General features: G+C 41.5%; 6 protein-coding genes, 2 long non-coding RNA genes and 3 pseudogenes across 15 annotated transcripts; 5 read left to right on the top strand and 6 right to left on the bottom strand.

The window, feature by feature from the left end:
* Positions 1–4,030: 4,030 nt before the first annotated feature.
* LOC110350919 (uncharacterized) lies at positions 4,031–36,084 on the bottom strand. Its single transcript, XR_002397864.2, has 4 exons — positions 35,952–36,084; positions 16,372–16,670; positions 15,663–15,764; positions 4,031–4,585 (listed from the first exon to the last, which is right to left on the bottom strand). It is a non-coding gene; the product is annotated as an uncharacterized LOC110350919 (long non-coding RNA).
* Positions 36,085–38,571: 2,487 nt separating this feature from the next.
* Positions 38,572–39,437, top strand: LOC101725817 (heterogeneous nuclear ribonucleoprotein D-like pseudogene; annotated as a pseudogene).
* A 48,068-nt stretch (positions 39,438–87,505) lies between these two features.
* On the top strand, positions 87,506–107,872 carry Hnrnpu (heterogeneous nuclear ribonucleoprotein U). 5 transcript variants are annotated; one of them, XM_087194062.1, is made up of 17 exons: positions 87,506–88,366; positions 89,265–89,376; positions 89,465–89,538; positions 91,471–91,610; positions 92,162–92,261; positions 92,642–92,754; positions 93,076–93,339; positions 93,571–93,690; positions 94,241–94,369; positions 94,455–94,623; positions 94,892–95,146; positions 95,336–95,520; positions 95,881–95,952; positions 101,451–101,521; positions 103,068–103,120; positions 103,406–103,509; positions 104,231–107,872. In XM_087194062.1, the coding sequence occupies exons 1-14, from the start codon at positions 87,742–87,744 to the stop codon at positions 101,496–101,498; spliced, it is 2,406 nt and encodes an 801-aa protein (XP_087050188.1). In that variant the 5' UTR covers positions 87,506–87,741; the 3' UTR covers positions 101,499–101,521; positions 103,068–103,120; positions 103,406–103,509; positions 104,231–107,872. The 5 variants fall into 5 exon arrangements, with proteins under 5 accessions (XP_087050188.1, XP_087050187.1, XP_087050186.1 ...); XM_087194061.1 differs by lacking the exon at positions 103,068–103,120; XM_087194060.1 differs by having other exon boundaries at positions 103,068–103,509.
* Cox20 (cytochrome c oxidase assembly factor COX20) lies at positions 96,711–112,641 on the bottom strand. Of its 2 annotated transcripts, XR_205624.3 has the most exons (5): positions 112,214–112,641; positions 106,585–106,699; positions 106,393–106,456; positions 105,652–105,869; positions 96,711–99,422 (listed from the first exon to the last, which is right to left on the bottom strand). XR_205624.3 is itself a non-coding variant. In XM_004853497.3 (4 exons), the coding sequence occupies exons 1-4, from the start codon at positions 112,259–112,261 to the stop codon at positions 105,737–105,739; spliced, it is 360 nt and encodes a 119-aa protein (XP_004853554.1). In that variant the 5' UTR covers positions 112,262–112,641; the 3' UTR covers positions 105,443–105,736. The 2 variants fall into 2 exon arrangements, 1 of the variants encoding a protein (XP_004853554.1); XM_004853497.3 differs by lacking the exon at positions 96,711–99,422 and having other exon boundaries at positions 105,443–105,869.
* A 47,894-nt stretch (positions 112,642–160,535) lies between these two features.
* Positions 160,536–194,034, top strand: LOC110350921 (uncharacterized). Of its 2 annotated transcripts, XR_015444315.1 has the most exons (6): positions 160,541–161,272; positions 161,423–161,471; positions 161,719–161,801; positions 162,315–162,941; positions 188,262–188,375; positions 188,772–189,704. It is a non-coding gene; the product is annotated as an uncharacterized LOC110350921 (long non-coding RNA). The 2 variants fall into 2 exon arrangements; XR_015444314.1 differs by having other exon boundaries at positions 160,536–161,272; positions 161,423–161,801; positions 188,772–194,034.
* A 2,073-nt stretch (positions 194,035–196,107) lies between these two features.
* On the top strand, positions 196,108–198,420 carry LOC101696759 (alpha-1,3-mannosyl-glycoprotein 2-beta-N-acetylglucosaminyltransferase-like; annotated as a pseudogene).
* Positions 198,421–200,646: 2,226 nt separating this feature from the next.
* On the bottom strand, positions 200,647–206,817 carry LOC101706045 (dihydrofolate reductase pseudogene; annotated as a pseudogene).
* Positions 206,818–210,159: 3,342 nt separating this feature from the next.
* Positions 210,160–258,265, bottom strand: Desi2 (desumoylating isopeptidase 2). The gene is made up of 5 exons (XM_004853500.4): positions 257,861–258,265; positions 226,970–227,042; positions 224,170–224,263; positions 221,986–222,127; positions 210,160–213,923 (listed from the first exon to the last, which is right to left on the bottom strand). Exons 1-5 carry the CDS (start codon positions 257,900–257,902, stop codon positions 213,690–213,692), a joined length of 585 nt encoding a protein of 194 aa, XP_004853557.1. The 5' UTR covers positions 257,903–258,265; the 3' UTR covers positions 210,160–213,689.
* Positions 258,266–261,487: 3,222 nt separating this feature from the next.
* Catspere (catsper channel auxiliary subunit epsilon) lies at positions 261,488–388,554 on the bottom strand. Its single transcript, XM_013075321.3, has 23 exons — positions 386,785–388,554; positions 383,457–383,505; positions 377,705–377,778; positions 377,237–377,303; positions 375,211–375,278; positions 370,508–370,532; positions 366,379–366,456; positions 358,727–358,833; positions 352,509–353,005; positions 351,782–351,787; positions 349,623–350,090; positions 332,661–333,103; positions 317,964–318,022; positions 306,839–306,914; positions 295,961–296,013; positions 291,651–291,701; positions 290,193–290,226; positions 290,040–290,119; positions 286,334–286,433; positions 283,225–283,311; positions 278,008–278,165; positions 265,051–265,104; positions 261,488–261,755 (listed from the first exon to the last, which is right to left on the bottom strand). The coding sequence occupies exons 1-23, from the start codon at positions 386,850–386,852 to the stop codon at positions 261,602–261,604; spliced, it is 2,856 nt and encodes a 951-aa protein (XP_012930775.1). The 5' UTR covers positions 386,853–388,554; the 3' UTR covers positions 261,488–261,601.
* On the top strand, positions 276,672–426,374 carry Adss2 (adenylosuccinate synthase 2). 2 transcript variants are annotated; one of them, XM_087194063.1, is made up of 14 exons: positions 276,672–276,760; positions 375,474–375,540; positions 401,356–401,458; positions 402,052–402,120; positions 404,504–404,554; positions 407,888–407,954; positions 408,164–408,271; positions 409,414–409,495; positions 411,492–411,618; positions 412,716–412,870; positions 413,384–413,508; positions 414,748–414,845; positions 424,158–424,307; positions 425,270–426,374. In XM_087194063.1, exons 1-14 carry the CDS (start codon positions 276,687–276,689, stop codon positions 425,320–425,322), a joined length of 1,329 nt encoding a protein of 442 aa, XP_087050189.1. In that variant the 5' UTR covers positions 276,672–276,686; the 3' UTR covers positions 425,323–426,374. The 2 variants fall into 2 exon arrangements, with proteins under 2 accessions (XP_087050189.1, XP_004853558.3); XM_004853501.4 differs by lacking the exons at positions 276,672–276,760; positions 375,474–375,540 and adding an exon at positions 389,036–389,352.
* A 3,237-nt stretch (positions 426,375–429,611) lies between these two features.
* Spmip3 (sperm microtubule inner protein 3) lies at positions 429,612–451,512 on the bottom strand. The gene is made up of 5 exons (XM_004853583.4): positions 451,421–451,512; positions 448,826–448,894; positions 440,209–440,304; positions 436,944–437,116; positions 429,612–429,775 (listed from the first exon to the last, which is right to left on the bottom strand). Exons 1-5 carry the CDS (start codon positions 451,492–451,494, stop codon positions 429,669–429,671), a joined length of 519 nt encoding a protein of 172 aa, XP_004853640.4. The 5' UTR covers positions 451,495–451,512; the 3' UTR covers positions 429,612–429,668.
* Positions 451,513–527,096: the final 75,584 nt, after the last annotated feature.

The following is a 527,096-nucleotide window of genomic DNA, read 5'->3' as shown; positions in this document are numbered from 1 at the left end:
TGGGGTTTCAAGTGACAGTTGTAACCCAACTTTCTGACCTGGCCACTGTAAAGTTTCTGAGCACAGAAGGAATAGCTGGGAATAATAGCTTCTGTCTGCCTTCCTCTTCAGCAGTCTACTAGTCTAGCCACGTGCATCCCAAGTATTTTGAATATTAACAGTTCTGTTCCCTCCACCTAAAGACTGGGGTTTTATGGTACTAGGGATTGAACTTAGTAGTGCTCTACTGCTGTGATAACCCCAATCTTTTTTTTTTTTTTTAACAAAATGTTTAATTTTGAGATAGAGTCTTGCTAAGTTCCCCAGGTTGGCCTTGAATTTGCAATCCTCCTGCCTCAGCCTACCAAGGAGCTGGGATTATTATTATTTTTTTTTAAGGAGCTGGGATTATCAGCATTCATCATCATGCCCAGCTCCCGCCTAAAAAATTTTTTCTAATTTTTCTCTTCATACAGATTTTATTTTGTTTTTAAATTTTTATTTCTTGTTAGTCCGGGTTTACAGCACATAATGATTATATTCCTCATGGGGACTGGTACATGTACATAATACATCTTAATTCTTTTATTTATCTCCTTTCCCTCTCCTCCCTCTTCCTTCTCTCCACTTAAAAATTTTAAGGAATTATGTATTGTAATATATCTACTATGTGTTAACAAGTACCAAAGCCTCAAAATGAATAGGTTTTGAATGTTACAGATAAATAGGGATAGATCATCTTGGTTTATTTATTGCATATATATGCATTTATATGTGTGCTTTCTGCCGTGAGAAGGAAGAGAGTGAGACCAAAGGGAGAAGGATAATTTTACCCAAATGCATAATCAGTTGATGCGTGCTGTTCTTTTTCTGTTGCCACCACTGTCACTGCTTTCCATGACTTGATATCACAGATTGAATTTCTGTTCTTGCTATGTTTAGCATCTATTTTTATCTTGGCCACCTGACTTACCATGGAGTCATGTGAGCGTTGCTATTTTAAAATAAATAATAGTTGTCCCTATTATTTTAGAACCCACTAGAAATCCTATAGAAAATCATTATTTTTCTGTTCCACTCCACTGCACATGTTTCAGGACCTAAGACAATGACCTGAAATATACAATCACGGAGCTCCTGTGGTAGGATGAGCAGTGCCTTGTGGCTCATGGAAGTTTTCTCAGCTAATCCTCAAAAATAACCCGGTGTTGGTAGGGACTTCTTGCCTTCTACAGCACGTAGAATGACATAGCTCTATGCCGAGGGCAGAGATCAGGGTATTCGTGCCATGCTGTCCTGCATTCAGATCACATCTGCCACTTATTAACATCAGCCCGGGCAAATTCCCTAACCTCTCCGAGTCTCAGTGTTTTCATTTGTAAAGTGAGAATAAAATTTGCTTGCTGACTGTTAAGAAGAAACAGTGATTGAGTTGAGGTAGCATATTAGGCACTACAGTGTCTGACCACGCAGTACCATTATTTGTGTATTTGTTTATTGTGATACTAAGGATGAACCTAAGGCCTGTGTACTGAGCTATATTACCAGCCCTTTTTTTATTATTATTATTTTGAGACAGAATCTCTCTTTCCCAGGTGAAGCTCTAACTCATGACACTCCTGCCTCAGCCTCCCAGAGTGCTGGGAATAGAGGCTCACAGCGCCATGCCTGGCCTGAGTGTTTTCATGTCCTGGAAAAGAAAAATAGAAATGTGAAGAGTTTGGAAGACACACGTCTGTGAAGGGGTCGCTGCGGGACTCCTAGAACCCTGATCCGGGCAGAAGGGGCTGCAATCACCCAGTGTGGCCTTCGAACACCTTCCAGGCCTTTTCGGTGAAGACTGCGGCCGAGAGTCCTCGCACCTCTGCTGAGTGGTCGCTGGCAACAGTTTAACAAAATATTAGCTTTGAAAGACGATGAAGACAAAGCTGGGCGCACACCCGTGGGGATCCCGCCCTCTGGGTGGGGTTGGAGGCTCGGGCTGGCTGCAGAGTCCCTGCGATGTCCTCTGGGAGACCAGCTGGATGCCTGCGGGCCAAGCAACCCCGGGGCTTTCCAGGGTGGCCTGAGGCTCCGCCTTGCGACTCCCAGTTTCCCAAGGGCCTACCAAGAAGACGGCGGCCTCTGGAGTCTTCCCTGCTGTCCCCGAGGGGACTGTGGCTCTAGGAGACCTGGTGTCGTCCTCAGTTTTGGGCTTACGTGAAGCCGTCTTGGCTGCTGCGGTTGGTAAAGAGGCGAGAGCCTCGGTATTTGCTCAACTGCGCAGGCGCCTGGCAGGGAGCTGCTGCCCTGGCGTCAGCTAAATTAGAGGAGCCCCCACCCCGCTGTACGTGCTTAGCAGCAAATCTCATGTGTAGTTCACAAGCAAATTGTTTTATATGACTACTGCAAGAAATAAATCATTTTATTCTGGTGAGCTGAACAAACAAAAAAATTATGAGTCATCGTCCATCAGGTGTCTATTGTTAACCCTCGGCTTCTACTAGACACTAGGCTGAAATATTTGCAGAATGTAACTTACATTTCTGGTTCCAGGATTTTGCAGGTTCTTATGGACTTCCTCAAGCAGCTATTGCATACTTGGGTATTTATTCTATCCTCAAGGCAAGGATTTTACCTTGTCCCTCCCTTTTTCTCTCCCTCTGTCCCTCTCCTTTTTCCTTCCTTTCCTCCCCTAGGGTTTGAACCTAGAGCCTCAGACGGGATGCTAGCAAGCCCCCTATCAGCGAGCTGCACCCCCAGCTCCAGCTTTCATTTTTCTCGCATTTCCTGAACCACCTAGGACCATCTCTATCATAGCAACTGTTGTATAACAGTGGCCGGGGCTATGAAAATTGCAATGATGTTCCCTCACATATTAACACTTGAAACATTTTCCAAATAAACTATTTGTATGCAGTTTTACAAACTGGAGGACTCTCATCTTGTATCATAAAAGTAAGCGATCTAAGAAGTCCTCAGAGATGCTTGATATTCTTAATTTCTCTTAAGTATAATCTTGTTTCGAAAACTCTGGCTTATTTGGCTTAAATAAGCAGTTAGCATTTATATAGATTATTCATTATTCATATGATACAATTTTGTCAACAAAAATCAAAGATACAATCGTAGAAGCTGCACAGTTGCCCAAAATATTTTGAAAAAAGGTATTTTGATGATGTAACAGCTAAGTCGAGCTCACCGTCCTGTTCACTCTATTTAAAAAGTGTCCATGTTTAAAATTTGATGTTCTTAGTAAAGTTTTTGTAATGGATCAGGCCTCTTTGTACAAACAGTTTAGTTTTCATTTGAATGCCCATCAAGTGGAGTTTAGAGGTTGTTATTAAGTAAATCTATTTTAGTGTGGTTCATTTAACTGATTTAATGCATACACATTATCAGACTTAAATGGGGCTCTGGGCTGGGGATTTAGCTCAGTAGTTCTGCCGCCTACCTTGCAAGCACAAGGTCCTGAGTTCAATCCCCAGTACAAAAAAAAAAAAAAAAAAAGACTTCAATGGGACTTTTCAGGGAATTTAGTTTGGTTTTTCTGTATTCCAGTCTGAGATTTTATAAAAAAGCAGCTTTCTGTGAAAAGGATAGTGTTATTTAAAATTCCTTTTCCACTACTTAAAAAGGATTAACTATTTTTTTTGAACCAGTAATATATGCACGTAGCGCAACATTCAAAAGGTACAAAGGCTGTATAATGAAATGCAGTTCCCCCCAAATGTCCCCAACCATCAAAAGTCCCCCTCTAGCTACAGTTATAAGTTGTTTATCTCTACTTTTTAAAAACCAGACACAAATATTTAAATTCTTTGATTAGTGTCATTATATTCCTTATAGAATAACCAGAAAAATGGTATCATTTTTCTAGAGTCTGATACAATGTTCTTACTTTACATATGCAGCACAGAGAAAATACAATTTGTGTATTTTCTTGAGTCTTGGGAAAGTTTTTTATTGAACAGTGATATAGTGATGATTTTAAATGCTGCTACACATAATGAAGGAAATAGCTACAATGGCCATAGAGTGTATTTTAACCAAGTAGAAAACTAGTTTCATTAAAGATCATGACAAAATATTTTATTATTTGATAATCATTTTTGTATCTACTATTTTTTGAATTTGCAAATTCTTGAATTAAAGCTTTCTGTGAACTTATATAGGATTTGAAAAAATCTAATTTCCTCTAACTGTAAATCCTTGCAGTTTTTCCACATGCAAATCTGAAAAAGCCTTATTGAGGGCTAGGGGATAGCCCAGCAATGAGCACTTGTCTAGCATGCACAAGGCCTTGGGTTCGATCTCTAGCACTATAAGAATAAAGTATTATTTACTAGATATTCTAGGTAGATTATGTCTAATCTTCATAAGAGCCTTGTGAGATGGAATTCATCATCCTCTTTGGAGATCAGGAAACAGGCTCGTAGAATTGAAGTGACTCTCCAGGTCCCCAGCAGCAAGTACAAAGCTGAGAGGCACACCTAGCTCCAACGACCCACATGTTGGGCCACGGTGTTGTTTGAGACACAGAATCTTCTAGGGTAGAAAACAGATGGGCTGCTTGACAGTGCGGTCTCCTTTTGTCCAGGCCTGTGCCAGCTGCCTGGAGGTGCAACTGTAAACAAGAGGGAGTCAGGGAAACAACGAAGGAGAAGAAATAAGCATATTCTGCAAAGTGCTGATCAGCTGCTGGTGTCTTCCTGGCTGTAGGTGCAGTGAGGCTCTGTCCTCAGCCCTGTCCTGACCAACATTTGATTAATGCTTGGGATCAGAGGGGTGACTATAATAATACGGAGGACCTGTCAATGTCTACTGAATAAATGAATAAATTAATAAGTATATATATTGTGCTGATTGTATCATTTATTTAAGATTAAATAAATCACAACACGGACTGGACGTGTAGCTCAGTGGCACAGGGATTGCTTAGTAAGCATGAAGCCCCAGGTTCCATCCCCAGCACCCAAACAAAACAAAAATCACAGCAGGCAGATAGAGTCAAGGCTAAAGCAACAGAATTTTTTTTTTTTTTGTACCGGGGATCAAACTCTGGTCTTTGTGCTTTTGAGACAGGCGGCATAACCACTGAGCTAAATCCCTGGCCCTAAAGCAACAAAATTTGAAGAGGATAAATGTTAAATCTTAAATGGAAACTCCTACAATTGATTGTACATTGAGGCAGTACGGGCATTAAGGATTGACTGTGGAAGAAAAGAAGGAAGAAGAGAGGGAAGGAAAAGAGGAAGGGCAATAAAAAGCAAGGAAGCTTTGTACTTTAGTGGATAAGAACCCCAAAACTAGACCAGTAACACAGCTTCTGAATGACATCAATAGACAGTTAGGGAACAGAATAAGAGAGGTTATTTCTTGAGCTCCCATCATGTTGTGTGGCCTAGACAGGGGCCCAAAAGCAATGGGCCCAGCTGACCATGGTCTGAAACCTCCACATCTGTGAGCCAAAACAAGCCTTTCTGCATTTTGAGTATTTTGCCCCACTAACAGAAAGCTCACTGACACTCCCAGACTGACATCCACAGAGTCAGAAACTCTCAAGGTGGACCCAACATTTTGTATTTAACTCTGCGTGATTCTGATGCCTGCTAAACTCTAAGGGCCATCATGGATCATCAGGTGTAGGTGGTCAGAAGAAAACTGTGAGTGCTCTTTTGTTTGAGAACCTCGTTTGTCCTTGTTGGTTCCTCATTACCTCCCCTTTGGGTGGATCCAATCAATAACCCAATTCATTCTACACAATGGATTTCTGTACAGGTTCTCAGCTACTCAGCATTCAAATCTCCTTCCCATGAGTGCTGATCCCTTGTTTACTGAGTCTAAGGAGAGGCAGAGTATCCCACTGTGGATGCCAAAAGGTCCGGCTACTCTCTTTCCCAGCCTACCTGGAGCAAGGTGTGGACTTGTGCTCCAGTTTGGATCTTGACTGACCAAGGCTGTGAGTTAAAAGGTTGGTGGCGTCACTGGCAATGGTGGAACCTTTGAGAAGGGCTCATGAGGGTCTTTAGATACGCTCTTAAAAGGGACTGTGGACCCTGGCCTCTCCCACTTCCTCTTTCTTTCATTTCCTGGCCATGAGGTGAGATGCTTTGCTATGCCAGGCCTTCTCCACCCCTGAAGCCTACGAGCAGTGGCTCTATCTGATCTCGGGCTGGAACTTCTACAACTGCGAGCCAACCTTCTATCTAGATCAGTCGATCCTCTCGGGTATCTTGTTGTATAATGGAAAACTGCCTGAGGCAGCTTGCGAGCCATCCTGGCAAACGAGTTGTCCTTGACAAGAATTACGAACCTTAAGCAAGTGACACAAAGCAAAAGGGATGGTTTAGAATCTACCCATGGCTCAGGGTCAAGAGACAGCGGAAGGCAGGAGTAGCTGATGCTGGTGATAGAAGTGGAGCAGCATCTTCCCACCTGGTAGGATGGTGTGGGGTGATCCCGGCTAGGGGTGCTCTGCCCAGCTTCCTGAAGGTTCGGTCCCTTTTCTGAGAGCAGCCGTTCAGCTACAGACCCCACCGTCCATCCTATAACCTTTACTAAGCCAGGCAGAGTGCGTTTCTGTAGCTTGCAGGGAAAACCCTGGAAGACTCATGCCTGCTTATTGTGCAGCCCCTATCCAGCCTGTTGTCTCTGGTTTGGACAGTAACAAAATAGGTAATCACTGCTGAACACTAGCAAGGAGTAAAAAGGCAAAGGTGGAAGCCAGTGGCTGGACTATGACTCCCTGACATAGTGGCTTGGGGGAAGGTCACAAGAGCTTCCTGGGATGACCCAACATTGCTTCCATGGTGTAGGAGGTTTTATTACATCAGCAGTGGCTGTCCCACCAAGAGCTAGCCTTGCCGGAGAAAGTGAGCCTGAATTTAACCAAGGTTCTGGAGCTAACTTTTGTTTACAGGAAAGATGATGATGGATGATGAAGGAACAAGAGGAAGCAAATACAGTGGACCCTCAAGCTATGACTGGCCTGAAATACGAACAACTTGGGTCACAAGCCAGAAAGAATTTCAGTTTTAATTTACGAACAAAGTCTTGAGTTATGACCCAAATGCTGGATGCTTATGCTTCCAGATGGCCTCAGATACAGATTTAGGGCTGGGGATTTAGCTCAGTGGTTCCACTGCCTGCCTTACAAGCACAAGGTCCCGGATTCAATTCCAGGTACACAAAAAAAGAAATATATGAAGATTTAACCCTTAAAGAGTTCTGGAAGGAACATTACAATTCTTTCCTATGTGAGTTAATTGAGAAATCCTGGGCCAGTGTCTCTCTCAGGACACTGAGATCTGTCTGTGTACAGGAGACAGACTCTGAAGGCTGTGTGGAGGAGCCTGAGCCTTCAGTTGACCAACTTGAGTTACAACTGCCCTTGGGAATGAATTGAGTTCATAAGCCAAGGGTTCACTGTAGGCAAATTCAGAATGTGAGATATTGGTCTCTTTTTCTTCCTGTGGTCCTGGGGACCCAGGGCCTTGCCATGCTAGGCAAGCACTGTCACTGAGCCCTCAGCCCCAGAGTCTGGGGTATTGTATGGGACAACCTAACCCAGTGTCTTCTATAACTCAATGGGAGTTTTAAAAAATATATAGTGAAGCTGGGTGTGGTGGCCCACGCCTGTAATCCCAGCCCTTGGGAGGCTGAGGCAAGGAGGATCACCATGAGTTTGAGGCCACCCTGGGCTACATAGTGAGTTAAGGCACCCTTAACTATATAGGGAGACTTTGGCTCAAAAAGTCAAAAAACAAACAAAAAAATAAAAAACCCTCAGTGAGACCCTGTCTCAAAATAAAAAGTGGGCTGGGGATATAGCTCAGTGCAAAGGCCCTGGGTTCAGTTCCCAGAACCAAACAGGGATGAAGAGTAAAGGGAAGGATTCTAGAGCAAAAGAAACTTAAGAGATATAAGCACCAGCGGTGTAGCTCATAACAGACAAATGTAAGGTGGATATTGTGTTTGAGTTTTGCTTTAAACAAAGCAATCATGACACATGAAGAATACATTTATAAGCTGCCTGTGGTGGCACATGCCTATAATTCCAGCACTTGGGAGGCTGAGGCAGGAGGATTGCTGAATGTTCAAGGCCAGCCTGGGCTACATAGTGAAACCCTATCAAGAAGGAGGAGGAGGAGGAGGAGGAGGAAAAGAAGAAGAAGAAGAAGAAGAAGAAGAAGAAGAAGAAGAAGAAGAAGAAGAAGAAGAAGAAGAAGAAGAAGAGGAAGAAGAAGAAGAAGAAGAAGAAGAAGAAGAAGAAGAAGAAGAAGAAGAAGAAAGAATTTATAGGTAATAACATAAGAAGAAAATTTCTTCAAAAATCCATTACTTACATAACACTATAGAACACTTTGATTTTCCATAAATGTTAGATTTAAAAAGGTGATTTTCATATAATAGTAATAAAAATACACCCTGTGGGGTGGAACACGATAGTTTAAGATGTGTGAGTTCTAATTTGGTCATTGCTCCATGACCCTGAACAAATGACATAATACACTCACCAGTTAGATGGGGAGCAAACCACCTCCCGAAATGGGCGTTTAAGGAGCACAGTAAAACCTGGGAGAAGGAACACGGCGAGCACAGGTGCTGTCAAGCTGTGACTAAAGTAACAGCCCGGTCCTGTGGCCGGCAGCCCCGCAGGCGACCCTAGTGCTGGACCCCGTGTGGGGCCCCCTCCCCATATGACAGCGCTTCGAAGATCTGGTTACACAAAGCGAGTGACATTTCAGGGATCAGATTAGGTTACACTAGGTGGACAACGAGTGAAATTAATAAAAAGGAGGGCGCCTTCCGGTCTTCCTACCTCTACAGACTCTAGATTTCAGACTCCAACAGTGAGTCGATGGCTGTGGAAGCTGGGGTGCTCCACGACAGAGGGAACTGTATGCTTCCCTTTTAGTTTTGAGACAGGGTCATGCTGGCCTTGAGTTGCTGGGCTCCAGCAATTCTGCCTCATCCTTCGGAGTAGCTGGGATTAGAGCTCCTCAGGACAACTCCCAGCCACCTCTCTCCACTTCCTGGGAAAGTCTGTGCTAATGAAACACAGGCCACTGACATGGGAACAGGGTCTGGGGTCCAGACTCTGACCTCCCTTAACCCATCTTCAGCATTTTTAAGTAGTTTTCAGTAGATTTACATTGTTCTGGAGAAGACCTCCAGAATGTTTCACCTTTCAGAATCGAAGTTCTGTGCTGATTAAGGAACATCTTCCCGGCCCATAGTAATGGCCATTCTGTGTCTCTATGAGTTCGACCTCTCTCAGGGGAGTATTTGGATGGGGATTAATGGTAGTGCCTTTTTACTGTAAAAAATTTTTTTTAATTCAGTTATTTACAGGTGTGCATGTAAGTAAATACTTTTTTTGGAGACAGGGTCACTTTGTACTGCAGGATGGCCTTGAGCCCACTGTGTAGCCCAGACTGACCTGGAACTTGCAGTGATCCCCCTGTCTCAGTCTCCCAAGTGCTGGGTAGTGTGCATATAATGAAATCTACAGACTTTGACTTTCCATGGGTGACTTATTTCACTGAGAAGAATGTCCGCAAGGATCACCTATACTGTGGTGTGTGACTGAATTTCCTTCCCTTTTAAGGCTGTGTAGTCTTCCTCACGTACATAGACCTGGTTTTGTTTATCCATTCACCTGCTGATGGAACTTTGTCTTGCTTCCGCTTCTTGGCTGTTGTGAACAGCATTCCCATGCACATGTGCGCTGACATCTCTGCAAGATCCAGCTCTCAGTTCTTTCAGATATGTACTCAGAAATAGGATTTGGGGGTCACATAATAATTTTACTTTTGGCCAGACGTGATGGTGCATGCCTGAAATCCCAGCACTCAGGAGGCTGAGGCAGGAGGATTGTCACTAGTTTGAGGCCAGCCTGGGATTCATTGTGAGTTCTAGGCCAGCCTGAACTACACAGTAAGAACTTGACTGAAAAAAACAAAAACAGAAACAAATTTTATTTTAAATTTTTTTAGTAAAAGCCTGATTGTTTTCCATGGTGGTTGTTATCATTTGACAATCCCACCAATAGTTCGTAAGGTTTCCAACTTCTCTGTAGCTCCGAAAACATTTGTTTTCTCCTGCATTTTGTTTCGTGTTGATTGTATCCCTCTGTACGCATATATTTTCATTACAGAAACAAAATCTGAGCTAAACTAACTTTAAGAAGAAAAGAGGTTTATTTTGGCTCACGGCTGTGGAGGTGCAAGGTCTGGCAGCCTCAGCTGGCGACGGCCTTGCGGTGGGGGTGGGGGGTGTCCCAAGCAGCACACGGCACAAGGCAGAGATAGGAAGGGCGTGCGCGTGCGTGTGCATGTGTGCGTGTGTGCCTTCTTGCCCTCTTTTTATAAAGCTGTCAGGATTCAATAATGGAGGCTGCGCCTCAATGACTTTATCTAATCCTAATCACTTCCCAGATGTTCCATCTCTAACACCATGGTCCTCTTCTTTGGTATTGGGGACCGAACTCAAGGGCTTCTCAGTGAGCTGCATCCCTATACTTTTTTTACTTTGAACCAAGCTCTTGCTAAACCACTAAATTGCCCAGGCTGGTCTCAGCCTCCTAGAGTGCTGGGATCACAGGCGTGTGTCACCACACCCACTAAACACCATGTCTCATTAAGTTTCTACTCTTACTAACTCAAAATGGGAGCCGGTTGTGGTGGCTCATGCCTGTAATCCCAGCACTTAGGAGGCTGAGGCAGGAGAATTGCTGTGAGTTCAAGGCCAGCCTGGGCTACATATCAAGACCCTGTCTTTAAAAAACCAAACACAACAGCAAACCCTTCAAAATGGGGATTATATTTCGACACATGTAGCCTCGGTGGGCTCTGAAACCATATCCAGAGCACAGCACGATCCTAATGGGTATGACATGGCACCACATTGTGATTTATCTGCATTTTTAGTAACTGTACATTCTGCATACTTTTAAGCAACTCTTAGATATTTCAGAAAAATAATAAACATATGGAGGCTACAATGCAGTACCCTATTTAAAGTACAGCTGAAGATAAAATTTAAAACAACTTGAATGGACATAATTGCTAGTGCAGTGACTGTATTACATCCAAAAGGAACAAAGGCCTCTTCACTGTCCCCAAACAAGACCAATGTGATGAGCAGCAGTGATTAAAAAGAAATTACATTAAAAAGAAATCACATACTTGGTTTGCTTCATTTTTGCTGAAGGGCTCATCTGAAAGGTTCACTATTCATTAAAATGCATTAGTTTTCATGTTCCTCAACAAGGTGGGGTTACATTTGACTTCTTTACCCCATTTAGAAAAGCAATGGGACTGGCTTTAACTTAAATGCTACATTGTAATATTCCTTTTTTTCCTGGTCGTGTGGGACTGTTTACTTGTGGTCAACTTATTAAAACGTGGAATGTACACCTTAGATAACAGAAGAAAGAGTACCTGAATACTCTAGCTAAGCATAAATATCTTTATAATCTCTTTCTACAAATATTCTTCAGGAAGCCCAAACTAATAATTTTTAATCTTTTCACGATGACTGCTGTCCCAGTTTGGAGAAACTGGATGGTTAACTGTGGGTCCAGGCGGTCATTTGTCTTTATCCCTAATGATGAGAAATGATTCCCCCAACTTGCCAGAGAAACAAATACACACAGATCTCATTTTCCCTTTTTGTTGCTGAAACATTAGTCAGGGGGACACATGGTATTAAAAATTAAGTTCAAAACACTTAGAATAATTCTGTATTAGAAATGTGACTATCATAAGTCTCTTCTTTTGGGAGTCACACTGGGCTGGTTAAATGCTCCAATTCCACTATTACTAACATTCAGGGAGCAGAATATTCCAGCTTGTTCAAACTGGAGGTTTAGTTGTTACAACCCTGACTCCTGGTAGGTTGTGTGGGTTCAGTGAGGTCTCCTCTCCACAGAATTTGCTCCTGGATTCTGTGGTTCATTCTTTGGCAACTTTTTAGCTATTGCCATGAATATTTCATTTACATTCACTGATGTTTTAGCTGATGTTTCCATGAATGAGAAACTCATTGATGACTTTTTCTCCTGGTTTCGTGTTGGAATGATTGGGAAACTGAGGTGTAGGGAGAGGAGAAGCTGCCTGCCTCAGGCTCTTGGAAAGTTGACCTGCTACGATCCTGCTGTGGGTTCCTGCTGTGTTCTGGATCTTGAATGTCCCCAAAGCCCCAGGAGTTGAAGGCGCGGTCCCCAGCCTGTGGCACTGTTGGGAGTGGTGAGACACAGGGCTCCTTAGCTCCCTGGGGGTTTGCCCTTAAAAGATATTGGGGACCCCAGTCTCTCCCTCTCACTGTTCCTATTTCTAACGTGACCACTGTGCCCCTGCCACGATGTGCCACCATCCGCCATCCTCAGCAGAGGCCAAACCAATGGGCACCCCCTCCCAGCCTGCTCACGGACCTTGAATCTCCAAATCTAGGAGCTAAATAAACTTTTTTTTTTTTGAGACAAGGTCTCACTATGTAGCCCAAGCTGGCCTTGGACTTGCAATGATCTTCCTGCAGAGGTTCCCAAGTGCTGGGATGACAGCTGTGCCCACCATTCCTGGCTTAAATAAACTTTCTGTTTTATAAGCTGCCTCGGATATTTCACTGTGGGAATGCAAAGCTGCCCAAGACAGCCCCCTTCCTGGGCGTCTGGCATCCCTGTCTTTCCGGGCTCCACGGTCGGACTGCGTGGCACACCACAGAGGGACATCCCTGGGCCTGCCTTGGGATCCGTGGGGCAACTGTGGCGGAGCACGGGTTCTGAGTGGCACAGAACGCCGCCTGTCACTGTCCCCTGGCCAGGGGTGGACGAGGGGCTCTCTGGTTCTCATGACCAGCCGCGTCCCCAGGCGGAGGAGAGTATGATAGGGCTGTGCATATGCACAGCATATGCACATTACGGTGCCAAATTCCAACCTTTTTGGTGTGTTTCTGTTTGTTTGCCACAGAGCTTTTGGAATACGGTGTCCGAAGCAGAGCTTGAGACAGCTGCGAGGAATCCGCACTGGCCCCAGCCCAGCCCTGGGCCAACCTGCCCGGCTACCATGCCATGGTGCACACTCAGCCCATGCTGGCTTTGCACTTCACTCCTCACTTTTCATTTGATTGTTAGATTCGCTGTTGAGGAGGAGGAGGAGGTGTACTGAGGAATGAACCTGGGACCTTCACACTGATCTAAATCCCCAGCAATTTTCAAGTCCTTACATTTTGAGGCTGGGTCTCACTAAGTCACTCAGTTGCCCAAGCTGGGCTCAAACTTTTGATCCCCCTTCTCAGCCTCCCACGTGTTGGGATCACAGGCGTGCACCATGACACTCGGTTTTACGCCACTATTTAAAGTACTTTTGCGAGTGTTCCCATCCATCCAGTGTTGACCTCCAGTTGACTGAGATTGCCACCATCCTTGGCTCTTTATACTGTTCAGGGCACAGCGACACTCAAGGCCACTGACTATCAGCGGAATCTGTTGCCATGCTTTTGGAAATTGAGGTCTTTGCCACCATCCCAAGCTGCCCTACTCTGTAACTTTGGAGTCCCTAAGAGCCACAAGATCCCCACGATCACTCTGGCTAGCTGGCAAAAAGCAGAAGGCAACACATGGTCAGGATTAGAGCACAGCTCTCACAACAGACAGAAATGACTGCAGCTTCTCTGCTGGGTGCAGGTGGAGCTTACGTGGGTGCCCAGTCCCGGCCCTGTTCTCCTGACTCCCCTGGCCATGCCCTCTGACCCTGTTCTCCCATGAGCTCTCTGATCCAGCTGGCCTGGACCTCTGTCTAAAGTGTCTTCCAGGTAAGACCTCTGCTCCTCATCCCACTGCTTCTGCCCAAGTTCAGCCTCCGCTCTAGAGTCAGCTTCCTGGGGACTGGGGATGTAGCTCAGTGGTAAAGCCCTTGCCCAGCATACATGAGGGCCTCGGTTCCAGCCCCAGCCCTGCAAAACAAAAACCAAATGCAGAAAACCCAAGTCAGCCTCCCAACTTGACTCCTGCCCTGATCTCGCTCCACTTGAATCCCCCATCCCACTGCCACCTCCCGTCTTTCTAAATCACAAATGTGACCGAGTCACTCCCTCGCTTGAAGATATTTCACATTTCTCATAACTTACAGATGAAGTCCAAAACTCCAAGTGCTCTGTACTTCACTTTATAACCTGACATTAATATAATTTTCTAGCTTTCTATACTTGACTTTCTCTTCAGATTGTATGAATCTTTCGCCTTTTGCTAAATTGTCTAGCTTTCTGCCTTGAGATACTCCCACCCTGCTTCAACCCTTCCTCTCCCAAAATCTTTGGTAGAAAGGAGTTTCTGAATGCTTTGAAACCTTGTGGCTTTTCTCTTACTGTCCCCTTCACTTGAAAACCCCTCTTCCTTGCATAAAATGGTAGCTATCACTGGGGCTAGGCTTGGCAGTTCACGGAGAGAGGCTTTCTGGTACACTTTCACTGGAGAGGTCAGTGGTGAAGCATTGCTGCCAGGCCCCTGGGTTTGAACTCACCACTCACTAGCTGTTACTTTAACCTCTACTGGTTCCTTATCGTGAACATGGGGATAATGCTCCTGTCTTCTCTCCCAGGGTCATTTTGAGATTTAAAGCCTTTAGACCATTGCCTGACACCCAGTACCCACGTTATTTTATGCAACATTGATTTGTGTCACTGTCACTGTTGACCAACAGACAGCCCAAGTCTCTGACGTTAGGTTTCAGGTCTTCTGACTAAAAAGTTTGTAGAGGATGGAGTCCAGTGAAACACTTTGTTTTTCCACCTAGCAAGAGCCCTACTTGTTCTTCAGAGACCCCATAACCTCCTTCTCTGTCATCTGTCCTCACCTGAGTGTCACCCTGACACACAATAATGTTGATTGTAAGAACCACTGTTTTGTGAATCACGGGAGGAAATTGCCAGTAATTATTGTGAGATACCTTCTATTGTAAGGTGCATCCTCATTTCAGAGAAGTTAATTTGCATCTTAGGTACCCTGCTCCTAAATGGGCCAAGGTTATGAGCTATGGATCTCTAAGAACACATTGTACTGCATTTAGAGTTGGCTGTTGTGGAGGCTGATCCCCCTGCTAGCCTGAATAACTTTCAGATAGGGAATGTGTCCTACTTACTTTGGTATTCCAGTGCCTCATACTGTGCTGGTCGTAGATACATGTTCAGTGCCTATTTGCTTAATGTAAATTGATATTCTAGCCAGGTGTAGTGGTGTACGCCTGTAATCCCAGCACTAGGGAGGCAGAAGCAGGAGGATTGCCACAAGTTCGAGGTCAGCTTGGGATACATAGTGAGTTTAAAGGCCAATCTGAACTACATAAATGAGACTCTGTCTCAAAATAAATAAATAAAATTGAAATTCTAGTTCGTGATATCATATTAAACATGAAGAGGTTCGCTGGGAATGAAAGATATGTGTTAAACTTTGCATAATTATGAAACTCTAGTGACCCAACAGCTCAACCACTCATACCTTGGCAGATAGGTCTTCATGCTTTGAGGCACAGCAAAACGAGTGATGGCATAGGTGGTTTTCCACATGGCACCACTCTCCACGGGGATTGGGAAACTTGCCTTGCCTGGTGATGCTGCAAATCCATACACATCTTACACAAGCATCTGAAGATACATGTCCCCTTTGCCAGAAAGACAGGCTAACAATATTCCCAGTGACGTACCTGAGAATGCCACTTTTAAATTCAGTGCAGTGAAGGATGTGTTCATCACAACAGTACTTCTGGATTCACCTAATCTTATTCATTCTGAAGGACTTGGGTGACCTGCATTTTAAGATTTAAAAATAGGCACCTAGACGAGGCTTTGAAATACTTTAAGAATACAGCATCACAGGAATGCCAGATTCTATAAAATTTTGAACTACTTTCTCCCCCCAGTACTGGTGATTGAACCCAGGGTCTTTGCACTGGACTAAATGCCCAACCCTTTAGTTTTGTTTTGTTTTTTTAAACAAGGTCTTGCTGAGTTGTTAGGTTGCCCAGGCTGGGTTCAAACTTGAAGTCCTTCTGCCTCAGCCTCCCAGAGGGCTGGAATTACAGGCATGTGTCACCATGGCCAGGTTGACATGCATTTTCATCCTTAAGAATACTGTCACTTTTGTCATTTCAGAAGGAACAGCACTATTTTTTCAAGTTTTGTTTGGTTTTGTTACTTTCCATCAATTCGGCCAGTGGTGGCGAACCTACAGCACGAGTGCCGTAGTGGGCTGTCTGTATCATTGAAAGTTCTAGAAGGTTCACTATCAATGAATTAGGCCTTTGATGAAAAGAAAACGTAAAGTAGCATGATAAAGTTTCTTCTAGAATCTACTCTGCTGATCTTGAGCTTGCGGGGTACAAACTGAGGCTCTAGGAATATAAACCAACTTACCCGGGAAAGGTAACGAATGATAGTCTTTCCTCCTCTGTCCAGGACATCTTTAACAAAGGCTCCTGGCTGGATTGATTAATGGCAGACCAACTGCTGTTAGGTGAGTGTTGGTTCTGCTTCCCCTCTTTCTGTTTAGGTGTCTAAAACCGCAGACAGGACGGTGGCTGGTGCAGGTCATGCTGCGCGTGTGCCTTTCCCACCTTCTTCTGACACATGGGTGTCTTTGTGCCTGTCACCTTGTTCCGTAGTATGTAACACAGGAACTTTGGCGTGAAAACAGCTCTGCCCCAACCAGAGAACTGCGAAGGAAGACAGAGGCCCATGAGGTCGCTTGGGATCAGAGCCCTACCCAGCAGAAGTAATCTGGAGTGAGGAACAGCTTTCTGCTGCTGTAAGGAACACCTGAGGCATTCAGGGGTGTGTTGGTCAGCTTTCCATTACTGCAATAAGATGCCTAAGACAAGAACTTGAAAAGAGGAAAGGGTTATTTTGGGTCACGGTTGTGCAGGTGTCCGTCCATGACTTATTGGCCCCATCGCTATTGGGGCCATGGCAAGGCACTACCATGGGCAGTGCATGGTAGAGCTAAATTGCCCACCTCTAGATAGCGGGCAAAAGAGACAGAGGTAGGCCAGGTGTGGTGGGGCATATCTGTAATTGCAGCACTAGGGGGCTGAGGCAGGAGGATTGATATGAGTTTGAGGCCAGCCTGGGCTACACAGTGAGTTCAAGGCCAGCCTAAACTACATAGCGAGAATCTGTCTCAAAACAAAAAATAGAAAGACCAAGTGGGACTAGGGTCCCACCCCAATTTTTAGGGGCACCTCCCATGCTGGGCACAGTGATGTGTGCCTGTGGCTCCAGCCACTTGAAAGGCTGAGTCAAGAGGAATGCTTGAGCCCAGGAGTTCAGAGCCAGCCTGAAAACAGTGAGAGCTCATCTCAAAGAAAAAAAGCACAATTCACAATAGCCAAGTTATGGACTCAGCCTAGGTACCTGTCGATGACAAATGGACAAAGAAAATGTAGTACATATTGACAAGAGAGTATTATTCAGGAATAAAGAACAAAACCATGCCAGAAAAATGGGTGGGACTGGAGATCATCCTGTTAAATGAATTAAGTCACTCAGAAAGACAAGTACAGCAGTTCCTCCAAAATAAGACCTAACCAGAAAATAAGCCCTAGCATAATTTTTCAGGATTCTCTTAATACAAGTTCTACCCTCAAAATAAGCCCCAGTTAAAATCATCAGCCAGATGGATACATTCAATATGTCTGTTTCAATATATGACCGACGTATTGAATTATAAAATAATAGTCTACAGCCGGAGCACCCTGAATGCACCAGATCTCATCTGAATTATAAAATAATATTATTATATAATTAAATATAAATAAATATTATTGATAACACTTTAAATAGATGATAATATAAATTATAATTAAGTTTCTGTAAAAATCCAAGCAGGTGCCTTTGGAGGAGAGGTAAACTCTTATGTACACAGATGAACTCAAGACTCATTACCAAGTGACCAATCAGAGCACAGACTCAGCCCATGCATAACGTGCACTCTTGATAACAAATGGACATGGCTGTGTCTAATAAGAATCTTCGTAATTCAACAGACTTAGCAGACATACTTAATGTACTCGTGTGAAATAAAGAAACATTTTCTGGATTTTGATGCCTGCAAGTTTTTGCCGCTTTTTTGGTGGTGGTGGGGGGACCGGGGATCAAACTCAGGACCTTGCACTTGTGAGGCAGGCTGTGGGACCTCTGAGCTAAATCCCTGGCCCCTTGACGTTTTGTGTGAACCATCATCTTAACTGTCATCATTTTTGTTGCCTCTTCTGTCTCATAAGTCTTCAACTAACACTTGATTTAGTGGAAACTTTGCAAAGTCTGGCCTGCAAGAGGTTGTGACCTGATGACAAATGCATGGGATAAAATCACCAGGAGCTGTGCTGCCAGTGTGCTATGTGCAGGCTACGTGGGCAGGAAGGAAAGCTCTCTTGCTGGATGTGGAGACCGGGCCAATGGTTCTGCAGGAGATAGAGTGGCAAGGAATCCAGGCAGGATTTCGGGGTTTAGAGAGTGCAGGTGATGCGATGCTCCAGGAGAAGATGACATGACTGTATTTGAATAAATGTAGACTTTTGTACATGAATAAATGTAGCTTTGGCGGAGTTGTTGTTGTTGTTAATCTTTTAAATTTGTACATTTCAGATATACATACACATTCACCATATGGAATTTGTACCTGTACACGATATAACTTTTTTTTTTTTTAGGTACCAGAGATCAAACTCAGGAACTTGCGCTTGTGAGGCAGGAGGTGGAACCACTGAGCTAAATCCCTGGCCCCACGATATATCTTAATTCTTTTTTCCCCATTTCCCTCCCCTCCCTTCAACCCCTCTTCCTCTCTTTGTTTACAAAAGCTTTGTTTCAATTTTTTCCTTGTCCTGTCTTTCCTTTCCCCCTCCTCCCTCCCTTGTTTCTCTTCTCATTTGAACAACAACTGTAGATTTTTTTTTTTTGAGACAGGGTCTCCCTTTCTAGTTCAGGCTGGCCTTGGACTCTCAGCAGTCCTCTTGCCTCAGCCTCCTGAGCACTGGGAGCAAGTGTAGATTTTTATACATGTATAAATGTAGATTGTTGTACATGAAAAAGTAAGACATCCTCTGAAAATAAGTGCTATTGCATCATTTGGAGCAAAAATTAATACAAGACCCAGTCTTATTTTCAGGGAAATACAGTAGCTAGTCTACCAACTCAGTCCATAGGGACAGTGCCCTAATCAGTGTCCCTTAGTAGGCCAGCATGGTGGTGTATCCCTGCAATCCCTGTACTCTGAGAGGCTGAGGCAGGAGGGTTCCAAATTTGTACCCAGCCTGGGCAACTTTGTGAGTTAGCCAGTCCCTGTCTCAAAACAGGAAGGAAGGAAGAAAGGAAGGGCTGGGGATGTAGTTCTATGCTAAGGCCCTGGGATCTATCCTTAGTACCACAAAAAAAAAAAAAAAAGAAAAGAAAAGAAAACCCTTAGTGATGGTTTATTAAATCATTTTACTTTTTGTTTATTTTTTCAGTCTCAGAAGAAGATAAGTGCCATAAAAGTGCAATGAGAAAGCCAGACATGGTGGTGCACACCTGTAATCCTAGTATTCAGGAGACTGAGGCAGAATGATCACCACCAGTTTGAGGCCAGCCCAGACTACATAACAAGACCTTATCTCAAAGAACAAACAAAAATACTATGGAAAAAGTTTTAACTATGAACTTCCATGATCCTTGTTACAAAAGGCAGTTTGAACATAGATAGCCCTTTATCCTATCTCTCCTCAAATCCCACACAAATGAGAAAAAGTAATAGCAAACACATAAAATTTACTACATGTCAGAGACTGCCATAGAGGTTTTTGATATATTAATTGATTTAACATTTAGAATTAAAGCACTAATCCAGCGAGGTAGCTACTCATATCATTATTATCATCATCATCATTATTTGGGGTTGTTTGTTTTTGAGACAAGATTTTGCTATGTATCCCAGTCTGACCTCAGACTTATGGTGATCCTACGACCTCAGCCTCTCAAGTATTGGGATTGCTGGTGTGTGCCATCACACCTAGCTTCATAATTTTCAAAAAACTTTTATCATAAAAAAAAACTTTCTTTTTTCTCCTTGATGCCAGTGATTGAGCCCAGGGCCTGTGAAAGCTAAGTACACATTCTACCACTGCACTTCACCTTCAGCCTATATAATACCATTGTATAGGGAGATTCTGTACATTTCTGGAGAGATGAAGTAGGTCACACAAGTGGAGCTGACCCCCTGCCAAGTTTACTGGCAGGCTATAAGTGGCACAGGCTTCTTGGTTCCCCGTAATTTGGCTGTGTTATATTAGGAGTCTGACTGAAGCCCATGTGACTCAGGAGCATGTTGAATGGCACAAGGGCTAGTACAGCTTCCCCGCCAGTGGCTGCCTCAGAGATCTAAGTCCTGGTGTGTGAAATTTCAGGTCTCCCAAAAGAGATAATATCACGGCCGAGGACAGTATGGCTCCAACTAAATTCCTTTCCCTGAATTACGGCCTCCCCCCACTGACCTGATGGGTTACTGGTTAATTACGACCCAGTCTTGGTCACCCTTTGTTCCTTGTGCAGGAATGCCTTGCCCCCCTTTTACAAGGCTTGCTGTGATAACTGCTATCGCCAGATGCCTCACACACTATTGTCAGATGTCTCACATACACCCTGCCCTGTTTCTCCTGTTCTCCTCACACTTGTAATCAATAAATACTGGAGATCTTGGGTCCCTGGTGTCTTTGGTGCCAGTTCAGCTTGGGCCATCTGAGTTCCCTATATCCTGTCTAAGTCTTGTTTCTGTGTCTTTCTTCAATCTTGTGTCATAGCCCTAGGCAGGCGATTGGGACTCAAGGCTGAGGACTCCAATACACAAGGCTCAGAACTGGAATGACAGCCATATGCTCTATGATGGCCTAAAACCAGCGTTAATTTTTTTCAATATAAGAAATGGAGAGATGCCAAATTCAGAGGAAACATGATTTTCCAACTAAACTCACATTCCCAGCCTGTAGAAGGGAGTAAAATAAAAACATTTTCTAGGGCCTGGAATTTAGCTCAGTAGCTCCACTGCCTGCCTCAAAAGTGAAAGGTCCCGAGTTCGATCCCCAGTACAAAAAAAAAAAATTTTTTTTCTGCTGGGCTCTTGCACAGCAAAAATTTTATTTGGTCCCTGCTTTTTTCCAACAAGTTCCTGGAAGATGTATCCCACCAAAAACAAAGAGGAAGGGGGCCAGAGATTTAGCTCAGTGGGTCTGCTGTCTGCCTTGCAGGTGCAAGGTCCTGAGTTTGATCCCTGGTACCAAAAAAAAAAAACAAAGAGGAAGGCCTGAGATCCAGAAAACAGGAAATTCCACCCAGAAGAAAGGTCAAGAACATTTCCAAGTGCTGGAGGACACAGGTGTGCAGCTGATAGAGAGGCAAGTTCTCAGGCGGAATTTAGCTCAGCGGTTTCACCGCCTGTTGCACAAGCGCAAGGACCCGAGTTCGATCCCCCCTACCAAAAAAAAAGAAAGAAAGAGAGGCAAGGTCTCTTTTGGCTCATGGCTTTACAAGTTCCAGTTCATGATTGGGTGGACCTTTGTAGGTGCCAAGGTCCCACAATCCCCTGGGAGATACACTCTGCCCCTCCCAGTGACCAAGGAAAAAAAAAAGATCATCAATAGGTGATTCATATCTTTGATCAGCTTATATTTTTATTTGAGTATTTAGGGTAGATAAAATAGTGAAGCAATAATTACTCAAGAAAAATATGTTATCATTTCTCGGCCTTTTGGCTAAGATCAAGTGAAGAAAAATATGTTAAAGCACAAACTTAAAAAAAATTAAACATCAAAAGTTAAGAACAGGCTGGGGGAGGGGGTGCACACCTGTAATCCCAGCACTTGAGAGGCTGAGACAGGAGGATTGCTGCAAGTTTGAGGCCAGCCTGGGCTACATAGTGAGTTCAGGGCCAGCCTGAACTACAAAGCCAAACCCTGCCTCAAAAAGAAAAGAAAAAAAAGTTAAGAACAGCTAGGCGACCTGGCACATGCCTGTAATCCCAGCACTCAGGAGGCTAAGGCAGGAGAATTCTCACGAGCCTGGGCTACATAGTGAGTTCAAGGCAAACCTGAGCTACACAGAGAGATCCTAACTCAAAAATAAATAAATAGTGCCAGGGATGTAGTTCAGTGGCACCCCGCCTGCCTGGCAGTGCAAAGTCCTGACTGATCCCTGGTACCAAAAAAATAAATAAATAAATAAATAAGTAAAATAACAATAAAAAATGGATAGAAAAATAAAAAAATTGTATAAGAAAGAAAATGTAATTAGATGCGAACTATATATTAGAAAGATGACTGAAGCAGGAGGATTGCCACACATTCGAGGCCAGCTGGGCTACACAGCAAGATCTTGTCTCAAAAATAAATAAATACATTTTTAAAAAGGAAGATGGGGGCAGATGAGGGAACCAGTGTTGAATCACCCTCTGTAAAGGAAACAGTGGGATGCAAGTAACCAAAAGGTTCTACAGGTTGATCCTGATTGCCTCGGGGCCATGGAAATTGGGGTTTATTGGGAGTGGGACAGGACATACCTATTTTTCACTATTAAGTCTAATGACTCTAGTATACAAACTGATGATTTAACGCATCCCAATTAAATTTAAAATTTATTATAAATCCCACAAACAATCCCTGACTTTTCCAATTGCCTGCTGTGTCAAGTCAGATTCTTCAGCCTGACCCTAAAGCTTCTCTACAATCTGTCTCCACCCTTTCTATCTAGTCCATGATTTTTCCCCCCATCTTGTGCTCTTGGCTCTGATTAAGAACTATTCACTTGGTCTTCTTCAACCTATTCAAAAATATCCTTCACCCAGATTGGGATGTCTTTTCCCTTATGTGATTCAAAAGCAGACCAGTGGGGAGAAAGGAAGGAAGCGCCAAGAAAAAAAAAGTAAAAATAGAAGGAAAAAAATGGAAACAAAGCTTTTGTACATAGGGAGGGGAGGGAGATGGGGGGGGTGGGATAAACTAAAATTTATTTAAAAATTTTTTTAAATAAAATAATTTTTTTTAAAAGCTGACCAGTGGATGGAACAAAGCAACACTGAGGTGAATCTGAATCTGATCCTCTGAGTGCAATGTTAAGAAGCACTGAAAATGTACTTGGTGATATCACTAGTAAGTAGATTAAAGCTTTGATGATCGCTTCTCGGCCTTTTGGCTAAGATCAAGTGTAAAGCTTTGATGAACTGAGAAAAGTTACTAAGATCTTCCTTCCTCAGCCTTGTGAGTGCTGGGATTACAGGTGTGTGCTACCATGCCTGGCAAGTCAGCTTTCTTTTTGCTTGACAAAATACCTGGCACAACTCAAAGGAGGAGAGATTTATTTAGCTTACAGTTTCAGAGAATTCAGTTCATGGTCAGCGAGCTCCAAGGCCAATCATGGTGGAAGGGAATGACAGAGCACAGCTGCTTAGTTCATGGCAGCCAGGAAGCAGAGCAGGAGAACAGTGCCAGAGAGGAAGGGCCAGGAACCCTACATGGTACCCAAGGTCATGTCACCCTGACACCCCAGACACACCAGAGGTGTGCTTTACTAATCCCCTGCGAGGCTCCCAAGCCAATCAGGTTGACCCTCTCTCTTAATTGTCATAAGGGCCTGCCATGTGCTATAACCATCTAACCCTGGGGACATATCACAGAAGGTGCTGTAGCTAAAAATGAAGAATTCAGAGGGATGAAGGTTTTACAGTGAGTCTAGAGGACTAGAGCTTTGTAGAAAAGAGGAGCCAATGAGCAACCACTAAGCTCTCATCTACTAAGCAAACATGGTCTCTACAGGGAGAGACACTGCAGGCTTAATAACCCATCAATCAAAGTTCCACTGTGTGTAAAGCTCTGGGCCAGGTGCTTTTATATTGATTGTATTGGGTCAAACAGTCCACTGGGATACTAATTATTTCAAATGTGCAAAGAAACATAAAAGCCAAAATCTCACAGCCAGTGTGGGAGGTGAGATGTGAATTCTGGTCCAATTTTAATGACCTTGTTCTACCCCAACCCTCAGCCTCTGCAGCCAACTAAATCACTGACCAAGCAACTTTCTGTCTTCATTTGATTTCACGTGTAGGAAAAATGCCCTGGTTTGTCAACACAACTGTACGTTAAGGGCATTTGGTAATAATAATGAAAAAATTAGCTGCTCACATACAGTGAACACTTGCTGTGTACTAGGCTTGTGCCAAGCACCCTACCTGCATGAATTAGAAATGCTTAGCCCTATTTTACACATAAAAAATCTACAGCATAAATGACGTAAATAACTCACCTTCTGACATACAACTAGGGAGAGAGCAAGCCTTTGGCCTTCATCATTCTAAGTATTGCCACCTGACATGAGCCATATTGGAAATACAATTTACTCATTTAATACTTAGCACCTACTCCAAGGTTGGGGAATATAAGTGAAGTAGAAGACCAAATCTCTATCCTGCAAATATTTATAATTTAAGAAGCAAGATATCCACAACAAAATCATTACAAACAATTGAGCTGTGTAGATCATTCGGTACTAAATCAATCAGTGCAACCAGTAAAGGCATGGAGTTCAGAGAAGAGGGGCTTGCTGACAGCTGAAGCAGAGATGGCATGAGAGCTGAACAGCATCTAGCCGAAGAGAAGATTCTAGAACTGGAATGAGCCTGACGTCAGTTATGGTTTGTATCTAGATGTCCCCTTAAAGCCCCATGCGCTCATAGGTGGAGCTTTTGGGAGGTGCCCATGATCATGGGTGTGTGACAGTGGATTGATTAGCTCACTGAGGAGTTTACAGCAAGGTGTGATGTGGGAGGTAAAGCCCAGTGTTGAAGAGGTAGATCAGTGGAGGTGTGGCCTGGGGGGTCTGTATATCCCTCCTCCTCCCTTGATCCCTTGCAGCCTCCAGCTGACATCCCATGAGCTGTTTCTCCTCCGCCATGCCCCTCTGCTATGCCACCTTGTCTTGGAACCAGCTGACTATGGACTGAAACCTCAACAAACTCTGAGCCAAAATAAACCTCTCCTCCTTTACCTTATGGGTGTTGAGTATTTTGTCCCAGCAGTAAGAAAATGTCCTGGGAACAGGGACCCACTCACTCCAGGGCTAGAAGTTCATATTGTGAAGTAGTAGGATCCAGTAGTAGGATCTTCAGAGTTTTCCCTCTAAAAACTGAAGGCACAGCAAAGCTCTTCTTGGGCTGCTGCCCCAGTGCCCCTTCCAACTCAACTCGAAACAAGGAAGCAGCCACAAGGTAGCCTGAATGGTTAAATTTAACCCCATAACTCCTATGCAGCTCCTCAGAGACTGGGCCTCGGAGACCAGAAGTTACTGGAAGTCAAAAACCAACAAACCCCTTTGTTCCCCACCATGACCCAGCCTCTCTGAGGGAGAGCTTGCCTCTTGCATCACTCAGTCCGTGTTTGTCAGGGGTGGGGCTGCGGCTCGGTGGTACAGCTGGGCCTAGCAGGTGCCAGGCCTTGGGTTCCATCCCCAGCAGTGAAAAAACATAAAAAGTAGGGGCCCAGGGCCAAATCAAACGGCTTGAGGCCTGCCCCGCTGCTTGTCACATGAGTGGTTTGTCTGAACCTCAGTTCTTCCGCTTGTGAAATGAGCGCTACAGCAACGGTGCCGATCTCATAAGGTCGTCGCAGAAGCAAAAGAGTTACCTATGTGCAAAGCACCTAGCACGCCCGGCTGTATCGTTTAAGATAGGACTGCACTTTGTTTTGTCATGGGCAGTCAGTCCCCTGACTGGCCCCCGTGGCCGGCAGGTGGCTAACGCATTTCTGATTAGGCAAGACTTTATACGTGGACGCGGTGCGGTTCAGAAACAATCAGTTCCTCTTTGCCTTCTTTCTAAGGCAATCGGCATTTAAATCCATTTTATCCCCATTCCCCGGCCTCCCAGGGGACCAAGAGACTCATGTAAAGATGCAAGATCTCAACAATGAATCTAACTGTACTGCATACCTAAAATGTACCGATAAACTTAATGGAAATAAATAAAAATATATTTTAAACATTTTTTTTTGTAATTTTCAAACATACATATGTAACACTGGAGAGAATGAACCTAGAGGATGAGATTGAGCCCTAGCCACGGGCTCACCACTCAGTTTAATAATTGTCAACATAGGGCTAATTTTACTTCATCAGACCACACATGCTTACTCTCCCTACTCTAACCAGATTATTTTGAAACAAACTGCAAGTATAATTTCATTTACAACATAACAGTAGATATCTTTAAAATATTAGGGATCCTTCTCCCCTTTTTTGTGATGCTGGATTTGACCTGGGGTGATTCACCACTCAGCTACAACCCAGCCCAGACTAGATTCCAACTTTCCATCCCCCTGTCTCAGCCTCTCCAGTAGCTGGGATTACAGACCTGTGCCACTACGCCCAGCCCCCTATAAGAAATCTTTTCAAACATAACCACAATCATATTACTACCTTGAAGAAATTTTATAATTCCTTCATATCACCAAAAGGCCAGCCAGTGTTCAAATTTCCTTGATTTTTCTCATACATTATTTTTGAATTTATTATTTTTCTTGTGGTAAAATACACATAGAATTTAGCATCATAACCTTTTCGGGGAGCAGTACTGGGGCTTGAACTCAAGGCCTTTGCTACATCTCCAGCCCTTTTTATTCTTTATTTTGAGACAGGGTCTGACGAAATCACTAAATTGCCCAGGCTGGATTCAAACTGGTGATCCTCCTGCCTCAGCCTCCTTAGTGCTGGGATTATAAGCATGGGGCACCACACCCAGCCCAAAATTCTGGGACTGTAGGTGTGTACCATCTCACCCACCCTACCTAATTTTAAATATACAGTTCAGTGGTTTGAGGTACATTTGTAATGTTGTGTAGCCATCACTGTCATCTGATAGGTCTGACCCCCATCTGTTGCCGCCAAATTCCTGGGCTTGGAGAACAATCACACCTGTTCCTACATCCGAAGCCCCCCGCCTGCCTGAGCCCCAGTGCAGTGCAGCCTCTGCTAAGATGAGACGCACCTGCCCCAATGCTAGGTCACAGCAACTGTTGCTATAGCCACTGCTCAGCCTTTCTCGCCCCCCTCAATCTCGTGACCCTGCTTTTCTGTCACCCCAGCTGAGCCTGTCTCAGTACACTGGACTCAGATTCTCCTTTGGAGTTACTCCAGGACGTCCTGCCCAGACTCCCAAATTTGGGCTGGCTGTGTCCTTTATCAGGTTGTGACCCAGCACTCTGGGAGGCTGAAGCAGGAGGATCACAAATTAGAGCCCAGCCTGGGCAATTTTGTGACTTAGCAAGGCCCTGCCTGAAAATAAAAAATTAAAAAGGGCTGTGGATGTAGCTCCCTGTGACAAAGGCCCTGGGGTCAATTCCCAGTACCATCACAAAAAAGAAAGAAAGAAAGAAAGAAAGAAAGAAAGAAAGAAAGAAAGAAAGAAAGAAAGAAAGAAAGAAAGAAAGAAAGGAAGGAAGGAAGGAAGAAAGGAAGGAAGGAAAGAAAAAAAAGAAAAGAAGAGAAAGGAAAGGAAAAACAGGGAATACAAGACAGGTGTGATGGTGACACCTGTAATCACAGCTGCTGGGGAGGCTAAGGCAGGAAGATCATTTGAGCTCATGAGTCTGTGACCAGCCTAGACAACATAGAAATCTTGTCTCAAAAAAACCGTTTTATCTTTAATGTTTTAAAGTCAGGATCCAAATAAAGTCCAGACAGCTAGGTGTGGTGGCACACATCTGTGATCCCAGCACTCGGTAGGCTGAGGCAGGAGGATTGCCCTGAGTTCAAGGCCAGCCTGGGCTACACAGTGGGTTCAAGACCAGAATGAATGGCACAGTGAGGCCATGTCTCAAAAAAAAAACCAAACAAACAAAACAAACAAATCATTAGGCATGGGACACTTGTTATAGATGCATGGGCTGAAACAGTCCCAAACATCAATGGGGACCCTCGAGTTATAAACCATCACACTCCCCAGTGAGAATTTCTCTTAGTATGAAAACGGAAATTACAGACCATATAGGGCTTTGAATGTTGCGTTCTGCACGAGCTGTGGGATGTCCCCCTACACCTGTGCTGCAGTGGAAGCCTGGCCTCGCATTGAGCCACACCCCCAGCAATTTTTTTTTCTTTTTCTTTGACATAGCATCCAGCTAAGTAGTTCAGGCTGGCCTTGAACTCGCTAAGTCACCCAGGCTGGCCTCAAACTCTCAGTGATCCTCCTGCCTCAGCCTCCTGAGTGTTGGGATCACAGGCGTGCGCCACCACACCTGGCCATTTTCCCCACTCTTTTTAAAACTTACAGTGGGGGGAGGCAGGGCTGGGGATTTAGCTCAGTGGTTCCACTGCTTGCCTCAGAAGCACAAGGTCCTGAGTTTGATGCCCGGTACCAAAAACAAAAACAAAAACAAAAAACAAATTTACAGTGCGGTTCACCCTGGAGCTAAGTCTGAGCTTTCTGACTCGGCTCTTTCGTGTGCCAGATGAAAGGCAGAACGGTGGTCTCCTGGTTTCCCAGCTCAGGTGGAATAATTGTCCCCAGCCTGACATTCACCGCGTGGGATCACAGATATTCCCACTGACAGCTCCCAACGAAGTAGGATCCAAACTTTACAGAGAGACTTTCCTTACCACGGGGAAGGGTGGAGGTGTGAGGCAGCTGGAGGGCCCTCCAGGGAGAGCACCTTGTCCTGAGGCGGAGCTCCCGGGAGGTACAGGGTCCAAACCCAGCCCTGGGGGCCCAGCTGTCATTTCCATGCTTTTGTCTTTAGTTCACTCTCAGTGCTACTTAACCAAAGTATCATCGATTACTCCAGGACGCTCATTGTCTTGTGTTTTAACTTGTTTTGACAGCCACAAAGGGATATTTCTAGGGCTCGGCTTCAAACCAATTCAGTGATTATGAAAGTTTCAAATCTGTTTCATAAGCAATTGTTGCTACGGAAGTTTTTTAAAAACTCATCATTCATGAAATCTCGTTCTTGTCTTGACTTCAGTGTGCTGCATGTGGTTTCCAGCTGCTCCCATGCAATGAGCAGGTGGTGAGCATCTCAAGGTCACAGCCACCCCACGTCTTTCTTTGCTTCTAGTGTCCTAGTACGCTGCCGGGACTGGGATGCACTTAGCTGGTTTCGATGAATAGACCAAAGGCTCACAGTTCAGCTGAACTCACCTGTGTTATAAGCAATAGGCGCTGCTGAGAATCACAGAACACAACTCAAAAGAAAGCAGGGAGACTTTCAGCCCTGCTGCGCAGACTGTGGGAGAAAGGCATGTCCCACCTGGAGAAAGAAAACTTGTCTTTTTAAAACAAATATAAGGAGAAGCCGGGTGTGGTGGCACATGCCTGTAATCCCAGCACTTGGGAGGCTGAGGCAGGAGGATCGTCACAAGCTAACTTGGGCTATATAGTGAGTTCAAGACTAGTTTGGACTGTGTAGCAAGACTCTGTCTCACCCTCCCCCATATATATATATATATATATATATATATATATATATATATATATATATATATGGAGAGAGAGGGGGGAGAGAGAGAGAGAGAGAGAGAATTAAGCCTTAAGTGGAGAAGTGAGACACTGGGCTTGCTCAGCATGGTAGCACATACCTATAGTACCAGCACTCAGGAAACTGAGGCAGGGGCCACCTCAAGTTCCAGCCCAGACTGGGCTAGCTCAAGTTCAAGCCAGCCTGAACTACAGAGCAAGACCTGCCCTCCCTCCAAAGAGAGAGAGAGAGAGAGAGAGAGAGAGAGAGAGAGAGAGAGAGAGAGGGAGACACTGGGCTTGATATAACGTATCATCCTTCTCTACAATGAATCAGTTTTCTTTTCTTCTTTTTCTTATTTTTTGGGTGGGGTTGTTGTTTTTTGAGCCAGGGTCTCACTATGCAGTTCATGCTGCCTTTGAACTCACTAGGTAGCCAAGGCTGGCCACAAACTCACAGGGATCCTCCTGCCTCAGCCTCCCAAGTGCTGGGATTACAGGCGTGCACCATCATGACTGGCCCTTTCTTTTGTTTTAAATTTGGAGGTTTTTGTCTTTCTTTTTTTTTTTTTTGGCAGTTCTGGGGATGGAACCCAGGCCAAACACATGCTAGGTAAGCACTCTACCACTGAGCTACACTTTCCAGCCCAAGAAGTTAACGTATCATGCTGATGTTGCAAAAACGAATATGACAATTATTTTAGATGCCTTTAAAATAATTTGGTGTTAAAAAAAAATTTTTTTTTTTTTAAAAAGCCAGGGATTTAGTTCAGTGGTTTCGCGGCCTGCTGCGCAAGAGCAAGGACCCAAATTCGATCCTGGGTACCAATAAATAAATAAATAAATAAAAATAATTTGGTGTTAATTATTCGTAAGTAGATGCTGTTTGTGCTGAATAAGGTAATTTTGGAATAAACAGATAGATTGATCTTTATGCATACGAGTACAGGGCACTGTTCTGTACCTGATAATGTCTGAGCCAGAAATGTTTCCAGTTGCGGCAGAGCTGGGGTACTGCGCTCTGTGCTGGTTAGGTCTGCATGGGATACTTTCATGTGAAGGAGCTTTGAGAGCTGGAAGGAGTCTTGGAAACTCATGCTCCAAAACCTTCACTATATCGAAGAAGGGACAGAGGCCCCAGGCCTGCTCCTGCACACATCTAGAATCCTAGGGCTCCGGGAGGCTGAGGCAGGAGTAGCACAAGTTCCAGCCCAGCCTGGGCAATTTAGCAACTCAGAGAGATGCTATCTTAAAATAAAAAATTTTAAAAGGGCTGGGATAGAGCACACTGGGAAGGCCCTGAGTTCAACCCCCAGGGCTAGGGGTGCAGGGGGATGAGTCGTTCGGGTTTCTCTCCCTTTCCAAAATTTTGAGAGCCGAGTTTTAGGGCTATGGTTAGTGTAGCATAGTGGTAGAGTTGTTGCCCCAACATTTGTGAGGCTGTGCACCACATGCCCCCAATTTTAGAGAATTTCTAAGTAATAACAGCAATAAGTAGCTGTAGCTATACAATGCCCTCTCTTTCATAGAAGTATTATTTTGTTGTTGTTGTTCTTTTGAAACAAGGTCTCACTATGTATTTCAGGCTGGCCTCGAACTCACTATGCAGCTTAGGCTGGTCTCAAACTTGCTGTGATCCTCCGGCCTCAGCCTCCTGAGCACTGGGACAGGAAATAGAATTTACAAAGAACTAAAAAAAAAAAAAGAATTTACAAAGAACTCATAAAATCAGACCCCTCTCCAAATAGAAAACCCAATCAATAAATGGGCAAGTGAAATGAAGAGACCCTTCTCAGAAGAAGTACAAATGGCCAATAAAGGGCCGGGGATTTAGCTCAGTGGTTCTGTCACTTGTCTTCCAAGCGCAAGGACCCGAGTTCGATCCCTGGTACCAAAAACAAAAAAAACAAAACAAAAAAACCCAAAAAACAAATGGCCAATAAATACATGAAAAAAATGTTCAACATCTCCAGTCATTAGAGAAATGCAAATTAAAACAACATTGTGATTCCATCTACTCCAGAAAGAATGGTTACCATTTAAAAAAAACAAACAAAAAACAAAACAAATGCTGGCAACCACTGTGGAAATCAGTATGGAGATGGCTCAAAAAACTAACACTAGACATTCTACTCAACCCAGCTATTCCCCTTCTTGGTATCTTCCCCAAAGAATTTAAAACATCGTAATACAACGATACACACACACCCATGTTTGTGCCAGCACACTCACAATAGCTAAACCTTAGAAGTAGCCTATATGTCCATCAGTAGATGGCTGGATAAAGAAAACGTGATACTGTATTTATATACAATGGTGTACTGCTCTGCTATAAAGAAGGGTGCATTTGAATCATTTGTAGGAAAATGGATGGACCTTGAGACCGTAATGTTAAGTGAAATAAATCAGACACACAAGCTTCAATATCATCACAGAATTTCTCTCATGTGAGAAGCACAAAGTATAAACAATTTTAAAAATAAAAGACAATAGGAAACAGAGAGATAGATGTTTTGCAAATGGGAAGGGGATTCAGAGATGGAGGGAGAGGGGAGGGTGGAGGAGAGGGGAACGAAGAGAATTCAGCTGCACCCTGAGATGAGGGTAAGCACCACGCACTGCAAACACGTACTAAGAAAAGAGTGAAAATTTTGCTTGAGATCCTGAAACACTACAGATAAATGTGGAGCTGCTGCTTGGAGTTAAAAGAGTTCTTCACGGAGAGGGATGGCACAGTTAGAAAAGCCAGAAGAAATGGCCCCAGCAAGTCTCGACAAAGACGGCACATTAAGGCTGAGCCCTTTCTTTCTTTCTCTTTTTCTTTCTTCTTTCTCTCTCTCTCTCTTTCTTTCTTTCTTTCTGTCTGTCTGTCTGCCTGCCTGGCTGCCTGCCTGGCTGCCTGCCTGCCTTTCTTTCTTTCTGTCTGCCTTTCTTTCTTTCTTTCTTTCTTTCTTTCTTTCTTTCTTTCTTTCTTTCTTTCTTTCTTTCTTTCTTTCTTTCTCTCTCTCTCTCTCTCTCTTTCTTTCTTTCGAGACAGGATCTCCCTATGCAGCCCAGGCTGGCCTTGCACTCACATCCATCCTCCTGCCTCAGCCTCCTGAGTGCTAGGATTACAAGCGTGCACCACGCACCTGGCTGCCATTTCTTGGTGGTGATTAATTTAGCTGTGTCACGGTGAGGCTAAGTTCAAGCACCCTCATCTCTTTTTTTGAACACTCCATATGTTTCGCTTGTTCTTTATTCTCTGTGGCAGAGTTTTACTTTAGCTTTTTAAACATTTATCTCCTTTTTTTTGCCAGGTGTGGTGGTGCATACCTGCAATTCTAGCACTCGGGAGGATTACAGCAAGTTCAAGGCTGCCTAGGCTACAGAGTGAGTTCAAGGACAAGCCTGAATTACACAGTGATACCCTGTCTGAAAAAAATAAGTAAACAAATACTTGGGGCCAGGGGTTTAGCTCAGTGCCACTCACCTGCCTCGCAAGTGTAAGATCCTGAGTTTAATCCCCAGTACAAAAAAGGAATAAATAAATACTTATCTTTTATTTATTTATTTTTTAATTTCAAAAAGTGCATTGCCATGTTGCCCATGCTGGTCTGGGGCTCCTGGGGCCAAGCAATCGTTCTGACTCTGCCTCCCAAGTAACTGAGAATATAGGTGCGCACCATTGTGCCTGGCTACGTGTCTCTCAGAGAGAGAACCACTCTGTTAACTTTGTTGTTGCTGTTGTTTGTTTGTTCGTTTGTTTGTTTTGGACAGGGTCTGTCTATGTAGCCCAGCTCGGCCTCAGACTGGCAGCGATCATCCTGCCTCAGCCTCCCTAGTGCTGGGATTCCAGGTGTGCACCACCACACCAGACTCTTTTTTTTTTTGGTACCGGGGATCGAACTCAGGACCTTACATTTGCGAGGCAGGCAGCAGCACTGCTGACCTAAATCCCCAGCCCTCCTTCTTTGTTCTTTCTGATACTGGGATGGCACCCAGGGCCTCTGCATGCTAAGCCCATGCTGTGCCACAGAGCTGGACCCTAAGCCCCAGGCAGAGAGGGTCATAAACTGTGAGGTGAATGGGCATCCCAGGGAGCTCAGCCCGTGTCTCTCCGCCCCTCCTGCAGGAGGTTGGTCGACTGCTCCTCTGCCTCTGATCCCTCAGAAGGCCCTGAGCCCAGAAGCGCTGCGCTGTCACCTCAGAAGGCGCCTTCAAGTTAGGCTCCCTGCATGACTTCCTTCCTGGGTCACAGGGTCGCCATGTTAGACTGAGAGGAAGTTGCTCATTCAGGTCCTAATGATTAGGCAAACTTCATTCCTAATCGCTAATCCAATTAATGCACATTACATTGAGATGGGGCCACAGGTTTTTGACCAAAAGGAGATATGTGGGGGCCTCATGAGAAGCACTTAGAATAAAGAGAAACTCTAATAAGTAACAAATTGGAAACCCATCAGTTAAAACAATAAAAGGTAGAAGCAACCCTTTTTTGTCAATACTGAGGATTGAGCCCAAGGCCTTCACACTGACCTACATCCCCTTTCTTTGTTTTTTGAGACATGGTCTTGCTAAGTCTTCCTGCCTCAGCCTCCCAAAATGCTGGAATTATAGGCACACGCCACCACACTGGGTTTAGAAGGACTCCTCTTTCATGTAGATTTTTCTATTTGAAATCCATATTTTCATAGTACAGCCAGGCATGATGGCTCACACCTATGATTCCAGCACTTGGGAGGATGAGGCAGGAGGATTGCCACGAGTTCAAAGCCAGCCTGGACTACATACCAAGACCCAGTCTCAAAAAACAAAAACAAATCAACTAAACAGTATGAACAAAATGAGGTATGTAGGAAAATTTTAGGAAGAAAACTAAAAATCTCTCCTGAAGCACAATAAAGACCAATACAGAGAGAGGCTGCCCTGTTCCCAGGACAGAAGATCCAATACTCAAGCACCATCAAGGCTCCCGGAGTTAATCGACACGTGTAACTCAGTTCCAACAAGAAGTCCATGAAAACCTGGTTAGCAGTTAGCAAACAACTACAAGGTCAATGCAGAAGAGAAAACACACGACTGCAGCCATGTGCGGACGTGAAACTCAGCAAGAGCCTTTCTAAAGGTAACTTCAGCACCTCCTCCTTTTTCCCTTTCTTAGCTCAGGAGGGTAAATTTGCCTCCATTTACTTTCTTCTGATAGCTGGGAAACTGAGGCACAGATGGCTTACCCTTAGACCATTTTCTCTAATCCCCCTCCCGGGATTGCCATGCTGTCTCTACTGGGCCTTCTCCAACAAGATGAGATTTTATCCCCATCATTATTTTGATTCTTTTCTATTTCACCAAATTTTCTTTTCAATATCTGAATCTCCCTACGGAACTATGAAAGCCCTACCCAATGGCTACTTCCGGTATCTGTTGGGATTGTGCCCAACCTAACCTCCATTCCTTTGATAAGGGTTTCGTAGATCTGAGTCACAGTGGGTCAGTGAGGCTGGACCTGCACCCTCTTTCCCACCCTTCCTTCAGGGTCTCTGGGATCCACAGTAACACCCAGTTTTCCCAGCAGAAGTTACTCTTGTAAGGATTTACATTTAGCCAACTCATTCTTCTGGTCGGTTTCAGTTTTCACCATGAAAATCGAACACACTGAAATACCCAGATTTATTTTTCTCTCCAAAGAACTTGATAATCATCAAGAAAAACCTCTACCAGGCTGGGCGCAGCGGTACAAGCCTGTAATCCCAGCATGTGGGAGGCTGAGGCAGGAGAAACAGCCTGGGCTACAGAGCAGCAAGACCCTGTCTCAAAAAACAAATAAACAAAAACAAAAAGATATGATTATTTTGAAAATAGCATTCGATTATGGAAAGCACTGAATATCTTACATGAATTGTCATTTGTGTGCATTTTAGCAGTAGTAGTAATAAAAATAACATTTGCAAAGTGTCCACTGTATACCTCTCTTGCTCTAGGTGCACTTTCTTGAATTAATTCAGAGACTACCAACAACTCTGTTCCTCAGTGACATCTGTCAAGCCCATATTACAGATGCAGAAATGGGAACGGTCGGGGGAAGCAAAGACAATTTGTTACAAAAAGCAAACGAACAACCAGAGCAAGGCAATGCTGGACCAGGCTGGGCTGTGGCCCTCTCCTCCCACGCAGGTCATATCTGGAACAGTCGATGGGAAACAGTGCACCCGAGGTGGCAAATGACAGACTGTGTGGTTTCTCCGACCTGATATTCACCCACTGTAGTAAACTAATTTTGCATTAAAAAACCAGTGATTGGAAATTAAGACCCTATTGAATTTGAGAAATGCATGTGTGGATTGTGTGGGACAGAGGCCACCGCCCCCCCCCCGAGTATGCAAATTCCCTCAAATCGCCTTTCAGACATTAGGAACGCTTGACATAAACGTAAAAGGCTTATTTATCAGGATCCTTTTTCTCTCCTAGATGATGAGCTTTCTAAATAACTCACAGCACAGGCTCAGGAAAGTGGTTGCTTTTTTAGTCTTTCTGCCTGGCAGCCGCACTGGATTTCCGTGTTTGCTGCTGCCACGTTCTCCAGCCTAGCAATCAGCCCCGTTTCCGTTGCTCACAGTGACCCTCTGTGCTTTCCGTACAGCGCGGCGCTATCCCTTCCGGCACGAATGGTTGGATGGAGGGATGGAAGGATGCACAGCCTCTTTCTTCACTGTGCACCTCTCGACTGGAGCAGAGGGTCGGACCCTGTCTCAAAACAAAACAAAACAACAACAAAAAAAACGGCAAAGAGAAAGCGCACCTGGTGTTTCGTAGAATAAACTGGCCTCACTGGCCTCGCTGTACTCTTTCTGGTGATGGAAATGGCTACAATGTGGATGGCGAAGTCCCCAAGGGTTAACGGCTCTGTTGGATGTGGGGGAACGTGAGATGCAGGCATAGAGCAGGGCCCCAGGTCACTGATGCCCTGGAGGAGGTCCTGGGGCCCTGAAACCTTGCTCTTGCTCCTTCTGACCCCTGGCTCGTGTTGGGAGCACTTTCTCTCCTCACAGCCCCAACGCACCAAAAGCTCCAAGATTGTAAGCCAAAATAAACTTGCTTTGTAAGTGAATTGCCTCAGGTATTTCATTATAGTGACCAGAAGCTGACCAGCACAGTGGCCTCTCCCTGATACTTCTGCTATCTAAAAGGTCATTTAGAAATCAGTATGGAGATACCTCAAAGAACTAGGACTAGAGGTCCCATTTGACCCAGCTATCCCCCTGCTGGGTATCTTCCCAAAACAATTAAAAGAATCATACCACAGCGATATATGCTTACCCATGTTTATAGCGGCACAGTTTGTAATAGCTAAAGCTTGGAAACCGCCCAAGTGCCCATCAACTGGAAACTGGAGAAAGAAGATGTGTTTTTTTTATAAAATGGAGTACTACTCAGCCATAAAGAACGAGATACTAGAGATATTTATAGCTAAATGGATACATATTGAGGCCATATTCTTAAGTGAAATAAATAGGACACACGTGTAAATACCAAATAGTTTCTCTAGTGTGAGAAACTGAAAGTGTAAATAAGGATTAAAATGATTAAAACGAATAATTGATAATTTGAAATAGGAAAAGGTCCAAAGGTGTAGGGGTGGTGGGAGGGAAAGGGGAAAGGAAAGAAGGGAAAGGAAAAATTATGAGAAAAGAAAAAAATGGAAACAAAATCTATGTAAATAGGGAAGGGTGGAGGGGGTGAAGGACACACAGGTAATGGGGAAAAAAATAAGAACCAAGATACATCATGTACAGGTACAAGCACCCAATGATAAATGTAAACATATTGTATACCTAAAATGTACCAATAAAAGAATTTTTAAAAAATAAAAAATAAAAGGTCATTTAATTCATAACAGCAGAAAATCATTCCACATAGACCTATACTATGATGCCACAATTTCTTTCCTGTGAAAGCAAAATAAACCTCCTGGCAATAATATTTTTGCAGGTCCTGGGAAAAGTTAAATGGAATTTAACTCCTTTCCACGTATACAACACATGAATATAGCTTTCCTCACATTTTTTGTGAATGTCCTAAATGCTGCTGAATTATACCCTTAAAATTGGCTTTACATCAAATGAATTTCACCTCAATAAAAATAATTTGCAGAACAGAGAATAGGTAGAATGCTTGAGGGCATAGGAGTAGGGAAAGACTTCATGAGCAAAACCCCGATCACACAGGAAATACTACAAAGAATCAATAACTGGGACCTTGTCTTATTAAAAAGTCTTTGCGTGGCCAGAGAAACCACCAACAGAACGAAGAGATAACCCACAGAGTGGGAAAAAAATATTTTACCAGCTATTCATCAGGCAAAGTACTACTATCTAGAATATATAAAGAACTCAAAAAAATCAGACCTCCCAAATTTAAAGACCTGATCTAAAAATAAGCATCTGAAATGAACAGACACTTCTCAAATGAAGTAGAGATGGCAAATCAATATATGAAATAATGTTCAGCATCACTGGTCATTCGTGAAATGCAAATTAAAACAACTCTGAGATTCAGTCTCACTCCAGAAAGAATGGCTGCTATCAAGAAATCAACCAATAGCAAATGCTGGCAGGGCTGTGGGGAAAGAGGAACCCTGCTCCACTTCTGGTGGGAGTGTAGACTGGTACAACTACTGTGGAAATCAGTATGGAGATACCTCAAAGAACTAAAACTAGAGGTCCCATTTGACCCAGCTATTCCTCTTCTTGGTATCTTCCCAAAAGAATTAAAAGCATCATTCCACAGTGTTATGCACACACCCATGTCTATAGCAGCACAGTCTGTAATAGCTAAAGCTTGGAAACAGCCCAAATGCCCATTAACTGATGAATGGACAAAGAAGATGTGGGTTTTTTTATACAACTGAGTACTACTCTGCCATAAAGAAAGATGAGCTTCAGAGGCACGGGGTGGGTGGGGGGTGGCCACTCCTCTTGCCCCAGCTGCTGCCACCTCTTTATTGTGTCCGGGCTGCTCAGCACTGCGCTGTGAGCTGAGCGAGACTTGGGGTAAGTCATGTTTTGGGCACCTCTGGGGGGCCCATAAAATTGTGCAACCAGCCGTTGAGTAAAATGTTTATCAGAGGCTTGGGCTGGGATACAACCAAGAAAGAGCTGACAGAATATTTGTCTCTATTTGGGGAAATTGTAGACTGCACAATTAAAACAGACCCAGTCACTGGAAGATCAAGAGGGTTTGGATTTGTGCTTTTCAAAGATGCTGCTAGCGTTGATAAGGTTTTGGAGCTAAAAGAACATAAATTAGATGGGAAATTGATAGATCCCAAGAGTGCCAAAGCTTTAAAAGGGAAAGAATCCCCTAAAAAGGTTTTTGTGGGTGCACTGAGCCCAGAGACTTCTGAAGAACAAATTAAAGAATATTTCGGAGCCTTTGGAGAGATTGAAAATATTGAACTTCCCATGGATACAGAAACAAATGAAAGGAGAGGATTTTGTTTTATCATATACACACATGACGAGCCAGTCAAGAAATTGTTAGAAAGTAGATACCATCAAACGGGTTCTGGAAAGTGTGAAATCAAAGTTGCACAACCCGAAGAGTTATATCGGCAGCAACAGCAACAACAAAAAGGAGGAAGAGGTGCTGCAGCTGGTGGGCGAGAGGGTACTAGGGGTCAAGGCCGAGGTCAGGGCCAAAACTGAAACCAAGGATTTAGTAGCTATCATGATCAAGGATATGGAAATTACGATAGTGCCCATGGTGATGATCAAAGCTATAGTGGCTATGGCGGATATGATTATGCTGGGTATAACTATGGGTACTATGGATATGGACAGGGATATGCAGACTACAGTGGTCAACAGAGCACTTACGGCAAGGCATCTCGAGGCGGTGGCAATCACCAAAATAATCACCAGCCATACTAAAGAGGATGACATTGGAGAAAACAGGAGATGCTAAAGAAATCTTGCAGGACAATGTTGAAGACTGGTCTTCTCTTGCTCTAATGATTATTTTGTAGAAGATTTTCTAGTGCACAAGACACAACTGTGTCCAACTGTACATAGCTGCCAATTAGTTTTGTTTTTACTTTGTTCTTTGCTATGTGTTATGACTCAGTGTCGATTTGTGTTTATACAAATTTTATTTGTATGATTTCATGTTAAAGCCCAAATAAATACTTCCTTATGTGATTGTTAAAAAAGAAAGATTTAAAAAATAAATAAATTTTTAAAAAAATCTGAAAACAAAATAAAAATTGGGCCTGGGATTTAGCTCAGTGGTTTCCACCACCTGCTGTGCATGCGCAAGGACCCGAGTTTGATCGCTGGTACTAAAAAAGAAATCTGAAAACAAAATGAAAGATGAGCCTCAGACACTTCTAGCTAAATGGATAGACCTTGAGACCATACTCTTAAGTGAAATAAATCAGACACACATGTTTAAATACCAAATTGTTTCTCTGGTATGAGAAACTGAAAGTGGAAATAATGACTAAAATGTATAATAGATATTGGGAAATGGGAAGAAAATGTTCAAATGAGATGGGGAACAAAGGAGCAGGGAGGGAGAAAGGAAGAAAGGGACAAGAAAAAGTGAAAATAGAAGGAAAAAATGGAAACAAAGCTTTTGTACCTCGGGAGGGGAGGGGGCTTGAGGGGAGGGGGAATGGGAAAAAAGGGGCGGGATGTAGCATGTGCAGGTGCGAATTCCCTATGATGAGTGTGATCATTATGTAAGCCTGAAATGTACCAACAAATGTTTTGCTATTAAAAAATAATAATTCACAAAGCAAAATTAATCTCTTTTTTTGTTTTATTTTACTCTCTTAAAGTGTATAATTTGGTGTGGGTTTTTTTTTGTTTCTTGGGGGGGTTGTTTTGTTTGTTGAGACAAGGTCTCATTATGTAGTCCAGGCTGGACTTGAACTCACTATGTAGCCCAGGCTCACCTCGAACTCGGAATGATTCTCCTGCCTCAGCCTCCTGAGTGCTGGGATTACAGGCGTGCACCAAATTGGTGTCTTTTGAATGTATATTGATGGGCCAGGGATTTAGCTTAGTGATTCTGCTGCTTGTCTTGCAAAAGCAAGGTCCCGAGTTTGATCCCCGGTACCAAAAATAAATAAATAAATAAAATGTATATTGAAAAAGTTGCGCAACCATCACAACAATCTAATTCCAGAACATTCTCCACCTTTCCCCCAAGTCCTATATCCATTAAAAGCAGTCACTCCCATTTCCCCTCACCCTGGTCTGTGGCCAGTACTAATCTGTTTCTGTCTTTCTAGATTGTCCTCTTTTGGACATCTCATATAAAGGAAATCATAACATGTGGCTTTTTCTATCTTTCACTTAGCGTAATGTTTTTGGGGCCCATCCATATTGTAGCATGGTACCAGAACCTTACTCCTGTTTATGGATGAATAATATTCCATTGTGATGGTACCACTTTCTGCATCAGCTGAAGGACATGTGAGTTGTTTCCACTTTTTTTTGGCTTTGGGGAATAATTCTACCGGGAACATTTGTGTAAAAACTTATGTGTGTTTTTTTGGCTCTCCCTAATATACACCTAGGAGTTGAATTGCTGCATTATATGGGAAGTTTAGATTTAATTTTTGGAGGCTCTGCCAAATTGTTTCCACAGCAGCCACACCATTCTAGATTCCCACAAGCACAGGGTTCTGATTACTCCACACCAATCCTTGCCAACCACTAGTTATTCCTCCCTACACCCTTTTGTTTTAATTATAGCCCCGCAGTGGGTGTGAAGTGATATCTCATTGTGCTTTTGACTGGCACTTCTCCAGAGACTAATGGCACCAAGCCTCTTTCCATGAGCTTATTTGCCAGTTTTCCTTCTTCTTTCTTTGTCTGTGGTGTTGGAGATGGAGTCCAGGGCCTCACTCCTGAGGGGCTAGGCAAGTGCTGATCCCCTGAGCCACCTCCTTGCCCCCAGCTGATTCCTTCTTATTCTCCAGGTTTCATCTTCTCAGAAAGAATTTTCCTGACAATCTATCAACACGAAGCTTAAGCTTTCCCCATTCACGATGTTCTTGAGTTCTGTTGGTGATTTGTTTCATTTTGCCGGGCACAGCAGGAGCCATGGAAGCCAAGTGGTGTGGCTGCCAACTGGTAAGCGGTCAGACACACAAGAACTCAGACAGAGGAAGTCGGAGAGGGAGTGGATGCAGAGAAAACAGGAAAACACTCAGGAACAGAGCTCAAGTGGGAAGCAAGCTTAATGCACGGGACAAATCTGGATGGAATGAATGGGCCTTCACTCTTTCAAAAATGTGCAGGTGTAGTCCCTGAAATGTATCCTGAGAAAGTAATCAGAGATGTTGACAAATTTATGTTACGAAGATACTTTTTGTGGTATTTGCCCACACTGCCCAAAAGTTAGAAACAATATAAATGCCCCTCAAAAGGGAATGCTTTGCTGAGTGCAGTGACACACAGTTATCATACCAGCTACTCATGAGACTGAGACAGGAGGATCTTGTGAGCTCAGGAGTTCAAGGGAAACATACTGAGACCCCCATCTCAGAAGAAAAAATAAAGGTATATGTATAGGGGGATGCATAAGCCCACAATGGTACCTCCATATGATGAAATACTATGCTGCCATTACAAATGACAATATTCATTAAAATGGGTCAGTATTGGTTCAAATAGCCTTTAGAAGAAAGAAAACAAAAACCAGGATATGCAGTGTTCAGAAGTTCTGCTTTTGGTAAAGCTTCATATTTTAAATATTATCATGTAAGATTTACTTTGCATGTAATCTTTTTTTTCTGGTACCGGGGATTGAACTCAGGACCTTGCACTTTGGAGGCAGGCATGGCGCCACTAAGGGGTGGGGTGGGGTGGGGATAAAATAAAATTTATTTTTTAAAAAATGTATGATTTTTTAAAGATGTTGAGGGAATAGGGCCAGAGACATAGTCCTTGATCTGAAGGAAGATCCTTGGGAAAAATTGAATGAGAGGACACAGAGAAAAATTAAGATCCCAGCGTCAGAAGCTAGACAGACACAAGCTGAGTTAATGAAGAAGGAGAGAGAAAAGGGACCATTTTTAGCCAAAATCCAAACTAAAAGCCCAGACAAAAATGATCCAACTCATCCAGTCAGTCAGACACTTCATGAAGACCTACTATCTGCCTGGTAGTTAGGTACTGGGGACACATCACAACAAAGGCATGGGGTTAGAGTTAAATTAGGGAGACCAAAAAATGGAACAAGGGGTCACTAAGGATTAGTTGATTATAAGCACACAAAGCACCATGATGAGAAAACACAGCATTATCAGAATACAACAGACACACCCTTGCCAGGGGCAAGGAGGTGTTCCAGTGACCTAGAATGTTCTCTCAGGTCTCACATATTCAGAGGTGGAGCTGTCGGAAGGTGACTGGATCATGGGGCCTGTATTCAGTGGACTCAACCCTTGATGAGTTCACGGCTGAATGTGCTATGAGAGGCAGGCCAGGTCGGCCAAGACGGGTCTCTGGGGTGCCCTGGAAGGGTATGTTCTTCTCCCAGCTCCTCTCTTTCCTCTCTGCTTCCTGGATGCTGTGGGCTGAGCAGCTTTCCTCTGCCATGCCCTTCCACCATATTTCTACCTTACAGCCAGCTAAGCATGGACTGCATCCACTGGAACTGTGAGCCCAGCAGACCGCTCCTTATTTAAGATGTGCAACAGGAAAGCGACTTAAAATGAGATAATGCTTAAACTGAGAGCTATTGTTGCAAGAATTTTCAAGGTAATAAAAAAATTCTGAGAGTGAGAGAAAGAAAAAGAAAGACAGAAAGAGAAAGAAAGAAGAAAGAGAGAGAGAAAGAAAGAAAGAAAGAAAGAAAGAAAGAAAGAAAGAAAGAAAGAAAGAAAGAAAGGTAGGTAGGTAGGTTATGGTCTTCAGTGGATAATTTCATGCCAGCAAACCTGTCTGCTGAATCCACCATCATACCCAGGGAGAGGGACAGCAAGAATTTCTCACCCAAGAACTGGGTCTGGTTCAGACTCTGCAAGAGTGCCTACAACCTGGTGGAAAGAAGTCCTGAGTCTGAGTTAGCTTCAGTATTGTGGTGGAGGGATCCGAAGAGTTACTGGGGTATGAGCACCCAGCCTCTCTGACAAAGAAGCTACTTGGGAATCACATGCAGTGTCTCATTGGAATATTTAATCTGTGTCCCCATCAAGCGTGTTATAAGGTGAAGTCTTTCTTTCTTTCTTTCTTTCTTTCTTTCTTTCTTTCTTTCTTTCTTTCTTTCTTTCTTTCATTCATTCTTGTGTTTTTATTTATTCTTGCGTTTTCATTTATTCCTTTGTGTATTTTTTCTTTCATTGGCTCTGTGTTTGTGGGGTTTTTTTTGTACCGGAGAGCGAACTCAGGACCTTGTGCTTGTGAGGCAGACAGCAGCACCACTGAGCTAAATCCCTGGCCCATTGGCTCTGATTTAATAGGTGTCGAGGTTCCCTCCCTCATCTCAGCTCCCTATCTAGTTTCTGAACCTCAAACCCCCAAGACAATATCATTAACATATTTCTTTATTCTTTAAATTCCTAGGGGCCGGGATTTAGCTGAGTGGTTCCGCCACCTGCCTTGCAAGTGAAAGGTCCCGAGTTCGATCCCTGGTACCAAAAATAAATAAATAAATAATAATAATAAAAATAAATTCCTTGGTCTTTAAATTCTTTCATTTCTTTATTCCTTTTCCAAACACGTAAACTCCTCCCCCCAAGTTTTTTGATTCCCTGTACTGAGCTCCCCCATAGTCACTTCTATCTGTCTTCTCTAGTATTAGTCCTCCATCATCTTCACTCTAGCCTTTGGCTCTTCTGCATCTTACCTAGCTAACCGTCCATCCTATCAGCAGCTTCTGACATAGCTTTCCTCAATCACAAAGTGAACCCCCTTTCTCCCATATCTCACCCTTGCCCCCACAAAATATCCTCTGAAAACTCTCAGTACTAACCCTTTAACTCAACTAAAAGGACTCCAATAAAATCAGACTCACATCAACTTTTCTTCTCATCTACGACTATTCCCCCTTCAAACCTCCCCCTTAGTGTCCTACACTCCTCATCCAACCACCTGCCATTGTCCCCACCCCCCTCCCCTACCACAAATAATAAACTGTCATTGCATGCATAGAGAATAGAAACGGGGGGAAGTTAACTGCAGCGACTATCATATGGAAGTGTTGTAAGACTGCATCTGTGGATGCGATTATAAATAGAAGCAATTCTCTCTACGAAACATAAAAAGGAGGAAGTGTTACAGTCTGAGTATTGGTGTCCCCCTCAAAATTCATATGTTGAAATTCTCCTCCTCCCCAGAATGATTTTTTTTTTCTTGAGACAGGGTCTCACCTCGAACTCACAGCGTTCCTCCTGCCTCAGCTACTCAAACGCTGGGATTACAGGCATGTCCCACCGCCTCCAGCTCCCAGGACACTATTTTAAGGGGTAGGGCCTGTGGGAAGTAATTGAGCCCAGAAATGGGGCCCTTATGAGTGGGATCAGTGCTCTCGTCCTTCCCACCCTCGAGGACCTGGTGAGACGCAGCTGCCCTGCCGGAGGAAGCAGGCGCTCAGCAGACGCTGCATCTGCTCGCATCTTTACCTTGCACTTCCCAACCTCTGGCACTGTGCAAGAAGCTTCTGCTGCCTCCAAGCCAGCTTATCTATGGTAGTTTGTTCTAGCAGTCTAAACAGAAGCCTGCTACGACAAAAGGGGTAAATAGCTGTTCCCGGAAGTGGGGGTTACATACTCAAATCCCCAGGAGGCGGAAGTCTGATCTGACTGGGAAATGGGGGACAACATGGTCAGGGGACAGAGGTTTCAGGGCTTTGTAGGCCAAGGTGAGGACTTTACCTTCAGAGCGGGATGGTGTCACTGAAGAGCAGTTCTGGGGGTTGGGGGCGGGGTGTAGCTCAGCGGGAGAGCACATGTTACCATGCTCGAGGCCCGGGTACCATCCCCAGCACCAAAACAAGTTTTTGTCTTCCGATGAATGACATGGTGGCGTCCCCTTTTCCCAAAGTACCTTGGGATGTTTGTCTGGTTTGGGGAATGTGGTGTCATCCCTTGAACTGCAGTGGTTTATTGGGCCAGCAGTATCTCACTCTAAATTTCTGATAGGTCGTTAAAAAAAAAATAGACCTTTACCAGATTGATTTTATAGTCTAAGATGGTTATGTCAAATTATATTCAATAATCTTTTTAAAAAATGAACAGATAAAACGGGCCGGGGATTTAGCTCAGTGTTCCACCACCTGCCTCGCAAGCACAAGGACCCAAGTTCCATCCTCGGTACCAAAAACCAAAAAAGCAGATAATTGTTCGTCTCCTAGGATACAGTACAATGTTTCAATTCATTTATATAGTCTTGATCAGCTCAAGATATTTAGGCTAAGCATCATCTCAGACATTTATCATTTCTTGTGATGAGAGCATTCAAAATCCTCTCTTCTAGCTATTTTGAATTATATTATAGAATACATTACCGTTGACTATAATCACCTTCTTCTTTTACTTTTGAGGGGCTAGGGATGGAACTCAGGGCTTCACAAATGCCAGGCAAGTGCTCTGCAACTGAGCTACAGTCCCAGCCCTTTTTATTGTTTAAGATGGGTCTCCTTAGGTTGCCCAGGCTGGCCTCCAACTTGCAGTCTTCCTATCTTGGTCTCCCAAGTAGCTGGGATTGCAAATGTGCACCACCACACCCAGTCCCTTGTTTTTAATTCTCTCTCTCTTTTTTTTTTTGAGTCGGGGTCTCGCTATGTAGCCCAGGCTGGCCTTGAACTCACCGAAATCCTCCTGCCTCAGCCTCCCTCATGCTGGGATAACAGGGGTGTGCCACCACGCCCAGTCTGTTTTTAATTCTAAGAGCAAGTGTTTCCCCTCTGTGAACATCTAAAGGCCTAAAGAAAACCAAACTCAGATCTACAAACACAATTAATAAAAAGAAGAGCAAACTCAGATCCAGAGAAGACCTGTAAACAACCCAAAAATGAAGACCCCAGTGCTCTCCATTAACGCACTTCAGGGAGAGAATCACTTCTTTTTTTTCGACTTTGTCATCTGACTTTCTGCTGTGCCATCCCCAGTGTAGCTTTGGGGAGGGGCGGGGGCGGGAAGTAGTGATTAAAAGCCCATGGTCTCGGATCCTGTGGGTTTCTGCAGCAACTCTTCAGTCTTTGCTACCTACTCTTCTTGCTTTTCCTTACAAACATTTCAAGTGATTGAATGCTTCTCAGAAGTAACTGACTACATGTAAACATTTTTGAGATTTTCTGATGAAGGCGGGGTGTCGCCTCTAGACCAGGGGTTATCAATCAGAATGATTTCCCCCCAGGGGACACTTGGTCATGTCTGAGACGTTTGGTCATGACAACTTGGAGAGGGTGGTCCTTCCCAGACTGGTAGAGGTCAGGGATGGTACTGAACATCCTGCAGTGCACAACCAGGAATTCTCTGGTCCAAAGGGTCAGCAGTGCTGAGATGGAGAAGCCCTGTTGAAGGTGGAGGATGAGCCAGTGATTTGACAGCCATGGAGATGGAAAGGCTGCCGTGCCTGTCTCTCTCTTCCTTCCCACAGAATTACCATAATGGTAACAACAACAAATTGTAAGGATTCCTACTGGATTTCATCCTGAAAAAAGAAAAACTATGGAGACAATAAGAAGATCAGTGGTTTCCAATGGCGTAGGGGAGGGAGGGATGAGTAGGTAGAACACAGAGAAATTGTAGGGCAGTAAGACTCTTCTGCATGATATTATAATGGTGGATATGTATCACTACACTTTTGTCAGAACCCATAGTGTGTATAGCACCTAGCGTGAGCCTTAATGTAAACTGTGGACCTAGGGTGCTAATGATGTGCAGATGCACATTCAGGCATTGTGATATATGTACCACTGTGGTGGCCGACGCTGATGTGGGGAAGAAAAACCAGGGGCAGAAGCAAAGGGTTATGAGCTGGTATGGCTGTGTCTGGATGTCCCCCCAAAGCCTCATGCAGTCATAGGTGTGGCTTTTTCTGAGGTAGCTGAATATGGAGTGTGTGATTGCGGGTGTTTCTCCTCTGCAATGCCCTCTGCCATGCGCTACTCTGCCTTGGAACCAGCTGATTATGGACTGAAACCTCTACAAACTGTGAGCTACATAAACCTTTCCCAGCCAGGGATTTAGCTCAGTGGTTCCACTGCCTGCCTCGAAAGTGCAAGGTCCTGAGTTTGATCCCCAGTACCAAAAAAACCCCCTTTCCCTTTTAACTTTGGGTGTCCGGTATTTTGTCTCACCAGCCAGAGGAAAGTAACTAGCACATGGGCTCTTTGTATATTTTCTGTTCAATTTTGCTCAAACCATTTTTTTAAAAATAAAGTTAATCAGAAAAACAAAAGAGCATTTAAGAAATGTAGATTCTGCATTGATATGTTATTTGAAGAAAGGAGATTTTAAAATTTACAACTTGAGCCAAACTATCTTGGAGTTCAGTAGTAGAGCTCTTACCTAGCATGTCTGAGGCTCTGGGTTTGATCTCAGCACCATTAAAAAAAAATTCACAACTAATGATTATCACTGAACCTTTACAACTATAACAAAATATTTCACTATATGACTCTGGAAGCTGTGTGATGACTACAGGCATCGAGGGTCAAGTCCCGGCTGGGCCTGCAGCCGCCATTTTATGGCCCATGGGACACCAGTTCTGCACATGTCCACAGGCCTTACTTGAAGGGAAGTGTGTGGGAAACCCAGTTGTTTGCTTTTGTCTTTTCCTTTTATGAACAGCCTTCCGGGGCCTCCCAGAGTAATCATTGTGAATCCCTAAGGCAGTGTTTCCCAAACTTCGGTGGCCAGAGCACCTTTTTTTAAAGGACCATCTCAGGCACCATTTTGTACGCATCCTTGCTGGGGACCCAGGAGAAGCCATGCAGGTAGGTTAACAATTGGTCTTTGCTGCTCAGGTTTCGCCTGTCCCAATTTCCTAGTCCTTGCCTCCTTGCCTTGGTGGCTGCTGTCTTTGCTTTCAATCTTGTTACCATCAAAGCTTGCCCCATGCACCTGGGACCCTGCATGCTGGGCAGAGGCGAGGTCTGCTCTTCAACATGTCCATCACTACTTCCCCACTTCATCCCATGAGGCTCCGCCCACCAAGGGCCGTGCGGGCGCAGGGGCTTCCCGGACGCTGCTGAGCCTGTAAGAGACAGGTGCTGCCTTTCCCTGGTAGAGGACATTCCGGGCCTTTTAATGGTGTTGGGTGAATTTTCCAAGTACGCCTCCCTCAGCCTGTCTCCTGACATTCCCTCCTTGCCCCCGGGACCCGGGAGTTCCTGTGTTTTGGTGAGTGGGTGGCTGTGCTATTTTGGGCCTCTCCTTCCCGGCTGCCAGCAGAGCAGGTGTTGTTCACGGAGCACTGGAGCTGCCAGGATCCACGCCGCCTTCCCCTGGTGCTCAGCGCTGGGGTCTGGGCTGTCTGTTGCTGACAGGGCTGTAGCTGTTTCTCTAGCCTTCTCCTCCCACTGCACAAGAAAAAGAATCTGTCAGATCCATAATGTTGGCCTCTGTCTTTATAGGGAACAATGGATTTCCAGTCTTTGTTCCTTTAATTATTTGAAGAGGGGAGCCAAGTGCAGTGCTACTAACCTGTAGTCCCAGCTACTCGGGAGGCTGAGGCAAGAGGATCCCTTAAGTCCAGGAGTTCAAGGCCAGCCTAGACAACACGGAAAGACCTTGTCAGTAAATGAATAGTACAGCGGGATGTCCAGTCACCATGTTGGGATTATCTCCTCCAGGCGGCTATTTGCTTATCTGGTGTGTTTCACTTAGGAACTGCTGTACACCAGGCATTGTGCTAGGGTTGGTGGCCGAGAGATGAGTAAGTCACACCCTGTACCCGGAGGATACAACGAGAAGCAAGCAACTGCCACAGAGGGGGCAGTATTGTGAGAGCCCTGTGCACGTTGGTCCAGGGCCCCAGGGCCAGGCAGACACACACCTGAGGACTCTCGGTCAGTCCCAGGGAGAAGACACCTGAGTGGCAACTGAGAGACTTTTAGCCAAACTCCTAGTATGACACACTTCACTCAGGTGGCCAAGTAATATTCTATACCCAACTTATTTTATAGAACACATATAATTGCATTTTACTCACTTTCACCTTGATTAAGGCTTTTGTTACATGGGTGGCTGCCATCACTGAAGTGTTGGTGTTATCAAAAGTAAGAAGAGGAGACCAAGTGCAGTGCTATGCTCCTGTAGTCCCAGGTACTTGGGAAGCTGAGGCAGGAGGATTGCTTGAGCTCAGGAGTTCTAGGCTAGGCTGGTTTAGGGGAGAGGAAATCACAATAGAAAAATCCATCCACGTGTCTTAGGAATCAAATGATAATATATCACATTTGTATGATGTTGTAGAGTTTGCAAAGCCCTTTGGCATAGAATGTCTCACTTGGTAATGACAGTAATTGTACAAATGGGGCTGGAGGCGCAGCTCAGTGGTAGAGCACTTCCCCATCATGGCGAGGCCCTGAGTTCCGTCCCCAGCACTACAAAAACAGCCAGCCACAGCCAAGTCAGCACGTGTGTTTATCTCAATGGCCTCCTGAGGCTCTGCTAAAGTGACAGAAGAGAAATTGGTCTAAGATGGGCAGGGAGGCGGGGGAAGAAGGATCCCCTCAGGCTCAAGGCCAGCCTGAACTACACAGCAAGACCCTGTCTCAAAAACACACACAAAAAAAAAGAAAGAAAAAAGAAAAAGAAATTGATCTAGCCGGGCATGGTGGTGCACACCTGTAATCCCAGCACTTGGGAGGCCGAGGTAGGATTGCTGTGAGTTCGAGGCCAGTCTGGGCTACAGCATACCTCCACGAAATTGTGGTTCGGAGTTTGAAGCCTCAGTCACTAGAGGATTTTTCCTTAGAACCTAATGGTTGTTTGTGGAAATCCCTGCAATTTTGTGGAAACTGCTAATATCCTCAGCCATTTTTTTTGGTGAGGTTTGCAAGTAGCCAATCTGAGAGCATTATTCAGTTCTCCTTGCTGCTGATTGGCTGCTGCCCTATAACCCATCTCCACAGATGCATCAGCATTCCAGCATCATATCAGGTACCAAGTGTAGCTATCTCAAGTGTTCACGGTATTGTGCTTCTTAAAGCTCTAAGATCCCACCAAAAGGCCCTGCACTGTCTAAGGCTTTATTAATACATTATTTTATTCAATTACATAACTGCAGGAGATATACCATATTTAGGGTTTAAACGATAAAAATAGGTATTATGCTGCGACCCACACAGTGTAGGGTCCGAAGCTGGGGAGAGTGGTGGGAGATGAAGAAAATTGAAAAACAACAAGAAAGAAGGATACATACCAAAATTATGGTTGCAAGCTGGGACCAGGTAGAACCATAGTCTGTTGAGCTAATGGCCGCCTGGAACACCACACGCTCTTTATTTACAGTGGAACAGGGCTGGGGATTTAGCTCAGCGGCTCTGCCGCCTGCCTCGCAAGCGCAAGGTCCCGAGATCCATCCCTGGTACCAAGAAAATTTTAAAAAAGGAAAAAGAATGTGTATTTACAGTGGAAGGCAAACAGGAAGAGAAGGTGGGGCAAATAGTGCTACATGGCCTACATGGCCTAGGTGGAACATAGCGTGATTGTTTCGTGATTGGGGCATCCACAGGAAGGGAACAGGGAAGGATGCATAATGTAACTATCTCCTGGGGCTGTGCCATCCAGGGTGTACACAGTCTGTTTGACTATCTAGCCTATGGAGGAGAAAGGGAATAGGGAGGAGGTGAAGGACAATCTTCAGGCTCGGCCTGTGGCACATTTAGAGACATTTTTCTGAAATTCGAAGTTTTTCACAATTCACAGGTGCTCTAGGAATGTAACCCCTGCAAGACTTTGGGGGTCCACTGAACATAGCAAGACCCTGTCTTAAGAAAAAACCCAAAAACCTAAACTAAAGCACTAATCCAAGTAGCCTCATATCCAATGCTGAATCGAAATTTAACAATGAGAAAATTATCAAATAAATAATAGAAAAAAAATTCTCAGAATAGGCAGCTGAGCCTCTAGATTGAAAAAGTATACCCAGAAAGATGGTGGAGTGTTAGGCAGCAGAGAAAGAGCCTCTCCAAGATTTGGTGTCCTGATGCTAGAATATAGCAGCATGAGGAGGAGAAGGAGGAGGGAAGTGGGTCCCTGGGACCCAGGAAGGATCTGAAGCCAGAACTGAACTCTACAGGGAGAGTGAAGAGAGAGACTTTAACGAACAGAAGGGAGGTACCAAGCAGCACTCTCTCCTGGAGCCCAGATTCTCTGAGAGGGAATGGTGGGCTGAACCTCAGATACACAGTGACTACTGATGACCCAAGAGGCCTCCATGGCGAAACACACCAGCGGAATGGAGCAGTAGACAAGCTGGACTATAGCGGCTGGTGAGTTATCTGGGTTCAGATCTCACCCAGGGGAGGGGGATTGGCTGGTAGCCATCTTGGTGAGGGGCCTACTGAGCTCAGAACTCAGAACAGCTGTGGACAGACTCCATCTAGTGGCTCCCAGTGCCACAGTGTCAGGGACCAGAGTTCAAACTGGCAGGAGACAAACTGTTGTAGGTCAAGGAATCCAGTTCCAGCCTCATAGCCAGAAACCAGCCTGAACTTCGGAGGAACTGAAGGTGCAGGCTGTCTGAAATTATCTACTACCCCACCATGAAACTCCAGCTGTCTTGCTGGGATTAATCAATTTGGCTCTGGACTCTGTTTGTCCACACTGCCTAACAGTGACAGCAGACACACCTTGAATTGTATGTTTTTGTTTTTTTTAAATCCTTTTTTTCTTTTTCCTTTCCTTTTTTTCTTTTTTCTTGCTTTTTTCCCTTCTTTCTAGTTCTTGTCTTGTTTTGTTTATTTTTTTTCTTGATTGTTTGAACACAGTTCCTAGGGTTTTTTGGTTGTTGTTGATCTGTTCTGTGCTTGTTTTTTTTCCTTTTCTCTTTCCCACCTGTCTGCTTCAACAGTTTCCTAAAGTCTGCCCTCCAGCCTTGCTTCTGATATCTTCCTCTTCTTCTATTTGTTTTTTTTACCTCCTAACCCCTTTTAAATCTTCTCCCCTAAGGGTAAAAATGCCATATTAAGGGCTACAATTTGTCATTTTCTGGCTGTATTTGATGCTATCGTTATTGTTGCTTGTACTACTTTAGCCAAGGTGACATAATTGTGCTAATCAGTTGTTCCTCCTGATATACCAAGACTGAGATTGCTTAATGGTCTTAAAAAAACAAAAAACCTATAGGCCAGTGCCAAAGAACTGGCAGCTGGGCTAAGTAGGCAGAAACTCCTCAACCCCAATAAATTGAAGAGGTAGGATCCTGCAACTGACCCAAAACCCAAAAGCTAGCTATACCTGGAAGATTCTTCTGAGAATTAGTCATTTCCTAAGGATTCAGAATACTGACAATAAAGCTACTCACCATAAGCAATTTACAAACATCAGTTCAGGAATCCAACTTTTTTTTTTAAAGATGAAAATGAGAAGACACTTAAACAAGATACAACCCCAACAGACTTTTAGCTCACCAAAGGCAAACCCCAGGGGCAATGAAGTGGAACATTTCAAAAGCCAAGCACCTGGACTCTCTGAAGTGGTAACAGCAGAAATAACAAAGCAGATGAATGAGGCTCCAGAAAAAAATCAAAGCAGAAATAATTTCCCAGATAACTATAGAGATGGTGACCAGAATGAAAGATACAGATTAAAAAAATAGAGGAACTCAGGAATATGATGGAAACCATGGGTGCCTAGCTTAGGAAAGAAATGGAATCCATGAAACAGATTCAAACAGATATCCAGGAGATTTTTCTTTTTGATTAAATTCTTTTATTGGTACATTTTAGGTATACAATACATTTACATTTATCATTGGGTGCTTGTACCTGTACATGAGTATCTTGGTTCTTATTTTTTCCCCATTCCCTGTGCTCCCTTCCCTATTTACAAAGACTTCGTTTCCATTTTTTTTCCTTTTATCATAATTTTTCCTTTCCCCTTCCCCTCCCACTTCCCCTACCCCTTTAGACCTTTTCTTCCTATTTCAAATTATCAATTATTCATTTGAATCCTTATTTACACTTTCAGTTTCTCACACTAGAAAAAGTATTCCAGGAGATTAAAAACTCCATTGAAAGTATACACAGCAGAATAAGCTAATGTGAGGACAGAATGTCAGATATAGAAGACAGAATTACAGTTAGCGATCATGAAAAGAGAGATTTTTAAAAAAAAATAGCAAGGGACCATGAGAAAGCAATCCAGCAGCTGCTAGATGATGCAAAGAAGAATAACACAAGATTGATCAGAGTCAGTGAAAAAGCAGAAGATAGCACAAATAAAATTTTAAAAACCTATTCTCAGAAGTAATAGCAGAAAACTTCCCAAACAGGGAAAAAGAATTTGACATACAGATAAGTGAGGCATACAGGACTCCGATTAGCCATAATAAAAAAAAAAAATCTTCCCCATAGGATATAATAGTCAAGATTCCAGAAATTCAACACAAGGACAGAATATTAAAAGCTGTCAGAGAAAAGAAACAAATCATCAATAAAGGAAAGCCCAACAGAATCACAGTAGACTTCTCAACACAAACTGTCAAGTCAAGGAGAGCTTGGTGTGAAGAATTTCAAGCCCTAAAGGAAAACAACCTCCAACCCAGATTGATGTACCCTGCAAAACTGTCCGTCAAAATTGATGGAGAAATAAGATACTTCCATGACAAAGAACACCTGAAGAAATTCATGACCACCAAACCACCACTCCAAAGTATTCTGAAGGATATTCTAGAAAGAGACAATAAGGATTACAATGCCATGAAGCCCAACAGAATGAATCCACCAGGCAAGGCAAGAAATTAAACAGAAAAGGAAAAAAGGAAGCCAACAGCATAAAAATAATACGACAGAGATAAGACAATACATATCAGTTATAACCATCAATGTTAATGGTCTCAATTCACCCATCAAGAGAAAAAGACTGGCATAATGGATCAAGTAGCAAGATCCAGGGCCTGGGACTTAGCTCAGTGGCACCATGCATGAATTGCAAGTGTAAGGTCCTGAGTTTGATCCCTGGTACCAAACCAGAAAAAAAAAAGAAGAAGAAGAAGCAGCACCAAGATCCAACAATATGCTACATATTTAATTGAAAAACACATTCAATTAAATGAAACACATTCAATTGAAAAAACAAATTCACAGACTGAAAGTCAAGGGATGGAAAACAACGTTCTATGCGACAGGAACCCAGAAAAAGCAGAGGTAGCTATTCTATTTGCAGACAAAGTGGACTTCAAGCCAAGACTGATTAAGAGAGACAAAGAAGGTCACTACATCCTGGTAAAGGGAACAATCAATCCAAGAGGAAGAGATAACAATCCTAAATATATATCCACCAAATAGCAGTGCACCCAACTATACAAAACAAATATTAGCAGACATGAAAAATCATATAAGCACTAATACAGGTATAGTGGGGGAACCTCAATACCCCACTGTCATAAATCAACTAGACAAAAATATCAACAACGAAATATTAGAATTGGACCAAACTTTGGAACAGATGGACTTAGTAGATGTCTACAGAGTGTCTGACCTCACAAGATCAGAATACACATTCTTCTCAGATGCACATGGGACATTCTCCAAAATAGACCACATATTAGCACATGGAACATGCTTAAGTAAATGCAAAGGAATTGAAATAATCCCATGCATATTATCAGACCATAGTGCAATGAAACTGAAAATCAGTGGCAAAAGAAACCACAAGAACTACATAAACACATGGAAATTAAATAACATCCTGAGGAACAACCAATGGGTCACAGATGAAATTAATGAAGAAATCAGACAATTTCTACAATTAAACAATAATGACAGTACAACATACCGGAACTTATGGGATGCAATGAAAACAGTCCTATGAGGGAAATTTATGGCTGTCAATTCCCATGTCAGAAAAACAGAGCGAGCTCAAATAAACAACTTAATGTTGAACCTTAAGCTTCTACAAAAAGAAGAGCAAGTCAAGCCCAAAGCTTGTACAAGGGAAGAAATTGTAAAAATTGGAGCAGAAATTAATCTAATGGAGACTAAGAAAACAATACAAAGAATCAATGAATCGAAGAGTTGATTCTTTGAAAGATTAAATAAAATTGACAAACCCTTAGCCAACCTTATCCAAAAAAGGAAAAAAAAGACTCAAATCCATGCAATTAGGAGTGAAGAAGGTGAAATCACAACAGGTCCTGTAGAGATCCAGAAGTTCATCAATACCTACTTCGAGAACCTGTATTCTGGTAAGATGGAAAATACAAAAGAAATGGACAGATTCCTAGATACATGTGAATTATCGAAGCTGAATCAAGAAGATAACAGAAATTCTAAATAAACCAATATAATTCAATGAAATTGAATATGTAATTTAAAACTTACCAACAAAGAATAGCCCTGGCCCTGATGGATTCACTGTTGAATTGTACAAGAAATTTAGAGAAGCCCTAATGCCGCTACTCCTCAAACTCTTTAATGAAATTGAAAGGGAAGCAATACTCCCAATTCATTCCTGGAAGGAAGTATTACCCTGATTTCAAAACCAGAGAAGGATCCAACTAAAAAGAAGAATTACAGACCAATCTTCCTAATAAACACAGATGCAAAAATCCTCAATGAGATAGTGGCAGACAGAATGCAGCAAATCATCAAGAAGGTTATACACCATGACTAAGTTGGATTCATCCCAGGGATGCAGGGATGGATCAACATACACAAATCAATAAATCCAATATGCTATATTAACAGAGCCAAGGACAAAAACAATATGGTTCTGTATGACCACCAATTCAAGACCAGCCTGGGCTACATAGTGAGGAGACTCTGTCTCAAAAAAACCAAAAAAACCACAAAATACATGCAAATAGCCTAAGTAATTTATTATTCTGTTGATGGGCATTTGCATTGTTTACAGTTTGGAGCTACTATGAATAAAACTACTATGCACATAAAAAAAACTATATGAGGCCAGGGATTTAGCTCAGTGGTTCCGGCGCCTGCCTCATAAGTGCAAGGTCCTGAGTTTGATCCCCAGTACCAAAAAAACCCCTCAAAAACTATATGAGCCTTTCAATAGATGCAGAAAAAGCATTTGACAAGGTCCAATACCTTGTCATGATTGAAAAAAAAAAAACTCTACAGAAAATTGGTATAGATGGTCTTTATCTCAATCTGATAAAACCCATCTATGACAAACCAACAGCCAACATCATATTAAACGGACAAAAACTGAAACCTTTCACTGTAAAATCAGAAACAAGACAAGGATGTCCACTATCACCACTCTTGTTCAATATAGTTCTGGAAACATTAGCCAGAGCAATTAGACAAGAGAAAGAAATAAAAGGAATAAGGATAGGAAAGGAGGAAGTTAAATTATTGTTATTTGAAGATGACATAATACTCTACATAGAAGACCCTAAAAACTCCACCAAAAGACTTTGAGATTTGATAACCAAATTCAGTGGTGTAGCTGGATACAAGGTCAACACTCAAAAGTCAATAGCCTTCCAGTACACGAATAACAGACCAGGAGAGAAATTAGAAAAACAACCCATTTCACAATAGCATCCAAAAAAATGAAATACCTAGGAATCAATCTAACAAAGGAAGTAAAAGACCTCTACATTGAAAACTACAGTACTCTGAAAAAGGAGATTGAAGAGAATATCAGAAAATGGGAAGATATCCCTTGTTTTTGGAGAGGAAGAACCAATATAGTGAAAATGGCCATAGTTCCAAAATTGTTATACAGATTAAGTGCAATCTCAATCAAAATCTCAATAACATGTCTCACAGAATTAGGAAAAACAATGCCAAAATTCATTTGGAACCAGAAGAGACCTAGAATAGCAAAGGCAATTCTGGGCAACAAAGGCAAAGCAGGGGGTATCACAGTCTCTGACTTGAAATTATACTAAAAGCTACAGTGATAAAAACACCATGGTACTGGCAAAAGAACAGACCTGAGGATCAATAGAACAGACTAGGGGATGCAGAAACAACTTCAGACATCCAGGGATTTAGCTTAGTGGAGCCACACCTGCCTCACAAGCTCAAAGTCCTGAGTTCAATCCCCAGTACCAAAGAAAGAAAGAAAGAAAGAAAGAAAGAAAGAAAGAAAGAAAGAAAGAAAGAAAGAAAGAACTACAGACATAATCAAGCAGCTTATCATTTAAAAAGGAGCCAAACACCTTCACTGGAAGAAAGATAGCTTCTTTAATAAATGGTGCTGCAAAAACTGGCTTTCCACATGCCAAAGATTGAAACTAAACCTGTATCTCTCACCATACACTAACCTAAAATTGAAATGGATCAAAGATCTTAATATTAAAACAGAAATGCTAAATCTGCTGAAAGAGAGAATAGGTAGAACACTTGAGGACATAGGAGTAGGGAAAGACTTCATGAACAAAACCCAGACTGCACGGGAAGTACAACAAAGAATCAACAACTGGGACCTCATCTTATTAAAAATCTTTTGCACAGCAAGAGAAACCACCAGCAGAATAGACAACCCAGAGTGGGAAAAAATTTTTAGCAGCTTTTCAGATGAAGGACTATTACCTAGAATATATAAAGAACTCAAAAAAATCAGACTCCCCAAGTTTAAAGACCTAATGCAAAAATGGGCATCTGAAATAAAGACACCTCTCAGATGAAAAATTAGAAATGGCAAATAAATGTATGAAAATGTGTTCAACGCATTGGTCACTGGTCATTCGAGGGGAGGGAGAAAGGAAGGGACAAGAAAAAAAGTGAAAATAGAAGGCAAAAATGGAAACAAAGCTTTTGCACATAGGGAGGGGAGGGGGCTTCAGGGGGGCTGATGATAAAATCAAACAAAATAAAATAAAATGTAGTGAAAATACACAAGCGCCAGAAGGCAAAGAAAACACGACCTGGACCACAGGGAACAGAAGATCAGTGAGAAAGGCCAGCACCCATGAGAGGGCAGCAGGGCCTGCTATCTGCACAAAGGCCTAGGGGGTCAGCCCCCACCCCACCCCACACCACGAAGCTGGGACTGGGCTGAGAAGACTGAAAGGAGAGGCCATGGGCCACCACACCTGGCTAAAAATTCATTTTTTGAGTTTTGTTGTTATATTTTGGCTTTATGAGACAAGGTCTTGCTATACAGTTCGGGCTGGCTTCAGACTCACAGAGATCCTCCTATCTTAGCCTCCCAAGTTCTGAGGTCACAAGTGTGCACCGCCACACCCAGCTAACATGGTTCAGAGCTAACACACTGTAGCTGTCTTCCTCAGGGCTGTGCGCGGTGCTGCCTCTCCCGGCCTCTTCTGCTTCCTGGCTGTGTCATGAGTGGTTTCGCTCTGCTGTGTGCTTTGCCATGGGCCTTCAGCCCAAAGCAAGGGGGCTGAAGGGCTCAGGCTGGAACCTTTCCTCTTCATACGGTGATCATCTTGGATATTTTGGCACAGCAGTGGAAAGCTCACATGCCACTCCAGTTCCCGTATCTTCTCACATGAACATCCACAAAAGTTCTTTCCAGAATTTTAACAGAACTAGTATTCAACTTTATGTCGACTGGGGAGAATTAAAGCACTGTTACTCAGCTGAACTCTCAGTCGCACACACATGGGGACAGGTTTGTCTCTCTGTGTGTGGAGACCTCTGAACCTCTGATTTTGCTCCCTGGGGCTGTGGTTGTCAGCACAGTGTCTTCTACATGTTTTGCTGGAAGGAGGGCGCTCGTTGGCCAGGCCTGCAGGCCTCCCCAGAGGTAAACACAGCCGGGAGCTACCATAGTTAGCACCAGTGGGTCCAGTGGGCCCAGATGGGCACCAGACACATAGGTGGCAACCAGGACACCCTAATCCACATGCTCATCCCTTTCCAGGAATGCCTCTGCTCTGTGTTACAGGTTAGAGATAAGCTAAGGTCAGCAACGCTCGCCATGTACTCTTGCTGTGTGCCTGCTTCCCTATTGGATCAATGATGGCTAAGCGGCTATACTTGTAATCCTGCAGGTTGAGTGTAGTTTCACCATGTCATACCCACGTTGTGACTTTGCTGTACAATCAGCCCTGACAAAGGTGCTCAGTGGCCACCCCCAGGACCTCTCGTGGAAATCCAGGAGTTGTTCTACTTCACCTTGTTTCCAATAATACTTTCCTAACCTCAAATAAAAAGTACACCCAGAAAAATGATCAGAATGATCTAAGTAAGTTGTAGCCTCATAATATTTTAGCCTACCAGAGATAAAGAGAAAAATGCCAGAGGAGGGAGGTGTAAAGGACGGCTGTAGGGGGAATGCATAAGATCAAAATACATCACATGCATGTATGAAAAGAAAAAAGAAAAAGACTACAAGTTTCTATAGAGGGGAAAGCCTCCTGTCTGCAGTCATCTCTTGATATCTGCCAGGGACAATTCCAGGACCCCTGAGGGTACCCAGATCCATGGAGGATCAAGTCCCTTAGAGAAAGCAGAGTAACATTTGCATACAACCTACCAGCATCCTCCTGTATACTTTAACTCATCTCTGTATTACCAGTGAAATCTGAAATCTGGTAATCAGTGTGCGTCTTATACAAATAGTTGTTATGCTGTACTGTTTAGAGAATAATGACAAGAAAAAAGTCTATATGTTCAGCACAGATTTGATTGGATGAAGCAGGGCAGGGGTGTTGAATTGTCTGTATTGCCCAGGCTGGCCTCAAACTCACAACAATCCTCCTGCCTCAGCCTCCTGAGTGCTGGGATTACAGGTGAGAACAGCAGTGGATGGGGGCAGGGAAGGAACAAGGGGAAAGGGACAAGGAGATGTAATGTAAAAAGAATTAAGATGTATTATGTACATGTACCAACTCCCCATGAGGAATGTAATCTTTATGTACTTCAAATATGTACCAATAAAAATAGAAATTTTCAAAAATAAAAACATTATAACACTTATAATAAGACAAAATAAAAGGATGGCAGTGGAATTCTCAAGAGCCACATTAGCGGGCCAGGGACTTAGCTCAGTGGCGGCTGTGCTTGCCTTGCAAACGCAAAGTCCTGAGTTTGATCCCAGGTACCAAAAAAAAAAAACAAAAAAAACACCCCAAAACAGCATTAGAAACTGGCAGACAATGGAGCACGGCCTTCAATACTTTCAGAAAAAATAATTTTTCAACCTAGAGTGCATTCCCTCACCAAACTATGAGTGAAGAGAGAGACCAGAATGCAGCTATTCTCACTTTCTGTGCCCCTCTCCCCTGAAGCCCCCCCAAAAGCCTTCCACCAAAGCGAGGGAGGAACCCAAGAAAGTGTAGGGTGGATTCCAGGGCCAGCAAAGAGAGGATAGAACAGAAGTGAGAAGGGAAGGAGCCCAAGACAGCAGCCTCACCGAGACAGCACAGTGCAGAAAGGACCAGGGGCCAGGACAAATGGGAGTCGGCAGGCTGACTGCGTGTGGTGCTAGACCATGGAGAAAATTGTGGGCAGGGGTTTGCAACTCAGTGGATGAGTGAAAGGAACAGTAATAATGATGTGGGGAATTAAACAATTGACAATGAGCAGTGTAAGAGCCTGGCATGGTGGTGCGCACCTGTGATCCCAGCATGGGGAGACTGAGGCAGGAGAATCACCCGAGTTCAAGGCCAGCCTGGGCTACATAGTGAGTTAGTTCAAGGCTGGCCCGGGCTACATACCAAGACCTTGTCAAAAAAAAAAAAAAAGTTCTGGAGCTGCAGCTCAATGGTAGAGCACTTGCCTAGCATGCTGGTCTTGATTCCCAGCACTGCTATGAATAGATACATACACACATATATAAATGTATGTTGATGTAAACAACAGTGTGATATAATTATGGGGGGTGGTTAAGAAACTAGGGTGGGAGCCAGGCATGGTGGAACATACCTGAAATTCCAGTGTTTGGGAGGCTGAAGGAGAATTGTTATGTTCAAGGCCAGCCTGGCCTACATAGTGAGCTCAAGGCCAGCTTGAACTACATAGTGAGACCCTGCCTCAAAAAAACAAAACAAAAAAAAAATGAGTAAATGAATAAATAAAAGAAGAAAAAAGAAAAGAAAGTAGGGTGGGAAGGTGAGATAATAGAGATTATATTAATTTATTGGGTATGGTAGCATAGAGTTATAATCCCACCAACCTGGGAGGCTGAGTCAGGAGAATCGCAACTTCAAGCCCACACTGGGTAACAATGACTTAGTTAGACCCTGTTACAAAATAAAATATAGAGGGGCCAGGGATTTAGCTCAGTGGTTCCACCATCTGCCTCGAAAGCGCAAGGTCCTGAGTTCATCCCTGGTATCAAAAAATAAATAAATAAATAAAAAAGGTCTGAGGATTGGCCCAGGGCAAAAACCCCAAGTTAAATCCTCTTCCCACAGCAATGACTGCAACAACAAAAGACTGAGGCCATTGTGGTGGTGCAAGCCTGTAATCCCTAGAGGCTGAGGCAGGAGGATCACCAAGATTGGGAAGCCCGCCTGGGCTACAAAGTGAGTTCAAGGCCAGCCTGCGCTACATAGCAAGACCCTGTCTCAACAAATGAAACCAAAAGAGACAGATAAATGGATACATTCATCTTCCAAAGTAGGAAGTCAAACTGCAATGTGTCTGAGATATATAACAGTACACTATCGCTAGATACAGAGTTGGGGATAGGGAGAGGAGACAGGTGAAAAAGTAGGGAGACGTTGCCCCCAGAAGAGTGAGGCTGAGGGAGAAGGGTCTGGAATGGTTCTGGTTACTGTTGCTAGGTAACAAGTAACCCCTACACTTGCTGATGTTCGGGGTTCCATAGGCCCCGCTGGGTCATTCCAGCTAGGGGTCTCTGAGGTGTCACTTGTGGGTGCAGGGAATCAGGCTGGAGCAGCAGGCCTGGCCAGCCCCTCTCCTCCTTCCCACGTCCTGGTCTTCTCTGTGTGGTCTCTCCTGGGAGAGCCACTTGAGCACCCACAGAGCCCATTCTCTGTGTGGTGACCTTAGGCCAGGAGCCAGCTCGGGTGCAGCTGAGGTTCCAAGGCGAAGTCCTGAGAGAAAGGTGAATTCTGTCTGTCATCAACTTGACTGGATCACAGGGTGCCCAGGGATGGCACATCATCTCTGGGTGTGTCTATGAGGGTGTTTCGGAAGAGATTAGCACTGGAACTGGAGATGGGGTAAAGCCCACCACACTGTCCAGGAAGAGATGGCCTCAGCCCATCATTCGAGACAGCAGGAGGTGGAGGAAGAGACATCTACTCTCTGCCTGATGGTTTGAGCTGGCACACGGACCTTCTGCCCTCAGCACTCCTGGCCATCAGACTTAGAATCTCACCCCTGACTCTCTGCTCTTGGGCCTTCAAACAAAACCACTGGCCTTCCTGGCTCTACAGATTGCAGGAGGAAGAATGTGGGACTTCTCGGCTTCCATAGTCCTGTGAGCCAATTCCTCACAGTTAATCGCTATGGATGACTGATAGACAGACAAACTCCTATTGGTTCTGTTTCTCTGAAGAACCCAGAGTACTACAGCATTATGTGTGCGTTGCTCTGTCAGTCAAAATAGCCCACCAAGTTTAAAGGAGAAAATGCAGACCCCCACCATTGAATGGAAGAAGAAGTGTGAAGGTCTTGCTGAAAGGAGCAGGTGAGATGGAAGGAATCCCTGTGGCCACCGACGGAAAATATAATCCATCACAGGTGGGGAGTTGCTATTTCTGTCATAAAAGTACTCTTATTTATTACTTTATAAAAATAAATGCTACCTGCTAAGTAATGATACTATTTAAGCAAGGAATATGTACTCTTTTTATAAAAGTACAGACAAGGGCCCTACCGAGGTCCTGAGTCACGCAGAAGACGCCGAATCAGCCCGCTGCAGACAGGCAGGTCTGCCCACACCCTGCCGAGGTCCCCAGTCCCGCGGAACACACGCCGAATCAGCCCGCTGCAGACAGGCAGGTCTGTGCACGCCCTGCCGAGGTCCTGAGTCACGCAGAAGACACCGAATCACCCCACTGCAGACAGGCAACCACCTGATTCCACATTACCAAGGCGCAGAGGACACCAGACCACCAGACCAAGGTACTGAGTCCCACTGTTCCCGGCCCAGAGGTAGGGGCTTCTGAGCCGTGGTCCCACTGCTCCTGGTCCAGAGGAAGGGGCTTCCCGGTCACTATCCCTCCCGCTGCTCCCAGCCCAGAGGAAAGGGCTTTTGGGCCACCTTCTGTCCTGCTGCTCCTGGCCCAGAGGAAGGGGTTTCCCGGCCACCATCCCTCCGGCTGCTCCCAGCCCACAGGAAAGGGCTTTTGGGTCACCATCTCTACCGCTGCTCCTGGCCCCTGTGCCACCCCACCCAGCTCAGAGGAGGTAATCCCTGCAGGCGCTAACAGACCCCCGCCCCAGTCAAAATGAGAAAACACATAAATAAGTCTCAAAACCAGACTTCCAGATCACCTACAGCAACCCCAAAGGGAAATGAGATGGAACACTCTGATACTCAACCACCTGGACGCACTAACCTGGCAACAAAAGGGGATCTGGAAAAAATGAAATCAGAAATAATTTCTCAGATAACAGGAGAAATTGTGCCCTTAGTGCAAGACATGATTAATAAATCTAGAGAGGAGCTGAGGAACATGATGGAATCCCAACATAAGAAACAAATGGAATCCATAAAACAGATGCAAATAGATTTCCAGGACATGAAAAACTCCATTGAAAGTCTACACAGCAGAATGAGCCAGTGTGAGGACAGGATTTCAGATATGGAAGATAAGATTGCAATTAGTGACCAGGAAAAGAAAAATTGCTTCCAAATTATAAGGGAACATGAGAAATCAATCCAGCAGCTGCTAGATGATGCAAAGAAGAATAACAGAAGACTGATTGGGCTCAATGAAGAAACAGGAGAGAGTGCAGATGACATAAAAAATCTCTTCACAGAAATAATGGCAGAAAACTTCGCAAGCAGGGGAAAAGAGCTCGACATACAGATAAGTGAGGGATATAGGACTCCAAATAGCCTTGATCAAAAAAAATCTACACATAGGCATATAATTGTTAAGATTCCAGAAACACAACAGAAGAAAAAAGTTCTCCAAGCAGTCAGAGAAAAGAAACAAATCACATACAAAGGAAAGCCCATCGGAATCATTGCAGACTTCTCAACACAAACCATCAAGGCAAGAAGAGCTTGGAGTGACATATTCCAAGCCCTAAAAGAAAACAGCCTCCAACCCAGATTGATGTACCCTGCAAAACTATCTTTCAAAATGGATGGAGAAATAAGATACTTTCATGACAAAGAGCACCTTAGGAACTTTGTGAATACCAAACCAGCACTCCAAAGAACTTTACACAATATCCTAGGAACAGACATTGAGGATCACAACCCCAGGAAGCAAAGCAGAATGAACCCATCTGGCATGACAAGAAATTAAATGTAAAGGGGGAGAACCCAACAAAAAGAAAAAGTCATGGCAATGACAAATCAATACATTTCAGTTATAACCATCAACGTCAATGGTCTCAATTCACCAATCAAAAGAAACAGACTGGCAGAATGGGGCAAGAAGCAAAATCCAACAATATGCTGCATACAAAAAACACACTTAATTCAAAAGGAAACTCATGGACTGAAAGTTAAAGGGTGGAAAACAATACTCCATGCGACAGGAACCCGAAAAAAGCAGGAGTAGCTATCCTCTTGGCAGATCAAGTAGATTTCAAACCAACACTGATTAAGAGAGATGAAGAAGGACACTATATCCTTGTAAAGGGAAGAATCCAAGAGGAAGAGATGACAATCATAAATATCTATGCACCAAACACTAGTGCACCCAACTATATAAAACAAATACTAACAGACATGAAAAGCCATATATGCACTAATACAATTGTAGTGGGGGACCTCAACACCCCACTGTCACAAATAGATAGATCAACTAGACTAAAAATAAGTAATGAAATACTAGAACTCAATTGAACTCTTGAACAAATGAACTTAACAGATGTTTCCAGAGTCTTCCACCCCACAAAATCAGAATACACATTCTTCTCAGCTGCACATGGGTCATTCTCAAAAATAGGCCACATGCTCACACATAGAACATGTTTAAGTAAGTGCAAAGGAATTGAAATTATGCCCTGTATATTATCAGACCATAGTGCGATGAAATTGGAGATCCATAGCAAAAGAAACTCAAAAAATTTCATAAACACGTGGAAATTGAACAACACACTTCTGAATAACCAATGGGTCACAGAGGAAATTAAAGAAGAAATCAGACAGTTCCTTCAATTAAATGACAATGACAATACAACATATCGGAATCTATGGGACACAATGAAAGCAGTCTTACGAGGGAAATTCATAGCAGTGAATACACATATTAGGAAAACAGAACGAGCCCAATTAAACAACCTGATGCTGAACCTCAAGCTTCTAGAAAAAGAAGAGCAAGATAACCCCAAAGCTCATACAAGGGAAGAAATTATAAAGATCAGAGCAGAAATCAATGCAATGGAGACTAAGAGAATGATACAAAAAAATCAATGAAGCCAAGAGTTGGTTCTTTGAAAGAATCAACAAAATTGATAAACCTTTAGTCAACCTTATCAGAAAAAGGAAAGAAAAGGCCCAAATCCATGCAATTAGGAATGAAAAGGGTGAAACTACAACAGACCCAGCAGAAATCCAGAGGATCATCAATACCTACTTCCAGAACCTATACGCCAATAAGATGGACAACACAGAAGAAATGGACAGATTCCTAGATACATATGAATTACCAAAGTTGAACCAAGAAGACCTAAAAATTCTGAACAACCCAATATCAACCAATGAAATTGAAAATGTCATTAAAAACTTAGCACCTAAGAAAAGCCCAGGCCCTGATGGCTTCACTGCTGAATTCCACAAGACATTTAGAGAGGAACTGCTGCCACTACTGTTTAAACTCTTCAGTGAAATTGAAAGGGAAGTAATACTCCCAAATTCATTCCTGGAAGCAAGCATCACCTTGATCCCCAAAGCAGAGAAAGACCCAACTGAAAAAGAGAACTATAGGCCAATCTCACTAATGAACATAGATGCAAAAATCCTTAATAAGATACTGGCAAACAGAATGCAGAAGATCATCAAGAAGAGCATACACCCTGATCAAGTGGGATTCATCCCAGGGATGCAGGGATGGTTCAATATACGAAAATCAATTAATGTAATACACTATATCAATAGAGCCAAGGACAAAAACCATATGATTATCTCCATAGATGCAGAAAAAGCATTTGACAAAATCCAACATGCATTTATGATAAAAACCCTACAAAAAATTGGAATAGATGGTCTCTACCTCAAACTGATAGAAGCCATCTATGAAAAACCAACAGCCAATATCATACTAAATGGTCAAAAACTGAAATCCTTCACACCCAAATCAGGAACAAGACAAGGATGTCCACTATCACCACTCTTGTTCAATATAGTTCTGGAAACATTAGCCATAGCAATTAGACAAGAGAAAGAAATAAAAGGAATAAAGATAGGTAATGAAGAAGTCAAACTGTCATTATTTGCAGATGACATGATACTCTATATAGAAGACCCCAAGAACTCCACCAAAAGTCTTCTAGACTTAATAACCAAATTCAGTCAAGTAGCTGGTTATAAGGTCAACACACAAAAATCAATAGCTTTCCTCTACACGAATGACAGACTCACTGAGAGAGAAATAGAGCAAATAATTCCTTTCACAATAGCATCCAAAAAACTGAAATACCTAGGAATCATCCTAACAAAAGAAATCAAAGACCTCTTCACTGAAAAGTATGGCACTCTGAAAAGAGAGATTGAAGATGATATCAAAAAATGGACAGACATCCCCTGCTCCTGGGTAGGAAGGATTAATAGAGTGAAAATGGCCATACTTCCAAAACTGCTATATAGATTTAATGCAATTCCAATTGAGATCCCAGCAGCATACTTCATAGACCTCAAGAAAACAATCCAAAAATTCATTTGGAAGAAGAAGAGACCCCGAATAGCAAAAGCAATTCTAGGTAACAGAGACATGGCAGGGGGTATCACAATCCCCAACCTGCAACTCTACTACAAAGCTACTGTGATAAAAACAGCACGGTACTGGCAAAGAAACAGGCTTGAGGACCAGTGGAACAGATTAGAAGATGCAGAAACAACACCAGACACACTCAGCCATCTCATCTTCAACAAAGGAGCCAAACACCCTCACTGGAGGAAAGATAGCCTCTTTAATAAATGGTGCTGGAAAACCTGGGCTTCAACTTGCCAAAGATTAAAACTAGACCTGTATCTCTCACCATGCACTCAACTAAAATCAAAATGGATTAAAGATCTAAATATTAAAATAGAAACTCTGAACTAGTTGGAACAGAGGTCAGGTAGAACCCTTGAAGACATCGGTGTAGGAAAAGATTTTATGAACAAAACCTCAGTTGCCCGTGAACTAGCACAAACAATCAACAAGTGGGATCTCTTCTTATTAAAAAGCTTCTGCACAGCAAGAGAAACCACCAGCAGTGTGAAGAGACAACCTACAATGTGGGAAAAAATCTTCACCTGCTCTTCCTCAGACAAAGGTCTACTATCTCGAATCTATAAAGAACTTAAAAAGATCAGATCTCCCAAATTTAAAGACCCAATCCAAAAATGGGCATCTGAAATGAACAGACATTTCTCAGACAAAGAAGTAGAAAGAGCAAATAAATACATGAAAAAATGTTCAACCTCACTGGTCATTGGAGAGATGCAAATGAAAACAACACTGAGATTCCACTTCACTCCAGAAAGAATGGCTGCTATCATGAAATCAACCAATAACAAATGCTGGCAGGGCTGTGAGGAAAGAGGAACCCTGCTCCATTGCTGGTCGGAGTGTAGACTGGTGCAAGCACTGTGGAAATCAGTATGGAGATACCTCAAAGAACTAGGACTGGAAGTCCCATTTGACCCAGCTATTCCACTGCTGGGGATCTTCCCCAAAGAATTAAAAGAATCATACCACAGTGATATATGTGTGCCCATGTTCATAGCAGCACAGTTTGTAATAGCTAAAACTTGGAAACAGCCCAAATGCCCATCAACTGGAGACTGGATAAAGAAAATGTGTTTTTTTTATAAAATGGAGTACTACTCAGCCATAAAAAATGAGAAATTAGAGACATTTATAGCTAAGTGGATGCACATTGAGGCAATACTCTTAAGTGAAATAAATAGAACACACATGTGTAAATACCGAATAGTTTCTCTGGTGTGAGAAACTGAAAGTGTAAATAAGGATGAAATGTATAATAGGTCATGTGAAATAGGAAGAAAAGGGGCAAAGGGGAAGGAAGTGGGAGGGCTAAGGGAAAGGATAGAAGGGAATGAGATTAATATGAGAAAATGGAAAAATAGGAACAAAATCTTTGTAAATAGGGAGGGCTGGGCAAAGGTGAAAAACAAGAACCAAGAGAGACTATGTAAAGGTGCAAATTTCCAATGATGAATGTCATTATATTGTATACCTAAAATGTACCAATTATTAGAATGAATAATCGGTAATGTAAAATAGGAAGAAAAGGTCCAAAGGGGTAGAGGTAGTGGGAGGCACAGGGGAAAGGAAAGAAGGGAAAGGAGAAAATGATGAGAAATGGAAAAAATGGAAATAAAGTCTTTGTAAATAGGGAAGGGTGGAGGGCATGAAGGGAGGGCTAGGAATGGGGAAAAAATAAGAACCAAGATGCATTATATAAAGGTACAATTCCCAATGAGAAATGTAATTGTGTTGTATACCTACAATGTACCAATAAAAGAATTTAATACAAAAAAAAAAAGTACAGACAAGGGCCAGGGATTTAGCTCAGTGGTTCCACCGCCTGCCTCGAAAGCGCAAGGTCCCGAGTTTGATCCCTGGTACCAAAAAAAGATTTATAAATAAAATAAAAGTACAGACAAAGGGAGTGGGTTGGACAGCTGTTGATCACTATGACAAAATACCTGAGGAAATCAACTTAATGGGAAAAAGATTTATTTGGGCTCACAGCTTCAGAGGTTGCAGTCCTGGTCAGCTGGGGTGGGCCTGTGGAGAGGCTAAACATCATGGTGGAGGGGGTGAGGTGGAACAAAACTGCTCACCTCATGGCAGACAGGAAGCAGAGGAGGGAGAAAGTGATGGAGAGGAAAGGGCTGAGGTGCCTTCTTCCTGCAGTGGCCCTGCCTCCTCACAGAGCTTTCAGCTATGAACTGGTCGTTGGTGAATCCATTGGTGAAGTTAGTGCTCTATGATCCAATCACCTTTCTAGGTCTCGCCTCTGAACGCTCCCTCACTGCAAACTCTGGATGCATGAGTCTTTGGGAACACTTCATGTGTAAACCCTAACTGTGAGTATACTGCACCAGAACGTCCTCCTTCCTACTCTATAAACATCTACTCACACAAACCACCACATTTCTCAGGAGAGAATATTGAATCTGCACCTGTGGTGGCTCAAGGAGTGAGCTATTAGGTTCCAAATCCATTCCTTTCCACCCATGCATCAGGCTGCTGCTCACGCCCTCCTTCCTGGACCTGTTACTAGTAAGCCTGGACCGCAGCCGAGGACTGGGACACAGCTTCTGAGTGGCCCAGTGTACTGGTCAGGTTTGAACCTGGTCCATGAAGCACAGACTTGCCTCATGTGGAAAAACCCAAGCTTTAAATTGGAACAGGAGGAAGTAGAGGAAGAGCCCTCAAATTGCAAAGTTGAAGCATTGAGTGTAAGCTGATCCCGCTCACTTTGTTGAAAATGATCTTTAAGGAGCTGGGAGTGTAGCTCAGTGGTAGGGAACCTGCCTAGCACGCACAAAGCCCTGGGTTCCATCCCCTTCCCCCCCCAAAAAAAAGAAAAGAAAGAAAGACATGACCTTTATAACTTTTCATTAGAAAGCGTATCTGGGAATGGGGATTTAAGTTGTGGTGAGATCTAAGTGCCATATAAGAGAGAACTGAGTACTTCTAAAAGCTGCTTTTGAAGAAAATAAAGGGATAAACTGGGTATGGTGGTGGGCACCAGTAATCCCACTACTCGGGAGGCTGGAACAGGATTGAAGGTTCGAGTTAGCCAGGACAGGCAGTAAGATGCCATTCCAAGAGAGAGGAAGAAAAGAAAGGAAAAACACAAGGTTATGGGGGAAACAGGAAGCAAGAGTGGAGCACAAAATTTTAGAAATTCTTGCCAGGGATTTAGCTCAGTGGTGCCGCCATCTGCCTTGCCACCACAAAGTCACAAGTTTGATCCCCGGTACCAAAAAAAAAAAAGAAATTCTGCCAGGTGTGGTGGTGCACACCTATAATCCCAGCACTTGGGAGGGTGAGGTAGGAAGATTGGCAAGTGTTGGAAGCCAGCCTGGGCTACATAGTGAGTTCAGGGCCAGCCTGAACTACATAGCAAGATCTTGTCTAAATAAATAAATAAATAAATAAATAAATAAATAAATAAAAAAAATATTTCAGAAATTCCATTGCCAATATAAGAGCTCAAGATCATCAAGGTTAAAAACATCAGAAGAGGCCTGGGATGAGACAGCAAGACCCTGTCTCAAAATGAAAAACAAGGGCCAAGGGGTAGTGCCACACACCTACGATCTTAGTGCTTGGGAGGCTGGTGAATGGCTGTGAGTTCAAGGCCAGCCTGAACTGCACAGCAAGACTGTCTCAAAAAAAGCAAAGAAGCAAGCAAAAATGTCAGAAGGAGCCAAATGTAATGGGGCATATGGGTAATCCCAGCAGTTGGGAGGCTGAGGCAGGAAGACTGCTGAAAATTTAGGCCAGCTTGGGCTACACAGTGAGCTCAAGGCAGAGTAGACTACATAATGAGACTCTGTCTCAAAACAAAGCAGAAGTCCAGTGTGGCTGCACAAGCCTGTAATCTCAGCACTTGGGAGGCTGAGGCAGGAGGATCACTGTGAGTTTAAGGCCAGCCTGAACTGCATAGTAAGACCCTGTCTCAAAACACCAAAACCGAAACCAAACCAATGTCAGAAGAAAAGAGAGCTCTCTGGTAATATGAGGAAAGCTGAGCTGGTGATGGAGTAGCTGCAACAGGTAGAGCGATTATATCCAAAGAACAAGGAGTGGGTATGTGAGGATCTACTGGAAAAGACCAGAAGATGGGTGTGGCACAGAGCCCAGCCTTGGGATGGGAAAATGGAAACAGAACACCTTCATAGGAGGATCCTGATGGGGGCTTTGAGGGTTCCCAGGAGGAATTCTTTGGAACCCCAAGCCTGTGCAAAGCTCAGTATTTTAAAGGTAACAGAACTGCTTGTTGTGGCTGAATTGTGTTCCACGAAAATTCGTATGTTGGCATCCTAACACCAGGGACCTAAGAAAGTGACTGCTGCAGTTTGGATCTTAAGTGGCCTCCACATGGCAACTCCTTGGTCCCCAGCTTGGCACTGTGGGGAGGTATGGGCTGGTGGGAGGTCTTCAAATCATAGGGGGTGTCTTGGAAGGGGACAATGGGTCCCAGCCCCTTCCTCTTTCCTTCTTTCGGCTCCTGCCCATGGGGTGGGTGGTTTTGCTCTGTTACATGTTTCCCTATGCTATGCCACCCCGACTCCCAAGCAATGGGGCCAATCCATTCTGGACTAAACCCTCTAAAGCCATAAGTCAAAACATTTGTCTTTGTAAGGTAGTTATCTCAGGCATTCATTATAATAATGAAAAGAGTAACGCACCCTATTTGGAGGCAGGACCTTTACAAAGGTAATCAGATTAAATGTGATGTAGGGGTAGGTCCTAATCCAGTCCAACTGCACCTTCAGAAGAGGAAATCCAGGCACACAAACAAGGATGCAGGCCTGGAAGGGGGCTGTAGGAGGACCCAGTGAGGTGACAGCAAGCTTCGTTGTTCTTAGACGTTCAGTGTTGGAACTGTGAGGCAGTCAGTTCCTGCTGTGTGAACTGCCCTCTGTGGTATTTGGTTATGGCCTCCTGCCTTGCAGTGCTATGTAATCTGTGACTCGAAGTTTCCTCTGGCTACAGTGAAATTTGACTGTGTGCCTGATGTGACATTGTGGGCTGAACCACCGGGGACATGGAGGAAAACGCACATAGCAGAGGTCCCGGCAGAGGCTCTAGGCAGTCCTTGCAGGAGGAGTCTTCCTTCTCTCCCAAGGGCCTGTGGCTGTGGCCCAGGCAGCAGATAGGCAGCTCTGGGCCTTTCTTTGTCATTCACATTTTGATGTCAAATACATAGGCTAATGCAATTATTTGAGGATGCTTGTTAAAATAGAAGATACAAATAAAGAAACACACTACCAGGGACTTTATTTATCTTCTCCTAGAACTCTTTGGCACTGATGCCCTAATTAAAAAATAAAGCAAACTGTGATTCATGAGCCTTGGTATAAACAATAAACTAAGGTCTGCAGTACACAGGAGGAGCTGGAGGACCAGCAGGCAAGACACCTTCTTTAGCTTCCAAGAAGCATCCTCTTGCTGGGATTACAAGCGTGCATCACACATTTTTTAAAAATTCTTTTATTGGTACATTTTAGGTATACAATTTGTTTACATTTATCATTGGGTGCTTGTACCTGTACACGATGTATCTTGGTTCTTATTTTTTCCCCCATTACCTATGCGCCCTTCACCCCCTCCGCCCTTCCCTATTTACATAGATTTCGTTTCCATTTTTTTTTTCTCTTTTCATAATTTTTCCTTTCCCTTCTTCTCTTTCCCCTTCCCCTCCCTTCACTCCTTCGTCTTTGGACCTTTTTTCCTATTTCAAATTATCAATTATTCATTTTAATCATTTTCATCCTTATTTACATTTTCAGTTTCTCACACTAGAGAAACTATTCTATATTTACACATGTGTGTTCTATTTATTTCACTTAAGAGTATGGCCTCAATATCCATCCATTTAGCTATAAATGTCTCTAGTTTCTCGTTCTTTACAGCTGAGTAGTACTCCATTTTATTAAAAAAACCACATCTTCTTTCTCCAGTTTCCAGGTGATGGGCAATTGGGCTGTTTCCAAGCTTTAGCTATTACAAACTGTGCCGCTATAAACATGGGTGAGCATATATTGCTGTGGTATGATTCTTTTAATTCTTTGGGGAAGATACCTAGCAGGGGAATAGCTGGGTCAAATGGAACCTCTAGTCCTAGTTCTTTGAGGTATCTCCATATGGATTTCCACAGTGGTTGCACCAGTCTGCACTCCCACCAACAATGGAGAAGGGTTCCTTTCTCTCCACACCCCTGCCAGCATTTGTTATTGGACGATTTCTTTCTTTCTTTCTTTTTTTAAAATTTTTTAAAAATTGTTTTAATTCCAAATTTAATTTTTTTTTTCCAGTACCAGGGATTGAACTGGGGACCTTGCACTTGCAAGGAAGGTGCTGGAACCACTGAGCTAAATCCCCAGCCCCTGGATGATTTCTTGATAGCAGCCATTCTTTCTGGGGTGAGGTGGAATCTCAGTGTTATTTTCATCTGCATCTCTCAAATGACCAGTGATGTTGAACATTTTTTCTTATATTTGTTTGCTGCTTTTACTTGTCTGAGAAATGTCTGTTCATTTCAGATGCCCATTTTTGAATTGAGTCTTTGAATTTGGAGGGTCTGATTTTTTTCACTTCTTTATATATTCTAGGTAGTAGTCCTTTGTCTGAGGTACAGCTGCTAAAAATTTTTTCCCACATTGTAGGTTATCTCTTAGCTCTGTTGGTGGTTTCTCTTGCAGTGCAGAAGCTTTTTAATAAGATAAGATCCCAGTTGTTGATTCTTTGTGCTAGCTCCTGTGCTACTGAGGATTTGTTCATAAAGTCTTTTCCTATGCCAAGGTCTTCAAGAGTTCTACCTAACTTACCTTCCAGCAAGTTTAGTGTTTCTGTTTTGATATTTAGATCTTTAATCCACTTTGATCTTAGTTTAGTGCATGGTGATAGGTATGGGTCTAGTTTTAATCTTTGGCAGGTTGAAATCCAGTTTTTCCAACACCATTTATTAAATAGGCTATCTTTCCTCCGATGAGGGTGGTTGGCTCCTTTGTCAAAGATGAGGTGACTGAGTATGTCTGGAGTTGTTTCTCCATCTTCTAATCTGTTCCACTGATCCTCAGGTCTGCTTCTTTGCCAGTACCATGCTGTTTTTATCACAGTAGCTTTGTAGTATAGTTTCAAGTTGGGGATTGTGATACCCCCAGCCATGTCTCTGTTGCCTAGAATTGCTTTTGCTACTCTAGGTTTCTTCTGATTCCAAATGAATTTTTGGATTGTTTTCTCTAGTTCTGTGAAATATATTGTTGGAATTTCAAGTGGCATTGCATTAAATCTTATAGTAGTTTTGGAAGTATGGCCATTTTCACTATATTGGTTCTTCCCACCCAGGAACAAGGGATATCTTTCCATTTTCTTATATCCCCTTCGATCTCCTTTTTCAGAGTGCTGTAGTTTTCAGTGTAGAGGTCTTTTGCTTCCTTTGTTGGGTTGATTCTTAGATATTTCAGTTTTTTAGATGCTATTGTAAAAGGAATTATTTCCCAAATTTCTCTCTCAATGAGTCTGCTATTTGGGTATAAGAAGGCTATTGTTTTTTGAATGTTGACCTTGTATCCAGCTACTCTACTGAATCTGTCAATTAGGTCTAGAAGACTTTTGACCAAGTTTTTTGGTCTTCTATGTAAAGTATCATATCATCAGCAAATAATGACAGTTTCACTTCTTCCTTTCCTATCTTTATTCCTTTTATTTCTTTCTCTTTTCTAATTGCTGTGGCTAATGTTTCCAGAACAATATTGAACAGGTGTGGTGATAGTTGGCATCCTTCACCACACATTTTTTTAAGAGATAAGAAAAAATATTGTAAGCTGGGTGTGGTGGAGGCAGGAGCCAGGAGGATCATTGTGAGTTTGAGGCCAACCTGGGCTTCATCATGAGTTCAAGTGCAGTCTGAACTACACAGTGAGACCCTGTCTCAAAAAGAAAAATTACAAATAACTAATTATAATAGCAAAGAAGGGCCGGGGATGTAACTCAGTGGTATCGCACCTGCCTGGCAAGTGCAAGGTCCTGAATTTGATCCCTGGTACAGGAGAAAAAACAAGATTGACATAATATAATAGCGAAGGAACCTGCTCACCTCATGGTGGCCAGGAAGCTGAGAGAGACTGGCAGGGGCTGAGGTCCCTGGGCCATGCCCCCACTGACCTCACTTCCTCCCACAGGGCTCCACCTCTTAAAGGCACCACTACATCCCAACAATGCCAAGGTTGGGGACCAAGCTTACAAGTTTACAAGCTTACATGGGCCCTGGGGACATTCAAGAGTCAAAATACAGCAGATAATAAAATAACATTATACATGTAACATTCTGAAGGACCAGAAGGGGCAAAGGCAGCAGAGAAATCTGTCCTTATAGATTTGAACTGAGTCATCTGACAGAAATACAAGCTGGGTGTGCTGGCCCATGCCTGTAATCCCACACACTCAGGTGGCTGAGGCAGGAGGGTCACAAGTTCAAGGCCAGTTTGGACAATTCAATGAGACTGTCTTGAAATTTTAAGAAATTTTTTGAAAGTGCTGGGGATGTAGCTCAGCACTCCCTGGCTTCAATCCCCAGTACTGAGAAAAACAAAAACTGAGTGACTTACTGAATGCCTGGGGCATTCAGAGGGAAGAGTTGGGAGTGGTGGAGTGCGGGTTTCTGGCTCAGATAATGTGTTAGTTTTGTATAGTTACGGAGCAAATGAGTGGAGTTCTAGAGTCTTAAACCGCACAAACTTACCACCTCACAGCTCTGGAGGCCAGAATCTGGTGTGGGCCTCGCTAGGCTAAAACCAGGGTATTGCAGGGCTGGGCTGTTTCCTCACAGGCTGAAAGGGGGAATCTTTTTTTTCTGATTTTCCCGGTTTCTGAGGGATGCCTGCATCCCTTGGCTCCTGGCCTCCTTTCTCCAGGTTCGAAGCTGGCAAAGGTAGACTGAGGCCCCTGTCACTCTGTGCCCTTGGCCTTTCTTCCACTGTCACGTTTCTTCCTCTGATCGCAGCCCAGACAGGCTCTGCCTTTTCTGTGAAGGTGGGCGCGGTGGTTGCTCTTCCTTAGGCGTCTCCATTTTTACAGGACTCGTGATGAGATGGAGTCCACCCCTCAGCACGTCCACAGTCCCCTTCGCCCTTTGCCGTGTAAGGTGACACATTCACATTCACAGCTTAGGAGCGAACACACAAGTCCATCCAAAATCACAGAGTTGTTCCAACTGATTGCTTAGTGGGTTGTAAAATCAACTGAATACAATACTCCACCATTTAAAATAAAAAAGAAATAGAAATTTAAAGAGTACAGTGCTTGTGATGAAAGTGTGAATGGTGTGTGAAACTTCAGTTCATTATCTATGTGTGTGTGCTGGGCTATGACACATGATGTAGTTCTTGCCGGGGCTGTGGCTCTGCAGCACAGTGCCTGTCTGGTAAACTCGAGGCCCTGAGTTCGAGTCCCGATGCCCAAAAAGAAAAAAGAAAAAAAATACCGAGATGTATTTCTTACTGGAAGAGACAGGCAAAAATACTTGAAAGTTGTCCCCTTAGAGCAAATGCTAACATTTACTGAATGTTTCCCTTGAGTCAGACCTGTTCTAAGCACTTCCTGTAAGTTCGCCTCTGTCATCTTCCCAACACCTACAAGGGCGTCCTCTTGGCGCTGTGAGGGAAGAAACACTGAGGGACTGGTTGTCTCTCCTGAAGTCACACAGCTGGGAGTCAGTGGCAGGCAGTCCCACTTCTACCCTCTGAGCTGTGGAGACATCTCTTCGGGGTCCAGAACCCGGGGACCCACGGGGGAAGGCAACCCTGCCTCTCTGGTTCATCCCACTGCCCTGAGAGCCGTTGGCCATGCATAGTATCCTATTTAAAATAGGAAATGCAGTACCAAGCCAAGCTTGATGGGATGCACCTATAATCCCAGCGCTCAGGAGGCTGAGGCAGAAGGGTCACCCCAAGTTTGAGGCCACTTAGTGAGACCCTGTCTTAAAAAACCCAAAGCAAAGCAAGGCAAAGCAAGAAGGAAGGAGGGCTGGGGGTGTAGCTCAGCAGCACAGCGCCTGCCTGGCAAGCGCAAGGTCCTGAGTTTGATCCCTGGTACCAAAACAACAACAAATAAAAATAAAATAAAAACAGAAAGAAAAGGGGAACATTGATAGCTGCAGAGCAGAAGACAAACTTACGTAACTCCTGGTATGGGTGTGTTTGTGGGCGAAGATAGGAAAGGTTCAATCATCCCGAACTTGGGGGCCAAGAAGTCAGAATGTATGTGTAACAGCCTCTGTCAAGACTAATATGCATGGAATTAGTATTATTCTCTAAAAGTCCTGGGCAGTGAAGGGCTCACTCACAGGTAAGCATTCTTCAGAGACAGGCATGCAACATGGTGCATGACACAGACACACGGGCCTCGTTTCAGTATAAGAGTCTACTTCTCACCATAGCAACTGAACAGTTGACTGACCGCCATGTTTTTTGTTGTGGAAATAGAAAAAGGAGGTGTTGATCTATTTCCCTTGCTGAAGGCTAGAAATAAGAGATAAGAAATGCTCATTTTTTAATCAAATTTGTCCCAAAGCCATAAACTTTACAACATTAAGTTAGGAAACCCTGTATTTGTTTTGTGAGCCAGAGTCTCACTATGTAGTTTAGACTGGACTTGAACTCATGTAGCCCAGGCTGGTCTCCACCTCACAGTGATCCTCCTGCCTCAGCCTCCTGAGTGCTGCTATTACAAGTATGAGCCACCACAACCTTTCTTCTCCCTCTTTCTTTCCCTCTCTCTCCCTCTCTCTCTCTCTCCTGCATTTTTTTTTGGCACCGGATATCGAACTCGGGACCTTGCACTTGCCAGGCCGGCACAGTGCCACTGAGGTAAATCCCTGGCCTTCTCTCTCTTTCTCCCTTCCACCCTTCTCTTCCTCTCTTTCTTCCTTTCCTTTCCCATCCAGCCTGTGGATTGAACCCAGGGCTTTGGGTATGTAAAGCACATGCTCTACCACTGAGCCACATTCCTAGCCCCAGGGATCTTTATATCTTGATCCATAAAATGTAGGTAATAAAGCAAAGTAAAGTTGATTTGTAACTCAGGAGGGTGAGGCAGGAGGATCGCCAAGTGTTCAAGGCCAGCCTGGGCTACATAGTGATTTCAAGGCCAGCCTAAAATACATAATGAGACCCTGTCTCAAAAACCAACCAACAACCAAACAGACAAACAAACAAACCCACCACAAAAAAAACAAAGTTGATTTGTGAACTATAAGGTACTAAGATATGAAGTAACTATATTTGTAATTTTGTTTACTTGCCAATCATTGATAATGCACTTAATAGAAGCCTGGAACTGTTTTAAGTGCTTTGGAAGAATTAACTTATCTAAAGCTCATAGAAACTCTGGGTCCTATTCTCACATACAGACAAGGACGCAGGCCTGGAGAGGTGAGGAATCATGCCTGGTGTCACCAAGCAGAGCAGCAGGCCGGCAGCCCAGCTGAGTCTGAGCCCCGCCCCGCCCCGCCCCGTCATCCCTCCCCACCTCCTTCCGTTCGGCCTGTTACTGAAAACAGGGGTGTAAGGGGGCCTCTCCTCAGGGTGTCACCACCATTTGGATCACACCTTGATAACAGGGCACATCCTTTATCTCTCTGGTTAACTCCTCGCCCTGGTGTTCCCTTCCTTTCTGACATGCCCTAGTATTTTATTATAGGCTATTCTAATCTACTTCTGTACTTTATAAGACTGAAGTTTGTTCCATAGAAAATGAAGGTGCAGCCAGGCATGGTGGTACACGCCTGTAATCCCAGCGCTGGGGAGGCTGAGGCAGGAGGATAGAGTTCTAGGCCAGCCTGAACTACATATAGAGACCCTGTCTAAAAAAAAAAAAAGAAGAAGGAAAAGAAAATGAAGGTACATAACCACCATTCAAATTTCTGAGAGTAGACAAGCAAATGGTGTGTGATACTGTTTTTTTTTTCCTGCAGTGCTGGGGGTTGAACCCAGGGCCTTGAACACGTTTAGCAAGCACTCTGGCACTGAGCTATAACCCAGCCTCTCTTTGAAACTGCACATGTGGGACTTACTGCCAAGGGTTCCCAGAGGGCTTTGTGACAGGGAAGGGGTTTTCTGGGTTCTGGGGCCTGTACCCCAGTTCACTTCTGCTAAACTGACCTTTCCCTCCATAGTGTGTCTTTCACCTCACCTCAGAGGCAAGTGTAACAGTTTTCTGGGGCCTGGATTTTTCTGGTGGAAGAGCATAAAACAGCAAAATTTTCTTAGACATCCGGAATGAGAGCTAGAAATGAACAGCTGAAAATAGTTGGTAAAAGATAAAGAAATTAGCTGGGTGTAGTGGTGCACATCCCAAGTCCCAGCACTCAGGAGCCTGAGGCAGGAGGACTGAGAGTTCTAGGACAGCTGGGCTACACAGTAAGACTGTCTTTAAAAACAAACAAAATAAGCTAGCCTGGTAGCACACACCTGTGATCCCAGCACGCAGGAGACTGAGGCAGGAGGATCCTTGCAAGTTTGAGACCAGCCTGGACTACACAGCAAGTCCTTGAGGAAGGACACTGTGGCAGGCCCTGGGCACTGATGGTAGCAGACACTGCCACCTCTCAGAGGGCTGGTGTGGAGCCACTCTGGAGGCCTGGAAAGCAGATGCCTTTCTCTGTGGCTGACACGGATGCCCGGCCCTGCCAGGTGACCCACGGGTGACGGTGTTTACACCGCACAGGCTGAGTTCTCAGCGTGAGCGCCCATGCTGGGATTCACAGCTGCTTAAGGAAATGACACACCCCGTCACTGAGCACTGGCAAAGGGTAGAAGGCTGGGAATCCAGCGCCTGCCGCCTCTCAGCCCTCGCCCGCACTGCGAGGACTCGCACCTGGTTCAGTGGGAGCCTGAAGCCCTCTGGCCTCCCTCCCTCTCTCCCTACCCTGCCTGTCACTTTGTGTTCCCTTGGGGCAGGACAGGACAGGACGGCTCCCGGTTCCCAGGACCTGCGGAAATGAAGATCTGTTTACTAATCCCCGGGATCCAGTCTAGTTGGGGATTTCCCCAGAACCCTTCGGGGAGCTCCGTTTGGGGGAAGCCCCTCCAAAGGGCAGGGCTGTTCTCCGGGCCTTCCTGGGTCACCAAGTGGGTGGAGAGGAGAAAGCTGTCCCTCCTGATGGGCAGACCTGACAGTTATCTTCACATTTGAAAATACAGCTTTCGGGTTTTCTGTTTGTTTTAATTTTGTTTGCTATGCAGTTCAGGCTGGATTTTGTAGCCCAGGCAGCAATCCTCCTGCCTCAGCCTCCCGACTGTGGGGATTACAGTTATGTGCCACCATGCCCAGTTTAACACGTTTCTGAATCTTATTATTATTTTTTGTTTTGGTACCGGGGATCGAACTCGGGTCCTTGCGCTTTTGAGGCAGGTGGCAGAATCACTGAGCTAAATCCCCAGCACTCTGAATCTTATTTTTAATTTTCTATTAGCTACAATAATGAGCATGCTTCTGCAGAAGTATCAGGACCAAGGAACTTGGCTATCTTTTTTCTTTAGCAGGAATGGTGGTTCTGAACCCTATGCAAAAGATAAGCATTCAAGAGCCAAGGACTTCCTAAACCATTTGTTTTGCTTTTTCTTTTGAGTACCAGGGATCAACCTCAGGACCTTGTGCTTGGGAAGCAGGTGTGGTGCCACTGAGCTAAATTCGGGAAAACTAAAATCCCTGGAAAAGAAAATAGACAGAGTCTAGCTATGTAGTCAAGACTGCCCTCGAACTCCCAGCTATCCTCCTGCCTCAGCCCCCCAACAGCCGGGATTATAGGTGTGCACCACCATACCCAGCAGAGAATTTGTGTAAAAGTGACCTTAATACTCTAGGTGAAATATGAACTGAATGTGATCCAGCCTCCCAGTCAAGACAGATGTAATTTGCTGAGCATGGTGGCACAAGCCTCTAATCTCGGCACTTGCGGAGGCTGAGGCAGGAGGATCACTGCAAGTCCTGGCCAGCCTGGGCTGCAAAGTGTTCAAGACCAACCTGAACTACAACACAGCCCTGTCTCATAAAACAAAACAATGGGGCCAGGGCTGTAGCTCAGTGGCGCCACACCTGCCTGACAAGGGCAAGGTCTTGAGTCACATTGCTGGTACTGGAAAGAAAATGGTGTGGAAAAAAAACAAGCAAAAAAGAGATGTGATTTATTAAATATCAAATATTGATATCTTATTCCTTGAGTCATCAAACTTAAACTGTAAAGCTTTTCATAATCACTCAATTTCAGATTGAGAGAAAAAGATAAAAATTTCCTCCAAAACCTGTTTGATACCTGGTAATAATTAGATGACCGTCATGCATTTCTATATGATTTAATTTTTCATTTATTTATTTTGGTACCAGGGATTTAGCTAAGTGGTCCCGGGCCTGTCTTGCAAGCGCAGGCGCTGCTGAGCTAAATCCCCGGCCCCCAGTATGATTTTAAAGTTCAGGAGTTTCACACACGAGATTCTCACGCTCCAAGGTAGCTGTGACACAGACATTGTGGTTCCACAGGTTAGAAGAGGGGGCGCTGAAGAAGGGGAGTGGCTTTGCCTGGGGCGACCCCGGGCTCCTTCACTCCACCACCTCTGTCCTTCCGGAGTGCTCACCTCCAGCCTCCACTCGAGGCAAAGCAGGCACCCAGCCTTCCTGAGAAGACATCAGGGAGGGGGTCAGATACAGAAGCAGAGCATTAGGAAACCAGCCCGAATGCCTGCAACCCCAGCACTCGGGAGGCTGAGGCAGGCAGATCACTGTGAGTTCGAAGCCACGTTGGGCTACACAGTGAGTTGAAAAAAAAGGGCGGGAAAAAGAAGGAAAAGTTACATAGACCCAGGGTATACAGCATCCTGCCAATTAGGACATGGTGGGGAACTTTGATTTTTTTTTTTTCTCCCGCAAACCTCTGGTAGCTTTTATTTTCCCCCTCCGGTGCTGGGGATTGAACCCAGGGTCTTATACGTGCCAGGTAACTGTTCTACCACTGAACTACACCCCCAGCCCTCCACTCTCAACAGCTTTAGTTATTTTATTTATTTTTTTCAGACAAGGTCTCCCTATGTAGCTCAAGCTGGCCTTGGACTCCCAGCGATCCTCCTGCCTCAGCTTCTGAGTGCTGGGGTCACAGGCGTGGGCCACCACACCCGGCTCTCTACATCTTTGGGTAAAGGACTTGCTTAACTACCAGCTGGCTGAAGTCTGCAATGACAGGCAGCTCTCTATACGGAATCCTGAAGATGACACTGGATAATCTTAGCTGATTCCTGTTTACTTGTGCATGTCGCACAACTGGCTTCTTGAGTGTATGTGTTTCTTTGTCTTGTTTCTGCAAGTGTGAAAGTGTGTGCGTGGGTGAGCAAGTGTATAAACCTACTCTGGAGGACCCGGCAGACCAGGGCTCAGCAGCTACTCAAGCTGCAGGCTCCCCGTGTCGCTGTACTGTGTCTCCTAGCGTCCTGGTCTTAGCACATCTCCTTCAAACTGCAAGCTCCTGGGGCCACAGGCTATGTCACGCATGTGTTTGCCCTGCACATAGCATAGTACCTGGCACATAGCAGATGCTCAATAAATAATTGCTATATGCATAACTTGAGGAGTTGGAGTTGATTATGATGATCTATATGTTCCCCAGATATTTTGATATCTCCATATCTGACGCACTTTTATTCCTACTCCCAGGGCCACCCTTCCATCAGACTGTCCACTGAGTCACACCCAGACCACGTAGTTCCTTCCTCAGTGTAAGATGTACTTTTACTTATTTATTTTTTCAGTACCAGGAATCGAACTGAGGACCTCATGCTTGCCAGGCAGCTGTGGTGCCACGGAGCTACATCCCTAGCCCCCAGCCCAGTAAGATGTATTTTAAAACAGTCCATAACTGTGCCATCCGGAGTGCTTTCTGTGTGAAGCAATTATCCTCTTCCACATTATCCAGGAGGTGGCTGTGGAGACCTCACTATGTGGTCAGTGAGGCTGAGGAACTGACTTTTGGATTTCATTTTGTTTTATGTTTTTGAGAAGGGGTCTTGGTACCGTATGTACTCCAGACTGGTCTTAAACTCACTATGCAGCCCAGACTGGCTTCACAAGCATGCCCATGCACCGCAAGCCGGGGTGAAATCAGGTTTTGACACAATCCTGTTTCACTAGATGGAAGCAACTGCACAATACACTATTGATATAGGGGAGAAAGTACTCTCTCTCACACACACACACACACAACAACCGTTTAGCTGGGTGTGGTGGCACATCTGTAATCCTAACACTTGGGAAGCTGAGGCAGGAGGATTGCTTCAAGTTCAAGGTCAGGGTGGGCTAGAAAGTGAGACCCTGTCTCAGAAAACCCAAAAAATTAAAAAATAAATATAAATAAATAAAACAAATGTTAACCTATATGCCATGCATATTTATTTTGCACCTCTAAGAGTTTCATTTAAGACCACTGATAGACCTTGATGGTATTCACTAATGATGCTCACAATCATAACCATGTGGAAAGCAGGGCTTTGCAAGGTAAATCTAATGTATTTATTTATTTTACAGGTATTATGTCATGAAGGCTCTAGCAGGCTGCCGTGATATGTGCTTGTGGTCACAGCTACTGGGAAGACTGAAGCAGGAGGAACACTTACACCAGAAAGTCAAGACCAGTCTGGGCAACACAGCGAGAGACTTTGTTTCTTGGTGGGGGCGCATTGGTAGGTAGCATTTATTATCAGAGCTTTATTCTTGATATGAGATTTGTGGGGGGGTGGGGTTTCCTGGGGACTGAACCTCACAGAAGTGAGTAAGCACTCTACCACTGAGCTCCTGGGCTACCCTGCCGGCCCTAACACCTCTCTCTCTCTTTCTTTTTCTCTTTTTGGTTTTTTGAGACAGGGTTGCTCTGTAATTCAGGCTGGCTTGAACTTACTTTGTAGCCCAGGAGGGCCTTGAACTTGCAGCAATCTTCCTGCCTCAGCCTTCTGAGTGCTGGGATCACAGGATTATAGACATGTGCCATCATGCCTGGTCAAGACCTCTTTCTTAAAATTAAGTATCAGTGGGTGTACCTTGGTTGTGGTACAGCAACCCCCCCCCCAAAAAAAAAACCAGGCAAAAGAAATTAAAAAAAAAAGGAACATAAATGGAGTAGTCAGGAAGTGCTGGGAGCCTGGTCCAGCAGGCCAGGGTCTTGTTTGGGAGAGGTTCATCATCCAGTGGGGGAGAGGGTTGTAAGGAGACAGTGTGAAGACAGTGCCTAGGGCCGGGGGTGGAGCTCAGGGGTGGAGCAGGATCTGCCTGTGGGGGGCCCTAGGCGTGATCCCCAGCCAGCCCCTAGCCTGCCCCCCAAAAAGTATGAAAAGCTGAATATAAATAATTCTTTCAAAGTTTAACAGTTCTCCCCCATTTACAGTCCTGGAGTCAGCAGAGAAGAAACTAGAATTCTCTCCGAGAAGATTCTACACGTCTTCTGGTCTGCTCTGCTTCCTTTATAGATGAGGACTTAATAGATATCCAGACAGGCCGTGCAGTGAGTGGAGGGTCACACAGCCGGCTCCTGTGGCAAGGCTGAGCCCAGAAGTCAAGTGTACTTGCACAGGTTTAGACTTTGTTTTACTCTCTCCCAGGTTGTCACCTTACTGGGAACAGCTCAAGGACAACTGACAATATATGTGCAGAGCAGTGGTGGTGAACCTATGGCACACGTGCTGTGCCACAGCCCCATTAGTATCACTGAAAGCCCTCAGAGGTTCGCCATCACTGGTCTAGAGTCAGAATTTCCTTAATAGGATTTAGTATTAATCCAACTATAGATGCTTTTCAATGCCCTTAAGTTGCTAAGTGTATCTAATGAAGACCAACATTTATGGGGCTCTCACTGTGTGCCAAGACTTGAACTCGGGGTTTATAGTTACTACTTTGCTGAACTTTCCCAGGACCTCAGGCTGTGAGATTTTTTTTTTTTTTTTTGGTACCGGAGATCAAACTCGGGTCCTTGCGCTTGCGCAGCAGGCGGCGAAACCACTGAGCTAAATCCCCAGCCCCAGGCTGTGAGATTTGACAGCCTGTTGTCTGTGTGAAAATGTCTACCTTTATTTTATTTTTATTTATTTATTTTGTTTTTTTTGGGGGGGGGGGTTGGTACCAGGGATTGAACTTGGGACCTTCTGTTTTGAGGCAGGCGACTGCACCACTGAGCTAAATCCCCAGCCCTCTACTTTGGGTTTTTGAGTCAGAGTCTTGATATGTAGTTCAGGCTGGCCTTGAGCACTCTATGTAGCCCCAGCCTGGCCTTGAGCATGTGGTGATCCTCCTGCCTCAGCCTCCCAAGTGCTGGGATCACAGGTGTGCACCACCATGCCCAGCAATGTCTACCTTTAATACATAATAATTTCCGAGGTCCTTTAACTTCTTACTTCTTTTGTAAAATACACTGGAAAATGTATGTCAACATATTTCCCGCTTGTTTCAATAATTTAGATTGGGCTTGATTGTACTAACAAAAAAGACAAAGTGGGCATGGGGGTACACACCCGTAATCTCAGCACTTGGGAGGCCGAGGCAGGAGGATAACAGTGAGTTTGAGTGTAGCCTGGACTACATTGTGAGTTCAAGGCCAGCATGAGCTACATAGCAAGACCCTGTCTCAAAGAAACAAAAATGAACAACAAAAACCAGGGTTAAACGGAACAGCATCAGGAGTCCATTTACTTTAGCCATTTATTTTTGTCAGTTCACATCACTTGTCTGCTAATAACCCTTCAACGCCTTCCCTCTCACTGAAGTACCTGAGCCCATTCGGGGCCGCAACAAAATATGGCCAGGGAGCAGCTCAGGAGGGGAGTGCTTGCCTGCCACGGACTAAACCCTGGGTTCCAGTCCTAGAAGCGATGCAGGAATAAACAGGTGTAGGGCCCTGAGGAGAAAGCTAGGAAAAGAGGGAGAAAGGAGAGGACCTACGGCGCTAGCAGCCTTGTGGAGGTTCTGGGAGGCATGTGGTTTTTGCTCCGGCTGTGGACTGTGTCCACACAAGATCCAAACAAAAACATAAACAAAACAAACAAAACGAAAACGAAAAACAGGAAGAAAATCAAAGGTGTATAACCTGGCTGAGCCTCACCCTCATTGCCAGCTTCTGGGACCTCCTAACCAGAAAGCCAGGGCAGAAGCTGGCTTGAATGTCTCCAAGGGAGGTTGTCTTTTTGTAGGTAGAGAAAATTTAGAGATGTGACTCTAGGGCTCCTACAAGGGCTGTTAATACCGCGAGATTATCAGGTACGTGTGCAGTATGGAGGAGCACAGCAAAGCCTCGATCTCCCAGGCCGTGCACCAGGGGTTGTGGAGGAGACAAAAGAAAGGTTCTGCCCTCGCCTCTCCCGAATTTAAAATCCAATTCTCAAGGCAGGACTTGCAAAAATTAAACCGAATAGGACGGGGGCGGGTGGTGGTGTCAAAAACCGGTGCGTAAAACAATCGCCAACTTATGTTGCACAAGTCACAACTGCAATTTTTAAGGAGTTTTCAACGACTAGCTGGAGAAACACACAAGAAAGCAAATCTAAGATGGAAGAAAAGGTGGAGGATTCGAGTTGAAAATGACAAGGTGACGACTGAAAGCGTTTGGTGAAAAGCAGCCTCCGGCTGGAAAAGCAGAGTCAAAGGAGCACGGCCACCGAAAAACGAGAAAGGCCAATACATTTAGCAGTGGGTCGGTTTAACTGAAAGGCGGTTTCCTTTTTCTCCATTTGCTGGGTCCCAATTGGAAGCGCCCAGCGCACCCCTCTCGGATGGGGGGGCGGGGAGGCGAGTCCGGGAAGGGGCGGGGTGAGCGCGGGCGCGCGCCGGCTTCCCTCCTGCGCAGCGTGGCGTCACGCAGAGGGCGGGGCAGCTATATTACGTGCTCGGCACCGCCCCTGCAAGAGGACGTTGCGTGCTCGCTCGCGCCAAGCGAGTCTCCGCGTCTCCCTCGCGAACTCGGTGAAAGGAATTGGCGCCGTTCGACACCAGGCGGGTCCGCTCTGCAGCACGCACCCATCTCCAGCCGCAGCTGCCGCCTGGGCCGACGAGCAGCCACCACCAGTGGCCGACTGAGGGGAGCCGAGGTTGAGCCAGCACCCAGTGTGAATCGGGGCCCTCACCATGAGTTCCTCGCCTGTTAATGTAAAAAAGCTGAAGGTGTCGGAGCTGAAAGAGGAGCTCAAGAAGCGACGCCTGTCCGATAAAGGCCTCAAGGCGGAGCTCATGGATCGGCTCCAGGCCGCGCTGGACGACGAGGAAGCCGGGGGCCGCCCCGCCTTGGAGCCCGGGAACGGCAGCCTCGACCTGGGCGGGGATTCCGCCGGGCGCTCGGGTGCAGGCCTCGAACAGGAGGCCGCGGCCGGCGGCGACGAGGAGGAGGAAGAGGAGGAGGAAGGGATCGCCGCGCTGGACGGCGACCAGATGGAGCTAGGGGAAGAGAACGGGGCCGCGGGGGCGGCCGACGCGGGCCCGATGGAAGAGGAGGAGGCCGCGTCGGAGGACGAAAACGGCGACGATCAGGGCTTCCAGGAAGGGGAGGACGAGCTCGGCGAGGAGGAGGAGGGCGCGGGCGACGAGAACGGGCACGGGGAGCAGCAGGCTCAACCGCCGGCGACGCCGCAGCCCCAGCCCCCCCAGCAGCGCGGGGCCGCCAAGGAGGCCGCGGCGAAGAGCGGCGGCCCCACCTCGCTCTTCGCGGTGACCGTGGCTCCGCCCGGGGCGAGGCAGGGCCAGCAGCAGGCGGGAGGTAAGAAGAAGGCGGAAGGCGGCGGTCGCCCCGGGGCTCCGGCGGCGGTTGAGTGCTGCGTGGTAGGCTACGCGCGGCCGGAGGCCCGCCGGGTTGCTGGCGGGGACCGTGCCCCAAGCCTGCCGGAGCCCCGCTGGGGGAGGGCGCCGAGGGAGGGCGGGGAATCCCGGATTAGCCGCGAGGCCCGGGCTCGGCGTGACGGCGGCGCAGCACCTCCATTATGTGGCTGGGCGCCCGGGGCCGCGGGGGGCGGGGGCGAGCCGCAGCTGCCGCGGGGGGCGGGGGAGGAAGGGCGAGAGCCGCGCCGGGCCGCGGTGGCGCCGCCGTGCTGCGTGCGCGCGGTGCGGGCACATGTCTCGGGGGGAGGGGAGAGGCCCGAGGTCCCGGGGCGGGCGCGCTTTGGCGGCTCCTCGCCGCGGTATTGTGCAAGGAGCGCAGGGGCTCGGCGTGACGTCACTTCCGGCGGGCGGAGCTGGGCGCGGAGAGGGGCGGAAGACCAGTACAATGCGGCGGCGGGGCGCGCGGGCTGTGGGGGAGGGGAGGCAGCCCAGCCCCCCCCCCCCCGCGCGCTGGGGGCGGCGTGCACGTGGGCCCGAACCCGGGCCGCGCCTTCTTTTTGGGTTTCTCGAACAGTCGAGCGGCCCCGGGAAATGAACGGCCTCTCTAGACTGCGTCACTAGTTCCAGACCTCGTCTAACCCGATTGTTCTTTGAGATCGCGTTTGTTTCGTCGATTAAAAAATTGGTTAAAAAGATTAGCAGGGTACGGTCGAGGTTTTTTTTTCCACTGAGAGATAGAAAAGGTGCTTTTTGAGATTTCTGTGTTCGCTGTACCGATTTCTGGGATTTTTGTGGTAGCTTTTCGGCTTGGCTTCTTACAGAGGTGTTGTGTGTTATAGGAGATGGCAAAACAGAGCAGAAAGGCGGAGATAAAAAGAGAGGTGTTAAGAGACCTCGAGAAGATCATGGCCGAGGATATTTTGAGTACATCGAAGAAAACAAGTACAGCAGGTACAGGATGTTAACCTAGTTCTGCTCGCCACCCATTCCTCATGGGTTGATGGAAGAGCTGGTACCAGGAGACATTTCTGTCTTTCAGAGCCAAATCTCCTCAGCCACCTGTTGAAGAAGAAGATGAGCACTTCGATGACACAGTGGTTTGTCTTGATACTTGTAAGTGAAGCTTATTCTCCCCTTCTTTGCCCCACTTTTACCAAAAACAGTGGTTTTTTGATTCCAGATTGTTAGAAAACAGTATGTTGAACTTAATGGGGAAAACGTACGTTACAGTTTAAGGCAGGAAAATAACAGTTTAAGTTCAGATTCTAGTAGTAGTTTAATATCTGGTATGGCTTCCCTTAATCTCACAGGCTGTGTCAGTTTGATATTTCTGTGACTCGAGAATTGTTATTTTTAGGGATGTCAGATTAATGCCAGTGTTTGACTACCTAATGGAAACTTGTAAAACTATCTTGTTTTTACAGTAAGGCTTCTGCAACAGTCATTGTGTTTTTTGTGGAATTAAATATTGAGCTATTTAGGCTAGCTAAATATTTACTAATGATTTTTTCCCATTAGCACACAAGTGTATTCCCTATTCTAAAAGATTGTAATAATATTTTTTCAATAACTGCTCTTTTGTTCTCAATTCCAGTTCAGTAGCTGCTGCTTTAACATAAGTTGATTTCTTCCAAAAGACCTGGGGCAGCAGCAGTGGGCTATCACTGGGCCACTAGCTTTCTTCAGCAGCGAATGGTATCAATGGCAGCGCTGTAAATACTGCTACTTTACCCAAATGGGTTGCAATTATGAGGAAGTATTGCAAACCTTCTAATGGGCCTTGGCTGTCAGCTTCATGTTTTTTTAATCATAAAACGTTACATTGGTTTAGTATTTGATCAGAATGCAAAACTTTTCAGTGTTATGAGTAGAGCAGTGTTGAAATAAGTGCTTGAAAAATAAGATGAAGGTGTCAACCTATTTTGTTAGACGAGGAGTTGAAGCTTAGAGCCTTACGTTTTGCTTGTACAAATTGTTTCTATTCACATTTGTAGGGGGTGTAAATGTAAAACTCTTAAATAATTGATGGTTGAGTCTTTTGTAAAAAATGGAAGAGTAGTTGTTCAAGAGTTTTACATCAAATTCAGTTGCTTAAGTATAAAACTGCTAGTAATTGGCAGGGTGGTGAAGCAGTCGTTCAAGAGGTTAATATTGCCACTGTTAGGAAATCAGTTTTTAGTGCAAACCAGCTAGGAGTACCAATGTTAAGTGCAGTAATGGGTTTAAGCACAAATTGTTAACATTGAGAATTCTGTCAGGGATCAGGAACTTAAGGAGCAAAACTTATTTGAGAATTCCAATTTGTATATTTAATTTGACTGATACAAAGTAAACAGCATTTTAACTTGATTTAGAGTTCAGCTGTTTGCCAAGTGAGAATGAAAAGGTATATGTTAATGAGCTAGTGACCCAAAGGTAGCTAAAGATGTTTTGGATTTGGATAATCCAGAAAGTAGTTAATCCCTAATTGTTATACCTGGCAAGTTTGGGGAAGGGGGAACCTAAAGTCCCCTAATATTAACAGCTTTGGAACAGCTAGGTTTATAGGTTGAGACCGCCCTATTCATAAGTTTTAGAAAAGAATTTAGGACCTAAACTCTGGTGTTAAGTTACAGTGCAGGATTAACAGCTCATGCTCCTATTTTAAATGATTTGGTCATGGCCTCCCTTCAGTCTTGTTGTGGCACTGGTAAACTCCCTGGTTCTGGCATGCTTCACTTTGATTTCCTGCTATCCTCTACTGCTTGCCTCTAAACCAAGGTAAAGAGCAGAGCAGGTATGTATTAATGTCACATTGTCTTATTTTACATGCTGAAGACACATGTTCTTTGGTGTTAATTTAATAGGCAGTTTACTCTTCGGTACATAACTGATGAAGAGTGGCTTGGTGTGGGAGTGGGGATTAAATGGAAAAGTTGGAAAAGCATGATCTTAAAAACACTATGCAGCAGTAAAAATACACATGGAAATTTAGTAACCAAGTTTTGTCTGTAGCATAACACTTAACATTGAATGTCAAAAGAATAATATGGTATTTGATTACAGATAATTGTGATCTACATTTTAAAATATCAAGAGATCGCCTCAGTGCTTCTTCCCTTACTATGGAGAGCTTTGCTTTTCTTTGGGCTGGAGGAAGGGCCTCTTATGGTGTGTCAAAAGGCAAAGTCTGTTTTGAGATGAAGGTAAATTCAGTTTTGTGATGTGATTCCCCCCCCCCCCATCATTTGAGTTTTCATTTGAAATTTTTTCTCAATTACAAAAGGGGGTTGAAACCTTTTTTTAACAGTTAAATTTGTAGAATCAGAACTTGGCTGAACAGAGCCAGCTGCGTTTTTAATTAGGGTACTCTTTTTTTGTTGTTGTTTTAATAGTCACTAGGAAAGGCCAAGGGTGGTTTTTTTTGTTTTTGGAAAAGCTAAGTTCAGTTTTGTTGGAGAGAAAAATATGTAATGTATACTTGTGTATAAGGCCAAGAATTTAACTCAAATTCAAAGTGTTAATTTAATTAACTTCAAATTAAGCTTCAAATTTGAGTTTTAAGTGTTTATGTCACTTTGACCTGCCTGTCAATGGTGGGGGTGGGGTGTTGAAAGGTGAGGAGGTGGATAAGAAAGAGTCCTCTCATATTAATAGCAAGATGAGGATTAGGGTGAGACCCAAATGAGATAAGCCAGAGTTGAAGCTTTTACCTTCCTTGGTTTACAGTTTAATTGTTGAATGATTTAAATTTCAGGTTACAGAGAAGATCCCTGTTAGGCATTTATATACAAAAGATATTGACATACATGAAGTTCGCATTGGATGGTCCCTAACCACAAGTGGAATGTTGCTCGGTAAAGTTTCCATTTGACTCCCTTGGGCTCACAAATGATACAGTCAGCATTCTAAGTCTCAGTTTTTAGCTGTTCTAGTGTTTTGCAGATGAGTACTAGTCACACAGTAGGCACATGCCAAGTTTTAGTTTTTGTCCCTCTAGTTTCTGAAGTTACAAAAAGGTTAAAATGGAATTTTCCAAGTGACATGTAATTTGTTGACTAGCTTTGTGTGTTTATTCCACATAGCTTTCATCAATTCTGTATGATATAGGGCTAATAAGTCAAAGATTACTAGGTTACACACCTTTTTTGTGCCCTGTATCTTAAATAGTAATAATCAGATAGATGAGTCTTTGGAGTGTTTTAAGACATTGACTTCATAAAAGATATTTTCTTAGGTGAAGAAGAATTTTCTTATGGATATTCTCTAAAAGGAATAAAAACATGCAACTGTGAGACAGAAGATTATGGAGAAAAGTTTGATGAAAATGATGTGATTACTTGTTTTGCTGTAAGTTATACCTTGTAAATGAAACATCGTTAGCTACAGTGAACAATAAAGCATGATTAATGTAGATACAGCCCCTAGCTTTGGGTTAAAGACTTTGATACATGAACTGGGAACATCACAGTATTTTTGAGGAAGAAATCACTAATGCACTGACTAAAACTGTTAAGTTGGCCTGAAAACTAGAAATGGCCCATTATTTAGGGCAATATTCAGATTCTAGGTACTTGTCTTTCATTATTAACTAACCATCAAGTTTTTAGCATTTAATAAGTAACATATTTTACAAGATAAGCTTATTCATTTTTTTTTTCTCTTTAACAGAACTTTGAAAGTGATGAAGTAGAACTTTCCTATGCTAAGAATGGACAAGATCTTGGTGTTGCCTTCAAAATTAGTAAGGAAATTCTTGCTGGGCGGCCACTCTTCCCACATGTTCTCTGCCACAACTGTGCAGTCGAATTTAATTTTGGTCAGAAGGAAAAGCCATATTTTCCAATACCTGAAGACTATACTTTTATCCAAAATGTCCCCTTAGAGGATCGAGTAAGAGGACCAAAGGGGCCTGAAGAAAAGAAAGATTGTGAAGTAAGTTATGCTTTTTGCAAAGTTGGAAGCACTTGAAGATTGCTTTCGGCAAAAATGACATTTAGAAATGCTAAATGATTGGTATTTCTTGTGCTGCTTTTCCTGTTGCTCTCAAGCAGTGCTTTTTGTTTTTGTCATCTCTTCCTTCATGTGTTACGATATTTGGGTTTTTTAATTAGCTGCCTGTTAAGATTAGAAATGTTTGAACTTGAAATGACTTTCCTGCTGTAGGTTGTGATGATGATTGGCTTGCCAGGAGCTGGAAAAACTACTTGGGTTACTAAACATGCAGCTGAAAATCCTGGCAAATACAACATTCTTGGAACAAATACTATTATGGACAAAATGATGGTAAGTAAGATGAGATTGGATGTAGACAAGAAGGGAAAGGAGGATGTAGTTCAGTGGTAGGGCTGGCTATCGTATTTGAGGCCTTGGGTTCAATCCCAGCATGGCCAAACAAAGATGAGAAGGTGTTCTAGGTAACCTATTGGCCTTTTGTCTTTATCTGTCTTGTTACCCAGATATTGGAGTAAGAGCAAAACTACAGAAAATTAGATAAAGTAAGCTCTTATCTGTAGGGTAAATAGCCTTCTGGATATAGTGAAGAATTCATCCAGAAGTAAAGAGAATAGTGTATTGTTAAATAAGAAAAAAGAGACTTGTTTTTTTTGAGACAGGATGGAGTTCTGAGTGGCCTCAAACTACGGGATCCTCCTCTCTGCCTCCAGAGTTGGGATTACAGGCATGTGCCTGCACACCTGACTAGAGAGAAACTATTTTTGTAGTAGTAATGGAAAAAGACTTATAAAAGTCATGTCTTCCTATCTTAGATGTAAACACATATTAAATGCATGACTTAAGACTCAAAAGTTTTAAGAATTTCAACTTTTAAAAATAGGTGGCAGGTTTTAAGAAGCAAATGGCAGATACTGGAAAGCTGAACACACTGTTGCAGCGAGCCCCACAGTGTCTTGGAAAGTTCATTGAGATTGCTGCCCGTAAGAAGCGAAATTTCATTCTGGATCAGGTAAGCTGTAGCTTTGAAATTGAAGAAAAAGAAAATTAATTTGGAAATGGAATGTTTACAAATAAACTTCAATTTTTTTCCCAAGACCAATGTGTCAGCTGCTGCCCAGAGAAGAAAAATGTGCCTGTTTGCAGGCTTCCAGCGAAAAGCTGTGGTAGTTTGCCCAAAAGATGAGGACTATAAACAGAGAACACAGAAGAAAGCAGAAGTAGAGGGGAAAGACCTGCCAGAACATGCAGTCCTAAAAATGAAAGGTATGGAATTTATTTTCATTATCTTATATCTCTGATTTCTATGTTAAAAGTGAACAGTTTTAATAGCAAGACTGGGGAGTTACATTAACTCTTGGCACATGTAAATGTGTTTGGCTCATTCTGTTTTTTGGGAAAATGTCATTAGGCCTTGTTTAGTTAGATATTATAACCTGTTGAAAGTACTAGAGCCATTTTCAGGAATTGGGAAGTTTTAGGAGTGTAGATACTTGTAAGTTTCTTAAGTTTAGTTCGACTTTTTTCCTTGCAGGAAACTTTACACTGCCAGAAGTGGCCGAGTGCTTTGATGAAATAACCTATGTTGAACTCCAGAAGGAAGAAGCCCAAAAACTTTTGGAGCAATATAAGGAAGAAAGCAAAAAAGCACTTCCACCAGAAAAGAAGCAGAATACTGGCTCAAAGAAGAGCAATAAAAATAAGAGTGGCAAAAACCAGTTTAACAGAGGTGGCGGCCATAGAGGACGTGGAGGATTCAATATGCGAGGTGGAAACTTCAGAGGAGGAGGCAAGTTTCAGATCTTGATGTTATTTAATTCTAAACATACTTGGGTTTGTGAGTGGTTCAAGTGAAACATTACTTTTGTTCAACATTTTTTCAATAAAAAAAATTAGGTATGGTCTGGAAAGAACCACAAATTCTGTGTAAGTAGGTACAATACAATTAAACTAATTATTCCTTGTTTTTCATTTTCAGCTCCTGGTAACCGTGGTGGATATAATAGGAGGGGCAATATGCCTCAGAGAGGTGGTGGCGGTGGTGGGAGTGGTGGAATTGGTTATCCATACCCTCGTGGCCCTGTTTTTCCTGGCCGAGGTGGCTATTCAAACAGAGGGAACTACAACAGAGGTGGAATGCCTAACAGAGGGAACTATAACCAGGTAATGATCGGAGGTGGCTTGAGGGGCTGGTAATCTGTAATTCACCTGGGAGGTGGTAGGCTAATGTTGAAGATTCTCAGTAACAAAGAGCATATGTGTTAACAGACAGAAAACAAACCTAGTAATGGCAGATGAGTCCATTTGCTTTGCAGGTGTACTAACCAGCAACAATTAAGGTGGGTTTCTAATGTATAAAAAATTGAGATCACTGAGAAACAGAAAATTACCAGGGTTTCTGCATCGCCCCCCAAGCTTGGTGTCTCTAATATATGTCTGTTTCTGCCCCTCTCCCACCCATACCCCTACAAGCATGGTAAACATTGGGGTTCAGAGCTCTTAAAAGACTTTTTCTTTTCATAGAACTTTAGAGGACGAGGAAACAATCGTGGCTACAAAAATCAATCTCAGGGCTACAACCAGTGGCAGCAGGGTGTAAGTAATTCCTTATATGATTATATGTACATTAATTATATTTCGAGTTTTTCCAAGAGTGAGTCTTGAAAAAGATCCTATCCAGGGATTGAAGTGTTTATAAATATGAATAGAGCAAGGTGTGGATTGTGTTTTATCTATAGCAATAAATAGGTTGGAGATTGTTCTAAGTTAATATTTTCATAATAAATATGTGATACATCTTGTTCTTTTTACTGCTAGCTTTAATTGTGTAAACTAACCAAGTCACGTGTTTTCTTTTGTAAAGTGTATTGATAAATAATGGGCTATTAAAAAAATCTGGTTTGATAGAAATCAGAGGTATGACAAGTATAAATTTATTTCCAGCAGTTACTGTGAATTAGATCATTGTCATTTCCTAAAAGCAATTTGAGTGGCTTATTGATGTTTTTTTCTTTAAAAAAAAAATTTTCTCTTACAGCAATTCTGGGGTCAGAAGCCATGGAGTCAGCATTATCACCAAGGATATTATTGAATACCCAAATAAAACGAACTGATACATATTTCTCCAAAACCTTCACAAGAAGTCGACTGTTTTCTTTAGTAGGCTAACTTTTTAAACATTCCACAAGAGGAAGTGCCTGCGGGTTCCTTTTTTAGAAGCTTTGTGGGTTGATTTTTTTTCTTTTCTTTTTTGTACATTTTTAATTGCAGTTTTAAAGTGAATCGTAAGAGAACCTCAGCATTGTGCACGATAAGAGAATGTGTCAGTATTTCAGGGTTCTACATTTTATCTGTAAAATGTGACTTTTTTTTTTATCACAACAAAAGTAAAATGTTGCTTTGTACCTGGTGTCTTTTATTAAGAATTTACTCCCCCCATTTCTCACAGAGAATTAACAGTCGGGAGTCATTGTCACAATATAATAGAAATGTTAGCAACCAGATTCATGGAAGGACTAAGTGGTCCTCATGAATTGCGTAAGACTCTGTACTGCTCATATTACACTCCATCTTCTCTAGTTTTTTGGATAGTAGTGGAGGGGGTAAGCTAAGTAGTAATCTGACAAAATCTGGGAAGGCTTTTTCTGTCAGAATAACAATGGAATTGGCATAATTGGGATTGAAGATAAAACTTGAACTGAGATGGAGAAGATGGAGTGTATGTAGAAGGGCTGTTAAAAATGTAAAACCTTGGTTGCATTATTTGTGGAGGCTCAAACTTGTGAAGGTTAAATACCATAATTTTTCCATTTGTTCTGCATTTTGATTCTGAAAAGAAAGCTGGCTTTGCCCATTTCTTATTAAAAAAACTTGTTGTAAATCCAGTTGTCTAATGGGATCTATATGAAGTTAGCTATGTCTGTATGCCCTTCTCCCACAAAATACTGTATAACTAGTGTGCTTGTAGTAGTTAACTCCACCATCTTTGTAAGCTAATGAAATTGTGAGTCACCCATTTATATCTTAATTTTTAATCATGTCAGTTCTTGAATGGGTATCTCCTTAGCCTGCTGATTTCCTTTTTCTTTCTAAAAAAAAAAAAAAGTGGGTGGAGAAATTAATTTAGACGTTTGTTTGCAATAAAAAGAATTCATTTTACTCTTGTTTTGGGATTCTCGCCATCAAGGTTCAAAATCCCTTTATACAACTCCCAAGAGGAGAAATTTTAAGTGTGTGCTTTCTGGACAGCTTATTCTTTACTCTGTACTTAGAACATTTAGGTTTTAAAAACTTAAATGTATATTGACACTTGATTTATAAGTTGAATTCTTCCCTTCCCCTCCCCCCCCAGACGGCTTATAACATTTAATGAGGGGAAAAGGTGTACTGGCTGGGAGAAGTTAATGCTCACTGTATCATCTTTACAAAATGCTGACAGCTGTCCTCAACTGATAATTTTATATACATATATATGATACATGAAACTCTGGGAACAGATGCTTTTAGAAGCCATCATACAAGCCAGTCATTGATTTCACTACTACACAACACTGCTAACTTAACTAGTTATGTGATGACATTAGATCCCCTAATTGTAATTATATTGGGTTTGCACAGAACACTTAATCTTCTGAAGGATCCTCACTGAAGTGAGGGATCAGGAGTCAAACTGTAGAACTAAAATTTGACTTCAGTTTAGTATTTTGTTTTCAGGTTGCTTCTGGTAAGTTCAGGTTTGTTGTATTTGATTGTTCAGAATTTTGTCTTAGCCATTGAAAATCAGATTTTACTTGTAGGAATTTTCTTACTACAAGCTGGAGTTGAATTGTAGATGATGGTATAGGTAGGTAGGTGATGGTGTAGGTTCAGTTGACTTCGAAACAAAGGCTAATTACCGTAAATATTCTTAATAGTACAAGGTAGCATCTGTAGATTTTTGTCTTTTTAGCAGTTAACTTGGTACAACCCCTGGCATAAATTACTTTTCAGTATGTTAGGATTGTATATACCTGCCCATCTTAATCAGCATTTAGGTACTATACAGTTTCCATTTGTGCCTTATAAAAATCTTAGATACACCTTCCAGCTCAAATTTGTGCACCAAATTCATAGCCACAATTGCAACAGAAAAATAAGTGTCAAGTACTATTTGGCCAATATGCCTGCATCACCCCAAAATTTGGAGATGGGGTGATGGAATAAATGCTGCCTGAACGTGTTAGAATTTTAAACAACCTCATGATTATTAATAATACTGTCTACACTTGTGAAAGAATCTTACAATGTACTCATTCAGAAAAGGGGGCCAGGGATTTAGCTCAGTGGTTCTGGCGCCTCCCTCACAAGCGCAAGGTCCCAAGTTCGATCCCCAGTACCAAGAAAAAAACAAGGGGCAGACATGGTGGCACACACCTGTAATTCCAGCACTCGGGAGGTTGAGGCAGGAGGATCCTCACAAGTTGGAGGCCAGCCTGTGCTACTTAGTGAGTTCAAGGCCACCCTGAATGACATAGCAAGACCCTGTCTCAAAAAAAATTGCACCAGGGCCAGGGATTTAGCTCAGTGGTTCCGCCGCTTGCCTTGCAAGCACAAGGAACCAAGTTCGATCCCTGGTACCAAAAAAAAAATTGCACCAAATGGATAAAATTCAAGAAATGCCAAGTTTTGGTAGAACATTTATTGTGAAGGAGTTTTGATTTTTTTTTTTTTTTTTAATACCTTCCCTCTGCCTGCCACCCCTCACCCCCATGGCAAAAAAAAATTCTGAAACATTTAGTTTTGAACAGATGCTAGGGAAAACTAAGAGATTGCTTTGGGTTCAAAGTGGTTTCGTGTTGAATCAAAAATGGGGTAGGGGACTAGAGTTGTAGCTCAGTGGTACAGCACTTGCCTAAAGAGATGAATAGGAAAGAAGACAAAGCTAAGGAATAACCATGGCTATCAAAAACTTTTATTGCTGGTGGGCCACATCACACAACTGGCCTTTGCCTCTGATGACTGATCTAAGATGACTGATCATCAGTTTGTAGCCGTAATATCCAAGCAGCAGAATGAAGCTCTGAAATCTGAAATGGAGCTTGAGTTAGTTTGACCAGGTTGAGTCCAATGAACAAAAGGAAGCAATCTAAATTTTCTTAGAATTATTCTAGAAAACATAGTTGATAGTATTTTGAATTATTTTTCACCTGGGAATTTTATATTCATGGACAGATTCTGTTCTGTATTTAAAATTTCCTCAGTTTACAGGAATTGAGTGACATTTTTCTATAAACTTGTTCATTAACAAATTGGCTTTTTCTAGAATTATGTCTATAATGCATTCCACTGCAAAAAAATAATTTTAGTTTTTTAGGTAATGCCATACATTTGGACATAAAGATTAATTTAGATTTATGAGAATTATTTGATTTAAAAAATGAGAGTAAACTTAACTTTCCATAATTTCCACACATAATTAAAATGTTTTTTTATTAGCTTTTATGAGAGAAGTGTTTTCTCTAACCCCCACCCCATACTCATTCAGGTGCATTTCCCCTAGTAAAAAGTAAACCCAATATTTTATTCAAAGCCATTTTTCCTAAAATTCTTAAAAACTTTGTATTTGGATGTGATGGTAATTACATGTCTGAAATCAGTTGCCTAAAATTATTGAAAACAGTAAAACTGCAGTACCCTTCGTGTGGAGAGTCTGTTCCCTGGATGTTTTTCAGCTTGGGATTTTTGGCCATAGCTGTCATTCCTCTACTCATGGAGATACAGTGATGGTAAATCTAGCCAGTAAAGTTGTTTTGCAGTTTAGTCATCCTGTTTTTTGCTTAGCAGTCGCACTACGGGTACATGTAAGACACAAGTACTTTTTCTAGCTAACTCATGTATATAGGAGTGGACCTTTTTCTTATTAATCTTCAGTTTTATATCTGAAGATGAGCTACAGTATTAATCGAAGTAGTATGCAATTTTTGAGTGCGTTTGGGTAGAAAAGCATTGAAAAGTAGGAATATCCCAAGTATTTGTGTATGCCAGTTTATTTGGTGTCAACACCTAGATCAGTATCAAATCTGCAATGCAGTAGGACCTAGAGTTTAATTGGGAAGTAGTTGTAAAAGATTTTGTTCTTAACACTTTCTCATCCTTGCCAGTTGACTAAAAATACAGATGATTGAATAGTTTCCCTCCAACTTCATTTGTATGGTACGGTAGGTTAGAAATTGGTGGAAGGATTACATTCACGAAGTTTACCTAGCATTCAGAAAATACAACACCCAAGTATTTTGTGGAATCACTTGTGATTGTAAACCCAGTGTTAGGCCAGTCTATCAGTCATTGACTGGATAGAGGAACTTCTGGATACTTATTACTATGCTTTTAGGGTAGAGAATTTAGACATTTGTTTAATGTGTACTTAATTTTATTTGCCTAAGAGAGTAAGCCTAGAAAATTTGTTAAACCTGCATCTTGACAACACTGGGTTTTGCTTTCAATCTGAATCTGAGTGGGAAAAATGCTGTACAGTAGTAGAAAGTGATGAGGTTAGTGAGTCTGGACTACTAGACCAAGTCTGCAAACATCTCTTCAAGAAAGATTTCAGTTCTTTACACCATTATAGTCATTGCTTGGCAGTGCGTAATCTACTCATGTGCATGTTCAGTTTGATAATGTATAATACTGTAAGTTATTCAGGGATTCCAGGCTGAAACGCTAACATAGTGCAGTATCTGGTTGATAAATACTGAACTATTTGTAGCATGTTCTTTGCTGCTTTTTCCTTTGATAGGCCTGTTCCATGATATTAAAGAAGAAAGAATTAGTTGTACTTGGTAAACACTCAAAACCTTTGCTACAGTAGTATCTGTCAAAAAACTTAAGTCACTAAGAACAAAGATAGCTAATAGACATCGAGTTTATGTGCTATAAATATTTCAAAAGCATTGACAAGATAATAGTGATTACAGATTATTTGGCAACCAGCTTTTGAGCTGTTAAGGGAGAGTTATGGACAAGTACAAGAACAAAAGTTTCCAACATTATTTTTTTCTTTGAAAAGTAATAAAGCAAAAAATATGCTGATTTAAATTTCATCTCCTTTTCCTTAGTCTGTCCATGTGAATGTGCTGTGTGGAAGAGTAAAAGGGCCCAACTAAATGTGTTCCAGTGATTCTAATAGGTATTCCAAATTAATTGTATATTTAACAGTTGTTATGTTAGGGTTCTAAGATCACCTTCAGTAGAACTTCCTTATTTTTAAAGATGTGGGGAAAAGTAATTGGTAACCAGATGGACAGATTCTCTGTAAGAGAAAAGCAAGTTTTCTGATTTTCCCTTTGCATACCTGCACCGAGTACTTGGTGTCCTCTCTACAGTTGGACGTCCTTCCATAAAGCTGTGTATGAAAAACAATATCGACTATCCTCCCTAACGTTAGAGATTAAATAAAAACTTTAGTTCTAATGCAAAACAATGAGTAAGATTAAGATAACTTTCTGTCCTTGTTTTCCCAACATTTCTGCATTTATACACAAACTGCTTTAGAACATCTGGAAAACACTGCGCTCCTTTAGGATAATGAAGTAATTAAAATGTAAAGTCAGTTGGGAAGTAAATTTGACACGTTGACTGACAGAATGGGAAGGTTTGTGGTGTAAGGTCTGGTCATGCCAGTCCGGAGCATGTAACCTGTGTACATCTGAGTTTGATAACACTCGGAGGAAATTAATTTTTCCTACTACATACTCCAGAATAATGCTTAGATAAAATGAGAGGACCTGGGTGCAGGTGTAACTGTATAGGTAGCAACACTTAATGCGTAATGGCTCTGAAGGCGCAACCCTCATGGCTTCTAAAGAGCAGGCAACTCAAGGTTTCATAACCATTTCTGTTCATTACAAAAAGCCCCAACTAGAAAAATAAAATTTGTTTCAAAAATAAGCTGAATTTATGTGATAAGGGATGCCTTTTCACTTGTCTTCATGGTATAGTGGAAGAAACATTTCTATGGAAACTAATCTTTTATAAAAGCTGTATGTACAGAGATTATTTTGATACCAACTAAGGGCTTGCCCTTGTCATGGGTGGTTTACAATGTATGGGATTTAATTCCTAGAAAAAAGGTGGAAGAGGTACCACCCATTGCCTTGATCCATTCTTTGGAAGTAAGCAGTCTTTGTCTATTAATGTAATCAGTGGTAGCCTTAAGATGAAAATAATGTAATGTCATCCTTATTCTAGTGAATGGTTGAAAAGCACTTAAATATTTGAAACACATCTGTAGTGCTCACATTATAAACTTTAAATGCGATACTTTGAAGAATATATTCATAATAAAATTTTTCTTGTCCCAGCTGTTTCCCTTTTAAAAAACAATTTTAAGCTCTTAATGTATAAAGTAAGGTGTGTGGAAATACCAGTATTTGGGTAGTGATACTGGCATATTGACCTGATTTGATATTTACTGGATTATTTTAAGATGCTTCCAAAGTTTATTTTATTCTAGAGAACCGCTACAAATAAGAATTACAGCAATCGTTTTGATTTTTCTACTTTGCTCACTAAGGTCTGCTTACCGAAAGGATAGTGTATTACTTTAACATGACTTTTAAAGGGGTGGCTTGACCCCGTCACAGATTTTTATCTAGGAATAGGAGGATTCAAACCCTGTTTGATCCCTCTTTGCTGAAAAGTGCATAAACAGGAATCCTGAATTTATTATATAGACCTCCTCGCATTATATAATCGAAGCAAAGGGAAACCAGCGATGGAGTTAGAGGTACGTAGACTAATAAAGAGATGCTTGCAAATCAAATAATGGTTCTAGTGCAGTCAAGAATTCTTGTGACAAACTTGGTCAATATAAATCAAATCAGAAAAGAGCTTCTAATTTAAATACCCTGAGGTCCCTTTTACTGAGATGGAAAAGCAAGTAGTCAAGAAAAAAGGAGGGGTGAGGGAAGGGGAAAATGCATAAAGTGCTAGGAAGATTTATGAAAGTAGGTATTGTAGAAAAGCTGCCAGAAGTTTTCAAAACTAACAACTACAATTCTATTTTAATCAGCTACTTAGCTGGTACCTACTGCTATATCACCTAGTGTGAGATTTCGGAATTAATGGAACAATGAAGGAGGCAGTGTGCTGGAGGCTTCCAAGGGAATATGGAAGGTATGTTACTCTTACAGTTTAAAATTTACAGTTCAGAGTGGGATGAGGGGCAATTTTGGATCCTGTTTGTTAGCATTTAATAATTCAGTCTGTTTATTGACTACCTTTATCGGCATCTTTTGGAATATAAAAGTGAAAGTGGACTAGGTTCTTAGCAGCTAGAAATTTAGGCTAGGCTGGCCGTGGTGGTGCCTGTGATCCCAGTACTCTGGAATGCTTAGGGAGGATTTTAAATTCAAGCCCAGTGTGGTGAAAAGCGAGACCTTGTTTGAAAGAAGGGGTGGAGTAGGGATGTAGCTCAGCACCAAGGGCCTGGGCTCTGTCCCCAGTATAGCGCAAAGGGAAAAGGCTACACATGTAGCAGATACTAAGCTGGCCAGCAAAAGTGCCAACCAATGTTAAGAGCTAAAGCCCAAGACAGTGTGAGAAACTAAAGGACGGAAGTTTATGGAGGTGGATGAGAAGCATTACAAGTGGAGTGAGGAGTTTGAGTGGAGTCATGGATTTTCCAGTGGAAAGATGACAATGTACTGGGAAGTTTGGCAAAACCTCTCATAGCTAAGATTTGCAGTTGAGTGGCAGGATGAAAATAGGAAAGTAGACTGGAAGCGGCAAGACCACTTGGGAATAATGTGAAGATGTTCAGGAGAAAACTGACGTGCATGTAGTGACATTTGTAATGCAGTCCAACTAAAGTACACTGTAACTTTGTTTTGCCCAGGTCTTCAGTTTGTGCATTCTGCTGTGAAAATGAACTAACCTTGTTAAATGATGAAGGCATTGGAAATTTTTACCAGCTGAGAGGTTTCTTTGATTACTCAGGGTAAGATGTAATTGTGGTGTGGTAGAGCTAGAAGACAATGCAGTTGCCTGGTTTTACATGTTATATGTGTTAGTAAACTAAGTTGTGTCTTGTCTACATAGCTTGTTAAAATGTCAGATGATTTGATTAATGCTTATTATTCTTCCCTAGTCAAGCAGTGCTGCCTCTTAAAAACTTCATGTTTTTTGAGAACAGGGTCTCACTCTAGTGCAGGCTGGCCTCCAATTTGCAGCAATCCTGCTCCAGCTTCCCGAGTGCTGGGATTACAGGCTGCAGCACCACAGCTGGCAAAACTTCCATGTATTTAATCATGACCAGTTACATGTTGGTCTGTGCCAGTAAGAGTTGGCAGATTTTGTAATTGCATTTTCCTTTCCAGTAAATCAGTATTCAAGTCCAAGTCCTCTGTTTGGTGGCTACCAAAGCAGAATCAGTAAAACTTTTGTTAGAACGTGTGTTTGGCAACATGCATTGGGAGTTGTGGCATTTGGTAAACCACATGGCCTTTTACCCTAACCCTCACAGTGACAGTCACAAAATGCCTCTGGTGAAAGGAACTGAACCAAGCCCTTTTCCTTTGATTTTGAGAAGGTATGCAAAACAAGGTAATAGGTCTCTTCCTATGAAACACCAAATTGAAGGGACCAGTGGCTGAGAGCTTGTGTCTTATTCCCTTGCCATATTGAGCATCTACTTTAAGGAGGTCTGTTGCTCTCCTTGAGCTCCTGGACCCAGGCGATCCTCTTGATTCAGCCTAACCAGGACTGTAGGTGCAGGCCACAGGTTTTCTTTAAAAAGAAATGTTTACTAAAACCAATAGGAAGATTTCTCCTGGATGAGTTAATACTAGGGATTTGTGTTGGGTTAATATTGAGTGCCTTTATTCTTTTTAAAATTGCAGGAGATTGACTTGTCTGATTTACATTAAGGTAACACAATATGTGTAATTTTGACCAAACATTTTCATATCAAAACATACTGTGCATACTTTTAACTGAATTCACTTAAAATGTTGCATACTTCAAAAAACATTAAGACTCAACTGAAAACGTAAGGTGGTGATTTTGTTTTTAAGGCAAGTTAATACAGTTGGGATAGTTTCTTGAAATCTCAATTTTAAACTCATTGCTTTTATTGCAAAGAAACTTTTCCCACTAGGTTTTAGAATTCTTAATCACGCTGTCAGTAAATTCTAATATTTTAAGCATGCATGACAGGTCTGTTCCAACACAGGAATGCTGAGCTGACAGTAAAGGGTCACAATGAGTTGGCAAGTTTTCCTACGAGTATGAAAAAGACAGACTATGGTTGAAACATACTTTTTTTGTATGTATAAAATGCTCTGTGTAGTTCCAACATTGTTCACACTGACTTCAAGAATTCCATTTTCCATGTTCAGGTTGCTCAGTTGCTGCTGTTGGTTTGTTTTCTTTCAGGATCAAGGTGGGTGCTTTCATACAAAATCTTATTTTTTATTCCTTCTCTGGCAATTCTTTGCTGGATTCTTTGCTTTGCATAATTATACCTGCAGTGGAACCTTATAATATAAATTGTTAATATATATAAAGTTCTATAGAAATTTATAAAATTTAGCTATTCTTTATAATCACAATTTTTAAATGCTTACAGATGAAGATCTGAAGACTAAATTACAAATGTTCTAATAGAGTACTGTTTTGGTGTCACAATACCTATGAACAAAATCATACTTACATAAAATGAGGATTTGTCACCTTAGTTTTAAATTGTTTTACATTAATCATCAATAGAACAAACAGGGATGAAATAATTCAAAGAAGATTAACAAATGACAAACATTCCATTATGAACTGTTTATCTGTTCAAGCATTCAACAAATAGTATAATATGTGGCTATTAAAGGCAAAGGCATTCATTCCATCAACATTGCTTTGTAAGATGGATTTCCATTAAAAAGCCTTTAAAAAATAAGATTTTCAGAAGGTGGATTTCCCAATGAGATTTTTGGGGAAAGAACACATGCTTTTGAGATAGACATCCTACTGTGATCTTGGGTTTTCTGGAATAGATGGCAAACATACCAACATCCTAAAGTCACCACGATAAATCCTCCTACACCAACATCACATGATCTTCTAATTCTGCCTGTTAGGAATAAGCATAACCACTGTAATTATTAGACTATAGTTCCATAAGATCATTACCCCACCTAGAAAAATTGTTTTCCACAGAGAAAAAGGATTTTGCATAGAGATATAAACATAGATACTCACTAGTTAACAAAAAGTGTCCAAGTCCAGCCACAACAGATCCTAATGAACCATACAATACCGAATCCCGTGCACAGGGAATGTTTTCAACATCCAAAATTCCTAGGAGCTTAAAGGGCTAGATTAAAAAAAAAAGAACCTAGATTGAACAAGAATATTTTAGTTCAGAATAATTAGCAAACATCACAGTGCAAACAGTTTACTGTATTTGAAGGGATAAACTAGAATAGAGCCAGTCAACAACCCTGGATCAGTTAATACTGTATTTGATTATTCTGTTAAATACAGTTGAACCTATAAAATTAGAAACATTGAAAATTTGTCCAGAAAGCCTGAAGCAGTAATAAAACTCTACATTCTGACATAACTTGTTAATCAGCTGATTTTTTGGGAATCAACAACTTTCATTTCTTTGAGAAGTGTAAATGAGAAAAGTTACTTGAGCCATGTTTGCTTGTAGTAGTTAAACGGTGTTAAGAATTCCTAAAACATTTTATTTTCAGGTTTATTGGTGTTTAGATGAATAGCACCGGTTATAACCTTTTACATTAACATGAACACGGGTAATGTATTTCTCTGGTCCCAATTTCCTTGCCTGTCACATGAAGTTGCAGATTATTAATCTGATTGATATTATATGGAACCCACAGCTAGGTAAATCCTGACTGAATTTTTGTGTCAGCACTGCCTCAATCTACAATGAAGGGGGATTGAGTTTCTCCAAGTGCTACAGTGAATTATCTTTATTGTATTTTATTTTCTCCATTGTGTTCAACCAGATGTCTTGTCAGTCCCATAGACCTATCTGTGACTGGCAGAAATTTGTTTTGTGGGACAGAATCTCGCTATCCAATCACTCTACCTCAGCTTCCTGAGTTCTGGGATCACAGGTGCACACACCACCATGCAGGCTTGACTATGACATTTCTGTCAAAGGCCTACAGGGCCTGGGTTGTGTGTCTCAGTGGGAGAGAGCACTTCTCTATTATGTGGAAGGTCCTGGATTTGATCTCCAGCAGTGTTAAAAACATTCAAAAAACTTAAATGATGCTGGTTAAATGTAAAGTCTTCCACTACTGCTTTAAAAAAATACATTGGTATAGTGTGAGGCAGCGAACCTAGGAGGGAAAAGTACACAGTACAAAGGACTGAAAGGCAAGCCATAGTGAAGGTTGAGGCATGAAGATTATTCTATTGTGTATCACCCATGTTTGCTTCTTTGACTTAAGCATCTGCTGGTAAAGACAAAATGTGACTTATTTCATATTAAAGTAAAAATTACACTCTTGAACTGTTTCATTTTTTTCCTTTTGCCTTTCCCGTTCCCCTGTCCCCACACAGGATTGCATCACTAATAACCCAGAAGGCACGTGTTCTACTTGCAGGCTTTAAAAGCTCTGTAGTGCAGTGTAGATCTGAACATAATCAAAAGGCTGGGGGTACTTTCTTAGCTCAAAAAGCTCAGGAGTAATGTGTTCAGGGGAAACTGCTCTGAATGCTGGACTGTGCTCCAGCCAGGACCAGTGAATGCCATCACCTTCAAACCAGCCCACTTCCCTAGGGTTGGATACCAGGCCTGAGACCTGGGAATATGCTTCTCGGCACTCGTTCTACCAGGTCTTAGATGCAACTAAGCAGCTTTACCATAAATGCTGCTTTCATTTGGATTCCCTTCCATGATAGGGATGGAGCATGGTTCCAGGATACACTGTAGTCTCCAGACAGTGTAAATGTTACCCATGCTATTTTATATCAAGCACACTGAAATAGGCCAGAGCTAGCAAGTACATAGGGACTTTGAACTTTCCAGAAAGATTTTCAAGTCTCACTGTTAATAATATCTTCAGAGACTTCCAGGTATGAATAACAATTGGCTTGAAAACATGTATTTAAGCCTTAAACAGAGTCCTCACTGCTTAACGTCCTGCATATATAGCCAATCAGTCCCACCCCCCAAACAACTGTCTGGTCTAGTAAGTATCATATGCTTGGTCTAGTAAGTATCATATGCTTGAGAAACTTTGGTCTAGTGAAGCCCTTAATTTCACAGCCTCTTGATATTCCTAACCAGGCTTGGACTTTCAGTAAAAGGTTGAAACAGTACCAAAAGGAGATGGATATCTGACACCAAATGCCTGTGCTGTTCTATCAAAATGTATTGCTCAACTCTTAAATCAAGGTTCAGGGAGGAGCTGTTCCCAAAAATTACACATCTAGTGAGAATCTGCACTGGGTATTAAGATCTTTGGGGAAAAAAAATTGGGGAAGGATGTACAGAGATTTGAAGCCACAATACTCCTGGTAACCTCCTGTGAACCAGCCTTCAGCATTTACAGTGATTTAGAAAAAAGGGGTCAAGAAACAAAAATTGCTTGAAGAATTCCACTTCACTAAAGTACTTTTTTAATACATGCATTTAACATTTCTCATTTATTCCCTTAAGTAGCTTGCAAACTTGTCACTGACAAATTTAACCCTTTAGAGGTGAAGGAATTCTTACTAGATGCAGGAAAATTACCAGCTCACTTTGAACTCAGGAGAGTTCAAGAATTTCCACATCAAATTAGGGCCATTTAAATCTTGTATCAAAGGGTGACCTGGATTACCTTTAGAGCTGGTCTTCCCCGACCACTTTGAGCAGTCTTCCTCCCAGTTCGATTTGGCTAGAGCCCCACCCACAATGCTATCCCATCTGCCTATGCTCTGCTTACCCCTCATTCTAGTTTTAACTGCCTTCGGGGAGGTATTTGTCCACTGCAGTGCAGGGAAATACCACTGTCAAGGGCTGGGGGAGACACCCCCTTTGCAAAAAGCCATCTCATGCTGGTGAAATACTGTGTTGAATCATTTACTTGGTGTAAAATACAGCAGTGTCTGCTGGTTCTGCCACCAGCTCTCGCAGCAGCTTTGCTGCTGTCCTCTGCAGACCTTGTATGTTCCACTGCCCTTTCTCCGGAATGGAATCTTCCTAGGTATCTCAAGGCTTTTAGTTAAATGTCATTTATGATGGTGACTCAAATCGGTGAGTCAAACTCCAAAACCCTAGTCAGTGATGGCAAACCCTAGAGCTTTCAACAGCCAGCTGCAGCACGGGTGCCACAGGCTCGCCACCACTGTTCTAATCTCCCAAGCTTCAGTCTCATCCATCTGCCTGCTGAACTTCAAAAACAATTACTTTTCAGCTCCAAACCTTTCTGTAAGGGCATCTCAACAGCCTAGGAAGCTTTCAGAGCTATTCTTGATCCCTATCACATCCACGCTGTGTATGAGCAGGTGTGGAAGGATCAAAACATCCTAAGCTAAACCACTTTCTCAACTTTATTGTTCCTACTACCAAACTGCCATCTGCTAACAGCGTCCAGATCTTCACTGCAGTCCTAGAAATGTATACAATGCTTTGCTTTCCTTAAGCACAGCTCCGCAGGCCCCACTGGGGCAGGCTCTGCCTCTTCACGTGCTCCACATCCGGCCACTGGCGCCTCAGTCCTAACAAACGTGGTGGTCACTGCCTAGCAAGGCTGCTCTGCTCCTGGACTTTGTGAGGCTGGCTCAGTAAACGGAATTCTTACTGTACAATTCCCCAAGGAGAATGTGGGGTCTATTAAGGACTATGATTTTGCTTGTTTAAATCAAGCCTATTCCCTAGTACCTAGTTAAATGCCTACAGTTTTTTGAATGAGTAATGAATATGGAATTCGCTGGAATGTGAATTTACCTTTATGTACTAAGTTACTTCAAAGTTTGTCAAAGAACAAGAATGAGGGCAGGTGAAACAAGGGTTTGTTGACACAGGGTTTCACTGTGTACCTCAGGCTGGTCTCAAAATTCTGCCTCAGTCTCCTGAGTGCTGGGATTACAGAGAAAACCACCATACTCGGCTGAGTTTTTAAGGGCTGTCTAACTTGTTCAAACTACCCTCTCCTGGAATGTTCACTTGTCCTCTTTAAAAGAACTCTGGTTTCCTTTTCTGACACTAGCCCGATCTGTTAAACACAGCTTATGTTACATTAAATTTATTATCTCTGCTATGCAAGTTTTTTTTTTTTTTTTATGAGCAACCTGTTTGTAACAGGTCCTTTAAAAAAACCCTCCTCCCAACGTGGTAGTGCTGTTTTTAGGCTTGTAGCCACCCTGCATTTCACTGACTACAGTACTGTTTTGCTTGCTACGATGCATCAAACAGGTCTGTAATGATTAATTTTTTCCTTTAATTTGTTTCTAATGGATTAAAAATTTTGGACAGTCACATAAAGGATAAAAGTCCAAGATCCCATATCCAGATCTAGAATTTAGTGTTTGCAGTTGTGGTGCAAGTTTCAAAAAAACAAAACTTTTTTTTTTAAACACTATTACAAATGGTATATGACAGTAAAAACAATACCAAAACCTGTAGTGGCATTAAATGCAAAATAATTTTTTTGTTTTTGTTTTTTTTGAGCTGCAAAATAATTCTATCCAACATTTATTTATGGCTAATAGGAAGATCTGATGCCCTCGCCAAATTTAGAAATCTCCAGAGAAGAGCAAGAAGTTAGCAAACCTTTGGAGCAGAGTAGACCACCCCCCAAAATGGGGTAACGTGGAGCACACAGAGTGCCTTCACACTCTGCTCAGGACAGGTCATGTTAGTATTATTTACTATTTTCTGAACACCCAGGAAGAGTGGACTATAGTTACTACCTTCCAATTATGCTACAGTGTAACTGTGGAGTAACATGGGTTGCACAGGAGATGGGGAAAGAAACCCCTCCTTCGGCTCTGGGGGGTCACTGTAGCGGGGAGAGCTGCTTTTAACCACTGCATCAACAACTGGGCTTTGTTCCCTGCCCCGACTGCAGGATGGAAAGTGCACCCAGGATAGCAGAAGACGAACTGAGGAGAAGAAGGCCCAAGACAGGGCTAACAGCTGAGGCAGGCTGTTGCTTGTGCAGTGTCGCACACTCCTACTTCTCTGATTTAGACTCAGAAAACTTGTTCTCTTGCGGTACTACAGATCCTCCTCTAAATTAACCTTATTGGCACATTTTAGACACATAACATTCATCATATGTAATGTATACCTGCATATGATATAGCTTGATTTTTTTCCCCCCCATTCCTCTCCCCTCCCTTCAACTCCTCTGAACTTGGGATCCTCCAGTCTCAGCCTCCTAGAGTGCTGGGATATAAGGCATGCACCATTACACCCAGCTTCACCATTTCATTTAATCTGCTGTGGCCAAAAACTCATCGGAATATAACAAACCTTTCATTCCCTGGCATCTACTAATACTCCCTCTGTTTAAAAGTAGCGTGCATTAAAAACCAGGGACCTGTCCTCGGAACCTTTTCTAGCACAATACAGTGCAGTGCCCCTGTCTGCAGAATTGATCACAGGATTCACTAATGCGAGCTGTTTCATAACGGCCCGCAGCTAAGTCATTAATTGTGCGGGTCCCTTCCTCCCCTAGTTCCCGACAATCTGTACTGGCAATTTCTATACAAATGTCAGGGAAGGAAGGACAAGGACTCAAGTGCTCTAGTGGCTTCAAGCCCACGGCGGCGGCGAAACCAGACACGTGCGCTGGGCTAGGAGCCCAGCCCGTGTCCCCGCGCGCCCCCCTCACCCGCCGCGCGCACCCCTCCGGGTTACCTTCCTCTTCCCGGGTTCGCCGGGCTCCGGCGCGGCGGCCATGACCATAAGTCCGCAATTCCCGCGCCCGCAGCGTCCACCCGGCCGCCGGGCGGAAGCTGCGCCAGCCCCGCCCCCGGCCCGGCCACCCCCGTGTGCCGGCCGCCATTTTAGGGAATGTTCCCGAGGCTCTGCAGCGGTAGCGGCAGTGCCTCGGCGGCCACCTCCTTTGTTCACTCGAACTCGTCACGGTCTACCCAGCCCGCAACCAGACCGTAGGACCAGGAACCTTGGAGAAGGCAGGCAGGAGAAACACCCAGGGCTGACAGATTCCAGGCGGGTAGGGCGGGCAGGGCGAGGACGAAGGCGGGCCCTGACACGTAGAGTCTGAGCCTCTTCGCGCTTCAGCCCCCCCCCCGACCCGCCCTAACCGCCATTATTAACCGTCGCCCCTGCGCGCGCTCACGTCAGGGCCGGGAGCGCGCTGCGCGCCGCCGCTGCTTTGTCCTGCGGGGCGGGCCCGATGTGGCCCCCGCGCGCCCCCAGCCCGGTCCTGGCCCGGAAGTCGCCTCGCGCCGGCTCGGCGGCCCTCGTCCCCTACGTGTCCTTTGTCCTTCCGGCGCCGGGACGAATTCTCGGCGTCGGTACCGCCCGCGGCTCCCCGCACCCCGGCATCGCAGCCATTTAGTCCTTAGCGCTGCTGCTGGCGGATGGTGCTCCCATGCCCACACCATCTCCCTGTTGGCCGCGTCACAGCTTACGGCACCGCTCCGCGCGCCTGAAGGGGATTGGGGACAAAATGGCGGCGCCTGCGCGGGGCCCTGGCCGACGTCGGCCCGCACCGCTCCTCCGCGTCTAGTGTTCCCGCCTCACCCTAGCCTCCTTTCCTCGGTCTCCAAGGGCGCCCTGGAGCTGCCGAGCGGGGCGCTGTGCGCGGCCGGTCGGGCGTCCCCGGCTGGGCTCTTTCTCCCTGCTCTTTCGAACTTGACCTTCGCTAAGCACATTTCCCTCGTCCCCATCACGAACACATCCCCAGGACAAAACAGTGCTTTGTATTTGTGCGCTTATATGTGACAGGTTTTATTTTGTTTAAGTATCCCTTGAAACGTGACAGCTGCAAACTGCTGTGATGTTAGGGACAGAAGTCAGCCCCCCGCTGGCGGCCTGGCCGGTTTGGGGCTCTGCTGAAATTCTCCCGCCGGTAGCGCTCTGAACTCAGTCTGGAAGATGTAATTTAAGGCAGCAATAGTCCATAAAGAAGGGCGGAATTCTTTTAAAGTAATTCCTAATTATGTTATAAAGGAAGGAGAACTGGGAAAGTACCAGGTGAAATACCAGTGCCACCCTATTTTACTTTTTATTGTGATTGAGAAATTGGCAGAGTAGACTTAGTAGGGGCCCATTTCATTTTTCTTAAAAGAATATTTTGTATTTTTTATTTTTTGTAAATTTTAGTATTAAAATTTTTAGTTGCACAAATAATTTCATAATACTTGCCTTTAAAAAAAAAAGTGAAAATTAAAAATCTTTCACTATTACTCTTCCCGCTCCTTTCTCCAAGATAAACACGAGTAACAGTTTAATGTGCCTCTTTATTCTGTTTTCCTTTTTCTTTTCCTTAATTCAAAGTTATCAGCTGGGCATGGTGGCTCACGCCTGTAATCCTAGCACTCAAGAGGCTGAGGCAGGAGGATCACTGCAAGTTCGAGGCCAGCCTGGGCTACATAGTGAGTTCAGGGCCAGCCTGAACTACAAGGGAGACCCTGACACACACACACACATGCACACGTTATGAATAGATAACATTTTGCAGTTATTTAAACAAGACGGGAGCCGGGCATGGTGGTGCTCGCCTATAATCCTAGCTACTGGGGAGCCTGAGGCAGGAAAGCGAGTTGGAGCTAGCCTGGGCTAGTAGTTCAAGGCCAGGGTGTACTGCATAAAGAGACCTTCTCAAAAACGTAAAGCAAAACAGAATAACCAAAAAAAGTTTTAAACTTTTTTCACTAAGAAAGCTTTAGTGAGTGTCTTTATACATAGTGTCTGTGGACAAGTGCAAGGATTTCAGAGGATGGGGGTGGCACTCGGGTAGAATGGATGCCTAGGAAGCACTTTGGACCTGCACCACAAAAACAAAAACCCAGGGTTTTTTTTGTAGTTTTTTTTTTTTTTTTTTTGAGACAGGGTCTCACTATGTAGTTCAGGTTGGCCTTGAACTCAGGGCGATCCTTCTGCCTCAGCCTCCTGAGTGTTAGGATTACAGGCATGCACGAGCATGCCTGGCTACAAAAACCCAATTTCTATTAAGATTCCTGGAAGTGGAATAACTGATCCAAAAGCATATAAACATTAACAATTTAAAACACACAGTGAATTACTACTGACTTCCATTTCCCATCAGTACTGTGTAAAGTGACTTTCCTCACAGCCCTTCCAGAACTGCATATGGTCATATTTTATAATTTTTGCTGAATTTGGGGGTACAATATGATGTCTTACTGTTTTAAACTTTCCTGATTACTATTAGTAGTAAGGTTGAGCATTCTTTCAAATGTTTACTGCTCCTTTTTATAAGAATTAACTGTCCATACCTTTTGTGCTTTTAAAACTTTGGTTGTGGGGTTAGGGGTGTAGCTCAGTGCCTAGAATGTGTGAGGCCCTGGGTTTGATCCCAAACACCACAAAATAAGTAAATTAATAAATTTAGTTGTGTAGGGCCAGGGATTTAGCTCAGTGGTTTTGGCGCCTGCCTCACAAGTGCAAGGTCCTGAGTTCGATCCCTGGTACAAAAAAAATTTTTTTTAATTAAATAAATTTAGTTGTATATGTGATTTTTTTTCTTGGTTTATAACAATTCTTGGAAATTACAGTTTTTTAACTCTTACATGTGTAAAACTTTTTTTCTAGTTCACTTGTTAGTTTGTCTATTCAGTCATATTGCAGACATTTTAACTTTGTGCGTGTGCGTGTGTGTGTGTGTGTGTGTGTGTGTGTGTGTAGTCAAATCTGCCAATGTTTTCTCAAGGTTTTGAAGATTGCCTTTTGGTTAAGTAGATCCTATCCTCAGTCACAAGTAGATCCTTTTGACTTCCATAATGAAAATGTACTCTCCTAATTTTGAAAATAGTCTGTGCTCCCTTCTCACTTATAATTTTTATTCTTTTCTTTTTTCTTAAAAGACTAACCTTGATTATTTTATTAACTGTTTTTTTGATATTTGGTTTTCTACCTTCCATTTTTTTCTAATTAAGTGGTATCTTTTCTCATCTTTTTTAGCTTTTCGAATTGGCTAGTTAATTCACTTATTCTCCATCTTTCTTAATTTCTAACGAATGTATTTAAAACTGTAAAATTTTCTTTGAAAATCATTTTACCATGTTATAAGCTTGCTAATGTTCAGGGAAGGTGATAATGTTCAGGGGGCTCCCTGGGAGGAAAAAGTGCTGTTGTCTCAGGGTTTAAGGACCTCAGCACCACTCCAACATTTGAAATTATTTTCCCCAGCGAAGCCAACAAACATTTACATTTTTTTTTTGACATATGAATGTTTTTAAATACCAAACTTTAAAAAATTGTTTTAAAAACTGAAATTCGTTCCCCTAGTATTTCTAAATGTTGGTGTTATATCTGCATGGACAGACTAAATACACTAAACCAAAATTTTAACTGACAAGGTGTCATGATTCTAATTTAAAAAGGTGTTTCAAAACCAAACCAAACAAAACATATACCAGTGAGTTGCTTCATGTTACATTTCACAACCATTGTGTTAAATGTTTTCTCCTCTACAGAAACAAGGTCCTTTCTTCATGTCACAGCTGCACTTATTCCCTGCTGGATGTTTAAGGTGTCAGCTGGAGCCTGTCCATGGTGACGCCTGAGGTTTCTGAGTTTCAGCCCAAGGTAGGCTGGGTCCTTGCTGAGGACCACACTTGCAAGGGAAGGGGAGGGAGAAGAAATCACAGATCAAATGCTTGAGACTGTTTCACTCTCTTTGAGGCTTTCTGTTTCTTGGTGATGTGTTAAAAATTTCATCCTCCTCTGCTTTAGGTTTTCAATTTCCTCCTCTTGACTAATAGTGCTGTCATCTTCTTCAGCATCATTTTTTTGAACAAGCATTTACATTTGCTATGTATGTGTGAATAAAAAAAACCATGTCCCTCAAACTGACCATAAGATAAACCAGTATGCAGCATCCTTCCTGGATATAATTACAACTTTAGGCCAAGAGTGGTAGTGCACACCTGTAATCCCAGCACTCAGGAGGCTGAGGCAGGAGGATCTCCATGAGTACAAAGCCAGCCTGGGCTACAAAGTAAGTTCAAGACCAGCCTGAACTACATAGCAAGATCTTGTCTCAAAAAAAAAAAAAAAAAAAAAAGGCAATTTCTGAGGTAAAGTAGTTCAACTGGAAGCAAATAGGGTGACTTATGAAATAAACTAGACAAAATTAAGAGGTGTTCAATGTGCTAAAGGTTAATTCTATAAACTGATAGGGAAAAGTTTTCGATAACTTAGTAGATTGAATATTAAGGTAGTTGTAGAAGCAAAATAAGTAAGGTGTTCCTTTAAGATTTGCTTTTCCTGTAACTCTCATTGTTTAAGGTTATGATAATCTGGCTCTTTAACCAGTGTCTTCATTAACCTAACAAAGTTGCAATGGCAGGGTGAATTTACAATGTATATGTGCCTATCTTGTGTCTGTGACTTGTAAATAGGAACTGGAATTGTATTTACACATCAAAGACCACTAGGGATGAGATAAGGGCTAAAAAGGATATAAAAAGGGAAACGCTGAACAAAGGAGTGCTCGGAGACTAACCAGACTGCTGAGAGACTAACCAGACCATTTCTGGCAGTCCCGCCTGCTAGCGAGTAGAAATTTTATTATTTTACCCACATTCTGTGTCTCCGTGTATTTCTTTCCAAGATTTCTGGAACAAAACCTTTGTGTCTTTCCTAACAGTTTAACATACTATGTGCAGTACATGTTCGTATGAATTAAAACATTTTTAATCTAGATTGTAAGTTCCTGTGGATGGAGATTTATTCAATAAAAGATAAAAAAATGGAAAAGAGAAGTAGTAGAGATGAGCACAAGGCATTTGTCCTCGTCAGAGCCTCTACCTAAGTTACAGAAGAGGTAGGCTGGGGTGTAGCTCCATGGTAAATCGCTTGCCTAGCCTGCGTGAGGCCCTGGGTTCCAACCCCAGCACCATGAAAGCCCCAGTAACGAGGCAGAGTAGATGGTTTGTCTCAGAAGGGTTGGGTGCTAGCTTCCTCCACTTTATTCTAGTTTGCCTCTTCTACTATTTAATTTGTTCCCCTATATTTGTAATTGGGGCAAAGCAGGAGGTTTGAGCGCTTAATGTATCCCATACATGTTTGAATCCATGATTTAAAAATTTTACTTTATTCTTGTCAAACACAACTGACTTCTGTCTACATTTTCAAAGTGGTTCCAGGAATTGAACTGAGGGCCTGGTACATGCTAGGTGAGTGCTCTACCACTGAGCTACACCCAGCCAGGCATTTATTTATTTATTTGTTTGTTTGCTCTCTGAGACAGAGTCTCACTGTGTAGTAGCCCTGGCTGGCCTTGAACTTTCATTGATCCTCCTGCCTCAGCCTCCCAAGTGCTGGGACCATAGGCCTGCACTACAACGCTCAGCTTCGGCATTATTTTTTTAAAATAAGAAACGAGGGCTGGTGGTGTTAGTGGTAACATGCTTGCTTAGCACATGAAAGACCCTGGTTTGATGCCTGCTCCGCACAGCCATAAAAAGGTAAGTGAACGTGAGGTGGAGCTGCGGCAGAAGCCGTGTGCACTGTTCCCCTGGAGCGTACGGACTGAGGGACACGGCGCAATGTGGGGACATTTGTCACTGGGCGTGTGGCAGTGAATGGCGACCTGCTATGTCTCGGAGTTGTCCTTGTAGCTGGATTTCAACATCAGGTTGCTTTGCTGATTGGATCGTAGCTTTAGCTTTGTAAATTACAGCTGGCTTCCTTGCCCTACTCAGATCTTGAATTTCGCTTTCACTCGGACATAGCGAGCCTTCTGGTGTGGAAAAGTGCTGACCACCTTCAGGCTGCACGGTTCAAGGGAAGGAACATGGCACTTCTCTGATTTCTCTCTGGATGTCGCCACACCTCCTCTTCATCTCTCTCACGTATTCTGCCGGGGCTGGTGGCGCACACCTGTGATCCCAGCTACTTGGGAGGCTGAGGCAGGAGGATGGAAAGTTCAAGCTCAGCCTAGGCAATTTAGTGAGAACTTGTCTTAAAGTAAAATAATAAAAAGAGCATTCCTGGGTTCAAGGCCCAGTATCACACACACAGAAGTGATCAGCTACTGGTTCTTGGCCACTGCTCCTCAGCAGGCGACTGGCAGTGTCCCATCAGCATCTTCTCACCTCCTTCTGTGCCGTCTGAGTCCCCTGTCCCTCTTCACACAGCCTCTCCTCGGTGAGGCCTGCGATGGTGGCTTCTTTTCTGGAGCAGTGGTGAGGATGGACCCCTGCCGATGACTCTGAATGGACTGTCCTTTCTCTGTGCTTCCTAGGAGTGGGCTTGCAGCGGGGAGCAGCCCACCGAGGCCTGGCACTCATGGGGCACTGTCACCAACAGGAGGAGTTGGACAGTAGCAAGTTAGGGCTTGGGGAAGTGTTAGGGTGCTATGGCTGTGTCCAGATGTCCCCCAAAGCCTCACGCGCTCACAGGTGGGGCTTTTTCAGAGGTGGCTGGATCTACAGTGTGTGTTGTGTGATTAAGGGTGTGTGTTACTGAATCAGTCCACTGATTGGGTGGGTGCCGCCCCAATGCAGGTGGTCCAGAGAGAGTATAAAAGGGGCAGAAAGAAGCTGCTAAGGCCCCTTGCTTCCCCTCGCCTGCCTTGCCCGCCTGCTTGCTGTGGACTGTTTCTCCTCTGCATACCCCTCTGCCATCCACCCTGCCTTGGAGGCAGCCAACTCCAAGCTGAAACCTCCACAGACTGCGCTACATAAACCTTCCCTCCTTTACTTTGGGTGTTGGGTATTTTGTCTTAGCAGTGAGAAAAGTAACTAAGACATGGGGTGTATGCAGGGCCAGGGTGACTTCTGATGTGGGGGAGAGCAGCCCTCGTGGGGAGATGGCTCAGAGGCAGAGCTAAGAAGGAATCACCTTGAGAACTGGGCTGGGGAGAAGATGGGGAGAGGAACAGGGTGTGTAGGGAGACTCAGCTGGGGTGGGGTGAGGACAGGGGCGGCCAAGGCGTTAGGCAGGAGGAGGATGCAGTTAAGGAAGTGGGGTGCCTGAGCCTCTGGCTTCATAAGCAGCTGTGAGGTCTGGATGCTAAGTGTGAGAGAAGTTGCTGAAATCTAATTAACATAGTGAGATTTATATCTGTTTTTTAAAATTCTGGTACTGGAGATTAAACCCAGGCTTTGTACATGCTCCGCAGGTGGTCTACCACTGAGCTACTTTTTAATTTTGAGACAGGATCTCAGGGTCTTAGTAAGTGGCCCAGGCTGAGTCTTGAACTTGCCATCCTCCTGCGTAGGATTTGTATCTTAAAGCCATTCCTGGCAGCTTTGTGGAGAGTGGAGTAGGAGGGGGTTGGGGAATAAGGAAAGATGCCTGGAAGCCACAGAGGAGGTTTCCTGGATGCCCAGATCATAGCAAAGAAATAGGTACAGCATCTTACAGGTTGCTTCATACCATCACCCTGCGTGCTGACACCAGCCGGGGTTGAATTCTGTAGTGTCACAGGATCGCAGCAGTCTGGGTCTTTCTCACTCCCCTCTCAAAAAATTAAAGCATAACTCCTCTTTTTTTTTGGTACTGGGGATCGAACTCAGGTCCTCGTGCTTGCAAGGCAGGCGCCGGAACCACTGAGCTAAATCCCTGGCTCATAACTCCCCTTTAATTGTTCAGTTCGTCTTACACCATAGGCTCTTCTTTAGAGAGTATCATTCTCGGGGAATTGCAGCTCATTAATAATGCGTTTGCCAAGCCAGGTTCTGGTGCATATCTGCTATCCCAGCACTGCAGAGGCTGAGGCAGGAGGGAGGATTGTGAGTCAAGCCCAAGGCCAGCCTGAGTGACAGCGTGAGTTTGAGGCCAGCCTGAGAAAGACCCTGTCTAAAAAAATAAATAAAAGCAGAGCTTTGTATTATTTAAAAAACCTTATTGTAAAATAAGACTAGCTTATTTTTAAAACAGAATTTTGCACTTTAGAGAGTCACTCGTACAAATCTAGAGACTGAACATTGTACATATATGAAAATATAGATGAATTTTTTAAATGCCTAATTTCAAAGTACCCTCATTGTTGAAGGTAGTCTCAGACAATAATCATAAAGCAGAGTCAGGAAGATAAACCTATGGCAAGATGATGCATTAGGAGACTATCACTGGAAACTCACAGTAGTTTTCCAAGATGAGGGTAACAGGAAATGTAAATTAAAACAACAATGGTGCTCCTTCACTCCTGTTACTCTGATATGTTGCTGGTAGGGTGCTAGAGCTAGAGAGAGATCTTTCCATAGAGATCTGAGCAGTGCTGGGGGTGGACCAGAGCCTTGTGCATATCAGCCAACTGCTCTACCATGGAGCGCCACCCAGCTGGGCCGTATGCTGGCAGGGCCCCTGGCATTTTCCAGGAAAGATGAGGACAAGAGTGTCATGTGACTCAGCAGTTCTTCTCCCAAGTCCATAGCTGGCTGACCTCCGTGGTCCACCAAGTGTTACTGGTTTGCCCTGAGGTAAGTACAAAAATTAAAAGGACACCTTGAAGATGGGTGTGGTGGTGCATGCCTGGGATCCCAGCACTCAGGAGGCTGAGGTAGGAGGACTGCTGCCTAGGATACTACTATTTGGGTCTCTGGCCTTGGGCCCCGATCACCTGCCTAGGGACTGCAATGCAAGGTGACAGAAAGACATGGAAATAAGATTTAGAAAGATGGGCATCTGGGATTGTCTGAGCTGAGCTGTCAGCAAAGATACTAGGCACCCAAGACCTCCAGTATTTATTGATTACAAGTGTGGGAAGAAACAGGGCAAGGTGTATGCAAGACATCTGGTGATAGCAGTTATCACAGGCAAGGCTCATAAAAGGGGGGCAAGGCATTCCTGCCGAAGGAACAAAGGGAGACCAAGACTGGGTTATAATTAACCAGTAACCCATCAGGTAGGTGGGGGGAGGCCATAATTCAGGGAAAGAAATTTAGTTGGAGCCACACTATCCTCAGCTGCAATGTTATTTCAATCAGGGCCCAGCAGCATCAGAGACCAAGACTTAGATCTCTGTTACAGCTGTTGGCGGAGGGGATATGTTTGCCTGCACGGCATCTGATGGGCCCACATGAGTCACATGGGCTTTGGTCAGGCTCCTAATATAATACAGCTGAATTATGGGGAAGCAAGAAGCCTGTGCCACTTATAGCCTGCTAGTAAATTGGGCAGGGGGTCAGCTACAACTATATAGTGAGTTCAAGTCCAACTTGAACTTCATATGAAGACCCTGTCTCAACATCCCTTCCCCCAAAAAAGGTACACAATGAGAAAACTTTATAGCCACTTGACATTGTTGACATATCCAAGGAAGTGATTTTTATATTTTACAAAATTATCAATCTGTGATAGATTGAAAAATTTAAAACCAAAGTGGGTATGATTTGTCAAAATAGTTTGAGAAGTACTGCTTCTTTCAGACCATTGCTTCTTTTCTTCTTCTTTGTTCTTTTTCTTTCTTTTTTTATAAACTGTCTTCCTTTATTTATTATTAGTTTTTTGGTATGGGGGATCGAACTCAGGACCTTGTGCTTGCGAGGCAGGTGTCAGAACCACTGAGCTAAATCCGTGGCCCTCTTTTTTTTGAGACAGGTTCTGGCCATGTAGCCCAGGCTGGCCTCAAACTTGCAGTGATCCTCCTGCCTCAGCCTCCTGAGTGCTGGGATTACAGGTGTGCACTGCCATACCTGGAGATTACTTCTTTTTTTTAAATTAAATTCTTTTATTGGTACATTATAGGTATACAACACAATTACATTTCTCATTGGGAATTGTACCTTTACATGATGCATCTTGGTTCTTATTTTTTCCCCATTCCTAGCCCTCCCTTCACCCCCTCCACCCTTCCCTGTTTACAAAGACTGTATTTCCATTTCTCATCATTTTTCCTTTCCCTTCTTTCCTTTCCCCTGCACCTCCCACTACCCCTACCCCTTTGGACCTTTTCTTCCTATTTTGCATTATCGATTATTCATTCTAATCATTGGTACATTTTAGGTATACAATATAATGACACTCATCATTGGAAATTTGCACCTTTACATAATCTCTCTTGGTTCTTATTTTTCACCATTGCCCAGCCCTCCCTTCAACCCCTCCATTCCTCCCTATTTACAAAGATTTTGTTCCTATTTTTCCATTTTCTCATATTAATCCCATTCCCTTCTATCCTTTCCCTTAGCCCTCCCACTTCCTTCCCCTTTGCCCCTTTTCTTCCTATTTCACATTACCTATTATACCTTTAGTCCTTATTTACACTTTCAGTTTCTCACATGAGAGAAACTATTTGGTATTTATACATGTGTGTCCTATTTATTTCACTTAAGAGTATTGCCTCAATGTGCATCCACTTAGCTAGAAATGTCTCTAATTTCTCATTTTTTACCTGGAGATTACTTCTTAAACTTGCTTTGTGCACACATTACCTATTGTGAAAGTTCAGGTTCTAATTCAGCAGGAATTTGTGTTTCTAGTAAACCCCCTGGGGAAGTGGGTGACACTGAGGCTGCTGCTTGCTTTGTGGACCAGAGTAGGAACAGCAAGACTCAGAGATAAAGAGGAGGAGGCAGGAGGGAATTCACAGCAGCTTTACTGTAACAGCAAGTGTCATAGGGCTAGGGCTGCAGCTCTGTGGTAAAGTACCAGGCCAGCAGGCGTGAGACTGTGGTTTAGTGAAAAAAAAAATACTGACTAGGAAAATGGATGAAACTATTATGTTAAAGACATCAACTTAATAGCTGCTTAATATAGAGATGTATAGATGGATATAGAGATACAGATACACACATATACATATGGCAGTCAAACAAACTGGAGGAACACAACATGGATGATTTACACAAAAATAATGTTAAGCAAAACGTAAGCACAAGAATATATAAAGAATGACAGTATTCAGATAGAGCTCTAAACTATGCAAAATAATACTGGACACAGGGAGGAACATACATTAATCAGGCCACCAAGAAATGCCTCGAAATGCTAGTAGCAAATTCAGGCAGTTTATAATAGTTAGATCTTAGAAACAGCCCAATGCCCATCAACTGACAAATGGATAAAGAAGTTTTTTTTATATACAATGGAATACTACTCTGCCACAAAGAAGGATGAGCTCAAGACATTTCTAGCTAAATGGATGTATCTTGAGACCATACTCTTCTTAAATGAAATAAATTGGACACACATGTAAATATCGCATTGTCTCTCTAGTGTGAAAAACCAAATGTGGAAATAAGGAGCAAAATGTGTAATAGATTTGGGGAAATGGGAAGAAAATGTTCAAATGGGAAGGGGAACAAGGGAGGGGGAAAGGAAGGCAGGGACAAGGCAAAAAGTGAAAATAGAAGGAAAATGGAAATAAAATGGCTCCCCAGCTGAAAGGCTAAAGTGGCCCGAGAGCTCATCTGTGTAAGAAAGGCTGTGATGAGCCTCCTGGGTATGTGTAATAAGCTGTGTTCAGCCCAAGGTGGGGCGCTGCTGGCTGTCAGTCTGATGTAATGAACCAGCAGCACACGTTAACGTTATACAGGGACTGCTTGGACTCAGTGTTGGGATGCTGAGCCTGAGCCCATATTTCCCTGAAGAGAATCATGCAGTTTGTATTAGCTCTGTGTTTGGAGTGACTTCACAGAACATGACTGCGGGTAATAATGGGGCCCGACTTGGTCATAGCATTGTGGCTTTTCTGGTCTTGAGGTGTTGGGAATGGAACCCCCCTGAGCTATACCCCTGCCTGACTGTAGACTCTCATCTGGTTATGGAGGTTGGTAATATTGCAGATAGGTAAGTTAATTAGATATCTTGTTGGCAGTTAGACAGGGTCAGCCCACCAAGGAGCCAACATGGAGGACACTGAAGACACATTCACTGAAGGCCAGCACTGTAAGAGGAGAAAAACCATCACACCCATGTAGGATAAATAGCAGTGACTGATATTCTAAATAGGTATCAATCACCTGGGTGGGGGACAAAGGTCTGCCAGGAAAGATCCCTGACCCACCCCTTACCACTGAAAATCCTTGCTCATTCCTTGTATGCTTGCTACTGACTTGTTTCCCTATTGGATCCCCATTTAATCAATATTACCTAAGCAAGTATACTTGTCATAATCTTATTGGTTGTTCATAGTTTTGTCCACCTTGTGATTTCTCATTGGATCAATATTACCTAAGCAACTGTACTTGTAATCTCACTTGTTGACTATAGTTTTGTCCCACCTTGAACCCGCCACACCTCATGGCTTTGTCCCATAAAACATCTTTGCGAAGTTGGGTGAGCAGGCAACCCACTTTCTGTCTCCCTTCTGTCTCTCTTAGACAGAAGCTATCTTTCTCAATAAATTCTTCCTACTCTTGATCTCCATTGTTCCTAGAATTCATTTTTCGATTTTAGAGAACACGAACTTGCATTTTGGATATCTAGCAGGTTTGGGAGTTGCATCTCTTCCCCCTATATCAGTAAGAGGGAACGATGTTTTGAAAAAACCAAGCCAAAACACTCCCCAGCATCTAACCGAGCTACTTAGCTGTAAACTGACAAAGACGGCAGTGTTCTGTAGCTGGTAGAGCCTTAGCGGACCCATGCTCTCTAGAACAGCAGTGCTGACTCAGCTCTGAAGTCCGCAGTAATTTTAGTGTCTGTTACTTTGTGACCTTCTCTGAGCTGGCTGGACACACTCGTGGTTAAGATGGGGGACAGTTGGATTTGGGGTCAAGTCTCGGGATGAGTTGAGGCAGATCTCCGTGGCTCTCTGACTCTATCTCATCTGTAAAGATGGTGATGACGGCCCACAGTGGCTAACTGCGAGCACATCTCCATCTCGAAGTGCAGATTGAATAATCCTCACAGAGCTCCGAGGCAGATGCTAACATCTACAGGGGGGAAACTGAGGCCCATGAGGTCAGAGGTCTCCCTCAGGTTCTCTTAAGTGGGGCTGGGGGCCCAGGGTGCTGGCCAGCGGCCCCCAGCTCCTTGGTGGCCCTAACAACTTGCTGTCTCAAACAGGGACGTGAATCCCAGTGTTAATAAAACACAGGGGATTTTAATTTTTGTCACTAGTGATGAATATATTGTTTCAAGTAGGAGTTTCCCTCAAGACAGGCGATTGTCAAAGGTTGTTGGAATTATTAAGCATGCTTTTATTCTTCCAGGGACTTTTAAAAAAATCAAGAATCAATTTAAAATGCAAAGTGAATTGAAAAAGAGGACTTTAAGTGGACGTTCTTTAAAAGCAATCTTCTGTGGAGCTTCTCTTGTATTTAGAACAGGATATTTGTATTTGAGAGTGCTATTTCTTTTTTTCCCCTTCTTTCCTCCCTCCCTCCTTCCATTTCTTTTCTGTCCTGGGGATTGAACCAACGGCCTTCACACTCAGCGGCATCCCCAGCCCTTTTTTAAATTTTATTTTAAGACAGAGTCTTGCTAAATTGCCAAGGCTGGTCTTGAACTTCCAAATCTCCTGTCTCAGCCTCCTGAGTGCTGGAATTACAGGTGTGTGCAGTTGGGTCAGGCTGACAGTAATATTTCAAAAGCGCAATGTTAAGCCAAAATGCTGAGAACTGTCCACTGGTGTTGGGAGCATTTCTACATAAATTTTGGGGAAATATCATTTCATAATTAAAGTATGACTCTAGCTGTCTGAGGCTCAAAGTACCTTGCCCCTGAGTCGGCTATGGCACATGGAAATCTAACTCTGTTTTGCCTCTGGTCACAGCTGAGGCCTGAGGATCCTTGAAGCTGTGATGCTCAAAGGCAAGTTTACATCACCTGAAGATGTCCTGGTTCCTGGATAACACAGTAATAATACAAAAGAAAGGTCTCACCCGGGGAGGGAGGCATTCCTCATCAGCCAGCTTATCTGCCTCCTGAGGTGGGAATGCTCTCCTTCCACCCTCATCAGCATGAGATTTGCATCCACACAGGATCAGACATGAGATCACTGAGGACCCCGAAGTCACCCAATACTCCCTCCATTTATTGTATGTCCCCAATAAATGATGGCTAGCTAGGAGAGTCTTTGTCTTTGCCCACTCTGAGGCACTGACCCCCTGGCCCCCATATACTTTGAAATTATGCAGGTCCCTAATTGTCTTTTTTTCTTTAGGCCTTGTTGTCCCCCTTTCTAGGCCATCAGAGGAAATTGGCCTCTGCTATGCTGGCAACAATATAAACTAAATTTGAAAAAAGGTAAGACAAATGGGCTGCCTTTTGGTTGAAGCACTATGGAGGAAGAGAGGAAGAATAATAACAAACGGTGGTATTTTACTTGAGAACAGCTGGAAAATACCCCATCCTGTCATTTTGGCCTGGACCCAGATAAAGAACTTTCTTACCGCCAGCACGCAGCAAATCTACTCCAAAACATGGGACAACGTCTTACTGTCTCACAATTGATTATCAACACTGCTATAGTATATATGCATCGATTCTACATGAATCAGTCTTTCACACAGTTTCACCGAAACTCTGTGGCTGCAGCAGCCTTATTTCTAGCTGCTTAGCCAAAAAAATTGGAACGTGTCATCAAGGCAGCACATACTTGTCTTCATCCACAAGAATCACTTCCTGACACCAGGAGTGAGGTAGGCAATTAATTACGAATCTGTTTTTCTTTCTTTTTTAAAATTATATTTTAATTTTAACAAAAAAATTAAGTTTTACAGTGAAAATTTTTTGAATAAAATTGAAAGATGCAGTAAAGCAAAGAGGAACAGAAACAATCTGCTGAAGATGAAATAAGTAAAACTGTTGAAGACATAGGTGTAGGCAAAAACTTTCTGAATAGAACCCTGGTTGTACAAGAAATAATATCAAGAATCAGCAAATGGGATCCCATCAAATTAAAAAGCTTCTACACAGCAAAGGAAACCACTAACAGAGAGAAGAGACAACCTATAGAGTGGGACTCTTCAGATAAAAGACTAATACCTGGAACATATAAAGAACTCAAAAAATTCAGACTTCCCCCCACAAACTTAAGACCCAATCAAAAAATGAGCATCTAAAATGAATAGACACTTCTCAGATGAAGAAGTACAAATGGCTAATAAATACATGAAAAAATGCTCAACATCACCAGCCATTTGAGAAATTCAAATTAAAACAACACAGAGATTGAATCTTGTTCCAGAAAGAATGGCTACCATCAAGAAATCCACCAGTAACAAATGCTGGAGAGACTTCGGGCCAAAAGAAACCTTTCTTTATTGTTGATTAAAATATAAATTGGTCCAACCACATGGAAGTCATTATGGAGATTCTCAAAAAATTAAAATTGAAATTTCATTTGACCCAGCTGTTTCTCTTCTAGGTGTCTTCCCTAAGGAGTTAAATACATCATACCACAGTGATATGTGCATACTCATATTTATAGCAGCTGAATTCATAATAGCTAAATCTTGGAAGCAGACTATATGTCCATCAACAGATGAATGGAGAAAGAAAACATATTTATATACAGTGGAGTACTATTCTGCCATAAAGAAAAATAAACTTGAGTCATTTGTAGGAAAATAGATGCACCTTGAGACCATAATGTAAAATGAAGGAAATTAGACACACAGTCTTAAATATTGCATGTTTTTTCTCTTATAAAAGAAACCCAGGGCATGCCCTACCGAGGTCGTGAGTCGTGCGGAACGTGCCCCAGCAACAACCCACTGGACACCCCCCCCCCGCCCGCTCCTCTGTACAGCCATCTGGTTCCACACTACAAAGATGCAGAGGACACGGGACCACCAGACCACAGTACTGAATCCTGCTACTCCCGGCCCAGAGGTAGGGGCTTCTGAGCTGCCTTCCCACTGCTCCTGGTCCAGAGGAAGGGGCTTCCTGGTCACCATCCCTCCCGCTGCTCCCAGCCCAGAGGAAAGGGCTTTTGGGCCACCATCCCTACCGCTGCTCCTGGCCCCTGTCCCACCTCTCCCAGCTCAGAGGAGTAATCCGTGCAGGTGCCAACAATACCCCCCCCAGTCAAAATGAGAAAACACATAAATAAGTCTCAAAACCAGACTTCCAGATTACCTACAGCAACCCCAAAGGGAAATGAGATGGAACACTCTGATACTCAACCACCTGGACCCACTGAACTGGCAACAAAAGGGGATCTGGAAAAAATGAAATCAGAAATAATTTCTCAGATAACAGGAGAAATTGTGCACCTAGTGCAGGACATGATTAATAAATCTAGAGAGGAGCTCAGGAACATGATGGAATCCCAACATAGGAAACAAATGGAATCCATAAAACAGATGCAAATAGATTTCCAGGAGATGAAAAACTCCATTGAAAGTCTACACAGCAGAATGAACCAATGTGAGGACAGAATTTCAGATATAGAAGATAAGATTGCAATTAGTGACCAGGAAAAGAAAAATTGCTTCCAAATTATAAGGGAACATGAGAAATCAATCCAGCAGCTGCTAGATGATGCAAAGAAGAATAACATAAGACTGATTGGAGTCAATGAAGAAACAGGAGAGAGTGCAGGTGACATAAAAAAACTCTTCACAGAAATAATGGCAGAAAACTTCCCAAGCAGGGGAAAAGAGCTTGACATACAGATAAGTGAGGCATATAGGACTCCAAATAGCCTTGATCAAAAAAAAAATCTACACATAGGCATATAATTGTTAAGATTCCAGAAACTCAACAGAAGAACAAAGTTTTCCAGGCAGTTAGAGAAAAGAAACAAATCACATACAAAGGAAAGCCCATCAGAATCACAGCAGACTTCTCAACACAAACCATCAAGGCAAGAAGAGCTTGGGGTGACATATTCCAAGCCCTAAAAGAAAACAGCCTCCAACCCAGATCGATGTACCCTGCAAAACTATCTTTCAAAATTGATGGAGAAATAAGATACTTTCATGACAAAGAGCACCTTAGGAACTTTGTGAATACCAAACCAGCACTCCAAAGAATTTTACACAATATTCTAGGAATAGACATTGAGGATCACAACCCCAGGAAGCAAAGCAGAATGAACCCATCTGGCATGACAAGAAATTAAATGTAAAGGGGGAGAACCCAACAAAAAGAAAAAGTCATGGCAATGAGAAGTCAATACATTTCAGTTATAACCATCAATGTTAATGGTCTCAATTCACCAATCAAAAGAAATAGACTGGCAGAATGGGTCAAGAAGCAAAATCCAACAATATGCTGCATACAAAAAACACAATTCAAAAGGAAACTCATAGACTGAAAGTTAAAGGGTGGAAAACAATACTCCATGTGACAGGAACCCGAAAAAAGCAGGAGTAGCTATCCTCTTTGCAGATCAAGTAGATTTCAAACCAACACTGATTAAGAGAGATGAAGAAAGACAATTGTAAAGGGAACAATCCAAAAGGAAGAGATGACAATCATAAATATCTATGCACCAAACACTAGTGTGCCCAACTACATAAAACAAATACTAATGGACATGAAAAGTCATATATACACTAATACAATTGTAGTGGGGAACCTCAACACCCCACTGTCACAAAAAGATAGATCAACTAGACAAAAAATAAGTAATGAAATACTAGAACTCAATTGAACTCTTGAACAAATGAACTTAACATGTTTACAGGGTCTTCCACCCCACAAAATCAGAATACACATTCTTCTCAGCTGCACATGGGTCATTCTCCAAAATAGACCACATAAAAATAGGGATGGAACCACTTCTTAAGAGATGAATCTGAGCACTCCAGAAAATAATATGCTTCTGTCTAATCATAAGTAACATGCTTACTATTGCACGAGATTATATTACAGAGTTGTTTTCCTTTGCACTATTAGAAGGTTTCTATTCACATAGTTCTTCTCAACTCAGGTGACAGCAAAAGAGTTGTCTGGTCTCTTAAATGTGAAATGTCTTGCAAATGTTAGCAGTTGTATTTTGAGGCTTATGACAGGTTTTACTATATCTTTAAAGTAAACAAGTGACAGCAATATACAAATGCCTTAACTTAAGTAGTGGACATTGGTTCCAGAAGGGGGAAAAAGGAACGTTTGAAAACACAGTGGAACTTCATAAAATATACACATCAACAGGTAGAGTACTAAATTTACTTTATTTTGTCTGAAATATATTTTTCTAATTTCCTCTAGTAAATGTCCAATTGCTGTGTTCCTTCGAAAACTGAAAAATATGGCTTTTTTTTTTTTTGGTACTGGGGATCGAACTCGGGTCCTTGCACTTGTGCAGCAGGCGGCGAAACCACTGAGCTAAATCCCCGGCCTGGCATGTTTCTAAATTGAAGTGATTATGGGAGTATATTTTAAGTAAATAATATAAGGTTTTATTTACTAATTTAATAAATTATCTTGAAAATTTCTGAACAATTAATAAATGCTACTTTTTAAAAGTCTACCTTCTGGTCAAATGCTAATACTTTACCTTAAAAGAGTTCCTTAGGACCTACAATATTCGTAAGCATTATTATTTGATTATTTATACATAAAAGTAGGCATAGCTAGTGATTTTCTTTTTTGATGAGTTTGTATCATAGTAAGTATAACAGAATTTTCTCAGGAATTAACTTTATAAAAATTTAACTTTTGTTAAATTGTAGCTGAATAAAAATTAAAATCTTGCTTTGTTCTTTGTCACAAATTCTAGGAACTTATTAGCATTAATGACTATGTTGTTCTACCTATTTTGACAACAGCTTATTGAAATGAGAAAAATAAGGTTGAAGATATTTACAACCAATAATAGCTTAGCTGTCTTGTTCAATTTAAAAATGTCAACATATTATCTTTAAAATGAACATTAAAATACAGCTCCAGCATTCTCAAATTGTTATAAGAACAATGCTATAATTTTTTTTAAGTTAACAGTTTCTGGATACTTTTGTTTATAAGCAAATCATTGCTGTATATTTTTTAGAGGTTGCTAAACATAGCATGTCTTTTACTATCAAATATATGAATATAAATATAAAAAACAGTTTTAATTATGTATAATTATTCATATTTTACCTCTCTGGACTAAAAAACCTAAAATAATAAAGAAAATGCAACCAAAAAAAAAAAAAAAGAAGAAACCCAGTGTAGGGCTGGGGATTTACCTCAGTGGCACCATGCCTGCCTTGCAAGCACAAGGTCCTGAGTTTGATCCTTGGTACTGCAAAAAAGAGAAACCCAATGTATAAATAAAGTGCAAAATATCTAAAAGTGTACCTCAATTTATTATAATAGTCTTATGTGTTTTATATGTTTTTTGACTATTAGTCTGGCTGTTAATCTATATGTATAATAATTAACTTACAAATAAATGAATCTGATGCTGGCAAAAAAAAAAAAGAAAAGACGAAGAGTGTGAAAAACAGCAGTATACATTTAGGGAACCATTGAACTTCTAGGCAAACTAATACACCAGGCCTTGGAGACTCTACCTCTTCCTTGAGAGGAAAGTTTGACACTAAGTCAAAACTAAAATTTTTTTTTGGTGGGTTTCACTCACTCATGCATTCACTCACCCATTTACTTAAAGATTGATTTCTTCATTTTTCTTTTTTCTCCTTCCTTCCTTTTTTTTAGTGCTGGGGTTGTGTTAGCTTTCTGTTACTATGACAACATATCTGAGGGAAAAAACTTAAAGGAGGGCAGATTTATTTTGAATCATGATTTTGGTGGTTCAGTCCATGGTTAGTTGCTCTGTTGTTTCTGGGCCTGTGGTGATGCAGGCGTCATGGCGGAAGGGTGTGGAGAACACAGCTGCTTACCTCGTGGCAGCCAGGGAGAGGGAGAGGGAGAGGGGGGAAGGGTCTGGGAATGAGGTCCGAGTAGGCCCCACCCCCTAAGTCTTCATTACCTCTTGACAATGCCATCGGACTATAATCCTTTAATGGATTAAAAACCCCTGGTGAAATTAGGGCCTCATCATCCAGTCACCTCAAAGTCCCACCTCTGAACACACGGGCCTTTTGGGGGACATCTTAGATCCAAACCATAGCTGGGCTTGAACCAGGGCCTTGCACATCCTTAGCACTTGGTCTACGACTGAACTATCCTGCCCTCCGGCCTGTGAATTTTAAAATTTTGATCGTGCGCTCTGTGCCTGGCACTCTCAGAGGATCATACCCGGCCTTTCCTGTCAGGAAGTTTGCTTTTCAGTAAGGGCCACTGGGCAGACGCAAGTGAAGTCATTTGAGAATGTGGTGAATGCCATGAAATGCCGCTGTCTTGTGCTCTCTTTCTCTTTCTCTCTCTCTTCCCCTCTAAATCCTTCATGCTGGAGGAGGCAGCCCTGTGGCCAGAACCAAGTGCCGAGGAACTGTCCCCCACAGGAGTCAGCCATCCCTCACGCCTGCCAGCGACCTGTGAGTGTGGAAGCAGAGCCTCCTGCCTGGCTACACTGCGGATTGTGAGAGCTTGGGTGGGCCGTCTGGGCCTCAGAAGGTATGGTAATAAATGCCGGCTGGGCTGTCGAAGGCTGTGAGTCGGGGGATTTGGTGTGTAGCAGTGAGAACCCCTGCAGCTCTGCACCCTCTGGTCCAGAGGCCCTGAACGGCTGGGCCCCAACTCCTCTGTCATCGTGAGCTCAGAACCAGGCGTCTATAGTTTTCCTGTTCCCAGTTCCCGCCCTGCCCCACGTTCCTGGTGAACCCTCTCATTTTCAAACCCTGGCCCCCGTCATGGACGTCCTCCGTCTGTGGACAGGGACAGTGGAAGGTACCTGCCGGGCCCCCGTCACTCGTCTCAGGCCACCTGTACCCTCGCCCACTTCTGCGCCACAGGCAGAGCAAGGCCGCTCTTGTCATCTGCCTCCTCGCTGCGACTCCCCCGCCTCTGGGGCTCCATTCTGTCCAGTGGCTGCTCCTGTCTGCTGCTCGGCCCTGTTAGGCTGTCTCCACGCCCCAGGGTCTAGAAGAAAACAGTAATCTCGAACCACCTCCCCGAACCTGTCTCTTTTCTCCCCTCCACAAGTAAATTTCTTGAACAAGCTTATTGTCTACACGTGCTGTCTTTACAGAGTGACACCTGCTCATCCTCCACCTGTTCAGCCCAGGCTCTGCCTTTGAAGTCCTCCTAGCCCACACAGCAGAGGTTCCTGGTGGCATCGTGATAGGGAGGCCACACTCGATTTGTGTTGCAGGAGTCCTGGTTGGATCTTAATGTCCCCTACGAGCATGTGTGTTGAGTGAGGCCTCTTTGAAGTAGGTCACTGGGGTATATTTTGTTCCCAGTCCCTCCCTTGCTCACTGTCCCTCTCTCTGTAATCCTAGCACTCTGGGAAGCTGAGGTAGGAGGGTCCCAAGTTTGAGGTCAGTGTGGACAATTTAGTGACACCCTGTCTCAAAATAAAATACGAGCTGTGGGGCTGGAGATTTAGTTCAGTGGCATGGTGCCTACCTTGGAAGCACGAGATCCTGAATTTGAGCCCCAGTACTGCAAAAATAAATAAATAAATAAATAAATAAATAAATAAATAAATAAAATATGGGCTGGAGATGTAGCTCAGTGTGAAGGTCCTGGGTTCCGTCCCCAGGACCAAAAAAAAAAGAAGAAAAAACCGACATGTATGCTCATGCTTAATGCAGAAGCCTTCAAAATCATTTTTTCCCTCCTAATGTCATCCCCAACCTCTATGCATGTCATCATCTAAGCCAACTAAACAAATGTGCATCTGCTCACTGCTGCCCCCCTTCCCTGACACCATGGGGGACGCGCCCTGGAGGACAGCGCTTCCTCACTGGCTTTCCTGCTGCGTCAGCTCCCTCCATTCACACACACACTCTACCCCCGTCCCCCCGCCCGCCCAGTGCAACCTCGAGGCCTAAGCACTATGGGGACCCGGATGTAGTGGGCTGGAGGGTGCTGCGCATGCGGAGGCCCAGGCTTGGTCCCCAGCGTCCTCCCAAATCCTCATCACACAATGCACCACTGAGAGCCTTTCTGTGGCTTCGTGAAGACGTCTCAGCCAAGCCGTTTCCCCCCAGCCCGCTAAGCTTCTGTGAATATTTTATGATTCAGTGAGAAAAGCTGGACTTGCTGGATGGGTATAAAAGAGCTCTCGATCACGGAACTCATTCTGGGGACCCGTTGTCCCCTTAGCTCTTTTGGTTTCTGACATACGAGTAACCTCCTCTTAGAAATGCCCGAGTTCCACAGAGCGCTACCTCGAAACTCCGGATTTATTTAAATGCTCCCTTTCCTCCCTTCCCGGGCTCAAGTCTGGGTCGGGCTTGGAAACCAGCAGACCTTCCTGAGCCCTGTGAGGGTGAGGGTGAGGAAGACCTTGGTGGCCGTGCGGAGGACGCCGCAGAGCAAAGCCCTCCGATTTCAGGTCCCTTCTCTAACAGGTGTGGCGTCTGCATGGAGCACACACGAACCCTGCCAGGACCTTAAACTGAGTCTAGATTACTTACAATACCCGGCACTACGTAAATGTGTGTAAATAATTGCATTGCTTAAGGGATAAGGACAAGAAGAAGTGCAATGCAATTTTACCTGAGTGGACAGTGCTCTTAGCCGCAGACCGCGGGTGGCCCCAGGGAGCCCTGCCACGGGCTTCACACAGGGTCCCCAGAGCCGGCCCGGCCTAGCCAGCATCTCAGCCGACAGCACCTAGAACCTGGCACCATCTGCCATTTGGCCATTATTTCTAGCGGAAACTGAGAATGAAGATGGAGTGCCGCTAAGATCGGGAGACAGACAGCAGGCGTGGTGGTGCACGCCTGTAATCCCAGCACTTGGGAGGCTGAGGCAGGAGGATCAAAAATCTGAATCTAGCCCAGCCTGGGCAGCTGTCTCAAAAACTCAGAAGAGCTGTGTGCAGGCCCTGGGCCCAACCTCCAGTGCCACTAACATCTGTGTCTGTGTCTGTCTCCATGTCTAGGTCCACGGCTCCACCTGGATCAGTTTCATCTCCATCTCTGTCTTTTGGAGGTACAGCGCATGCTTAGCATGAATAAGGCCCTAGGTTTGATCACCAACATCAACAACAACAAAAAAAGATAAAAAAATAAAATTAGAAATATAATTTTAAAGATAGTCTGGTCTTCTTTTCCATAGTCAAAAATTATGAGGTTTTGGTGGGGTTTACACCAGTGGCATACCTTTAAATTCTGGATACAATTTAATATATTTTTATTTTTGGAAATTTTAAATATGCCTCCAAATAGAGGAAGTAACATAGTAAGTTCTCAAGAGAATACCCTCCAGGATCCTTATAGTGTTGGATGATCAACCCTTGGCCATATATTGCCCCATCCCCCTCGCCCAGCCTTTCTGCAGTTCCGGGGCTCGAACCCCGGTCCGCCGTGCGCTGGGCAACTGCTCTACCCCTGAGCTGCATCTTCAGCCCCAAAACTTCAACTTTAAAGGAGGAGAAAGCTACAGTAGTTTCAGTCTGTGCATCATATTTACAGGTTGGGCCTAGCTTTCCTAATTAAATCCGCCGCATTGGCCCTCAAACGTATGTAGATCCTACTCTAAGGACCTTGGATAATTTGCTTTAAACTCATACACAGGCGGCACCACCATAAGCGCTGAAAATCCCTTTTCTCTGTCCGCACCGCCCAGACGCAGGGGCAGCAAATGGCGCACCCTTGTGGCCAACTCAAGTACTGCTCATTACAATATGTATTCAAAAGATGAAGTGTAAAACCCATTACAAAACTCCGCTGTGTATTTGTGTTGCTGTGTGAAGATTCCACGTTTTTGGCCAACTAATATCCTTATGTTATTTTTTACCATTTTGTTTGAAACTAAAACATATATAGATAATTGCACAAAATCAAACATACAGTTAAATAAATCATTGCAAGGGAAACAGCCTTCCATTACCAGGAGGTCAAGCAATAGAATTTATTTTTGATTTTTGGCTCTTTGAGACAGGGCCTCGCCATATAGTCCAGGTTGGCCTTGAACTCATAGCAATCTTCCTGCCTCAGCCTCCCAATTGCTGGTGACAGGTATGCACCACCACACCTGCAAAGAAATAGAATTTTGCCAGCCACCAAGAAGACCCCTCGTGTACTCCACGCGATTGACAGCTGAGTTAGGTAGAAACATTACAGGCAGTCAGATAGGGCCAGGGCCTCGAGAGGGTCAGCACAAAGGTGAAACACACCGCAGGGGCAGCCGGAGTCACATCGGCTGAAAACCAGGCCTCAAGATAAAGGCAAGATGACCAGACCTACATGCTTCCTCAGAGAACAAGCCCTGGGCCTAATGAAGTCTGGACAGACTTCAGCTATCCTGGCGGGCGGTCAGAGACCTCTGGACCCACCACTTACAAGGAGAATTTGCTCTTTCCATCCACGCTTGTTTCGTCACTTGTTTCCCGATTGACCACCATTCCCTAAGTGGCTGTACTTGTAACCTTACTGGATGATCACGGCCGTGGCCCACGCTGTCCCCATGTGAGTTTCTCCTCTGTAAAGTGGAGTCCCTGGCTGCCCACTCGGGTCCCCTCCTGCCCCTCAGGACCTTTTCTATCAGTAAATATCTTCCTACTCTTAACCTCCGTTGTACCTAGGACTCATTCTTCCATCTCTAGAAAACAGGAACTCGGTGTATCATACACCGAGGGAGGAGATACGTTTCCTGTTTCATCTCCGGTATTATTTCCTCTGACAACATCCCACTCCCACGCCGGCAGGAGCCACTAAACAATCACGGGCTCGCTTCCCTTATCATTCTTTCATCCATGGAACACTTGAGTCTGTAGTTGGCCATTTTAAAAAACGATATGATTTTAGGTCTCAGAATCAAAGCTTTCCCTTCTATCCTTTTCTCATCCTTACAGTGGATCTGCGGGAAAACCTGAGTCCTTTGACTTGTAACCTTCCCCACACCTTGAGCTTACCGATGACACCCTCACCGCCGTGCAGCAGGCCCCGGGTTTCCTGCAATCTGGCAGCTGGGTGCCAACGCGCGCTCAAGTTTAGGTCCAACCCCTTTGGCAAGACTGTAGGTCTAAATTTGATCTGAACCGAGCTTTTCCCAACAGATTTGCTGCCAAAGCACAGGTGCCATGAAAACCACCCCTGAACCCCTAACTCGGGCTCAGGCAGAGTGGGGCTCCCAAGCCTGCCTCTGTGGTCCCCTCGCTCCAGCTAATGTCGCACCTGACCGCACGGCAAAGCCCCTTCCCACGGGACCAGGGCTCGTTGCCCGGGCGCTCGCTAGGCAAGGGCTCGTCCCCTGAGCGACACCCTAACTGACCAAAATCCTGTCGTCGAGGTCTGAGATCCCCTATAAAAGAGTTTAACGAGAGAGAAACCCCCGTCTTCTTTTGGTCCACCCCGAAACTTACGCAGAAATGCTTAGGGAAAAGACTTAACAGTTCCTCTTAGGGTTTTCAGGTGTTGGGAATCTACCGAAACCTCATGAGGGACCGCCTCTGAGTTAGTATTTTTTCTGGCTGGGAGTGCAGCTTGAGCCAGGAAGGCCCTTGTTTTGGGTTGTCGGTGAGACGGGGCGGAGAGGGCTGTGTTGATTGCAAACTTTGGTTAGGTCAGAAACATTAGCTTCGTCTAACTTCTTTTAGATCGAATCCCGTACTATTAAAAGTCACGTGTTCATCTAAAATTTTACATAGCTCTAGCAACACCAAGTAAATAATCTCAAAAAACTGATCTTGAATCAGGCAGCACAAGTGTCTGACCCCCCACCCCAGGCTCTAGCTGTGTAGTCAGGGCTGCCCTTAAACTCACCATCCTCCCGCCTCAGCCTCCAGCGTGCGGGGTTACAGCTGTGCTCTCTCACACCCGAACCCTGCCGTTCAGACCCCAAATCCATTCACGAGGGACCGCAGAAGAGTAAGTCTCTCTTTTTTCTCAGTGATTAGCTGCAGTGTCTTGGTATAGAGACACCCTCTCTCATCCACCCTTCCCTTACCATCGGCACACTCCATGCAGGAGAGACCGGAAAAGTGGCTGATTCTTTCCTATTTGGCAGTTTTTCAAGATCGCATCCCCAATGTGATGATGTGACTTGGGGAGGCAGAGAGCAGCAGGTGGGGGGCAGAGCGCTGGCAGCCTGGCACATCCAGGCTACCAGCTCAATCGCAGTATGAGTGCAAAAAATGGATTCAAAGTTATTTGCTCCCTTTCAATACCTTGGAGTTATTGAATCATAAGTGATCCCATGTTTCGCAAATGGATTTGTCTTCCAAAGGGCTCCTAAATTCTCTTTATATGCCAGAAAGATTTGATATGACAGGGGCCAACCTACGCATTTCACCTTGGTTTGGGCAGGAAAATAGTATTCAAGACAATAAACTGAGGACTGGTTGTGGTGGCGCACGCTTGTCATCCAGCACTTGGGAGGCTGGAGGAGGATCGCTGGAAGTTCAAGGCCAGCCTGAACTACATTGCTAGACCCTGTCTCAAAACAAAACAAGAAGCTGAGTGCTGAGAGTGCTCAGTGCTGCTATGGTGGTCGTTATTTTGTTTTGGGGCCTTTTCAGGTTTTTTCCAGAAGGTTGTTTCTGGCCCTGTTTGGGGAGATTTTATATACAGTGAGCCTTCTGTATTTGAGAGTTCTGCATCCTTGAATTCATCCCACTGCAGATTTAAAATATTCACACTGGGTCCCAGGGATTTAGCTCAGTGGTTCCGGTGCCTGCCTCGAAAATGCAAGGTCCCGAGTTCGATCTCCCATAGCAAAAAAAAAAAAAAAAAAAAAAAAAAAAAAATTTACACTGAAACATTTGCATGTGCTGAGCACAGTGCATGCCTGTAGTCCCAGCTACCTGGGAGGCTGAGGCAGGAGGATTAATTGAACCTAGTTCAAGACCAGCCTGGGCAACATAGCCAGACTCGGTCTCTGAGGGAAAGAGGTTGTCTGTACTGGACATGTACAGATTTTTTTCCCTTGAGATCATCTCTAAACAATAGAGTGTAACAGTGATTCACATAGCACTTGTGTTGCATGAAATAGTGTAAGTTATTTGAAGATGACCAAGTATACAGGCGATGGGTAAGGTTACACGTTGATTCCAGGCCACTGTTCAGAAGGGACTTGCACCTCTGCAGATGCAGGGTCTGAGAACCCATCCCCAGAGACACTGAGAGGCAGCTGTCTGTCCCCTCATGAGGGTGCCACCAATACCTCCTGTATACACAGTGACCTCCCACCAAATTCAGAGATCCCACTCGGCCTCTTCTAGCTCAAGCAGCCCTTCATACTCCTTCTTCCAACTGAAAACAGTCTCAAAAACAAAATGGAAGCAGAGTGGGGCCCCGGGCTTCCTCATTTGGCTCAGCCCACATCACTCACCCTGTCCCAGAGCGACTGTCCTGCTGCTACTGACTCCTGGCTCCTAGAAACAGCTTCAGGGGCTTCGTGTCCCGCTCTCTCACCCACTTCTTCCCACATGGTTAAAACCAGCTCATCCCATTCCAGCTACACCGCCGGAGCAGTGGCCGCACCCTGCCTCCCTGAGAATCCTCCTCGGGCCCCTGTCCCTGGGGGACATACACACCTCACGGTTGCCAGAGTCCTTAATGACATCTCTCCCGAAAGTGCTCTGTGTCGGCTTCAGTAGGAAGGTCAGCAGCACACCAGCCTCTACCCAGTGATGTTGGTACCACCCTACCCCTTGATAGTGACAACTGGCCAGGAGTGGTGGCACAACCAGTAATCTCAGCACTTGGGAGGCTGAGGCAGGAGGATCGCCAAGAGTTCAAGGCCAGCTTGGGCTACATAGCGAGACCCTGTCTCCAAAAAAAAATAGTGACAACCAAAAATATCTTCAGATATTGCTGAATGTCCCTGGGAACAAAATTGTCCTTGGGTGAGAGCCAGCGTCTCAGAAATTGCTATTTTGATCCGCAGGGATGGGACACATTGCAACTTAGAGCCGCTAAGTCCTGAGTATGAGGGACTTGTAAGTTACGAAGTCCAGACTAAGGTGGCCTCACCTGTGAGCAACACCAGAATTCCTTGAAATCCGGCTGGGAACTGACTGGAACAATTACCCGAATTACAAAGATAGCTAAATGTTGTAGAGTATAATACACATTCAGAGCATTCCCAAAATGCCTTTTACTTACTCATTAGGGAACTAAATCTTACTACTTGATAGATGAGAAAGCTGAGGTCCAAAGTGGTTAGATATCTTGCAAATCAGAAGAACGTAAGTTGCAGGGCTATGCTCTCAGCTTCCCGATGGTGTCTTGGATCATTCCTAGTCCTAATGCACAGGAGACACACGCACATGCACGCATATGCGCACACCGACACCCCCCTAGTTGTTAGCCCTTTGGAATGATTCTCGAAATTTCTGTGTTATTTAATTCTATTCCAGGGATAAATCCGGAATTTGCCTCTAGGAGGCTCGCTGTGTATTGCATCTTCTACCACCAGGTGTCGCCACAGCACACTCACACGTTTCTCCATTGGTGAGTCCCTAATTCGCTAAATGCTGCTGCAACAATCGATAGCTCGGGTACATTTAATTAGTGTACAGTGCAACTTGAAACAGCCCAAAGAACACAATGAGGATTAAGAGAGCGAGGAGGGTGATATTAGGAGACCAGTGAAGCGAGAATTTTGCTTGACTTTCTTTGGCAGTCCCTCAAGTATTACAGAAGTTCCGTGCTGGCAAGGTAGACGACGGATCGAAGGTCATTGATCGGCCAGTTCATAGATGCCATAAATGCACATGACATGCAGGTTGGCTGCTTGGCCATCAAAGGTCAAGACCACAGCCAATTACTGATTTGGGCCAAACAAAACCAAAGCCCAGCTTGCCTGCATCGCTAACCGCTTAGCCTAGAAATTTCTGACTGGAGGCCTATTGCACCTTGGAGAGAGGGAGGCTGGGTCCAGCACCCGCCTCTGCCTCCGGAGACAGTCCCGGCCGTCGGCACTCTCAGCTGGGCTAGGAGGCTCTGCAGACAGAGCAGGTGGGACCGGAAGTCCCCCCAAGGAGGCTGGGGAGGGTGTCACAGTGGCCCCCAGGGGAAGCCCTGGGCATGGGTCCTGGGAGAGGAAGAGGAGTCTCGGGTCCCCGATGTGGGAAGGCCAGGAGGCCTGGGTTTGATTCCCAGCACACCAAAAAATAAAAATAAATATAAAAATTATGATAAGACAAAAAAGTTTAAATAAAATGAAAAACCACTCTAACGATTTCACTTTCATATATGTGTGCACACAAACATTTAAGTTAGAATCATGTATTTCCTTGCCTTTTAGTTTACAGTATGTCATACGCATTTCCTTGTGGCTGGATATTTTTTAAAACACAATTTTTAAAAGATTATGTAGTATTCTGATAATGGATAAACCACAATTTATTTAGCCAGCCCCCCCCCCCCCCCAGGCTGGGGATGGAACCCAGGGTGCTCTACCACGGAGCTACATCTCCTGCCTTTTTTATTGTTTTATTTTGAGACAAGTTGCCAAGGCAGGACTCAGACTTGCGATCCTCCTGCCTCAGCCTCCAGAATGCTGGGGTTATAGGTGTGCACCCACCACCCCAGCTGACTTTAAGAACAGAAAAGGAAAGAAACAAGGTCTCACTTTGTTGCCCAGCCTGGTCCCTAACTCCTGGGCTCAAGCGAGCCTCTTGGGAGCTGGGACTACAAGCTTGCGTCAATGCATCTGGTTCTCATGCTGTTTGTTTTTGTTTTTTAAATGAAAACATCCCATATAAGCAATCTCTTAGTATTTATTTATTATTATTATTTTGGGTTTTTTGTTTTTGGGTTTTTTTTGTTGTTTGTTGAGACAGTGTTTTGCTATGTAGTTCAGACTGGCCTTGAACTCGCTACACAGTCCAGGCTGGCCTCGAACTCACAGTGATCCTCCTGCCTCAGCCTCCTGAGTGCTAGGATTACAGGCGTGCACCACTACACCTGGCTAGTATTTATTTTCAAGCCCCAAATTAGAGATTTATCTATATTTGGAGTAGGTTAAAGGTGGTTACTAATTCTTTCACACTTGTCCCCTTGAGAAAGGAAGCCTGTGTCCCCTGCCCTTGAATTTGGGCAGGCTCTGTGCCTGCTCTGGGTGATAAAATTCAGTGCAATGTGTGGTGCCAATTTCTGGGTGCAGGACTTACCAACCTGCCCATCCTCATTTCCTATCTCTTGGACACTCTGGGAGCCTGTGTTGCCCTATAAGACTCAGACCAGAGGGCAGAGGTCACATGCAGGGTGTTGGGGACATTGCCAGCTGAGCCCCATCTTCCCTCTGTCTGTGCTATGGAGTCAGACCTATGAAGAAGTTGCTCGGGACCTCAGGTCAGCAACTGAGAGAACTGAGCCGGTCCCGTGCAGCAGAATGGCCAGCTGAGCCCCACCAGGAACCTGGCACAAAATCACCAGACAACACAGGGCTGTTCCACAAGTTTTTCTTTCTTCTCCTCCTCCTCCTCTCTCTCTTTTTTTTAATCTGAGGCTCAAACCCAGATGTTAGGCACATGGTCTATCACTGAGCTGCACCTCAGCCCCAATCTAATCCAGTTAAATTTTGAGGCAATTTGTTATGCCACAGTAAATAGCTGGAAAATATTATTTCCTGACACTGGGGTACGCTGTTCCATTGTGTGACGATGGCACAGCCTATACCCATTATTCTCCTGTCATGGTGTTTTCGGGGTGCTTCAGTGGCTTTGTACAAGTCTTTTGTTGTACAAGTGCAGAAGTTTCCTTGTGTAAGGAGCAAAATGGAGGATAGATACTGCGAAGTAGGAAGAGCATGTTCAAATGGGAAGGGAGGGAGGAGGAAAGGAAGGGGAAAGGGATAAAGAAAGAGAGTGGAAGGGAAAAATGGAAGCAAAGCTTTTGTAAATGGGGAGGGGAAGAAAGGTTGAAGGGAAGGGACAGGAATGGGAAAAAAGAATTAAGATCTACTATGTACAGGTGCACATTCCCTATGATGAAGGTGATCATTATATATGGCAAATGTGCACTAATAAAACACAGACACACACACAAGAAGTTTCCTTGGGTGTAAGTCTACAAGTAGAGTGTCAGGTTGCAGGATGTATACATGTTGGGCTTTATTGGATTATCTTCCAAAATGGCGCCTCCCCTCCATTCTCCCTTCTGATTGTGTAACAGAATCATTGACTGGTATCCGCCCCAACACTTAGCATTGTCAGTCAGAACTTTTTTGTCCTTTGAATGCAGCTAAAACATCACATCCTGGTCTTGATTCACAATTTCCCAGATTGTTAATGAGGTTGAATCTTGCTCCATATGTTTATTCACCGTTAGTTTTCTGTCACTAGAACAAGTACCTGAGTGAATCAACTTGTAAAGAGAAACGGTTTATTTTGACTCACAGTTTTGGAGGTGGACTCATTGCTTTGAAGTCTCTGGTGGGAGATGTGGCAGGGAAAACCACTCATCTCCTGGCTGGAACTTGAAAATGGTGGTGGTGGGGGAGACCAGGGTTCTGCCATCCACTTGAGGATGTGCCCCAATACCTGAAAGACCCCTACTTGGCCCACTGTCCCAACAGCACCAAGCAGCAGACTAAGCCTCTAACACCTGCACCTTTGGACCACTTAAGACCCAAAAGCTAACAGCCATAGTAATAATCTCCTCTCCTCTGAAATACCTGCTCCTCCTGCCTTTCCCCCTGGTGATTTGCCCTCTTTATTGCTGTTTATTGACTTGCTGGGATTCTTCTTATTTCTTTTTTTCTTTTTTCCGGTACCGGGGATCGAACTCAGGACCTTGCACTTTCAAGGCAGGCGCGGTGCCACTGAGCTACATCCCAGGCCCTCTTCACCTACTCAGTACTAATCCTGAATGCCTATTTATTGCAAAGATCTTCTCCTAATTCATAACTTCATTTTTCACTTTGTCTTTGATAAACATATTACTCATTTCAATAAAGTCACCATTATCAACCCTTTATTTGCACTTTGCTTAAGAAATCCTTTTTATCTTAAGAATATATATGTATATAGATATTTTTTGTTGTTGTTGTTTGTTTTGTTTTTACTTTGAAACAGGGTCTCACTATGTAGCCCAGACTGGCCATGAACTCATGGCAATCCTCTTGCTTCAGCCTCTTGAGTGCTGGGATTACAGGGGTGTGGCACCACGCCTGCTGCTTTTACTTTCCTGTAATACTCTGGACACGTAACCCTTTGCTTACCCTGGAGCTTATGCTTGGGGGTGGAGAGAGGAGGCCTGTTGCCTCCTTGCAAGTGTGTATAGAACCACCCCAGCCCAGGTCTATTTGTTGAATAAAGACTCTGTTTCCACTGATCTGCCAAGTTCCCCTCCCATACCGAAGCTCCTTGAAGTCATGGTTGCCTTTCTGGGTCCTGTTTCACTGGTTAATTGAGTATGGCTGCACCACACGCCCCCCTCGCTCTTTTTTTTTTTTTTAGACAGGGTCTCACTTTGTAGTTCAGGCTGCCCTTGAACTATGCAGCCCAGGCTGGCCCAATCTTGCAGTGATCCTCCTGCCTCAGCCTCCTAAAGTGCCGGGATTACAGCCATGCATCACCACGCCCAGCCCAGACTCTCTTAATAGCTCTAGACTTATAATAACTTTTGCGTGCAATAGAGGAAGTCTCCTATTCTAAGACATCTTGACTATTCTTGCTCTTTTACTTATCCATAAACATTTCAGAATCAGCTGTTGGTATTTTGGGTGTAACGACATTAACAACACAGATAAATTTAAATTTTTATCTTTATGATACTAAATCTAATTCGTGAGCAGGGTATCTCCGGTTCATTTACTGAAGTATTTTTATGCTTTTCAAAGTTTTATACTCTTCCCCACGTGGGCCTCTGATTTTTTACCGGTGTGTTAAATACTTGAGTCATTTCTAAATGTAAACAGTGTCTGATTCTATATGCTCCACTTCGGAACTGAATGTCACACTAAACTGCTGCTGTCTGTGTTGGGTTCCGGCCCTCCCCTCGTGGGGACCCGTTTCAGAATCACTTTGGTTCATTCTGCCGTGAGCCATCTTGCGTTGGTGTTCAGTTCTGGAAGATTATGACCCCACCAGCGTGATTCTAGCACTGCCGCCCCATGCCCTTCGGACAGCGGGGAGTCTGGCGGGCCGCGAGCTGTCGGTGCCCCTAGGGAGCCCCGTGGTGGGGGCAATGACATGGTGGCCAGGGGTTGGTGGGGTAATTTCCAAGTGTGCTTCTTCAATACTAACTCATTTCTTCTTTTTAACTATGTTAAAAGCATGTAACATTTCACCGCCTTTTGCAGCTCTGACCGTCAGGCCCAGGCCCGTGAGTGCTAGGCCAGTGCTTAGCATCCCCAGCCCCGCGAGCGTTCGGAGCGCGCAGTTCAGTCCTGTCAGGGCACTCACATTGTGCAGCCGATCTCTAGAACTTTCTCATCTTGCAAAACCGAGAGCCTGTGCCATTAAACAGCAGATCCCCGTTTCTCACCCCCCTGGCCTTTCATAGTCACTCCTTTACTTATGAGTGTGACTGGATTAAGTGGAAGCACTCAGTCTTCGTCCTTGTGTGACCAGCTAATTTATTAGCACAATCCCCTCAAGGCGCAACCATGACCTTCCTTTTCCTTCTTTTTTAAATTATTTTCTTATCTTTTTGAAGCAAAAATCTTTAATGGTACATTTTCTTTTTAAAAATTTTTTGAGGCAAAACCTTTATTGGTACATTTCAGATATACACACTGATCACATTCATCATAGGGAATTTGTACCTCTACATTGTATCTCTTGCTTCTTTTTTCCCAATCCCCTTCTCCTCCCTTTGACCCCTTTCCCTCCTTATTTACAAAAGCTTTGTTTCCATTTTTTCCTTCTATTCTCTTTTTTTCTTGTCCCTTCTTTCCTTTTCCCCTCTCCTCTCCCTTGTTCCCCATCTCATTTGAATATTTTCTTCCCATTTCCCAATATCTATTATACATTTTGGTCCTTATTTACACTTTCAGTTTCTCACACCATAGAAACAATGTGGTATTTAAACATGTGTGTCCAATTTATTTCACGTAAGAGTATGGCCTCAAGGGGCATCCATTTAACTAGAAATGTCTCAAGCTTACTCTTCTTTATGGCAGAGTAGTACTCCTATATATATATATATATATATAGAGAGAGAGAGAGAGAGAGAGAGAGAGAGAGAGAGAGACATCTTCTTTATTCACTCGTCAGTTGATGGGCATTTGGGCTGTTTCCAAGATTTAGCTATTATCAACTGTACCACTATAAACATAGGTATGCACATATTGGTGTGGTATGATGCTCTTAATTCCTTCAGGAAGATACCAAGAAGGGGAATAGCTGGGTCAAATGAAACCTCTAGTTTTATTTTTCTGAGGAATCTCCACACTGATTTCCATAGCGGTTGCACCAGTCTACGCTCCCACCAACAGAGAAAGTTCATTTTTCCCCACAGTCCTGCAAATATTTGTTATTGGTTGATTTCCTTTTTTTTTTTAAGAGTAGGAAAATTTATTAGCGAATAGAAATGGGGAATAGGAACAGCTCCTGAGAGACAGGAGGGGTCCTGAATGAGTTGCCAACGAGCCCACCAGTTGATTTCTTGATAACAATCATTCTTTCTAAAGTGAGATGGAATATCCCCATTGTTTTAATTTGCATCTTTCAAATGACTGGTGATGCTGGGCATGGTGGTGCATGCCTGTAATCCCAGCACTCTGGAGGCTGAGGCAGGAGGATTGCCACTAGTTCAAGGCCAGCCTGGGCTACATAGTGAGCTCAAGGATAGCCTGAACTACAGAGCAAGACCCTGTCTCCAAACAAACAAACAAAAAAAAGACCAGTGATGTTGAATATCTGAGAAGTGTCTATTCATTTCAGATGCCCATTTTAAAATCAGGTCTTTAAATTTAGCAGGTCTGATTTTTTTGAGTTCTTTATATATTCTAGATAATAGCCCTTTATCTGAGTAGCTGGTAAATTTTTTTTCCCACTCTGTGGGTTGTCTCTTTATTCTGTTGGTGGTTTCTCTTGCTGTGCAAAAGCTTTTAAATAAGATGAGGTCCCAGTCATTGATTCTTTGTAGTATTTCCTGTGTGGTCTGGGTTTTGTTCATGAAGTCTTTGCCTACTCCTATATCCTCAAGCGTTCTACTTATTCTATCTTCCAGCAGATTTAGTGTTTCTGTTTTAATATTTAGATCTTTGATCCATTTTGATTTTAGTTTACTGCATGCTGAAAGATATGGGTCTAGTTTTAATCTTTGGCAAGTGGAAACCCAGTTTTTCCAGCACCATTTATTAAAGAGGCTATCTTTCTTCCAGTGAAGGTGTTTGGCTCCTTTGTCAAAGATGAGGTGGCTGAGTGTGTTTGGAGTTGTTTCTGCATCTTCTAATCTGTTCCATTGATCCTAGGATCTGTTTGGTTTTGGTTTTTTTTCTTTTCTCGCCAGTACCACGTTCTTTTTTTTGTACCAGGGATCGAACTCAGGACCTTGTGCTTGCAAGGCAGGCACAGTACCACTGAGCTAAATCCCCATGCTCTCTCTCTCTCTCTCTTTTTTTTTTTAATCAAAGTAGCTTTATAATTTCAAGTGAGGGATTGTGATGCCCCCTGCCTTGCCTTTGTTGCCTAGAATTGTCTTTGCTATTCTAGGTCTCTTCTGGATCCAAATAAATTTTAAGATTGTTTTCTCTAATTCTGTGAGATATGCTATTGGAATTTTGATTGGGATTGCATTAAATCTGTATAACAGTTTGGGAAGTATGGCCATTTTCACTATATTGGCACTTCCTACTCAAGAACAAGGGATGTCTTTCCATTTTCTGATATCCTCTTCAATTCCTTCTTCTGTAGGTTTCCATGTAAAGGTCTTTTATTTCCTTCATTAGATTGACTCCTAGGTATTTCTTTTTGAGGGATGTTATTGTGAAAGATGATGTTTCACTAATTTCTCTTTCAGTGAGTTTGTTATTTGTGTACAGGAATGGTATTGATTTTTTTTTAATACGAGAAGAGGTTTATTTTGGCTCATATTTCAGTACCTGCTTGGCTGGATCCCAAGAAAAAAATGCTTGATTTTTGAGTGCTGACTTTGTATCTAGCTACACTACTGAATTTGGTTATTAAACCTGGAAGTCTTTTGGTGGGGTTTTGGGATCTTCTATGTACAGTATTATGTCATCCACAAATAATGATAATTTAACTTCTTCCTTTCATATTCTTATTCTCTTTATTTCTTTCTCTTGTCTGATTACTCTGGCTAGTGTTTCCAGAACTATATTGAATAAGAATGGTAACAGTGGACATCCTTGTCTTGTTCCTGATTTTAGAGTGAAAGCTTTCAGTTTTTGTCCAATTAGTATGATGCTGGCCGTTGGTTTGTCATAGATGGCTTTTATCAGATTGAGATTAAAGACCATCTATATCAATTTTCTGTAGGTTTTTTTTAAATCATGAATAGGTGTTGGACTTTCTCAAGTGCTTTTTCTGCATCTATTGAGATGATTATATTGTTTTTGTCTTTGGCTCTGTTAACATGGTGTATTACATTTATTGATTTGTGTATATTGAACCATCTCTGCATTACTGGGATGAACCTACTTGATCCTGGTGTAAAACCTTCTTGATTTGTTGCATGCTGTTTGCCAGTATCTTATTGAGGATTTTTGCATCTGTATTCATTAGGGAGGTTGGCCTGTAATTCTCTTTTTTCGTTGAATTTTTCTCTGGTTTTGTTATCAGGGTAATGCTTGCTTTCAGGAATGAATTTGGGAGTATTGCTTCTCTTTCAATTTCATTAAAGAGTTTGAGAAGAAGAGGCATTAGGTATTCTCTAAATTTCATGTAGAATTCACCACTGAATCCATCAGGTCCTGAGATTTTCTTTGTTAGTAGATTTTTAATTACAACTTCAATTTTTTTACTGATATTGACTTATTTAGAATTTTTATATCTTCTTGACTCAACTTTGATAATTCATATGCATCTAGGAATCTATCCATTTCTTCTGTGTTTTCCATCTTATTAGAATACAGGTTCTCAAAGTAGATATTGATGATCTTCTGGATTTCTGTAGGATCTGTTGTGATTTCACCCTTTTCACTCCTAATTGCATGAATTTGAGTCTTTTCATTCTTTTTTTTGATAAAGTTAGCTAAGGGTTTGTCAATTTTATTTAATCTTTCAAAGAACCAACTCTTAGATTCATTGATTCCTTGTATTGTTTTCTTAGTCTCCATTGGATTAATTTCTGCTCTGAGTTTTATAATTTCTTCCCTTATACAAAGCTTTGGGGTTGACTTGCTCTTCTTTTTGTAGAAGTTTGAGGTTCAACATTAGGTTGTTTATTTGAGCTCTGTTTTTCTGATATAGGAATTCACCACTATAAGTTTCCCTTGTAGGACTGCTTTCATTGTGTCCCATAAGTTCTGGTATGTTGTATTGTCATTATTGTTTAATTATAGAAACTGTCTGATTTCTTCTTTAATTTCATCTGTGACCCATTGGTTTTTCCTCAGGAGGGTGTTATTTAATTTCCATGTATTTATGAAGTTCTTGTGGTTTCTTTTGCCATTGATTTCCAATTTCATTGCACTATGGTCTGATAATATGTATAGGAAAATTTCAATTCCTTTGCATTTACCTAAGCATGTTCTATGAGCTATTATGTGGTCTATTTTGGAGAATGTCCCATGTGCAGCTGATAAAAATATGTATTCCAACGTTGTGGGGTGGAATACTCTGTAAACATTTACTAAGTCCATTTGTTCAAAAGTTTGGTTCAGTTCTGACATTTCTTTATTGATTTTTTGTCGAGTTGATCTGCCTATTTGTGACAGTAGGGTATTGAGAGCCCCCATTACAATTGGATTAGTACTTATTTGACTTTTAATGTCTGTTAATATTGGTTTTATATAGTTTGGTGTGCTGGTATTTGGTGCATATATATTTATGATTGTTAGCTCTTCCACTTGGATTGTTCCCTTTACAAGGATGAAGTAAACTTCTTTGTCTCTTTTAATCAGTCTTGGCTTGAAATCCACTTTGTCTGCAAATAGAATAGTTACTCTTGCTTTTTTCCAGGTTCCTGTCACATGGAGTGTTGTTTTCTATCCTTTGACTTTCAGTCTAGGAATTTCGTTTTGAATTAAATGTGTTTCTAGTATGCAACATATTGTTGGGTCTTGCTTCTTTCTCCATTCTACCAGTCTGTTTCTTTTGACTGGTGAATTGAGACTGTTTACATTGATGGTTATGACTGATATGTATTAACTTATCCTTATCATATTATTTTTCTGTTGTTGGTTCCCCTTTGTTTCCCCTCTGTTTAATTGCCTGCCTTGCCTGGTAATTTCATTCTGTTGGGGTTCATGGAGTTGTACTCCTGGTTATCTCTTTCTAGAATGTCCTTCAGAACATTTTGGAGTGCTGGTTTGGTGGTCATGAATTCCTTCAGGTGTTCTTTGTAATAGAAGTATCTTATTTCTCCATCAATTTTGAAAAATGGTTTTGCAAGGTACATCAATCTGGGCTGGAGGTTGTTTCCCTTTAGGGCTTGAAATACTTCACTCCAAGCTTTCTTTGACTTGAGGGTTTGTATTGAGATGTCTGCTTTGATATGATGGGTTTTCCTTTATAGGTGATTTATTTCTTTTCTCTAACAGCTTTTAATATTCTGTTCTTGTGTTGATTTTCTGGAATCTTGACTATTATATGCTTTGGTGTAGAATTTTTTTGATCAGGGCTAATTGGAGTTCTATATGCCTCATTTATCTGTATGTCAAATTCTTTTTCTCTGTTTGATAAGTTTTCTGCTATTACTTCTGTGAATAGGTTTTTTATGTCATTTGTGCTATCTCCTGCTTTTTCATTGACTCTGATCAATCTTATATTATTCTTCTTTGCATCATCTAGCAGCTGTTGGATTGGTTTTTCATGCTCTCTTGCTATTTTTAAGAAATTTTTCTTTTCATGATTACTAATCACAATCCTGTCTCCTAGATCTGATATTCTTTCCCCATATTGACTCATACTGCTGTGTATACTTTAATTGGAATTTTAAATCTTCTGGACATCTGTTTGAATCCATTTAATGGATTCCAGTTCTTTCCTCTGTTGGGCATTCATGATTTTCGTCATTTTCTTAAGCTCCTCTATTATTGTTATTTGTATCTGCTCTAGAGTCACTAATCATAATGACCATTATGGTCATTATCTCTGTATTTATCTGAGAAACTATTTCTGATTTGTTTTTTTTTTTAGATCCTCATTTATCTTCTTTGTTACTTCTGCTATTACCACTTCAGAGAGTCCAGATGGGTGGGTTTTGAATTGTTCCACCTCATTGACCCCTGGGTTTGCCTGTGGTGAGCGGGAAGTCTGGGATGGTTATATCTTTTTTAAATGTCTTCTCCTTTTCTATTGTTTAGTCTGGGTTGATGCTTGTAAATTACTTATGGCAAGTAGGTTTATTGATATTGTTTAGAACTCTTAGGAGATGACTTCTTTTCAGAGATGTCTTGCATGTGTAGCTGGCTTTTGAGTTCTGAGTTTTGAGTCTGTTGTAAGATCTTATCTCTTCAATTTAGTGGAGATGAGAATTTGCTGCCTATTTGGGCTAGCCCCTGGTTCTTTGACACTGGCCTATAGTATTGTTTATGACCCTTAGGCAATCTCAGTCTTGGCATATCAAGAAGAATAACTGATTAGAACAATTATGCCACCTTGGCTAAAGTAGTACAATCACCAATAATAATAGCATCAAACACAGCCTAGAAAATGACAAACTGTAGTAACTATTAATCTGTTACCTTTAACCATATGAACTAGATTTGTAGTTATATAACAAAATCTAAAACAAACCAGAAAATTGTATACTGTAAATATGTGATTGTATATAGTAAGTATGGTGATTTTACCTTCAGGAGAGAAAATTTAAAAGGGGTTAGGAAGAAAAATAGAGAAGTAGAATAAGAGGAAGAGTCTACAGCCACACCATCCTAAACATGCCTAATCTTTTTTTTGAGGGTACCAGGGATTGAATTCAGGTCGTTGTGCTTGCACAGCAGGTGGTAAAACCACTGAGCTAAATCACCAGCCCCAACATGCCCAATCTTGTCTGATCTTGGAAGCTAAGTAGGGTTGGGCCTGGTTAGTGCTTAGATGGGAGAAGAAGAGGAATAGATTAGAAGCAAGGGTGGAGAACAAAGGAAGATTATGTGAAGTTTGGGAAACTGGTGAAGAAGAGAGATGAGGGAAAAGAGAAGGCAGAAATAAAAACAAGAACAGACAACAATAACAAGAAAACTAGAAACAGTAAACACACTCATATAAAAACAAGAGCAAACAATCAAGAAAAAAAGGAAAACAAAACAACAGAAGAAAAAAAGAAAAGAAAAAAAAAGTTCACTTCAGGGCCTGTCTCTACTGTTATTGGTAGACAGAGTAGGCAGACAGAGCCCAGATCCATGTTGATTAATCCCAACAAGCCAGCTATAAATTTATGCTGGGAGAGTGGATAATCCTGCAAGCCTGCACCTTTAGTTCTGAAGCTCAAGGCTGGTTTCTGGCTGTGAGGCTGGAACCCATATTTTTTCAGCCTGCAATACTCTGTGTGCCGCCTGACAGCTTAAACTTGGTTCCTTGACCTCACACTGACTTGAACCTAGGTCTGCATCACCCTGATACTGGGAGCTGCTAGATAGAGCCTTCCTGCAGCTGCTCTGAGTTCTGACCTCAGTTGACTTCTCTCCAAGATGGCAACCGGCCAATAGCCCTCTCCTGGGGGACATCTGAAACTGAATAACTCACTTACAGCCTTCTGTGTGTCCACTGCTCTGTTCCACTGGTGTGTTTCTCTTTGGAGGCCTCTGGGGTCACCAGTAGTCACCGTGTGTCTGCAAGTTTGAGCTGCCCTTTCCACACAGTGACTCAGGGTTCAGGGAGAAAGCACAACTTGCCATCCCCTTCTTCTTCACTGATGTCTCGCTCTTCCTTTTCTCCATAGGCTTCAAATCTTGCTTCAGATTCTTGCTGGATCCAGAGGACCCACTTCTCTCCTTTGCTTCCTCATGTTGCTATATTCCAGTGTCTGGACACCAAATCTCAGAGACTGTTTTTATGCTGTTCACCACTCTGCCATCTTTTGTTCCCTCTCTTCCTTTTCAAGGCTAATATTCCATTAAAGGTATGTACTACAATTTGTTCAGCCATTCATTTTCCAATGCACACTCTGGCTGGCTACTCTAAAGAATCTGGTATGGACACGGGTTTAAGATGAACTTCTTTTAAAACTAATGCTTCTGAATTCCTTATGAAAGCTCTAAATCCCTGGGAGGACTTCTACTCTGAACATTTGCTTGCACCAAATGGTGAGGCTGCTTTGCAATGGCCAAGTGCCCCTGAGAGCCTTTCCTGTGGAGCTGAGGTAGGAAAAGCAAGAAGATGTAAGGATGATTCTTTACGATTCTTTTGTAAAGTAAATGTAACTACAGAGCTGGGTGTGGTGGTGCACACCTGTAATCAACCTGGAAGATTGAGGCTGGAGGATGGCAAATCCAGGCCCAGCCTGGAAACTTAGGAAGACCTTGTGTCAAAATAAAAAAATAAAAAGTCTGGGAATGTAGCTCAATGGGAAGGCCTTGGGTTCAAACTCCAGAACTGGGAAGGGGAGGAAGAGGAGGAGAAAGAGGGAGAGGAGGAGGAGGAGGAGGAGGAGGAGGAGGAGGAGAGGAAACTATAACAGGGGTAGAGACTCTTTTCTCTATTGTGAGCAACATCAGGAATTAAGAGTTAGTAAAGTCAAAGTGGGAATTAAAAAGAAAACATTTATATCAAACATTTAAACATGATGATCATTGACTTGCTGCTCTTTTAATGCAGGACCAAGGCCTGCTCTTTGAGTATGGATTGGATCATTGGAGTTCTGCGAGAACTTTTTGTGTTAACCACACTCATAATTCATCAAGGTACTAGGAATTGAAGCTGTCTTTGCACTGAGCTACCTCCCCAGACCATCTTAAAATTTATTTTGAGATAAGGTATCACTAAATTGCCGAGTTGCCCAGGATGGACTCATACTCAAAAATCCTCCTGCCTCAGCTTTCCAGAGTGCTGGGATTATAAGCATGCACCACCATGCCTAGCACCCACTGATAACATTTTTTCAAGTCTATGAAAAGTACTTTTCTAGGGGCTGGGGATGTAGCTTACTTTCCTAGTAAGCACAAGGAAGGGCCTGCATTCCATTTCCAGTACCACAAAACACAAACGAATAAAACCAACAACTCATCTACAGCTGGCCTTTCTAAATCTTTCCACTTAGGTAACTTTAATAGAAGGACTTTGCCTTTGTGTAGCCTTTGTTTACATACTTGTTTGAGGTTTCATGGTTATAATAAATGACATTAATGTAAATGAATTTGTGAGGAACAAACTTGGATGTTTGCAAGCAAACAACTTACATGGCTGAGGGTGCTTCTCCCTCTGCAGTGACACCCAGGGGATCAGCGGAGCATCAGAATCCCAATGCTCTTGGCCCCAGATGCCCATGACAGCGGGGCCAATGGGGGAGCAGTTTAAGTGGATGTCAGTAGTAAGCTTTGAGTAAGAGTGTAAACTTTTAACTTTCTCAAATCATAACGCTTGATTCAGGAATAAAAAGACAAAGTCACATTTAAAGGAGTAGAAAAGCCAGGTACAAAGAATCCAGTCGGCTGGTTATGGCCATTTGGGTTGCTCTCAGGGTCTGGCAGTCAGGAATAGAACTGCTTTACACATTTATGTTCCAGTAGTTGTATAAATGTACCTTCCATTCTCTTGGCTATAGATCTAGGGGTAGAATCACTGGGTCTTTTCTTTACTTTCTTTCTTTTTTTTTCTTTTCTTTTTGAGACAAGTTCTTGCCACACAGTTCAGGCTGGCCTTGAACCACTATGTAGCCCAGGCTGGCTTTGAACAGTCCTCCTGTCTCAGCCTCCAGTGTCCTGGGATTACAGATGTGCACCACTATGTCTGGCAAATTACTGAGTTTTATGGTAATTCTATGTGTAACATTTTGAAAAACTGCCAAACTGTTTTCCAGAGTGGCTGCACTATTTTTACATTCTCACCAGCAATAATTTCTCCATACCCTTACCATTTGTTACTTGCCTTTTAATTATAATTTTTTTGGTACCAGGGATCAAACTCGGGTCCTTCCACTTGTGAGGCAGGAGGCAGAACCACTGAGCTAAATCCCTGGCCCATTAATTATGATTTTGAGTGGACATGAATTGATCTCTCATTGTGGCTTTAATTTGTATTCCCTCAATGGATACTTGATAGTTTTGAGCATCTTCTCATGTGCTGTTGGCCCTTTGTGTATTTTTCTTGGAGAAATGTCTATTCAGATCTTTTGCCCATGTAAAAATTCCATTTTCTCTTTATTATCTAGTTTTGAGAATTCTTTATATGATTTAGATACAAGTCCTTTATAAGATGTCTGATTTGCCTCTATTTTCTCTCAGGCTGTGGATTGGTTTTTCATTTCCTTGGCTGCATCCTTTGAAACAGAAATCCTACTTGACAAAATCCAACTTTTCAATTTCCTTCTGTCTCTTCTACTCTTGGTGTCATAACTAAGAAGGCTTTGCCTAATCTAAGGCCACGAATTTCCTTCTATTTTTCTTCTAAAATGTTTGTAGTTTTAGCTTTTACAGTTAGATCTAGGATCCATTTGGAGTTTTTATGTCTGGGGTAAGGAGGGGGAGATCCCATCGTCTGTACAATTCTTCCCCCTTTGAACTGTCTTGGCAACCTTATTAAAAACAATCTGGTGTGGAAGTGAGAGTTCATTTCTGCATTCTCAACTCGATGCCATTTTCCTGTGTGTACCTTTAGGCCAGCACCACCGTCTTGGGTACCGCTTATGTACGACGTTTGGAAACTGGGAAGTAGGAGTCCTCCAGCTGTATTCTTTTCCAAGATTATTTTGGCTGCCCTGGGTCCCTTGCACTTTCATATACGTTTGAAAATCGGCTTGCCAATATTTGTTAAAAACAAAACAAACAAAACAAAACAACAGCTGGGATTGAGGTAGGAGATTAGGACTGAGGCAAAACCTGTCAAACAACTGGGCGAATCTGTCCAAGTCATGGAGACCCAGGGACATGAGCAGAATGCAGGAGCCAATCAGAAAAGTGTTTCTCAGGTCTTCATTTATATCTGGTGCAAAGCCAGGCAAAGTGTCTTGCTGGGACCATTTAAATTGGTACCAGGCCAAGTGAGCTTTTGATAAGACAACCATCCCCATGCCTTATATGCATGAGGGTGAAGCCAGGGCAGAGATTCCAGATTCGAAAGACCTCCTTCCCTTCTCCTCGAGGCCGCTGGGAGTCCGTTCCCCAGCCCGTGGTTGCTTTGCAGAGCAGACTTCGTTCCCACCTTCAATAAATGTCCATCACTACCTTTCCTGTGTGTCTTGTCCAGTTCTTTGCTCAGGACACCAAGAACCTGGAAAGAATTCCCCCTGGGATCCATCATCCAGGAGCAGGATTTTGAAAAGGTTTGCTTTGAAGAAGTGGATTAATTTGGGGGAATTTTGCCACATTAACAACATTAAATCTTCTGATCCATCAACATGGGTGTCTTTCTACCAATTTATCTTTAATTTCTTTTAACAATGTTCTGTAACTTTCATAGTATAAGTTTTGTATTTATTTTGTTACATTTATTCCTTCATATTTTATCCTTTTCAGTACAATAATAAATTATTTTCTCCACTTCATTTTATAGTATTCATTATTAGTAATAGTATGCAATTGATTTTTGTGTATTAATCTTGTACCCTGAGATTGGGATTAAACCCATTTATTAATCTGAGTAGTTTTTAGTGGATTCCTTAAGATTTTTCTATATGCAAGATCCTATCATCCTCAAGCAGAGACAGTTTTGCTTCTTCCTTTCCAGCCAGATGCCTTTTATGTCTTTTTCTTGCTAATTGCCCTCCTATCAGATGCATAGGACTGTCTTTATCACTCTGATCACTCCACATTTGGAATCTTGGGCTCCTGGGCGGAGTGGAACTTTCCTTTTAATAAGCTAAGGGCCCTGTCAGAGGGAGAGGTCAGTTTTCTCCTAAGCTCTGCCGATCACTGCTTCACTGGAGGAGTGAGCCATAGTCAGCTTCCCTCACAGTCAAAGCAAAAGGTCTCACACCTCCCAACCCCACAGCTTCATGGCCCCTGTGGTCCCCTTGGGAGGGTGTGTTAGGTACTTTTGTCTCGTTGCTGAGACAAAAAACCCAACACCCAGAGTTAGAGGGGAAAGGGTTTATTTAGCTCACAGTTTGTAGATGTTTTGGTCCATAATCGGCTGGCTTGAGGCTGGGATGGCAAACAAGCATCGCAGAGGAGAAACAACATGGTGTGCACAGGGTAGCAAAGGCAATGAGGAAAGTTAACAGTGTCTTCTGCCCCTTTGATCTTATTCAGGTTGCCCAGATTAGGGCGGTGCCAAACCAGTCACTCATGTGTAGTGGTTTAATAATCACACGCCCTTAATCCTAGCATCACACATTCCAGATTTAGCTACCTTTGAAAAAGACTGCCCGAGGCTTTGGGGGGACATCTAGACACAGCCAGCAGAGGGTCTCCTCGCCCTTGTTGTTAACCTGCAGATGCCTTCGTCTTCTCTTTCAATACTCTTTGCCAATTCCAGCCACTCAACAGTCTGCCCAGGACCAGGCTCCTTTTCTTTGAACACAGTACCTTCAACACCTTTTACACTTCACAGAAACATGGGTACATTCTCATTTTTAACTTGCAGGAGGGATGTAGGGTCAGAGAGATGCTGATGTAACCGAGTCTCTGTGTCAGTTAGCTTTCTGTTAGTATAACAGATACCTGAGATCATCAACTCAATATGAGATCATATTTATTTGCTACACAGATAGTACAGCTGGGGGCTGTGGGGCTGCTCCCCTCCACACACCCGAACCTGGGCAATGCCCCAGGCCACTGCCCGACCCTTGTCCTAATGCAACTACACCAGAGGCAGAGGCAGAGGCAAGGGAAACAAAGATCCCCCACCTGCCCTAGAAAACCCCAAACCAGGATGCACGTGTGCCATACCCCCGTGCATGACCTACGGTAACCTTTCTTCACCTCGAGTTCATTGACGGTACATGCATAGGGACCGCATCTCATATGTACATTATAACGGAGTGGACTGTGGGGAAGGACTTGAGCAACAGATGCGACTGACATGACTCAGCACCCTGTCAATCATGTTGTCAGTCGTGCTTTGGAAGATCCCCAGTGGGAGGCACCCCAGAACCTGGGTGCAGTGTTTTATTTTATTCTATTTTTTGGAACCGTGGATCGAACTCAGGTCCTTGCACTTGCGAGGGAGGCAGCAGAACCACTGAGCTAAATCCCCGGCTCTGGGTGCGGTGTTTTAAACCCCTGCCCCCTATACCTTCGGCGCTTGTGGCATTTTCCTTTTGCCAGCACAAGCCTGCTCACTCCTCATGCACTGTGGCTTAATAAACTTTGCTGCTCTTCCCTACAGGTTCGAGCCATGTCTGATTCATTGTTCCTTGGGCACAAGAACCCAGGAACCCGTCCTGGACCCCATCACCCGCGGTAACAATTGGGGTCACAGTTTTGGATTGATTGGCCTGTTGCTCTCGGACCTGTGGGGAGACAGGGTGTCATGGTGCAGCCTGTGGCAAAACCTCTCACTGCATTGCCAGGAGCGGAAGGGAAAGAGGGAGAGGCAGGGGCTGCAGTCTCACAGGCCCCTTCAAGGGCAAGTCCCCAAATGCTCGCCTTGGCCCTACCATCTGAAGGGTCCGGCGGCTCCCAGTGGGCGGAGCTGGGGACCCAGGCTTTCACCATGGGCCTGGGGAGACATTTAGAAGCCAAACTGTAGTGACCTCGGGAATGCTTGCGAACACACACAGGCACACAGCCTTGGTGTCTGTCTGACAGACAGCAGAAGCCCTCCAGGGCTGCACTGGGTGGGAGGAGGGGCTGTGTCCTTTCTCATTTCGCTTCCTGCACAGAATCTGCTGCTAGGCTGTAGGCAGCAGGCCCGAGCCGGCAGGATGGACCTGAGGGATGGCCTGACCCCCCAGAGGCTGGCACTTTGCCGCCTGTGAGCGGAGCGAGCCACCAGGCCCAGAGCCGCACTGCTGTGTGAGGACAGAAGAGCTGCTTTCCCCCTTCCCTATCTGGGAATCTTATATTCTCCCACTCAGCACTGGGGATTGAACCCAGGGCCTTTACACTTAGCTACATCCCTGGGCCTTTATTTTTAATTTGGAGATAGGGTGTTGCTAAGTTGGTAAGTGACCCAAGCTAGGCTCCTACCTGCAATCCTCCTGCCTCAGCCTTCCAGAGTGTGGCAAGGAATAAACAAACCAAAGGTGGGAATTTTTCTGGCATTGACCAATGTTGGGGTGAGCAGTGGGTTCCCTGCCAGATAGACTTCCGGTCGGTGTCTCTGAAGTGCTCACACAGTGCAGTTCACCCACAGCATGCTGGTTCTTCAATTCGATGTTGTGCAGTTATGGGGAGGGGTGAACACAGGGTCAGCTACACTGGCTTTCGTGCTGTCTAATGCAGAAGTTTGTCTTCTTAGCCGTTCTTTGCAGCTGTGAGGGTCACACTGCAATCTGTAGCTGGACAAAGCGGTGAACTTTCTATCCGGTTTGCACAGATAGTAATACTATCACTAGCATGTGCGTGGGCACAGTGGTTTAGAAATAGGGGAGCGTGAGCATCACTTGCATCATCACCTCATTTATTCCTTAGGTCCTGAGATGGCAACTGGGGGAGTTGCCCTCTGAGACAGTCCCTTCCACCTCAATACAGTACTTCCTCTTCGTGGCACCTTTCTACCCTCTGTGGAGTTCTGTAGGGAGAGATGTGGACTCTCTTTTTCACTGGAGTCCAGGAGAAAAACAGTTTCTGGATGTGCGAATTCAATCATGGTCTTGAATTTGGGGTGAACAGAACTTCTTGCATCGGTGGCAAAGTTCTCTCTCTGCACCATCTAACCCAGCTGCCCCTGGTACTGGTCGGGGTCTTGTCCAGGTTCTTAGTGTCCTGAACAAAGAATTGAGGAGGGCATAGAAAGGGAGCAGCAAGGTCAAAGATTTATGAAAAGTGAAAGCACACTCCACAGGTGGGGGCAGCCAGTGGGAGGCGCTCACAGCCCTGACAGGGTTTGGTGCTGGGGGTTTCAGCATTAGGGTTTGGGGTGGCACTGGGGGTTGGACTGAGATTTTGGCTCTCAGCAGCTTTGCTCTGCCCCTCCATCAGGTGGTGGAGTTTTTGACCTTGTGTGGTGATTGGAGGAACTGTCATGGTGCCCAAAGCCCATTGGGGTGGGATGTTGGAACTGCAGAGTCAGTGACATGGTAATTAGGGCTGGGTCAGCCAAGGTGGCTGAAGACCAGACTTGCTGGCTTTGAACGGGGTTACCTGGTTACTTTCTCTTACTATATTTAGACCACAGTGTCCCAGAGCCAGGTTAAAGTTTAATTCGGATCTAGCCCAGAAAGCCGGCTCCAAGGCAGGCTGTTACGTAGCTACCTCCTGCCTCACCAGTGGCTGCCTAGCACTTGAAATGTGGCTAATTATAGTGAGGAACTGGATGTCTACTTTGATTTAATGGGAATTAGTTTAATTTGAAAGAGCCGTGTGTGGACAGTGGCTGCCACGTCAGACAGCACAGCTGCACAAAAACAGAATCAGACACCAAAGGCTCCAGGGGTTGGAGACCCCTCTGCTCCTGCTCAGCGCTGCCATGGAGAGGGCACCACCTGGGAAGTCTGATGGAGCAAAATTAAAGCGATCTGGGGCTGGCGTGTGACTCAGGGGGACAGTGCTTGCCTAGCACGTGTCGTGTGGGGGTCATATTCCATCCCACCACCGCAGAAGAAAGAAAGAAAGAGAATAATTAAGGTTTTGCTTTTTATCCTAAAATCGTATCTTATTAATCAAAAATTTAATATAAAAATAAAAGAATTTGGGGGCTATGGAAGTACTATATTAAGAGAAATTGTAATTGTAAGTGGTACAGTTTGGATTAATCCGTAGCTTTTTTCATGCCAGCGGGACCCTCTTATTCACGCTGAGGAAAGGAATGGAAGCCTTCACTCTGGTAAGCCAGACATCTTTGAGCTCAGTCCACCAGTGGTGCTCGGCTCTGGCAGCAAATCAGAATCACCCAGGGCCCGGTGCGCACTGAGCGCCTCCTCTACACCTGAGCTGCAGCCACAGCCCGCCTGGGTGTCTTTTCCTAAAGCACTGGCACCTGAGCTCCCTTCCCACTCATTCTGATTGATGCTAAGTGATTAGGACCGGAACCAGGCCAAACTTCCTCAGTGACTTCTGCTGATCACCCCCAGGCGATTCCAACATGCAGCCATGGCGGGGCACCGAAGACCTGGAGGGCGAAGGTCACCCTCATCTGCCCCTGGTGTTCATTCAGGTGAGGCAGACTCTCAGACCCACGGCTAAGTGCAAGAGCTTCCTGAGTTTAATTTTACCATCTTGTGTGTGAGTGCGTGTGTGTGTGTGTGTGTGTGTGTGTGTGTGTGTGTGTGGCAGCAATCTTTTTGCTTAACACAGGAAGAAATTCACAAATCTAAAAAAAATGAGATGCCAGATTTAATGGTATTATGGAAAGGAACGAATTCAGGGAGCTAATCAGCAGTGTGGGCATTTTAATGGATGTTTTCAAAATAATTGCTGAAATCCCATGATTTTCTCAAGATTCTTCCTCTGCTGGAAGTATGGGTGAGGGTGGCTTTCGACGTGGAGAGCATTTATTTCTCCAGCGTCCCTCCCCTCCTCAGCACGCTGAGCTGAGCTTTCTTTCACACGAGGGGTTAGAAGCCCGCGGGTTCCAGGGTTCGGACTACAGCTTGAATTCCATGGGAGAGCACCGGGCGGGTGGGGCGGGGTGAGAAGCTGAACACTGAAACGTGGCTTTTTTCGAAAGGTCTGAGAGGAGAGTTAACGAATGGAGCCTGGAGCGGGCAAGGTGCTGCGTGGTGCTGATAGGTCACAGCTGCCCACCTAGCCGTGAAGTTGATACATCTGGGCCCCATGTTTGTAGCTGTTTTCCCATCCTAGACTTTGCTGCCAGCAAGGTCCGGGAGTCTGCCAGGAACCAGTGTTTAGGATCAGCGTAAGTGAGACGACACGGGGTCTTCTCCGCCTTCACCCCAACTCCTCGCGTGCCAGCCTTGTACAAAGTACACAAACCCCTGAGCCTACCCCTCGCGTCGTGGTCATCGTGGGCGCTGGAGCGCGCAGGGTGGGACTGCAGTTGGCTTCTGCATCCCTCTGTACTGGCCGAGAAACAGGCTTACGGAGAGGAAGTATTTTTCCCAACACCAAAATACCAAGAGCAGGAGGCGGAAAGGAGCCCAGGCCTCCACTGTGCCTCAGTGGCTGAAAGGAAGCGGGTGGCCGACCCTTCAGGCCGCCTTCCGACGTCCCGGAGTGCTACCGCTGAGGCAGCCAGGCCCTGGATCGCCCCTCAGGCCTTGGGAGGTGGCAGTGACCCCAACAGGTGAAGCTTCCTGCCCCAGTGTCATTGTAGAGGGAAGAGCCAACTGACAAGGTAAGTACAGTACAATTGCTTTCTTTTTTTCTTTTGAAATAGGAGCTTGCTCTGTTGCCTGTGTTGTCCAAGCTGGACTTGCACACACAATTCTCCTGCCTCAGCCTCCCAAATGGCTGGGACTACAGGCGCATGCGGCCATGCCTGGCGACGTAACAGTGAGAAGGAAAGAGCAGACAAGGTGGATGAGAACTATTGGGCAGAGGCAGGCACCGCAGTGCACACTTGTAATCTTAGCTACCAAGGGGCTGCAGGGCAGCCTGGACTGTGTAGCAAGATTCTGTCTCAAAACGAAAAGTACAAAGGGCTGGATACATGGCCCAATGGGACGTGTGTGGGGCTTGGGTTCAGTCCTCAGTCCTGAAAAACAATATGGCTGCCATGCTCCCTTGTGGATGGTTGGCCCTCATGTGAGTGCACTTCCTTTCCTACTTTTCTTGGCCCAAACTCGCTCTGCAGAGCCTGTTTCTTTTCCTACCTTTAATAAAACTTTGCCTCTGTTAAAAAAATTAAAATAAAATAAATAGAATAAAATGCTGGTAAGAATATGGAGAACACAGAGTTCTTATGCAGTGGTAGTGGGAATATAAATTAGTACAGCCATTCTGGTAAATGGTATGGAAGTTTCTCAACAGAGTAGAAATAGAACTAATATATGATCCAGTTACCCTACTTCTGGACCTACATCCAAAGGAAATGAAATCAGCACACCAGAGAGCTAGCTGCACACCATGGCTACTGCTGTGATTTTCACAATAGCCAACATGCAGGATCAGCCAAGACGTCCAGGGCCAGATGAATGTACAAGGAAAATGGGGTAATTTTATAGAACGGAGTACTATTCATCCATAAAAAGAACAAAATCCTGTCATTTGTAGCGAAATGGATGGAACTGGAGACATTGTGTTATGTGAAATAATCCAGGTACTGAAAGACAACTACTGCATGTCCTCTTTCACATGTGAGAGCTTAAAAAAGTTAACCCAGCTGGGCGTGTAGTGCACGGCTGTAATACTAGCACTCGGGAGGCTGAGGCAGGAGGATAGCCGCAAGTTCAAGGCCAGCATGGGCTACACAGCGAGACCCTGAGAAAACCAAAAAACACAAACAACCCAAAACCACAATGACAAAAAGTACAACCCAAAGGTAGAACAGTGATCACTAGTGAGGAATGAGTGAGCAGGGAGAAGGAGGGTGGAGAGAGAGCAACCAAACACAGACAGAAGTAAGTCCAGCTTGCAGAGCGCAGTTCACAGGAACGTGTCATGTGTATGATAATGTATCGTGCAAAATAAACACTGTGTATGTACGTGACACATAACCGTACAGAGGCGGCTAATATATAGATTATAGGCAGTGCTGGCCTTGAGCCCAGGACCTTGTGCATATATTTTATGTATTTTACCAAGAAGGTGAGGATCTTGAAGTTTCTAAAGATGAAGGAATGATATGGAACGGAAATAGTTATCCTGACTTCATCAGGGCATGCCGCACACATATTACATGTTAGTCAAAAGTGGAAAAGGAAAGGTAGCAGGGTGTGGATGTACCTTGCAGGTCTGGCCAGCGAGCTTTGCTAATGAGCTGCGCATAGGGTGGTGAGAGGGGCCGTGATGGTCGAAGGTCTTTGGTCTGAGGGACTAGAAGGATGCTGTTGCCCTCAGCTGAGATGGGAAGACTGCAAAGGGCTGGAGAAACCCAAGGCACTCAACTGGGTGTGGAGTTCAGGGCAAAGGTTCCTTTTTTCTCCAGACAGAATCTCGCCATGTAATCCAGGCTGGCCTTGAACTTGGGATCTTCCCTTCCCCCTCCTGAATGCTGGGAATTCAGATGCACCCTACCACACCCAGCTTGAAAGGTTCCTGATGAAGACAAGAATTTGGGAGGCATCACCATACACACACACACACATATACACGCTCATATTCAGAGCCACAGGACTAGACGAGGGTTGCTCAGCACTGAGCACAGGTGTGAATGAGAAAAAGCCCAAAGATGGAGCCTGGGAGCACACTGCCCTGGAAGTCAAGGGCCAGAGAAGAGCCTGAGAAGGGTTTCAGGGTGGGAGGGGGGAGACCCGTGGCAGGATGGTGTCCTGGAAGCCAGGAGAAGGAATGGGTTGGAGGTGAGAACATCCATTGTGTCCCATGTAACCGTGCTCAAGCAAGAGTTGACCCTGGAATTCTCTGTGACCTTGATGGGTCCTTGGGGCAGTGCAGGGCCACAAACCTGGTAAATCCAAGCGGGACTAGGGGAGAGAAAGGAGGTGGCAGGGGAGAGTACTCTGGGCCTCAGAGGAGCTGCTGTGGGTGCTACGGGCCCCAGGCCTGTGTGTGCGGGTCCCCGAGCTGTGGCCCAGCCCCTTCTTGCTGGGGGCTCAGGAGAGGAGCCGAGTCTGGGCCGGGCCCACCGGCAGGTGGCCAAGTCACCAAGATGTAGCAGCAGGCAGCGTGCTGGGTCCTGGGGCTCGAAGCTCCAGGATGACCTCTTGAGTGTGTACGTGTGCTACTTCTGGGCTACTAGGGTGCACTTGGTCCTTCCCTCTTAGAGAAGAAACAGCAGAAGGCCCATGTGGTTAATCTCCAGCTCCGAAAGGAAATGCCAAAGCGGTGAGCGAGAGTTAACGCAGCTTGTGGTGGTGCTGGCGCCTGCTGGCTTCCTCCAGCCACAGTTCCCATAGCAAAGGCAGGGGGTGACAGGAGAGAGGGACAGGAGTGTGCTCCACCCTGCTGGCCAAGAAAGGAGCCTCCATCCACCGTGTGTCCTAGAATCTCACAGCCATGTGTTTGCGTTCTTTGTGCCTAGAAAATCTTTGAAACGGTGATCCTGATCAATACTAGCAGTTGAATAATTATTTTCTGTCAGCTTATTTTCTTGCCACACTACTGTGCATATGTGATACTTTGTACATTTCAACAGCCATTTATATAGAAATCAAATTGCCAAGCCTCATTCTGACTTCAAAGAATGAAAGTATTTTCCAACCATCAAATCAATATTTCTGCTGAGTGTTTTTTCTGCAGTGGCACGGATAGAACCCGGGGCCTCCCACATGCTAGGGAAGTGTGGTGCCCCTTTGCCACACTCTACCCCAATAGCTCGGATTTAAATGTAATAGACAAATAGAATGGTCGCTAGAGGAGGAAGTGGAGATGCTGTCTGTCCTTTTACCATTTTTTTTCTTTGGTACCAGGGATCAAACTCAGGCCCTTGTGCTTGCCAGGCAAGGGACTATGCCACTGAGCTAAATCCCTGGCCCTCGTCTGTCCTTTTAGATGGGGGAGACTCGGTCTATCCACAAACTGATGCAACTGAGTGAATAGATGGTAAGAAGGAAGGTGCAGATTTGGGAGATGGAACTGCAGAGTGGGTGACAGGGTGGCTCAGTCCCTGTCCCGGAAGGGCTGGCCTTGGCCAGGCAGGGCGCTTGCTCAGCTCAGGACAGGAGTCAGAGGCGGCGTGGAGCTGGGAGGTGAGTGGAAGTGGCACTGGGGCCGGGGGAGTCCTGTTCTGATCACCCATGCTCTTGGTGAGGTGGGAAGTGGCTGCGTGGAAGGAGGGAGGAGGAGTTGCAGGTTTGGGGAGAGAAGCGAAGGCCTGAATCATCACCTGGGGCATGGGTGGAGGAGAGCCGTTACAGGAGCATGCATGGCTTCGTCCTGCCCTGCCGTGTAGAGAGCGTTTCCTCCAGCTGGTGGGGAGGTGGGGACTTGGCGTTATCTAGGCTGGGGCTTCATGGGGCGGGGGTCTCAGAGCCAGAGGGTAAAGGGTAGAGGGGTCAGCACAGGAGTGGCTGATCACCAGCAGTGGAACAGAGGGGACAAGGAGGGAGGACACCAGGGGACAGGAAGTGCTGCGAGCTCTGTGCTTCAGGACTGCAGGTCTTGGGGCGTAGGGTTGTTGGAATTGGGGTGCCAAGGGAGTACGCTGGGCAGTGAGAGGATGTGGTCTGAGTTGCCCGGAGTGGGAATGAGCCGAGGCTGCAGCTCCATGGAGAGCGCTTGCCTAGCATGCAGCAGACCCTGGTTTCAGTCCCCCAAAAAGAAAAAGTGGGCCTGGCAGGGCTGCAGGCGTGGGGAGGGACAGGGTTCAGGGCAGAGCTGGGGGTGGTGAGACAGGAGGAGAGGTGCCCAGGGCCTGGGAAGCCAGGCTGCCAGCCCAGTTTCGCTGGGAAGGGCCCCCGCCGGGGCATTAAGGACAGGGAGGAAAGGTGAGAGAGAGCAGGGAGGAACAGAAGAACGAAGCATCTGTCCTCACAGTGAGCACCGAACTTAGGGTCTCTGGGTCTCCCCCTGTGTACGCATGGGCATCAGCTCAGCGACACAGCTTTTGGAGCCTGCAGCCCTGAAGCCACTGCCAGTCTGAAGGCCAGCACCTGCTGAAGGACACTGCCCAGAATGTAAACTTTCCCTGTATTTGACCTCATGGAACTGTGTTTAGCACTGAAAATTTGCAGGTGAGGTGGTGTAAGAAGTGTGAACCTTCAGGGGACAAGATACACAGGCCTCACCCGACCCCTCCTGTGAGCCTCCTGGGCCCACAGGAACCCTCACTTTGCATGGTGTCCCACGTGGCTGTGCCTCCTTGGGGACCCGTGGCCGGCAGCACCTCACTGTGCTGGGGATTGGCTGTGTTTGCTCCCACAGGATGCAATCATCTCTCCTAGCTTCCCTGCCCTTGTGTTGCCAGGTTCTGGGGGCCTGTGGGCTCTTTCCAGAGATTCTTTCCAGGTTCTTGTCCTGAACAAAGAACTGGATAAGACAAATGAAGCTTTACATTCATGAAAGGTAGGAAGAACGTGTGCTCTGCAGAGTGACAGCTGGCCACTGGGAGATCACAATGGCCACAAGGTCAGTGGTGGACGTCTTCTGTGTCACTCATTCTTTAGGCTGACATCAGACTCGCTTGATTTCACAACAGAACTGAAGACAGCGCTTCCTGATTGGCCCCAGGTGCAGGGCTCAGGAACTGTTTTTCTGCGCATGTGTTCTGGATCTCCTCGATTGACAGGTCATGCCCACTTGCTCAGCCGGCTGGCCACGCCCTAGTCTTGCCTCACTTGGACATGGAACTCAGTGTTCTCAATGTGCCTGTTGGCATTCCCTGTCTGTCTGCCCTTCTCTGTATTATCCATTTCTCCCTCCGTCCTCTGCACCCCGTGGTACCTATGCAGGTTGGTGTCATGAAGATGTGGGATTTGATGTACTTGACTTGGTATAAAGAGATGTTAGACCCTAGGAAGTCACTGAACCTCTCTTGGGCCTAAGTTTCCAAATCCGTAGAAATGAAAATCATTTTTACTTTTCTATAAAACTGCTAAGATGCTCGTCTTAGTCACTTTCCTCATTACTACAACAAAATACCACAATTTAAAAGCAGAGCGGTTTGTTTTGGCTCATGGTTTCAGAAGGTTCAGTTTGTGTCCAGCAGGCTTAAACACAGGCAGCGTGGTGGAAGGGCCTGCTTTGGGGAGAAGCTGCTCACACCATGGTGGCAAGAAGTGCAGAGGAGAGAAGTGGGGGACAAGCCCTTCCAGGTCACACCGCTGTCACCCACTGCCAGCCAGGCCCCACCTCCTGTCAGGACCCTCTGTGGCTGGACTCACCTGTAGATGAATCCACCAAAGAGCACGGCACCCTGTGATCCAATCACCTTCCAAACACAGGAGGCTTTTTGGGGGCCAACTTAGATCTGAACCTTAACAATGCTCAAATGAGATATTTATGAAAGTACTTTGTGAACCTAAAGCTCTCAAGAATGATATTTATCAAAAAAAAAAATGGGGGCTGGGGATTTAGCTCAGTGGTTCCGCTGCTTGCCTTCAAAGCACAGGTCTTGAGTTTGATCCCCGGTACCAAAAAAAAAAAAAAAAGAATGATACTTATCATTGTGAAGATAACATCAAATGAGTACCAGATGAGAGAGAAAGAGGGAGAGAGAATTATATTATCTTGGATCAAAGAAGACCCTAAACAGAATTTTTTTTTACTGGAGATCGAACTTGTGACCTTTCCCTGTGAGGCAGGCTGTTGAACCACTGAGCTAAATCCCCTGCCTAAATAATAGAGTTCTTCAAGGAGCCAGACATCCTAGACTAGATTCTCATAACAACCAAACTAGAAAGAAATAAAGAAAAGAAATTAAAGTTCATTGCTGAAAAACCATGTTATTCATTTAGCCCCCGTGGGAGGGGGTTATTTTTCCACATGAGAGAAGGAATATAATTCAGCTTTTCCCCACCAGACCTTTTGCTGTGTTACCATGATTCACGGGCTATGACTCACATGTTACAATTCTCACTAGTATATTACTAATTGTTTATATGCCTTAAAAAGATTACATAATGCTTTTTATTTCAGCTTATGCCTTAGGGTTACCTGACATGATAATTTCAGAAAGAGAAAGGTTTTCTCCACTTGCAAGAAAAAAAACCTCATGACTTATTTCAGGAATCCCATTTCCAAAATGCTTGTGGGTCTCAGTATTTTTCTTGGGTGCTGTGGATGGAGCCTGGGGTCCCGCTTGTGCCATCACTGAGCTGCAGCCCCACCCTCGGGACTTCTGTGACCATGCTTTAGAAGCTACTATAGAAGAATTTAATTCTTCTAAGGCTAGGAGGAAAACTGAAATGTTGAGAATGTCCACCTCCCAAGATTTCATCACTGTCAGTAGTCATTCTAAAATACAGGTTATATATTTTTGAATTATATTTGTTGTTTTGAATTATCAATATTTTTTTTAAAAAACCCTCAGTTCATCAAAACACGAAAGACTACATTCTGACCACCCTTTTCATCCCACCAAAAAGGTCACTCAAATGTAATGAAAGCATCAAGCTAACCATACTAAAGTTCTTTTAAAGTGCATTTCACTTACTCCTTTCCCCCCTTTTATAGTACTGAAGATGGAACTTAGGGTCTTTGTACTGAGCTACATCCCCAGCCCTTATTTATTTATTTATTTATTTATTTATTTTGGTACTGGGGATCGAACTCGGGTCCTTAATCTTATGCAGCAGGCAGCAAAACCACTGAGCTAAATCCCCGGCCCTCCAGCCCTTATTTATATATTTTTTATTTTGAGAGGGTCTTTCTAAGACACTAAGTTGCCCAGCTAGGCTCTTCAAATTTGTAATCCTCCTGCCTCGTCCTCCCAGAGTGCTGGGATAAAGGTGTACTTCATCACACCTGGCTTTATTCTATTTTTTGAAGACTTAAACTTATCTAATCATAATATTCTAATCTGGTAGATTAAAAACCTGTTGATGGTTTGAATCTTATCAAGATTTGGTTTATGCCTCCTGTTGAATGTAAAGCTATAAGCTTCCTGAAGAATAAAGGAATTCATGTTCTTAGATCAACCACCTTGACTTGATTAGGCCAGAGCTATGCTGACTTCAGGCAGCACTGAGGTGACGAAGATAATAATGGCCGTGATGATGGTGAATGTGTGAGTCATTCGCTGAACCTCAGCGGCTTACACGCATTGCTCACACATCCATGAAATTCACCTTACCTGTTGAAGGAAACAGTCTCAAAAAAGTTAGATAACACTTAGAGGTCACTCGACTAGTAGGTGGCTGAGCTGGAGTCCCAAACTAGGTCAACCTCTTTCCAGCACACGACACGAAGCCTAAATAAATATCCCACCAAATGAAAGGCTAGGCTCAATTTGAAGGATTTTAACAACTCCAACTTCCTTTGGACAGTACCTGTTGAAAAAAATGATCCAAAGACCTCTGGGTTTCAGTTTTCCCCAGTGTCAGATGTGAAACAGGCCTACATTAATTTCTCTTAGAAATCTCAAAAAACAATGTTCAAAAACAGACTGGGAAAACAGAGAGCAACAGAGATGGAGGAAAACTTGACTGTGAGGTTCTCATGTGACATCACCTCAGCTTTCAGTCTGTCTGGCTCCACCATGGGAGGCTGGACTCAGGCCGCAGCGTGGGGTCCCCACAGCCAGGACTCTTACCATCTTTCGTGGAAGGGACCCCTCAACCACAGTGGGTTTGATTTCATGAAACCGAACAGCAGCCATATGATTTGATTTCCTATCCAGGAATTCTGAGAAGCTGAAGGTACCAGCCAAGAACACATAAGTTTCTTGGAAGGAATTTATACTAGTATTCTCTTCCAAGACATCGCAGCAGATGTTGCTAACAGGCCAAGCACTCACTCCCACTACTCCCTGTAAAATATATCAAATGTTCATGTAAAACACGTACAATATGGTGACTTTCCAGTACCTTAGGAAAAGGGTATAAATCCCAAGCATCTAGCTCCGTACGTTTTCACAATACGAACATACCTAGACGGATACCTTCCTGGCTTTACCTGTTACAGAAGAGATTCTTTTGGCCTGTTTTTGTACTTTCTATAATTGGAATACAGTGTTGTAGCTTGTGACGGTTAATTTTGTGTCCACTTGGCTAGGCCACAAGGTGAGCAGGCAGCTGCGTAAGCGACTTGGAGTGAGTCTGTGAGGGATGAACATTTGCATCCAGGGAGTAAGCAAAGATGGCCGCCCTGACATGTATGGGCCTCAAGCAATTGGTTGAAGGCCTGTAGAGACCCTCCCGGAAGTAACGGAGAATTCTTCCTGACTGAATGCCTTAGGGCTGTGGCACAGATGGTTTTTTCTCTGCCTTCGGATTTGAGCTAACCTATCAGGCCTTCTGGGTCTTGAGCTCACTGGCTGCGGACCAGAACTATGCCACCAGGTCTCCTGGGTTCCAGCTTTGCAACTGCAGATCTTGGGATGTCTCAGCCTCTGTAGTTATGATCTGATTACTTACAACAGATCTCTTGGGTATCTACAGCTATGTCTTCTATATGTGTTTTTATTTTTGTAGTACCACTGATTGAATCCAGAGCCTTCACACTGAGCTACATCCTCAGCCCTTTTAATTAATTTATTTTTAAAATTTTGAGGCAGGGTTTCACTAAGTTGCTAAGTTGCCTAGGTTGTGTTTGAACTTGTGATCTTCCTGCTTCAGCCTCAGAGAGGGTTACATGTGCCATCGTACTCGGCTCATCCACAGCTGTATATCATCTATATCCATGTGTACATCCCTGATACCTATAGCCATGGTCTGCTGGCTCTGTTTCTCTGGTGATTACTAAGACCACCCTGCTTGCTTCTGTGATACAGTCACGCATCACTTGATGATGGATACGTTCTGAGAAGCGTGGTGTTAGGCAACCTTGTTGTCATGTGGACACCATGGAATGTAGCTGCACGGACCCGGATCACATGGGTCAGTCATGTGACGTGGTCTCCTGTGCAGTCAGGGGGCAGGTGAACATACACTCTAGAATAACAAGAAAAAGTGCAGGATAGGAAATACATAAGCCAGTAACACAGCTGTTGCTTTTTTTGCTTTTTTTTTTTTTTTCAGACAGGGTCTCACTGTGTGCTGGCCTTGAGCTTGCAGTGATCCTCCTGCCTCAGCCTCCCAAGTGCTGGGATCACAGGTGTGTGCCACCATGCCCAGTCGCAGCTGCTGCTTATTATTACCAAGCACTGTGTGCTATGATTGTGTGTGCTGTGCTTTACATGACTGGCAGTGCAGTAGGTGTACTGACATCACCACAAACATGTGAGCGATATGTTCTTGGTCATTTTGTGACAGCTACGACACCAGGCAACAGGCAACTTTCAGCTCCATCATAACCTCATGGATCCATGGTCTTCCATGTGGTCCGTTGTTGACTCCCACGTATACAGCACATAGCTGAATTTTCACTTAAGCCATGAACAAAGTCTGTGTTAAGTAACAAACTTGAACTGAACGTCTATTGCATGTGGAGCGCTTACCTAGCAGCTTCTATGTATTACATACGTGTGATGTTTATTTTCCTAAGATCACAACACTGATAAAACAAGGAGCCTCCAGAAGACTGTGCATCCCACTGTCAGGGTAACGAGACGAGGTGACACGATTCACACCACCCTGGGCAAGGACAATTGTAAAGGACCCAACAGTACCCGAATTCCATCAGCACCCCAGGTGGCGGCCAGGGCAACACTGAATGGGTGATTTGCCTGCCTTTGGTGTGAGCTAAGAGCCAGTCTGGCACAGTCACAAACATGGAGTGAGTTTTATCCAATGCAGACCTCACGACACAGTCGTCCTATAAGGCCCCACGTTAACTCCCCTTCCAGCGACAGCGGCAGGGGACATGGATGAAAAGTCTGGGCCAGCACCAGCGTGTCCCCGGGCAGTCCTTCAGGGGACAGCGCGCTCCCGCCAGACCTCCTGCCCATCGCTCCTCCTTGCATGGCCTCAGGACCTCACGCTTTCCTGGGGCGGGGCGGAGCTTGGCCCTCTGGTTCCCGCAGAGACACGGCCTGGTCCTGTCAGGGGCAATCCTGGCTCACCGTCCCAGCCTCATTCCCTGTTTGCTTTTCCCTTTTGTCAGAAGGTCTGTAAATTATTCTGGTCTTCAGGGGAATCATTTAGCAAATACGTTCCGCCGCTTGAGAATGCCCTGCGAGGCTGCACTCTCATCCTCGGTAATCTCGCCAGTGTTTCTTCCAAAGCACAGACCACATTGGTTCAGAGGCCTCAGCAAATAGGCATTTCCCACAGGGAGCAGTGTGGGCAATGGAAGAGGCCTTTCTGGGCGGCTCGGTGGTGGAGCCCATGCTTGGAATGCACAAGGCCCTGGGTTTGGTCCCCACCACACTTGTAGCCACAGAAAAGGGAAAAGACACAGAGCTGGGCATGGTGGAGCATACTGGAATCCCAGCACTTGGGAAGCTGAGGCAGGAGAGCTGGACACGAGTTTGAGGCCAGCCTGGGCTACTTAGAGAGAGTCTGGCTTAAAAAAAAAAAAAAGATTTCCTTTTCTCAAGGCATTGAGAGACAATCAGTAGACATGAAACAATTGGGAAATACCTCAGGCCCAAACTGTGTGGAAATGTCTGTGCCTTGGGATTGAGAGGCGGGCTCCATCAGCGAGGGGGCGGGCGGGGTCAGGCAGGTGTCCAGTGGGTTGTGTAGGAGGGGAGGGAGTCCGTTTGTCTGGGTTGTGGGAAGAGACTGGTTCAGGATAAGGACACGGCATTGACATAGTGATGAGTAGGGGGAGGAGAAGGGTAAAACTGGACATGGTGGCACACACCTGTAATTCCTGTACTCTGGGAGGCTGAGGCAGGAGGACTGTAAGTTCAAGCCCAACCTATGAAACTCAACAATTTTGGGAGATCCTATCTCAAAAAAATAAAGGGCTGGGGATTTAGCTCAGTGGTTCCGCCACCTGCCTCCCAAGTGCAAGGTCCCAAGTTTGATCCCCAGTACCAAAAATAAAAATAAAAAATAAAAAAGGCATCTTTCCTCCTTTAACTTTGGGTGTCATCACTCTCACCAGGACACACCACACACCGTGGCCTCCTGAGGCGCTGGTGATGTCCCCACACATGAATGCCAAGTGCACTGGTTCTGTGCTGTGCTGGGAGGGAAACCCTGTCCAAGAGACTCAGAACACTAAGTGTTTGCGCTAAAGAAAGATTTTCCTTTGAGACAGGACCTCTATGTTGCCAAGCCTGGCCTCAAGCCCTTGAACTCCTAGACTCAAGTGATCCTCCTGCCTCACCATCCAGAGTAGTTGGGACTATAGGCATGTGCCACTGTGCTGGCAGGATGGAGTGACGTGTTGGGGGGAGGGGTCACTGGGATCTTTTTTATGTTTTATTTTGAGGCAGGGTCTCACTAAGTCAATAAGTTGCTCAGGCTGGGCTGGAATTTGCTGTCCTCCTGCCTCAGTAGTTCAGCTCTTGATCTGTAATTTTCCTTCTCTCCACAATCTCCATACCCTAATTGGCCAAGGGCAGACAGCTGGTGAGCTCTTAAGTACTGTCTTAGTTACTGTTCTCATTGCTGAGACAAAATAATAGACACTCGAAGTTAAGGGAGGAAAGGTTTATTTCAGTTCTCAGTTTGTAGAGTTTCAGTCCATAGTGGGCTGGCTCTGAGGCAGGGCAGTAGAGAAGAAACAGTTCATGGCGGGCAGAAGGCAGCAAAGCAGCAAAGTAGTGAGGAAGCAAGCAGCATCAAGTGACAAGCAATGACCATCTTTCCTCCCTTATATTTATCCAGGCTGCCCGCCTAGCACCCATGCCCTTTAGGATTAAGCATTGCATGGTGAACCAATCCCAGCATCCCATCCTTGATCCCAGCAGCACACACCCTAGGTTCAGCCATTCCGACCAGCACCACCTATGACCACATGAGGCTTTGGTGGAACATCCAGACACAGCTGTAATGAGTGTACGTGTGGTTTCAGGGTGAACTCTATTTTCCACATCCATTACTCCTCCATGTTAACAGCTGTGTTAGACTTGCTGCTTAGTCTTGGCTCTGAAGGTGTTAATCACAAATTTTAAAAATATTCCATCTAATTTGTTTCCTATATAATTCTATGGGTTTTATTTTGTTTGTTTTTTGGCTTTTTGAGGCAGGGTCTTGCTCTGTAATTCAGGCTCCCTTGAACTCACTATATAGCTCAGGCTGGTCTTGAACTCTTGGTGATCCTCCTGCCTTAGCCTCCTGAGTTCTGGGATTACAGGCATGTGCCACCATGCCCAGCTATGTATTTTATTTTTAAAGCACATAGAAACATTATTCTTCGAAGGGTCCATGCTGGGGATTTAACTCAGTGGCACCACACCTGCCTTGCAAGTGCAAGGTCCTGAGTTCGATCCCTGGTACCAAAAAATAAAAAGAAGAGGTCCATAACTGAGTGTAGTAGTACACATCCATAGCCCCAGCTACTTGTGGGGCTGAGGTAGGAGGCTTGCTTGAGTCCAAAAGGTGGAGGCCAGCCTGGGCAACATAGTGGAACCCTGTCTCAAAAGGAGAAGAGGAGGAGGAGGAAGGGGAAAAGGTCCATAGATTCCCCCAGACTGCCACAGAAGGCGAAGCGGCCCACCGAGGGCTCCTCATGTTGGCTCTGAGCTGTGCTCCCGGCACAGAGTTTCTGCAGTGTGTGGTAAATATGACTCACACATCAGAGAGCTGTCAGAACAGGGAGTCAGTGGGACATGGTTGCCTGGAGACTAAAGTCGGATGAGATTGTTACTTTTTTCTTTTAAAGCATCCAATGGGAGAGGGCTGACATTGGTCTCTTTGCTCCTAGAGCCTCAAAGACACCTCTGAGTCCTAGCCGGGGCAGAGGCCGAGGGAGGTGCAGTAACTCTCTTCATCCTCAGTACCAAGGAAGCACTCCTACAGAAGGGCCTGTGCCAGCCCCTGAAATGCTTCCGGGGGGTTCAGTTTCCGCATGAATTCGTGATAATAGCTCACTTTTCACCGCGCTTAACAGTGCAGTACTTTCCGGCTTCCGTGTAATCCTCACACCTTTGAGGCCGACGTTTTAACAGAGGAGGAAGCCCAGGCTCGGCTGCTTTCGAGCAGCTGGAAAGCAGACCCTGAGGTGGGGATTCTGTGGGTTTAGGGACTTGGGCTGGGCCTTGGCTGGGGGACAACCCTGACCTGCTGCAGGACAGCCTGCCTGGTGCCCCTGTGACCAGCACTTGCTGCTGCCTGGGCTGCACGGGTGTGGGCTGTAGGTTGGTCAGGGCTTGGCTTCCCTACGAACCCCACGGGAGTGGCCCAGAGCCACGAGCCTCGGTGAACCTGCGATTTGTTCTTCACTGGGCTCTGTAGCCCGGCCCACTTCGGGCCCCTGCAGAAACGTGTCCTGGATTGATTTCGGGTGTGAAGTCACCACCCTGGACCAGCACCCCTGCCCCTTCCGCCGGGAGGTGGTGCTGACCTGCAGGCGGGTACACCAGGGCGGGGAGGCTCGTTTCTCGGCCCCACACCATGCTGGGCCGATGGCCCATGTGACTTCCTGCTGTGTTTGAATCTTGTGTCCCTGAGACCCCTGTGTTAAAGCTAGGTCCCAAGGCTGGCACTGTGGCGGTGTGTGGGAAGCTTTAGGAGGTGGGGCCTCGTAGAAAGTCTGGGTAATTCAGGGGCTTTTGCGGGGGAAGCGCTTCTGGTCTCTTTCTTCTCTCTTTGTTTCCTGGCCCTGAGAGGAGTAATTCTGCTTTGCCATACACCCCTACCGTGCGGGCCGCGCTGCCCACAGTGATGGGTCCCAGGGACCCTGAACAGGAACCTCCAGACCATGACCTCAACACACCTCCCGTCTTTCTAAGCTGATTTCCTTGGGTACTTTGCTAGAGTGACGGGACGCTGAGTGACACACTCCCTGGTCCTTTTGCTCTTCAGTTAACTTCCTATCTGCTGTTTCCCTTGGCTGGAGTCCTGACACTTCCACGGCTGAGGCCTGAACACAGGTTGTCTGGGTCAGAGCTGCTCAGGGAAGGGTGCATTCAACCAGGTGTGCTGGGCCTGTGGAAGGGGGTTCCCTGCTGGCCAGTCCAGGTATAAGATGTGTCCTGTCACATTGCATGGAAATATAACTGCAGACATCCTTACAGAAAACTAAGCCGCCAGCTGAACACTTACCCTGCTGGTGGTATTTAAGTTTGGACGTCCAAGAAAACCTATGTTTCCAGCCTTCTCAAAAAACCCTAGGGCCGGGGATTTAGCTCAATGGTTTTGCCGCCTGCTGCGCAAGCACAAGGACCTGAGCTCAGTCCCCGGTACCAAAAAAAAAAAGCCTAAGTGTTAAGGATTTAATTTTCGGACCTCGAGGGATGTTCCAGTTACAGAGTGCTCAGTATTCTACTAGAAGAAGCACAGGTTTAATCATCTACTTGCATCACCTTCCGCTGCACTGCTTCTGTCTCTGAGGTACTGGGTGAGCAGCTCACACATAATGGATTCCAGCAAAGCCTAGAGGCTTCCTCCCTTCTTTTAGGATTGGAAAGCTAAAAATAGAGATGGAGATAACATTCATCACTTGAAAGAGACATAATTCGGAAGGTTGCTGGGTAGAGTGATTTCAAGAGCTGGAAATTTTCTGCCGAATTCCCACTTTTTTGATGATCCTCTAGGTCCAGAGTCACAGTGCAGCTCAGCACTGGGCCCTGTCAGATCATTAAATTCATGTGATCTGAGTGATTGAAATCGTGCAGAGTTGTTCCTCCAGGGCCCTGTCGATACCAGTACCGGTGACTGCTCAAGGCCCTCACATAAAATAGCATCCAGCCTATGCATTCTCCATGTTCCTCAAGTCATCACTAGCCCACTTATGTATCTAACACAATGCACATGCTCTGGACATAGTTATTTAGGGAACGATGTCAAGAAAAATAGTCTTTACCTGTTCAGTTCAGGCACAGTTTTTTAAAAAAATGTTTTGAATGACAGTCATCTGAATCCAGGGATACAAAAGCCACGGATGTGGTGGGCCTGCTGTGGACATGGCATTCTCGGGGAGGCAGCGGCTCTGATTCAGAGGGTATCAGCTGGCTTTGGATTGAGCAATCTCAGTTTCAGTTAAATTTTTTAGTGCATGATTGTACAATGACCTTAAAAAACTGCTTCACAAGTCTGCTGAGAAGTTTTAGTCTGTTCTACCCAATAAATGAATGTGAGTTCTTGCCTGTAAGGGTTCTGAGCGTGAAGGGGTAGATATCTCTGCCGTTGATCTGTCCCGTTCCATTCCGGCCCCTCCACATTTGTGAAGCTTGAGTCCAGCGGGGTAGGGGCTGCCATGCCCTCGTCCTGAGGCAGCATGAGGTCCTGTGCCCACACTCGCCTCCCTGAGTCTCCGCCCAATCCCCAATCTGGGGAGAGAGGATTTCTCCGCTGTGGTCTCACTTCTGTCCTCTGGCCCAGGAGGAGTGGGTCACTGAGCACAGGGCTGAGGACCCCGGCCAGTCCGTCGAGGTGGGAGGAAGACCTGGGCAAGCGCCGAGCTCCGTCTCCTCCTCCTGAGGGGGAGGTGTCCTCCAGTGTCGCAGAATCCGCCCTCCACCCTGCAAATCTGCCTGGCTCTGTCAGTCTGGGGGCCGCTGTCTAAACCACAGGGGTTGAGGCCTTTATTTCTTTCCAAGTACAACTGAACTGCGCACCCAGATGTTTTCTTTTCTGGTACCGAGGATTGAACTCAGGACCTTGCGCTCTCGAGGCGGACTGGGGGACCACTGAGCTAAATCCCCGGCCCCATCCAGATGTTTTCTTTGGAGGCTGTGTTGACTGTCGAGTATTCAATGTGGAATTTGTTGACTGAAACAAATGTTTTGGGTTCCCTTAAATAAAACATTTGCCAAAATTATCACAATTCTCGGCCAAATGTCTTTCAAAAAGGCTGCTGGAAAGCAGCCACTGATCCCAGCCATCGAGGGCAGGCTCAGTGCGTCTGAATCGCCTGGACGGCCTGCCAGTCCTTCATTCCTCCCGAGGAGCACCCAGCCCAGGGCCTTGGGGACACAGGCAGGGAGGGCGCGGCTTGTCATCATGGCCCAGTCTGCTGCTTTGGGATCCTGCTGTCACTGTTGTCCTCGGAAGGGAGCAAATTGGGTAATTCCCACAGTCACTCTTGACATCACCTTGATTGGACTGAGAAATGGCGAGGAACCAAGAACACACTTCCGTGTGGTCTGAGGCACTTCTGCAGCTCTGGCTTCGTCACCTATGGACGAGATCATATCCGATGGTGTCATTAGGCAGAGGTGGGGCCTGCTTTCGGGGAGAAGATCATGGGCTGTGACCTTGGGGTCCTGCCCCTTCCCCTCTGTCTCTGCTCTCTGCCTCCTGGGCTGCCTTGGCCTGAGCAGCTTTGCTCTGTCACGCTCTGCTTCCCTGAGGTTTCTGCCTCACCCCAGGCCAAAATGCAGCAGAGCCAGCTGACCACGGACTGAAAACGTGAACCGAAATAACTCTTCCCCCTTTGGGTTGACCTCCTCAGCTATTTAGTCATGGACAAAAGGCTCAGAGTCTCCACGAAAGTCTTGAATTTCGGAATGTGTCATACTTCATATGGAAGAGGGCAAAGAGAAGTATATGTAGAAAGAGGAATTAGGAGACAGTGGATCTGTAGAAATCTTGGGGGAAGTCTTTGGATTTCCTCGGAACTGGGGGAGTCTCAGGGAAAGGCGATGGTGCTAACAAGGCTAAGCTAACATTTCAGTGTCCTTGCCACACTGATGGAAAGATCGACCACCACAGTCAGGGGGAAGAATCTGGTTCTCTCATGATCACTGGAAAAGCAAACATCTAGCTGGGTGTGGTGGTGCACATCCTTATAATCCCAGCCCACAGGAGGCTGAGACAGCAGGATCGTCATGAGTTTGAGGCCAGCCCGAACTACATAGTGAGACACTGTCTCAAAAAAAAAAAAAAGGGCAAGCATCTGAGGGTGCAGTTATCCTTCCACACAGAATTTACTCTCTTAATATGGAAATCAGGCCTTTCCTAGGACACATTTACTTCATCAAAATTTTATCTGAAGGAAACATTTGATTCTTATAATAAAGCATGACCTTGCATAGTCTATGAACAAGAACGAGGCCAATACCTGTGCAAAGAAGAGGCAAAACTGTGCTATTTTGCTCCCTTTTCACGCCCCACTTCCGGCCCAGTTATTGGGTAACCGCAGGGGTCACTGTGGGTGCTTTCACTCTCCCTTCAGGACTCTGCCTATGAAAGCGTCCCTGTCATAGGGACAATGTCACCGACCCCATCTTGCTGGGATGACCGTGAGCTTAATCTCCTGCTCCCAGGGGCAGCTGCTGGTCCAGTGCTGTGCCCGGCTGCAGGGCCAGCTGCAGAGGGGATGAGCCAAGCTCGTGGGCCGGGTCTCGCTGGCACGGAGCTCTCTCCCACGGAGGTCACTGGGTTCTGCTGTTCAGACCTCAGAGATCCGGGAGCCATCTGCTCTCTTCCCTCACGTCTCTCCCATCCCAAGTTTCCTGGGAGAGTTTCCAGGAGCTGGAAATCACAGAGCTTGTCGTTAGCACGAGGCCTTGAAACAAAGGCCCTGCTGGGACTCATGAGACCCATAGGCCCTGGGAGGTGTTTAGGGCAGGAGATGTGAGCTGCAAAAGTGGAGAGGATTCTCTGGCCATGGCGGCCCCCACTGTGGGGCATTTGCCTGTGCCAGGCACCGTCTAAAGCCCTCTAGGCCTTGTCCTACTGGCTTCCAACTGTAGCACTGTAGAACAGCAGGAGTCGTAACCCCATGTTCTGATCAGACAACTGAGGTTCAGAGAGGGCCCTGGATTACTCAGTGTTGCACTGCACATGGAAAATCAGGTGGGGCCTGAGAAAGGGGTGTGGTGTGGTGACAGTCAGGCTCCAGACCTTTCGGTTTTTACCTCAAACCATGGAGCAGGGTGAGGTTGGCTCAGTAGCTGTTCACCTCAGTTAACCCCCTTTCTCCCTCTCAGCTCGAGTTGTGAGGACCGTGAATCACTCCTTCATGTGCACTTGTATCGCATGGCACTGATTCCCAGGTCACCCTGGGTAGGCCGCCGCCTCAGGCCGAGTCACCCGGAGCTTAAGTAACTTGTCCAAAGTGAAGGCCAGGAAGGCAGGGGCCAGAATCCAAGGCTGGGACTCACCGGAGCCTGCTCACTTGTCAGTGGGCTGACAAGTCACTGAGAAAAGTTACATGAAATGGTAAGCGCCATAAAATGCATGATACACAGTGGCCATCACCGTCACCATCATCACCATCATCATCAGCAGCAGCAGCAGCATTATTTAGTTTAACTTTTCCTTACTTAAACTTGAGGAAACAGACAAGTATAACAAAAGAATATAAAACACAGTGAAAAAGGTGTTTTCTTCTTTGTATTCGTGTTTTTCAAATTTTGGACAAAAATCTCATCAGTACACTCAGGAAAGAAAAACCCTAACCTTAAAGGAAGAGGTGTCTGGGTGAGGCCAGATGAAGACTATCAGGTTCTGGGAATTTGTTTCTAGTTCCCTGTGAGTGGAAAAGCACAGAGCACACGCAGCTGGTCAGAGGAAAGAGAAGTGTTTGGGCCAGCACAGCTGGGCCCGGGCCCGGGCCAGGCCAGCCGCCTCATCAGCAGCCCCAGGCCGAGGGTCACCAACCTCAGAGCCAGGCTGGGGCGGGAGGTGGGATCCGAACACGAGGCTCAGAGAGGAAAACAAAAGGGGCCTTGGGGTGGGTGAGGCATGGAGGGGCCTTTAACTCCTTCCCTTTCCTGTCAATAAAAACCTGCTAATGATACTCATCAGGATGAAAGTGAAACATCAGAGGGGAAGTGCCCTAGGACGTGTAGGTGTTTATCAGGCTGTTGCTCCCATCAGAGGGCTGAACTCCCTCGGTGGTCTAGAAACTTCCCCTCCTGTAGGTGCGGCTCCTGAGGCCTGGAGTCCTGGAGCCTCGGCAGGGTTTCCTTCCCCTCCCTTTTGACCTAGAGAGTCGCTGGGAGTGTCAGGAAGTCTGATGACAAATTCCAATCGCATTCATCTGAGAGAACTTGCATGGTTTTATTTGTGAGTCTAGAGTCAGGCCCCACTTTGGGTCCGGAAGGAGTAAGTGTTCCCACGGGTGAGCAGAGGAGTTTGGCTTTATAAACAGGAAAGGGCTGAAGAAAGCAAGAAATGCCAGAAAGTAGTGGTGATTTCAACTTATGTTCTTTGTACAGCAGGTAAGGGAGGCAGCGGAGTTTTAAAAAAAAAAGCAGTTAACATCAGGTTACTAAAACAAAAACATCAGGTTACTTTAGGTTTTGTTGTTGTTGTTATTGTAAGGATTAAAACCGAAGAATTTCATTATCATGCTCACTGAAATGGGTCTCTGTGGAGATTTGGCTATTGTCTTTCCTGATATTTCAGAAAGTCAGATAACGGCTCTGGTTTGGTGTCACTGAACTTTAGTATGAGTGACTCCTTTTGTTTTTTGAAACAGGGTCTCACTAGGCAGCCCAGGCTGTCCTTAACTCGCTATGTAGCTCAGGCTGGCCTTGAACTCCAGTGATCCTCCTGTCTCAGCCTGATTGCAGGCATGTGGCACCCCGCACAGCTTGAATGACTCCATTTTGACCTTTGGTCTAGACAGTTGGAACCCAGTACAGGAGCTGAGTCTCAAACATTGGCTTCCTGACATTTTATTTAACAGGAATGATGACTGAGTCGTAGGCAAGAAACTAGGATGCTGAAGAGAGCAGACAAAACAAGGCACAGGTCAGAAAGCCGGGCCTGTAGCCAGAGCCAGGCAGGCAGCATTCTCTGACTCTGTGACTTAGGTTTGAGTAGGTGTATTCTGTATTTTTTCTAGCTTCTTTATTCCTGCCCTTGCCCAGATAGTTTAAATTGTTCTATGAGTCTGCACAGGGAAAGCCATTAAACCTCATTCTCCTAAGGACAGCAATCCTATTATCTTGGCTGTAGCTGATTGGGCTGGGAATCTTCAACGCCCAAATAAAAGCTATTCCATAGGCAGCTGCCTGATTGAATGCTCTGCTTGGAGAGGTTGAAGCTAAGAGGGCCCAGGAGGCAAGAACACCAGAAGAATACCAAACTGCTAAACCTGCGAACATCTGAATGGAAGTATTGTGGAAAAATATGTAAGAAATTTCAACTCCTTAGTGTTTCCTGAAGCTTTCTTTCAGAAAGGAAAGAGGCAAATGAAATTGTAGCTGATTCTCTGACTGCACTGAATGTAGCTGCACCCTACTTTCTCTTCACCCGACTCTGGACATCGGCTGAGACTCAGCGTCCTGCTGTGTGGACCCAGCTATGCTGTCACCAGAAGTTGGGTCTTTAGGGCACACGGAACCAGCCCTTGCTCCTTGTGCTTTGTGCCTTGGATGAGCGAATTCATCAAGACACATGGGTGGCTGTGCTGAAGAACTGTTCGGGTTGACTGTAAAGCAGATATGGAGTGGTTTACACCTTCAAGCGAGAAGGCGGCAGTGCCATGTAGACACTGACCACATGTGAGTTTGGATATCTTTTTCTGACAATAAATCATCTTTTTTTGGTTGGTTTCTGTTGGTATTTTGTGGTGCTAAGGATAGAATCGGGGCCTTGCCTGTGCTGTTCCCCTGTGCTACACTCTCAGCCCCAGCAATCAATTTTTAACGACATTACTCCATGTTCATCTGTAGTTCTCAGGTGATCTGTGCACAGTCTTGTGAATTCAGCAGGGGAGGGAGTCTTACTGCAGTTTTTTGTTTGGTTGGTTCTTTTTTTTTGGTACCGGCGATCAAACTCAGGTCCTTGCACTTGCACAGCAGGCAGTGAAACCACTGAGCTAAATCCCCGGCCCAGGTTGGTTCTTTTGTGATAGGGTCTCACTATGTAGTACAGGCTGGTCTTGAATTTGCTAGGTAGCTGAGAGTGGGCTTGAACTCATTTCGATCCTCCTGCCTCAGCCTTCCAAGTACTGGGATTACAGGCCACCATGCCCAGCTTCTTACTGCATTTTAAAATAAAAACTATTGTTAGGCAGGTAGTTAGACATTAGCAAGCCTGAAGGACAAAGGGCCTGTGTCTTTTAGCTCAAACCCCTGTCAGATAAGAGAATCCATCAGGAAGCAGTCATCACTCCTGTTAAATAAAAATGTCAAGGGGGCCAGGGATTTGGCTCAGTGGTTCCATCACCTGCCTTGAAAGCAAAAGTTCCCGAGTTCAATCCCTGGCACACCCCCCCCCCCCAAAAAAAGAAAAAAAATGATGCCAGGAAGCCATTGTTTGAGACTCAGCTCCTCTACGAGGCTCCAACTGTCCAGACCAAAGGTCAAAATGGAGCCACTCAAGCCAGTAATGGTGGCACATGCTTGTAATCCCAGCACTTGGGAGGCTGAGGCAGGAGGGTCACTGCTAGTTCGAGGCCAGCCTGGGCTACATAGAGACAGCCTAAACTTCCTAGTGAGACCCTGTCTCAAAAAACTAAAAACAAACAACAACAAAAAATGGAATCACTTACACTAAAGTTCAGTGCCACCAAACCAGAAGTAGCTTTGCCAGTTATAGCTAAGTAAAGAAGCAAAGCCTTGGGTGTATAGTACATTTCTAACCACTTGTTAGGTCTCAGACCTAATGTGATCCCTCGGAGCACAGTGACATTTTAAGGTTAGAATTTGTGCACAGCATTCCTAGGAGCCATGGCCCACACCCCCTGTTAGCAGGAAGGGAGGCATTCTTTTAGCATTAAATTTAGTTTCTTTTTGGGGAGCAGAACATTCTTTAAACACCCTCTCTCCTTGGGCTGAGACCCGATTTAGATGCTTGTATGATTAAGGCCCCTGAGGGAACTCTGACTACTGGAAAAGAACAAGGAAGACATTTTAGAGACATCAGCATTCCAAAATAACCCCTAAGAAAGATGTTGATTTGCATATACATTGTGCAAACAAATCAATGAAAATCATCAGTTCCCTGAAGCTCAGGAATGACTCTGCAGTCCATAAGAAGATATCGAAACTTCTAGTCAGGCAGATGCCTTTGTGGGACTGCACTCCTTCTCACTCGAAGGCATAACTCTAAGAAATCCTACCTATACCTCTGCATGGTCGCCCATGTGTCTTGACTGAATTCTTTCATCAAGGGCACAGTAGGACCCAGGAGGTTCACGAGGGCTGGCTCCTTGTGGCATCAGGTCCCAGCTTCCCAGGATGCTATGAGACCCAGAGACACAGGAAGGGTTTGGATGTATTCCTTGTTTCGAGTCCAGCGTCATTTTTGGCTCAAGTGTGCTGCCATCCAGGAGGGCCTTTGTAAATAGAAACTTTTATGTGTGAATGCCTGGTAGGTGGTAGCCGTGCCTGTCAAGCGAGTGCACACAGGACAACCCCAGGGAAAGTGGTTCTCCTTCCTGCTGTGGAAAAGCTCCTTTCCCGCGGGAAGAATGGCTCCGGCCTCAGAGCTTCCCTTCAGGCAACAGAGCTGCCATTGCAGCTCTGGTTCTACTCACACAGAACCTATTACTGATTCCTCACAATTTTGGAAGCCTACTGACTGGAGAGAAAAGGAATTATTTCCTTTCTTTTAAAATTTTTGTTGGTACATGTTCTCAGTGAATAATGATTAGATTCATTGTGGGGAACGGGTGCATGTACATAGCACATCTCAATCCTCTTTTTTCCCCCCTTTCCTTCCCCCCTTGAAATTATTTCTTTCCTTAATATGGTTCAGATTTCTGGTCTTGAAAGAAAAATGAAAGTGCTCCCAGGTGCTCAGGTTTGTTTGCTTGCCACTCACCAAATCAAAGGAGGCCATGTGCTTTGGTAAAAAAGGAAAAGAGAACTTACTCAAAGCCAGCTCCAAGGAAACAGAGGGGTCCATTTGCCTCAAATCACCATCTACCTGTGTACAGGTGGGTCAGGGCATTTTACAGTGAGAAACAGAGGGCAGGGGATCTCCAAGCTTGCTTATCACTTCCAGCAATCTCCAGCTCAATAGCCCCTTCCTTGTGGAAAGGACACTGGGCTCCTGCCTCTGCATATTCTGTCAGGCCTGGGCTGAGAAGGGAGGGTGTTGGATAAGCTCAGCAGGAGGGGAAGAAGATCTGACTTTTAAGGTTCTATTTTGCAGTACTATTACAATTTCTGCCTTGCTTATTTCAGTACTCAGTCTTGAGGGCCTTGAGGTGTACTTTATCTCATGTTGGATTGGTGTGTAGATTCCATCAAAGGTAGCTGGAGCACCAGCAAAGGGATGCTGGACACTTGAGCCTGAAAAAGTATCATTAAAAACTGTGATGTAGGGCTGGGGATTTAGCTCAGTGGTTCTGGCACCCGCCTTGCAAGCACAAGGTCCCGAGTTCGATCTCCAGTACCAAAAAACAACAACAACAACAAACCAAAACCAAACACTGTGAAGTCAATCATGAAAGGGGGACTTCTGGGAAATGGCAGAGTGAGAAGTAACAATAACTCAGCCTCTCCGAGATTAGGAATTGAGACACTGGAAAATAACAACTTGAGGAAATAAGAGAGAAGTAGATCCCTGGGAACCAGGAAGGATCTGACAGGAAAGTCAAAACCTATGGAGAAACTGAAGAGACAAACTATAATGCAGAAGGGACAAGAGTCTGTACTTTCTTCCTAGCTCTGAGCTCACAGCTAGCAGGCAAGGGAGACTGAAGCTACTGAGACGAAGTGAAAGCTAAGGACTTGGGAGGGCCTCAGGGAGAAACATGGCTGATGGGACTGCACAGGATTCTGCTCCCACATGAGTCTTTCCACAGGCATCAGCTGGTGAGTAACTCCAGTCTAAGCATCCCCCATATTCCTGGAGAGAGTGCTTGGTTGGATGCTATTCTGGGGAAGTGCAGATTGTTTGAACCTGGGCCTCAGAGTGATATATGGACCTCCAAATAATATAAGGGAAAATTATACCTCCCAACTTGCTAGATGTCTGATACACTGAGTTCATGTTCTCTAAAATCACAGAATGAATTCTAGGAACAATGGAGATTAAGAGTAGGAAAACATTTATTGAGAGGCAGGAAGGGTCCCGATTGGGTAGCCTAAGACCCCCCTTCTCAGTGGAAGTTTTATAGAGCACAACCATGTGGGTACAATGTGGTTTAAAGCTATGGTCAACCAATAAGGTTACAAGTACAGTCGCTTAGGTAACAGTGATCCAATGGGGGAGCAAGTCACATAGCAAGAGCACATGGAAAGAACACAGAACTTCTCAGGAAGGTGATAGATCTGGGGATCTTGATCACCCACTGAGGTGACTGATGCCTGTCTAGACTTTATCAGACCAGGTGTTATCACTAACCTCATCCCTTGGGGAAGTAGGGAGGCCTGTTCCTTTTGTCGTTATCTTGAGACCTGGTCTCCAGCTGATGTGTCTCTGACCATAGTCGTCGTGTGCTTTCCTCTTTTGTCCAACTTTCTGAGGTCTCAGCCCCATCTGACTGCCTATAATATTTTACCTAACTTAGCTGTCTATAATAAGAGCACCTGTGGAGTGGCTTCATTTCTGGGCTCCCAGTGTTATGTTCCCACAGTGACTGGGTGAGAGACAGCCATGAAAGGTGGCCAAAGCCAGGGAATGGGCCGAAAAGTGACTCCCTGAGGGGTTTGAGCTAAAGGACACAGGGCCCATGCCCATGGCAGAGGCCAGACCCAGCCTGAATGGGTCTGGATTTCAAAGTCATGGCACTGGTGCCCTTGTCCTACTCTTATTGCCTACTGGCCCCTGAATCCAGCACAGATCTGGGGTCTGATTGCCATCTTTATCTACCAGCGCGAGCAGGGACATGTCTTAATTCAGACACTGCTTCCAAATTGCAGATCCTGGAAGAAACCCCACATTCAAACACCACAGAGAAATTTCTTTTCTGTACTTTTTTGGTCAGAGTGTGTGTTTTGGGTTTTTTTCTTTTTTCTTCTCTCCTCTTTCTTCATCACTAGTTTATTGGGTTTTGGGGAATTTTCCTTTGTCTCTTTTCCTTGTTCCAGGTAGGGCAAGGACACCCAAGGCCACCAGCAAGTTTCTGCATGTGAACATGTCTAGTAAATGGCCTAGAGAGATCTTAAAAAGACAACCAAAGAACCTGAATCTTCAAGAGTCAAGTAATTGGTTTTCACTTTTTTCTCACTCTTATATATTAACTTTTCATATTGCACAAGCTTATAACCTGCACACTAGTGATCATGGATGATTGTAAATCTAAGGCTGTTTCTTGCTCCCGGAGGGCCCTCGGTGAAGTGGCAAGGAGGGAGGGAAAGGCCACTGTGACACAACGGTGGCCTCTAAGTGCGCTGCCAAGCCGTCGCTCCCAAGCTAAAGAACAGACTCACAGCCACACTGAGTGGCCCCAATTACACACTGTATTGATTATTTTTCCTGCAGTATTGGGGATTCACCCCAGGGCTTTGTACTGAGCAACATCCCTAGCCCTTGCTAAGTTTTAAAAAATATTTTGAGACAGGGTCTTGCTAAATCACTGTATTGATTCCTTTTAAAAGGAGCATGGAGAATGAAGCAAGGAAAACGCAAAGAGGGCGGTGACACATACAGGACAAGGGTACAAGGGAGGCAGCAGAACCACTCCGCCGAACCATAACTGGGAGAATTTGGCTTTCCTTCTGCGCCTGAGACAGCAGCCCAGTCTTCTGCGCCCCAGAGCCCCTTGCTAGCCTGCCTCACTGAGGGTGGTGTCACAAGGACCCTCGAGCTAAGGCTGAGCAAGGTAGTCACCAGCCAAAGGGCTCCAAGGTCATTGTTCACTGCTGCTGAGATCTGCAGGATGCTTTTGCCTGGCCACAGCTGTGACTCAACGATCAGTCTGTGTGATTGCTGGCGGGCTGGAGCCAGACTGCTCTCACCAACAGGTATCTGTCTTAATCACATTTTTCAGGCTTGGATATCAGCGTGACCTGATCCTGAGATAGCCAGCAATTTGCCTGCTAGAGCACTTTTTTGATTTGTGAGCCAATCAATCCTGAGTCCATAGCTCTCACTGGTCTCCTGCCACCAGGCTCCTGCAATCTGGGACATTAAATCATGTCCTAACCACCCCAGGTCCCATACTGAGCAACTAGGGGCCACCCCTGTACTCCAGAGCCTGGGTGGGATTATTCAAGCTAACATCCAGTGCTAACCTGCCCAGCTAACCTGTTTACCCCGCCCCGCCTGTTCCTTCCACAATACAGGCTTCTGGCCGCCTGTGTTCTCCCTTACATGGCTCCTGGCTGACCCGGTGCTCCATGGGTGGCCTGAGTGCTGGCTGTGGTTCCTGTTTCTGGGACCTGTGAATAGGAAACCATCCCGCATGACAGTCATTTCTATGTCCATGCATCTTACTGTGTCCGATTAAAATAAATCCCAGGTACATTTTAAAACAGTGGCTGATTTAAGACTCGGGATTGTTGAGTATCTCGTGTACATCGTGGTACATGATGTATCATGAATTTGGGTGCCTGGCTACCTCTTGTGTATTTACTGTACCGTGGTGTTCGGGGCATCAAGTTAATTGTGTACAGAGAAGGTATAATGAATCCTGGGGCTTTGTGTGCCTCTTTTATTTATTTAGTTTTGAGACAGGGTCTCACTATATAGTTCAAGTTGGCCTTGAACTCACTCTTGTAGCCCAGGCAGGCCTCGGACTCAGGGCAGTCCTCCTGCCTCAGCCTCCTGAGTGCTGGGATTACAGGTGTGTACCAGCACACCTGGCCCTGCCTCATGGCAGGGCATCTGTCCCGGGGAAACTCAGCACAGATGTGCTCTAGCTATTTTATCTACTGTCAGCTATGTCTCACAGGGGATTTAGTAACTATCCCTAACCCATCTTGAGTTTTGTCTGTATCTCACAAACTATTTGCTTCCTCATTATTTATACTTAATACGTCACTTTGTTTTCCACAGCTGAATCGTATGCAGCAAGCACATGCTCTAAAGGGCCACAGGGCCTGTGCCCTCCCCTGTGGCACTGGCTGTGGGCCTGGGGTCCTCGACAGCCTTCACCTAACTGCTGTACTGGGGCTTGGATACAGAAGGGGAGAGAGGGGAGGGCCAGCCCTGGGGCCGGGATGCTGGGCTTGAACTCATCCGGGGCCCTAGACCCCACATCTGGCCAACAGCTGTCGCAGGGTCCCTGGGAACGGCCACATACCTGGTCACTGACCCATGCAAGTGTCTGCCTCTGAGAGCTGCCAAGGCCTCGAGGGGAAGCACTCACCGAGCTCAGGGGCAAAGCTTGAGAGCGACAGGTGCCTGGGTCACCCAAGGTGGCAGCTGCCCACCAGTGCGGACCGCAGCGCCGAGCCAACACTCTGGGCTTCGAGGGATGGGAATGTAGTCGGCCCGAGGAGTTTGCTCGGCATGGAATGGTAGTCAGGTTTTGTTGCACCTTCTTCCCTCTCTCCCTTTCTTCTTTTAAATATATTTTAAAGAGCAATTTTAGATTCACAGCAAGGGAAAATTACAGAGTTCCCATATGGGTAGCTTCCTCCACTATCAGTGTCCCAGGTAGTGATACATTTGTTAGAAGTGAGGAACCTACACTGATACGTTATCACCCAAAGTACATGATTTGCATTAGGGCTCACTATGGCCATGTTCTCTGGCTTTTGACAGATGTATAATGTGCAATGTGTGCCTTTTCATGGTGTCATGCAGAAGAGTGTCACGGCCAGAAAGCCCGTCTTGCAGCCTCCTTTTCCCCCCTCTCCCCTCCCTTCCCTCCCATCCCTCTCTCCTCTCCTTCTTTCCTTCTTTTTTCCCTTTTTGAGACAAGGTCTTATGAAGTCACTAAGCTTCTCAGACTGGGTTCAAACTTAAGATCCTCCTGTCTCAGCCTCCCAGGTGTGTGCCACCAGACCTGGCATCGCTCCCTTCCTATATGCATCAGACAGGTGTCCACAGAGGGCTCGATCAAGGGCAAATCTGACAGGCAACAGTATTCTCTCCTCTTGTGTTAGTCAATTTTTCACCACTGTAACAAATACAAGGAGAAAAGTCTTCTTTTGGCTCGGGGCTGCAGAGGTTCCTGTCTGTGATCAGTCAGACCTACTGCTTGTGGGCCTGTGGTGGGGAGTGTGTGGCAGTGCAAATCTGCTCACCTCACGGCCAAGGAGGGAAAGAGAGAGAGGAAGGGCCCAGGGCTCCACTGTCCCATCAAGGTGCACCCTCAATGCCCTCCCACGAGGCACCACATCCTGAAGGCTCTGCCGTCTCCCAGTGGAGTCAGAGTCACCCGAGGAGCAAGCCTTTACCACGCAGACCTCCGGGGACACAAGAGATCCAAACTGTACCACCTCTACTGGCTTCTGATGATGGTGCTCAGTTCCTTGGCTGAGTGGTTGACCTGGTTCTCTCTTTCCCAGGTGAAGCCTTCATGTCCGCAGGCTCTGGCGGGCCTTTTCCACTGAAGGGCTGGGGCTTATCAGAATGACACGTTTGAGAGGAGAGGACAAGTCTGAGGACCGGAAATCTCTTGAAATCCAGGAAAAAAATGTGGATAAGGCTCCTTTGGGGTCAGTGAGCATTGTAGAAAGAGTCTGGGTGCAGAGGCGGCCAGGTGCGGATTGAGCTTCGGATCTGCTCTGTGAGCCCCCCTGGGAGATGCAGGGAGAGTCTCTCTGTAACTGTTGGAGGGTTAGAGCCACCGAGCATGGCAGATGTTCTATGCAAGTTTGTGACCTGGGAGGAGAAGAGGGACAATTCCATCAGCCCTGGCCCCCTAATTCCCAATAGAGCTGTCACTTAGAATTCCTTTACTTTTTCTCCTGTGGACCTTGTTTCAAAGCCTGTAAAGTACCTGGCTGTATTTATTCACTCGTTATTTAATATTTGAAAATTTTTATTCTACCATGGTTTATCCTCTCCATTTTATTAATCAAGGACATTCATTGCAAGTACTTTCCTCTAGCACAAGGTAACCAGTGTTATTAAAATCACTGGGTGCAATTTGAAACAAACACAAAGGAAAAGAATGTTTATCATTATAAGGATGGAAAAACAAAACCTTAAAGGACTTTTCCTCCTCTCTCCTCTCCACTCAGCCCCATCACTTGAAGAAGTCCCCAGACACCAACTGGGAATCCACTAATTCAATCCAATTCTGACACTGCCTGCCTGGGGACTGTCCGGTGCCCCAGTTAAAGCCCAGTCCCAGGAGACTGTCTCCTGTTCAGCTGACAGCTGCAGGCTGGGACTGTGACTTGTCCCGACTAACTCAGGAACTTCCATGGCCCTCCACTTGGGTGTGATCCAACCTTCCGGTCACACAGGTGGTTTCCCTAGCAACTGGCCCCACCCTGAAGCTCTGCAGGAGCCTACCAAGATCTTCCTCCTTAGAACAAAAGACCCTCCCATCTCCCAGGAAACTCCAAGGGCTTCAGGGGCTCTGTGTCAGATGTTCCTGCCACACAGGAAATGATAAAAGTCAGGAGAACTTTGTCAGCAACTGAGGTCAAAGCCCAAATATCAGATCAACGCTTCTCCTAGTGCCCATACAAGACTTTTAGTGAGCTCTGTGCTGGGAACTGGGGAGCAGAGGCCAAGGGTATATTTCTTGTTCTGTCATAGTATCGTCCAGTGCAATGCAGTCTTCTTGAAGATGAGTAGTAATTCCTGAAGTGAAGCTGTGAAGCACGTGGGGACCTCAATTTGAGGAGCTTTACTCCAGGTAAAAAAAAAAAACATCACAACACTGACTGGCATTTACCTGACATCTTCTAGATGCTGCTCTCTGCCCCAGTGCTTTGGTGCCTTAGGTCACCTCCTGCTCCCCAGGGCCCTGAGTGAGACGTCATTATCACTCCCGTGTCACAGGTGGACACCAGATCGGAGGTGGCAGTGCACACGGCTGAACATCAGCAGCTGTAAAGCAGGTGTTCCTCCTTTTTCTGTCTTTGGGAAGGCCATGATCTCACTTTTGTACCTGAGGATACTGTTGCCTCTTACTCCCAAATGATCCGCACCTGTAGATAATTTTACCTGCTAAATTTTGTTGCTTTGGGTTCAGAATTAACTTTGGGGAAGTAGAGGCTGAGTTATGATCTATGAATCTCTCATCCCTTAGAAACTTCACAGCTATATTTAAAGGTTAATTTTTTCTTTTTATAATTATAATAAAATGTCTTAACAGACTATTCCTTAAAATTTTCTGTTCCTTCCATCTCACCCTCACCTCTGCTTCTTGAGCCTATATATTTACAAATATTTTTGTGTCTTACATAGCAAGTAGTGTGATACAAAAAATCAGGTGGAGAATTTAAGTGATCCTAAAGAGTTGTTACCAAAGGCAACTGGTAGAAGTACGTGCAAACAAAGACAAAAGAAAAAAACCAAAAGATAAAAAAGAACTTGAACTTCCCTTTAAAAAATTATAAAAGTAAGGGGTGGGGTTCAGATCAGTGCACATGCTCACCAGCTTATGTTCATTCCCTAGCACCAAAAGAAAAAAATGATAAAATGCACAAATAAGAAGGCACTAGGCACTAGAATGAAAAAATAAGCCAGCATCAAAAAGCACAGGAAAAATTTAAATACTGGGATGATTAGACAGAGAACATAGCAGATTTGAATAGCACAATTAACAAACCTGATCTAGACATACAGAGGAAAATGTGCACAAGTGGTGTGTAACACTGACTTCATGCTATTCATTAAACTTAACAATTTGTAAAGAATCAATATGCAGTCATTATTATTGGGCTAGATCAGAGTAATGGAAAATCAATGAGAAGTAATTAAAAATCCTTATATGTTTGAAAATTAATGAAGATTCTTTTTTTTTTTTTTTTTTTTTGGTACCAGGGATTGAACTCAGGACCTTGTGTTTGTGTGCGAGGCAGGCCCCAGAACTACTGAGCTAAATCCCTGGCCCAAAATTAATGAAGATTCTAACTTGTCTGTTAAAAAATAAATAACATTGATAATTATAAAATATTCTAAACTAAATATCACTAATGTTTTGTAACAAAATTTAAAGGGTGTGACAATACTTCGAGGGAAGTATATAGTTTAAATTAGAAGATTCTGAATTCTGGAAGATGTCAAAAACATAATAAAGAACAACAAAATAAACCAAAGGAAAAAAAATGAAATAAAAGTAGAAATTAGTGACAAAATCACACAATATACTGGAAATGAAACCAAAAGTTAATTATTTGGGGAAAAATATCTAGTAAAACAGAAATACTAAGGGCCGGGGATTTAGCTCAGTGGCACCACGCCTGCCTTGCAGGCACAAGGTCCTGAGTTTGATCCCTGGTACCAAAAAAAAAAAAAGAAAAACTAAACTCTTACCAGGTGTTGTGGAGCACCTCTGTAATCCCAGGACTTGGGAGGCTGAGGCAGGAGGATTGCTGTGAGTTTGAGGCCAGCTGGGGCTGTGGAGTGAGTTCAAGATCAGCCTGAACTTCACAGTGAGACCTTGTCTCAAAAGAAAACAAGCAAACAAGAAAACAAACTACAAACTCTTGATGGGGGAACGAGAATGCATATACACAGACATGAAGAAATAACATTAATAGTGAAAAGATATATATCTAGCAATAATTAAAATGATAAGAAAATAATATTGTTAATAGTTTTATGCCTTACATAGGTTGAATATCCCTTACCCAAGATGCTTAGGACCAGAAATGTTTCAGATTTTGGAGGTTTTTGGATGGTGCAATATTTACATAGACTTTACTCGTTGAGCAGTCCTGTTCTAAAATTCCAAATGCCCAGATTTGAAATATATTGGGTGATGTGTTGGGTTTTGAGTATCTCAGATTTCTGGACTTTCAGATTAGAGATTCTCAACTTTTGTTTGAAAAATAAAATAAAATGGATATATTCCCTTAGAACATGAAAATATACTGGAGAAACAACTGCATATCCAAATAATCTGGTAATTATGAATGAAATACAATCAGTATTCAAAAATATTCTCATCTAGAAATCACCAGCCGCAGTCAACTCACCAGTCTGGTTCTACAAAACAAAATTTACAGAACACATCATTCCGTACAGAGAACAGTGCAAACTCCCCCTAATTCATTTGATAGGAACAGCTCAAGCTTGAACCCCAAATCAGACAAAAATATTTCAAGAAAGAAAAGTGGCAGGCCAGTTTTACTCAGAATATAGAGAATCTATCAGTCTGCTCACTGATCACCTATCCTAAACTCGAAATATGTTAATAAAGATTTTATAACCGTGTTGGAAACTGGGTTTATCCCAGGTACTTAAGGAAAGTGGGAAACCCATTATTTAGGAAAACAACTAATGAAATCATCATTTGAAGAGATTAAAAGAGACTTCTGATCCAGTTCATTGTGCAGTAAGGTTTCTACCTTCACTGCCATGAACAACTAAAACACTGGGCAACTGAACAACTAAAACATCTGGAACAACTGTTTCAGACAAGAGAGGTGAAGCCTACATTGGCCTTGGCGCTCTGCCCAGAGGTGCATTCTGGACCAGGTACGCGGAGAACAGACTGAGCACAGCATGGCGGTGTCACTGAGGTGACAATAGAGAACCAAGTCCAGGAAGGCGAAGGATGCTGGGAACCGTGGGGCCAAGTCTTGGACAGGAGAGAGCTACATAGAAACAAAGCTCCAGGTCGAGGGGGTGGGGCCTGGGCCAGTGGTAGGGGCTCAGCCCGAGTGTGGACTTGGACTCGGCAGGCAGTGGCTTCCAGTCCACCTACACTAGGCAGGATCCAGAAGATAGATGGACCAGTCCTCATAGTGGATGCCCTCCCCTTCCTGACCAGCAGATGGGAGAGTACCTGGGACCTGTCTAACACTGGCCTCTGAGCTTAATAAACCAGCTGAATGAAGCAAGGTAACAGCCTCCTGGGAAAGACTTTGAAGTCTGCAGGGTGGGGGGGAGGGGCTTGGACACACCCCTTCCCCCAGACTCCTCCCCCTCAAGGTCCACTCAGCCATGGACTTTGGACCTGGATAAGAAAAGCTGCACATGTTTTGGTGGATCTGACTTGGATTCTCAGTTTTGGAAATGGAATACTGGATGGGGGTTTGATGGTCTCCAAGGGAGCGACTGAGAGGAGAAAGGTGCATGACTGCTTCCTGATCCCATAGCCCAGGGGAAGCATCGCTAGAACTGCGGTCAAGGAAACTCAGGGGCAGCCTCGAGCCCTCCCTTGCCCGCCCTCCCCGGTGGGGGCCAGGATGCTGAAGAAGCAGTCTGCAGGGCTTGTGCTGTGGGGAGCTATCCTCTTTGTGGCCTGGAATGCCCTGCTGTTCCTCTTCTGGACACTCCAAGCACCTGGCCGGCCACCCTTAGACAATGCTCTCAATGATGACCCTGCCAGTCTCACCTGAGAGGTGATCCCCCTGGCCCAGGATGCCAAAGTGGAGTTAGAGCGTCAGTGGGGGCTATTGCAGGAGATCAGGGAGCACCATGTTCTGTGGAGCCAGCGGTGGAGGGTCCCCACTGTAGCTCTTCCTGCCCAGCCTCATGTGCCTGTGACCTCATCACCAGCTGTAATTCCCATCCTAGTCATTGCCTGTGACCGCAGCACTGTCCGACGCTGCTTGGACAAACTGCTGCATTATCGGCCCTCAGCTGAGCACTTCCCCATTATTGTCAGCCAGGACTGTGGGCATGAGGAAACGGCCCAGGTCATCGCTTCCTATGGCAGTGCAGTCACACACATATGGCAGCCTGACCTGAGGAATATTGCTGTGCAACCTGACCACCGCAAGTTCCAGGGCTACTACAAGATTGCCAGACACTATCACTGGGCACTGGGCCAGATCTTCCTTGAGTTCAAGTTCCCAGCAGCTGTGGTGGTGGAGGATGATCTAGAAGTAGCACCAGACTTCTTTGAGTACTTTCAGGCCACTTACCCACTGCTGAGGAGTGACCCCTCTCTTTGGTGTGTGTCTGCCTGGAATGACAATGGCAAGGAGCAGATGGTGGACTTGAGCAAGCCAGAGCTGCTTTATCGCACAGACTTTTTTCCTGGCCTGGGCTGGCTGCTCTTGGCTGAACTGTGGGCTGAGCTGGAGCCTAAGTGGCCCAAGGCCTTCTGGGACGACTGGATGCACCGGCCTGAGCAATGGAAGGGCTGGGCCTGCATGCACACTGAAATCTCAAGAACAATGACCTTTGGCCGAAAGGGTGTGAGCCATGGGCAGTTCTTTGACCAGCATCTCAAGTTCATCAAGCTGAAACAGCAGTTTGTGCCCTTCACCCAGCTGGACTTGTCATACCTGCAGCGGGAGGCCTACGACCGTGATTTCCTTGCCGGAGTCTATGGTGCTCCCTAGCTACAGGTTGAAAAGTGAGGACCAACAATCGGAAGGAGCTGGGAGAGGTGCGGGTGCAGTATACAAGCAGGGACAGTTTCAGGGCCTTTGCCAAGGCCCTGGGTGTCATGGATGACCTCAAGTCAGGTGTTCCCAGGGCCAGCTACCGAGGCATCGTCACCGTCCATTTCCCGGGCCCTCGTGTCCATCTGGCGCCCCCACAGACCTGGGAGGGCTATGATCCTAGTTGGAATTAACAGCACCTCCTATCCCTTTGGGATCTCTTCCTTGCTGTGTCATGAGCTAAGATGGGATTGCAGTCCCCAGACTGTATCGTCCTGTCTGTGTTGCCCTTTTGGGTCCATTTATCTTTATTTTCCTTTGCTTTTTTTTGGAGTAGCATTCAAGTGCACACATGATAAGGTGAGGGTTATTCTCCCATTCTCAAGGGAGTCAGAGGAGAACAACAATTCTGAGGTATGTTGGGAGCTATTATACAAGAAACCACTGTGTGGTAGGAAGAGACTTGGGCTTGTTGGGGCCAAGAATGTCCACATCCTGAGTTTTCTCCTATGGTCTCTGCAGAGAGGTTGGCAACTTTAGCTTTCTTATCCAAGCCTCTTCTCTGATTTGGTTCTTCCAGCCAGGGCATGAGCCTCCTCAATCTCTTTCCTCTTTCACTGCCTTACCCCAGTGTGGGGTTGGGTGATGGGAGAGGAGAATGTGTTTGTGGCCCAAATGAGACTAACCAAGGGGTTTCACTGCAGGGTCAGGATAGAGTTGATGGATTGCCAGGGTTTACTGTCCCTTGGCCTTCTCTCCTTGCCACAGATCTCCTCTCAGCTCTTCTTTCTCTGCAGCCTAACACTTGGTAATTGGAGATGAAAAGCGGAGGAAGAAAAGCAAGATCTCCTTGGCTCGTGCACAGCTGTCAGGGGAAAGGCGGTGGGAGGAAAGCCTTGGGTCCCCCACCCATTTTGTGCTTCAAAGAGATACTATCCTTGGACCCCCTTCTAAAAAACGTCAGTCTCCGTCTTTTAGGGGGATTCTGTGCTGGTTTGGGGGAAGACAGATGAGTTCCTTTTGTCCCTTTTCCCCCTGGGGTTTGGTGCACAGGCCCCTCCCTGAAGATGGTGGCTTCTAGCGGCCTTCTCAGTCTGCGATAGAGTAGCTGAGATCAGGGCAGCTCTGGCCCTGGAACAAGTCCTACATTTCCATATCCTCATAGGCTAGGAGCAAATGGCAGGTTGGCGAGGAATTTGTGTGTTTTTATTGCCTGAACTCAGTTTCACAGAAGAAAGTGGAATCTACAGAATTATTTTCAAAAATAAAGGCTGAATTGTCTGAAAAAAAAAGAAACAAAGCTCCAGAAGTCTCCACAGGAGTCCCCTTGAGACTTTAGTACTGAGCCACACAGGTCAGAAGTAGCTCTAGGTAGTGAGCAGCCTGGAACCTTTAGGACAAGGACTCCCAGAGCTCCACCGGACACAGATGTCCAAGCCCCAAAGGCCAGGCCAGAAAGGTCTCATTAATCATCCGGGGTATTTAGCGACAATCCCGGAAGCTCACACCTTCATGGCAGAGGCAGATCATTCCTGGGGTAAAGGCTGCCGTGACCTGCTCTAACAAAGCTGTAAAAAGCCTCAGAAGGGTCAAACTGATTTGCAAGTTATTTAACCAAAAACCAGAAAGAAAAAAAAAAAGGCCCGATATCCTTTAAATCCAGACATCCAGCACTGACACATTAGAAATAAATAGCATCCGACTGAAAATTATCATATATGCGGAGTAGAAAAACATGATCCATAGTCATAAGAAAAATCAGCCATAAAAGGAGAACAGAAATGGAATAAGGAGAGAAATGGAGGATTTTTAGAAACTACAACATCTTAAGTGAAAAATGCACCAAATGGGATTTATACTAGATTCAGTACTGCAGGAGAAGATAGCAGTTAACTTCACGACAGTGATAGAAGCTATCCAACTGAAGCTCAGGAAGAAAACGGGACTGAAAAAAGCCAAGGGAGCAGCATGAGTCACAACCCTTGGGACGGCATCAAGCTTTCTAACCATTGTGTGCTCTGGTCTTCAAAGTAGGGTAGAGAGAAGGCCCAGAGAGAGAACTAGAGTGAAGAACACTGAAATGGCAACTATGCGGCTGATAGAAAAGACTGGCTTCTGAACAAAATTGGTCTGAAGCTTGAAGATGTCTTTATACAGGCAGTCGATATTCAAAGCAAAAACAATGACAGAGTATTGTGTGGTTTATAACATATGTAGAAATAAAGCACGTGATAATAATAGCACAAAGAATGCGAGGGAGGAAATTGAAGTATTACTTTAAGGTTCCAACAGTGTATGTGAAGAGGTATAATATTTGAAGGTAGAGTGATAACCTAAAGATGTATACTCAAAATCATGATCCATCACTGAAAAAAGATACATAACTAATAAAGTAGATATAATGGTATGTTAAAGTATGCTAAATTGGGCTGGGGATTTAGCTCAGTGGTTCTGCCGCCTGCCTTGCAAGCAGAACGTCCCAAGTTCGATCCCCAGTACCCCCAAAATAAATAAATAAATAAATAAATAAATAATACTAAATCAATTCAAAAGAAGGTTGGGAAAGAAGAACAATGAACATATAGGACAAATGAATCAAGTTGGTAGATTTAGAACCAACTATATTGATAATTGCATTTAATGTGAATGTCTAAGTTCAACTAAAAGGCAGATTGTCCTGTTAGTATAAAAATGCAAGATCCAAATATGTTGTATGCAAAAACCTTCTTTAAACATAATGACACACATAGCTTGAAAAGAAAAAGAAAAAGCTGATCAGAAGGAAGTCAGCGTAATGATGTTTATATCAGACAAAGGACGATAGCCAGGAATAAAGATGGAGAGTTTCATAATAATAATGAGTTAAATGTATAGGCACCATTTACAGAGCTTCAAAATACACGAAGCAAAACTTGATAAAAAGTGAATGCTGAAAACACTCCCCTGTTTTTTGGTACTGGGGATTGAACTTAGGACCTTGCGCTTTCGAGGCAGCCGGCAGCACCAACCACTGAGCTAAATTCCCAGCCCTTCCCCCATTTTTTGGAGACAGGGTCTCGCTCGCTCACTATGTAGTTCAGACTGGTCTGGAACTCACTATGTAGCCCAAGCTGGCCTCAAACTCATGGAAATTCTCTTGCCTCAACAGCTCAAGTGCTGGCATTATAGGTATACACCACCAAGCCTGGCTGGAAACCCTTCCTTTAAGGTAATATTGTTTGAGAAGTTTTAGCCAAAGGCAGAGGTTAAAAAACAATAAATATTAAAAATACATAAAATTTTTTAAGTTATATGAATTTAAAATGAAGAAACAGGACTGTCATTATTTACAGAAGACAAAACTAAGTAGAGAACTCTAAAGAATCTCAGATTATTAGAACAAGAGTGTAGCAAACTTGTTGAATAAAAACTATTTATAAAAATCAATTGCAAAAACTGGGTGTGGTGGCACACACCTATCATACCAGCACTTGGGAGGCTGAGGCAGGAAGATCATTTCGAGTTTGAGGCCAGCCTGGGCTGCCTAGTGAGTTCAAGGCCAGCCTGAGCTACATAGTGAAACACTGTTTAAAAAACAAAACAAAACATAACAACCCCCCAAAAAATATCAACTGCAAAAAAATTTTAAAAAGTAAATTACAGCCACAGATTTGGAGAAATATTTGTAAAACACACATCTTAAAGAAGATTTATACAAAAATGTATGAAGAACTCCTAAAACTCAATAATAAGAAAACAGTCGGTAGTGGAGTGTATCTAGATGTCCCCCCAAAGCCTCATGAACTCATAGGTGGGGCTTTTTGGAACTGGGCAGATCTAGGGTGTGTGATGCTGGGATTTAGGGTGTGTGGTACTAAATTAGTCCACTGACTGGAATTAGCAGAGTTCTGTGTGTGGATGATGGGAAGGCTGACCCTGGGTGTGGATGGCACCACCCAAAAGGTTTATGGCCTGGATGGGATAAAAGAGGAGGGGGAAAGGGATGCTCGCTTCACTGCTGGTTGCTGCTTCAAGTCACTAAAATTCATGGAGAAACTTCGAATTCATATTGTAAAAGAAAGAAGCCATTTTGAAAAGGCTTCTGTATGATTCCAACAATATGAAATTCTAGTAAACACAAACCCATGAAACAGTAAAAAGATCAGTAGTTGCCAAAGGTTGAGAGTAGGGGAAGTTGAACAGGTGGAGCCCAAGGGATTCTTCGGTGGTAGAACTTTCTGTACAGCAGTGTAATGGTAAAATATATGAATTACACATCTGGCAAAATCCATAGAACTGTATAGTACAAAGAGTGAACTCTAACAAACTATGAACTTTAGTCAGTAATAATGTGCTCATATGGCTCATCAATTAACCCGTGTACCAAACTAATGAAAGATGTTAATAATGGAAACTGTGTGTGGGGAGGGCATATGGGAACTCTGTACTATCTGATTAATTTTTCTCTATACCTAAATTTTCTCTAAAAAAGACTATCAATTATTTGAAAAATAAAAAATTCTCTTCCATTTTACATGAGGCACGTCAGAAAATATAACTAAGAAATAAAAGTTACAGTTTATTCTAAGAACAAAAATATAAGGAATTCATGAATAAATCTAACAATATGAAACACTTTATGGTGAAATCTATAAAACTTTATTGAAAGACATTAAATATCAGTTAAGTGGGCTGGTTGATGTAGCTCAGTAGTAGTGTGTTTAAGTTCAATTCTCAGCAAAACACACATATATCAGTTTACATGGAGCAATACATATAATGTTCTTGGATAAACTATAATATCATCAAGATGATTTTTTTTCCCATTTTTTGGAGACAGGTTCTTTGTTTGCAGTTCCACTGGTCTTGAACTCACTATCTGGTCCAGGCTGGCCTCAAAGACCTGGTGATCCTCCTGCCTCAGCCTCCCAAGTGCTGTGATTACAGGCGTGTGTGTACCATCATGCCTGGCCAGATGAAATTCATGCTTTATTAGTTTCCTTAGTTTTTTCCTCTTATATACAAATATAAAATTTTTTAGGAGAACAATTTGAAATAGGTCAGAATACCCCTTCATAGTAGTTATTCTTTTCATATACTTCAAATTTGTACTTAATGCCTTTCTTCTCCTGGATCTCAGAAAGCATACCTAGGTATTTTAGAAGTTTGTAGTTTTTCAAATCAATTTCTGGAAAAAATGTGTCATTTTCAAATTCCTGTATGATCCATGTCACAAATAGCTTGAGATAGGCTGGTCAATTCACAAGCTTCAGGATAGACAGAACTACCTCCCACTATCCAAACCATGTCCACTTTATTTGCTAATTCTGGTTGCTCAATAAGTTGTAAGACATCATTCAGACTTTGGGAAAGAAAATGAGCTCCTTGTGGAGGTAGAGTTCTCTACTTGGAACTATATTAACTGTCCTTCAAAAGGCAAGTCCTCGGGAATTGGAGAATGAGGTCTTCCTACCCATAATCACCAGATTCTGCTTGTCATTTGCGGAAGAGGCTGTTGCCCTTCTTTGGAAGTACTTGAATTCATTCCTCCTTCCCCACAGTGCCACTGAGCAGGCAGACTTTGCTTCTGCAGCATCCCAAGTCCACTGTCCGTTTCCTTAGTTTTTACCTAGCGTCCTTTTCTTATGTCCCTGGCTCAGACCCAGGATGCTATACAGCCGTCATCATTTAAGTTCCTATAGACAAACTTTACTTTTTTGTTGAACTTAACAATTTTGAGGGGTACTATTCTGGGATTTTGTAAAATGTCACTTCAATTTGGGCTCATCTGGAGTGTCTTTGTGAATGTTTGTTGAGGCAGCATTGAGTACTTTCCAAGAACAAGGATTTTGGAATTAGACCCTGGGAGTTTGAATCCCATTTTCACCTACAAACTGTATGACCCTGGGGAAGTTACCTAATTTCTCCAAACCTCAATTAAAAGCATCCATAACAGTATCTACCTTATTGAGTAAAGCGGATGAAACAAGAAATCATGTATGGACATTTAGATAAGAGCATGGCACAGAATAAATTCCCCATAACTATTAGCTATTATTGTTACTCTTGTAATCACTGTTAAAACAGGAACTAGGTCTGTTTCTTACCGAGCTCATGGTCCCATGTGGGACGCAGACATATGAATAGAAATTTAGCATGCTAATTAATTGTAAGATTAAAGTTAGTATTCTTATGCCATATTGTTTTGACTTTAAGGCAGTTTTGGAGGTAGATTTGGCACTGATTAAGGCTTCGTGCCTTGGAGGCAAGGCATCATATTGCTGGAATGCTCCAACTGCCTAGGAATTAGTGTAGAATAAGGTCAGGTATTGATGATACGTGGATGACATGGTCAGAGGATGCTGATTCATTTTAAGTTGATATACACCTTCAATTCCAACAGGGTGTGTGTGTGTGTGTGTGTGTCTCACTTGGGAAGCTGATTCTAAAATTTATGTGGAAGAAAAACAATTTATATGGAAGACTAAAAAGAATAACAAAGACAAGAATAACAAAGACACCCTGAAGAACTTGGGAGTATTTGGTTTATCATACATTGAGAATTATAAGACAAATCCAAAAGAAAATCATTAAATACTGAGAAGAAAATATAACTCAATATCTTTATGATTTAGGGGGAGACAGATTTCTGAAGACAGAAAACGCCTTAAAGATAGTAAAAAGACAAGTCTCAAATTGGGAGAAAATGTTTGTAGTTATAGATCAGTCAAAAAATGGTAGCCAGAATATGTGAAGAAGTCTTACAAATCTGTAAGAAAAAGATAAATAATCCAATAGAAAAATGGGAAAAAATGGGCTATTTTATAGAAAACATAAATGGGCCAGGGGCTGGGGATTTGGCTCAGTGGTGCTGCCTCCTGCCTCACAAGTGCAAGGTCCTGAGTTCGATCCCCGGCACCAAAACAAAACAAAGCGTAAATGGGCCAGAAATACATAAAGGCACTCAGCCTTATTAATAATCAGGAAAATGTAAATTGAAAGCACAGCTAGATTCCAGTTTATGTTTATCATATTGGCAAACTTTAGGATTGCTCAGTATAAAGTGGTAAGGATATGGAGCAATAGGCCCTAAAATTTTCTGTTGGTGAGCGTGTTACAGACACTTTTGAAAACAATTTTGATTATCTAGTGTAGATTAAACGTGGACTTCCAGGTGATTTGTTAAATAATATCTCTTGAAAGGTGTCAAGGGGTTTGATTTTTTTCACTGCATGTAGAAGAAGAGTATGCAGTGCTCCCTGATCTGTCAGGAAACCTTTCATGTATGTGCAACGTTTAGGAATACTGAGATGCCATTTAGAGCATTATAACTGAGGCAGCGAATTACCAAGGAAGACAAGCATCCAGGTGTGTGTTTCTTTAGGAGGTTATCTTCACAATAATTTTATTTACTTATTTCCTGAAGTTGTGGAGTTTAACCAGATCCTGTTGTTCCAACAGAGTTGCAAACACTGATGAATATTTGCGCATGTCCACTCTACACAGGAGAACAAGATGTTCAGTCAGATTTAAAAAACGACTTTTGTGATGTTATTATCTTTCCAGGGGCTGTGCGGGAGCTCGTCATGGTTTTCATCTCCTTGACTTCAGCTACTTATGAAAAATATTTTTAAGGCCAGACACTGAGAAATTTCATTACATGATATTATAAAAGAATAATCTAGGTTGTGGAACTCTGATTAGCAGATTGAAAGAGGACTGAATAGGATTTTATTTAATAAAAGTGTAATAGAAGGGAATATTGTTTTTTCTACATTAATAAAGTTGAACACATACATTCTTCACACCTAGCAATTCCATTTTAGAGTTCTCCCATCTGCAGCAGTAGATATGCATTATAATGTTCATAGAAGTATTGCTCGTCATAGTGATATAACTGGCAGTAGTCAGATGTTCATTAAAGGTAAAACATAAAAATTGTGGTATATTTATACAACAGAATGATACAACAGTGAAAATGAATTTCAACTATATACATTAATATCCATGTTAAAAAATATAGAATTTAAAAATCACAGAATATATACATTATGACTCCATTTATATAGTTCAAAAACAAAGCCAAATAGCATACTGTTTAAGTATGCATATGTAGGTGATTAAACCATAAAGGGAAAAGAATGATTAATACAAACTTTAGGATGGTGTGACAGAGGGTAAAGAAGTAACTGCAAAGGGGCCTGCGCATGCTCTGTTGTCCTGCTATCTCTAATATTTAAGCTGAGCAGTCAGTACAGGGTGGTGGTCACCTTATCATTCTTTTTTTTAGTACTGGGGGATTGAACTCGGGACCTTGTGCTTGCAAGGTAGGCGCCAGAACCACTGAGCTAAATCCCAGGCCCTTATCATTCTTTATTTACACTGTGCCTATACATTCTATGCATTTTTTTTTTTGCAGTGCTGGGGATTGAACCCACTGCTTGAGCATACTAGGCAAGCACTTCACCATTGAGCCACATCCCCAGGCCCAATTCTTTTGCATATGTAATTCACAATCAAGGTGTTTTTAAAAATAGTGAGAGGAACCTGAGGGTGGTAGAGAGAATTTTGTTGTGGAGAGAAACAGAAGTGCTGCTTTGTTACAGTGGAGGGAGTCAAGGCAGTTTGTTTTTTTGGCAAGAAATCATGTTACACATTTTGTGCTGATGGAAATAACTTAGTAGAGAAAGGAAATCTGATCCCAAGGGACAGAGGAGTAACTGTTGGAGCTAAGGGCTGGAGAGGTGAGAAGGACTCAGAGACCGGAGAGGGTGCCTTTTGACAGGAGTAGGGTGCTTCCTCCATGGAACAAGTAGTCACTCTGGGTACACATTCAGGTGAAATTTGTACACTGGGAGGCTGCAAGTCAACTGCCTAAAGTGTCTTGTTATTGAGGCACAAGGTGAACTGTGTATGGGGAACACGTGAACACGTGGGCGCCCTGAAGAGGAGGTAAGGAGAGGCCTCTGGGAGGTAGGTGGGCAGGGAACTGGAATATACCATGCCGCTGGGTGCCCATGTGAGGCTTGTGGACAGGAGTGTTAAAATCCAGCCGTTCAGCCCAGTGGTGTGGTTCCTCTCCAGCGACGGTCAGCTCATCAGGCTCAGACACAGAGAGAGAGGTCAGGTCCCAACAGGGCCGAGTGTGCCATGTCATTATAATGCAGAAAGGGTGGATGGAGGATACTGAGGAGGAAACAACTCGATTATTGACAATGGCATTTGGGCTGGGTGAGAAGAAAAATGAAGACATGGCAAAGGGAGGTGATGTTAGTAAATGAGCCCTAGATTTGAGGGACTTGAGAGCTTGATAAAGCCAAGACTTGGTGCAGTGTATGGCACTAGGGTGAGCAGGGACATTAGTGGTCCGAACCGCTTGAAGATTTTAGAAGTGTTTTTTTTTGGAGACAGGGTCTTGCTATGTAGTTCAGGCTGAATTTGAACTATGTAGCCCAACCTGGCCTTGAACTTGTGGTGATCCTCCTGCCTCAGCCTCCCAAGTGCTAAGATTATAGGTGTGTGCCACCACACCCAGCTGGAAGTGGTTTGGAACACTGCTAGTGAGAACAAGTGGGAGGTTGCAGTGCATGGCTGACGTGGGACACTGACGGTGGCTCTCAGCTCAGGACAGGGATCCCTCTCCTGGCGGGAGGAGATGTGTGTGTGTAGGGGTGAGGTTCATTTAATGTTGTAATGATCATGGGGGTGGGGGGGTAAATGCTACCAACCAGGGGCAGGGTTGAGAGATGACAGAGGTGTTGTCATGGGCAGGACTGTCTGGTACAAAGAAATGTCCCACCACAAATGGCAAGAGTCCTGGTTGAGAACATCGGGCTAGAGGACTGGATGGGCCCGGCCATCTGTGAGTGCTGTCACTGGGAAGGATGACAAGAAAGGATGGCAGTGAGGGGCAGTGGGTGACAGCGATGGGGAGTTAGCTGGCAGAACTGGATATCGGGGCTGGGGGCTGGAGGTATCAAAGGAGGGAGGAGAGAGAAATGATGTGCAAACAGCACAAATGGCAGATGACACAAATGCTGAGCGAGAGAGCTCTAGGGATAGCCAGATTTCAGGAGAAGCATTTGAAAGAATGGTGTCAGTTGGGCATTTGCTGATTGGGAATTTCTGAGGGGATTCTGGAAGGGGGCAGTGAAGATGAAGAGTGCTGGCCAGATGAGGGCACGCACAGAACAGGCGGGGCAAAGATCTGGGATGGAGGGCCCAGGAGGCTTGGGCCTTCGGTGGTGACAGATGTAAAGAGGGGCAGCCACATGATGGGTGCTGCCTGGCAGTCTCACAGGAAGCTGGAGGACAGCTGATGTGGTCCAGAACCCTTAGCGCCTGGATTCTGCTGCTCTGCTGAATTTTGGAGGGGAACTGACTGCCAGGCCCATCAGACATTCACTTGTCCAGGTTGACAGTCACTTTACTCAAGAAATACTCATTTCTAGGGGCAGGGTAGGCTCGCACCACACAGAACCGAGTCTTATGGCATAGAGCAACGTTTTTCAAACATTAATGCAATCACCTGGGGATCTCAGTAAAATGCTGATTTGCACACAGATTAGATCTGGGGTGGGATGGAGTCTCCATTTAAAAACGGCAGTACGCCTCAATGGAAAGCTTCAGAGTTGGCGAAGTATGGACTTCTCCTATGCCATCCGTGTGATCTTGGGCCAATGACCTCTTGTGTAAAGCAGGAATAACCTAAGAGGCCACTCTGACAATTAAATGAAACGGCATGTCAAAGTATAGCACAGCTTCAAGCACACTGCAGGGGTACAAAAAAATCTTTTCCTGTTCTTTGTCCTCAAATTTTCTGCTTTTACAACTTAAGTGATTATCTTTTTCTGTGAGGACGCTGGTCTTTTGTGGGCTATCAGCTACCTGTCAGGGGGCAAAACTGGGGCATTTCTGTGGCACCTGCTGACTCTGGCAGAAGAGGAAGACACAAGTTTTCTTGTTAGAGCCAAGGATCAGACTCTGGCTTTGCAGTCTGAAAGCCCAGCCTGAGCGGATATGCACTGGCCATGTGGACTGAAGACTCCGGGCAGACAAATGGTCTTCCTCATTTTTGTTTTTCACACCATGTCTAATGTATACTTCTCCTCCAGTGTAGAGCAGAGGAATCACTCATGCCACTTGAAGGAGTCTGGCTTGATACTCTTGCCTATGGACTAAGGACAACCTGTATGGATGTGTGGCTGGGGCTTCCGAAGCACCTGAAGGTTGTCCAGGTCCATGTCATACACCATCTGGAAGTTTGGGATATGAAAGCAACAGGGTAGCAGCCAAGGCTTCTCTAACCATGAGGCCCACCAAGTGGCTAGGAGTGAGTGTACTGTGGAACCAGGCAACTGCTCCAGGGCTATCGGGTCAGGGGTGAGGAAGAGCTCGAAATGGCGGCCTTACCTACTCCAGTCAATAGCATTCTCAGTAGGCACCATGAATGAAGCTTTCTCAGTTCAGGGCAGAGCTGCAGAGCTGGGCTCATCTTATCCCTGGGAAACAAATGCCTCCCTGATCCTGTTAAGAGGTCTCTTATATATCTTTAGCGTTCTCTTTGGCCTTGACTGCAAGAAAAATTCTCAATGTAGGTTCAAGGTATGATCCTTTTGGGAGGACTTTCCTTTTGGGGAAGGGATTAAAGGGAGAGGTTTGGCAGGGGTCAGCAGTTGTCTGGGTTTTCAAATCTATAAGGAAATAAGTAGTTGTTTGCCACCAATGTAACTTCGGAAGTGCAGCAAGAAGCCATTAATCTTTATTTGCACAGACTTCTGTAAAGTTAGAACCAGGCTAATACCAGGATAGTGGGAGAACTTTAAGGTGGACAATAAAGGAAAAACAAAACCCCAAACCTCCCAGGTCTTCCAGCAGACCTGGCATCCATTCTATAGGCAAGGGCCTGAAGTTGCTTTACCAGGTCTGAGCGGGTAACTTCCTTATTACTATTAAGAAACAGTACCAGCCTGGGGAGCAGGGGTGTTCCCTTTGGTTCCTGTCCTTGAGGTGACAACAGATGAATTATTCTTATTCAGTAGGGTAGCCAGGCACTGACAGACCATTATGGACCTTACTCATTTATTTAGTACTACTTATTTCAAGAGAAGTTTTTTGTTTTTGGTACCGGGGACTGAACTCAGGACCTTGTGCTTGTGAGGCAGGCGGCAGAACCACTGAGCTAAATCCTCGGACTCAAGAGAAGTTTTTAAATTAGTGGATGGAAATATTACTCAGCTAGGAGGCATCAAGCAGAACAGGTTCACAGGAAATGAAGAGCCCGGTCACTCAGGCTAAAGTGATTGCTGCTTTGTGTGTGCGTGTGTGTGTGTACTATTCCTTTGTAGGTTTCTCCCTGCGTTCTCAGGGGAGCCCCTTCTGGGCCGCCTGCCTTGTCTCCATTCTCCAGACTCCTGGGCTGGCAGCTGCTCCTACGTGTTCCTATGTGCTCTCTGACAGCTAAAGTGTGGACCCACGACCTCAGTGCAAACTTGTGACTACAGAGGAAGATGTGGAGTCTGGCCATGACTTCCCTCACGCCCAGCCCCATACATACAACAGCAGTCTCCTAGAGGTCAGAAAGTACTATAAAACATTTCTTATAAAAGTATTTTTTAATAAATCGATGTATATCAATGTTTTAACATGATAGCCCAATGCTATATTAAGGTAGCAAAAGTGAAGATTCCTGGTATTTTTATATAAACACTATGAATGACAGTACACTTGCATTCAACTTCACAAGATATTATCTTCAGGTCCATGAAGACTCTGACAGCTGTAACACCTCTGGACAACAAAGACGTTTGTGTATGAACTGAGTAGACAGCAAAAGCCTCACGACTGAGCTGCACTCTCAAACCATACTGAAGAAAAGAGGGTACAACAGCAGTATGGCCAACTTGCTGAATAAAACTCAACTTTTAGAAGAAATACAGCATGTTGCAAATTCACAGGGCATCTTACAGATACGGAGCCATAAGAAGACACACAGATTAGAACCCTGAAGCAGTGAATGTGTTTCTACCCGTTTTGTGATGGAAGAAGCCATGGAAACAGAGTCCTGCAGCTGTCTGGTGCTAAATCTCCTCATACACACAATGTTATCAATTGACTAAAACCAGAATTCCCTGCTCTGTACAAATGCTGGTGATGGGTAACTTGCGCTATTGCTGTGGGTCAGAGCAATAGTTGGCTGGAGTCCAGGCATCAAGTGGAGGCGCACTCAGTAAGATGGTACCACCACCCTCCACAATCCCACAAGCCACTTTGCAAAGCAGATGCCCCTTCTCAGGGTAAAAAACAAAACAAAAAACCCAAACAACAAACAACAAATAAACAAAACAAAAAAACCCCAAGGGCCATTAAAAACAAACTACGGAAGCTTCTGACCTGCTAACATCATTATTACTGTTTAACCCATCAGGAAAAATGTTTCACTTGGTTATTACAATAAAAGTATATCTGACTCCAATGATCACATGTACACTAATTACCAGATTTTTGACGTAAGATTTTTCTTTTTGTTAATAAAACAGAGATCAGGTTAAGAACAAGATTCTTTTTGTGCAGGGGCAAGGAAAAGCAGGTTAAATGCTAATTAAATCCATTTTCAATTTAAACTGTAAAGAAGGACCTAACCTGAATAAGATTTTGTGTTTTTTGGTACCGGGGATCGAACTTGGGACCTTGTGCTTGCGAGGCAGGGGCGGAACCACTGAGCTAAATCCCTGGACCCTATGAATGAGATTTTCTAAAGAGAGATATTTCTTCTCTCAACTTCAAGTACAATTAAATTACAAGGAATCTCATGTCCAGAATTTTTGTTTTTTGTTCTTAATGGCAGTGAAGTTTTATTAAAGGTAGGAAAAGAAACAGGCTCTGTAGAGCGAGTTTGGGCCAAGTAAAAGTAGGAAACGAAGTACACCCTACAGCGTGAGGGCAAACTTGTAGTGATCCTCCTGACTCAGTCTCCCAAATGCTGTGATTACAGGCATGTGCCACCATGCCCAGCTACATGTCCAGAATTTTATCTGGTAATTTTTAGTGTGACAATTGGCCATAGGCCAGTATTCCTAATAGCTTTTGTACTAGTCTTAAACTCCAAATGCTGCAGATGACAGTAAATACAACAAAAACCATCTATATGTTGACTTGCTGAATTGTGGATAAGCAAAGATCAGATGTTCCTGGCTATTCACCAAGAAGTGTCTAACTAATGGCTACTCCTTCTGGTCAGTAGCCCACATTTAAAACATGTATATTTGAATGGATTAGAAAAAACTATAATCCATATTACTAAAAAACCCCAGGCCAAAGGCATCAAACCACTTCCTACTAATCTGGCTTTTGGTGCTAGAGCTCTTCTTTTAGTGAACAACTTAGATGGGTGGAACCTAAATGCTTTGTCTTAAGTCTCATTTGTAGACCTTAACCAAGTCAACATTTCATAAAGATCATGTATTCTATCACATCTCTTAAAAACAAGTGCTCTGTCCCCTAAAGAACTGAGAGTAATTTGTAAAGGCTTTTTTTCTCTCTGGAAATAGAATAGTCAAAAAGCATAAAGTGGTTTCATTTTCCTCAGGCGAATGTTTATAACCTAAGGTTTATTTTCCCTATCAATAGGGTGTGCTTGAGTTGATAAAAATCAATCAAAATCAGCTTATGGAAAAGTTAAAAATGTAGTTCACTGAAAGATATGTATCATCACAGAAAGCAATAGCAAATAATCCAATCCAAAAGTTTAAATAAACGTAAATAACCTTAAAACTAACATCTAAAGCTGAAATCACTGCCTTAGATCATTTATATGTTGCATCCAATATTTTACTTAGGACATTCATTCTTAAGGCAGAAATATTCAATTTAACATGTAATGACTTGGTTCTTACATCCAAGGGTCAAACTGGGAGTAGGCTTGAGCGGACAGCATCCTTGCTAGTGAGGATTTATCTCTAATGACAAATTCATTCTTTAAGTTATGTGAGGTAAGATACATACATTTGGGAGAACATAAAAAGATGAATGTTAAGACAAATATAATTTTTCATCAAGAAGTCAATGAGAATAGGCATTCTTTTATGAGGTGGAGCTACTCCCGTAACAAAATATGCTTTCTGATATGGTAGATAAAAAGTATGAAATATTAAAGAATTACCTCAATGGAATGTTTCTTTAGAATCTAGTTTTCAAGGTCTAGTAGAAAAGGAAGCCCGAACAGTGAAAAACAGTTGAGTGTCAACTCATACTGCTACTCAGAAGGCTACCACTTAGGATGTTCCTATCTCATGAACAAAATCCTGTGTGGGGAGGAAATGATGTCTTAAAATAAAAATGAAGCTCCTCCCACAACATGTGTGCAAAAATACTTGTCAGTTACAAGACTATCTTCAACAGAAAAATCTTACAGAATCGTAGGCATTAAAGCCAGACTTACACAAGAAGACCACCCTGCTTGGTGGACGGATATTTGGGATGCAACCAACTGTCCCATGGGCACCTTGGGAGATGTGCTACTTGGAGTGGGAAGAGAGGAGGAAATGACCCAGGATCCCAAGCCCTTGGGGCGGTGTGTGCTCCTTCACAGCAGGCCAGTTTGGTTCTCTGCATCCTGGTGCCAAAAATATTAACAAAACAAATACAAATCTAAAAGAGAATTCTTAAGCAGGTGATGGCAACTATAACTGTGAGTACCCTTTTGTGTGCCTATTATTTATGCCATAGCTCTGGCAATTGTCAGGAAGTGTACAAAGATTACCTGCCTAATTTGTGAAGACGAGGATTTTCTTCTTTCAGGCAGCAGAAGTCCATGCAAGATTTGTAAACAGCGATACAAAATACTGTAAACATAACTTAACAGAGCTTGTATAAAACAGAAGAAGTAAATCCAAATTTACAAGTGGGTTAAAAAAAAGCAGAGGGCAGCTTTGTACAAAGTTCTCCCTCCTGTGCCAAAGTGATTTTTTTTTTTTGATTACAAATATAATCCTGAGCTGAAAAACTGGGATTTAGGGGAGAGCCATCTTTGCATACAAAATATCCAAAGGATGCTTACTCTGTTTACTTTTCTCTAGTGATATTCAACTGCCAGAGACAGTTCCGCAGGTGTGACTTTGGAGATATTTATAGTTTGGTGTGGCGCCCGGATCTGGAGCCTGCTGCAGTGCTCGCCATGGCAGCAGATGCAGCAGCATCCTCTGCTTCTTCCAGTTCATCCTGGAGCTCCTGGCTAACGCTGGACTGCAGGGCTGCGGGAGTGAGCCACTCCTTCGGGAGGCAGCTCTGTAGAAAGGGTATGCAGGAACTGAAGTAGGCAAGTCGATTGATCCAGCGAGGAATCTCTTTCCCACAAAGTATCTATAGAGGAGAAAGAGTTCTGCATTAGGTCAGAGAGGCTAGTTATCTGGTCCACTGCCACGAAAGTGCAGGGCAGGAGGTGGCTATAAAGACAAGCCACTGCAGACTAGCGTTCAGTGCTACCACTCCAGGCTTCTGATAATGAGAGGCTCCTTAAGTTAGGAGCCCAGGGTTCCTTCCGTCAGCGCCATTCTTTCCTTTCTGAAGAACCTTGTCAAGCTGCTTGCTTTTAAAAGTAAAATCAAGCTAATTCCACTTGGCTTCTTTCTTTGATCCTTGAACTGCTCTGAGACACACATAAAAGTACTTTGGACATAGAAAAAGAAGGTGCTTATTAATACAACATATTATTAAAGTAAACGAAACCCAGGTAGCTATAAGAGTCATCTTGGATGTTTTCCTGTCAATTCTTTTTCAAAGCTATCTTTCTACCGTCCTCTAGTCTCTATCACTTCATTTTTACTGGCCTGGATCTTACCCCTTTACTTCTGTCCACAACTAAGTTTGTTTCAAGGAAGCTTGTCCTGATCCAGAAAGAAGTGTCCTCACATGAAGACCTGGCACTGTGACTCCTCTGCAGAACCAGGGCTAGGTTGGAACAAAGCATCAAATCTGGTCATGTTTCAGTCTGAAGACTCTTAATCAGGTAGAAATGGGTGTAGCTGATGATGTGCTGCATCTGAGTGCCCACTTCTCACCTTCTACTGTCCTCAGGACTTCTGAATCCCACCCCGGCCATTTCAAATAGTTAGAACTGGATCTTTTACAAAACTTACTCTTCATTATCCTCCCCCCTGGCATACAATATTGGACTTGACTTAACCCATACTCCCTTGCTCCTTTGGTGTTGCCTCTAGACAGGCCAAAGATTATGATCGTTATCTGAAAAGTGCCATCTTAAATATCTGTGTATCTTAGTGAACTTGGAAAGAGGTTTCAAGGTACATTATGCCCCCAAAATTAGCTAAAATTTAAATATGCTGGCACCTATGAATGCAATGTAACTTTTCTCCCCAGCAATTTAGCTTTACCCCTTAATGATTATTATATTTTAAATACCATCTCTCTCTGAACTATAGGTAAACTGAGGTTTTGAGTTTTTTTTTTTGTTTTGGTACCGGGGATCAAACTTGGGTCCTTGCGCTTGCACAGCAGGCAGTGAAACCACTGAGCCAAATCCCTGGCTGAGGTTTTACTTGAGGTAAGGTAGTGTGCTCTGTTCATTTTTGATTATCCAATACTTCTTACAGTATCTGAAGGGGCAGACACGTATTTAAAGATTTGAAGAATGTATGCACGGACCAGCTCTGGGAGAAAATTGGGCAATTACCTTAGGCAACACCACTCCCATCTATCCTTTTCTTCTTTTTTTTTTTTGATGGTGTTGGGGATAAAACCCAGAGTCTTCCAACACTCTTCTACTTTTAAAAACACTGGTAAATACCTTCTATACCCGAAACATATTTAGGAATATCTGCATATCTGGACAGTAACCACATAAGTGGCAACTAAGAACATTTGGGTTAACATGACAGCCACTCTGTCTATTCAACAATCATTTCCTGTCTGAGCTCTAATGTTATTCAGCAATCTACCCTCCTCCATATTTCTATGTGCTACAGGTGAAGGTGACTTAGGGCATGGCTTGATTATCCTGTAATAGTTCTGTAATCTTCAGGCACCTGTTTCTGTAGATAAAATTTTACTGGACCAGCCATGCCCATTCATATGACTCTTGGGCTATGTAGCAGAGGCAGAGTTGAGATCATAAATCGTTGGCTCATAAACCTAAACAATGCACTATCTGTTTTTTCATAAAAAGGGAGCAAACTCTAGTGTCAATGTTTTGAAAACTTTCAGTTAAGACTCATTAGTAGATCAATGAGCATTGCATTCTGAATTTTTTAAAATAAAAGACTGTCAAAAAGTGAGGTAATGTGATAAATATGCATGTGCATACAGGTCCACACACATAATCTGGGTTATAATTTAAAACATACTTCTTACTGTGGCTAGTGGTCAAATAGTACTTGGTTTACACAGCAAAATGCCTTTTGCTTTTAAGCTTCAATTGAGCAATCCTAAGAATTTATGTCAGAGACACACTGGCAAAAATAAGGAGATGTATGAGGGTATTTATTACCTCACTTTTTGGAATAGGAAAAACACCAAAAATAACCCAAATAACATTAACAGGAAAGTGGTAGAATAAATTATGGTCATCCACATAAGAACTACTCAGCTGAGAAATCAGAAGTTTCTCTATGCTGCTAGAGAATGAACTTTTTTTTTCTGGTACACAGGATCAAACTCAGAACCTTGTAGCTGCAAGACAGGCATGGTGCCACTGAGCTAAATCCCCAGCCCTTACAGAATGAACTCTTCAGATATATAGTACAGTAGTGTCTTCCTTAAGGTTTTGCTTTCTGGAGTTTGTTACTTATTCTCAACTGTGGTCCAAAACTAATATTGTCTTGACTCTTTCAAGAAAGAAACGAAAAAAAAAAAAAAAAAAAAAAGGAAACAATTTTCACATAACTTTTATAACAGTATTTAAATTATAGTTCTATTTTATTATCTCTTACTGTGCCTAATTTATAAATTAAACTTTATCACAGGTATATACGTTTATGGAAACAGTGTAAGATTCAATACCATCTGTAGTTTCAGGCATAACTGGGGCCTGGGAACACAGCTCCCTTAGATAAGGGGACCTGCTATATTGTTGAATGAAAAAAAGTGAAGTTGAGGAAAGTGTATGACACATCTAAAATGTAATGGTTGGACAAGTAAGTTATAGACATTCCAAATCCAAAAGAGAGAACACGGAAGGAAACAAGGACTTATTAGTCCTACCAGTTTTGAAATCCAATAGGACATTAGGACTCTTGCTCTGCCCTCTGGGCCTCTGAAGTCTGTCCCTGGACTCACACTTCCTCTTTCTCCAACCTATTTCCTGCCTGTAAGTTTTAGAGTCTAAGAGTCTTCTTTCATTTTGTGCTCTCTCCATACTTTCGGCCCAAGGAGGCAGTATTCCTGCGAATATAACATGCTCAAAAATGTTGTGGGGCCCCCACGTGTGTTCTATGACTTCATTAGATTTTTCCTGGATGGCCCAACTTTATTCTTGGTTTCTGCTGAGATGGTTAAGAGGATCCATGAGGCACGTATTACGTACGCTCTTCAGGAGTTGAAAGGTGGCTCCATTACATCCCCCGCCTTCTCTCTATAACACACTTTCCTATCAGTAAAGTTTCAGATTTAGCATCTTTTACAATCTCAATAGGCCGAGAAACTCCCAAATCAAGTAGTGAGTCCTTTTTTTTTTGCTTAACAGTTCCTTTTTCTATTGTCTTTGCACATTTTACTATAACAAGAAAGGAGACTGTAACCAAGTTTACTGCTTGTAAGTTTTGCCTTCCATATAACTGCAGAACACAATTCAGCTAAGCTTCTACCACTATGTAACAAGGATCTCCTCTGTCCAGTTTTCAATGACATCTTCCTCATATCCTTTTAAACCTTAATGAGGAGCACTTTTCATATCCTTATTTCTACAGCAGTCTGTTCAAGGTAATCTAGGCCTTTTCTACCCAACTCTTCAAAACTGCTCCAGTCCTCTTCTATGACCTAATTCCAAAACTACTTTTTCATTTTTAGTTGTTTGTTATAGTAGCACCCTACTTTAAGGTACCAACATCAGTACTAGCTCTCTATGGCTGCTGTAACAAATTATAAAATTTGGAGTTTAAAACACTACTGATTTATTTTCCTACAGTTCTAGAAGCCAAAGAAGAGAAGGAGAATACAATGGAGCTAGATTTCCATAAATATACCATTTTTTTTGGATATGACTTTGAAGCTGTGGGAAGATTTTATTTAACATAAAATTAAACAACAACAAATGCAACCTCCTAAAAAAAAGATAAACAGAACAAATGAACCTAACTACAGGTGGTGCAGTCGATATAACCACACAGAAAGAAATTAGTCCAGTTAATTGTAAAACACACCCATTTGACTGTATCTCTTTATTAAGTCATGCTCTAAAGATAATAAACCCTAAAAACCTTCAGCTTTCCAGTAATCATACTATCAATGGCGACGAGGACCCCGTTATCCTAGCTGTTGTGGGAATAAAGAGATAAAGAATGAGTAATTATGTTGTCGGTGACCACTGAAATTTTTGCCTTAAGACAGACACACAGTACTGATAAGGCTAACTAAAACTCTAGCTCCAGCTGTGGGACAGACAGCATGTTTTCTGGGACACAGTTTTATGGAATGTGGGGGACTCCCAGGAGACGAATGCCGCCCTCTCACTGTGCTCCAGTCCGTGGCCATGTTTTATGCTAATAATAATGAGATTTAGGCCCAAGCAGTTTCTGTGACTTCTACTGTTTTTATCTGAATAGATTCTTTTGGTGTAGATTATTACATCAGCTGATTTGTGGGACATGTGATAAACTAATTTTACTTTGAAAAATAAATAATTAAAATGTGAATGTGCCTGTTAAAAAGTCAGACACCTATCTATTGGGGGAAAAAAGAAATCTAGAAACGACATCAATTTAGCAGTAATATGGAACCCAGATTAAGGTTTCTAAATATTTCTTATTAGAAGCAAACAGTTCTAGGTTAAGAAATACAGTATATGGATGAGCCTGGAATATCTTATCATGCCAGAAAACAGAAAAGTCTATTAAAGATTATTGGGGCAAATTAAGACTTGAAGAAGGACAAATGGAACAAGAGCTGTACCTGCACTGAACTGCAATATACAAAATATTTTTAAATCCAGGGAAAAAAGAAAATCCACAATACTAAATTTTCAAAAGTGGGGAGGGGAGAAGGGAAGGAAGGAGGGAGAGAGGGGGAAAAGGTCATCTTTGGAGAATGACAGGGAAGGAACTATGTTATAGGTCCCTAAAACTACCTTTAGGTTTGAAGATTTGCTGAGGAGTTATAGGACTTGGCCTATGCCAAGTATGCCTATGCCTGTATTCACAGCTATGATTACAACAAAAGGAAAATTAGGAAGGGAAAAGGAACATGAAGTCTGGTGGAACCTCTATGTTTCCAATCCAGGTGAAAAATCAGTGTGTCTTTGTTTCAGAGGGATTACCTGAGGGCAGTCAGTCCCAGGTCTGTTTGTCCACCACAGTACCAGATGACCACTCTCCTGAGAGCGGGTGGCACCTAGAGGTGTCCTCTAAGGGAGGTACAGAAGATGAAGCCTCCTCTCCTGTCTTGGAGTCAGCACTGCTAGGTGTGAGCAGGGGCTCAGCAGCCTGAATGAATTCAAAGTGCATGCAGTGCTTAAAAAGCATGGGAAGTTTTTCTAGGAAAAGGGAAACAGCAGTACTGAAATGCAAAGATTCAGTACTGAAAGATTAAGTCTTCCTTTGAGTCTCCCAAGGTGCCAAGATTTTGATTTTTATTGCAAAACCAGTTATGTTTCAGTTAGCACTCTAACTTCACGTTTTAAAAATGATGTCCTGCTCCCATGGAGACTTTTTGTCTGGAAGGGGTGTATTAAAGTGGAACAAAAGAGTTTTCATAGGGAAATATTTTTATATAATGTAAACAGAAAGACATACCCATGTTAGGAATTGGTCAAAATTAAATCCTGAATTTTCAGAAAGTTTCAAAATGGATTAATAGAATCACTTACCTCTTTTATTCTGATCATTGGTCTAGTGAGTAGAAAGACCATTTCATTTCTGGGGACAATTACAATTAAGTAATAAAACTGTCCTATGAAGTTGTGGGTATCAGAAGAAATGTGGAAGAAAGCTAGGCTATCAGCCCACTGTCGAACTCATCTATAAAGTTCTGAGTCTAGACTCTGGTGACACATCTCTGTCAGTTGTGAGCATCAGAGTCACAGTCTTGGTGATGGGCTTTCCCTATCACTTGTAACTTGTGGCAGTAATCAAAAGTCAGGGGGCCGGGGATTTAGCTCAGTGGTGCCACCGCCTGCCTCGCAAGCACTAAGTCAGGAACAAAATTAGTCCCTGTACCGGAAATACCAAGCTGACCAGAAGCTTGATTTCAGAAGGTCCTGCCAGAGAAGTGCTTTCCCACGGAAATGTACAAGTGTCCCACATGCTTCAGTCAACAACCATTTTACATAGTTGAAGGCCTTACAGAAAAGTGTCCTAAATCTACAGTGATTCCCACACAGAAATCTTGTTCTCTGAGCCTGTATCTTTCAGTTTAACCGAGATTATGCAGAGGCCAAAACCACGGACAGACCATGTCTGGTTTTAGTTTGTCAAGCCCAGGGAAATAATATCTATGAATTTCAGAGGGGGAAAAAATGCGCAAAGCAAAGCTACGGGCTTTTCTTTAGCATAAAGCTGAGATGCTGGAGGGTCAGACAAGCACACTTCCAAGTTGAGGTGACATGTAAGGCTTTCGGAATCCCTTTCTAAGATCCACTCAAAAATATGCATGTCAGGCTGGTTAATCACCAGTCAAACATCTGATTTTATAAGAGATCATTAGGAACTTGAAAACTGCTTTGAAAACCATTACTAGTGTATTTCCATCTGGAGACTGTCTCTCTTTATGTAGTCTCCTTTTACCACAGGCCCCAATAAGCAAACATCAGAGTAAAAGTCACCACTTATGGAGACATTTTTGATACTCAAAGGACTTAAACTTGCACTCTATGCCAGCAAAAAGTAAAGAAGCTGGGTCCCACTAACATTTTTTTCACCCCTCCGCCACCTTTTAGAGACAGAGTCTCTGCATGAATTCCCTGCATATATAATACATGGGGGTCAAAAAAGCTCAGAACCACCTTTCCCCCTTCCCTGCAAACTGACTACATCCCCTCTGTGTTACTGATGCATCCACAGACTGGTGGAGCATCTCAAATCTTTATCTTCATATGAATCACCTGGAGATCTTGATAAAATGAAGATTCTGATTCAGTACATACATAGCGGGGTAGAGATATTTGTTCCACAAATTCCTAAGTGATACTGCTGGTCCATGAAACACACTTTGACTAGTATGGTAAGAGACAACTATAGCTCTGTTGGAAAGGGGAAGTGCAAAAGGCCTGGTAGCCAAGCATTTCTGCATAGAAGTCACTAAAATAAGTAGCTCATTTTCTTCTTTACATTTTTTGCAATATCTGTGGTACCTTGATGCTACTAGTGTAACTATCTGCTAAGAGTCAAAGCTGAGGAGTCATGTGCTATTTAATTCTCTAGACCTTATTTTCATTTCTTTCCTCTATCTTCTGTTTGGGATGCAAGAATAGGGAAGCAACTTAAGTGCCTGTGTGAGAGGTCAGCAAATTTTCAGATAGGAGAAATGAATAACTCATAAATAAATAAGGGCCAAGAAAAAAAAATTCAAGTTGGCAACTAAATTCAGCAAAAGAGAAGTTTTAGCAGCTAAGACGCATCAGTTTCCTAGGCATTTTTCCTTAAATTGAAAAGTTTCAAGTTTGTTATGGTTTGGCCCTTAAATCCCCCCCAAAGGCTCATGTGCTAAAGGCTTGGCTGCCAGCCTGTAGGGCAATGGGGAGATGGCAGAACCTTTAGAGGTGAGATCTACCGGAAGAAGTTAGTTCACTGAGGCTAGGACCTAGAAGGGACTCTGGTTCCTCCTTCTGCTTCCAGGACACGAGGAGGTGTGAGTGAGCTTTGCTCTACTGTGTCCCCGCTGGGACGCACCATGCTGTCACAGGCCTCCAAACAACACAGCCAGCTGACCATGCACTGAAGCTGTGAGCCAAAATATTTTCCTCAGGTACTTGTCTCAGCCATGAGAAGCTGACTAACACACAGCTGTAAACAAATGAATAAAGAGTAAGACTCACTCTCTACCCACTGCAAAGAAACAAACACAATTACCATTTAAAGCTAAACTGACTCTCAATCTCTCAATCTGGAAAAGTCATTCCTGCAACAGAAATACAATACTGTGGTTTTTACAAAACAAATAATCAGAAAAAGAAACAAATCAAAATTGAATACAGCGAGACAATGAATATTCTAGCAAATGTTATTTATCTGAAGAACTTTTAAAATAAAATATTTACCTCTGATAAAGCTGAAGAAAAGTGATTGCAGTTTTTATGCATCAAATGATAGGCATTGCCTTTGTATTCTTTTCCCAGTTCTTCTACAATTTTTTCTATATCATCTTCTAGGAAGTCAGTGCTCCCTAAAACAACAGCTTCTCTTAAAGAACAACAACAAAAACAAAAAGAACAACAAAAAAGAACATAGCTGTGTGAGTTTCAGGTATTTGTATTAAATATACTTAAACATTTGCTTATTTCCAGGAATATTATGACTGATGCAACAAATCAGGGTTAATATAGGCTTACAGGTAAATGAGAAACTTAAAAATTTTCATTTATTTTAGTTTTTACTTTTCTGCAATAAACTTGTAAGTTCACTACTTCTGAATTATATAAGTGCACAAGTTAGACTGTTTATAAAACATATGTCATTAGAGGACCATATCAAAGATAAAAATATTCCTGCTTAATTACACTCACCAGCAAGAGCTAGCCACATTTTCACTTAGAAACAATCAGTTATTTGTCACTGTTCTGCAGTGAAACAAATTGTCAAACTTGCTCAAATTTATAAAGCATTATTAAAAAATACCAAAAAGGAAACAATCTACCCTATTGCAAAAATGAAAAGCAAAATCTTAGTCAGATACAAGTTAGACATCAAAGAAGGCTGAAAACAATTAGAAAATCATCTCGTCAAGTACTGTTTCCAAAAGGGAGTCCTAGGGAATGGATTCAGGAAGTGTAGTATTACTACACTCCTATGTATAAATGTATCAATTCAATAATAAAGTAAGAGAGCCATGATCTTAGTAGTGTGTAAGCCTGATACTGAATTTCTGTATTATAAGCTCATTACATTATTTTTCACTTGGCAAGTTATTCAGCAGTTTCTTTAAAGCTTCTGGAAACTAAGATTGTAAAGAACACTTTAAATACAAACTTTGATTAAAAAATGGAAATTTCCTAACATGTAGATTTTCAGACTCCATGAAACATCCATATCCACACATTGTAGGTTTATCATTGCATGGAATACCTGTATCTTAGTATATGTGCTGCCAAAGCGAGCACTGGAATACCTGTATCTTAATAGTGTCCAGGCTAATCAACTGTTTAGTTATTTCAAATTTATAAAGTGTTCCTTTCATTGAGAAAAGAAAGAGATTTTTGCTGGTGGGAGTGTAGACTGGTGCAGCCACTGTGGAAATCAGTATGGCGATACCTCAAAGAACTAGGACTGGAAGTCCCATTTGACCCAGCTATTCCCCTGCTGGGTATCTTCCCCAAAATAAAAGAATCGTGCCACAGTGATGTATCTGCAACCATGTTCATAGCAGCACAGTTTGTAATAGCTAAAACTTGGAAACAGCCCAAGTGCCCATCAAATGGAGACTGGATAAAGAAAATGTGGTTTTTAAAAATATAAATGGAGTACTACTCAGCCATCAAAAATGAGAAATTAGAGACATTTATAGCTAAATGGATGCACACTGAGGGGATACTCTTAAGTGAAATAAATAGGACACACATATGTAAATACCGAATAGTTTCTCTAGTGTGAGAAACTGAAAGTGTAAATAAGGACTAGAGGGTATAGTGGATAGTGTGAAATAGGAAGAAAAGGGGAAGGGGAAGTGGGAGGGGCAGGGGAAAGGAAAGAAGGGAATGGAATTAATATGAGAAAATGAAAAAAAGGAAACAAAGTCTCTGTAAATGGGGAGGGATGGAGGGATTGAAGGGAGGGCAGGGGAAGGGGGAAAAATAAAAACCAAGAGAGTACGTAAAGGTGAAAATTTCCAATGATGACTATCATTACATTGTATACCTAAAATGTACCAACAAAAGGAAAAAAAAAATAGTGGTAAGTAGGTAACAATTAATGCCCCAACCCCAAATAGGAGCCTGGGGGTTAGGGATTGTCTGTCATTAAATAGGAAAGTTTCCTGAAATAGAATCTGAGTTAAAGATAAAAATACCTTTAAAATAGAATAACTTACATAGGTCCTGAATAAATGGTTATCAGACATTTGATTTGGATTCCCATCTTTACATAACAAATAGATTTCATTTAAAAATAAAGTGTCAGCAGCTGTAACTTAAACATTTAAACTTAAATCTACAGAATGAATTTTGTACGCCTGAAAAACAGGCTTTGGCACCTAAGACAGGGTAACAAAAATTATCCTCCCTACTTACTTAAATTTAAATGTTTCTCCTAGTTCAGAAGCATTTCCTGGGGAAATTTCAAATATTCCAGAAAAAGGGTAAGGATGGCCACCATAAGCAAATTCTGAAAAGAGAAAACTCATGATTTTTAGTATTTATCACACAAAATTTAGCCAAATGGTGAATTAGCTTTGATAATGATGAAGATAATGATACCATCTAAATATTTTTCAGTTTATAAAATGCTTTCACAAACATCTCATTTAGTTATTACCACTGTAGAACAGTTGTCACAAAAGATATGAAACTTGAATAACGAAAGACATCGAAGGCAATCTTGACTGGTATACTGGATTTGTTTATATTGGCAAGAGGAGAGTGACTAACACTCAAAGGGGCAGTAGTCTCTCTAGTGGTCAGCTTTGTGTTTTGGCACTTTTCAAACTGCCACTTCTATGGAAACTGTCTAATGACATTGAGTTTTCATGGTACCTTGGGTAAATATTCTTGATTTTTATAGGACACAACATTATCAAACACAAAACAATAAATTTAATTCCCTTCATTCAGGAAAAAAGTAACCTCTAAAATTAACAGGCACCCCCTCATACACAATTCTGCACAGTAAATCTTTTACCTAGGAAGGCACCATTTGTACTATATTGCATTTATGTCCAGCTTTTCTGATATAAACTCATCCAGAACAAAAATGGAGAATGATTTCAAATCATAAGGAACAAAAGTTTCTGGCTATAATTCAGATAATCTCACTTAGATATTAAGGAGTTTAAGTCTTATTAGACATTTAAGATTTATTAAATATAATCTTAAAGGTCTTATAACAATGCATAGGAAAGAAATGAAGACTAAATTTACTTTTGATTCAGTCTTCCCAGAAAAAAACCAACATAGATGAGAAAGTGCTTAGTATTCAATTTTGAAATATAAATACTAAATATTTTAATGATAGAATTTTATAAAAATATTTCAGATAATCAGATTAGACATGGAAAAATCACATTTTAATTTTTAACTTTATACAAGGAAAGACACAGATACAATTTCATACAAGAAGCTATCATTCACTTTCAAGAATTTATTTGGTCAGTTTTGGTAAGTTTATAGATATGTTTCAAATCATGCTTCTAATTGTTCCTGAATCATTTTATGAAGGAATCAATGACTCGGGGGTCACAGGGCAATGGACTTGCATACAAGAGCACTGCATCAAACAGCTAGGCACGATGACACACTTCTGTAACCCAGCCCTCTGCAAGTGTGAGGCAGGGGAAATGCAAGTTCAAACCCAGCCGGGCGAATTTAGCAATTAGTAAGACTCTGCCTCAGAAAAAAAAAGTTTGGTACAGATGTAGCTCAGTGGGAAAGCCTACAATCCTCAGTACCACCAAAAAACAAAACAAAACAAAACACAACACAACACCATTGGATCCAAATCCTAGTTCTATTGGTTATTACCAATATGACTTGTGGGCCTCAGTTTCTTCATCTGAAAAATGAAGAAAATGCCACATGCCCTTATTGTACTTCACAGCATAATCACGTGGCTCAAAAGTTAATGACACTTTAAAAATTGTTACACACCATCCAAATTCAAGTTAAAAAGCAATACACACATTTGGCAAAAAGTCAGACTAAATGAAGACAGCAAACCCACAGACTACAATCATAGCAACACTCTAATTACTTCAACTTTCAGCAAAAGCCACTCACTTTTTCTTGGGATTACTTGGTAGGTGTGGACTTTCAAGTAAAATGAAGCTTACATGGTAGATCTTTATAGTCAGGATTTATTTTATTTTGCTAAACCAAATCCACTAATGTGGAATATACAAATGAACATGGTCTGGGGATGTAGTTCAGTGGCAGAGCACCTGCTTATTAGTATGTGGAAGGTCCCTAAGTCCCATCTTCAAAATTGGGGGGGGGGGACGACACACAGTATAATAACCATACTGACACACTTAACATGTAAGTAAATGAGTGTTTTTTTTGTATTCTTAAAGTTGGTATGTAGTCTTCAGGGGTAACCCTGAATAAATCACGATAATATTTTAAGTGGCCACAAAAACTGCCTAGTTGATGCAAATAAAGGCATTTCTGCTCTAAGGTAGGTTTAAGATTCAAGATTCAAACTGATACAAGATCATTTTGCACCAAGAGTGGGAACCAGAACACAGGAGAGAGCAGCTTGGTTTGAGTGGCTCCAGTTATATTTATCGTAATGAAGATAACAAGACTGGAAAGGGCTGAGTTAAAGACAAAGGCCATCATTCTTGTACAAAATGCTAGATGTAATCAAAGGCAGGATTTGCTCAGTGTTACTTTTACAGTTTATAAATACATACTTATAAGTCTACAAAAACCAAATTTATTACTGAAATTCCCTCAGGAAATTGGTATTTCAAGTTTGACATTGTCTAGTACCAATCCCTTTCCAACCGAAATGATTTTTTTTGTTATGCCATTTTTCACAGTATAAAGTTTCTTAGAACTCTAATAATACACAGTACAGCACCACAAACTATCACAGGGTATAACTGCAAAAGAAAAAAGTTTTTTAAAGCCACAGAATTCAGAATAAGAGACAGTGAAATCAATGCACACTCTTGTATTTTGAGTACTTTCTCCCCAAATACATTCTACTTTGGGCATTTTTTCCAAAACAGTATAAACAAATATGGGGAAAGTTTTTTCCTACTTTCTGGAATAACATATGGAAGTGGTTAAAAAAAAGAGCTAGTTATAATTTTGCAATTCCTTTAACATTCAAAATCTTCAGAAAGTATATTTAAACTGTGTGTACACATACCTCTACCATATACTTCAATTCCTGAATGAAAAACTCCAATTCCAATGGATGAGGTGTATTCATTCATCCAGTACTAAGGGAAAAAGGAAAGAAAAAAAAAGATTCAGACTGTTCTTTCATTTACAACTCAGTTTCATACTATATGAAGTATCTAATCCCATTTCTTGGTATTTTCTCTTCAGATTTTGAAACTTTCTTGGTAACAATGTATCCTTGTCTTTGTGCAACATTTCATCTGGAATGTCTTCCTGTGTCTCAATTTGAGTCCAGCACATTATTTAGGGGTTAGCCAGTAACAATAAAACCTAAATCTGGTCAGGCTGGCAACAAATTTACAGAAAAGCAAAGCTCTTCCATTAGTGATTTAAAAGAACACCCTATATTCACTGCTTTGGGATCTATTTTTCTTGTAAGCTTTCATTCTCTGGTGAGCTCTCCCAAGGTAGGGATATTTTATTCTTTTTCAACAAACATTTATGACATGTGAGATCTCTCCCTCTCTCTTTGCCTCCCTCCCTGCCTCCCTCCCTGCCTGCCTCCCTCCCTCCCTCCCTCTCCCTCTCTCTCTCTCTCTCTCTCTCTCTCTCTCTCTCTCTCTCTCTCTCTCTCTCTCTCTCTCCTGGTTCAGCTTTAAGTTTATTAATGCTAATGTTCAGGAATAAATAATATGAAGCACAGAGGTTAGAACAACCTTCTCACTGTTAGCATGAAGAAAAACTTCCCAGAAAAGGTAACATCTGAACTGGGTCTTCAGGAACAAATGAAAATTCCCCAAACAACTGAATGGAGAAGGGGAGAGGAAACAAGAAGTGGTGGGAGCTGGGAGGGTGGATCTACATAAGTAATAGGATACCAAGCCAAATGGTCAGAGCTAACCCTAGGCTCCAACAGTGTTTCACTTTTTTTGGTAGCGGGGATCGAACTTGGGACCTTGCGCTTGCGAGGCAGGCGCCGGAACCACTGAGCTAAATCCCCCGCCCCTCCAACAGTGTTTCAAACCCAGTGGACTCTCCTAGGTTACAGGACAGATTTGTCTTTTTTTAGGTTTATTCAACATAGAAATCTTGGCTCTAGACACCTAGTCATCTTATCCCAGATCTGGAAAAATGTACGTTCTTATACACTGCTGGAGGAAGCATAAATTGACAAGTTGTCCTCCTGCTCCATGTACCTAGAAGTAAAATTAAGCAATAGAAGAAATATTTAACAAATGACAAAGGACTTTCCCAACTAGGAATCAAAATATTCCTAACAATTTGCACTGTTCTAAGAACATTACAAAACAGATGCTTGACATATGATAAAGGTAGAATTAAAAATTAACAACAAAGGAAACATTTATTGAAAGCATGCTGACAAAATTGATAATGTATAAAAATAAATTATCTAAAAATTCTAGTGTATCTAAAAATAATTGTACATATGATAAAAAATAAGTAAGATCAGGAAAAAATCTTAAATGAGAAAAGTCAACTTAAGGAAAGCAAAAACCTGGGAACCTTTAGAACACCAATAGATACCATAAACATGTACACCCTTTTTATTGTGTAAACTACATAAAAAGATCAAAAGATACACAAGAAGAAAAAAATGTATAATACATATAACAAAGACTGGCTGGAAGTGTTCTTCTGTACACAAACCCTCTGGGTTCCCAGTTTTGGACAGTCAGAATTTGGAGGGCAAGTGAGGAAAGCAAGGGTTACTTTTTTTTTTTTTTTTTTTTATCTTATTCAATATAATTTTGGATGGAGGGTAGCATGAGTTATACAGCAAGAGTCCACAAAACATATGCCCAAATACATTTAAGTGCAGAATTTGGGCAGCCAAAGTTCAGACACCCAGGTATACCTGTACATAATACTCCACTGGAGACAGAGGCCAAAACAGAGGGAAAGAAGAAGGGAGGAACTAGAAAGAGACTGAAATGAAGGAAACAGCCATTAATCCCTACCTGTTCCAAAAACTCATTTAAATGAAATCAAAGTTTAAAAAAAAAATAATGCCAATACTTGGTAAAGATGCAAGGAAGATACTGCACAAACATATATAAATGAATAACAGCTACTTAACCACTCTACTTCTTAGCATCTATTCTATACAAATACTTGTACAAATGCAAAGACATGTTCTAGAATAGGATATTAACTGTAATTGTTCATTACACTGAAAAACTTGAGATAATTTAAATGTCAGTAGGGGAATGGCTAAATCCATTATGGTAAATCCTTACCATGAACTAAGTTATAGCTTGTGTCTAGATGACCATCCCTTCAACCCAAAGCCTTATGCGGTCATAGGTGGGGGTTTTTCAGAGGTGTCTGGATCTAGAGTGTGTAACATTGGGAATTAAGGATGTGTGATTACTAAATCAGTCCAGTGATTGGTTTGGCCCCTGCCTGAAGCCTGGTAGCCTAGACAGAATATGCAAGGGACAAAAAGAAGCTGCTACTGTCGCTTGGACTTGCTTGCTGCTTTGGCTGTCTTCTGTCTGCCGTGAACTGTTTCTTCACTGTGATGCCCCTCTGCCATGCCACCCTGCCCTGGAGCCAGCCGACTATGGATTGAAACCTCTACACACTGTGAGCCAAATAAACTTTTCCTCCTTTAACTTTGGGTGTCGGGTATTTTGTCTCAGCCAATGAGAAAGGTAACTAAGACAAATTGTCATACAATTACCAAAAAGAAAGAGGTAACAATATATAAGGACATTAAAAAACCACATAAAAAACTAAGAGTAAGTTATAATACAGAGTGATAAAAATATAGTCAATAAACCTATTACAGTAAAAGACACATTGCCATTAATACATTCACAGTGGGGTCATTCATGTATGACTGTCCCATGGGGCGCCTTGTACCATTCAACTGTCCCATGACTGTCCCACATTGCCTGATGGTATACTCATGTATGTACCACTGGTGGTTCAAACTAACGGGGATGTGTAAATCCTCCTAAAAATATTCCCTTGTTTCACTGAACACACTTAGCTTTTACTCTTGCCACTTTCTGAAGCAATTCTGGAAGTTCTTTTTCATGTATTTAGGAGACAGGATCAAAAATCTGGTGAATGCTACCTGGGCATGGTGGTACATGCCTGTAATCCCAGCACTCAAGAGGCTGAGGCCAGAGGACTGCCGTGAGTTCGAGGCCAGGCTGGCCTACATAATGAGTTCAGGCCCAGTTTGAATTATATAGCGAGATTGTCTCAAAAAAAAAAAAAATTTGGTGAATGTTGTTAGCGAGCACCATATCCACTGGAAAGGCAGGCTGACAAAAACATTACAGTGGAGCCGGGATGTAGCTCAGTGGCGCCATGCCTACCTTGCAAGTGCAAGGCCCTGAGTTTGATTCCTGGTACCCAAAACATAACAAAACAAAAAAAATCACAGTATGTCCTCATCCACATTATTCACTGGATCTAGCACTGTGCGAATTCTGGCTCTTCCCCAAAATAAAAATGACCATGGTAGGTAAATGTTTTGAATCAATTCAGGGCATGGAGGCAGCCATGATGGTACAATTAAGACACAAAAGAGGACTCCAGAACTGCTTCAGAAAGTAGAATGAATGATGATGGAATAAGTGTGTTTAAAGTGAGGAGGATTAATAGCAATGTGCATTTTACTGCAGTAAATTTGAAATTTTTTTAAGCATTCACTGTATCTTTTGATAGATGCCTACGTTATCTGTATTAGGATCCATCAAAGATAATAAAAGAAAGGTCTGAGCAAATTGTTAACAATTTGGGGGAGGGGACTAGATAGGGCTATAGTGGGAGTGGAGGAATATAAAAGAATCATTTTTAACTCCATGTTTCAAGAGTCTTTCTTAAATGTTATAGTAGGTATTATTTTTACAATTAGACAAGTATTATTATTGTTATTTTTAAAAGCTTTATTTATTTATTTATTTATTGTGGTGCTGGGAATCAAACTCAAGACTTCATGCTTGCAAGGCAGGCGCAGTGCCACTGAGCTAAATTCCTGACCCAGACAAGGATTATTTTAAGGTAAAATACTAGAGCTACATCTCAACTCCTGACACTCATATTAAAAATGCACCAAATACACGAAGCCTGGTGACCATTATAGCTTAGCAACACAGGGCAGTAATATAGAGCACTGGTTGCTTCCCCCTGTCCCTACGGCTGACTGGGAGGTGTAGTTTGCTGCTGTTGTCCAGCATCTTGAGAGAGTAGCCAGGGAAAAGGTCAAAATTCATAATCCTACGTGTAATTTCTACTGACTGCATGCACATTGCTTTTGTACCATGGTAAAGTTAAGAGCTTATTAAGCTGAATCATCCTGAGTGGGGAACCACTTGTTGGACACATGTCAAAATGACATAGAATGTGACTCAAAGGGCCTTCCCTTAGGCCAACTTGGAGAATATTTGAACATCAAAAAGTAAAGACAATAATATGGGCTATAGCATACCGAATAAAAAGATATTTTCCATGCCTACAGTATTAAAAAAAAAGTTCTTCTTTACAGAATAAAGTAAGCTTATAAATGTAAACATAAGGAGAGAATTGGATAATCATCATTTTGCAGCCCTTAGCAGATTCAGGGAGGGACAATGAATGACAAAGCATTGGAAAAATGGTGGTTAGAGAGGATGTATAGTTTCAGCCATCTCTTTCCATTTACCCTAACAAGTGAAAAAAAAAAAAAGCTTTTAAAATGGAAAAATATGGCAAATATCACCTTATCCAAATGACTAAGGTTGACTATCATCAATAGTTGGATAAACTGGTGCCATGTGCCTCTGAATATGATAAAACACAAAGGTTATATTTCCTTTGTTACTTTTCTTGTCAAATGTGTAAAACAATATAATCATAAAGAAAAAACTCAGCTAAGTCTGAACACAGTGGGACATTCTACAAGAAAAGTAGCTTGATCTTTTCAAACTGTCAGCAACAGGAAAGTCAAAAGAAAGTCAAAGAAGGGTGTCTATTCTTAAGGAAAATGTAATGAATGAAGCTTGAATAGATCATAGGTTTAAAAAAACCTATAAAGGACAGTATTGATAGTTGAGGGAAATATGAATATAAGCCATTATTAGATGACAGTGTAGTAACTAAAAATTTACCAAATGTGACCACAGTACTGTGGTTTGATAGAGAATGTTTTTGAACTGCTATGCTTGTGACTTACTTTCTATGAGAATAGAAGGAAGCAAATACGGCAAGATGTTAAAAACTGGTTTATCTAGGTGAAGGGTACATAGACTGTAGTCTTCTTTCAATTCTTCTTTGAAGGCTTAAATTTTTTCAAAATAAGTTAGGAGGAACTAAATACAATAATCTAGTCCTTTGCCTCTTTACAACAGAAGTGAGATCTTTCCAAGTTCCTTGCTGTCCTACTTTCTACCTCTTTTTTTCACATTAAAAAAGCAGAATATACCACGAAGTATGCTAGTTTACATACAAATTCTGTTAGTCTTTTTCCAGTCATTAGTTTCCTTGGCAGTCATCTTTTAGGATCCAAATGGCTTTTTCCAATTGAGAAATCTCATTATTTAGTTTGCAAGCAATAATTTGGTCTATATGCTGCTGCTTCTCTTAACAACAGCACCAACAGGCTTCTTTTCTGGGTACAGATAGCTCTATTTATTTTATTTTTTAAAGAGGCACGAAAGGGATTTATTCAAGGAAGATGCAGGACGCATTCAAGAGCGGAGTGTGGGTGCTCAGAGAAAGGAGGTACCTAGATAGCTGTATTTTAAAGCAGCCTTTTCTCTTTCAAAATATAGAATATTCTCAAAAATGATATATAAATATAGGCTTGTCTGCAATAATCAAAAGATTTTAAACTCAGTAGACCGAACATTTCCATTTAATGTTCAATAACAATAATTTTTTAGTTGAACAGTAAAAAGCCTTCCCAAAGTGCTTTATAATAATTCCTATAATGGGAATCTAAAATATCTGTTAAAAATATTAAAGGTTTTCATGAAAAAAATATGCTCAGTGACTTTTGGCAAAAGGGTTAAAGATGGGAATACACTTGTCAGAATGGGAATTCTGGACTCATCAATCTTTTATTCTCTTCCTTTTCACAAACAAATGAAAATAATTCCTTCTATGATTAGGGATTTCATGTTCAGAATTCCTACATGTTGGAGACAGGTGAGAACATCAAGACTGGAAAAAATAAACTAAATTATCTCCATTTGTAGATGATAGGATCTCATGTACCCACCAAAATTAAGAAGTCCAACAAGGATGCAAGGTACAGGATCAATGTAAAAAAAAAATCAACTGTATCTCTACACATTGTCAATGAACAACCCCAAAATGAAATTAAAACAATCCCAATTACAACTGCATAACAATTAAACCTAGGAATAAACGTAAGAAGTATAACAACTTGTACATGAAAGCATAAAGGTTAGGATTAGGGTTAATGCATTTTATAAGGTAGGACTCCAAGCCATTCATTTCCATGCACAAAAATCAACTCAAAATGAATCCTAAAAAATGCAAAAGCTTGAACTATAAAATACTTGGAAGAAAATATATCCCAAATGATCTTGGATTAAGCAGTGGTTTCTTAGATTTGATACTAAAACCATAAGCAACGAAAGAAAAAAAATAAGGGCTGAATGTGTAGAAGGTCAGTGGCAGAGTGCTTCCCTAGCATGTATAAGGCCCTGGTTTCAATCTCCTGCACCACAAACAAAAATAAAAAATAGTTAAATTGAATGTCAGCAAAATTAAAAATTTTTGAGCTTTAAAAAGTGAAAAGGCAATGGATAGATTGAAAGAAAATACTAGTAAATCATTTATCTGATAAGGGACTTATAGTTAGAATTCATAAATCTTAGAATTCAAGAACAAGATAAGTAAGTCAATTAAAAAATTGACAAAAGATATACACATCAAACTCACCATTAGGTATCACTTCCCATGCGCTTATGTTGACTATAATAAAAGGTAGATAACATAAAGTACCAGCAAGCATGTAGAGAAACTGAATCTCACACATTACTGGTGAGAATATAATATGCTATAGCTGCTTTGGAAAACAGGTTGGCAGTTCCTTAAAATGTTATATTTAGGGTTACTATATAACCTAGCGATTTCACTTCTATGCATATATCAGAGAAATGAAAATACACACAGTCACAAAAAAACCTTTTGCAATCAGTTGTTCACAGCAGCATCTCTTTTGATAACCAGAGTGAAAATTATTCATTAATTGATGAATGCATAAATAAATGTGATACATCTACACATTGCAACGGTATTTCTCAACAGGAAGAAGTACTGAACGGACACTGAAAACATTATGAGAGGTGAAAGCAGCCTCTATTTATATGATATAATTCTATTTATATTGAAATGCCCAGAATAATCCATACAGATAGGAAGGAGTCTGATGGTTGCCTATGACTGGGAAGTTTGGGGGAATATAAAGAGTGACTCATATCCAGGTCTGGTGGTGTAGGTTTGTAATCCCAGCACTCTGGGAGGCTGAGGCAGGAGAATTAACTGCAAGTTCCAGCCCAAATAAGGCAATTTAGCAACTCAGTGAGACTCTGTCTCAAAATAAAACAGGGGCTGGGGATGTAGCTCAGTACAAAATTCTAATTACCCCCCTCCCAAACAAAGAAGTGACTGTTAATGACTATGGATTTTCTTACTGGGGTGATGAGAATTTCCTAAAGTTGTTTGTGGTGATGATGGCTCTATAACTGTGAATATACTAAAATCCACTGAACTGTACATTATAAACAGGTGAGTGGTAATATCTCAGTAAAACTGTTAATAAAGAACAGGAGTAATTGAAGTAAAGGCTCTTTTAACTTGTAACAAACAGAAGAGCTTTAAAGCTGGAAAACAAGTTGTTTAACTAAATGAACATTTTACATATACTGTACCTTGAGCCCAAAGATAAATTTCCTTTCAGATACAATATTCACTTTATTTATTTATTTTTGGTACCAGAGATCGAACTCGGGACCTTGCGCTTGTGGGGCAGGTGGGGGAAACCACTGAGCTAAATCCTCAGCCCTAATATTCATTTAATTAAAAAAAAGAAAAGAATATTTCACTCATTGACAGACCTCATATAATGGTGATTCCATAAGATTATAACAGATAAAAAATTCCTATTGTCTAGTAACATCCTAGTGATACTAAGGTTGTAGTGCAACCTATTACTCATGTGTTTACAATAATGCTGATGTAAACAAACTTACTGTGTTGGTAATAGCACATAAAATTATTCATAGTACATAATGAGGTAGGACAGAAGAAATAAAGATAGGTAGAAAGGAGACAAGGAAAACTGAAATCTTAAAGTTGTACTTTTAAGAAAAACTGCAGCTTCAGGGCACAAAAGCTACTCAAGCCTTTTTCCTTTCCAGGAAATTCACTCAACCCCCCCCCCCCAACCAAAACAAACTTCTTAAGGGTCTTAAAGACACAATGTAAGTTTGTAAATTATACTTCCTCCCATAAACCTCCACTCTCGAGGATGAACAATATTATTGTGTGTGGTTTAGCTCAGTAGAACCGCACCTGCCTGGCAAGTGCAGGGTCCTGAGTTTGGTTCCCACTATCGAAAAAAAGAACAGTATTAGTGGGCAGCATGTCTCAACTGTAAACACTTGTATATGGCTTACATTCTGACATAGTGCACCAGATGAGTAACATGACAGACAGCAGGAATACAAACCCTAGACCACCCATTTTGAAGACATCCCAAGGCCCATAAACACAACCAGCTCCAGATCATACGGTGCTCCTCTTTCTTGGGGGCCTACATTCTATTTTGTTGAGTGTGCATTTTAAATTTCTGTCTAATGCCTTTATGTCTCTTACTGATGTTTCTTGAAAATTCTTTTTCTGTGATATGAGTCAGTGAACCTGCAACTAATTCTACAGTGGGTTTGGGAACCCCTCCTAGGACCCTGTTCAGTGACACATAATACTTGATAATAAATGACTCTGTTACTGGCTTATGGTTTTACTCTTTAATGTTAAATGTACTCCTCCTACTGATTTAAAGAAAAAAGCTCACTATAAAACCAGATGTTGTTTTACATGGCAGGAGCCTCATACATACATGGGTGTTTCCCTCAGCTCTTGACTACCCCACTACACCACACAGCATGCACAGGGCCCTGGGTTTGATCCCTAGCACCAAAAGACAGGCCATGTTGAGAGACTGACCTGTAGCATCTAGGCTTAAGTACACTCTATGATGTTTACAGGAGGAAACTGCCTGATAATGCAGACAGGCAATTAATGACATGTATTGGCATTAGATGACACATGCCTACATATAAATTATGGATGTGGGATTCTCATGAGGATAAAAAGTGAAAAAACAAAAGTACTAGGTACCATAAAACTTTTTTCTAATAATAGAAGTCCAACTAGTTTTTTAAATTATATATTGTCAACAAAAAATCTTTAAATAAGTTACTTAAGTTACACACTGCATTTCTAACTCTAACTAGCTGACTTCAAAAAACATATCATCAAAAGGAAAACAGGATATTAAAAGTAATCAACAATAGCAGGAAAAAATTCTAAAATACGTATTCTGGTCAGTCAGGTCTTCACCCAAACATAGCACAATTTCTGAAGAAACTGTTAGAATTTACTTTGCAAAAGGAGTAAGATGTTTTTCTTTGGTGTGATTATTTTTCTGAATAGATTCAGAAGAGGATAACCCTTTCAGGGAGAGTTGGTCAGAGAAAGAAATGTCCTCCAAATGTTTCTGCTCCTGTTAGGGCTCCCTCGATCTATTATTAGAGAACACGCCTGGAAGGCTCACTTTTTTTACACTGGGCAGGCTGCCTGTGGAAGACCTGAGTTTAATTCAAGGTCAGCATGCCTTATCGAGTCCTTCTGCCTCCAAGCCCTGCCAAAAGCTATGCAGACAATATGGATGATGCCTGCTTTAAGTGGAGATTTAATAACTGTAAACAAACAAAAAGCAGATGAGGACTGAGCCTTTACTGGATGATTTTCCTTGTGAAATTCCCCTGTGATAATGATTAATTGTCAATAGTTATTTGTTAGAATAATTATCCTCTCATAGTAACATTTGTGAAATTAGCAGTTGCATTTTGTTTCTTTAGTGTCTTTCCATTTTTTGTTTTACTTTAAAAAATTACTACCATCAAAATTTACTTCACATAGCATCTGTTGAACAAAAATCTCCCTACAAAACTCACGGAGTTTCTCAAACTTAGTAGGTGTAAATTCATGCTTCCGCACCATGTAACAATGATCTATGTACGAACCAGTTTGTAATTATTCTAACAAAATAAAAACGTGCAAAATGGAAATTATGGCCAACAACATGTACCCATGAAAAACAAACAAAACAAGCTGCTGAACTAGATATGACTGGATGTTAGCAAGATTCCTGTTAATTTGTGTTGGATATGTCTTTATTGGTTTTGTTGTCTCAACGTGGCAGATGACAAGTTTTAAAACACCGACTTGGGAAAAATGAATACTCTGGGATATTTTGTCCAAACACAGTCTTACAAGCTGGCTTTTTACTTCAACTAAGAAAGACCACTTTTATTTCTACAGCATGGTCCAAGTGTATGAGGACGATTAGTGTTAGCACAGATTACTTTAAGAACTTTCATTCTGAGGCAACTACTGAAGGTGGGATGAAAAGTTATATAAAATGACACCGGGGTGGGAGGAAGTTACACATGCAGGTACTGAGGGCCTGCTGTGCAGAGAACACTTGTCACACTAAGGCAGTGCTGCGCAAGCAAGGAATGGCTTGGGACATCAGGAGCAGATCCACTAAAGGTTGCTCCACATTCAGAGTCTACCCAGTGCCGAAAACTACATAATCTCTGAGGTATATGAGAAAACAATGTTTTCATTGGAAAGTTAGCTTACATTCTGATTCTTTTCAAACCCTTCTTAACACACCAAAGGAAAACAATGAACAAGCCAGAGGCTACCACAGAACGGTCTCTCTCAAACCTCGAAACAACAGAGGAGTCACCACAATATCCCCATGTAAACCACCCATCTCAACTGTTTGCACTGAGGATATCTCTGGTCAGTTTAACTTAAGCATCTGTTTCCCTGAGGGTCAAACTGGGAAGCCCACGATGTTCCTCTACTCTAGTTTACATCACAAGGGCACTTCTAGTATATTTGAATCAATCAAAGAGATTATTGCTTGGATAAAAAAATTATTCAAGTATTACAACACAAGCATTTAACTGCAGTACAAAAGAATGCAATGAGTTGGGGATTTAGCTCAGTGGTTCCGCCGCCTGCCTTGCAAGTGCAAGGTTCCGAGTTCGATCCCTGGTACCAAAAAAGAAAAAGAAGAATCCAATGAGAGAAGACTTGGATGTTTTATCTTGGTTTCTCCATGTATATTTGATATCTTTTTAAAGTATTCAATCTGTCTCAAAATTTGAGTCTAATTTAGATTCCTGGAATCCTAACACCTTGGTTCAAATTCTGCTTTTACTATTTACCCGTTATATGACCCAGGGAAATCTATTTAACCTCTCTATCCATCCTGTGTTATCCTTATGTAGAAGACAAGACAACAGAATTCACCTCAGAGATGCTCTATGAGAGGTAAATGAATTAACTTGTATAAAGAACTTAGAAGAGTGCTTGACCCACAGCACACATATTTAAACATTACAAGTACTAAATGATATATTTGACAATATGATTCCCCTCTAATATTTTTGTTCTACACACTGGAAAAGGTTGTATGCATGCATAAACAAGCAGACCAGTCTGATTATCTGTCAGTTCCTAGAATTTTCAAGAATCTTTGGGAGTTCATGTCAAATTACCAAGGGTGGTGACTCACTAACTTGAATAGCAAACAGTGGCAGAGTTAATTTGACTCTACTTTAAGATTCCTACAAAAATTATTTATATTTTTAGAAGTAGATCTGAGTACAAGGCCTCTCTCTGTAAGGCAGAGCTTTACAAGACGCTTGTACTTGTGAGGGACATGAGTAGATGATTGGAGAACCGTATCTCACTTTAATTCTAGGATCTTTCAGTCCTGTGCTTCCTAACTTCCATGGAAATGCTAAGCGTACAGAAGAAGGCCAATGAAAGACCATTTCATACATTTTACCTCCTCTGGTACTAATCTGTGGCACTGAAGTCTAGAAGGCTTTTAAAAAACATTCTAAGGTATTAATAGGAGAGGAAGCAATTCATGGAAAAAGTATGTAGGAAGGCAATAAATACATAAATAAACAAATTACTTTTGGTTTCAATCTTGCCTTAATACCAAAACAATTGGCCTAAATATCTCTATTCATTATTTGAAAGCATTATATACATAAGTGAACTGAATGTGCGGTATTATTGTCATGTTAATCTTTTGATGCAAAACTTTCATTAAACTTCATTTTAGTCAATGATTTGCCTTATCAATTTAATAAAATTTTATGCTTCCAGTTTGAAAGCAACCATGACAAATGCTACCTCTGGAACTTAAAACACTTAATATAACCACTTAGAGCCCAGCCTGACTTTTATAAAAGGTAAATAATCTAAGTATAAAGTATGATTGCCTCTCTCCAAAAACTAGGACCAGGGTTAGTGTTTATGTTAGATCTTGAATGTATTAAAGCAAGTGTTTGATTTGTATTCTAAAAGGAGTACTTAGGAAATAGAAGGTATTTCAAATATTCACCTAAAAAGCCTCAAATAAGTTGTGAATAATGGAGATTGTGGGCTAATAAGTTGCTATACTTCTATCTCATATAAAACTGTCCTTGATATTCACTACTAAACTATCTCATGAGGTCTTTTTGGTACCACTGGAATGAATCCAAGATAATCTTATAGCAAAGGCTATTTAGTCATGTAAAATATATCTACACTGCCTTTGGACTGAATTAATTAGTAAGATTAGAGTCATAAAAATTCACTGACTGAGATATTCTAGTATATTTTTTTTTGTTTGTTTGGTACTGGGGATCGAACTCTGGGTCTTGTGCTTGCGAGGCAGGTGTCGGAACCACTGAGCTAAATCCCCAGCCCTAGTATCTTTTTAAAAATGAAATCGTAAACATCTAGGACAACATCTATAAGATGGCACCACATTCTTATTCCATTTTTATTATTTCTAAGAAAAAAAATCCAATATTTTCATTACTAGGGAGTATTATTGAATGTAAGTACACCACTCATTAAGTCCTGGGGGGGAAGAAAACTTTATATAATATAAAGATCTTCATTATGATGTTTCGTATATATTACTGATAACTTTCAATAGTCAAAAGCTTGAAAGTACTGTACTTCTGATTATAAGATTTGCCAGTAACTTTTTAGTTAATAGTATTTTAAATTTTGCAAATGTTTTGTAAAGTTTGTCACTTTTCTCCTTTTGAGAATGCAGCCAAACACATACTAAATGTAAGGTGCCATATTTCCTAATTTGCTGAGGACAGTCCCAGTTTACATCTGTTTCAGTGTAATTATTCAGCATGCACTCTCTTTTACTTTCAAATCCCAAGTCTACTGATAAATTTGAAGGCTAGTCTTAAGAACTGTAATTTAACTTTTGACTCATAAAAGCTCCGACACACTATCTCATCAAAGTGTGTACAGTAGCCTAAAATTAAGGAAATGGGGTGCTATATATTTTAGACTGAGCTAAAGCTTCTTCCTCTTTATCAAAGTAATTTTAAAATAAAAATTCTTGTGTTTGTCAAAGAATCTAATTCTTAGTATCCACAACAAGCTAGACCCAGGATCACTGTGAATTGTTACTGTTAAGTTGCTTAAAGAAGAACAGATTTTTAAAATGTCTAATCAAACGTTCCCTGAATATTTTTAAGACTAACTCTAGTTTATATAACCCAGTACTTGACTCTCTAGTGATGAGAAAGAGATGGGGCAAGGTACTGTCAATTCTTGGTCAGGGCCAAGAACAAAGTTCTTGGCAAATCTCTTATCGGGCACTTACAAGGGTGATCAAAACTTATGGAGAAAGTTTAAATTTTTAAAAACTTACTACAGTGAAAGACACATTTCCATTACCCCCTTCAAAATCCTTCCCCTCACTTCAAACACATTTATTCCACTGTTCTCGCCACTTTCTGAAACATTTCTAGAAGTCTTCTTTAAAGTCTTTACTGGACATAATAAAAAATATGGCAAATGCTATTGGAGGGCCGTCCAACAGAAAGGCAAGCTTGTGAAAACGTGGTGTGTCCTCATCCACCTTATTCACTGGATTTGATACAGTGCAACTTCTGGCTTTCCCCAGAATCAAAAAGGCAAACATTTTGAATTGATTCAGGACACTAAGGTGGCCATGACAGTGCAAGTAGACACTCCCAAGAGAGGACCTTCATAACTGCTTCAGAAAGTGGGAAGAACAACGGGTATACATGAAGCAAGGGGAATATTCTGAGGGAGATTAATGGAACCTTTTTTTCACTGTAAAATTTTTTTTTTAAATTTAAGTATTCAACATATTTTTGGATCATATCTCATATTCCAGTTATGTCTATGCCTGGTGTCAATATCTTGAGAAAATCTTGAAATTTCTTTTAAAGCCTTCTTGTATTTAACTGGATTATGTTCTAAACTGCATGAAGCTGGAGGCAGCCTTTAATTACGTATACTCCTTATTGCTTAGAGTGCACTGTATTATACCTTGCAGACCACTCTAACGCTAATAAGCTAAAACAGAGCAAAGAGGATATAGTATTTTCTCTTTATTCTGTTCTTTTTTCTTTCTTCTTGATGCTGGGATTGAACCCAGGGCCTTGTGTGGCACAACACATGTACCACTGAGTAACAACCTCAGCCCACTTATCCTGTTCTCAAATGTGACCTACAAAAAAGAAATTCTCCATTCTTTCTCTCATTCAATGAGTACTTCTGAACACGTACTATGCGCCAAGTACTGCAACATAACAAAGTCCGTGTTCTCATAGAGCTTGCCTGGAGAGGGATTTTTTAAAACTACAGGTTGCAACTCATTGGTGAATCCAGAAATCATTTCAGTGGGTTACACCTACATTATTTTAAATGTATGAAATGTAATGGAACAGAACTTATCAGAGATCACATAGTAAGATATTTTCTGAACATGTGGTTTTAGTTATGTGTATCATGAGTGTGATATAAAATGTAGTTCTTAGCTGGTTCAGGATAAAATAGTAAGTATCATTATAGAAGGGTCCCCTATCTGCATCTCAGTTTAAATCTCACTTTAAATATCCACTTCCACCAAAATTACAAACAATGCAACTCTGACTTGACAAGATATATGTACGCCTCCTATGTTGTGTCAGGCACTGTGCTAAGCAACAGAGATATAAGGATGACTAGTAATTCAGTCTCTGCCCATAGGAATGCATTCAGAATATAACTCATAATTTCTAAGGGTTAAAACAGAAACATGTACACATAGAGTAAATTAGTAACTTATTTTTGGGATGCCATTCTAAAATGTATTTTTACTTATTCTTTCATAATGATAACAGTCAGTGTAAAATATGTAAGTTATGTTATGATGTTCAGGCAAGTAACTTAACCCAGGTCACATAGTGAGTAGCTAAGCTGTCAACAAAGCCAGGAGTTCTTGGCCTTCACTTATTGCTTTTTCTGTCAAACAATTCTATTTCCTAACAAATAATCTCATGTCCTTGATTTTCTTTATATGATCTTGAAATATCTTGCACAACTTCAGAACAAGATGGAGGTTAATTCATCATTTTCCCTAAAATGTGATGTTATGGAGGCCCCTCGTGTACCATTGTAAATACTGTAAAATGAAATCACCATCACCTACTATTTGCCTAATCCTCATATAGCATGCTCACTTTATCACTAATTTAAATAATGTAGAAACTTCTATTTTGGGACTGTAACTAAATCCTAAATTTGAAGGAAAGGGAAAATCTAGAGGACATATTCCTTTTGGAAACTAGAATTTCAAATGTACTTTATCCACATCTTTTTTACAACATTCGGTAGGCTAGAATACAAAGATTATATTAGGATGTGCTAGAGATAATGGACACATTAAATTCTTTACTTAGTGGTATTCAGTGGTTCTTCTAATTTACTGGGCAAAAAGTTAGAAATTATAATTACGTTAGGACATATACAAACCAATCTCAGGCTGTTTTCTTTTCACAATCTCCACGTTAGAAAATTTATAAATCTCAACGAACCCTAATTTTATATATACATATATTAAGAGATTTTGAAGCAAATGTCAAACATAAAAGAATGCTACTTTTACTGCTTCAATTTGGATAGCACAGTTCTCTGCAGTGTAACACTCCTTTAAAGTGAGGAAATTCTAAAAATCGGTTACTGTACTAGGTGTTGCAACTGCTAAAAGCGTACAAATGACTGCTCACTTAGCTTAAAACAACCCTGAAAATAACAACAGCTAACTCTTTTCTAGTGTTTAGCACATACGTTATAATTCTATGCATCGTACTAAAATGATTTATCCCTACAACAATCCCATGAACTAGGTACCATTATTATTCTCATTTCTGAGAAACAGAGGCACAGAGAAATAAAGCAACTGTTCCAAGACCACACAGCTAAAAATGCATGCATCCTAATTCCAGGCAAGACTATAAAAAAAAGAACTATAATATGCCACGTCTTGCAACACATTCCAGATAGCAGGCCTGACCAAAGAAAAGGTGCAGTATAGTCCCCTGCTGTCCCTTCCTAGTTTAGGGTTCCCACCTGCCACCTAATAGGCTGGGATGATCCTTTAGAATAGCAGAGAAGTCAGTGCTGACTTATCCCCAGGAGGGTGAGACAGGAGGACTGCTTTAGCCCAGGAGTTTGAGACCAGAAGCCTGGAAAACATAGTGAGACCTCATCTCAAAAAAAAAAAAAAAAAAAAAAAAGGCATAGACGACAGAAGCCATTACTGGTGCCCACCAGCGAAATTACAATAGTAGTTACTAAACAGCAACTGGAAACTAAAGAGAATCAACTGGGGAAAGAAGCTGTTTCACGATGCCAAGTCCTAGTGGAACTTCACATAGGTCAACTAACCATTTTAAAGCAATTTACTGTGCAACAAGTGTGTGGTGACAAAAAGGAGTAAAATGGCATCTCTGCCCTTTATGGTCACTGTAGAGTGAAAAACTAAAAAAATCTTTGCTGCTGCATTATTATCTGATATTCCCAGACAAAAAGAACAAGAGATCAGAATGAATGGGACTGAAATAAAACACAGGTCTTGCTCTCTTTTTTGCTAGTTTTGAAAGTATGCTGGATGGTAAATAAAGGTAATATTAAACTGTATCATGAGTCCTCTCAGTTACAAGGACTGGAAAACAGCAAATTCTCTTACTGAATGGAATGACATGGTAGAGGGGGTAAACCGATGAGGTAGAATACTGTGCTAACCACTCTGAGAGAAGTAAACCTCGACAGGCAGGAGATGGGATCCAGTCTACAGTGGAAGGTTTGACCCCAGACAGGGACATGGACAAGTGGGGTAGAGAGACTGTGAGAGCAGTGGTGGTAAAAGGATGAGAACACTCTTCTGTTACCTTTGTTCTCTGCTTCAGCGAAATAAGCTGTGAGGTGATTTCATAGTGTAAGGTAAGGAATGGGGAGAGAGTAAGAAATCTTGTAGTTGTCTTAGAGAGTCAACCGACCAAAGGAATCAGGAAGCACTGGCGGACAGCATTTCAGGCCTTTTTGGGATTCACGGTCACAATCTTAGCGATCAGTCAGTGTGGCTCTACGCTTTCTCCAACCGCATTTAGCTGCTGAGGCAGAGTAAACAGTTGCTTTTTACTAGGGTTGCTGGTCAAGTATGACAGAGGGAGTGATTATCATGGTCACTGCAGAATCTAACCCAAATAAAGAGACGAGGAAGGAAGTGATTTTAAGGAATTGGCTTAGACTGGGGGGACGGGCAAGTATGAAATTTGTACAGGCTGTGGACCTGGGGAAGAGCTGATACTGCAGCTTATCTGGAGACAGAATTACTTCTTTGGGGGCCTTCAGTCTTTTCTGTTAAGGCCTTCAATTGACTCAGTGAGGCCCACCCACATTGTGGAAGGCAATTTGTTTCACTCAAGGTCTGCTGATTTTAAGTTAAAAATACTTTTTCCATACCTCAACAATATCTAGACTAATCACACCCTGGCCCCCCATGCTGGGGATGGAACCAGGGGCTTGCAGGTGCAAGGCAAGTGCTCTCCTGCCACCTACACCCCAGCCCTTACAGTACTTTCATAAGATATGGAAGGACGATATAAGGAAAAGGAAACCATGTGGGGGTAAGAGTGCAGCTTCAAAGTCAAGAGCTCTTGGTGGAAGGTTGTGCTCTACCTCCTAAGAGTCTGAGCAGGTCAACTAAGACACAGTTTCGTCAGCTTGTAAAGGGGTAAAGAATATTTGGGGATTTTTGCATCTATGTTCATTAGGGAGATTGGCCTGTAGCTCTCTTTGGGTTGGGTCTTTCCCTGGTTTTGGAATCAAAGTAACACTTGCTTCTAGGAATGAATTTGGAAGTATTGCTTCCCTTTCAATTTCCTTGAAAAGTTTAGAGTAGTGGCAGTAGTTCCTCTCTAACGTCTTGTAGAATTCAGCAGTGAAGCCATCAGGACCTGGGCTTTTCTTTGTTGGTAATTTTTTTTTTTTTGGTAACGGGGATTGAACTTGGGTCCTTGCACTTTCGAGGCAGGCGGCAGAACCACTGAGCTAAATCCCTGGCCCTGTTGGTAAATTTTTAATTATGGTTTCTTTTTTTTTTTTTTTTAAATTACGTTTTCAATTTCACTGATTGTATTTGGGGTGTTTAGAATTTTTATATCTTCTTCGTTCAACTTTGGTAATTCATATGTATCTAGAAATCTGTCCATTTCTTCTGTGTTTTTCCATTTTATTAGAGTACAGGTTCTCGAAGTAGGTTATTGATGATCCTCTAGATTTCTGCTGGGTCTATTGTGACTTCACCTTTTTCGTTCCTAATTGCATGGATTTGAGCCTTTTCTTTCCTTTTTTTGATAAGGCTGGCTAAGGGTTTATCGATTTTATTTATTTTTTTCGAAAAACCAACTCTTCGATTCATTGATTTTTTTGTTATCATTCTCTTAGTCTCCATTGCACTGATTTCTATAATTTCCTCCCTTATACGAGCTTTGGGTTTGTCTTGCTGTTCTTTTTCTAGGAGCTTAAGATTCAGCATTAGATTGTTTATTTGAGCTCACTATTTTCCTAGTGTGGGCATTCACTGCTATGAATTTCCCTCGTAGAACTGCTTTCCTTTTGTTCCATAGATTCCTGCAGGTTAAAAAATTTTTGCCAGCTGTTCCTCAAGACAAAGGTCTACTATCTAGAATATATAAAGAACTAAAAAAATCAGACCCCCCAAATATAAGGACCCAAGTCAAAAATGGGCATCTGAAATGAAGGAACATTTCTCAGACAAAGAAGTAAAAGCAGCAAATAAGCATATGAAAAAATGTTCAACATCACTGGTCATTAGAGAGATGCAAATGAAAACAACGCTGAGATTCCACCTCATCCCAGAAAGAATGGCTGCTATCATGAAATCAACCAATAACAACAAATGGTGGCAGGGTTGTGGGGAGAAAGGAACCCTTCCCCATTGTTGGTAGGGGTGCAGACTGGTGCAACCACTGTGGAACTCAATATGGAGATACCTCAAACAACTAGGATTGGAAGTCCCATTCGACTCAGCTATTCCTCTTCCCAAAAGAATTAAAAGAATCATACCACAGCGATATATGCTCACCCATGTTTATAGCGGCACAGTTTGTAATAGCTAAAACTTGGAAACAGCCCAAATGCCCATCAACTGGAGACTGGATAAAGAAGATGTGGTTTATTTAATAAAATGGAGTACTACTCAGCCATAAAGAATGAGAAACTAAAGACATTTATAGCTAAGTAGATGCACAATGAGGCCATACTCTTAAGTGAAATAAATAGGACACACATGTGTAAATACTGAAAAGTTTCTCTGGTGTGAAAAACTAGAAGTGTAAATAAGAACCAAAATGTATAACTGATATTGTGAAATAGGAAGGAAACATCTAAAGGAGTAGGGGAAGTGGGAGGGGTAGGGGACAGGAAAGAAGGGAAAAGAAAAAATATGAGAAAAGGAAAAACATGGAAACAAAGTCTTTGTAAATAGGGAAGGGTGGAGGGGGTGAAGGGAGGGCAGGGGAATGGGGAAAAATTAAGAACCAAGATACATCATGTAAAGGCACAAGATCCCAATGATGAATATAACTATAATTGTTTACCTAAAATGTACCAATAAACTTAATGGAAAAAACATATTAGGGAATTGGTCTAGTACAATGGCTGGCAAATAGAAAATGTTAGCTCCTTATAGCAAAACTCAATATCAATATCAACACCTCCCCCAGTTATTCATAAATGTGGTAACCATTACACTTAAAATTTCAGTGAGTTTTTTTTTTAAAAACTGCTTCTAAATTGAATTTGAAAAATAAATGTGTAAGCCGGGTGTGGTGGTACACACCGGTAATCCCAGCACTTGGGAGGCTGAGGCAGGAGGATTGCCATGAGTTTGAGGCCAGCCTGAGCTACACAGAGAGACCCTGTCTCAGAGGGAGAAAAAAAAAAAAAAGGTAAGAAAGGTAAATACAATTCTGAAGGGAATTAGAGAAACTCAGATATTAACAGATACGAAAATACACTAGAAGACAGCTGTAAGTAAAGATCTAAAAATGGAGCAGGTAGTAGTAACTAAATTAACAAACAGCACAGAAAGTCTTCAAATAGACCTATATTTCCATGATAATTTAGTATAGGACAGATGTAGCTTCTGCCTCAAATTGGCATGGTTAATTATGAATTATTCAATAAGCAGTGTACAGGGCTACAGATTATTCTTATAATTTTATGTGAGGGAAGATTTTCCTATGCATGACATGGAGCTGAAAAGTTTTGACCACATGTATTTTTAAAATTTCTGCAAGGCAAGACACTGTAAATACAGTTAACAAACTTCAGAGGGGATTTTAATTTATCACTATTACTTCATAACTAACACGCTTGGGCCTATTCGTCTTCATTTTATATTTTTATCTTGTTTTCTCTCTAATGCCGTAAGACATACGGCTGTTTTACTTTTTCCTCTCTAGGTCTGACTTTTATCCCAATAATACTTACATCTTAATAAAAAAAATTACAGCTACTCAAATATAATTTTCCAATATGAGCAAAAATCACCTGTATCTACTGTCTAGCCTCTCCTCCTCCTCTGCCTTGCTCCACACTTTCTATCTTCTCCCACTCAAGGTTTGGCCAATACAATCAACTGACAGGCTTTGGTGTCATGAAAGAGAGGACTAAAATTAGCTTGATTTTTGTTCCCTTGTGGTAACTATTTTGCCTGTGTATCTGTAAATTTTTTCTGTTTTACTAGCTTCCATTGAATTTCCCTTTTAAAAACTGCTGCCTAGCATTTGATGCTAACAGAGTTCTGACTTTCTAAAGCTTGTTTGCTCTTCAGTTTCCAATAGCTATTCATTAATTCCTACTGTAATTTTAAATTAGGCAATGGTGCTTTCCGTCTTTGTGGAATCTACCTAATCTCTGATTCTTTCCCATTCTGGTACTGCTTGTTCTACTTTCAATGATCCTCATCAATCTACTTGAGAACAAAAATCAGAAATTCCCCTTAAAAACTTTTTTGCTATCTATTCACTTAAGAAGCTCTGCATGGGTGGGTGGATTTAGGGCCTGTGTACCCTCTTACTCTCCGTCTGGAATGTTCCTGCCCTCGATATCCACAGGGTATACTCCTTCATCGCCCAGGAATCCTCCTGGTGAGACTTTCTTGACCACACTATTTGAAACTTTAGTGTGAACTACAACTGTGCCGGACACAGTGGTGCACACACCTGTAATCACAGCGCTTTAAGAAGCTAAGGAGGACCATTAAAAAAAAGAAAAGAAACTTTACAACAAAACAAAATAAATCTACAAGTATACCCAGACTGACTGACATTGTTCCTCTCTGCTTAATTTTCCTGTTTAACACTATTGCCACTTGATATCCCCTGACAAATTTTACTTATTTATTAGCTTTGTTCTATCAATAGATGGTATAGAGGAGCCTGGCATTAACTTACTTGTTTGCATGTATTTTCTCAATAAAAGTTCAAAAGAAAAATTATTCATCAACAGGGAGGAAAAAGAATGATAAAACAGATGCCAATTCTTCTCAAGTTAATTTATAGGTTTAGTTCAATTAAAAAAAAAACCTATAAACTGTGGGTACTGCCATGGTTTAGATTTTTTTAAAAAGTTTTTTGAGACAGGGTCTCCCTATGCAGTCCAGGCTGGTCTTGAACTCATTGTGTAGCTCAGGTTGGCCTTGAACTCATAGTGATCCTCCTGCCTCAGCCTCCTGAGTGGTGAGATTACAGGTCACTCAGATACTATGGTTTAGAATGAAAACATCCTTGAAAAGTCTCATGGGTTCAGAGGTGGGGCTTTGAGTGGTGATTAGATCATGGGGTGCTAAACTTATGAACAGGTTAATCCAAGGATGAGTTCATAGTTGAAATTGCAGTAAGAAGTGGGGTTTGGTTGAAGGAAGCAGGTCACAGGGATGCCTTTCTGACTCTTCCCCTGCCCTCTCTGCTACCTGATGCCATGAGTTGAGGTCTCCTCTGCCATATCCTTCCACCATGATATGATGTTTCTGCTTTGCAGCCAGCCAACCATGGACTAAGGCCTCTGAGAACTGGAAGCCAAAAAATAAACCTTTCCTCCTTTAGGCTGAGTATTCAGGTATTTTGTCCCACCAACAAAAAGCTGACCAATACAGGAATACATAAAAAAGAACTGATAGTCAGGACTCAGATAATCTGTACACACACGTTCACAGCAGTATTATTAACTACAGCCAAATGGTGGAAGGAAGTAACCACAGACAAGTGGATAAAGAAATGTGGTATACACATATAATGGAACATTATTCAGCCTTGAAAAAGAAGTTCTTAAGCCACAACACAGATGGACCATGAGGACACTATGGCAAGTGAAATTAGTCACAAAGGAGCAAATACTGTGTGGTTCCACTTATAAGGTATGTATCTAGTAAAATTTACACACACAGAATGGTAGATACCAGGGACTAGGAGAAGGGGGAATGAAGAGTTGTTAGTGGATATAGAGCTTCAGTTTTGCAAGATAAGTAAGTTCTGAAGACTGGCTGGAAAACTATACGGGTATATCTAATACTATTAACTGTACAGTTAAAATGGTTAAGATGGTAAGTTTTATGTGTATTTTAAAATAGTGTAATTAAAACAAAAAAAATCTGTGCTAATATTTCAAAGACTTAAACATACTCAATAAAATGAGTAAAAGCCAAGAAAACTCTGGAATAATAATGAAGGGAAACTGGCCCAGCTACATACAAAATATAATGGGAAGTTGTAACAATTAAAACAGAGTGGTGGCCAGGCAGGTATGTTGGTGCACACTGTAATCTCAGCACTTGGGAGGGTGAGGCAGGAGGATCACCATGAGTTTGAGGTCAGTCTGGACTACTCTGCAAGACTGCAGTAAAGAGGTGAGGCTAGATCACAATTGTGTATGGGCAAGAATTCATTATTATGATAAGGATATCACAATTTAGTGAGGAAAAACTATTTCAAATAACATAGGGCCAACTGGTTACTTTTTAAGTTACTGTTTTAGGGGTTGGAAGCCACATAACACATACCAAAATGCACTTCAGATAAAGTAAAAAAAAATTTATATGTATTCTATTTGCGCACCTTTTTACTATTCTTCTACCTTATAGTTTCATACTACTGTATTTTGAAGTCATCATTTTACATTCTATTAATCAACTGGCTGATATTTGCACAACAACATTGCTTTGGAATTCATTTTGAATAATTTTGAAGAGAATCTGACAGTAAAAGAAAGTATATCCCATTTTAAGAAAAATCCATTTAAGAAAAGAATCTGAACAGGCTCTCCCTGGTATTGCATTAGTATTTAATTTATAAATTTCAAAATTCTATTTTGTTAACTTTATCCATCATCATAAATGTAACCACAGAACTGATGTGCATTAAACTACTGCTCTTCTGAGCTAAAATACACTGTACCACTACAGCTATTAGTCACCAATGTGCTTGAATGCTACCCAACATTTGAGTACTCGTCAATCATAAAAGGTTTCTGTGCTTTTTTTAATACTTCAAATTTTCTATTTTAAGTTGCTAGGTTAATAGTTATTTTGTGCCAACTTAAGGAACTGCTAAAAGGGAACACTGAGGATTTTTCATTTACAATATACCTTTCGGAGACAGTGTGGTAGGTAGAACTGACTCCCTAGTGTCTGAACCTGTGTATATGTTACATTACTGGCAAAATGACTACAGATGTAATTAAAATCCTTTAAAATAGGTAAATTACACTGGACTATCTGGGTAGGTCTCATTTAATTATACAAGCTGGAGGTGGAATAGATGTGGCAGAGGAGAGAAATCATTGATACTTGAAGTGGGAGGACCCAACATACCATTGCTGGTTTGAAGATGGAGGAATACAAGACATTTTAAGCAGCTGAGCGAGACACCTAGCTGATAGCCAGCAAAATATGGGACTGAGATTTAAAACCCTAAGTAACAGCTGGGTGTGGTAGTGCATGCCCGTAATCCCAGCACTCAGGAGGCTGAGGTAGGAGGATCACCTTGAGTTTGAGGCCAGCCTGGGCTACACAGTTCAAAGCCAGCCTGAACTACATGTGAGATGAGACCTTGTCTCAATAAATAAACAAACAAACAAACAAACCCCGAGTAAGATTTCTGCTAATCAATTTGAATGTGTTCGGACACAAATTTGCCCACAGAGCCTAATAACTTGATTTTGGTCTTGTGAGGTTTGGAACAGGGCAACCAGCCTAGAACACCTGGGCTTCTAACTTGTAAAATGTGAACTAAGCAAATCTGTGTACTAAACAGCCAAGTTTTTGTCACTGTTGCAATAAAAATAAATATGGAGCTTGAATTTTCTCACATACACTAAACGGGTGGGGGGCAGTGAAGATTTAGGATTGTCCTTTTTGATTAGACTCATTGGCCACTGTTTCTACGTTTTGGTTTTTTCTGGTTTTTTGGTGCCAGGGATCGAACTGGGGTCCTTTCGCTTGTGCAGCAGGCGGCGAAACCACTGAGCTAAATCCCTGCCCACTGTTTGTACGGTAAGTGGTGGAAAGTGGCACTGACCCAAGAAGCATACTTTGTTATAAGAGAGCTTATTAACGAGTTAATCTATGTTAAAAGTCAGTAGCTGACAATGTTTTGGAGATTATTTTCTAAGATCTAACTTCAAGAAATAAACTCTCAGTCTAGTCCCGCAGTATTAAAAAAAAATGTTTTGTAAAGGAAGAGTATTTTTCCTCTGTTCATTTCTATCACCTCTCTGTCTTCATCTGGTCCAACAATCAAAAATCTAAAAATCAGCAATAGTACTAAGAAAAATACAAAAGGAAAAACCAAAACTCTGAAATAGGGATTTGGCACAAAGAGGATCACATGAGCTTTTCATCCATTTAAATACTGGCACTTCTAATAAAAACTGGCTAGTTAAAATCCCACCCGCTTGGTAAATATTTACATAACACCTTGTAAGTACAAGCCATGTTGTTGATACAGCGCAGCCTTGACTTACGGACTTGATCAGTTCCGAGGTAGCGTTGGTTACACGTCAATACAGCTGAGATCTGGATGTTTACCTGGGCACACGCTATAGATAGCAAGAGGCAGATGAATCTTCCATCAACCCAATTAACCTAAATTGCTGGTATGTCAGGCCAGTTGTATCTTGAGGGTCCACTATACTTGTCATGATGTCATCAAGGAAGCTACTGTCTAGTGAGATGCACAGGACTTAATATACGCTATGCAGTAACTGAAACAAGCAGAAAGCTCCAGTAGGGCACAGAAGTTCACCCAAGAATGAGAAGTAAAGGGTAAACTACAGCCAGAAGTTTAGTCCAGGAGTTGGACTGAGACATTCCAGGCAGAAGAATCAGCATATGTCCAGATGCAGGGGTGTGAATTCAGTACACAAGAGCCTGTCTGGATAACCAAAAATTTTCACTGTGTGAACATAAAAGTGTACACACAGGCAGAGGAGATAGGCCTTCAACTGCCAGGTAGGTACCATCTCATAAAGGGCATGAGATTTTATTCTACAAGTAAATTTTATGCAGAGGAATGGCACAATCATTCATGTTTCGAGAAAGGTAAATGGTAAAAGAATGGAAAGTAAATTTAAAAAAAAGTAATACAGAGATTGAAACTAGTAAGGAAGCCATTATACTTTATTACACAGAGCGAGATAATGACAGCCTGAAGTTAAACTTGAAAATAGTGGAAATAAGAGTAAAACAACCAATTTAAACAAATATGTACTCAGAAAGTAAAATGTGACAGGCATCCTAAGTTTCCAGTGACTGCCATTTTCCAAATACCTGCCTTCCTTACCTACAAGTCACTGGACAGGGGAGAATAGCCAGATACCCACTTACTCTGCTTTGGCAGTTATGTGGGAGCTAATTCTGGGGCATCTCTAAGAAAGTAGGGTGGCTCTGGCAATGTTTTTCCTTTCTGTGAAAGGACACAGGTGCCTGTGAAGAAAGTCCTCGCCCTCTTTGCCTTCTTTTACATCCTGAAGGAGAATACCATGTTTAGTGCTATGGTAGTAACTTTACAGTACAGAAGACAAAAACGACCAAAGGCAACAACAAGCTGAACACAGGAGTGTACGAGAGTGGGAAAATCTCAGGGATTTTTTGGTGGTACTGGAGATTGAACCCAGGGCCTTTCACACTGAGCTACATTGCCAGCCAGCCCTTTTCAAAAAATTATAAAGACAGCATCTCACCAAATTACTAAGTTGCCCAGGCTGGGGTCAAACCTGTAACCCTCCTGCCTCAGCCTTCTGAAAACCTTGATTTTTGATGACATGACTCAGCTGTTGAGCTAACCCAGGACTAAGTACCCTTTCAATTTAGGCCACTGACGGTCAAGTTTTGTTATTTTCAGATGGATCAACCACAATGAAACACAGACCAGACTTGGTGACTGACTGTGAAGGGTTTGTGATGAAAAGGAATTCAGATTTACTCCCAAGTTTCTGGTCTGGATTACTGAGTAAAAGAAAGTACTAGTTACCAAGATAAAATTATAACAAAAGTGGCGGTGTTTGGGGGTCAATAGAAGAGTGTGATGTATGGAGAGGCGGAAGAGGTTTGTTCCTGGACATGATTCTGAGACATTATGAACCCACTGAAGTAAAGAGTATATTTAGATGTGTAGGTCTGAAACTTGTTCAGAAACTCTAAATTAGATCTATAGATGTCTGTGAGAAAGGCAGGGCAAAAGAATGGAGTCCAGGCAAAAATGCTTAAATCTGAAGGGTCCTAAAGAGTATTTCTTCAAGATTCTGAAGATGTGTAGATACTAACAACACGAAGAACCTTGTTTATAGAATAAATCTACAAACACTATCAAATACCTTCCTATTTTACAGGTATTAGTAGTCACGATATTAAAAAGAAAATCCAGATCAATGAAAAAGGAAAACTTTCTGCTAAAGTGACTACACCAGAGATTTCTCCCCATGCTTGAAACTAATCGGAATCAACTTGCTACATATGCTAGTGAATTAGAAATATGTGAATAACCGCATTTCCAAGACCCAGAAAATAACTACAGGACATGTTTTATTGGAGGCAGACTGCCCCAAGTACACAGAGGAGCATAACCACTGAGAAGAGAGCATGTAATAATTTAGCAGCACTGTGCATGATTAAGTAACCTTTTGAGGATGACACTATTCTTCCAGGAGAAGTTAATATAGCTGCCCTTGATAAAACTATTTACGAATACGTAGCAGTTACAGAACAAGAGGAATGATCCACACAGCTCCCCCAATCTAGTAAATAGGAAAAATACAGGTAGAGTGGAAGCAGGTGACAATCTGACAAAGAGACACAAGGATACACAGCAATAGGTATAACATACCACTGTCACAACAAACCAATGGTTGATTTTTATATTAAGTTTGGACAAGACAGCTCATATACTAAGCCTGTAGAAAACAGCAAGCCTCAAAGGCATCTAACAGGAATAAGAATTATAACCAAAGATAAAAGGAATTCATCCTTGGCATCAAAGCAAAACCATTATCAAAAGTTAAAACTGATTTGAGAAAAATGAATATGAAAGACGAAAACGTATACCTCAACCCACTGGTCTTCCTCCTAAATTACAGTGTAACTGATCACACTGATCCCTTCCACAGAAATGTTAAGTGGTTTCACCTTCACAGGCCCTCAGCCCTTCACTCAAGCCCATCATCTCTCCGACTTGTGATGTTCCAGTAGAACTTTCAGTTTTCTCTCCTTTCAAGCATCCTGTACTCTAGTAATACTGGACGAGCTGGTATTTCCCAAATCCAGCCTGTCCTTTCCAACTCCTGCCATTTTGTTCATGTCCTCTGCCCTTGGCGAGCCTACCGATGCTTCAAGTTTCACCCATTTTATCTTTCAGCATTCCCTGATCCTATAACCTACAGTCTCCATGGCATTCTTTTTTGCTTTTAACAAAATCCTGTTATGTCTTTGTTGCTATTGTTACCTCCCTCATGATACTCTAAATTCCTTAAAAAAGGATAATTAATTCATCTTGTAGCTTCTACAAGGTCAAAATTAAATTAGTAATAAGTTGCTGAATTAGTGATATAAAATATTCATAGACCAAAAACTCTCAAAAGAACATACAAGTGTTTTAGAAGTCTAATAATTCAACTATCCTCCATTCTGATTAATATGTTCCTCCTCCTGTTGATAGGAAGAAGCAATATGTGAGAACCCAGAAATTACTCTGTAGAGAAGACAAATCAAGACTGTAGCCTAGAAACTCTAGATACCACTTTTAGTCATCTGGGGAGGGCGCTTTACCCTGTTCTTTGTCTGCTTCCTCTGTAACTACTTACTTTTTACAAAAGTTGAGAAATGAGCTCTTGGTTACTTAGGTAGTATTAGATTGTTCAGAACACCTTTTCCTTAAAAAACACGGGTTGGAATATCTCTAGCCTCAGTTTAGCATACTTAGCAATGGTTTTCCTGATTTACACAATACCTACCAAATGCCAAAAGACATTATTTTCTGTTTAATTTCAAAAGCAACCTCCCCTTCCCCACGGTACCAGGAACTGAACCCATGACATTACAGAGGTGAGCACTTTACTCCTGAGCTGCATTCCTAGCTCTTAAAAAAGCAGAACTTTTCCTATTTTCACAGGTTTCTTTTTTTTTTTTTTTGGTACCGGGGATCACACTCGGATCCTTGCGCTTGTGCAGCAGGGGGCGAAACCACTGAGCTAAATCTCTGGCCCTTCACAGGTTTCTTTAAGGCTCTGAAACCATGGCCTCTGGCCACAACATAATCCTAATTTATATTAAAAAAAAAGGCGCATCTTAAGATGTGGTCTTAAGAGTAGAATATATTTACAGGGATGGTTTGTGATAGTCTCTATGAATAAAAAAGAAACCAAATTCAGATGGGGCACACTGAAACAATAAAAGGCCATACAAAGTCTCAAAAAAGAGGAGTGTCTGGTTGAACACAAAGTTTAGAGAATTCTTAACTAGTGACATACGCCAAAAGCCTTACACTGTCTTGGTTTTCTAAGGCCCCTTGCTTCATTATTCTTCCCTTTAGCTCTTCTACTATCGGCTTTACTTTTCTCCCCGTCAACCCACTTGCTTTTATCTCCAGGCTTACATCAGAACTTAACAGAGGATTCACCTCAAGTCAGGGGCAGACCCTCCGCTCTGCTGACATAATTCCCAGATATGGTTTGCAGAATCCCTTTTTTACATTCTAAATTTATAATCTTATAAACAATACAAAGAATACAAAGTTTAGATCCGTGAGTGAGAACCAAGAATCTGCACTGCAGAATTTTTGCAGCTTTAAACCAACAAAAATAACGAGCGGGGTTTTGTCTTTTGCCAATCCACTTACAAAAAATTCTACGCACTGTAGGCAGAGATAATCTTTACAAAACAAAACTCGGTAACCAAAGGCAAGCCAACAAACCCAAGCATGCAGCTAGCTAGCACAGTAATTTTCTAGCGGTTGTTTTTCTGGGGGTATTTCAGTCGCAACGATCGGGCGAACCAGCCCTTGAACTCGAGTCTGTGCTTGCAGCACTTCAGACTTAGGTGACAGAATAAACAAGTTCTTTCTTTCCCCTTCAGTGGTCACGTCATCCACCTGTTGCATCACCTGGAAAGTGGCCTTCGGAATCTAGGGAAGGAGCAGCTAACGTGATCTCTAAATAATTCAGCCGGGCTATTTTCCTGATAAATTTTGGCCTCATTCATTTTCACGAGGTTGCCTTGGAGGCAAGGGTGTGCGGGCTCCTGTTCAGCTTTGAAAAGATTCTAGCAGAGGCATCGACAGCTGTGACTTTCTGGACTTAAGACGGGCTCGAGAGTTTGAAGACTTGAGCATCTAGAGAAACGCAGGGTTCAGTAGAAGCAGAGAGAGGAGCGCGAGCGCGGGCGATCGGGACGGGGAGAGCGGGGCAGCTGTGGGCCAGGTGGCGGAGGGGAGGTCGGAACCGCGACGGAAGCGCTGCAGAAAGGACACTGCGCGGACGCCGCCAGGGGCCGGGCCCGGAGCGGGTGCAGCCGACCCGAGCCTCGGCCGAAGCCCCGGGGCTGACAGGGTCGCGCCGGGCGGAGCGCCGCGGGCGCCAGGACGGGGAAGCCGGCCCCATCCCCTCCCCCACCCTGGGCGCTCAGCTGGGGGCGGGCAGCCCAGGAAGCGCCCGGGGCCGCACTCACCATGTCGTACACGTTGAGCACCACTAACTGGTTAGCCCCCATCCTCCTCTCCGCGGCCGCCGCCTCGTCCGCAAGCCGCTTGCTCTCGGCCGGGCCGAGGCCGCTCCCACCCCGCGGGCGCCTCGGGGGGCCCGAGCCGGGCACTACGCGTACAGCCCGGCCCGCCGCAGCCGAGGCGGAAGCATCGGGCAGCCGGGCCGCTCCGGGGCGCCGCACACAGAAGCCGGTGTGAGGTCGGGACCGGACCGGTGGCGGGCCCGCTCCGGCTCAGGCGCCTCCCCTCGGCGGCAGACACGTGGGGAAAGGCGGGGTCTGAGTGAGGGGCGGGCGCCAGGCGCCCCAGAGGCGGGGCCGGCCCGGCGCCGGGCTGCACTCGCCTGCGCTCTAGTTCCCTACTGCCGCACCTCGGGACTTAAAATGGCGACAGCCTCGGAGCCTCTCCGACCCAGAGGTACGAGGTCGCAGAAAAACTACAATTTCCAGCATGCAGAGCGGCGCCGAGGCGTAATCTCCACAGCCCTGTACTACAGTTTCCAGCATGCTCTGGGGTTCAGAGCCTCAGCAGTTGTCCCGGGAGACTACAGCTCCCGGCATGCGGTGCCTTAAATCGGCCGGCGGATGCTAAACTGTTCGTCCTTGGCGGGAGGTGAAGTCGTCCACCTTCAAGCTCGCGGCGCTGACTTTGGTGCTGTTAATTTATGCCTCGTTGAGCCTGGTGAAGCCGACAGAATGTGGCAAAAGACCAAAGTCATGACCCTAAGCCCCGCCCCCCCTTTATTTTGCTTATTTAATTTTGCAAAGGGAAGAGCGAAGAAATTGAGGAAGGTAGGATACTGGTGAAGGATGGGATGTAAGATGCATCCAGTTAATCCTCAATATAGAATTTATAAGATTACGCTGCTGAGATGGGAAGAGAGTACAGCATTCATGGATTAGCACAACCCACGGACACGTAAGGGGCTCGTCCATTCATTCAACAAATATTTGTGGTGTGTGTCTCATATGCTAAGCACCTTTCAGTGTAGGGGAAGGCTGGGGGGGGGGAACAACAAAATATCAGTGTATGTGCTTTAGGGAACATTAAAGAAGTGATTGAGAGTAATATTATATTGCTGCATAGAGGACTATGTAATGAGTTTTAAGATTATATCTGAATGACAGAAAATCCTGCAAATATCAGAGGGACAAATACGCCACTCAGAGAGAACAGAAGTGCAAAGAGCTGAGGCATGAAGAATTTTTTGGTATTCAAGGAAACAAAAGACTATGACAGGAAGTTAACAGACAAGGAGGCAATGGTGTTGTTGAGCAGGTAGTCAGAAGCCAGATTCTGGAAGAGCTTTTAAATTCATAATGGAGTTTAGATTTTAAGATATAGTAGGGATTGGGGTAGGGAGTGACATACGTTTGTGTGTGTGTGTGTGTGTGTTTAAAAGATTACTTGGGTTGCTGTGTGGAAAATGTAGAGTGGCAAAGGAGGTAGAACCAGGGAAATCAATGTGGTAGATTGTAAAAATAGCCAGTGGCCCAAATTATACATAATCTTTGGTAAGTGTCTCCCCTACTGAGTCTGTGGTGGCCTCAGACTTGCTTTGGCCAATGAGACATTAGTATACATGATGCAAGCGGACTTGAAAGGTACTTTCCAGTGAGAGGCTCTCCTTTTGGAGATCTTGGGAGTCTTGTGACCACATCAAATGAATGAGTCAAGTCTTCACCTATATCCCACTGACATCCAACCAACTGTGAAACTCCTAGACCATCCTGCCCTAGCCATGCCCACCCATCCAGATGAACCACCCACCCAACCCACAGATTGTGAGAAGCAGTTTTGGGGAAGGCAAGAACTATTTCAGAACTACATGCTAGAAGTGGTTTAGATTCTGAGTGGGGGAGACTAAGAAAGTTAGAATTGAAATATTTTGGAGGCAGAGTTTATAGAACTTGCTATTAGGTTGTATGTTGAATTTGGTAGGAGAGTCAAGAATAACTTCTAGAATTTTGATGTGGGCATCTGGATAGATAATGGTGCCATTTATAAGATGTGAAACATTAAACATTGTGGGGATGAATGAAATCGGAAGGAATGGTTTGATCATTTTATGTTAGAGATGCCTTGTACACATCCATGTGATGTAGACATCTGCATAAACAAACTAGTCATAGCTATTAAATAAGCTAAAATAGACATTAATAGAAATAGACTTTAAAGGCTTGGAACTGGCTGGATGACCTAGGAAAATGTGTAGCTCAGAAGAAATAAGCCAAGGACCGAGTTCTAATATCCTTCACCATTTAGAGGTCAAAGATGAAAGAGGAATGATATAGGCAGGAGGGAAATCAGAAAGAACACACAGTGACACAGAAGTCACAAGACTGCTGGATTGAGTGATCTTGTGTGAGCAATCTCACGGAGGAGTGGTTTTTAAGCAGTTGGTAAGAAAGATTGTAGAAACAAATTAAAACGAGGAAATGGAGACAATTCTTAAACTTGGGGCAACTGTTCGATTAGGGCAGTGTAGTCCAGGGAGGGCATTTTAAAGCTGGGAGATACTGGGGCATATTTGTATGTAATGAGAGAGAAGTTGATTATGTATGGGAGAAAGGAGAGATTTTCAAGGTCAAAGAGAGGAGGACGAGGGTTCCAGGTTCCAGGCCTTTGGTTTGAGAGATGCTTCATAATGACAGCATAATAGGGACATGCAAGTATATAGTGATGACATAAAGGGAAGAGAGACATAGCAAGCTAGGAGCACTGGAGTGTGCAAAATGGGGGTGTTCTCTTTTGATTTACTTGGATTTTCTTAATGAATTGTGGGGCAAGGTGGTAGAGTGAGAGGTGAGGAGAATGGTATGAGGAGTTTAAGTAGGACTGACCTATGAGAGAAATTATCTGTTGTTCATTCAGTCATTGAACAAGTATTAAATGAATACCTTTTAGGTGTCAGCCACTGTGTATCACTAGTTCATCCATGAGAAAATGGACAGGATATCTGTCCTCAAGAAGTTGACAACCCAGAGAAAGATAGAATATAATATATATACGTGTGTGTGTGTGTATAAATATATATATCACTCATAAATTTATAATTTAAATCAAGAGACATCAGTAATAGAGGATACCAGGAAGATTTATTTGAGGTGGTTGTCAAGAGACAGATTAACTTAGAATTAAAACCTAGAGTATCAGCTGCCTCATTTTTAATATAACTTTTACATTTTATATATGAATCTACCATAGAAAAACTTCAGAAATCTGTTTAAGACAGGTTAAGTCCATGCATTTTGTGTGTGTGTGTGTGTGTGTGTGTGTGTGCCGGGGATCGAACTCAGGACCTTGCGCTTTTGAGGCAGGCGGTGGCACCACTGAGCTAAATCCCCAGCCCAAGTCTGTGCACTTTTATTGGTCCTTTATACACAAAGTCACTATAACCATATAAGGTTTCATATGAAAAGTTTTATGCAAAATAGCATTTGACATCTATATATTCTCAAAAATTTATTCTTAGGATTAGAGTAACCAAAGTTAGTTTATTTTTTAAAATGCTATATAAGAGTACATAGAATATCTATCTTTAAAATGAACATACAAATACATTAAGGATTGATTTAATAACATACAATATATGAAACTATTCCTGTTTGGGAGCAATTTAAGAACACTTCTGAAATCTTCAATTTGATAATATTAGGGGCTTGTAATTAATATTTCTTGGTCAAACACAATGTATCCATTTATGCCTAATATGTCTTTTGTTTTATGTGAATTTTCTGATATGGCTTATAAATACTTTTTTGATAAAGCTTCATATACTGGAAGTAGCTCAAGACTAGAATACTGATGAACAGCAGCATCATGACAAAGACGATAGCAGAGACCAGGTAGCCACTTGGTCTGAAACAGAAGCAGCAAAAAAGTTATCAGAAGTCATTGTTCTCACTTTGGTTCTTAGTTTCCTTAACCACGCAGGTTTTGAATAGCTGGCTACTATGCCTCTAGCCTGAAACAGAAACTAATAAGACATGGTGCGTATGTTAGGGCGTTTGAGTGTCTGGCGCTGGCCAGGGCAGAGAACAGTGTGATCAGTAAGCAGGAAGGAAGCATGAAGTTCTGCGGGAGCCATGTGTCACAGAGGGGGGAGGGCTGTCGCCATGCCTTGCAGGGGACCCTATTTTTAGCCAGATAAAAATGTCTGGGACCAGAGGGACCAACTGTGGTAGAGCAGTGTTGTAGGTATATGCAAGGTGATGGAAGCAGAAGGAAATTTTAAGATCTTTCTTGAATGTTCTAGAACTAAAACTAGTTCATGTGCCAGGTAGAGTGATGAGAAACAGGAACCAAAGGTGGGCAGAGGGGCTCAGGGTGCAGCTCAGTGGTAGAACTCCTGCCTAGCACCTGTGAGGCCCTGGGTTGGATCTCCAGCACTGCAGCTAAGAAACAAGCAAAAAAATGAGTGGACAGGGGCCAGATGAGACAGACTATACTAAGCTAGAGCCTAAATTTCAGCCAGAAAGTGAGGGAGGAGGGAGTTTCAGACACGTGATAGAGGGTAAACATTTGGAAGGATGATTCTGATGGTAGTGTGAGTGATCAATAAAAGGAGAGCACGAGTGTGAAGGCCAAAAACCCAGTGATAAGGTATATTTGTAATAATCCAGGTAAGTGATGATGTGGGTCTTGATTAAATCAGTGGCTGAAGAAATGGAGAAAATGGACACATCCAAGATACATTGAGGAGTTAGGTTGGATTGGCCTTGGTGATTGTTAAGCTGTAGGATTTGAGAAATAAGGAATAAAGGTTGTTACCTAGGCTTTGAGGCTAGTTCAATATGATGACAATGCACTGAGAGGAAATCCAGAGGGGAGAACTTCTCCTCCGCCTTCTCTTCCTCTCCACCTCACAGATGGGGTCTTCCTCTGTTGCCTGGACTTAGTAGCTGGGACTGTAGGGACACGCCACCACACCTGGCTTGGAGCACTATTTGTGTGTGTGAATATGGTTGATTTATGAATTTCAGACACCTGAGGATCAGCCAGGTTTGTGTGTGTGTGTGTGTGTGTGTGTGTATAGCACTTAGCACTCTCAGCTGAGTGCCAGGCATCTACCTCTTCACCCAGCACTCTGCATAGCTGCCTCCCCTTGGAGACTATTTCATTCTTAGGCCAACACTTAGCTGCTGCTGCTGCTGCTGTTATTTGTTACCCAGTATTGGATGTTAATTTTGATTATCTTTTGAACCATAATTATTGGTTGAAGTGTTACAGTTTTCCAAGTCACTTTAACCCAGTGTTTCTCCTCTGTGGCTATAAACATGACCTAGCTTCAGTGAATGGCTTCCTTTTTTATAATTTAAATAGCATAACTGTCTGCTATCTGTCAAGCATGGTGCAAGGTGTGGACAATACAGTGATGAGTAAAAATAGCCATGGGCCCCATCCTTAGGAATCTTACATTTTAGTGGGGATATAATAAATAAGCAAATAACGATAAACCTAAAATTGCAAATTATGATAAGGAGAGATATGCAATGCAATGAAAGCTCATTGTAGCAGGATTTAACCTGGTGAATGGGGTCATGAAATGCCTTCATTAGTAAAAGATAATTATCCCAGTATCTGAAGAATAAGTAGAAGTAAAGTTGGTCAATTTAAGTAGTAAAGAGAAAAGCAGAGAGTCCAGATAGACATATAGTGTGTGCAGAGGTCCTGCTGTGGGACAGAGTATAGAGCTGGCTGGGGACTGAAAGAAGGTTGGTGGGTCTGGAGCTGAGGAAACAGTGCGGACACAATCTAAGATGAGGAGAAGTAGGTCGCGGCTAGATCATAAGTCCTTCTTAGGTCATATTATGGAATTTTACTTTTATGGAGAGAAACTTAATGGGGTTGAAGCTACTAGAATTAGCATTTTGAAAATATTGCTCTGGCTCTTGTGAGAATGAGAAAGAAAAAAGTAGGAGTAGAAGAGGGGAGTTCAGCTAGGAATTTGTTTCAGAGATACAAGTGGTAGCTTGGATAAGAATGATGGTGGTTGTTGACAAGGGGACCCATTCAAGGACTACTTAGGAGAGCAAATGAATGGGAGCCATGGTGGTTGGGTGAGTAGCTGTGGATCTCCAGTCACTGCCTGTGAAAGGGGCTCTCTTACTGGAAGACACTCACCACCAGCCAACCTGTTTGGCTCTGGTACCCTTTGGGGTCGGCAGAGGCTAAACCGTGGCCACTAACCTATGCGGCACTCTGTGGTTGCCCTGGCTGCTGGATCAAGCTGAGTAAATAGGGGCAAACAGGCGAGAGCCTCCTCACTTAGTCTTCCTCCTCTCCTTCCTCCCTTGGACGGACATACTACTCTCCATACTCACCCCCATCAACAATGCCAACCTAACGAGGAAGAGAAGTTGCTGCAATATATTAAACATGTTTCCCCAGTTACCTTAGAAACAACTCTTTGGTTATTTCGTTTAGAAGTTATTCATACCATTAACCTTCCATAGCATAAAAAAATCAAGGCATCAGTAATATTTAAAGTAAGGCCATGAACAACTTGTCTTCTATTTTATTTTTTGGTCCTGGGCCTTGAACCCAGAGTCTCATGAATACTAAGCACGTGCTCTACCACTAGAGCTACACCACCAGCCCTTGTTCCCTGTTTTTCATTTTCCTTTAACATTTTACAAAAAAACCCAGAACAAATAAAAAACACCCCAAGACATCAGGCCCTGAGGTCCTGACTTTAATCTTGTTGTTGTTAAAAGAGACACAAGAAGGATTTATTAGAGGGGGATTTAGGGTGCACTCAGATCAGAGTGCGGTGCTCAGAGAAATGAAGCGCCCCTAACTGTAGTCTGGAGGCACTTTCATCTGTTCTCCAAAGTAATCGGAACTGAGTCAGGGAAATGTCTCCACTGCTTGTTTCCTGGGCACACGACAATGATTTCATAGAGAGCAAAAAAGAAATCGACTGACTTTGCAATGAACACTTCATGCAAGTTTTAAATCTGATTTTGTTTTTAGGATTCGTTTAAACTTCATGCCATATAGTAATGTTTTATATGATAGGATTTACATTGGGGATCCCACATAGTGAGTGTATAGGCTTTGTTTTGGGAGGACACTGGGGTCCATTTCCTATTGAGCTGCTGTTTATATATTTTAGAAATTCCTTCATGCCTCATGAGGTACTTCTCATTACCTGGGAATCACTCCAAAGATCTCTATAGCAAATATAGCTGTTAGGTTACAGAAACTGCAATTAGAAAAAAATAGTATTAAAGGTTCAATTAAATATATTTAAAACTGCTTCTATATCTCTATGGTAACAATCAAATCAAATATAATCTTAGGGTGTCATTTATTGAGAAGGGATAGAATAGACCCATTTATTTAACAGCTATGATTATTTTTCTGTACATCTTAGACTACTATGAGATTCCTTAGAGGTTAGTAACACAGTGTCCTCACAGCATTATTTTATTTTAATAGTGGCTCCAAGGCAACAGTAATAGTGAGATCTATCTGCCTATCTATCTATCTATCTATCTATCTATCTATCTATCTAATTGTGACCAATAATAAGTATTGACAGAAGTAATACACAGTTTATTGGGCATTAATATTTAGTGAAAATTAAATGCTAATTGAGCATTTGCTATGTACTGGGCAGTGTGCCAAATTCTTATATTCATTATCTTAGTCGATCCTTTTAGATGAGGAAACTGAGGCTCAGACATATTATGCAACTTGCTGAAGTTGCCACAGTTGTTTGGATAGCAGAGCTGTCATTTGAATTCAGGTTTTTCTTGTCCTGGACCCCATGAAGTTCACCTGAAGCAGAGTGACTCCTTTGGGGAGGCTGCAAATCTTAGGGACTTGATATATGGAATGGTATTATCGTGCCTAAAATTACCAAGTCTCACTCAAACTTAGCATATTATTTGGAATGAGGCAGAAGATGGCTAAGTAAACATGATGCAGTTTTACTTACCTTCATGTGGGGGAGGCAGAAGAAAGGAGTTTACTTTTATTGAGTATTTTCTATGTGCTTAGCTTACTATGTGGTTAGCTTCATTTACTTCTCAGAATAGATAGGGACTACTGACCCATTTGACAGATATAGTCATAAAAAGGCCTAGAAATTTGCTTAATTTTGAATTTTACTTTGATCAGAACAAGGAAGGGATATATATTATGCACTGATAAAGAAGATATAATAATCCTAAATGTGTATTTACCTCAAACAAAGAAAATACATGACACAAATACTGGTAGAACTAAAAGGAGAAATAGATAAATCCTTAATTATAGTTGAAGACATCAGCATTCCTCTCTCAGAAATTGATAGGAAAAGTAGACAGAAAATTGGTATTAAATTAAATAAAAATTGAGATGTCAGAAATCCCTTAGTATATAGGAATAAATCTAATGGCTTAGGGAAAGAAAAACATTGAAGTGAATTTGTCAGATGTGAGTTACTCATCTACACTGAGGGAGGGCCCAGAAGAAACTCCATTCATCATGGCAATGGGAGCTACATCGACGTCAGAAACACCGACATTTAAAAAAGTGTTTTATGGCTCTTTTCTGCCATTGAAATGGGTTCTTTAATTTCAGTAAAGATGGAGGGATCCTATACAGTATAGCAGAAGCAAAATAAACTAATTAGAGATGAAGGATGCATAATTACCCCTAGTGAAAACGGGCCTTTAGTACTTGTGGTTGTCAGTATTGTCGCTTTGTTGGATTGAGAGATGCCTAGGAAATTACTTGTGGCAGACCACAGTGACCAGAGTCAAAGCAGGCTGTATATGGAGCAGGCATTTTCCCCCTCATCATTGGCTGTAACGTACTCAAGCCCATGGGACTCACAGGAGCACAACGGTGCCGCAGGCGAATATAGCTTCCTCGCCAGTGGCTGCAGCTGAGGTCTAAGTCCTGATCTGTGAAGCAGCAGGGCTCCTGGTGCGATAACACAGCATCCGAGGATCTTGTGGCTCCAATCCACGTTCCATCCCGGAGCTGCCCATCCCTTAACTGTTTTCAGTAACTTACTAATCAACCATAACTGACCTTTGGTCAGTTCCGCTCCTTCTACAAGTATGCCCAATCCTCCTTTCTACAAGCCCTGCCTGTGTCAACTGATATCACTGGATGCCATATGAGTCCCTCTACCCTATTCTTATCCATGCCTCTATAATCAGTAAAGCAGTAAATACTGACCGACCTGGCTGCTTGTGGTCTTCACCACATGCTCGGCCTCCTCGCTACATGTTCAGTGTGGCCCATTCCAGATCCCCGCTATCTGTTTAGGTCTTGTTTCTGTGTCTTTTTTTTCTTTCTTCTCTCTTCCTTTCTTTCCTTCTTGGCTGCTTGCTTGCTTTCACTTTGTGTTGTATTACCTTGTAGGAGATCGGAATTCTTGGCCGTGGCCTGGATAATTACTAAAGCACATTGCTGGGTGTGTCTGTGAGGGTATTTTCAGAGATAATTGGCATGTGGGACAGCAAACCAATGGGAGAGACCTGCCCTAAATGTGGGCAGCACCATCCAGCTGGTCAGGTGCCCAGGTAGAGCAAAAGAGGAAAGGAGGAAGCCCACCACACGTGCTCCTTCACTCTCCCTGCATTCTGCCATGAGGTGAACCACTTTGCTGTACCACATGCTCCCTACCATAATGTGTTGCTTCATCCAGGCCCAGAAACAATGGAGCTAAGTAATCATGGATTGAAATCCCTAAAACCCATAAGCCAAAATAAACCCCTCCTCTGTTAAATTATATGTTGTTATGATTTATGACTAGATGTCTCCCTAAAGCCTCATGGGATCATAGGCAGGACTTTTGGAAGGTGATTGGATTACTGGGACATTATAGCTGACTTGCTGTTAGAAGGTGGAGCCTGGTTAGAAGAGGAGATCACTGTGGGTGTGACCCAGAAACTCATACATTCTTTCTGGGCTCCCTCGATCCTGTCGGCTTCCTGCCCACCATGCTGTGAGCAGCCCTCCTCTGCCATGCCCTTCTGCCATGTCACCCTGCCTTGGAACCAGCAGACTAGGGCCTGAAAACTCTTGAAACTGTGAGCTAAAATAAACATCTCCTTTAAATTGCATGTGTCAGCTATTGTGTCTCAGTGATAAGGAAAGTAACTAAGATATATATATATATATGTCACCATATATATAGTCACTATCTCACACACACATGAGCAGTGCTCTAGATTACTTGACTTCTACAAAGAAAGTAAATCTGGTGCACAGAGGGCTGAGATGAGGCATCATAATAGAGGATCACATACTTTTGCCTAATTCTCACACCTAAGTCTGATGACATGGCTGGAACAGCTTGAATTTCTTTTTTCTTTTTTTTTTTTTTGGTACCAGGGATCGAACTCAGGTCCTTGCGCTTTCGAGGCAGGCAGTGGAGACACTGAGCTAAATCCCTGGCCCAAGGAACAGCTTGAATTTATGGGAATTCTTGAGAAAGAAAACCATGAAAACAGCCTATGTATCTTGTCTAAAATCTTCCTCCTAGTTTTCCCTCTACAAATTCCATGAGTTGTAAGTTGCATGACACAGTTTTGAGAATGAAAGACAAGTTGCTGCTCCTTGTACTCCCTACCACAGAAAAGGACTATATGGTGTGTGTTTGTGTGGGTGTGGGTGTGTGTTTCCTACTTTGGATTTTGGAGATAGCATGCACCACACTTCGCTGTGCTTCTCCAGTAATTAAGAAGGAACTGAAAGCCACCCAGAATGGGACCCAGGGTGAAGAGTTTTTCCAGATGGTCCAGGTAATGCAAATAGTCCTGGGACTACTCTTACGACCTAACAGATCTAAAGGTGCTTGATGTGTTTCTGGCAGGTTAGGAAGTTGTATGACTGTGGATGTTGTGATAGGGAATATCAGCAGTCTCCTCTACAGTTCTAAAGTAAATGCAAACATTCTTTGTCAGGTTTTTCTAAGAAACAGCATATGGGGAGGGCTTTGGTAGAAAATAAACTGCTGACTACATAAGACCAGGTGCCTATGAAACCTGGGATGCCAATTATCAATTGTTATCTCTAACATCATAAAGCTAGCAGTGCTCAGCTGAACTCTATCATTAAATGCAATAGCTTATTTGTAGTTCCACTTTGCCTAGACATGGGGATTTCTTTATGACTTCCCTGATTATAAAAAAAAAGATTTACAGATTGCTCTGAATATAGCTATGGATAGCAGTGGCATTATAGCTCTATTCAGAAACAGTCTTGAAGAACAATAGAGAAGAGAAAACTTCCTAGTATAATGTTAAGTAGGATATATTTTTCAACTTTTCCTAAGAGGAGAGATGATCTGTGGCCTAATCATGGTTAGGGACTAAATGTTTGTATACATGGCCAGGACTCATAAGGAGTAAGAATTGATGAGAGGAAACTCTAGAGAAAAGGTATATAAATGAACTTCTTGGAGTAACAGTAGAGTATTAGAATATTTGGGTCTCCCATGAATGTTTATCAAAAGAGATTCATTAGAGAGGAGGCTTTTAGTTTGTCAGTTGGCAACCATATGGGTAGCCTCTTCCCTCAGCTACCCAAATGCTTGCTCATTAGGTTTATAAATAATGTGACTATGGTGCCTAGATTTCTCCTCACCAAGGCTGGATACCACCACTGCAAAATATCATATTGCCAGCAACAGCAAACCGACCTTAATCCTTCCATAGAAATACTCATCCAGAGGTATCAGACAGCCACCTGGTAGCAGATTGATTATACCACTGAGGGGTTGGTGATTCATTCTTCCTGTGACATGTTGGGGATCTGAATTTGCATTTATTATGTAGTTTCTGCCTGCAACACTGTTCATAGACATTCTGGATAGCATATACAAGGGGTGATAGAATAATACAGTGAATATATACATTTAAGAAATTTTATTATAGTGAAAGGCACATTGCTATTCATCTCCCTCAAAATACTTCCCTTGCTAACACATAGATCCCATTGTTCTTTCTGATTTCTGAAGCAGTTCTGGAAGTCCTCTTTCATGAGTGTCTTTATGAGGTCTGATAAAAAAAAATCAATGCTGTTGCCAAGTGCTATCCAACAGAAAGGCGAGGCTATAAAAACATCACAGTGGGTCCTCATTCACCTTATTCACTGGATCTTGCACCATGAAAATTATGGCTCTTCCCAAAGACAAAATAACCAAGAAAGGTAAATGTTTTGAATCAATTCAGGGCATCAAGGCAGCCACAACAGAGCAACTAAAGACATGAAAGAGGACTTCCAGAACTGCTTCAGAAAGTGGCAAGAATAGTGGGATGAATGTGTTTGAAGCAAGGGGAAGTATTATGAGGGGGGATTAATAAAAATGTGTCTCTTACTGTATAAATTTTTTAAAAAATTTAAAACATATTGTATTTTTTATCACACCTCATATATTGTCAGATTGTCCCACATAAGATTGCTTCTGAGTAGGGAGCTCATTTTATAGCAGAATAATTCCATGATATATATGGAATTCACTGGCCTCACAGATGAGCAGCATGGACTTTCTTTTTTTTTAGTTTTTTGAGACAGGGTCTTGCTATGTAGTTCAGGGTGGCCTTGAACTCACTTATGTAGCCCAGGCTGGCCTTGCACTTCCAGCAATCCCCCTGCCTCAGCCTCCCAAGTGCTGTGATTAGCACCACCACACCTGGCATGCAGCATGGACTTTCAAGGCTTCTGCTTCTGGTTCCTCTTCCTCCTCCTCCTCCCCCTCCCGTCCCCTCTCCCTCCTTCTTCTCCTTCTCCTTTTCCTTCTCCTTCTTCTTCCTTCTTCCTTCTTCCTTCTTCTCATAATTTGCTGATAACCCAGAACAGTTTTTGGTAGAAACCTGTTTTTCTGGTGTCAGAAGTGCTCTAGTTTGGATGATAAATTATATAGCAATTGAAATTATAAAGCCATACTGAAATGTCACTGTGAGATTGGGAGCATCCTTTCAGTGAGCTAAATACTCTGGGTCAGTGACCAAGGTATGGTGGTATTTCTTCTATAGCCCGAATATATGAGTTTGAGAATCAGAGTGATAGAATTGGGACTTGGATCTCTCACTGTTTCACTTATAAATCTAGACACATATGGCTAGGGATAGCAAAGAGCTCAGATTCTGTAGGGAGAAAAGTTAAGGTCATCCCATCAGGAAACAAAATTGATGGCCAAAGAGAGAGAATAGAGGTTGGGAAATAAAGAAAGTAGAAAGATACCAACCATAGTTTCATGGCCATGTACAAATATTAGCAGTGTAGTAGCTACATCTATTTTCTATCTTTCCATTTTATATTTGAACTAAGTTTTGCTTTTTTGTTCTCCTTTCTCCTCTACTCTTTCATATAAGGTTTGTTTGTAATATGTGGTACAGACTATGAAGTCAGGATCGTGAGAAAATTAAAGGAGGCATAAATATTCAGAGACTGCACTTGGAGCTAGATGCAATAAATGACCATGATTTGTTCCCCCTTTAGGATAATAAATATATTTTGGTTATTTAAGTATAACTACATAGGATAGTTATAATTATTTTGTTGTTCTTTAGAAGCTGAAGTCTTGGGGACAAGTAAACAATGATGTGGTCTATAATGGACATCTGTTTTGTTTTTTTAGTTCCCAGCACCTTTTGTTAAAAAGGCTGTCTTTTCACCAACATATGTTTTTGGCATCTTTATTGAGAATCAGGAGGCTGTGGCTGCATGGGTTTATTTCTGTGTTCTCTAGTTTATTCCATTGGCATATATTTCTGTTTTTATGCCAATATTGTACTGTTTCTGTTACTATATCCCAAGGTATATTTTGAAATTTGCATATCATGACACCTTCAGCATTGTTGCTTAGAATCGCTTTGGCTATTTGGGGTCTTTTGTGCTTCTATATGAATTTTAGGATTGTTTTTTCTAGTTCCATGAAGGTCATTGGTATTTTGATGGGGATTACATTGAATCAGTAGATCACTTTTGGTAACATGGCCATTTTTACAATTTTGATTTTGCTAATACATGAATATGGGAGTTCTTTCCATCTTCTAGTGCCTTCTTCAATTTCTTTCTTCAGTGTCTTGCAATTATCTCTGTAGGGGTCTTTCGTCTCCTTGACTAGGTTTATTTCTAGGCATTTTATGTAATTTTTTGAAGCTATTGCAAATGGAATTGGTTTCCTGATTTCCTTCTCAGCAGATTGGTTTTTGGTGTATAAGAAAGCTATTAATATTCATATATTGATTTTGTATCCTTATTAGATTTAAGAATCTTTTTATGGTGTCTTTAGGGTCTTTTAAGTACCTGTATAGAATCATATCATCTTCAAATGGGGTAATTTGATTTCTTCCTTTCCTATTTGCATCACACTTATTTCTTTCTCTTAAAGCTTAATTGCTTTGGCTAAAATTTCAAAGACTATGTTTAACAGGAGTGTTCTTGATTTTAGAGGAAATGGTTTCAGCTTTTCTCATTCAGTATAATGTTGGCTATGGGTTTGTCATACACAGCCTTTACTGTGTTGAGGCAAGATCTTTCTATACCTGGGTTTGTCAGGGCTTACATCATAAAGGATGTTGGATTTTGTCAAAGGAATTTTCTACACCTATTGGGATGATCATGTGATTTTTGTTTCTTTTTTTTTTGGTACTGGGGATCGAACTCAGGACCTTGTGCTTGCAAGACAGGCACTGGAACCACTGAGCTAAATCCCCGGCCCCGATCATGTGACTTTTATCCTTGATTCAATTTATGCGCTGTATTACATTTACTAATTTGGGTATGTTGAACCATCCTTGCTTCTCTGGAGTAAAAGCAACTTGATCATGGTGTATGATCTCTCTAAGGTGTTGTTGCAGGTATTTTATTGAGGACTTTTTGCATCTTCTTCATCAAAGATATTGTCTATAGTTTTCTTTTGTTGTTGTTGTTGTGTCCTTGTCTGGTCTTGGTCAGGGTGATATTGGCCTTACAGAATAAGTTTGGAAGTGTTCCTTCCTTTGTATTTCATGGAATAGTTTGAGGAACATGGCTGTTAGTTTTTTAAAGGTCTGTTAAAATTCAGCAGTGAACCCAGTTCTAGGCTTTGTTGGGAGGCTATTACTGCTTCAATCTCATTGCTTGTTATTGATCAGTTTAGTTGTTTTTATATTCTCTTTGTTCAATTTTGGAGGTTGTATGTGTCTAGAAATTTACCCATTTCTTTTACATTTTCCAACTTATTGAAATATTAGTTATCAAACTAATTTCTAATGACCCTCTCAATTTCAGTAGTGACTGCTGTAATATATACTTTTTCATTTCTAGTTTTACTAATTTGGATTTTTTCTCTTTTTCTTTGGTTAGTTTGCTATATTATTATTGGTTAGTTATCTATATTATTTATCTTTTCAAAGATCCAATTCTTGGATTCATTGATCCTTTGTATTGTTCATTTAGTCTCTATTTCATTAATTTCAGCTCTGATTTTTATTATTTTTTTCCTTCTACTGATTTTGAGTTTGGCCTGTTCTCAATTTTCTAAGCCTTTGAGATGCATTGTTAGGTTGGTTATTTGAGATAGCTTTGTTTTTATTCCCTTTCTGGGACAAAACACCAACACCTACAACTTGAAGGAGGAAAGGTTTATGGTTATGGTTCCAGTCCATGCATGGTTGCTTGGCTCCCAAGGCAGAAATGACATGATGGAAGGGTGTGACAGAGGAAAGCTGTACAACCCATGGCAGTCAGGAAACAGAGAAAGAGGAGGAGCCAGTATCAAGAATGCAACCTTCCAGGTCATGCCCCCAGTGACTTGACTTTTCCAACCAGGCCTCACCTCTGCCATGTGAGGCTTTGGGGACACATTTTAAATCTAAATCATAACAGTTGTGTTTCCATTTTCATTTGATTCTAGGAATTTAAAAATTTACCTCCTGGTTTCTTAAATGACCCATTGATTGTTCAAATATATATTTTTCAATCTACCAGTGTTTGAATAGTTTTAGTAGTTTCTCTTTAGTTGATTTCTGGTATCATTCTGTTATGATCTGATAAGATGTGGAAATTATTTCAACTTTTTTGTTTTTGTAAGACTTATTTTATGGCCCAAATATCATCTCTTTTGGAGAAAATTCCATGAGCTGCTGAAAAGGAGGTATAGTTTACAGTTGTTGGATGGAATAATCTGTGGATGTCTAAGCCCATTTGGTCTATAGTGTAGTTTAACACTGATATCTTTTTTTTGGTACCAGGGAACGAGCTCGGGACCTTGCGCTTGCGAGGCAGGCGGGGGAACCACTGAGTTAAATCCCTGGCCGCTAACACTGATATCTATTGGTGAGACTGGAGTATTAAACTCTCCTACTATCATTGTATTAGATCTTTGTGTCTCTGAATAGTGCTTGTTTTATGAAATTGGGTGCACTTATGTTTGGTGCATATATATTTACAATTATATCTTCATAATGAATTTTTCCCTTTACTAATATGTAATGACTTCCTTTGTCTCTTCTAATTTTGTCTTGAAGCCTTCTTTGTTGGTTATGAATATTGCTACTCCTGCTTGTTTTTTTGGATCCCATTTATTTGAAATATCATTTTCTATCTTTTTGCTTTTGGTCTGTGTATGCCTTTGCATATACCAAAGAGTTGTTTTTGTTTTGGTTTTTTTTTTTGGTACTGGGGATTGCACTCAGGTCCTTGCACTTTCAAGGCAGGCGGCAGAACCACTGAGCTAAATCCCTGGCCCAAAGAGTTGTTTTTAATCTAGTCTGCCCATTGTGCCTTTTAATTATAGGGTTAAGACCATTTACATTCAGGGTTATTATAGAAAGGTATGTATTAATTCCTATCATTTTGGTGTTGTACTAATGTTTGATTCTTTGCTAACTCTCAACTTATCTACTCTTCCTCTTCAGTGTGTAGGATTTATTTAGCTATATTCTGTGATGCTGGTTTATTGGTTATAAATTACTTTATGCTTATCTTAAAAGGTCATTATTTCTCCTTTAATTCTAAAGGCTAGCTTTGCTAGACATAGTAATCTAGGTTGGCAGTTATTTTCTCTCAGGGTTTGAAACATGTCATCTCATGCTCTCCCAGCATTTAGGGTTTCTACTGGAAGCCTCAATAATAATACAGAATAAAGGCTGAGGATGTAGTTCAGTGGTGTTGTGCCTGCCTGGCAAGCACAAGGTCCTGATTTTGATCTTGGTACTGCAAAAACAAAACAAAACAAAACAAAACAAAAACAGAGTAAACTAAAAGGTTAAAAATTAATAAAAGTAAAAATAATAATAAAAGTATGATTTTAGAGTATAGGAGAAACTGCCTTTGAGAGCTTTGCTCAAACAGTGAGAGTGCATTTATCCTGTTTTACTGTGTTTTTCTATTAACTTTCTATTTTCTCTCCTCTTTTCTTTTATGTGAAGCACTTACTGCTCTGTCCCTTTTCTCATCAGCCTCAGTTCCTGAACTGGGGTATCTTTCCAACCTCTTCTCCTCTCTCTTTTAATCAGCTAACATATGCATGTTCTTGAAATCACCGTAGAAAATACCCACATTTGTATTTTCCTCTTTTTATCCTCTCCTCTTCCCTCCGACTCCAGGCTCAAATTAGAATTTTTAACTATGTGTAGGATATCTTCACTTAGATATTTCACTGTTCCCTCAAATTCAAAGTCAAAACTCTTCTCGCAATACCTCCTCCAATGCGCTAATAAAAATGTAGAAAAAGAGAATATCCCTGTGTTTGAATTTATTACAGTCTTTGAAAAAGCTTCTCCCCCAAACCGCCTTGTTACCTTTGTGATCAAAGAAAATCACCTTATTTTAATCACTTAGGCTGGAAAGCTTAAACCACACGAATTCCTCCTTTTCTTTCATTTGCCACATTAGATCAAGATAATCTTATATTTCCTGACACACATTAGATATTTCACTCCCTTTTCTTCCATTCTCACTGCCACTAGGGCTTCCTCTAACCTCTTGCCTTATTAACATCACTCTTCTCACTTACCTAGATAGAGTTTATTTTCCTTCTATACCATTCTTTATGCTGCTCCCAGGTTTATTTCCCTAAAACTGTTTCACTCTCTTAGTGAAGAAACTGAAAAGGCCCTCAAAAGCATGTGTTGAAATTTACTTAAACATTATGAATTGCCTTAAATTTGTCTCCCTTTTTTGTTTTCTACCTTCCTCACTCACAGAGCTACCTACCTTCCCTCACAACTGTGTGAGCTGAAGACCATATGCTAACAGTCAGTTTCTTTCCATTACTAGTGTGATTTCCTTCACCTAAAGTGTCTATCCTGGTCCACTGGCAATGTAAATTCTACAGGTTGAGGATCCTTAATCTGAAAACCTGAAATCTGGAATGCTCTAAAACCTGAAACATTTTGAGCTCTGTCATGCCAGAAGTGACACATTCCATACCTGACTTCATGTGATGGGTCAAAGTCAAGCTGAAGATAAAGAGATAAGTAAATGATTTAGGTAATGAGGGAAATCCAACATTAAATTAATCCTTGAAAGAAGCTCAGAGCAAGAGTCAAATTACACCAAATGCCTGAAAGGGTAAAGATGTGTTTGCCAAGACCACTTGTGCTTTGGGGACCCAATAAGATCATGGAGGCATGTAAACCTGAATGACTTTTCCCTGGGTGACATATTCATACAATAGAATGGTGGGCTGGGATTCTAGTAATGTGGCACTATCTTTTGAATTGTACGTCTTTGTGTGTGTGTGTGTGTGTGTGTGTGTGTGTGTGTAGTACTGCGAATCAAACCCAAGGGCACTCTACAACTGATCTAAATCTCCAGCCATTTTTATTTTTTACTTTTAGACAGGGTCTCATGAAGTTGCCCAGGCTGGCCTTGAACTTGCCATTCTCTTGCCTCAGTTTCCCAAGTTGTACCTGGGATCACAGGTATGTGCCACTTTGCCCAGCTCTTTATCCTCTTAATGAAAGGGAGCCCTGTTTAAAGACCAGGGGGTGGGCTGTGACATTGTGAAATATGTGACAGTGTATTTTTTCTCCTTCTTTATTTGGCATACAACTCATAAAATCCTTGGAATCTTCAAAAGGATAAGTGTCATTTGGTAAGCTAATGATTGCTTGATGGCTGGCAGTCCCGAGGTGGTTTCAGTATGGGGACTGGTCAACAGAAAGACCACAGCCAGATTAGACTTTAGTCCCCCACTGCCACCCCCCAGTCTCCAGGGTGGGGAGAAGGGCTGTTGGCTAAATTGATTACCAATGGTCAGGGTAATCAATTATCGCCTATTTAATGAAGCCTCCAGAAAATGCAAATGTACTGGGTTTACAGAGCTTTTAACACTCAGAGATTCCTGGAGGTGGTACACCCAGACAGGCCATTGAAGATTTGTACCCCTTTCCACAAGCCTTGCCCTGTAAGCTCTTCATCTGCATCCTATGTAATATCCTTTATAACAGACCAGAAAACCAACAAACAAAGAACAAAACAAAAAAACCAACACAGGAACAATAAAACTGTGGTATAAAATTGTCTTTACACTATGTATATAGGTATATGTGAAACATAAATGAATTTTTGTAGTTAAATTTGAGTCTTATTCCTAGATATGTCATTATGTATATGCAAATACATTATGTATGTGCAAATATTCCAAAATCTGGGGGAAAAAAGTCAAATCTGAAACAATTCTGGTCTCAAGCATTTTAGATAAGGGTTACTCTATCAGTACTAATATTCCATGTCCTCTAGGAAATTTTCTTCTATTCCTCAAAATAGCATCAATCTTTCCCATCTCTGAATTACTACTGGGCCTGCTAATAACACAAATGATTAGACTTGAAAAATATCTCATGTATTTAACTTCTCTTGGTTACCAAGCAACTTAATTATAAGCATCTTGAAGGCTGAAATTGTGTTTATCTTATATTTGAATCTATGAAACATAGTAGATGAAACACAGTAAAGTTCTCAGAATGTAATTTCAAACCCAGTGACTAATATTTAACATTAAATCTCCCACTCCCATAGAATGTTTTAATGTGATTGCTACAAAATGGAAAAGCAAATAGATAAATACTAACAAGAACAATTAGATACTTAGGTAATATCAAATTAAATCCATAAAACAAAAACTTAATTTTGAGGAGCTAATGCTAAAATCATCATTTATATTTACCTATAGTTTGGATCCAGGATCTTCACACGAAACACATACATTCCAGAGTGGTGCCAGGGCCAAAATATATGGTTATTATTAGAAATGTTGATAATCTCATATGGTTGATCCAAATCTCCTGGTTTTCCAATAGCATAAGAAAAACAAGGCCTATAGTTCTGAAAAAGAAACAAAGACAAGAACAAAGATCATTTTCTGACTAACAAATAAAATTATATTCTTATGTTTACCTTGCAATATTCTTTAGAGATACAATGGCTATTCCTTTCTATTCCATCATTGCCTCCTCTGTTGCATTTTTAGAGCCTTTATTGGGTTAACACTTTATGAAAAGTGAAGGCAGATGCTGTTTGTTTTTTAGTGCTGGCGATTGAATCCAGGATGTCTTATATTCTTAACAAGTGTTGTATCACTGACCTACATCTCCAGCCTATGTTTTGTTTGTTTGTTTATTTGGTTTGAGACAGGGTTTTGCTGCAGGCTGCATACATAGTTCAGACTGGCCTTGAACTCATTGTGTAGCCCAGGCTGGCTTTGAACTCATGATCCTCCTCCCCTCAGTCTCCCAAGTGCTGAATTATAGGCATGCACCACCACATCTGGCTATTATGTATTTTAAAACAATTAAATTAAGATGTTAAGTTATGTTAGCTTTTTTTTTTTTTTTTGAGATAGGGTCTTGCTAAATTGCCCAGACTAGCCTCAAAATTTTTTTGTTTGTTTTCTGAGACAGAGTCTTGGTTTGTAGGGCAGGGGGCCTTGAATTCACTAGATAGCCCAGGCTGGCCTCAAACTCACAGCAATCCTCCTGCCTCTGCCTCCTGAGTGCTGGGATTTCAGGTGTGCACCACAAGGCCTGGCTGTTAGTATATTATTTTTCTAACCAACAAAACATAAAATCCTCCAAAGATGCTAACTGGGAACAGAAACTATTTAGACATAGTTGAGGTGATATATCCTTGGGTTTTTACTTTTCCCTAGAACTTTTATTTATCCCCATTGCTACTACTATGTTTTCTTGTGAGTGGGTCTCATGATACAAACCACAAAGAGTAGTTTTTAATCCCTTGCCCTCCCTTTTAAGAATCACAGATGAAACAACCTTGTGTTTTTAAAAATCACTTTATGAAAACTAAAAAACAAGATAAAAAGATTGTTAAAATTTTCAGGTGACACACCCTGCAAAAATACGTAGCGTTGGTTCTGGATTCTTTCAGGTCCTATATGCTTTCACATTCTACTTAATTTTGACTTCTCCTCTTCTACTCGTTCAAAGGAAAGAAGAAGACTCGTGAGGCAATTACTTGGGCTATGTCTGAGCTTTGGGCTAAGCAGCATCCTTCAGAGTTGCTGTGGTTTGAATTGTGTCATCCACATGTCCATGTGTTTGAAACCTGACCCCCATAGAAAGGTGTTGGGAGGGGGCCTAGTGGGAGTGTTTGAATCACTGGGGCACCTGTCCCATGAGTGGATTAATGCCATTACTGTGGAAGTAGTTTCGTCATTCTGGGAGTGGATTCCTTCTGGGTATGGCCTCTCTTGTTCACTGTCTCGTTTGCTTTGCCCTTGCCTCCTTGCACCCTTTTATCATAGATGATACAGCAGAAAAGCCCTCGCCAGCTGTGGGCATCGCCATGCTGTTAGACTCTGGTCTCTAGTCATAGGCCAGTATATTTTAATTCATTATGATTTACCCAATCTTAGGTATTCTGTGACAGCAGCACAAAATTCACTCAGAGCATATTTTCCCCCTATATATCATGAAGCATTTCTCTTTTATGAATAACTTCCCAGTCAATAGAACCTTGGTATCAAGGCTCTTGTACAGTCCCAAAAGGAGTTCCCCATGACAACCCTATGGGCAAAAATTTTAACCACAATTAAATGGTGATAATGATAAGCTCTAGAAAGAAGCTTATTATTGACTGCTGTGCCCCCAGTCTGGTACATAGTAGGTGGTATATTTGCTAACTTAATGTTGAGCTTTAACTTTCAATGTTAAAGTATTTTGCTTTTTCAATATTCAAGAGTCTGCTATACTCTCAGTATCTGCTACATCTTGCTCTCGACCCACGTTGAATGAGCTCTGATAATATGTCTTTTAGGCTAGTTCTATCCCTCTACTCAAAAGCTTGCTGAGAGTGCTATTTGGTATGCTAGGCAATCATGCCCTAGTTTCCCTGGAGACTTTTCTATTGACCATACCACCCAAAAGATTTTCTCTGAAAAATTTGGAAACTTTTATTCAAGTGTGAAGTACAGTCCTCATTGTGCCTGCCTTCACGCCACTGGATGTCACAAAATGTGAGGATGTGGACACTTGCCCTACTTACTGTTATGCCCATTACAACAATCAATTATTCTTCATTTCTTCAAGGAGATGAAGTTCTCATCAAAGCTTGTAGCTAATTCCACATACAACTTTAATGAAATGAGAATTCCACTATCCCCACTTCCTGAGAGCAGGGTTTATGAATATTTCCTCTGCCGCTTTTTTGGCCTAGCCAGAGTGCATTACCATTATCAATGGAACCCTGATTTCTTTTTTATGACATGAGAGTGAGAGGGTAATTCCAGGCCCCCTCCTTTCATCCCAGAAGTAGACAGGCACACATTCTTTCTCTGCTTATTCCAGGATATAGCTGGGACTGGGGTGGGGCAGCTCAAATCTGAGTTCTACCAGTGAAATTCCTCTCCCAAGAATTTCAATTATAAATAAGGGGATGCAACAATGAGAGGAAGGTTTAAAGGTAATTCATCACTCTAGCAGTGCTATAGCCAAATTGGAGGAGAATTGTTTGGAGTAATAGAATTATAAGCTAAAATGCATTTTTGGCAGAAATGCAAGTTAAGTCACTGAGTTAAGAGTAAATGTACAGGCCATGAAGATGAGGAGGAAGAGACTGCTTATCATTTATATTCTGGTAGCAACAAGTACGAATTCAGCTAGGAGCACAGCTTGACTCATTGGTGAAGAAGGGCCAGCTGACGCTCAGCTGTGTGTGTACCGCTGGCTGGCTGCCTTGGCTGTGGTTCCCCTTCCTCATGCTAATTATATTGTGATGTGAAAGACCAAATGAAGTTAATAGTAATCAGGGGCAGAGAACACATATGTTCTGGCTCCACTTGGGAGAGCTCTGAGAAAAGCATGGAAGATTGTACAATGAAGGATGAGATCACAAGGAACGACACTGGGTTGTACATAGTGGGTTATACTGTCAAGAAATTTTTGGATGAAACAGACCTGGTATACATCCTGTGGCTTTAGTTAGTCATTGTAAAGGATCCAAATGCTTTATGTCACACCCACCCTGTGTGGTGGGTATCTGTTCATGGAAGGAAACTCCAAGGAAGTAGGGTGGGTGACTCAAGGACTTGGCTCATGCAGAGAAAGTCCTGAAACCATGATCATGATGTGAAAAACCTGTGCTGAGCTGCAGGGCTGTTGCTGTAACTGAGGGTGCTTGGCATACCCAATAGCAGAACTAACCATCCAGGGAAGAATTTACAGTGGCCAGAGATCTTTCTGCAAGGGTCATTTATCCTTGTAGAATCAGGACTGCATAGCAGTCAGTGCATCTTCAAGAATTGGAAGGCTATTTCTTTTTGTTATTATTAATTAATTTTATTGGTCCAATTTAAATATACATAATGATCACAGTCATCAGAGGGAGTTTGTACCTGTATGTGATATAGCTTGATTCCTCTTTTTCCCCCATTTCCCTTCCCTCCCTTTAACCTCCTCCTCCGGCCATTTACAAAAGCTTTATTTCCATTTTTTCTGGAAGGCTATTTCATTTTAAGTCTATGTTTCAGCAGGAAGGCATGCATCTTCATGATTGTCACCTTAATACACGTTGACACCTTTCTGTAAGAGCAACCTTACTCACTAGGACATAACAGTTCTTTGCAGGTGCCTGCTTTCTATACTCTCCAGACTCAAGATCAAATTCACCCTTTTGTGGTGGGCTTTGTTTCTCAGACAGCAGAACAGAACATTAGGGCCTTGGAATGTGCTCTCCAAAATCTGTCTAGATTGTAAACTACTCTTTCAACGTTTCCCTAGCAGAATTAGCATTACCTGGGGACTTGTTAGAAATGCAAATTTTGGACCCTGCATCAGATCAGCTGAATCAGAAACTGTGGTGGTGAGGCTAGTAATCTGTTTTAACAAGCCCCCCAGGTAATTCTGATGTATGGTAGAGAGACCCACTGTACTATTTTATATTGATTGAAGCAAGCTCCAAGGTTGTTGATTTCCCAGCTGACTCCTTGCTTCCTTCGAACATGCTACCAAATCTTCACAGAATCTAAGAACATCTAGGTGGCCTTTGTAAGATTTGGGAATAGAGATAGTATCATTTCCATCCCTCCCCAACTCCAGATTCGTGGATGTCCTTCACCAAGAAGTCAGGAGAGTAAGTTTGGTTTAAACTGATTCCATTGCTAGTTTAATTGCTTATGATTTTTAAATAGTACAATACAATTTTTTATAAGAATCTATAGTTATTTAATTAATCCTATAAATATGTGTTAAGCATCTACAATGGGTTAGATGCTGGAGTTACAGCATTAAAAATAATAAATTCTCTTCCCTCTTGGAGATTACATTTTAGTTGGGGAGCCAGATAATAAATAAGATTAAAAAGTAGGCTGTTTAATATGTGAGAGAGTTATCATTGCCCATGATATTAAAGAAAATGGGGAGGGGAGAGATGGGCTTTCTTGGACAGTGGCTCTCATGGGTATGGTGGCCAGGGAAATCCTTGTTGATTATTTGATTTTTAAGTAAAGTCTGTCCCACCACCAGGAAAAAATAAGTGAAGTAAGAGAGAGTGGTAGTCTTTTATAAGACTTACTTTCAACACTTTTACATGTTTATCAGACATTTAATAATCTGCACATACAGGTTTTTGGCAGTGAAAATTAATTTGATAGCAAGAATCCACAAACAGAAATTAAGATGAAGCTTTTTGATAATTATCAATACAAAAATAAGATTAGATTTACTGAAAGATATTTCAGTCTGAAATGTTTCCATCAAGCTTTTGTTAATTCCAGAATGCTCAGTTTGTAATTCCACATGGGCAGACTGCAAGGTAATGTTTTTCTTTCTTTTTTTTTTTGTACCGGCAATCGAACTCAGGACCTTGCCCTTGCCAGGCAGGCAAGGTGCCACTGCGCTACCTCCTCAGGCCAATGTAATGCTTTTCTTACCTCTGGTCCCCAGACTTCTTCTAGTGGGAGGTCTGTATTGAGCTCAATCATGGTCTTCCATGTCTGGGCTTCATTTAAACAACCGCTCTGTGAAAAGAGTGCATATATATGGCTCTGTAGAGATTTCATATCCGTTTATTTCTAAGTATTAGTATATGTTGATGCTGCTGAAAATTTTATATATTCTTAAAACTTTCATTATTTAAATGTTTGCAGCAATACACAGGACCAATTGACTTTTGTATATTGACCTTGTGTTGAGAGAACTTCTTAAACAAACTAATTCTAATTGTTTCACACGAAAAGTGTCACCTGTGAATATGAATTCTTTTTTCACTCTTACACCTTTTTAAAATTTTTATTGCTTATTCTTTATGTATCACAAGGATCTCCAACAAAGACGTTGTATAAAAATAGTGCTACACAGCTACCCTTGTGTTCTAATTTCAGAGGGAAGCCTTTGAAATGTTCACCATTTGTAATGTTTGGTACACATTTTTTTTATCTATATTTTATTAGGTTAAGGAAGTTACTATCTGTTTAAACTTTAGAAATAATGTTATATACAGATGATAAATTCTTGACCAAATAACTTTTCATCAACAATTACAATAATAGTATGTCTTTTCTCCTTTATTTTGCTAATATGGTAAATTACTTTTATTATGTTTGTGGATTTGTCTATTTCTAGCTATCTCAACTTTCTATTTATATGCTTTAAAGCTACATAATTATAAATTTAAAAATTTGCACCTTAATTATAATTGTTATATTTTTGGTGAACTGAACTTTTATTTTACAAATATTTTTTTTAAAAATCTAGGGTCAGAGAAAGGAAAACAATGGCAGAGCGGTGAGTGACAATGACTTAAACTCTCTGAGATTCAGAATCCAGGCAGTGGAAAACAACAAATCAGAGAAGAAAAAAAAGAGAGAAGTAGATTTCCGGAAACAGGAAAATTAACAGTACACGGGCTGGGGATTTAGCTCAGTGGTTTCGCCACCTGCTGCACAAGCGCAAGGACTCGAGTTCAATCCCCAGTACCAAAACAAAAAAAATTAACAGTACAGAGAAATTGAAGAAACAGGACCCAACGAGGAGAAGGGACAAGACCATGGACACTTTCCACCTGACTCCTGGCTGGCTGCTCTGGTGTTTAAAATTGCCAGGATAATGTCCAACCTAGAACAACCCTGGGGAAAGTGAGATGTACCCATTACCAAGACTATAACAGAAGGATTAACCATAGAGTTTAAGCTGGATAGGAAAAGAAGGGGAGAAAAATGGGACAGATAGAGAGGGAGAAATGAGAATGTGCAATATGACAGATGTCTAGGTTATGTGAGGAAATGTATGATACCTAGGAATGGTGGAAATGACAGTGACAGAGCTAAAGGATTGGGGGTTGAGGTCAGAAGTGGATCTGTTTGAATTCAAATGTATTTTATTGGAGGAGCTCTATTAGTCAAGGTGGTCTCTGCAGTGCTATAGTAACAACCCCCCAACTCTCAGGGGATTTACACAATAAAAATTTACTTCTTGATTACACATAGTTTAATGTTCCTGATTAGATGGTTTGTACGGGTGACTCCTCTTTAAGAAATGAATTAGGAACCCAGGCTTTTTCTATCTACAGCTTGCTTGAAGTTCCTTCACTGGACCATTTTCACCAAGCCCTCATCTACTCTATCCTTAATTGTTCTGTAGTACACTGATATGAGGTAAGACAGAAAGCACAGAGGTTAGTGGAATTCCTTCTTAGGTATTTCATCTGGAAGTGACACATAACTTCAGCTCATATTCCAGTCATGAGAACCAGTCATGTGGCCCCACTTAGGTGGATATGTGTCTGGGAAACGTAGTCCCTATTTAGAAACCTTCCTAGCAGTAGCACTAGGTGATGGGTAGCAGAATTCAGAAGCCATCTAGAATTATTTTCAGATCATAAGGAAAAATAATCATGTTCTGAGTATATGACATCAGCAAGGAGGAATGGAATAGATGTCAACCAGAGGGTAGGAGCCTCAAACAATTGAAGTTTTATTGAAGAGTGGAGAGATACGTATGGGGCGAGAGGATGTGTACCTTTGGTTTGATAGAACTGCAGGGAAAGGTATGTCCTCTGAGGAAATTTTATTTAAGAAGGATAGAGGGGCATTTAACCGTAAAGTATAATGGAAAAGTTTGAGAAAGAAGAGGGTAATGGGAGTCTGGACTAAGGCAGAGGAAGGATGCAGTAGTTTAGGTATAAGATTGCAAAAAGGAAGTGGACCAGAGGGCTTACATACTGTATTGGGTGCTGAACAAGTACAGAGGAATGTGTGCTGGGATAGATTTAGTTGGTTACATAGTTGAAAGACAATTAGTTCTTGCGGTACCCTGGGAAATAGCAAATGGAACTCAGTTCTCTTGGTTTCCATTAGAGTGAGTTGTACCTCTTGGATAATTAACGTTTCTGGTAGAGAGGCATGTCACTTTGGAAAGAGTCATCCCTGGTTTTTTTGAGCCGAAAATTCTTGGGGGAACCTTAGGAATCAATGCTGACAACTTCTAAAGAGGCTCCATCATGATGGGAGGCTGTCAAGGGCAGACGGGGAGGTGAAGTGTGGTAATTAGGAGTCCTTTCTGTTGCTACAAAAAGGACAGAGTAAGAAGGATTCAGCTAGGAGCCCTGCCCAACTGGACATGGATGACGGAAGAGAACTAGGGGAGTGCAGAGGCATCGACGCCAAGGTCAGCAGGATTAAAGAATGCAAGGAGGTCAAGTAAGTAGAAAAAGTGTCTATTTGGTTTACACAAATGTGGTAAGGCAGACCCATAAATAAATATTCAGTACAGTTTGAAGGAAAAAGAAAATGCTTATATATAATTGCATCATCCTACTACAAACATTATTTTATTTTTTCTGACCCCTTTGTGTCTGTTTTATGTGACAATGGATTCATTTTTCATAAATGAACTTCAGTAGTCATTTAACTTAATGCTCAGGTGAGGTATGTTTTCTACCTTCTTGGTTCTATTTTTCTTAGATATATCACGTATAGATTCAAAATAGAAAGCCATGTCAAATTGCATAATAATTTCTGTTTAAATTCAAAGACATCGTACCTGCTTCATGGTATTATTGTAACTATAATCATTTCTGCCATGTATTTCCCACAGTATGAAATTTACTGCCACATCTTCAATATGGCCACTGTCATCAAATCTAAAAGAAAGATGAAACACAAACGTAATAGTTTAGTATAAAATAGAGGAGTTAAGAGGTACAGTGTTCGAGTCAGATGGGGTTAGGTGTGAATTCTGTTTTTATCACTTGTTAGCTTTGTCACCCTGGGGAAATGACTTAAACTCTTCAAGCTTCAATTTTTTATCTGTAAAATAACTACACCTGCTACATAGGTCTATTTTTTTTTTTTTTTTGGTACTGGGGATCAAACTCAGAACCTTGCAGTTGCGAGGCAGGCAGTGGACCCACTGAGCCCGGCCCTTACATAGGTCTATTTTGACAGATGAATGGAGTAAGACCTAGCAATGAAGTATAAGATTGAAACCATAAGTTCTCTTCACTTTGATAGGACTGCATATTGATGAAAGTAGCTGAGAGCCTTCCGTCTTGGTTACCAGCTGGGAGAAAGGTGGAAAAATGTGATGAATGCAGGAAGGGCCCGGTAAGGATCCCCTGGTCTTATTTAATCAACAAATGTTCATCAGTTGCCTTTTATGTACCAGAGAGTGAAACAGAACTACTATGATGAGAACTGACACACTGTAGATGTCCCAGGAGAAGCCAGCTGGGAGTGACAGTCAGGGGATCAGCAGCCCGGGTGAGTGGGGTTGGGCCAGGTGCGCATGTGCCCTCTGACAGTGCATGCTCAGAGGGTGGAGGATGACTCCTAAGGACAGCAGACACACCTGCCTGGTGCTGGGGCGAGGTGCAGAGCTCCACTGAGCTAGAGTATTTCCCCAGACCCAGTGAGTTTTCAAAGAGATGTGGTACTACGTATTATTTTTTCTGCTATCATCTAAAAATAGGAGCTTAAGACCACAGCTAAGGTCCAGTTACTGATAAATTCACACTTTTGTATACTAAAGCTCATGACTATAAAATCAGTTACCTGGCTTCCTTCTCCATCAATTATTGTTTATATTTCTTAATGAAATCTCCCATCCCCATTGGGTGAAATTTCACTTAGGACCATGGTCTGAGGCACTTTTTTCTAGGCTGCTGACTCTTACCCCATTCTTTGATATAATTTCTCCCTTGGTGGCTTTGTAGAGATTTATAAAACATCACAGGTCTTTGACTGTGTCTCCTCATTTCCTGCCCAGGTCTCTGTTTTACCTTGCAGCCTTTGTATCTGGTTTATAGGCCTGTGACGACTTGCTACCATACAACCATGGTTTAAGAAGTTGTTATTGTACCACTCTTGAAAACTGGGCAGAAAAAAACTTTAAGGGTCAAAAAGAGGTATCTGAGAAGCTGTTTTCACTTTCATGTTGATTAATTTTGATGAATTATAAAGAGATGAATTCGGATGGTCAGTACTCAAAACAGGCACGACTAGGAAGTAGAATGCCGATGCTTGACTTCTTGGTAAGGGAGAAGGACCACAGAGAATTTTAAAACTCTAATGTGCATGGAGGACCCTCTCACCACAGAAGAATATGTGGACACAGACATGGGGACACACACACACACCCCCACACACCCACACCCCCACACCCCCACACCCCCACACCCCCCCACACCCCCCCATAATTTTACATAGTTCAGGATTACCAAAGTTCTAATCCTAGCAGTTTTGGAAGGAGCAGAATTTTGATGGCATGTCTTGAAAGTCATGAGGTTCCTGAATTATTAAGAACTGTTGCAAAGCCATATGTTTTACTTTTTTAAAAATCTTAATTATACCGTGTGGGCTGGAACTTTGACTCTCACAAGAACAATAAACTATACTCCCACCTAGTGGCAATAAGTATGCATTGCATGACCCATAATTTCTGGATCTGTAATCGTCTTTGACAATGTTTTATTTATTTCATTGAGAATGTGTGACAGAAACCATTGCCTATGTAAGCATTAAATAATTATTTTCAACAATGTTCACCAGAGTAGAATAGAATACTAATTAAACCTGAGAAATCAGGAATATCATTAGTTGGCAACTAACTTCCCAACAATTGTTAATTTCTCCACTACTGAGGCTCTACTTTTGGAATTGAAGAGACCTCTCTGCTGATCTGCAGATTCATTAGTCAAACTTTGTGGACTGTCTATTGTATTAACCATGACTTTCATTTCCAGTGTTTGAATATTTAATATCTGAGGCCTCGCCCTTGGAGGAAATACCCAAGGCCGGCCAATTTGTAACCTTCCTGGACCCCCTTTAATATCCAAACCAAGCAATGTATACCTCGTACCCTGACCACCTCCTTTATCCTGTAAGTGCTGGTAGTACAATTCTCCTGGGATGCCTTCTATTCATGCTTATTATGTTGAACCTGTCATCCTTTGATCTGTAAAACTGCCCAACCTTGTTCGTGAGCCATTTCCTGCACAGTAGGGCATTTATTGACTAGTAACTTCCCAGTGGCCACTGTGTCCACCGATTCTGAAAGCTTAATCCAAGTCTGCCTGATTTGCAAAGCTAATTTATTAGCACCCAATCCACCTCTGATGAACACCTGATTGAATTCCCTGATAAACTATGTTTTAGAATGACACAACTGAACTGGACACTTGCTGATCTGATTTTTCCTCTGTAATTGGCCTCTAATATTTGGTTGATCATCCTAGAATTAGAAGCAAAAAGGTTTTATCAAGTGATTCCTGGTAGCAAAGATACAAAGAAGATACTTTTAGAAAAAAAGTGCTGATGCAGGAGTCTCCTCTCTGATGCAAACCTCCTCCATCTTCCACATGTCCTCTCATCTGCCCCTTGATCTCACAGAGATTTCCACCTCCCAGTTCCACCTTGCTTTCTGCACAGCACTTTCCTCCTAGACTCATTCTGTACTCAGCCCAATCTCCTGGTTGGTCATCTAACCCCCTCCATGGCCAGGACTCTGCACTCATTCATGTCTCATCCTTCACCTGGGTTCAACATCCACCCAAGCCTGGGCTGCTACATATAACTCCTTCAGGCAGTCAGCATCTGTGGGGATGGGACCCATTCATGGCATGTTACCTTAACTATCCTTTTCTGAACTGCTCTTTCCCTCAGTTTACCTTAAATTCTAGGATCATGGCCTGATAGATAAAAATCCTTTAAACCAAATGGGAATTGCCTCCAGAGCAGTGGCAATTTCCTTGACAACAGTAAGACACTATGTGACCAGTCACAAAGGGAAGCAGACAAAATACAAAATTACTTAGAAAATAACCTCCCTTGTAGCATTTTATTCATATTTTTATCATGAGATCTCATTTATAGGAATTAAATTAGGGATGATATTTTTGAGATCCTCTCAATGTACTTATCAGCAATCAAATTTCTTTCCAGAAAAGCTTTCATTATTACAGGTTCATGCAAAGAGCAGTCTTGTCACTTGAGTAAGGTAGTTTCTATCAAACAGGCAGGGATTCGTAGGGAGCCTGGGGAGATAGCTAAGGAGGGGAAAGGAAGGGCTGCCTACACTCCTGAAAAGGTTTCTGGTTCTCTTAGCCACACACACCTCAGCTGCATTACTAATACTTGCATATACTGAGTACTTACAAATACTTATTACTAAATGCATTCTTAGTCTTGTTTTTATGCTTTTATTTTGAAATTTCTAAAATAAGTTAAAATTTTATCCAGAACACACTTACAATTGAATCAAAGGTTGAAACTTTTCATGGCCATTAAGTCTCAGTGGGCAGCCATATTTTTCCCAGTCATACCTTACTTTCTAGAAAAAGAAAAGTGGTTTTTTTAGTTATTATATATATTTGTCCCACTGACAAAAATTACAATTTTCTTACCAAGTTTTCAAGTGGTTGATGTATCAGATGTGACCTATAAAAAATATATTCATTATTTATTTTTTCCTCTTTTCAAACTTAAAAACTAAGACTAAGACTTTGTTTAAGGAGGTATAAGAAATGCCAAATAGATGAACATGATTAACTACTGAGTGCTTACTATGTTTCAGGCATTTTCCTCACATTTCCATACATATTAACACATTCTTACAATAACCAACAAGGTACAAATCACTGTCCTCTGCTAAGACAATATGGCACATTCTCAGAAATCACATGAGACTTTTCAAGGCAGCAAACCTTGCTTTACGCCTAAGAAAGATGCATGATTATAAAGCCCACGTTCCTTGTGCTATTTCAATGCAGTTCTTCCCAGACTATTCATAGATGAAAGAGTGAGGTGCTCAGAATCAGTGTGTGTGTTTTAAAACTTCACTTACTTTCTAACTTAGATTTCTCACTATCATGGAATTCCTTCCTCTTAAGAGCTTAGGGGTTTTTTTTTCCTTCAAAACCACCCTTTCTCACATACTTCTTATCTTGTCAGTTCTCTGACTTGACTTGTCACCAGCCTCATGTTCCATATGTCTTAACCATGCTCCAGGGGAGGATTCAGGAAGTTCCTGCCACAGTGGATACAGCCTACTTCACGTTCTTCCCCAAGAGATCCAGCTGCCACATAGGTGCAGGAAGATGGTGACCCAACCATTACAGGTTTCCTGTTCCCCATTTTGTTTCACCTACTGCCTTCACTAAGCATTGCGGTTTCCCTTCTCTCCATCCTGCCTTGCAGTTTAATCCCAGCTCTTCGGGATATGCCTAGTGGTTAGACATTCTTTCATGTATTCCAACTGAATAAAGTGAGAAAATCTGACGGCTTTTTCAGACACTTATATCAGAGACTGAGTTTCTGAACTTTGGACAGCCCAATAAATATCTAAAAATTTTTAATAATGATTTTCCCTGAAGACGGCAAAAGTTGGATTTTGTTTAGTTATATCGTCAATAAATTGCATTATTAAAAAATATATAAAATTAAATCAAAATACAGCATAAAAGTTCAGTTAGTAGAATAGTTGATGTCAGGACTTTCCTGGTAAAACCATAAATTGTAACTACATTAATATAGAATTAAAGAAAAATGATGTAGAATAAAAGACACTCTTGTATGTCTTCCCTAAACTAGAGGGAACAATATGGAATTTGTGACAAAATGAGGCTTACTTTGTTTATCCAAATATATTGAAGGAGAAGACAGGGCCTAAGACTCTTGTATGTTTCAGAGAAGGGTAATTACAGGGTCTATACATTTTGCTTAATGCTAAAACCAGCTTCACAATGTCAAGCCAAGCACATGGATGCCAATAGAAATTCAATAAATAAGTACTGATTGTACATTACTATTAATATTATTACATGAATATAAAGCTTAGTGCTTATCTTAAAAATATTTCTTACTTGTCAATCTCATAAAAAAATTCATGGTGAACACATGCTGTTTTACTAAATCTAGAAAAATAAAACAATGAAGTTGTAGCATCATTTCTTATATATTTGCACAAACATTTAATCATTTAGGTCAGTGATTCTCAAACTGGAGAGTGACACAGAATCATTATTTACTGAATTAGAATCTCTGGGGTTACTTTGTAGCCCTAGCATTTCTACTTTTTTTTTTTGCAGTACCAGGGATTGAACTCAGGACCCTGTGCTTGCGAGGCAGGCAAGGTGCCACTGAGCGAAGTCCTTGGCCCTCTACTTTTTAAAAATCAACTTTACAGGAGGGGTAGGGGAAAGGAAAGAAGGGAATGGAAATAATATGAGAAAATGAAAAAATGGAAACAAAGTCTTTGTAGATAGAGAGGGGTGGAGGGGTTGAAGGGAGGGCAGGGGAAGGGGGAAAAATAAGAACCAGGAGAGATTATGTAAAGGTACAAATTTCCAATGTTGAATGTCATTATATTGTATACCTTAAGTGTACCAATAAAATTAATTTAAAAAACAACTTTACAAATGTTTCTGTAGACACTGGACTTGAAACCTATTGATTATATTATATTTTGTACATGTTTATTAAAAAATGATTGGAAATGAGGCTGGATGTAGTGATGCATGCCTGTTATCCCAGCACCTGGGAAGCCGAGGCAGGAGGATCATAAATTCGAGGCCAGCTTGGACTACATAGCAAAAGCCTGTCTTAACTCTCCTCTTCATTTTATGGAAAATAGTGTGGGGGGGCATTGGGGAGGGGCTGGTCAAATTATACAAAATGTCAGATAAGAGGAATAAATTAAAGAGAGCTATTGTACAACATGATAGTTACAGTTAATCCTATATTGTATTCTTTTTTTTTTTTTTGGTACCGGGGATCGAACTCGGGTCCTTGCGCTTGCAAGGCAGGCAGTGGAACCACTGAGCTAAATCCCCAGCCCCCCATATTGTATTCTTGAAAAATGCTAAGAAAATGAATGTATTCTCACCACAAAATGATAACTATGTGTATGTTAACTAGGTAGATTTAATCATTGCATGATGACTTAAAAACAGCATGTTGTACAGAGTAAGTACATATAATCTTCTGTGTCTAATAAGAAAAACAGAGGAAAAAACCCAAAATAGAAAAGAACAAGTGTTGGAGAGGATGTAGAGAATTGGAACAGTCTTACATTGCTGTCACCAATGTAATATGGTGCAGCCATTGTGGAAAATAGTTTGGTATTTCCTCAAGTTAAACATAGGATATCATGTGATGCAGTGAAAAATTCCACTCTTAAGTACATTCCCAGAATGCGTAATTGAAACAGACGCTCAACAAAACAAAAACTTGTACACAAATATCCATAGCAGTACTATTTGCAAAAACCCAAAGGTAGAAAGATTCCAAATATTCATGAACTGATGAATGGATAGAATGTGGCATAGCCATACAATGAAATGTTACTCAGCTATAAAAGGGAATGAAGTACTAATGATAAGTAGCACCACACCAGTGAGCCTCAAAAATGTGCTAATGAGCCAGATACAAAATCTTATATATTGCATGCATTTATATGAAATATCCAGATTAGGAAAATCCACAGAGACAGGAAATTAATGGTCACTGGGTGTTGGTGGGAAAGGGAATTAGGGAGTGACTGCTTACTAGTAGTTACCTTTTGGAGTGATGAAAATATTTTGGAACTGGGTAGTGACGCTAAGTGTGGAATATTATGAAAGTACTTAATTCTAGTGAACTCTACATTTAAAAATAGTTAAAATGGCAGATTTCACATACTATTTGAATTTTATCACAATAAAAATGTTACTCAAGCCAGGGATAGTGGTGCATGCCCATAATTCCAGCTACTTGAGAAGTGGAGGCAGGAAGATTGCAAGTTCAAGTCCAGCCTGGGCAACTTAGCAAAGCCCTTGTCTCAAAATTAAATAAAAAGGGCTGAGGATGTAGCTCAGTAGTAGAACACTTGCTTAGCTGCTTAGCATGTGCAAGGCCCTGGGTTCAATTCCTAGAACCACAAAAAAGGGGAGGAGGGACCATGCTAAATCATATACATACAAATAAAAATGAATTTATAGAAAATGTATCAAATGAAGACAAATTTGTTTGGACTGTTTATTTTACAATATAAACTTTTGTCTAAAACACAAAATGTCTAGGTTCTACTAGAGACTCCATTATGCAGGTAAGAAACTATTTTAAGGTTCATATAATTTCTTTAAAAACTAAAAAATGTTTATTAGTACATTTCTGAAGTATATAGTGATTACAGTCATTGCAGGGAGTTGGTACATGTGCACAACACATCTTAATTCTTTGTATTTCCCTTCCTTCTCTCTCCCTCCCTCTAGATCCCCTTCCTATTTGCAAAAGATCTATCTCTTTGTTTCCTATTATCTAACTTTTATTTTGCCTTTTATATTATGTATACTTTGATTCACATAATTTCTACATAGGGTTCATGGAGACAGAAGGTTATAATGGTTTATGAATTTAAGCGCTTTTTGTAAGTTATTCATTTGATCATTGAGCTGGCTGCTTCCAGTGTAACTTGAAAGGAAACCTTGTCATCATCATTCTAGATAACAGTGGAGGTCTACATAACCACCCTCCCCAAATCCACACTGGACCCCAAAAGATGCTCTCCTTCATTGCCAGCTCAGTCTGGCTCTCCCAGATTCTCCCTGGTGTCCCTTGGTAACTGTGGAAACCTTAAGCCCACTGCAACCTCAGCCCAAGACATTAGAGTTGCTTTTAGGATTACTGATTAAGAGACCCAGAGTAAGGTCCTGAAGTCTGTGTTTTGTAGTCTTTGTTTGCTCTCTGGGTGATTTTTCTTTTCAGTACTGGGGATTGAACCTAGGGCTACTCTACCACAGAGCTACACTCTCAGTCCCTTTTTCCTTTTTAAAATTTTAAGTAGGATCTCACTAAGTTGTCCTGAGGGACTCTAACTTGCAGTGCTTCTGCATTAGCCTCCCTAAAAGCTGGGATTAAAGGCAAGCATCAGTGTTCCTGACTCTCCAAGTCATTCTGATTAACTACCAAGCTGGATAATCTGGATCAAGAAAAAGATTAGTTCAAGCTGTTTTACATCTCACTGTGGATGGAAATCAAGAGGTTGAGAAGGAATTGTGCATGTAATGGAACTAGAAATTGATTTGGTAACCTGTTGCTTACAGTAGTTAGCCTTAAATTTTAATGCACCTACTAATTTCCTGGAAATACTGTTCAAATGAAGATTGTTGGTCTGAAGGAGATGTGAGCTCCTGCATTTCTAACAAGTTCTCAGGTGATGCCAGTGTGGGTCCATGTACACACTCTGAGGAGCAAAGGCATAAACCACCACAGAAGGAAGGATGGTACAGGCCGCATAAGTCAGATTTTGTGTTTCCCAGTAAAGGAATTATGGGTGCAAGGGTATGAGGAAATGCAAATCCAGGAAATGCTGAACAAGATGGGAATATTTAATTATAAGTCCAGCAAGTGATTACTACAACTCTAATGATCAAAAGACTAGTAGAATGATGGAAAAGTAGACATTTGTTTCGGGTGAGAGCAAGCTATTTCCTAAATAATCAGATGAGAGTCATCGTTACCCCACTGTCATCCTACTCCTAACCCAAAGAAAAGAATCCCACTGCCTCCACTGTACATTGATTTCAGTCAGATTTGTGTGTTCACCTCGATTTTCTGCCACATGGAGGAACAAGAGCTGTAGCAAACTGAAGACACACCATCCCGTGTGCCTCATTGTAAGTCACCATAACTGGGCCAACAAAATTCACACTTTGGATTCTCTGAAGGAACCACTTCTTATTTTGTTAGAGTGGCTCTAGCAACCTCATAGAAAATGGTGCAGGAAGATGAGGTTTTTCTGATATGGGTGAAAGCAGTTTTCTAATGGAAATGAAATTATGACAATTGATGGCAAACGGAGATAATGGTTTCTTTTTCTCCTTTCTCCAAGAATGTGCTGTGGACTGAAGAGCCGAGAGAAGTATGGGTGAAAGATGGAAACTGGCTTATTAAAAGGGAAGGAGAATAAAGAGATTAATTCTTTTCCTTTTTAATATGATTTAAATGTAGTACTTGACTTGGCAATAATAGTTCAAACCAATTGAAACTGGACACCAATGTCAATTTGATTTTGGATTTCATGATGGACATATCAGTTATTAGGCACTAGTAATCATCATTAGTAATTACTATTTAGTGTATCATTTATTTTACAACTTAAAGAGTAAGACAGTTCAAGTGAAAATATACTTGCCCTTTAACTCCAATAAATTTTTGAGGGTTACAGCCAACACCAATTTGAAACACCTAAAAATGAAGTAATTTAGGCAGTGAGTTCAGTTCATCTGATTTGCATGATCTAAGAAATCACTATAGCTAAAAGCAATAATATTTTACACTTGGAATATAGAGTATCCCTTATCTGAAATGCTTAGCACCAGAGTATTTCAGATATCTGATTTTATGGATTTTGGAATATTTGCATGGACATGAAATGTTTTGAAGATAGGATCCAAGGCTAACCACAAAATTGTTTCATGTATAGCATATACACATTACCTGAAGGTAATTTTATAAAATATTTTTAGTGTACCTCCATTTTGATTATAACTCATAATGTAACATCACATGTGCAATTTTCCTTTTGCAGTGTCATGTTGGTACTCAAAAAGTTTTGGATTTTGGAACATTTCAGATTTCCAATTTTTGAGGTAGGGAGGCTCAAGCTGTAACCTTTTAAATGTAGGGTTCTGCTATACTGCTTGTCACTGTTTTATTCTTTCTTCTTTTTTTTTCCCATTAAGTTTATTGGTACATTTTTGGTATAAAATACAGTTACATTCATCATTGGGATCTTGTACCTTTACATGAGTATCTTGGTTCTTATTTTTTTCCCCTTCCCTTGCCCTCCATTCACCCCCTCCGCCCTTCCCTATTTGCAAAGACCTTGTTTCCATTTTTTTTCCTCTTCTCATATTTTTTCCTTTCCCTTTTTTTCCCTTCCCCTACTCCTCCCAATTCCCCTGGTCTTTTAGACCTTTTCTTCCTGTTACACAATGTCAGTTATACATTTTTTAAATTACAGTATTAAGATCTAGGAGATATTACCACAGATTTTACAGAATTTAAAAGGATATAGAAAGCATATTACAAAAATCTCTTTTGAAATAAATTTGACAACTTCTAAGAAGTACCTTGGAAGACAAATGAATGAAACTAACTCTGGAGTAATATAAAATTTGAATAGCACCTATTAAAGAAAGTATATTCCTAGCTTGGAAACCTACCTATATGACAACAGCAGGCTCATAAACATTTTAACTGATAAATTATATCAAACAATTAAAGCAGAAAAAAGAAGGAACACTTCTCCCCTCATTTTAGGAACTCAACATTGTGCTTATCCTAAAACTGGATAAAGATAATGGAAGAAAAAAGTATGAACATAGATAGAAATTTGTTTAACAAAACAAACTATTAGAAGTTAGATCTGGCAGGATGTAGAAAGTGATTTTATTATAGGGATGGCAGTGTTGGTTCAGCATTGGAAGACCCACCCCCAAAGTCATCATTTAAACAGAGGAAAGGAAAAAGCCATATGATTCTGTCACTAGTTGGAGAAAAAGTATTGGACTAAATTCTACAGCTGTTCATGGTAAAAGCTATGGGGAGCCTAGAAGTAGAACCGAAACTTCTCAACAGACTAAAGACATGTACTCCATACTTCCAGCGAGAATGTCTTATATAAATGGAGAAGATACAATGCTTTCTCCTTAAGGTGGGGAACGAGGGCAGATATGCTTACTCTTTATCTGTCCATTAAACTTTGAAACCTAGTCCCCACCAAAATAGTCTGGCAATAAAATGACACAACTAGGATAGGATTGGCATGGCAGAAGCAAAATCTTTATATGTAGATGAAATGATCATCTACAGAGAAAATACTAAGAAATCTCTAGGAGCCCCTAGAACTTGTACTTGAATTTAGCAGGATTAGAAAACACAAGGTATATATAAAAATTCGGGTCTGTGTATATTTGCTATAAATAAAGAATTGGATATTGAAATTTAAAAGTTATGTAGGAGTACAAAGGACCTAGAAAAGTTAAAAACAAAAACAAAAACAGTGTTAGAAGATATTTAGTACCTAATTTTAAGACTTCTAAAGCTACAGTAATCAAGACAGTGTTGGTGTAAGGAAAGACATATAGATCATTGGAATAAAACAGAGAATCTAGAAATAGAACCACACATATATGGTCCACTGAGTTTTGAAAGATTATTTAACATTAGCATTTTATAGAATATAAACTCAATTCAAGAGCTGAGGAAGAGACAGTGTTTGCAGCAAACGGCACTAGAACACCTGGTATCTGTATATAAAAAATTAACCTCAACCCTTTTTTTCCATACATGAAAATAACTTGAAGGGATCTATGAACCTAAATAAGAAAGCCTAAAAGTATAAAACTTTAAGAAGAAATTATAAGGGAAAATATTTATGACTTCAGGGTAGGCAAGAACTACCTAGGATATAAAAAACATGATGTATAAAAGAGAAAAACTGATAAATGGGATTCCATCAAAATTTAGAACTTTAAATGACATCATTAAAATGAAAAGTAGTCCTTAAACAGACCATATTTACAATACATATAACCTATGACCAGAATATATAAAGAATTCTTAGAGCTCATTAATAGACAACCCAATTAAAATGTAGACGTAAGAAGATGATAAATAGCCAGTATAGCACAAGGAATGGTGTGCAACTCTAGAATCAGAAAATTACTAATCAGTACAATAATAAGATTGAATTATACACTCATTAGGGAGATGAAGTTAAAAGTTTTAAAAGCCTTGTCATGACTTTCTTTTTGTTGGATTCTCCCCCTTTGCGTTTAATTTGTCATGCCCAATGGATTCATTCTGCTGGGATTCCTGGGGTTGTGATCCTCATTGTCTTTTCCTAGGGTATTGTCTAAAATTTTTTGGAGTGGCAGTTTGGTATTCATGAAGTTCCTGAGGTGCTCTTTGTCATGAAAGTATCTTATTTCTCCATCAATTTTGAAAGATAGTTTTGCAGGGCACATCAATCTGGGTTGGAGGCTGTTTTCCTTTAGGGCTTGAAATACATCACTCCAAGCTCTTCTTGCCTTGAGGGTTTGCATTGAGAAGTCTGCTGTGATTCTGATGGGCTTTCCTTTGTATGTGATTTGTTTCTTTTCTCTCACTGCTTGTAGAATTTTGTTCTTCTGTTGGATTTCTGGAATCCTAACTATTATATGCCTATGTGTAGATTTTTTTTAATTAAGGCTAGCTGAAGTCCTATATGCCTCACTTATCTGTATATCAAGTTCTTTTCCCCTCCTTGGGAAGTTTTCTGCTATCACTTCTGTGAACAGTTTTTTTATGCCATCTGCACTCTCTCCTCTTTCTTCATTGACTCCAATCAGTCTTATGTTATTCTTCTTTGCATCCTCTAGCAGCTGCTGGATTGATTTCTCATGTTCCCTTACAATTTTAAAGCAATTTTTCTTTTCCTGGTCACTAATTGCAATCTTATCTTCTATATGTGAAATTCTATCCTCACATTGGTTCATTCTGCTGCACAGACTTTCAATGGAGTTTTTAATCTCTTGGAAATCTGTTTGTATCTGTTTTATGGATTCCATTTGTTTCCTGTGTTGGGATTCCATCATGTTCCTCAGATCCTCTATTTTTTTAATGTGTCCTCTCTAGATTTATTAATCATGTCTTGCACCATGAGCACAATCTCTGCTGTTATCTGAGTAATTATTTCTGATTTCATTTTGCCCAGATCCTCTTTTGTTGCCAGTTCAGAGAGTCCAGGTGGTTGAGTATCAGATTATTCCATCTTGTTTCCCTTTGGGGTTGCTGTAGGTGATCCAGAAGTCTGTTTTTGAGACTTGTTTATGTGTCTTCTCATTTCCATGGGAGGGAGTGCTTCTGGAGCCCACATGGCTCACCTTCTCTGCCCTAGGAGCTTGGGATGGCGGTGGGGGAGCTTCCTTCCAGGTTCTGGGACTGGCTCACCTTCTCTGCCCTAGGAGCCTGGGATGGAGGTGGGGAGCTTCCTTCCGGGTGCTGGGACCGGCTGTGGTCTTTTTTCTTTTGATCAGTTCACATTTTTTCCCTTTTGCTTCCTTTCATCTTTATTGCTCAGGAGGCCCAAGTGTTGGTTCTCTGCCTTCTTGGGTCATTCTCTTGAGGAATCCATCCCATCTCATTTTTTTTTTTTTGGTACCGAGGATTGAACTCAGGACCTTGCACTTGCGAGGCAGGCATGGCACCCCCACCTCATCTTTTACCTGCACCTCTACAACCAACTTGTACCTGTGACTCAGCTTTCTATGATGTACTGAGCTGCTAATTTGACTTTTATTCACTTGGTACACTAATTTTTTTTTTTAATCACGGTATTGAGCAACATCAAGTACAGCAGCCTCTTTGTTATTCCTTCTTTAGGCAGCATTGCCCTTTATTCAGAGGAGCATTGGCAATGGGTCAACTATTAATAAACCCAGTCCTAGCTCTGTGGATATTTATCTTAAACATTACTTATCATTGCTTTTTTAAAAGAAATGCACATCTATGTTTTTTGTTAGTTTTTGGAAACACAAATGACTTGGAGATACTATAGTGTAACGCCACAAAAAGTTAGAAGTCACCCTACAGTGCCTACTGTAGGACTGTCAGATGCTGTGTTAACAGAGTCTATGCTTCTTGTAAGATAACTTTGGGGTTTGGAGGAAGAAGCCAAGTATAAAATTCAACAGCATCATGTAGACATGTTGTGACATGATGCATTGTTTCATAGACTGGAAATGCCTAAGAAAGGCATTTGATAAAGGAAAGGTAACATTAAAACAACAAAATAAAATATCACTAAAGCCTAATGTGATAAGTATATGTACACACACACACACATACATGTACACATGAAAGCACACATTTTTTAAAAACATAGTTTCACTGTTTTGCCCATGTTGGTCTTAAACTCCTGAACTTAAGCAATTCTCCTGCCTCAGTCTTCTGAGTAGTAGGAACCATAGGCATGTACCATTACATCCAGCCCTGATGAAAAAAGTACTTACCTCCAAAACATCTCTACTGTTAGTAACAATATTTCTCATCACCTTTTAGTGGATTTAATACTTCTCCAGGAAGATCAGAAACCTGGGTATTCTCTTACTCTTTCCTCTAACCTCCAGAATTGGCTGACATCCTCAAGTCTATTATAGTCAGGACCCACCATTGTTTGATGGCCTCACTGGTAGCATTCTTTCTCCTCCTGGTCCTAGCTGACAAAATCACTGCAAGCCTCAGAATCAGCCACCATGGCTAAGATAAAAAAATCTGAGTTGCTCTGTAGATGGATCTCAAAAGGAAATATAGGGTCAGGAAGCACGAATAAGCCCATATTCTAGGGAACCCACAGTTGCAGGGCTGACACACTGTCCCTAGAACTGGATGCCTAATTAGAGAAATTCTGTCAGAGAGCCTAAATGATAGCCTTTTTCTTCAGTACAGGGACAGCACAGGACTGTTCTCTCTAGCTTGGTGTTCAGACATAGCAAATATTTTCTAGCTAAATAAGAAAATTGATCCAAGACAGGAATTCTTTTTTTATTTTGTATTTTTTACTAGTATATGTTTGCAACACATAATAAATACATTCATTGTGGGGGACTGGTACATACACATATTGCATCTGGATCCTTTTTACATCCATTTCCCTTCCTCTTCATACAAGAGAAATCATGCAATATTCAACCCTTTGTGTCTGCTTTATTTCACTTAACATTATGGTCTCAAGGTGCAACCATATTCCTATAAATGACTCAACTTTACCCTTCTTGTTTTTGGTACCGGGGATCGAACTCCAGTCCTTGTGCTTGCAAGGCAGGCAGCAGAACCACTGAGCTAAATCCCTGGCCTACTTTACCCTTCTTTATACCATAGTAGTACTCCATTGTGTATAAATTCCATATTTTATTCACCCATTCATCTGTTGATGGACATATAGATTGTTTCCAAGTTTTAGCTATTATGAATTGTGCTGCTGTAAATATAGGAATATATGTATCACTGTAATATGATAAGTTCTATGCCTCACTTATCTGTAAGTTAAATTCTTTCCCCATATTTGGAAAATTTTCTGCTATTATTTCTGTAAACAAGTTTTTAAAACATTACTTGTGTTGTCTTATTTTTCATTAATTCTAATTAATCTTAGATTAGTCTTCTTTGCATCATTTAGCAGCTGTTGGATCCTTTTTTTTATGTTCTCTTGTTGCTTTTACAGTATCTCTGAGTATATGGTCACCTGCATCAACCCTGTCTTCTAGTTCTGGCACGTTTTCCTCACATTGGTCACTTCTGTTGCCCATATTTTCAACAGAATTTTAAATCTCCTGGTTTTCTGTTTGTTACATTTTAATGGACTCTAATTCTTTGCTAAGCTAGTTGGTCAAATTTTGTATCAATTTATATAGCTCAGCTAGCTTTTTATCAGTGTCTTCTGTAAGCTGACTGATCATTTTATTTATTAAATCCATCATCTGTTTAGTTATATCTTCCTTGAGCTTACCAAGCACCTTATTGATCTGGTTTTTTTCCTCTTTTTTGTTTTTATTAATTCACATAGTTTAGCTGTTTGGGTTTATTTCTTCCCAACCTATCAGCTTTGGGGGAGCTGGGAGGTTTTGGAGGTATTTTGTTATCTTGTCTCCTCATGTTTCTATTTTTGTGTGTGTTCTGAGTTTTGTGGGTTGATTATAGTGGAAAACTTTGCTCCTAGTATGGAGATCTCTTTAGTTAAGGCCTCCTCTTCACTGATGTACTCTGGGTATGGCTAACTATAGGCCTTTGCCTCTGTCCCAAGATCCAACCTCCATTAATTTGGGAGGGGAGAGTACAGTGTAATTGGCCCAGCACCTAGTTTTACAGACATGAACTTCAGTATTGTTGATGACAAAAAGAGAAGCCAGAATTGGCAAACAGTAAAAACCAATTAATAGCAACAAATATGCCATGCCATCTTCTATTAGTAACAGTAATAGAGTCAAAGACAAACTGGATACTGACAGACTAGAAGTAAATAAAAGCTACTACTGTATCACCATTAACCATAGACAAGAGATCTGTAGTTGTAATATAAATACAAAGACAAACCAAATATCAACATAAATATCTAATAATGCAACAACTATACCACCTTAAAAAAACAAAAGAATTCAACAATAATAGCATAGAATTAACTAAATATTTAAAGATTAATAAAGCTTAATGGTTATACAAGTAAAGATGGAGGGAGTAGGGAACAGGTGAATAAAAGAAGTTTGAAAAATAAAGAAAAGGAAGATAAGGAGGAGAGAAAAGTAAGATAAATGATCCTATTAAAGAGTAAAAGAGAATTAATGTAATTAGATAAAAGCAACTTAAAAGAACACACAAGAAAAAGAAGAAAAAAGAAAAATAGCAAAACAAAGAAAAAAGAACTTCTTCACCTCCTACATAAAGAAAAATAAAATAAAATTTGTCCAAAAAGAATTTCTCGATAAGCCAGGCACGGTGTCACACACCTATAACCCAGCACTCAGGAGGCTGAAGCAGGAGGATTGCTGTGAGTTCAAGCCCAGCCCGGACTGAACCTGTCTCAAAAAAAAAAAAAATTCTCTGTGTTTCTGAATGAGTAGTTAGGATCTGCAGTATTGAATCCACTGGATATGGGGGAGGGATACTGAGTCACTGCTAAGACCTATTTTGTTTCCACACTCAACATTTTTGTGTGTGAGTGCTGCCCTGCCTTTCTCACTGGGCATGGCCAGTCAACGGCGTCCTCCGTAAGGCTATAGTCACTCTAGCACCTCCCAGTCTCTGTATCCCTCTGTGCATCTCAAGTCAAGGCTTTCTCTGCTCAGCTTTAGGGCCTGTGGGGTTGTGAGGTGCCCGCATTTGGCTCCAGAGGCTCCTCTGGCGACTGTCCAAGCAGATGCATATTCTCGCTCATGTTGGTAGATAGGGAAAACAAACAGATCCCTGAGCTCTGTGCTGGATGTAGGCAGCAAGGTGGGGTCGAAGCAGACCACTGGACGTGATGACCGCACTTGCAGACCAGGCCCCCTCTGAGAGCCACAAACAACCACCCTGGCTTCTCACCACAAAAGGTGGAGCCCCCATGTCCTTCCTGAGATTAAACTTTGCAGGGGGACCTAGGTCTAGCTCACATCATCTCCCTGACTGTCTCTGTGGCCATCTCCCACTCAATGGTAGGGTGACACCAGAAACCATGAAGTAGAATTGTTATATAATTGGTCTGTAGTTCAGTCTTAAACAATTAACCCCTTCCCAGAATGGTTCCTGATTATACCCACTCAAATATGGAGAGTGCCGGACTGGGTTCCTCTTCTAACACTACCCTGCCGTGTGGAAGGAGTCACTTCCAGAGTAAAACTCCAGGCTGTTTTTGCAATTTACAACAGCTGTGGGCTTTCTTGGGGCCAGCACTGCTGGCTCAGTCAATTGTCTCCCTGGAGCTGCTCTTTTTGGGCCTACCTTGTGTCTGTAAAGATAGATCTCCTTCCCCAGGAGCCAGGGTGAGCCTTTCAGAATGCCTTGTTTTTTTCTGTGTTATGCTCTATTTCCCCATCTTCTTTATAGTTTCTAGTTTTCCTGTCAACTTCCTCTGGATTCCTGGAGATCTGCTTCTGTTTTTGTCTTCAAGTTGTTTTCTGGCATCTTGATTCCAGGTCCCTGAGAGGCTATATTTTACTGCCAGTCTCTTCTCTGTCATTTTAAATCCTGCTTTTGATTAAAGAGATATGGCTCCAGTTTCATTCTTTTACATGTAGATAACCAGTTTTCCCTGCACCTCTTGTGAAACAGGCTATTTTTTCTCTAGCCTGTGTTTCTGACTCTTCTGTCAAAGATCGGATTGTTGAAGGTGCCTGGGATTGTTTCTCCATCTTCAGTTCTGTTCCATTGATCCACATCTCTATTTTCTGTGCTAGTACCATGTTGTTTTTGTCACTGTACCTTTATAATAAAACTTGAAATCCAGGATTATGATGCCTTCTGATTTCCTCTTATTGCCCAGGATTGCTTTTGCTATTCTGGGGAAGACAGGAATTGAAATGGCTCACCACAGAAATGTTGGTAGAATTACAGTTATCCCTGCCTGGGAAACTCATCTTGGAAAGAATTACTAAGGACCTCTGGGACTGCCCTATACTTCTGTATTTTCTGTTCTTTGTGTGTGACTAAAAAGAGAGACATAGCTTTGTGGGAGTTGCCAGTTCTATTTGCTGCTCTACTGGAAGTCATGTAGACCAAGTGACAAAGACAGCAGGCTCCTAGCAGGTTTAACAAAGGCCTAAATTCATGCAACTGATGAAAACAGTGGGTCATGATTCTGTGTATGAACAGAGTTGGGACCTGTGTCTCTACTATTTATCTTAGAGGCTTATGACTTGCTTGCTCATGAGTGTGGGAGTACAAACAAAGGACCCTGTGGCTGAGAGCATACTCTGTAGTTGTGTGTAGGTTTTGCTTTTGTTGGCTAACAAAAAGATTTGCCTCTACAAGACCATGTTTCCCTATTATCTAAAAGGGCTATTGCACATTTCTCCATTTGATTTCAGTAGGCAGGTCAGTGCCAACTGCAGTGGGCCCACAGGGAATGAGACTTAAATTATCCTTGTCTGGGGGGTTCCATAGAGGAAATAGGAGAAAAACAGTAATATTATATAATTAATCTGTGACAGGCACTCTTTTGGATACTTTTCATAAGTGATCTTATTTACTCTCAACAATCCCATGAGATAGATGTTACTTTTCTTCCTTTTACAAATGAGGCAGGTGAGCCTGAGTGTTTAGGAGTCTTGCCCAAGCCAGGGAATGGTAGAACTGGGATCTGCACACAGTTCAGATGAACTTGCATGTGTGATGCCTGGGCTCGGCAGGATAGGGATCCCTAATGAACCTATAGATTAGAGAAGGGTAGGAGTAATCATGGCGCTTCAGGAAGGCATCCATAAATGAATAGGTCGAGCAGCTGAAGGCAGAAAACACAGACCTGGGCTGGGACAGGAACTTGCAAGATTGCAGGCTCTTGCTGCCTAAGAGGATGGGTGGGTCACGTGATCGGCACACAGAGGAATTGTGGGTACACAGGGAAGCAGCATGGACCAACAGTGCTCAAGGATGGATCACAGCTGTGTCAGTATAAAGCTCCCTCTAAACCCATGGCACCTTGCCCTGGTAGGAATAGGCCCCATTGTGCTGGTTTCCTACTTCACTTTGTATTCCCTACATAGAGCACAATGCCTGGTTCAGTGCTCAGAATCTGTTTCCTGAATGTTAGTTAGGCTGAGAAGGAGGACCAAGCAGAGACATTCCTTCATGTGGCTCACAGACACAAGGGAGGTGGGGTTGTTAAGAGTTCGTGTTTAATTTCACAATACTTAGAGGTTCCTGAACACATGGTGACGATTCCACTTCTGCTTTTGTCTGTACCTTGTCCTGGAATTTCCTTTGCACAGGCCTGCTAGACTTCCATTTATTCATCAACATTCGTTACATGTATCGCTTTCTTTTCACATTTTGCTTCCCAAACAAAATTGTATACCTTTTCTTCTGGGTTATTTGGTAACTGTGTACACCACATTTCTTTAAGCTAACTTATGTTTGCCTCTAGGGACCTTCTCATCTTTGTAACTCCTGCTACCTAGCACACAGACTGAAACACAGAAATGTAATAGGCATATTGTACATTTTAAAATGAATAAATGATTGAATCCCTTTGACTGAATAAATGCAGGACAGATAGGGACATGACTGGCAGTTCTTTGACAAACCATGCCAAACTTTAGTTGTTCCAAATAATTTCAGTTTTCCTTTACATGGTTTATCTTCAAACTTTAAAAACTAATAATTTTTATATTTTTATATGGGCATATACATCCTACTTCAGATGATAAACTTACAGAAAACAGGAATTCTATTTTCTGCTTTTAAAATAAAATAATACTATCTTTATGGGGAGACATTACTAAGTAGAGAGAAGTGGCATTGTATTGCTCAGTTTGCCACTGCCTGTGTCACTTACCTTCTGGGTTACTGGACATATATTTGAATGTTGACTAGGCCGAAGTTGAACAAATACATTACCCATGTTCTTGTATCTAGGAAAAACAGCCCACACAGGTTAGACTGATGACAGCAGTAGACATGACTCTGTTTCTGTAGGGCAAATGCAAAGTTCCATGTACACAACATGACTGAACCCCTGAGGAGTTCTAGAGGCCTGGGGGGTGGTGCTGGTGGCAACTATGGTCATATTGTAAAGTGGGGCCCACCTCTTGTGTCCCATGTTTTGGCCACCATATCATTGCTACAGTGGGGAAAACAGAAATGAGCCTCCTATCAGCATTTTAAACCTCCCTCCCCCTATTTCATGAGCACCTAATTCCTTGGACATTCAAATTCTGTGCTGACATCTTGACCTGCCTGTTCTGGATGGTATTACAAGGTAGGGGCCACTATATCAGTTCTTCCTGCAGCCCCTATAGATTTCCCTTCCTATTGACACCACCTTTGGAAGTATGAAGCATAATTAGCTTTCTGGACCCCCTAAGCTGCATCATGTGATCTCACTGGGAGGCAGAGGAAGGTCAGATAGAGCATTTTCCTGAACTGTTCAGTGCACACGAATCATTCTGTGTTCTAAATGACAGAGCTCGAAACAACAAAGTTTTGAAAGCTTGACTCACACTCCATCTGCTATTTACTTTTTGAAAAACTGGTTTTACTTTTTGAAAAAAAAAACCTGGGGAAAAGTAAAAGAAAGTATCCTAGGCAATTCTTTTTTTGTATTAAATTCTTTTATTGGTACATTGTAGGTGTACAACACAATTACATTTCTCATTGGGAACTGTACCTTTACATAATGCATCTTGGTTCTTATTTTTTCCCCATTCCTAGCCCTCCCTTCACGCCCTCCACCCTTCCCTATTTACAAAGACTTTATTTCTATTTTTTCCATTTCTCATCATTTTTCTTTTCCCTTCTTTCCTTTCCCCTGCCCCTCCCACTACCCCTACCCCTTTGGACCTTTTCTTCCTATTTTACATTTTCGATTATTCATTCTAATCATTGGTACATTTTAGGTATACAATATAATGACAATCATCATTGGAAATTTACACCTTTACATAGTCTCTCTTGGTTCTTATTTTTCACCCTTGCCCAGCCCTCCCTTCAACCCCTCCAGTCCTCCCTATTTACAAAGATTTTGTTCCTATTTTTCCATTTTCTCATATTAATCCCATTCCCTTCTATCCTTTCCCTTAGCCCTCCCACTTCCATCCCCTTTGCCCCTTTTCTTCCTATTTCACATTACCTATTATACCTTTAGACCTTATTTACACTTTCAGTTTCTCACACGAGAGAAACTATTCGGTATTTACACATGTGTGTCCTATTTATTTCACTTAAGAGTATCGCCTCAATGTGCATCCACTTAGCTATAAATGTCTCTAATTTCTCATTTTTTATGGCTGAGTAGTACTCCATTTTATAAAAAAAAACCACATTTTCTTTATCCAGTCTCCAGTTGATGGGCATTTGGGCTGTTTCCAAGTTTTACCTATTACAAACTGTGCTGCTGTGAACATGGGTGCACATATATCACTGTGGTATGATTCTTTTAATTCTTTGGGGAAGATCCCCAGCAGTGGAATAGCAGGGTCAAATGGGACTTCCAGTCCTAGTTCTTTGAGGTATCTCCATACTGATTTCCACAGTGGTTGCACCAGTCTACACTCCCACCAACAGTGGAGCAGTGTTCCTCTTTCCCCACAGCCCCACCAGCATTTGTTATTGGTTGATTTCAAGATAGCAGCCATTCGTTCTGGAGTGAAGTGGAATCTCAGCATTGTTTTCATTTGCATCTCTCGAATGACCAGTGATGTTGAACATCTTTTCAAGTGTTTATTTGCTATTTCTACTTCTTTGTCTGAGAAATGTCTGTTCATTTCAGATGCCCATTTTTGGATTGGGTCTTTAAATTTGGGAGGTCTGATCTTTTTAAATTCTTTATAGATTCGAGGTAGTAGACCTTTGTCTGAGGAAGAGCAGGTGAAGATTTTTTCCCACATTGTGGGTTGTCTCTTCACACTGCTGGTGGTTTCTCCTGCTGTGCAGAAGCTTTTTAATAAGAAGAGATCCCATTTGTTGATTGTTTGTGCTAGCTCACGGGCAACTGAGGTTTTGTTCATAAAATCTTTTCCTACACCGATGTCTTCAGGGGTTCTACCTAACCTCTGTTCCAACTGGTTCAGTGTTTCTATTTTAATATTTAGATCTTTAATCCATTTTGATTTTAGTTTAGTGCATGGTGAGAGATACAGGTCTAGTTTTAATCTTTGGCAAGTTGAAGCCCAGTTTTTCCAGCACCATTTATTAAAGAGGCTATCTTTCCTCCAGTGAGGGTGTTTGGCTCCTTTGTCGAAGATGAGATGGCTGAGTGTGTCTGGTGTTGTTTCTGCATCTTCTAATCTGTTCCACTGGTCCTCAAGTCTGTTTCTTTGCCAGTACCATGCTGTTTTTATTACAGTAGCTTTGTAGTAGAGTTGCAGGTTGGGGATTGTGATACCCCCTGCCATGTCTCTGTTACCTAGAATTGCTTTTTCTATTTGGGGTCTCTTCTTGTTCCAAATGAATTTTTGGATTGTTTTCTTGAGGTCTATGAAGTATGCTGCTGGGATCTCAATTGGAATTGCATTAAATCTATATAGCAGTTTTGGAAGTATGGCCATTTTCACTCTATTAATCCTTCCTACCCAGGAGCAGGGGATGTCTGTCCATTTTCTGATATCATCTTCAATCTCTCTTTTCAGAGTGCCATAGTTTTCAGAGAAGAGGTCTTTGATTTCTTTCGTTAGGATGATTCCTAGGTATTTCAGTTTTTTGGATGCTATTGTGAAAGGAATTATTTGCCCTATTTCTCTCTCAGTGAGTCTGTCATTCGTGTAGAGGAAAGCTATTGATTTTTGTGTGTTGACCTTGTAACCAGCTACTTGACTGAATTTGGTTATTAAGTCTAGAAGACTTTTGGTGGAGTTCTTGGGGTCTTCTATATAGAGTATCATGTCATCTGCAAATAATGACAGTTTGACTTCTTCATTACCTATTTTTATTCCTTTTATTTCTTTCTCTTGTCTAATTGCCGTGGCTAATGTTTCCAGAACTATATTGAACAAGAGTGGTGATAGTGGACATCCTTGTCTTGTTTCTGATTTTAGTGTGAAGGATTTCAGTTTTTGACCATTTAGTATGATATTGGCTGTTGGTTTTTCATAGATGGCTTCTATCAGTTTGAGGTAGAGACCATCTATTCCAATTTTTTGTAGAGTTTTTATCATAAATGCATGTTGGATTTTGTCAAATGCTTTTTCTGCATCTATGGAGATAATCATATGGTTTTTGTCCTTGGCTCTATTGATATAGTGTATTACATTGATTGATTTTCATATATTGAACCATCCCTGCATCCCTGGGATGAATCCCACTTGATCAGGGTGTATGAAAAAAGTAGCCTATGTCAGATATTTTGTTATAGTAATGAGGAGCTGACTAATACACACAGAATTCCAGGTTGGTTTTGTCTCCAGAAATTAAGCGCCTCAATGTTACCTTGCCCTAGATTGGAAGATGGTGTTTTATCTGACTTTCCTCATAAAGACTTTCTATTATGTTACATGTTATAGTTTGGATTTGGACTGTACTCCAAAGGCTCATGTGTTGACATCTTGGTCCCCATGCAGCAATGTTCAGAGGTGGGGCTTTTGGGACCCCATCAATGGATTAACCCACTGATGGGTTATAATTTGATTGGATATTTAGAAGAGATAGAAACTTTGGAGGTGGGATCTAGTTGAAGGAAGTAGGTCCTTGGGAGCATGCTTTTGGGAACTGTATTTTGTGCCTGTTTTCTCCCCCCTCCTCTCTCTCCTCTGCCTCTCTCTCTCCATCCTGGCTGTCATGAAGTGAACAGCTTTTATTTGCCACACTCTTCTGCCATGAAGTATTTTCTCACCACAGTCCCCAAAATGATAGAATTAAGTGATCATGGACTGAAACTTTGGAACCCAAATCAAACTTTTCTCCTTTAAGTTGTTCATCTCAGGTATTTCATCATAGCAACAGAAAGCTAACTAACCCATTAGAGTTCTTGCTTTTGCTGAAGGATAGCCTGTAGAGACACTGAGATGGGAAATAATGATAAAACATGTGTGAAGACTATTGAATTAAGAAATAGCCTTGCTTTGGTTTGGATAAGTATCCCTCAAAAGACTATATGTTTAAAGGTTGGTTACAAGGATAGTGCTACAGGGCTGGGGATTTAGCTCAGTGGTTCCGACACCTGCCTCGAAAGCGCAAGGTCCTGAGTTTGATCCCCGGTACAAAAAAAAAAACAAGGTCAGGCAGGTCTGCCCACACCTTACTGAGGTCCCCAGTCCCGCGGAACATGCCGAATCAGCCCGCTGCAGACAGGCAGGTCTGTGCATGCCCTACCGAGGTCCTGGTCACGCGGGAGACACCGAATCACCCCGCTGCAGACAGGCAGGTCTGGCCACACCCTGCCGAGGTCCCCAGTCACACGGAACACACGCCGAATCAGCCCACTGCAGACTGGCAGGTCTGTGCGTGCCCTACCAAGGTCCTGAGTCACGTGGAAGACACCGAATCACCCCACTGCAGACAGGCAGCCACCTGATTCCACATTACAAAGGCGCAGAGGACACCAGACCACCAGACCGAGGTACTGAGTCCCACTGTTCCCAGCCCAGAGGTAGGGGCTTCTGAGCCATTGTCCCACTGCTCCTGGTCCAGAGGAAGGGGCTTCCCGGTCACCATCCCTTCCGCTGCTCCCAGCCCAGAGGAAAGGGCTTTTGGGCCATCTTCTGTCCTGCTGCTCCTGGCCCAGAGGAAGAGGCTTCTGGGCCACCATCCCTCCCACCGCTCCCAGCCCAGAGGGAGGGGCTTCTGAGCCACCATCCCACTGCTTCTGGTCCAGAGGAAGGGGTTTCCCGGCCACCATCCATCCCGCTGCTCCCAGCCCACAGGAAAGGGCTTTTGGGTCACCATCCCTACCGCTGCTCCCGGCTCCTGTCCCACCTCATCCAGCTCAGAGGAGGTAATCTGTGCAGGCGCTAACAGCCCCCCGTCCCAGTCGAAATGACAAAACACGTAAATAAGTCTCAAAACCAGACTTCCAGATCACCTACAGCAACCCCAAAGGGAAATGAGATGGAACACTCTGATACTCAACCACCTGGACCCCCTGAACTGGCAACAAAAGGGGATCTGGAAAAAATGAAATCAGAAATAATTTCTCAGATAACAGGAGAAATTGTGCCCCTACTGCAAGACATGATTAATAAATCTAGAGAGGAGCTGAGGAACATGATGGAATCCCAACATAAGAAACAAATGGAATCCATAAAACAGATGCAAATAGATTTCCAGGACATGAAAAACTCCATTGAAAGTCTACACAGCAGAATGAGCCAGTGTGAGGACAGAATTTCAGATATAGAAGATAAGATTGCAATTAGTGACCAGGAAAAGAAAAATTGCTTCCAAATTATAAGGGAACATGAGAAATCAATCCAGCAGCTGCTAGATGATGCAAAAAAGAATAACATAAGACTGACTGGGCTCAATGAAAAAACAGGAGAGAGTGCAGATGACATAAAAAACTCTCTTCACAGAAATAATGGCAGAAAACTTCCCAAGCAGGGGAAAAGAGCTTCACATACAGATAAGTGAGGCATATAGGACTCCAAATAGCCTTGATCAAAAAAAATCTACACATAGGCATATAATTATTAAGATTCCAGAAACACAACAGAAGAACAAAGTTCTCCAAGCAGTCAGAGAAAAGAAACAAATCACATACAAAGGAAAGCCCATCAGAATCACAGCAGACTTCTCAACACAAACCCTCAAGGCAAGAAGAGCTTGTAGTGACATATTCCAAGCCCTAAAAGAAAACAGCCTCCAACCCAGATTGATGTACCCTGCAAAACTATCTTTCAAAATGGATGGAGAAATAAGATACTTTCATGACAAAGAGCACCTTAGGAACTTAGTGAATACCAAACCAGCACTCCAAAGAATTTTACACAATATCCTAGGAACAGACATTGAGGATCACAACCCCAGGAAGCAAAGCAGAATGAACCCATCTGGCATGACAAGAAATTAAATGTAAAGGGGGAGAACCCAACAAAAAGAAAAAGTCATGGCAATGACAAGTCAATACATTTCAGTTATAACCATCAACGTTAATGGTCTCAATTCACCAATCAAAAGAAATAGACTGGCAGAATGGGTCAAGAAGCAAAATCCAACAATATGCTGCATACAAGAAACACACTTAATTCAAAAGGAAACTCATGGACTGAAAGTTAAAGGGTGGAAAACAATACTGCATGCGACAGGAACCTGAAAAAAAGCAGGAGTAGCTATCCTCTTGGCAAATCAAGTAGATTTCAAACCAACACTGATTAAGAGAGATGAAGAAGGACACTACATCCTTGTAAAGGGAAGAATCCAAGAGGAAGAGATGACAATCATAAATATCTATGCACCAAACACTAGTGCACCCAACTATATAAAACAAATACTAACGGACATGAAAAGTCATATATGCACTAATACAATTGTAGTGGAGGACCTCAACACCCCACTGTCACAAATAGATAGATCAACTAGACTAAAAATAAGTAATGAAATACTAGAATTCAATCGAACTCTTGAACAAATGAACTTAACACATGTTTACAGAGTCTTCCACTCCACAAAATCAGAATACACATTCTTCTCAGCTGCACATGGGTCATTCTCCAAAATAGACCACATACTCACACATAGAACATGTTTAAGTAAGTGCAAAGGAATTGAAGTTATCCCCTGTATATTATCAGACCATAGTGCGATGAAATTGGAGATCCATAGCAAAAGAAACTCAAAAAATTTCATAAACACGTGGAAATTGAACAACACACTTCTGAATAACCAATGGGTCACAGAGGAAATTAAAGAAGAAATCAGACAGTTCCTTCAATTAAATGACAATGACAATACAACACATCGGAATCTATGGGACACAATGAAAGCAGTCTTACGAGGGAAATTCATAGCAGTGAATACGCATATTAGGAAAACAGAACAAGCCCAATTAAACAACCTGATGCTGAACCTCAAGCTTCTAGAAAAAGAAGAGCAGGACAACCCCAAAGCTCATACAAGGGAGGAAAGTATAAAGATCAGAGGAGAAATCAATACAATGGAGGCTAAGAGAACGATACAAAAAATCAATGAAGCCAAGAGTTGGTTCTTCGAAAGAATCAACAAAATTGACAAACCTTTAGCCAACCTTGTCAGAAAAAGGAAAGAAAAGGCCCAAATCCATGCAATTAGGAGTGAAAAGGGTGAAATTACAACAGACCCAGCAGAAATCCAGAGGATCATCAATACCTACTTCCAGAACCTATACGCCAATAAGATGGACAACACAGAAGAAATGGACAGATTCCTAGATACATATGAATTACCAAAGTTGAACCAAGAAGACCTAAAAATTCTGAACAACCCAATATCAACCAATGAAATTGAAAATGTCATTAAAAACTTATCAACTAAGAAAAGCCCGGGCCCTGATGGCTTCACTGCTGAATTCTACAAGACATTTAGAGAGGAACTGCTGCCACTACTGTTTAAACTCTTCAATGAAATTGAAAGGGAAGCAATACTCCCAAATTCATTCCTGGAAGCAAGCATCACCTTGATCCCCAAAGCAGAGAAAGACCCAACTGAAAAAGAGAACTATAGGCCAATCTCACTAATAAACATAGATACAAAAATCCTTAATAAGCTAATGGCAAACAGAATGCAGAAGATCATCAAGAAGATCATACACCCTGATCAAGTGGGATTCATCCCAGGGATGCAGGGATGGTTCAATATATGAAAATCAATCAATGTAATACACTATATCAATAGAGCCAAGGACAAAAACCATATGATTATCTCCATAGATACAGAAAAAGCATTTGACAAAATCCAACATGCATTTATGATAAAAACTCTACAAAAAATTGGAATAGATGGTCTCTACCTCAAATTGATAGAAGGCATCTATGAAAAACCAACAGCCAATATCATACTAAATGGTCAAAAACTGAAATCCTTCACACTAAAATCAGGAACAAGACAAGGATGTCCACTATCACCACTCTTGTTCAATATAGTTCTGGAAACATTAGCCACGGCAATTAGACAAGAGAAAGAAATAAAAGGAATAAAGATAGGTAATGAAGAAGTCAAACTGTCATTATTTGCAGATGACATGATACTCTATATAGAAGACCCCAAGAACTCCACCAAAAGTCTTCTAGACTTAATAACCAAATTCAGTCAAGTAGCTGGTTACAAGGTCAACACACAAAAATCAATAGCTTTCCTCTACATGAATGACAGACTCACTGAGAGAGAAATAGGGCAAATAATTCCTTTCACAATAGCATCCAAAAAACTGAAATACCTAGGAATCATCCTAACGAAAGAAATCAAAGACCTCTTCTCTGAAAACTATGGCACTCTGAAAAGAGAGATTGAAGATGATATCAGAAAATGGACAGACATCCCCTGCTCCTGGGTAGGAAGGATTAATAGAGTGAAAATGGCCATACTTCCAAAACTGCTATATAGATTTAATGCAATTCCAATTGAGATCCCAGCAGCATACTTCATAGACCTCAAGAAAACAATCCAAAAATTCATTTGGAACAAGAAGAGACCCCGAATAGCAAAAGCAATTCTAGGTAACAGAGACATGGCAGGGGGTATCACAATCCCCAACCTGCAACTCTACTACAAAGCTACTGTGATAAAAACAGCACGGTACTGGCAAAGAAACAGACTTGAGGACCAGTGGAACAGATTAGAAGATGCAGAAACAACACCAGACACACTCAGCCATCTCATCTTCGACAGAGGAGCCAAACACCCTCACTGGAGGAAAGATAGCCTCTTTAATAAATGGTGCTGGAAAAACTGGGCTTCAACTTGCCAAAGATTAAAACTAGACCTGTATCTCTCACCATGCACTAAACTAAAATCAAAATGGATTAAAGATCTAAATATTAAAATAGAAACACTGAACCAGTTGGAACAGAGGTTAGGTAGAACCCCTGAAGACATCGGTGTAGGAAAAGATTTTATGAACAAAACCTCAGTTGCCCGTGAGCTAGCACAAACAATCAACAAATGGGATCTCTTCTTATTAAAAAGCTTCTGCACAGCAGGAGAAACCACCAGCAGTGTGAAGAGACAACCCACAATGTGGGAAAAAATCTTCACCTGCTCTTCCTCAGACAAAGGTCTACTATCTCGAATCTATAAAGAATTTAAAAAGATCAGACCTCCCAAATTTAAAGACCCAATCCAAAAATGGGCATCTGAAATGAACAGACATTTCTCAGACAAAGAAGTAGAAATAGCAAATAAACACTTGAAAAGATGTTCAACATCACTGGTCATTCGAGAGATGCAAATGAAAACAATGCTGAGATTCCACTTCACTCCAGAACGAGTGGCTGCTATCTTGAAATCAACCAATAACAAATGCTGGTGGGGCTGTGGGGAAAGAGGAACACTGCTCCACTGTTGGTGGGAGTGTAGACTGGTGCAACCACTGTGGAAATCAGTATGGAGATACCTCAAAGAACTAGGACTGGAAGTCCCATTTGACCCTGCTATTCCACTGCTGGGGATCTTCTCCAAAGAATTAAAAGAATCATACCACAGTGATATATGTGCACCCATGTTCACAGCAGCACAGTTTGTAATAGGTAAAACTTGGAAACAGCCCAAATGCCCATCAACTGGAGACTGGATAAAGAAAATGTGGGGATTTTTTTTTAATAAAATGGAGTACTACTCAGCCATAAAAAATGAGAAATTAGAGACATTTATAGCTAAGTGGATGCACATTGAGGCATTACTTTTAAGTGAAATAAATAGGACACACATGTGTAAATACCAAATAGTTTCTCTGGTGTGAGAAACTGAAAGTGTAAATAAGGACTAAATGTGTAATAGGCAATGTGAAATAGGAAGAAAAGGGGCAAAGGGGAAGGAAGTGGGAGGACTAGGGGAAAGGATAGAAGGGAATGGGATTAGTATGAGAAAATGGAAAAATAGGAACAAAATCTTTGTAAATAGGGAGGACTGGAGGGGTTGAAGGGAGGGCTGGGCAAGGGTGAAAAATAAGAACCAAGAGAGACTATGTAAAGGTGCAAATTTCCAATGATGAGTGTCATTATATTGTATACCTAAAATATACCAATTATTAGAATGAATAATCGATAATGTAAAATAGGAAGAAAAGGTCCAAAGGGGAAGGGGTAGTGGGAGAGGCAGGGCAAAGGAAAGAAGGGAAAGGAAAAAATGATGAGAAATGGAAAAAATGGAAATAAAGTCTTTGTAAATAGGGAAGGGTGGAGGGCGTGAAGGGAGGGCTAGGAATGGGGAAAAAATAAGAACCAAGATGCATTATATAAAGGTACAATTCCCAATGAGAAATGTGATTGTGTTGTATACCTACAATGTACCAATAAAAGAATTTAATACAAAAAAAAAAAAAAACAAGGATGGTGTTACTGAGAGCTGGTGAAGCTTTCAAAGAGGTCTCCAAGTCATGGGAGGTAAATTTGCAAAGGGGATTTGTGACCAGTCTCTTCCTCTTTGCTGCTTGGCTCACTGGGTGAGGGATTTGCTCACCACAGACACCTGCCAAGCTGTGCTGCCTTGCCAGAGTCCCAAAAGCATCAGAGCCACTTCGTCATGAATTGAACCTCCAAAATCAGCTTTTTCCCTGTTATAAGGTAATGGCCTCAGCTGTTTGTTCTAGGTGAAAAGGTGAAGTGTGCAAACCCCTTGTTTGCATTTTCATTAGGGTGAATGACAACCTTCAGATAGGTCATTTTCTCTTGAACTACAAGGGGTATTTCACATTTTTATACAGTTAAATACTAATTTCACATCTATCCCCATTTTGAAATTTGGAAATTTAAAAGATAATGAAGCCATTAAAATAAAAATACCTATACATTAATAACCTGAGATCTATATTTAAAAGTTCTTTTTAAAGTCATACTTACTCAAAGTTGAAATAATCATCTACTCCCTCGTAATTGACATTTGAATAAAAAGTCATTGTCTGAAAAAGAAAATTAAAGTTTATGAAAAGCAGAAAAATTGGGCATGGGGGACCCAACTTTAGTGCTATTTGTCTTTCCACATCCAGGTACATAAAATAACTTCATTCAGTATTTAACAATGTTGATCATTGTAAATCAGATTTTCCTAGGACACAATATATACTTTCAAGACATTTAAATCTTTAAGTAAAAAAATTATATTCTTAATTTTTTCAAATTTCTTTTATATTTCACAAAAATAATTATATCTACATAATTTTGTGACTTTTTTCTTTTCCCTTTTAATTTTATATCATCCTAGTCTTTTTATTTATATTTCTCTTATCCCACTCATTTAACTGTATAACTGAAATATTCTTTTTTATTTTCAGTTATCTCCTGAGCCTAGAAAACTTTAACTTTCTTCTCTTTTCCATTATCCTTGCCTCTGAACCTTTTAAAATTTCTTGCTTGATTACAGTTATCACATTGTCTGTAAACTTGAGACTATGTGGAATTAATTGTCTGAACTTTTCCACTGTTGCTTTGAGTAACTGTAAAAAATACTCATCCACATTTTGCTTAAGTCCTTGCTATTTTCTTCTTCTGAGACATGTTTTACTTCAGCATCCCATAAGGTTGCTGTCAGCCATTTATAGAACATACCTGATAGTAGAGGCAGAAAATTATAAGCTCCATGTTTTCAAAGTATACCAACTACAATATTTATGGCCCTATATTGCTATTTGTTAGTTGTGTGTTTGTGTGTATATTTATAGCCTTTAGAGAGGGATCTCTTAAACTTGGTTTAGCTAATCCATTTGGATTAGAGCAAACTATGTTCCTATAAAAATAGTGATAAAAACTTATGAGATAAAGTGCTGGATGCTAAGTAGTATAACACAAAATATACAATCTGTTTTGACAAAGTTGAAGGCTGTGAAGTTCATTAAATTAAAAATAAATGTAGCAGGGAAGAGATTTACTCCTGTATTTTATTGTATGTCATCCTTTTCTTTAGGTGTAATGATAAAAATAGCTTTATGAGAATGCTGTTGTTTATAGCTAGGCTCTAAAAGTTTTATATTACCTTGTGAAAACAATAACCATGTCTCCAAGCTTTGATCATTGTTGCCACTTAAGTGGTATTTAGACTTGAGTCTTCAATTCAACCTACATATATGTATATTATTTTAGATTATAAACACTGAAAATAGATACATTACAAAAGTATTTAATGTGCTTTATTTTTCAATTATTTATTTATTTTTGGTTGTTTTGTTTTGTTTTTAGACAGGGTCTCACTACATAGCCCAGACTGGTCTTGAATTGAACAGCAGTCCTCCTGCTTCAGCTTCCTGAATGCTGGGATTAGAGGTGTGTGCCACCACACCCAGCTTTTAATGTGCTTTAATAAAATAATCTACCTAGAGTTTTATATCCAGAAAATATTTCTCAAGCATGAAGATTTTAAAAATAAAGTTCAGGTGGCGATTTAGCTCAGTGACACTGGTGCCTGCCTAGCAAGCACAAGGTCCTGAGTTCGATCCCTGGTATGGGGGCGGGGGTGGTGGTGGTGGTGAAATAAAGATATTTTAAATCAAACAAATATTGAGTATTTAATCATCTTTCACTAAAAGATGTGTTAAAGGATGTACCTAAAGCAGAAGGAAAAAAATACAGGATGAAGACACTCAGATTAAAAAAATAATATAAAAATAGGGTAAATACACATTGCTATATAAAAATGTAATAACATCACCTACTAGTGTAAAAACAAGATGAAATCAAAATCTATGGCTACAATAGCATATGAATTGGAAAAGGAATAAAATATTTAATTAAATTTAGACTTGTATAAGTTAAATATTCATGAAGTAGTACCTAAAGAAATCTGACTTAAAATAGAATATACAACTGCTAAACCAATAGAAGGAGAGAAAGTATAAAAAAGTATGCATAAAGATTGAAAAATTAGAGGGACAAATAAATAAAAGATATCCTCCAAATATACCATTAATTGCATTAAATGCAAATAGATTATATGCTCTGATTAAAAGCCAAAGGTGGGGGGGGGACCAAAAAACCAAACCAAAAGCAAAACAAAATTCAAAAATACCTGTAATTAGTGCACATAGGAAACACATTTAAAACATAAGGCAATTGAAAGGTAAAAATTAAAAGATGGAAATGCTGGAAAAAAGAAAAAGGAAGTTGATATAATTACATTAAATATGGAACAAAACAGACAATTGTGAAAGTCTGAATGTTTTCTCTCTGATTGATAAGAAGGCATTTATGTAAAAGTGGAGGAATTTACCACAAACGACCTGAAATAACTGAGTTTAGCAAAGATGCAGGATATATCATATATATAATATACACATCATATAAATCATATATACATCATGTATAACATATGATGTATATAGCATATCATATACACGGTGCGTGTCATATACATGTCATATATCACATACATATCATATATACCACATGTATAATTTATATTATGTATATCATAGTACTGGAATAAAAATAGATGCATTAACCCAAGGAACAGGATAGAAAGCCCATGCATTTACAATCAATTGTCAAAGGTACTGTATTTAGAACACACAAGGGGGAAAGGACAGTCTCTTCAATAAGTGATGTTGGGAAAACTGGATATCCACATACATAAATAAGTATGAAATTATGCCCCTATATAAAAATCAAACTCAAAATGAACTAAAGACTTACATGTAGAACCTGAAACTATAAAACTACTAGAAGAAAACATTGGTCTGGGCTATAATTTCTTCAATAAAATGAAAGCACAAGCAATAAAAGCAAAATTAGACAATAGGACTGCATGAAACTAAAGAAAGAAACCCTGCAAAGCAAAGGAAACAAGAGTGAAGAGACAACCCATATATTACGAAAAAATATTTGCCAACCATAAATCTCATAAATGACTAATACCCAGAATATAAAACTAACTCAAACAATTCAGGAGCATTAAAATAATGCACAATAATGGCACAGATGGCAGGTGATGTGAAAGGTAGCCAGTGAGGAGTGCTTTCAGTCAGGTGGTGGGAAACACCTGTTGCTAAGTGACAGGGAGCATACTCTACTAGAAGAAACCCTTATACATTAGTGATGGGAGTTTTACATGGTATAATCACTTTGGAAAAGTGTCCAGCAGTTTCTTTTAGTTTTTCCCTCCTCTATGCTCCAGCAATTGCACTATGGTGCTATTCAAAAGAAATGGAAATATATGTTCATGAAAAGGCTTGTGAAAGACCATTCATCGCATCTCTTTTCATACTAACTCCAAAAAGCAAGGAACCAGATATCCAGCCAAAGGAAAATGGACAAGTAAACTGTGGTATATTCACAAAATAAACTATCCAACAATTAAAAGGGATGAATTACTGATACTGCAATATGGGTGAATCTCAAAAATATGCTGAACGTAAAGTGTTTCATTGTACAATTCTATTTCCATGGAGTTCTAGCAAAAGCAAAACTAATCTGTGGTGGAAAAAATCAGCAGACCTGTTTCTAGGAAGTGAGGACAGAGAATGACTGGGAAGGGGTCTGAAAAAGTTTATGGATTGATAATGTTCTCCTTTTTAAAAAATATTATTTTATTGGTACATTTTAGGTATACAATATAATGACATTCATCATTGGAAATTTGCACCTTTACATAATCTCTCTTGGTTCTTATTTTTCCCCCTTCCCCTCCCCTCCCTTCAACCCCTCCATCCCTCCCTATTTACAGAGACTTTGTTTCCATTTTTCCATTTTCTCACATTAATTCCATTCCCTTCTATCCTTTCCTATGCCCCTCCCACTTCCCCTTCCCCTTTGCCCCTTTTCTTTTCTTTTGTATATCCTTTTATTGGTACATTTTAGGTGTACAATATAATGACATTCATCATTGGAAATTTGCACCTTTACATAATCTCTCTTGGTTCTTATTTTTTCCCCCTTCCCCTGCCCTCCCTTCAACCTCTCCATCCCCCCCTATTTACAAAGACTTTGTTTCCTTTTTTCATTTTCTCATATTAATTCCATTTCCTTCCTTCCTTTTCCCACTCCTCCCACTTCCCCTTTGACCCTTTTTTTCCTATTTCACATTATCTATTATACCTTTTAGTCCTTATTTACACTTTTAGTTTCTCACACTAGAGAAACTATTTGATATTTACACATGTGTGTCCTGTTTATTTCACTTAACAGTGTTCCCTCAATGTGCATCCATTTAGCTATAAATGTCTCTAATTTCTCATTTTTTATGGCTGAGTAGTACTCCATTTTATTAAAAAAACACATTTTCTTAATCCAGTCTCCAGTTGATGGGCATTTGGGCTGCTTCCAAGTTTTAGCTATTACAAACTGTGCTGCTATGAACATGGGTGCACATATATCACTGTGGTATGATTCTTTTAATTCTTTGGGGAAGATCCCCAGCAGTGGAATAGCAGGGTCAAATGGGACTTCCAGTCCTAGTTCTTTGAGGTATCTCCATACTGATTTCCACAGTGCTTGCACCAGTCTACACTCCCACCAGCAGTGGAGCAGGGTTCCTCTTTCCCCACAGCCCCACCAGCATTTGTTATTGGTTGATTTCATGATAGCAGCCATTCTTTCTGGAGTGAGGTGGAATCTCAGCATTGTTTTCATTTGCATCTCTCAAATGACCAGTAATGGTGAACATTTTTTTATATGTTTATTTGCTATTTCTACTTCTTTGAGAAATGTCTGTTCATTTCAGATGCCCATTTTTGGATTGGGTCTTTAAATTTGGGAGGTCTGATTTTTTAAAGTTCTTTATAGATTCGAGATAGTAGACGTTTGTCTGAGGAAGAGCAGGTGAAGATTTTTTCCCACATTGTGGGTTGTCTCTTCACACTGTTGGTGGTTTCTCCTGCCGTGCAGAAGCCTTTTAATAAGAAGAGATCCCACTTGTTGATTGTTTGTGCTAGTTCACGGGCAACTGAGGTTTTGTTCATAAAATCTTTTCCTACCCCAATGTCTTCAAGAGTTCTACCTAACCTCTGTTCCAGCTGATTCAGCATTTCTGTTTTAATATTGAGATCTTTAATCCGTTTTGATTTTAGTTGAGTGCATGGTGAGAGATATAGGTCTAGTTTTAATCTTTGGCAAGTTGAAACCCAATTTTTCCAGCACCATTTATTGTTGTTGTTGTTGTTATTATTATTATTATTTGGTACCAGGGATCAAATTTGGGACCTTGTGCTTTCCAGGCAGGCGGTGGAACCACTGAGCTAAATCCCCAGCACCATCTTTTAAAGAGGCTATCTTTCCTCCAGTGAGGGTGTTTGGCTCCTTTATCAAAGATGAGATGGCTGAGTGTGTCTGGAGTATTTTTGGCATCTTCTAATCTATTCCACTGGTCCTCAGGTCTGTTTCTTTGCCAGTACCATGCTGTTTTTATCACAGCAGCTTTGTAGTATAGTTTCAAGTTGGGGATTGTGATACCCCCTGCCATGTCTCTGTTGCCTGGAATTGCTTTTGCTATTCTGGGTCTCTTCTTGTTCCAAATGAATTTCTGGATTGTTTTCTCAAGGTCTATGAAGTATGCTGCTGGGATCTCAATTGGAATTGCATTAAATCTATATAGCAGTTTTGGAAGTATGGCCATTTTTACTATATTGATCCTTCCTACCCAGGAGCAAGGGATGTCTTTCCATTTTCTGATATCATCTTCAATCTCTCTTTTCAGAGTGCTATAGTTTTCAGGGAAGAGGTCTTTGATTTCTTTTGTTAGGTTGATTCCTAGGTATTTCAGGTTTTTGGATGCTATTGTGAAAAGAATTGTTTGCCCTATTTGTTTGGGGAGAGGAAAGCTATTGATTGTTGTGTGTTGACCTTGTATCCAGCTACTTTACTGAATTTGGTTATTAAGTCTAGAAGACTTTTGGTGGAGTTCTTGGGGTCTTCTATATAGAGTATCATGTCATCTGCAAATAATGACAAATTGACTTCTTCCTTTCCTATCTTCATTCCTTTTCTTTCTCTCGTCTACTTGCTGTGACTAATATTTCCAAGGCTATATTGAACAGGAGTGGTGATAGTGGACATCCTTGTCTTGTTCCTAATTTTAGTGTGAAGGATTTCAGTTTTTGAGCATTTAGTATGATATTGGCTGCTGGTTTTTCATAGATGGCTTATATCAGATTGAGGTAGAAACCATCTATTCCAATTTTTTGTAGGGTTTTTATCATAAATGTGTGTTGGATTTTGTCAAATGCTTTTTCTGCATCTATGGAGATGATCATATGGTTTTTGTCCTTGGCTCTATTGGTACAGTGTATTACATTGATTGATTTGCATATGTTGAACTATCCCTGCATCTCTGGGATGAATTCCACTTGGTCAGGGTGTATGATCTTCTTGATGATCTTCTGCATTCTGTTTGCCATTAGCTTATTAAGGATTTTTGCATCTATGTTCATTAGTGAGATTGGCCTATAGTTCTCTTTTTCAGTTGGGTCTTTCTCTGCTTTGGGGATCAAGGTGATGCTTGCTTCCAGGAATGAATTCGGGAGTATTGCTTCGCTTTCAATTTCTTTGAAGAGTTTAAACAGTAGTGGCAGCAGTTCCACTCTAAATGTCTTGCAGAATTCTACAGTGAAGCCATCAGGACTTGGGCTTTTCTTAGTTGTTAAGTTTTTAATTGCATTTTCAATTTCACTGATTGATATTGGACTGTTTAGAATTTTTAGGTCTTCTTGGTTCGACTTTGGTAATTCATATGTATCTATTAATCTGTCCATTTCTTCTGTGTTTTCCATCTTATTGGCATTTAGGTACTCAAAGTAGGTATTGATGAGCCTCTGGATTTCTGCTGGGTCCATTGTAATTTCATTCTTTTCATTCCTAATTGCATGGATTTGGGCCTTTTCTTTCCTTTTTCTGACAAGGTTGGCTAAAGGTTTGTCAATTTTGTTGATTCTTTCGAAGAACCAACTCTTGGCTTCATTGATTTTTGGATCATTCTCTTAGTCTCCATTGCATTGATTTCTCCTCTGATCTCTATAATTTCTTCCCTTGTATGAGCTTTGGGGTTGTCCTGCTCTTCTTTTTCTAGAAGCTTGAGGTTCAGCATCAGGTTGTTTAATTGGGCTTGTTCTGTTTTCCTAATATGCGTATTCACTGCTATGAATTTCCCTCATAAGACTGCTTTCATTGTGTCCCATCAATTCTGATATGTTGTATTTTCATTGTCATTTGATTGTAGGAACTGTCTGATTTCTTTAATTTCTTCTGTGACCCATTGATTATTCAGAAGTATATTGTTCAATTTCCATGTGTTTATGAAATTCTTGGGGTTTCTTTTGCACTGATCTCCAATTTCATCACACTATGGTCTGATCATATACAGGGGATAACTTCAATTCCTTTGCACTTACTCAAACAAGTTATATGAGCAAGTATGTGGTCTATTTTGGAGAACGACCTGTGTGCAGCTGAAAAGAATGTGTATTCTGATTTTGTGAGGTGGAACACTCTGTAAACATCTGTTAAGTTCATTTGTTCAAGAGTTTGATTGTGTTCTAGCATTTCATTACTTATTTTTAGTCTAGTTGATCTATCTGTGACAGTGGGGTATTGAGGTCCTCCACTACTATTGTATTAGTGCATATATGACTTTTCATGTCCATTAGTATTTGTTTTATACAGTTGGGCACACTAGTGTTTGGTGCATATATATTTATGATTGTCATCTCTTCCTGTTGGACTGTTACCTTTACAAGGATGTAGTGTCCTTCTTTGTCTTTCTTAATCAGTGTTGGTTTGAAATCCACTTGATCTGCAAAGAGGATAGATAGCTACTCCTGCTTTTTTTCTGGTTCCTGTCACATGGAGTATTGTTTTCCACCTTTTAACTTTCAATCTATGAGTTTCTTTTTGAGTTAAGTGTTTTTCTTGTATGCAGCATATTGTTGGATTTTGCTTCTTTTTTTTTGTTTTCTTTTTTTTTTTTGTACCAGGGATCAAACTCAGGTCCTTGCACTTGCACAGTAGGTGGCGAAACCACTGAGCTAAATCCCCAGCCAGATTTTGCTTCTTGACCCATTTTGCCAGTCTATTTCTTTTGATTGGTGAAATGAGACCATTAACATTGATGGTTATAACTGATACATATTTACTTATACTTGTCATGACTTTTTCTTTTTGTTGGATTCTCCTCCTTTACATTTAATTTCTTGTTGTGCCTGATGGATTCATTCTGGTGTGCTTCTTGGGGTTGTGATCCTCATTGTCTGTTCCTAGGATATTATCTAAAGTTTTTTAGAGTGCTGGTTTGGTATTCATGAAGTTCCTAAGGTGCTCTTTGTCATGAAAGTATCTTATTTCTCCATCAATTTTGAAAGACAATTTTGCAGGTTATATCAATCTGGGTTGGAGGCTGTTTTCCTTTAGGGCTTGAAATACGTGACTCCAAGCTCTTCTTGCCTTGATGGTTTGTGTTGAGAAGTCTGCTGTGATTCTGATGGGCTTTCCTTTGTATGTGATTTGTTTCTTTCCTCTAACTGCTTGTAGAACTTTGTTCTTCTGTTGGGTTTCTGGAATCTTAACATTTATATGCTTATGTGTAGATTTTCTTTTTTATCAAGGCTATTTGGTGTCCTATATACCTCACTTATCTGTATGTCAAGTTCTTTTCCCCTCCTTGGGAAGTTTTCTGCCATTACCTCTGTGAACAGTTTTTTTTTTTTATGTCATCTGCATTCTCTCCTGTTTCTTCATTGACTCCAGTCAGTCTTACATTATTCTTCTTTGCATCATCTAGCAGCTGCTGGATTGATTTCTCATGTTCCCTTATAATTTTGAAGCAATTTTTCTTTTCCTTGTCACTAATTTCAATCTTATCTTCTATATCTGAAATTCTGTCCTCACATTGGCTCATTCTGCTGTGTAAACTTTCAATGGAGTTTTTAATGTCCTGGAAATCTGTTTGTATCTGTTTTATGGATTCCATTTGTTTCCTATGTTGGGATTTCATCGTGTTCCTTAGCGCCTCTATTTTTTTATCTGTGTCCTCTCTAGAATTATTAATTATGTTTTGCACTATGGGCACTATCTCTGCTGTTATCTGAGAAATTATTTCTGATTTCATTTTGTCCAGATCCTCTTTTGTTGCCAGTTCAGGGAGTCCAGGTGGTTGAATATCAGAGTGTTCCATCTCATTTCCCTTTGGGGTTACTCTAGGTGATCTGGAAGTGTGGTTTGGAAACTTGTTTATGTGTCTTCTCATTTTGACGGGGAGGGGGGCGGGTTTGCTGTTGTTGCCCACGCAACTCACCTCCTCTGTGCTGGGAGAGGTGGAACAGCAGCCTGGAAGCCCCTACCTCTGGGCTGGGATCGGTGGAAGGGCGGCCCAGAAGCCCCTTCCTCTGTGCTAGGAGTGGTGGGACACTGGCCCAGAAGCCCCTACCTCTGGGCTGGGAGCAGTGGAATGGTGGCCTGGAAGCCCCTTGCTCCTTCTTAATAGGCATTTGGGTTACACAAATATTTGTACAAACTGAATATACATGAGAGTTTTGTGCATATACATACATTTAACTTGAAAGAGAAGACTCAACAAATGATTGAGTTATAATTAGTATATCTAGAAATATTAGATAAAGTTAACTGATGCCTGAGGTTTACTTTAAAATGCATAAGAGACAGATTGATTGGTAAATGAACAGATGCATAGATGTGTAATAAAATGAGTATAATAAGGTGTTGGTGCAGAATCTAAGTAGTTGGTATAGAGAAGTTAAATGTAAGGTTTTCTGTGTGTTAAAATTTTTTCATGATAAATTTTCAAAAATCACATTATAAATTAAATTTCACAACCACACTGAGTCATGAAAAAGTTAGCAATTGGATCCCTTAGAAACATTTATGTGTTTATTAGGTTTATACTAAAATATCCTTTGTACCATTATTCAGAATAGCACTGAAAATAGAAACAGTCCAATCTTTATCAATAGTAAAATGGAAAATGTATATTATAGTGCATTCACAGAAAATAATACTATAGAGTAGTGAATATGAATGAATTACATGGACTGTCAAAGCATAATATTGAATTTTAAAAGACACAACTACATGTATGTATATACTAACATGTATGCATATGTATATATATTCTATAATATATAAAGATGATTTCATTCATATGAAGTTCAAAAATAGACAAATATAAACTACATTTTAGTGATGCATATCTTGATGGTTAAGAAAACCAAGGAAATGTCACAAATGTCATACTAGTGCTTAGCTTTTGGGAGAGGGAGAATATTTTGATCAGGGAAGGCACAGGGGGCCTTGGATACTCCTAGTCTTCTATTTTTTTACTTGAATGGTGATTACATGTGCAATAATTTGTTATATTATGCATACATGTTTTATGTATTTTATAGGTGTTAAATTCTTTTAAAAAATGAATGTTTAATGATGATACTTAGCATCATGGTAGTCAATAATTAGTTTGGTGAAGTTATACTAACCCAATCTGTAGGATTAAGAGTTGTGAAAACAATACAGTAATTTATCAAATCTAATATACCATGGGATACACAACATCTTTATTTCAGAGATGTCAGAATTGATGAAATAGGGTGGTAGTAGTGATAGAATAGTAGTGCATACAGATAATTCTTACCATGTGTCTTGGTTACTTTTCTCATTCCTGAGACAAAATACCTGACACCTAAAATTAAAGGAGGAAAGGTTTATTTAGCTCCCAGTTTGTAGAAGTTTCAGTCCATAATCAGCTGGCTTCAAGGCAGGGTGGCATATGGCAGAGGGGCATCACAGAGGAGAAAAAGCCAGTTCACTGCAGGCAGAAGGCAGCAATAGCAACAAGCTACAAGCAACAAGTGATGATGACAGCAGCTCTCTTTCTGCCTCTTGTATTTTATCCAGGCTACCTACCTTGGGGTGGGGGGAGTAGCACTGACACCCTTAATCCTAGCATTGCACCATGAATCACATCCTTGATCCCAGCATCACACACTGTAGATCCAGTCACCTCTGAAAAGTTCTACCTATGACTGCATGAGGCATTGGGGGGCATCTAGATACAAGCCATAATATTCCACCCCTGGCCCCCCAAAGACTCATGTACATCCCTTTATACAAAAGGCATTTAGTCTCTCTCTAAGAGTTGCGAAAGTCCTAATAGTTTTGGCATTGCTGAAAAGTGCATGTCCAAAATCTCCTCTGAGATTTAAGGCAAACTCTCAGCTGTGAGGCCCTTTACTAATGAAAAGAAAGCTAAACACTTCCAACATAAAATGGCACAAAATAGATATTTCCATTCCAAAAGGTACAAAAAGGAGGACAAAAAGGAAGGGGAACAAAGCCAAAACAAAATCCAATAGGGAAAACATTAAATTCATGTCCAGCATCTCCAGCAATCTGTGGTAAGTTGTGAACTCCAAAGGGCTTGGGTGGCTCCACCCCTACAGCACTGCTGGTGGTTGTGGCTCTCATGGCTTCTCTCTTTGACCAGCTTTGTTCACTCTTTGCAGCTTTCCTCAGACTATCCACGATCCTGGCTTTTCCAACCTTCTGGGGTCTCCACTGCACCTTTAGCTTCACACTCAGAGCTTCACAAACTTCCTTTCCATGGGCACACTATCTGGCCTCCCAGGACTTCTTCTGAAATCTCAGTGTAAGCATGCCTGACCCCACAACATGCATTCTGCATGTACCTAAAAGCAGCACCACATGGATGATGCCAAGGTTTGCTGCCAGCTGGAGCAGTAGCCAGGCTTCCTTCTCTCTTGGCTATAGGGATCAAGTTTCTGGACCATTCAACACTCTGAATCCAATCCCAAGGAACAAATTCTCTAAGCTGCTGCCATTCCGGAATATTGTGCTCTGGGGTTTTCTTCTCAAAGCAAATTCTTTCACCTTTACAACCTTGAGGCTGCAAAGGCTGGTGTCATGCTGGTTCTTGAGGTGTCTTCAGGCCATCTTTGCCATTGTCTTCTTCTGAAATACTTGGGGTTTTTTTATTGCTAGTCTGTCTCAATTTCTTCTCTGTTCCATCTTTGCAGGCTCCAGCTTTACTGGAGCTTCCTTTTTGGTCAAACTCAAAATGTTTTGGTTTTTTTTTTGGTACCAGGGATTGAACTTGGGTCCTTGTGCTTGAGCAGCAGGCAGCGAAACCACTGAGCTAAATCCCCAGCCCAAACTCAAAATGTTTTAAAACATTCTGCTGGGCTCTTTGCTCTTGATTCTCAACATAAATCTGGCTAAAATCCCCCAACAGTAGTCATGCCATGGCTGAAACATTAGACTGCCTTGAAATTTCTTCTTCCAGATTAATTAGTCAGCTACCCTTAATCTCAGTTTCAGGCAAAGTCTCTGGACATGAGAAAAATGCAGACAAACTTTCTTCCAAGGCATAACACACATTGACTTGAGTCCAACAGCCAATGCAGTCCTTCTTCCAACAGAAACCTCCTGAGCTTGGTATTTACTGGTAGGATTTCTATCAGCATTCTAGTCTTCTGAACTCTGACCTGAATCTCCCATCAGGTACAGTTTAAGGCATTCCAGGGCTGTTTTTTCAGTGGGGATCTTCCAACCTTTTCAAACTCTTTCCACAAGCCAGTTCCAAAGGCTCCTGAACCACATGGTCAGGAATAGTCACAATGACCCCACTCCTGGTACCAAATTCTGTCTTGGTTACTTTTCTCATTGTTGAGACAAAATACATAACCCTGTAGTTAAAGGAGGAAAGGTTTATTCAGTTCACAACTGACTGGCTCCAAGGCAGGGTGGCATGGCAGAGGGGCATCACAGGAGAGAGAGAGAGAGAGAGAAAAAAAAACAATTCACTGCAGGCAGAAGGCAGCAAAAGCAGCAAGCTACAAACACCAAGTGACAACAGAAGCAGCCCCTCTTTTTGTCTCTCATATATTTTATCTAGGCTACCTGCCCTTAGGGCAAGTAGCACTCACACCCTTAATCCTAGCATCACACCAAGAATCAATCCCAGCATTACATCCTTGATCCGAGCATCACATACCCTACCTAGGTCCACCCACCTTTGAAAACCTCCACCTATGACTGCATGAGGCTTTAGGGGGCCATCTAGATACAAGCCATAATACTATGTGGCAGATATTTTTCTAAATTTTTTACATATATTAACTCACTTAATCTCTTTTTGTTTCAAATTGCTGGGGATTGCATCCAGGGCCTCATGCTTGCTGGGCAAGTATTCTACCACTGAGCTACATACTCATCTACTCATTTAATTCTTATAAGAACTTTATAAGGTAGATATTATTATTATTATTATCATCATCATCATCATCATCATGCTCAGTTTACAGAGGATAGATTTAAGGCAACAAGAAATTTTAAAACTTGCTTAATGTCATGGATACTAAATGACAGATTCACTATCTTACTAAAATACAAGTTTTGATGTTATGTTTTCATTGGTCATTTATATATTTTGATGATAACTAGTATTTTGAAGGGCTGAATTGTTTTTAAAACAAAAACCATGAGTTAAGTACATCCCTTGTATCTTGGCACACCTTTCAGTTTCATTTTATATATTGCATTTTACTTTTCCCCATATTTTTCCTTCCACAGGAGATATCCATGTCATATATTAAATACATTTGTTTGATATATATTTTGATATATATTTTTGGATATTTTTGTATTCTTATAATATGTACTATGTTTGGGGTTTTTTTGGTACTGGGGATTGAACTCAGGACCTTGCGCTTGTGATGCAGGCGGCGGCACCGCTGAGCTAAATCCCTGGCTATGTACAATGATTTGAGGGGCTAGGTTTTTTTTAATTTTGGAGAGAGAGTCTTACTATGTTGCCAAGGCTGACCTCAAACTCCTGGGTTCAAGTGACCCACATTCTTCAACCTTCTCAATAGCTGAGAATACAAGTGTGTGTCATCACATCTGGCTTTGGGCTTGCGATTTGTGTGTATTGTATGTGTTTGTAATATTTACACGTTATTAAATAGCAGTGCTAAGGTCAGAATCTTTGTGTTCCCCTAAAATTTATATGTTATAACCTAATCACATATATAATGGTATTAGGAGGGAGGGCTTTTGGGACATGATTAGGTCATGAATGTGATTAGTGCTCTTATAAAAGAGGACTCAGTGATCCACCTTGCCCCTTGCATCTTGTGTAGACACAGTAAAAAGATGCGGCCTATGAGAAAGCATGCCTTCATCAGACATAGATGGCACTAGCTGGCACCTTGATTTTGGATTTGTCAGCCTCAAAAACTGTGAGAAATAAATTTCTGCTGTTATAAGGCAACCAGTTTAAACTATTTTTGTTATAGCAGCCTGGGATAGTTGATCTTGACTGTCAACTGGATTGGGTTGCGAGGCATCAAGCACACTTTTGGGGGTATCTGGGTGGGTTGTGGGTGCATGAACTTGGGGACTGTATGTGGCCTCTGTTCTCTTCCTCAGGAATTAATTGCTTATCATATTTTAATTTATTTAAAAACTCACACATTCCTCAACATCGTCCCAGCTAAACTTACAATGGATATCTATATATTAAAATATAAACACTGAACATTATACTTTTATGTTCATTACAATCAAATGAAGAAATGTAAAATATTAACTCACCAGGGTGTTAGTGCAGTATCCTAAGGCAATTTCATGCTGAAAGGATTCTTCATATTCTAATATTTGTGGACCATAGACTTTCATAATAATATCTAGACCAGTGTTTTCTGGATAGATTATTTCAGCCCAAACTGTCAGCCTGTCTCCTTTGTCCAAAAAGTAAAATGAATCTAAAATATTATCATGAAACATCATGTATGGGCATTTTTCTTTCATTTTGAAAGCTACACTTTGTAATTCCAGCATTAAAGGATATTCCTGTGGTTGTATTGTCCCATTGTCAAAAACATATACAAGATATACTTGAGCAGATGCACTAACACAAAATGATGATTTTACTGTGTCACTTGTCCATAAATGTAGCTGTAGTGCATCTTCAATATTACTCTTGGAATAAAACATTATATTATTTTCCATTTTTGTCACAATATTCCCCTGAGAATCTGGAAAAAAGAGAAAAGCTTGTGTTATTCTAAGTATGCACACCAGCACTGAATGAATGGCAGCTCAGATGGGGAGGGAAAGTAAGGGAAACCCTCATCATATGCTTAAGAATTCTGGCTTGGCTACTGGACAGATACATATAAAGCCTGAGCAGATAGCTGACCTGAGTTCAGCCAGGTGATGGGGGACAGAAATGATAAATTCCCAACATTTCTCTGTAGACTTGGTGCCAGGATGGGGAGTGATCTTAAATAACTCCCTTTGCCTTGGTAGGTGGCATGGAAGGATAGACACTCCCATGTTTAGTATATGTCTGGGACACAACAGCCACTAGTCTTGAAGGAGGCAATGGGCAAATTCTCGAGTTAGCTTGGGCTGACTTGGTGACTGTGACACAGAAAAACTAAAATCTCGAGGACGAGAAAAATGCCCCAGTGGCTGGGCTGCAGGAGACAGGACTCCAGGCTATGAAAGCCTCAGCATGGTAGCTGCAAGATGAAACCTAGGCAGCAGTGAGTACATTCAACCAATCAGAAGGAAACACTAAAAATAAATAAATAAATAAATAAATAAATAAATAAATAAATACTTTGAAAAGAAACAACTACAGTTTAAACTGCAGTTTGAACATTGTGAGAGGAATGATACAGATGTGCGAGTCTTTTGGAAATGGTGGGAGGGTAGTTCTGGAGGCTGACAGCTACTCCTCCTAGCACACCTGGCATCCAACTATTTCTGCCCTGCTCAGAGACATTCAGAGTAAATGCAGTGGTGTAGACGCTGGCCAGCCATGTCCCCAAAAGCATGGTAGGGTGATTTCTGGAACATGGGCCCATACTCTAGACCTCCCACAGACTACATGAGTCAGAGACAATCTAAATTATTCCTGTGCCCTCATTCTGAGGTACAGAAAATATTGAAGATATTTAGAGTGATACAGTGACACTACTGGCAAGCTTACCCTAGCATTCATCTGTATATAACCATAACCATGGAGGGGTAGAGCTCAGCCTCCAGACTGCCCTATACAATTTCTCTTACTCAGACAGAGGCTGAGAAGGAGAACTCTGGACTAAAAAAGATTTTCACAATCCTCCTTATATCAGGTGGTATCAAAGAGTAGAAGTCCAGGGGAAATAATTGTGTCCATTGTAAATACTGCCATAAAGAGGAATATTGAACATGGTTTTGTGTGCATGCATGTATGTGTGTATATGTGTGTGGGGCATATGAGTGTTAGTTACTGCTTTTGCTTCTATAGCATTCTACTTTGTTTTGTCATATTTTCCCTCATCAAAGTTTGTTTCATAGAATTTTCTAATTTTTATATTAGTTCATTAATTGTACTTAATCTCTGAATATCTTCTCTAACTTTCCATTTAGATTCGTTTCCCTTCATTTTTCTTTTTCTTTTTTTTTATTTTCAGGTTGTTGTTTCCACTTGTTTTTATTTTTATTTTTCTCCCCATTAAGTTTATTGGTACATTTTTGGTATAAAATACAGTTACATTCATCATTGAGATCTTGTACCTTTACATGAGTATCTTGGTTCTTATTTTTTTCCCCTTCCCTTGCCCTCCATTCACCCCCTCCGCCCTTCCCTATTTGCAAAGACCTTGTTTCCATTTTTTTTCCTCTTTTCATATTTTTTCCTTTCCCTTTTTTCCCTTCCCCTACCTCTCCCAATTCCCCTGGTCTTTTAGACCTTTTCTTCCTGTTACACAATGTCAGTTATACATTTTTTAAATTACAGTATTAAGATCTAGGAGACATTACCACAGATTTTACAGAATTTAAAAGGATATAGAAAGCATATTACAAAAATCTTTTTTGAAATAAATTTGACAACTTCTAAGAAGTACCTTGGAAGACAAATGAATGAAACTAACTCTGGAGGAAATATAAAATTTGAATAGCACCTATTAAAGAAAGTATATTCCTAGCTTGAAAACCTACCTATATGACAACAGCAGGCTCATAAACATTTTAACTGATAAATTATATCAAACAATTAAAGCAGAAAAAAGAAGGAACACTTCTCCCCTCATTTTAGGAACTCAACATTGTGCTAATCCTAAAACTGGATAAAGGTAATGGAAGAAAAAAGTATGAAACATAGATAGAAATTTGTTTAACAAAACAAACTATTAGAAGTCAGATCTGGCAGGGTGTAGAAAGTGATTTTATTATAGGGATGGCAGTGTTGGTTCAGCATTGGAAGATCCACCCCCAAAGTCATCATTTAAACAGAGGAAAGGAAAAAGCCATATGATTCTGTCACTAGTTGGAGAAAAAGTATTGGACTAAATTCTACAGCTGTTCATGGTAAAAGCTATGGGGAGCCTGGAAGTAGAACCGAAACTTCTCAACAGACTAAAGACATGTACTCCATACTTCCAGCGAGAATGTCTTATATAAATGGAGAAGATACAATGCTTTCTCCTTAAGGTGGGGAACGAGGGCAGATATGCTTACTCTTTATCTGTCCATTAAACTTTGAAACCTAGTCCCCACCAAAATAGTCTGGCAATAAAATGACACAACTAGGATAGGATTGGCATGGCAGAAGCAAAATCTTTATATGTAGATGAAATGATCATCTACAGAGAAAATACTAAGAAATCTCTAGGAGCCCCTAGAACTTGTACTTGAATTTAGCAGGATTAGAAAACACAAGGTATATATAAAAATTCGGGTCTGTGTATATTTGCTATAAATAAAGAATTGGATATTGAAATTTAAAAGTTATGTAGGAGTACAAAGGACCTAGAAAAGTTAAAAACAAAAACAGTGTTAGAAGATATTTAGTACCTAATTTTAAGACTTCTTCTAAAGCTACAGTAATCAAGACAGTGTTGGTGTAAGGAAAGACATATAGGTCATTGGAATAAAACAGAGAATCTAGAAATAGAACCACACATATATGGTCCACTGAGTTTTGAAAGATTATTTAACATTAGCATTTTATAGAATATAAACTCAATTCAAGAGCTGAGGAAGAGACAGTGTTTGCAGCAAATGGCACTAGAACACCTGGTATCTGTATATAAAAAATTAACCTCAACCCTTTTTTTCCATACATGAAAATAGCTTGAAGGGATCTATGAACCTAAATAAGAAAGCCTAAAAGTATAAAACTTTAAGAAGAAATTATAAGGGAAAATATTTATGACTTCAGGGTAGGCAAGAACTACCTAGGATATAAAAAACATGATGTATAAAAGAAAAAAACTGATAAATGGGATTCCATCAAAATTTAGAACTTTAAATGACATCATTAAAATGAAAAGTAGTCCTTAAACAGACCATATTTACAATACATATAACCTATGACCAGAATATATAAAGAATTCTTAGAGCTCATTAATAGACAACCCAATTAAAATGTAGACGTAAGAAGATGATAAATAGCCAGTATAGTACAAGGAATGGTGTGCAACTCTAGAATCAGAAAATTACTAATCAGTACAATAATAAGATTGAATTATACACTCATTAGGGAGATGAAGTTAAAAGTTTTTAAAGCCTTGTCATGACTTTCTTTTTGTTGGATTCTCCCCCTTTGCGTTTAATTTGTCATGCCCAGTGGATTCATTCTGCTGGGATTCCTGGGGTTGTGATCCTCATTGTCTTTTCCTAGGGTATTGTCTAAAATTTTTTGGAGTGGCAGTTTGGTATTCATGAAGTTCCTGAGGTGCTCTTTGTCATGAAAGTATCTTATTTCTCCATCAATTTTGAAAGATAGTTTTGCAGGGCACATCAATCTGGGTTGGAGGCTGTTTTCCTTTAGGGCTTGAAATACATCACTCCAAGCTCTTCTTGCCTTGAGGGTTTGCATTGAGAAGTCTGCTGTGATTCTGATGGGCTTTCCTTTGTATGTGATTTGTTTCTTTTCTCTCACTGCTTGTAGAATTTTGTTCTTCTGTTGGATTTCTGGAATCCTATTATATGCCTATGTGTAGATTTTTTTTTGATTAAGGCTAGCTGGACTCCTATATGCCTCACTTATCTGTATGTCAAGTTCTTTTCCCCTCCTTGGGAAGTTTTCTGCCATCACTTCTGTGAACAGTTTTTTTTATGTCATCTGCACTCTCTCCTCTTTCTTCATTGACTCCAATCAGTCTTATGTTATTCTTCTTTGCAATCGTCTAGCAGCTGCTGGATTGATTTCTCATGTTCCCTTACAATTTTAAAGCAATTTTTCTTTTCCTGGTCACTAATTGCAATCTTATCTTCTATATGTGAAATTCTATCCTCACATTGGTTCATTCTGCTGCACAGACTTTCGATGGAGTTTTTAATCTCTTGGAAATCTGTTTGTATCTGTTTTATGGATTCCATTTGTTTCCTATGTTGGGATTCCATCATGTTCCTCAGTTCCTCTATTTTTTTATCTGTGTCCTCTCTAGATTTATTAATCATGTCTTGCACTATGGGCACAATCTCTGCTGTTATCTGAGTAATTATTTCTGATTTCATTTTGCCCAGATCCTCTTTTGTTGCCAGTTCAGAGAGTCCAGGTGGTTGAGTATCAGATTATTCCATCTTGTTTCCCTTTGGGGTTGCTGTAGGTGATCCAGAAGTCTGTTTTTGAGACTTGTTTACGTGTCTTCTCATTTCCACGGGAGGGAGTGCTTCTGGAGCTCACACGGCTCACCTTCTCTGCCCTAGAGCCCAGGATGGTGGTGGGGGAGCTTCCTTCCAGGTGCTGGAACCAGCTGAGCTTCTCTCTCTCTTCATTTTTCTTTCCTTCTCCTTCACACCCTCTCACATGTCTCTTCCATCCACCCTTTTTTCTGATATATATATATATGTATATATATATATGTATATATATATATATATATATATATATATGAATGATATGATATGAAAGCCAATTACTAGAAAGGCCTTCACATAGTAGTGACAGAGACAGTGGTAGAGATACCCATCCCAACTGATTTGCAAACGTCAACACAAAAACAAGAATCATGAGAAAACAATGAAATAGGATGCTTCCAAAAATTCATAACTCCCTTAAAACTGATCCCACAGATACTGGGGCAAAGATTTAAGAAACTTATAGTTAAAATGGTCAAAGAGACAAAAATATAAAAAAGAAGCTGAACGATTTTAATTAAAAATTTTTTTGGCAATACTAGGGATTGAGCCCAAGGCCTTCATACTACACTACATCCTCAGCCCTTTTTTAGTTTTTTATTTTGAGACAGGTCACTAATCCTGGTTGTACTTTAACTTGTAATCCTCCAGCCCAAGCCTCCCAGATGCTGGGATTACAGGCACATACCACCACACCCAACTCAGCTGAATGAATTAATTATCAAAACGATCAATGAACTCAAAGAAGATACAAATAAGGAGCTGAATGAAGGAAAACAATGATGAATGTGAAAGAACATTTTAGTAAAGAGAGGTTCCAAAAAAGAACAAAACAAAAACCCTGGAAATGAAAACTTCATTTAGTCAAATAAAAAACTCAGTTGAAAGTCTCAACAGTAGTGTTGATGAAACAGAAGAAAGAATATCAGGGCTTGAAGACAGATGGATGTACTAGAGTATTCAGACAATAATAAAGAAAAAGGAACAAGAGTCAGTGAACAAAATAGTCAAGGACTCTTGGACAACACTAAAAGACCAAATTTAGTAATTATTGGCTTTAAGGAGGATGAAGAAATATGAATGGCATAGGAAAACTATTCAGTGAAATTATAGCAGAAAATGTCCCAACATCTGGGGAATGAGATGGATATCCATGTACTGGAAGCATTTAGAACATCAAATAAATATGACCAGAAAATAACCCTTCATGATATGTCATAATCAAATTGCCAAAATTCAGAATAAAGAATATTAAAAAATGCCACATCATTTATAATAACAAATCTATCAGAATAATAGCAAATTTCTCAAATGAAACTAATGGCCTGTAAAGTTTCGAAAAATGTATTTTAAGCCATGAAAGAAACTAACTGCCAACTTAGATTAATAGAAACTGTAAAGCTATCCTTCTGATTTAAAGGAGAAATAAAACCTTTCAAATTAAGTATAAACTGAAGAAATTCATGACCACTAAGCCAGTATTGCAAAAGATACTTAAAGGGATCCTAAACACAGAAGACAAACATACCCATGAGAGCACAGGAAAGAATAAATCTCATTAGAAGCATAGATATGTGAAAATCAGGACTAAGCCAAACATTAGAAAAACAACAAAATTATGGGAATTAGCATATATCTGTCAGTAATAACCCTTTGCCTAAGTGATCTTAATTCTTCAATTAAATGACAGATTGGATCTGAAAACAAGACCAAATTTATGTTGCCTGCCAGAAACACATTTCACCTGCAAAGACATACAGATCAAAAGTAAAAGGATGGAAAATTATACTCTGAAGAACTGGAACTCTAAAGAAAACAAGTGTAGCTATACTTGTATTCAACAAAGTAAACTTTTAGCTAGAAGAGACAAAGATCACTACCTACTGATAAAGAGAAAAATTCACTAAGAAAACAATTGTAAATATATATGCCCTGAACATTGCTACACTCAATTTCATAAGGCACACTGCCTGACATAAGGGGACAGATAGACCTCAATAGAATCACTGTGGGTGACTTCAACACCTCACTCTCACAAGAAGAGGTCAACCAGCCCCCCCATCAACAAAAAAACATAAACGGACTTAACAAACATCTAGAGTGCTCCTTTCCAACAACAGCAGAATATACACTCTTTTCAGCAACTCACAGAACTTTCTCCAAAATATACCACATTTAAGGTCACAAAGTAAGTCTTAAAAAATACAAAAACTTTAAGTAATCTGATGCATTCTATCAGATTACAGTGGAGAAACTAGAAATCAACAGCACAGGAAACCACAGAAACTACAGAAACACTTTTGATTGATCAGTGGATCATTAAAGAATACAGGGAAGAGAAATTAGAAAATTTAAAGAATAATAATGAAAACAGAACATACCAGAATTTGCGGGGGACAATAAAACAATTCTAAGAGGGAAGTTTATAGCTATGAGTGCCTACATTAGAAAAGCAGAGCGATTCCAAATAACATAATGATGCATTGCTAGACCCTAGAAGAACAAGAACAAAAGAAACCCAGAACCAGTAAAAGGAAAGAAATAATGAAAATCAAAAGAAGTTAAGGATATAGAGATTAAAAGACAATACAAAGGATCGATGAACCAAAGAGCTGGTTCTTTATAAAGAAACACAAGACTGACAAACTCTTAGCCAAACTAATCATCAAAGAGAGAAGATCCAAATCAATAAAATTAGAGATGAAAAGACAAAATTACAATATACACCACTGAAGTCCAGGGGATTATTCAAAATGATTTTGAAAACTAATGTTCCAATAAATTGGAACCTCTTACAGGATGCCTTGTAAGTAGTCAGTGCCTAATGAATGCTTTTCAATTTATTTAAATAGCACTTACTGTACACTGTACCAGATACGTTGACTAAAGCCACAAATATAACAAAGTCACATAGAAATTATTTTGTTGTAGGAGATCCAGCTAATAAGTGAGTGCACATATAATTTGTCAGTTGATAAGTGCTGTGAACAAAATAAAGAAATGTAAGGTAAAGAACTGGAAATCTCTTCTCTCGAGGAAGGCCTGGCAAGTAGATAGCATTGCATCCGAGGTTTCTGCCCCTTCCAGGGAGCAGGATGGGTCTGAAAATAACCAGTATTTCCTCCACCCTTACATAGTCAGCTTCCATCAGCTGGGCTGGGAGCACTGGATCATTGTTCTCCTTCACTATACCCCAAATTACTGTATTTGTCCACAAGTACTACACTATGGTTCAAATGCCCCAGTCATAACATCATCCAGAGCCATGTCAATGAGCTGGTGAACCAGAGCATCATTCAGCCTTCCTGTGTCCCTTATAAGTATGTGGGCATGAATGTTTTTCTCATTGAGGTAAATGGGAGTATTTTGTACAAAGAACATGAAGGTATGGTTGCACAGTCCTGCACATGTAGGTAATAGCAGAGGTACAGCCAACTCAGGTTTCTCAAGAAACTGGAAAAGGGTTTAAAAGAAATAAATATCTGTGCTAAAGCTGGAAAAAAAGGTTAGTTCTAGGGTAGGAAAGGGCTCTCTGATAACATTTGGATTTCAACCTAGATTAAGTACAAAAGCCCCTTTGCTATCAAGGTGAACAACATTCTTAGCACATAAACAGTAGATGGATTTCATTGAGTGAGATAGGAAGCCAAATGAGGGTTTCAAGTAGAGGAATAATTTGATTTTACATATGTTTTTAGAGGCTCACTCTGGCCCTTGGGGGAACTGTAATCTAGTGGGGGTGGAGTTTGCAGGACTGGTAACAAAGAAATCGCATAAAACCTACTGTCTGTGTGGGCTAGAGAGGAGAAAAGGCATCACGTTTCAGACACACTTTTAGGTAGAACCAACACAGTTCACCAATGGCTGTAGGGTATGGAGGAGGAGGACTCAATGATGAGGTCAAGGTTTGTGATCTGAAAGTCAGAAGAAAAAAATTGCTATATGCTAGATGAAGATGGGAAGAAGCAGATAGGTGTAAGAGTGAAAGAGTCAAGGATGCAGTTTTGGATGTGATAAGTTGGAGATGCCCACTGCTCATGCAAGGTAAGGTACAAGGAGGCAGCTAGAAATCAGAATAGGGAGTTCAGGCCAGGGGGTCATAGCTGCAGAGCAGAGTGAGGATGAACAGAGCTCAAGTTTCCCAAAACTGAACTCTGAGATGCTTTTTGATTTAGAAATCATGGTGGCAAGGATAGAAAAGAGGCTGAGGAGGAGTAGCAACTAAAGTTGGAGAAAGACTGAAAAAGATGTTGCCCTACAAACAATAGACTGCCTTGGAAATATAAAACCAAGAATAACTACTACTAAGAGAAGGCTTACACCTGCTAAACATTTTTCTTTGTATTAAATTCTTTTATTGGTACATTGTAGGTATACAACACAATTACATTTCTCATTGGGAATTATACCTTTATATAATGCATCTTGGTTCTTACTTTTTCCCCATTCCTAGCCCTCCCTTCATGCCCTCCACCCTTCCCTATTTACAAAGACTTTATTTCCACTTTTTCCATTTCTCATCATTTTTTCCTTTCCCTTCTTTCCTTTCCCCTGCCCCTCCCACTACCCTTACCCCTTTGGACCTTTTCTTCCTATTTTACATTATCGATTATTCATTCTAATCATTGGTACATTTTAGGTATACAATATAATGACATTCATCATTGGAAATTTGCACCTTTACATAGTCTCTCTTGGTTCTTATTTTTCACCCTTACCCAGCCCTCCCTTCAACTTCTCCAATCCTATTTACAAAGATTTTGTTCCTATCTTTCCATTTTCTCATATTAATCCCATTCCCTTCTACCCTTTCCCCTAGCCCTCCCACTTCCTTCCCCTTTGCCCCTTTTCTTCCTATTTCACATTGCCTATTATATATTTAGTCCTTATTTACACTTTCAGTTTCTCATACCAGAGAAACTATTCCGTATTTACACGTGTGTCCTATTTATTTCACTTAAGAGTATTGCCTCAATGTGCATCCACTTAGCTATAAATGTCTCTAATTTCTCATTTTTTATGGCTGAGTAGTACTCCATTTTATTAAAAAACCACATTTTCTTTATCCAGTCTCCAGTTGATGGGCATTTGGGCTGTTTCCAAGTTTTAGCTATTACAAACTGCGCTGCTATGAACGTGGGTGCACATATATCACTGTGGTATGATTCTTTTAATTCTTTGGGGAAGATCCCCCAGCAGTGGAATAGCGGGGTCAAATGGGACTTCCAGTCCTAGTTCTTTGAGGTATCTCCATACTGATTTCCACAGTGCTTGCACCAGTCTACACTCCCACTAGCAGTGGAGCAGGGTTCCTCTTTCCCCACAGCCCCACCAGCATTTGTTATTGGTTGATTTCATGATAGCAGTCATTCTTTCTGGAGTGAAGTGGAATCTCAGCGTTGTTTTCATTTGCATCTCTCGAATGACCAGTGATGTTGAACATTCTTTCATGTATTTATTTGCTATTTCTACTTCTTTATCTGAGAAATGTCTGTTCATTTCAGATGCCCATTTTTGGATTGGGTCTTTAAATTTGGGAGGTCTGATCTTTTTAAATTCTTTATAGATTCGAGATAGTAGACCTTTGTCTGAGGAAGAGCAGGTGAAGATTTTTTCCCACATTGTGGGTTGTCTCTTCACACTGCTGGTGGTTTCTCTTGCTGTGCAGAAGCCTTTTAATAAGATGAGATCCCACTTGTTGATTGTTTGTGCTAGTTCACGGGCAACTGAGGTTTTGTTCATAAAATCTTTTCCTACCCCAATGTCTTCAAGGGTTCTACCTAACCTCTGTTCCAACTGGTTCAGAATTTCTCTTTTAATATTTAGATCTTTAATCCATTTTGATTTTAGTTTAATGCATGGTGAGAGATACAGGTCTAGTTTTAATCTTTGGCAAGTTGAAGCCCAATTTGTCCAGCACCATTTATTAAAGAGGCTATCTTTCCTCCAGTGAGGGTGTTTGGCTCCTTTGTCGAAGATGAGATGGCTGAGTGTGTCTGGTGTTGTTTCTGCATCTTCTAATCTGTTCCACTGGTCCTCAAGTCTGTTTCTTTGCCAGTACTATGCTGTTTTTATCACAGTAGCTTTGTAGTAGAGTTGCAGGTTGGGGATTGTGATACACCCCCCCCCCCGCCATGTCTCTGTTACCTAGAATTGCTTTTGCTATTCGGGGTCTCTTCTTGTTCCAAATGAATTTTTGGATTGTTTTCTTGAGGTCTATGAAGTATGCTGCTGGGATCTCAATTGGAATTGCATTAAATCTATATAGCAGTTTTGGAAGTATGGCCATTTTCACTATATTAATCCTTCCTACCTGGGAGCAGGGGATGGCTGTCCATTTTCTGATATCATCTTCAATCTCTCTTTTCAGAGTGCCATAGTTTTCAGAGAAGAGGTCTTTGATTTCTTTCATTAGGTTGATTCCTAGGTATTTCAGTTTTTTGGATGCTATTGTGAAAGGAATTATTTGCCCTATTTCTCTCTCAGTGAGTCTGTCATTCGTGTAGAGGAAAGCTATTGATTTTTGTGTGTTGACCTTGTAACCAGCTACTTGACTGAATTTGGTTATTAAGTCTAGAAGACTTTTGGTGGAGTTCTTGGGGTCTTCTATATAGAGTATCATGTCATCTGCAAATAATGACAATTTGACTTCTTCATTACCTATCTTTATTCCTTTTATTTCTTTCTCTTGTCTAATTGCCGTGGCTAATGTTTCCAGAACTATATTGAACAAGAGTGGTGATAGTGGACATCCTTGTCTTGTTCCTGATTTTAGTGTGAAGGATTTCAGTTTGTGACCATTTAGTATGATATTGGCTGTTGGTTTTTCATAGATGGCTTCTATCAGTTTGAGGTAGAGACCATCTATTCCAATTTTTTGTAGGGTTTTTATCATAAATGCATGTTGGATTTTGTCAAATGCTTTTTCTGCATCTATGGAGATAATCATATGGTTTTTGTCCTTGGCTCTATTGATATAGTGTATTACATTGATTGATTTTCATATATTGAACCATCCCTGCATCCCTGGGATGAATCCCACTTGATCAGGGTGTATCTTATTAAGGATTTTTGCATCTATGTTCATTAGTGAGATTGGCCTATAGTTCTCTTTTTCAGTTGGGTCTTTCTCTGCTTTGGGGATCAAGGTGATGCTTGCTTCCAGGAATGAATTTGGGAGTATTGCTTCCCTTTCAATTTCATTGAAGAGTTTAAACAGTAGTGGCAGCAGTTCCTCTCTAAATGTCTTGTAGAATTCAGCAGTGAAGCCATCAGGGCCCGGGCTTTTCTTAGTTGATAAGTTTTTAATGACATTTTCAATTTCATTGGTCGATACTGGGTTGTTCAGAATTTTTAGGTCTTCTTGGTTCAACTTTGGTAATTCATATGTATCTAGGAATCTGTCCATTTCTTCTGTGTTGTCCATCTTATTGGCGTATAGGTTCTGGAAGTAGGTATTGATGATCCTCTGGATTTCTGCTGGGTCTGTTGTAATTTCACCCTTTTCACTCCTAATTGCATGGATTTGGGCCTTTTCTTTCCTTTTTCTGACAAGGTTGGCTAAAGGTTTGTCAATTTTGTTGATTCTTTCGAAGAACCAACTCTTGGCTTCATTGATTTTTTGTATCGTTCTCTTAGCCTCCATTGTATTGGTTTCTCCTCTGATCTTTATACTTTCCTCCCTTGTATGAGCTTTGGGGTTGTCCTGCTCTTCTTTTTCTAGAAGCTTGAGGTTCAGCATCAGGTTGTTTAATTGGGCTTGTTCTGTTTTCCTAATATGCGTATTCACTGCTATGAATTTCCCTCGTAAGACTGCTTTCATTGTGTCCCATAGATTCCGATGTGTTGTATTGTCATTGTCATTTAATTGAAGGAACTGTCTGATTTCTTCTTTAATTTCCTCTGTGACCCATTGGTTATTCAGAAGTGTGTTGTTCAATTTCCACGTGTTTATGAAATTTTTTGAGTTTCTTTTGCTATGGATCTCCAATTTCATCGCACTATGGTCTGATAATATACAGGGGATAACTTCAATTCCTTTGCACTTACTTAAACATGTTCTATGTGTGAGTATGTGGTCTATTTTGGAGAATGACCCATGTGCAGCTGAGAAGAATGTGTATTCTGATTTTGTGGAGTGGAAGACTCTGTAAACATGTGTTAAGTTCATTTGTTCAAGAGTTCGATTGAATTCTAGTATTTCATTACTTATTTTTAGTCTAGTTGATCTATCTATTTGTGACAGTAGGGTGTTGAGGTCCTCCACTACAATTGTATTAGTGCATATATGACTTTTCATGTCCGTTAGTATTTGTTTTATATAGTTGGGTGCACTAGTGTTTGGTGCATAGATATTTATGATTGTCATCTCTTCCTCTTGGATTCTTCCCTTTACAAGGATGTAGTGTCCTTCTTCGTCTCTCTTAATCAGTGTTGGTTTGAAATCTACTTGATCTGCCAAGAGGATAGCTACTCCTGCTTTTTTTCAGGTTCCTGTCACATGCAGTATTGTTTTCCACCCTTTAACTTTCAGTCTATGAGTTTCCTTTTGAATTAAGTGTGTTTCTTGTATGCAGCATATTGTTGGATTTTGCTTCTTGACCCATTCTGCCAGTCTATTTCTTTTGATTGGTGAATTGAGACCATTAACGTTGATGGTTATAACTGAAATGTATTGACTTGTCATTGCCTTGACTTTTTCTTTTTGTTGGGTTCTCCCCCTTTACATTTAATTTCTTGTCATGCCAGATGGGTTCATTCTGCTTTGCTTCCTGGGGTTGTGATCCTCAGTGTCTGTTCCTAGGCTATTGTGTAAAATTCTTTGGAGTGCTGGTTTGGTATTCACTAAGTTCCTAAGGTGCTCTTTGTCATGAAAGTATCTTATTTCTCCATCCATTTTGAAAGATAGTTTTGCAGGGTACATCAATCTGGGTTGGAGGCTATTTTCTTTTAGGGCTTGGAATATGTCACTACAAGCTCTTCTTGCCTTGAGGGTTTGTGTTGAGAAGTCTGCTGTGATTCTGATGGGCTTTCCTTTGTATGTGATTTGTTTCTTTTCTCTGACTGCTTGGAGAACTTTGTTCTTCTGTTGTGTTTCTGGAATCTTAATAATTATATGCCTATGTGTAGATTTTTTTTGATCAAGGCTATTTGGAGTCCTATATGCCTCACTTATCTGTATGTCAAGCTCTTTTCCCCTGCTTGGGAAGTTTTCTGCCATTATTTCTGTGAAGAGATTTTTTATGTCATCTGCACTCTCTCTTGTTTCTTCTTTGACTCCAATCAGTCTTATGTTATTCTTCTTTGCATCATCTAGCAGCTGCTGGATTGATTTCTCATGTTCCCTTATAATTTGGAAGCAATTTTTCTTTTCCTGGTCACTAATTGCAATCTTATCTTCTATATCTGAAATTCTGTCCTCACATTGGCTCATTCTGTTGTGTAGACTTTCAATGGAGTTTTTCATGTCCTAGAAATATATCTGCATCTGTTTTATGGATTCCATTTGTTTCTTATGTTGGGATTCCATCATGTTCCTCAGCTCCTCTCTAGATTTATTAATCATGTCTTTCACTAGGGGCACAATTTCTCCTGTTTTCTGAGAAATTATTTCTGATTTCATTTTTTCCAGATCCCCTTTTGTTGCCAGTTCAGTGGGTCCAGGTGGTTGAGTATCAGAGAGTTCCATCTCATTTCCCTTTGGGGTTTCTGTAGGTGATCTGGAAGTCTGGTTTTGAGACTTATTTATGTGTTTTCTCATTTCGACTGGGGCAGGGAGCTGTTAGCGCCTGCATGGATTACCTCCTCTGAGTTGGGTGAGGTGGGCCAGGGGCCAGGAGCAGCAGTAGGGATGGTGACCCAAAAGCCCTTTCCTGTGGGCTGGGAGCAGCGGGATGGATGGTGGCCAGGAAACCCCTTCCTCTGGACCAGGAGCAGTGGGATGGTGGCTCAGAAGCCCCTCCCTCTGGGCCGGGAGCGGTGGGAGGGATGGTGGCCTGGAAGCCCCTTCCTCTGGGCCAGGAGCAGCAGGAAAGAAGGTGGCCCAAAAGCCCTTTCCTCTGGGCTGGGAGCAGCGGGAGGGATGGTGACCAGGAAGCCCCGTCCTCTGGACCAGGAGCAGTGGGACAACGGCTCAGAAGCCCCTACCTCTGGGCTGGGAACAGCGGGACTCAGTACCTTGGTCTGGTGGTCTGGTGTCCTCTGCATCTTTGTAGTGTGGAACCAGGTGGCTGCCTGTCTGCAGCAGGGTGATTAGGTGTCTTCCGCATGAGTCAGGACCTCGGTAGGGCGTGCACAGACCTTCCTATGTGCAGCTGGCTGATTCGGCGTGTTCTATGTGACTCAGGACCTCGGTAGGGTGTGCACAGACCTGTCTGTCTGCAGCGGGGTGATTTGGCGTCATCCACGCGACTCAGGACCATATAGCATTTTATAAGTCCACAGTCAACGTTCCAAAGTCCACAACCTATCAGCAAAGGTATTTTTCTCCCCTATACACATAAATGATGAAGACCATGCCAAGTACTGTGGTCTGGTGTGCCTTTATTGCAGAGTTTCTCTTCACTTTTCTGGCGGGCTTCAGTTTTCATGAAGAAGCCTGAGAAAGGCCCCTTTCTGTTGTTCACTTCTGCTGCTCAGGACAATGGCCTTTATGTCCCCCTGTGCCTCTGTAGTGTGGAACCAGGTAGCGGCACAGCCAGGAGGTGCTAAACATTTTTCTAAGCGTCTTATGTATAATCCCTTAACTAATCCACAAAGAGGTCTTAAAGTGTAGATTAGAAAGCTGAGGCTTAGAGAGGTTAAATGACTTGTTTAGGGATTTGAATACAATTTTATCTGAATCTCTTACACTTTTAAAATTTTTAATACATATTTGCAGTACATAATGTTTACATTCCTTGTGTGGAGTTGGTACATGTACATAACTCATCTTCGTTCCTTTTATCATCCCCTTTCCCCCATCTCTTGACTCTCTTCCCATTTGAGAAAGATCTCTCTACTTCCTATTATCTATCTTTTATCCATAATCATCTCATTTCTCATATAAGAGAAACCATACAATATTTAAGCTTGTATATCTGATCGGTTTCACTTAACAGTATGGTCTCAAGGTACATCCATTTTCCTACAAATAAATCTACTGTACTTGTTTAAAGGTTGGACTATGTCCTTCCGAAAGATATGTTAAAGTTCTAGGCCCCAGGACCACTTTAGAGTATAAGTTTGTTTGAAAATAGGGTCACTCCACATGTAGTTAACAACGATGAGGCCTAGTAGAGTAGGACCAGCCCCTAACCTAAATGAAGGGGAAGGATTCACTGTCTTGCAGCTGCTTCATTCCACTCTCTGTCTTGTCCTATACCCTTCTCCACTGGGTCATCTGTTGTAAGGACACCAATCATCACATTGGGTTAGGTAAGGGCCGGCCACCAGAAACTAGGAAGAGGTAAGGGAAGATTCTTCTACAGGTTTCAGAGGAAACATGCCCTATCGCACCTTGATTACTGACTTGTGTCCTCCAGAACTGTGAAGCGACACATTTCTGTTGTTTTATGCCTCCCAGTTTGTGGTACTTTGTTGTGGAAGCCTAAGGAAACTAAGATAACATTACAGCACTGCCCCCCCCAACACACACACACACAATGCAAGTGAATTGCTTTGTCAGTACCTGCAGATTGACCAAGATGAAAATGGCGTGGGGGTGAGTTTGTCATCCTGCGACTGTAACATGAGATCATGGTTAATGTTAGATGAATTTAAAGTCTGTTTTTCATTTTTAGATGGTAAAAAGTGTATCATTAGCCATCAAAAGCACCATACATTGGAGCTTTTTAGTGATTAAAGTCACTACAACTTCATTATGGAAATGTTTATAATGAAATCTAGAATAATTTTAGCAGAATTGAGAAAGCTCACCTACATAAATGTCGTGAATAATGCTGTCTTTTGATAATGCTGACAGATTTCCGTGTCCTGCAGGTGTTTGTAGAACTCCGGTAGTAGTGAAATTTTGATAAGAGTAGTATATCTTATGTTTGTCCCATAGTATTAGTTCTGGCATTCCTGACAATAGAAAACGTGGAACTAAAAAACTGCCAACGGGGACATCTAACACAAAGTCTTGAGGCACCCACTGCATCGAGTCTTCATTATATATCACTATGTAAATCTTTTTGGTGTTAGTACATGTGATGCAATAATTTAACAACACAGCAAGTTCCAGAGGATGTCCTGTATAGTCAATATTGTGTATTGTCAGAGTACTGGTTGGTGGGAGATTTAGAAGATTTTTCAGTTCTGTAGTAGTTATTATTTTGACAAATTTATTTTCAGAATATCCAAAGTAAATTTCATTTTCTGTCCAGATGGCAATGTTGCTTACCACTTTTACATTCTGTGAAAAATATTGAAAACAATTAGTCAAACCTTCAACCACAATGTCCAGTTTAAAATTTAAAAAATATAATCCACTACAGAGAAAGAACCAAAAAGAGACGCATAGAGCTCAGATTGGTCACAAAGCAAGAGTCTGAGTAATGACTATACAGATTAAGATATAAAATATTGGCAAAAATCCTAAACTACTACTCATGTTCTTTCCCAGTCAATACGTTTCCAGTGGGGCTCAGTCGGGCCAAAATCTGGGCCCCAAGTCTTCGTGTTTCTGTATTAGTTCACACATCCACAACCAACAGTGTGAGAAAAGTCCATAAAAATGGGGGGGGGGCAGAGTTTATTTACAATTTTGCCAGATTAGGAAGGCAGCTAGTGTGGCCCCCACTCCAATACACAGAAGCTATCCAATTTATAGATAGGAAGAACAAAAGCCAGGAAATATTGGAAAGAAGGTTTAGGCAAGCTTTGATACAGAGGGTGGGAAGTGGTGAATCCTTAGTGTCAGGCCTGGGGCTTGCTGTTTTACACTCTCAGCATGAAGAAGCTGGAGAAACAGCCTATATCTTAAAAAAAAAAAATTCCAATTTTTAAAGATCCAATTTACCCTCTTGGTTATAGCTGCACCTTTCTGCTTCAGAACAGCCACTACCTTAGATTTGATGATAATGACTTTCTGGGATTTTGTTTTACTGTGTCTCGTCATTTGATACACTCCCCTGGCTTTTAATATTTTTTATCTACTTAAATCTATCAAACACATTTTATATTCTGTCAGTTCTAAAGCCCAGTGTCTTTGAAGGGGTGATGCTGTTTTTGTTATTTCTGATGACTTCTGTCACACTTTCTTTTCTTCATGGGTTTGGTCATGTTTGAATGTGAGCTCGGTTTTGTCAGAACATTATTTTTGGACATTCCTCAAAGCCTGACTAGAGGGTTTATTCTTTCAAAAAAGGATTTGTAAAAGAAAAAAAAGGATTTGTGTTTACTTTTGATTGGTGTTTGTCTTAATGGTTTCATTTACCCTTATAAGCACTGTAAATTTGGGTTCCAAAGCGAATGTGTACCGGCTTCAGGGCATAAATTCCAAAGAAAGCCTTTTTCTTCCCTTCTAAAATTAAAGGGGACATACACTTCATAGTGTTGAGAACATTGCTTCATGCAAAAAGTTATGAGATTCCTTACTTTGCTCAGGCCTAAGGCTCTGTCTCCTGGGACCCGAGTTCTGATTATCTGGGACTGAGGTAGGATAGAAGAAATAAAAATAAGCAGAAAGGAGACAAAGGGAATTGTACTTTTAAGTAAAACCACAGCTTCAGGACACAACCAAAGTTTCCCAGGTTTGTAATGTTTTCTACCCTTCCAGAAAACTTACTACACACACACACACACACACACACACAATCCTAAGGGTTTTAAAGATGTGATAAGCCTCTAAATTTGGTTCATGCTTTTCAACTGCAAATTGAGCCTCAACTTTTCCTCCCATAAACTTCTAACCTCGAGGAAGCAGCACTATTAAGTGAGTAAAATATCTCTAAACTTCCAATGGTTTGCCCACCAACTGGGTAAGCTCACAGATAGTAGAAATACATATCCTAGGTCACCTCTCTTGAGGATACCCTCACACCACATAAAATCCCCAGCCCAAGACCATAATATGTCTCACTAAGTGCCTGTACTTCCCTCTGAAAGTGTATTTCCATCTGCCAAATAAAGATTTCTGTGCCACTCACTGATATTTCCTGAGATTATTTTCTGTGATGGGAGTCAGTGAACATACACCTATCCCATGGGTGGAGGTGAACTGATGTCCCCATCTCTTCTTCGGAGGGACCTCCATGGACCCCACATAATGACAGGATCAGCCCTGAGAGCACCTGATATTATGGAGTTTGCTTGTTCGTCTGATTAGTGTTCTAGGACACCCTTTTTTCTCCCAGGATTTCTCTTAATTCCCTATTAGCCTGACAGTGTAGTTTAAAAAATACTCAAATTTTTTGTGCAGTATTTTAAGTGTTTTGTAGTGAAAAAGGTTCAGTATATCTTACCTACCACATTGTCTTAAATGGGAGATTTGGACCATTTTGGAGAGCACAGAGTCTTTGGGGAAATTTTGGGGGGAGTCTTTTGCCATGAAAGAAATAAAAAGCCCCTAGGATATGATGGAAACACTGCACAGTACTATACGAGCCTAATTTTATTATTTGTTGTTGGAGGTGCATCTTTATTGTAAAGAGGACTCTGAGAAGTTGGGTCAATAGGAGCTTTATACAGCCTTATATAAAATACCTATGCAAAATGTTTCATAGTGTGGTATATCACTAACTACATGGTATGGCAAACACTGTATCTAAATATATATATATATATATATATATATATATATATATATGCACACTCTTTCACTAACCTTAATTATATATTTGATCCAACACCATCTTCTTGATGTAATGCCAATAATTTCACCCTCTGGAAGATGTTTCTTTCTTCCTAGTTTTGTCAACTCTTTGGTATCTTTTAGGTAAAGAACACCATTTATTAAGAAATATATATTGTCATGCAACAGGAGCACAGCAGCCACACTGCGCCTTTCAGCATCGCTCAGGGTGTTTGGAGGCACTCTGACTCTGGTCCATGTGCTGAATGAATCATTTGTTTGAAAGGTTTCCATGTCCGCCACTACAACCACCAGTGAAGGAAAACAAGCATCCCAGGACAACATTAACTGACTACCAGCTGGTGAAGTGATCGGTAGAAACCTGGGAATCTCAGGTTGGACCCAAACAGGAAAAGTCAGCAGAAAAGTAAAGTCTGCAACAAAGCAATCTTGAAAAATCACTTGGTTTCCTCTAATATTCTTTATCACATCATCTCCGGTCATTGGAAGAGTAACACGCCAGGTCCTAAGTGGGGGAAAAAAAGAATAAAATGGTCTCTCTCTCCTCTTTCAAAGTTTATCATCTTTTAGACAAATTTATTTTTATTAATAGAGGCCTGGATAAAACAAATAAAACAATACTAAAATGCTACCTCTGATCTATATCTTCTCATTCTTTACTCTGGTTCCAAAGAAAATAGTCTTAGGGAATGTACGGTGGTACATGCCTGTAGTCCCAGCACTTGAAGAGGTTGAGGGAGGAGAATTACAAGTTTGAGTTCCACCTTTGCAACTTAGTGAGACCCTTTCTCAAAAAAAAAATTTAAAAAGGAGCTGAGGATATAGCTCAGTGGTAGAGTACCCTTGGGTCCGAATCTCAGTACCAAAAAAAAGTTAATGTTTTGTGTAGGATTTCCAGTGTCTGGGGATGGGAGAAGATAATGTACCAGTTCAAACAGAGAGAATACATTCACTCTTCCTCCGCACTTTGGTTCTATTCAGGCCCTCAACTGATTTCCCCATGCCCAACCACACTAGTGAGGGCTATCCCTTTAGCTAGTCTACTGATTCAAATGCTCATCTTTTCCAGAAACATTCTTACAGATAGACCCAGAAATAATACTTTACCAGCAATGTGGGCATCCCTTAGCCATCATGTTGAAACATAAAACTAACCACCACTAGTCTACCCCTTGCCAATGTGGCACACATGTGCATCTGCTTAATCCATATAAAGACAATAGCATGTTCATAACACCACCTAACATGGTACAAGTACTCATCAGCGTTGTTTCAACAATAGTATACCACTTCCTTCCCCAGAAAGGGAAGTAAAGTCTTTGAGTGATGTTCACTTTTCTCCTGATAGCCTGCAACTTAAACACTACAGTGCAAAATTAACACATAAATATAAAGTCAGTACATCTTGGGTTACACGGTAAGGCAGTGATGGTGAACCTTCTAGAGCTTTCAATGAATGAACAGACCCCTGTGCAGGTGTGCCATAGCTTTCCCACAACTGTGATAAGGGATCAGAGAGGGAAGAAAACAGAGATTTTTGCTTAATATATGCATGCATGCATACTCTATTAGTCAGCTTTGTGTCACTACAGTGAACTATCTGAGGCAGCTAATTTAATTTTTAAAAAAGAAAAAAAGGTATATTTAGCTCACAGTTTTGGTGGATGAAATTCCAGATAGGATAGTGTAGGCTCTGGAAAGTCCCCATGTAGATGGCAGGAATGAGAGAAGGATCACATGGTAAGACAAGAAAGGGTAGGGGCCCAGGCTTGCTCTTTTCTTAAAATAAGAACTCTCTTTAGATTCAAGGATCACATGAAAAATGACAATACCTTTCAGGAGCAGGGCCCCCAGTGACCCAAGGCCTCCTTCTAGGCCCTGTGTCTTAAAGGTTCCATAGTTCCTCCCAATCAATACCACCATCATCCTAGGGACCAAGCCTCCAAGCACATGGTCTTTTGGGAGAAACCTAAACCATATCCATGCCACAGCACACACAAGCATATTCATCAGAAAAGGAGGACATACTCATGATAATTACAGCCCTCATTTTTATAACTGGTTATGTGTTTTTATATAGTACTTATAACTATCTTCTACTACCCACTGTATATTCCCCTTGCCTTCAGCAAGCAACTCAGCTGGTAATGGTTCTTTACCTGGTGCCTAGGGGTAAACCTTTTCTGAAGGGTCGGAGTCATTAGCAGTCTTGGCTGGATTGGATTGTTGTTGTTTCCCATTGATCTTGATGATAGGGTGTGAAAATACTAAGGGATATGCTTTTGGACCTCTTGTACTTCTTTACCTACATGATAGAATACTAGCCCGACTTCTCCTTGGTTTTCTGGATCAATCACTCCAGCCAGCTGTTGGCTGTCTCAGACTTATGAAGACCCCATGTGGCCAAGTGGCAGTCTTAAATTCCAGTCAACAAAATCATTGTTGTGTTTCCTGGTAGAAGCATTCCTCACTCTGGAATTGAAATTTCCATGGAACAGGGAGCAAAAATTTGTTAGTTGGGCATAAGGAATAATAAAGAGTTATGCCACTTCTACTTCCACCCCTTGATTCCTACACTTGAGAAACTGGACTATTAGAGAAATACCACTGGATACTGATTCAGAGCACATAAAGCTTTTTGGTAAGCTTTGCTCAGGCCTCTGAGGTGTTGGCACTTAGGTGTTCTGTAACTGAGCCTTCAAAGGGCCTTTCCACTATTCTGTCATGCCAGCTGCTTCAGAACACTGGGGAACATAAAGTGGGCAGTGAATTCCAAGAACATGGGTACAGTGCTGCCTTCTTGGATATAAAGGGAGGAGCAGTGTTATGTGGAATACCATGATGGTGGAAAAGGCCTTCATATAGAGTGTCTATTCCAGTAAAGGGAAACACTGCCCTTTCCATAATGGAAGCAGCTTCATCTAGTCTAGCTACTGTCTTGTAACCTCTAGGAAATGGTGTCATACTGGGGGCTCAGAGTTGGTTCCTGATGCTGGAAGACTGGGCATTCAGAAGTGGCTGTAGTCAAGTTATCTTGGTGAGTGGAAGTCTATGTTACTGAGCCTATGCATAACCTCCATTCCTGCTATCATGGCCACTTTGCACATGAGACATTGGCAATAACAGCAGCAGCTGGGGAAGAAGCTAACTAGCATCCATGGAATATGTTAACCAGTCCATACGGTTATTAAAATCTTCCTCTGCTGAGGTTACCTTTTGGTAAGCATTCACATGAGACACAAATAACTTCACATATTTTGTCCATTCAGAGTTTATCCATATACTTTTTCCTCAAATTTCTTTGGGGAAGTGTGTGTGTGGGGGTAATACTCTTGTAGGTCACACTCCCAGTGACCCACTTCTTCTGACCAGGCCCCACTTTCTAACATCTAGCTTAGGGCCCTCATGACCTAATCACCTTCCAAAAGGTCCACATATGTGAGTTTTGGGGCTCATTCTTGATATAAGCAATAACATTCTACCCTAGCCCCTAAAAGACTCATGCACATCTCTTTATGCAAAGTGCATTAATTCATCTCTAGGAATCACCAAGGACTTAACAGTTCTAGCACTGCTGAAAAGTCCAAGTCCAAAGTTTCCTCTGAGACTCAAAGCAAACTCTTTTCTGTTGTGAGTCTCTCTAAATACCAAAAAGAAAATTAAACACTGCTGACATAAGATGGCACAGGATAAACATTTCCATTCCAACAGGATGGAATAGGGGGGATAGAAAAAAATGGACTAAAGCAAGACAAAGACCCAGCAGGGCAAGCATTATATCCCATAGCTCTATGTTTAGCACCTGGGACAAGTTACAGTGAGATGTAAGCTACAAAGAACTTAGGCAGCTGCCCTTATGGAAGTACTGGTTATAGACCACATGGATACTGTCTTGCGTGGCTTTACTAACTGCCTGTGACTGTCCTTAGCTGACATTACACATTCATGGCATCTCCAACTTCCTCAGGTCTTCACTCCACTTCTGACTTCACTCTTACAGTGGCTGACCTCTCAGGCCTCCCGACCTTCTTCTGAAATCTGGATAGACACCTCCCTGATTAGACAACACTTGAATTCTGCATGCCAATAAAATCAGCTCCACATAGATGACGCCAAGGTCTGCCACCAGCTCAATCAGTAGCTGGGCCCCCTTGGATCATGACTGCAGAGGCCTCTGAGTTACTGCATGGTTAAGCACTATAAACTGAATCCTGGGGAGCAAATTCCCTGGATGGCCCTTCTCAAACATAGTAGCTTGGTCTCTCTTCTCAAATGAAAGCTTTACAGCTTGCATTTTTGAGCCTGCCAAGGTTAGAGTCATGCAGATTTCTGACATGTCTTCAAGGCACTTTTCCTGTTGTCCTAATGCAAAGTACTTGGCTTCTTTTCAATTCTAAGCTTTTCAGCAAGCAAGCCATCCCAGGACAAAATTTTACAGACTCCAATATTACAGGGACTTCCTTTCTGGCCACCAGCACAATCTTTCAAATTATTCAGCTCTGGTTATCAGTCTTAATTCTCATGGTAGATATACCTAAAAGCTGCCAGCAGTACTCATGCCATGGTCTTAACACTGGGCTACCTTGAGATTTCCTTGACCAGAATAATTAGTCTACCATGCTTAATATCAGTCTCCTGCAAAGTCTCAGGATAAGAGTAAAATGTAGACAAATTATCTACCAGAGCATAAGTACCACACACATGGTCTCGAATCCAACTGACAATTGAGTCCTTCTTCTCAACTGAAACCTCCTGAATCTGGTCTTTACTGTCTGTACTTACAAGAGCATTCTGGCCTTCTGGGCTCCAACCAGAATTTCCTGTTAAGCCTGGGTTACATCATTCTAGGGTCTTCCTAGAAGGGATCTCCAAACTTTTCCAAACTCCTTCCATAAACTAGTTCTAGAGGCTTCTAAACCACATGGTCAGATAGTCACACCAATGATCCCACTTCTCTGGTGCCAAAATCTGTCTTGACCAGTCACTTTCTCATTGCTGGAACAACATACCTGACACCCACAACTTAAAGGTTTATTTTGGCTCATGTTTCAAGAATTTCTCATTTACTTCTCTCCCTCATTAACTTCTTTTTTTCTTTCTTCATTAACTTCTGTTATGGCTTATATCTAGATGTTACCCCCAAAGTCTCACACATTCATTCATAGGTAGGGCTTTTGGGAGTGATCATGGGTATAGGATACTGGATAAGTCTGCTGATTGATTTACCATAGTTCTAGGTGTGGATGATGGATTTACTGAAGAGGGAAGACATACCCTGGGTGTGGGTGGCACCAACCAATAGGCTTATAGCCTGGATGGAATAAAAAGGAAAAGAAGAAGGAAGTCTTACTGCCTCCTACCTGCCATGCCATGAACGTTTCTCCTCTGCCATGCCCCTTTGCAATGCTGCTTTGCCTCAGAACCAGCTATGAACTAAAACCTCTACAAACTGTGAGATAAAATAAACCTCTCCTCCTTTAACTTGTCAGGGTCAGGTATTTCGTCCCAGAACAAGAAAGTAACTAAGACAACCACAATGTCATTTAAGGCAGCAATTCTATCTTTTTTAGTTATGAGCATCTTGCCTCATGCCTACATGCTCAATGGATTAAGAAAGGTTATTTACATCTCATGGTAATTTACCAAATTTTTTTTTTTTTTTTTTTGGTACTGGGGATAGAACTCAGGATCTTGCACTTGCGAGGCAGGCACCAGAACTACTGAGCTAAATTCCCGGTGGTAATTTACCAATTTTACAGTATCACATTGTTACTTTGCACGTAGAATTTTTGATGTGTGTGTGTGAGTGTATGTACGTGTGTCTGTTGTAACATCCATTACCAGTGTGGCTCACTGTAATAAGCCAGCAGAACATTTGGAGATATTGCCAGGATTTGTCACCATACTGAATGAATCTTTTTAAAAATGAGGTATGAAACTATCATCCAAGAAGTGACTAGCATTTTCTGAATTGGTAATTTTTTGTACCATGAAAGAAATTCCTTGGAAATTTCATAAAAGACATCTTCCATAAAATTCCACAATGGATTTATAACCTATTTTAAGATTCTGATTTTTTTTTTTTTTGGTACCGGGGATCGAACTTGGGTCCTTGCACTTTCAAGACAGGTGGCAGAACCACTGAGCTAAATCCCCGGCCCCAGATTCTGTTTTTTAAAAAATTTTAAAGCTGAATTTTACATGTAAACTTTTAAAAATAAAGTACCAGTTTATTAGGTTGTCATCTGGAATATAAATTTTCCTTCTAATTGTTGTATATATGATAGGCTTCTGTCCCACAATGGCAAAATGGTTAGTTAGTATTCTGGAATGCTGTAAAAATAAAATGAAATTTCTCTTGTTATTCTCTTCAAAGTCAAAAGTATTCTGAAATTACATCATTACTACATTGTTTATATTTACAAATTTGCCATACTTTCAAGATGTAGCCTTTTAAAAATTATTTAACCTTCTCCTCATTAGAACTTTATGAATTATAAATAAGACAGTTTCCAACATGTCAAAACATCATGTGCAATTAGAATCCTATATGAACTGCTACAATGTGGATACTTAAGTAAACAACCCTAAGTTTTAATCTCAATAAAATACCTAATAAAGTTCATAAAGCCAATTTATTAGAATTCTTTTTATAGAATCTTTGTCTTCAAAAGGACATACTCTTTCAAGGAAGCTTTCATATATCCAGAGGGGCTAAGAAAACATTTCCTTCGAATTCAGATATTCCCTCTCTTTCTTGAGATATCAGTAAAAGTTGAATAGAACTGGGTTTTTCCTATCAAGGTATATGTTATGGCTTATATGTAGATGCGCCCCCAGTGCCTCATGTGCTAATAGGTGGGGCTTTTGGAGCATGAGTCTGTGATACTGGATCATAGGTCTATGATACTGAATTTGTCCACTGATTAGTTTATGGCTGGATGGGATGTTGGGGGGGGGAGCCTGGTAGGAAGAGGTGGGTCACTGTGGGTGTGGCCTGGAAGGAGATATATACCTCCTACCTTGATGACTGCTCCTTCCTGTCTGCCATGCCGTGAGCTCTTTCTCCTTTGCCATTCCCCTCTGCCATGCCACCTGCCTTGGAGCCAGTGGACTGTGAGCCAAAATAAACCTTTCCTCCTTTAAGTTATGAATGTTGCATACTGTGTCTCAGCAATGAGAAAGTAACTAAGAATACAGGCAACTGTTTTGATGGGGAATTCTTTGAATAAAAAGTCAGATAATACGGGGCATTCTAGAATCCCATATCTTCCATTTCAGTCCTCCAACACTATTCTTGTTTAATTCCAGAGCAATATGTCAACCACTCACAAGACTTTGAGCGTACTAGGATGTATGGTCGAAAGGGTGTAGTTGTTGGGGATATGGGCCTGCCTAGTAGAACCTAACCTATTTGAGGAGTAAGAAATAGTGGTCCAGGAAGGTGCCCGTGAGGAATATATATTTAAAAATATAGGTTTGCCTAATTCTTAGTAAATTACAGATATTTTAGTTTTGTTTCTGAAAACCATATTCACTTTTTAGAATTTTAGGTACAAATCCCTTCCCTTTAAGTATAAAAGCATTCTTAATATAGCAGAGAATAACATAGAAATAAAGTGTAACAAATAATGCACCCGTATAGAAATAAGTTTTTTAAAAAGTTAAGATAATCATGTAAACAAGCTTCAAAACATACTTTTTCCTTTAAGAAGGTAGTTCATGGTCATTAAAGATAATTTTAATATAGAAAATATTGAAGAACTGATAATGGTGACCAACTAGGTGGCAATACATAGGCCGAGTGTCTCTGAGTCTGTGCTGAAGAAAAGCAGTTACCCCGAGGCAGGGGTGAAAGAGTAAGTCTGATATGGGAGGAAAAATAAAAAGATAATCCAATCGGACTAAAATCCAGCAGTTAGAGAGTGGGTGAAGGGAAACTACCACTCCTGGATCACGGTACCCCATGCCCCAGCCCCCCACACACACCATCTTGGGAAAGGACTGGACTGAAGGAGAGGGCATGCCAGCCTTTCAGCGGTGGGCTGGCAGATTGAACAGACTCAGTCACACTCTCCTCCCCACTGGGTACAGTGAAGTGAGACATTTCCACCCTGGGAACTCAAAGCTGAGGACAAAATTGGGTAGAATTTAATTGCCACACACTCATGCAGGACTGGTAGTTGGGTCTCCAGGGCCAGCAGGGGGCTCTGCAGTGCAATCAGCAGGACACCAGGAAAAGAGGTTTCCCCAATAGTACAGATGATGATGATGAGGATGATGATGAGGATGAGGATGAGGATGAGGATGATGGGCCACCTATTCCTCCCACATACAAAGGAGTGTTGTATGTGAAACATTCCACACCCTAACCTCAACTGTTGGGCTGCCACAGAGGAGTCCGGAGAATGGCAAAGGAAGGAAACAATAGTTCTGCAACAATTACATGGACTGAAACGGACAGATATCTGTAGCCAGAGAGGCAAGAATGGCACATGGGCCAGTGGATTTTTGGCGGGAAGACATAGAGACATCCATGATATTTACCACCCCTCCAACTTGATGAAGGTAATCAGCTCCACAGATTTCTACAGGGAGACATGCTTAGAGCTCTAAACCAGGACACATTTATAGGAGGGAACAGTTCTCAAGGTTTCGGATAGGCAATTGTATGGCCCACGGGATACCCAAAATCAGACAGTGATGCCAAAAGAAAAGGAGCTGTGTGGAAGTTCTGGGTTAACGCTATAACAACTGTGTGAAGGTTTTTACTCTTATTTCTGTTGTTATTTTGGTAACATTGCTACTTTGTTGCATTTGGGTAATCCTTGTTGATTTTTTTCTTTTTATTCTTTGTTCTTATTTTTTTCTTCTCTCTTTTGGTTCTTCTTTATTGGAATTTATCATTATATTTTAAGTTTCCAGGGCTTCCCCTTTGACCTGTTCCCTCTTTCAATGTTTCTTCCCTCCTATCTTTCAACTCTCTCTCCTCCTTATTCTTTGTGTTACCCTATTTCTCATTATTTTGAGTCCTTACATTGCCTCTTCTCCTCACCATCTATCTAATGGCCTAAATATAACAGGGAACTGTATAAGTCATTAGAGAATAAGAATTGACCAGTCCTATAAATTAAACAGTATCATTTAAGGGCACATCAGGATGATCCTAAACAAAATTGGTCTTACAGGATCCAAAATTACTTACAAACATATTAATAGGCATCAACAATCTCAGCTTTCCTCAATCTCCACATTTCCACCCATGTGCCTTTAAAGACTAAAAATCAAAGGTTAAAACAATATTACTTGCACTGGGATCCTGAAAGCAAGCAGGGGTAGCAATTTTATTCTCAGAAAGTAAACTTCAAGCTAAAACTGATCAGAAGAGACAAAGAAAGTCACCACATATTAGGTAAGGGAACAATTCAACAAGATGAGATAACAATTGGGTTTTTTTTTGGGGGGGGGGTACGGGGAATCAAACTTGGGTCCTTGCACTTGCGCAGCAGGCGGCGAAACCACTGAGCTAAATCCCCGGCCCAACAATTGTTTATACAATTAACAACTGTTTCTCCAAATACTGGGGAACCTAACTTCATAAAACAAACACTAGTGAACATAAAATATCAACTAAACACCAAAATAGTCATAGTGGAGGACCTCAATATCCTTTTTGCAGAGAGACAGATCAACTAAACAAAAAATTAACAAAGAAATATTAGAGCTGAACTACAGCTTCAAACAAATGGACTTAATAGATATCTACAGTGTGTTCTGCCCTACTACAACAGGATACACATTCTTAGCAGCATATAGAACTTTCACCAAAATAGGCCACATACTAGTTCATACAGCCTGATTAAATAAATACAAAAGAATTGAAATCATTGTACCAACACATTTTTTGTTAAAAAAGAGAATTGAAATTATTCCGTGCATCCTATCAGATAACAGTGTACTGAAATTAGAAATCAATTGCAAAAGAAACCACAGAAATTTTACTTACAAGTGGATATTAAATAACACTCCTGAACATTCAGTGCATCATAGGAGAAATCAAGAAAGAAATTAAACAGATTTTAGAATCAAATGATAATGCCAATACAACATACCAGAATCTATGGGAAACAATGGAAGCAGTCTGAAGATGGAAATTTATTTTCAGAAATGCTTACATTAGAAAAACAAGGTGAGCTCAAATAAATAATCTAATGATGCTAGAACAAGAAACTAGAATAGAAATAATCCAAAGACCTCAACCCACAGACTCATGCAGTCAAATAATTGTAAGAAGAGTAAGTATTTTTAGAAATTTACATTTAATAGGAAGAAAAAGGGGCAAAGGGGAGGGGGAAGTGAGAGGGGTAGGGAAAGGAAAGAAGGGAATGGAATTAATATGAGAAAATGAAAAAGTGGAAACAAAGTCTCTGTAAATAGGGAGGGATGGAGGGGTTGAAGGGAGGGCAGGGGAAGGGGGAAAAATAAGAACCAAGAGAGTATGTAAAAGTGCATTATCTCCAATGATGAATGTCACTATATTGTACACCTAAAACGTACCAATAAAAGGATATACAAAAAAAAAGAAATTTACATTTAGACACAGCACAATAAAACTGAAGAAAACAAAAGATAAAGAGAAAAATCTTAAAAGTAGCCAGAGGAAAAAGATGGATCACTTTACTGATATTTCTCTTGTAACCTGCTGCCTATCTTTTTCTACTCTCATGTTTGTTTGTTTTGGTACGTGAGATTGAACCCAGGGCCTTTGTTCTGAGCTACATCCTCACCCTTTTTATTTTGAGACAGGGTCTTGCCAAGCTGCTCCAGCAAAACTCAAACTTTTAATCCTCCTGGCTCAGGCTCCCTCAGTGCCAGAGTCTACGCTCACTTTTCAATCCAGCCATTGCTTTGGCAACACATTTCACACCTCCATAGTCTCATAGTGTCTTCCTTTGACACCGGGAATGGCATGTTTGTCACTGAGTCATGAGCTGCCTATGGAAACTGGCTCTGTACTTAACATGTGCATGATCTGGAAGTGCAGGACAGGTAGGTGTCTTTGCTACTTTCTCATTGCTAGGACAAAATGCCCGACACCCACAAGTTAAAGGAGGAAAGGTTTATTTTAGCTCACATTCTGTAGAGGTTTCAGTCCACAGTTCATTGGCTCCAAAGCAGGAGGGCAGCATGGCAGAGGAGAAATAGCTCATGGCAGGGCAGGAAGGAGGTAGCCAGCAGTGGGCCTTCCTCTCCTTTTTATTCCATTCGGGCTACAAGCCTATTTGTTGGTGCTACCCACACCCACGGTGGGCTTTCCCATTATCCACACCTAGAAATATGCTAAACCAATCAGTGCACTAATTTAGTTATCACACACCCAGGATCCAGCCACTCTCAATGAGCCCATGAGGCTTTGAGGGAGGCAGCTAGATATAATCCATTACAGGAAATTAACAAGCCGGAGGGAACCTTTGACCAGTGAGGGTTGGAAGCCTTTCTGTTCTCTGTGAAGGTAACTCTGCTGTGTATTCTGTTCCTTTGGTGGATAATTTAGAGATATATTCTAGATAGCCTCCTTGGAGGGGTCAGTAAGATTCGGCTTCAGAGTTTATAGTAGTGACAGCTTTAAAACTAAATTTCCAGGGAGTAGGGGATACAATTCAGTGGAGAGCACTTGCCTAAAATGTGCAAGGCCCTGAGTTCAGTCCCTAGTGCCACAAAAACAAAAACAAAATGACAACAACTAGATCAGTAAGATTTTCTTCCTTCCCTGTTACATTTTCCCCAGACACTAAACACACCTAGTGCCAATCAAGATGAAAAAATAAAGCAAAAACAAAAAAATTCAACTTTATGGTGTTTACAAGATATACATTGAAAATGAGGATATAAAAGGCTGTGGAAGCAGAAAAAAATGTAAATACATAGGAACATTCACTTTCCAAAAAAAAAAATCTTGTTTCACTGTATACAGAGAGGAGATAAGAATGGGTTGAGGTTCAATGGTAGAAACAAATACGAGAATGAGTTAAAAGATAAGGGATTATTTAGTGGTCAAAGTCAGAGATGGCTAAAGAAGAAAATGAGGACTGATGAGTCGGGGATAGAATTAGGAGTTCAGTGTCCGTTTGCCACATTGTGTGTAGGTGTAAAATAACAGACATTTTTTACATTTTACCATAGCTATTGATTGATCAAAACAGCAGCATCAAAATAACCCTTTCAAATGCTTTGGTCTTGACAAGCATCTTGGAGGCACTTGGACACCTGAAGCATGAGCAAGTGTTATGTAGACAGAGTGGGATGGGCAGAGGATGTGGAAGGAACGGCATAAGCAAAGGCGCAGGTGCACACTGCAGGCAGGAAGTGTGTCCCGGGAGATGGCACAGCCCAGCTGCTAGAGGAAGACAGGGAGAGAACTAAGGCCAGGGAACAGTGGTAAGGACAGATAGCAAGGCTTTTGTACACCGTGTTGGAGCCCAAGAGTTAATACTGTTTGTAATGGGGAGCCTTGGAAAGGTTCTAAGGAAGCTACATGGTCATGAATAAACATGGAGATGGAAAGAAAAGCCAACTGTTAGGAATGCATGCAATAAATAATGTTAAAATGTGTGTATTTTCACTTTATAAGATTGGAAATGAATGGTTTATTACCATTAATTTATTTTATTCCCTTTAGAGTTGATTGTCAAAACAGTTAATTGATTGCTTCTCATTCTGATTTATCCACCCATGTCTTGTTGATTACTATGAGTCAAGAAAACATGCTATGAAAAAATCAGACAGATCTTGACTTACTAAGATATAAACAGTCCCATGAGAAACTAATGGCTAACTGTTCATTTTGTTATCGGCCACTTAGCGCCACACACTCAGGTTTGCTTGCTCCTGACTAAATCAGAGGAGGCCATTTATTTTGGTTTAAAAAAAGGGAAAAAAGGATTTATTCAAAGGTAGCTCCCAGGAGATGGAGGAGCCTTATCACCCAAATCCCTATCTCACCGTATATAGGTGTGTTAGGGTCTTTTATAGCAAGAAACAAAGGAGAGAGATAATACAATGAGATAACAGGTATGTTCAGGATTGTTTCATCCCTTCCTGGACCAGCTCCTCCCCTTTTCTGATGGAAATAAAACTGGATTTTGCCAACACCTGCATATTAACTGGGCTGAGAGGAGTGAGCAGTGGCTATGCCTGAGGCATGAGGAAGTTTGGAGAAGCCACTTGAAAGGAAAAAAAAAAATCTATCTTTCAAAGTTCAATTTTGCTGTGCCATTGACAATTTTATACTTTCCATCAGTATATCTTAATTGTGACAGAATACAGAACTTACATCTTGAAAGAGGTAAATTTGTGACAAATAAAAGAAAGAACTGGGCCAGGGATTTAGCTCATTGGTTTCACGCCTGCTGTGCAAGCACAAGGACCCAAATTCAATCCCCAGTACCAAAAAAACCCCAAAAACAAAAACAAAAAGAAAGGACTTACTTATTTACTGTTATACCTTTAGGAAATCCATTCATCTTCAAGTGTTAAAGCATCCAATAGAGACTAGACAGACTTTTAAAGCATGGATTCAATGTAGATTCTCAAGAAGCACCTTTAAAGCACCTTAATGGATAATCCTTTCACAAATAATGAGATTTATAGAAAATATGAAGAATGCTCAATAAGAATTCTACAGAAAGGTTTATAATTCTAGAGATGGAGTACAAATTCAAAATCTGCTAAGATGGCTGACTCAAACTCAAATGGATAATATAAATGTATTTATTTAGCTCTGGGCAGCTTCAAATTCTACCAATTAATTGTACATTATTCACAGCCCTTAAGAAAGGTAGCCATTATTTTGTCTATAACAACAATGTTTCCACCTACCAGCGAGGGTGCCTTTGCCTTCCACAGCAACTCATCAGAATCTGCATATTCTGGATCGTACACCCATATAGACACAACCTACAAAAGAAAGCGCACAATATTTGGATTTCTTTATGTTTTGTACAAATTTCATTTTTAATTTTGGAAAAGCAATCACAAAAATGTTTTAATTTATTGAAAATATTTTGGCAACTCCATTAAAAAATCAAAAGCAATATTCGTAAGTTTTAATAATTAAAACAAGCCTAAGACCTACGACAGGTTAAAATAGCCCTCTAAACTCTCAAGTAACTAATATTAAAATTTCATACAAATGCTCGCATGGCTTTCTTTATACTCATAAATAGGCACAGCAGCCCCCCACACTCACATTGATACACTTTTCACACAAAAAATCATCTTATCTATGTTATTTGTGACTTATTTTTGTCATTTGACACAACATGATCATGTTAGCAGGTATGGGTCTGTTTTTTTTCTTATCTCTTCTTGAATAGATAATTTATTTGTATAGTTAAAACAAATTTAAAAATACAGCAAAAGCTGTTCCTCCTACCCTGTACTCCAGGAACTGTTCCTACAAGTCTCCCTGTACAACACAAGTACTAGTTACTAAGTTCTTGTTCATATTTCTGTGCAGTCATAAAGATCATATTGAAATGCTCTCATGCTACATACATACTTTTCTGAACTCTAAGTTCGTCACTTATTAGAGATCTTTATATATTCTCACAAATTTTTCAGTTCCAGATTATTCCAAATTATGAAGGAATCCTAATTTCCTTAACCAGCAGTTAATTCCAGTTCTTAATTTTAAGAGAATTCTAGCATGTTTTCTTTGTTGTTACTGGATTCATTGTTTTAGATATTCAACCCATTTCAAATTTATTCTAGTATACTATGTGAGGCATGACTGTAATCATTTTTATTCCCGTCTTTTTGTTTTTTTGGTACTGGGGATCAAACTCGGGACCTTGAGCTTGCAAGGCAGGCAGCAGAACCACTGAGCTAAATCCCCGGCCCTTGACTCTAATCATTTTTAAAATCATAGAGATACTCCACTCAGTGGCAAAGGAAACAGCAGCAGAGTTTATTAAGGCCGTAATCTACTCGGAATGAGTGAGCTAGTGCTGATGAAAGCAAAGTGTCGTGAGCACTAGGGCACAGGGTGCAGGGGTTTAAATGTTGCACCCACTTTAGGGTGCCTCCTATCAGAGCATGATTGACAGGGTGCTGACTCATGTTAGCTGTGTCTATTGGACATATCTTTTCCCATAATTCACTGTTTTAATTGCATGTACGAGATGCAGTCCATATGCATGAACCTTCAATGAGCTCCAGGTGAAGAACAGTTACTCCATGTCACATAGGGAGGTCTGGTGTGCATCTGTCCTGGTGTGGAATTTTGGATTTTTCCGTGGTGGTGGTGGGTGCCTTTGTTTCCCTTTTCCGCCTCTGTGTAGTAAGCACTGGGGCAATGTGGGGAGCATTGCCCAGGTTCCTGTGGGCAGAGGGAAAGAGTCCTGCAGCAAGTGGAGGAGAGCAGCCCCACAGACCTCGACTGTACTAATACCCAGTTATGTCACACATTGATTGACTTGTCCATCTTCTCTTCACTGATTTAGGATGCTATCTTCATTACATAGTAAGGATTTCAACATATTTTGGTTATTTCTAGATTTCTATGCTGTTCTATTGGTCCTGACTGCCTTGTCAAGAGTATCTCAGTTTAAATACAAAGGATTCAGAGTGTGTTTAATGCCTGATAATATTGTTACTAGCCACTCAGATTCATATGCCTGGGTTCATTTGTTCACTGCTGATTGTTTTGGTAAAAAAGGAAAAAGGATTTATTCAAAGCCAGCTCTAAGCAGACAGAAGGACCCATTTTTCTCAAATCACCCTCTCACCATGTACAGGTGTGTAAGGCCTTTTCTAGCTAGGAATAGTGTAGGTGGGGAATACAATACAACAGACATATTCAGGCTCCTTTCATCCCTTCCTGCACCCAGCCCTCTCCCTGCCTCGCCTAGGATTTGATCTCCTAGTGCCAGCATCAGCATATTCTGTCCATTCAGCTGAGCTGAGGAGAGGTAGAGGTGGATATTTATGCCCAAGGCCTGAAGAATTTTAGAGAAGCCACTTGTCCTTAAAGGAACAAATTGAACTTGTAACTGGCACCTGCATTTTGAAGTGCCATTTACAGTATGACCAGTATCCTATCTCTGTTCTTATTCAGTGTCTTTCTGAACACTATTGATTTATTTGATGGATTTTGTTTATCTATAGGAACTCAGGAAACCCCTGGTCTAGTTCTGAAAAAAATATAGCTTTATTTAGATAGGATAACATTTTTAGATTTTTCTATCTTTATGTTGTACAGTGCACTTATCAGTAACAGTCTGCCTTTCCTTCAGTTCTCAAGTTTTGTGATATAGATCCTGTACACTTTATCCTACAAAATTCTCAAGACAGACTGAGAAATAGAGAGGGTTACTTTTGCTTTAGGGGCTCCTTCAGATTCAAATCAGGTATACCAGCTCACATGCTAGGCAAAAGTCCTCTGTCCTGACTCCTATCTTATAGACTGCTGCTAGGGATGCAAGTATTCCCTGGCCTTTGCTCACCTATGAGGGACAATCTTCTGAAATATGCTACTATTAAATTTCATTTTATTTATAAACCTTTTAAAGAGTTTTTAAATTATTGTGTGATTTCTTGTTAAAGTGGGAATGAATATCTTTCATGCTCTTCTGTATTTGCCTGGAGGTCTTAATATTTAGTTCAAAATAGTTTCTAATTTTCATTTTATTTTAATTTTTGACCCACTGATATATGTATTTAAAAATTCCTCAACATGGAGACTTTTTAGGTAATTTTATTAGTTGTTTCAAGGTTCATTGCATGGTAGTTAGGGAGTGAACTCCCCATGATTGCAGTTCTTGGCTGTTTATTGAGACTTGCTTCATAACAACAACAACAACAACAACAAAATATATATATATATATCCATTAGGTAAAGTTTGTAAGTATATTCATATTTTATAATTCCTAGTGATTTTTAAATTTGGTTTTAAAAACAGTGATTGTTTTTCTCTTTGCCTTTGTTTCTTTGTAGTTTTGTTATGATGAGACTAGTTGTCTTCTTTTTACTTATTTTTATTGCGGTTCTTAGGGTCTCTTCATCATGAGGGTGGCATCTTTCAGAAAATTTTAGTCATGATCTCCTAAATATTGTGATTTTTTCAAATTAGTATGTTTGCAGTACATAATAATTACATTAGCTGTGGGGAGTAGGAATATGTACATCACACACCTTAATTTTTATTGTATTATGTTTTGTGTCCTTTACCTCAATGATCTGATGGGTGATAATGACAGATTCCTCTATATGTAACAATTAAACTATTCCTGAAATACTAATAATTATGGTGTATCATTGTTTTGATGTCTTCTGGATACTTCTTATTGCTCTTTTATTCAAAAAATTTTCATATATGTAACTATTAAGGAATGTCAGTTTTTAGAATCATCAAATTTTAGATTATAGTTATGCTGGATTTATAAATTGAGAATCTTTCTGTAATTTATTTTTTATTTTTTTGGTTTTTTTGAGGCAGGGTCTCCCTTTGTAGTTCAGGCTGGCCCTGAACTATGAACTATGTAGTCCAGGCTGACCTTGAACTCATTTAAAGATATGTGTATGTATTTACTTATTTTAAAACTATAATAAACTCATTATAGATTAACCAACACATTTTATGCAAAAATACCTATGTTTTTCAAATTTAAAAAATTTAACATTTTCAAAATCTTTTTAGTATCTGCAACAACAGAAGGAGCTCTGTTCCTGCTGTTTGGTGTACATTGTTTTGGTGGAAGCATATGGGAAAAAACTCCATCCTCACATAGATACATGGTTGGAAAAGGGTGGCCCTCATGGACCCCTTCCAAATAGGTCCTAGGGAGCCCTATGCATCCTTAAAACATATCTCAGGTACCATTACTCTCAACAAATTTTATTGCAAAATTACCCCGGAAAATTCCTCATCTAATAAATATTGAAAATAAGAGGAAAATAATATATTAGCAATATATGAAGGATATATAAAATTGAAAAATATTTTACCTGGGTTAAATTTTCAAATATATTTCTGTTGGGAAAAAGAGGAAACATTTTAATAAACAGCATGTTTTATATTAATTTGAATGTTCTGCTTTAAAGCCATTGGATATTCTTTTTATGTTCCATCATACATATATAAACACTTAGAGGCTGAATGTAGAAATAAAAATGAAATTTACATATGTTTATTTACTTATCAATATATTTATTGACTACCATTTGTCATTGCAGAAGATTGCAGGGCTTAAATTTGCATTCTTTCCTTAACAATACTGTAAGTTCACATAATCAAGGATGCATGATTAATTCTCTCTAAAAACTTAATATTTTCGTGCTCGTTTTGGCAACACATATATTAAAAACTTGATATTTTCATTTCACATAAAAGCCTGTAGTGTTGACATAGTGCAATTTATGTCAAATATAAAGCCACTCTTTAGCACTACAAATCCTTCATTCTCCAACACTGAAAGGAAAAGTATTCATTTGCATGTTTACTTGCATCCTTTTTAGAAAGTAGGGCTTTTCATTTTAAGGTCATCTGTACATATTTTTTATACAATCTCTAAAAGTCAGTATACCTGAGGACTATTTTCTTGCATTTACAATTGCTACATAATTCCTAGTACATTGTGTATGCACACAAAAATGGAAATAATTTGAGAATCAGCACATGGGTATGCAGTGAGTTTCTGAATATACTGTTTCATATGTGCAGCCCAATGTGTTAGAATGCTACTGAAAATAGGCACTATAATTTTTTTGTGTGGTGCTGGAGATTGAACCCAGAGCCTTGTCCATTCTTGGAAAGCACTCTACCTCTGAGCTCCCTACCCACAAGGTAAAATAAATCTTGACTGGTAAATTATACTCCCTATGAACATAATTCAATAAAGACAAGAGTGATAAAAAGATCCCTGGCACCATGGTGGATCTGATTTGCCTCATGCTATGCTACCTATCAGGGGCACAGAAGAGAAGTGGGCTACTGAATGATTTACCAGTGCATCTGCAGAGCAAAATATGAAGGCCAAAGGAGAAATCTATAAATAATAAAAGAAATCTTTGTTGTTAATACTGTAACCTTGTAGAGAGAGGATCAGTACCAGTTGATACAATGATCCTGATTCCCATGGAGAAAGCAATGTCAGCAGAATTCTGCTGTGTCTGCATCAGTTTGCTTGGCTTTTTTGAGCAGGTGCTCAGAAGTGTAGAATAAGAAGGCAAGGGAGAGAACCCTGGACTCAACTGACATTTAAGATAAAGCTACATGACAAAAAAAAAGAAAGAAAGAAAGAAAGAAAGAAAGAAAAAACAAAAAGACAGGGAAAGAATCATTATAGAAATAGAAAACTGTGGTATTAGATGAATAAAAGAATGAAAGGATATCAAGGAGAAATGAGTGATGTGCAACATTAAGATGGTGTGGAAATCAAGTAGCAAGAGGACGAACAGAAAAGTCCCACCAAACTTGTCAGTTAATGTGCCCTCTTGGATTATTCATCTTCCCATTTGGTATTCTAATCTGTCAGGGAGGGACAGGAAAGAAAAGGAGAAGGGAAAGGGAGAGGAGGAGAGGTGGGGGAGAGAGAGAGAGAGAGAGAGAGAGAGAGAGAGAGAGAGAGAGAGAGAGAGAGAGTGAGTTTAGTCGCTAACATGATTCTTGTCCTCAGAAATGTCTTTCTTAGTGCCAGAACATTGGTTTGGGGGCAAACAGAGTCAGTGGATTTAGAGAGCCCAAGGAAGAGGCAACGCTCCCAAGCACTCTGTCCTCTGCATTATTTATCTTGATATTTTAATAAATCTATCTCTGAATCTGAGTTTTGTAAATACTTATTTGTAAATAAGTATGACAGGTCAATGGAGCATGCGTTGGGGGCTTGGGGCTTTGGCTCATGCACAGTACCGACTCCTGCTCCCTCCATGCCTCCCTGGGACAGGTTCTTTGCTACTCATTCCTCCAAGCTCTGGCACCTTTGGTCCTCACTGGCCATCCCCTTATTCCCACTGTTCCCAAAATGACTTCTTCCTTGGCCAAGGGCCTAGGCCAGGTGTGGGAATGATCAGTATAAGGCATGTGCACCTAGTACCTTCTTAGAGTAAGACTTGGAGGCAGCTGTCTCATTCCTGGCTGGCAGCGTCATGATGTGGCTCCTGGAGTCCTGATCTTGGCAGGAACTGAGCCTCTTGCTCCATTGGATTGGAGCCATCTCCAATCCAAGTGTCTAGCACATGTCATTGCAGAGATTGCAGTACCTTGGGAGCTCCCCATATGCCATAAATTGAGGTAGTAGACCCACAGAAAAGGAAGATACCTGACTGAGTTTTCTAGACTCCATCACTGAGTAGTAATATGATGGATTCACACATATGTGTGGATCTACTGAGAGAAAAAGCTAGTGCAAAGCCATCAGTTGGTAGGCCATGTACATGCTGAATCACAGGTCTGTAATGGGCCCATGAATATTGCCATGTCTGAGGAAGGCTGACATTATATTGTAAATAAAAAGCATTATAGCAGATAATGACGGTGAGTAACCAAAAAACAAGATTTATATTTAATACTTTTAACATTATTTTCTTCAAATTTTTGAACAAAAGGTCCCACACTTTTATTTTCCATCAGGACCCAAAATTATGTAGCCAATTCTGAATGCAATGATGCAAAACTGGCAGATAATATGATGGTTGCTTCTGGATTATAAGGCTTTAGGAATTTAAAAATTTTAGATATAAATGAAATTATATCTACAATAAAAATTATAAAACATTCCTGAAAGAAATTAAGAACACACACACAATGAAGACATTCCATGTTCATGGACTGAAAGAAGTGATATTGTTAAAATGTCCATCCTACCCTAAGTGATTTACAGACTCAATGCAATATCCATCAAAATACCAATGGCATTCTTACAGAAATATAACAAAATCCTAAAATTCACTTAAACCCACAAAAGACCCCTAGAAACCAAGGCTATTTTGAACAAAATGAACAAAGGTGGAGGCATTCACAATACCTGCCCTCACAGTCAAATAGAGGCCTGGGTCTAGGTAAGTTCTCTGATGACTTATACCAAGTATTTAGGGAAAAATCACACCAATTCTCTGTGATATCTTTCATAAAGTAGAAAAAGGAATATTTCCTAACTCATCCTATGAAACAAAATCATCCCAATACCAAAACCAAAGACATTACAACAAAACTACAGACTTAGACACAAAAATCTTCAAAAAATATTTTCAAATCACGTCTAAAAATGTACAAAAAGAATTAGACATCTTGTCCAAGTGTGTTTAATCACAGGCATGCAAAGCTGGTTTGATATAAAAGCAATTAGTGTAATACATTATATTAACAGGCTAAAGACAAATCATAAGATCATACTGACAGATGCAGAAAAGTATTGGATAAAACTTATCATCCATTCATAAAAAAGACTTAGCAAACTATGAATAGAGATATAATTTCCTCAAATTGGTTTTTAAAATCTACAAAAACTTTCAGGAAGCTAAAAGAAAGATCAGAAAGAAGGCAGGGATGTCCCTTCTCAACATTTTTTTTCAGCAAGAGACTAAGATGTACTGTTTGGGGAGGAAAAAATAAAACTACCTTCATTTGTAGATGACATGATTGTCTGTAAAATAAATGACCAAAATCAAACATCTTCTGGACTAATAAGCAGCCATATATATGGCAGGGTTGCAGGATACATGGTTAATATACAAAAGTCAATTGCTTTTCTATATACCATGAATGAGAAATGAAATTTCAAATTAAAAATTTGGTATCATTTACATTTGGAATCCAAAAAAATATGTAGGTATAAATCTCAAAACATATATACAAGAGCTATATATGGAAAACTAGAAAACTGACAAAATAAAGCAAAGAAGTAAATAAGTGGATAGATGTTCCATGTTCATGGATAGAAGAAGTCAATACTGTCAAGACATCATTGTTCCAAACTGATTTACACACTCAATGCAATCCCAATAAAATTCCCAACAAGTTATTTTGTAAATATTGATAAGCTGATTCTAAAGTTTGTATGTAGAGGTAAAAAGACCCCAAATAGTCAACACAATGTTAAAGGAGAAGAACACTGTCAATACCAGGTATGCTTGCAAGAACATGGAGCATCAGGAACTCTGCTCATGTGAACACAAAATAAAATAGATACTTTAGAAGACACTTTAGTTTGGTGGTTTTTTAATAAAACTAAACAAATGCCATACCATCCAGCATTAAGTAGCACTCTGTGGTATTTCCTCAAAGGAGTTGAAAACTTATCCCCATGCGAAAAATTGAAAGGAAATGTTTATAGCAGTTTTATTGATAATTACCTAAACTTGAAAGAAAGTCTTCCAAATTACTGAACTCATCCAAGCTTACATTTCCTCTTCTATTAAATACACATAATAGTAATACATGTGTGATTATTATAAAAATTAGAAATGTGATGTATATAAAGTATGAACATGTAGACACAGGATGTGTTTAAATAGTGGTTGCTATTGTCATTTTCATCATTTTATTATTCAGTACTACTTTGGCATCATATTTGAGGATATCTTGGTTGGTGAATAAAACCAAGCTTGTCTGAAAACCATAATATAGATAATTCATTTGTGATTAATTAAAAGTTGAAGCTAAATATTCTAAAAGCATTAATTATCTTTGTATTTCATACTGTGTTACTCACATAACTGTATAATACCACAGGAAACAAATATAAGTAGTGTCCACAGTCAAATAGCGTTCTTCTTCTTGCTAAAAGAAAATATACATAATATTATCAGTTAATTAAAAAACATATACAAATATGGACTGTTAAGGTTTATATCTAAAACACCCCCCAAATTTCTCATGCATGTGGAAGGTGATTGGGTCACTGGGTGCTATACTTGTCAGTATATTCATCCACTGCATTTTGTGTTATTCATCCATTTTGCCTTTTTCTTTTAGGAAGAAGAGGAACACTGTTTGTCTGTGGGCACTTCTCACATCTGGTTTCTATTTATTGCACAATTATGTAAGTAACACAGTATTCTTTCACTAATGAGTTGTGGAGCTGAGTGTACTGTTATGAGGTAGGCCTGGTTGGCAGTAAGTCACTGGGGATGTCACCTGGAAGGGTGTATTCTTGTTTCTGGCTCCTCCCTCTCTCTCTACTTCTGGCTGCCATGTGTTGAACTTCTTTTCCTCTGTCATGCTCCTCTGCCATCCTATTTCTGCTGTGGAGCCAGCCAATCATAGACTAAATCTGTAAGCCAAAATAAACCTCCTCTTTTAAGTTTTGGGTGTTGGGTATTGTGTCCCAGCAACAGAAAGTGGCTAAGACATGGACATAGGCATAAAAGTCACTGAGGAAGTATGTTACTTATCTAAGATTAGAGAAAAAAGAATGGATAAATTTCAAAGTAGAATTAATAAACATATAAAACTAATTCGATTCTTTAGGTATTCTCAGTAAGAATTTGCTATCAGGAATGACACATTTAGAAGACATTTGATAGCTTGCTTTCCTTATTATTTCTATTATATTTTTCTTCCTCATTGATTGACAGTTCAATTCCAGTTCAGCGGTTCTCAACTGGAGTAATTTTGCTCCCCAGGAGACATGATGTAGCACTGCCTGGAAATGCTTTTGGTTGTTGCAACTGCTTTCAAATATATTTCAAAACTTTAACATTCAAATTCAGGTTGTAGGATCTGATGACACTCAGGCACCCAAATGACAAAGATATTCCTACCTATGTGTGTATCTGTGTGCATATTTTTACACATTATACATTTATATGGCTCTCAATGTAAACAAAAGGGATAAAGGTCCTTTATTTCTTTATGAATTCTTGAAACTTGTAGGTACTCATAGACTCAAAAAGACAAATTCAATTATTTTTTCCTCTATTGGGATTTAAAAATGAGTTACTATTCATCTGTTCTTTTTCACACACTCTACCTGTGCCCAGAAAATAAAGATAATTAAAGAGAAGACACAAGTCTCCAAAGTAAAGGCAAGAGTCATCACAGGGAGTCTCTGTAGCAGTAGCTTTAGATACACTACTATGGGAACATCAGTCATCAGTTATGTGGCCAGTAGCCTGCTACTAACCATTAAAATACTAATGCCTTAAAATCCTTTACATTGTGTTTGTCTTTGGCAAGCTAGAGAAAATCCAGCATCACTGTTAGTCTTTGCATTTACAGATGTTTTCTTAAATTGAAGAAAATACAATGGAGTACAAAAATCTGCTCTGGGTATTATGTCATAGGAATGCATGATGTGAGACCCATTTATCTAAAAGTACCATTTTCATTAAATTAGTGGCTATGAACTTCAACATACTTATCAATAAAAAAGCTAAGGTGGAGGTTTGGGGTATAGCTCAGTGGTACAATACTTGTCTAACATGTGCTTCCCAGGGTTCAATCGTTAGCACTGCAAATGAATGAAGGGATGAATGATAATGAAAAAATTAATTAATTAATGACTAAAAATTTCAAAACTAAGATAAAAATCAGTTTTTACTTTATAATTTGACATGAAATATACCTAAAAGTTAATGACATACTGACAAAAATTTTAAAATAGTTGTCATTTGGAGTTACAGTTAATACAATTTAAAGCAGATTAAGTTAGGTTGGAAAGCTCAAAAGAAAACAAAAGAAAATGTAACAGAGATTATTATCCAAGATTCAATTAGTTATCATTAAAATCAACTTACTGGGCCTGTAACAATTGGTTTTATAGAGTGAACACCCTGAGAACAACGCATTTCTGTCTTGGGTGATCTAGCATTTGAAAAGAAGAGGAAAGAAGAAATAAGAACAGATGCATATGAGATTAATGAAAATTCCCCCACTATTTTTTAACCTAAAAACTTCAATTATCAGCCGGGGATCTAGCTCAGTGGTTCCAGCTCTTGCCTCTCAAGTGCAAGATCCCAAGTTCAATCCCCAGTACCAAAACAAAAACAAAAACTTCAATTATTGTATACCAATATGAGAAAGTTTTAAACTTGTAAATATTTTACTTCTATTGTATTTTCAAAATGACTTTGTCTCTGTTTTCAGATCTATTTTATGGATGGAAGGAAATGTACTTTAAATCACAGCCTTGAATCTGAATGTCCACTTTACACAGATGTGTTTTTACATATAAATACATTGATATTGACAGTTAAAAATCTTACCTTTTATCTTGGATAGAACAGGTTTCTGGCACTTGCCATTCAGAAAATAATGTTCCTTCATACTCTAACTTGATCTAAAAAACAGTGATAGAATTCAAATGAAAAACTATTTCAAAATATTCACCTCAATGTTCAGTTTTAAGTTCAAATTTGGGGTCCTTATTATCTAAAGAAAAGATAACTAAAATTTAATTATTTGAAAGTAACATGACAAAAGAAAATAGCTTATTGAAACACTTCAGTAATTTCTCTAAAAATCTCTGATGTTGGGCTGGGAATTTAGTGGGAGAATGCTGGCCTTGCATATGTGAGGCCCTGAGTTTGATTCCCAGCACTGCAAAACAAATAAAATCTACCTGTAAACTTAAAACTGGGAGTTGGAGACTGAACCCCAGGTCTTGCTAGCACAACTCTACCAATGAAATACAACCAGAGCCCCAGTAATACTCTTAATTGAATTTTACTTAAAACATAATCTATCAGATATCTGGGAAGATGGTGGGGTGGTAAATATCAACAAATCAACTGCTGTGAGATTTGGAATCTAGAACCTGGAAAATAACAACTTGGGAAAGAAAAGAAGGAGAGAAGTGGATCACTGGGACCCAGGAAGGATCTGAAGGGAAAATTGTAGCCCACAAAGAAAGTGAAGACCACAATGCAGAAAAAGGAGAGCTCAAGCTGTACTTTCTCCCCAGCTTCTGGCTATGGCATGAGATTTAAATCAACAAAAAATCAGAAGATAGAACAAAGGACATAAAAGACCTGTTCACAAAAGTAATGGCAGAAAACTTCCCAGGCATGGAAAAAGAATTTGACAAACAGATAAGGGAGGCATACAGAACTCTCATTAGCCACGATCAGAAAAAAAATACATCAAGGCATATAATAGTCAAGAACACAAGAACAGAATATTAAAAGCTGTTAGAGAAAAGAAACAAATCACATACAAAGGAAAGTCCATCAGGATCACAACAGACTTTTCAACACAAACCCTTAAGACAAGGAGACCTTGGCATGAAGTATTTCAACCCCTAAAAGAAAACAACCTCTAAACCAGACTAATGTACCACTCAAAACTATCTTTCAAAGTTGATGGATAAATAAGATATTTCCATAAGAAAGAACACCTGAAGAAATTCATGACCACCAAACCAGCACTCTAAACCAGCACTCAAATATCTGAAGGATATTCTAGAAAAAGACAATTCCATGAATCTCAATAGAATGAAGCCACCAGGCAAGGCAAGCAATAAAACAGAGGGTAAAGAAAGGGAACCAACAGTAGGAAAATAATATGACAAGGATAAGTCAATACATATCAGTTATAACCATCAATGTAGATGGTCTCTGTTCACCAATCAAAATAAACAGAATGGATCAAGAAACAAGATCAAACAATATGCTGCATACAAGAAACACATTTAATTCAAAAAGAAATTCATAGGCTGAAAGTCAAAGGATGGAAAACAACACTCCATGTGACAGGAACCTGGAAAAAAGCAGGGATAGCTATTCTATTTGCAGACAAAGTGGATTTCAAGCCAAGACTGATCGAAAGAGACAAAGAAGGTCACTACATCCTTGTAAAGGGAATAATCCAAGAGGAAGAGATAATAATCATAAATATATATCACCAAATACTAGCTCACCCAACTGTATAAAATACATATTAATGGACATGAAAAATCAAATAAGCACTAATAAAATTGTAGTGGGGGACCTCAATACCCTACTGTCACAAATAGATCAACTAGATAAAAAATCAACAAAGAAGTATCAGAACTGAACCAAACCTTTGAACAAAAGGACTTAGTAGATATCTATGAAGTGTTCCACTCAACAACAAAAGAATACACATTCTTCTCAGCTGCACATGGGATGTTCTCCAAAATAGACCACACACTAGCTCATAAAACATGCTTAAGTAAATGCAAAGGAATTGAAATTATCCCATGCATATTATCAGATCATAGTGCAATGAAACTGGAAATCAATGGCAAAAGAAAACACAAGAACTTCATAAACAAATTAAATAACACTCTCCTGAACAACCAATGGGTCAAAGATGAAATTAAAGAAATCAGACAGTTTCTACAATTAAATCATAATGCCAATTCAACATACCAGAACTTATGGGACACAGTTAAAGTAGTAGAAATGTATAGCAGTGAATTCCCATACCAGAAAAAAAGAGCAAGCTCAAATAAATAACCTAACATTGAACCTTAAAGTTCTAGAAAAAGAAGAGCAAGTTAGACCCAAAGCACATACGAGGGAGAAAATTATAAAGATCAGAGCAGAAATTAATGCAATTGAGACTAAGAGAACAATACAAAGAATCAATGAATCAAAGAGTTGGTTCTTTGAAAGATTAATTAAAATAGACAAACCCTTAGTAACCATATCAGAAAAAGGAAAGACTCATATCCATGTTATTAGGAATGAAAAAGGTGAAATCACAATCAATTCTGCAGAAATCCAGAAGATCATCAATACCTACTTTGAGAACCTGCACTCTAATAAGATGGAAAATGCAGAAGAAATGGACAGATTCCTAGTTAAACACGGATTTTACCAAAGCCAAATCACAAAGATATAAAAATTATAAACAATCCAATATCAGTCAATGAAACCAAAGTAGTAATTAAAAAACTACCAGCAAAGAAAATCCCAGGTCCTGATGGATTGATTCACTGCTGAACTCTATAAGAACTTTACAGAAGATCTACTGCTACTACTCCTCAAACTCTGTATTGAAATTGAAAGGGAAGCATACTTCCAAACTCATTCCTGGAAGCAAGCATTACTCTGATACCAAAACCAGAGAAGGATCCAACCAAAAAAGAGAACTACAGGCCAATCTTCTTAATGAACATGGATGAAAAAATTCTTAGTAAGATACTGCCAAACAATGTGGCAGATCGTCTAGAAGATTATACATCATGACCAAATGTGATTCATCCCAGGGATGCAGGGATAGTTGAACATATCCAAATCAATAAATGTAATTCACCACATCAACAGAACCAAGCCACATGATCATTTCAATAGATGCACAAAAAGCATTTGACAAAGTGCAACACCTATTCATGATAAAAAAAAAAACCCTACAGAAAATTGGATAGAAGGTCTTTATCTCAATCTAATAAAGTCATCTATGACAAACCAACAGACAGCATCATATTAAATGGTCAAAACCTGAAAGCTTTCACTCTAAAATCAGGAACAAGACAAGGATGCCCACTATCACCACTCTTATTCAATATAGTTCTGGAAGCAATTAGACAAGAGAAATAATGATAGGAAAGGAAGATGAATAATCATTATTTGTTGATGGCATGATAATCTATATAGAAGACCCCACAAACTCCACCAAAAGACTTCTAGACTTAATAACCAAATCCAGTAGTGTACCAGGATACAATGTCAACACACAAAAATCAATAGCATTCCTGTACATAAATAACAAACTCACTGAGAGAGAAATTAGTGAAGCAACCTTTCACAATAGCATCAAGAAAAATGAAATACTTAGGAATCAATCTAATGAAGGAAGTAAATTATATTGAAGGAAGTAAATTTACATTGAAAATTATAAGCACTCTGAAAAAGGAGATCAAAGAGGATATCAGAAAATGGTAATAAGCAGAACCTATTACTATTATTATCTTGGATAGGCAGAACCAATATAGTGAAAATGGTCATACTTCCAAAACGGTTATACAGATTTAATGCAATCCCAATCAAGATGCCAATAGCATACCTTACAGAACTAGAGAAAAAAATCCTAAAATTCATTTGGAACCAGAACAGACCTAGAATAGCAAAAGCAATTCTGAGCAACAACGGCAAGACCGGGAACATCACAATCTCTGACTTGAAATGATAGTGCAAAGTTACTGTGATAAAAACAGCATGGTACTGGCAAAAGAACAGACCTGAGGATCACTGGAACAGAAGAGAAGATGCAGAAGCAACTCTAAACACACTCAGGTACCTTATCTTTGATAAAGGGGCCAAAAACCTTCATTGGAAGAAAGAGCCTCTTTAATAAATGGTACTCAGAAAACTGGCTTTCCACATGCCAAAGATTAAATCTAGACCCATATCTCTCACCATGCACTAAGCTAAAATGAAATATATCAAAGATACAAATATTAAAACAGAAATATTTAATCTGCTGGAAGATAGAATAGGTAAAACTCTTGAAGACATAGGTATAGGCAAAGACTTTATGAACAAAATCCTGATCACACAGGAAATATAACAAAGTGTCAACAACTGAGATCTCATCATATTAAAAAGCTTTTGTACAGCGAAAGAAATCACCAACATAGTGAAGACACAACTCACAGATTGGGAAAAAATTTTTACCAGCTATTCCTCAGACAAAGGACTAATATTTAGAATGTATAAAGAACTAAAAAAATCAGAGCCCCCAAATTTAAAGATCCAATCCAAAAATGGGCATCTGAAATGAACAGACAATTCTCCAATGAAGTAGAAACAGCAAATAAATATATGAAAAAATGTTCAACATCACTGATCATTCGAGAGATGCAAATGAAAACAACACTGATATTCCATCTCACTCCAAAAAGAATGGCTGCTATCATGAAGTCAACCAACAACAAATGCTGGTGGGGGTGTGGGGAGAAAGGAGCCCTTCTCCACTGTTGGTGGGAGTGCAGACTGGTGCAATCACTGAGGAACTCAATGTGGAGATTCTTCAAAAAACTGAAAGTACAGGTCCCATTTGACCCAGCTATTCCCCTTTTTGGTATCTTTCCAAAAGAGTTAAAAGTTTCATGCCACAATCATATATGCATACCCATGTTTGTAACAGCACACTTTGTAATAGCTAAATCTTGGAAACAGCCCAGGTGCCCATCAACAGATGATTGATAAAGAAAAGGTGGTTTTTATATACAATGCAGTACTATTTTGCCATAAAGAAGGATAAACTTGAGACATTTTTAGGTAAATGGATATACCTTGAGACCATACTTTTAAGTGAAATAAATCTAACACACATAACTATTGCATTGTTTTTCTTGTCTGAGAAACCAAAAGGGTAAATAAGGACCAAAATGGGGGATAGGTATTGGGAAGCAAGAAGAAAATGTTCAAATGGGAAGTAGAACAAGGGAGGGAGGAGGGGAAAGAAAAGGAAAGGAAAAACAAAAAAAAGAAACTAAGAGGAGAAAAATGGGAAAAAAAGCTTTTATAAATAAGGAGGGGAAGAAAGGACAAAAGGAGGGAAATGGGAAAAAAAGAAGAATTGAGATATATAAAGGTACAAATTCCTTATGATGAATGTGATCATGTATATCAAAAGTGTACCAATAAAATTAAATTTTAAAAAATAAAATAAAAATATAGAAAATAAGATCTACAGTATGGCTGACCACACAGATATATCTGTCTACATAGATCCAGTTTACACTTTTTGTATAATTGCTCATTGAATAATTACTATAGTATTCTTCATTCTCAATACTTTAGCTTTTAGATAATATACTGTTCATATCATAATATCATTTTGTATTAATCAAAATTATAAAGCAACACTGCATGTTTTTTTCTAAATATAGATTAAGAACATGTATTGGAGAAGGGACCCATATTAGGATGATAAATGGGATTAAGGCAATGAAATAAAAATAAAACAATGATTAACTCTACTGTCTGTTCAGGGGTCAAGATATTTCATATTTAACTGTGATTTTTTAAAAAATTCAATACTTACGGCACTTCTGGTACTAATAATGTGATTGTGTGGGCTCTTACTTGAATATCTGTAGAGAAAAAGACCAGATGTGATGGTTAACACTAATTTTTTCCAAATATTAGGGATTCTATATGTGGTCAAGGCCCACCTGAGCTGGCAAGAACTTGGTCTTTCTGTCTAGGCACTTTTCTGGAAAGTGAAATCTGGGCTAAAATTGGGGTTCTCAGTGACCTCCAACCACCACTCTAACCTTGTTAGGGTTTGTTGAAGCTACAGAAATGAAATGGGAAGGAAACACATTTTTAATATAAAAACTGTTGAAGATTATTGGTTCAAACTCCTTCATTGTAAACTGAGTTAAAATAAAGATAATAAAGATTGAAATTTCAAAAACCAGTATTTCTCATTTGGAACACCGAAGTGCACATTTCTGTGAGTCCTCACTCATGGTCATTTTTGTACTATTACCCAGGGTACTTCATTTTCTGTCTAATCCAGCTAAAGCATCACTGCCCTACAGAAATATAATACAAGTCACCTATGCACTTCAATATTTCTAGTAGCCACATGAAAATCAAAAGAACAAGTAGGTGAAATTAATTTTAATAATACACTTTATTTTAACAGGTAGCCAGCATAAAATAATTATAAGTGAAGTATTTTACAGGCTTTTTATACTAAGACTTTTGCATCCAACATCTATATTACATCTATAATACACTCTAATTTCAAGTGCTCAAAAGCCACATGTGCTCAGTGACTATCATAAAGCACATTCTTAAAATTCCTTCACTTTCCTTTCACTTCAATAATCTATATCTATATTGCATACTCAGTTGTCACTGGAATTGCTCCATCCCTAAAATTTTAAGTCAGAAGCATTTTTTTTTCTGTGTGTAGGGGAGAAAGTATTGGATGTCATTATATAACTTCTCGAGCACAATTGTATAAGCCTTAATGGTACTCTGAATTCTTTTTCGCAACAGATGTCAGTCATCAAAATAATGAAACACATTCCTCTACATACAGATTGAATAAAAAAATCCATGTTAATGTATTTTACATATCCTCATAAAGTTAAATGAAGTATTTTTTCTATATTTTTATCAAATGAAAAAGTCCTTGCATATTTAGAATTAAAAATAAATGCCAAATAATTCAAGGATTATAGAAGAGACAATAATAAAAGTTAAAACTAGCTAGAAATGAATAGTGAAAAGATTATATAATAGTCCTTATGGAATACAGCCAAGTAATGGTCTAAGGGCTATAAATACCCTTAAGTATGTAAGAAAAGACTGAAGACTATTAGCTAAACGTCTACTTAGGATGTTAGAGAGCATCAGAATAAGCTAAAAAAAAAAAAAAAGGATAAAAACATGAAAAGAAATCAATACAATGCCAAAGACCAAAAACAGGACAATTAAATATTAATGAAAAAGGGCCATAATTATGGATAAAGCAGATATTAAAAAGATAAGCATGTAGTCTCAATTATATGACAGCTTTGAAAAATTACATGGAATGGGCATTTTTATATATTACCAAAATTGACTCAAGAAGAAATAAAAAGCTTAAACAGCTGTATAAAGCAGTTGTTTAAAATCTCACCAGAAACACTGGGCTTAGGGATTTTACATATGAATTCTGCCAAAATTTTAGAGGTACAAATTACCCTAAACTTACATAAACTCTTTCAAAGAACTGAAAAAGAGCATTCTTCAACTCATTATATAGAGATTTGCAAATAATAAAGAAAATATTTGCAAATCAAATACAACCGTGCATGAAGAGGTAATAAATGATAACTAAGTTATATTTATACTATCTCTGCAAATATGGCTTAATTAGAAAATTCTACAAGTGAAACTTGCCACATATATCAACTTAAAGAGAAAAAAATTGGGCCAGGGATTTAGCTCAGTGGTTCCACCGCCTGCTGCGCAAGTGCAAGGACCCAAGTTCGATCCCAGGCACCGGAAAAAAAAAAAAGAAAAAAAAAATCATACAATTGTTTAAAGATATAAAAAATGATGGAATTTCATATAAATTAATAAAATTAAAGCCAGTAAATAAGAAATGCAAGAAAATTGCTTTAACAATGATAGAATATCTAAATATCTATAGAACATCTATTACAAAACAGTATTCTAAATGGAAAACACTAGTATCATTTTCTTAAAGACCTAGAATGAGAGAAAGATGCCATCATTACTATTTCTGCTCAACAGTGTATTGGAAATACTAGCCAATGCAATAAGAAAAATAAAATCATAGACTTAAGAGAACCCGGCTGTACGCTATTACAGCAGAGATCTGAGTAGTTGTAACATAACTGTATTGGCGGAAAAAGCCTAAAATGTTTACTCTGCTGTCCTTTACAGAAATGTTCGGTGACCTCTGGTGTTCAAGACAAAAAAGCTTATAAATTCCCTGAATTCACAGGCCATCATTAATATCAACTATCATTGTTAATGGAGCCATCCTTTGCTTGTGCTGAGAGGTCTAAATGCACCAATACAGTCAAGCTTCATAATAATCCAACAAGAAGTTTTATCTTCATTTTGTGACTCAGCCTCCCAGAAGGCTGGGATTAGAGACCCGTGCTACCACACCCAGCTCTTTCTCTCCTCCATCTATCCAATGAGATGCCCTTTGGGAAGCGAAGCCCTAGAAGTTTCCACTTCTAGAATGGTTTATTGTTGATATTCTTAAATGTTAATGTTGGAGAATAATTATTTTTACAGCAAAAACAGAATATCTGAAGAATGTTTTCTGGTTAACCAGCTGCATTTTAACCTATGAGTATCTTTCTAAAATATTTTATACACGTTCCAATGCATCAATCACTGAATACTGAAAAACCAAACTTGCATTAAAGATCTCTTAGAATTTTACATTTTCAGTCAACTCACCTTCTACAGGAATTACATTTCCTTACATTTATAAAGCGTTTACGTTTTATAAAGCACTTTCGCATAACTCACTCTGCTCCAATTCTCTACTATATTTGTATCCACTACTAGTTATCCTAGTAAAATGTATTCCCCTGCGCCAAAAAATAAAAATTAACTTTAAAAAGTAAAAAATTCAGAGGGCCTCAGCTCTCAGGAGACAGCAGCATGAAGGTCCCACCAACTTGTGCGGGAACTGGAAGAGGGCAGCAAGGTACCCAGGGCGCCCCCTCATTCACTGAAAACGCCAGGGTGGCAGCAGGGAGCTGGCGGCTGATCTGCTCTCAGAGGTGGGGGATGAAGCAGTGGTCTGCAAGGGCCACGGGCACCGCTAGCTCTGCCCCAGGGGCGACCCCCGCCCTGTCTGCTCCCGGAAACTGGCCTCTCTCTACCTCCACAGGGCTGAACAGCCGCAGATGAGCTCCAGCAGCAGCAGCAGGACCACCAGTGTGGCCGCCATGGTGCCGGGTCCTAAGCCCAACGTCCGGGCCACGCGCACCTGTGTTAAGAATAGCCAGCGGCCTGAAAGTTAGCTGGTGTGAGAAGATAGAAACCAGATTTTAGGGAAGGCGTTACCAAAAGCACTTCGAAAAAAATCCATGTCGGCTAACAGGTGAATATTTAAAGTCACTGCATCTTTTAGGCCAAATATTTGTGCGATGGTTTATCACCTCTGTCCTAGCCGATACGTAATCTGGTTTTCCAGGGAGCAGAAGCACCGTGAATAGTAATGTGTTCTATCCACGCTCTGCCCAACACTATCTCGGGCACTTTTGAACAAATAGGACAACGTTCTTGTTTACAAATAAGGGTTTATTTTTGTGATAAAGTTGAGATAAATACTTTATCATACACTAGAATTTATTTACTAGTCGGTAGACCAAATCATCTGAATCCTCCTAGGTCGTCGGTGGTCTGTAGTCTTAATTGATAGTAGGTTCTCAATGTTTACTGACAATGTGTTGGGTAGCAATCGTAAAATACTGTGCTAAAATGGGCTTTGGGGACCATGAGAGAAGATGTCAGTTTATACATTTGGGAGACACTACATGCAAGGTGATTCTGTTCTGCCCCCACCTTTTTTTGTAGCAATTTTTATCAGAATTAGACATCATAGTTAATTTGTATTGCGGTTGAAAGAGTATTGAATCAACATTTGGGATACTCTGGAATATACCCACAACTGAAGCTAACAGAGGGCAGACCCTCTGAACGTAGATTGCCAACGTACAAATCTGAGCCTCACTAGATTAAACTGCATAGCTTTCAAATCCTACACAGTGGGCTGGGGTATAGCTTAGTGTCAGAGTGACTGCCTAGCATGCATGAGATCCTAGGTTTGATTCCCACCACTGCAAGAAGAAAACACATCCCTCATGAGGCCATCCACGTACATTATATGACTGTGGGGATTAAAAATTCCAGTGCATTCCCGTACAGTATCTTTAGGTATATATAAAGTAGGTGATTCACACTCTCCGAACCTGTCACTATTGTGCAAAGTGAGATGGATTAGGATTCTTTTTTTGTTTGTTTTTTGGTACCGGGGATCGAACTCAGGTCCTTGAGCTTGCAAGGCAGGCAGCAGAACCACTGAGCTAAATCCCCGGCCCAAGGACTCTTGTTTAATCTCTGAATTTCCTGGTTCAATGTCCTCCAGTTTTACTTCTTTACTTTTTTTTTTCTTAAGTTCTTTTATTGGTACATTTTAGGTATACAATATGTTTACATTTATCATTGGGTGTTTGTACCTGTACATGATGTATCTTGATTCTTACTTTTTCCCCATTACCTGTGCACCCTTCCCTATTTAAATAGACATCATTTCCATTTTTTTCTTTTCTCATAACTTTTCCTTTCCCTTCTTTCCTTTCCCCTTCCCCTCCCTTCACCCCTACGTCTTTGGACCTTTTTTCCTATTTCAAATTATCAATTATTCATTTACTTCTTTACTTTTAAGCTTGCCCTTTTTGATCTGTCACCCTTTCTCTTCTTACCTTTAGAACTTTACCTTTCAATTCTAAACTTATACGGTCCAATTCTATCTTGGTTGTTTTTTGAAATTACCTTCTTTGTATTCTGTATACTTTATCTCCTTCCTTTATAAAAATAAATATTTAAAAAACAAAAGAGGGCCAGGGATTTAGCTTAGTGGTGCCGCCACCTACCTCGCAAGCACAAGGTCCCCAGTTCCATCCCCGGAACCAAACCAACACACACACACACACACACACACACACACATATACACGCGCGCGCGCGCGCAAAGAACAGTTTCAGTGCCTGAAACCTGCAGAGAACATCCACCTGGCACCAGATTACGTCTCTGCGACGCACAGCGTTGCATGCCGGGAGTTGTTGTTCGATGCTCCTCACGTACCTACGCGCCTCTAGGGTTTGAAAGCCGGAGGAAGGGCGGACAGGCGGGGCGTAGTGGTCTCGAAGTCCCATCCCTTTCGCCCGCGGGCTTGGCCTGAGTGGCACTCCAGGGCGCTAAAGCGGCGTGGCCTCGGCCCCAGGTGGCGGCCATTGCCGCGTCAGGACCTTTCCGACCGGAGGTGCGGCCGAGGTCGGCCTGCGCGGGGCAGTCGTGGTCCCGCCTTAAGCGGGCAGTGGCGGGGCAGGGGCGGGGCCTGGCTGGAGGGGCGGGGCGCGGCGGAGGCGGGGCGGGCCTCCGGCTCCTTCTTCCTCCGCATGTGGCTGGTGGCGGCGGAGCTCTTGAGTCGTGCAGTGTTCCCCGCCGCCTCTCCTTCGGGCTCTCCGCGCCTCGCTGGAGCCATGTCGGTCTCCGAGACCAACCCGGAGGCATCTTCCCTGCCCAACGGCGACTGCGGCCGCCCCAGGGCACCGCCGGGAGGGAACCGGGTGACGGTAGTGCTGGGCGCGCAGTGGGGCGACGAAGGCAAAGGGAAGGTGGTGGATCTGCTGGCGCAGGACGCCGACATCGTGTGCCGCTGCCAGGTGAGGCGCCGGGGCGCGGGCGTCAGCCGGGCCCGGAGACCCGATCCGCCGGCCGAGGAGGTGTCACCTTGAGGCTCCTGCTGCGAACCGAGGCGAGGTGGAGAAATGGCGGGAGGTGGGGAGCCCTGACCTGAGCCCTAGCTGGCTTGGGAGCCGCGGCTGGCGGAGATCCGTTCAGGTTTTGGCCTGGGGACCGGTGCCAGCCCGGGGCGGGGCGGGGCGGGGACGGCGCTGTGGTCCGAGTGTGGGCAGCTCCTCCCCTAGGCCTGGTCCCCACCCCGGGCGCGGACCGGGCAGAGGACCCGGCGCGGCCGCAGTGGGCGCGATTTTTCCCTAACGCCTGGGACTCACACTCTCCGCTACCCCACCTGCAGGCCCGGGGCACGCAGAGCTTTGCCACCCCCGCGCTACTTTGTTGACATCCGAACCAAGGCGGGGCTTTGGCTCTGTCGAGGGGCTCTGTCTTTTGTTTTTACTCCACCCCCCCACCCCCCCACAATATTAAGGGGAGATTATTTTTACTCATTGGACTCAGAGGAGTGAATCCTCGTTTCATTAGCAAGAGTGGGGCAAGACAAATGAGAAATACGATATTTAGAAATACTTTGTTACGGTTCCCCAAAGTTCACTTTCTGGGGAAAGGGAGTGGCAGTGTACTTCCTACCGGAGACACGTGGTTTTCGGTGTAAGCTTTCTTCCTATTTGTTTGCTTTGAAGCTGCCTAGAGGCTAGGCCTTTGTAAAAGCTCTCAGATAACTGCCCCTCAGGTTCAAAATTCAAAATAGATGAGCAGTACCCACACTGCAAACAAAGTATAATTTAGTTATGAGTTAACTAAATCTGGGCTCCAAGAATATTTCTTGCTCTTGAAAAATACATGGGATAATGGAATGATGCTGGTTCCTTGGGGTGGGTGTTCTGACAAGTTAGAGGTAAAATTAATACCATGAATACCATTTGAGCATGGCAAAATAAAGAAATTACAGAATTGCAAATATCCTCTGATATTTATTATATATTAGCGTGGCTTTTCTTTTTTTTTTATTTTTAAAAATTTTCTACGCAGAAATCTACCCATTTCTTGACTAGATTGAGGTTGCGATGTTTTACCATTTTTAAGCACCAACTGGCCCTTGCTATGGGATAAGAAGAGGAATGGATAGAGGGAGAGGCCAAGGCCTGTTTATCTTATTTTATCCACCCTGTGTACATGCAAATTTAACTTGAGCAATGTTATAGATTCTAATATTTGGGGAATGTACCATTACAGTATTTATTCTGAAAGCCTTTTTTTTTGAGACAGAGTCTCACCAAATCATTCAGGCTGGCCTTGAACTCAGTATGTTGCCCATGCTGGTTTGAAACTCAAGGTGATCCTCCTGCCTCAGCCTCCCTAAAGGGGTGGATATTCCTTTAAAAATTATTAGAATTAGTTTGTATTATGGAGGTGTTACTATGTTACTAAGAAATCAGTCTTAAGGTCGATCATAGAACAATCTGATCTAATGCCCTTGGAAAATCTAGAAAAATGATTAAGAAGGAGCCATGTTTGCTTCAAAATGTTAGCTGAAGATAGTGGAGAAATAAGTGACCAGACTTGTTATGTAGACTTCCTTATAACTTGTTTACTTTAATTACTATCTTTTTTATATAATCTTTATATTCTACTTGTGCCTTTTAAAATCTCATCATTAGAATCCTTTAAAAGTCTCATTAGGCACAAGTATGTAGGTAAGTGATTTAAGCATATTTCTTTTGTGATTCACCTTGAACTTTGCATTGTTTTGCCAGACCTAGTAATGTGTGTGACATCTGCTTAATGAAGTTCTCCTAGGTTATAAAATTAAAGAATATCAAATGTTAAAATTCCTAATTAGTTGTATAGGTTATTAAGGAAGGTCAGTTTTAGCTTGGACTGACTGCTTTGTTTGGTGTTTCAAGTTTTGTGTGTTATTGAAAATAAGTCCTTCCTTAATTTTTTTGCTATAAATATGCCATGAGCCCAAATTTTATACAGCAGTTTTTCCAGAAATGATACACATTTAATGTGTCCGTATGTCAACAGTAAAATCATAAAATAAGAATTTCTTCCAATACAAAATAGAGTTTTAAAATGAAAAAGAAGAAAAAGAACTGGTGCTTCCTGTAACTATAGATTTAGGTATATAAAATGCCTTTTTGGAAAGAACAGATGAAAAGCTAATGGCATTTTCAGAATTATAGCACTTAAAGCCTGTGTCTTCAGATTCAGGATTTATGGGAGTTATTTATGACTTCGTAGGTACTCTAGATCCATAAATAAGTGTGTGCAACTTGGATCAAAGAACAAACACTACTGATGTCTTAATTTTAAATCAATATGTCTTTTAAGAAAGGAGAAAAATTAAGTATAGGACCAACCCTTGATGCTGGTTGTTTATCCAATAAACACATATTGAATGCCACACGTAATCCTGGAGTGAAGAAAACCAAAAAAGGCATAAACCACGTACTCAAGAAGCTCACAGTGTAGGTGTATGGGATAACTGCCTTGCAAACAGGTGTGGCCAGGGTGGGCTTGGAGGAGGAGTACACTGTAATACAAGGTTTTCAAGGAATTAAGTATAGGAACAGGAAAGCCCCTTTCTGGCAGCACAAAAGTGGTTTGTTAGCAAGTCTCTTTTTTTTCCCAAAAAAATCCTCTCAAAATAACACTATGTTTTATTCCCCTTGTATTGTTCAGTAGAAACTACAAAGGCTTCTTAACTGTAGCAGTTTATACCAGGCTGTCAGCAAGGGCTTACTTATTGTTCCCAGAGAAATCAAGTGCGGTGGTCTTGGTTACAGTGACTGGCATGCAGTAGCTTGTGACCAGGAAAAGCTAGGGCAATAATCCCTTTCTTTGTGTTTTTTCACCCAGGATTCTAAAGTAATATAGAAAAAAAGTATTAACTGCAATTAATTATTTAAAAAGTACATCTTATCGTTGCTACATCTGAAAGCTTGCTGTTAAAAATAAACACAATAAAAAAAAAGTTACTAATTTGTAGCTAGATGCTGATACTTACAGAAGGCTCTGAAACCAGCCATTAATTAGTAAGAGAGAAGTATAAAGGACCTATCAGCAACAGAAATTTTCTCCTTAAATAGTCAGAAAAGTGAAGGATTACTTAAAAGGAAGTAACTTTACTATTATTTAATACCTTGACCTTTTATACAGCTAAAATCATCTCATGCTACTTTGAAAATGGTGGAGGATTACCAATTCTCTCCAAATTTGTTCATCCAGTGAGGATGTGCCAAGTTGTTCACTGTTTGGGTGTATTGCATTAGTGGATCTGCTATACTATTATCTCTCTTCTTAAGGTGTGGATCTTTAAATGATAGAACATCCCAGTGGTGTCTGATCCCAATTATTGTTTCTTTTATTTTGGTAGGACTGCATGGATTGGTTGGATAGATTCAAGTATCTCTAGGAAAAACTATTGCTTAGAACAAATCTAGAGTGAACCAGTACATTGATAATAGCTTACTTACTGTAACTGGATACACACGTAGTTATATTATCTCTTGGGAACAATGTCAGATTTTGACATCTAACATTGATGTGGATGAGCTACATATTGATAGGTGAAAACTGCAGATTATTGGAAGAGTTTTTATCAGAAGAAAAAGGGATAGTGAAATTTTGAGTGTTGGCTGGTGCAAGCCTTGAAGGACAGTGGATGAAGGGGAGTTTCCATGGCTCCTCTGGCTCCTTTACTGCGATCCAACCTTAATTACAAATTCATTGTAATAAAGGTCTTTTAAAAAGTAGGAACCATTACATTTCTAAAAATAAGATTTTATTTATATTAGAACTTTTAAAATCTTTAAAAAAGTTTTATTAGTCATGAAACCCAAAAACTATCATTGGTGTGTACATTTTTTTTGTTACATACTTCATTCCCTCACTTAATAACCCTGTGTAGACTAGAGTGTGGTAACTGGAGTCTCAGGCTTCTTGATTAGGAACCTGAAACCCTCCAAGGCAGTCCCCTTTTCACTTTCATTGTCCATTGTTTCATAATGGCAATTTAAGGTATAAAACACAAAGTATCTGAAACTCATCATTTGTGTGGTTTTGAAGCTGGGAGGTCACTACGTAAGGTAAGGTGGGTACCTGTAGGCCTTCCACAGATAGCTGAACTGTACACTTGGATGTCTTTGCTGAAAGGAAATTCAGATACCAGTGTATATTTTCTCTTCCTATCCAGTGTGTCTGGTTACGGCTGAATAGTTTAATTTGATCAACTTAGTGGTAGTAATTTAATCTAGTCTACTGTGGAATCATAAGCTAATTGTAGTTGTAGGAATGCTTTTATGAGTATTTTGTTGCTGTGGGTTGACAAGTGCTTTAGTTTTGATGAACTGTGAAATGTTTCATCTGGAAATATTTCATTTCATCCCGGTCTTAATCTTTACTGGGAAAGCAGCATAAACAGTAAGCAGTGATTTAGAAGATTGTTAGGTACTTAAGCTGGGAGACTAGACAAGAAATAGCAGCCTTTTTTGGTTAAAGGGCATGGGGTCTGAGGCATTGCTATTCATTGCTGTAATCCATAGTGGTAACTGGGACTTCTTAATTGACCTCATTTGGAGCTTTGTGATTATAATACAGTTTTCTTGTATTCAGACCAAATAGAACAAAGAGAAGACAAACTATTTTGGAGGCGACAGTGACCTGAGAAATGCCTCTGGGCTGTGTGTATGAAATTTTTAACCCTCGACACTTGGGCCTCTACTGTTGTTTTGGGTTTAAACACTGCCAAAGGACTCTTCATTCATTGCCTTTGTGGTTGCTTCAGCAGGGATGCCTTGGTGTGGAGAAGGGAGTGTTTGGGCTGAAGGGAAAGGAAGGCCTATAGCAAATTTGAGAATCAAGAGTCGTTTTTTGTAGACTAATTTCATCTCCTTTCAAACTTGAAAAAAAATTTCCCTTGGAACTTTGGAACTATGTAATTAGAAACTTGCACCATTCATCATGTCTGCATCTGAACTTTTAGTATAGAATTTGGTTTGATGAACTCTGTTTCTGAGGAGCCACAGAAAGAAAAAGAAGCAGTTCTCTTCTGACTTCCTTAACATAACCAGTTAAGAAGGAAGGAGCATATGTGGAAAAACATAGAAGAGTTAGAAAATAACTAAGTAGTTATATCATCCGTGTGCCCTGCAGTACCACATTTTAAAGAATTGTCCTGGACAGCATAAAATGTTATCAAAATTTTAATATTTTATTACACCTATATTCTGTTGTCATTAGTACAAGATGTGAACTCAGAGCCAGGTGTATACATACTGGGTGAAATGAGTTTACATATTTTGTGAATGATGTGGATTCTTTGTTGGCAAACAGTGGAAAGAAACAACTTAAGTGTAGTGAGGATTTGTTTGGTCAAAGATCAGAAGGCCAAGCCTGAGGGTGGCTGAAGATGAAGGCTCCTCCTAGGATCTCAGCAACTAGGCCTGGTAGACTTTTCTCCTTAGGTTGCTTCTGTTAAGTGCCTGGCGTCTTAAACTCAGAATCAAAATTTCCAAGGGAGAGGAGCAAATTGCTTTCAGGTTGGATCTGGTGTCACAGTCTGGTCAGTCACTGTGACCAGGGATGTGATTTAGTATAATTTGGAAAATAAGGGGAAAGAAGAATGCTGGCACATAAAGCTATAGCTGGAATTAATTTCATCTAGGAAATTAAGAGACGAGGGAAAATTCATTCTGGGTTGTTCTTGTTGGTGAATTGCTTTTTAAGTGTGTGTGTGTGTGTGTGTTTGCAATACATAATACTTATGTTTGTTTTGGAGAATTGGTGCATTTATATAACATCTTGATCATTTTTGATTCCTTTAGCAACTCCAGCCTTCTCCCTCCTCCACCATCCCTATCCTCGAAAGTCTTTTTGTTTCCTTTATTTTATTCCATTTTTCATTTACTTTATTCTTTTAATTATAGTTTAGGTTTCTCATATAAGACAAACTTCAATATTTTACTTTGTGTTTACTTATTTCACTTAAAACTATGATATCAAGTTCCATCTAATTTCCTGCAAATGACATGATTTCATTTTTCTTTATGGCTGAATAATATTCCATTGTGTCTGTGTACCACATTTGCTTTGTCCATTTAGCTATTGATGGGCATTTAGGCTGTTTTCAGAGCTTAGCAATTGTGAGTTGAGCTGTTATAAATATGGCTATACATGTAGCACTATAGTAGTATGATGTCTTTAATTCTTTCAGGAATATACCCAGGAGAGTAATACCTGAATCCAGTGGAATTTCTATTTTTAGTTTTTGAGGAATCTCCATACTGGTTCCCATAGCGGCTATACTAGTTTACATTCCTGCCACCAACATAGAAGGGTTCTTTTTTCCCTCACATCCTTGCCAGCATTTGTTGCTTTTTGTGTTCTTGATGGTAGCCATTTTGACCCAGGTAAAATAAAATCCCTGAGTTGTTTTGATTTGCATTTCCCTAATGGCTAAAAATGATAAACATTTTTTTATGTACTTACTGGCCATTTGTATTACTACTTTTGAGAACTCATATTTGCCCATATTTTGTTTTGAGTCATTTGTTTTTGAGGGGGTTTGAGTTCTTTATACATTCTAGATATTAGTCTTCTGTCATAGGAATAGCTGGCAAAAACTTTTTGCATTCTGTATGTTGTCTTCTCACTCCTTTTCCTTGCTGTGCAGAAGGTTTTTTTAATTCGATGTTATCCCATTTGTTATTCTTGCATATCACTTGTTAATATGGCCATTTTAGTGATGTTAATTCTGCCTTTGCAGCAACAGTGTCCTCTTCAGTTTCCTTCTTGAGTTCTGTAGTTTTTATGATAGGGGTCTTTCATCTCATTGGTTAGATTGATTCCTAGGTATTTAATTTTTGTTTTGAAGCAATTATGAATGGAATTGTTTTCCTAATTTCTTTCTTGGAGGGCCAGGGATTTAGCTCAGTGGTTCCGCCACCTGCTTCGCAAGCGCAAGGACCCGAGTTCGATCCCCAGTACCAAAAAAAAAGATATACTAATTACTTTCTTGTTGTGTTCATCATTGGTGTACAAAACAGTATTGATTTTGTTTGTTGATTTTGTAGTCTGCCACTTTGCTGAATTGTTTGTCAGCTCTAAGAGCCTTCTGTTGGAGTTTCTGAGTCTTCTGTGTAAAGGATTGTATCACCTGCAAATATAATTTGACTTCCTTTCTGTTATGGTTCAGATCAAGAATGACCCCCCCCCCCCAAAAAAAAACGCTCATCCGCTCAGAGGCTGGGCTTCTGAAAGGTGATTGAATCATGGGGGTGCTATAGCTAAATGTGCTGTTAGGAGGTACGACCTGGTTGGAAGAGGTGGGTGACTGGGGTATGACCTGGAAGGGTAGATCTCCCTCCCTGGCCCTTCCCTTTGCTCTCTGCTTCCTGGCTGCCATGATGTGAGCAGCTTTTCCTCTGCCTGGGTTCTTCCACTGTGCCGTATCTGTCTTGGAGCCAGCCCACCAAGGACTGTTACTGTGGGCCAAAATAAACCTCTAAGTTGTGGTGTCGATTGAGTATTTGTCTCAGTAAGGAAAGTGACTAAGATACTTTCCTATTTCTTTAATTTCTTTCTCGGCCTGATTGCTTTGGCCAAAGTTTCAAGTACTTTATTGAATGGTTGTGGTAGGCAACCAGGTCTTGTTCCTGACTTGAGAGGGAATGCTTTCACTTTTTCCTTGTTTAGTATCAAGTTGGCTGAGGGTTTGTCATATATGGCTTATATCAGTTTGAGATAAGATTCTTCTATACCTATTTTGATCATGAAGGGATGTTGGATTTTGTCAAAGGCTTTTTCTACATCTATTGAGGCAATCATGATTTTTTTTAAATGCTTGATTCTGTTTATATGTTTTGAAAACTAATATAACAAATACATAAATTGGAGAACTTGGGAGACACAGATAAATTCTTAGACTCATATGACACACCAAAAATAAATCAAGGAGATATAAAAACACTGAATAGACCAGTAATAAGCAATGAAACTGATGCATAATCAAAACTCTACCAACCAAGAAAAGCCCAGGAGCCAGTGGATTCACTGCTGACCCTTCCCAGAACTTTACACAACTATCACCGGTACTCCTCAAACTTTTGCATGTAATTAAAAGGGAAAGAATGCTTCCAAACTGATTCCAAGAAGTGAGCATTACACTGATACCAAAATGAAATAAGGACTCAACAAAAACAAAACTACAGACCAATGTCCTTGAGAAACATTGATGCAGAAAGCCTCAATAAGATACCTACAAACGGAATTCAACAAGTCCTTAAAAGAACCATAAGCTCTGACCGAGGCAGCTTCATCCCAGGGATGCAAGAATGGCTCAAAATATGTAAGTCAGTAAGGATAATATACCCCACAAACAGACTCTTAGCAGTTTTATACACTGTAGACCTCTCGTTATTTCTCTTGTAGAAGGAAAAATATTTGAGTTAAATTGGTTTTTTATTTTAATTGTATCTATGTGTTTTTCTAAAAGTTGAAAGGATGAATACATCAGAAACTTTGCTTTTCAGTTTTCAGAAGAGTTTTAGTTCCATTTCATTTGCTTGCTTGTTTCTAGTGTCCCAGTTTATTTCATAGTTCTATGATGGGACCCGTTTTTTTCCTAGTCATCAAAAAGGTTAATTATATATTATAATTGTATATAACATTAGCTATGTATATATGAGGGTGCAGGATGGAGTGGGTGGCTGGTAGCCAAAGAAAATTAATAAAAATTAAGGGATGTTAATTGCATTTACACATACATACGTAATAGTGTGAAAGTAGTAGTGAAGGGCTGAGGATACAGTTCTGCAGTTGAGTGCTTGCTTAGCAAGTGGGAGGCCCTGACTTCTGTCCCCAATGTAAGGGTGGAGGGTAGGAGTGTGGGGGGACTAGTAGTCAAAGCAAATTGGTGGAATGAAAGGAAGTTAGCTGAATTTTTGGTTGTGTGTTCTTCACTGTTTATGTGTGTTTGTTTAATTAATTTTTGAGACAGGGTCTCACTGTGCTGTCCAGACTCCTCCTACTCTCGCTGCTATCCTCTTGCCCTCACCTTAGCCTCCCAAGTGCTGGGATTACAGCCGTGTGCCACTGTGCCTGGCTTGTTCTTTGTTTTTGGCTTTGGTTTTTTGTTTGTTTTTGGTACTGGGGATCGAACTCTGGACCTTGCGCTTGCTTGGCAGGCGCTGAAACCACTGAGCTAAATCCCTGGCCCTTGCTTGTTCTTTGTTTTAATACAATTAACTTGATTTATTCTTGGAGGAATATCACATAAGCCATTGTAAACTTACATTTTTCCCCAAAGAAACTTCCCATATATGTAATGTGCTTCACTGTTTTCTCTTGGAAGGGGCACTTCAGATGAAAAATTAAGAGAATCATTAAGAATCTGAGAATCATTAAATACTTTCCTTATGATATTGATCCAGAAAATAACCTTTAATTGCATTTCCACAGGTCTTTGTATAACTTATCTATTTTTTAGTTAAGTAACATATCATATAGTTATGATAATTAAAAGTATTTTTATTTGGAACATGAGTGACTAGGACCAGAGCATTACAGGGACTTAGAAAAGCAGTAAGAGGTAGTTACATGTAACTGTTACTATGAATACTGTATGTGACTAGTGCTTTTGGGGATATAATTTACCAGGTCTGGTTTGGGTGAAATTTGGGCTAAGAGAACAGTACAGCTCCATGAAAATTAGAAAAAGAAAACTCTCTCCCATCATTTTATTTAGTACAGTCTGGCCTTAGTGCTACTTATGAGAATCATTGACATGATTAAATAAACATGTCCTTGCTGTTGGTCATCCGGGCACATGGTGCAGAGTGTCCTGTTGTCCGGCGGCTCCATCTGTCCCTGTGGTTTGTAAGTGGGGGTGCGGTTGTGGTCAGCACTGTGCTCCTGTTTGAAACTCTTACTCTTATCTGCTAAAGAATGTGAACACTCCTTGGACCAGTATCATCTTTGAGGACAGTTGCCTGAGCTCCCAAGGGGGATGCGGCATGTACCACACAATCTGTATTTTAGCCTAGCATTTAAAAAGGCCCTTTAAATTTGGAGCTTCATATGTTGCATTTCAGAAATATGACAGTGTACTAAAACTTACATTTATGTAGATTGCCTCATCAAGAAACTCCTTATATGTAGTTCCTTCTCAGTTCACCTCAGAACCCATCTCTGTTCGAGATGAAGTTTTCCTACCCCATCTCCCACACAAAGCACAAATACTTACTTTTCTCTCCTCAGTCTTTAATAAGATAATCTTGGGTTATTCTGGGGTTATATTCAACACTATTTTCATATTCAGCTAGACAGTTTAGATGATATTTGAACCATATAATCATTCTTAATGTGACATTGGTTGTTGAAAAACAATGGTTGAGTGAGCAAGCTTTGCCTCTTAAGTATGAGTTCTAGTTTTTTACAGCTGAACTTTTCCAGCCAGGACTTAAACTAATTTACAATTTAAATAGTAATGAATTTCCCTCAAGAAGTGTAAATATTATATGCTACACGTATGTACTAATAAACTAAAATTTAAAAAAATGAAATAGTAAAAAAATATAAGCATGTGTGTTACCTGTTTGCTTGTTGGTGTCCTGTGAAGGACTTATTGCTTAGAACTCGTGCATCTGTCTTCTGTGTCCTGCTTCCACCTGTCATCTGGTGGCTGTCAAAGTGACCACTGCTATTAAGTCTTTTTTTCCTAAGTATATGACATTAAAAGTATTAGCCTTCAAGCAGGAGTTATTTATGCTGTGAAAAACGGTGAAATAAGTATTTACTACTTTTTGAAGCTTTTTAAACAAGATCTAGTGTTCTTGCATTTATGTGAATTCATGATTGGTGAAGAGTGTAAAAAGTAAATAACATTTATTTTGTCAAAAGCAGTCTTTTAATCAAGATAAATTAATCATTCTCAGGAGGTATAGTTTTATTTTATATTTTCCTAATGTCACGCAACAATGTTAAATGTTCTTATTTGTTGTGTCTTAATTTTTTATGTTTGTTAAAATTATGAAGTTTAAACATATATAATCAAGGGCCAGGGATTTATCTTAGTGGCACCGTGCCTGCCTTGCAAGCACAAGGTCCTGCGTTCGATCCCCATTACCCCAAAAAACAAAACATATATAATCAATTGATTTGTGCTTTCATCCACGCTTTTTAAAAGTTGGAAAAATTACACGGACATTTAATAATTGTCTTCTTTGTACCTTATTTATGTAATTTATTATTTTACTTTTTATTGACTAGGTAGGAGTAAATTTTATAGAGTAGAAAATTTTCCATGGCTTTGTAGTGTGATTCTGACCATTATAGGGTCCTTGACCCAGTGACTTTCCTTATCCAGAGATGGGCAGGTTTTAGCAATCTGTCTCTTAAGTAAGTGCACAAGGCTGATTTATAAATGTCTTTGGATAGCTAATATTTGGGGGAGTTACTTGGGAGACATCCTAATTCGGCCCATGAAAGAATACAAATTTCAGATCACAAAGTTGCTTGACATGCCCTAGGAACAAAAGGAAATTTATGAATATTTGCATCAAGTTAGGCTAATTGTATGGATTACCTTTTTCTTTGAGATGTTTTGTATAGCTAAAGTATCATGGATAATTAAATGGATGGGTACACATACATAATGCCAAAGCCAGACTGTTTTCTGTATGTTTTCACTTGATTCTTTTAAAAAAGAATATAATTGTCTTCCAAAAACCTGAATTCACCAATTTCTAGATCCATTTAGAGTAGTCATTGAAGTGTACTATAGTACAAAGGAAAAACCAAACTATTATAAAGCCTTTAATTCATCAGTACACATGGCAAATAGTTGGACTTCATTAAGTTATATTGATATTTTAGGAGAAACTTTTATTGATTTACTTTGGGAGGAGATATGTTATTTTTCATACTTATTGTCATGTTCAGTTTTTCCCTGTCTTGTATTTCAGGGCGGAAATAATGCTGGCCATACAGTTGTTGTAGATTCTGTGGAATATGATTTTCATCTTCTACCCAGTGGAATAATTAATCCAAATGTTACTGCATTCATTGGTAAGTATTTCAGTTGAACTGCTTGGGGATTAATAATAGTGTTTATTTTTCATTATCAAAACTGATTTCATTTCTCACTAACCATATGGTTCATTGATCTAGTTGTATAAAGAAGTATTAGATGATCGAATTAGTTTTCCAAATACTGTATGTTTAATTGTGGCTCACCATAAGAAAGATTTGGTTCTGAACCCTTAAAACAAACAATGTGATATAATATTTTCTCTTCTACTTCTGATTTTTAAAAGTGCCAATCACCAACTAAATTGATTTTATAACCACCAATAAATGATTCCCCAATTTGAATGACATTGATGTAGTCTGTTGTGACCCAAACTGTATAGTTGTTTCCCAGAAATTATTTGGAGTGTAATTTTGTTTTATATCCTATATATTCTATTCTTATTTATGTTAAACAAATACTTAAAACTTACATTCATTTTTGTCGTAAATACTTGATAAAGCAGAATGTCCTAAATATTCTATTCTTCTAGATAAAAGGTTATTATAGATGTGTATATTTTAATAAATATATTCATACCTACATTACAATTACAGATGTTTAAGGTGGGGGATTGTTTGTTTTCTTTTAGGAAATGGTGTGGTAATTCACCTACCTGGATTGTTTGAAGAAGCAGAAAAAAATGTTCAAAAAGGAAAAGGTATGAAAGAATGAGTCCAACTGTTATTTTTTGTAGAATGTTTTAGGATACCATATCGACAACTTAACACTTTTGTCTTATACTTTCAAATTTAAAGTTATTGTAAGGCAAAAATTTTAATATTACTTACTGAATTTTATTCGTTATAATCAGAACAAAACAGAAAGACCCTGCTGTAGATCCTGATTTTTTAAAAAATGCATTGACCGCTTGAAAACTTTATGCTAAGGTATAAAATTGCTATGTGTTCACAAATGTAGGAAATTCACGAGTTGCTCATTGCCAGCGCTTCCCAGATCAAGAGCTCACCCTTGGTTGGTGCTACTTGGATAAAAGGGGATAGTTTCCTTCCAGCTGAGGGAAATGCTTCTTTTAGGCAGGGTATTCATTCAATTCACCTTAAAAGAAGTAGCCTTTACTTCCTGTCTTTCCTGGTCAATTTGGCTACCTCATTGGGGTGTTACGGGAATTTGATAATCTAAATAATACACCGCTGAGGAACATCATTCATATAATTTCCTCTTAGATCAGCTCAAATTTAAACTAGTCTGATTACCGTTAAAGTTTATTACTAAGATAAGTAGCAGTCCATCTTAACAACTACATCTGACTTTACAGAACCCTGTCTATTACCAGCTTTATTGTCTTGTCTTTTTATTTATCTTATAGTCCCTGCTTTCTAAGTCGTTTTGCCCTATTTTATCCTTCTGGCCTATCTGACTCTATTGAGTCCACCTCCATGAGCTTCTTTGTATTATTTCCCTTAGAATAGAAAATTAACTTCAGAATACATAGTCACATGTCAGAAACAACTGGAAACCAGGCATGGTGGCACATGGCCATAATTCCAATACCCCGGGAAGCTGAGGCAGGGAGATCACAAGCTTGAGCCCAGCCCGGGAGAGTTGGTGAGACTGTGCCTGAAAGAAGTGAAAAGGGGTGAGGAATGTAGCTCAGAGTGAGGGACCTAGGTGGGGTCCCCAGCACTGAAGGGGGGAAAAGAACTGTAGAGGGTGTGGCTTACTCTGCTGGGTTTACTTCTTACTTTTTAACACATTACCGAGGGGGGTCTCCTTAATCTATAAAGAACAAACTTTCAAAATGAATATTGAATATTATCAAAGGTAACAATTTTTATTTTTATTTTTTCTTAAATTCTTTTATTGGTGTATTTTAGGTATACAGTATGTTTACATTTATCATTGGGTGCTTGTACCTGCACACGATGTATCTTGGTTCTTATTTCCCTGCCCTCCCTTCACCCCCTCCACTCTGCCCTTTGTTTCCATTTTTTTCTTTTCTCATAATTTTTCCTTTCCCTTCTTTCCTTTCCCCTTCCCCTCCCACTTCCCCTACCTCTTTGGGCCTTTTCTTCATATTTCAAATTATCAGTTATTCATTTTAATTGTTTTAATCTTCATTTACACTTTCAGTTTCTCACACTAGAGAAACTATTCGGTATTTACACGTGTGTCCTCTTTCTTTTACTTAAGAGCATGGCCTCAATATGCATCCATTTAGCTATAAATGTCTCTAATTTCTCGTTCTTTATGGCTGAGTAGTACTCCCATTTTATTTCTTTTTTATTAAATTTTTCATATTTTGTGGTGCTGGGGATTGGACCCAGGTCCTTTTGCATGCTAGGCAGCCACTGTACTACTGAGTTATTCCCCTAGTCCCAGTAAATAATTTTTAATACACAAATATTAGTCTTGAAACTGTTTAGGGCTTGGTAGTTTAATCCTTAAAACATATAAAGCCTACCAAGGTACTATCTTAAATATCTGTTTGAATTCGTTCATCTGTTCATCCTCTAGTCATTTCTTTTTTCCCAAACATGTGTTCAGTGAAGAGCTGTGTGCTGTGAAAACTTATAGCCCCTGCTCAGTTCTGTGGAGAGATACAAATATTTCATTACAGTTCAGCATAAATGTAGGAAATGACAGCAATGTGGAGAAAGTTTCATTTTTTTTTTGATTAGTCAACCTTTTTTATAATTGTCTTCGGGAAGATGCCATCCCTAAAATTAACTCCCTTGTCTTGAATTTTTTTCCTCCTACTAGGTTTTTAGCTCCCTACCCCCGTGTCCAGCAAAAATGTTTTCCAACCATTTTCCTTCTGCATTCCTAGAAGTATTTAATGTGGAGGTGACTGTTGTGAGACTGGAGCTTTTTAGAGCAAAATATTTGGAGGGATAAAGTGTGAATGTATATTGAGTGAAGGGCAGAGGAGGAAACTTGTTAAACAGAATGTTTCCTATGTAGAAGATACCAAGGTGATTGCTTCAGGAGAAACACTTTTAGACATTTTATGTGTAAAGAAATTAAGATTTAAAAAAACGTAATGAGGGTATCATAAAATATTCCTTTTCTCTTTCCTCTAGGTCTAGAAGGCTGGGAAAAAAGGCTTATCATATCTGACAGAGCTCACATTGGTAAGGAGGACACACTGCATTTATTTATAACTATCAAATTTATCAAAAATGATAGCATGTAGCAATTTTGTCTTAGTTTTATTAAACCTGAGGAGGATAGATTACAGTTGAGTTCCAAATACATAAAATCTTACTGTATTTCTTTTCTGCTTTGGGCAAAGCTAGTCTGAAATATACCTGTTCCTGAAGACAGGGTTAGCTAAACAGATGAATACCAGCAGTATTTTGTGAGACATCTTTAGTTATTTAAAAATAGGCCATATAAAAATGCAAAGAGCATTTAATTATACATATTAATACCCTTTTAAAAGTATATTTACCCCCTGGCAAATCTTTAGAGTGATTCTTCCTACCTACACTGTAATAATTACTGCTTTTTACTCAGACCAGCCTCTTGCATTAAGCAAACTAGATTCTAAAATTAATTTCATCTACCACCATTAAATTTGAGGTTTTCTTCCATTATTATTTCTGAACCAATATGATTGTTAATTAGCAGTAACTTGCTTAAGAGATAATAACCAGGAAGGAGAAGTAGGAACTATAAACCATGAAGAAACATGTATATGACCGATCCAGTATTTAAATATGCATGTGTCCTGTCACATGTATGCATGTGTCAGTGGGCCAGGGAGGCTCCACTGAGAGATGGCTCTTAATAAAGCCTAAGAGGTGTGAGAAACCAGGCAAAGTAGATGTTACATGCATTGAGGATCACGTGGGATACATTACAAAATTAATGAAACTTAACCATAGGGCTGTGGGTGTAGCTCAGAAATACAACGCATGCTTAGTGTACACAAGGCTTTGGGTTGCATCCCTTGCACCAAAATTAAAAAAAGAAAAGAAAACCAAACTTAGCTACGTTAATAAATTAATTAAATGGTGTTAATATAACTACTAAAGATGTACTATTATCTTTAATTTAAAAAATTAGACCAAATTCCCAAGGTGGCTCTCCCCCAATATCTGGAGCTGTAGAAAGTAGAAGCAACATTCAAAACAACTTCAAACAAGCACTGTTCTTACAAAATAGTAATTGCAGAGATATAAGGCTCCATGCCATGATGAAGCTTTAAGAAAGTAATTACTGTGATTATACTAATAGCTTCCTGAAGCCTAGGAAAACATTAGCTTTGTGAAAGTACTAGATTAATTCTTGAAAATAGGTTCACCTGCTTTCCATCAACCATTTATTTGTGGCTTGCCAGTTACTTTTTTTAAAGTTCTTTGACAATAGAAATTAAAGACATTTAAATGGGAAATTTTTATTGAAAAGAACCAGAGTACTCCAAGATCTTAACCTTGTCATAACTGATTTCATAAATTCAGATTTAAGTGAAACAGTTCTTTTTTTTTTTTGGTACTGGGGATCGAACTCAGGACCTTGCGCTTGCAAGGCAGGCAGCGGCATCACTGAGCTAAATCCCCGGCCCAGTGAAACAATTCTTAAGAACAATTCTGACCCCCCCTCCCCCAAAGTCTAGAATCCATGTATTAGAAATGTTAATATTTTAAAGTACGCTGTAATACATCAAAGTGCATGTATGTGCATCAAAAAACCACATATTTATCCATTTAATCACCATCTTTCTTAAAATATAGAGCCCTACTTGTGCCCTAAAAAGCTACTCTGTTTTTCTTACTTATTATCTGCTGCCTTTCATCAAGGTAACCACTATTTTTGTTTCTTTCATCATGGATTAGTTTTGTCTGTTTTTGAACTTTATATAAAATTAAGCATTATGCAGTCTTTTATTTATTTTTTTGGTCTGTCTGCCACTAAACATTCTGTCTGTAAGATTCATCTTTAGTGTTAAAGGGATTTCCTTTTTTCGTAGCTATATAGTACCCCATTATATAAATATACCACAATTTGTCCATTGTACCATGATAAAAATTTGAGTTGGTTTTCGTATTGGGCTATTACAAATATACTCTGAACATTCTTGTAGCTATCTCTCGGTGTACAATATAGTGGTGTAATTTTAAGGATGTTGTTGCCTATTTCTGTAGTATTGAAACAAATACTGATTAGATGATTTAAAATCATACAGTACTCATACACATTTAGCACCTGTCCTCCTGAGAGAAATCTGTTGGTTGCCCAGAGCTGTCGTGGTTATCCTGTCAAGCATGGGAGGAGATTGCTGCACAGTTTCCGTAGTATCTCAAAAGGAGCAAACTAGGGAGGGTATGGAAATGGTTTCAGGTGCCAGGCTTAGTCCGTGGGTGGTATTGAATTGTGCACGAAAGGTGGATAAGTTTTATGATCTATAAATTATGTTCCCATAAGATGTTTAAAAAATAAAACATTACCCAAAAACTTTGGTTAGAATTCTTGGCCTACCTCATTGATAAGCTAGCTATTGTTTGAGTCAGTGAATATTTGCGAGAACTTGTTGGCACAGGAAATTAAGTATTAAGATAAATTGATTTTGTCCTAATTCTCGGGGGGGGGTATGGAGGGGGTAGAAAATGAATTGAGTGTGCAGGTATGTGGTACGTGTAAGTGGTAAATTCTGTGCAGGAGAAGCATACACCTTTTCAAGGACAGCAAAGAGTGCCAGTGTTAGCAGAGGGCAGAGCACAGTGTGAGATCAAAGTTCACTACAAAGACAGAGCACAGTGTGAGATCAAAGTTCACTACAAAGACGTCATACATAAAAGAGTTTTCTTTTTTTCTTTAGAGTAGTAGAAAGCCCTTGAGTTTTAAAGAGCATAGGAGTAATGGCATTATATGCATGTCTTAGAAAGATGGTTTCTGGGTGCACTAAAGAATTTGGATTAGAAATGTCCACGAGTGAAAGAAATACACACGGTAAGGTGTAGTTTTGGTGAGAGATGGTAAATGCATGGGACTAGTGAGGAAGAAGAAAGTGTCAAAATGATCACTAGATTGCTGGAGTCCAGAACTTGAAGTCAGAAGGAAATTTTGTAAAATGAGCTTTGTATAATTTTAGGGTATGGTGTTATAGAATTAACCTCTCAATGACTCAGTTTTATAGTACTGTAGATTGTAATAAAGCAGAGTGGAAGATTAGGATATTTTTGTATTAATGTGCCAGTTGGCATTGTGGTCCTTACTGCTACCATTATCACTTTTTTTGGGGACCGGGGATCGAACTCGGGTCCTTGTGCTTGCAAGGCAGGTGATGGAACCACTGAGTTAAATCCCCGGCCCACCATTATCACTTTTAAAAATGTATTTGTAATTTGTCATAATGAGGCTGAAGGGACTCGTGACTTTAGTAGTTTGAAATAAGAAATGTTTTGTTCTTGGATATTTTCTTTGTTTAACAACAACTATGATTTTGTTTTTCTTCCCCTCAGTATTTGATTTTCATCAAGCAGCTGATGGTATCCAAGAACAACAGAGACAAGAACAAGCAGGAAAAAAGTAAGTTTTTTTTTTCCTGATACTATACTAAGCATATCTAGATCTTCATACTTAAATTCTAGGCTATAAGTATTAAAATATCCTGTGTAGATGTTGAGAAAATCATTAGGATTATGAAAATGGACTTAACAGGAAATAACATAAATAGAAATAGTTATATATAACTTTGTTCTTTGTGATAATTTGTTTGATTTTTTTTTAAATTTAAGCTTGGGTACCACAAAAAAGGGTATTGGCCCAGTTTATTCTTCCAAAGCTGCTCGAAGTGGACTTCGGATGTGTGATCTTGTTTCTGACTTTGATGGCTTCTCTGAGAGGTAACTAACTTTTGTGTTCCCAAATTGAAAGAACAAACGGATCTTTATAATTTTTAAACCCCAGAGTACAAAATGGTATATCCAGTATTCTAGTTAAATAGTGATGCTTGGCTTATTATTCTTGTCTGGAATACTAAAGTTGCTTTTATTTCATTCTAATTCACCCTCATTTTCAGATTCACATCATTAAAAATAACATGAAAATAACACTAGTATTCCAAGAAGATGAAGTCAGAATTATATTTGAGAACTGGAGCATGGGATGGTTTCCTGACAAATAGAATAGTTCTAGGGGGTGTGGCAGTACTTGGTGTAGTCACTATGTTGTAGGTTCTCTTATTTTCCTTTGGTACTGGGGATTGACCCCAGGGACACTGCCACTGAGCTACATCCCTATCTCTTTTTACTTTTTATTGTAATACAGGATCTCAACAAGTTGGCCAGGCTGGCCTGGAACTTCTTCCTGCTTCAGCTTCCCTAATAGCTGGGATTACAGGTGTACAGCACCACGTCTAACTGTAATTGTCAAAAGCTGTACAGTGACTCAGGGTTGGGGACTAGTCGTATTTAACAAGTCACATCAAGACTATAATGATCTGGTCTGTCTCTTTTTTACCAACAGCTAATTTGTTTGGAATGGCAAGATACCTCCACTGAAGTATCTTAGAGACACATTGCTAATGTCTACCACTTTCTTGTACAAGCATCATTGAGACCATTTCCTTTGGTGTTTTACATTATGTAATAAAATTAATTCAGATTTAAGTCTTCCATGTTTATAAAGTTCCATCATTCTATCCTTTCTCCCTCCCTATAACACATCACCTTAATCACATTGTTAGTCTCAAACTTGAAAAAATGTTTTAAGTGTATCTTATTCATATGGCGGATCTCCTTTATTAAATTTTCTTTCTCAAAAAGTAACTTCAGTTTTAGAATTAATTTGCCATTAGAACTATTTGTAGCAGGGCTGGGGAATTAGCTCAGTGGTGCCGTTGCCTGCCTTGCAAGCGCACAGTCCCCAGTTCGATCCCTGGTACCAAAAAAAGAGAACTACTTATAGTCTACAGATATTATTTGAAATGAATAATGATACTTGAATATTTTTAAAGAGAGCTAATGTCTTAATTTGTATTTCTCAGGTTCAAAGTTCTAGCTAAGCAGTACAAATCTATATACCCTACTTTGGAAATAGACATTGAAGGTGAATTACAAAAACTCAAGGTAATGTTTTCTGACCTCTTTAAGTTCTTTTTAACTCTTGTTTGCCAAGTTGGCATGTAGATCTTTCATTCATTCCAGTTTTGTGTAAGAAGTGGTAAAGGAAATGTACCAGTTTGTCCTGGACATAGCATGTTTGAATGACTTTGTATAGTCAACATTTTAGACAAAATATTGGGTGGGGAACAGGAGTAGTAAGTGAAGGTAAAATTAAAGTAGGGGCCAGATCATAGGTCTTATATGCTAGGGAATTTAGCTTTTATCCTGGAGATAATGAAAGGCTATTGGATAATTTTGAGCAATGATAACATTTGCATTATACAAAAGCCACTCATAACAATTGGAGTACATAGATCAGCAAAGGGGATGAGTGAGATGTAGTAACCTCTAAAGCTAGCCAGCCCATTTAGGATTGACAGCCATAGAGTGAATGCTTTCCATGCTCTGTACTCCTGAGATGAATAAGGCAGTTGGCCAAAGCTGAGGCCCCCAGTTGGCAGTGTAGGTGTCAGTGGTGCCCAGCTAGTAAGCAGTGAGGGTTCCCACCGTCTCCACCCTGCATCCCCATGGCCATTGGTGGATTTCATACTGTTGCCCGTTTATCTGATTAGTATTTCCCATCTTTAAACAAGTATCAGTACCATCTCCAGAACCAAATAGGAGTCTGCAAACCATATGGCATCCTAGAGTAGTTGTAACCCGTAGATCTATCCAAAAACGTTTTAAAAAATAAAGTGACTTCCAGGGAACATTCTAAATATTAGGTGTTTGTATTTCAGTGCATTGATTGTGGCTTAGAATAGCTACCTTTTTCTATGAGTAGATCTCAGAATTACCATTCCTAGTTTTTGTTGTTGAAACAAGGTATTATTGCAGTTACACTATAGGCATTAGGGCAGTGGTGGCAAACCTATGGCATGCGTGCTGTGCTGCAGCAGGCTGTTTCTTATCATTGACAGCTCTGAAAGGTTCACCATCACTATCTTAGGGCGTGTTCTTATTTACGGTACATTTTAGCTTGAATTCTAAAGTTAAGTAGTATTTTAACACTTTAAGTATATTTGAAAAGGGCCAGGGATTTAGCTTAGTGATTCCTGCATCTGCCTCAAAAGCACAAGGTCCCAAGTTTGATCCCCGGTACCAAAAAAATAAATAAATAAGTAAACGTATTTTGTTTGTTTGGGGTTTTTTTGGTACCAGGGATCGAACTCAGGACCTTGCGCTTGCAAGGCAGGTGCTGGAACCACTGAGCTAAATCCCTGCCCCATAAATAAACATATTTGAAAAAATTTTATAAAGCTCGCATGTAAAATAATATTTGGTGTTATCAACTAGTAATGCTATGGAGATACTTTATAGCAGTGGAATACAAAGAAAAAGAATAATAGCAATCAATCACTGAAACTTGCATGCCTGACAGTGTAACTTGTGGCCCTCACCAAATTTTGATAATCACTCTGATATAAATTTCAAAATTCTTGGTTACATGTTTTATAAATGTAGCTTTCCACATACCTCACAAATTTTAATAGCAGCAGGTAATATAGCCAAGTCATTTTCTTGAAATCCTGTGTATGAAATAATACTTTGCTGATTGGGAGATTGTTACCATTATTTGCAGTGAGGTTGATATAGAACTTTTGAATTTCTTCACGTGTGTGTGCGCGCGCACATACACACACACATGCCCTGTGCTGCAAGTGGAACCCAGCACCATGAGCATGCTACGTACTTGCTGTGCCACTGAGCTATACCTCCAGCACTTAGATCTCTAATGTGCTTGATCTGGTGTCTTTTCTGGCTCTAGAGAATCAGCATGAGAGACCAAAGCTAATCTAAATGTTGAAATAGCAGGATAAACACAGTCACCAACCCTCTTCTTACTTTGCATTGCATTTGTCAGTTTTTACTGCCGTGAAGTCAGATAACTTATGCTTGTGTTGGTTTTATTATCAGTGTGTTAGTATACATGGACATTGGTTTTTGTCTTTGTGCATAGGGTTATATGGAAAGGATTAAGCCAATGGTGAGAGATGGAGTTTATTTCCTATATGAGGCTCTACATGGACCACCAAAGAAAATCTTGGTAGAAGGTGCAAATGCAGCATTATTAGATATTGATTTTGGTAAGTGAGATATGATTCACAGGGAGCTAGACTGGGCCCAAAGTACTTAAGACATACATAATTAATGTTAGCATTAAAGAGATTTTTAGCTTGTATATTCTGGAATGATGGAAGTTTGTCATGCCTGGTTTTTTTTAAAGGACTATCGTACAAACCAGGGTGAGAAGTTTTGTACTTCTGTGAAAAAAGGAAATCATTTTGAGTTCAGGGGGCTGGGAGGGGTCCTATAAGTTACAGATTTTGTTATTTAGTTCATGATTTAATCACACACCTCATTTGGCTGGAACTACAAGATGAGAAGATGAATTCTATTAGATGAATTTTCATCTTTAAATCAACCTTTAAAAATATCTACATTATTGTTAAACATACATATGCTAAGGCTATGAAAACCTGTTTACACCTGGGCATGAGACTTTCTGGGTTAATTCAGAGTATTTCTTCCATCTTCAAAAGGTTAATGCTTAACTTCTTCAAACTACTGACCTGACCTGTTCATCTGTTGGTGGTTGCCGCTAAGCAGAATCTCTCATGCTTAATGTCTGCTTGTGAACATTTCACTGAGTCTGGTTCCAGCTAATTAATGAGAGTGCATTTTTTATATAGTGTATATATACTGTATTCTGATGCCATAATATGCCTACCCAATCTGGAAAGAAAGCAGTGTCTAATTAGCAGAGTGGATAGTTACGAATGAAAGGGAGAAAGAAAACACTCTTAATAACTTGTAATTTGGGGGTTATTCCCTGCATGGAGATCAAAAGCTAGGGAAATACTGAACACCACAAAGCAAATTATTAGTGTGCTGCTGTCTGTCCAGATTGCTGATGCACCTCAAATGCTCATATCATGGAGTCATTTGTTTTAAACTAACAAGAGACCCAAAATATGTAGATAGGTTTCTTCTCATGCCTATATTTTAATCTCATTACAGACACAGAACCAAGCATAAAGTATTGAGGCTTTGAAAGAGGGCAGTGACAGTTGTGAAGTTTATCAGATAATAAGAAAATACTTAAATGCAGAATTTTAATGGTAATTCTGTTTTAAAGTGCATATGGACCTGAGCATATCGTAATAATTTTTTCTGTTTTTAGGGACTTACCCTTTTGTAACCTCTTCGAACTGTACTGTTGGGGGTGTCTGTACAGGTTTGGGTATGCCCCCTCAAAATGTTGGAGAAGTATATGGAGTTGTGAAAGCGTATACTACTAGAGTTGGTATTGGTGCCTTTCCCACAGAGCAAGACAATGTAAGCCTATTTCTTAGTAAATCCAATTCCAAAAATGTAGAAAGAAAAATTCATGTGTCTCCCCCCCCTCCACCACCACCACTGAATTCTTATCCCTTGTACCTTTTTTGCAAGGATCATTAGATGTGTTGGCCTTACTGTTTTCAGGGAAGACATCAAATTGTAGTTGTTCTTGGAACAATTGTCTGGATTTGTGTGTATTAATAAATACTTATTAATGACTTGTTTTTAATAGATAGTACTTAGTTGTTTTTGTGTCAGCTTACATGTTAGGAAGTTGGCTGTATACAACATTGTAAAAAATATGGGGGTAAAAAATGAAACCAAAAGTGGATCTATTCCAAATAATGCCTTTCTTAGGTAAAATTTGTCATCTGTGGAATTCTGCTTTCCACTTATTTTCTGGAAGATGTTTATTGCAAAGAGACTTTGCCTGATATGATTTCTAGTAAAATTCCATTAAATTTACATCATTGCTAGTCTAATTCATAAGATCTATTTTTTGTTCTCCAGGAAATTGGAGAATTATTACAAACAAGGGGTAGAGAATATGGTGTAACTACTGGAAGGAAAAGGAGATGTGGCTGGCTGGATCTTGTTTTACTCCGATATGCTCATATGATTAATGGATTTACTGCGTGAGTATTCTGTAGAAACATTTATTTCAGGAAGCAATAGGACAATTTATGACCACAGGTTTGATTTTGTGGAATGCAAATTTGGAGTAGAAAAATAGAAATATTTCATTCTAATAGAAAAATATAGTTCTTTAGTCTTCAAATGGAAATTGTAGTTCTAGGTAGAAGTGGAACAAGATAAAGGGGGAGGGAATACAAAAGAGGTGCCTACATGTCCAAGGTTGGTGGAAATGAATTATGGTAGTCTCATGTATAAAAAAAAGAGGCAAGATAAGTAGGCAGGGAGGGAGATGAATGGATAGGTAGCTAAGTAGATAGAATAAGTACAATGTGTGTATGGAGAAGGGCGGGAATACAGCATAGTGATTTAGTGCATAGGTTTAAAGTCTTACATCTTGGATTCAAATCTCGGATCAATTCATTATGCTTGTGTGACTGGTAGCACCTCAGTTTTATCATCTGTAGAATCACTAATAGTATTGTTGCATATGTCGTGGTGTTTAAAGATTAGGTGAGAAGTGCAGTGAGAACGTATAGCACAGTCTGGCTCACTGAAGATGCTCATTAAAAGTCATCAGCATATATACAGAATGTGTCTATGTCCATATTAGTGTGTGTTCCTAGAAAATAACAGAATAAGGGATAAAAGAATAATTTGTGAACAAGAATCCCAAACCTAGTGTTTTATCTAATTTCCACAGATTTCCCCTTAAAAACCTGTTATCCAATCAGTTTATCAGGAAATTTTGATGTACCATGAAGAGCCCTTTGATATGGTTTCCTTACTCTTTGGCAGTTTCTGACCAGAAGGGTGGAGGTGATGTAACCAGAGTGGAAACTTGAGGGCTGATGGCATGTGTGTGATCGTCCGTGTGCAGCAGTGCACTGTGCTGTGTCCCGTGGCCACAGAGTGCTCCCTAACTCCAGGCAACCCCGCCACCAGTGCATGTTGATTAGTCAGCAGAGCTGAGTGAGAGTGTACAGGGCCGCCAGTACTGGTGAAAGTCTGCTGTGATCACTAGAAATAACTCAGTGGCATATTAGGAAGAATATATATATCAATTTATTGTTCTCTATTGTTTTATGTGTGGCACACTTTAAAATACATTCCTAACAGTTTTCAGAATTGCTTTGGAACTTTGAGCTTTGCATGAATTTTCCTTTAGTCCTCATCAGTCAACTTAAATATTACAACTTTTAAGAGTTTGTTTATAACATTGCCTTTTCTTCCAAAATTAGGTTGGCGCTTACCAAGCTGGATATTTTGGACATGTTTATAGAAATCAAAGTTGGTGTTGCCTACAAGTTAGATGGTGAAATCATACCTCATTTCCCAGGTAACCCTCTAAGGCTGTGTTAAGGACTGTTAGAAGATGTATGAGGTGGGGCAGTCTCGGGGCTCTTCTGTCTTCTGTATAATGTGCGATAGAGACACAAGCTGGATAGGCCCTTTAGGAACTAGTGTAGATATGTTCACTTGTTAGCATTTGGCTCATAGCTTCTCTTCATTTGGGTGCCAGTCACAAGCATGTTCAAACTCAAAATAAGAGAAACATGGCATCTCTAGGCCATACTGCTCCTGAGATTCATCTTCTTTGTTTTTTTTTTTTGGTACTGGGGATTGAACTCAGGTCCTTGCACTTGCGCAGCAGGCAGTGAAACTACTGAGCTAAATCCCCAGCCCTCATCTTCTCTGTTTTGCAAGTAACTTCCACACACAAGCCCAGCATGGTGCTTGGGAGGCTAAGGCAAGAGGATCATAACTTCCATAGAAGGGTGCCTCTCTTGGGAACAGTGGGGCAACAGAAAAGAATCTGTTTATTTGTAGGATATTATTCAGTTGCAAAGTCAGTTGTTCCAATATATGTTATGTCCTGGTTGCTAAATCTCCTTACAGAGCTACCTCAAGAGTTGTAAACTCAAACACTCAAAAGAATAGTCTAATCAAACTTCATGACATGTGGCGAGATCTGCCATAGAGAACAACAAAACAGCAGATTCCTTTAATTGAACCATTAAAGACTAACAAAATAGATAAAACTTGCCAATTTTATGGCTTCTTTTTAAAGCTGACTGAGCTGATTTGGGTCAGTTTCCTCCAAAATAGTCTGAGGTGGAAACTTGCATTCAAGAAGTGTATTGGAGGATGTTTTCAGCAATGTCTCTAGTTAAAATGCAGTGTGGCCAATCCCAAGAGGAGCCAGAGAGCTAGGGTGGCCCTTTGAGTTATCCTAAATTGAGCTGGGTGTCCAGAACTTTGTACTCCCAGTAACCAGATAGTATGTGCAGTTGCTTGGGTGAAGTAGCTCCCTTTGTCCAAGGGCAGTTCCTGGGTAAGGGACTGTGTTAAGTCACTGACATGAAGTATTCCCTTCTACTGTGAGGGCAGTGCCTGTCCTAAAGGCAGAGTTCTGTATATCATGATACACTCTACTCTTGTGCTGGTTGGATTTGTGGATTTACTTACACTGTAAAATAAGTTGACCCCTATGTACAAGTATAGTAGTTCCTGCAGATTTCTGTTGAGTGTCTTTCTTAAGGAAATGTACAAGAGAAGGGTTAGTGGTATGTATTATCCCCTTCTGGGCTGTCACAGTGGGAAAATAGAAACAAGAGTTCCATTAAACTTTAACCCAAGGCTGTGCCCTGTCATGTTAGATTTCATGTGCCAAAAGCCTGCAGACAAGGAAAGGAGTCACTAGAAAGGGTGATTGATCATTAAAAGCACATAAGGCTGTTGCTACACAGTGTGTGTAGGGAAGGACGTTTGGCACCTGGATGGTACTTGGGCTTCTCCTGGTATTTCCTAGCCTTACTAAATGGAGGTACAAATTAGCCAAGCCTGGGCAAAGCACGTGATAAGCAGACTCAGACCCCTGAGGATGTGGATCTGGGCCCCCCAGTTGGTACTGATTCTCTCACTCCTTTATTAACTGATTCTAGATCCCCCTTACACTCACCTAGCAGATCTGCCGGTCTAGGTTGTTTAGCTCGTGAAATGCATTTTTCAAAAGGTTCCCTTTTTCCACTATAATAAGCCAAGAGACCGATATGAAAGTTCTGACACCTAACAAGTATACTTGTTCCAATTTTATATTGTGTGATGGAGAAAAGAACAATGGGTGAATCTTTGGACCCAAGGAGCTCATAGTGAGTTGGCGTTGGACCAAAATTCCATTTCTAAGCTGGCCCTCCTGTGGGTGCCATGGTATCAATATCACCTTGAGCTTTGTGTCTAGCAGTCCTCAGAATGACTGGGTGTTCTCCTTTCCTCAGTGTATGGTGGGGAATATGCACATGGTGTTGTGTTGCAGGCTGGTCTCCTGGGAATTTAGCCTTACCGACCCTGAGATACAGATATGAAAACAGACTCAGGTTCAGAAATTAGTTGAGTGGTCATTATTTTTTCTTGGGGCACTGTTTTCAGCCCCTTGAAAAACTCTTTGACTTCATTTTAAAACTAAAGTTTCATTCGTAGACTACTACCCTGTTGACTACCTGTCTTCCGGCCAATTCTTTATGTCTCTGATGGCCAGGTCCTCTCAGTTGTCACCCTGACTGCTGCTCATAATGATAGTCAAGCCCACCTTGTCTCTGAAGAAGTGGTGCCACCTGGCTTTTATTCTGTGGAAATCCTGCCATCTCTGTTGCTGTCCGTTTTCCTTCCCTGTTTCTCTTTGTTCTTCAGACTAGATAATTTCTACTGATTTGGCTAAGCCATGAATTCTTTCATGGTTGTCTGGTAAGAACTGCTGTCTCTATAGCTTCCTCTCTCTGATGCCTAATCTTGCTGATTCTAGTTGCTTATTGTTTCCTGAAAGGTATCTACCCTCCAGATCAGTGGAACTGTCATTTTCTGCTGACTCCAGTATCCTGAACTGTGATCAGGAAATTGTCCAAAGTTAAAGAATTAACTGTTTTCAGTATTTGCTTGTGAGTTTTCTTTCTTTCAAGAATGATAGCATTTATTCTGCCTGTTGTCCCATTGTCTGGAAGAAGTTGTCATATATTGAGACTTAGTCTGGAGCCATGGTTTTTATCATAGCTGAAAAGGAAGGCCCGATGAGTCTCTTGATTCCTTTTTGTGCCAAGTACCTCAGCAATTCTGACATGTCTGCCCAGTCTGGTTCATCACTTTCAAGCTTCTCAGAGCATCCCTAGAATGTTTTTTTCTCTAGGCACTAGGGACCGAACTTGTCTTTTTGAGGCAGGCACGGCACCACTGAGCTAAATCCCTGGCCCTCCTGGAATGTTTGTGTCATCTTTGTGTCAGCATCATGGGAGAGTATCTGAGACCACATATTCTCTGTTCAACTTGATGTTCCATGACTTCTGTTCCCCTTGATCCAGCACCTTCAACCTGAGTCCAGTTCTTTACATACTGCCGTGGTGCCTGTTGGCAAATGCTGGCTCTGTCCTACAGATCTCTTGGAACATAGCCCCTTTCCTCCCAAGTGCTTCCTTGGTCCTTGTGCTAGTTAATCTTGATTGTTAGCTTGACTGGATCCAGAGACTCTTGGAGAAGTGATGAGATTGTCAGGGCATTAGCCTTATCAATGAGTTCCTCATTAGTGGTTTCGTAGCCGAATGGGCTATTAGAATATAAGGCATAGTTGGAGGAAGTGGGGCGTATGGCATGACCTCGGAGACTGTATCTGGTCCCTGGCCCCTTCCTCTCAGGTTCTTGATCTGCTGTCTGCTTCTGGCCACAATTAGGTGAATGGCTTCCTTGCAGCATATCCTTCAGCCATGATGCTTCTGCCTTGGAGCCAGCCAACCATGGACTGAAACTTCTGAAGCCATAAGCCAAGTAAACCTCTCTTGATCTTAAATTGCAGGTGGCAGGTATTTTGTCCCAGCAATGGAAAGCTGACAACCACATCTAGGTCAATGATAGTGAACCTTTTAGAGACAAGTGCCCAAATTCTAACTCAAAACCCACTTACCACAAAGTACAATTAAACCTTAATACTGGGGTTTTAGTTTAGAAAAAACAACTCATACATTAACATCTTTTGTCTTGAAGAGAAACAACAGGTGTGCTATAGGTTCACCACCACTGATCTAGGTTATGTTGGGGCTTGACCTAGATACTGTGTGCTGATGAGGAAGGAAGGAAAGGACAGGAAGGAGGAAGGAAGGGAAAGGGAGATCTGAGGTAGGCACCTGCTGCCTTGCAAGGCAGAGGCTTCTGCATCATCTTCAAACAAGGGCAAGCCTTAACCTAAGCAAGTAGTGGGACATTCTGCAGGCCCCAGAATTTCAACTATACCAACCCAAATGTCCCATCCATAGTCTCAGGGTTCCACTCTTCTCGTAGCAGATTTGCTGGATTTGAGAATCCAAGACTCTCTAGAACTTGCTGTATGTGCACTGAGGCTGGAGCCTGATCCTTCTGTTTTTTGCTATAGATGAGATTCTGTCTAGATGACGCCACAGAGGCCCTTGATCTTTCATATTTTGATTGAAACTGAGCAGAGACCCTCAGCTTTTCATTGTCTTTCTCCAATTCGTGAATGACATTCTTCAAGAGCCACCTCCATCCACTGTGCTCATTTTCCAGTGCCTCAGATAGTGGCACCAGGTCATCTCCCATGAAAGTTTTAGTACTACTCCAGCATATTGGAGGTTGTCCATACTCTACCTACCACCAGTGATCTGTGATCCAATTCCCACTCTCCTTTGTAGAGCTGCCTTCTCACTCCTGACCTAGCTGTCTTCATTTAAGTTCCCACTGTCTTAGATTGAGTTCCCTAGGAAACAGATTCTGCTATAGAGATTTGGACCCTGGTTTATGTATAATCTGAGCAACATCTGTGAGGAGAAGAGGATGAGGCAGAGGGAAAAGTTGAACTGTGATGTCACTGCATAAAACGTTCTCAGCTGAGTTACATTTGGGAGGTGAACAAGTAGCTACGTAGTCACCCAGCACTCACCTGCTCCTCCATGAGGAAGAAGCAAACCCACAGGTGTATAGCTGCATATTGAGATGAGTGACTGCAGAGAATGCTAGAATTCAACCGTAGAAAGATGGAAACTTTGTAAAATCCAGAAACCTGGGATAGCTGCATAGCAACAGGAATAAAATGTCAGGGCAGGGGATGGAGATGAAGGGGGGGTGGGAAAAGAATTGAGATGTGACATGCACCAATTTCCCACAGTGAGTATAATCATTATGTACTGCAAATATGTTTAATAAAAATTCTTTTAAAATTAAAAACAAAATCCCATTACTTCTGCAGTCTTCTCTCTGCAGAGATAAAGGTGAAGGAGTTGTACCATGTGAGTGGAGATATCGGCGGTCTTAGCTTTGGAAAGTTTCTCGGCCTCTGAAGACTTATAGTTTAAGTAGATAAGAGGCCTGAAATCTGGTTTTGGAAAAGGAATTCATTTTATCTCCCAGGGTGCTGAAGCCAGGAGTCTTCTTCAGAAGGACGTGCTGGCCCCCCTCTGTATAGGAGGCAGAGCCCCCTGTGAACCCCAGCACTGGGGCCCCAGAGACATTCCACTGGCAGGCTTAGTGGGTGGCTGCCGCACAGCCCAGAGTGGGCTTAGTGGAGTGGCCAGCACAAAATCTGCCCGGGGGAATGGGTGTTTGCAACACGGAGGTGTGCCTGGGTGTTGTAGTGACCAGTGATCCTTTCCAGGCTCTTACTATCCCATTCAAAGACTTGGATGGAACAGTTGATGAATGTGAAAGTTTAACATTCATTTAGGATAGAAGAAAAAGAGGTGCCCAGGAAGAAAAAGTGCTCTTAAAAGAGGCGCTTTGCAGAGTGGGTGTAGGCCCATTAGAGTAGGAAAAGAAGTACACCCTGCAGAGTGCACAGCGGGCCAGTGAAAAGGCTCTTGGCAGCAGCCACGAACTAAATGAACACCCTCTTTTATATCTCTCTCTGACATCAGATCTAAGCTGTCCCCTCCAAAACCCACCAGAAGATTGGTATCAGGTGCAGGGCTTATCTCAATCTCATGAAGGTCTTGTGCCAGCAGAATTGAAGATGGCTATCATTCCCTGATTGGTATCAGGGCTTGGGAGCTGCTCTGCACCCGTGGTTAACAAGTCTCTGCCATCGACGAGTCATGCCCAATTGCCCAGCTACTTTGCCATGTTCTAATCTCCTGCCTCACAGGGGAGTGGAGGGTGCTGTCTGCTGTAACCGGGGGATTGAGGCACCTGCCCTCTGAGACTGGAGGCATGGCCAGTTGTATGTGACCTTGCATGGGTGTAGGAACTGGGGGTGGTTGCCTGTGTGGTTCCCACCACCTCTCTTCCAGTGTGGCACACAGGCTTCCATTGCTAACAAGGCCGCCCGCAGAGGAGTGCTGGGCAGTCTTGAGCAGTGCCCCATGGTTTGGGCTGGCACTACAGCCTACAAAGGTCTGGAGAGAAACTGCCTGGTGTGGGCTGTGGCTGAGTCTCCCATCTCGAGCTGTAGCCAACTCCTGCTCAATCCCAGGCAGGCATCACAACTAGAGGAGTCGGGAAGTAAAATCTCCACTGCCCTATCCGCAGGCATGCACATCTCTAGGGGTCTGAGCTCTGGCTCTGGGGTCTCACTCCTGAGTGAGCATGCCCACAGGAGTAACACTTTGGCTTCCAGCACCCTGTGCAAGTCCCTGGCATCATTCGCCTCCTCACTTTGTCTGATCGAGCACTACTGGTTACTGGGTGTGAGCGTCACAGCAGGTGCTGTGATTCCTACCTTAGCCCTTCCCCCTGAAGCATGTGGACCTGTACCAGTGGCTCATCAGAGGGTGGGTGCTTGTGCAGCCAGTACCAGAGATCCCTTGAAGTCACGGAGCTAATATCAGCATTGCCTGAGGAGATCCCTAGGACCTGATAGGGGCCACCACTCTCATTGTAGAAGAAATGCACAGGATGTACTCTCCCTAAACTCACTGCTCAGAGCCGGATTCACATCTCAACATAGGAACACAAGAAATATGAAAAAACATGACATTTCCAAAGATCATAACTCTAGAACAGATTCCAAAGATATTTTAAGTGGGTGAAATCCCTCAGAAGGATTTTTTTTTAAAGCTTGATGAGATCCAAGAAAATACAGATAGTAAAGTACATTAGGAAGACAATTTAAGATGTGAATGAGAAGTTCAGAAGATTTTGAAAAAAGCCAATCAAATCTTGGAAATGAACCTAATAAATCAGATAAAAAGTTTAGTTGAAGTACCATAATAGGCTAGATCAGGTGGAAATAAGAATATCAATTTGAAGATGGGTCTTTCAAAATATATTCAGATAGAAGGGGAAAAAATAAAAATGGAGAGAGCATACAAGATGTTTGAGACACCACCAAAAGATCAAACATCCACATTATCAGTAGTTTAAGGACATAGAAAATGTCCCTCATCTCATGAAATACATGAACATTGTGGTACAGGAGGCCAGTAGACCTGACCAGAAAAGATGGTGACCATGACACATTATAGTCAAAATGTAGAAAGTACAGGACAAAGAAAGGATTTTAAACTCTGGAAGAGAAAAGCACAAAGTCACGTTTAAGAGCAACCCCACTGGACCAGTAGCACATACCTCCACAGGAGCCCTATAGGCCCCGAGGGCATGGAGTGATACATTTCGAAACCTGAAAGAAAATGACTGCCAAGCAAGATTATTGTATCCAACCAGGCTACCTTTCAGAATTGATGGAATAATAAAGACCTCCTAAGATAAGCAAAAATAAGGAATTCATGACCATTAGACCAGCCTTAGGAAAGATACTTAAGAATGGACATGATGGTGCACACCTGTAATCCCAGCCATTGAGGAGGCTGAAGCAGGAAGATCACAAGTTCATGGCCAGCCTGGGCAATTTAGTGAGACCTTGTCTTAAAATAAAATTTAAAAAGAAAGGGCTGGGGATGTAGCACCTGCCTAGCACATGGGAGGCCCTGGTGGTCCCATCTCCAGTATATAAAGGAAGAAGAAAAGGGAAAGGAGCTTAAAGGAGCCCTACACCCAGAAGCAGAAAACCACCATCCTGATAGCAAGTGCAAATGTAAATGCCACTAGAAAGGTAAAAACACAAATGAGAAATAGGAACAAAAATGCCTAGAAGAAAAATGACAGGCACAAATCTGTACTTTTCACTAATAACTTTGAATGTAAATGGTCTTAATTATCCATGTAAAAGACAAAGATTGGCTGAGTGAATTAAACAAGACTCTTCAGTATGGCAAGGTCTTGCTAAATTGCCCATGAAGCTCTTGACCTTCTGATTACAGGTTTCCACCAACATGCCTAGCTCACCTCATAATTTTTGTTGGTTATATGCTGATTTGAGGAAAGTGATGACATTGTGCTTGCTTTTAAAAGGAGTCTTGTATTTTGGAGACATTTTGGCAGATATTTTTGATTGAGTGTAGGGGATGGTCAGGAGAGTGGGCTGTGTGTGGATGTGGCAGCTGATGTGGCAGAGGGTTTGTGGCAGGCAGTGGCATGTGGGATGGCACTAAAAGTACCCTTAGACCACTGTTTATGGACTCCTATGTATATGCCAAGCATTCTCCACAGTAGACATTTTTAACCTTTGAAATTCTCACCAGTCTAATCTGATACACTGTGAGCCTTGTCTGTCTCATGACTCAGTGAACCCTAGAGAAGTACAGGGAACAAACAGTCTGATTTTATATTAGTGAAGTTACAGGAAATAGCAATGCAGGCTTGGAGGAAACACTAAAGTCCTCCATTTGGGTGATGGCTATGTTTTTCTTCCTGGCCTCTGGTTCTTATAGTTTGAACAGTTGTCACCTTATAATTAAAATATAAAAAGACAGGCGGAGGAGGGGTCCACCTTGAAGTCCTGAACTGGTCTCTTGGGGAACTCTGGAAGTAGAATGGTCCTTGAGTTGTCCCAAATGGAGGACAGTGACCGGGGCCCCTGCGTTCCCATATGGCCGAGCCAGTGGATGAGCCAGTGGATGCAGGGCAGTAGCTGCCTTCATTGGAGGGGGAGTCCTGGGGATTGTGCACCAGGCGCTTGGCCTTGCAGAGGGGCATCACACAGCGCCCCGTGGCATCCACCGTTACTGTCTTCTCACTTACAGTGCAAGTCTCATTTTCAGTAGGGGCTACAGGGAGAATGGTTAGGTAGAGTAGTGAAAAATTCAGTTAAAGCCACAGATTTGTCAGAAGATACCAGATTTCCAGGCCTTCTTTCTGTGAGGTTGCTGTCATTACACGGATCTATAATTAATACATAAAAAGTCAAAATGCTCTAAAAATGGAAACCTCTAAGTTTGGCACCAAACCTCATTTGAAAGTAAAGCCTGACCTGAACTGCTGCTAGAGCTACATGATCGTTACCCATTTACAGTGAATAATCGTGCTGTTTCAGGAATGTTTGGTCATTGCTAGGCATGGTGGGGCAGGAGGATAACCTTGGGTTCGAGGTCAGCCTGGACTGCACAGCAAGACCCTGTCTCAAAAAATACAAAAAAGAAATGTTTGATTATAGAGTAGTAGTCCAGATATGTACTGTTTTACCTTTCTAAACCTCAAAAATTCAGAATTCTGAAACATCTGGTTCCAGGGTTTTGCTAAGTGTTTGTGAACCTGTGCTATGCCCAGAAGTTGTTTTGACAATAGGCAATATGTACCATGAACAAATACACTCTCTAACTTTTAGCAAACCAAGAAGTCTTAAATAAAGTTGAAGTTCAATATAAGACACTCGCAGGATGGAACACAGACATATCAAATGCAAGGACGTTTAAAGAGCTGCCTGTTAATGCACAAAATTATGTTCGATTCATTGAAGATGAACTTCAAATTCCAGGTAAACATAAAGCTTTACAAACAGGTATCTTCTTGTGTTTTTAGCTTACTGGTCTGCCCTTGAAATAGAAGTTTTAAAATATCATTATTGCTTTGCAGAGTGCTCATGATCTGTGTAAAATGCCTGCGGAGATATAAAATTATTTTTTCTTAGAGTAAATGAAATCTGTGTCTTTGTTTAAAAGTCAGTAGCTTACCTCTTCCCCTTCCTGATCGTCTTTAATTCTCTTGTTCATCTGTTTTTACCCTGTGACATTCATTCTTACTCCTTTTTCTCTCCTAATAACAGATTTTTTATTTTATACCAAAAATGATTCATAGGGATTTTTTTTAAGTTGGATTAAACCACCTTTGAGAGTTAGAGGAGTTTCTTGAATAGACATTAGGAAGTAATAAATGTAGAAAGGTGGAAATCTCATTAGAAAATGTATAAAACAAGAATAAAGAATGGATAAGACTTATTTTTATTTGAATTAAGGGAAATTAGATTTCCTAGAAAATGTAAAGTAGGTAGGAGGTACCTTCTATATAAATTCATTGATTTTTGTATTGCTGTTCATTGTGTATTTATGGTTCACTTTAGATATAACTTGTTTTCCAAATTGCTAGCAGCCCCAGGCTGATGTCGGTTTTAGTAAATATATTTGTTTACTGTTCTTAGTCAACAGTTTCTGACATACAGGTAGCCCTGAATCTGACAATGACCTCTGTGAAATCCATAAAGGGTTATTCTAACAAGTACTTATGGAAGCCAGTGATTCTGCAAATAATCTAAACCCATGTTGTGTAGATGATTAGAAATTCCCCTAGCCTTGTGCAGTAGGTAATTCCTAAGGACACAAGGTTAAAATCAAACAGCACAAAAGGGCACAGCAGGGAAAGGTTAAATGGGGAGGCTACCTGTTAACTCTAAAGGCTGATCCTTATCAGTGAACTGATGCCATTCTTCTCTCTTTTTTCCAGTTAAATGGATTGGTGTAGGTAAATCCAGAGAATCCATGATTCAGCTCTTTTAAGGATTACCAGTAAGACAAGAAACACTCCATGGGAGGGAGGGAAAAGACTTTCTTAAATATTTCTTTATGACCTGCAAGTTCAGAAATAAAGACAGTGAGTTGTGTGCAAGCCCTGCAGGTGTTCCAGGTGTGAGCTGGATGGCTGGTGCGGAGGCAGCTCCTCAGCGGGCATCACCACCCAGTTAGTTCTTGCTCCTGCTACTCATGGTGCCATGTTTTCTTTCAGTGTTTAGTGATAGCTTCATCTCTGTTGTTTGAAACCTCAAGTAGTTATTTTTGATGCAGTTTTTCTTCATTATTATCATTGTGTGTCTTAGGTTTTACCTCTATTAGATGGTAAGAAAACTTAATGCAGTTTTGCACAAATATTTTTACATTCTGATCATTCAATTTTCATTGTAATCTTTGCTGTTAGAAAAAGTGATGAAAATATAGGGGTTCTGTAAACTTATGTAATGCTATAAATTCTGTTTAAATTGGGAATTGTTTATTTTCTGCTAAGACAACTGAAAAATTGAGCTTTGGTGGGGGGAGGGGATATACTCATGGGTCCTTTGATTTTACAGAACACAGAACTTAGTCTGTCTATAAATTATTTAATACATTAAACATTTAATTAAATGTTCAAAAAGAAAAGATGGTCCCCTAAATAACCTTAATGTTTAAAAAAATTAGTCATTAAAAGATCTATTGTGATATTTGGTGGATATTTTTCTTTAGTTTCAGACATGAATTGCAATGTATATCATTCCTTTTTAAAATTTGTATTATGCCATTATTTCTAAGTCTAATGGATTTTTCCGTACTGTGCCTGCCTGCCAGTATACCTACAAAATCACTTGTAAGTGTCCAGTGAACTTACATTGCTGGCCATAATTTTGATCATGCCTTCTTTTCTCCTTTCTTGAGCAAAAAAAGGTGTTATTTTGACAGTTAGGCTTAACATATTATGTTGTAGATTATTCATTGAACTATTATATGTTTAGGTGCCACTTAAATTTATTTTATTATACCATCAATAGCTGATTAAAAAGAACCAAATATTTCTAGTATGCTTTGTGTATTGCTTTTTTTCTGGTAATAATACTACTAGTATGTAGGAAGGAACTTTGCCCTGCAGTATGTGGGGGTAATGTAGAGAGAGATAAAAATAGATTCTCTGGAAGGATCTAAGTATTTTTTATCTTCACTATCTGTATTTTTTATAAAATTCTAAAATAGGAGCACACTCACGGACTTAATATATAAAGAACAGTACAGATAATCCTATAAACCCACTGTAGATCTATAATGACGTATGTAAAAATAATAATGTATTTATTTATTCTAGTAGATTGAATGAGATTTTAAAGTCTACATTCTTATCTTGGCTATATGAACTATTATTAAAATTGTTTTAAAAAGTGAACTATTTGTTGATTGGTTGAGATAGTGATAACTATTAAGATGACAAATTTTGATGGAGCAAGGTACATATATATGTGCCAGATTCTGCTAGGGGTTGCCTATGCAGTGGTGATAAGCAGTCTTGCTGAAATTCATTGCAGTGGGAACAGCATGTTAGACACATATTTATGAATGATGTATGCTGCAGTTGAAAAGTACACAGTACAGTGAATGAAAAGCTAATTTAAATGTGGAAAGGGTCAGGGAAGGTGTCACTGGATGTTTAGTCAGAAGGACCTGATATAATGTGCAAAGTCCTAGAGGCTGGGAGGAATTTGGAGAGTTAGAGCAACTGAACAAAACAAGCATGGAGCTGATGTGGTTGGCAGCAGATTCAAGAAATACTGAGTCAAACAACCAAAACATTTTATATGGAAGAAGAGTACTGTAGCTCAAAATGCAATACATACCATGTTTAAGGAGGCATAATGAGCACACAGAAAAATTGTTGAAATTTTAAAACTCATTAGAAGGGAACTGTCTGACCATAAACAAGGTATTTCAGTACAGAGAGAGCCTGTTTACTGGAGATGTTTGACATTAATGGGTCAATACCAATTGCATGAGAATATGAGAATCTCTTAAGACAGTTTTGAAAAGGTAGCCTCAGATGTTAAAGTATTATAAAGCTATGTGACATTGTCATGAAAAGGAACAAATGCACAGAAAAATAAATTTTAGCCCGAGAAAAAACTTTTTAAAAATTTGAGTATTTTTTCTTTATATGTAGAGTGCAATAAATAAGAAAATGATAACTAATAGAAAAATGATCATAAATCAATATATATCACACAGTCCACAGAAAAATAAATGTGAGTGGCCCAAAACATGAAAAGATCCCTTCATTCCCCCATAGATAGGATGAAGAAATAAATATTTCCATAAAAGGTAACTATTAAGAACTAGTATAATGTAAAGTATTTGGGTTTGTAATTTCCTGTATGTTTTAAGTTCCAAACAGATGCAAAAAACAATTAAAAATTTGTTATTGGGCATTTGTATAAAATGTAGTTTTTGGCAGTGACAATATAAGGGCAGAGACTGAGCTGTATATGATAGTTGTATATTATTAAAATTAAGTTGGTATTAAAACTGTTGTTACAGGGCTGGGGATTTAGCTTAGTGATTCTGGCCTGAGTTTGATCCCTGGTACCAAAACCAAAAAAACAACAAAAAAAACTATTGTTACAAATTTAGGACAATAATTTGTAATTCCCATAGTAACCACTAAGAAACTATCTAAAGAATTTATACCCCCCCCCAAAAAATTAAGACAACACCACAAAATATCACCTCAACACAAAAGAAGGCAATAAAGGAGGAAATGAGAAGAAAGGTATAAGACACGTAGACATAAATGGTAAAATGGCAGGAATTCCTTCTAGCAGTTATTTTAAGTGTAAATGGAACAAATTCATCCATCATAAAGTGGAGATTGGCAGAAAGGGTTAAAAAAAAAAACCCCATGATCCAACTGTATACAGTCTATAAACTCATCTCAGATCCAAAGATCCAAGATTTGGAAACAAATTGTGAGTCCCCTCCAGGAAAAACACTAGTAACTGGCAAAAGTTTGTACTGTTACTTTCTTTTCCAAATGGTCCTGGGGGCCCTTGTTAAGGTAATTGTGCACTGAGAGAAAAGATAAACTCACTGCTTGCAGGAGACCCAAAATATCACTGCAGCCCTCCAGTTACAATAGGTGGTTGTAGCGAACAGAGAGGATCAATGATATTTTAGCTCAAATATGTCTCACAATGGGTCCCCGTTTCATGTGAAGTCATTTCTTATTATTTTGGTCTTTGACCTTCATATTGTGTTACTTTTTTCAAATCTCTTGATGGCACCTGATTGACCTTTCATGTCAAAGACTGAGGCAGTAAAAAACTACATAAAACTCTGTTTTTGAAGGAAGAGTATTAACTGGTAGGATTTACTTTGGAGTGGTTGAATAAGAAGCCAACTAGTATGCCAGGAGGTAGGCAGCCAGAATGTGACATTCTTCATTTTGAGATCATTTCCTTTCGCCTCTCTGCTTCCCTCATTCACTCCCTCCCTCCTCCCCTTTTAAAAAATTTTTATTAGTACATTTGTAGTACATAATGTCCACCTTCCTGGTGTGGAGTTGGTCCATATACAGAACACATCTTCATTCCTTTTTTCATAACCTCCCCCTCATCTTGATCCCCTTCCCATCTGAGAAAGATCTCTCTCCCTACTTCCTATTAGCTATCTTTTTATTTTGTTCTTTAATATTTAAGCTTGTCTGTGTGATTTCACTTAACATTGTAGTCTCAAGGTCCATCCATTTTTCTATAGATGACTCAAGTTTATCCTTCTTGGCACAGTAGTACTCCATTGTGTATAAATACCATATTTTCTTTATCCATTTGTCTGTTCATGGACACATAGTCCACTTCCAGGATCTAGCTATTATGAACTGTGCTGCTATAAATCTAGATATGTATGTGTCGCATTATGATGATGTCTTTAACTTTTTGGAAGATACCTAGAAGGAAAATAGCTGATCAAATGAAATTTCTATCTTGAAGTTTGTTTTGTTTTGTTGTGAGATAGGGTCTTGCTATGTAGTTCAGGCTTGCCTTGAACTCACTATGTAGTCCATGCTAGCTTTGAACTCATGGTGATCCTCCTGCCTCAGCTTCCTGAGTGCTGGGATTACAGGCGTGTGCCATCACCCCGGCTGTTATGGCTGACTCTTGATTCCCTTTTCTTGGCTGATCAACTTAATCTGAAAAGAATTTACAACATGTAAATATTTTAGGATTAGGGCTATCTGTATACATACTGAAATTAAATAGTTCTGCTACTATTAATCTCTCTGAGAATCACTAAGAATGCCAACAGTTATTTTGTTTGAATGCCATGGTTCTTTTAGTTTAAAAGCATTTTTTCCAAAGTTGCCTCTCTTCACAACAGTAGAGCTCTGGCAATGAATTAAGTGCCCCAGGATTTGATGAAATTGTGGCCAATTTCTGATCTCCATCTGGAATTTAAAACAATGATTTAAGAACATTACTCCTAAATTTTAACATACTGTCCTTTGATCAATTATGCACAATAACAATTTATGAAATTTAGGGCAAAGGGATGTACTTAAAATATGAGGAAAAGGGCATAGTTAAAAGGTCGTTTCTTTGGTCCAGTCTCCAATTAAAAGGCCTTATTGAATTATCCCAAAATGTAAATAAAACAAAATGAATCACATAAATTTGCATTTTCTGTCCTGATTCTAGACCCCAACCCCTACATTTTCAATGAGCCACTTTGTATCATCTTTGTATCAAATCCAATTATTGCCATCCCTAAATTTAGACCAACTGGAGTTCTCTCCTATCTTGTAACTTCTAGTCTGAAATCACTCAAGTCTCCTTATCTAAAGGTAAGAGTTCAACTTGGGTTGACTACAGTTGATGATGGTGTTGTAACAGAACTTCACTATGTAGGTGTTTTATTTACATTAACCCTAATAATTACAGCAACCCTCAATGATACACAGATACAGCATCATCTCAGAGATTAATTCATTAGTTCAAGTTCACTCACATAGGAGACGGAGCTCAGATTCCCCCACAATTCTCAGGCTCCAGTGTCACGAATCTTTTCACTGCTGTGTTCCATTCACACCTCAACAGCATTTAAAGAAGTAAACATTTCTTGATGTTAAGAAAGACAGAATATTTCATTAACCCAGGAAATATGCTTAGAAACACTACATTTGGAGGATTTTTTAAAAATTTAAGTGCAATCCTGTCTGTAGTTAGTAACCATATGAATTCTGAAGGCTGATTATGCAGTCAAATAACAATTAGGATGGCCTTCTTGAGAAGAACATTGTGTTTTAGGGAAATAGGATAAAAGCGTGAGAAATTCTATTCAACAGCTCTTAGTGATCTTTGCTGTAGGATTTACAGTAGACACAAATCATACACATACCTAACTGATTCACAGTAAAGGTCCTGAGTATAGTGGATCTTGTCAATCCTCAAAATGCTATACAAATAGGAGGTACTATGGAAATAATACAGATAGGAGATTATATGTGAAATAATTCAATTCCCTCATCATTTAACAAAATTAATTATTGTTTGTGTGGATTTGTGGTGACTCCCTGAAAGTTATTGAAAACTAAAATCAAGAACTGAGAACCCCAGAAACTATCCAGCTTGCTGAGAATTCAAGCATATTTACATTCTATACACTTTATTTAGTATCATCACTCTTAAATGTTATTGGAGATTTTCAAAGATAACTTTGTACATGAGTTTTGTGCACTAGTTTTTGAACTTGATGTCAGTGGAAGATTCAATTCCATTGTATTTTTAAAAATATATTTATAGGGTTGGGGATTTAGCTCAGTGGTTTCGCCACCTGCTGCGCAAGCACAAGGACCCAAGTTCAATCCCCGGTACCAAAAAATATTTTTTATATATATATATATTTATAATGGTATATATTCTTGATCAATAATAACTGGCATTTTTGAAGACTTTATCAATATTATTTATATACATATCTCGATTCTTTTAGGTGGGTACTATTTTTATCCTTTTTGCAGGTGGGGAAATCAAGGGTCAGAGAGACTGAGGGTCTCATAGCTCCTGAAAGTCTATATTTCATTTTGGAAAAGTGATTTCTTTAAATGATTTGGTACCAGGGTGAATGATGTAAGGGCAGCTTTCTTCTGAAGAGCTACCTTATCTTCCTAGACAGTAAATTCTCTACAGCTACAGGATGTAGCCTTCTCTACAGCCTGCACATGATCAATTCTCATGTGCTCCCTAAATAAATAATGGTATGTGCTGAGGAAGAAGTTGTGCTTAGGAAGAAATTTTTAAGCAATAACCACTGCCTATCATAGTCTATTTTTAATGTTTTAGCAATTTCCAAATCAGAAATCTCAGAACTGAACATGAAATGCAGATCATTGCTAACATATCTTCTGCTCTTAAAACTCGAATCACAAGGTTGGGGTGTAGCTCTAGTAGACCATTTGCCTAGCATGTGCAGTGGGTTTAGTCCCCAGCACTAAAACAAACCTATGCTTTGATAAACACCGTAACTTTCTGTTGTTCTGTGAAAAGCCCTTCCCCACAGACTCTAGGAGTCAGTTTCTTGATCTGAACAAGCATTGGGTTTGATCCCTGCTATCTTCTCTGTCAGTGCTGTAATTTGTAGGTTTCTCTGTTAAGGCTTCTTGCAGACCAAACTTTTGTCCACCTGACAGTTTATGAAACAGTTGTCACTTGTGTATCTCTCAAGTCCATCTCAGTCTCTACTGCTGCCACCCATTAGCAGTTGCCTGCATCACTGGTTCTCAAACTCAGCTGCACAGTGGGAGTTTTTAAAACAATGCCTGGGACACCCCAGTCACACCCACGGGGAGATTCTGATCTCATTGGTTGGGGCACAGTCTGGATTTTTAAAAACTCTTCAGGCACTTTAGTCAAAGTTAGAAGCCTGAACTGACCCAGTCCATTTGTCTCCTGGACCACTCTTTGCCCCCTCTGCCCTGCTTTCTTCTCCAAAGAGACCTGTTTTCAAAATGATACTTTAATCACCACCTCCCCACTCCTAAAATCTTTTAGTCTCAGGCTAGAGGCCAAACTCCTGAACATTGCCTGTGAGGTCTTTTCTGGTCTTACTATCTCTTCAGCTGTGTCCTGTTCCATGAACCCTTTGGCACACTTGACACGTGCACTTAGGAATGAACTTAGGGCTTCATGCATGCTTACCACACTTTCTGCTGGTGAGCTGCAGCTTCATTTCTCTTACTCTTCTTCAGACATATCATGCTCCTTCCCACGACAGGCCTTTGCACAGACTGTACTCTGCGAAGCTATTTCCCTAACTCCTTGTCTAGTTAGCTTTTAGCTCCTCCTTCAGGTCTCAGCTTCATTTCCTCAGAGAGACCTTCTCCGATCTATTGTATTCTCTCACTGAACCACATAAATTCCTCTTTGTAGCGTTTATAGCAAGTGGAATTTGTGACTACTTCTATGCTGTTCTATTGAATCTCTGTTGTAGAAACTGTGTGTCTATGTTTGCTTCACATGGTATTGCCAAAACCTTAGCATATTGACTGGCATTTAAGTAGGCTCTCAGATTGTTTACCGAAAGCATAAATATCAATGAATGAAAATGTGCCCAACATCAAATAGCCAAGTCTAATTGATGTCATCTCCAGAATATCTGTGGAATCCATTTATTGCTCTTGATCTTCCTGCTGGTCCAAGTCCTCATCGTCTCTGGTGTAAACTATGAAATAGCTGCCTCAGTGGTCGGCATTCCTCTACCCTGTCCCTCTCTAAACTGTCTCAACAGCCAGAGTGATCTTAAAATCCAAGTATGTCACTCCTCTTTGAAATCCTTCAGCATCTTCCCATTGCTCTTGCAATAAAACCCAGCCACCTTCTCTCTCCTGCCCTCACCCTACCCACTGAGCCTCAGTGGGTTCCCCAAATATGCCAAGGCCTTTCCAGCTCTCAGGATGTTACTTTTTACGCTCCTTTTGCCTGAAATACTTCCACCTGACTCATTTGTATTTTTCAGATCTCAGCTAAAATTATATACACATTTTCCTTGATTGCTCTGTTTAAAGGAATTTCCCTTAGCAGTACTCATCATCCTGCTTATTTCTCTTATAGCTCAACATGGGCATGTTTTGTATCCTCTACCAGAATATTGGCTTCATGAAAGCAGCTATCTGGTCTGTCATGATCACTTTATGCCCGGGAAACACAGTGTCTAGTTCATAACATGTGTTCGATGAACAACTGAATCCTGCTATGGTTGCCAGCTTCCCAGGAACAGGCTACTCACGTAACAGGACGACTTCAGCCCTGCCATATGTGACTAATAGGGTACAGCAGAAGGGATGGTGTAGGACTTTGCAGTCTAGGTCATAAGATGCATTGCAGTTTCTACCTTGGTCCTGAGTTGCTCACACCAGGCTTGCACCGGGACACCAGAGCAGCCGCATGTAGAAAGGCCCCAAGGTCCCCAGCCAACAGCCAGCTTGACTGTTCTGTGGGTAAGCTGCCCTGGAGATATTGACCACCCCAGCAGGTCAGCGGAGACTAACACTCTCCCTGATATCTGCCTGAAGCCTCAAGGGACAGCCCAAGGCAGAACTGCCCAGCTGAGCAATTCCTAACCCACAAGGAAAACCTCGTCGTTCAGGTTTTAAGCCACCAAGTTTTTGAATGATTTGTTACTCAGCATTAGATAACTAATACACATTCAGTTAATGATTCAACAGCAGATACAATGAATACTTCAATGTAACTCATCTTTGGAGTAGATCAGGCTACCACCTCACTGGGTAGGGGATACCCAAAGCTGTTCCTCATCATTCATCACTCAGCCTACGCTTTCTAGTGTCATATTTTCAATTATCTACAGGTCCTAACTTGAATGTATCTGCCTAAAACTGTTATTTTTATCAGAGATCCCAACAATCTTGCAGAATTGAGAGGCTGTGGAGTTAGCTTTAATTTCTCTTGTGCACTTTCTATTACCACTGCCCTTGCTCACTACAAATATGCTGCCATGTAAGCCTTCATTACGTTTCCTCTGCAGCCTTCCCAGTTCACTTAAGAGCAAGGGCTTTGGAGGGACCTATGTGGGTTTGATCTGGATGATAACCTACAGGCTCCTTGCTTGAGTAGATTCTTAAAGTCTAAAACTCAGTTTCCTTTTCTGCTAAAATGGAGGTCTTAACAATCCCCATTTCCTGAGGGCTATGACAACAGATGGCAGCAGTCTGTATACTCCTACTCCCTATGTTGCTTAGCGCAGTTCCAGGTGCATGACAGATATTTTACATTCTAATAACTATCTTACAGGTAGACTTAAAATTTCCATTTTCCAGAGGAGCAAAAAGGACAAGACAAGCATCTTGCCCAACCCCACTCAGCTAGAATGTTCCAGGCCCGTAGCACTGTGATGCCCAAGACCTGTCCACCCCATAGTGTTCCACCCCACATCCCAAGACTGTGCTCGTTAGCAGACCCGCCTTCTCCAGGCCCCTGTGCTCCACAGCTGACTAGGTCACCTCCTGGACTGTGGTCCGACAGTGGCACTGTCTGCATTCGGCTTCCCAGGCACCTAAGGGGGAGGCCAGGGTCTTCTGCAGCCATCCACAGTCCCTAGTGACAGTGCTCCTGCTGTGCTGTCCCCTCCTCCCTGGTGTGAATCTGACCCATCATTTCCCTGTGCACACTGCAGTCCTGGCTGTAAGGCCCAGGTGACCCCATCTTTCCACTCTGGCTCTTGTCATTCTCTTAAGAGGTTGATGTGTCCTGTGTCATCTTCCCAATTGGACTGTAAGTTCCTTGCACTTGAGGTCATTGCCTGGAATTTCTGTGTGCCTAGCAGAAGGCTAGGACAGTAGCAAGTGGTTAATGTTTAATTGCTCTGCTAGGATATTCACTGGGCTTATAGATTTGCAAAGAATTAGGAATTGTCTGTCTGTCTGTCTGCCTGCCTAACAAGATTTCCTCTTGGCAGAGGAATTGTGAAGTAGGTCCTATTTGCTGTCACTTCTGGAAGCTGATCTGGATCCCCTCCTGCAAAAGATTTCACACACCCCCGTGATCTTGAAGGGATAAATGGCTCCTCCCGCTGTGCAGGGTCAGGAGTCTTGTGGACCCTTCCCAAACACCATCCTCGGGCCAGCAGCTTCTGTCCTGCCAGGTCTCACACACCTTTCAGGCCTAGCCTATACCCCTTAACCCACTTCCTTTACCACAGCCTTGCCAAAGCCCCACTCACCCTGGCCTCCCTCCCAGCTCCTCCTTCTCTGAATGACCTTCCTTTCATCCCCTGCCTCCTCCTCAGTCCCTCTGCTTCCTCCCTTCTCAGGCAAAAAAACCTCTGGCATCCAGGACCTGGCTTTGCCCCACTTGCAGTTTCTTACTCGATCAGTTACTTACTTTGTCAGTCTGGCAGCCATCCCAGCTTCACCTACTGCCACTTTGTCCCTGGCTCAGCTCTCTCAAGATCTGCCTGTCCCTGCCTAGTTCCCACTCTTGCTGTTCCTGGGTCCCGGCTTGGCCATCTCCTCCCTGCCCAGTTCTGTCCTGCAGCTCTTTGCTCTGGACAGAAGACAGAAGGGCAGATCCTTCCCACCCCACCATTCTTATCTACCAGTTTCTTTTCTTGCTCTTTAAAAAGAAAGAAACTCAATTTAAAGAAAATCACTAAATCACTAGTAGGTGACACTTGGCTGTGACAGGAAAAGCAGAGCACACCAGGAATCCAGTGCTCAGGGTCTGTATTCTGCTTCTCTTACTACTAGCTGTCCGGTCTCCGCAACTTGGTATCCCTGAGTATAAACGGAAAATAACAGCACCCACCTCAGCTGCCATGGGACTGAATATGTACCTGGCACAGTGTCAGAGCCCCCGAACGTTGGGGTTTGCTCACTTAGAAAGTCTCTCAGTGAAGTGATTCGTTCAGTGAACTAAAATCCAAGGCACCAGTGACTACAGGAACATGAGGAATGTTTAAACTGTTGTCATGTCAACACTCCCAGGATTACCTCTGTCCCCCTCAGTGTCCTCACATGTGTCCCAATACAGAAATACTACAAGGGGTGTGTAGGTTTTTCATTTTGTTTGTTTACTGCAGTACTGGGGATTGACCCCAGAGCCTTCACACTGAGCTACATCCCCAGACCTTCTTTACTTTTTATTTTGAGATAGGGTCTCACTAAGTCATGCATTTCCTTAGGCTGGGCTCAGATTCGTAATCCTCCTGCCTCTGCCTCCCAGAGTGCTGGGATTACAGGCATGCCCACTCATGCCTGGCTATGGAAGTTTTAAACCACATGCTCTGATGTGTCAAATCACACACCTCATGGTGTGATCTGGGGCTCAGTGAGGAGCAGTCACACGTGAGCCTGCTTCCTAAGAAGGACATGCACACATTTCCATCCCTGCAGGCTCAGGTGCAGGGAGCTGGATGAGGGGGTAGGGAGGACACCTAGGGCAGCCCCCTCACTCCTTCTGCCCCCAGACCCACACATCTCCCTACCTCCAACTTGACCAGCCCCAAACACTCCCTGAGCTGGGGAAGCCCAAGGGACAAGCTCATCTTGTGGCCTAGACAAGGTTCATCTCAGCGAGTCAAGAGCACTGGACATGACTTACCGATCTTGTAAAATGGCAGTGAATAGTCTCTTTGGTAAGTGGTTTCCTTATACCATAGTTCAGCAGTCTTTGAATGCCTTTGAAAACAAATATATCGAATGAGCGTCTGTTGATCTAATTGAGGTTGATCAGGAGTTTTTCTCTTGGATGAAATGCCCAAGTCTATGAGTGGTCTAAGGAAAGATAGAAATACCTTGCTGAGCACCCATTGGAGGAAAAGTGGCCCATTTTCTCAGCAACTGCAGTGGCCAGGAGGCTAACAAGACAGGAATGACAAGACTCCTGTTGCCCCAAGGACACCACTAGTAAAGTTATGATAGAGAGTGCAAGGATTTCAGTCCTTGGGTTTCCCTTCAGCGTTCCTCCTCCTCCCCAGTCATAGATCACAAAAGGTGACCTGCGTCACACCTCCCCTGCTCTGCCCATGCCTGCTCTGTGCTGTACTCCAGATCTCCCTGGTACCGGTGCCTTGACCATCATAATTTTTCTGTGCATGTTTTGGTCCTTCAAGGACCTAGTGAATACTTTTAGTGAAACCACCACTGCGGTGCATTGTGGTGTTTGACAGACCTGAAACCAATTATAAACTTCCTGTATTGCTACTCCAATAGGCTTCCTCCAAAGATGAAAGCAAGCAAGATAATGGCAAAATACTTTCATACAACATGGGAATTTTCTGGTACAACTTTGGTGGTATAAATTAAGACCTTAAAAATGTGCATACATTTTGTCTCAGCAATTCTAGCAGTTAGGGATATCAGTAAAAATTTAGCCCTAAGAATTCTTACCAAATTGTTTTTATGATAAGAGAAAGTACTAACACCTTCATTTAAAAAAAAGAAAACAATCTAAGGTGATGGATATATGCCAATTACCCTGACCTGAACATTACACAGTTGTATTGAAATATCTCCCATAAATTTATACAATTATTATGTCAATTAAAAATAAAAATATATTTTAAAAAAGAAAAGATGTGGAATTAGTAATATAGTAGACATACAGAATTACCAGGCCACCTTTAACAGTGATGAGGTAGAATTACAACTTTTGAGATGAAAAAAGTCCACAATATATTACTAAATTTAAACAAAGGTTGTAATTAAATTATGCACTTTAAATGGATGACTTGTATGGTATGTCTAGATGCCTCCCCAAAGCTTCATGCAGTCATAAGTGGGGCTTTTTCAGAGGTGGCTGGATCTAGAGTGTGTGATGCTGCAATTGATTCGTGGTACAATGCTAGGCTGAAGGACTCTAGGATTAAGGGTGTGACTGCTACCCACTCTAAGTAGTCGGGATAAGATAAAAGGAGCTGAAAGATGCTGTTAAGGTCCCTTGTTGCTTTTGCTGTCATCTGTGTGCAATGAACCTTTTCTCTTCTGCAACGCCCTTCTGCCATGTGCCACTCTGCCTTCGAGCCAGCTGATTGTGAACTGAAACCTCTACAAACTGTGAGCTAAATAAACCTTTGCTCCTTTAACTTTGGATGTTGAGTATTTTGTTCCAGCAACAAGAGAGAAGTAACTAAGACAGTATGTGAATTATCTTAATAAACCTGTTATCACACACAAAAGTTTCACACCATCCTACCCTATTTTGGCATGGATTAAAAGATTCTGGATGACTATCTCTAGGTTATGACATTATCAGTGACTTTCAATTTTTTTTATCATTGTTTTCTAAGTATTCTAATAAATATGTATATTTTCAAACTATAAAATAAGTGAGGTGAACTGGTATAGATGGGAAAAATATTAAATGTTGTCTGAGATTTAGGAACATCTTATTCCAGTCAGGTGAGAAGACATGGTCTCCCACGATGAGAGCACTGTGATGATATCACATTTACAAAGAGCTGGCTAAAACTGGATAATAATAATGTTGGGAGATTGGCGAACATAACTCAGTGATAGTGCACTTGCCTAGCATGTATGAGGCACCAGGTTCTATTCCCAGCACACACACACACACGTACACACACACACGATATTGAGCAGGTGGTATGGCTCTTTGATCTAGCAGGTGCATGCATGAAGCAATGGGTTCATTTCCTAGCACGCGTGTGCACACACACACAATAATGTTTGCCTAATTCGGTAAAAACTTGATTGCAATGTGCCTTCTTTAATAAAGAATATGTTAGCAGAAATGGAGTGGCTCTCCTTGAAGTTCAGAAAGAACAGGAGTAAGAATGTGAGCACACTTGTGGGATACTGAACTGGGAGAGATGCTGGCTGGGGGAGGGGTGCTGTGCTGTGCTGTGCTGTGGAGAGGCTGGAGAAGCATCAGGAACACCCTCCTCTCCTTCTTCATGCTCAGCAGGTACTTGCCCTTGTAAACTGGGTGCCCTAATTGGTAGATGGGAGTCCCCTTATCCTACAAAATATGCCTCCCACTGGCAATCAGAACATTATCTGTTGAATGTGTCATATCCTATCAGATTGAGCCCTGTGAGTCTATTATTGTCAGTCCAGTCACTTCTGCCATTGATGGCTCTGGTGTCTGAACCAGATCCCAGTGACGGCCCCAAGATCTACCCCTCTGCACTACCAGCCTGCCTCTGCTTTTCCCTTCGGTGTTTTTCAAGAACCAGAATATTCTTCCTCTTCAAGGAAAATATTAGTGTCCTTCTGAAGGCAAGACTTACTGTAGTTCTACGGCCTCCCTAAACTAGAAAATAAGGTCAATGTAACTGTGGGTTTTCTTTTTTTTTTTTTGTGAAAACGATTTAGGCCAAATTTATAAATTTACCATGAAAGAAACAGAATCTCAGTAAATTTAAGTTATTTGATCAATTTGAAATTCTAAACTGATGTTTCTCAAATTCCTGTGGTGGTTTAATAAAATTTTATTGCTCATCATAAAATTAAGATATGTTCATTAGCAAAAAATCTGAGAAAAAAGATTAAAAATAAAATATAAAATACTAATAATCTTACCACTCATTTAGAAAAAAACAAAAAACAAAAACATTATTGGGGCTGAAGGTGTAGCTTAATGGTAGAGCTTATGCTTGGTATGCTTGAGGTCCTAGGTTCCATCCCTTGTGCCAAAATAAAACAACACAAAAGCTAAAGAAAACAAAATCCCAACATTTTTAATAATTTGGTATATTTTCTTCTAAACCTTTTTCTATCCATTAAGTAGTAATTTTTTTAACCATTATTAGCATCATTAAGATTGTGTCATCCATTTTTTTTTCTATTTATCATGCTAGCTTTGGTGACTTTCTTGGAAATTAAGGTTTGGGAATGTGTCTCACCTGGAAGGTGTCTTCACACTGGAATCAATATGGAGTCTTGCCAGCTGCCCAAGGTAATAGCCTTGGAGGTCCTTTCCTTGGTGGTTAATGAATATACTAGTGGAGAAAGAAAAGAGGGGAGAAAAAACCCAATTATTACAATTAGTTCTCTGCAGGAGAATACAAGGTGTTTGAAAGAAAACGCATTGGGACTTTGTCCCCTGTTCCTGGCAACCAGAACCCATGATAGTGGGTTGATAGTGTCCTTTGTTATTCATAATGAGTCCCTTTCCACCATCCCTGGATTTATGGTACTTGCAGGTCTCCTGTCCTCCACCACAACCTCCAACATTATAATAAAATGTTGTTTATTTTCAAGATACATAAAGAAATATTTAATGTTATGTTCAAAATATTAGGAAAAAAGAGAATATATAAAACCAGTGGGGCAAATTGGTAATTGTTGAAAGGTTATACTATGTTTTTCTACTTTTGATATGTTTGCAAAATTTCATAAGAAAAAGTATAATAGCTAAGTATATATTAGAACTCAAATTAAGCAGGACTGTGAAGGCAAAGCATGGAGTGCTTGTAAGCCTGGAAGAAGGACTCAGGCCCGGAAGCATGACCGGGAGCCCACAAGATAAGAGGGGTGGTGAGACTCCTGAGACCGCACAAGAGATGTGGTTGTACAACTGGAATACAGTGGCGCTATAGTTTGGATGTTGAATGTCCCCAAAGGTCCGTGTGTTAAAGGCCTGGTCCTCAGGGTGATGCTTTTGGGAGTTGGTGTAGCCTCTAGGAGTTGAGGCTTACGGAGAGTCCATAGGTCATTGGAGGTATGAATGGAATTATGGGATTATGGGACCCCAATCCCCCTTCTTTTTGCTTCTTTTGCTTTCTGATCATGAGGTGAGCAACTGGCTCTGCCACACACTCCCTTCTATTGCTGTCTAGCATGCCCAATAGAAGCCAAAGCAATAGGACCAAGTGATCACGGAATGGAACATCCAAAACTGTGAGCCAAAATAAATCTTTTCTCTTTATAAAATAATAATCTCAAGTATTTTGTTACAGTGATAGCTAAATAATACAAGTGGTGCTCATACTTTATATTTTAAAATGCATCTTTACAGTAAATTACTTCTCCCTTTATTTTCTAATTGCAACACTACATTGGTGTTTTAAAATTATGTGTGGATTATATTACCTGCAGGTTTTATTTGTTATTTAAAAAGGGTGTTGTGTATAAAAGCTTGAAAATCACTGATGTAGGTGATAGGGCATCTTTGTAACATTTTAAAGAAGATTAATGACATGATACATAAATTTTCTCTGGTGGCAGTGTGGAAAACAAATTTGAGAGCAATCTGACTAGAAGTGGAAAGACTGGTTAGGAAGAAACTAGTACTTCATGCGAGACATGATGAATCTGAACAATGGGGTGGAAATGTGCATGGAGATGATGGATTGTTTTCTTGGGAAATGTAAACAGAATGGGTGCTGTGTGCACCTGCCACAAAAATAGCAACTAAGGCAATGCCTAGATTAAACTATTCTACACACCAACTATTCAAAATGTCATGTACATAATAAAACAATATTATCTGTCAATTTAAACACTGAATAAAGATTTAACAACAATACAAATGAAAAGTAGGAGATGAGAGGACTGGTTGAGGATTTTTAGGAGATGGAATGATGAAATTAAGGATAAAAGAGGGAGAATTGTCCAAGAGAAGGCCTAGGCTTCAAGCATTGGGAAGAACACTGTAACTCCTGAGAGAACAAAGGAAGGAAATACTGTTGGGGATGTGTCTTTATCAAGTTTGTGATGCCTGCATATGTGGAATCATTTACAGATTCTGAACACTCAGTAGATGCCATGAGAATTCATAGAAAAGGAGAAGAGTCCATAGAGAGGAGCACATAGTTTTGCATAACATAGCTCACTACATACATGTTGGATTGTTGCAGAAATCTTGGAAAGAAATACACAGACACACAGAATTCGGATAAAATAATAAAATTTCTTCTCGCGAGTGGGTGGGAACGCCAGAAACCAGTCTGGTCAGTATCAGCCCCCTTTGTTCAGCATTTCCCTTTTTGTATCCTTTTTAGCCATTATCTCATCCCTAGTGATCTTTGATATGTAAATACAATTCCAGTTCCTATTTACAAGTCACAGACCCAAAGATAGGCCATATACATTCTAAATTCACCCTGGCTTGGTAACTTTGTTAGGTTAATGAAGTTATAGGTTAGAGTCAGAAAATCCTCACCTTAAACAAGGAGTTATGGGAAAAGCAAATCTTAAAAGAACACATTACTTACTTTGCTTCTACAATTACCTTAATATTCAATCTATTAAGTTATCTAAAACTTCTCCATATCAGGATCATGAGAGGGAATTTAAACTATGCCTTCCATTCAACCAACATTTATTGGATACCATGAGTACACTGCACTCACTTAGGTTCTGCAGATACAAAGCTAGGAAGCAGTACTGGTCCCCAAAATGCTCTCCATATGCTGAAATAGTGGCCTGAATGAAGGGCTGACAGCACAAGGAGGGAGGGGTGTGTCAAGGGTTTGAGTAGGCAAATAGGATGGGGAAGGTACCCCAGGTGAAAGGCACTATAGAGGCGAAGCGTTGGATAGAATTGAGTAAATTGTGTAGGGATGCATTAATCAGCTTTTTGTTACTATAATAAATGCCCGGGATGAACCAACTTACAAAGAGGAAAGGTTTACTTGGCTTTGAGTTTTGAAGGTCTTGATCCATGATTTGGGCAGTGATGAGTAGCACATCACAGCCAGAGTGCATGGTAGAGCAAAGCAGCTCGCCTTGCAGCAGTGAGGAAACGGAAGAGGAGAGGCAGGGTTCCATATCCCCATTCCAGGGCACACGCCCAATGTCTTAAAGATACCACTGGCTCCCAAGAGTGCCATGGACTGGGGACCAAGCCCTCACCAGAGGGGCCTTTGGCAAGCAATCCAGATCTGAACTAGAGCAGGGGCCAGAGTCAGCCAGCGGTCCGGTGTGAAAGGCAAGTGCCAGTCTGCACAGGACGCCACAGGCTCAGACTTCCTGAAAACCCCCAGGCTGTCAGCTGGGTACTATGACCAGTCCTGCCTGCAGGGTCAACAACTGCATGAAGTCATAGAGGAAAGAGAAGCTGGCACCGAGGCAGAGATCACATGACATTTCTGAATGCACGGGAGGGGCAGACAGGCTTGCTCAGGCACCCTCTCAGTTTCTGAAGCTAGGCCTTGAAGGGCTCCTCCAGAGCGTGTTAACACTCGGGAGGGTCCCAGGGGTCCAAAGGACCCTCGGTTTTCTCATCCTCTTCCTTGGCATGCACCCACAAATGCCTGCCAGGTTCAGGTGGGCAGTCCAAGGCTTTCTCTGCAGAAGCAGCTTGTAAAAGCTGCTCTGAGTGCGGAGAAGCCCTTCCCCAGCGCCGAGCAGCCTCTAGCCCAGAGTTTCGTGGGCAACCCACGGTGGATATCGGCAGGAGTGGGTGGAGAGCAAGAAAGCCCGTGTCAGGAAGCAGCGGCCAGAGGGAGGGCAGCTGGGAGAGAAGTGGAAAGATTTGGGGAAGGAGGTCATGGTACTTTGCCTCCCCCTCTGCATACATTTCCCAAGCTCCCCCATGTGGTCTTCAGGTGAACGTGAGAAAGCTTCCAATGCAGATATTAAAACACCAGGTTTTTCTGCAAGAGGATTGTTTCCTCCTGGGGGTGCACAGCCAGCCTCTCCCTCAGGAGGCTGGGTAGGAGGCAAAGCAATGAGTGAATAAAGGCCCCTGGCCCACTCCAGCTGTGCGTCAGAGCCCTGCCCAGGCTGTCCTCAGACCCACTGTGCTGACTGAACTGCAGAAAGATCCTTCCTTCTCTCCAGCTGGCACAGGGGGCTGAGTCCCCCATGCATTATTTACAAGCCCCTGACAGCTTGGCTCTCTGAGGTAGTGTGTACCATCCACAGGAGAACAGCCTGCCCTGAGGGAAGTGACTGTAACCAGAGCAGGATCTGGGCTCAGCCTCAGGCAAAATTCAATATGCACAGGTGAGGTCAGGGGCATGTGTCCTCAGAGCCTGGACGGTGGCCCAAGGTGCCCCGAGTCACTGATACACCTGGGTTGTGCCTCACTCTTTACAAAGCACCTTTAGAGAGATGTTCTCATCTACTTCTCACAGTCACCTTGCAAGGTAAATATTAACTCCCTGTTTCATAAAAGGAGTCTCAGAGAGGTTAAGTGGACTTTCTAAATATCACTCCATTAGGAAATGCCAGAGCCATGAAGCAAACCCAGTTAGTTCCCTAAACTCCACGTCGCATCGAGTCATCTCTGTGTTTAGATGATGATTCCTCTTTTCCAGAAAAGTTCAGCACTGTTTCTGTGTGACTCTGTGACTCTGCCACTTGCGGGCAGACAGCAAATAGGCACAATATACCAAGACAGCAGGAAGAGCAGTAAAGATACCGCTGTTAGTGGGGTGGACGCTTCCATTGGAATAAAAGCGTCCATTGCAAGCTCGGCTGTCTGCGGTGTGCTGGGTGATAGAGACACGTGGTGTCGGTGTTGTCTTCTCACCCAAAGTTCATCACCTGGTAAGGAAAATCACATTCAGGCAACTAACAAATCATAGCCAATATGGTGACTCCAATAACAAGTTAGGAAACTGAGCCCCATGGGGAAGGAGTAACTTCGTTAACTTAGCTAAGTATGCACTAACACATACAGAAGAGGCAGGGCTAGGAGATGACCAGTCTTTCTCACCTGGATCCACAGTAGCTCCTCAAGGAAAGGGGAGCCTCAGTTTCTCATCAGTAAGGTAAGAATGATGACTGTCATCTGTGTTCATGGCTGCATCAGAGTAAATGAGACATTTGTACGTGGCTACTAAAATACCTCCTTAATCCATGGCAGGGCAGATGAGCTGACCACATAGCTGCCTCTAGAGCTTTCAGGCGTCACTCCAATTGCACGCATATGCGTTGTGTGTGTGTGTGCGTGTGTGTGAGTGTGTGTGTGTTTTGCTGGGAACTGAACCCTGGGCCTTTTGTATGTTAATTACACATTTTACCACTGAGCTACGCCCCAGCCCAATCAATATTTGAAAAATGCATTGAAATCTGACACATTCTGTTTAACCCCTAGAAGTGATCTTTTCAGAAGCATCTTAAGCTCCACAAACCAGTGCAGTGTGTGTGACCCCACCCCTGGGCAACAGGGCTCTGGTCTGTGGCTTGGGTATGGCATTGGTTAACACTAGCATTTAATATAACTCTTTTTACAAGAATCTGATGTGGTCACTAAAACTTGTGAGCCAAGAAACATTTACTTTTATTAGTTTTCCCTGCTGGCTTGCAATTCTGTTTCCCTAGTAGAGCCCTCAGAGTGAGGCAGCTAAGGATGGGTTGGATGAATGCTTGTGCGGAGCAGCAGAAGGGCAGCTAGGCTCTGTTGGTCATCAGGAGGCTAAACCACAAATGAAGGACAGAATCATTTTGATTGTTCATTTATTTTAATTTACTCAACACCTGTGCGTAGAGGGCCTACCATGCATGGCCATCTGTTAGGCAAAGGTTATGGAAGTGAGTTATAGAGAAAGGCAAGCAAGCCCTGCAGTGAGGAGGTTAACCTGGAACTGCAGTAAATTGCAGTGACTCTAAGGACAAATGGTGGCACCAGGTCAATGAGTTCAAGTCCCACCTGTTCCAACTGTCTTGGAACAATCCATTACCCACAGTGTGCCTTGTTACCTCATCTTTAGTTCACAGTTGTAAAGATAAAATGAGATAAGCACTTATGATAATGCGTGTATGTTTGTCAGTTTTCTGTGGCTGTGATAAAATTCCCGAGAAAACAACTTAAGAGGAGGAAAGATGTGTTTGAGCTCACAGTTACAGAGGTTTCAGTCCATGACTACTTGGCCCTATGGCTTTGGGCCTCTGGCAAGGAAGGACAACATGGAGGGAAGCACTGGAGGAGCAATGATACTTCCTGACAGCCAGGGAGCAAAGAGAGTGAGAGAGAGCCCAAGAGAAAAGGGTGTAAAGGCAAAATACACCCTTCAAAGCACCCTCAGTGACCTAGTTCCTCCCACCACTTCAAGTTCGCACCACCTCCCAATAGCCTGTTCAGCTAGGAAGCCATCAATGACTTAATCTGGCAGTGATGTTAGTATTCTTATGATCCAATAACTTCTCAAAGGCCTCAGCTCTGAATACTGGAGCTTCGGTATTATATTCAGTATACCAAGTCTTCAACACATGGGTTTGACAGGATGTTTCAGATCCAAAGCATAATGGCTGGGCCCACAATAAGAGCTGTCTGTTAACTACTATACCAATGACAAGACAGACTGGAAAAAAACAATATATGGATATTGTGATAACATACACAAAAGAAATTCAAAAAGATGTGAAATAGGGAATCAGAGAGGTGGAGAGGTAGGCAGAAGGAGAAGATCTTTTCTAGTCCGGGTGGTCAAGGAATGACTCACCAGTTAACAACGGAGCTGAGACACACTGGGTAGAAGGAGTAGGAAGGGTTGAGGGGAAGGAGCAGCCCACATAGAAGGAAAATTCTGTAAGCCCCAAGGAGTAAAAGAAGCATGGCTTCCTGAAGAAGCCAAAGGAAACACAAGGGGCTTGAGTTAGGAGAAGGTTGGAGAGATAAGCAGGGATATTTCCTGTGGGGCATGTTGGCCCTGGCAACGAGTTTGGATTTTATGCTAAATGTAGTGGGTTGCAGGGTTTTATCCAACAGAGTGCTGTGATCCAATTCAAATTTTATGAAGCTCATCTGGAGAACAGATTGTTGGAAGATGAGAGTAGGCATTGTTGAAGATGAGTAGGGAGAGGTGACGGTGGTCTGGAACATGTGGTGTCAGGGAGCTGGAGCCAAGCTGCTGTGGTTTGGCTCTGAAATGTTCCTCAAAAGCTCAGGAGTTAAAGCTTGGTCCCAGTCTGTGGCACTACTGGGAGATGGTGGAACTTGGTGAAGGAAGTGGGAGGGGGCTCTTTGGAGGAAGTTATGTCCCTCAGGCACGTCCTCAAAGGGGATATTGGGACCTTAGCTCTCTTCTCTTTCACTTCCTGGCCACTATGAGGAGAGAGACTTCCTTGGTGATATGCTTCTGCCATAATGTACTATACCACAACAGGCTCAAAGAAATAGAGCCAAGTAACCATGGACTGAAACCTCCAAATCCATGAGCCAAAAGAACCTTTCTTCCTCATAGGTTGCTTATCTCAGGCATTTTGTCATAGTGACATAAAACTGACTAACATTTAGATGGAAGAAGCATTTAGATGGGAGAGAAGCATTTATCCTGGAGGCAGAGTTGATGGAATTTGCTAAGGGAGGGGATTTGCTATTGTTGGAAAGGCATGTGGCAGGCGCAGAGCTCCCCAACAGTGAGCCCTGCTGGTGGAGGGTGGGGCACCCTCTGGTGGGGAGAGGAGTGATTGCAGCCTTCTTCCTCTTCTGTAGCTTTGATGATAAGTGCAAGTGACCTGAAGATTGCCCAGCCTTAGGTTTTCAGTGGGCACTTCTGCTTTGCTCCACCCATTCTACCTTTGTTCCACCCAAAGCCTCGGGATCCCCAGGGGGCTGGCTCAGGCCAGACCCTGTTAGTGATTTGGTTCCATGGAACACCAGGCAACAGCAGCCAACAAAGATTTGTTTGCATTTTCCCAGGGAGACAAGACCACAGTTAAATAGGCTCCACAGTAGACAAGACAATCTCATACATACACAGAAGGAACAAGGACTTGTGGGGAAGGAGGAATCAGGAAACACTGGAACCACTCCCTGTTCTTCTGCACCCTGCTTGCTCTTTGGTTTGGGTGGATTTTAGGGACTGAAGGGTAGGCTCTGTGCTTTCTCTGAAAAGAAGATTCTTAAGGAATCCAAGAAGGAAGCAGTCTCCTACTCACCCGTTTCAGTAATTTTTGAGAGAAAAGAACTTCTATTTGTTGACCAAATTGTTAGAATGATTAAATACTAAAACAAGCATAAGGCTTGCTCAAATCCACAAAATCAGTATTGCTACCAAGGGGCTGAACCTAACAACAGCCACAGTGTGAGGGTTGCTGTTCTGATTTCCTGGCTTCTAAATATCTGCAGTTCCCTAGGAGCTGGTGGTGAAGGGAGAATATGGTTAGGATTTACTGATTTTTATCTGATATCTCTTGACAAAATGAACCTAGCACTGTGAAATGTGTCTGGGATTCATTTTACCTGTTCCACACATGACCCCGGAGAAACCCCTCCTTAGTTTCCATGTGTGCAGTCAGCTCCCATAGGAGGGAAGCATGGGGTGGTTTGATTAAAGGATTCCCATCCAAAATTTGGGCTTGGGTCCTTCATACTTCTTGTTAAAGCCCTTCCTAAGAGAAAGCCAGTATCTCCCTGATCTTTCTGGAATGGGAAGCTTGCTTAGATTCTGCAATAAATACGGGATTTCTTTCCTTAGGATGATCCCTAAACCAGAGAAGCTTCACTAGGCCCCTCCAGAAGTGGTTGTCTCTCAGTTGTGAAGTGTAGGGTGAACAATTCTAATTCCTCAGATCACTGCCTGCCTGGCCTCTGCTCTGGGAGGCTTTTGCAGGTGAGAACATTACCTGGGTGGAATCCCTGGGTGACGATCAACAAATTCTCGAAGCCAGATGTGGGACATGATGAATGGGAACCTGAGAAAAAATTACAGAGTGACATTTCATGCAGTGTTTATGTACATTTCCAAGCATAAGCTACTGCTGCAGTTTGAATATGTAATGTCTCTGTCTTAGTTGCTTTCTCGTTGCTGAGACACAATCCCTAATACCACAATTTAAAGGAGGGAAGGTTTATTTTGATCCATTTTGATTTTAGTTTAGTGTGTGGTGAAAGATAGGGGTCTAGTTTTAATCTTCAGCAAGTAGAAGCCTATTTTTCCAGCACCATTTATTAAATAGGCTATCTTTCCTCCAGTGAGGGTGTTTAGCCCCTTTGTCAAAGATGAGGTGGCTGAGTGTGTCTGGAGTTGTTTCTGCAACTTCTAATCTGTTCCACTGATCCTCAGGTCTGTTTTTTTGCCAGCATTATTCTGGGTTTTTTTTTTTTTTGGTACTGGGGATCGAACTTCTGCTTGCAAGGCAGGGAGCAGAACCACTGAGCTAAATCCCTGGCCCACATCATGCTGTTTTTACCACAGTAGCTTTGTAGTATAATTTTAAGCGAGGGATTGTGATGCCCCCTACCTTGCCTCTGTTGCCCAGAATTGTCTTTGCTCTTCTAGGTCTCTTCTGGTTTCAAATGAATTTCAGGATTGTTTTCTCTAATTCTGTGAGATATGCTATTGGAATTTTGATTGAGATTGCATTAAATTAGCAATTTGGGAAGTATAGCCATTTTCACTATATTGGTTCTTCCTACCCAAGAACAAGGGATATCTTTGCATTTTCTGATATCCTCTTTGATATCCTTTTTCAGAGTGCAGTGGTTTTCCATATAAAGGTCTTTTACTTCCTCGTTAGATTTATTCCTAGGTATTTCATTTTTCTTGATGCTATTGTGAAAGGTGTTGCTTCCCTAATTCCTCTCTCATTGAGTTTGTTGTGTATGGGAATGCTATTGATTTTTGACTGTTAACTTTATGCTATGCTACTGAATTTGTTTATTAAATCTCAAAGTCTTTTAGTGGAGTTTGGGGTCTTCTCTCTAGAGCATTATGTCATCTGCAAATAAGGATAATTTAACTTCTTCCTTTCCTATCCTTATTCCTTTTCTTTCTCTTGTCTAATTCCTCTGGGTAATGTTTCCAGAATTATAATGAATAAGAGTGGTGATAGTGAACATCCTTGTCTTGTTCCTAATTTTAGAGTGAAAGCTTTCCGTTTTTTGTCCATTTAATATGATTTTGGCTGTTGGTTTGTCATAGATGGGTTTTATCAGATTGAAATAAAGACCATCTATTCCAATTTTCTGTAGAGTTTTTAATCATTGGACTTTGAGTATTGGACTGTGTCTAACACTTTTATTTTGGCACACAGTTTGTAGAGATTTCGGTCTGTAGTTGGCTAGCTCCAAGGTAGGACAGCATAGTCAAAAGGCTTGGGCAGAGGAAAAGCTGCTCACCTCATGGCATCCATGGGAGAAGAGAGAGAAGGGCAGAGCCAGGGAAAGAGATGCACCCTTCCAGGCTACATCCCCAGTGGACCACCTCTTCCAACCAGACCCCACCTCCTAACAGCACACTTAGCTGTAAACCCATCAGTGCACCAACCCACAAAGAGTAGAGTGCCCTGTGCTCCACTCACCTCCCAAAAGCCCCACCTATGATCACATGAGGCTCTGGGCGGAATCTAGATGTAAAACAAACAGTCCCCAAAGGCCCATGTGTTGAAGGCTTGTCTTATTGGGAGGTGGTGGAACTTTCAGGAGCTGGGGTCTGGTGGAAGGAAGTTAGGTCACTGGGAGTGTGCACTTGAAGAGGATATTGGTAGGTCAGTCCCTTCTTCTTTCTCTCTTATACTTCCTGGTCACTGTGAAGCAGATAGGCCTCTACCACACGCTCCCACCATGATGAACTGTGCTTCCACAGGCCCAAAGCAACAGAGCCTAGTGACCATGAACTGAAGACTCTGAAACTGTGAGCCAAAATAAGCCATTTTCCTTACCTAAGTTGGTTATCTAAGATATTTTATCACAGTGACAGAAAGCTGACTAACACAGCTATCTAGTGCCACAAAGTCCAGCTTGGAGGAATTATAGTAAGAAAATTGATATAGTAGAAGGACTATCCAGAGCTTCTCATAGGAAAGGAAATACAAGACTAATAAAGAAGGGGGAAAAAAGGAAAGTATAAGCCAAAACAATATGCATATGCTGCTTTTACTTTTTTATTATTAATTTTTGCAGTACTAGAGGTTGAACCAGGCCTTCACACATCCCCAGCCCTTTTTATTTTTTGAGACAGAATCTCACTAAGTCACTAATTTGCACAGGCTGCGCTCAAACTTTCCATCTTCCTGCCTCAGCTACCCAGAATGCAGCGATTCCAGGTGTGCGCCACTAAGCCTGGCTGAGCTCTATTTTCTCTGTGATGTCTGAAGCTCCTGCCCAGTCCTTGTTCTGTAATGGCTTCTCTGATGTTTACAGGATCGCCTGACCTCAGATGCCCTGCCTCTTATAACTCAGTCTCCTTGACCTGTCTGGAGCAGTGGTTTCTTCCTCACCTGCTAGCATGGAGGATGATCCCAGTGACAACCCTCACAAATCTTGAAGTTCTGTTCAGACAGCAGCATTGCATGTCCGTGATGACGCTGTTACCCAGTGTACTGCCTCTGTGACCTCGCTGGATTGCAGCTCCACCCTAATCTTGTTTATCATTGAGGACAGGAGGGCTGAAGATTAACCATCTCTCTTCAAGTGAGCTGGCCTAGACTGGCTGGACCTAAAATGGCTCATGCCTCTTTTATTTATTGACTTTTCTTTTTAAAAAAAAACCCCAAAACGAAAAGTACCATTCGGAATGTCGCGTGGGGACCATCTCCTCAGTCCCTCTTAGTGGATTTTTTTACTGCACAGGTAAACACCACATTCCCCGGAGTCTCTGCAGCTATAACTCGGGACATGAGTTAGAGTCCTTTGGTGTGATGGCCTGGGTGGGAGTTGGAGGGAGAAAACAAGGCAGAGGCCGCTTCCTGCTGCTTTGACCTTTCCTATTGGCAAGCCAGGTTGTGACGGTCCGGTGGGTTTGGAAAACAGAGCTCCAGTATCCAGTCTCCAGCTCGGGGATGCCAAGATGCCGCTGCTGTCTCAGGGGTCAATGCCAGCTTCACCTGTGTGGAGAGGGAGCTGCTGCGGCAGTGGTTGTGGCGTCTGGAGTGGATTCTTTTTTTTTTTTTTTTGCACTTCATAAAATTCTTTTATTGGTACGTTGTAGGTATACAACACATTTACATTTCTCATTGGGAATTGTACCTTTACGTAATGCATCTTGGTTCTTATTTTTTCCCCATTCCTAGCCCTCCCTTCACACCCTCCACCCTTCCCTATTTACAAAGACTTTATTTCTATTTTTTCCATTTCTCAGCATTTTTCCTTTCCCTTCTTTCCTTTCCCCTGCCCCTCCCACTACCCCTACCCCTTTGGACCTTTTCTTCCTATTTTACATTATCGATTATTCATTCTAATCATTGGTACATTTTAGGTATACAATATAATGACATTCATCATTGGAAAATTGTGCCTTTACATAATCTCTCTTGGTTCTTATTTTTCACCCTTGCCCAGCCCTCCCTTCAACCCCTCCAGTCCTCCCTATTTACAAAGATTTTGTTCCTATCTTTCCATTTTCTCATATTAATCCCATTCCCTTCTATCCTTTCCCCTAGCCCTCCCACTTCCTTCCCCTTTGCCCCTTTACTTCCTATTTCACATGAACTATTATACATTTAGTCCTTACCTAACTGTTCTGGAAGCAGCTTCCTGTGTAACCCCTCATTCTGTATATTAAGACTTCCTGTACTTGCTTCAGACTTCAAAATAATAATTTTTTCTTGAAAAAAGATTTCATATTACATCTGATTACCTACTGGAGAATTTGGGTTGCCACAAGCAAACTACTGCATTTAAATATTCCTATTCTCAAGAAGGAGACCATAAAGGGGAGGGGAGGCGAGTGCCTGGGAGACAGAGGAGAAAGCTGTAGTCTTTATAGATTACCTTCCGTGTCCCTTATGAATCTTTCATTCTGTGCAGACATTATGTGCTCTCTATAAAGACAGCTGGGCCTCTGATTTGAATAAACATGGCTACTTGTGGCAGAAGAGCACTGGACCAAGCCCTTGAGGCCTGCAGCAGGTCATTTCCGTGCTCTGTATATTGATTACAATGCCTCTCTGGAGGGCTGAATGAGGCAACCATGTGCGTGAGAGTGCTTGGTAACCTTAAAAGCACCTTAGAGAAAGGGGAAATAGGAGTTTCTATTTATGAGCTTTTATTACATGTTAGGTAGTGTGCATTAACTCACATTTGCCTCCCAGCAACCTGGTAAACACTGTCCTTTTACGCACAAGAAAACAGGTTCTAAGAAGTAAAGTAACTTGTACCAGGTTACAGGGAAAACAAGATTGAAATCTTCTGGCTCCAGAAACATTAATCTTAACTACTGTGTTATGTCAAAACAATCCAGGGCACGGAGACCACCACCAAAACAAAACAGGACCATTCAAAAGAAGCCAGAGGAAAGAGAAGTAATCAGGGGGGAGAATGGATTGGGAAAAAAGTGCATTTGTGCCCCCCATCTTCCCTTTTATGTTTGTGTTGGTCAGATTTTCATTGCTGGGACCAAGCATCTAAGAAAAACAACTTAAGAGAGGAAGGGTTTAATTTGGCTCCTTTTGTTTAGTTTGGCTGTGGGTTTCAGAGGTTTTAATTAATGGCTGGCTGGCTCCAAGGCAGAAACATCAGACCAGAAGTGCACACTGGCAAAAGTTGCTCGTCTTATGGCAGCCAGGATGCAGTGAGAGAGCCAGGGAGGAAGGAGCTGGGAACAAGACACAGCCTTCCAAGGTTGCCCTCCGTGACCTACTTCCTCCACCTGGACCCCACCTCCTCTAACCCAGCCAGCTGTGAGCTCAGCACTGGCCAGCGCATTCAGGACGTGAACAGTCTCACAAGCCCACCACTTCTCCAGGCGTCTCTTAATCCGATCAAGTTGACGATCGAGATTAATATCAAGAAAGTCGAAACTGAATTCACTCTCCACAGGCTGGCCAGCTATATATTTCATCTCTGAGTATGTTTTTCAAAGCAACTTGAAAATTTTCTGTGGTGCTAATTATGACAGAATAGTGGACTATCCCGAGATGCCTACTCACTAGGTAATGTATTTTTTCAAAAGGTCTTACTTAAGAATTTCTTGTTAATACATATTAATTGCAGATATCAGTGGCCTTCAGTGTGATACACTGATTAAATGCCACCTCTCTTTCCCACATCCCCATCTTTCCAATCTGTTTTCAGCTTCCATGTCAGAGAGAACATGTGGTACTTGCCTTTCTTTATGTTATTTCACTCTTAACTGTCCTCCAGTTCTATCCTTTTTGCTGCAAATGACAGTCCTTGGAAGAGTCCTGCAAATTGTTCATTATTACCCTTCATTTGTAGAAAATGTTAAATTACATGCTTCAGGTGATAGCCAGGTCTGTCTGACTTCAAAATTCAAGATCATTCCCCTGCAATAGAACTGATTTATTGGTCAACTAACTTTTCTCATGCTTCTAGGCACTAGGGAAAAAACATCTACCAAAAGATAGATGATTCCACTGTCGAGTTGCTCGCAGTCTGGTGGTGGAGATGAAGCCACACACTAATCATAGAGTTGCACAAGTCTATACCAAGTCAAAGCAAGTTACTTTTCAGGCCCTTGGGTGGGTAAGCATCCCCTCTCCTTTTTCAGAGTTCTAAAGGGAAAGGTTCTAGCAACAGGTAAGTCACCTTTGGTTTAGAATACCTGGACATTTTCTCTAACCCAATGCATTTGATAAACTTTCTTAACAATAGAGCTGGAAAAACTGGCTATCCACCTGCAAAAGATTGAAGCTAGACCCATATGTATCACCATGTACTAGACTGAAAGCAAAATGGATCAAATATCTAAATGTTAAAACAGAAACACTTAATCTGCTGGAAGATAAAATAGGTAAAAGTCTTGAAGTCATAGGTGTAGACAAGGGATTTCTCAACAGAACCCTGGTTGCACAAGAAATAGTACCAAGAATCAACAAATGAGATCATATCTAATTAAAAAGCTTCTGCACAGCAAAAGAAACAACCAAGGGAGTGAAGAAGCAGCCTGCAGAATGGGAAAAATTTTTGCAAGCTATTTCTCAGACAATATAGCTAGAATATATTAAGAACTAAAAAAAATTTAAACCCTCCTCCAAATAAAAGACCCAGTCAAAAGTGGCCAAGTGAAATGAATACACAGTTCTTAGAAGAAATATAAATGGCCAATAAATATATGGAAAATGTTCAACATCTCTGTTCATTAGAGAAATGCAAATTTAAAAAACCCTGAGATTCCACCTTACTCCAGAAAGAAAGGTTATCATAAAGAAGTCAAATTACAAATGCTACCGAAGCTGCAGGGGTGGAGTAGGAGGAAGAAAACCTTCTTCATTGCTGGTGTGAATGTAAACCGGTACAACTACTATGGGAATCAGTATGGAGATTCCTCAAAAAACTAAAAGAAACTCCATTTGATCCACCTATTTCCCTTTTAGGTATCTTACTGAAAGAGTTGAAGCTATCTTATCGCAGTGATACATGTGAGCCCATGTTTATAGCGGCATAACTCATAACAGCTAAATCTGGAAAGTGACCTATATGCCCATTAGCTGATGAATGGATAAAGAAAATGTAATATTTACACACAATGATGTATTATTCTGCCATAAAGAAAGATAACCTGGAGTCCTCTGTAGGAAAATGGATGCACCTTGAAACCATAAGGTTAAATGAAATAAATCAGACACAGCTTAAATATCACACGGTTTCTCTTATATGAGAAGCCCAAAATATACACAAAGAGCAAAATAAAAGACAGATAATAGGAAATAGGGAGATGATACTTTGCAAAATGGAAGGGGACCCCCAAGACATGGAGGGAGGGGAGGGAGAGGAGGGGAGGTAATGACAAAAGAATTGAGATGTGTTATGTACAGGCACCAACTCCATGTGAGGAATGCAGTCATTATGTACTGCAAAAAGTACCAATAAAAATAAAACTTAAAATTTAGCATCCATTTCTATGATATGAGAACATTAAAAGAATTATTGTTAAATCAAGGTTCGGTTGCCCTCCGTACAATGTCAAGTGGAACCATAGCAATTACCTGGTAAGTTTAACCAAGATATGTGTCCAAATTATGTAATTGGAAATTGATTAATGAATCTTCTGAGAAGTGGAACATTAGACTGAAGGTCCCAAAACTCTGATAGTGTTTATCTACTAAGATTGGAAAACTCAAGGAACAGTCAGTATGTTAGTTTTCAGTACTACAGTATAATGAAATACTTGAGGTTAGGTAATAGCATAAAGAAAAGATATTTATTTAGCTCAAGTGCCAGAGGCTGAAGGGCATGGCACCAACATCTGCCCTGTTGTTTTCTCAGAATGCCCGTCTTCCCAACTGAGTAAGATTACCCCTGTACCCCACACTCATCAGTTTTGTTGGGAATTCTGCTGTCTGAATGCATTTTCCTTTCTCCCTCTCTAGTCTAAATTCCACCTCTCTAAATTCCACTCTTTCTTCAGGGCCTTATTCAAGTCCTATAAAAGTCTTCTACAAGGCTTCAGCTCTGAGTTCCAAGTGCTACACTGCCCACCTCTCATGTCCCAGAGCCCTTGATAAACACATTTGACTCTGAGTCCTTTCCTCTTTGACATATTGATTTTTGCATTCATTTATGCTAACAGGAGAATAGTTCAACTTTCACCAAGCTTTGGTTAAAGCTCTAGAGATCCTTCAAACAAAACATTTATCTTGTACACCATCCTGCCTCTTCAGCTAATAGTAAGTCCTATCTATTGGAGACCATATTGTTTGCAGCTATCTTTGTTCTTTGGGTCCTTTCCTTATGTCATTGTGTTGCAAAGTGTTCTCTATCCAAGAAGTGCTTGATGCATACTTCAGAATCAATGCATACATGAAAGAATCAATAAGTCAACTCAGGCACCTGGTAATCTAGTGAACAGTTAAAAAAAACTTTGCTTTTCATGTGCCCGCTCCTTTATATATACCCTATCTCTTTAAAAGTAAATAGGTAAACATGTTGAGCAAAACTATTAATTTAAAGCAGATAGATTTAGCTGTTCAGTTTCTAAAATAATTCTTGGCTTTACAGAAAGGGTTTCCATAGTTTCTTCAAGTTGTGAGCTCCTGTCTCTAGAACATTCAAAAACAAAATTCTGTTGGTTAGGAGGACAAGCAGTAGGTGAGAGGAGAGAGCCGCACAGGCAGTGAGGACCTCACCAGAGTTACCTTCCTGGGCAGCAGTGGGTGGGACCTCCTCGTTTTCAACAATCCTCTGAGGGTAGCAATTATTTCAGCCTCCTCCTGCTGTTGAATGTACTGCAAAGGCACACTGCAGAGTTGTAGGACTTGATGCTTTTACATCATTCAAAGGGGATTGTGATGCACCGTGGGTTAGAAAGTTCTGCTTGGCAAGCTTATATAAAGTAGAAATTTCTCTTTGGTCTCTATGGAGAGCCTGCACATTGAAAGGAAGGTGAAAACTAGCGTAAATGGGAAAACCACACAGGCAAAAAATGAAGACAATTCACTAGAAGTTTCTCTTTTGGGGGGCAGTAGGGGGGCGTACTGGGGATCAAACTCAGGACCTTGCGCTTTCGAGGCAGGCGCTGGAACCACTGAGCTAAATCCCCAGCAAGAAGTTTCTCTTCTGTAAAGATTACTCCAAGGACTACATAAGGTCAAGGATCTGGGTGGTGCCATCCTGGCTAGTACTGCCCTTTGCATGCTGGAAATGAGGAAGTAGGGTTGGAACAGGATAAAAGTATCCAGCTCTGTCTGGTTCCAGACTAGATGAAGCTCCATCTTGCTGCTACTGAAGGCATCAAAGGAGACTTTTAATTGTTTAAAAATGTAATAAAGTGTCAAAGTAGCACTGATAGATAGTACAAGTCACAACCCGGGAAGAGCAGAGTGGGGAACACATTCAGACAACCTATATCAAAACAAAAACAAGGGCTGTGGATATAGCTCGTGGTAGGGTATTTGCCCAGCATGCCCTGAATTTAGTCCCAGCTGCTGAAGAGGGAGAGAGAGAGAAAAAAAAAGCATTATCTACAGTATACTGGCCTTGGATAAATAGGTTTGCAAGGAAGTAATAAAATATTTCCATAAAATTCCAGATGGCACTTAGGAGAGACCAGCACTGAGGTTGGGCTCTCACTGGGAGCTTAACCCACAGGAGTAGATATAAAATAATTTAATACCAGTGTATTGGGGGCATGGCAGTTTGTGGAAAACAACTTACCTAGGGAAAATTGAAACGTAAGAATAGGAGCAACATGCTGGGCCCACATAAATAGAAAAGGTCAATGGGGAGCCAGGCATGGTGGTACATGTCTACAGTCCCAGCTGCAGAACTCAGAAGACTGAGGCAGGAAGGTGGACCGTTCAGTCCGCCTGGGCAATCCAGCGAGACTGTACCCTAAGATAAACAATAAAAAGCATTGGGAATGTAGCTCAGTGGTAGAGTTCTTGCCTAGCATGTGTGAAGCCCTGGTGCAACCCCCAGTATGGCCAGCAAAACAAAACAAAACAAAAAACCCTACAAAAACCTCATTTGTTGAGTGAGCATCTTCAGCCTTCCAGGCACTGTTTTAGTTTCAGCTACTTGACAGTTATGATGTCAGTCACCACTGTGGCTCTGGCAGGCAGCTATGTCCATTTGAAGTAAAGGCTGAGAGAAACTAAGGAACTTGCCTAAAATCATACGACTGTGGTGTGATGAATCGAGAGTTTGAATCAAACTCGTTTAACACTGAGTCCCAGGTTGAAATACATTTCAATTAAAATAGATTAATTTTTCGTTTTAAGAGTAATAACCCATATTGTTTATGGAAGAAACAAACAACCCCCTCCCTGTTCTTCATGAAAATACACCTGGCAATACAAAAAAGTATAAAGAAGAAATGGATTCTAATCTCACTAGGCAGATATTATTGTCCACATACAATTGGTGAATCTGTTCAGATGTCCTTCTGGAAATGTAAATAGATTGACATTAAGAATGAGACAACTTTATAGACATAAATAATTTTAGGAAACTGTGATCATATTATATAAGTCACATATTTAAAACATAAAAATATAAGTAAATGTTAAAACATTTAACTAAAGGCCAGGGATTTTGCTCAGTAGTTCCGCCGCCTGCCTTGCAAGTGCTAGGTCCCGAGTTCAATCCCCAACATCAAAAAATCCCCAGAAAAACATTTAACTAAAGAGTCAACTCAAAACTTATGATGACTTAGCTACACAGCGTAAGAGGTTGTGTTCTGGCCGTCAGAGGATCCTCTTAACAGTAGGCACTGCTTTTGCATAATGATGCTCACTGACATAAATTTTTCAAGCTTGTGCCAACCTTAGTGATCTGTAATACAGAGTTCTCCCTTCTTTTCACCTTTAGAATGTCCTCCAAATCTCCCCCCGCTGGGTTTTGTAAATGCAAGCTAATTCTTCCTCAGAAGAGTATTAATGGGAGTGTCCTACAAAATGTATTCATAAACCTTTTATTCTATCATTCCATCCTGTCATAGTGTCACTTGACATTCAAAAGGCAAAATATGGGGCTGGGGATTTAGCTCAGTGGTTTTGTCGCCTGCTGCGCAATCACAAGGATTCGAGTTCAATCCCCGGTACCTAGAAAAAAAAAAAAAATGGCAAAATATGGCCAGGTCATTTTGAGCAGCATCCAAAGAAGCTATCATCACTTTTTCTTATTCAAATTTTCAAGTTTCATTATGTAACTCTTCTCCAGGATCTACTGATAATTCACTCTTTGAGGATCACCTCTTCACTTAATGTCACATGTCTCTCTTGGTGATATCAGAGAGCTTAGATACCTTCCTCATCTGCATAGAACATCTATTCTTTTAATTCAGGAAATACAAGGAAACATAAGAACAATACAGTAATAAGAAATCTTTCAACCTGGAGATACGATTATGAATATTTGTGTTTGTTAAATATATCACTGCTATTGTTAGGGTAGAGCGTCATGGTATCTAGTTAACCAGAACCCATTCCAAGATGGAGTAGCTATGCTTCATATTCTCATCCACCTCCCTGAAACACCCCTATTTGAGCACAAAGCCAGCCCTCCATGGCCAGCTGCCTGCCATTCCTCTGCCTGGTTCTCTCTCTGGCTGCCCTACCTCTCTAGTTCAAAGATGTCTTTCAATCAGATAAACTCTTCCAGTGATCCCTATGATGACAACTCAGTGCCTGGCCCTCCAGGACTGAGCTGTGTCCACATCTGCTTAGAGTATGCGTGCCGTATAACTCACAATTGTCCTTGACCCAAGAACACCAGTGTCCAAGCTTTAAGCTCCCACCTGCAGGCAGCCCACATCCCATGACTTGTCAATCTGAGGACATCAGGTTCACCTACATGCTTAAGTCATCCCAGCTTCAAAGTTCCTTGTGGAATCAACCGGCTGGGCAAAGCCTTTGCTGCTTTGGCTTCAGTTTCTCTCTGGAGTCAGTCTTGTTCCCTTCCTTCCTTTATGGAGATCGTTCCTGTCCGGTTCCCTCTGGGAAACCACCTCCAAGCAAATCTTTGTTTCAGAATCTGTTCCCCAATGAAACCAATTTGAAAGAGCTGGTTCTGGAGGCAGCCCGAGGAAGCAAACTCTCCATTGACTTTTGGAATTCCATTAGCCACTGGCAGGCTCCCAGTGAGGTCCTTAGCACTCCTGGAGGGTAGAGTAGGGGTGGCTCCTGGCATTCGATTGTGGAGCAGTTGTGGTTTTTTTTAGTTTTGCAGTGGGAGGCAATCAGACCCAAGGCCTCTTGCATGCTAGGCTAGTGCTCTACCACTGAGCTACATCCCCAGGTCCTGAAGCAGTTGACAAAAGCTTGATATAAGAGGACAGAAGACCAGTAGACGAGAAGAACTGGCAGGTACAGTTTCTCAGCCATCAGAGAGGAAGAATGAATAATAATTTTTTTTTGGCAATACCTGAGATGGAACCCAGGGCTTTCACACTGAGTTACATCCCCAGTCCTCTTTTAGCTTTTATTTTGAGACAAGGTCTTGCTAAATTTCCCAGGCTGAACTCAAACATTCTATCCTCCTGCTTCAGCCTCCTAGAGTGCTAAAATTGCGGGCCTATACCCCACCCCCAGCTAGGCAGAAGAAATTATGAGAACAGTGAAGCCGAATGGCTCTTTGTGAATAAGATGTTGCACAAATCATTACTTTATGAAAAATGTGAGAGCTGAAGACTTTTGAAGCATAGGGAAACACTCATTTCCTGCAGCAGGAGGGCAGAAAAAGACAAGAATTAGACTCAAAACTTAAATATAAGGACAGTAGAGCTCAGTGAAAGACCTAGCAAATCTCTCAGGCCAAGGTCAGGGCCATGGCTAAAACAGAGTACAAACATCAGAGTGGGCTAAGGGAAGAGTAGTCAGGGGACCCTAGAGATGGAAAGCTCAGATTCATCCTGATTCTCAGGGCCTGCAGCAGTGGCCACTCCCCTCAACAGGGCTGTCACTCTTCTTGTGATGATGGCTTGGGGACAATACTGAGGCCACCACCTATGCCCCCTTCAGGACCTAGTCCTGGCTCCCCTTCAGGCCGCCACTCAATGATGAGACCAGATAAAAGCATACACTGCAGGGGAAATCCTAGGCCTTCTCAGAGAAGAGAGAAATTATGAGTGAAAGGAACGCAACCTGGATTTCAGTCATAAGGAAAGATTAGACGAATTCAAAACAACATAACTGGCCTGGACTCTTTTTAAAATAATACAGTCAAGAATGATAAAGAAGGGCTGAGCAAGTTTGCTAGATTAATAGAGACTATATAGATATGATAAATGAAGCAATGCATGAACTTGGATGCAGTCCTGGTCCAGTCTGTGAAAGCCCTCTCACACCTCCTGTATCCCCTCTGGGTCTCGAGGTGAAAGTATCACCTGATCACAGATCATGGCTAGTCACTCACTCCCCAAGAATTTGCATCATGCAGGATTACAACCCCTGCTGGGGTGGTCCACACCCAGTGACTGGTTAGTGTGGGGATACAGAAGAACCACCTTGGGTCTGGGAGTGTAGTGCAGTGTTTGAGCATGTACCTAGCATTTGGGAGGCCCTGCTTTCAGTCCCCAACTTCCATCCACACATATATGCATACATACATACATACATACATACATACATACATACATACAATAAATGTCCACCCTTTGATTCAGTACGATTGTAGAGTTACATTCTAGGTTTGGAGCCCTTCATGGTGTTGGCTGAAGCTTCTGATGCAAATGACTCCCAGCTCAACTTATTCCTTTGCTAAGTCCTGTTTCCTTCCCTTCCCTGTATGTGTTTCCACCCCTCCACACAAATTTACACCTTGGAGCATGTTTCCTAGAAAAGCCAACCTACAAGACCAATCCAAAGCCAAAGTTCTCTCCCTGCACAAGAGCCACAGTTCTTGTTTTGCTGTCTCCTGCCAGTCAAATGTTGCAATGCTTTGTTTTTTAGACACAGATATCCTATTATTAAATTACCTTTAACAGTTACTTATAAATCCAGTTCTGAAAATGTTCTACCTTCTTCCCTTTGATAGACATACAAGTTGTTTCAAAAATAATGCAGAAATGTATAAGTCAACCTACTGTGAGTTTCTGAATATGACTGACTATCCCTTACCCCATGTCCAAAATTATAATGAGAAAAGACGGGCTGGGGATGTAGCTCAATGGTAGAGCACTTGCCTAAAATGAAAAAAGATGTCTCTTCCTTGTAGCTCAGTCGGGAGAGCACATGGCTTGCATAGGCGAGGTCCTGGGTTCAATCTCCAGCACTAAAAATTAAAAAATAAAAAGTTTTAAAATGAGGCTGTTTAAGAATAGAACTCATACCCAGTGACAACCAGATCATTTTCCTAATTCTAACACCTACATACACTTTTGGCTACCTCCTCTGCATGGCCCCAGAGGGCCTAGGACTGGGTTTACAGAATAGGTCCAAGGTGCAACTGATTACTTTCCCCTTTCCCCCTTGATGCTGTCCTCCTTTCCTGTGACCCGCCAGCCAGGCAGCCCCAAGTGTCACCATGTTTTCACCTGAGACTATCACATCAGGAGAACTGGAGGGCAGGGGGAGAGGGAGAGGGTGCCTGGGGGCTGTTCCATGAATCTACGAAGAGACGGCTTCTGACAGGAGGATGGAGGGACAAAGTAAAAACTGCTTCCCAGTGATTCAGACATTCTCAGGTTGGTGGGGTCTTGAAATCTTATTTAAAATCCAAATTTCTCAGAACTGTCTAACACATACTGTTAATAATATCATAAAAAATTTTTGTTAAGAGGCAAATAATACAGTGTTTAAGGAGAGCCTGCCAGCTGGTCAGGAAAGAGAGAGGAAATCCTAAGACGTGGAGTCAAATGCAGGCCAAGGCTGGGGATGTGCAGGCTCAGTGTGTGCCTGTCTCACGCACAAGGCCTGGGTTCAATGCTCAGCCTCAAAAACAAACAAACAAACAACAAACAAACAAATCAAACTACAGGCCAAAATTACAGCTTTCTACCTTGGCTATAAAACAGAGCAATAAAACCTACCACAAAAGGATCATTCACATTAGGAGTATAAGAGATAATGTCTGTGACAAAAGCTTTCTTAGTTTGCAAATGGTTTTGTTATAATTACAGAGGACAGTTGTCAACCTCAAAATGTGCGCAGACTAGGATGTCTCAGTCTGACTCATGGGCATAAATCTGTCCTCAGGACAGCTGTATCTTGGAACCTTTACCCAAACATTTCATTTAGAAAATTTCAAATTGGCAGAAAACTTGAAAGGAAAATAGAATGAACATCCATCAATCATATATATATATATAACTTATATATATAAATATGTAATATATATAATATATATAAATACATTATATCTCACGGTGTTACAAGATGGGTACCACAAAATCCAGTTTGTGATGGAAGCAACTGAGGCCTGGGAACACTCAGTATTTGGCCGTGGTTATACCAGCAGTCAAGGTAAAGGTAGGCACTTGCTGTGGTTTGGAGGTGCTCCCCACAGGCCTGTATGGTAAAGGTTTAGTCCTTAGTGGTGTTGTTAGGAGGAGTTGGAAACCTTAAGGGGTGGGGTGTAGTGCAGGGCCCTATGTTGTTGGAGGCGTGGCCTTGAAAGAGATAGTGGAACTCTCATCTTCCTCTTACTTTTGCATCCTGGCCCTGAGGTGAGGGCTTTCCTTCAAAACGTGCTCCCACAATGATGTGCACCTCACCCCAGCCCTAAAAGCAACAGGGCAACTGACCATGGACTGAAACCTCTAAAGTTGTGAGCCAAAATCAAAGTTTCCTCCTTATAAGTGGATTTTCTTAGGTATTTTGTTACAGTACCAGAAATCTAACACAGCTCTAGACCCAAGACTGCATGGCCCCCAAATCTCTGCCTCTACAGAACAGAACATTCCTCGAGACTCCTGGGAATATTGTGTGTCAAAGACCTGGGTTGGAGTCCTGGCTTTGCACACCATCTTCCCTACCTTTGGGTATGTTTCATCTTGCTGGGCCTCTGTTTCCTCATTTAACTACATCATGACCTCTGGTGCCCATTCACAGCTGGAGACCATTGCCTCACACGCCAGGCATCCTGGTTCTGTGGTTTCCTGTCATAGAGGCTCATATGATGACTGATTCATGCAGGAGAAAGGTCCTGGATGATTTTATAGGGCGATGGAATAGTCAGTCTGGGGCGGTCCCTGCAAAGAAAGGAGACCACAATAAATCAGAAGCGCCCCATCCTTCCTGGGCTTCCCCTCCCATTCGGTCTCCACTGGGCTGCACCTCTTTGTCCCAGAGTTGGAAGATGCAGCACTTGCTGGGCAGAGCCTGCTAAGGCTGAAGTTACCAGAGAAACCAAACAATTCTTATTTACCAAACTGTCAAAATCCTATCATCACAATTAAGGAGATAGGCAATTAACTGTGTCTTAATTACAGCAGCTGCCACTTCTTGTGAATGCTGTAATTTACAGAGAGAATGGGAGGGGACTTTAAATTAATGTGTGTCTTTAAACAACGAAAAACATTGATGGGGCCTGAAGAAAATTGTCAGTGGTGGCCGCAGGGGCCCCTGGCGAGAGGAAGCATTGTTGTGAGAGGCTCTTACAGAACGCCACGATTTTCCATTGCCTTTGTTGCCTAATGGCTGCATTTGTAAAAAACTATAGTGTGACATTATTATATCCTATTTTGTATACAATGCAATTTACTGATTTCAATAGCAACATCATCTGCGAAACCCTCTGTGTCATCTCAGTTTTGTCTTGTTGTTTTTTTTTAACTCAGCTTTAAAACAATGAATTTTAAACAATGAATCCAGACTTGTGAATAGAGAAAGCTTTACACTTGAGGATTGTAAAGGGTGGTCAGATGTACATCTGTACCACCACACGGCCACACAGTGAGGTAGGTTTCATCACTACACTTCCCACAGGAGAAAACCGAGACTCCGAGAAACTAAGAAACTTGTTTAGGGTCACAGAGCAAGCTGTTTAGTAGCCTCATTGATTTGAGGGGGCTGACTGAGGGGCCCCAAACAGAGGACAGAGGACAGAGCCGTGCCAAATCCAGGATACATGGCACTTGGAATTACTGAACAGGGGCTGAAGGTACAGCTCAGGGCAAGGCTCTGGGTTCAGTCCCCAGCAATACTACCCACTGCCATCGAAGGTCACCTAGCAGCAGGCAGGTGATCAGCAAGGAGGGGCCCAGACTGAGCTGCAGAGTGAGGCTGCTTCAGCCCTGGGAGGCCCCAGGTTGGAAAGGTAATAACAAAGCTTTCAAGCCACAATGAGCAGGCTTCAACCTTTTTTTTTTTCCCATTAAGTTTATTGGTACATTTTTGGTATAAAATACAGTTACATTCATCACTGGGATCTTGTACCATTACGTGAGTATCTTGGTTCTTATTTTTTTCCCCTTCCCCTGCCTTCCCTTCACCCCCTCCATCTTTCCCTATTTGCAAAGAGTTTGTTTCCATTTTTTTCCTCTTCTCATGTTTTTTCTTTTCCCTTCTTTCCTTTCCCCTACCCCTCCCACTTCCCCTGCTCCTTTAGAACTTTTCTTCCTGTTACACAATATCAGTTATATATTTTAAAAATAAAGATCTAGGAGACATTACCATAGATTTTACAGAATTTAAAGGATATAGAAAGCATATTACAAAAATCTCTTTTGAAATAAATTTGACAACTTCTAAGAAGTACCTTGGAAGACAAATTAATGAAACTAACTCTGGAGGAAATATAAAATTTGAATAGCACCTATTAAAGAAAGTATATTCCTAGCTTGAAAACCTACCTATATGACAACAACAGGCTCATAACTGATAAATTATATCAAACATTTAAAGCAGAAAAAAGAAGGAATACTTCTCCCCTCATTTTAGGAAATCAACATTGTGCTAATCCTAAAACTGGATAAAGATGATAGAAGAAAAAAATATGAACATAGATAGAAATTTGTTTAACAAAACAAACTCTTAGAAGTCAGATCTGGCAGTATGTAGAAAGTGGTTTTATTATAGGGATGGCAGTGTTGGTTCAGCATTGGAAGAGCCACCCCCAAAAGTCATCATTTTAACAGAGGAGAGGAAAAAGCCATACGATCCTGTCACTAGTTGGAGAAAAAGTATTGGACTAAATTCTACAGCTGTTCATGGTAAAAGCTATCAGGGGACTAGAAGTAGAACAGAACCTTCTCAACAGATTAAAGACATGTACTCTATACTTTCAGCAAAAACATCTTATATGAATGGAGAAGATACAATGCTTTTTCCTTAAGGTGGGGAACAAGGACAGATATGCCTAGTCTTCATCTGTCCATTAAACTTTGAAACATGGGCCCAAACCAAAATAGTCTGGCAATAAAAATAAACAAATAGCATAGGATTGGCAAAGTAGAAGTAAAATCTTTATATGTAGATGAAATGATCATCTTCAGAGAAAATACCAAGAAATCTCTAGGAGCCCCCTAGAACTTGTGTTTGTATTTAGCAGGATTAGAAAACACAAGGTACATATAAAAATTCAGGTCTATGTATACTTGCTATAAATGAAGAATTGGACATTGAAATTTAAAAGTTATGTAGGAGTACAAAGGACCTAGAAAAGTAAAAAGAAAAAGAAAAAAAAACAATATTGGAAGATGTTTAGTACCTAATTTTAAGACTTCCTCTAAAGCTATAGCAATCAAGGCAGTGTTGGTGTAAGGAAAGACATATAGATCTTTTGAATAAAACAGAGAATCTAGAAATAGAACCACACATATACGGTCCACTGAGTTTTGAAAGATTATTTAACATTAACATTTTATAGAATATAAACTCAATTCAAGAGTAGAGGAAAAGATAGTGTTTTCAGCAAATGGCACTAGAACACTTGGTATCCATATATAAAAAATTAACCTCAACCCTTTATTTCCATACATAAAAATAACTTGAAAGGATCTATGAGCCTAAATATGAAAGAATAAAACCATAAAACTTTAAGAAGAAATTATAAGGGAAAATGGTTATGAATTTAGGGTAGGCAAGAATTCCCTAGGATATAAAAAATATGATGTATAAAAGAAAAAATTTGATAAATGAGATTCCATCAAAATTTAGAACTTTAAACGCCATCATTAAAAAAAGGAAAGTAGTCCTTAAACAGACCATATTTATAATGCATATAACCTATGACCACAATATATAAAGAACTCTTACAGCTCATTAATAGACAACCCAATTAAAAAGTAGACCCAAGAAGATGATAAATGGCCAGTACAGCACAAGGAAAGGTGTGCAACACTAGAATCAGAAATATACTAATCAGTACAATAACAAGATTGAATTATACACTCATTAGGGAGATGAAGTTAAAAGTTTTAAAAGAACAAGTGTCAGCTTAGGTGTGAACCAGTTAGAACTTTCTAATACTGCTAATGTGAATGTAAAAATGATAAAACCATTTTGGAAAACAATATAGAAATTTCTTGTGTTGCTGTTAAGAACCAACAGTCCTGTTCTTAAGTTTTTACTTGAGAGGAATGAAAACACATGTTCACAATAGATTTGTACATACCAGTTAACTGTCCCTTATCTGAAATTCTTGGGACCAGAGTGTTTCAGATTTTCATTTGAAATCCACTTGATCTGCAAAGAGGATAGCTACTCCTGCTTTTTGGGGGGGTTTCCTGTCACATGGAGTATTGTTTTCCACCCTTTAACTTTCAGACTATGAGTTTCTTTTTGAATTAAATGTGTATCTTGTATGCAGCATATCATTGGATCTTGCTTCTTGACCCATTCTGCCAGTCTGTTTCTTTTGATTGGTGAACTGAGACCATTAACATTGATGGTTATAACTGAAATGTCTTGACTTGTCATTGCCATGACTTTTTCTTTTTGTTGGGTTCTCCCCCTTTCCATTTAATTTCTTGTCATGCCAGATGGGTTCATTCTGCTTTGCTTCCTGGGGTTGTGATCCTCAGTGTCTGTTCCTAGGATATTGTGTAAAATTCTTTGGAGTGCTGGTTTGGTATTCACGAAGTTCCTAAGGTGCTCTTTGTCATGAAAGTATCTTATTTCTCCATCCATTTTGAAAGATAGTTTTGCAGGGTACATCAATCTGGGTTGGAGGCTGCTTTCTTTTAGGGCTTGGAATATGTCACTCCAAGCTCTTCTTGCCTTGACGGTTTGTGTTGAGAAGTCTGCTGTGATTCTGATGGGCTTTCCTTTTTATGTGATTTGTTTCTTTTCTCTGACTGCTTGGAGAACTTTGTTCTTCTGTTGTGTTTCTGGAATCTTAACAATTATATGCCTATGTGTAGATTTTTTTTGATCAAGGCTATTTGGAGTCCTATATCCCTCACTTATCTGTATGTCAAGCTCTTTTCCCCTGCTTGGGATGTTTTCTGCCATTATTTCTGTGAAGAGATTTTTTATGTCATCTGCACTCTCCTGTTTCTTCATTGAGCCCAATCAGCCTTACGTTATTCTTTTTTGCATCATCTAGCAGCTGCTGGATTGATTTCTCATGTTCCCTTATAATTTTGAAGCAATTTTTCTTTTCCTGGTCACTAATTGCAATCTTATCTTCTGTATCTGAAATTCTGTCCTCACACTGGCTCATTCTGCTGTGTAGACTTTCAATGGAGTTTTTCATGTCCTGGAAATCTATTTGCATCTGTTTTATGGATTCCATTTGTTTCTTATGTTGGGATTCCATCATGTTCCTCAGCTCCTCTCTAGATTTATTAATCATGTCTTGCACTAAGGGCACAATTTCTCCTATTATCTGAGAAATTATTTCTGATTTCATTTTTTCCAGATCCTCTTTTGTTGCCAGTTCAGTGGGTCCAGGTGGTTGAGTATGAGAGTGTTCCATCTCATTTCCCTTTGGGGTTTCTGTAGGTGATCTGGAAGTCTGTTTTTGAGACTTGTTTATGTGTCTTCTCATTTTGATGGGGGGGTTGTTGCTGGTGCCTGCGGGGGTCACTTCCTGTGTGCTGCTGGCGGGGGGGGGCAGGGGTACGGCAGCCCGGAAGCCTCCTCTTGTGTGCTGGGGGCGGCTCACCTCCTGTGTGCTGGTGGGCTAGGGTTGAGTAATAGTTTGTAGAGGTTTCACTCTATAATCACTGGCTCCAAGGCAGGGTGGCATGGCAGACCTGCATTGCAGACGAAAAACAATTCATGGCAGACGGAAGGTAGCAAGCAAACCAAGCAAGGGAGAGGCTTCAACCTTTTCTCCCATGCTTCCAGCCAGGTGATCTTGGGAATTGTACTTGTCTTTGAGCTTTAGATATTTTCCATCTGTATACTGGGAGACTCCATCCACCCTGAAGAACTACCTGTGAAGACATAAAGGGATAATACAAGGCCCAGGGCCTGGAATAGTGGCTGGCATATTAAAGCCCCTTGGCATATGTTAGCACATGTCCTCATCCTCCCCAGAAGATAACTAGGCAGGGCCTCAGCTCTAGGAGGCATGGAAAGTTCAGAATAGTTACCAAAAAACCAGAAAAGCCAGGGATTTTCCATCAGAACTAATACATATGTTATGAGAGTGACCTTCAGTATTAGGAACAAAATGGATGCTTGGTTATAATCACTATCATGCAGGAGAACCAGGTCATGGTACGTCCCTGGAGAGGAGCTTGAGGCTGTCAAAGGCCTTGTGCTTCAGAGGAGAATGAGCCCTAGGACCTGTGTGTGAGACTAAATGACTCAGCTGCAGAGTGGGGAGACTGAGCGGAGGGGCTGGGCAGGCTGGCTCCGGGAGTGGGCTTGGCCCGGGCAAGCTCTCACTCTGCAGTCGTTGGACTCCTGGCTCTGGCAGCCTGCAGGTTGCAGCTGCCTGACAAGAGTACTAAGTGAGGGGTGCAGCTCTGCACCTGCAAGGCACCCCACCTTAGGATGGTCCGTTGGACAATGTGAACTTCGAGCTTTCCTGCAAAAAGTTATTGGGATCTTTGACATAATACATTAGTGTAGAGAGAAAATTACATAAAAGTAAAATTGATGCTTATATTCACCAGAGAGTCGAATCTAACCTGAAAGTTATCTGTTAGTGTTATCTGTTAAGTTATCTGTTAATGAAAGTTATCAGCTCAGAGACATGAAGTCTCCCTCTCCTTCCCTCCCTACTTTGGGCCTCATCTTAGTTTGTTTTGTGCTGCTATAACAGGATATCTGAGACTGGGGAACTTATAAAGAATAGATATTTATTTCTCACAATCCTAGATGCTGGGAAGTACAGAATCAAGGCACTGGCCTCTGGTGAGGGCTGCTCTCTACTTCCAAGATGGCATCCACTGAAGAGTGGAATGCTCTGCCCTCACATGGCAAAAGGCAGAAGGGCAAAAAAGGGACAAAAATCTTCTGTTAAGCCATTTTATAACAATTAATCCCATTCATGGGTAAAGCCCTCATGACTCAATTGCATCCCAGAGGCCATAGCTCTCAACACTGTTTTATGCGTGTTTAAATTCCCACGTGATCCTGGGAGGGACCACAGCAGGCACTAATACCATACTGCTGTCCCTCACTCTCCACTTCATCCCTCTCACCAAAGTTGGCACCCAGGAAAGACACTGATGTCATCTGAATCTAATGTTCTCTGAGCCTTGGGTGGCCCTTCTCAGGGGAGCAAGAATTTTAACATCTCTGTAACCAATGTCATCTAAAGACTCCATTCATCTGATGAGCAGCAGGAGGAGTGCCAGTCAGGTGGGATCATGATGCAGAGGTCTGTCTCACAGAGCTGTCAGTGGTTCCTCAGAAGAGGATCACAGAAGACAAAAGAGCACAAGGTGGTGATGGTTCAGAGGATGGAAGATGGCGGCAGAGGAGGGAGATGACACAAGAGCACCCACTGTCTTAAAATAATTAGCTTTCTTATTTATCAGAGAAGACTGTACATGTGGGGAAGGCAGACTCCACATCATGTAAATTCCTGTGTACCCAGACTGAGGATAGAAGCAGCAAATGCAAGGTATAGACAACTGGAGTAACACTGGGCAGTTTAGGGTCCCTGCCCATTATTTTCTCATCTGGTCATATTAAGCCACCAGCAAAGCTCCCTTGCCCACAGGTTCATAGAAAGTAGAGCTGGACAAAACTTGGTCACCATTTGGTTAAATAAAGAAATTGTTTAATCCCTGTATTAGGAAACTTTCCTTTACCATAATAAACTCCAGAGATGATCAACTGATAAAGACAGGTTTATTTTGATTCACAGTCTCAGAGGTTTCAGCTCATGGTTGGATTGGCCCCCATTGCTTTTGGGTCTGTAGCAAGACAGCATATCATGGTGGGGAGAATGAGCCAAAACCATTTGCCTCACGAATGGAATGCAAAAGAGTGAGGAAGAAGAAGGGGCCAGAGCCTGGATAACCTTTCAAGAGCCTACCTCCAGTGATGGGAAGACCTCCCACTAGGCCTCCCCTCTTAAAGGTTCCAACACCAACACCAATAAAACAAAACAAAACAAAAACAAAAAACACTAACAAGTGTGCACAAAGAAGTTCACACCAGCACACATCACAGTCAAACTGCTGAAAGCCAAAGATAAGAGCAAAAATCTTCAAAGAAGCAAGAGAACAATAAAAATGATTATAGCAAAAGAATAATCCAGTCAATAGCAGATTTATCATCATAAACCCTGAAGGATAGAATGGAATAGAACAATATCATTAAAGTGGTGAAATAAAAACTGTCAACCCAGAGTTTTATACCCAGCTAAATTATTCTTCAAAAATTAAAGTGAAATAAAGATTAAAAACAAAAAGAAAAAAAGAGAGAGACTGAGACTTCATCACCAGTAGACATTCTCTCTAAGAAATGCTAATGAAGTTTCTCCAGGCTGATGGCAAATAAAGCCAGAGGAAAACGTGAATCTTTAGGAATGAAAAAAGGGCCTCGGAAATGGTAAATAGTTGGAAAATGAAAAAAACAAAACAAACACGCTATTTTTTCTCTTAATTTATTTCTAAGCTGTATAAATGACTGTAACAAAATTATAACACCATCTTTTGGGGTTTAATATGTATACAGAGCTCTTTCCTCTCAGCTCCAACATGCCACCCAGACCGAGGAAGAGCTAGAGACTTCGGGGCCTTGTGAGCCAGGTTCAGGGCCACTGTAAGCACACGGGAGGTTGGCGCCATGGTATAGTATGCACCACCCCAGGAACCATTTCATCAATATCACCCAGGTTACTTCAAGGAAGTTGGTGTGTGGTATTACCACTAAAACAGAACCAGAGCTATTGCTCAGCTGTCAACCTTGAGAGATTATGGAGGTAAGTCTGTCAGTACACACAGATAAATGCTGCCCCAAACAAGACTGGAGCTGCTCCTGTCACTGATGTGCTGCAAACATTCTGAGGAAAGGAAAGTTCCCAAAGCAGCGTGTTATTATGAAAGGCTAATTCTTCAGCAGAAGAGCTGACGAGACTAAGGGTTGGGGTGGGAGGGAGGGGCTGTGTCCCAGTGACTTGAAGCTACATGGAGGGAGGTTCATTAAACACTAACAAATGGTTTCCCTTATGGTTTGAGTGGAAGTGTTTTGGGGATCATAATTATATCCTCTCTGGGCAATGAGAACCAACCTAAGAGATTCTAGGAGTTGAAGAGGGCCCTGAGTGCTTCTGCTGATTACCTTCGGAGAGGGTACAGTAGACCATTAACACAGGCACTGGCCGGTTAAAGTTTATCACTAATCAAGTGAAAATGGTACCTGTCTATAACTGAAATACATGCCAAAAGCCCTGATTGCATTGTACTCTGAATTTTACAATGAATGGGAAAATATACTTGTAACTACTCCGTGGAACTGGAAGGGGGATGTTTCATCCATGATAGGCCTGGTCTTTGCAGGATTCTGATGGGTCATATTCTACAAACAGAGTGATGGGATTGAGGCAGTTCTTCAAGTCTTAGTTTCTGAACCTAAAGTGTTACTACCTCCGCCCTTATCCTGGACCAAACCATTCCAGTGACAATATTATAGTGTATGTTTAAAACCTCGAGAGGGGGCCTGGGGGTCTGAATTTTAAACACAGTGGAGCTTTTGTGTGATCAAAGTGAATTGGATTCCAGAAAGTACTTGTGAGTGATTCATAGGTCCCTATACAAAGAAGTCTTTATGTTAAAAAGAAATAATCATAAAATTATCAATTTTTCTTTTAGTAGGAATGTGTCTCATAGAGAAAACTGGAAAATCAAGAGAGTCAAAAACTAAATTCTGATTCTCTATGGTTTTTTATTTCTTACTATTGCAAAACTATGATCAATCTTGCTTATGAATAGGATGCACATAGATATCAAGGTGAATTATATTTGTTACAATTCTCTTAGTTCTTTATGGAGTTCTTAGCTTGTCTCACCCAAAATAAAATTTGGAGCCTAGAAAAAATAAAATAAAAAACTATACAGATACAATACATGTAGTGGCTATAATATAAAGGACACAGAAGAATTGTATGTATCTGCACAGTTCTTGGATTTCTATATTTTACAGAAAATAGTACATAGTAACTATAAGAGCGCCTTAAGGCAACCACTAAAGATAAAAAAGCAAAGAAGTATAGCTAAAATCTCATGCAAAAAATCAAAATGTCATCCAAAATTTTGAGATACAGTGGTTTCCCCTTTTCTGAAGTTTTGTTTTCTGAAGTTTTAGTTGCCTGTAGTAAACAAAGGTCTGAAAATATTTCTTTCTCTTTTGTTTTTGAGATGGAGTCTTGTTGTGTAGTTCAGGCTGGCCTTGAACTCATTATGTAACTCAGACTGGTTCAATCTTACAGTGATCCTTCTCCCTCAGCCACCCAAGTACTGGGATTACAGGTGTGCCATCACACCTGCCTAGTCTTAAAATATTAAGTGGAAAATTCCAGAAGTAAACAATTCATAAATTTCAAATTGCTTTCCATTCCCAGTAGTGTGACGAACTCTCTCTCCATCCTGCTCTGGCCCACCCTGGACGTTAATCATCCCTAGCTACAGTGCATCCATGCTATCTTGGTATTGCAGTGCTTGTGCCCCCAAGCACAACAATAGTGATGCTGACAATTTGCACATGACATAATGAAGCCTAAAATTCTTCCTTTCAGTGAAAAGGTAAAAGTTATGGACTTAAGAAGGTTTAAAAAGATTTATGTTGAAGTTGCTAAGATGTATGATAAAAACAAATCTTCTATCCATGGAATTATGAAGAATGAAAAAGAAAGTTTTGCTATTTTTGCTGTCACACCTCAAACTGCAAAAGTTACAGCCACAGTGTGATGCATGCTTAGCCAGAAGGAAAAGGCACTAAGTTTTAGGGTTCACTATTATCTCAGGTTTCCAGGACCCATTGGGGGGTGTTTTTGAACATATCCCCCATGGATAAGAAGAGTAGACTTCTATATACCATCAAAAAAGGGCAGAAACATAAAAACAGAGGAATAGAGAACAGAAGACATAGGTAGAAAGTCAAAACTAAAATCATACACCCAAACTTAATCATATTAATAGTTATGTTAAATGTTAATACATTGTTATGGCTTATATGTAGATGTTTCCCAAAGCCTCATGCTTTTGGGAGGCAGCTGGATCATGGGTGTGTGATACTGGCTCATGGGTGTGATAACTAGATTAGTCCACTGAATGGTGTGGCTGAATGGATTTACTGAAACCAGAAGACCCACCCTGGGTGTAAGTGGCATGAGACAGGAGATTAGAAAGTGGCAAAGCTGGCTGGGGAAGTAGGCGTGACCTGTCAATTACAAGATCCTGGAACACATGTGCAGAATAGTTCTCAAAGCCCTGCATGTGGACTTCTCAAGAGAATTTGAGCAGGTTTTCAATAGGATGGCCTAGATCTGACTTCAGCCTGAGGCATGGAATCCCAGAACCTCCTCTCAGGACCTTTATGTAGACCTTCTCATGGATTTCCTTGAGATTTGGATGACATAAAATGAAACACACACCACGAAAAGCTCACTATGGTGGCCTTCCTTGTGATAGTTTGCCCTGTGTCCTCCAGGGTGTACATTAATCTTGCTTTTTTTCTCTTTTACTTGGCCCAAGCTCGCTTTGCAGAGCCAGTTTTTCCCTTACTCTTCACTTTGACTTTTTCAAATAAACTTTGCCACTTCTTATTGCTCATTTTTGTTCAGTTTTTTGTTTGGGACAAGAAGAACCTGAAATCCAACTCCAGAAGGAGACCTAAGCACCACAAAACCCTGTAACATTTATTTGATGAATGACTTTTAGAAGGAGATTACCCAGTAACAGCATCTCCCAATAGGCTTGTAGCCTACATGGAATAAAAGGGGCAGAAGAAGGAAGTCTTGCTTCTGTTTCTTCGGAAGAGCTCCAGTCATTGGCATGGCCTCTGGACATCTGTCTCTAGGCTTCCACCACAGATCCTCCAGCCCCACACCTCAAACTCTTCAAGCTTCCAATGTAGAGCCATCAGCTTCCAATACAGATTCTAATGGGACTCTGTGGTGAGCTCCAGGTCTTCCACCTTTGACTGGATCGTTTGACTCTCTAGTGCAGACAGCCCTTTTGCATTCTTCCACACTTGACCCTGCAGGTGGCCACTGCATTGCTATATATATATTGTTTATCTAGTGCGCACTGACTCATACATACACCACATATACACTAAACACACCAGCAAAAAAGGCAGAGGTTGCCAGAATGGAAGAGACAGGGAAAACAATTGTTTTTTCCTACTCTACTCTCACAATGCAGATCATTCTTATGAGCTTGAGTCACTAAATTGTGTGTGTAGATTTATCCCCACCAGAACCAATTCTCTGCTGAGTTCTTGAGCGGAGATCAGCCAGGCATCCTTTAACTTAATTCAATTCTAACACTATCTACTTGGATACAGTATCGGATCCTGCAGTTTGAGGGCTCAGCCTCACAAGATGACCCCCCACTTCAGCCACCATTCACAAGTAATAGGTTGTCATGTGACAAAAAAGGGAAAATTACATTGAAAACAACCTTGGAAGAACTTTTAAAAATGGAATTGGAGGCCATTAGAGGAAAGGATTTATGCAGAATTCCAGGGACTGCCTAGGAATGTGAATTTAGGTCATCCACTCTTTGACCCGAGGGAACCAAAATTCACAGGATGAGTTGTACCTAGAGGCTCAAGATGCATGTCATGATATAATCAAACTCTTGTTTTAGCAACAATGCCATTCTATTTATACATTTTTTTCAGATCTTTTACTAGTACATGTTTGCAGTACATAATGTTTACACTTCTTGTGTGGAGTTAGTACATGCACATGGTAATCTTAATTCCTTTTTTCATCCCCTTTCCCTTTCCTCCCTCCCCCATCTAATATAGATAGTACAAGTGGGGCTACAGGACCACTTCCGTCCACTCACTTGAACCTGGTCAACACCCCAAGGCCAACCACCTGAACTTTGTCTTAAGGCCTACTACCTGGAGGCAGAGATAAGAAAAACAAAGACCCTTGAGCCTGCCTCAGAAATGCCCAAAGTTCCAAACCAGGATGCATGTGTGCCAGATTCCATGGCATGACCTATAGTACCTTTCTTCACCTGGAGCTCATTGAAGGTTCATGTGTATAGACTGCATCTCATACATATAACAGAGCGAATTATGGAAAAGAACATGTACAACCGATACAGATGACATGACTCAGCACCCTGTCAATCACATTGTCAATTGTGCTCTAAAAGACCCAATAGAAGGTACTCTAGACCTAGTGCAATATTTTAAATTCCTAAACCCAATACTTTCAGTGTTTGCACCATTGTCCTTTTCATGGCATGAGCCCACAGACCCTGAGCATACTGTTGTGTCATGCCAAGTCCAGTTCTTTGTTTGTTACATGTAAGAACCTAGAAACCCATTCAGGACCCAATCACCCACAGTAACACCTCCATTCATCTCTTGATCCTCTTCTGAGGTAGAAGAAACAGAAGATAGGTAGAAAGGAGTCATGGACATCATAACTAAAAACTGTACTTTAAAGAAGACTGCAACTTCCAGCATTCAGCCAAAGTCACCCAAGACAGCCCCAAGTCTAGATTTATACTCCTTCCCTACCAGACCCATCACTAAAAGGCCATAAATTAAAAATTAAACATCAGGCCACCTGAATCCTGAGAATGTTTAAATCACCTACCACCCTCCAAAAAAAACCCCAACCCCAACAACAGCAGCAACAACAAAACAAACCTGCCCATGCCTGTGGAATGGGCTTGTACCTTTTGAAGGGAAGGGGGTGGGTAGGCACTGTTTTTCCCTGGGATTTTACCCCTCAAGAAAAGTATAAATGTTCCCACTTCCAAACTGAAATGCATCTCATTTCTTTGAGCTTTCTGCTTTTGACTGTGTCCTAAATCTCTAATAAACCCTTCTCATGCCCCTTACTGACATGCCCTGAAAATTCTTTTTCTGTGACTGGTATGGCAGGTGGGTTAACTTCCTTATTTCAGCTTCTGGAATCTCTCAGGCCCAGCCCAGGGACACTGCCTTTATTTTGTATGTTTTTGTTTTGTTTTGTTGTACATGCTTGCAGTACGTAATGTTCACATTACTAGTTTGGAGTTCGTACATGGTCACATAGCTTCTGTTCCTTCTCAACATTCAACAGCCGATGCTTGTTCGTAGTCACCCCCCCAAACAACCCACTTGCACTTCTGACCAACCAGCTATAAACTGAGGTTTCCAGCGCCCCCATCTCAGGTTTGGCTAATTTGCTAGGACCGCTCTTTGCTGCTTCATTACAAAGGATATGGATAAATGTCCAGATGGGTGAGATACTGTGGGAGTTAACTGATTAACTGTCAACTTGAGTGGGAATGCCCAGCTGAATTGAGTCAGCATGGTTCTGGGCATAGAAGACCCACTTTAAGGAGGGTTGTTGTCAGAACAGTATAAAAAGGAGAACAGGCAGGAAGGATTTTAGCTGATTTTCCTCTGAAGTGCTTTGTTGTGGCAGATTTTCGTCGGAGAAGTTTTGGGTGCTCTCTTTGGAGGATCTCGATCTTCACCTTCATCTTGGGCATCATCTCCTGGCTTTCAGAGCAGATTCCTTAGCTTCCAGAACTGGCCTTTTGGCCTGGTGGTGCAGACTGTAGCTTCTACCACTGACCCTTCAACCTCCCAGTGTAGACTCCTCAGGCTTCCATCGTGAATCCTTCAACCTCCCGATGCAGACTCCTATGGGCTATTGCTGGAGCTCCAGGCCTTCGGATCTCTAGCGTGTGGACAGCTCTTTTGCACTCTTCTATATTTGACTCCATGGGAAGCCATTATAGGTCAAGCTAGTAAATTTCTGTGTCCTGTGTTAAATCTGACTCAGAGCATGTGCAGTCAGTCTTTTGAGGAGTCCTGTGAGCTCTTGTAAGCACTGATTAATACACAGGGTAAGCTATTTAGGAGTTAGTGGAGAACATCCATGCCCTCTCCAAGTACATCACCGAAAAGGAATCTCTGCACGTTTTGCTAGGCTGAAGCTCTCCACACCTAGGAATTTGGAATTTTTATGGAAGTTGAATGGAAGCCTGATTGATTATATTATCAACCACTGGTGACCAACTCTACCTAAGAAGTTGGAGGGATAGATGTGGGCATGGAGTGGGGGCTCTAATTAACCAAAGGGTTGGTTCCCTGCCTACCAGTCCCCATCCTGAGGTTTCCAAGGAGCCCCTCGCCATCAGTCAATTTACAGAAAGACATGGATTTTGAAGATTCCAAGGGTTTTAGGAGTTGCCAAAGAACAGATTCAAAGACCAACTATCTATTTGACAATATCACAGGGAGAAAATAGAACTCAGCCACATGCTGTTTATAAGAGACTCCCTTTAAATATAATTATACAAATAGAAAAAGCAAAAGCATGAAAAATATACCATGCCAACAGTTAGCATAGATATATTTGGACTCATTGTCTCAGAGGGTTCAGTCCATGGCTGGTTGGTCTCCTTGCTTTGGGCTGTGACAGTGAGGCTAAGTGTCCTGGTGGAGAGCGTGTGGTGGAGCAAAGATGCTCACCCCATGGCAGCTGTAAAGCAGAGCATAAGACAGGAAGGGGAAGAGGGCAAGGAACCCCTTCAAGGGCATCCCCAGTTACCTACTTCCTCCTACCAGGGCTCAGCACCTAAAGGTTCCACCACCTCCCAGTAGAACCAGAGGCCAGTGACCAAGCCTTAATCATGCAAGACTCTGGGGAGCATTCCAGATCCAAATCTGCTGCAAGGAATAAACCTCTCTTTACTCTTCCATCTCCTGGTTGTGCATATTCATCAGCGTTGCACTCACCAAATGGAGTGAGCTCATTGCCTTCAGTTACAAGACCAAGATTCAAATCCAGTCTGGCTCCAAAACACAATGAGGCACCACGTTGTGCTACCTGTTCATAATTCCCCAGGGGTTTCAAATCAAAATCTAAACTCGATAATGTGGCAGGCAGAGGTCGTCAACAGGGTGGCTCCTGGCTGTGCTCTCCTCTTGCCCCTCTCTATACTTCAACAAGACCAAGCAATTTTCTGTTTGTGATCATTCACTCTCATGCCTCTGCACCTGCTGCTTGCTGTCTCTGCAATGTGCATCCTATCTCACCTGCTTGCCTCTCTTTATCCACATGGCTTATGTGCATTGAGCATATATTTGGTGTCAGGACACTAATTTTCCTATTTCTTCATCATCATCGCTCTATAAGATGAATACTCTGTTTCATAGGAGTGGAGACAGACTTGAAAAGTTAAATAATTTTCCACTTAGGTGGTAAGCAAAACCAGGTTTGTTGTGACTATGCTTTTGCCTAATCACTTACAATTCTTTTTTAAAAATTAAGGTATGTTGGGGCTCAGAAAAGGGTACCCAAAGATTGGCACTTTGACATGCCAAGAAGTCTTAGAAGCTGCCTCCCAATCAAAATTCCACTAATGTTGTCTTATTTCTCCCCACCAAGCACAGCATGGACTTCTTGGAATTCCTTTAGTGGACCAAAGAAAACTTCTAAAAGAAAGGCAATTGGCTTAAACTCCTTCCCTGGGAATCTCATCAAATAACCAGGAAAGATTACCAGAGAGAAAGAGGAAACTAAGTCCTCATGCCCAGAGCATAACAGCAGGACAGATTTTTTCAGAGGGCTGGTTTGAAAGATTACCCAAGAGACTTTATCTACATACTAAAACAACCTTCTTTCACCCATGCATTCCTCTGTCCGCCCCTTCCATAATTTGCTCCAGAGTGCTCCAGGGCAAGCTCCACTTCTGTCCTTATTCCTTTCTGTAGTTCAGGAAGTTATTCATGACTCATCCATTGGTTCCTTGGGGAAACCCATTACTTTGTGTATGACTTCCTGGCATGATTCCCCTCCATGCATGCTTATACATTTATTTATTATTTTCTTCTATTAATCTGCCTATTGTCAGTTCATTTCAGGGAAACATTGGAAGACAAGAGGAAGACTTCCCTTTTATATACAAAAAAAGTTTACCTATTTTAAGTGTAAAGTTTGATACATTTTGGTAATTGTATAGTCATCACCACTATTAAAATACATAATTCTAATGTTTCCTTGTGTCTCTTTCATAGTTGAAAACTTCTCCAGACCACTAATCCGATTTCTGTCATTACAGCAAGTTCATAGCAGTTCATAGTGGGGTTTTTTTTTTTTTTTTGGTCCTTTCTGTTTGACTTCTTTCACTCAGCTTAATGTCCCTAAAATTCATCTATATTTTCACATGAATTAATGTTTTGTTCCATGTTATTGCTGAGTGGTAGTCCACGGTATGGATATAATTGTAAGAAAGGTATCACTAGGTCTGGGAGGGGCCGGGGTTTCTGGGTGGACACAGAAAAGGAAAAGCGACTGCACTGAAGATGCAAAGCGAAGTGGCTGGGAATGCTGCTCAGTGGTACAGCTTGTACTTACCGTGCACGAAGGCATGGGTTCAATCCTCAGTACTGCCACCCCCAACCAGAAACAGGTAAAATAAAGGACTAACTTCACCATGAAAGAAAATGGCAACATTTCACTGTACTTCTTCATTTCCCGTTGTGACTCTGAAAACCACAAACACTCAATTTAGATGAAAAATACCTCTATAAAAGAGGGAATCAGGGCCAGGGATTTAGCTCAGTGGTTCCACTGCCTGCTGCGCAAGTGCAAGGACCCAATTTCGATCCCCGGTACCAAAAGAAAAAAAAAAAAAGAGGGAATCAACAACCCACTTGGGACCCCTTTTGTCTTTCAGGAGCTATCGCCCAGCAAATCTTTCCTTCTCTTAACCTCCTTTGTCCTTTGGAATTCATTCGACTTCAGGGGACACAAAGTTGCCATCTCTAATATCCAGCAGGTTGAGAGTTCCATTTCTCCTACATCATTTTGGAGGTTGCACTGAGATCTTTGAAAAGAGTTAAGAGTTTGCTTTTGCTACATGGCACACCTAAATATTCTGACTGGATTTTGGGTTGTGACTCATTTAGGTAATCAAAAATTGTCAACTTTTGTTTATCAGCTGCTGATGTCTGTCTTTTTTTGTTAAAATGATGTTAGATTTAAGTTGAGAGCACGGGAAGATTATGATGTTTCTTTGATGGGACATTTTTTACTTTTGCAGGCAGGGTCTTGCATTCCTGTTTCGTATATGCTGCATTTAGACTTACTAGTTTCTGAATTTCCCTGTATTCCTTGCTTGACTTATTTGGTGGTTGTGAGATGGTTTGTTGTCTTAGTTTAGACAGCGGCAGTGGGGAAAAGTAATGTTGGAGCTCCCCTAGTGGACTTTGTTTTTCACGGAAATTTTCTGTATACCATTCAGGGTGAATTTCCGGTAGAATCTGGCGTATATAGAAAACAATACTCCTTATATGAGACACAGGACTCCCTTAGCCAATTAAAAACAATTAGTGTGGCTGCCATTCTTAGAAATGGGAGGACAGGCTTCTCTGGAGGAGTCCGGCCTGATAACGCTCCGTGCTCATGGAAGTAGTATCGAGCCTCCTGTGCCTCAATGTCCTTTCCAGTTTGATCTTCCACTGGTGAAGAGGCAATGTGAGAAGAAGACTTTCTTTTTTCTGACCACTTTTCCAATCTTTTCCTGTCACTGTACTTTCTTTTTTTGGAGGCATGTTTCTGTTAAAGATCAGGGAGACAGAGGGGGAAATGAGAGAGAGAGAGAGAGAGAGAGAGAGAGAGAGAGAGAGAGAGACCCTGAAAAGATTTTGGTCCTAATCTGTCTCAGCCTTTCTTTCCTTTCCAGCAACTAAAAACTCTCAAGTTGGGGGCCGGGCATTTAGCTCAGTGATTTCGCCACCTGCTGCGCAAGTGCAAGGACCCGAGTTTGATCCCCGATACCAAAAAACCCCCAAATCCTCTCAAGTTGAGCCTTTAGAAAATGAGCGTTCATCTATGACAATGCTGAAGACAGGAAAATTGTCTTAGTTATAAAGACTGTCTTAGATGAAGAACACATACCCTCATCTTTAGAGCAGATGAGAATTCAGAATCTCACTTATCTAGGGGGACTCCACGGAAGGGTGGTATCCCCACCCAGTGTCCTGAGTGTAGTTTCCCATGCAGCTGGCATGAGGAAACTGAACACTTGAGACCCAGTGAAGGAAACCAACCTCTGGGTGACACCAGAGGGATCTACCTTCGAAGCACACCATCTGAGGGGCCAAAACACATGCGGTTCAAGGGAAGCTTTCTAAACTTCTCTTTTAATCTCTCTTTCTAAACTGAAGGGCATAAACTCAGGCTGTCTGATGCCATGGTTCCCCTTTTTGGGGGGCTGGGATCATGTCCCAAGCCATGCAGGTACAATCGGCAGATCAGGTGACAGCTGACACTATCCACGGACTTGGTAAAGTCTGTGGACTTGAACCAAGAAGGAGCCCAGTGGTTTACTTTTCTCTCTCTTACTGTCTCACTCCCTCACACTCTCCAAAAGGCCCTAACCTCCTGGCTCGCTCCCTTCCTAGATCTGGTTCTGATCATTTATGCATGTAGGGAAGGGAAGAAATTGACATAGGTACTTTTGCTAATGTGTAAGTTCTGGTTGCTTGGCAATGAGCACCAGCTTCAACCTGTGAGCTTCCATCTGGGGTGTTAGGAAATATAAAAATCAGTTTACAAATGCGCTGTTTACTCTCGTTTGTGAACTATAACTTAAGAGGTTTTTTTGCTCAAAGATAATAATGACAATAATAATAAGTTGCTTAATAAGTGTTAACTGTTATGATGAGTCATCTAAGTTAGTTGTTTTTGGCTCTAATTAAAAGGTTAAGTTTTTTATGTCTAAAAACAATATGGTTTTCTAAAATATGGAGATGCTCTCATTTAAACTTACAAAACTAGGTTCAAAGATCTATAAAGAATTTAAAAAAATCAGACCTCCCAAATTTAAAGACCAAATTCAAAAATGGACATCTGAAATGAACAGACAATTCTCAGACAAAGAAGTAGAAATAGCAAATAAACACATGAAAAAATGTTCAACATCACTGGTCATTCGAGAGATGCAAATGAAAGCCATGCTGAGATTCCATCTCACTCCAGAAAGAATGGCTGCTATCATGAAATCAACCAATAACAAATGCTGGCGGGGCTGTGGGGAAAGAGGAACCCTGCTCCACTGCTGGTGGGAGTGTAGACTGGTGCAACCACTGTGGAAATCAATATGGCGATACCCCAAAGAATTACAACTGGAAGTCCCATTTGATCCAGCTATTCCCTTGGTGGATATCTTCCCCAAAGAATTAAAAGAATCATACCACAGTGATATATGTTCACCCATGTTCATAGCAACACAGTTTGTGATAGCTAAAACTTGAAAACAGCCCAAATGCCCATCAACTGGAGACTGGATAAAGAAAATGTGGTTTTTTTAATAAAATAGAGTACTACTCAGCCATAAAAAATGAGAAATTAGAGACTTTCATGGCTAAATGGAGGCACATTGAGGCAATACTCTTAAGTGAAATGAATAGGACACACATGTGTAAATACTGAATAGCTTCTCTAGTGTGAGAAGCTGAAAGTGTAAATAAGGACTAAATGGTATAATAGATCATGTGAAATAGGAAGAAAAGGGGCAATGGGGAAGCGGAAGTGGGAGGGGTAGGGGAAAGGAAAGACGGGAATGGAATTAATATGAGAAAATGAAAAAATGGAAACAAAGTCTTTGTAAATAGGGAGGGATGGAGGGGTTGAAGGGAGGGCAGGGGAAGGGGGAAAAAATAAGACCCAAGAGAGATTACGTAAAGGTGCAAATTTCCAATGATGAATGTCATTTATATTATATACCTAAAATGTACCAATAAAATAATATTTAAAAAAACTAGATTCAAAGGCAAAGTTTCTATATCTTACTAAAATAAATTTCTTGAGTTCTCATAGTTAGGGTTTTGGTTACTAAAAACTGAGATTTAAGAGTTAAAGAGTATTTAAATGTTAACCTACAAAATGTTTTCATAATCACTTCATCATAGGTTAAATAAAAATCTATTAGTTTATGACATAACATATATTTAGGCATATATGCATGTACACATCTAAAAGCAAGCTATGCTGTGAGTCTAAGCTTTAGAGTTAAGTTTACAGAGTTAAGACTACATAAGTTTAATATATACAATGTAACTAATAGGTGCTATCTTTTATACAATATATGTTTAGACCTTCAACATAAAATGATCAAAAGTTTACATTTCTTTAAATTTGGTCCTGAAATTTAAACTTGATCTACATCTGTTGCTTTTGAGTAAACACACATTTTTGCTTTTGTATAAATGAAACATAGTTGTATTTGGTAATAAGTCTATTTGTGGTCAGGTCATTAACACTGTTTCCTAAACTTATCAGAGCTCTAAAGGTGTCCTTAATTCCTGTCAATATGGTAATACCTTATAAATCCATTAAAGGAGTCTAAAATTTGTCTTAAGAATACAAACTAAACATGTAGATTTCTACATAGCTATGATAACAATTGTTGTTGACCTTATGGTATATTAAATGGTATATGTGTATTTCCCAAGTATACAGGCCTTCAAAGATGTGAAACTGAAAAATGTCTTATTATACTGGTGACTTCCAGATTAAAGTTGTTTATGATGATAAAAATTTTTAGGTTTAAACATCTGACATTCCCTTGGTTGTGTTCTAGCTACTTCTGATGAAACATGCATGCCAATCCAATATGAAACTGCCAGCCAGAAGATGCAGATATATTTTCAGGCTTGTGCTTGTGTGATTGTTATGTAATTGTGTTATAGCAGTTAGAAGGGCCTAAACACTGTGTAGTCCAGAAAATGTCACTCTAATGATTAGAGATTAGGCATTAATAATCTGTAAAGTACATCTGTAAACACGTACCTTCTACTTAAATGTTACTCTGGTAACAGAAAATGGTTAAAATATAACAAATTAGGCAAAAGTTTCTTTATCTCATTTAATATTTTGCAGTTAAAGATAACTACTAAACAGTTATTTTGTATTAAAATAGAGAATTAAATGTGTTTCAGAGATAATGATGTCACTGAGACTGTCATGCTAAAATGTTATGTTGCCTTAATCTCGTTTTCTCTATAAAACATTATAATTGTTGTCTGCTAACATTCTGCAGGGATTCAACTTCTGAGACAACCATGCTTAGTAAAGAAATAACAGTTCATTGGTTAAACTATATATTTCAAGGTGTTTGATATCTGATAAGATCATAAAATTAAACCTACTGCTCCCACTATAATACCGACGTAACTGATCTCCTCTGGGAGTTCAACAACTGAGGTTTGAAGACCAGAGCTAGAAAGATAACTAGGCTAAGAGGACAGCCAATGCTTTGGTTAACAAGGACCTTAAGGTCAGCAGGGATGTGAGGGAGCCTTTGGGCAAGATTCTGCAACGTTTTGAGTCACCCAACCTCCTGAGCAGGGAAATTGTTGGACTGCAGAGAACAGGAGTCAGCCAATATACAGTGAGCCAAAAGGAGGGTCACCAGAGAGAGAAATGTCTATCCTTCCACAGGATGCCACACGGTCAAGCAAGACCATGACCCATCCTGGCAGTTGACACTGACAGGAGCCAAGAGGCTCTGTGCATGGCCCCAAAAGTAACCCTTGAGGAGACTTAACTGACCTTGATAGATAGCGAGAGGTTGATTTTCAATAACACAGGTCTCACTTTAACCTGGTTTTAAACACCCAGCAGAAAAGTATAACCAAAAGATATATAAAAATAATACTGTAATAATAAAGGCTAGATATAGAAAGAGGGTGCCAGTCACTGACCCCTGCTGTCAGTTTCCAGCTACACCTGTAGCTGACCACTGCTGTGGTTCAATGAGGCTAGAAAACTACAATGGAAGCCATAAAAGCTTAGCAAGAATCTTTAAATTCCTTAGCTAAAATTGTCCTTCAAAATTACCAAACTCTACATCTTCCAGCTATAACTGGAGGGACTTGTGCACTAGTAAGTGAAATGTGTTGTCTTTACATAAATAACTCAGACCTGGTGAAAAGAAATCTTAAAGAAATAGCAGATCCATAGATAACCTCCATCAGTAGGGAGGTCTAAGAGCCAGCCGGTTACAGTCGCTGTTCCAGTCCCTTACGGGCAGCGTCTGGCTCTGGCTCCTTTCCCCAAACTCTTTCTGTGTCCAATACTCATGCTTTGATCATATGTGCTTCAATCTCTTGGAAAAAGTTGTTGATTCTCGCCTAGAGGCTGCCAAACTCCAAGTGATCATGCAGATGGAACCAATGACAAATGTGCCAGATTCCTTTCACCAGGATCCACTAGATCGACCTCCTAAAGGGAGTTCATAACTGCTAAACCCCAACATGACTTCATCTAATGTCCATTAGATTAGCTCTCTGGAGAAGGCCCTTGGCTATGATCTCCCCTACACTGACCCTTCTCAGCTCAAAGCAGCAAGGCCGCAAATTCACCCATTCTCCCCTAATTGAAGTTAAGGAGAGCTCCTTGGAGGGGGGAATGTTATAGGCAGCTAAGTTAGATAGAAATCAGTATAGAGTCAGAGAGGGCCTGGGCTCTCAAGGAAGTCAGTGAAAAATAAAGACATCAGAATTGTGGCTGGAGGTGCATCTAAAGAAGGCCAGGCCTCAAGATAAAGTTACAATGGCCATCCAGGTGAGGTGGCACATCCCTGTAATCCCAGCCCTTGGGAGGCTGAGGCGGGAGGATCACTTCGAGTTCGAGGTCAGTGTGGGATACATTGTGAGTTCAAGGCCAGCCTGCACTATAAAGGGAGACCTTGTCTGAAAAAAACAAAACCAAAACAAACAAACAAAGGTCCCAATGGCCAAGCTGGCATACTTCCCCAAGGGATAAGGAGAACTTGAGACTATATGGAATATGCTGTAATTAGTACCACCCAGTCCATTAAGTCCAGACATGCATCAGACATATGGGTGGGTGACCAGAACACTTGGACCCATCCCTTTCCAAAATGTTCCTGTTTTCCAAGTCATAGAGAAGCCAAGGTTAATGATGTCAGCCATATACCCTTGCTATGTGCCCGCTTCCCTATTGGATCAACATTAGCTAAGCGGCTATTCTATAGGTTGACTATAGTTTGACCCACACTGTACCCACATTGTGACTTTACTGTATAAATTACCCCTGACAAAGGCCCCAGTGGGCACCCACCCAGGACCCCTCCTATCTCTCAGGAGTTATGTCTCAATAAAACCTTTCTTGCTCTTAAAAAAAATAAAAGAGGGAATCTTAGTATAATACAAAAATGGAACCTACAAATCTGCCCTATTTAGAAACAAGAAAATAACAGAATGCTAGCGTCCTGTGGTCAACAGTGGCCACCCAATGCATGACAGCATGCACGACATTCAAATGCTCCGTAGCTCCCTCTTAGGGGAAAATAGGCTTACTGCATATTGATGTCCAATGTATAACCCTATGTAATATGTCTTTCACATATATTTTCCTGGGTAAGCAAACTGATATATTTTTCTATATGCACAAGTTACTTTGTAAATAGTTTAGAACATCATGTCCCCATAAATTTATGTTCTACTCCCTACAATGTGTCAATGTTACTTATAAAAATGTTTCTTAAGGTTAGTTTTTAAAAATATGTTCTTGAATATTGAATTATGATTTACAATCTATATAATATATACACAAGAAATACAATATATACTCTAGTGAGTAGGCAGGCATGGTCCCAACTAGCGACTAATACATGTGGATTGAGGCAAAAACTATGAGTGGCACATATAGAGAACAATAGGAAATAGGGTTATTTTTTATTTTCTATTTCTATATTTTTTTACTCACTTAATTTTTGTGCTGGGTTTTGAACTTAGCATTCAGAGCTGAAGGCCAAGCACAAAGCTCTACCACTGAGGTACACCTCGGTCCTGGAATGGATTCATTCTGACTGCAGATAGCTCAGCAGGAAAATATAGCATTCCAAATATGGATTGATTTTGCACTGGCAGCTATGGGGGAGTTGTTTCCAGTTGCAATCTACAACACTGGGAGAAATGCAGAGGTGGGAAAAGTCAAGGCATGCACCAGTATTTATTTGCTGGGGCTGCAGTAACAAGGGGCCATAGACTGGATGGCTTAAACAATGCACATGTATTATCCCAAGGCTCTGGAGGCCTGAGTTTGAGGGCAAGGTGTTAACAGGGTTGGCCCTCCCCCAGGGCTGAGAGAGGAAGCTGTTCCAGGCCTCTCCCCTAGGTTCCCAAGGTCTGCTGGCACTCTTCAGTGTTCCTCAATTTGTAGGAACATCACCCTGAACTCTGCCTTCATCTTCACATGGTAGTTTTCTTTTGTCATTTATTGTCTCTCTCTTTGTGTCCAAATTTCCCCTTTTTGCAAGTAATACAGGCAGCACAATTGGGGCTGGGAGGCCTCTCCCCCTCCAAACACCTGAATTTTAGCAACATCCCAGGGCAAATCCTGTTTCCAGGGTCCTAAGAGAAGCAGAAATGAGAATAACAGGGCTGGGGATTTAGCTCAGTGGTTCTGCCACCTGCCTGGCAAGCGCAAGGTCCTGAGTTTGATCCCTGGTACCAAAAAAAAAAAAAAAGTAACAAAGATGCAAGAAATCTGTAGCACTCCAGGCCACGGTACACACCTGTTAGATCCCACGGCCTGACTTTCCGTAACCTTTCCCCGCATGATCCTCATTAAAGGCTCACACATAGGAACTGCATATCACGCACATGATTAAAACAGAGTGAGTTCTGGGAGGGTCCTGTGTACTAGGTGCCCCTGAGATGACTCAGCACCCTGTCAATCATTTCTGTCAATCACATCCGGAGAGATCGGAGGGGAGCTGCCCGGGGTACAGTGCACATCTTTGAAAATCGGAAAACATCTGGCACCACTTTTCCCAATTGTGCCACCTTTTTCTTTCTCCTGGCATGAACCTGGGCACACCTTCCTTGTTAACTTCAATAAATGCAGCTGCTTTCTTTGTTATCATCAGCTATACACCTGAAATTTGTTGCTCACCATACACAAGAACCTGGAATCTATCTCTCAGATGCATCACACATGGTATCAAAAGAACACCAGTTATATTGGATGCAGTATCCCCTCTACTGACCTCATCCTAACCAATTCCATCTGCAACAACCCCCTTTCCAAATAAAATCACATTTTGAAGTATTGGAGGTTCGGGTTTCAATACATAAATTTTGAGGGGGGCACAACTTAACCCTAACACCACTTGCAGGGCATCTCATGTGCCCGACATATGGGGCTTGTAAGGTGGAGGGTAGAAGAAGGGATACCAGAGAGTTTGATGAGCTTTTCAATAAAATAATATTAATGAATAATAAAGGAAAACATTGGTTGAGGAATTGTTTTATTTTACTTACTATTCTCAGCACCTCACCTGTGTTAGAATGGCTAATTCTCATCTTTTCTTGCTTCTTTCTTTCCTCCCTCTCCTTCTTTTTTTTCCCTGAGGATTGAACCCAGGTCTTTGCACATCTCAGCATGTGTTCCATCATTAAGTTATACCCCAGCTCCATTCTGCAGTATTTTCATAGGTGTCGAAACCGAGGCACAGGAAGAGTAGTTTGCCAAACTTTGAAATTTTCCTAAAATTGCTCCAAAAGGGATTTATATTTTTTTTCAAAAAAAGAAAGAAAAAGGGAAATGTTACTGTTACTTTTTCTGTTCAGGGAAGCCACCTCAATGTGACTTCCATTAACCAGTCTGAATTTGTCTGTGTGTGTGTGTGTGTGTGTGTGTGTGTGTGTGTGTGTTGGAAATCAATTGGTCAGCGAGCATTGGGACAGAATTGAGTCCTAGCTGTGGTATATCCTGCAACCAGAAAATAAACTTTGTTTTTCAGGGCACCAAGGGAAATGTTTGAATAAAGTAAATGTCCTCTAGTCATGTCTGATTCATGAATTTTTGAAGGGCTCACTTGATGTTTGATTTGTCACAGAGTTTGCACACTGACTGCTCTCCCCACTTTAACATGGTCTTGTAGTATGATCTTTTCCCAGCATATCCAGGCACCAGTTACTGAATGCCTTCTCAAAAGCTAATATCACATTTACTAGTAATTCCAAAGCTGGGCAAACGAGCTCACTGGCCCTTGGTGGAAAAGGAAAAGGAAGAGAACAGTGGCAGTTTATTCTTTTTTTCTGATTATTGATACAAGAGCTCTGGTTTTGTACAAATACTGCCTCTGGTCTTTCTGTTTTCTGTTTTGCTTCTCAAAACATACAAATGCAATCAGGCTTGAGGACAGAGAAAATCCAGAGAAGGGAAAGTTCAAATTCTTCTGTTAAGATTTTTTAGTTTTTGTTTCTGTTTTCCCACACCTAAGAACATTACCTAGAGATATTAATAATAATAACACTTTTTAATCTTTTGTTTTGCTGTTGTTGCTATGCTAGGGGTAGAACCCAGGGTCTTGTACATGCTAGGCAACTGCTCTACCGCTGAGCTGTACCCTCAGCTCTTGAGACTTGTTGAATAGAGACTGAACACCATTTCCTAAATGTAGACTAGGACATCAAACAACACAATTTCAGTGATCATAGACTCATAGGAGCACATGACAGAAGCAAACTTAGAGATCAGCTAGTCTGTCCTGCTTCTTGTGTGTTAGGAGAGACAGGAGTCAAATAAACAACTGCGACTTGGCAAGGTCACCAGTCTCCTCCTTCGGAACCAGATTCTATACTTTTCTCTGCACCGAACATGTATGATTAAATATCACAATGGGATAGGGATTGCAAACAATAAAATCTAAGAAGTAAAAGGCTTTAAAAATGTTTTTATATATCACTTTTTCATTATAAATTGGTCATATCACATATGTACAGCTGGGGACACCACTGATCCTTTTCAGGGATTTAGAAATCAGGGAAACTCTTGATGTGTTTGAATATACTTTGGCTTATATAGTGGCCTAGGAAGGCAAGTTTAAGTTTTCAGAGAATGTGTAGGGAGAATTTCATTTCATTTCCTTTGTTTATTTATTTATAGATGTGGTTTTGCTATGTTGCCCAGGCTGGTCCCCAACTCCTGGGCTCAAGCAATCCTCTTGCCTCAGTCTCCCTGCTCATGAGCTATCATCCCTAGAGGTAGCCTTGAACTGAGGCATAGGAATGTTGGGGAACAGCAGAACCTCTAAAGTCATCACTGGGACCCACATGTCAGTTTGAAGCTCCATTTTTGATAGCTGCCAAGACAAAAGACAGTTCCATTAATCCTCCTCAAAGGGAAGGTCTGTTGACTAATTACTGTTCTCTAAATGGTGAGCCAATTGTCCCACTGGCATTTCTTGAACACTTTATGCTTTATTTTCATAGGATTATACCACAAAAATTAGAGATTTTTAATACTATTAAATCTCTTAATCCTGCAATGAATTGTTGTTGTTAATTTGTCATGCTGAGGACTGAACCCAAGACTTTTCCCATGCTAAGCAAGTGCTCACTGAGCTATATCCTCCAAGCCCTAATTCTATCTACAATTGTATACTATTTTAATTACTGTAGTTTTATAGGACAAAGTCCCCTTATTACTCAGATGGACATAAGGAGACATAGAAAGTATGATTCAAAAATACAGTTAATGTTTACATTTAAAAAATTTTATTACAATAAAAAACACATTGCAATCAATCCCCCTCAAAATACTCTTCCCTCACTGAACACATTTATCCCATTGCTTTTTGCCAATTTCTGAAGCAGTTCTGGAACTCCCCTTTTGTAAGTCTCTTCAGTTGTGCCGTCCCGGCTGCCTCAGTGTCTCGAATCAATTCAAAACATTTACCTTTCATGGTCAGTTCGCCAGAAGTCATCCGGTGCCAGACCCAGTGAATAAGGTGGATAAGGACACACTGTAATGTTTTTACAAGCCTGCCTTTGCATTGGATGACACTCAGCAGTTGCATTCATGGTAGTTTGATCATGGTTTGAAAAGACACCAAAGAGGACTTCCAGGCCTTCTTCAGAAAATGGCAAGAACAATGGGATAAGTGGGTTTGAAGTAAGAAGGAATATTTTGAAGGGGAAAATGGCAATGTGTCTTTTACTGTAATGCATTTTAAAATTCACTGTGTATTTTGATCACAGTTTATAATTTGTTTCCCTGAGAGAACTTAGCACATTTGTGCCTTGGTCTGATCCATGTGCACCAGGACCTGAAAGTGTTATTGGGATTTTTTTTTTTTGCTCTGGCTTGATGATGGCCAATGGATCTTTTTGCCAGCCTTTCCTATAGAGAGTAAGTTAATCACAGTTGAGGTTTGCCCAACCTTTAAAGCTCTAAAACCACAGCTTACCATTAACATTATCAACCTCTCCTGGAAATCAACATGGCGACTACAAACAACCCTGCTCCTCTTGGATGCAAATTAAGACTTGTGCATTGTAAGCTCTTGTATGTACTTTGTGTTATTCATCTGCCAAGCCAATTCTATTGGTCTTTTTTGGCACGGAAACTCCACTTACAATTTATTCCTATTTAATTGGGCTGTCAGTGTTGTTGGCTGTCTAACAACAGTTTTAGCTTCCTCTTTGTAACTTCTTTCATGAATTTTTGGGCCCAATAGGCCCTTGTCATATTGACATAGGCAGCCACATTCCTGGTCCTCCAGACCTTGCAAGTCACTTTGCATAATCAGTTTTCACCTGAAGACACAGCAGAGTGGCCAGATAGAATACAACATGGCATGCAATATTTGGGATACACTTATGCTAAAAATTGGTTGTTGTTTACCTGGCATTCAAATTTAATTTGAATTAAACTTTAGCGGATGTATTTTTATTTGCTATATTGTACCTCCAAAATAAAACTGCATGGGGCCCATGTGCAACCACAGTCTAGGCTTCCCTTCGACTGTAAAGAACATTAGGGACAGTTGGCAGTTCAGTGGTACAGCCCTTGCCTCAAATGCATAAGGCCCTGGGCTTGATCCCCAGTGCTGTAGAAGAGGAAGAGGAAGATTGGAGAAGCTGGGCATGGTGGCACACACCTGTGATCCCAGCATTCAGGAGGCTGAGGCAGGAGGATAATTGAGTTTGAGGCCACCCTGGGCTATGTAGTGACAGCCTGTCCCAAACAAACAAATAAACACAAGTAAAAAATATTGAAGGGGAGCAAAAACAAGACAAATCTGAACAGATTATTGTACTATTAATATTTATAAAAAATTTAACTGTGTCTATCAATAATCGATATCATTTGTAAAGTACAGAAAAGCTTTATTTGGGGCCTTAGGAATTGCAGTTCAAAAGATGGAGGTCTGGGTAAAACCTAGAGTGTTGTTCTAAAAGAAGAAACAAAGGGCTGGGGTTTTAGAAAGAAAAAACTACAGTGACTGGTGCATGCCAGTGGTACAGTCTGTAAGGGCACAGCTGAGAGGTCAACTTGTAGTTAACAGGAGCAGGAACAGGATGAGAAGCAGTTGATGGTCCATCCAGCCTGTCTCGAGTCAGTGTAAGTGCTGCCCGTCAGGTGGCATTTAGGTTCCATTTTACCCTGACAAAAGTAATTTCATCTTGGGTAGGATTTTCCATGATTTCACAATTGAAAAATTGATTTAATTTTCTTCTCAGTAAAAGAGCAACACGTGGAAAACAAAACAAAACAAAACTCCCCCAAGCCCTCCAGCAAACCCAGGCTTCAGCCAGGAGAGGTGGTGCTTGCCTGTAATTTTAAGCACTCTGGGAAGCTAAAGCAGGAGGACTGAAAGTTTGAGTCCTGTTTGGACGACTTAGGGAGATCTTATCTCAAAATAAAATATTTTATAAAGGTCTGGGGATGTAGCTCAGTTCAAAGGCTCTGGGTTTAATCTCCAGTGTTCAAAACAAAACAAAAACAAAAATAAAGCAAAAGCCATCAGGCCTCCTCTTTGGCCTTTCCAGCCCTAGGTTGATATTAACTGCCAGGGAGCATGCCTGGGTTCCTGTAGACCACTGGGCACATGGCTGCCGTCCACATATCATTGCAGCATTGAGATCAAAGAGACTCAATCCCTAGGGCCTTGAAACTCATGGCTTATGGGTGACCTTGACACAGGTCTTCTGTACTCATACTGCTCTGATGAGTGGCCAGGAAGCCACAGGCTGAATTCCTTGGTGGCAAAGATGTCTTGTGAAAGTATCTACAATGACCCTTCTGTATTACACATTTCCTAATGAATGTCCTCTGTGAGACGGAACTGCCTCTCCCCACCAAACTCTGTGTGTGTGGTGGTGGGACTGAACCCAGGGTCTTGCTGTACACTGACCTACACTCTCACCCTCATACCTTAAACTCTTAAGAAATGAATCACCAAATGGGGAAAAAAATAAGAACCAAGATGCATTATGTAAAGGTACAGTTCCCAATGAGAAATGTAATTGTGTTGTACACCTACAATGTACCAATAAAAGAATTTAATAAAGTGCAAAAAAAAAAAAAAAAAAGAAATGAATCACCAAGAGTTGGAAAGAGGGGAGAGGAAAGGGATGTAAAGAGAATTAAGATGTGTTGTACCAGTTCGCCCTGAGGAATGTGATCATTATGTACTGCAAACATGTACTCATAAAAATAAATATTGAAAAAATGAATTAGAATGGTTGAAGTGTGTTTTCATTCACTTTTTACCAACTTTCAGAACCACTGAATGGCACCTAACTTATCAAGTGATTAGCATATCTACAAAGATGAAATGTTAAACTTAATGTCACGTCCCATTATTGTTCCAAAATCCTGGTGGCCAGAGTTTTTCAATAAGCCCTTTCAAGTAATTCTAATAAAAATGATCAGTCTTCCATACCCTGAACTTCCAGACCTGATATTAAATTAGTATGAGAAATAGCCCACTTTGGTTATTACATCTGTCTCTGCAAACATGACTCATGGAAAAGGATGCTCCTATTTCCATTCTTTGCCCTTTGGGGCCGTCACAATGCTGATATTTAAGATCCTAGAGTTAGTTAATTATGAAAAATGGAATGTAAATACAAATTAAATTATCACAAAAGACAGAACATATGTCCAAGCAAATAGCTGATAGCATGCACTTTTATCAGGGAATAAATCAAGCTTGGGCCTGGCCTTCTAACCAGCTCCCGTGCTGTGAGCTGGATTCTTGCTTTGGAGCAACAAAGATTGAAGCCTACAAAACAGCATGCAGCAAGCTGTGGGGAATGCCCGAATGTATGCTTAAGAGAAAGAATAAAAAGAAAAGCTCCCTGCTTGTTGGGGAGGGGTTCCATAAGGTGGATACCGTAGATGTTTAAGTCCATTGGCTTTTTATACAGTTTTTGGTGTAGGTGAATGTAGCAGAATGCAGGGATGCTCCTGGTTGCAGGTAGGCCTTTGATGTACAGAAAGCAAGCTGCTTCATTTCCATTTCACTTCCTTCAGGGCTTCTCTCATTTGTTTAGGGGGCCTGTTCTTTTTTGCATTCCATTAGGCCCTGACAGTCAGTTTGCTTAAGTTAGTTACTTAGGCCCTTTGTTTGTCAACTCATTTAAGCCCTGACTTTTAGTTTACTTCAGGTTAACTATTCAGGACCTGTGCCCTACCTGCCTAACTTCCTCTGTCTCCTGGCTTCAGAGTTTAGCTCAGTGGTAGAATGTGTGCTTAGCATATGAGGCTCTGGATTCACTCACCAGCACACACAGACACACAGACACACAGACACACACACACACACACACACACACGATAAATCATTTCAGGTGTGGGATGGATGCTGCACCATCCAGATTCTCCTACAGTTCTGAGGGATTCTGTCCTTCAAGGAATGCTGCAGGCTGTTGGGCCTCTCCAGAAATGGCTCTTCACTGCAAAGAGCCTCTTGTCCATGGTCACATCCTCTTCCTGAGACATCCTCTTCCTGAGGCATCCTCCATCCAATGACAGCAGACTGGAGGAGTACAAAGGCTCAGGCCTGTTACCTCAAAATTATAAGAACCGTCTCAGTGCCAGAGTGCCCCTCAGAGTTAGCTGAAGCCTTGGTTGGACCACAGCACCTTCCAACTTCTTCTGATCATTCATTTGCTGCCTTTTCTTCAGGGTTGTTATTCTCAAGAGCGCTCTAACAAGCTTCCTGCATGCTAATCATCTCAGAGTCTGCTTTCCTGGGAATCAACTTGTAACCACTGACATCAGGACTAGTCCAAGAAAACAAATGCTACGATGAGATGCTGCAGCCAAGTCAATTGCTGGCTGGCTGTCAGTGAGAACTCATAGCTGCTGGGGCAGTTTAGCCTTGGTGACAGGTAGCAGTGCAATAGTTAACACTTTTGCCAGGAGTGAAACTGGATTGTATTTCAGTGGAAGAAAATACAGTAGGAAGTGAAATAGATTAGGCACTGGAGAAATATGGATTGGGGGATAGAAATTAGAAGGACAATGGGATTGGATGACTGTTGCAGGAAGCAGCTGGTACTTTGAAAAGTGAAAAGCTTACAGCGGTATGAGAGCCAGAGGCACCTTGGTAGTACATAAAAGAATCTCCACCTCTAGTAGCCAAAGGGCAGAAAAGGCTGAGGGTCAAGTTCAAGATTTAATAGTAAGAGTACAGAATTCGGGAAAGGTTTTAACTCTTGACCTGGGAAGGTCAGCTCTGCACTAGGCAGGGCTCTGATTAGTATCTGGAGATGTGAAATTGAGACTGTTGGATGGACACATTTGATAATCCTGACTCCCTAGAATCCTCTGAGCCTGAAGAATTGGCTTCCTCATACTCAACCCACTTGCTCCAAGACAGTGCACTGGCCATGTCCCTGTGAGACAGCAGCCTCCATCGTCAGAGTCTGCTGTCCTCTGTCCTCGTGGCCATTAGACCAATAACTACATTCTACAACCATGAAGGAAAATCCTGGACTTGCAGAGAGGAAAAAGCCTATTACCCCAAAGGATCTGTGGGGCCCAGTTAATGTCAACTGGCAGGAGCCACAGAGTACATTTAGAGCTGAGTCCCAAGAGTGCCGAATCCTGAGTGGGAGGTAAGGCAGGAGGTTGAGGTCATATTGACTATTTTTTTCCTATTTCCCTGACTTTTTTCATGGTGCTGGGGATCAAACAAGGGCCTTGAACATGCTAGCAAGCAGTCTACCACTGACCTACAGTGCCAGCTCATTTTCTATATTCTTGCTACTCTGGCTCTTGAGAACTTGATCCTGGAGAGACTTCACTGCAAGCTAATTCCTAGAGATGACAAACTCCTCTGGGATCACAGCTTTGATATACAAACCAACAAACTCAGAACTCATACCTTGAATCATCTCCTTTCTGAAACTCTCACACCATGTCAATCATCCCAGGGCCAAGTGCTGGACAACTAGGAATCACTCTTACAGCCCAGAGCTGCTGAAATTATTTAAAGTGTCCAATCCTCAGCTTACTTTGAGAACCTACCCTTGCCTGTTCCTTCCCAAGACAATCCTAATAGAGGCCCTGGGTTATGCTCTCCCTCTCCTTCCCCTGCCTCCTGGCCAGCCCTGGTGCTTCTCCACATGACCCTGCATGGTGTATTGTGCCTCTTGTTTCTGTAGACCTGTGAGTATAAATATCTTCCTTCATGACAATCATTCCCACGCCTGCTGTCTTACCACAATGACTCAAACAAATCCTGGGTACATTTTTAACACAGAGATGGAATGTAAATTTGGGCAAAGGAGAGTTTATAGATATGGGAACACTCTCCTAGGATATAGGATTTAATGCTCTGGCAGGGATCCCAGGAGAAAGAGTAGACATATTGCTGGTACAGCTTGGGGAGGTTGGGGAAAGCAGTGGGGCATGCTAAATCAAGTGGATGTGCCAGGACTCTTCTCATAGGAAGTGGAAGAAAAGATCAAAAGGAGGTTCAGAGAAGAAGGCACACAGAGAATATCTACACTATGTAAGGGTGGCAGATTCACCACATAGCCTGCAAGAGTCTGAAAGACACTGTTTACTAATGTGATAAGGAATGAACTGCAGAGAGGGACACTGGCATTGTCGATAATTTCAGTGGTGCCTGTACTCAATAGTCGATTGCAGGGGATGCTGTAATGGTCTGTCTGGATTATCATCTTGACTGCACTGAGAGACACCTGCAAAATTGGTAAAGCACACTTCTGTGTGTGTCTGTGAGCGTGTTTCCAGAGAAGATTGGCATGTGAGTCAGCCAAGTGAGTGGGGAAGACCCGCCCTGAACATAGACAGCACATCCAATGGGCTGGGGGCCCATGTGGAACAAGAAAGCAGAGAGAGGGGGAAGCTCTCAGGTGCATGGTTAGGTGTTCTTGAGAGGGTGCTTTTCCCTCCTTATTGCCTTTCCTTTTTCCATGGATCAGACCCCAGACTCTCCAGCCTTTGACTTGTACCAACAACTCTCCTGGGAGCTTCCAGGCCTTTAGCCTCAGATGGAAGCTGGATCATTGATCCCTCTTGTTCTGAGGCTTCCAGCCTCTTTGACAGAGCCGCTATAGTTTCTCTGATTCTCCAGCCCACAGGTGGCCAGTGTGGGACTACTTAAGCTCTGATGTGTAAGCCAATCTAATAAATGCCCTTTTATGCATGAAAAAATATGTAAATTCTGCTGGCTCTCTTTTTCTGGGCAATCCTGATGAATACAGATGACCTTATAGGCTTGGGATCCTCAATAATAACAAGGAGATAGGATCCTAAAATAGCAGAGACCAGGTTGTTACACTTAACTGTCAAAAGTAAGGTGGCACCATGATTATGAGTGGCAGGATTGGTGGGTAAGTTAAGGTACTGAGCCTGTGCAGGACTATGGAGGTGTTTAATAGAATATAGTGCTCCTCAGGCCCTGTAGATGGCAGCAAGCATAGGCATTGCTTAATTAATACAACTCAAAATTACAGGATGCATTAGGGCATCTGCCATAATAAAAAGCTACAATTCCTTCTCCAATTTTCCGACTCAGAATCCATTCATTGAAGCAGCTACATCCTTATGAGAAAAAAATTCCACGCCATCTCAGTTGTTTGTAATACTGTTTGCCCCAGTCTTTTCTCCAGTGATCTTTGTGATTATTTTCTTGGATAATAATGCTGATCATCCTGAGTCATGAAGCAGCTGGTTAGAATGGAGGCTTTTGGAATCCAGGTGGTAAATGGAATTCTGGTTCAAGTGAGGCTTCCATTGTTTCCATTGGGCACAGTGACTCATCTGGTGGCCATTTCCTCTGAACTTGAGATATAATTATAAAGGACACACTTGGTGTTAGATTCACTGTCACATTTGTTCCTTGGCCTTTGGGGTAAGAACTACTGTCATCAAGAAGAAAGGAAGGAGAATAAGCACACTATATAGGTTTCAGTCCACAATGGGCTGGCTCCAAGGGAGTGTGGCATCGCAGAGGAGAAACAGTTCATGGTGGGCAGAAGGTACCAAAGCAATAAGGGACGACAATATCTCTTTCTATCCCTCATATCTTTTCCAGGCTACTTAGGATGGGTAGCACTCATACGCTTAATTCTAGTGCCCTTGAGCCTAGCATGGAACCATGAATCAATTCCAGCATCACACACTCTAGATCCAGCCACCTCTGAAAAAGCCCCACCTATGACTGCATGAGGCTTTGGAGGGACATCTAGACACAAGCCATAACAGTACATGGAAACTCCCAAGCTCTGGGAAGTCTTTAATATTTCCCCTCAGCCTCTCATAACTAAGTCTTTAACAGTCCCTCTTCAACCTGTTTATCAGCCAAAATAGTAGAGCAAAACCAATATCAAAACCAGAGGGAAAAGGCAGGGGTTAGTGACATCCTGTGGCTTTGGGGGCAGGTGGGGGTTGACAGCGGGAGAGTGGGAGTGGGAGGAGGTTTAGGGTAGGTGGAAGGCCTGTGGTAAGCAGAGAACTGGGCCTGCCACTCTTCTCTGATTAGGATCTTCCAAGTACTTCTGGAGCACATAGAATGGATCCTGACGGTAAAGTGGTAAAGCTTCACTCTACAAAGAGCCAGTTGTTATTTTACAAACCTGCTTAGAATAATATCCATTTTGGCTAGTTTTTCCAGGACTGTCTTCAGTAAGAAAGGGGCCTTTGATAGCCACACACCCAGCATCACTGTCTAGCCTGCCGGGAAGGGAGATGGTAAAAGGCAGACGTACAGAGGAAATTGTCTTTCTGTTGGCCCAGTGACTGCATGCACAGAATGCCTGTCTAAGGCTCAGGATCCAACAGTTGAACCAAGCAAGGCCAAGTTGCTGTGACCTCCTTGACTACACCCTCTGGCTTATGCCATGCGTGTCTTCTGGCGTGGTTTGCTCAACAGAATTTGGTTAAACATTGAAGACTGCTACAGGTAGACACAAAGGATTAGATTATGTGAGATGTAAACAGTGTATCAGAGAGAATGAGAGGCCTGAGGCAGCTGAGGGTTCTGAGCGCCTGGTGGGTATTCTGAGGACGCCATTCAATATGCTGGGGAGGCTCTGTGGGAACCAGACCCACAGCTGCAGAGACAGCCGGGGAAGAGAATCTCTTCTGCATCAGCAGCTCTGCAGTCCTAACACCCCTGGGACTGCTCTGCTTTACAGTCATTGTCAAAGCCAAGCACGAGGAAGAAGGAATGACAAGAAATGAGGGCAAACTAATGAAGGAACTACAGGAGTTTGAGAGAAGATTAAAGGTAAAAGAATAATCAGATATGAGAATAATCAATACAAAAAGAGTGAAATTTAAAAAATAAAATAAGTGACTCATTACATATGAAAAGTAATTAAAAATACACAGTGGGGCTAGAGTGTAGCTCAGTGGTAAAGCACTTGCCTAGCATGTACAATGCCCAGGTTTGACCTGCAATGCAAAAAAAGAAAAAAAAAGAAACTTAAGATGTCTGAGACTTAAAGTAGAAAGAAGTAACAGGTGAACATTTCTATTGGTCAGGTTAAAAGGTTATCAATAATGGAGAGCTAGGACTAGGGCCTCTCTCAGCGGTGGGGCTCTGGCCTAGATGTGAGAGGCCCTGGGTTTGACCCCAGCACTGAGAAAAAAGGGGGAGGACAGGGAGAGAGAGTTCTAGGTTAAGATTAAAATATGGGCAATGGGGGAAAGGAATAGCATTTCTTCCCCCTCTTAGGAATAAAGGGAGAAAAACCAGGAATGCCAAAGTAAGGATGCAAAGGCTAAATCTAAGTTCCCAGTCAAACATAAGGGTGAGGGTTTAGTGGAGTGGTACAGCGCATTCTTAGCATGTGCAAGGCCCTGGGTTTGATACCCAGCACCGAATAAATATATTAATAAACCAAAATCACATTTAAAAAATAGAAATCTGAGAAATGGTGCACATGTGGCGATGGCTGGTGCCGAGAAGGATGCCCGCCTGGATGCAGATCTGCTCAGAGCCACTCGCTCGGCCCTGTGAACACTGCTCTGGATTCTGTTGTCTGTGAAACACAAAAGCCCCTCAACTTTTTTTTCAGGCTGTCCTTGAACTTGCCCGGATGTTCCTGCTTCAGCTTCCCAAGTGCTGGGATTACAGGTATGCGCCACCACACCCAGCTTTTCAGGCCTCTATTTGACTTCAACGAAGACTCTCTTAGTCAGGACTACATTCTTACTTCCTTCTGAAGATGTATCTCATTCTTCCAAAGCAAACATTTCAAGCTCCTGAGGAACACTGACGATGAGAAAAGACAAGGCACAAAGATAGGCAGAATAGAAGTCCTCATCCTGCTTCCTGCTCAGTCCAGGGGGCACTGCAAATCTGCTGCCATCTACAGAGGACACAGTGGCAGAACCCGCAGAAGCCCACACACCGGAAACCTCATCCTCTCCTGAAATGGACAGAGCTTCCCCCATGAAAACCTTCAAATAATTTCAAAAGCAGGTTTAAAAAATGAAATGATTTCCTCTGAAAGAATTTCAAATGTATAGAAAAGTTGCAAGAACCAGACACAAAGAGCTCTCGTACCCCATTAGCATTTGCAGAAGCATTTGAGAACAAGCTATAAGCACAACTCGAGTCCCTGCAGCACGTCTCTGTGCATGTTTGTGCCTCACTCTCCTGTGGTGGGTTGAATAGTTCTCTCCCCGCTAAAATTCATGTCCACCTGGAACCTTGGGATGGGACTTTATTTTGAAATAGGATCTTGTAATCAAAGGCTCTTTGGTTGACATCATTCTGCATTCAGGATAGGCCCTAAATCCAACAGACTGGTGTTCTTTGAAGAAGGAGAGAGTGTGGAGAATGAACAGGTAGAAAATGGGTTCATCTGCAGTGACGGTACAGTACAGGAAACCCAGCCTCTCATCCCATCAGGCCTCTCTGAACAGGCAGGTACTAAGTGACCGTACCATTTTGCACAGGCTACACTACATGTAAAAGTAAATAATAAGCTGTTTTTGAGGTGGAAGATAAACATGTTTCTTCCCAATGGCCTGTGACCCTTTTCTCAAGAGAGCTGATGCTTACAGGCACCCTTATTTTGAGCCTTAAAGGGCTTCTGGGAAGACAAAGTAGTGGATCGTGTCAAAATGGCACCTTTGGTGTGTAACTATTAACATGGTACAGGTGCTCCTGTGAGATAGAGTGCAGTCTGACCTAAAGAAAGCCTTCCTAGAACACTTGTTTTGATTGCCTCCTACCCTTTCCCTGTCGTCCCCAAACCTTTATAAAACTCCCACCCCGATGGCGCGATCCTCTCTCGGAACTCACCCGCTGCTCTCTTGCATGGTACCAGTAAACCCTTAACTTCCCAATCCTTGCTGACTGTTGGTAAATTCTTTTACCACTCAGGGTACTGGCCTTTCACCCGCCACACCTCAAAGGGCAGAGAAGACAAAGAGTGACTCAGAGACATACAGAGGAAGCCGCAGAGGCAGAGGCTGGATTTACACTGCCACAAACCAAGCACCTCAAGGGTTCTGACAATTACCAGAAGTCAGGAGAGAGACATGGGTGGTTCGTCCTTCAGAATCTCCAGAAAGAACCAAACCCACTGACTGACACCTTGATTCTGGATGTCCAGCCTCCAGAAATGTGAAAGAATATATTGCTATGGTCTTAAGCCATCAAGTTTGTGGTTATTTGTTATGGAAGTGCTAGAGAGCAAGAGCAAATTCTCCAAGAGGAAATCAGCACTGGCACCATATTGCCGCCCAATTCACAGACTTCATTCAAATTATGCCAGCTCAGCCAACCATGTCTCCCTTTCTGATGTAGGATCCAATCCAGGAACATGTGTTGCATTTAGTTGTGACATTTCTTCATTCTCCGTCAGTATGGATTAATTTCTCTCAGTCTTTCCTTATGTTTCATATCCTTCAGGATTTTTGTTTGCATTTGTGGTACTGGGTATTGCACCCAGGTCCTTCATACTGAACTACATCCTTAGTCCTTTTTAAAATTTGGGACAGGCAACACATTAAGTCATTAAGTTGCCCAGGTTGAGCTTGAATTTATGATCCTCCTGCCTCAGTCTACCACAAAGCAGGATTATAGACATGCACCACCACTTCTGGCTCATATTCTCCAGTCTGAAAGACTGAAAGCCTTTGTTTTGGAGGACGACCTGAGACTTGGTTCCATTTGATAGTTTATTTTGGTCAGACCTTGTCACGCACTCTTGACAGGAACATTGTGGACAGGACAGTGGACACTGCAACTTCAGGGCACAAATTTACTCAAGGTCATCCATGTCTGTGCTCCATAGGCTTGTTTATGCTCTCTAGACTTGTGTTGTTTTTTTTCTTGCCGGCTCCGCATATCCAAATCACACTAGTTTGGGGACTGCCCCTTTCTCCTGTTGCATTTGTTAGGGTTCTCTACAGAAATAGTTTCAATATAAAATATATGTATGATTATACAAGGGATTTATTGGGTAGGCTTACCGGATCAGAAGCAGAAGAATCCCAGTGGCCATCCACTGACCCAACATGGAAGACTCCAAAATGGCCGCCTTCCTGCTGGAGAGCCATAGAATTCTGCAGCAGCTGAGGTCAAAGGCTTCTTCATTTTTCATTCCCTCCAAGCTATAAGCCTATTTTTTGGTGCCAGTCACATCCAGGGTGGGTCTTGCCCCCTCAGTTTGCAGCCTACATGTCAGTCATCCACGACACACCCAAATTTTACCAATTTGCTAGGTGGTTCTTGTTCAAGTCAACCTGACACATCACAATTAACGATCACACCCATAACAGGGACCTTTCACCTGTAAACTGAGCCTATGCTTTCTATAGATTCACAGAATGCACAGATTTCCAGCCCCAAAACACAAAAATATTCCTAGCTCCAGACCATAATGCACCTCTCTCTTGAGAGCCCTGTCATATTTCCTTTGAATGTGTACTTCTTTAGTTCTGCCTAATGAAACCTTTCTATGTCTCTCACCAGTATATCCTGAAATTCTTTCCTGTGAGAATCAAGAACCTATTTGGCAGGCTGAATTAAAGTCCCCAATTTCTCTTTAGGAGAATTCCTTGGCATTTCACTATAAGAAAGAGCTTTCATTCTTCTTCCACTTACTTATTATACAACATAGTTTCCAATTTTATTTAGTAGGTTGAAATCTGACACTATCTTGTTTATTTTGATGTTTAGATTGTCCCAGATTCAGCCACTGGGACAATCTAAATTCTTGAAGGTGCTCCCTGTGTTCTTTTGACATGTCTCCCCTTGCTCTGGCTCACAAAGATATTCCAACCTCCCCTTGTTCCTGTTCCATCCCTGCCATCAGGAATTTCCTGGTTCCTTTTAGTGGTGAATTTAGAAACCAAGACTAGATGCTCCCCATGCTCCCAGATACTGGAATGTCACTGCATCCAGGCTTGCTCAGCTGGGAGAGTTAGTTTGTTTGCATGTATTGTCAGAGGACAAAATCACAACAGTATAATTTAAAAATCTTAACTGACTTCATTTTGAAATTCTAGAACCAGGCAATACCTCATTCCATAAAGTGGGCTGAACAGAGGAGTTTGGTTTTATAGATAGAAAGGCTGAAAAACAGAGAAGAACGAACACAAGTTTGTCACTTCAAAGTTCCTTTCCTTGCAAGGCAAGAACAGGGAGACAGAAGAATTAAAGACAAAAACTGATAGGAAATGTGGCTGTCATCTCTACTGATTTCTCAGGCCTGATAACAGCGTTTAGTTTGGCAACACTGAACTTTGCATGAGGCTCTTGTTTCATTTTTAGTGTGACCTGAAAGGACCAAATGCAGCAACCTAGTACAAAACAGTGGCTCCCCACCCCCTCAACTGCATCTCTGTGTGTGTACGTCTAAATACATAGTACCTAATACACACACATATATAAAATAAGTTTATGCTGTCTTTCCAGGTACAATTCAATACTGTAGGGTTTTCCCTGTATTTTTCTTTTCTGTTCCAGTCACTTCTCCAACCTGGCTCCTGAAATCTTCTCTACATTTACTTGCTCAATTTACCTATTATCACCATGTAACAAACCTCCTCCCACCACCACCTTCATGCAGCACCTCCCCTCAATCCACTGCACGCCCCCCCAAACCAAAGGGAAGGGAAAGCTCAAAAGCATTGGAAAGAAAAGGATAGAGCAGACATGTAAAGTGGCTCAACCCTCTTAGAGGCTGATTGCAGGATGTAAGTTTTGATTCTATAGCACATTCTTTGCAGGATGAGGTAAGGGATTAGAAGATAGAAAACAAACAAACAAACAGGAAGCATGCATTTCCCCTGGCTACACTGGGATATCTACAACTGAGTAAAGTCAAAAGAAAAAGAGGTGGACTGGCAGGGGAGGAAGACAATGAGCAGGGAAGACAGACACTGGGCAAGGGAAGGATCAGGATACCTGGGCCAAGGCCTAAGGCTGGCTTTCCAGGAAGCCTTAGAGAGGGATTCCTTCCCAGTGCCTCCTCCTAGCCTTTAGATCCCAGGCCAAGCTCTCTTCCACCTTAAATCTGACTCTTGGGCTGGGAATGTGGGACAGTGGCAGTTTGTGCTTAACATGCAGGAGGCCCTGGGTTTATCTCAGCGAGACACACACACACACACACACACACACGCACACACGTGTGACCTTTTTTTTTTTTTGGCTTAAATTTATTTTTCTCACAATTCTGGAGGCTAAAAATCTGAAGATCGGTGGCTTCTTTGCTTGGCTTGTAGATGGCCGTCTCCTTGTGTCTTCACAGTCTTTTGTCTTTTGTGCCTTGAATCTGATGTTTAAGTGACCAAGGCCCAGCCATTCCTTGTCATAGCACAGATCTGCCCAGCCTCTTCCTCCCTGAAGGCCTAGGACCTCAGTTTTCTTTCCTTCTTGAAGCTCCCACTACCTTCCCTAACCTTTAAATTTCTTCGGCTAGGTACTGTAGAAAGCAAGTGAATCTGGAGTAGTCAGGATTTTAATATCTAGGGTTTTTCTTTTCTTTCTACTTTCTAGCTGTGCCCTTGGGCAAATTATTCTTTGGGCATGTATTTCATTACCTTTAAAATGTGCATAACAAATGGAATTAATATGAGAAAATGAAAAAATGGAAAAAAAATGTGCATAATAATATAAACCTCCCAGGGTGGTGGGGAGCATTGAGTGAGTGTAATAGTTCTGTTAACGGGTAGCTCCTTCTAAAAGTGGCTCACCTTGGGCCCAGGATGTAGCTCAGTGGTGCTGCGCCTGCCTGGCAGGTAGGTGCCAGGTCCTGAGTTCGACGCCCGGTACAAATAAATGAATAAATAATAAATGTAGCTCACCAAATAAATGTTACCAGGTTCTAGGTTACTCACCTCTCCTTTTGGAGTTAAGATTCCAGGTTCTTCTCCTCTTGAATAAAAAACTGAGGGAAATGAGCAAAAAGCAGTGAAAAGCTTAGTTGAAAAAGTAAAAGTGAAGTGTGAGAAAGAAACTGGCTCTGCAGAGTGAGCTTGGGCCGATTAAAAGGAGAAAAAGCAAAAAAAAGAACACCCTGGAGAAAGCTGGCGGGCTACCATGAAGAAAGTCACGATAGCTAGCTCTTCTTGGCATCTGTGTGTTTTATGCTGTCCAAATCTCGAGGAAACATGAGAGAACTTCTGCTTACAGGTCCTGAGAGTTGGTGCCAGGGTCCCAGTCCTCAGGCTGTCAGGTCCAGGCATCCTATTGAAAACCTGCTCCAGTTCTCCTGAGAAGTCCTCGTGCAGGGGTTCGGGAACTGTTCTGCGCATGTGTCACAGATCTTTGTAATCAACAGGTCACGCCCACTTCCCCAGCCAGTTTTGCCACACCCTCACCTCCTGTCTCAGTTCTGCCTGTCATGAAAATCAGAATGGCTGCTCTAGGGCTGCTTGTAGATTCCCATTCATGCAGAACAAAAATCTAGCACAAATTTGGCAAAGTCTCATAGAAATGACCTTGTTTATCTACATTGAAAAGCTTTCTTAAGAAAACATTAGATATTAGGAAGGAGGCAAAAATAATAGCTGGAGAAAATTTAGCCACAATAAACTTCCTATAACTTAATGACCCAGAGAAAATTGAAAATAGTCTACTCCAATTTTGGAAGAAGAAACATTGCATGATGTTACAAAGAAAGTTTTACTCAGAGTATGTCATAAGTGGAAGTAGTACAGTTAGAAACAGTAGAGCTGATGAAGTCACTCCCTTTCACCCATTTAATTTTAAACAGCACCCTAGGTACCATTTCTCCTTCCACTGTCCTAAGAGACATAGAGACTCACATAACAAAGAGCAAGTAAATCTGATGCTCTAGGCGAGTTCACATGCGCATTGGATCTCTTAGCCTGACCTTCAGTCACCTTCACCCAACTCCACCTTTATTAAGGGTTCACAAATGAACCCTACATCTCATCCATGTCATTAAGATCAGAGTGAATTCTGGGACAAGGATGTGTGTTGAGAGCCCCTGGGATGACTCAGCACCTGTCAGTCACTCCTGTCAATCACACCTAGAGATCGGGGAGACACCTGGGCTGAGACGAAGGTCCTTTAAATCCCGAAAGCCTGATTTATCTGGGGTGGCTGCTGCTGGGTGCTGTGATCCAGGTGCAGCACTTTTGCTTTCCCGTCACCCCAGCCCACTTTTCTGTTTGCATCATATCTTTGTTGGCATGGATTTGCCCTGAGCACAACTTCTTGTGATCTTCAATAAATGTGGCTGCTTGGCACTTGCCACTGGGTGTACCACTTGCAGTTCTTTGCTGGCCGTGCACAAGAGCCTGGAATACCTGCTGAGTTCATCACGCAGTAACAGATATTCTTGCAGAAAGAATCAAAACCTTAGGTTTTGTCCTATTCTTAAATCAGCTGCATTTCAATTTCTAGTTTCCCCTATTTTTTAATTCTTTGGTTGTGTTGTAAATTACAGGGCCATTAGGAGAAAAATGTTACTGGTAAGACCCACACAAGCAAATAGAGTGGGCCATGACTGCCACCCTCTACCTGTGTCATTGCTCTCTACTGTCCCCTACAAGTCACCCTCCTTTCCAGTGTCTTGTGTAACTTGGAGCAAGAGCTAATCTTCCTCCCTCTGCAATGGCCATCATACATTTTGCCAGAGGTTCAAATCTGTTGTAGGACAGATTTCAATGGGAGGCATGGGAGAGGCGTATCTCCCTAGCCCAACCTGGAGATTTTATTACTAAAGTAATTCCCACTTCCCTGAAGCTTTTTAAACTTTTTTTCTACCCTAGTCCAAAAATAGGCCACTTTTCCAGTAGCACTAGGTCACCAATCTGTCAACTGCTTCTGTAATTGAGGCTGACTGCCTATAGGTGGCAACAGCATACCATTTTCCCAACTGGAACCTGCTCTGGGAAAGAATGACCAAACTTCACTCCTACCAAATTCATTTGAGGATCTACTGCCAAGTGGAATCTTCCTAATGACAGGCTTTCTCCTTTCCCAAAGCCTTTTAGAGGTTTCCTGTTTTGTGCTGGGTAAAGCCAAACTATCAGCAGTCTCCGCCTGGGATCAAGCCTCAGCTTGACCCAGGGGTCTGAGTGAGCAGAACAGTAGGAGGAGAGCTTGGGACTTTCTAGTAGGGGTGGAGAGAGGAGGTCGTTTGAATTCTGGGAGAAAAAACTGAAAGAACAAAAGCAGTGAGGATGAGGAGGAAGCCCAGAGAGCACCAGCCTCGTGGGCTAGTGTCTGCAGAGAGACGCTGCAGGAGAAAGCAGCTGGCCTGCTTTTTACACAAAACCTTGGACTCTTGTGTTGGTGCTCAGTACCCTGGAAACAAAATGCAGCACAGAGGGAGGTACAAAGGGGGTTCTCCTCTGCCTCTGTGGGAAGCATGGCTTGACTCCAAGCTGCCACACAGCTGCTGTTACTGCGTGGGTCCTCACTCAGGCCTGTTTGCCTGACACTCCAAGTCAAAGGAGGACATGCCAGCACTCTTCCCCACCCCTACCACTGCCTTCGAGAATATTGTGTCAGATACTCTTTCTGCATTTGGGGACAATCACGCAGAGACTGTACGTCTCCAGTCACCAAAACCCCAGGCCTTCAGGTCTTACAGGAGTTTTACTTTTGAATCTCAAGACAGAGATTCAGATCTTCATGGGATTCAAAGCTGCTTTTGCAGCCTTACGGCCATCGATTTCTGAGAGCACTGCTGGGGATGAGCTCTGTCCCCAGCCCTGGCCCAGAGCATCTCTGTTTCTTTTGGGAAACCCTGTGATAAATGTGCAAGTCCAAAGACCTTGGTGATCCGAGGATGAACAATCCCCACTGCTAGCTCAGTGTTTGCTGTGTGGCTGTGACTCTGTCCTCATGATCTCCTCTGTCTATGGAAGGATGCCATGCTCTGGCCATGGTTTGTCCCCTCTGAGCCTCACATTGAAATTTAGCCCCGTCTAAAAACATAGAGGTGGGGGCACTTTAAGTGGCAATCAAGTCATTAAGAGAGATCGGTGCAGCTTTCCTGGGTTAGTGACTGCACAGGTTTTTGTGAATCGAGCGTGTGCCCAGCTGCCCCTCTGCTGTTCTGCCCCTCATTATGCCACAGCAAGAGGCTGTTGTCCGATGCGGCTGCCTGGTTGTGGGTTGCTCACCTCCAGATCCACAAACCTGATCACCTTACCTTCTGGGGCTGAGGACGCAGCTCAGGTCAGAGCACTTGCCTTGTATGCCCGAGGCCTTGGGTATGATCCCCACCACCACACAGGAACCCTTACTTTCTTTATAATTTAGTCAGTCTCAGTTGTTCTACTCTAGCAACAGAAAATGAATAAAGTGAGAGGGAGTAAAGGCCTCTGTCCCCCAGGGTTGTGAGATTAAATGACATGCACTATGTGAATGCGATGCCAAATGACCTTTTTATTTTGTCATTTGTGAAGTAATAATACTAATATACTGATGATGCTATTTCCAGCCTCATCTCCTACTCTCTTATCTCCATCTGAGCATCACCATTGTGGGCTTCATTCAAAACATGAGCACAGGCTTAGTGGCATATGCCTGTAATCCCACTTACTCTGGAGGCTGAAGCAGGAGGATCTGAAGTTTGAAGCAAGGTCAGTCTTGGGAACTTAATGAGAGCCTGTCTCAAAATTTAAAAAAATAAAAAAGGTTCTGGGGATGTTGCTCAGTGCTCCCTGGGTTCAGTCCCCATACAGGGAAACAAAACATAGCATTTGTTGAGTCTGATTCCTGCTGCCAATGGGGGAAATGAGAAGGAGTCAGAAATAAAGACAAATCAGAAAAACCCTTGACTTTTAAAAGTTTAAAGTCTAAAAAGACAGAAAGGAAACAGACCTAAATAAATAAAACCCTTTTCTTTCCTTTCCCCAGATAAGAAAGTCTTGGTGCTTGGTAATACAAACTCTCATGCATTTACTGACTAAATTATGTACAAACACATACAAGAGAATTTTAAGCCTTCTTTTTTTTTTTGGTACCAGGGATTGAACTCGGGACCTTGGGCTTACGTGGCAGGCGCCAGAACCACTGAGCTAAATCCCCAGCCCCAGCCTTCTTCTTTTTTAAAGTACTCAATTTTGCCTTTTTATTTTTTCCTCTTAGACTATCAGATAAAGAAGCCTTGTAACAGGTTCCACTTCCTGACCGAACTCACCCCTAACAATGACATCAGATGCAAGCTCCTGTGCTCATCCAGCACAGCCAGGTGTCCCAGGGCTGGGGGTGGTGGCCTGGTGGCAGGGCACTTGCATAGCATGCCCGAGGCCCTGGTTCAATCCCTAACCCTGAAAAAAACCCCTCAAAGTTCAGACAGCCGTCTCACTCAGAGAGGGAATCATGGGCAGCCAGTGGTACCGGCCGTCCTAACTCGTTCTCCTCCCGTGATGGACAGCTCTCCTGTCCACTGCCAAGATGGGAGAGGCAGAACCTTGGAGCGGCAGACAGAGCCCAGTGTGTGAGAGGTGTAGATGCAGGCACTGGTCGTGCAAATTCGTAATGGTTAAGACATTTCTGGAAGGAAACAGGACAATGACCGCAACCAGGGAAGGACGGCTGTAAAGTGACCCAAGTCAGGGTGTGTAAGGAGGTGACCTCGGGCGTCGGAGAGAAGCACCGAGGAGTGAAGCAGCGGGGACATTGGCTCAGGGAGGCTCGAGGGCATCTAGTCTGGGAAAGCAGGCAGGTGACAGCCGAGGACCAAGCACAGAGCAGGGCTGCAGCTGCTGGCTCTTTGAAGCGACCCTGAGAGTCATGGCTTCCTTCCGATGCCAGGCTTGGCCCTGACTAGGGTCTCCTGGCCTTTGCTACAACTCGGACTCCCCTGCCTGATGCTGGGGCAGTGCTCTGCACTGAGGCAGTTCTTGGTCCTTGCCTGGAGCTTTGAAAACTTGCAGAGGCCTGGGCTCCACCCCGAGATATTCCGATTAATCGGGGTGGGGTCCCTCGGCAGGGGCCAGTGTTAACTGAGCTATAGTTTACATGTCACGAAATCCACCCTTTGAAAGTATACAGTTCAGTGGGTTTTAGGCCACTCACCGAGTTGTGCAGCTGTCACTTGCATCTCATTTTAGAACATTTTCATAGCACTGAAAAAAACCCCAATGTACCAAGGAGTGGTCATTCCCTATTTTCTCCTCCATCAAGTCCTAAGCAATCACTAGTCTACTTTCTGTCTGTATAGATTTGCCTAGGCAAAATATTGAATATAAATAGAATCAGATTACACACAGTTCTCTCAGACTGGCTTCTTTCACTTAGCATAAGGGTTTTCAGTTTTATCCACATTGTAGCATGTGTTAGTACTTTATTCCTTTCTAGGGCCAAGTAATATTCCCTGCTGTGGACATGCCATATTTAAAGCATGGAAAATTTAAAAGAATTTCAGGGGCTGGACATGTGGCTTAATAATAGAGTGCTTACCTAGCAGGTGCAAGTCCCCATGTTCACTCTTCAGCACTGGAAAAAAAAATTCTAGGAACTTCTAAGTAGCCACTCTGACTGGGAACCATTAGGTGGTCCTTAAGCCACCCTTAGGCTCCTCGGTGCACACGGGGAAGACAGTAATGGCCGGTTGGCAAGAAGAGCCTTGGTCTGGCAAAGCCGGTCTCCAGCACACTGTCTCTGCGTCCTGATTTATTGGGGCCTGTAGTTTGCAGGCCTGTTTGCAGGTGAGGTTGGTCATCTGCCGCTAGCCCGCAGGCCAGAGCTGCAGGCGGAAGGGATGTCCGTTAGGTGTCTGGTGATGGGGCCATTGTACCCAGCTGTTTGTTTGCTTTTAATAATATGTTCTTCGTGATACGGATAGCTCTGATACGGATTTCACTGCCAGTCACTATTCACTTTCCGTAACAAGGGAGGGAAGAGAAGCTGCTTCACAGTTTCAGGCTTAACAGTATGGCCTGCTCCTCCGGGGCCAGGCCTGTACTGGGTTTGCATGTGTGATAACCCACTGGCTCTAACGACAGCCCTTAATAAATCCTTGTCGGGTGCTGAGGTGCAGCTCAGTGGTAGAGCTCTCGAAAGACTGCGAAGTCCCGCAGAGTTCTGGGCGCTAAGGAATCGCTGTCCTGGACTCAGCAGCTTGGCCTCTGGTGGCGAGAGAGACACAGAGGCCCAAAGCGGGACACTGGCCTGGAGGTTTCCGCAAGGTGTCAGGTGGAGAAGAGGAAGGAGGTGAGGCACAGGGGCCTGAGGCACAGGGGCCTCTGCCTGAGCACTGAGGTCGGCAGAGTAGAGCTGGGCAAAGTACACAGGGCTCGGCGGGCTGGACAGAGCTGGCCGGGGCTCGCTCACCCCTTCTGCTGGTAGGAAGAGTTGCACCCCAGCTCGGGTCCAGGGAAGGGAGAGGCAATGCTGTACGGGGAGAAGGAAGCGTAGATGAGAAGGCAGAAATGAAAGGGCAGCCAGCCCCTGGGGTGGACGCTGTAGGTGCTTTCCAAGTGGCACTGGCCACTGTCCTTTGCCTCCGTCCTACGCATGTGTGTGGAGGAGGGTACTGGTTTCCTGGGACGAACCCCCAAAGCCTGGTGGGTTCTGGCAGAAGGTTGTTCTGCAGGTTCCAGAGGCCAGAGTTGGAAATCAGGGTGTGAGCATGCTGGGGCTGCCTCTGCTCACCCTTCCTGGCTTATTCGGGCATTTTGACCTCGGGCAGCCCATGGTCTGTGGCAGGGCAGCGTCAACCTCTGTCACCACAGAGTCTCCTTCCCACTGTCTGGCATTTTGTACAGACACTGAGGGGGAGCAGCTCCTGTACTGGGGGCAAAACTCCACCTGCCAACAGGCCCAGGTGGAAGTAAGCTCTGGTTTGGAGGCTGTTTAGAATTCTGGAAAAAAAGATTTCCCCACTGAGATTCTCTCCAAGGAATGAGGAGGGAACAACTATGTGGCCATGTTTCTTCAGGCAAGATCTCATTTATTTCTCCAAACAAGTGGGCTTTCCATCACTGTAACAAAATGCCTGAGATAGCTTATAATGAGAAAAGGTTTATTTTGGCTCCTGGTTCTAGTCCAGGATGAGGTGGATCCATTGCGTTTTAGGCTGCTGGTGAGGTTGCCAGGTGGCAATGGCAGGGAGTGTGTGTGGGCAGCAAACTGCCTATCTCATGGCCAGGAAGCAAAATAAGAAAGAGGAAGAGACTGGGGTCCAAGGCTCCCCTCGTGACCTGAAGGCCTCCCAGCAGTCTCCAGCCCTTGAAGCTCCCCCCACCTCCCAGCAGTGCCAACCTAAGGACCTGGGTTTTAACATGTGGGCCTTTGGGGACAATGGGCATCCAAACTCTAGCCCTGTCCTTCCAGTTACCATTCTGAGAGCCAGGGACTCGCACAGGGAAGTTAAGCGTCACTCACAGTCACACAGCCAGGAAGCAGCCAGGGCCCAAGCTCATGTTTCCTGATCTGGGCACCACTGTTCTTTTTCCATGGCCATCGGTTACAGAGAAGGACATTGTGGAAATTAGGTGTAACTGAAGTCCACAAGGCACTTGGGGTTCAGTGAGGGCTCGGTGAGCAGGGATGCACGCTGTTTTCTTTAGGTAAATAGGATGCAAAAAGGAGAAGGTCTGCCTCAGGGACCCCATTCTTCCAGGGGGATGGGCTGGAGAGGGTTGAGTATAAAGAGGCTCACTTTAGTATTCTCAGAGCCTTTTCTCAAAGACCTTCATGTACTTCCCCTTTTTAATTTGCTCCAAGGCATAGAATCAAATTAATTAATCATTAATTCATAGCATGCTGTTATCAATGTCCCTAGAAGATGCTTCTTTTTTATTTTTCTGTGTTAGAGATCAAACCTAGGGGCTTATGCATATGAGGAAAATACTCTGCCACTGGGCCACACCTCAGCTCTATCTTTAAATAATTATTTCCCCATGTAGCCTTCCAGCTCCAGCCCCCTTGCCTTCCCTATCCCTGCAGTTAGCCTGCCTAGACTGACATATTTAATGCAACTTCTTCTAAGCCACTGTCCATAGCACAGATGGGTGTTATTTCCTCCATAATAAGCAGTATTTTGTATAATTATTAAAAAATTTTTATAAATATTATGCTTGCTGCAAACACTCTACTTCTTCTTCTTTTTTTTTTTTTTTTGGTACCAGGGATTGAACTTGGGTCCTTGCAATTGTAAGGCAGGCAGCAGAACCACTGAGCTAAATCCCTGGCCATCACTCTACTTCTTGTTGTTTTGGCTTAACATTATGATTTAGATATTTATGTAGGTTAGGTCTATGTCTATTACAAAGACCTAGACCTGTGTGTATTATGAAGCATTTTGCCAAATGCATGTTAGATTCTACTTGTCCATTTTCCTAGAAAGGATCCCTAGATTGCCTCCAACTCTGCGGTACACACAACTTTGCATAAACCTCTTTGTTCACATCTCATGAACTTGTATGATAACTGGTGCAGAATTACCCTGCATGGTTTTCCTGGGTCCTATGGAACAACCAGAAAAAATGCTTTTCAAAATGGCTGCTTCAGCTAACATTCCAACCTACAATGTTCAAAGGTTCACATTTCCTGCATCTTCACCACCCCTTGATATTGTCCAACCTTCTAATTTTTCCAAAATTGGTGCATGTAAAGTGGCATTTTGTTAATTCAGTATGAGTCTCCAAAATTTCTAGTATCTATAGTCACTTTTTGCTAGAGCCAAAAAGAACACAATTATTGTATCAAATACTGAGGTAATTGTATTTCTATGAGCCTTAAGCCTTTCTTTCTCTGACTTAAAAAAATAGTTCTAAGTAGTTCAGGGAGTCTGAGATAGGAAGATCACAAGTTTAAGCCAGTTGAAGGAACTTAGCAAGGCCCTGCCTCAAAATAAAAAATGTCTGGGCATGTAACTCAGTGCAAAGGCCCTGGGTTCAATACCCAGTATCAAAAAGGAAGACTAATTCATAATAAAAGTTTATCTCTCATAGAGTAGATATGAGAATGAGCTAAGGGTCTGGCTTATAATAAGTGCTCAATAAAAATGAGTTATAAGCTTCTGGGCCACCATACCACTGCCTCCAGGGCCAAGGAGCAGAGCCGCTCCCAGCACTGAGGAGGAGGTGAGCCTTCCAGGCCATGGTACCACCCCCCCCACCCCCCAGTGCTGAGGAGGTGAGCTGTGTGGGTGCCAGCAGAAAACCCCCCTGAAATGAGAAGACACATAAACAAGTCTTAAAACCAGACTTCCAGATTCCCCAAAGGGAAACGAGATGGAACAATCTTATACTCAACCACCTGAACAATCTGATACTCAACCACCTGGACTCCTTGAACTGGAAACAAAAGAGGATCTGGAAAAAGTGAAATCAGAAATAATTTCTCAGGTAACAGCAGAGATTGTGCTCATAGTGGAAGACATGATTAATAAATCTAGAGAGGAGCTCAGGAACATGGTGGAATCCCAACATAGGAAACAAATGGAATCCATAAAACAGATGCAAACAGATTTCCAGGAGATCAAAAACTCCACTGAAAGTCTACACAGCAGAATGAGCCAATGTGAGGACAGAATTTCAGATATGGAAAATAAGATTGAAATTAGTGACCAGAAAAAGAAGATTTTCTTTAAAATACTGAGGGACCACAAGAAATCAATCCAGCAGCTGCTAGATGATGCAAAGAAGAATAACATAGGACTGACTGGCGTCAATGAAGAAACAGGAGAGAGTGCAGATGCCATAAAAAAACTGTTCACAGAAGTGATGGCAGAAAACTTCCCAAGCAGGGGAAAAGAACTTGACATACAGATAAGTGAGGCATATAAAACTCCAACTAGCCTTGATAAAAAAAAAAATTACACGTAGGCATATAATTGTTAAGATTCCAGAAACCCAACAGAAGAACAAAATTCTACAGGAGCCAGGGATTTGGCTTAGTTATTTCACCATCTGCTGCGCAAGCGCAAGGACCCGAGTTCCATCCCCAGTACCAAAAAAAAAAAAAAGAACAAAATTCTACAAGCAGTTAGAGAAAAGAAACAAATCACATACAAAGGAAAGCCTATCAGAATCACAGCAGACTTCTCAACACAAACCCTCAAGGCAAGAAGAGCTTGGAGTCACGTATTTCAAGCCCTAAAGGAAAACAGCCTCCAACCCAGATTGATGTACCCTGCAAAACTATCTTTCAAAATGGATGGAAAAATAAGATACTTTCATGACAAAGAGCACCTTAGGAACTTCATGAATACCAAACCAGCACTCCAAAGAATTTTAGACAATATCCTAGGAAAAGACAATGAGGATCACAACCCCAGGAAGCCTAGCAGAATGAATCCATTTGGCATGACAAGAAATTAAAGCAAAAGGGGAGAATCTAACAAAAAGAAAAAGTCACGACAATGATAAGTCAATATGTATCAGCTATAATCATGAATGTTAACAGTCTCAATTCACCAATCAAAAGAAATAGACTGGCAGAATGGGTCAAGAAGCAACATCCAACAATATGCTGCATACAAGAAACACACTTAATTCAAAAAGAAACTCATAGACTGAAAGTTAAAGGGTGGAAAACAATACTCCATGTGACAGGAACCTGAAAAAAAGCAGGAGTAGCTATCCTCTTTGCAGATCAAGTGGATTTCAAACCAACACTGATTAAGAGAGACAAAGAAGGACACTACATCCTTGTAAAGAGAACAATCCAAGAGGAAGAGATGATAATCATAAACATATTTGCACCAAACACTAGTGCACCCAACTATATAAAACAAATACTAATGGACATGAAAAATCAAATAAGCACTAATACAATGGTAGTGGGGGACCTCAATACCCCACTGTCACAAATAGATTAACTAGACAAAAAATAAGCAACAAAATACTAGAACTCAGTCAAACTCTTGAACAAATGAACTTAACAGATATTTAGAGTGTTCCACCCCACAAAATCAGAATACACATTCTTTTCAGCTCCACATGGGTCATTCTCCAAAATAGACCACATGCTTACTCATAGAACATGTTTAAGTAAGTGCAAAGGGACTGAAGTTATCCCCTGTATATTATCAGACCATAGTGTGATGAAATTGGAGATCTACAGCAAAAGAAACCACAAGAATTTCATAAACACATGGAAACTGAACAACATACTTCTGAATAACCAATGGGTCACAGAAGAAATCAGACAGTTCCTATAATCAAATGACAATAAAAATACAACATATCAGAATCGATGGGACACAGTGAAAGCAGTCTTAGGAGGGAAATTCATAGCAGTGAATACTCCTATTAGAAAAACAAAGCAAGCCCAATTAAACAACCTGATGCTGAACCTCAAGCTTCTAAAAAAAGAAGAGTAGGAGAAACCCAAAGCTCATTCAAGGGAGGAAATTATAGAGGTCAGAGCAGAAATCAATGCAATGGAGACTAAGAGAACGATACAAAAAAAATCAATGAAGCCAAGAGTTGGTTCTTTGAAAGAATCAACTTATCAGAAAAAGGAAAGAAAAGGCCCAAATCCATGCGATTAGGAATGAAAAGAATGAAATTACAATGCACCCAGCAGAAATCCAGAGGATCATCAATACCCACTTTGAGAATCTATATGTCAATAAGATGGAAAACACCAAATAAATGGACAGATTCCTAGATACGTATGAATTACCAAAGTTGAACAAAGAAGACCTAAAAATTCTAAACAACCCAATATCAATTGATGAAATTGAAAAAGTAAATAAAAAGTTACCAACTAAAAAAAGCCCAGGTCCTGATGGCTTCAGTGTGGAATTCTACAAGACATTTAGAGAGGAACTACTGGCACTACTGTTTAAACTCATCAATGAAATTGAAAAGGAAGCAATATTCCCAAATTCATTCCTGGAAGGAAGCATCACCTTTATCCCCAAAGCAGAGAAAGACCCAAACGGAAAAGAGAACTATAGGCCAATCTCATTAATGAATGTAGATGCAAAAATCCTTAATAAGATACTGGCAAACAGAATGCAGAAGATCATCAAGAAGATCATACACCCTGATCAAGTGGGATTCATCCCAGGGATGCAGGGATGGTTCAACATACGCAAATCAATCAATGTAATACACTATATCAATAGAGCTGAGCACAAAAACCATATGATCATCTCCATAGATGCAGAAAAAGCATTTGACAAAATCCAACATGCATTTATGATAAAAACTCTACAAAAAATTGGAATAGATGGTCTCTACCTCAATCTGATAAGAGCTATCTATGAAAAACCAACAGCCAATATCATACTAAATGGTTAACAACAGAAACCCTTCACACTAAAATCAGGAATAAGACAAGGATGTCCACTATCACCACTCTTGTTCAGTATAGTTTTGGAAACATTAGCCACAGCAATTAGGCAAGAGAAAGAAATAAAAGGAATAAAGATAGGAAATGAAGTCAAATTGTCATTATTTGCAGATGACATGATTCTCTATATAGAAGACCTCAAGAACAGCACCAAAAGTCTTCTAGACTTAATAACCAAATTCAGTAAAGTAGCTGGATACAAAGTCAACACACAAAAATCAATAGCTTTCCTCTACATGAACAACAGACACACTGAGACAGAAATAGAGCAAACAATTCCTTTCACAATAGCATCCAAATAACTGAAATACCTAGGAATCCACCTAACAGAAGAAATCAAAGACCTCTTCTCTGAAAACTATAGCACTCTGAAAAGAGAGATTGAAGATGATATCAGAAAATGAAAAGACATCCCTTGCTCCTGGGTAGGAAGAATCAACATAGTGAAAATGGCCATACTTCCTAACTACTATATAGATTCAATGCAATCCCAATTGAAATTCCAGCAGCATACTTCATGGGCCTGGATGAAACAATTCAAAAACTCATTTGGAACAAGAAAAGACCCAGTATTGCAAAAGCAGTTCTAGGCAACAGAGACATGGCAGGGGGTATGTGATAAAAACAGCATGGTACTGGCAAAGAAACAGACCTAAGGACCTGTGGAACAGATTAGAAGATACAGAAACAACTCCAGACACACTCAGCCACCTCATCTTCGACAAAGGAGCCAAACACCCTCACTGGAGGAAAGATAGCCTCTTTAATAAATGGTGCTGGAAAAATTGGGTTTCAACTTGCCAAAGATTAAAACTAGACCTATATCTCTCACCATGCACTAAACTAAAACTGAAATGGATTAAAGATCTAAATATTAAAACAGAAATGCTGAACTGGCAGGAACAGAGGTTAAGTAAAACTCTTGAAGACATTGGTGTAGGAAAAGATTTTATGAACAAAACCTCAGTTGCCCAAGAACTAGGACAAACAATCAATAAGAGGGATCTCTTCTTATTCAAAAGCTTCTGCACAGTAAGAGAAATCACCAACAGTATGAAGAGACAACCCCCAATGTGGGAAAAAATTTTCACCTGCTGTTCCTCAGACAAAGGTGTACTATCTTGAATCTATAAAGAACTTAAAAAAATCAGACCTCCCAAATTTAAAGACCCAATTCAAAAATGGACATCTGAAATGAACAGACGCTTCTCAGATGAAGAAGTAGAAATAGCCAATAAACATACGAAAAAATGTTCAACATCACTGGTCATTCGAGAGACGCAAATGAAAACAATGCTGAGATTCCACTTCACTCCAGAAAGAATGGCTGCTATCATGAAATCAACCAATGACAAATACTGGCAGGGCTGTGGGGAAAGAGGAACCCTGCTCCACTGCTGGTGGGAGTGTAGACTGGTGCAAGCACTGTGGAAATCAGTATGGGGATACCTCAAAGAACTAGGACTGGAAGTCCCATTTGACCCAGCTATTCCCCTGCTGGGTATCTTCCCCAAAGAATTAAAAGAATCATACCACAGTGATATATGCTCACCCATGTTTATAGCAGCACAGTTTGTAATTGCTAAAACTTGGAAGCAGCCCAAATGCCCATCAACTGGAGACTGGATCAAGAAAATGTGGGGTTTTAAAAAAATAAAATGGAGTACTACTCAGCCGTAACAAATGAGAAATTAGAGACTTTTATGGCTAAATGGATGCACATTGAGGTGATACTCTTAAGTGGAATAAATAAGACACACGTGTAAATACTGAATAATTTCTCTAGTGTGAGAAACTGAAAGTGTAAATAAGGACTAAAAGGTATAATAGATAATGTGAAATAGGAAGAAAAGGGGCAGAGGGGAAGCAGAAGTGGGAGGGGTAGGGAAAGAAAAGAAGGGAATGGAATTAATATAAGAAAATGAAAAACTGGAAGCAAAGTCTTTGTAAATTGGGAGGGATGGAGGGGTTGCAGGGAGGGCAGGGGAATGGGGAAAAAATAAGACCCAAGGAATGGGAATTTAGCTCAGTGGTATCCTTGCCTGCTGCACAAGCGCGAGGACCCAAGTTCGATCCCCGGTACCAAAAAAAAAGAAAAAGAAAAACTAAGACCCAAGAGAGATTATGTAAAGGTGCAAATTTCCAATGATGAATGTCATTATATTGTATACCTAAAATGTACCAATAAAATTCATTTTAAAAATGAGTTGTAATAATAATTATTATTATCATCATTATTCTGAATATACAGTTAGCACAGTCTTTTTTTTTTGGTACCGGGGGTCGAACTCGGGTCCTTGCGCTTGTGCAGCAGGTGGCAAAACCACTGAGCTAAATCTCCAGCCCTAGCACAGTCTTTGACACATGGAGTTCCACTAGAATATAAGCTCCACGAGGAAGGGGTGTTTGTGTCTCTCTTGTTCATGCTGTATCCCCAACTCCTAGAACAGTTTGGCTTGTAGTAGACACTCAATAAGAGTTAGTTGAATTAATGGGTAATAAATGTAAGCTGCCATACTGATGCTAATGGTGTTTCCAAAGTAACTAGCTCAGTGGATGGCAAGAAGAGCTCAAGGATGTTAGTTGATAAATGTTAACCTCTGTCATTAACTCCTGTTACAGAGGCCCTCCATTTCTGTGTCTTTCCTGATACTTCAAAAAGGAGTTAAGGCCACTGGTTCTCCAATTTCCTCAATTGCCCTCATGTAAAAAACTGGGCAACCTGTCTCTTGTCTCTCGCTACAAAAATACTAGTTAATTTACAAAGCAAACGGAGCAACTTACAGGGGAGAAGCCAAGCAGACACCATTATAATCGAGCGATCTAAGTGAATATTTTCAGTAATGGGACAAATCAAACTACAGCCACCAGCCAGATGCAGGCAGACCACAGCCTCACCTCTGCGACACCGTGACCAACGACCGATAAACAGAATCTGCCTGGAAGTCAGGTGCAACAAACCCAAATTGATGGACATTCCTCAAGATAATCTTCTGAAGTGTCAGGGTTGTGGAAGTGGAGGAAAAACTGAGGAAGTAACTGTAGCTCATGATTCCAAACTGGACTCTTTCGCTCCCAAGGGTGTTATTAGCACACTCAGTGAACCTTGAGAGGCATCTGAGAACTCACAGTAGAGCTGATTTTGATGTTTGTTATTGGGGTTTTTTTTGGTACCGGGTGATTTTGATGTTTGTATTGAGGTTACAAAGGAGAATGTCCTTATTATGTAAAAGATGACACTAGAAATTGTGAGGAAGATGAGGCACTACTCGACAAATTACTCTCAGTAGGTTCAGGAAAAAGCCTTTTGTATTGTAGTTGCAACTTTTCTATAAAATTGTAACTGGTTGAAATACATAAAATAGTACTTAAAACTTCTTAGGACTAGGATTTAATTGGCCTGAGATATGTCTTAGGCAGCTGCTATGACAAAAATGACACCGACTGGGTAGCTTACACAACAGAAACTTATTCTTGTGCTTTTAGAGGACAGAAGTCCAAAGTGGGGGAGCTGTTATGGCTAGTTTCTGGTGAGGGCTGTTTCCTGGTTTGCAGATGGCCGACTTTTGGAAGAGCACCTAGTGCAAAGCAGAGCAAGAGGAAACAGCCTTCTCTCTGGTGTCTCTTCTTGTAAGGACACTAATGTCATCATGGGGGCTCCCCCCTTGTGATTTAATTACCCCCCAAAGCCCTGCCTCATAATACTATCCCACCAGGGTTATGGTTTCCATGCATGAGTTTTGGGGTATACAAACATGTAGTCCCTAACAGGGTGCAGCCTGTCTTCTGAATTTAAAACATCTCACCCAGTTGTCTAATATGTAGCCAAGTTTGAAAACCACTAGGTTAGATAATTTCTGCAAGATAATCACTTGGTTTTCTATGACCAGTTATTTCCCATCAGCTGCAAACTCTACTCCAGGCAAGGACTCTATACTCACAGCAATGCCTGGACACCCAGTTGAGCCCTTAAATCACGAGACGATCTTAAACTTTGGCAGCTGACTCACCTGGCGGAAAGACTGGGTCTCAAGCCCCAGCTCTGCCGCTTCTGCTAACTGTGGGACCTGAGCTGTTTACTTAGTTCTCAAGCCTCAAATTCCTCTCTCCTATTTCCTCATAGGATTATTGTGAGGATTAAATGAGGTCATTAGTGCATGAAAATCACCTAGCACTGTGCCCAGCATGGAATAAGCATTCGATTCACATGAGTGGTGGTATTATGTAAGAAGAGCTATGTGAGTTCCTGAAGATATTAATATTGCCAATAGTTTTTAGGGTGTGCCTGTGAGTCCCACATGATACTGCAGCTCTAGAAGGGGAATATGCAGAAAGCTACATCACTCAGAGAGCTGCGACCCCATGTGGTGGGGGGTAATCTTGCTTTCTGTTCTCCCCTTCCTGCTGACTAGCCTGGCAAACTCTCAAGAGCCGAGTGGGGGCGAAGGTTGCCCCAACCCCTTTTGGTATGATCCCTTGGTGGCCCCAGCATTAGAGAAATCTCTGCTAGCTGGAGGTTTATGGGTTAGAAGAGAGGGGAAAAATGGGGAGGAAAAGCGGGCAGTGGTGACAGGAAGAGGGCCCAAGAACAGGTCCAACCCTCCTTTCCATCAAAGGTTTTGAAGGGTAGACAGAGTTCGCTTTTGACACTGTGTCTTTGGGGCGGAGATTGCCAGTAGAAAGCTGCAGAGAGCAGTTGTCTGAAGGGGAAAGGAGGTTAATTGTTTTAACTTGAGCACAGTAAACTTGGAAAGTGAGAAATCCTCCCTATTCCAATAGGTCTCTGGTCCAAAACCACACCTGGGCTCGCATCCTCCTAATGATAATCCCCGCAGAGTTCCAGGTGTTCAGCCCAGTGACTGATTACGAGGCCTGCCGAGTTCAGAGGGACAAGATGGAGGCTATATATAAATCCGACAAAGTTTCAAAAAGTAGAAAGATGCATGACCGATTATGAAAGCTTGCATTGCTCTGGGAGAGGCCTTTTATTTCCACCCTAGTGGATACCTGGCCTTTCTTCCTTCTTGGAAGACGAGGAGGCCCCGTAGCCCCAGTTGCCCATCTGTGAAATGGGATGAGACTATCACCGCTGTGGGAGCTGTCTGTGCAGGGCTCCTCTGAAGGCCCCCAGGGTCCAACAGCTCGGTACAGACTCCAGAGCCAGTGCCAGTATTTCCAACGGCAAAGGCAGCGGGGCCAGCTGACACTTCAGGTGGCGTCTGGAGCAGGCCACACCTTCAAGTTGTCAGCTTGGGCTGCAGCATGGTGGCAGCTGTGGGCGAGGTCAGCAGGCAGCCCCTGCATCAGATGCGTTGGGGTCTCTTGGAAGGTGCTGGCTGCCATCCGGCTCTGCACTCGGTCTCTGCTGCGGTTGCTGAGCCGCACATATCGACAGAAGGAAGCTAGCTCTGGGTACTGCCAGGAGGAAGTAAACTTGGAAAAGTCATGCAAGGTGAATGCAGAGGACTCCACAGACTGCAGTCTCCATGATGAGAAGGCAACCTGCTCAAGCTTCCGGTCTGGGCCAAACTGTGGACTTGTGATATGAAAGAGGGGTGAGAGGTCACCTTCCCTCAGCCCTTTCTTTTCTGGGGGAGGACTCAGCTCAGAGTGCTGGGGGCTTCCCCATACTCACAGCTGAATATCAACACAACGACCAGTAGTTCCCAAGTCAACTGCTTTCCAATGGATCAGCCTCCCTACATGGCTAGGAGCGTGTGGGTCTTTTGGAATTTACTTTCTCCCAAATAAAATTGACTTAAAGAGGCAAATGTGGCTTGGAGGATAGAACAGTGGAACAGAACTCGGTCTTCTGGGTCTTGACCCATCCTCTCTGCTCCTCTAACAGTGAGTTTCTTAGAAATGGCATTTAGTGCAATAACCAAGCTTGGCTCAACCAGGAAGCCTTTCCTAACCCTGTGGATGTAGGAGGTGGGAGGAAACTGACTTTGAGTTGGGAAGTGTGGGTTGGTCATGTCCCCAGCCAAGCATGGTGAGAGCGATGATTAACTTGGTCCTAAGGTGTGACTTTCACTTAACTGCCCTATAGTCCCACCGAGGGGTACACATCACAAGCAAAACAGCTACCTTTGAGGGCGTCCTCTGGGCTGTAATCACTCTCCCTCCAGCTTCCAGCCCCCCATTGGTAGCCACTGCAGTGCTGGGGGACACTGTCAGGAGCTGGGGTGATGAGCCCTGAGGCAGCAGAGGTGGGAGCTCAGCAGTGCTGCGCTGGTGCCTGGAAGGACCATAGTGACAAGGTCCAGGTGGTGCTTATGACACCAAAGGGCCCTCCCGAGGGCAGAGTCCCCAAATGGTACTGTATTGGACACCCACAGCTTTTCAGTCAGCCTCAGTACCCTTTGTCACCTGTGCCTCCTGTGGCCGGTGACAAAGCTTCCATACGTCACTCCACCTCTGAGCACCAGTTACCGAAACCGCAAGATATGTAACAAGTTCTTAGAGTAATTAGGGCTATTGTAAGAATTAAGTAAGATTAAGGTGGTAAAAATATCTAGAATAGTCCTAGAGTCTCAGAAGTTGCTCAGCTAATGGTAATTTCCTTTCATTTTCCACTTAGGGTTAAATATCATTGAAATTGTGACACATGCTCAATTATCTTCCACTTGGGCAAATAAGCATCACACACACACACACACACATACACTGACACACCATGAACACACATAGATTCTACTCTAATAATCTACAATCAAAGAACCCAATCTGCTAGGGCTTGAGGACACATTGAAGGTCCCCTAGTCCTGCGTTCCCTCACCCAGGTGAGGCTCTTGAGGGCTGAAGAGGTGAGGTGACGCAGCAGGTCACACATGCACAGGTGGCAAAACTCATACTTGATTCTAAATTGTGTGATAGTCTCCAAAATGAGTCGTGGGACACTTTGGGAGTGTGATCCTATTCTTTGGTGGTCCATATCGAGAAGATCAGCTGTACGTCTGTGACATCAGGCTGTGGGGTGGGATACTTGGCTGGACGCATTA

The sequence above is a fragment of the Heterocephalus glaber genome, unplaced genomic scaffold (genome assembly GCF_053883595.1).
Source record: "Heterocephalus glaber isolate CG9 unplaced genomic scaffold, H.glaber_assembly_v1.0 deba00001600, whole genome shotgun sequence".
Taxonomy (NCBI): Eukaryota; Metazoa; Chordata; class Mammalia; order Rodentia; family Bathyergidae; genus Heterocephalus; species Heterocephalus glaber.
Note: the sequence above shows the minus strand (reverse complement) of the source record. Positions and strands in the feature narration are given on the sequence as shown.

Bases quoted from the DNA above. Each gene is read 5' to 3' on its own strand.
- Cox20 (XM_004853497.3), bottom strand. From the start codon at position 112,261: ATGGTCATGGCCGCCGCGCCGGAGCCCGGCGAACCCGGGAAGAGGAAG. The intron at 106,700-112,213 runs GTAACCCGGAGG...TTTTTAATCTAG, and splicing joins GCGAACCCGGGAAGAGGAAG to CCCTTTAAGCTCCTAGGAAT. The intron at 106,457-106,584 runs GTGAGTATCTAT...TATTCCTAACAG, and splicing joins TGGACACTTTTTGTTAACTA to GCAGAATTAGAAGATCATGT.
- Desi2 (XM_004853500.4), bottom strand. From the start codon at position 257,902: ATGGGGGCTAACCAGTTAGTGGTGCTCAACGTGTACGACATG. The intron at 227,043-257,860 runs GTGAGTGCGGCC...TTTTTCCCTTAG, and splicing joins TGCTCAACGTGTACGACATG to TACTGGATGAATGAATACAC. The intron at 222,128-224,169 runs GTAAGTAGGGAG...TTGTTCTTTAAG, and splicing joins GGAGAAACATTTAAATTTAA to AGAAGCTGTTGTTTTAGGGA.
- Catspere (XM_013075321.3), bottom strand. From the start codon at position 386,852: ATGGCGGCCACACTGGTGGTCCTGCTGCTGCTGCTGGAGCTCATCTGC. The intron at 377,304-377,704 runs GTAAGATTTTTA...TTCAAATGCTAG, and splicing joins TGTTCTATCCAAGATAAAAG to ATCACCCAAGACAGAAATGC. The intron at 375,279-377,236 runs GTAAGTTGATTT...ATTTTCTTTTAG, and splicing joins AACCAATTGTTACAGGCCCA to CAAGAAGAAGAACGCTATTT.
- Hnrnpu (XM_004853499.3), top strand. From the start codon at position 87,742: ATGAGTTCCTCGCCTGTTAATGTAAAAAAGCTGAAGGTGTCGGAGCTG. The intron at 89,377-89,464 runs GTACAGGATGTT...TCTGTCTTTCAG, and splicing joins GAAGAAAACAAGTACAGCAG to AGCCAAATCTCCTCAGCCAC. The intron at 92,755-93,075 runs GTAAGTTATACC...TCTCTTTAACAG, and splicing joins ATGTGATTACTTGTTTTGCT to AACTTTGAAAGTGATGAAGT.
- Adss2 (XM_004853501.4), top strand. From the start codon at position 389,086: ATGTGGCTGGTGGCGGCGGAGCTCTTGAGTCGTGCAGTGTTCCCCGCC. The intron at 401,459-402,051 runs GTAAGTATTTCA...GTTTTCTTTTAG, and splicing joins AAATGTTACTGCATTCATTG to GAAATGGTGTGGTAATTCAC. The intron at 412,871-413,383 runs GTAAGCCTATTT...TTTGTTCTCCAG, and splicing joins TTCCCACAGAGCAAGACAAT to GAAATTGGAGAATTATTACA.
- Spmip3 (XM_004853583.4), bottom strand. From the start codon at position 451,494: ATGCAATGCTGCTGTCTGAACAGAACTTCAAGATTTGTGAGGGTTGTC. The intron at 440,305-448,825 runs GTAATGTTCTCA...TTTCTCCACTAG, and splicing joins CACCCAGGGATTCCACCCAG to TATATTCATTAACCACCAAG. The intron at 437,117-440,208 runs GTGAGACACATT...ATCTTTCCTTAG, and splicing joins AGTGTGAAGACACCTTCCAG to ACCACTCATAGACTTGGGCA.